This window comes from Podarcis raffonei, chromosome 1 (assembly GCF_027172205.1).
Source record: "Podarcis raffonei isolate rPodRaf1 chromosome 1, rPodRaf1.pri, whole genome shotgun sequence".
In the NCBI taxonomy this organism is placed as follows: domain Eukaryota; kingdom Metazoa; phylum Chordata; class Lepidosauria; order Squamata; family Lacertidae; genus Podarcis; species Podarcis raffonei.
The window spans coordinates 35,046,831-35,612,717 of record NC_070602.1 but is presented as its reverse complement, the minus strand read 5'-3'; the positions used below and the strand labels follow the sequence as shown (position 1 = coordinate 35,612,717).

Sequence of the window (565,887 nt, the reverse complement as noted above, 5' to 3'; positions counted from 1 at the left end):
GTGTGGTCAGTTTGTTTCTCTCTGTCATGTGTCTGAATTAAAGATGAAGATACTAGAAATGTAAGATAATTATGCTCAGCTTTGAAGAGTTATCATTAGCCAAGATTCACTTATAAGCAGTCAAACAATTAACTAAGAATCCCAAGACTGGCTTTTTTATGCATTCTCTTATCAGCTTATGTTCGATCAAAAGATAATTTTCTTATTGTAATTGTCTGGGAAAATTGCTCCATTTCCTTTGTCTTGTTGAGCCTGAATAAACCCAAAAATCAGCAACAAGCTCTTCATTAAAATTAGATGCATCTGAGATCAGGTTGCCAAAGGAGGAAACAAGTGATAAAAATTAATTACTGATGATTGCATATATGAATATTTTCCCGCTAGGAAATAATAGCCCTGAATCTATAAACAAAAAGATCTAATTGCCCTTTTTTTATCAGTGCATACTGCGTGGTTTTGTCTGAATTTCCTACTGCCTTAAGTCTTGCATCATTATTTTGTGCTGATAGAGCCGGTCACAGCAGGGGGAGGGGGAACTGAATATGAATGCATCTAGGATTTAGGCTTACATAAACTGAAAGTGTGTTTGTACATAATGGTGTATTAGTGTCTCTCTATTCAATTCTACATCTTTTTGGTTCATACTATTATTTGTTCCTGTTATATAGATTCTAATGATAACGTACAATGACTCACACACAGAATAAGGAAGACAACAGGTTGTATTCAATATAGCACTAAGGTCCATCAGCACAATAATTTATTCTTCGTGGTGGAACATTCCCTCCACCCTGCTCTCACCCTCCTGCATGCCATCTAAATCTGTTTCCCTTGCCTTGCCAATCTAGGGATAGCTAGTGCTAGTCCAAAAAGTTCGTCCTAAAATTTTACTGAAAAGGTTACGTGAGTAGCTGTCTGATTTTCAGATTTTAGACTGAATTCCTGCCATTTTGTTCTCCAGAATATACTATTCAAATAAATACAGTCTCCCTATGAATTCACAGGATCTGAGATAAAACATGGTAATGATACTATTACCATAGTTGGATAGTGTCTTCGAAGCTACCACCATGAGTTTGACCAAACTGCGGGAGGCAGTGGAAGACAGGAGTGCCTGGCGTGCTCTGGTCCATGGGGTCACGAAGAGTCGGACACGGCTAAACGACTAAACAACAACAACAACAAATGATACTATAGGTAATGGGAAATAAGTATTCTATCAAGGCTTTCCAAAGCAGGCTTCCCAAGGGAGCGAAAGCGAGATAGATTGTCCTGAGGCCTTATTCTAGGAGTGCATCTCTCAGCACCACTAAGTTATTTAGTGGTTTGTATTGTAGAGGCAAGGTGCCTCCCATTCTTCCTTTATACTGAGCTTGACTATGATGACTTTTATAGCACTGATTGGCTTTTGGAGAGACTGGATCCAGATGCACCATTCTCAAGTTTCCATCTTGGAAGGACAAAGACACATATTTTCTCCCTCTTGTTTATACTGAGCGTTGGCAAACTGATTCTATGATTAAAAGTTTCCTAGAGCGTCCATGAAACGTTTCTTTATTTTTGTGTTGCAAATTTTTGTGTTGTGTTTAAACAAGAAAGAAGGGATTTCTGCAATTTAGTAACAAAATAAATCAGCAATACTGATTTATAAATCCTTGCATCTTTTATCCATAACAGGATCAAAGTAGCCTGTGCATGCATGTATGAATGAATGCTATTGTTGCCATGTGGACTTCTGTTTGGAATACACTAGTAAGAGTTGTTTGGCATCCATCTGTCTCAGGAGACAATGGAAGATTATGCTTTCCAGGGTGAAGACAAACCATTGGAGAGTTACAGCACCAGGTGTGGCTGTAGAGACGGATATGAGAGAGACATGTTTTGTTGTAGCTGATGCATGTGTAGCTTGGCATTTCTTCTTTCTGTGCTTCACTCAGTGGTCATTCCTTCTTTGGTTGCTGCTATGGATACACAACCTGATTGTCTCCAGACACTGCAAGAGATTCCCACATGTCTGCAAGAGATTCCCACGTGATGGGGTTAATGTTGCCATCACATCCTGGCATATGATGCCCCAAATCTTCCTGATGCAGCGCATGTGGGAGGCATCATTACTGGCAGGTGTAAGTTGCCCATGTCTCACTACCATAAAGTGGTATGCTCAGTACGCAAGCCTGGTAGACCTTCATCTTGGTATTGGTCATTGGCCTCACATTCTCCCACACCCTTTTGGAGAGGCGAGCCGTTGCTACAGTTCCTTTGCCAAAATGCTCAGCGTTGATGGAGAAGCTTTGGTTATGGTGAACCCAGGTAGACTAAATTGTCTAGCTCCTCAAGTGTGTGGTCACCAGTGCTGATGCTTGGAGTGCTGGTGATGTTCTGACCCAGGATGTTGGTCTTTGTCAGGTTGATGGTAAGGCTGAACGCCCTGCAGGTTTGGGCAAAACTGTTGATGAGACTCTGTAGATCTTCCTTGGAGTGTGCTGTCAAGGCTGCAAACAACATCTCTCAGATAAGGACCTGCTGCACTTTTGTCTTGGCATGGAGACATGCCAGGTTGAACAGACCCTGTCACTCCTTGAATGGATTTACGCATTGTCTTCAGTCTCGTTGAAGGCATATGAAAGCAACAAGGAGAAGAATATGCACAAAGAGTTGGGTTGAGAACACAACCCTATTTTACACCACTCTTTATGGGATGGAAGTGAGAGCTGGACCATAAAGGAGGATGATCGCTGAAGAATTGATGCTTTTGAATTATGGTGCTGGAGGAGACTCTTGAGAGTCCCATGGACTTCAAGAAGATCAAACCTATCCATTCTTAAGGAAATCAGCCCTGAGTGCTCACTGGAAGGACAGCTCCTGAAGCTGAGGCTCCAATACTTTGGCCATCTCATGAGAAGAGTAGACTCCCTGGAAAAGACCCTGATGTTGGGAAAGATGGAGGGCACAAGGAGAAGGGGACGACAGAGGACGAGATGGTTGGACAGTGTTCTCGAAGCTACTAACATGAGTTTGACCAAACTGCGGGAGGCAGTGGAAGACAGGAGTGCCTGGCGTGCTCTGGTCCATGGGGTCACGAAGAGTCGGACACGACTAAACGACTAAACAACATCTGAGGATGAGCTATCATATCAGACATTTTTTGTGTGGAAGAATATGGTTATCTGGTGGAGCTTCCTACTTTACTGAGCAGTGTGAAGAGTTCTTTTCAACTGCCCACCCATTGATTTCCGTATTCTCTTGCTAGTATTGATTAAATTGCTTTTTAATCATTGGTATATGTTGGATGGATTTATTGTATTTTATTTATTTATTTATTTTTTAATTAAATATTTATTAGTTTTTCACAAATTATAAAAACACAAATCACAACAAAAACATACACACACACAAAACACCAAAAAAAACACCACATGTATAATTTCAAACCCTATTTTCATAAAAGATTTTCCCGACCTCCTCATACCTCCCCTTACTGCATTCCAATCTCTAATTAATTTTGATCAACAAATCCTTCCCTAATTTCTAATAAATAAATTTTAACCTTTCTTTTCATATTGCATAATGGTTACAGCATTCAACCTCATGTTTTCCAAATCCACAACGTCTCAACATTCCACAATTTTACAGTGTTTCTTAAGATAGTCTTTAAATTTCCTCCATTTTTCTTCCGCTGTCTCTTTTCCCTGGTCTCGGATTCTGCCAGTCATCTCTGCCAGTCTCATATAGTCTATAACTTTCATCTGCCATTCTTCCACGGTGGGTAGTTCTTCTGTCTTCCAATACTTCGCAATCAATATTCTTGCTGCTGTTGTAGCATACATAAAGAATGTCCTGTCCTTCTTTAATACCAACTGGTCGACCATCCCCAAGAGAAAGGCCTCTGGTTTCTTCGGAAAGGTATATTTAAATACCTTTTTTATTTCATTATAAATCTTCTCCCAGAAAGCCTTAATCTTTGGGCACGTCCACCAGAGGTGAAAGAATTTACCTTCATTCTCTTTACATTTCCAACACTTATTGTCAGACAAGTGGTAGATCTTAGCAAGTTTGACTGGGGTCATGTACCACCTATAAATCATTTTCATAATATTTTCTTTCAGGGCGTTGCACGCCGTGAACTTTATACCGGTGGTCCACAACCGTTCCCAGTCTTCAAACATAATGTTATGACCAATGTCTTGTGCCCACTTAATCATGGCTGATTTAACTGTTTCATCCTGTGTATTCCATTTCAGCAGCAAGTTATACATTTTTGACAAGTTCTTAGTTTTGGACTCTAACAATTCTGTCTCAAGTTTTGATTTTTCCACCTGAAAGCCGTTTTTCCTGTCTGACTTAAAGACCTCCAATATTTGATAATAATGAAGCCAGTCACGCACTTTATCTTTTAGTTTCTCATAACTCTGCAATTTCCATTTGTCCCCCTCTCGTTCCACAATTTCCCAATATTTCGGCCATTTCAACCCCATATTAAGCTTTTTCACAGCCTTCGCCTCCATTGGCGATAACCACCTAGGAGTTTTATTTTCCAACAAATCCTTATATTTTGTCCAGACGTTATATAATGCTTTCCTGACAATATGATTTTTAAAAGCTTTGTGAGCTTTAACCTTGTCGTACCACAAATATGCATGCCACCCAAAAATGTTATTAAACCCTTCTAAATCCAATATGATGGAAAATTCTAAACAAAATGTGACCCCAAAGGACGACTCAGCCCTGAAATAAATATTTTTCCAAACACCTGGAGCTCCTTCCACCCCATCATATATAAAATCGTCAAGTCTTGCATGCGTCTGGCAAATGACTCTGCCTGCATTTGAAATTATCCGTGGATAATGGACAGTTGCATCTGGAGACACTGCCAGGACCACAACACTGACTAGCTAGGCCCAGGGCATGGTCAGTTGAGAAAACTAGGACCAGGAGGGTCCGGCCATCCCCTGGCAGGGACCTTGGGCCTGACTGTTCCATTTTCTAGAGAGATGGGATATAGCAGCATTGGGGGCCCCCCTTGGAGTGTTGCCCACAGGTAAACAGCGTGGAGAGAGACTGGGACAGGATGAGTAGAGAAAGCCGGCTGAGGAAGAACCAGTATGAAGTAACAACATCTGTACTGAATCCACAAAGGAAAGCAATTTTTCTGAGCAGCTTATCAATTATAGGAGTGGAACTGACTGCTGAGTGAACATGTATAGGTTCAAGCATCTCTTTTTGTATTACTTTACCACACTCTTAACACAATTCCACCCCCCCATGGGTGAAAACGTAGGGGGGGGCTGTTTTGAGGGCAGAAAAAGTGGCTGATGGTGAGGTGGTTAAGGAGTACTTCTCCACGATTCTTTCCTGCAAACTGGCACCCTGTTTCGTTTATTTTAAAATAATCTGACTTTTCATGTTTCCTGTGCAATGTCTGATTTGGCCCCATCCTAAAACACTTTCCATGCTAGTTTCAGGAGACTGCAGTCTAGGGACTCTCAGTCCTCCATGTCGGAATGATGGCAGCAGCTCCAATCCAGCTGGGCTTGATGTTGTGAGAATAGTTATGTAAAAGTACCAACCATGCTGTGCAATTAAACTTCCCCTACAGAGTAGGAAGAGTAGTCATGGCATAATTGTACACGTCATATAATTGTGCTATTAGCGCAATTAAATGCGTATTTATTTCTCTGGCTGCTTTCTCCACTCTTTATTTTTAGCTGGTGTTCTAAATAAAACTGCTGATAGGGAAGCAAATTAACCTCAAGTGTTTCTTCACACAAAATAAGAGATTTAAGTATACAGTTCTTGAGCTTCTTCTCTTTCCCTTTTGGTAAATAAAGCATTTCCTCAGATTCTGATGGGTCAGACACATGTGTGGTTGTGTTTAGCAGCTTAGGTCACATTTTAACGGCTGGTGTGAATACCTTATAAACTGCTGTATGTACTAATGTGTATCCTCAAATTATGTTCAATAATGGTAACATTTGGTAAATGTTTTGCCAGTCCTGAAACTTCGTAAATGTATTTTTGGCTTGCACATCTTGGGGATTTAAGGTCCTTGAGATAGCTTTGTGACTGTGGCACAAAGCAAGTATTTTCAGATAAATCTGTATCACTTACAACACTGTAGCTACACTGTTTGCCTGTGCTTTGTAAGGTTGACAGTATCATACAGAAAGAGCTATAGAAACACTTGTTTTTCCATACATCATATGTATACATTCTGTCAAAATATGCTCATGTGCATCTCACCTTTTAAACAGCTGCGCATAGGATGCCTTTAAATCTTTCTAATGCAGCAGCAGTTGTTTAAATTAAACAATTGTTTTAATGGGCAGGTGCTCAACAATAACATGTTGGCTTTACTATGTATGCTTACCTGTACTGCTCCAGCCTATATTTTGGTTTTAAAGCCACTTCACTTACAGAAATGCAATTTTAATCTTGTTTTAGTCTAGTTTTAATATGAAAATGAATTGCAACTCAATATTCATTTGGCACCTCCCTTAGATACGGTGTTCCGTTGCTCCAGAAGCGGTTCAGTCATGCTGGCCACATGACCCGGAAAGCTGTCTGTGGATAAACGCCGCCTCTCTTGGCCTGAAAGTGAGATGAGCGGTGCAACCCCGTAGTCGCCTTTGACTGGACTTGGGGTCCTTTACCATTTATTTATTGTGTATTTGAAAGATCTATATTTTCTTCACAGAAGTGAAAGTAACGATTGCCAGCAATGAGTAAACAGACCACATCTTGTTTCTGGAACAGGATAGTTCTAAAAGCAGTAATAAAACCATGCAAGGAAGTTAAATGTTAAAAACTTCCATTTCCTTCTCACAACAGCTGCACCTTGGAGAGGTTCTGATAAGGAGCTGAAGAACAGAAAGGCGCTTGCAGCCAAACGAGAGTAAATGTGAGCTCTTGGGTACCATGTTGTGATTGTCTGATGAAGGACGGCATACAAATTCAGTAAATAAAATAAAACCTGTGACCCTCTGCATGCATACCAGATGCTCTGCCACTTAGCCATGACCCTTCCCCATTATAATGGCAGGCCTCTCTTCTGAATTGTGGGGCTCAGCTGAGAAGGTTGAAGGAGAATTCAAGCTGGGGAGGCTCAGGTGGAACAGAGGCACTGAACACTTTCTCTGCTGGTTGCTGTTTCCCCAATGCCTTCCTGAGGCTGCTTTCTACCTAAAAATAAGCCCAGTTAGAAGCATGGGGGGGGGGGAGAGGCACAAACAGGGTGGTACTGTGGGTTAAACCACAGAGCCTAGGTCTTGCCCATCAGAAAGTCGGCGGTTCGAATCCCCGTGACGGGGTGAGCTCCCGTTGCTAGGTCCCAGCTCCTGCCAACCTAGCAGTTCGAAAGCACGTCAAAGTGCAAGTAGATAAATAGGTACCGCTCTGGCGGGAAGGTAAATGGTGTTTCCGTGCACTGCTCTGGTTCTCCAGAAGCGGCTTAGTCATGCTGGCCACATGACCCGGAAGCTGTACGCCGGCTCCCTTGGCCAATAAAGCGAGATGAGTGCCGCAACCCCAGAGTTGGCCACGACTGGACCTAATGGTCAGGGGTCCCTTTACCCCTTTACCTTTACCCTCCCAATACACCTTTGTTTTAAATAGCTTTGCCACTCCATCACTTTAAACCAGGCTTCCTCAACCTTGGCCCTCTAGATATTTTGAGACTTCAATTCCCATCATCCCTGACCACTGGTCCTGCTAGCTAGGGATCATGGGAGTTGTAGGCCAAAAACATCTGGAGGGTCGAGGTTGAGGAAGCCTGCTTTAAACCCATTAGACACCAACTCTCTTAAGTTTGGCAGCCTGCTATAGCAGTTCGTGTTCTGAGACATTCTGCCACCTTTGTGATTTTGTCTGAATTTTTCAGCCATTGACCTCTTGCCTTTATTTCTGATTTGATCATATTAGGGGAAGGTGATTCAAAGATGATTATAGCAATATTTTTCCAAGCTCATTTTTGTTTTTATCTCCCTCCTGTTATCCTTTGCATCTGTTTTAGATTTGAAAGAGGGGATGGCTATCTCATATTGCACCATATCTCTGCCAAAACTCCAAAAACAGCTTGGGTTCTCTCTCAGATCTATGGACACAGAACCATATTTTATGAGCTGCTATATTTTTAGCCAAGCAGGAAAAGGACTAGGAAGCAGTCGGTCACTAAATGGAAATAATCACAGATGTGGTATTAATAACACTGACTTGTTTTGTCTTCATTTTATGCATTACTCTGTGGTTTGGATCTTGATTCTTGACTCAATTTATTACAGTCAAGCAGCTACTATTTTCTGTTATAGTTAAATTTAATTGTATTGTCTTTCTAGCAAAGAAACCTCAGCTTCCACTTGTTAATGTACATTTTTACTTATATCTTTGTTTATAATCTGGGATTGAATATTCCCTACGATGACTATAACTAAATCACTTCTCTTTTGGGCCATGTATATGTTTGGGCAAGCTTGTTAGGGAAACATCTGTTGTTCTTTTTATTTCATTTTGGAAGTGATACTAAAATTACTTTGATTTAAATAGTACCAAGATTTGGGAGCTTGTTTCTTGCGGTCTAGATTTGCCTCATTTCCCTGTAAGAAACTAAGAACATCATTTAAAATAGCGATGGATTTTTTTTAAAAAAAGGACTTTATTTTACAATTTATTTTGGGGAAAATATTCCTGCATTGCAGGGGGTTAGACTAGATGATCCTTGTGGTCCCTCCCAACTCTACAATTCTATGGTTCTAATACTAAATACCTGTGCAACTATTTTTAAATCCACAAGCAATGTCTGTTGTGGCTAATTTTTGGAGAAACATGGCAATTGTTATGTTGGTGTCACTAGAAAGGATAAATCCTTGGCCAGAGTATCATACTCCAACTGTAGTCAATCTCAGTTTCTCTCTCTCTCACACGGTGCTTGCTTAGGCTGTGTACACACGATACACGTAAAGCACATTCCCCACTGCAAGAACCTTGTTAACTGTAGTTTGTTAAGGGTGCTGAGTAGGACTGGATTTAGGTTTGATGAGGCCCTAAGCTACTGAAGGTAATGGGGCTGATAATAATAATAATAATAATAATAATAATAATAATAATAATAATAATAATTTATTTATACCCCGCCCATCTGAATTGTAGCACAATCCATAGAAAACCCAACTGAGGTTTGCTGCAATTTAGTGGTGAAAAACAGGTTTTCCTGGGGGGAAGCAGCAGGACAAGCAGAAATGTGGGCACACTCTTGATTCAAGCAGCTTTGCAGGATTGCAGCCATTGATTCCAACTCTACTACATGAGAGCCAGCATGGTGTGGTGGTTAAGAGCGGTGGACTCGTAATCTTGTGAACTGGGTTCGCTTCCCCGCTCCTCCACATGCAGCTGCTGAGTGACCTTGGGCTAGTCACACTTCTTTGAAGTATCTCAGCCTCACTCACCTCACAGAGTGTTTGTTGTGGGCGAGGAAGGGAAAGGAGAATGTTAGCTGCTTTGAGACTCCTTCGGATAGTGATAAAGCGGGATATCAAATCCAAAATCATCTTCTTCTTTTACGGTTGAGATACTGTTCTTTAAATTATTTGCAATGGTCTCATGAATTCTCTGATTATATTATTCAAAATTATTGTAGTAAACAGCTCCTTTGAATTGTTTTAATTGTCAGAAGAGCCCATATGCCATCTCAATATAAACATTAATCTTTAAAATGTTGGATAAACTTGTTAGACCTATGTAACGTTGACTTCTGCAAATAGCATGTATGCATTTTAGGTGTATTTATTTACATTCATATATATGCTTCACAGTGTTCTGAATGCTTGCTTCCAGTGCTCTCTGCTATGACTAATATTAGATTCCCCCCCCCTTTTTAATGATTTTCCATCCACTTAAACATGGGAGTCATTTCCCTCTCAACCGACTATGGTTCTGTTCAGCAGTAAAAAGGACTAACCTTAATGTTTTTGATTGCTGTTGTTGCACCAATGTAATGACACTTCATTTTTTTTTCCTGTGAGAGCCAGCCTACGGAGAGAGCTTGTCCCCAGATTCCTAACTGTAGCTGTGGTGATCTTATTGGCATTCTCTGACTGCTGCTCATTCTTACACATGAGCCCATCCAGATGAAAAGTTATTATTTCTAGTTCCTTGGTAACTTTATCGCTGCCTCTGTGGGAGGTCTGCTCCCACTTGACGATAGTGGCAGCTCCAAAAATGAAGTTTGTTCGTAGCAAATTGATTATGTTTATTGCATTTTGATTAAGACAAATACTCCAAGTTTAGTGATACATTATGAAAAGGAGTTTGGACTAATTCCTGGAATCCATCAGTTACTACAGGCGTAACCAGTGTGACAGTTCCTCAGCAGTGGAATGTTTGCCTAAAAGGATTTAGCAAAGTATCTGCTGAGAAGGATGTAGAGGGGGGGAAACTTCACAAATTTAAATCCCTTGGAGAGCGAATAAAAAAATCCTGCAAGCATCTCGATGTATACTTTGATGTTGTTATGAATCTGCAAACTCCCTGAGGGTAAGAGGAGAGAAACCAGTCGGTGAGGCAGATGCCTGAACGACAACATCAGGTGAGCAAGGCCTGATGAAAATGTTCCAAGGAACCTGAAGGGCCTAGGTGAGCAAATCTCATGACTACCCTTCACCTATAATGCTTAGTGAAAACCCTAGTAGATGTCATGTATGAAATATTTGCCCTGCTTTTTCATGTCAGGTATTCCACAGAGCAAGTATTCTCACTCCCTTGGATTCTGTCTGCTGATTCGTAGGTTACATACCTATTCAAACATTCTGAGCATGGGTGGAATCACAGCACTGAAGGGATTGCCACATCTTGGTGAGCTGTTAGTGTGCAGAGATTGTGTGCCTAAGCTTACATGGTCATAGGCTGTCTGGGTACAGAGCCAATAAGTTCTTGGAGGCTGGAGTGGAGCTAGTGGACACCATTCCATTAATTCCTGCGCACGTTGACTTTTTACCAATATTCAGAACATCTGCACTGGATTATTGGATGAAGGTTTTGTGACTGTAACAACAACAACAACAACAAATTATTATTTATACCCCAGAGTGGTTTCCCCAGCCACTCTGGACGGATCCCAAGAGAATATTAAAAACACAATAAAACATCAAACTTCCCTAAACAGGGTTGCCTTTAGATGTCTTCTAAAAGTCAGATAGTTGTTTATTTCCTTGACATCTGATGGGAGGGCGTTCCACAGGGCGGGCGCTACTACCAAGAAGGCCCTCTGCCTGGTTCCCTGTAACCTCACTTCCCACAGTGAGCGAACTGCCAGAAGGCCCTCAGCGCTGAACCTCAGTGTCCGGGCTGAACGATGGGGGTGGAGATGCTCCTTCAGGTATGCTGGGCTGAGGCTGTTTAGGGCTTTTAAGGTCAGCACCAACACTTTGAATTGTGCTCGGAAACATACTGGGAGCCAATGTAGGTCTTTCAGGACTGGTGTTATATGGTCTGTGTCATTCCTATGCCTCTTTTTTTGTGGAAGCATGATGATCTTGGCCTTCATGCCATTCCTATGACCCAGCATGCGCTCTGATCATGGACGATGTCATGATCATGGTTGCGATCTACCAATTGACAGTTCGTGAAGACAGACTTAGGGATGCTCCTTGCATCTTCAAAAACCAACGCCAGAATTATGGACAAGGAATTTCATACAATGGTTAAACTCCTTGACTAGAATCACTGATCAAAAAGAGAGACAAGTTTTAATAGGCGTCAGGCCAATCCTGTTTGGTTTTCTGAGATGGAAAACTAAATATAAGAACCCTGCTCTCAGTAGAGCATTGAAATGGTTGGAAGCCTCATTATTTTCTGCTCACTTGTTTCCATGCCACCTTCATACCAACTGCTGTGGAAAGGCAAGCAGAAAAGCAGCATGTACAGCTGGTATGTGGGGGAAAGATGATATGCAACCCAAACTTAGTCCAGACTGAAAAGTCGATAGGTCGAAAATGTATAATCATTGTATGCTCTTACGTACTATAAAGCACTGTTCCAGGATTTTCTTTTTCATTTTTTCACATTTGTAAACAGAGATATTTTGCTCACTTATGACTACATTATTCATAATCGCTGTGCTCCATTAGCCAGATTCTTTTTTAAAGTGTTCAGAACAAGCCAAAATAACACCCAAGCTGTTTATCTTACAATTATCTAATTAGGTCTGATTTGACTTTAATAGGATTTTTTTAAAAGATCAGATTATATTTGCTCCTTATGTTTATTGCTCCTTATGACTAATCACAACATGCATGTAAGCTGTTATCGCTGAAGCAAGGGAATTGCAATCAAGAGAATGATTTGTATTGTGACAATACCTCCTCACGAAAAGCTAGTCTTTCTGCGGCATTAGAGCTTGTTTGCGTGTAATTTCATTTACACATTTTTAAGCTTCTTAAAAGTGACGAGAAATGCATTACAAATAGTCGCGGAGGTGTAAATCTTGTATGTTGCGGAGAACGGTGGCATTCATGCTACAAATGGCGTGGGAGGAGCAAACGGTGGATTATTCCCCCTCAGTCTCATAACGCTGGGACAGCGGGTTACCCATGGAAATGAACTGGCAATTAGGTTGACAGACACAGAGCCCTTATTCACGCAACATGTATTTAAGGCTGCAATTCTAACTCTTCCCCACTGCTTAATGGGAGCTGAACTGTGGAGGGGCCACAGCCACACCTGCAGCCCTGCCACACACAAGCAGGGCAAGAGGCCAGTCCGGAGCTGAATGGAATCTGGACTGGCTCAGCCCTTCTCTGCATTTGGATTACCATTTCAGGACTTTCCGCTGGTTGACGTTGGGTGGGATCCTGCCAGGGGCACTTTCGCCCAGTTCAGCAGGTGGAAAGGGAGTCCCATGCTTGTAGAATGATGCTGGCGAAGGCCAGAATGGCTGGGCAGGGGAATACCTCTGCCCACTTGACAGTGCCCACCTCCCCAACTTGGGGCAAAGGAGCTTTGGATTCCTCTCCCCTTTATGGTTGTAAGACATGGTGATAGCTTCTAGTCTTGATGGTCTTAAAGAACGGCTGTTATAACCACCAGTTGTTGAATATGAGTTTATTACCTTCAATATCAGAAGTGATATACTAGTTGCTGAGGTTCCCATAGGCTTTTGGTTGGCAGCTGTAGGAACAGGATACTGAACCAGATTGGTCTTGGGCCTGTTCTTATGACAAGCAATAGGAGGGAACAACTGTCTTCCTGTTATATTTGTTCACTTCCTGTTACTCCGCCCTCTACGGCAAACAAAATGCTTTGTTGAAATCCCTTATCTGATGTAGCATGACTATTACATGTGGCCCTCAATGTCATTTTGGTGGCCCTTGGCAACATTTGAAAGCCCCCCGCCCTCATACTGCCTACCCAAAGCCGCATAAGGAGGCACTGGGCTTTCGGAAGGATGGAGGGGGGGCTCTTGATGGGATCCCAGAGTCCTCCCACCTCCTAGTTAGCCCTTTCCCAGCTTTGGGAAGGACTTGGGAGAGTTCTAGGACCCTGCCATAGCCTTACGGTTCCTTCCCAAAGCCCATTGCCTCGCTTACCCAGCTTTGGGATGGCAGTACGAAGGTTGGGGGGTGTCCAATTTTGACCTTGCTTCCCCTATCCCCGTGCAACAAGGCTGAGTGCAGCACGCGGGTTCCATGTCAAAGTACTCTTGTGGTCCACTTGGTATGAGAAGCTGAACTGCCTTGATATAGATTGAGTCTGAAAGCAGGTATGTAACAAATGTGTATTAGAACCACCAGTGTCTTTTTATTTACTGTACTTATTTTTTAACAAATGTATCTCCTCTACCAGTTGTTATAGTTTGGATGAATTTGAAATGAACATATGACGTGAAAGAACTGCTCCCATTCTGCAGACTTACCCAAGATAACAGCAATTATCTATTCTGGGCATAATTACTTTCCGGGGCAAAATTGTAGCTGATTGTGGATAATACCTGAACAGTACCTTAGCAGTGCTCTTCTGAAAGCATTCTGATGTGAAACAGGCCATTTTTCTGAGCCTCACAGAATCTGTTAATTCCACTAAAAATATAGCCAGCCCCAACTATTGTTAGCTCTTTCAAATTATGCATTTTACCTTCACTTGGGCTGCACAGAAAATGATTTGTGCAGAAGAAAAGAGTGGAAATGGATGAGATGGGTTTAGGCTAGAGAAATGAGGCATGGCACACTTGGAGCTGCTTTTCCTGATGTTTCTATTAATTTTGATGTGGGTGGGGGTCAAAATGGGGGGGGGAAAGGAGTGTGTCATTTGGTCACCAGTTAGGTACGTTGCCAGGAAGCTTCCACAGGGAGATTATATTCTTGCTGAAACTAGTTGAATGTTTGGAAAATATTTTCCCTGTTTATCTGATTATTCAGTGTCTGGATTCCTTTATTTTCCGTGTAGTTTTTTTGCTGCAAATTTTCACTTGTGAGCGAAAGAGACAGTCCTTCATAAGAGTGAACCCTGCATGTGAGAATGGATAAAAGGAAAGGAGAGGAAGCATGAACCTAGCGACTACCTTGCTTTAGTGGCTGCAGTAGGGGCCAGGCTTGAGGCTGGTGGACATGCATGGATCCTAACAGCCAACACTTGGGGGGTGGAGAGAGTGAGCCAATTGAAAGTGCTAATGAAAAGTATGTTTGTTTGTTTGTACTGGAGGAGAAATAAAAGTCAAAATTATACAGATTCCCCCCAAAAATAGTTTCCTGCGCTGTACCAACTCAGAAAGTTGATGCAAGTTAATGGTTAATGCAGGGGGCTTATCCACACCCTGTCTCATTTTTTGATGCTGAAGTCATTTGGCCTTCGCTCATGTAGGCACTGCTTTATGTAGGCACTGCAGGTAAGTTGCTTCTTCAGTTCACATTAAATGGGATCGAATGTGTGGCATTGTAGATAAGCCATTAAATCAAATGAATTATCTAGGTCGTTGTGTCCCTTGGCACAGCTGTTCTGCAGCATCATGGAACACATTGGCCAATCTCTGTTTTCCAGTGTAAAATGCTGCATTCTGGGTTAAACAGTTGGCTTAGCCTTTTCCGCTGTAAAGCAGAGGCTCTCTCCCTTGTTCTTTTAGTGTTGCTCGCCAGTGACGCCAGCTTGCCTTTTAAAAATCCTCGTACCAGCTGAAATCTGCTTTCCAACAGTACAAAAATGTTCAAGCCCTAGCAGTGAGGCTGGTCTGCATTATCAGACAAAGAAAACCAGCTGTGAAAAAAGTGGTTACAAGCACCCCAATCCAGTAAAGGCAAACTGTGCAGAAGCAGGTACTTACTTACTTCACCAAACCTTTATTAGTCATTACAAGAGTAGGCCATGATAAAACATCCATATACAGTGGTACCTCGGGTTACAGACGCTTCAGGTTACAGACTCCGCTAACCCAGAAATAATACCTTGGGTTACGAACTTTGCCTCAGGATGAGAACAGAAATCGCGTGGCTGCGGCGGGTGGCCCCATTAGCTAAAGTGGTATCTCAGGTTAAGAACAGTTTCAGGTTAAGAACGGACCTCCAGAACGAATTAAGTTCTTAACCCGAGGTACTACTGTACATTCATACCTTGGTTTTTGAACAGCTTAGTTCTCAAATGTTTTGGCTCGCGAACACCACAAACCTGGAAGTGAGAAGTGAGTGTTCTGGTTTGCGAACTATTTTTGGAAGCCAAACGTCCAATGGGGCTTCCATGGCTTCCGACTGGCTGCAGGAGCTTCCTGAAGCCAATCAGAAGCCGTGCTTTGGTTTCCAAAAGTTTTGGAAATTGAACAGATTTCTGGAACGGATTCTGTTCGACTTCTAAGGTACGACTGTATATATACAAATAAGCAGCCATGTAAAATATATAATGAGGATTTTCACTGGGATTTTCTTCCCGCTAAATAGTGCCACTCACCACTCCTAAGTGATACTATTGACAAAAACTCAGCCACTCGGGTAACTGCATTCAGTCCTGCTGGACAGATGAAATTTTGTTACCTGCAGTGAACTGTATGGGTTTGGTCTGCAAATATATTAATCAAATATATTAATCAGCATTGATATCAAACAGTCATTTGGGGAGGTGGAGTATCGAACACAAGACCACTTCTAAACAGCCTACTGATACCTATCTTTTTTGAGGGAACGGGATAGGTATCTTTTGACAGTCTGTGGCTTGAGAGCTGCTGCAAAAAGCCCAGCTGATGGTTCTGTCTACAGCTGTGCACTATTCCCTGGTGACTCATAGCATGACCTTCTTTGTTATTGCACCCTGATTGTGAAACCCTCTTTTTTTGGAGGTATGCTTGCCTTCCTCACTAACATCTTTTTGATGTCTGTTTGACCTTTGGGGACTGCTGAGATGGATGTTCTGTTGTATTCACTGTGAATCACACAGTGCTGGAATTTTGTAGAACATGTGTGAGTTTTGATAATTTTATGTTGATTTTTTTAATGCTACAAATTATTGTAGTTCTTGAGCACTGTCCTGGAGAAGTTTAAAAATAATAATGTGTGCATAGTTGGTGTTTTTTTAATGCATAGCCATCTCTTTGGATCAGGGCTAAAATGCACAGAGTCCCTTTCCAAACTTTAGGCAGAAGCGGTGAATAAATTGTAGCCCTGTGAGCTAGATATAGAAAGAAATATGTGAGTCTACAGCACCCCAGGCCATAGGCAGCATTGCCAATAGTGAGGGGTGATGGAATTCATTGTCTGACAACATGTGAAGGCAACAGGTTCCCCACATCTGCGTTTCTGTGCTCAAACTGGCAAGCATTTCACTTCTTGTAGGGTAGAAGACTCTGAACACACTTGTACAGATAGGTGCCTACTTTGGGGAAACTGGGCCTAAGTCTCTCTTGCAGTTTGTGTGCCTTGTATTAAGTGACCCAAAACATTGTGATTAACCACCCATTAAATTCCTCCTGATGTACAGCCTTCATTTCTTTCTTTTTCAAAAATACTTCTTTTATTATCATAGCAGTATAGGAACATAAGAAGCTGCATTATACTGAGTCAGCCCATTGGTCCATCCAGCTCAGTATTGTCAACCTAGAGTGGCAGCAACTCTCCAGAGTTTCAGGTAGAGCTTATCTCCCAGTCCTACCTGAAGATGCTGAGGACCAAACCTGGGACCTTCTGCATCCATAGGAGTTGTTCTTCCACTGAGCTATGGGCCCATCCTCAGTACATGATTTTATCAAAACCTGAGTGCGATTGTCAATGAACAAAATGGCTGGGAATGAACAAAATCATGATCCCTTAGTCAACATTTCACAATAATGTTGCTAACCAAAAGCTTATCCGAAAGATACCGTTTAATCTTCCTACCCACTATAATCCTGGGTTAAAATAAATATAAAGCGTATTTTCTTGATCTACCTCGTAATAAATAAAACATATCTATATCTATTTTCCATAATGCTCCTTCACAAATAGTAGTACATCATAAATCTTATTTGGTTTTAAACCACATCTTTTACTATAACCAATAAATTTCTGTCATTTTGCCATGAAATTGTCTTGCCTCTTTCCTCTTTCTCAGCCTCTTGGAAAATATGTTACTTTGGCTGTGACTGCAAAATCCCACTTTCCCCTCCATTCTTTGATGGTTGGTATGATTTATAATCTCCAGGATTTAGTACAAAGAATTCTAGTTGCAATGACTACACGAGAAACCAACACCTACCACTTGTTCCTCTGTGCCTTAAGAAGAAGCTTAATTGTGTATCAACTTTATCAACATGCATACTGAGCAAGCTCAATTAGCATACCTCACTTGTAAGATTTACAACAGGAGCTTTATCATTTGCACCAGGCAAGTAGCAACAGCAGGGACAGAAGAGTAATGGGATGTCTTTCCATCCGACCATTTTTCAGAATTGGGGAAAACATCATTCTCAACCTAGCCATGTTGCTGTTCTGCAGGAGGGCTGCAATGTATACCAGCTATAAGGCACTCACCTTTGCTAGATCACAACCACAGCCCACTTAATATGGTTAGCTTTTCCTGGATTTTGTCACTCTGGAATGCAAGTGGGATGGGAGATTGTGGATTTGCATGCTCTGTTATAGGAAAAAGGGCCTGGAAGTTTCTCTCTTACATAAAAGACTTCCATGTGCAACTCCCCACAGTGGGCCCTTCACACCTGCATCTAGAACAGGGGTTGTCCACCTGGTCCCTACCGCCCACTAGTGGGCATTTCAGGATTCTAGGTGGGCAGTAGAGGGTTCTACGACACAATGTGAATCCTCCTGCCATCGAGCACTGGTGGGCGGTAAGGGAATTTTTACCATCAAGAAAGATGTATTAGTGTATTAGTGTATTAGTGGGCGGTAGGTATAAAAAGGTTGACTACCCCTGATCTAGAATGATAATAGATAACAGATGCTCATAAATACAAGGAAGACAAAGGAGCTTGTGGTGGACTTCAGGAGACAGAAGAGCAATATCCAGCCACTTTTGATTGATGGGGTCTGTGTGGAGAGGGTAACAACGTTCAGATTTTTGGGCATTGAATTACAAGAGGATCTGTCCTGGAGTGTCAACACAAGGGGGCTTGTGAAGAAGGCGCAGCAGAGACTGTACTTTTTGAGAATTCTAAGGAAAAACCATCTTCCGCAGAAACTGCTGCTTGCCTTCTATCACTGTGCCATTGAGAGCGTGCTCACTTATGGCTTATGTGTGTGGTACGGAAGCTGTACTACCCAGGACAGGATGGGGTTGTGCAGAGTTGTTAAGGCAGCAGAGAGCAATGTTGGCTGCCCACTCTCCACCTTAGAGCAGATTTATGCCACAAGGTGCCATAGGAAGGCACTGGACATAGTAAAAGATCCATCGCATCCTGGTCACTGTCTCTTCGAGCTCCTGCCGTCGGGACGGAGATACAGGACGATGAAGACAAGAACGAGCCGTCTTAAGAACAGCTTCTTCTCCAGAGCGATCTCAGCCCTGAATGGGAAGCCTGGACTTTGAAAGTCATCTAATCTTCCTTGCTGTACTATACTGTATTGTTTTAATTAGTGTTTTTATGGAGCAGTCAAGTAATTTCGTTGTCCCTGAGAGGGGGCAATGACAATAAAGATATTATTATTATTATTATTATTATTATTATTATTATTATTATTATTATCCAGAAATAGTTTAACTGCTTATTTTTGCTGGTTGCATACAGTAGGGGCAGCCAACATGATGCTGCTCAGATGCTGAGGATTATAATTCTCATCACCTGTGATCATTGGCTATGTTGTCTGGGACTGATGGGATTTGTAACTTAAACATACCTGGAGGGCACTAGGTTGTCTATCCATGGGATGCAATGAGCTGTGGTTGCAGTCAAAGGAAGCCTGTTTTTTTTCCATTTCTTCCTCCGTGACACTGCTCCTTTGTCCCACGGTATTTGAGATAGTGTATATTTTTGCTGAGCATATGTTGTTGAGAAACAAAGTTGAAAATAACCAGGACACGTTCTGTGCAAAAGGACAAAAAAGAAGGTAGGAGGCAGGAGGTATAAAAACCTCTTCTCACTGAGCCAAACGTGAAAACAAAATGAAATGATGAGTGAACAATCTGTTTCCTTTTCCATGTCTTCAAATGCATGAAACGTCGGTAAGATTACTCAGATGATTGCCCGATTGTGCGTAACTCAAAAAAAAAGCAGCAACAAAGCGGCTCAGAGCTAGCAAGGATTTTGCTGAACAACATGACCAAATGCAGAGTTTATAAAAGTACCTAAGATTTGCTGAGAAGACAAGGCAAGCCTAGCATCATGTTAAATGGCAATATTGAATAGACTGAGAACGGATGATATTCAGTGCCAAGCCACACATTATATGGAAACTCTTTTAAAAAATGCTGTAGATGAGTCGATTGGGGCTATGGTGTAATGGTTTAACTTTTCCACACTCTGTCATCAATCCAGATTACCCCTTTCTCCACTTGAGCTGCTTAACCACCGAATGAAAACCCCCCGGATGACTTAAAATATTTCAGTGATGGTTTATCTGTCCATAATATGGTAGAATGCAGAGGCAGGGCCATAGCTAGATACTTAACACATTCAGGGCATCAGCTATAGGCTGTATATTTTGGAATATTGCTTGCTATGCATTTGGACACTTTAAGATATTGTAACCATCTTTGGTACAATAGGTTCCTGAGATCAAGGAGAAGGCTTTTGTCTATGTCTGGATAAAATTGGCTGCCATCTTGAATCAAGATGGTGTACTAAACCTTTCAAAACCAGTGGTTTTGACCGCTGATTTTAAAACTGCACAGATTTTAGGGTTTCTTAGAATTTCCAGTTAACCTTGGGTATTAAACTGCTAGTAAACGATAAATGAGGTTCTAGATCAGGTGGTTATTGTTGCACTTGGTTTCCACTTCATTGCATTGCATTTCAAACAGCTATTTTATTGAGAGGATGTCCAGGGCGCATTTTCAGATTGTCATAAAAGGTGGTGGTGGAGTTTTAAAAGGGTGGCCAGAAGCAAAAGTAGACAGGGCACCTTCAATAGTTGTGGGGATTTAAATAGGTACTATTTGCACAGCAATGTATAGTTGCTGAATCCCCCTCTTCTGCACAATGATAAAATGAGCAGGAGCCTTTCTCTTTTTCGCACCTGGCCACCCTTGTTGGAAGACAGGGGCCACCACCATGCAGTTTATCCCCAAAAGCTACCACTAAGTGTGTTATGTCTATGAGTTCATAGATGCCACCGTACTGTGCGTTGTTTTAGGAGGAAATTGAAAGCCTGTTACTTTTTGGCAAATGTGCACCATCACCAGGCCAAGGCAGAGGCTGGTTCAGCAATATCAGTCTGCAAAACAGGAAACATGGTAAGCTTGGATGATTTAATTCATTCATGGTCAACATGACCTTTTTGCTCTGCACTTTGTGTCCAAACTGCTACTTTATTGTATGTAAATGATGTTTTGCTCATTTGCTCCTGGAAACTTTCCTCTTTTGGATTATTGTACTGCTGTATCGACAGACAAACAAAGTTGTTTACAGCGGAACTAAATTAAAATTCCAAGCAGCTTTTAAAAATGAAAATAGCCCCAGCCGCATTAATTCTTAATGTTTCTCGAAAGGAAAAAAAATAGTGTAGTAAGCCATGCTTAATGATTGATTAATTATAAAAAAATAGGGCAAAGTCACTTTCAACATGCTGGAAGTTGCTTATACCATTGCAAAAGATGTGTAGGAAAAATGCTTGCATGGTCTTGTGCCAATAATTGTCATGTAACTAGATAGCCATTGTTCTCAAACAATGCTTTGCAGGATTTGTCAAGATGCACGGAAGACAGCCTTCCTCTGAAGAAACTGTTTGCAGATACTATTTTTACAGTCTTGTCAGAAGTTCTCTGTGCCGCTTAATGCTGGTGGATGTTGCAATTCAACCAACTGGGCTGCTGTTGCTATGTTCCACTTTTTTATGCTCGTATTTGTTGATCTGTACGGCTTATTTCTGATCTGTTGATCGTAATAAACTGTTGATGATGATACTAAAGTAGAAGAACACCCAGAAACAAGTAAATAAACAGTAGCTGCAGCTCCTGGTCCAACAAAATGTATCATTCTGCTGATTTTGTAGGACATTCTGTGAACTGCCCAGAGATCTTAGGAAGGATGGTATATTAATCTAATAAATAAATAAAGAAGATTAGCCTGGCTTGATCTTCCTGTTCTCATTGCGGCCAATTAGATTCCTATGAGGAGTCTGCAAGCGGAAGCTGAGCACAACAGCACAACCAACACTTGTGATTCCCACCAACTGACATTCAGAAACATATGGTAGGTAGAAGATAGCTGTCATGTCTAGTAGCCACAGCCTTGTGCTCCATGTACAGTGGTACCTCGGGTTAAGTACTTAATTCATTCTGGAGGTCTGTTCTTAACCTGAAACTGTTTTTAACCTGAAGCACCACTTTAGCTAATGGGGCCTCCTACTGCCGTTGCACTGCCGGAGCACGATTTCTGTTCTTATCCTGAAGCAAAGTTCTTAACCTGAAGCACTATTTCTGGGTTAGCGGAGTGTGTAACCTGAAGCGTATGTAACCTGAAGCGTATGTAACCCGAGGTACCACTGTATTTGTCTAAACCCCTTTTAAAGTCATCTAAGTTAGTGGCCATTACTAGTTCTTCTGGTAGAACATTCCATAATTGATCTATGTGCTATGTGAATAAGAAATACGATAGTTCATACTTGTGAAAAACCTTCATGGTTTTGATAAAACTCCACTGTGATAAAGCAGTCATTAAGAATATGAGGGCCTTTTGGACTTAGTAGAACAGATGCCCAATCAGTAATTTCATTAACTGAAGCATTCAACTCAGAAAATTCCCAATACTGTTTTATATTTGCATTTTCCCTTCTTCTGGGGAGTGGCCTTGTAGCAACCCTAGGAAGCAGGTTTGATTGGAAGATAATTACTCCCTCTTCTCCCATTCAGTTTTAATTTGGGTGGCAGAGGAATTTCTTCACTGATCTTCAACTGTGCACCAGCTTAAGGTTTACTGATAAATAGTGCCATGTAACTACAGGCAAATTACGGTGCAATTACTTTTATTAAAAAAACATTCCATACTAATTGGCATGTAACCTGTGTTCCTGTATTGTGAGGGGAAAGGATATAATCCTATAATGACATGTTTCTTGCTCTGTTGCTAAATCTGTTAGTGCATGATAATTTTCCTGTAGCGCTCGTTTCCATATGTGTGACACTGTCAACTTGTAACTTGAAAAGCCCTTCCGGTAGCTTAAACCAATGACATTTTCAATGGACTCTGTTTTCCATTTGTGAAGCTTACCGTTTTACACAGAGTAGATGGGTCTGCTTTGAAGCGTGCAGGTAGCACACAGCTGGGTGGGAGCTGTAAAAGGAACGATAAGAGAGGCAGTTTAATTAGCTCCTTTGCTACATAGGTCAAGTACGAACTAGGTGTGCTCTTGGGAAGCAGACAGTTCTCAGACTATCAAGTGCAGCAAATGATCACATTAAGAAGCAAGGCACATTAGTGAGGATCAAACAAGCACCACACCCCTCCAGACAAAATATAGGGTATCCAGCTGTCAGCTTCCTTTCCAGCCAAAATCTCTCTTAATGGTTTTGCTAAATGGTTGTTGATTCTATTTTTATATGCATTTGGTGGTGATGTTTTAAGAGCAAGTGTATAAAAATTATATGATTGATTGGAGACACTCCTCCCTGTCATATGTGGCCATTTTGGGGCAGCTCTACATTTACAGTGGAATTGGGATGTAGAGAATGAGCGTTGCCTGGATTTTTCATACGGAGGCAGGCTTTCATGGGTGGGGGGGCCAGAATCTCAGATTTGTGTTGATTTTGATTAATTTAGGGGAGACAGCTGCCCCCCGCGCCCCCCTGGCTACACCCATGAGATAGAGTGGACCATCAGACTGGAGGTGGGAAACACTATTTTTGCACGCTTTCCCACTGTGGAAAAAGTAGCCCCTGCAAATTAATTAATTAACTGGGGTGGCCAGCTGCAAAAATGAGCGAGGCTCTTAAACCTTTCATCCCTGTATATATGAGAAATTTCAGAAGATGAGGGCAACATTCATAAATGGGAACTCTTTACTCGCAGCCTTAACTTAACCCTTTCCACCAGCCTGTTCCATTACATGTGCAAACCCAGCATTAAACACAGAGGTTTGCTGACATTAGCATACAATGAAATGGTAAAGATCCAGATTATATTCACATAAGTAAAGATTTACTGCATATTTGCGCATGGTTATTGTATATTCATCAACCGAGAGCTTTGTGGCTACTGAGGCATGTCTTTTATCAAACTGATAGAATTATGTATCCATTTTCTGCTCATTGCAGGGACTGTAAATCAGAAAGAGATCAGCTGCCTGCGCTCAGTGCTGAAGCAGCAGCCTTGCTCTGAGGCCCCTCTAGTTCGAAAGAGGGAGAAAGTGAAACTTGAGTCCACATCTTGATAACTTCACTGCCCCGGAATATTTTCAGTTCCCAGTTGGGAAGTTATTTCGAGTCCTGTATTAAAAGGTACCATGGCACCTACCGTGGGCCTTTCATTATTCATTTTATTTCATAAGGTCTGTATACCAAATCTCTGAAACATTGTAATGTTTTACAAGAATGCTTAAGTGCTATAATTTTCTCGTGTAAAAGTCTAAAGGAACTTTTAAATTTGCTTGTTTGCCTTTTGCACCAGGAAGGGTGTGTGTGTGTGTTCTTTCTACATAGTTTTAGCTATACTAGCCCAAGTTCAGTAAATGCCTGAACTCTATTCCTTGCTGATGAATAGGGTTTGCAAAGTTGCTTGAGTGTCCATTTGCTACACATCTTAAGATATTGTAATCAAATTCTGCATGTTGGTTCTTCAGATCAAGGAGCAGATCTTTGTCTATGTTTGGATACAACTGGCCACCATTCTGAACAGAACTTATTTCAAAGCTGCACTGATAATTTAGTTTCTTAGAATTCCAGAACAACACCCATTATGAGGTTGCTAGTCAGTAATATATAGATAAAATACAGTTCCCACACTTTGAAAGAAAGTGTGGAACCGAGCGGTACCTTGGTTTCTGAGCGTCTCGAAAGCTGAATGTTTCGGTTTTCGAATGCTGAAAATCCGGAAGTAAATGCTTCTGTTTTCGAATGCACCTCGGAAGTCGGACGGCTTCCGCTGCGGGTTTCCCCCCCAATTTTCTCCACTGACTTTGCAGACCACCCTTTGCGCCTCGGTTGTCGAACGTTTCAGAAATCGAACCGTCTTCCGGAACAGATCATGTTCGACAACCAAGGTACCACTGTATTTACAATGCAGTCAAATCAACAGTGCATGTTTGCTAGATAGGCACATGATAGGTTAAATTTACAACAGAGTTTTCCTGTAAGTTTGCTAGAGAGAACTCTGAGAGCCACTCCCACTGTGCCCTGACTGTGGGAGAGCGTAGCCAAATATAATCTCCTCACCTGGCCAGGCACTTCTTCTTTGCTCTTTGACCTCATTGCAGCAATTAGAACATATGTTAAGTCCGAGAATTCCATTTTAAACTGGACTAAAGTATGTCTTCGTAACTGGATTACAATTTTAAGCCTTCCTAAACAAAGCTGTTGTATCTATCACTCTTCAACTAGTATTCTGAGTTAGTAAATGTTATTTTTTTTAACCTTTTATAAGATTGTTAGTGTGATTGTTGTTTTAAAGGGGAGAAAAGGGGGAAATACCAGGATTATCCAGTCTGCCTTAAAGCATTCTGGATTACAGTGGTACCTCAGGTTACATACGCTTCAGGTTACATACGCTTCAGGTTACACACTCCACTAACCCAGAAATAGTGCTTCAGGTTAAGAACTTTGCTTCAGGATAAGAACAGAAATCGGGCTCTGGTGGCGCGGCAGCAGCAGGAGGCCCCATTAGCTAAAATGGTGCTTCAGGTTAAAAGCAGTTTCAGGTTAAGAACGGACCTCCAGAACAAATTAAGTACTTAACCCGAGGTACCACTGTACTTAAACTAAAAGGCTAAAACTAGCTTATCTTCCCTTTTAAGATGCAAAGGGATGCAGTCTGCTGAACTCACAAATGTGAGGAAGGAAAGATAATATCTAATAAATATATCCTCTCTTAGCATCTATGCACATCCCTACAGGGACAACCTGTTCTATATCTTTAGCAGCTGTATATGGGGTGGAGATCAGCAGCTGGAGCTTTTCCAACAGGAAAATGTAGTAGGAAAAGCTGCAACTGTTAAAGGCACAGGAACTTACGCTGTAAATAGAAATCCAGCCATTGAGACTTTCCCCATCACTGCACATGAATATGGGGGCAAGCTTTTTCATTATGTAGCTGTGGCACATTGATTTTGTTTCCCTTTTCTACAATGTCTAGGAAATGTCACATTTGTAGGTGGCCAGCAAATCCTTGGGTTGAAGAGGCAAAATTGCTTGCCCCAGGGTACCAGTCAGCAATGCTATGTGTCTTATCTTTCTTATCCCCATAAGGAAGTTAGGAACCGCAGATACTTGCCTTTATGGAATGGGTTGAAACCCAGTTGTGTGGCACATGCGCAGTTGTGGCTTGTGGGTGCTGCAGGAATAATACACTTTAGACAATGGTCTTGGGTGGAAACAGATCACAACTTTGTTTATCCAGTCAGTAAGCAAGGTTGGCATGGCAACAGGACAAGGGGCTTCCGGGTCAGCGCCATCGATTAATGGCAGATTCCCTCTGAGTCTCGGAGGGAACAGCTCCGTGGGATCGGGTCTTGCCGCTGCGGCAAAGCGGGGACCCTTTAAAAATCACAGGTGGGGGGAAGCCTGTGAACGTGGGGACTCGGCGGGCACCATTTGCGCACCCCCAATCTGCAAAGGAACCCCTTTAAGGGCTCCGGAGCAGGACGGGGAGCAGCACGGTGCTGAGAGTTGACTGCTTCTTCCGCGGAGCGAAGCCGCACAGCCGTGATCGGAGAGCGCTGACTTTTTCCTGAGACAATTGGATTTCAAAGTAACTACTCGTGAGTAGGACTAAAAATTGGATTTAAAAGGACTAAAATAAGCTAATTTGATACCGAAGCGGGAAGGTATAAACAGGAAGTCTGCCTTCCTTTCTTGTAAATAGATCAAAGCAAAGAGACTGTAAAGCGGAAGCTTGGAAAGACGTTTTAAAAAAGGCTCAAATCCTAACATCAAGAAAGTGGTCTCCCCTCCAAATTGCAGGAGTGGAGGGGGGAAAGTTTGTGGCTTAATTACCTGCAAAATAAGAGGAAAAGGAAGCTAAAATCCGCTGCCTGAAACCTGGGAACGGACTGCCCCTAGATAAGGAAAGCCGCTCAGTGGAAAGCCTATCGGTAAGCAGAGGACTTTTGACAGCTAGCTCTGCAAAAGAGATACAGTGTTTCTGGACTTCTCCTGGTTTTAAAGTAACTTTTTAAGTGGACTGAAACTGTTATCTTCTTTTTAAGTGAATTGGGGGACTTATTAGGACTATATTTGTATTTTAAAAGTTGCAAGTTCTGGCTATTGTGTCCCCCTAGAGGAGGTTGACATTGTTACAATAACAACTGGGTTGGAAAATTCCTTTTCAAAACAACATTCCAAACCGTGGGACTGACCTTGGATTCTCATGAGAGTGTTATGGCAGATGGAAAAGCAAAATTAGAGCCGGTGCAAGAAAAGACTACTAGGTCTGGCAGGCAATACCGAACAGACACTGCACAACAGCGAAGGGCCTCAACATCTGGTGCATCTGGAATACCAGGGGTTGCTCCCCCACAGGTTAAACCAAAAGTTATGTCATCTGAAGATGTTTTAGCACATGCACTTGGAAAAATTAATGAATCTTTGGAAAATTTAGCCAAGCAAGTAGCTGAGACAAATAAACAAGTATCTGAAGCATCAGTTAAAATTGATCTGAATACTACAAGCATCAATAATTTGGGACAGAAGGTCACTACCAATACACAATCTATTGAAAAATTATTGCAGGAATCTGCTTCGACCAGAAAGATTGCTGAAGAAGCAAAAGACATAGCAACTGCTACTCAAGAGAAGATACCACCAGTATATAAGCAATTGGAGGACCACGGTTTGACATTGTCTATGATTGAATTGAAAGATAAACAAAAGAATTTAAGAATTAGGGCGGTACCAGAACGTGAGAAAGACAATTTGGCTGACTTTCTTACACAGGAATTTACAGATTTTTGGCAACAGGACTTGGGCAAGGAAGAATTTAAGATAGTGAGTGCATTTAGACTTGGAAGAGGACAAAGGAGAACAAGGTGAGAGACTGTTTGATTACTTTCCGATCAAAGGAGGAGAGAGACAAAATTTTGAATTTGCACTATCAAAGGACTTTGGAGATTGACGACTCAAGAGTGGAGATATTCAAGGATATCCCAAAACATCTTTTGGATTTAAGGCTTAACTACAGTGACCTAGTTGCCCTGCTGAGAAGTAACAGAGTTCTTTTTAGGTGGGAATTTCCTCAAGGGCTATCCTTTAAATATAAAGGAAGAAAGATAAAAATAAGATCAGTCAACGACAAAGACAGGTTTTTGAAAGACCACGAAGAAGATTTACAGAAAGAAGCGGAAGCCAGAGAAGAGCCAAGAGAATTGGAAAAAGGAATATTAGACATAGCAAACTTATCCTTTGGATTACACGGCCCAGAGAAAGAGACACCACCGACAGAACAAGAACAGACACTCGGAGCAGTTGGAGGTAAAGTGAAGTAACCCCACCATGGCTCTGCAACCTTTAAGTTGGAATTGTAATGGCCTTAACTCCCCTCGGAAGAGAAAAAGTGTTTTTCACCTACTAAAAAAGGAACAATTGGACTTGATTTGCCTACAAGAAACCCATGTAACAAGGTTACACAGGAAAATACTCATTAACAAGAGATTGGGACAGGAGTTTATTTCATCGGATAAAGTTAAAAAAAGAGGAGTTGTGATATATGCAAAGGAGAGACTATTACCGAAATTAATTTTTAAAGATGAACAAGGAAGATTTTTGGCAATTGAAATTCAAGTTCAGGGAGAGAAATTTTTGATCGTAGGAATTTATGCACCGAATGAGGGGCAATCTGAATTCTTTAAAAAGTTGCATGAGATTTTATTGGACTATTTGGATTATAACACAATTTTGATGGGGGACATGAATGGAGTAGTATCTACAAACATGGACAAGGCACAAAGGCAGGTAGTCACCAAGGATGGGAGACTACCCAAAACCTTTTTTGAGATGACAGACAATATGGATTTAGTGGACATTTGGAGAACGAAGAATCCCTTGGGAAGAGAGGGAACCTTCTTTTCTGAAGCCAAGATGACATGGACTAGAATTGATCAAATATGGGTAACTAGAGGAATGGCACCAAAGATAAAGAAAGTGGAAATCTGCCCAAAAACTTGCTCCGACCATAACGCTCTAAGGATGGAGATGAAGCAAATATCATCCGGCTCCTTCAGATGGAGGATGAATGACACCTTATTTGGAGATGAAGAAGTCTATAAAAAGGCCCAAAAAACTTTGAGAGACTATTTTGAAATAAATATGAACACTAATGTAGAAAAAAGAGTAATCTGGGACGCAAGCAAAGCTGTTATGAGAGGGTTTCTGATACAACAGAATGCAATAAAGAAGAGAAGTCAAAATGAGAAGAAAGACAAAATTTTGGAGAAAATAAAAGAAAGTGAGAAGAAATTGAGGGCAAAACCAAAGTCGCAGGAGATTTTGAGAGAAATAAAATTATACCAAGTATAATATATGGAAATGATGAATCAGGAAATAGAATGGAAAATTAAACAAATGAGACAAAAGACATTTGAATCAGCCAACAAATGTGGGAAACTGCTGGCTTGGCAAATGAAAAAAAGACAAAAAATAAATACTATTACAAATTTAGAAGTGGAAGGAAAGAACATACATAACCCAATTGAGATTAGAAATTGTTTCCAGAAGTACTTTAAACAATTATATTCACAAGGACCTCAGAAAGAAATGGATATAGACCGATTTTTGAAAATAAATGGATTACAGAAAATTTCTCAAGAAAGTAAATTAATGTTGAACTATAAAATATCTGAACAGGAAGTAGAAGGTGCCATTCAAAATATGCAATGGGGCAAATCTCCAGGACCGGATGGGCTGACTTCTAGATATTATAGATCTTTGAAAGAGTGGCTATTACAACCTTTGAAGGAAGTCTGCAATGAAATTTTGGAAGGGAAAAGGGCACCAGAGTCGTGGAAAGAGGCGGATATTACACTTATACCGAAAACAGAGACTGAAAAGACTCAGCTTAAGAACTACCGCCCTATATCGTTACTTAATGTGGATTACAAAATTTTTGCTGACATCCTGGCCAAGAGATTGAAAAAAGTATTGATGGAAGAGATTCATAAAGACCAAGCGGGTTTTCTCCCGGGAAGACATTTGTCTGATAATTTGAGGAATATAATTGATATATTGGAAAAGTTAGAAGTGAATATAAATACTAAAGCAGTTTTGATATTCGTGGACGCGGAGAAAGCTTTTGACAACATCTCTTGGAGCTTTATGAAGAAGAACCTACAGGGGATGGGGGTAGGCCAAGGTTTTGAAAATGGTATAGGTGCAATATATTCTGAACAAAAGGCAAAATTAATTGTAAACAATGTGGTGACGGAAGAATTTAAGATAGAAAAAGGGACACGACAGGGGTGCCCAATCTCTCCATTGCTTTTTATATCGGTCCTGGAGGTTCTGCTGAACATGATTAGAAGGGACTGGTTGGTTAAAGGTATACAGGTCGGAGCCAAACAGTACAACTTGAGAGCATTTGCAGATGATTTAGTACTGACGTTACAGGAGCCAGAATCTAGTACTAAAAGGGTTTTAGAACTAATTCAAGAATTTGGTCAAGTGGCAGGATTTAGACGGAACAAGTCAAAAACTAAGGTTTTAGAGAAAAATTTAACACCGATTGAAAGAGAGAGGTTTCAGAATGAGACAGGTTTAACCGTGGTCAAGAAAGTGAAATATTTGGGGATTAATATGACAGCAAAAAATGGGAACTTATTTAAAGATAATTATGAAAAATGTTGGACGGAAGTGAAAAAAGATTTAGAAATTTGGTCAAATTTGAAGCTTTCCTTGTTGGGTCGAATTGCAGCTATAAAGATGAATGTTTTGCCTAGAATGTTGTTTTTGTTTCAAACATTGCAGATTGTGGACAAAATGGATTGTTTCAAGAAGTGGCAGAAAGATATTTCTAGATTTGTCTGGCAGGGCAAGAAGCCCAGAATAAAATTTAAGATATTAACTGATGCAAAGGAAAGAGGCGGATTTGCCCTGCCAGACTTTAAACTTTACTATGAATCAGCAGCATTTTGCTGGCTAAAAGATTGGCTGCTTCTTGAGAACACAGACATTTTGGATTTAGAAGGTTTTAACAACGTTTTTGGTTGGCATGCATATTTGTGGTACGACAAGGTTAAAGCACATAAAGCATTTAAACCCATATTGTCAGGAAAGCATTGTTTAATGTTTGGATAAGATACAAAGATTTATTGGAAAATAAAACCCCAAGGTGGTTGTCACCAATGGAAGCGAAGGCTCAGAAAAAGCTCAATATGGAGGCCAAATGGTCGAAATATTGGGAAATTTTGGAACAGGAGGGAGATAGACTAAAACTGCAGAGCTTTGAGAAACTAAAAAACAAAGTACGAGATTGGCTACACCATTATCAGATAATGGAAGCATATAATTTGGACAAGAAAATCGGCTTCCAGGTGGAAAAATCAAAATTAGAAATAGAACTGTTAGAACCCAAAACTAAGATTTTGTCAAAGATGTATAACTTGCTGTTGAAATGGAATACTCAGGATGAAACAGTGAAATCTGCTATGATTAAATGGGCACAAGATGTTGGACATAACATTATGTTTGCTGACTGGGAACAGTTGTGGACCACAGGTATGAAATTCACGGCATGCAATGCCTTAAGAGAGAATATTATGAAAATGATATACAGGTGGTACATGACCCCAGTCAAGCTTGCAAAAATATATCATTTGCCCGATAATAAATGTTGGAAATGTAAAGAAACTGAAGGTACATTCTTTCACCTTTGGTGGACGTGCCCAAGAATTAAGGCTTTCTGGGAAATGATCTACAATGAAATGAAAAAGGTATTTAAATATACTTTTCTGAAGAAACCAGAGGCCTTCCTTCTGGGCATTGTCGGCCAATTGGTGCCAAAGAAGGACAGAACGTTTTTTATGTATGCTACAACAGCAGCAAGAATACTTATTGCAAAGTATTGGAAGACACAAGAACTACCCACTTTGGAAGAATGGCAGATGAAGGTGATGGACTATATGGGATTGGCAGAAATGACTGGCAGAATCCGAGACCAGGGAGAAGAGTCGGTGGAAGAAGATTGGAAGAAATTTAAAGATTATCTACAGAAATATTGTAAAATTAATGAGTGTTAGAATGATGTTGGATTGAAATTAAGTGGTTTCCAGCTGTAATGCTTTAAGAGAATATGAAAAAAAAGGATTATAAATAGGTAACAATATAATGGTAAGGATTTGCTGAACTAACAATTTGGGATGGAATACAAAAAAGGGAGGTATGAGGAGGTCCGGGAAACAAGTTAAAAGAAAATAAGTAATTGAAAATGTATGTGGTTTTTTTTCCTTTTTTTAAAAAAGTTTCTTTATTCTGTATTTTTGTGATTCTGTTCAATTCAATTCAAAATCCTTTATTAGGCATATCACACCTCACATTAACAAACAAACATCATATACAGACTGTATAAAATACGGGCTCAGCGAACACAATTTATCCCAGTCCTATTCTTAACTCCAAAAAATAAATCAATGTACATAAATAATATAATACAACACAGCAACATCACCTACCATTAAAACCACTAAGTCTCTTTATCATGGCCCATTCTTTCTTCATGGACAGCACTTAAAAATTCAGCCGCTATTAAAGTAATTTGATCATCGCTGTCCGCCAGCAGGTCCTGAACAGTTGGTTGTGTAAAAAACTGTCTATTAAATTTTAGGGCCTCAAATAATTGTCTTCTGGCATAGCTGCCAAAATCACAGGAAAAGAATATATGCTCTAGAGTATCGGGTTCCTGTTTTCTGCATTTACAGAGACGCTCTGATTCTGGGATAGCTAAGTATCTTCCTCTCACTACCGCCGAGGGAAACATGTTAAATCTGGCCAACATAAACAGCCTACATGATTCATGTTTCTTCAGATTTGTCATGTATCCCTTTTGGAAATCTCTACACAAAGGGAGATTTAGGTGGATAGGAGAGCAGGTGCTGCGCTTTGCAACCTCAAGCATGGCGAGAACACTTTTTTCTGTGAGGGTCTTCCTGATAATTTCCCATATATCTTTGGGATCAGAGATTTCAAAATCAGTTAGAGTGAGCCCTATCGAATCCAGTTTTCTCCTACAAATCACTGATAGATTGTAGATTGCCCTATCACTTAAAAGATCGTAAAGTATAGTATTAGGGGATAGGGCTCTATAATGGAGGAAGATCCAATATTTCAAGGTCCTCAGCCATGCCCTTACTGATAAAGGCAGTATTCCCAGCTCACAACATATTGTTTCATATTTTACAGAGTTTGCAAGTCCTAATAATGACCTCAAAAGGGATGCGTGAAATTTATCCAACCTCTTGAGGTCACCTGAAATCCACACTGGTGTGCCGTATAGAAGTTGGGCACAGAGTTTCATGTCAATCACTTGCAATACAGCTGGAATAAATCTGTTTCCTACTGGAGAGAAAAAATAGGATTTAATATGGTGGGCTGTCACTTGTGATTCTGTTTTTTCTTTTTTTATTTTATTGTAATATTATAAAAAATATTAATAAATATCTTATAAAAAAAAAGGATCAGATCATCATTCCACATAGTACTTTCCTTGCTGTTGGAAAAGGGTTCTATCCAATGGTTGGGCAACACCCAAGGCACTCTTGGGAGTTGACTGTTCTTGGACCCTGGTGTGGTGCCAATTGACCAGAAACATGCTAGAAAACTTGGGGATGGGTTTGGGCAAGGTCCGTGGGCATGGGGTGAGAAGGCTGATGCCCAACCTGCCATCCTAGAGCCACTGGACTGCCAAACAAAGACACCCCTCTCATAGGGCTGTATGGAGCAGTAACTAACAGTGAGTAATAGGACTTGGATGATGTTACATAGTCCTCTAAAGCAGACACCCCCAAACTCTGCCCTCCAGCTGTTTTGGGACTACAACTCCCATCATCCCTAGCTAACAGGACCAGTGGTCAGGGATGATAGGAATTGTAGTCTCAAAACAGCTGGAGGGCCGAGTTTGGGGATGCCTGCTCTAAAGCATATTGAAGTTAGCAAATGAGTTGCACAATCTTCACTCCAATTGTTGTTTGCAGGACGCACATATTCTTTTTGGCCATTATTGGTCACCTAGTTTTTGTTATATAGTGACAATTGAATTACCATATTATATCTGTAGGTATGACAAAGCCATCATTGGAAGTGAGTGTCATCCAGTGAACAATTAGTGGATCAGATCTGAATACAAATTATGGGATTTTTTGAGGCTTGGGGATTCCAGTCCCATTGAATTCAATAGGGCTTACTCCCCAGAAAGTGGATATAAGATTGTAATCCTATACCCACTTGCCTGGGAGGAAGCTTTATTGAACTGAATGAGCCTGGTCCTGGTGCATTGAAATCATGGTACTTTCCATAACTACCTTTTCCATTTCAAAAATGTTAAAACTATAATTTGTTTGAGATTTCAATACACAAATCTGTTTGGTCGTATTTGAATAAAATATTTCCAACTAACCTTTACTGGCGAATTTTGGAGGATTAGCTGCCTGAAATAAATACACTGACACAGATACTTCACCGTTATCATGTGGAAATGAGGTGCAATTATGCAACATCACTCTAAACAGTATGTGGATGTCAACATGTCCTTGTTCATCCTACCAAGAGTTTCTTGACAGAACACACTGAGCAGAAGATTATCCATTCTTTTCATCTTGGTTACATGAATATTAGGCTTGCTTCCCTTGTCACTTGCCATAACTAAAAATAGAAAAAGCAAATCGCTGCTACAGGGTGCCACTAACTGACTCTTAGAAACTCAACATTTACAAATATGCAGATACAATGAATTGTACACAGCCTTGAGTTTACAGCATAATGAGTGAATGTTTACACTTCAGCACTGACATTCTTTATAGGAGTGAAACCGAAAGGCTTCATTGTAGGACTGCCTGAAAGCCCGGAAACTTGCTGTCCGTCTGTGCAGGCAATACTGAGCTGGACAGAGCATTGGTCTGACTCAGTACAGTGGTACCTCGGGTTACATACACTTCAGGTTACAGACACTTCAGGTTACAGACTCTGCTAGCCCAGAAATAGTACCTCGGGTTAAGAACTTTGCTTCAGGATGAGAACAGAAATTGCGCGGCGGCAGCGGGAGGCCCCATTAGCTAAAATGGTGCTTCAGGTTAAGAACAGTTGCAGGTTAAGAACGGACCTCCGGAGCGAATTAAGTACTTAACCCGAGGTACCACTGTATAAGACAGCTTCCCATGTCAGTGTTTGCAAAAAAAGAAAAAAAGAAAAAAGGAAAGGGTTCTGACCTCCCTTTGTTGCCTCAGCCTGGTCCTCAGACCCTTGTCGGCATAAAAGAGTCCATGAGAAGAGTGTCCTTGCAGAGTACTTTCTGCTTTTATTCTTAAAAGTCTTTCTGCAAAAGCGACTGACCAACTGTACACACATCAACACTACCAGCTTTCACTAACCAACCCAACCCAACATTTCTCACTCTATATATACGACCCAGTGCAGGCCGCTGACTCATACTGACCCAGCTTTTTTATGCATTAAAGAAACAGCGGCCATTTTAGCTGTGACATCCCATGCATTTTCTAATTAGTGCAATTTTGAAGTGCTGCTTGTAAAAACTGCCTAAACGTGACAGGAACACTACTTGAGGATCTCTCATGGATCTGCCTATCCAAGCAGGATAGGGCTCCTATACATTTAGCAGCTGGGGCAGATGTTCACCAGGTGCAACTTGCATATAGGGCTGAGAAAATGTGCAGTGACTTAACTCACCACTTATACATAACTATTAGATTTCTGCCTTTTTTTTTTGCATCCTAAGACCCTACTCAGACTTCATGGCCACTTCAAGTTCTCAATACTCCATTCATGCGATCTACAGGTATTTAATTTCTATATGTCATCCCAGTACACAAGCAGATGAGTTGAGTTCTCATTGCATACTTGTTAAACAGAAGAGATTAGTTCATTTGAGTACTTCATTTTCTACATTGTCTTTTATAGTAGTAGTAATGAAATGAATGAATGAATGAATGAATGAATAAAGCAAACATATCTGTAGTACAATGATGGGAAATACTCAGATTTCTTCCAGTGAAGATCTGGTTGGTTGGTTGGTTGGTGGGTAGTTGTTGTTGCTTTTAAGAAGTAAGGTGTCACTCATAAGGGTTTAAAACTGTATTTTAAATAATTGTCACCTGCCTTGGGACCTTAGGATGAAGGGTTGTTAATTAAAATAACAATAACAATTGGCAATTTCAGAAAGATGGCTCCCCATCCTTCACGTATGCTTTACAGTTCCACGGTAGAGACTGATGTGGTGTGGCCACGTGTTGTACTGAACAGGGGAATCCCTCTCTTTGAAGGGCTGACCTGGATGGTCTGGCCCACATTTGGTTTAAAGATAGGGAGAGCAGTGGCGGAGGAAGCCGCTCGAGCACCTGGGGAGGTGCACCCAGGGGAGGGGCAAACCACCCATAGGGGCGGGACCTCTGGAGTCTGCCTGCCTCCTTCCACTCAGCCGCCCTACAGCTGGGAGGGGAGGCAGCGGGCAGACCGTTTGGGCAGTGTGGAGCCTGCATGCACCTAAGCCACTGCGTCTCTCCCAGGAGAGAAGCAGTGAGTCGGGCACACTGCAGGCCCCGCAGTGAGTGCCGCACGGCATTTTGTCACTCCCCCTCAGTGGTGACACCCGGGGCGCTCCGCACCCATCACACACCCCTTCCTCCATCCCTGAGGGGAGAGCAGCAGAGACCTTGAAGTTGCCCACTGACAGCACCCAAACAGCAAACTGTACAGGTACACGGATCACCTGCTCACAGTTGACCCTACTATGGTGAGTTGCGCTATCTTTCCATTTTAATTATGGTAATTATTAATTGCTTCTAAATTTGCATTTCCACACGAAAATTAGCAGTTGTATATGTTTATGCTATCTAGGTCCTCTCTTTTTTGGAAATCCGTAAGTGGCCAATCTACTCTGATGTTCAGTTTCCGTGCTTACAGCTAACTGTGATGATGATCCAGAATTTCTTTTCTTTTCTTTTGGCAATGTTTCTTTTTGCTTGGTTTTTTTGAAGCTGAAATTCATTTGATGCTTATATTTAAGAGATGCAATGTAATACTAAATTATTTAACATATAAGCTCAGCTAGGCCTGACAAAAAAATAAATAAATCGCTAGGCGTGTAAGCAAATCCTTGACATAAGAAATCGTCAGATGACATTTGAAATCAATAGATGCCTTTTTCACCATAGAAAATGGGGGCGGGGGAGATCCTTTTGGTACTCTCATAATATTGATGCAGCTACAATAGGAATTAGTAATTGGTAACCATGTGTCTCATATTTAGTTCTGATAACATGTGCACATTTAAAAATGCTTATTACACTTTTAGCCTATACTTAGCCCCAAGTAGATACCAGCATAAAACCACCACTACTACCTGCAAATAATAATGACATTTTATTGCCTTACTTTACTGTAAACTAGTGAAAGGATTAATTTGTTAAAAAATAGGAAGTCTATTTTTATGCATTCATAGAATCATAGAGTTGGAAGAGACCACAAGGGCCATCGAGTCCAACCCCCTGCCAAGCAGGAAACACCATCAGAGCACTCCTGACATATGGTTGTCAAGCCTCTGCTTAAAGACCTCCAAAGAAGGAGACTCCACCACACTCCTTGGCAGCAAATTCCACTGTCAAACAGCTCTTACTGTCAGGAAGTTCTTCCTAATGTTTAGGTGGAATCTTCTTTCTTGTAGTTTGGATCCATTGCTCCGTGTCCGCTTCTCTGGAGCAGCAGAAAACAATCTTTCTCCCTCCTCTATGTGACATCCTTTTATATATTTGAACATGGCTATCATATCACCCCTTAACCTCCTCTTCTCCAGGCTAAACATGCCCAGCTCCCTTAGCCGTTCCTCATAAGGCATTGTTTCCAGGCCTTTGACCATTTTGGTTGCCCTCCTCTGGACACGTTCCAGTTTGTCAGTGTCCTTCTTGAACTGTGGTGCCCAGAACTGGACACAGTACTCCAGGTGAGGTCTGACCAGAGCAGAATACAGTGGCACTATTACTTCCCTTGATCTAGATGCTATACTCCTATTGATGCAGCCCAGAATTGCATTGGCTTTTTAAGCTGCCGCGTCACACTGTTGGCTCATGTCAAGTTTGTGGTCAACCAAGACTCCTAGATCCTTTTCACATGTACTGCTCTCAAGCCAGGTGTCACCCATCTTGTATTTGTGCCTCTCATTTTTTTTTGCCCAAGTGCAATACTTTACATTTCTCCCTGTTAAAATTCATTGATTGACAATTCTAACCTTTAACGTTTCATCCATGTATGGCTTCCATGTCTCCTAGACAATAGGAAGGCATTGTCTAATTCAGGTAGATGCTGGAAATGTCTCGCTGAGGCAAATAATGTTGGCAGCTCCAGTGATATTTTATTTGAGTTAAAAGTTCTGCATATTTTTGATATCTGTGGATGTTCCCGTTTTTTAAATTTATATTCCTGTGGTATGGGCACTGATGGCAGGACAACAAAAATTGCCTTTATGGGCCCTTATGGCCATTACAAAACGTGTACTTCAAGGCTGGAAGAAGAAATACCGTATTTTTCCATGTATAAGACTAGGTTTTTTTTCCTAAAAAATAATGTCAAAAATTAGGGGGCATCTTATACATGGATACATCTCCCCCTATTTTCTTAAACCTGAGTCCCCAAAAATAGGGGGCATCTTATACATGGGGGCGTCTTATAGATGGAAAAATGCAGTACCCACAGTCTATTACACAATGGTCTGAAGACCTTAATGCCCTTGTCACTTTTGAACATACTTAATAATAACAATAACAACAATAATAATAATAATAATAATTTATTTATACGCCGCCCATCTGGCTGGGCCTCCCCAGCCACTCTGGGCGGCTTCCATAGAAACCAAAAATACAGTAAAATATCACACGTTAAAAACTTCCCTGAACAGGGCTGCCTTAAGATGTCTTCTGAATGTCAGGTAGTTGTTTATCGCTTTGACATCTGCTGGAAGGGTGTTCCACAGGGCGGGCGCCACTACCGAGAAGGCCCTCTGCCTGGTTCCCTGTAGCTTTGCTTCTCTCAATGAGGGAACCGCCAGAAGGCCCTCGGCGCTGGACCTCAGCGTCCGGGCAAAATGATGGGGGTGGAGACGCTCCTTCAGGTATACTGGACACTAACTTTGCCTGGATATCCATTTGGAGGGCACCTTTTGATCTGGACATGTAAACTAATATGTATGTATTGATGTTTATTGCATTGTTTTATTTTTATTTTCTCATTCCCCCCCTTTTTTGTCTCATATGCTTGTGTTAAAAATCAATCAATAATAATACTAATACTAATAATGCCATGTATGGCTGCTACATTTTGACGGGAATAGTCAATTTATTGATAGCAATGTCAATGAGCAACTGCATCTCTCTCTTCATTGTGAAGAGCGTTGCATTCTGATCAATGAAGCTACAAGACTCATTTATCTATTTATTTAACTGGCATACCACTTTATATTTCCAGAAATCTCTAGTGGTTTACATATCTCAATATCTATATATTATATAAAAACACAAGCATTGTCTCTCGAGACGGATGCCCGCAACAATTAAAAATTCCCACCTTTAGTACAACTGCTACAACTAATAATAATGATAACAATTTTTTTTTTACTACTTCCCCCCTTTATTTTATTTCATTTATATCCCACCTTTTTCTCCAAGGAGCTCAAGGTGGTGTACATGGTTCCCCCTGCTCATTTAATCCTCAAAACAACCCTATGAGGTAGATTGGACTGAGAAGCAGCAACTCGCTCAAGCTTATCCAGTGAGCTTCATGGCTGAGTGGGGATTTATTTATTTTTAATAATTTTTTTATTAACAATTTCAACATAACAAATTATCAAAACAAGTCATCTTCATGATTTCCCCCCTTTCCCCCTCCCCCTCCCCAAAGATTCCTCCCTCACTCGCCCCCAGACTTCCCTCAGCTCCTCTCTCTGATTTCTCAACTCATGCTGTTCTCTGCATACTGTAAAATTGTATACATCCTTTTATTATCTATCTACTATATTAACCCTCAATAAATTTGCGTATGTTTATTCAAAACCTGCCAAGGAGTCCAGTTCATTTTGTGTGGCTGAGTGGGGATTTGAACCCTGGTCTCCTAGGACCTAATCTGACATGCTTAGCGCATTTTAAGAAACACAATTAAACAACAAATCTCTCAAGACAATGTACATAACTAAAACAAATATAAAAAGTGAATCCTGTACAAAACAACAAAATTACATCTGTTATGTGTGCTGGTGGAGTCTGCCTTCCGGGGCAGACAAAATGCCTCTGTTGAAATTGCTGCCATTCACTTCACTTCATGAAAGAGTGCCTTAGCACTTGCTTTCTCTCCTGCAGGCTTCTTTCACATGGCCAGCCATATGTTACTATCTCTTTAGAAAGGTGACCCTTGCTCCTCTGCAAGGCAGCTCAGAGAAGCAACAAAGGCTGTGCTTCTTTCACCACGTTAAGCTTCGTTTTGCAAACGCCGCAACCAGCAAAACAAAAACCCTTCTTCCTGTTCTGCTCTGTCTTCAGTGTTTGTTGACTTGCTTTTTGAGACGATAAATTTACTTCTCTGTGTTAAATAGTTTTACATAAACAACCATCTTTTCATAGCCGCTTAAAACCAAGATAAAAACATATTTTTTAAAAATTGATAAAATATATTAACAAAACTACATAAAACCTAGGGCCTAAATATAAATCAAATCTATGCTTCCAGGTGCCATAAGAAAGCTGTAGAGATAGTGCAGGATAGTGCGCACCCCGGAAATGATCTCTTTCAGCTTTTGCCTTCTGGAAGAAGGTACAGAGTTATAAAGACTAGGACTAGCCGCCTGAGAAACAGTTTCTACTCAAATGCGATTTTGGTTTTAAACGCAGTGTAAAGTAGTCTCTATGGGAGTATATTATATTTAATTATGGGGTATCAGAGTTTTTAGGGGGATAACCATGCTGGGATAGAAGGCTTGTGGCTTTCTGAATGTCTGATGTAGATTTTCAATTTCGTTGTTTTGTATGGGACAATGACAATAAAGATTATCATATTGTATCGTAAAAGGGAATTTAATGGCAGTTTAAAGGCGTGGGAAAAAAATGAACTGAGGCTGCAATCTTAACCCTAAGAGTAAGTCCCATTGAATTCAACAGGCCTGCATTCCTGTGACAGTTCCCTGAGAGTAAGTTCCATTGGACTCAATAGTTCTGAATAGGCAGGCATAGGATGGAGCTACCAGTTTTTAAGGTTCAACAAGACTCGAACATTTTAACAGTGGCTCCTTTACTCTTCTGGAACAAGTAGTCTAGTATCCTGATCTCACAGTGGCCGACCAGAGGCCTGTGGGAAGCCTACAAGCTGAACACGAGCACAACAGCACTGCGATACCCAGCTGTGATTCCCAGCACCTAGCATTCAGAGGCATAACACCAGGGTGTCATCAGGATGAACAGCAGCAATGCGGGCACATACTTTGTACACGTGCATTTAGAAAAAGACACATAACAAATAAATAATATGGTGTGGAAATTTAACAACTGCCAATTAGCCCAGGGAAATTTGAATAGTAACACATGCAAACGAAAAGCAGAAAACATATGGTTATTACACAAAGCACAAATAGATAATTGGGTAATTTTTATATATCCTGCTGGCAATTTATTTTGTTTTTGTAACTGTTTAAATTACACATTATGATTTTTAAAAATAAAAAACCTATGCTATGCAGCACTTTAAAGTCACATTGGGATATCTTTTTGCATCTGATCCGTGATCCAAAACCATGTATCTCCTATTGTTCTGCCTTTTCTTTTTCTATATGAGTGCCTGATAATGTGAGTGTGGGTGGGGAGAAACACAAGAGTAGACCCCTGAAAATTTAGACCACAAAAACCAGGAATCCAGTAATCAAATGCTGAGATCTTTTTCTCCAGCCAGATCTCCTGTTTCACTGGTAATACATGTGAAACCTAACAGATTAGGCAGTCCCCTATCTTCTCATGGAATTTCTTTCGTAAGAAATGCAACGTTAGTCCTGCTTTTGAAAAAGCCATCCTATCTTTCTCAAATACCATTCATGCCATTCAGAAATGCATGCCCTGGGTTGGCTGGCTTCCAATGGATCATTCCAACTTTTTATACATTTTAATTCTGTGCTTTTTTAGTAGGTGTCTACACAAGCGCTCCTCTTTGGATGCCAACACGTGTGCAAATGGGTGCTGCCTGTGCATAGTCATGCATAGTCATGTTTTCAAAACAAAAAACAAAGCCAGCAAAAGCTCTCTATTCCCATCTAACAGTTAATTGTCAAAATTGCACCCACAGCCCTAACAGTTAGGTATGCAAATAGTGGGTTCAGGGCTAGAGTTTATGCAGTAGTGAGATGTTTGAACTATATTCTGCTGGATTTAAACAACTTCAGCTAATAGTTGATCAAGTTTATTATTATAGGACACAATCCACTGTAACACTGACCTAAGCAAATCCAAATGAAATTAATTGAAATTAATAAGAAAACAATGGTAGACTCACTCTGAGAAAACAGAGTAGTAATTTGTTCATTCACCATTGATGATTATGGCTAGGCTAATGGATTCCCATCAAATTTGCATCCAGTACAATTATGAGCTACAATAGCCAAGGAAATATATTACAGTTGTCTTGTAAATGGGAGATTTGATGAACATTTACATATATATCCTCCCAAAATTCATTAATTCCGCCATACGAATAACACATATACCAGAAAAATCAATAGGAAGCAGATACGAAATAATAATATAGTGAGGCATTTTCCAATTTTAGCAGTTCTGCTTGGGGACAGGACTATTAATTGCATAAATTCCTTGCTGCCTTGAAAATCAATGATACTGGAACTTGTTATAAAAAAGATGACACAAAACAGAGATGAATATTCTTTGCTTTTGCTTGGTTTGCTCTGCGGTCCCAGTATCTGTGGGGTGATGCAGCAAAGATAATAGGTTTTCATGTTAGAGGGGAATATTGAAAAGTAGTGATATGCTTCTGAATATCAGGGGTCCTGAGGACAAACAACAGCAATCGCCTTCTGGGTCCTTCCAGATGGCGGCTTAATATTGCAATAGGGTCATTGAGATATCACAAAAAATGGTTAGTTGGCCACAGGTTTTTTTAACATCAGAATTTTCCCAGAAAGGGGAAAGAAAACATGGAATGTCATTTTTATGCCCATGACATCATGTGGATGCTGGGCTGTCAGGATATACATTTAATAAATGATGACATTAAATTAAAGTATGTATGCATGAGGAACACCAGTCCCACAATAAACACTTCAGATCAGAATGTACCCGAGATCAGTCAGGAGCGAAGAATGACTGCAAAGGGATTTTATAAAGCCTTTAGTAATGGATTTGTAATTGAAATGTAATCATATTTATTTAATGAATGGGTTTTTTTAAGGAGTGGGCAGAAAGAGGGTGTCATGTTTGCATTGTTACACATTGACCTGGTTGACACATAACACTAAGCTAAACCACGGCTTAGTGAAAACATGAGGGTTCCTAGAGAGAAGATTGCAGCCAGTTATCTCTTTCTCTGGTCCTGCTGCTACTATGCTGCAATGAGCTAAGCCATGGTTTGGCTTAGAGCAGGCATAGGCAAACTCTGGCCCTCCAGATGATTGGGACTACAATTCCCATCATCCCTGACCACCGGTCCTGTTAGCTAGGGATGATGGGAATTGTAGTCCCAAACATCTGGAGAGCCAGAGTTTGCCTATGCCTGGCATGGGGAGAGGTCCAAATCCAGGCTCAAGATTTATTTCATTCCAGACAAACCAGTAGAAAATGGCAATTAAATTTGAATAAATTATCAAATAGGCAGGGAAAAAATGCATTTGTATGGAGGGGAGTCAAGAGGCGTTGGTTTAACAACCAACAATACTAAAAGGTAGTAGATACACTGCTGGGCAGAAAACAAGTTATGTTGTGAGGTACTTCTCATTATTTCCAAGTGTCCCTAGAAAACATATTGTTAACAACATTATTTAAAAGCATTTGCTGATGGTAAATGTGTAAGACTTACAGGGAAAAAAATCTTAACCAAATGAATGCCTCTTCAAAGAAAAAAAAGATCAAGAAGCAAGACTCTGAAAGGACAAGATATTGTGCAGCATGGAAGGCACTCAAAATTGAGCAAAGCCCAAGCGTGAAGAGCGGCTAATATATTGTTATCTGCTAGGCACAGTGCAACAGCAAGTGGCAAATGTTCCCCCTTTAAACTGTTTCACAGTTCGTGTAAGAAAGATTTCTGTTTGACAGTAGCAAAATATAAATATTCACCAGGAAGATGGATAACTTTAAATGTGGCAAGCAGAGCAATTTATGTCTGTTCGGAATCTGTTCAATTTTAGACAGAGAGAGCATAACTTTGTTTTATTCTCTTTGGCTTTTCTGCGGCAGCTTGACACAATCAGATGCTGCTGGAACTCTTAGAAGAGATAGAAATTTGGGAGTCCCACATCACCATGTTTTGATTTTTATCAGATGAGAAGGTCCACAGTTCAATAGTAGAGTAAATGTGTTTCATGCAAAAGATCCCAGGCACAGTCCCTTGTATTTCAAGATAAGGGGGTACCATGTAGTACCATGTAGCAGGCTTGGGGGAAACCACAGTCTGAGAAGCTGCTCTCAGTCCGACAATACTGGACTATGATCCAGCTTAGTATAATACAGTTTCATATAATAATAATAATAATAATAATAATAATTTATACTAATTTATTATTTATACCCCACCCACCTGGCTGGGTTTCCCCAGTCACTCTGGGCAGCTCCCAACAGAATATTAAAAACATCAAACATAAAAAACTTCCCTAAACAGGCTGCCTTCAGATGTCTTCTAAAAGTCAGATAGTTGTTTATTTCCTTGACATCTGGTGGGAGGGTGTTCCACAGGGCGGGTGCCACTACCGAGAAGGCCCTCTGCCTGGTTCCCTGTGGCTTCACTTCTTGCAGTGAGGGAACTGCCAGAAGGTCCTCACTGCTGGACCTCAGTGTCCAAGTTGAACTATGGGGGTGGAGGCGCTCCTTCAGGTATACTGGGCCGAGGCTGCTTAGGGCTTTAAAGGTCAGCACCAACACTTTGAATTGTATTCGGAAGCATACTGGGAGCTAATGTAGGTCTTTCAGGACCAGTGTTATATGGTCTTGGCGGCCACTCCCAGTCACCAGTCTAGCTGCTACATTCTGGATTAGTTGTAGTTTTTGGGTCACCTTCAAAGGTAGCCCCACGTAGAGCGCATTGCAGTAGTCCAAGCAGGAGATAACTAGATCATGTACCACTCTGGAGAGACAGTCTGCGGGCAGGTAGGGTCTCAGCTGGCTGTGTGTTGTGTTTTGCTCTACCCCAAGTGGTGAGAAGCTACAGGGGCAGCTCCTTTGGGAAATGGATCTGACCAAAGACTATGACATTTTTGTTTATTTACAACTATACAAGCTGAGCATAGGCAGAGATACACAGCTTAGCACCATTCCACAGCAGATGGCCTTCTAGTCTTCTAGAACTCATATGACTCTATGACTCTTTCTCTTCCCCCTTTGTATTTGGTGGTGAGTGGGGTGGGGTGGCTGAACAAAGGATGGTTAAGGAAGGGTGCTGGGTTCAAGCTATAGTTATAACAAGCCAAGGTTTGCAAACCACAAATTATGGCTTCAGATCATAGTTTGTTAGCAGTAAACAAACCATCGGTAAAGCTGCTGGGTCAAGCAGCCCTCCTTTCCTATATGCTTCAGCCAATCCTGGACTGTGGAGAGCAAAGTGCATGTGTCACTGCACCTGTGGGTACCAGATGGGGACCGAAAAAGAAACAGATTTTCAGCAGCTCTTTGCTTTCAGCCCACAGTGGGTTGGATAAACAGAAGAATGGCAGAAGTATTAAAGGGCGAGTTAATCATTTATATTAAAACAACTTGTGAGTACAAACAGCCATAATAAAATGAAACAGTCATGGATGTTCAGTTTAGTGTCTTGGGGAAGACTGAATAAAAGTGTTAACATTAATTTTAGTATTTTTGTTGTCAGCATCGGCACACAGAATTAATTTATAGCTAATGAATCTACGAAGCACAGCCATGATATTGCTTGGAAATGCTAATTGCCTTTGTGGTGTAGAATAATTAACGTGAACTGCCTTCACTCAATGTTAGCGGCAGTAATAATTCCTTACAAAGAAACTGATCACAGATATTTCTACCTATACATGGGCAATCACAATTAGCTTCCCAGACCCAAGCCTTGGTGAGACTTCCCAGCAAGTATCAAGTGATAATCAAAACCTATAGAACATCGCTGATGTAAAGAGCAAGTTGGCACAATTGACATTATACTTGCACAGCTCATGTGTGTTGCAGGCTAAAACTGGATGATGCCAATGGTGGTAGTGGTGGTGGTGATGATTAAAAAAAAGAAGAACAGCAGGGCAGGTCATCTCCACTCCCAATTCTCTATGCAGCCTCCAGAAATCTGCTCTGAAATATTAGGGTTGCCACCTCCCACTCTAGAATCTAAAAGAGGCAACTCTCTTCCTTCCATTGACAGAGGCCTCCACTAGATACAAACCTCTTCCATGAATGAAATGGCACCATTGGAACCATCGGACCCATTCATTTTACATGCAGGTGCAATTGATGTGGGGATATGCAGCTGACCAGTATTAATCATGGCTTCTCTGTAGACAAAATGCTTCAGCACAGGAATGGAGAACCTGTGGCAGACTCCAGATACTGATGGACTCCAGCTCCCATCAGCCCCAGCCAACATGGCAAATATTGAAAAACTGTGGTGGTCAGGCCCATGTGGAGCTTGTCTGAGGCCTGGGGCAGGAGTCTGGGTCCCCAGGGCCCAGGACAAGTGCACCTGGCTGCCTCCCCACCTGCACAGGCCTGGTGGTAGTTGTAATCCAACAAGATCTAAGGGCTCCAGGTACCTTACTCATTTTTTTTTTACATTTTTTGTGATCATTTCTCCTACCTAGGCAGTTATCTTTCCACAAGGGCCTTCCTTTGTTAGTATGTAAGCCTTATATGAACCTTGAGTATTTTTCACACTGTTTATGTTAGTGCTTGATTGTTGATCATACTGAAGAAAGACTGGAGGAGAGTCATTTGTAATGCAACTATGCATCTTGGCCAATATTCCTGTCTATTTTATTACAAACTCACTTAAACAAGAGAAGATCTCCTGCTTTAAGACTATGTGTGACTATAGGTAGCTGGGAGGTACAAAATGCATTCTTGCCTGAGTCTGTTGACACATAACACACAATCCTAATTTATTGTAAGATGGCGCTTCCTAGCTTGTTTCTTATTAGGCCGCAACTTAGCTAAAGTACACATGAAATAAAGAACCACCATCTTTGAAACAATGCATATGAATTGTCACTGTAGTACAGTGGTACCTCGGGCTGACAACTTAATTTGTTCCGGAGGTCCGTTCTTAACCTGAAATTGTTCTTAACCTGAGGTACCACTTTAGCTAATGGGGCCTCCCACTGCCACCGCTGCGCGATTTCTGTTCTCATCCTGAAACAAAGTTCTTAACCCAAGGTACTATTTCTGGGTTAGCGGAGTCTGTAACCTGAAGCGTCTGTAACTCGAGGTACCACTGTAATCTCATTACCTTTGCTTTAGCAGAAGGAGAAAAGTTTTCCTGGCCTTCTTAGACCAAGCTCAATGCATCGGAACCAAAAGCAAACAGAGCAATGCAAGATTCAGAAAGAAATGGGAAATTTAGACACAAGTGGCATGGGTTTTGTAATACATTTGCAGTGCTAGAAAGGATCTATCTGTACTGACAGATATGTCCCCTTCCAATTAACACATTTGATAATCAGATAGAATGGTATCAGGGTATAATGTGTCAGTGAAGCCAAGCAGACCAAAGGATAAGCTTACAACCTTGAACAAGGACAACCCTTCAGATGTTGTTAGACTACTCCCATCAGTCTGTGCCAGTACAGCCAATGATTTGGCATTATGGGAGCTGTAGTCCAACAAAATCTGGAGGACACCATGTTGTCTACCCCTAACCTAGAAGGTTGAAGCAGCACCCCCTGAGCTTTAATTAGAATTGTGGAGGCTGGCACAATGTGAACTGACTCCTTGTAAGGAAGCAACAGTTATTTCATGGGTAGCAAGGCAAATGTAGCTGGCTTCAGTTGCAGTGGTACAAGTTAGTACATGTCCTGCAGTTAACACTGATCAGCAGAGATGTTGGTTTTCAGCATGTCTGCCTCTTCCCCACCTCCAGTCTCGCCATCTCAGATGGTTTCAGGGAACAGTCAAAATGTCCTTAAATCTAACCACCACAGCCTTGCCGCCTTTAGGTAAACCTCAGCTTTCTGAATTTTTCTCATTGGTGTCCATCCAGCGCAAATTGACTCAAGTTTCATGTTCTTTGTCTGAATAATGTCTTATTATTTCATGTGCCCAAATGTTATTACAAGGGTTTTCCTGTCTTCTAAGCAGTCACTTGGCCTCGCAGCATGTCTTTGTAGGGAAGAGAGACTATATTCTGTATTTTTCGGGCTCTTGCTGTTTATCATTAACAAAGAGCAGCTGGATATCTGAGTTACATTGGAGCTAGAATCTGGGCAACATGAACAAAAAGTGCTTTCACTTTTAACATTTATTTTTTCAAGCCCTAAAAAAAGAAAAGAAAAAAGTTCCCATCTTTCAAGAATTTACTTGCTGTGGTGCCAGGTGTCAGCCTTGTTCCACTCATCATTTGGATATTTGCCAGGGATAAGCTACTGAGACTTCAAGCTGATTAAAAATATCTGCTATGTATTTTGAGGGGCATAAAAACAATTTCAAATTGCCTTGCCTGATTCCAGAGTGTGTCTTCAAATGTCACTGCTGCTAAAAGTCTAGGAACTTAGCATATGCTCCGAAATAATATTCAAGTTCATGTCTGGGATATAGCATGGCATTGATTTGGGACATCTACCTGTCCAAGAAACAGCAATATGGTGACAACTCATGTTCTGATCCTTTGTAGTCCAGGCATCAAGGCAAGCGATTAATTGGCTTCAAGGTGTGATGCAATCCAACAAGGGACTGCAAAAGAAGTGTCATTGAACACCCATGCTATGGAACTTGGGGCACATGAAGTAGCAACCTTGCCAAAGTTGAAGCTAAGCAGAACTAGGTCTGGACATTATCTCTTCTTTGGCGATCACTCGTGGCCGAGTAAGATTCCACAAAGACGGTTTTAACAGTGAGTCCATAAGTGACTGTGGAGGCCCCCAGCAGGGGGCCGGTCCACTGTCCCTCAGACCTTGTGGGAGGGCCGAACTATTTTTTTTTGGGGGGGGGATGAACGAATTCCTACATCCCACAAATAACCCAGAGATGCATTTTTAATAAAAGGACACATTCTACTCATGTAAAAACGCGCTGATTCCCGGACCATCCATGGGCCGGATTTAGAAGGCAATTGGGCCGGATCCGGACCCCAGGCCTTAGTTTGCCTACCCGTGGTCTAGATACTGCAGGGCAGCTTCAACATCCATATCCTTTAACTGTGAAACATGTCACAGTTTTCATAATCTTAGACACAACAATCGCTAAGGGAGGCGTTTCACACATCCAAGTGAGAATCACCAAGTGTTCATTAAACACATAGTGAGAGACTGAGATGTACATCGACAGATTAACAAATTCAAAGCCTTCATCAAAAGAGAGAATGTACCTTACCTTTAAGCACACCTCAGAATTTACCTATTTGATATGGCTCTGTTCTAAGATATGCATAAGGACACCTGAAGAGAGAGAACTGCATTGTCATTTTATTATTAGTCTTACTGTGGTATTAGTATTACTGTAGTACTGTTAGTATTATTGTACTCCAGAGACTGGGTACCTCCGAAATGATTGCTCTGCCACTGGGATAGAGAGGAAACCTTTTTGAGCACCCCCACCCTCGCATAGCACACAACAACAACAACAACAACAACAACAACAACAACCCTAGTAATGGGAATTGGTTGAATGCTCCTGTCTGAACTGTTGCTAGGTAGAAGAAAAAGAGGTTCAGATCTATTTGCAGTGATAAAACCAGCCTTCCTTCACCTTCCAGATGTTTTGGACCACAACATCCACCAGATGGGTTACACCAACACAGAGAGGAGAAAGAAACAAAGCAAAGACACATATAAATGGATATACCATGTTAATCAGCCAAAGGCCATTTCTGCCTGGCACTTAAATGTGTATATTGAAGGGGCCAGGCGAGCCCCCTTGGGGAGAGCATTCCACAAACAGTGAGCAACTGCAGAAAAGGCCCAGTCTCACGTTGCCATCCTCTGGACCTCTTGTGGGGGAGACATATGAAGAAGGGCCTCTAATGAACATCACAGGATCTCAGTAGGTTCATATTGGGAGACATGGTCCTTGAGGTATGTGGGTGTTAATTTGCAATATTATAATCTTGGCTGATGCCACTATAGTGCTTAGGATCATTTTCCTGCAGATTTTTGGTCTCCTTGGCTTTCGCATGTGGACCTTAGCTGTATGCTCTTCCCCCCACATTAAGTGTACTTCTTGTTTTCTGTTTGCTGAAGAACTGACATCTAGTTTCTTTGAAACTGGCTATCTGCAGATGGGATTGCTGTGAAAATACATCAGTCACAGTAGTTTGGGCACTGCTCTGCTTCATAAAGTTAGAGCGATATGAGGAATACCAGATATATGGAGCTATAAATAGTGGTTAATATAAATGTTGCTGCTACATATTTAAAATGCAACATGACGATTAAAGAGACTTTGAAAACACAGGGCAATCTATTCTGCAGAACTATTATGATTGGAAAACTAACAAATCATTTTCCCCCTGAGTTTGAGCAGCTAAAGATGAGATACTAATCATTCCAAAATAAAGAATAACATACTGGAAAGATTTAGGATTAAATAGACATTTCTAGCTAGGGAATTATTTATTTTAGTGGTGTCTGGTCTGGTCATTTACTGCATAGGGACAGATGTAGCTATGAGACAGATCAAAGCTGGTCTAGCTGGGCTGTCAAACTACTGCTGGGAAGCATCTATGGGATGGCAATGATGGTTCAAGGAGAAGCATTTTCTGGTATTTAAATCAAACAGCATCAACAAATAATATCCATCTTGAAGCTGAGGTGAACTCAAGTGCCATCTAATTCCCGTTGCTTGGCTTTTCATCTCTTCCAAAATAAGCTTCACACCATTAAAATCTGATTAATGGATCCTCCAGGACAAAATACTTGAGCACTATTTTAAGTGTTAATTCTGCTTTTCTGCTCTTCATTATATCACACATTACACAGCTTTGCTATCAAGGGACTTGGCAAGAAGATAAGCAAGATGAGATACATCTGCCTTAAATTCCATGTTGCACTTAGGAGACAACGGCTGCACTTCAAGCTCCCTTTGTACAGGGCTGGGCTGGGGTGGCGCCGCTTGTGCCACAGTGGCGCTCCCTTGTGCTGAACATGCCACAGGGCAGAAGTGCCACCATTGGAAAGGCTCCAAATAGGGAGGGCAAGGGTTGGGCAAAGGCTGAACTGGCTTGGAATCGACTGGATCTTGACCCACTTAATATCATTGGGCCCAACTCAGGTCCCACTGCTGTGTCACCTACAGATCACCCACCCTTCCTTCCCAGCTGGTGTGAGCAAACATGCGTAGGGTTAAGAATATGAGAACTGCCCTGCTGGAAACAGTTAAAAGATCAATCCCCAGGGAAACTGGTAACAAAAGAGTTTGGCAAATGGTGACAATGCTCTAGTTGACACAATTCAAAAGATTGTAGGAGAACACACCTCCCACATTTTAGACCACTGGAGTCCATTCATAATCTGTTGGACAATCTAATATTTGAAATTTTACATTAGTTCCTTCTTGCTTTATATGTAAAATTGTTTTCTTCTTTTTTCAGTTTCTCTCCCCTTTTTTATCTCTAGATTTCCTTGACTTCTGTTTGCACTTATTCAATTCTAAAATAAATTGATTATTGTGTAAATTGAGTCAACTAAATAGTTGCGGTAGTAGGAGCCAACACAACAAGTTCTGATAGCGCAACAGGACTTTCTCTTCCCCTATGCCCCCCACAACCAGCCAGAGGTGGAGCTAGCTGCTCTGGCACCTGGAGCAGCACACATGCCGTGCACCTGAGGGTGGGGTTAGCCACCCATGGGGCAGGGCTAGCCGGTCATGGTGAGTGTCCCGGGGGCGGCACAGTGATGTCGCCCCTCCTCAGGGATGACACCCAGGGTGGACCGCACCCCCTTCCTCCGCATGTGCAACCAGCACTAGGGGGTGTTGGGAGAACCCACAGAACAGCCCATGGGAAGGAGAGGGGAGATTGTTCCATCAGAAAAGTAGCAATCACCTTAGCATTCAAATTCCATCACTTGAGTGTAGTAAAAGGTCACAGTTGCATGGTTAAAGTTGCTTGAAAAGTCCACTGTGGGATGATTAGAAGTGGGTTGGGATGGTTACAACTTTGTCCTTCTGACATGGGTGAACAAATGTCCTTGGATCCTTGTGAGTAGTGAGACCCAGCAGAACAAAATATTACGTTATGCTTTCATGGTGGTGCTCAAATTATGGGAGAAGTGTCTGAGGATCTGTTAATGAAATCTATCAACCCCATACCTGATTCTCCCCAGTTTTGGACCCCAACTTCATGCCTCCCCTGTTCAGCTTTCTAACAGCAGTATACAAGGAGACCATTACAGAAGTTCAGGAGCCCAAGCCCACTCTATCTGCTTCCCCCCCTTCTTTCTATTATTCAAGCACTGCTTTGGGGGTTCTTTATAAGTAGGTAATGAGCTAAGTGCTCTTCTCTCAGACTCTAAACAGCAAATACCTGAATGAAATGGCTCTGACAGCTTTAAAGTATTTCTATTCACAGAAAGATGCTTCACCGTACAATAGCTTATTTCAAAAGTGTAATTTTTGGTGATAAGGGATGTTGCCACAAAGAACCTCTTACAGGTATATATGTATTGTCACTCATGGACTATTGGAAGGTTAGGAGACACTGCAAATTAAGTACCACCATTCATAGACAACATGTTGCAAGGACGCAAATCCACATTCAGACTTGCCTCTAAATCAGACAGGAGCTTCCAATTCATTCTAATCAAATCCTTGGTCTAATAGTTAAACATACAAGGTGGAAAGGGGTGGCACATGCTACTTAGACACATTAGAATCTTTGTGAAGCTCTTGTAGGAGACATATTATTAACACTGGTTTATAAGATCCTCTCGTCTGAGAATGCCAATCAGTTGCATGCGGGGAAAACGGTACACACTGAGCTGGATTGTGTTGACCTTCCTGGCACTGGTGAGTACTTGCGCCAGTGAATTTAAAATTAAAGTGATTCATTGCAGTAAATGTTACAGGACTGGAAATAATAAGGCTCAGCAAGCACATTGACTCCACTGGAACTGTTTGTCTGAGTAAATGCACACAGTGTAGCCCAAGGAATCTTAATAACAAATGCTCTGTTCCCAAGTTAAACACATCCCTACTATGCCATGGATAGTCACAAGAACCAAACACAGTTGCTCACCCCTCCCCCTTCTCGTGACAATTGGGCAGATATTTGAAAAGAGGTTCCATTGTGTACAAAGCACTCGGCAAGGAAGGAGCAGTGGGTCAACGCTCCTTGCAGGCAGACCCAGGGTAATCGCACTAACAGCAGCACACCAATGGTGTGCAGCAAATCAAGGCACTTTATATCAGAAACTGGCCCAGGATTGGCCATCTTCTGTCATATGAACATGCAAAAGTGCCTTATACTTTAGCTCTTTGTTGTTTGTTTAGTCGTTTAGTCGTGTCTGACTCTTCGTGACCCCATGGACCAGAGCAGGCCAGGCACTCCTGTCTTCCACTGCCTCCCGCAGTTTGGTCAGACTCATGTTAGTAGCTTCGAGAACACTGTCCAACCATCTCGTCCTCTGTCGTCCCCTTCTCCTTGTGCCCTCCATCTTTCCCAACATCAGGGTCTTTTCCAGAGAGTCTTCTCTTCTCATGAGGTGGCCAAAGTATGGGAGCCTCAGCTTCAGGATCTGTCCTTCCAGTGAGCACTCAGGGCTGATTTCCTTCAGAATGGGTAGGTTTGATCTTCTTGAAGTCCGTGGGACTCTCAAGAGTCTCCTCCAGCACCATAATTCAAAAGCATCAATTGTTCGGTGATCAGCCTTCTTTATGGTCCAGCTCTCACTTCCATACATCACTACTGGGAAAACCATAGCTTTTACTATACGGACCTTTGTTGGCAAGGTGATGTCTCTGTTTTTTAAGATAGTTTAGCTCAGTGTTGTCTATTGAGACTACCAGCACCTCTCTGGGATCCCTGCATCACCTACTATCCGATTCTTTTAACTGGAGATGATGGGGGTTACAGATTCTGTACATATAGCATGCAGATTCCCTGGACCAGGAGAATTCTGGGCTATTACGCAAGTGAACTGCCTCCCAGTTGGAGCCCTGTGGCAGGGATGATATGTGTAGCAGGCATAACCAACGGAATTTTCAACCATGCAAGCAAATTGGCAGAGGCAGATTTAGGCAACCGTGACCAGTTCCATTGCACTGGGTGTGGAGCCTCGGAGGTGTTGCCGGAGATGCTGCGACTACTATTTAGGACAGCTGGCATATAAAAAACCTTATTTACAAAAAGAGAGACCCCCCCATCCTCAACAGTGTTATCCTGAGAGGTATACTCTTCAATTTTGCAAAGCTGCTACCTCCTGTCTTGATCATTCAGCTTGGAAACGTAGTTTAATTTTTCACAGATACCTGTCCATAGCTTCTTTTTTCTAATGTTTTGCTCACCAAGGCCACAAAAGTTTTGCTTCAACTCTTGCCTGTATTGTAGAGGTCCTGGCTCACCTTATAGAAGCACAAAATCCCTCTGTGGAATCCCTCCTTGGCTTGTTATTTAGGAATTGTACAAATCTTTTGCGCACCTCTAATTTCTATGTGTTTTACCAATTGTCACAATAAACTTCAAAACAAATAGTAACCTGCAGTCCCAGAAGAGTCATTGCCAACAAATGTTGTAGAGTATATACAATTTGACAACTGTTATACAATTTTTCCAAAACTGTCATGCAGAAAAAAAAGCCTTTACCCCCTCAGTCTTCTGAAAAAGAAGAACTAAGCAGGTCGTCTAGTAAAGAGGAATTGGATATATTATTCCAGTGTGATTTTTGTTGTTTTATTCTCTGTCCCTTTGAGAGCACATTTCAGGTTCTTTTGGGGTGAATATTTTAATTCCTTTTGACATCTTAGTAAAAAATCATCTAAGTGCATGACAGTTTATAATTTAACCACATTCTAAATTCACTGTTTTATCTTATCCTTAGGTGGCAAGGAGTCTATGTGCTGGAATTTCCAAAAGACAATGTTTCACTTTTTGTGTGTAAACATTCTGTAAGGAAGGAAGGAAGCGCTGGAATATTTGGTAGTATGTTTGTGCCTGTGGAGTACTCTTGACTAGAATGGATTCTTTGGACCTACTCCTCTTTTTAGAATAACACACCAGTTACTCATAGCTTTTACTTCTATGAGGACTTTACTCTAAATCTAATTGTGAACTATGCTCCCTTCATGTCATATATTTATCTCAGCAACACAGACTGCAATCATAAACATGACTACTCAGCTGTAAGCCCCACTGAGTTCACTTAGTCCTAGGTAAGTGCCTCTAGCATTTCAGGAGTCAATCAGATATTTCCACTGCTAATTTCTTCATGCAGATGTTTAGGTGGCGCTGTGGGTTAAACCACAGAGCCTAGGACTTGTCGATCAGAAAGTCGGCGGTTCAAATCCCCGCGACGGGGTGAGCTCCTGTTGCTCGGTCCCTGCTCCTGCCAACCTAGCAGTTTGAAAGCACATCAAAGTGCAAGTGGATAAATAGGTACCGCTCCGGCGGGAAGGTAAACGGCGTTTCCGTGCACTGCTCTGGTTCGCCTGAAGCGGCTTAGTCATGCTGGCCACATGACCCGAAAGCTGTATGCCGGCTCCCTCGGCCAAGAAAGCAAGATGAGCGCCGCAACCCCAGAGTCGGCCACGACTGGACCTAATGGTCAGGGGTCCCTTTACCTTTACCTTTATATCTTAAATATCCAGTGATGGAGGACATCTAATGTTTACACAACAGGGTGAGAGATCCACAACATTGTTTAGGTCAAAGTATTATGATTTGAATCAAACTGAATGAAAGGTGCCCATGAAACCATCTGTTGTATTATTGTTTGTCTGTAGAGTGCCAGGTGCACACTCGACATTTTCTAAAATAAAAGTTTGAATTTTAAGTACCTGGATTGGTTGATCTTGAAGGAGGAGTAGCATTGTTTACCATCTGCCTTTGCCCCAGGTTGACCTCTGTTCAAATATCTCTATTACAACTATTATATTATGCCTCTCAAAATGACTCCCCTAGGATTTTACCAGTAAACAAATTGTCCAATTAGGAATGTCTTGGCTAATATGTACTGTAATACAAATGTTTCACAGCTTCCCTCTCCCTGTGAAATGTCATCTGCATCTCGGTTTCTAAACATAAGCATTTAATCCAATTAATGGAATAGAATTGCTGGGAGAAATTATCTTGTCAAGAACGTCATTTCATTTGGTGGCAAAGATCCCACCTCCTAAGGGTTAAAAAACAACCCACACCAAACCTTTCTTCTCTAAAGTTTCTATGGTAACGAGATGTAATCTATAATGATATTGTACTTAATCAAATGCTTCCTTCAGACCAGCAGAACCAATGTGCACTCTTTAGCAGTGATGGTTGACTTCAGGGGAAGAGAACAAAGCATAGCCTAGCCTGAAGTCTATTCAGAAGTCATGCCCGAATCCCAGGTGTATGGGAGATGGTGGTCCACATTCTGCACGCAGTAAATTTTCTTATCACATTATATGAACTACTTGACTTAATAATAATAATAATAATAATTTTTTATTTATACCCCACCCTCCCCAGCCAAGGCCGGGCTCAGAGTGGCTTACAAGCAATAATAAAAACAAGATGAATGATTACAACTTAAAAACTTCCTTTCTTTTTCTTCTTACACTGATATCCCACTATCCAAGGAGCAGAAGGTGTTGCTCATGGTTCTCCCTACTCTGACTAGCAGCTGCCCTCCATGTCCTCAGACAGGGCAGTTTCCTCTCACCTGCTGAACTCGACACCTTTTGCATGCAAAACGAGTTCTATCACCAGACTTATGGTCCCTCCCCTTTGTTACCAGGTTGCAATATAGGTTGCTTTGATCTACACGACAGCTCTGTTTGCAAATTCATAATACAACTGAATTACCAAATTAATTTTGTTCAGAATGCCCCACTGTACCAAAGAAAGCTTTCATCCATCCTTTGTATATCAGCTTTCGACTAGAGAAAATGCATATATAAAAACATTAACCAGGGATGTTGTATTCGTGTCTCAAAATTGTGTCAGTGTCGTAGTGGGTTACAGCAGAGTCATCTGCGTTTGAGAAAAAGGCAAAAGAGCAATGTTCTGCAATGGAAAAGGACAAAAGGTGAGGCATTTTATCTTCAAGCTTCTGAAATGGCATTATTAAAGGAAAATAAAGAACAGGTTCCTTACAGTGTCCTTGAAGCTTTTATACAACCTTGCAAAGAGAGAACACAGAAGTAATTTATTTCCAAAAGGTGGAACACTATAAGCTATTTTCATCACATAGTGGAGATTTTCTTCCTCTTTCTCAACAGATACATAACAACGTGCAGTATTCCTTTACTGTCACTTTTCATTTGGTGTTCTGGTTTCCACAGTTATTAATATACCAAACCCCACATCTGTAAGTATTAAAGTCAGGCCACCTGAGTTGGTGGGGGAAGCTGGAAGGACTTTTTCATATAGATATGATGTCATTTCCTGTTTTTGAAGCAGTTTCTGACACTTTCTAGGGAAAAAGGGCAAAGCAAAGATAGGCAGGACTGCATGAAACAGGAAGTAACATAATATGTACATCATGTGGCATGAAAATTGCAGTTTCTGATCTCCTGACAATTAAAAATGATTTATGATTTGCAGTAAACATGGATTTACATAGACTTGCTGGATTTTGACCATCTTGGCTCATTTATAATTACTCAAATCTTATTTATTTTTAATGGCCTTTTTCTTAGAACTTTTTTTTAAAAAAACTAATGGTCTGCCCTAATACTCGGATTCCAGTAATAAAGATGCCATATGTACAGAAATGCTGGAAGCTTTGGGTTTGGGATACATACATACATAGCTGTCAAGTGTCCCTTATTTGAAGGGACAGTCCCTTATTCCAGCGCCATGTCCCGCTGCTGTCCCTTATTGATGGATGTCCCTTAAATGTCCCTTAAATGATGCCCCTTAAATTTCAAAGGAAGCAGCTCCTCTCCCTCCCTCCCTGCTAGCCAGGGAGGAGGGAGGCTCCAACTGTGTTGCTTGGCTGTGTTGCTCACCCAATAAGAAGTCTAAGAATGACTGGGGGGTGGAGCTTGCATGCCTTGTGTGGGGCTAGTTAATGCAAGCTGAGGGGTTTTTTGAATGCTGGACGCCATTTTGTTGCACGTGCTGCTGCAAACTTTGCAGTGCAAAGCCAGGCCGGGGAGTCATCTTAAGTTGAGGCTGCACAGGCCTTGTGGTGCATGTGATTCAGATTCTATTCAGTTGAACCTGTGGTTGCAAAGTTGGTTGGACAGTGTTCTCGAAGCTACCCAGCATGAGTTTGACCAGACTGCAGGAGGACAGGAAGACTGGAGTGCCTGGAACAGGTGAGGCTGCAGGTCCCTTATTTTGGCTGCAGGTCCCTTATTTTCAAGGCTGCTAGTCCCTTATTTTCAAATCTGTAAGTTGACAGCTATGGATACATATCATAGGTGTCATTAACATAAAAGTCACCTCTAGAAGCTAAAACGCCACACACAAGCTAACAGGAATCATTATCTTCCATAGTAGAAAGGCAGTATACAAATAAAATGATATATGCATGTCTGTATTTGCAGCAGCCAGTGGTCCAGTTTGTAAGTCACACTAAACAATGGTTTACCACTATGTCATTGATTTAGAATGGGCCAGAACAAAGCCTGCCTCTTCCTCTGCATAGCTGGGACAAGGACTTTTCCAGGATGTCATTTCCCTTTCCTTAACCTTGGTATATTTTGTATGAACCAGAGATTGTGATTTATCACAAACCCGGGTTAGTTTAGCAAACTATATTTTGAAACTGGCTTATTTTGAAATGAACCAGAGTTTGAGATCGACAGTGATCTCTAAAGCTAAATTTTGGCTTACAATTATATGGAAAGATGGTTGATATGTTCTAATAACTTGCAAATCTAAATCTAGTTATGATTTCTATTGAATGGTGCCTAGCTGCTTGTTAACCACAATAAGAACTCAGTAAGATGAGATGTTACATAAAAACAATACAAGAGCCACCTTTGTGCTGAGTTAAGTTGGTTCTGGCCACAGTGTCCTTCCAGTCTTCATTAGCATACTCCCTTAGTGTATCTTAAGACCAAAAACAATGATTAGGCTAACCTTGGCATTATTCTCGCCCTGTTTCAGCACTGGAACCAATTAAATGTGGCCATCCTGCCATTCTCCTTTTATGAGACACTGTGGGCTTCTCAGTACACACACAGGAACTTTTTTTTTCTCTCCTCCAGAACATTCTTTCTTACCAGTCATGTCACTAGGTGACCTAATTCCTTCATTCGCACACATTTATTTTTAGTGAATGTCAGATAAAATAAGAGCATCATTGTGCAGCACTAAGAACAAATCAAAAGGCCTGAACTTTCTTTCTAGATGGGCAGACTCTGTGGGGAAATTAACACTGATTTATAATTACAATATTGCTGATAATAATTGCCTCCAAAAAAAAAGGTTACATTTCAGGCCCAGGGAATCGACTGTACACTGCTCCAAAGTACATAAAGTTAACTCTCGTATACCTGAAACTAGGTCTCAGTTCCATATTTTAAATACTTAAAGGTCTAAAGTAAAGTTTCCCCAGTTCACCATGGAAAAGAAAAAGTCCAATTTCCATAGTAAATTGTGTTTGCCAAGGGTGACAGAGCAATGCCTTTTGCTTCCAATGATTTGCTTATATCAGAATCTGATATGTTGATGATCCAATCAATATTGCATCAAACTTTCATGTGAATTAATTCTGTATATTTATTTATTTACATATTTTTATACCATCATCACATAAAATACCAGAGAAGTTTACAGCAAAATGTATATAATAAAACTCCATTAGAAACAATACAAGATAGTGATTTATGTGAGTAGAGATTAAAAAGAAGAAGCTGTAAACAGCTGCAAAACTGTAACTGAGTTTTGTGGGTTTGGATATGTCTTTTTTTATACAATAGATTGAGTTGCTCTCTGCTGTGGCTAAGTATGAACTAAAATCTCTGCTGCTGCCCCCCCCCCCGCTCCCCAATTGCTTATCTCATTTTAATTGATGGATGTATTTCTAGCAGCTGAATTGATTTTATTGTATTATTTTGTACAAAGCCTTGAGCTATAGTATGGCAAAGGCAGCTTAGGTGCTTCAAAAAGAAAGACAGAAATATCATAATGGTGTTATCAAATATTGGCAAATGCAGCATGCACTCCCCCAAAATAAATGATACATTTTTGACTGCTACAAAATGAATACGAATATTACTTGTAATCAGATTAGTTCCAAAATGAACTCTGGATATGATAGAGCTGTGGAAGCATCTGTATAGTTAAAGTGAGCATTTTTTATTTTTTTAAAGTAGTCTGTGTCATCAAGAAGGCTGAAAAATCTATTGCTCATAAAATCAAAACAGTTTGTCTTCCCAATAGGAAACTTGTCATGAAGAATCTCACTTGTTAGGGATATAATCCAATCAAATTCCACAAAAATCTTGTGAATAATTTATTTTATAAAATTAATTTCATGCTCTTCATCATAAAATGGTTTCAAGGTGGGTCTCTCTCTCTCTCTCTCTCTCTCTCTCTCTCTCCCACCCCAATTAAACAAACTATTGCAAATTCCAAAATAGACACCCTAAAACCCTATGTCTGTCCCAGCATATTAAATGAGCTAATGCAGAAAAGGAATGTTTTCGGCTTATGCCAGAAATTAAATGATGGTGCCAGCTTAACTTTTGTGGGGGAAGACGTTCCAAGAAGTTCGGGCTTCATTAGGCAATGATAGAATCAACAGGGTCTCCTGGGCTGGCCTTAAGTCAAAGGCAGAACTGTACAGGGAGATATGTTACACCAGAGAGCTGGGTCTTAAGTCATTTGGGGTTTTATATGTCAGAACCAGCACTTTGGCCACTGTTGATTGTTTAGCTTATATGTAAATCCGGCACCGGTGCTGGTACATGTTGCTACATATGGTGCATTGCTGGTTGTGTTTATGTGTGGTGTCTTACTGTGTGTTTACATATGGTGTGTTGTTGCATGTGCATTTGAGTGAAAAGCTGCTGTGTCTGTCTTTCAGCCATCTTCTTTCTCTGAAGGCTGGAAAAATATTAAAGCTCTGGACACTATGGGGGCATTAAACCTCTGCTTTCCTTATATGCTTACATTTAGGTACATTTAGGTAAAATGGCATAGTTCAGTAGTGATGGGTTGTATATTTGTGGGTAGAGGTATAAGGTTGGTAAATGGAGGTTGCAGCAGAGAGGGATGTAAGGCAGAGTTGCAGATGGTATTGTTGCAAATTGCAATTGTGTTTTGTCATGAGACAGCAGAAGTCAAGCAGAGCAAGGAAGTGAGCTGTGCATTTATGACTAAGCATGCAGAAGACTAGCCTTTTCAACAAGTAGGTTTTGTATACACTGAATGAAATTAATCATTAGAATTTCAAGCACTGCAGAGCAAGCCTGCAAGCATGATGTTCTGATAAGCTCAAATGCCTACTTTTCTGCTTCTGCTGTTTCCTTTGCGTCCACAAGATTGTGCTTTGCAGCTCTAGATAAAGTATGCAATTGATTGGTTGTCAGAATTCAGAGTTTAGAGTTTGAAAACACATATCTTAAAAGTTTTAGCAGAATGTTGTTGTTGTTTAGTTGTTTAGTCGTGTCCGACTCTTTGTGACCCCATGGACCAGAGCACGCCAGGCCTCCTGCAGTTTGGTCAAACTCATGTTGGTAGCTTCGAGAACACTGTCCAACCATCTCGTCCTCTTTCGTCCCCTTCTCCTTGTGCCCTCCATCTTTCCCAATATCAGGGTCTTTTCCAGGGAGTCTTCTCTTCTCATGAGGTGGCCAAAGTATTGGAGCCTCAGCTTCAGGATCTGTCCTTCCAGTGAGCACTCAGGGCTGATTTCCTTCAGAATGGATAGGTTTGATCTTCTTGCAGTCCATGGGACTCTCAAGAGTCTCCTCCAGCACCATAATTCAAAAGCATCAATTCTTCAGTGGTCAGCCTTCTTTATGGTCCAGCTCTCACTTCCATACATCACTACTGGGAAAACCATAGCTTTAACTATACGGACCTTTGTTGGCAAGGTGATGTCTCTGCTTTTTAAGATGCTGTCTAGGTTTGTCATTGCTTTTCTCCCAAGAAGCAGGTGTCTTTTAATTTCGTGGCTGCTGTCACTTTAGCAGAATACCCAGCTTCAAAGTTGGAAGAGGAAAGACCAAGTTGAAAGTTGAAAGTTGGAAGTTGAAAGACCAAGGTAGACTAAGTTGTAAATGAGTACACTATTTGAGACTGCACAACATGTATTATGTAATGTGGGCACCTTAACCTACCATTTCCATGCAATTTGGTGCCTGAGGGATGCACAATTGCCTGGAATCTTCTGTTAAACCAAAGTTTTAAATCCAAAATACACTATTTACTTAGTTAAATTATCATGCTTCTGATAGCCAGGGGATGAGAAAGACCTACCGTATTTTTCGCTCTATAACACGCACCCGACCATAACACGCACGTAGTTTTTAGAGGAGGAAAGTCCATAGGCATGCCACCCATAGGCATTTCCTCCATAACACGCACAGACATTTCCCCTTACTTTCTAGGAGGAAAAAAGTGAGTGTTATGGTGCAAAAAATACGGTATGCTGCCTATGGAAGCATTCATCATTTAAAATTAAGGTTGCCAACTCTGGCTGAAGAAATTCCTAAATAATTTTTTCGAACAGAGATCAAATTTGTACGTGTTGCTTTACCCTCAAAATGCTGGCTGGAATCCAAAGACCCAATCTTATTCCTTCAATTCACCTTTAAACATTAAGTCCTGAGGAGAGTAGAGGATCATTCTAGGACTTGGCTACACTTGTCAATTATATTGTTATAACAGCGTTATAAAAATGTGACACCAGATGGTGCTGTAGAGCAGTGACCCATCGCCAATGGAATTTTGCATTAAGAGTTTTTATAGCTTTTTTATAGAGCGCTTTTTTTTATCAGCGTAGATCCAGCCTCAGACAACCACTTATTCTCTGGGGCCACTTCTGTCACCCTAAACGTGTTGTATTCTCCCTCCCTACAGCTAGGGGACTCACATGATATCTTCACATTGAAGTACCTGAAATTAAATGTGATGTTTTCACCTTAAAACTGGGTTGCCCTCAGCTTCCTCCCTTTTAAATCTGTATTTGAGTCCGCCTCTTGCTGTTTTTAGCAGAGCTGGGTTCTCTTTTAAGAAGAATCTCTGCACAGGTCATGTTAATGTTCAGTTGTACCTGCAGCTCAGTCTTCATAACACTGTCACTCAGCCTTGTTCCACAGCTGTACCGTTAAATTGAAAACTTTATCACAGACACAGGTGCAGAAAGTATTAAATAGACCAGTTCCTTCATTTGGTGGCCATTACCCTCTGGCATTCGTCTGTAAACCTTCGCCCATTTCTGCTCCTTCAATACAATCTCTTATTTCATTTGTGCAATCACACAGCTTGTCAGTGATCATCTCAATGTGGAGTGCTGTAGCAAGAGGTTCTCAGTTTGCCCATTGCACACTGTTGTGAAGTGAGAGCACTGCCTTTTTTTTTTTAGTTGTGTTTCATACCATTTCTCCAGGTATTCTATGTACTACTGTAACAAAATCTTACTTGCTTCTCCTCTCAATGTTATGTTGTCAGATGAGGAGACATTCTCCAAAATGCCTTCAACTGATTTTGAACTTTCTTATTCTCTTCAGTTTTGAATGGAGGCTTTCCATGACACTGTGAAGTTCTGTGTAGCAGTCATTGTTACATTTCAGTTTCTTCACAGCATCCTGAAAGAATCCTATCAGGCGGTGCAGAAAGCAAACCTAACAAAGAGGGAGAGATTCATGTTCTTCCTCACTGAATGCTGCCCACACAATCTTCACACATTCTTCTCTCCGCTCTGAGAAGATGTATGTTGTCATTACTTGCCCATGTGGCAGTAGCTGTTCAATAGCTGGTACACACTCAAGAAAGGGCAAAGAGGTTGGTTCTACCTTTTTGGCCAAGGAAGAAAACTCACTATGTACTTGGAGGGTAAGTGTTTCTACATCAAAACTCAAAGCCTCCATCCCATGTTTATGTCAATTGTGCATTACATGATATTTGCATCCCACTTGTATCTGGTGATCATTAAGCTGCTTTAATTTCTGGCGCGTTGACTTCCATCGTCAGCCACATAAGAAGACACACTTCTAATGCTGCAGTTGTTCTCCTTTAGAATGCTAGAGATCCATGTCGCAATTACCTCACTCGTCCCATCATTGCCATTGTAAAAATCAAGCAAGTCATACTTAATTCCCTCTGTCACATAAAAATAGCACAAAGTTACATGCTTCCTGCATAGCTTCTTACTGCTTTTCTTCCCTCGTATTTAACTGAAAACTATCGGTGGCATAAAGTGCATTCTGCTGTAACCGTGCTGACCTTGTGAAGCCAGTTTCTGAATGGCTCTTCCTCACACCATTCATCATTAAAACCACACACATTGCCTTATTTATCGTGTCACTGTAATGTCCTTCACCATCGCCACTGTCTGTCATTTTGTTGTTCTTTAAATAAGGCCTCTCTGCACCATGCTGGAGTCTGTATGAATGCCTGTCTCCTCCATGTTCCTTCTTAGGTTGCCCTGGGTCCTCTCCTAGTCTTGTAACTCCATTTTGTAATGTTTACCTTAAACTGGTTTCCATGATTTTTTCCCTCTCTTTACTGACAAAGCTCTCCCTCCCCATCTCCTGCACCTTCCAACTCAAATTCCATTTTTTAAACATTTGCTCAGGAGTGGTTTCCATGGCTTGTTTTTCCACTACCCTGGCCCCCTGACCTTTTCTTAAAGGCTCAGCCAACTAGTGATGGCCGGGCAAGAGCACCTGGTACATGCTTCTGACTAGCACTCTCTGGTGTGAGACAGTAAAGGTGGCTTGTCGGTTCTCTAGGACTGACCTCAGGAGATTCCTGAAGATGCAGGTTGATTCCTGAGGAATCCAGGCCAAACCTGGGGGGATTGGCAACCCTATTAGGAATTTTGTCCAGTGTTATCCTTCCCCACCCTAGGTTCTGAAATTTTACACACCATCAAGCCATTTGCATGCAGAATTTCTCTACAGTAACATGGATCTGAACTAGCAGCATGTAGGAACATAAGAAGCTGTCTTATACTGAGTTCAGTCATTAATTCATCTAGTTCAATATTGTTTACACTGGCTGTTAGCAGCTCTCCAAGATTTCAGGCAAAGGTCTCTCCCAGTTGCAGTCCTACCTGGAGATTCCGTGAATTGAACCTGATACCTTCCACATAAGATGCAGGTGTTGTGGTTTGAGGACCCGATCCCCGCTTAGTGGAATGAAAACACACGGACACGTAATATAAGGTTAATGGGCAAGAAAAGGCCACAACTTTATTGATTACAGCAAGTGAAAAGGTATTGGCTTAGGCATTGGATCACGTCAGTTGACTCCACCCACTCGGAGAGGGGTGAGTCTAAAAGGGGGGTTTATTCACCAGTAGGTGGAGCCTGTTGATGCTAATTCAACTATAAGCTCTCCCCTGATGTCACCGAGGGTCGTGTCATGGCCCCCCACCACACAGGCATCGGACAGGATCCATGACCGCCGGAATCCTTTAATGGAATACCCAAAAATTGAAGGTGTAGGCGATGGCCACACCTAGCCCTTCCACACACCACAAACACATTATTCCAATGCCTAACCGCCACCAATACCACGAAAGTTGTGATGGTTGCTACGACGTAGGCGAAAAAACCACAAAGCCTAATGCCAAATGGAAAAATTCCTACCAGGCCCCCTGGACAACCTGGGCAACCAACCTAAGGTCAATAGCAAGGCCAAGAGAAAAACTGAAACCCGGGAGTGGAGGGTGGGTGACTCGAGACGGGATGGCGAAAAGTGAGGCCGCGTGGCTGGTGCAGCAGCAAGTTAAGCTGCCGTCCACGCCCCTTCCAAGCCACCTGGTTGGGCACTTGCCCGTGGGCGTGGTGCACCAACCAGGTGAGTGGGTAGCAGGGGGCTAACGCCCCCTGCTTGAGGCGGAGATCGGCTCCCGCCCACAACCCCTCCCCTCTTTGCAGGAGGAGAGTCTTTGTATCGCTGAGCTTGGCCTTTCCTCACTTGGGACATTTTATGCTCAGAAAATGTCAAAACCTGACTGGCAAATCTGCCCTGGCCTCATATATGCTAACCCCTTAAACATGCAAGCAGTTCTGCTGACTTTCGTGGAAGCGATCACATGAATAAGTGCAGGCATACAAACAAACATTGCGTCATCTCCTCCTCTCTTTGAATGACTGCTAGAAATATCAGATCAAACAAAAAAATGCTTAGGGATATAACTCACTGAAAACTCGTTTGGACAAGCATTACTCATACAGTAAGGCTTATCGTGATTGAATGACTAATTGCTCACTTAAATATAAGCAAGATTGCACAGAACTTCTCAGGCCGGAAGTGGATGTGGCGGGCAGAGGACAGTGGAAGAGAACAAATGGGAACGGCAAACACAGCTGAGAAGGTGGCAGAAGCTGTCGCAGGGGCTCTGGTCTCCTTCTTCTCCCTCATGAAAGCCAGTGAGGTGTTGTGCAGTGGCTAAAGTTCTACATCCTTCTCAGACATTAAACCCACGAGGTAGTGTTGGGCACATCATGGTCTCTCACCTATCTCACAGGGTTGAGAAGATGCTTAAAGGGTGGGTTGTATATAAGGAGAGAGAGAGGGGGGGGGAGTGTCCTTGGTAGGGGTTTGTCCTTGAACTAATACATTTTATTGCTCTATATTTGGTGTTGTAAACTGCTCTGATGGCTTGTGGTGACTTCAGAGGCGGTTAAATGCCCATCAGCTTGGTATTCAAAAATAAGGTGCGGAATTCCACAGGGATGGTAAACTCCCTATATTAGTTTGTAAGTTAAATTAAATATAAATTAACTTTCCCCAAAGGGCCATCAAGGACCTGAAAGCTCCTAGGACTTGTGGAATGTTGACAGCAGTTGAGTTACTGCTAAGTGAGTCAGTCAAAGTGGGGAATTGGAGGAAATGAGGACATTGGCTTCTTTGATGCCTTTACTGTTTATAGTTCAATACCTGAGATTGACCTCTACAGGAGTCTGTTCCAAACCTTCTGGTGTAATGGCCACTGAACATTATTCATATGGATGAACTTACCTTCTCAGCTTGCACCCCACCCTTAGGCTCTGCTCCCCAGGCAACACACAGGAGAATCAGGTGCCTTCAGGACACAGTTGGATTTTTTTACCATCATACATATATTCTGAGGAAGAAGAAGAGTTTGAATTTGATATCCTGCTTTATCACTACCCTAAGGAGTCTCAAAGCAGCTAACATTCTCCTTTCCCTTCCTTCGCCACAACAAACACTCTGTGAGGTGAGTGGGGCTGAGAGACTTCAAAGAAGTGTGACTGGCCCAAGGTCACCCAGCAGCTGCATGTGGAGGAGTGGAGACGCAAACCCGGTTCACCAGATTACAAGTCTACTGCTCTTAACCACTACACCACACTGGCTCCATGTGACACACTGCCTCAGCCACAAGGCCTGCACTGAGAGATAGTGAGCTCCAACAGAAAAATGCAGGCTCTCTTAAGGATATATACTTTACACATATAATTATATGTACGTAACATTAGCAATCGTGTTAGGGACTGGGGATATACACTGCAATATTTGGGTATGTATCCTGCCTTGTATACCTTCTATAAACAAACATACAAGTAATAACACAAGATCATAAGGAAAAGTTCATGAGAGGGCTTTGTTGGATGCATATAATTAATTTTAGCTGTTCCTGCGTTAGCAGTGGAAGGTTTAGGAAAAAGCCTGGAGCCGGGCAAGCAAAGCACTACTTTTAAACATAAGTATGTAAGACCAAAATGTTGTTGTTATTTCTGTCTGGAGTCAGGCAAGCAAAGCACCACTTTTCAGCATGAGTATGTGTGACTAAAATGTTGTTGTTGAGTCACTTTTTTCACAAAGGTGAACCTGGAGAAACAAACATTAAATACAAGAGAACAATAATCTAAAAATGCTCACCAATAATATATATTGAAGAGCAGGTCCAGCTCAACCCACCCTATTAAAATATGAGCAGAAAATTCAGGCACCCAAGCTTGGGTGAATGAGAATATTTTTATGCCTAGGGAGAGCATTGCACAGCTTGGCGGACACCATCGAGAAGGCCTGTTCTCATGTCACCAGCCTGTGCACCTCTATAGTGTATAGGGAAGTTTTTAATGTTTGATGTTTCTTTATGTTTTGAAAGCTGTTGGAAGCTGCCCAGAGTGGCTGGGACAACCCAGTCAGATGGGTGGGGTACAAGTATTATTATTATTATTATTATTATTATTATTATTATTATTATTATTCTGCCCGGACGCTGAGGTCCAGCGCCGAGGGCCTTCTGGCGGTTGCCTCATTGCGAGAAGCAAAGCTACAGGGAACCAGGCAGAGGGCCTTCTCGGTAGTGGCGCCCGCCCTGTGGAACGCCCTCCCATCAGATGTCAAAGCGATAAACAACTACCTGACATTCAGAAGACATCTTAAGGCAGCCCTGTTCAGGGAAGTTTTTCATGTGTGATATTTTAGTGTATTTTTGGTTTCTATGGAAGCCGCCCAGAGTGGCTGGGGAGGCCCAGCCAGATGGGCGGGGTACAAATAATAAATTATTATTATTATTATTACTATTATTATTATTATTATTATTCACAGATAACATACATACATCTTGTTCACTGCCATGCTCCACTTGAAGATAAGTAAGCCATTTCAGTGCTTTTTTTTTCTTACAGAACCCCTACAGCAACTTTCCAGTGATGCATGTAATATTTTAAGGGAGTCAGCAATTTGGATGGTAAAGTATTACAGAACAGAATTTCAGAAATGATGAAAATATTACGGTATTCATTTTTTAAAAAAAAGGTTGCATTGAAGTGCTTTTAAAATTTTGCTTTTTTAAAGGTTAAAAAATTCCTGACATTTCTGTCAGGAAAGCAAATATATAAAAGCTCTCCTTGGGTGATATTATCTTATATAAACACATTTAGGGGGCAGATCTTGTACAGTCAATGTTTATAGTCACATTTATGTTATATAAAACCGTTCACCAGAAAGATGTCTATATTTGACCAGAAGATAATGAATGTACCACTTTGCATGAGGCAAAACAAAGTAATACGGTATATAACAACCAGAAAACAGCAAGATCAAAGGTTGAATAAGGAGGGAGGGGAGACTTATTCCAAGTCGGCTTCAGTTTTAAAAAGGAAAAATCCACTTCACCCCAAACCAAAAGGTAAATGCAAAAAAAAGGGAGAGAGGTTAAAGTAAGAGGTAATGGAACATAGAAACCCTTAGGGACATGTTGTCAAAGCAACTCACGAGGTTTAAATTCAATGAAAGCTGACGGGTGCCACTAAAATTCCATGTAACACTTTATCCTAAGAACAGAGGAAAGAAAGAAACCAACCAACCAACAGTCAGGTCTCAGATGTGAACATTTTCCATACAATAATGAAATTGTGGTGATTATTTATTGCATTTATTTGTCGCTTACTACCACAATGTCTCTGAGTGACTTACAATTATAAAAGCATATGTAATACAACATTTAAATTGCACCAAAATGACAAGAGAGCAATAATTGGCTAAAAGTGCTCATCCTGCAATAACATAAAAAGGGCAAATCCCACCCCACTCTACTAAAACGCCAATACAGACTTAGGGTATCCTAATACCACCTGACCCTCATATTTTCTCCCATGGTTCCATAATTAGGAAACATAATTAGGTGCTGTGTTCCTATTGGTCCATGCAGCTGGCATTAATAAACAGTGGCTCTAGAATCACCAGTGGTGAGACAAATGAGGTAGGTCTATCCTGAGATCCCACTTCAATTAATTACTGTATTTCATGTGTCTCAAAGGCTATTGAGATGGCGCATAAATTGCCATGCCTGTTCTTGCCATGATTCTTCTTGGCTTATGTGGGGCAGAGTCTTCTCTGTTGTGTTACCCTGAACCCAGAACAACCTCCCCATAGAGTGAAAGGCGGTGCCCACTCACTCTATGGGGAGTTTATAGGAATCAGATTAAGACACATTTATTTTCCCAGGTGTATGGTTTTGGCTGATAGTAAAGAGATTGATGCTAGATGGTTTGAATTTCTGATTTGGTATTCAGTTATTTTGTTGGTTTTGTGGTTATTGTAATGATTTTTGTATTTTTATATATTGTTCTGTTCCACCCTTTGGAAATCTTTGGGTTAAAGGGTGGAATTCCAATTTAATAATTGAAAACGCATTATATTTTAGTTGTGTAAGGCATTGCACAAGACTGCCACATTGAAATCACTCATAAATGCTGCTAGCCTAGATTGGTTGGTGGCATCAGAGCAACATCAAACTATGGTGCCATTCTTATGCAGCATGTTGTTTTTTTTAAAAAATGTAGTTATTTACAGGGGAGCAGCACATTGGGCAGGTTGTTAGTTGATTTAATTGTGACAAAACAGTTGAATATCAGACAAAAATCACAATTCCAGAATCAAACGATTATTTCACATGGAAAATTGTAGCATTTGAGCTAAGATCAGGGGTGTCAACTGGAGGGGGCAGGTAAGCCTCACCCCACAAAATTGATCACATGATGTGGCGCACGCACACCATTTGAATGGTAATGTCCATTAACTTTGGGAGGATCTCAAATATTTTATTGGGGGGCGAGCGAAGGGACCACAGCCCCTAGGAGTTGGCTCCTATGGGTGACTTGTTGCTTGGTAGGTAAACACCTAGTCTCATAGCTCAATAATTCAATATGGTAGCAAATAGGTCCTTAGAGAAGGGAAAGGCTACTGTATCACCAAGTTTAAAGAATTGCAAACCATGACACTGGGTTAACATTACCCCAGCTTTGTAAGCAAATAGGTCAGGAAAACTGTTTAGGGTCAGAATATAAGATTGAAATGTATAAGCCTCTGCTCACAGAAGATTAGCTCTAACACAGCAGAAATGCACCTGAATTCTGTTGGGGGTGAATCTCAATTTCTGCGTGTGTCTGAACGTTGGTGGGGCAGGAATCTACTGAAATCTGATAAGTTCCATTTCAGGTCCAGGGGGCTTTGGTACACAATAAAATTGCCATGCATAATGTCTAGTGGGGAGCAGGAGAAGACAAGATACTTCCTCAGACCGTATAAGCTCAAGTATACAGAAACCTTTTGTGACAAACTGCTAATGATCTATTATGTTGGGAAGCAGAGAAATTGTTCATTGAATTTCTGGATGCAGCTGGACTGTGATCTCATCAAAGTCTAGAAACTAGCAAGGTCATTACAAAACAGAATGACGTGGGGTGGGGGTGGGATCCAAAGAGCACACACGCTTCAAAAGAAGGCTTTGCTGGCCACGTTAGATCTTAGCAGACATCATTATTTTTTTCTGAGTCACCTCTAAGAGAATGCCCTTGAACAGGGGTTCTTACATTTTGTTGCAGTAAGTCTCAAAATGTTTGAGACTCCAAGGAGCCACAAGAGCCAAAGTTTTCTTCAGCCTTTGCATTTCACTGGCAGGGGGTCCTTAGGCCTGGATCACATGTGATGGATACTAATGATATAGCATAGGAAATGACCTCTCCATAATGGGTGAATCTGCCAGTTTTGGTTTCTTTCAGTTTCTCATTTTCCACTTCCTGAATTCTACATTTCCACATCAGTAGAATCCTCATGGAAATTTGTGAGTTTTTCCTTTCATACACATGTATACCTGGGACAGGGAAGAACTCATTCAGTCCACTTGCCTGCTCTGCTTCCCCTCCCCACTTCTGTTGATGAGAGGTCCTGGGACGGGGAAGAAGCCATTCTCTCTGCTTGCCTGCACAATTCCTAGGTGCCTAGACAGCCAGAACACTGTTGCTGATCCCAGAGGAGAAGAGTATAATTCCCAGTGGCTACATGCAGGGGTGAACCTTAGTAATATGCCACCCTGTGCAAGGTCAACATTTGATGCCCACCCTCACCCCTTGCAGTTCTGGCTTAAGCCCAGCTTTGGCAAGGAGGTTCAAGTCTCTGGCAGGGTCCTAGAGTCCTCCGACATCCTTCCCAAGGCCTAGTAAGTGCTTGCCCAGCTTTGGGAAGGAGGAAGGATGACGCTAGGACACTGTCAGAGTCCTCACGCCTCCTCCCTGAAGCTGGGCAAGCGCTTACCAGACTTTGAGAAGGTGCTTTCCACGCCCAGTGCCACTACACTGTCCTAAATACTCATCTGCTACATGGCTTCTTTCTGGCCTGCAGGCTAAATAAAGTTGCTATGAAACAGATCTTCTGAGATCTCCATGACGGCACTTCCTCTTTTAATTTTGTACTGTGGAATGTGAAGTGAGCGGTGTATTGTTGTGCAGTGATTGGACTTGTGTTTTGGCTGCACAGAGTAAGAGTCTGTGTTGTCATGGTTTGGTGTGAGAGACTGAACTGATCTACTCCTGGGTGGGAACCTGGGAGGGAGTGGTTCTGTTGTTGTTTATATGACACTGCATGGCCCTAGGCGGAAGTGGGTGAATGAGCTGGTTGTAAACTATGCTTAACGCTGGTATGTATTTTAGTAGACCAAATGTTTGTTCTTTAATGACTGGTTGCTTGAGGATTAGTTATCTGCATAGCTGGTGGAAATACATGAAAATGACACTTGCATGTAGGAAGATGACTAAGGATGTAATTGGAAGAGGTTGCTGTGTTGGGTGAGGGCATTGTGGGTGCAGCTTCTATTTCAGTTACTGCGTTTCATTACTAATGATGCTGTTTTGTGGGGTTTTTTATTTTATTTTTGCATTTGATTTTTATCTGTAATGTTCTGATGCTTTAGAGAATATTTTATTTCCCTGTTAATGATGCTGCTTTAAGAGTGCTTGTTATATTTGATCTACATTTGCAGTTTTTTTATATATTTTGATATGTTGTAATGTTTAATGGATGCTTTAAGTTGTAAACTCCTTTGAGATTTGTTTAAAAAAATATTGAAGTGGCATGTTTGTTGGCATCCGTCTGTCTCGGGAGAAATGATCTAAAAGAATATGCATCCTTTTACAAAGGATTATATAATGCATTTTGGTATGCTTTGCTCACCAGTATATTCATTTTACTGCAGAGGTAATGTATTTTTGGACACCTTAATTTGCTGGAGAACACTGAAAAATTCAGAAGGGTGGATTTTGAAGGGTGGTTCTAATATTGTTTTGGAAAGTGCAAAATAGGGAGATTCACATTTAACTGCTAATTGAAATTAATTTCTTCTCCCATCCCTAGTGTCAAGTGACCTTGTAACATTTGTAATAGCCTTTTCACATTGTGGTGGGGCTGTGCTCTTTTCCAGTAGTTGTAGTAATGGATAGGTAAAAAGATGGAGGCATGGATAGAAAGAGAGAGTGATGACTGGCATATCAATTCCATTCATTGTGAGAACAGGGTGCTAGGCTAGATGGGCCATTGGTCTTATCCACCAGGCTCTTCATATGTTCTTAATTCATACAAGAGACTGTGCAGGAGGAGTTAACCCATTGCCCCAGAAGCAGCTCACCGACTGGGATGGAACCACTATGCTATCTTACTGACCGATAGGGAGGAGTAAGTTGGCGGGAAGGTTGATGCAGTGCAAGCACACCAGCAGGAGTGCCACATCCTCCCCGCTGCCTCACTCTCCTTCTCCCAGGAGGCAATAGTGACCCATCTGCTGGGGAGCTAGCATAGTGGCCCCACCTCACCTGTGATCCACTTCTTCTTTGACCTCATATCAGTTCTTGGGGGCTATTTGTATCAGGGCACTGCAGGGCCTAAACGTTAAACTGCCTCCCCTGTGCTCTGGCCCATAACCAAATCATCCACCATGCAGCATTTTTTGTTTTTGTGGGAAGGGACATTTCAGGAGCTCCTGAGATGGAACTCTCACATTGCACTTCATTTGGCATTGAGAATGGAGAAGTGGCTTGGGGGGTGGGGAAGGGGAGAGAACACCATATTGCAGAATCATAGATGACCAAGGGTCATCTAATCTAACCCCCTGCATTGCAGAAATCTCAACCAAAGCTTCCATGACAGATGACCATTCAATCTCTGCTTAAAAACGTCCAAGGAAGAAGAGCCCACAACCTCCTGAAGGGGTCTATTTCACTACTGAAGAGCTCTTACTGTCAGAAAATTCTCCCTGATGTTTAGTTGGGACCTCCTTTCTTGTAACTTGAAGCCATTGGTTCGAGTCCTACCCTCTGGCGCAGGGAAAAAGAAGTTTGCTCAATCTTCCATGTGACAGCACTTGAGATATTTGAAGATGGCTATCATATCCAGCTCCCTCAACCGTTCCTCATAAGGCTTGGTTTGCAGACCCTTGATCATCTTGGTGGTCCTCCTCTGTACATGTTCCAGCTTGTCAATTTATTTCTTAAATTGTGGTGCCCAGAACTGGATACAATATTTCAGGTGTGGTCTGACCAAGAATAGATTGGTACTATTACTTTCCTTTACCTGGACACTATACTTCTGTTGATGCAGCCTAGAATAGCATTAGCTTTTTTTGCTGGTGCATCACACTGTTGACTCATGTTAAGCTTGTGGTCGACTAAGACAGAACCCTGCAGTATCCTATTTTTCACTTTTCCCCCAGGATGATGAGGAGACATTAATAAGTACTCTTTGAGTTTCGTCCGTCAACCAGTTACAAATCCACCTAAGTTACCTTGTCCAGTCTACCTTTTACTAGCTTTTTCTCTGCAAGAATGCCATGTGGGACTTTGTTAAAAGTCTTATTGAAATCAAGATACACTACATCCACTGCATTCCCCTGATCTACCAAGCTTGTAACTCTACAAAAAATAAATAAATGACATTTGTCTGGCATGACTTGTTTCTGAGAAATCCATACTGGATTTCCTTTTCTAAGTGCTCACAGATCAACTGTTTAATTATCTGTTCTAGGACCTTTCCTGGTATCGATATCAAGCTCACCAGTCAGTAGTTACTCCTCCTCCCCCTTTTGAATATCGGGACAACATTTGCCCGCCTCCAGTCCGCAGGGACTACACCAGTACTCCAAAAATTCTCAAAGATTGCCACCAGAGACTCTGAGATTACATCTGCAAGCTCCTTTAGTACCCTTGGGTGCAGCTCATCAGGCCCTGGAGTTTGAATTCATTGAAAGTAGCTTCAGGCCCTTTCTCAGTTACTGTTCTGAGCTGCTTCTATGTATCTGGATACATAGTTTCTTTTCCATTTCTACAGGGAAGATAACTGATATATGTTGTAATAAAGATCTAGGAGAAAAATAGATGTAGGTCACAACCCCCTGAGACATCTTCAGATTACCCGCTGTGTTTCAATGGAACAAGGTGCTAGGGTTTGCTGAGGTAATGGCATACCTGAAATGCAAGATCTGGAATGCTCCAAAGCCTTGTTAATAGTCATATTCCAATCTGGCTAATGAGTAACTTCAGAAATTACCCTGGTGATAAAGTCCACCCCAAATAACATTACAGTTTGGGCGGAAATAAACGTTTGAAATGCTTTGGAATGAAATCAACTTTTGCTAAATGCATTCAAAATATTCTTGCTCTCTTTTTTTTAAACACCCTTTACAATTGGTCTCTCCCCTCCTCCTCCACTGTTTAGATCATGCAAGAAAGTGGAACCAGGCAGCAGGTATTAAAGGCAAAGTTTGCCTTCAGGCTTCCATGAAGTCTCTTCAGTTGCTTGTTCTTCTGAGTCATGCTACAGTTTAGGAAAAGGGGTAGGAGCTGACCTTTTCGTAACTGTCTTTTTGCTGCTGGTGCTGCCTGAGGAAAAACCATGCAGAACAAACAGTAATTGTGCTTAAGTATCTCTTTACTGTGTTTCGTTCTACCTAACTCTCTTCCCCATGCACCTTAGCATGAAAACTGAATTGTTGCGACTTGATGTCTCTGTCTACTCCTTGCCTGAAATGAAAAAAGTATTGATATTGTATGAATGGCCATAAAATCAAGGAGGAGAACCAAAAGAAAAGACTCCAGAATTCTGAGTCAGCCACCTCTGTAGCTGCTTGTGTCCTAAACCTTCCCAAGGATCCTACTATTGAAGGACTATTTCACCTCTTGACAATGCAAGCAGCCCCCTTCTAAAAATAAGGCTGTGTACACACCATACACTCAAAGCACCTTTAAAGCACATGACTCTCTCCCAGAGAACCCTAGGAACTGTAGTTTGCTAAAAGGTGCCGGGGTTTTTATCAATGGTGTCTCAGGTTAAGAACAGTTTCAGGTTACGAATGTACCTCTGGAACGAATTAAGTACTTAACCTGAGGTACCGCTGTAGTATTGAGCCCTAGTGGCCATTTTCTTCTGAACTTTGCACCATTGTAATAGTGTTGGTGTGCATTACCTGTTCCTAAGTTGGGTCTGATGGCAACTGTATCTTTCTTTTTGCATTGGTTCAAGAGGTTACATTTCAAAGCTGAGGGAAACTACTCTTAGATTTGTTTCCAAACCAACCTTGCATTATTCTTCCTTTCCCCATGATACCTTGGCAGATAGTTAAGACTACATTTGATCCTGCCTACTCTGGGTAATGGAGCAAATACCGAACGTTGACTTGAGCATACCGGAGCATAACTGTTCTGCATAAATGTTTAAAACCTAAAGCAATAGGAATGTCCTTCAAAACAGGAAACGTGTCCAGTTGTTTCTCTGGCTGGTGATAAAGCCTGTGCTTTATGCAAACTGTCAAGGACAAGGAAAGACACTTGGGCATGCTTTAAAGAAGATAACAGCTCTGTGAGGAATGCTGCGCTGTGCTCTGCAGTTGTACTGAGGTGGGGTGGGGCAGCTTAAGTAGTTAGATCACGATGATCGAACAAGGCAACTCTAATCCACTTCCCGTTTCCTGGAGCATAAAGCAGGGGCAAGGTAAGGCCTGCCCTTCTCTTATTTTCTCATGCAGCTCTGCCAGAAAAAGGGAAAGAACCTCACTGCATCTCCAAGGAGTTTTCTCACAGGCTCACAAGTTTGCTTTCTTGCTATCTAAGGGTGCTTTGAGGTATTTATGGTGAAATTGGTGCTGCTCATGTGTGCAGGGTTCCCCTCCCACTCCCCAGTACCCACACAATGTGGTTGTCCTCAAAATTGCAGCCCATAGGTTTTTGTTGTTGTTGTTTGCATTTAGTCCCAGCTTCCCTTACTGTAAAATACCTGATAAGTAAAAAATACTCATTAATTCTCTGCAGTTACTGCTGGTGTGAATGTTCATTAGCACATTTTGTTTTTCAGTGGGAACAACATCTGACTTGGGTTGACTGAGGGGGGATATCTCCACTCATGAGGTTCACTCATTACGGATATGAGGATGACCTTCCACAGACCTAGCAATTGGTTATGACCTACCAGCCTACATGACTCCTTATATTTGTCTTATTATTGGTGCATTAAAATTTTTGCACGTTGTTGTAGACCCAGTTTGGTTGATGCAGTAGGGAAGGAATTTTGACTATCTTGACCCTGGGATCTTCGCCTTCCTCATAGCTATCCCACAACTACTATATTTTCTACTCTCCCTTTCTTGGGGGAATTTAAGTTCTTTGTCATAACTGTTGCTACCTGCTACTCTTGGCTCCGGGGCATCAAGCAAGATCCTTAGCTGATCAGCAAATGGGGGCGGCATCTGCATTGCATCACTTCAGGAAGGCTAACCTAGGACCTGATGCCATGGCCTGAATGATTGCCCAGGAGGGAGAGAACATGCCAGTCGGGCATGTGTCTCTGTCAGGATCCTACACGAGAGTAGGACGCTCCTAACAGTCCCTAGGTGGCTATGCAACTTTGCCGATTGTATCTTCATAGAATCGTAGAGTTGGAAGGGACCCGAAGGGTCCTCTAGTCCATCCTCTTTTAAAGCAGGAATTTCAACTGATGGCCATCCAACCTCTGCTTAAAAACCTTCAATGAAGGAGTAGTACACAACCTCCCAAGGGAGTCTGTTCCACTGTTGAACAGCTCTTGCTGTTGAACAGAAAGTTCTTACTGATGCTTAGTCATAATCTCCTTTTTTGTACAGTGGTACCTTGGGTTACATACATTTCAGGTTACATACACTTCAGGTTACAGACTCCGCTAACCCAGAAATAGTACCTCGGGTTAAGAACTTTGCTTGAGGACGAGAACAGAAATCGTGCAGCGACTGCGTGGCGGCAGCAGGAGACCCCATTAGCTAAAGTGGTGCTTCAGGTTAAGAACAGTTTCAGGTTAAGAACGGACCTCCGGAACAAATTAAGTATTTAACCCGAGGTACCACTGTAACTTGAATCCATTGGTTTGAGTCCTATGCTCTGGAGCAGGAAGAAACAAGCTTGTTCCATCTCCCATGTTAAGATATTTGAAGATGGCTATCATATCTCCTCTCAGTCTCCTTTTTTCCAGGCTAAACATACCCAGCTCCTTCAGCTGTTCCTCAGAAGGTATTTTGTCTTCACAAGAACTGAAGCTGGCTTTTCACTGTTTTTTAATTTTATTTTATGTGCTACATTTGGCAGTTGCCTTGTCTTGTTAACTGGTAACATCTACTTACAAAGCACCACCCAATCTTGGCATTATGTTTTGAGGGAATTTTATCTTATAGCTGGGATGCATGCCAGGTTTTCTGCAAGTACTTCACCACCACATTCTTTTTTGTTAAAAGAATTTTTTATTGTACAATTCCCCCCCCCCCCCGCCAAAACCCGCCCCCTAAGCCAAACAAAATGAAAACATAAACCCAGAAGAAGGCCAGAAAGCACAACACACATATCAAAACCAAAACATTGCCATCAATTAAGACATCATTAATAGCATAAAAACCATAGGGAAATCACAGACAAATTAAGGCTGAAAACACACCAAGCACTTAAATCACATTTAATGCACTTAAATTCCTCCAAAGAATTCTGGGAATGGTAGGTGCTGTGGATTGGAACTCCGGGAGGAGTAAATTACAGTTCTCATGATTCTTTTGGGAAAGTCACGTGTGGTGTGGATATAGCCTAAGACTTTCCAAGAGACCTGTCTTGACAAATGCTTTTGAGTCTTTGTTTTTCCAGGTGCTTAACAACGTTTCTCCACTGAGTGGTGTGAGATTGTCATCCTGCCTTCTCTGTCATCATCCCTGCTACCCTCCATGAGTCAGGGGCTGACCACCTGCAGGGGCAGCCTGTCCTACTCATTTCCCTACAAATAGTTAAACTCTGATTTTCCAGGGTTTGAAAAATGCACAGGGACCATACACAACAGGCTCCCTGCTGCAGTCAGTCACCCTCCAACTCAAGCAGAACAATAGCGACAATAGTGGAGAGGTGGATTAAAACAATTTTATATCTCTATGCCGACAGTGTTTGGCTAAGAAATTTAGGAATATCAAAGCAGGTTGCCTTATGGCTTGTCAAGTGAGTTGAAACGACAAGACTTTGAAGACTGTAAAAAGATTAGGAATGTAATCTTGTTGGGGGGAAAGGTGGGGTATACATAAATATATAAGGAAAATAATAATAATAATAATAATAATAATAATAATAATAATAATAATAATAATAGACTCTAGAGCCAGTGTGGTGTAGTGGTTAAGAGCGGTAGTCTTGCAATCTGGGGAACCGGGTTCGATTCCTTGCTCCTGTACATGCAGCTGCAGGGTGACCTTGGGCCAGTCACACTTCTCTGAATTCTCTCAGCCCCACTCACCTCACAGAGTGTTTGTTGTGGGGGAGGAAGGAAAGGAGAATGTTAGCCGCTTTGAGACTCCTTAGGGTAGTGATAAAGTGGAATATCAAATCCAAACTCCTCCTCCTCCTCCTCTTCTTCTTCTTCTTCTTCTTCTTCTTCTTCTTCTTCAGATTGGCACAAATCACTAAAAATTTATTCAGGACAAGCTGATCCGCACTCTGGTGATTTGTAGCTGCTTCATCTATCCGGATAAGCCCCAACTGGCCCTATTTGGTTCAGGATTTGGCCAAATACAGTGTACAGCACTACAAACTACTTAAGAACATAAAAAAGCCTGCTGGGTCAGGGCAGTGGCCCATCTAGCCCAGCTTCCTGTTCTCACAGTGGCCCACCAGGTGCTTATGGGAAGCCTGCAAGCTGGGCATGAGTGCCACAGCATTCTGCCCTCCTGCAATTCCCAGCTACTATTACTCAGAGGCATACTTTCTCTAATAGAGCAGGTGGAACATAGCCATCATGCCTAGTAGCTCTTGGGAGCCTTCACAAATTTGACTAATCCTCTTTCAAAGCCATCCAAGTTGGTGGCTATCACTGCCTCCTGTGGGAGCAAGTTCTAAAGTTCAGCAATGCTTTGGAAGAAGTACTTTCATCTGTCCGGAATCTTTCCAGCATTCCGCTTCATTGGATGCCACGAGTTCTAATGCTAGGAGTGGGCGGGGGGGGGGGGATGATGACTTTTCTCTATTCCCTTTCTCCATGCCATGCATTATTTCACAAACTTCTACCCATGCCACCTCTTCCTTGTCTTTTCTCGTCTCAGAACTATTTGTCTCAATTGGCCATTTCAGTTTAATAGTAAAAGACTGGTTAATGATTAGTTTCAGAAGGGAAGGATAAAAATAGTTCCCTTTTATCTCCCCAGGACCAAGTATTTCCCTTTTTATTTCCTTGAAGTTCCTCTTAGGCATAAATAGATAGCGTAACACCAAGCAGCTTAGCAGATTGGAGAGGGGGGGCAAAATCCCTTGGACCTGTCAGAAAACTCACTCCTAACCCAAATTCAAAATTGAAGCAAGTTTTTTTTTTAATGAAGGGTAGGTCCTAACAAACAAGGGAAAGCAGAACAATGCTTTAAGAAGAAAAATTAACAAACATTCAGAAACTAGCTATCCTATAGAAGACTATTACAGAGAGTCCTAATATTCAATACCCACAAGGGTTATGCGATATATATTTAGCATGCAGCATCCTTTGATGGTCAAAAGTGGTGACAAAGGAATACAGTGGTACCTCAGGCTAAGTACTTAATTCGTTCCGGAGGTCCGTTCTTAAGCTGAAACTTAACCTGAGACACCACTTTAGTTAATGGGGCCTCCTGCTGCTGCTGCGCCGCCGGAGCACGATTTCTGTTCTTATCCTGAAGCAAAGTTCTTAACCCGAGGTACTATTTCTGGGTTAGCGGAGTCTGTAACCTGAAGCATATGTAACCTGAAGCGTATGTAACCCAAGGTACCACTGTATAGGAACCATGTTCCATTTTGTTTAGCCTGGGTAGACTTGCTGTCTGAATTGCTGAAATGCTCAAGAGCCAGGAGGTGTTCTTAACATTATGGGGGGCTAGGAGACCATGCTGGAAATGTGTTAATTAAAAATGAGATTGCTCAAGCTACTCCAGGATGAACGGGCTTATCAGAGGCAGATAGTGAATTATGGTTCTTGGATTCCGTAACAAGAAGAACTGTGCTGGATCAGACCAAAGGCCTATGTAGCCTAGCTTCCCGTCTCCCATTGCTGCCAACCACATACCTATGGAAGACCCACAAGCAGAGCATTAGCACAGAAACTGTTGGAGGAATGGAGGCAAAGGAAGGTTGCTCTTAAGGAGACTTGCCCTACAGTCCTCTTGTGTCACTTCCCTCAGTATTCTAGAAGGTTCCCCAACCCTCTAGCTCAAGAGTCTGAGAAGAAAGCCAGGTAGATTTGCTGACTTCCCTCATTTCTGTGCTTCTTACTGGCTGAGACAAATGGCAGCCAATAAATTACACTGAGCGGAATGCTTCAGCCAATCCTGTTTCATAATGATGCGCGTGTGTAGATAGATAGATAGATAGATAGATAGATAGATAGATAGATGCGCGCAAACAGAAGCTTGGTCCCACTTATTTGCACTTTACATTTAAGTGTACACATAAACATTTATAATTGGACATGGATCAGACCTGCTAAAGACATTAAGAATTTGTCAGCATTTTTCCACACTGCTACTACACATACCAAGTTAATCCATTCTGTCTGTGTGTGTGTCCTGAGGAAGGCATTTTGATGCGGATCCATCGATGCTCAGTTTTCTGCACTTTTAAAGTGGCAGAATGGCTAAGTGTGAGAGTTCTCTGCAGGGTTTTTGTGGTTCCTGATACTAGTCATGCCAGAGCTCACTTAGCATGCTCTACAGTGCAGATTTCCTTCTTCATTCTGCTTCATTACGGCAGTCAAGGTTTCGTCTCCTTGTGCTGAATGGGCCTGATGGTGCTTCAAACTCCACACTCTTTGGGTATGGCTGTCTCCTATAGCAAGACTAAAGCAAACAGGATGTTTTCATGGTGAGAGAAAGAAAATAGTAATCATAGAATTGTAGAGTTGGAAGGGACCATGGGAGTCACCTCTTAGCAAGCAAAAGGGGAAGAAATGGAGGCAGTGAGATATTTACTTTCTTGGGCTCCGTGATCACTGCAGATGGTGACAGCAGTCATGAAATTAAAAGATGCCTGCTTCTTGGGAGAAAAGCAATGACAAACCTAGACAGCATCTTAAAAAGCAGAGACATCACCTTGCCCACAAAGGTCCGTAAAGCTATGGTTTTCCCAGTAGTGATGTATGGAGGTGAGAGCTGGACCATAAAGAAGGCTGATTGCTGAAGAATTGATGCTTTTGAATTATGGTGCTGGAGGAGACTCTTGAGAGTCCCATGGACTGCAAGAAGATCAAACCTATCCATTCTGAAGGAAATCAGCCCTGAGTGCTCACTGGAAGGACAGATCCTGAAGCTGAGGCTCCAATACTTTGGCCACCTCATGGGAGGAGAAGACTCCCTGGAAAAGACCCTGGTGTTAGGAAAGATTGAGGGCACAAGGAGAAGGGGACGACAGAGGATGAGATGGTTGGACAGTGTTCTCGAACCTACTAACATGAGTCTGACCAAACTGTGGGAGGCAGTGGAAGACAGAAATGCCTGGCGTGCTCTGGTCCATGGGGTCACGAAGAGTCGGACACGACTAAACGATTAAACGACAACACATGAGAGTCATCTAGTTCAACCTCCTGCGATGCAGGAATCTTTCCTCAACATGGGACATGAACCCATGGCCCTGAGATTAAGAGCCTCATGCTCTACTGACTCAGCTACAGGCTTTAGCATGCATTTTGAATCCAGGAAAACATATAGGGTGACCTACAATGGTGTCACCCCACTTGTGGATTGGATGTGGTGCAATGGAATTTCCTTTTCCTCTCTCTTCTGCACACACATGCAACATGTCTCCCAAATCTGCTCTGGAAACTTGGGGAGCATTTCTATGGGAGTCTGGAGGGGTGTTGGAGGAGGAGAGGAAGGAGAGGTCCCAACACACCAGTGGAAGTCTTCTTGTGCAGTATCAATCCTGGAATATAAGCCAATTTCTTTGTCATCAGGGTACAATGATAGCCTCCACCACAGAATATTGCAAAACCTGTTTTTCAGCACAGTAATACATTGAATGAATATTTTATTGGGGCTTTTTTAGTTGGACTTTGGCACGGTAGAATGCAGAACCAGAGACTAATAATAAACAATTCAGTATAGGACATTTATGAATAATAGCATCGTGAAAGGTCATAGGAATAATAGCCTTGTAAAAGGTCATAATACCTCAGCATGACCAAGATCTGGCCTACATGTTCCTGACTTCTGCCAAAAGCTGGGAATAAGATTAGAGATATTTCTCGTAAATGAAGGTTCGTGCATAAGATGCTTCTGTGCAGCCTGAACTTTTTACAATGCCACTTTGTATTTGTTAAAACTCCATCTATGAAACCTTCTTCCTCATCACAGGATCTTTAAGGCTCTTTTGCAGGGCCTTTCTGTGTGACTCTTGAATGCATCCTCAAGTGACTTTCAGAGACAAGTTGCGAAGTGTTCTGTATTCCATCTCTATGTATAAAACAGGAAATATCCATGGCACTGCTTGCTACTTTTAACAGTCAGACTAGATGTCTATCCCCCTGCAGGAATACTGCAGGGTTGGTGAGACATAGCTTCCAAAGTAGCTTATTACAAAGCATGATTAAAAATGTTTTTAAAGTTACTGTAGGTAGTTTGTCTCACTACTTTTCACTCTTCTTATGCCCTTAAGTTGTTATTATGAGTGGGATTCAATGAATGAGTTCCATCAGTGGAACAGAGGTGGATTTAGGGAAGCGTGACTGGTTTGCCTGCACTGGGTACCGAGCCGAGAGGGTTCCACAGGGGTGCCACAATAATAGAACAGAAGGCGACTGGCAGGGTCACTGAATTGAGGCATTGCACAGGGCAATGCTGAAATCTGAAAGCCAAAAGTCCACCACTGAATGGAAGTTTAGCAAAAGGACTTCTGTTTGCACAACAAAGCTCCCCTCCACTCCCCTCATGCCCCCCCATCTCATAAAATTGGCACTGGGGGTGGTTAGGAGAACCCCTAGGGCAGCAAATGGTGGGAGAAGAGTATTGATGTTTCACAACTTTAACCTGTTGCAGGATCTTAGCCAGACCCAGTTGAATATAGCAGAGCATACGCAGACTTCCAGAAGCAATCAGTTGCAGGCAGGTAGGATGAAGCAGGAACAAGGCGCTGCTACTAGTAACTTGGTTACTTATAGGTGTTTATTATTTACAGCAGACTCTACAAGTTACTATAAAAAGGATACAAAAATGGATCTTAACTCTCTCTCTTAACAAAAACCAAATGACTCTCAAAACACCACTGACTAACCAACTATCCAGCAAGGAAGGTCATGAGTCATCATGCCTATGTGGAGACCTTGACCAATAGCAGAGCTGTATCCAAGGCCTCCTATCTCTAGGCAGAATAACTCCCTCTGCTTAGTCTTCTTGGCCTTCGGCCAACTCTTAATTGCCTCTGTGGGAAGCTGCATCAAATGGCACGTAGGTATAAAATCCCAACAAAGAGTGGGTGTCAGGAACTGGACATTGGAGGAGGAATGGTGGAGACAGCCTCCCCCTTCTCCTGAACCTTCCCGAGAAGATTTACAATGGTGATTTGCAGAGGGAGAGAGAGAAGAGGGGCAAAGCCGGGAAATAATGGGAGAAGCAGAGCAGGAACAGCTGGCTGACACGTTATCACTAGAGAGCATTCCAGGCCCCCTTCTCCCAGAATACGGTGAGCAATGAAAGTAGGAGAACAGAGAGCCCAGAGGCAATTGTCCCTAAGCAGACACCGTAAGGGGGGGGGTGCGGCTGTTGACAACTGAGAAGGGAAGCCGGGAGGAGATTATTCGGCACACCACCATTATCCAAGAGAGACGGCATTTCTATGTCTCTTTCTGTGAATATTGAATAAAAGACCTTGGTAAGAATTTCTTGTCTTTCCATTACTGGCAGCCTGCTGTGAGGGAGGGGGATCGGTTTCCCTGAAGCCTGACAGTGAGGGGGTTTTGGCCTGGCAAGCCAAAATGGAACTATTGCCTTACTGCAACATTGAATTCATCCCTATGTGTATTGACCAGGAAATGTGCAGAATTCCCTCTTCATGGAAAGATTATGTGCACATTCTCTATGAGGCCTGAGGAATATACACGATGGCCAGTTGTTATACACATTAACCTCTCAACTCATATATATACCAGCCATTGAATGCTCCAGCTCTGCCATCCTTCCTCCTTTCATTACTGATCTAGTAATTTCAAATCGTCCATGAAGGTTCCTCCCTATAAAAAATATTATAGATTTTATATGACTCTTATACACGAGCAGTAATCATGTTGAGCCCATAGTGTCATTGGAATACAATATCATTGGAAAAATTAACTCCATTTCATCAAGGATGCGCAATAATGTAAGACTGTCTTTCTCCTGTTATCTAGGTAGTGGGTGCGTAATTTAAAAGTAAGCAAATGAGGTGCAGAACCATCAGTGTTTGGTAAGCTACATATTTCATGTTTTAGTGATTTTTTCATTATTATTTCAGAGGAGGAATGTTTGGCGTGGGGAAGGTAGTAGAAATATTTGAGTAGGGAAAGGTGTTCCAGAAAAGCATGGTGCAAGTGAATTGTGAAGAGCCTAGTGATGATAATATAAGCAGCCTTGGACTTTTAAAAATAAAATCAGGGTGTATTTTATTTCTTCGTAATGAGAAAATCATTACAATTTTTCGTGCCTTGAACGCAACTGTTAAAAAAGGACTCAAAGTGTTACATGACTTCTTTTTTGCATAAAAGTATCTGACAGGGAGCACCAAGGAAAGACAAAAGCACATCCTCTGAGCATATGTTTTAAGTATGTGAAGACTGTACCAAAGAGAGAAAAGGAAAAGGGGGGGGAGGGGAGTCTGCTACTTAATGATTGGATTCATTGTCCTAACTGCCAGCATGCATCATCTGAACAAAAGGTATATTTCCCTCTGTGAATCATGGATGCTATTGATTGTCTCCCAAGTCTATGCATGAAGCTGTGAAAGGGAAGCTACAACCCCGTCCCATCATTCCTATCCTGATTGAAATGGGCTTTAAGATGTAAAAGTTTTGGCAGCTAAGATTTTCACCCAAATGATATGTATATTCAGTAATCCCACATTCATTTCTGTGGAGGAAATAGGATTTCATGCATATACTTTGAATGTTTTCAGATCTGCTCCCTGCATTTAAATCCGTGGTAGGGAACTTGCGATGCTGCAGATGACATTGAACTCTTAACTCTCATCAGCTGCAGCCAGTGGTCAGAGACGATGGGGGCTGTACCAGTAATATCTGGAAGGTGGTGCTACAGATTCCCCATCCCTGATTTAGTTACTAGGGCAACTGAGGCATATATGTGAGAGTACCTGCAGATTAATGAGTAATTACCCTCATTACTTGTACTTTTCAGAGTATATGAAGGGTCTGCTGGATCAGGTTATTGACCCATCTTGTCAGGCACTGGACTGAAGAGGCTGAGACTGAGGTGAAAATCACCCCTCCCCCTTTCTCATCCTGAGGCATCCAAAGGAGAGGAAGGCAGTATTGAATTACAGCAGTGGTTTGAGGAAGACAGGTGAACAGAAGAGTGGGGAGATGTTGGGAGAAGATAAGGAGGAGGCAGAGCAGGCTAACATGTTATCACTGGAGAGTATTTCTGACCCCCCCTCCTGGAACCCAGCAATCACTGAGAGTGCAAGAGCAAAGGGCTCAGAGACAATTAGTCCCGGACAGCCATCGTAAGGAGAAGTGCTGTTGCTAGGAAGGGAGGGGGAGGAGCTCAGTTGGAGCAACACCATTAATGGGAGACTGGCTGCATTCCTTCGTCTCTTGCTGTGATGATTGAATAAACTCAAGTAGTAAGAACTCTTCCTTGTTTTCCCTTTGCTTCTTGCTGCCACAGGAGGAGGGACAGAATCCCCCGAGCATGACACATCCTGTTCTCACAGGGGTAACCAGATGTTTATGGGAAACCCATAAATAGGACCTGAGCACAAGAGCAGTGTCTCCCCCTTTGGTTTGCAGGAACTGGCGTTCAGATGCATACTGCCTCCAGCTGTGAAGGCAGAGCATCGCCATCATGGCTAGTAGCCATGGATAACCTTTGTTGTAGTTTAGTCATTTAGTTGTGTCCGACTCTTCGTGACCCCATGGACCAGAGCACGCCAGGCATCTCTGTCCTCCACTACCTCCCGCAGTTTGGTCAAACTCATGCTGGTAACCTTGAAAACACTATCCAACCATCTCGTCCTCTGTCGCCCCCTTCTCCTTGTGCCCTCCATCTTTCCCAACATCAGTGTCTTCTCCAGGGAGTCTTCTCTTCTCATGAGGTGGCCAAAGTACTGGAGCCTCAGCTTCACGATCTGTCCTTCCAGTGAGCACTCAGGGCTGATTTCCTTAAGAATGGATGCGTTTGATCTTCTTGCAGTCCATGGGACTCTCAAGAGTCTTCTCCAGCACCATAATTCAAAAGCATCAATTCTTCGGCAATCAGCCTTCTTTATGGTCCAGCTCTCACTTCCATACATCACTACTGGGAAAACCATGGCTTTAACTATACGGACCTTTGTTGGCAAGGTGACGTCTCTACTTCTCAAGATGCTGTCTAGGCCTGTCATTGCCCTTCTCCCAAGAAGCAGGCGTCTTTTAAATTCCTTGCTGCTGTCACCATCTGCAGTGATCATGGAGCCCAAGAAAGTAAAATCTCTCACTGCCTCCATTTCTTCCCCTTCTATTTGCCAGGAGGTGATGGGACCAGTGGCCATGATCTTCGTTTTTTTGATGTTGAGCTTCAGACCATATTTTGCGCTCTCCTCTTTCACCCTCATTAAAAGGTTCTTTAATTCCTCCTCACTTTCTGCCATCAAGGTTGTGTCATCTGCATATCTGAGGTTGTTGATATTTCTTCGGCAATCTTAATTCCAGCTTGGGATTCATCCAGCCCAGCCTTTCGCATGATGTATTCTGCATATAAATTAAATAAGCAGGGAGACAAAATACAGCCTTGTCATACTCCTTTCCCAATTTTGAACCAATCAGTTGTTCCATATCCAGTTCTAACTGTAGCTTCTTGTCCCACATAGAGATTTCTCAGGAGACAGATGAGGTGATCAGGCACTCCCATTTCTTTAAGAACTTGCCATAGTTTGCTGTGGTCGACACAGTCAAAGGCTTTTGCATAGTCAATGAAGCAGAAGTAGATGTCTTTCTGGAACTCTCTAGCTTTCTCCATAATCCAGCGCATGTTTGCAATTTGGTCTCTGGTTCCTCTGCCTCTTCTAAATCCAGCTTGCACTTCTGGGAGTTCTCGATCCACATACTGCTTGAGCCTTCCTTGTAGAATTTTAAGCATAACCTTGCTAGCGTGTGAAATGAGTGCAATTGTGCGGTAGTTGGAGCATTCTTTGGCACTGCCCTTCTTTGGGATTGGGATGTAGACTGATCTTCTCCAATCTTCTGGCCACTGCTGAGTTTTCCAAATTTGCTGGCATATTGAGTGTAGCACCTTAACAGCATCATCTTTTAAAATTTTAAATAGTTCAGCTGGAATACCATCACTTCCACTGGCCTTGTTATTTGCAGTGCTTTCTAAGGCCCATTTGACTTCACTTTCCAGGATGTCTGGCTCAAGGTCAGCAACCACACTACCTGGGGTATACGAGGCATCCATTTCTTTTTGGTATAGTTCCTCTGTGTATTCTTGCCACCTCTTCTTGATGTCTTCTGCTTCTGTTAGGTCCTTTCCACTTTTGTCTTTTATTATGGTAATCTTTGTACGAAATGTTCCTTTCATATCTCCAATTTTCTTGAACAGATCTCTGGTTCTTCCCATTCTGTTGTTTTCCTCTATTTGTTTGCATTGCTCGTTTAAGAAGGCCTTCTTGTCTCTCCTTGCTATTCTTTGGAAATCTGCATTTAATTCCCTGTATCTTTCACTATCTCCCTCGGATTTTGCTTGCCTTCTCTCCTCCGCTATTTGTAAGGCCTCGTTGGACAGCCACTTTGCTTTCTTGCATTTCCTTTTCATTGGGATGGTTTTCGTTGCTGCCTCCTGTACAATGTTACGAGCCTCCATCCATAGTTCTTCAGGCACTCTGTCCACCAAATCTAAATCCTTAAACCTGTTCGTCACTTCCACTGTGTATTCATAAGGGATTTGACTTAGATTGTATCTTACCGGCCCAGTGGTTTTTCCTACTTTCTTCAGTTTAAGCTTGAATTTTGCTATAAGAAGCTGATGATCTGAGCCATAGTCAGCTCCAGGTCTTGTTTTTGCTGACTGTATAGAGCTTCTCCATCTTTGGCTGCAGAGAATATAATCAATCTGATTTCGATGCTGCCCATCTGGTGATGTCCATGTGTAGAGTCGTCTCTTGTGTTGTTGGAAAAGCGTGTTTGTGATGACGAGCTTGTTCTCTTGACAGAACTCTATTAGCCTTTGCCCTGCTTCGTTTTGATCTCCAAGACCAAACTTGCCAGTTGTTCCTTTTATCTCTTGATTCCCTACTTTAGCATTCCAATCCCCTATAATGAGAAGAACGTCCTTCTTTGGTGTCACTTCTATAAGGTGTTGTAAGTCTTCATAGAATTGGTCAATTTCAGTTTCTTTAGCACCAGTAGTTGGTGCATAAACTTGGATTACTGTGATGTTAAAAGGTCTGCCTTGGATTCGTATCGAGATCATTCTATCATTTTTGAGATTGCATCCCAGTACAGCTTTCGCCACTCTTTTGTTGACTATGAGGGCCACTCCATTTCTTTTACAGGTTTCTTGCCCACAGTAGTAGATGTGATGGTCATCCGAACTGAATTCGCCCATTCCCGTCCATTTTAGTTCACTGATGCCCAGGATGTCAATATTTATTCTTGCCATCTCATTTTTGACCACCTCCAACTTACCCAGGTTCATGGTTCTTACATTCCAGGTTCCTATGCAGTATTTTTCTTTACAGCATTGGACTTTCCTTTCGCTTCCAGGCATATCCGCAACTGAGCGTCCTTTCGGCTTTGGCCCAGCCGCTTCATCAGCTCTGGATCTACTTGTACTTGCCCTCCGCTCTTCCCCAGTAGCATGTTGGACGCCTTCTGACCTGAGGGGCTCATCTTCCAGAGTCATAACTTTTATATGCCTGTTGTCTTTGTCCATGGAGTTTTCTTGGCAAGGATACTGGAGTGGCTTGCCGGTTCCTCCTCCAGGTGGAGCACGTTTGGTCAAAACTCTCCACTATGACCTGTTCATCTTGTGTGCCCTGCTCGGCGTAGTTCATAGCTTCTCCGAGTTCTTCAAGCCCCTTCGCCACAGCAAGGCAGCGATCCATGAAGGGGTGGATAACCTTATCCTCCATGAATTTGCTCCTCTGTTAAATCCATCCAAGGTGGTGGCTATCACGGCAAATTCCAATGTAACCATGTGCTGCCTGAAGAAGTGCTTTCTTTCGTCTGTCACGAGGCCTCCAACATTCAGCTTCATTGGTTGTCCATGAATGTTAGTGTTTTGAGAAAGGGGGACTAATTTTTCTCTATCCATTTCTCCATCCCTTGCATAAATTTCTGGTTGGATTTTTTCAAGGTGGTTGTCCCAAGGAAGTGTGATTATTCCTCTCTGTCCTAACGTTTAGAAAGAAAGGGAAAGTCCATCTTTTGGAGCTGGCCTTCAGAAATTTCTTATCCATCTGTTCTTGATGTTTTCACGGTGTCCAGGTTTTTATGGATTGTTGACGTTTTATCTGACATTATTATTATTATTATTTATTACCTGCCCTTCACCCTAATGTCCCAGGGCGTGTAAAAATTTGTTGAAGTAGAAGATTACTTTAAATACAGAGAAGCGGTGTCAACATTTTAACATCCATACCAAGAAATGAAATCATAACTTTTCTGTGTACAGAAAAGAGCAACGATTAATCAATACACCTCAAAAGTACGAAAGGTAATTAAATAAAATATATTCAACTCTGGTTCTTGAAGTGAAAAGGTTATGCTAAGAAGTTCTATAAAACATTAATCATACTTAAATGTTTTTAATAGAAGCACCACTGGTTGCTGATTTCTGTTTTAATAGTTCTTTGATGTGAAAATTAAATCAACACTTGTGCTTTTTACCACCAATCATGCAATTAACCAAATTTTAATAATGCTTTTTTTTTTAAGGCACAACTTTGTCCCTGGAATCTTTATTTATACATCAGTGCAATGTTTTTGCAAACCTGATTGCACGGGATATTTCTTTCCTTAGTTCTAGAGTATTAATACGTGCACTGAACACTGAGACAAAAAAAGCAGCACAACAACTGATAGGCACTGTAGCATTGCAGTAATTAATTTAAAATAAGACTGATTTGTTCTACTGCAGCATCCCCCCCAGGCTATTATCTAGGAGCTAGTTATAGTGAAATTCAGCAAGCTGGAGGAAAAACACCTGTTGCATATGATTATACTCTATTAAAATGTAATGAATAATTCAATGTGGATATTTTTGACTGAAGCATTGTTATCTTGCCACCAACATCTTTACCCAATATCCAGTCCTCAGAAAGAAAGGCCAACATTTACTGGCTCACCTTCATCATTTGACTCAGTGGCCGTAATTCCGTAGGTTCCTGAAGCACATACACATATAATGGTCAGGACAGTCTTAATGGCAATCTAAAATGGCAATGCCGGAGCTTATAAAAATGTCAGTTGCCCAATTTGTTTCAGTGGAATCTTTCTGTGGGACACTGAAAGGATTAATAAAAACATAATTAAAATAACACAAGAGATGCATGTTAAATACACAGCAAAGCTACGTAGTTGGTGTTCAATGTTTTTCAAGGAGCAACAACCAAAGCACAGTTATGGCCAAGGCTTTTTTTCAGCTAGAACTCAGTTCCAGCACCTCTCAGTTGGGTGCCATTGGCATTATAAGAGAACAAGGGTGGTGTTCATGGTGAATTCCGGCACCTCTTTTTCTAGAAAAACAACACTGGTCATAGCCATTGTCAAAGACTCCTTGGCAGCTCTGCATTTCTGTATACATTGCTTGGCTGGAAAAGTGCATTGCAGAGGTGCAGATTTTAAATGGTGGTTGTATTTTGGTTCACACCTTGTTTGGGAAAGTGCAGATTAGACAGACTCAACTTTAAATGTGAATTGAATAAAATTCTCCCCCATCTCTAGTATCATTATATCATAATAACTTCACTAAGCCAGCATACCTTACAGCTACACTGTCGTAAAGGGGTTTAGTTGCAATCCTATCTTCATCCAGTCAACATTATTCAAGGATGAGATTCCACCATTCAGCAGAAAAGATAATATATCTTCAGAGGCTATTATTAATATTTGCTGGTGAGTATATCATGTGTCTTGCGTGGGGCTAGCATTGTGAGGATTAAGAGGAGGGGAGGGAGAATCCCTGCCCTGAGGGACTTAAATTCAGTTATCGAGAGGTTAGCCAGGAGTGCATCTCCAAAAGAAAAGGCAGAACAAGGGAAATGACAAGATGTCAAAGAAACATGAAATATGCATGTAGGTGCACCAATCTGGTTATGCTGTGAGAATGCTGCTTTTGTTCAATTGCCTGTGCAGCATCTATGTACATATTTCAAGGTTGCATTTTGTCTTGTCTTCTGAAGCAAATCGTGGGCTTTGTGCTCAGTAGTGATCATTCCATCCATCCTTCAGGGAAGTCTGCATTAAGGCAGGCAGTGGCAATTCTTAAGATGCCTCAGCAGAGAGGAGTTTACAGGTAAGAGCAGCAGTCCAATCAAGACAGCATATGCAAATAGCAACATTTAATTTTATGATTTCTTCATGTCTCACATCACTTTATTGATGATGAGGCTACAGAGGCTTTCTCTAGGTGCTGCATGCCAGGGCACATTGCTCCAAGATGTTGAATTTTCTTGCAAGAAATACTGTTATTTGTTACCCCGATCTCTGAACAGTGGGAGATTCCAGGCGCTTACCCAGGTTCGGTTTCCTTGGAATGAAGGTCAGTGGAGACTTTGGTGTCTCTAGGATATATGGTTTTCTTTACACATATATACAGCTTGATGAAGGGGCTCACAGCATTAACAGCCCGAAAGATCTTGCTCCTCCATTAGTCATAGATTTGGATCAAGCATATCTCTGTGTCTCCAGCTTCCAGCCTTCATCCATCTCTCACACACTATACTGGCTTTTGTTCTCCTACCTAGCAGCTAGGGGAGGGGAGGGGAGGGGAGGGGAAAGGCCCACCTATTTGTTCCCTGGCTCAGAACGACTTTTGGTTCTGCTAAGTGTGGCACTTAACTAGTCAGCCAAAACCATCACCTAGAGACAAAGGAACTGGTTTGGTACACTTGCTGTCATGCGTTTTGCCTCCATAGATGGAGGATCCCAATAATTGGAAGGGACTCAGGGCATGATCCAGCCTGACACACACATTCCCATAACACTACAGTACAGCAAAAAAAAAAAAATCTCTTCCAGTAGCACCTTAAAGTAGCACCTTACTGGAAGAGAAATTTTTTTTTGTTTTGACTATGGCAGACCAACACGGCTACCTATCTGTAACTGGAACTACAGTACAGTTTAGACTGGAAATTTATGCATAGTGACAGGAAATTAAAATGCCACTTATTCAACATTCCATAGTAAGAAGATGTTACAATATGGAAAGATATTGAAAATATATTTTTTTAAAAAGAAGAAGAAGCTTGAAAGTAGGTGTGCAGCGCCACACAACCAAGATGGCAGGAAGAGAGATGAAAGATGTTAAGATGTGTAGTGTTCTCTATTGAATAATAGAAGATAGCGGTGTTCCTTTTGAAATATGTACTGTATGTATCATTGATGAGAAAACATTGCAAGGAGTTGTTTTGATCGTGTAAAAATGTCCAACAGTTCCCTGCCCTCCCTGTGTTCGTTTACTATTGATATCATGGTGGTCGAAAAAAGAACATAAAAATCTTGTTGGGATAAAAGACATTCTGAGGGCCTAACTGCACATTACATTAAGTGTGTGGTGTTATCATTGCTGTTTTTTTTAAGTTGATATGGGGAGGGGGGCAATTTTACAGCAGGACTAAAGTGCTTTGGGAAGGGAAGTTTAATTTTTCGTTCCACAGTCATAATCCCCACAGAAAGCTTCTATTACCTATGGGTAGGGATGGGTGAATCTGTATATTCTGGTTTTTTATCTAATTGTTGATTTTAATTATATTTTGATTTGTTAAAATATCAAAGGTAGGAGGAGGGTATCAGAAGCTGAAAAGGTAACAGGATTTAGTGAGCAGGGAGAAACTGGGGCAGAGAGCAGTCCAGACTCAGAGGCAGAGGGGCCAAGAGGCAGCAATGAGGCAGGCTGCTGAAGAATCTAGGGAGTTCCCTCCTCCTGCTGCAGCTGGTTCCCCCTGCCCCGGTCTCTTAGAACATGCAGAGAAATGAAAAGAGCAGAGCAGAGAATGGTTGTGTGCAGACACAGTCTATGAAAGCTTGGAAGAAACCCTGGAGAGGAGGGGACTTATACAGCAGTGGAAAGGCAGGGACCTTCAGTCCTCACAACTGCCTCAGTGGAACAAGACCTTCAGGGAAGAGTTGCTGGGATTAGTGGCCTGTGCTGGTTGCTTTGAACAAAGAGCCAAATTTACTGACACCGTGTTTTATTGCTGACCTACGCTTGACACTGACTCCTGACAAGATAAGGCCCTGGCACCAGGTGCTAGACCCTGACACTGGGCTCTGTGAGCTGTTGCTTCAGTGCAGTGGCTCACTCGATGGCTCATCGGTTTTAGGCCTCTATATCGGGTTCCTAAACTCCTTCTAACCACAAGATGGAACTCATTTGTGTGCTGTCTGCTCCGTGATGTGTTTGCGTTTCGTTTGTGTTCTAAGTGACAGAAAGATAGGTTGGTTAGTTGGAACTGCTTAATAGACCCCGTTTGGGACGCTCAGGAGGAATACATTCCGTGTCCCATATCTATGCATATACACATTCTCTCTTTATAATTTGCGAATGTTTGCCGAAGATCTTGCTATTTCTTATCAGAGCTGGAGTTTATCAAAATGTCAACATAAAGACTAACAGGAGGGCAAATTTTCTGCAGCGTGGCTAGACTAATGCTCCCATTCTGTCAAGGAAGTCACTAGAGTGAAAGTTGCTGATGTAGCTGGAAGCATTATAAACTGAGAAGCAAGGACCTATTTGTATGCGCTACCTTAAAAATAAAATTAAAAGCCTGCTTGCCTTGACTGCAGTGTGACTGGAGGTGCTTTAGGACCTTGCAAAATGCCTTCAGCTGTTCACATAATTATGTTGCAGGTAGAACCCCATCTGGCTCCTTCGTGACCTCACCGACCTAGCTTGTTTCACTGCTGTTCTAATGATCAAGGACGCTATTCAAAAATTACTATAGATTGTGTCATTGGAATGCGCCTGGTAAAAGCGAACATGCACTGTCGGGTCTTCTGCTAATTTAATCATTTATTAAAGGAAATTGAAAAATAAATGCCAAAAAAACTTATTTGGTAACCAATCACCCTTTGCACATTTTGCAATCTTCCTGATAAATGCAAGTATTCTTTGCTTTCTTTGAATGCTATTTGTGTTTGGTTTGGTGGGAGGTGGGGTGGGGTGAAGTGGGTGGGGATAGGATTTGAGTCCTTTTGTATATTTAAGACAAAAGCTCATGAATAGTTTTATGCAAATGGGAGCCTCGAGAAGGGGCATTGAGAAAACCAGTGAATGTGCCATTCACCCTACCATCAATGGAACGGCATAATTGTCCCAAGCTCCAGCAGTAAATTACTTGGCTCTTCTGCAAATGATTCTACAAACTCACAGCCTGATTGTGGAGCTCTGAACCACAGTAATAGTCCCATTAAACTTTACTCAGCCTTGTGAATTAGTATCATTTACATTATTTGAACTCTAATTACGATACAAGTCGTTGATATAAGTGCTTCCCAAACTAATATAGCTCCTCAAATGGGCTCAGGGTTTTTATGGGAGCACACTCATCTGGCCTAGCTGTGCTTTGTGTAAATAATTTTCTTGTGTAAGTGAGTATGTTTGGATAGCTGCAACTTAATAGGTAAGGACGACCAGGGTGTTAACATGAATAAAATTTTGCCGGTGGGGGGAGCCTCACCCTGCACAATTGATCACAAGATGCAGCGCCTGCACACCATTTGAATGAGAATGTCCATTAACTTGGAGGGGTGGTCCCTCAAATATTTTATGAAGGGCAAAGGGACCTCAGCCCCTAGGAGTTGACTCCTATGAAGGGAGATGACTTTGGCTAAGAGTTGTGAACGTGATCCATGCGGGAGGCACATTCGCAACCCGCAACGCCGTATCTCCGCATGCACGGGTTGTGATTCAGCACTTCTGCGCATGTGCGACCGCCGAAACCCGGAAGAAACCCGTTCTGGTACTTCCTGGTTTCGGCATGTCCGTAACCTGAAAAAACGCAACCTGAAGCGTCTGTAACCCAAGGTATGACTGTACTGAATATTTTAAGTGCCTCATGCATGGTTGGCTGCGAGTGGCTCTGTCACCAGAGGTTTCAAAATGGACCTCTGAACTGAAAACTAGTTTTTCATAATAGCAGATAAGCTGGTGGGCCTGTGTCTGGGCTGCACCATGTCAGATGGCAGGTGTGAGCTCACCTGATGGAATGCTGCTCCACTATGGAGGAAAGTAAATATGTATAGTGGTACCTCGGGTTAAGAACTTAATTCATTGTGGAGGACTGTTCTTAACCTGAAGCACCACTTTAGCTAATGGGGCCTCCCGCTGCCGCTGCGCCGCCGGAGCACAATTTCTGTTCTTATCCTGAAGCAAAGTTATTAACCTGAAGTAATATTTCTGGGTTAGCAGAGTCTGTAACCTGAAGCGTATGTAACCCGAGGTACCACTGTATATATTTGCTAGGGGTGAGCGAATCTATCAGTTTTGCTTCTCTCAGTTTTTCATTTTTCCGGTTGTAACTTCAGTTCTCCACATCTTGATAGAAGTTTGTATTTTTTAAAAAAAAAAAAATAGTCCCCATGAAAATTCATCAGCATTTTTGTGTGAATTGATCCTATTATTCACAATTTTGTACATAGTTTTGCCCTACATAATGCCTTTTGTGTTTTATTTTCATTAATATATGCATGTTTATGTTTATGCTTTACACTACTGTATGCATTTCTGAACACCTTTCTTGGCTTTCAATACAAACTGAATTGAATCCCCTCCACCCTGCCTCCCTCATACTAGCCTTTCAGCCCAGAAGCCTTGTCCTTGACATCTAGTTTTTTCCCCCTGGCTAAGGTGTTTTGTTTTGTTTTAATAGCAGAGCATTCAATCTTCTTAGCAGCTACCTGCAATCTGAAGTACTTTACCAGCTCACCTGCTCTTTGTAGGAACTAGGAAAGACATACAGGAAGGCACCAATTGCAGGGAAAGGAAGGGAAGCAACTTCCAGGTGTACAAAACAGAGTGTTTGTATTAAGCCCACCCCCATGTGTTTTTGAAAGGAGTTCTTCCTTGGGGATGTCTTAAATGACAAGTGGCAACCTGATGTCAGACTACAGGGCATGGTGGAAGACAGTCGACTGTGGGGCAGGAGTTACCCTTAGGTTTTTTCATCTGGACCAGTGTCCCTGCCTCATCCCTCCACCCATACCACAATTTAGGCTTGAAAAAAACACACGCCCCTATTTGGAAACTAATTGCTTCCAGGTGGGGTGATCTTCCTGGAGAGAGTGCAGCTGGGGTGAAAAAGGTTAACCCCTTGCTAGCTGCACTTTCCAGGAATATTAGGCTTGGGGCAATTAGGCTTGTATGGAAAGCTAAAATGTTTGTTTTTTTTTTTTTTGCTTGTTTCTAATTACTGCAGTATGTGCAGTATATATACATGTGAAATGTTATTGGGCAGTGGCCATGCCTATTTTAGCCTGGCCACATCCAGCATGTGCATGCTGCCTCTGGAAGACCGGCTAAGAAGGAATACAGTACTTGGGGTGGGAAAAAAATGGTTTCCTACCCTGGTTTACAACTTGTGAAAACGAGGCTTGGCTCCCAGTACACATAGCCAGAACAGCTTTGCCCAGGAGAGCTGTTAAGCTCTGATGCTACTGCCAGATGGTGCAATGGGTCAGTGTGTCTGGCTGTTAACCAGAAGGTTGGTGGTTTGAGCCCACCCAGGGACAGTTGTGGGCAGCATTCCTGCATTGCAGAGGGTTGGACTAGATGATCCTCATTGTCCCTTCCAACTCAATGATTTAATTCTATGACTTCTGCCACTTAAACCTATACTTCAGGTTGGGCATCTATGATGTGGGGGCGGGGGGGGGAGAGAGAGAGACACTCCTTTTTTGCTTTTAGACAGCATTTTGTTGGGATTTTTGTCTTACTATACAATAAAATTGTAAGGGTGTTGCAGTTTGCATAGCTGCCTACTGGAACAGCCTGGACAGGTCGGGCCCGGCAGCTCCTCCACAATTGTCCTGCTCTGCTGTCCTCACACTGATGGTAGTATTTCGGCCTCAGCAGCGCAGGAGTCTGAGGAAGAAAGAAGCAGCAGAACAGGGCGGTTGCTAGGGAACTGCACTACCCTGCCTGTTCCTCCATGGCTCGCTTGGGCCACAGTCAGACCAACCTAAAACAGAAGGGGAAGGGAGTGGCATGGGTGAGCAGAAAAATGATTCTGAGGAAACCAAAGGAAGAAGAAGAAGAAGAAGAAGAAGAAGAAGAAGAAGAAGAAGAAGAAGAAGAAGAGTTTGGATTTGATATCCCGCTTTATCACTACCCGAAGGAATCTCAAAGCAGCTAACATTCTCCTTTCCCTTCCTCCCCCCACAACAAACACTCTGTGAGGTGAGTGGGGCTGAGAGACTTCAAAGAAGTGTGACTGGCCCAAGGTCACCCAGCAGCTGCATGTGAAGGAGTGGAGACATGAACCTGGTTCACCAGATTACGAGTCTACCACTCTTAACGACTACACCACACTGGCTCTGTGGCACCACACTGCCACAAAGGCAGACAGGCAGGTGGTTGAGAAGGCTGGAAAGGGCCCTGAGCTTTTATAGCCCTCTACAGCCAGAGTACCTGAAGAACTGCTTTCTCCCACAGGAAGCTATCCACCCATTAAGATTTGCATTCAATGCCTTGTTTTGGTTTCCCTGTCTATTTGAAGTATGGTAGGATATAAATGTTTTAGTTGAATACACATTTAAAAAGTTACAGATGTATTTATCAGGGTTCAGCTACGTCCATTGTTGATAGTTTTATTTATTTATTTCATAAAACTTACATACAGTTGTACCTTGGATCCTGAACACCCTGGAACTCGGATGTTTTGGCTCCCGAACACTGCAAACCTGGAAGTGATGGTTCCGGTTTGCGAGTGTTCTTTTGGAACCCGAACATCCATCGGGGCTTCTGCGGCTTCTGATTGGCTGCAGGAGCTTCCTGCACCCAATCAGAAGCTGTGATTTGGTTTTCGAAAGTTTTGGAAGTCGAACGGACTTCCAGAACGGATTCTCTTCAGCTTCCAAGGTACGGCTGTATACCACTTGATTGTAAGAAAAAGAAACCCTCAATCAAAGCAGTTTTCAGAGAGCAAGTAAGAGAACAAGAGACTATGAGAGGTAAGAAGCACTTCCTTTAATACTGAACTTGAGTGGTAAGTGCTGCTAACAGGAATGGATATTGAGAAGCAAGAGGTATAAGCATGTTTGCAGTAGAAATAAAATGTGTTCAAAACATAAAGGGGAACAAAATGGGAGAACACATGGCCAGCTGGCTGGAGCCCTGAACAGGAGCTATTCAAATAGGAGGTGAGAATACATTGCAACATTTGCTTGCAGGTCCCACTCGTTTCTTCCAAATCCTCATTGTAACCCAGAGCAGACACAATCTGGAACTCCTTATGACCATTATATAAGACTGCAGGTGATGACAAATTTACAAGCTTGATGCTCACCTCTTAGATAGAATAATTATTGCCCAGGTAGTAATCCTAAGATTTCTGTTTAGAGTGAATAAACAGTCTATATTCATTTGAAAAGGCTTTCCCCCCAGCCACCTAGAAGGATATAAACATAAATTTGAGCATTTCCTGCCCTATTTCATTCCCAGTGGCTTTTTACTCTGCATAAACCTCACCACTAATTGTTTTTCCTAGCTTTAAAACTACCTATAAAACTTTGAGTGTTCAATAAATATTTTTTTTCCAGAACTGGAGCAGTTGTAAAGGACCTGAAATATTAAAAGTACCCTTCAGCTGTGTGTCACTACGATCTCTAGTTTCAAAGCAAATCGTTCTCCCCCCCCCCACCTCCCCGCCCTTTGGAATAGTTTCTGAACTATTACAAGCTATCAAAAGCTCCCTGCTGAATGATGCTTCTAAAACACTATTTTAAGAGGGTTTTGCTTCCTTTTAGCAGGCAGTTTCACATTTGTTAACCTTAAGGGTCTACTCTCCCTTTCAGAAGGAAGTGGGAGACTTCGGGATATGTTTGTGTCTGGAAGAACATGCATAAATTCCAGCAGACCTCTGGGGGAAAGTTACAGACACCAAGAGAATAGAGACATGCTTCGGCTGATTCTTGTTGCATTTTGCTGCTGCTGTAATTATTTTGTAGATGAAAGAAATGAGGCAATTTTCAGAGTGAAGTGACTATGGGCCCAGCCACACTTCTCCTTAAGTCTGCACCTCTTTCACCTGTTTTCAATTTGGGCGTTCCCACTTGTGATTTTTGCCTCAGATTTTCCTTAGGGAAAGACCCCTGTAACCCTGTTCATTCTTCCTATAATATTTCCTGTTCATTCTTCCTACAATGAATAGTCTGGGTTACCTCCAGCTTCAGCTCTGCCCTCCCATGGCGGAGAGTCAGGGGCAGGCGGACAGATCCTTGAGGGATAGGAGATGATGTGAGAGTGGACCACCACTTGATTGCAGCTCTGGGAAAGGTACAAGGAATCCTGTTCAGTGGTGGGTCAGATGGAAGTGTGGATGATCCCTTATAGACCCGAGCAGTAGGATCGACCTGTAGTGCCCTCCTTCTGACAAGACTCCTTTCCGCAGTAAGGAATGGAATTGAAATTGAAAGTCTCTTTTCTGTGCAGACATGCCAGAATCTGAACTCCAGACCTGCTTCTTACAAACACCCCATCTGAAGTAACTTTCATCTAGGAGTAACTTGAATTCTGTCTGCAGCCAGGGACCCCAGAAGAGGAGGGCAGGAGGGGCTAGAGCAGCCTTTCTCAACCTATGGGTCCCCAGATGTTGTTGAACTACAACTCCCATCACCCCTAGCTAGCAAGGGATGATGGGAGTTGTAGTTCAACAACTTCTGGGGACCCACAGGTTGAGAACCTCTGGGCTAGAGCCTCCTTTTTGACAGGTCAGGGAGAAGCTGAGTCAGGGCAGAAAAGAAAGCTCCCTTTCCAGTCATTTTCCACTTCACGGAAGACGGCAACTTGGAGGAGAGCCTTCGTAGATGAAGCTGGTGCACAGACAAATTGATACGGGTTCAAGCATTCTTTCAGGTACACACATCCCAAGCCATGCAGGGCTTTTAAAGTAAGCACTTGGAGATTTGAATGGCACTTGGAAACCAGAATTAGCCCTGTGTAGCAGCTAGTCCACAGAACAGGACAGCTGGATTTTTCTTCGTTTCTGTATGGTTTGACTCAGAGCTGAGTCTGACGGTATACCTTTTACATGCAAAGCTGCTGGGAAAACATTGGCATGTTGATACATATGAGGGACTTTTTGTATGATTATTATTTATTAATTTATACATCACATAATGCCAAAATTTTCTCCGAAGCCTTTTACAAATACAGTCAAACCTTGGTTGTTGAACGTAATCTGTTCTGGAAGACCGTTCGACTTCCAAAATGTTCAACAACTGAGGCACAGCTTCTGATTGGTTGCAAGAGCTTCTTTCACTCATGTGGAAGATGTGTCGGACGTTCGGGTTCCAAAAAATGTTCGAAAACTGAAGCATTGACTTCCGGGTTTTCGGCATACAGGAGCCGAATCGTACGATAACAGAGCGTTCAGGAACTGAGGTTTGACTGTACAAAAACCAGTCACATTTAATGTGTAACAGTGTAACACCACATTTCCTTTTATTTGTATAGGGATTTTGTGTAGATTGCTCTTTCATTTAGCAACTGGAAGTTTTTTTTTAGTGCAATAAATTTATGTGCTTGTTTAGGAAGACTGTTCAGTACAGAATTGCTTTCTTACCAAATGAAATATTGTAGACATTGATTGCACAATACAAACCATTAAGTATGAAACTAGTTTTTGAAAGCAAACAGACAATGATGATGTTTCTCTGACTAAAGCCTGAGTTTCTATGTGGAAAACATTACAACAAATAACTATATGGAACTGAATATATGTTTAAATATCAGCTGCCTAACTACCTTACGGAAAGTTGTGAGTGCAGGTATTTATATTAATATTATTCATAACTAATGTGTAATTATTGTTAGAATATGCGCCAAGAACAGACAACATTTGGAGAGGTATTCTTTGTGGCTGCTTTCCAGCGCTTGAATTTCCTTCTTCTAAGAGCTTTAAACGTCTTCTGAAAGTAATTAGTGTGTTCATTACTTGTTTCAAGGGATACAACAACAGTATACTCAAAAAGGTTTAATATTACTTCCCCCTAGGAATCCTGGGAGTTTCATTTCTTTGGGATGCCTGAGTATTCTTTTGCAGAGATTTCTAGCCCTCCTTAGAAAAAGACAATTCCTATGTTATGTTCCGCTTCATTCGGATTAACTGAGCTAGAGGGACTCTTTAAAAACTGATTTTATTCAAGCTACAACAGCATAACAATATACGCCAAACCAGCTTGTCCAACCATCTGCTGGTTAGGACTGTCTGGAACTAGTTTAGTGAGGAAACATAAACTGTCCTTCAGGAAAAAAACACAGCTTAATTCCCTTTCAGCTCAGCAATGCAGTTACAACTAGACCTCAGGTCTGAATTCCAGGGTCTGGCAGTTCCCCCTGCCCCCAATGTATGTGTTTATTTATTAGGATTGAATGTATATCCCACCCTGCCTCTTGAAGAACCCCAGGATGGCAAACAGATCCACAATTTAAAACAAAACAAAAACATCATAAAACAGTTAAAACATCCTAAATAAAATGACCACCGACAAAGCAGTAAGTCGTCGGGACAGCAGCAAGCAGACTCCATGTCACACCCTCTAACCTTTTTGTCATTCCCCCACCCAGTCGGGAAGCAGGAGGGATGTACCTTCCAGTCTGGTGCTCTGACGTGACCCTGCTGACAAGTGCTGGACTGGAAGGTGTGCCCCTCCTGCTTTTGGGGGGTGAGAATGATGGAGGATATGACATGGGGACATTCTGGGATGCAAACAAGACAGGATTGGCTTCTGCGATTCCAGGGTGTCCCGCTTTAAATGGGACAGTTGTGAGGTATGCCATGTCCCACCAGATACTGCAAGTTGTATCTCTAGCATCATTCCTTTCTTCTTTTAAAAACAGACTATAAACTGGTTACAGACTATACTGAACAGGATTTGGCTCGCAGACCAGATCCAAATCTTCTCCATCCTCCATGGGCCACTTTTGACAAGTGGACAAGGCTGCCAACTTGCCAGTCACCTGACATCATATTATGCCAAATGATTCAAACTTCAAAGGAAGAATTGGGAGCATACTCTTAGGGTGCACTTCCAGTTGTTCCTTTGCAGTTCTGCTTTAATTTAAGCTGGGGTTGGAAAAGAAGAATCTCTGCAGCGTGGCTTAAATTCATAATGGGACTGCAATAATTCCTCTCAAAAGTGAGGCTTGTGTTAGGCGCTGGATTTAATAAATTAAGCACGGAAACAAACTCTGCTTTCACCAGGGATCAGGTCCACTTGGGCACTTTCTAATCGAGTACTCCTGAATGCAGTTAGTCCCCCTTGTTCCTCCACTCTCTGGTTCAATTTCTCATTTCCCTTCCTTTCTAATGATAACTGTGGTTTTTCATTATATGTGCCCTGACACAATGTTTCAAGCATACTTACTGTGTAAGTATGGTTTTCAAACCCACTTAAAACCATGATGATAACCTCTAGTTCGTGAGGGAACCATGGCTTGCATTAGTTGTTGTTTGTGTAGATAGGAGAAATGGGGAGCACACATTCAGAATCTGGCTGGTTATCAATGTGCAAATGGCGGTTTGCAAGAAGATAATCTTATGTCTGCACTGTACCTGATTTGCTATACTTCCCATTTTACCCAATCCCCAGTTTCTCCCTTGTCACAATCTTGCCACCTGTTCTCCCACTTGAACTATGACATACTTTTGGGACAGTCCTAGGCCTTAAAAGTTGTTACTTGTCAGCATAGCGAGAGCAAAGAACCAAAACAATAAGGCCTTGTCTGCACTATACATGGATCATACCACTTTAAACAGTCATGGCTTCCTGCAAAGAATGCTGGGAAGTGTTATGGAGCCCCTATTCTCCTTACAGAGCTTCAGTTCCTGGAGTGGTTTAAGGATCAATTTCTCTTCACAGGGAACTCTTGAGAACTGTAGCTCTGTGAGGGGAATAGGGGGTCTCCTAACAACTACACTTCCCAGATTTATTTGGGGGAAGTCATGACCATTTAAAGTCATATATGATAGTACAGATGGGGCCTTAATAAATAAATAAATTCAGCCCAATCTGAGTCATTTTACATGCATGCAAAAGTAAAAGGAATATGCTTCTGTACAACTGTGTGCATGCTTATTTGTCGAGTATAACGCAGTACGTTAACTGTAAAAAATGCTGTTTTGCAGAAGCAAGAGCTTTGAGAAAGCTCTGCTGCTTTTGTAGGCACATCCTAGATACCTACAACAGAGGCAAAAAATAAAAGATCATGTTTATAAGGGCATTGTATTGATGGACTAATTGGAAGGATACTGACTGAATTCTCAGTAGAGATGATCTACAGTACCGTGACTTTCACAGTCAATATTCTTCTTAGCCAGCACAAATATTTCTTTTAATGGCATATAAATCCATTTAAATTGAAAGTGCCATCTGTCAAACTTCTTAATCTGACCAGAGGTTCAAAAACAACCAATCGCCATTGAGCAGATGATAAAATGGATGTCACCGCAGTTGAACAAATTTGTATTAAAGATAGATGAGGCTGTGAGCCTCAAGCCTGGTTCCACTTAAATCTGCAGGAGGTTTCCTCCTTTGCTTCCAATGAGAGAGGGGTGACATCCTTTATATCTTGTAGTGAATGTTTCTTTCTTTCTTTCTTTCTTTTAAAAAAACACCTATTTATGTGTTACCCTCCCCTTCCCGCATTAGACTCTGGAATATTTTTCTGCCTCCTCCTCTGTGATGCTTACTGAATGATGATATTGTATCATATTTCTCAGATACAAAAAGCCACTGGATTATAGCACTGCTGAAAGCACCAGTCAGTTAGAAAAGGATGATTATAGAGGGAACAGCTTCTGTTTTTATGGTAATCCTTGTCACTAAGAAGCAACAAGAGTAAAAAAGCAAGAAGCTATACTGCCTAGAAGCAAATAGACGTGAAAAATAAAGGGTGTGTGGGCAGATGTATCTTTACGCAGTGGCAGCCTTCTTTTGGCAAAACTGCTGCATATTATAATCCTCATTGTTCTATCTCATATTTGGCCTACTTTAGTTCCTTGCTCTCTAGGTCATCTTACTTCCAGTGTGTACTGTCTAGTTACACTTTTGTACTTTTTTCCCTGCTCTTTTTCCTTGGTCTCATTTGCTCACATTTCCATTCTCTGTGGCAAATGAGTGATGTTGACCTGGCCTAAAATGGTTTCAGAGCAAACCAACGTGGTTGGTGTGGAGCCATTTTCAAATCAGGTATATGAATTTAAACCCTTGGGGCAGGAGAGAAATGACTGCAGAGTTCTGACTGCCCTTTTCACATGTACAGGGGAGCTGTTTTCCTGTCACGATAACTCACATGGCAACCTTGTGTTAATAATAATGAAAATAATAATGAAAATAATAATAATAATAATAATAATAATAATAATAATAATAATAATAATAATTTATAATTTTCCCCAGCCACTCTGGACGGCTTCCAACAAAACACTAAAATACAACAACCTATTAAACATTAAAAGCTTCCCTAAACAGGGCTGCCTTCAGATGTCTTCTAAAAGTCTGGTAGTTGTTCTTCTCTTTGACATCTGGTGGGAGGGCATTCCACAGGGCGGGTGCCACTACCGAGAAGGCCCTCTCCCTGGTTCCCTGTAACTTGGCTTCTCACAGCGAGGGAACCACTAGAAGGCCCTCGGCGCTGGACCTCTGTGTCCGGGCAGAACCCATGTTACCCATTCCATGTAGGCAGAACCAATAGTTGAGGTTTCCCCATCCAATCAGCACCCCAAGAGGAGGTAAAAATTAGAGCCAAGCAAGAATGCCCCCCCCCTTTTATGGCTCTACTAAAGTAGAGTCTTCTACCTTCTCCCCACCACAAATGCTTCTGGAAATGACAGTGTGTTGTTTCAAAGAAAGGATTGTGGAGGGAAATTGTAGTCCTCCAGCCACTTAGTGTTGCAGTTTTGTTGTTGTGTGGGGTGGTAGAGCAGTGAAATAAGCAAATTAAAATTAAAAAGCCTTCTTTTCTTTAAATTTAATGTATTATGCTGCCTTTCTGTCAAGGCACCAAAGGCAGCTTACAATTTCAAAATACCAAAGCATATCAACGATATGCAATGTAAAGTTTGCAGCGGGGGGCACAATACAAGTGGAATGGACTCTGATCTTTTCTTTGCCTGCCTGCCTGCCTCACTCTCATCTTCCTTCCCACAAGGCAGATGGTGTCAGGTCCTGTCGTTTTCCTAGTAAGTCCATCATATCCCAAGAATGTGAGACTTTTCTCCCCTCCCCCGCATTTCCTTTTGCCTTCCCACCTTTTGCTCTGCCACGTTCAGAGCAAAAAGAAAATAAAATTCCAAAAGACATTTGGCTGAGTTCTAATGTATACATTCATTTATGAGCATTACAGTGTTGATAATGCACAGTTTAAAAGATTAGCATGAAAAGATTTGCACACTCAGTTATGCTTTAGCAATAATGCTTTACACTTGGAATACTGAGGACAGATGTATCGATATCATTCCAGCCATCTCTATACCCTGAGAAAGATGAATTTAAGTTGATGAATTCTGTAAGTTACAGGAACTGCAAGAAATCCAATAAGAAAAGAGAGTTCGGTCCTTCAGTATATTGTCCATCCTGCTCAAAATGTGTGCTTTCTCCAGGCAGAATATATCTACTGTGAAAGGTTCTAAATGCATTGGTTTCACATAAATTGTTGTTTTCTGGGTTGTCAGAGCTAGCATTATCCTGGTTTAGAAGCTCAGGTGTTTTTTTTTTCTTTTTAAAAAAGCTCAGGTTTTTCTTTTCTTTTTTCTACCCACTATGGAAAACATCGTATTAACAAACCTTGGGATGTAGGGTTAAGAGAGACTCACGCAGAAAGTGGCACATCTGAACCCCAGTTTTATACATGTTGTAGCATAAGGTTTGCCTTATGCTTAGGATCTTTTAAATACCACTGAAATGTTGTGCCATAAGGTCCTCTGTTTACTTTTGTGTGCACATTTCTGCCTTCATTTGCTAACAAACGCTAACAGAAAGCCTGTTTGTTTGGGATGTACTGGTAAGGGAATGAATGTACATGGAGATGGACGTCATAATGGCTGGCTATGTCTCAGCCAGGATTGAATAGCGTAAGAAATGTGTACTACATTCTCTTTCCTGGAAATTCATCATGTCAGCCTTAGAACTAGGGGGTCAAATTCTGCTTGCCTGACTCACACCAAATATTGTGGTAAAGTGAAAGGGACAATGGGAATGAGATGGTTGAAGGCAAGGCCATCGTTAACTGTGGCTTTCAAAAATACCACTAAAATAGGAGCATAGCAAGCTATGCACCGGTCCACAGAATGCAAGCATTCTCTGATTACATGACTTGTACTGTTAGTAATTGTTTGGTATTGTGTACTGTTAAATAATCATCATAGTAGCTAACCAGATGTCTATGGAAACAGGACATGAACCTAATATCCCCCTTCCCACTTGTGATTCCCAGAAGCAAGACATACTGCCTAGGATAGAAGAGGGAGAACATAGCCAGTAAGGGAATGAGTGCAAGAGAACCTCCTGGGGGATTGGCTCACCATTGCCAAATGTATGTTACAACAGTATTCACTAGAAGATGCTATATTCCGACACTAATTTGAAAGTGTTGAATGGAGGCAGTGATCAGTTGCAACCTGAAGGCATAGCATTCCATTTTGTAGTGTTTTCATGAAAGGGCTACCTTTTCCACAATATTTTAAGAATCCCCCTCACCCCACTTTGAAGCTCCTTGAAAAAAATCTACAATGCAGTCAACTGTTGCAACAAGTTCTTGCTTCTCCAAAAGAGAATGCAGCATTGGAGTCATAGCTGAAGGAGTAGGGGAATAAATGTGACCATATTGAGTGAGTCTGACCACATTGACTCAGTACTTTTGTAGGCTGCAGAAATGGCTCTAATCTTGTTTGGATCAGGGTTGGCTTAGCCTTTCCTTTTTCCAGAGCCCCAGGCAGACCTCAGGAATAGCGCACATCTTCTTGTAAAATGGTCTCTATGTCTGTCTTATTGAGCATCAGCTCCTTAGTTTCCTGGCTATTCCCCAATCCACACTGGTGGAGAAATAGGTGACATGTCTTCAGGACTATTTTTTAGGTTGGGCGTTATGGCATGTTCCTTGCATGAGGCCCTGAAAAACATTGTTACACAAGGATGACATATTGTTAGATGAAGGTGAATGTCAGGTAGAGAAATCCATTTCCTAGACCCTATAGCTTCCACTCTGGGCAGCTTCCAACACAATATTAAAATACAGTACTGTCTCAAACATTAAAAGCTTCCCTAAACAGGGCTGCCTTCAGATGTTGTCTAAAAGTCTGGTAGTTGTTCTTCTCTTTGACATCTGGTGGGAGGGAATTCCACAGGGCGGGTGCCACTACCGAGAAGGCCGTCTGCCTGGTTCCCTGTAACTTGGCTTCTCACAGTGAGGGAACTGCCAGAAGGCTCTTAGAGCTGGACCTCAGTGTCCGGGTAGAACAATGGAGGTGGAGATGCTCTTTCAGATATATTGGACCGAGGCTGTTTAGGGCTTTAAAGGTCAGCACCAACACTTTGAATTGTGCTCGGAAACGTATTGGGAGCCAATGTAGGTCTTTCAAGACCAGTGTTATGTGCTCCCAGTCATCAGTCTAGCTGCCGCATTCTGGATTAGTTGTAGTTTCCGAGTAAATTGTACAATCTAATAGCCAGTTGCTCCAGGTCCTATCAGCTTTGGGCGATCAGCTGCCACCAGCTCAGTTAATGGAAGTACCGGCAGCCAGCATTGTTCTCTCAGCTCGGGGAAGTATCCAGACCCTTCTCACACCTGACCAGGTAGCCTGAAGAAACAAAGGGGGCGGATTCATTCACTATCTTGAGATGATTTAGATCTAGTGCAAGACTCTGTGCAGACACAGTAAATGGGATAATGCTAATGGTTTGTGATGGGATGAAGGCTTACTACTCCCTAAGAATGTAGTTAGCTCCTAACTGACATTAGTGAATTGCACGAAAGGTTTTTAGAAGCATTATAATATTAGAACACTGAGGTTTGTCCCCATATATTAACTATAATGGTGTTAATGCTACTTGATTTCTGCACAAGGGCTTCTAGGGTTAGGTGACACTTCAAAAAGAAATAAAAGGTTCATTACACTTTGTGAACCATGAGTCTCCACTAATGTGACACTTGGTTGTTTTATTTCAAAGAATCCGCAACTGCAGACAATAAGTAATCAAGCAGAGAAACCACACACATGGACTTCTGTTACTGTAATTAAAAAATCATTGCAATTAAACAGGGATGTTGACATAAAAATGAACATCTGAGGAAATTGTGTTACAATGACATAATTATTATCTTGTGGGAATCCTCCAGAGCTATCATGTTGCCAAATTTGTAATGATCACATACCAGTGTAAAGAAAAACAACTTGGAAAAGAAACATGATTTATATGCAGAACAAGGCAGATTAAGTAAAGCAAACGAATTAAAGAATTACCTGAAACATCTGAAATTTCATATCTAATCACGCTGGCTGTATATTATTGACAATATTCACCAATAATTAGAAAATTATCATCTCTGAGGAAAAACAATCATATTTCATAATTGATTATCTTACCGAGTCCTTCATTGTACTTGTATCCTGCTCTTCTTTGGGGAACTCTGAGCAACTTACCCAGAACTTTCAAGAATTCTCCCACTTACAACCCAACTTCTCCACTGAGTGTTTCTTCAGATGCAACATTGTGGTATGGATGGCCTTTCCAGGATAGAGCTGTGTACATATTATTAGCTTAATATGCAGTGCCAATTCAAAAACCAGTGGGAGGGAGTGCAATAGATGTAAAGTAAACAGGAGTGCGTGTGCGGCCGACGTCTTTGAAGCTAATGTTAGAACTTCCTCAGGGTCCCAGAGTCTACAAAATGATTCTTCCCCACCCACATGATCATCATCAAGGGTGCATTGAGCGAGGTGAAACTGTTTGCCTCAGGCGGCAGATCCAAACGCCCCCCCCATTGTGCTGCTGCCTGACCTGCTGGGTCTTCACCCACACCACCAACACTGCCCTGTTGCCCTCACCCCTGCCACTGCGCCCACACCACTGCACCCTTGCAGTGCAGTTGTGGTGATGGGGCTGGCAGCAGCATGGGCGCAATAGCGGAGGCAGAGTGGACATCCGGATATGCGTGGGCGTGGTGATGTGTGGGCATGGGCAGTATTGGGATGCTTTGCCTACGGCAGCTAAACATCATAGGGGTGAGAAGGAGCTGCAGTGTAGACTTTTGACATGAGACTTGTGGCTTCTGATGTCATCTGGCTGCTGGAAGGAACATGTAGCAGCTGCTCCTTCACCACAGAGATAACGTGAGAAGAGTCTCTGAGACAGACAGCTTAGCTTTATTAGTTTTTAGTTTAACTGCCCTACACCATTCCCTGGACTCATTTTAGTTATAATATGAACTATGACATCAAACCCACCAGTTGTTGTGCTTGTTTTTTGTTGTTGTTGTTTTTGGAGTGAAGCCAGAAATACTGGAACATTTTGGTGTATTTTCCTCCACTGTATGCACACACAAAACCCTACTATGATGCCTTTATGACAGAGTTTGACATATTTTCTACAATAAACATTTTGAACAACTCTTGTTTTATTCAGCAGTCTAAGTTAAGTAAAACATCGCTATGATGCAAGATGGTGTGAGCTTTCCACTTAATATCTAATCAGCACATACTTAAACCAGTTTAATTGTCGTCATGTTGTGAGTTCACCCTTTCTCAACCTGTGGGTCCTCAGATGTTGTTGGACTACAACTCCCATCATCCCTGACCACTGATCCTGGTAGCTAGGGATGGTAGGAGTTGTAGTCCAGCAACATCTGGAGAGCCAAGTTTGAGAAAGGCTGGGTGACTTAGTTGGCCTCCTTTACAAACATTCCAGCCAAACAAAAGTCAGTGTGCACACCTCTCTATCCGTCTAGCAAGTAAAAGGTCACAATTCAAGGACGCATGCCAGAATAAAAGCACTTGAGGAGTGCCTGGAACAGGACTGGTGAGTGGTGTGGCCTCCAGACTGTTCTGGGGGTTGGATAGAGGCCTGAAGGGGTTCCCCAGCCCTGCTTAAATGGCTTTATGTATCAGTGTGGAGAAGCGTGACACCAATACCCATTCCCATTCCTACAGAACGAGGATGTGTATGAAATAGTCCATAAGAGTGTCCCCCCAAGCAAGCAATAGAATGGAAGTTCTGAAGGGGAGCTCTAGCAAATTTCTAAGATGTTTATAGAATCCCCAGTCCCAATGCGTGTGTGTCTGGTTTTATTTTTGTGTGGGGTTAGGGAGGTTCACCCATCTAGCTTGTGTGTGAGCGTGTGACAGAGCGAGTTGAGACTAAAGTACATTGCAGTCCTATTATGAAAACAGAAATAAACACCAACAATTGATTCCCCCTCCACCCAAAATAGGGTTGCCAGGTCAGGAGTGGCCTAGACCCTGAGATTTCAGGGCCCAAACCTGAGACTTGGGGGTGGTGAAGTCACAGGGGGCAGGCCCCGGTGATGCCATTAAGCATGGCACATTAAGCATTAATCAGTCAGTGAGAGCATGTCATTCAGATAAAAAGCACAAAGTCTAACACATGAGTCAGGCATGCAGGCATAGTCAGAACCCTCTCTTCCTCTTCAGCCTGGCCCAGTTCTTTGTCTTTTCTGCACTCCCTCCTACCACCGAGCCCTGGAGATGGAGGCTAATTGCAGGAGAGGAAGAGGGCAGACACCCCAGAGAGTCCATGCAATAATTTGCAGCTGCCTTCTGATGAACTGAAGATTGTAAGCTACACACACAGTCTTCTTAAAAAACTTTTTATAAAAAAACTTTTTTTAAAGGTGTTTTTGTCTATCGAGAGATTCAAGCCCTCCTTCTGCTACCTTGGCAGCATGGCAATGGTTGTTGTTGTTTAGTTGTGTCCGACTCCTCGTGACCCCATGGACCAGAGCACGCCAGGCACCCCTGTCCTCCATCGCCTCCCGCAGCTTGGTCAAACTCCTGCTGGTAGCCTCGAGAACACCGTCCAACCATCTCGTCCTCTGTCGTCCCCTTCTCCTTGTGCCCTCAATCTAACCTGAAGTCGACCCTGAGGGTTCTGCCAACTCTACCCCAACACCTTGTTGAACTGCACTGGTCTGGGCAGGAAGTGGAAGGGCAGACAAACCTCTTTTTTACGTTGCACAGTTGCCTCCCCCCCCTCCCCTTGAGCCTTGCCCCAAGAATGTCCTACTTTGGGGGCCCAGTGCTAACTACCACCAGAAGGAACACTTCCAGCTATAGATTTGCTGTATGCTCATAGAGCTTTCTGTGGGTCCAGCAGGGCCTTCTGCGGCAGACATGACCCTCTCAGTGGTGGAACTCCTTCCTGGTGGAGGAACACTTGCACTCAGTTCTAATCTCCTCCATCCAGTTGATCTGGGGTTTAGGACTATTCGGCCCATTTGAAAAATAAATTATTACTGTGCAGCAAGAGTGCTTTTGTAACACAAAAAAGGCAAGGGAAAAAAGCAAAGAAGTTCCTCTTTAAAACAACATGAAAATAAAATGACATCATGAGTTCCAGGGAAGGATATGCATGATTCATTTATATCTTGGAATGCATTTACTAATAAATCACTCCAAGGTTGTTCTAATTTGCACTTCCCGCTGTGCTGAAACATTGCTAAATATTTTTCTTAAAAGAAAATAAAGGTTCCTTGTTGTTCTGACTTCGCGGAACCTCTCTTACTGTATAATGTATTTCATTTCTGAACTAATCATCTTTCCCTTCCAGCACAATAGGAAGCAAAGGAATGAAGCAGAAAAGGTGATGATAGCTTTGGTCAGGAATGTGTGAAGCACAGTTGTACATCGTTTGGATGCAGATGTAGCTTATAAAAATCTCTTATGCTTCCCTGACTCTAAACTGCGCTGAAGCAGTCAATATTTAAGAGCAAAATTGTGCTTTTTACCAATTGATGGATTGTGTCATAAATAGAACTAATCACTAAAATAAAAGTGGGAAATTTATCCACATTGGGAATTTTAATGTAAATTATTACCAAAAGAATAATTTGCTTCAAAATAATTTTGACAAAGGAAGAAACTTAACTGGACTTTGTATCTTGATGTAAAGCTAAAGTCTCTATGCAGTGGTTTAAATTCGTACATTTAAACATCACAGAAAGTTTCCAGCCACATCATTTTTGGATGTCACTGGCCATGTACAGTAACAGAGCGCAACAGTGGTGGCATGTTGGCCGGACCATTGGGAAGAAGCTGGGAAAGCGGTCTGAATGTTCTCTTTGTACAGCAGAATTCTATGATTGCTTGGGAAAATTGAATCTGGCTAAATGGAGCGGGATTTAACTCCAAGCAAATACACATAGGATCGCAGCATGTATTCCAACACATTCTGATCAATTACCAGGCAAGTCTGAAAACGTTACGTCCCTTGAAACCCAGGATGTGAAGTTCATGTCATTACATCAGCCTACACTTCAGCAATTTCTGGGATGGAGTCTGGGCTGTGGAAACTCCCTTCCCACACTTGAAGCAGCCTCAAATTGGGGAAGAAAGACTTGCTGTGGCAGAAAGTCTGAAAAGTGAAAATGGAACAAGCTATACATGCATGGGACTGTTCCAGTGCTGATTGGGGAAAGAATATCTGATTTAATCTAGTCATTTCATCAAAGACAAAACCAATGTTTTGCACATTTTACCTTTTTTTCCATTTTCCGGGGAACTGAGAAGCCGGGGGGGAGGGAGAGAGAGTTACTCATTCCATGACCTATCAGGGAGAAACAGAAAGAATGCTGAACATCTGGCCAGCTCCAGCACTTCTCCACTTAAAAAGAATAGTGATGCCTGCATGCTGGGCAGCATGCTTTTGGTCTTATGGCCAGGCATTTTCTAAGGCCTCCAAGCTTCTTAAATAAAGATATGATGCAATGGTGCCTAAAACGCTTAATAACTCAATCCTAAACACATTTAGTTGGAAAGCAGTCCCGCTGAGTGCAGTGGAGCCGCCTTCCAAATTATTGTGGTCTGGCAGCCTAGCAGACAGAGAGAACCTGTCCTCAGGTTATGCTCACGTGCGAGACAGGACCACTTCCACAACTCCATGCATCACTGAAGCACAACACTCTGCTGAAGAGGAGGAAATGATCAGCATAGCAATACTGTTGAGCTGCCAAGACTCCACCAGCTCAAGGGGCAAATCAGCCAGACTTGGGTTGTGGCAAGGAAGGAGCATAGTTAAAAGTCTCTGCGCACACAGGGCTGGTTCTGCCTCTAATGACAGCATGTTAATCCTGCAAAGGATAGAACACTGTTTTAACATTTCCATCCAAATCATAGAATCATAGAATCATAGAGTTGGAAGAGACCACAAGGGCCATCGAGTCCAACCCCCTGCCAAGCAGGAAACACCATCCGAGCACTCCTGACATATGGTTGTCAAGCCTCTGCTTAAAGACCTCCAAAGAAGGAGACTCCACCACACTCCTTGGCAGCAAATTCCACTGTCGAACAGCTCTTACTGTCAGGAAGTTCTTCCTAATGTTTAGGTGGAATCTTCTTTCTTGTAGTTTGGAACCATTGCTCCGTGTCCGCTTCTCTGGAGCAGCAGAAAACAACCTTTCTCCCTCCTCTATGTGACATCCTTTTATATATTTGAAAATGGCTATGGACGGCTTGAGTCCCGAGTTGCCCTTTTGTGAACGTGTTATGTACCGAGTTGAATAGGATCCAAAATGCAGGAGTCTGATTGTCCCTAGAACAATAGGATCCAAAATGCAGCAGTCTGATTGGTCCTAGAACAATAGGATTCAGAATGCAGAAGTCTGATTGGTTCTAAAACAATGCAGCAGTATGATTGGTCCGCAGGAGCCACCCAATCCAGCTCCAGGTGGAAGTGAATCCACAACCTGATTGGCCTACAGGAGAATCCAGGAATCAGCCAATCACATGCAGCCCATTGTGTAAATAATGTATATAAAGCAGATATTGTGGGGGAACTTTCATTCCTCCTCACCACTATGAGCTGAATAAAGAGCATGAAATCCACTCTCAACCCCGAGTATATTTCAGAACAGAAGAAGTTCTTCTGTTCAAGGAATGGGCACCAGCCCAATAGATGCTTCCATTGGTGGGAGGTGGAGGAAATTTCCGCTAATTCCCCCTGCAGCCCCCATGTTGCTCTGGAGGGTTCCCTGCAGAAGGTTTTTGGAGGAATGGGGACTGCAGGGCTCAAGGGATGTTAGGGTCCAAGCTCTTGAAGAGTCCTACACATTCCCCCTCATCCTTCTCCACCCAAGTTGGCTGCATTGGAGTATAAGATTGGCCTCTCCTCTGGAGGAGGACCAGCAAGAAGGGAGGGGTTCCCAATATTCAACGTATTTCTGATCCTTTCCTTCTGGTTACTGTAGGTATGATGAGCCAAAATCAAGTGGAGTGGAGCTGGGAAAATTGATATGTTTTGAGGCAGTAACGACTGGAAACTGGGAATTATCCTAATGAACATAAGGGCCTGTGGCTGAATGGTATAAAAGAAGTTGACAATACAAACCCTTTGAATTTTGGACCTCTTGTATGTGAAAGTGGTGCTATTCCACTGAGCTATGATTCCACATTACTTCCCTTGGAGCTGGGCTATATGTCTGAAGTCCTTCCACAAAGGAACAGGGAGGGAGAGAAGTGAGTGTGTGGGATAGGGACTTGGTCCCTGGGAGACTATAATATAATACAGAGATTCTGCCTCTGGATTCTCAATGCAGGCCTCAGATCTGTAGCAGTTTGTGCAGGTAGGAAGGTGTTTTGGTCTCCTTTCTGGCAGCATGGTTGTGCATTGTGTCAGTGTGTATTTTTGGTTAGATGATAGCGGGAGGTTCCTCGGCTGTTGTTGTGCATTGAGGCCAGTGCTTTCCGTGTGTGGCAATTACATGTATTGTTGGTGTGCAATGCTGTGATTAATTGGTGGTACCAGGTTTGCCAGATGCTACATTAGCTTTGGTTTCAATAGCTTTTGTTGTACCGTTAACTTTGCTACTGATTGGGCAGAAGATCATAACTAGGATTGTGATGCTGCTGTGATATGACAGGGAAACTAACGTGACGTTTAGCCTTCCCTTAGCTCCAAAATGTGAAATTGCAAAATTTAACCTTGAAAAATCATTCCAATTATGGTCAAATTGATTTAATTTCAATTGAAAAGAGATAAGTGAAAATGGTATGTTTGCTAATTCAGGGAATTTTGATGTTGTTTAGTCCATAAACATGCAGTTTACTGAGAGATCCTGCTCAGTTCAGTGGTGCAGATTCCACAAAGTCCTGTTGCAAGTGGAGCACCTCAATATCAGCGAAGAAAATCCTCATGTTGTTTTCCTCAGTGCTCCAAAACAAACCCCTCACATAAAAGGTGCAACCCTTAACCTATTGAATAGCTGATTGTGTAACTTTTTATTATTAAAAAAAAACCACCACCACAGGAAAATACTCAAATCAAACTTATATTAACATATGTGTGTGTGTGTGTATTCTTTTTATGTCTGGCAAACTTCCAGCTGCCAACAAATTCTCATAAATTCTAAAGATCCCCCTTCAAGTTTATGCAGATTTTTAATCCACAAAGTGTGTGTCAAATTGAGGAATTTTTGTCACCACAGGCGCTTACTAATGTTAGATACACTTGTTGCTGCTTCATATTGTTTGCAATCATCTTCACTAGTGTCAAAATATTTTTCACCACTTCTGCCAAGACGTTTCGCACCTTTCCCTTTTAGAAAGAGAAATCTATTGTAGCCTTAAAATAACCAGGAATCTGCTTTCTCTCTCTCCTCCCATTTTCCATACTCTCAAATATCCCTGAGGCATCTGGCGCTGAAGTGTTCTGGCACCGTCCAATTATTTTACAAAAAGCCATCATAGAAATAATCTCCTCCCCAACCTCTCCCCTCGGTGCTGCCCCAAGCAGATCAATGCATTTCAAAGCAGAATGGCTTGAGAGCAGTGAGGGAAGGAGGAGCATGAATGGTAACAGGCGCAGCACCAGTCAGCCTCCTCCTTCATGCTCTGTCTCCGAGACTTTTTGCTGGCATCTGCCTCTCACAAGCCCCTTTTGTGTTCATGTGATAAATCTAATCTCCCCTCTAGCAGCTCCCATAGTGTCTCATTGATTGATTCAATAACAAATGGAAGGTTTATTTACAAAGCTTTATGCCTCTGAGACTATTCTCTCTATAAAAATTATAGTACACCTAGCATATTTATGAGTTTGCATCCAAATAATTGCAGGTCTCCGCAAGAGGCCTTTGCAAGGTTTTGGTAAAGATGCATGACTCTGCTGATATAGGAGTGATCTAATGTTGGGTGAGCAAATGTCTTACATGCATACAACTTTACTGTGCTCAAGGATCTTCCTGTTCCCAGATTACAAGGCTGTTGCTGTTGGGATTTCCTTATGCTAACACGACTGCAAGGTCTCCAGTTTAATTGATATTAATGCATCGTCACTGCCACACCCGTGTCTGGCTTGCACGTCTATTCCTTTTCAGGGTAATGAGGCTACATGAAATGAAAAGTCCTTCCCACAGGTGTGCCTCTGTTTTCCTGTTCTTAGCCCTCACACAGCAAATTGGCATTGCTAAGACTGAATGCAATTCTCTCCTCAACCCAGTGCCTCTGTTGCTGCTAAAATGCTATCTGTACATGGCTGCAGGCATGTATTGGATAGTGCCCATGCTATCACTGACGAGAGACACAACGTGCACTTGCCATGCCTGTACATCTCTGGTATATAAAAGGAGTTTTAAGATTTGATTTTAAACTGGTTTAGTTCTTCATATAGTTCTTTGAAAGAAAGCTGCTATTGCAAGCTAGGCTACCACTCCCCCCTCACGCAGCAACGCCCCACCATTTCCATAGGTTTTTTGTTTTTTACTTCTGTTTCTCCCCACCTATACCCCCAATAGCAAGGCTATCTCCTTCCCCTCCATCACTTTGAACAGTTTTAACACAATTGCTGTAAGATCAAAACTACAGCTATGGTAGTGTTTTGGGAAAAGGGATTGCCTGTACAAGCCCTGCTTAGGGGGCGGAAGGGTATTACACAATCGTAAAGGGCCATTCTAGTTCCTGCAAAATTTACAAAATCTGAATGACAAATGTGTAATAACTTCTCCAATTGAATTCTTTCGTGTATTGGCTGGATATGTCATAACATTTGGCAGCCTGCCCACAGGAAGTTGTTTTACGTTCCCAAGGGCTTAGCATGAGGAATGGAGTGCTACTTCTGTGGGGCTGGGTGAGTCCAACTGCGTTCATGCAGAGGCAGCATTTGGAAGCAGATTTCACCAAGTAGTTGGAAAGAATGTTTCGGATGCCCCGTGAACTATTAGCATATGCTTAGATGCAGCTGTATCTGGAGAGTAGGGTTGTAAATCTCCACGTGATCACTCTTATTTCCTCAACACGCACCTTTTCTGGGAAGCCTTTGGATCATTCCCCAATTCCATATTGTAACTAAGCCAAAGTATGTGTAACTGAGGTAATTCCTCCCCTGCCGACCTATCCATGCCTCTGTTTCTTTCCTTCCTCCATTTGTACGCCTCCTGGGGGAGGGATCTGTTAAGCCTGTTGTTGTTTTTTGTCAAGTGCCATGTGCCTAGATATCACTACATAAATAAAGAAAATAATCCTCTGCTCAATAGATCTGGTGGAAGCTCAATACAGTGGTACCTCTGGTTATGTACTTAATTTGTTCCGGAGGTCCGTTCTTAACCTGAAGCACCACTTTAGCTAATGGGGCCTCCGCTGCACTGCCGCCGCGCGATTTCTGTTCTCATCCTGAAGCAAAGTACTTAACCCGAGGTACTATTTCTGGGTTAGTGGAGTCTGTAACCTGAAGCGTATGTAACCCAAGGTACCACTGTAGCACACAATCGAGGAACTCCATCAAGAGCTCTGACTGGCAGCAAAATCTAGTCTAGACAGAGTCGTAAAATAATTGAATGGTTCTGTTACTTCATATTCTGGGCTTTGATAGCAGAGACCTCTAATAAGTGGTGGAATGCCAGCATGAGGTCAGTCATACAGTTTTGCTGCAACCATAATCCATGCCTGAGAATCAGCAATACAGGTGAACTTTTCTTTATACCATTTAGCATTTTGTCTGAACCTTCATAAAACTGAAGTTGCTTTCTTCAGACACTTTCCATCCCTTCATTTTCTGTGTTGAAGTGTGCCTCCACACCACTGATGCCTAAATAAGGTTACAGCCATGGGTTTTATCTGAGCAAATATTGACTCTTCTTCTAGAAAGATTAATGATGGAGAAAGAGTGATCATCATTCTGTTATCACAGTTGCCAAAATCATTGTGAAGCAGTACATTGGAAAAGTAAATCATTCAGTGATTAAATGATGGCAGTGATCTTCTCTTGTAAATCACTGTTATGAAGCAAGATGTATATTGCATATTTTCCTGTGCTATAAATGGTGAAAGGTATTCTCTTGACCTATGCCCTCAACAGTGTTAGGTCAAAATATGAGAAAAATAACTTTATTCAAAAAATTCAGCACCTTACAGTCTGATCTGGAGCTCTGCTGGGTCAGATCAAAGGCCTATCTAGTCCAGTATTCTATTCTTGCAGTGACCAATCAGAAACTGCCAAGCAGGACACGAATGTAACCACGCTCCCCTTTTATGATAGCCAGCTACTGCTATTCAGAGACATACTGCCTCTGACAGGCGATGGTCACTAATCATGGATAGCCTTATCCTCTACAAATTTGTCTAATTTCCTTTTAAAACCAAGTTGGTGGCAATCATATCTTATGGGGGGGGGGAATCAAGCTGTATGAAGTACTGAATCAGCCAACATTCAGCTTTATTGGTAGCCTATTCCTAGTATTATGAGAGGGGTCCCTATGTACTTTTTCCAAAACATGTAGAATCTTGTACACCTGTATCATCTTACTTTTCCCTCTAAACTAAATGCCACAACCTTTCCTTATAATTGAATTGTTCCTGTCTCATGATCATTTAGCTTGCCCTTTTCTGAACCTTTTCTGACTCCACAATATTTTTTGAGGTGAGGAGACCAGAACTGCATACAGTATTCCAAGTGGAGCTGTACCATAGATAATGGTGTTATGATATAGGTACAGTCATACCTCAGGATAAATACGCTTCAGGTTGAGCGTTTTCGGGTTGTGCTCCGTGGCGACCCAGAAGTAACGGAGCGTGTTACTTCCCGGTTTCGCCGCTCGCGCATGCGCAAACGGTCAAAATGACATCACGTGCATGTGCGGAAGCGGCAAAACACGACCCCCCCTGCGCGCAGACGCGCTGTCTCATCTTACGTTCTGTTCAGGATGTGAACGGGGCTCCGGAACGGATCCCGTTCGCATCCCGAGGTACCACTGTAGTTTTATGGGGATGCGGGTGGTGCTGTGGTCTAAACCACTGAGGTTTGAATCCACACAACAGGGTGATCTCCCATTGCTCTGTCCCAGCTTCTGCCAACCTGGCAGTTCAAAAGCACACCAGTGCGAGTAGATAAACAGGTACTGCTGTGGCAGGAAGGTAAACGGTGTTTTGTGTGCTCTAGCACTTTTCACAGTGTCCCATTGTGCCAGAAGTGACTGAGTCATGCTGGCCACACGACCTGGAAAGTTGTCTGTGGACAAGCGCCAGATCCCTCGGCCTGAGAAGCGAGGTGAGCACTACACACCAGTCACCTTTGACTGAACTTAACCATCCGGGGTCTTTTATCTTTACCTTACTATAGGCAGTTTTATTTTCAATCCCTTTCCTAATGATCCCTAGCACGACGTTATACTTTTTCAAAGCTGCCACACACTGGGTTGGCATCTTCATTTAGCTATCCTCTATGACCCCACAGTCTTTTTCCTGGTCAGCCTTCACATCCAAGTAGTGTATGTTAATTTTTTTTTTTTTTTTTTGCCCCAGTGTGCACGCTTTACACTTGCTTACATTGAATTGCATTTACCACTTTACTAAGAGAACTTTATGGGGTTCTTTACTTTATTTACCACTTTACTAAGAGAACTTTATGGAGTTCTTCACCAGCAAGTTTGGCTACATCACTAGTCATCTCTAGCTCTAGATTGTGAATAAGCAAGCTAAAAAGCATGGATCCCAATACTATTCATTTGGGAGGTCCATCTAAAATATGTGCTACTAAGATTATTCTTGGACCTTTGCATCTTTCAACCTATCTAGTCAAGATCCTATAATACGCTCTCATATGGTCAGTGTTGGCCATTCAAATTGTATTCTCTCCTTGGTGTTCAGGGGCCTTTCTCCATAGATTGGAAGAGCAGTGAAGGAACTGGGGGCCCACCGTAATAATGCTGGGAGAATGCCAAGGTGACATTGTAGATCAATCCCATCAATATTGCATTGATTTCCCTACACACTGCAGAGAAGAGTATCATTGCACATAACACTTTGATGTTGTGGGGTGGTGTCTGCATGGCTGTGGATTGTGATCACTGTTTTCTCTGTGGAGATATTCCCTGAAGTTAGCTCCATGTGTCTGGAGTTGCCACTTGGATTTTTGGCAAACATCCTTTCATGGGAGCAATGCTACCAGTATTCTATAGCTCCATCCTCTCCCTTCCAGCCTTCCTGTCTCGTACACGGCAACTAAGGCCTTGCCCATTGCACTTGAGTAGCTTGTACCCAGCTAGTTATACTTCCACACCTCCATCATGTGCAATGATGGCACTGACTAGGTAGCACCAATTCCAGAGATAATTATCCTATCCCACTGGTACACCCCTGGATTTAATTGTTTACATGATTTGTATCTCATACCTTCAAGAGCACACTCTTCCTGTAGCAACTTACAATTAAAATGAAAATACAAAGTAAATAAATCAAAAGCAGTAGAACAAACAGGTAAAAGGACACAGCCCATGCAACTGAGGGAAGCACAATAGAATAACATTGGTGTTGCAAATAATGGATATGGAATTTCAAATTTATTCTGCACCATCTTTGAAGCACAACATTAAATAAACCCATTAATCTAATTTTAATTATGACTGCTGTTGCAAACAATTCACCATGAATTGTCACATCTTTCTCAGAGACAGGGTGGTCCTACCATTAGGCAGAATGAGGCAGCAATTATGCATGTCATGAAATGTCAGCAAATTGTTAATTTGTTATTACTGCATTTTTACTGGTGGTGGGGGCAGTAACATCAGGAAACATCTCCACTTACTTACCTCTGGTATTTTTTTGCCCTAGGTTCCAAAATAATGCGGCTGGGTACTGTCACTTACCCCTCACAGAACTACAATTCCCAGCACCCTTAACACACTTCAGTTCCCAGGATTCTTTGTGGGAGGGAAATGTACTTTCAATGCATGGTATGTATGCAGCTGGTGGAGGGGACAGGGTGCCATGTGCTATTTTGCCTCTGGCAGCAAAGAGAACAACACATACTTCCCATTGATCAGTTTAATTTCAATAATCTAATAGCAATTTAGCAACAGAAATCTGCAAGTGAAGATGTTTTGTATTGGTTTCTCTGTTCATACATGGTTGATACATATCCACTTCCTTGAATCCAGAACTAAGATGTGTATACACAGGACTCTAGTATCCCATGCACTTATTATTATATTGTAGTTCCAATAATGCTGGGTTGTGGAGGGACTTTTTAAAGGATTTCTCTTCCATCTCTCCCTGGGAAACAAGCTGACAACACCAACCATCTAGTTGAAGGAGAACTTTGCATGGTACTCTCTGGCACGCAGGAAGACCTGTTGCTTATAAATGTACATTTAATGTATTTGAACATTCTGTCATGTTAAATATTATCTGCACATGAGAAGTTAGTGTGTCAGGAGAAGGCTAGGCTGAAACACTCCATGGAATGCAGTATTTCCACCTAATGCAGTATTTCTGATCTTCAGGAGACAGTGTCAGTGCTTATGTAGCCAAAACAACACTATCCCAACACAAGGGGTATTGACAGACTCTGAGGAACTACAAGGTTTGCAGAAGTACAAAAAACATAAGCTGGAAAACCCTAAGGTAGAACCCTTCCCCCCACCCCCGACTGAGCATGCATGCTCAGTGAGCATGAAATGTAGAGTAACTGTGGGGGGTGGGTGGGAATAGAATAGCATGTCAAGAAAATAAAAGAGGAAGAAACACAAATATAAAATGGGAAGAAAGAACTCTCTCATTGTTTGGATAGGTTACTGTGGTTCACAGACAGAAGTTTTTTTTTTTAATAGCCACAAGAAAGGAAGTGAAAGCCATGCATAGAAATCAACAGAGAAATCCAAGAATTTAATGTGCAAGAAAATTTACAAATAAATTGATATCTGCCTAGGAACCATCTACTCTCAGTGGGAGATTAGTGGCCAAGTAGGTGTTACTGAGGCATCTGATCATAGCCTGCATTTTTAATCAAGGCTTATATTTTGATCAGATTCCTGTATTCTAAAAATGACCTTAAAGAAATATATATTTGTAAATGTTTGTATCTCTCATGCCAGGCAGAAACCATACTCTGGCAGCTGTTTATCTTCTTGATCAAGGGCCCCCCTGATCTATAGCAGTGTCTCAGGGTTGTAAAAGAAAATTACAGGCTAGGAGCAAAAGGTCACACTGACCATACAAATTATAGAATACAATCAAGGTTGCAAAAATAGTAATAATTATGGTGCCTCCCATTAAACTTGAGCCACATCTTCCTAAGGTTAAAAGGGCAAATAAACAGCAGCTAGACTAGGCAAAGCAGCTCTCTGAAACTGCTTTGAATCTTTGAAGCTTCAGAGAATTTAGAGAACCTAGCTTTTACTAAGTTCCTTTTTACTTAGACAAGATCTTTGCTTCTAAAAATCTATATATGTTATGTTATGAAATATATTGGCTTAAATGTAATTATGCAAAGGATTTAGAAGAAATGTTAAATAGAATCATAGAAGAGTTGGAATAGACCACAAGGGCCATTGGGTCCGGACCCCTGCCAGACAGAGAGACGCCATCAGAGCACTCCTGACATATGGTTGTCGGGCCTCTGCTTAATGACCTCCAAAGAAGGAGATCTTTCATTGATAATGTGTGAGGAGGTGAACCCAAAATATCTGTTTAAGATAAAAATTAGAACCATTAGCCATCATCTGTTTTGGAGTGAATAGGGCAATAGGGCAAAAGATGAAATGTTAGTTAAGGCGCCTAGTCTAGGGCAAAAGGTTATCTGGTAATTAAGGTGCCTGGTCGAGGTAAATATAAGATATATGACTACTTATTTGCCAATTATAAATAGAAGGAAATATAGCTCTTTGTCTCCCATAAAAGGTAATAGGAAATGGGTGTATCTTTTATGATTGGTTCTAGCAAACAGCCAATAGGAATTTTAACCAGGCTGATTGGACAGAGGCAGCCAAAGGAGGAGCAAGGGGGCTGAGCTGAGGGAATATAAGTGCTGGCCATAAGGGCAGAAGGCCAGGCCAGAGCTTGGTAACCATATACCACTGTGCCTCACATTTATTTGTCTGACAAATAAATTATTATTTTAATTTCTCTATTGCTGCGTTGAATATTTCATTCCAGCTAAGCGTTAACCACAAGCAGGGTGCTACATTTTATGGTGCCTCTGTGACTCGGATAAGTGGTCTGCTGGAACGCAGCCCCATCGCCTTACTGGGCAGGGTACAAGAGGGAGGACCACTAACTGCTTACCCAGCGCGCACTGGAACATTTTTCCAGGGGAACGCAGAAGTCTCGTCTGTCTGATACCCCGCCTACCGACGGCGACGGACCGGGGGGAACCAGAGAAATAAACTGGGAACCAGCTAAGGGTAAGTGCACAAAGGGTTTTGGCCCTCCAATTAATTAGGAGGAAGAGAAGTCTTGATCAAACTTCTGCGTCTCAGTAAGGGGGAAACTGAGTACGCTACATGGCTGGGTACATCAGATGGTGATCTGATGTAGGGAAAAGGGAAAGGTTGGGAGGTAGAGTGTGGTGAAGTATCCAGTGCATTGTATGTGTGAGAAAGTACAATCTGTAAGTGTGGAGTGGGTACTACTTCGTTTCTCAGTAAGGCGAGTGTGTGAGTGACTGAGTGGATACTTCACAGGCCCATATAATGGGAGTTGGAGGTTCAAAGGGGGGAAATACACCTCTTGAATGTATGTTAAATAATTTTAAGAAAGCCTTCTCAGGAGCATATGGAGTCAAAATGACGCCAGAGCGCTTGAGAACGTTATGTGAATTAGAGTGGCCGAAACAAAATACTGAATGGCCATCTCAGGGAACCTTTGATATAAATTTAGTAAGCAAACTTTGGTCTAATATCGCCAAAGAAACTGGAGGGTGCCCAGAACAATTTTCATATATAGATTCTTGGCTGAGCACATTAAATAATAATCCTCCATGGATAAGGGAATGCAAAGTCCAACGATGCAAATTATTGGCTGTAAAAGCCGAAGCTAGGAAAGGAATCTTGCCAAATAAACTCAAACCCATTTTTGAGGGACCAGAGGAAGAGGTGCTTCCACCTCCACCCTATGCTCCACATCGAAGGGAGCCTAATCCAAATACTCCACCAGTTGTAACCCCAAGGCAAGAAAGTGGAATGAATAATGGGGGTGGAGTCACAGAACTTGATTCCTTGATAGATTATGATAAATATCTTCAGGAGGCCTTGGAGTCCTATAATAAAGCCCAAGCAGAAGTGGTTATTCCACCTGTGAGTCCCAGTAGAACTCCATCTACAGTCTCCTTTAGTGGAACAACCAATTGCCCACCCCAAACCCCTGTACATCCAAATCCTAGAGAACTATTACAGGAGTTACAGGGAGACCTTGATCGGTCAGCAAGCAATAGAGCCAGGCGTATAAAGCTGCTAAAAGAACGCCTTGGGGCAGATACCATCCCCTATGATTTGAGGCCCCTAGAGCAAAGCGAAGAGAAAGGTCACGTAGTAGCCCCTCTTAGAAGAGTATTTGATGCACTTGAGGAGCCTGTGCTGGTTAACGGGTAACCCAGACCACGGCCACCTCGAACTTCGACCCTCCAGTACATTCCATTCACAACTACGGATCTGATGAATTGGAAAAAAACACACCCCGTCTTTCGCAGAAAAACCTCAGGCTATGATGGACTTGGTGACTTCAATAGTAAATACTCATAGTCCTACTTGGACAGATTGCCGCCAACTCCTGAATACTCTGTTCACCACTGAGGAAAGGAGAGACATAATTATAATAATAATAATAATAATAATTTATTATTTATACCCCGCCCATCTGGCTGGGCCTCCCCAGCCACTCTGGGCGGCTTCCATAATTGAAAAGGCACAGATATATTTGCGTGAGCAGGCCAGAATGGGAAATATTTTTAATATTGCCCGTCATCTCCAGGATAACTTTCCTTTGGAAGATCCTAATTGGGATCCAAACAATGCAATTCACCTGGCCAGGCTTACCACCTACCGCCAGACGCTTGTGCAAGGTATCCGCAGGGCATGCCAGAAGCCCACTAATATGTCTAAAGTCTCAGAAGTAGAACAGAAACCAAATGAGAGTCCGGGAGACTTTTTAGAGAGGCTGCAGGAAGCCTATCGTATATGGACTCCTTTTGACCCTGAAGCCCCTGAAAACAGCAGAATGATTACTGCTACTTTTGTGGCCCAGTGTGCTTCTGACATTCGTAAGAAAATTTTGAAATCAGAAGGATGGGAAGGGATGCTGATGAGCCAAATTATGGCCATTGCACGCCGAGTTTATCGGAATAGGGATGAGGCTGAGAAACAAGAGAAGAAGAAGTGGCAGAAGGAAAAGATGGTAATGCTGGCCACAGCAGTGATGTGTTACCCATAACACTGTTTCGTGTTCAGTGTGCACCCACAAAAGACTTAAGTTGTCACCTTTTGAGCTCCTGTATGGGAGGCCACCCTCCTTTGTTCAGGATATTCCAGCTGACCTCAAACAAATAGGAGACCATGTGACACAGGGACAAGTGCAATCTCTCTCCCGTGTTTTTGTCTCTCTCCCGTGTTTTTTTGTTGTTGTTTATCTTAACAGGTGGGCCCTCAAGCACACGCCGTGCAGCATTGCCGAGCCGATTCATCAGTTCCAGGCTGGCATAGCCTATGGGTGAAAGAGTGGAAACATGATCCGCTTGCACCTAAGTGGCGTGGACCTTACACCATCTTGCTCTATACTCCAATAGCGGTGAAGGTAGCTGAGGTGACCCCCTGGATTCATCACTCCTGTTTGAAGAAATCCGAAGGCAGTTGGACGTGCAAAGGTGACCCCTCTAATCCTTTTTTAAACTGACTCTCTCCAAAAAACCCCCTGTATCTAGCCCTACGGGGAACGGGTTAGGTCACGGGCAACATTAGACGACTGGCCTGCTGCAGCCACAACCTGGAAGCTGGCTGACCTGCGCACGCCTGAAGCTTGAGGAGCATCTGAACCAGCGATTGTGAACAGGAAGATTCTCTTATACAATTGATTGACTGCCCCCCCCCTTTTTGTGGAATAATTATCAGGGATATTACTCATTGGGGATCCTTGGGATATATGTTTTGGTCTTGGTGGTTCCCCATTTCTGTCACTGGAGGAATTATATTGGGGCTAATATTTTTTTTTGTTATCACAATAAGGTAATCTTTTGTGGAAGGAACGCATATACTAGACATCAACATGATTTTATTGTTAATCCTGATCCCTTGGGAAGGGGAAGGGTCCTTGAATTTGAGCAAACTTGCTAAATATGGATTCCGCCATGACCACAATATGTGGGTAGGCTTAGCTGAGATGGAACTCAACTAAACCAATACGAGTTATACCTGTACAAGGGGAATTCTGTGTACATAAATCATCAGAGGCAGCTGATTCTACCATGATAGGCTCTTCTCATTGCCACTATACTTGGGATTATATTAAGAATAGTCAAACCTGGGCAAACGGTACTACCTATCGAACTCGGAATACTTTGCCCTGTGCACCTCCTTTTATTCATGCATGGAAAATGGTGTGGAACATAACTGTGACAGAAAAAGGCAATCTAACATACTGCACTGTGAACTCTGTACCCCTTTTGATATTTCGCCTTATGCACTCCACATACCAAAAACCTCAGACCCGATGGTTGTGGTGGATATGTGGAGAATGGGCATACAAGAAACTCCCTTCCAAATGGAGTGGGACTTGTTTCCTGGGATGGGTATTACCACCAATGTGGATTATGCCCACTAGTTCAGCCAAGCGTACACGAAGAAACGCTGATATTTCTCATATAGCAGGAGGAAGTACCCAAAGTTGGAGCGATACTGATGATTGGCCACCAGAGCGCATTATAGCCTATTATGAACCTGCCTCCTGGAATCCTGATGAGCTCATACAAGGGGCACGGGATCCTATTTATAATCTAAACAGAATAATTCGATTGCAAGCAGTAGTGGAACTTGTAACCAATGCAACGGCCCAGAGTTTGAGACTTATTGCACAACAGTTGGATGAAAGTAGAGCCGCCATTTTGCAGCTGAAAATGGGAATGGATTATGTACTTGCCAGGCAGGGAGGCCTATGTGGAGTCTTGAACTTGACAGGGAATGCCTGTTGCTTTAACATTTCTGATAATGGTGAGGCAATCCGTGTGTTGGCCACAAAGATGGAGAATATAGCACATGTCCCAGTACAAATATGGGAAGGATGGGATATGGGATGGCTCACCAATTGGTGATACTATTGTCTTGCTTGTTTTTCTTGACGGTAGTAGTAATGGTTTTGTGTATGGTGCCATGTATCATTTCATGTTTTAGAAGTACAATTAGCAAGATGATTTCAAATGAAACTTTACCTCATATCATGGCCCTATACAGAGCTTTACCTCAGGAATATGATGAAGGTCAAGCTATCAAGGACACTTGGGAAGGTCCTTGAGCTTGAAAGGGGGGAATGAGGCATCTGATCATAGCCTGCATTTTTAATCAAGGCTTATATTTTGATCAGATTCCTATATTCTAAAAATGACCTTAAAGAAATATATATTTGTAAATGTTTGTATCTCTCATGCCAGGCAGAAACCATACTCTGGCAGCTGTTTATCTTCTTGATCAAGGGCCCCCCTGATCTATAGCAGTGTCTCAGGGTTGTAAAAGAAAATTACAGGCTAGGAGCAAAAGGTCACACTGACCATACAAATTATAGAATACAATCAAGGTTGCAAAAATAGTAATAATTATGGTGCCTCCCATTAAACTTGAGCCACATCTTCCTAAGGTTAAAAGGGCAAATAAACAGCAGCTAGACTAGGCAAAGCAGCTCTCTGAAACTGCTTTGAATCTTTGAAGCTTCAGAGAATTTAGAGAACCTAGCTTTTACTAAGTTCCTTTTTACTTAGACAAGATCTTTGCTTCTAAAAATCTATATATGTTATGTTATGAAATATATTGGCTTAAATGTAATTATGCAAAGGATTTAGAAGAAATGTTAAATAGAATCATAGAAGAGTTGGAATAGACCACAAGGGCCATTGGGTCCGGACCCCTGCCAGACAGAGAGACGCCATCAGAGCACTCCTGACATATGGTTGTCGGGCCTCTGCTTAATGACCTCCAAAGAAGGAGATCTTTCATTGATAATGTGTGAGGAGGTGAACCCAAAATATCTGTTTAAGATAAAAATTAGAACCATTAGCCATCATCTGTTTTGGAGTGAATAGGGCAATAGGGCAAAAGATGAAATGTTAGTTAAGGCGCCTAGTCTAGGGCAAAAGGTTATCTGGTAATTAAGGTGCCTGGTCGAGGTAAATATAAGATATATGACTACTTATTTGCCAATTATAAATAGAAGGAAATATAGCTCTTTGTCTCCCATAAAAGGTAATAGGAAATGGGTGTATCTTTTATGATTGGTTCTAGCAAACAGCCAATAGGAATTTTAACCAGGCTGATTGGACAGAGGCAGCCAAAGGAGGAGCAAGGGGGCTGAGCTGAGGGAATATAAGTGCTGGCCATAAGGGCAGAAGGCCAGGCCAGAGCTTGGTAACCATATACCACTGTGCCTCACATTTATTTGTCTGACAAATAAATTATTATTTTAATTTCTCTATTGCTGCGTTGAATATTTCATTCCAGCTAAGCGTTAACCACAAGCAGGGTGCTACATTACTTGTATTAGACATGGAGAGCCAGTGTGGTGTAGTGGTTAATCTGGGGAACCGGGTTCGCGTCTCCGCTCCTCCACATGCAGCTGCTGAGTGACCTTGGGCCAGTCACACTTCTTTGAAGTCTCTCAGCCCCACTCACCTCACAGAGTGTTTGTTGTGGGGGAGGAAGGGAAAGGAGATTGTTAGCCGCTTTGAGACTCCTGAAGGGGAGTGAAAGGTGGGATATCAAATCCAAACTCCTCCTCTTCTTCTTCTTCTTCTTCTTCATTGGACTCCAGAATTAATTGGGAGTTTGTGGGTGGCACATGCCTACAGCTTACACCAATGTTGTCTCACAACACAGGGGGCTTTCCCTGTTGCTCTCCTTACAAGTTAAATCACACATACTGTACAGTCTTGGGGCACAGTTTCAGTTTCAGAACAGAACAGAACTGCTCAAGAATGCACACATCCTGGCCACCTGGTACCACATGGCACACTGCTATGGGCATAGTCTAGGGGGGGCAGTGACCCCTCAAATAAAAAAATCATTAAAAATACAAAGCTAACCGAGGTTATTGCCCCCCCAACAAAAGCCCCCCCCAATCCTGGCTATGCCCATGGCTGACTCCACCTCCTCTTCCTGCCAGGTGGAGGGGAGGTGCCAGAGGGCACTTTGCCCAAAGTCCTCATACACTTGTTGCTAACCTTTCTCGAGCTCAGTTCAGATGGGAAGGTTCAACTCCCCTTTCCATTTTGGTTACAGTTTATCGGCTAGCCTTGTTTAAGTCACTTCTCTTGTTGCAATTGCTGTCCTGAACCCTTGGGTGGATGGCTAGATTAATAATAATAATATAAAAAGGTATTAATTCGGAGCAACTGGAGTTTCAAGTATGGAGTTTTAGTTAATTGCCCACTTGGATTTTTCTCTCTTCAGTCGCGGGCACATTTCGCAGGCGATGTCATCGCCCACTCCGTCCCTTAAAAAGAGCCGAGGACGCCACCACAGGTTTTCCAAGGACCACGGCTAGGGGCATAAACCGCGCGCGCGGTGTGTGTGCATGTCCCAAAATGTTCCTTCTTCACTTCCACACGCTCCTTTAAAAATCCCAGGGGCTGAGGCGGGGACTATGGACCGCCTCCTTTCTCCCTTCCTCCTCCTCCTGACGGCGCTTTCGGCCAGCAGAGGGGAAAGGGAAGAAGGAAAACACAGAGAAACACACACACACACACACACACACACACATACAACCCGGCCAGGCTCGCGCCCGAGAGGCTGCTGTGTCGCGCGCATGGCGGCGGCGGCAGCGGCGGCGCGTGGGCAGGGCTTCACCGGAGGAGCCTCGCGAAGTCCGCCCCGTGGAAGGAACGGAAACGTCTCTCTACACAAGGTCCTTCTGCCGCGCACGCGCAAAAGCCCGGGTAAGGCCTCGGGGGCGCGCGCGCTGAGCCGCGGCAGCGGGGCGAGAACTGGGAGGAGGGGGGAGGGAGGGAAAGGCAGGGAAAAGCTGCTGAGGTAAAGTTAGAGGTGGGGGCGGGGGAAACAAGGGAGCGAGGGAAGGAGGTGGGGGCGGCGGCGGCGGAGCGTAAGCGCGAGGGAGCGGGCGGGCGAGCGGCTCCGTCGGCGAAGCCAGTGCCGGGGAGGCTCGGCCGCCGCCATTACTAAGCCCAGATCACCGGGGAGGGAGGGAGGGAGGGAGGAGGAGGAAAGAGGAGGAGGAGAGATGGGGCCAGGCCGCCGGGAGTTCTTCTGAGGGAGCTGCGGGTCCGGGAAAGGGACGACGACGACGAGCCGCCGGCGCTGAGCGAGAGTCCCGGGAATGGTGCCGCGGGAGAGCCGGAGACTGAGGTGAGGAGGAAGAAACCGCTCCTCCTTCCCAACTCCCACCCCCCTCCCCACACACAACTACACCCAGCCCCATCAGCTGCCGCACCGCCGCCGTCGCCGCCAGCAGCAGCGCTGGGGCTCGGGAGTCGGGGCGGTTGCTGCTGCAGCCGCCGGAGAGGTGGAGGCTGCCGCCAGTTCCGAGGAGGGATGGGGCCGCCGCCAGCAGCAGCAGCAGCAGGAACTGCTGAGTGAGTGAGAGAACTGGGAAGACCGGAGCTGCCTTTTCTTTTCTCCTTCCTCGCTTCCTTCCTTCCTGCCTCGTCCGAGTCTGCTCCATACCTACACACCCCGCGGAGGAGGAGGGGGAGGGGAATGGTCGGACGCCTCCCCTGCTTGCTTGCTTGCTTGCTTGCTTGCTTTGGTCCCAGACAGGTGATGAAGGCCTGAGCCGGCGGGGAGGGTCGGAGCCTGCTCTACCAGGCTCTGGTGGTGGTGGCGGCTGCCAGCTGGTCACGACCCCCCCAGCGAGGGAGGAGGAGGAGGAGATGAGACGGCAAGGAAAGGGGCAACCTACCTCCTCCTTTCTTTCTCTGCCTGACCCCCCCTTCCATTCTTTCTGCTTTTTAAAAAAATAATAATAACCGTAGGTCTTCCGTTCTTGACTTTCTCTCCAGCACCGCACCCCCCTTTCTCTTCTTTCTGGTCGTCTCTCTCTTTCTCCCTCTCCCCCCCCCCCATCACGCCATAGCAAACTTTCCTCTCAGGCGCGAGTGGCCTGCTCCTCTTCCCCCTCCAACCCTTCCGAACTCCATAGGGTGGATAGGAGGACTTTTGGAAACGGCGGTAGGAGGCGGGGGCTGTGTGTGTTGCTGGTTGCAGTTCTTTCGTGTTCTTTCTTGCCTCTAAAAAACAAAAAAAACACCACTCCCCACCCCCCACCCCGGATTTCCTCTTGTCAAGGAAAAGCTCTAGATGGGAGTCTGGGAGTGACAGTTCGACGTGGGAAAGATGCACAATAACTTCAGTGGGAGGGTGAAGAGAAGGGGAAAGTGTGGAAACCTTCCCATATGTCCTTTTGTGCATGAGGTTTTTCAGCAACTCCAGTGCCGCAGATTTGCCCGAAAAGTAGGTGGGAAATGTTTTAAATCCAGACTAAAATAGGCCAGTGGGTGGGTGTGCATGTTAAGTTTAGGCTTTTGGAGATAATTAGTGTATTTTCCCTCTTGCTTAGATACTGCAATTGGCAGAGATTTCTTAAGTCTACACTGCACAATAAAAAAGGCAGTACAATTGATCCAAACATTTGTGGCTCAATTGCACATTCATTTTAGCTGCCTGTTTAGACAGTTTTCATTGAAAGGAATTCATATTTGTGATCACCATTTAAAAATGAATGGAGAGTTCATAATGGAATCTCTCTGGCATGGACAACTATGTATTTTTTTTACAATCGAGTATATGTATTTATTTTCTTTTATGTAGTATATATTTGTTTCAGAATATTAACGATTTCATTCCACAAGTTTTTAATTGGTAAAGTTAGTTGTGAGTACTGTATAAAGACAATTGCCTGTGAAAGTTAGTGCCATGATACATCAGTTATAGTGCAAGCCTAAGCATGGTTTGTACAAAATCCCATTGAGTTAAAAAAATCTTAAGAATGCTTGGGATTGCCCCCTTGCAATGCAATCCTGTAATGTTTACTCAGAAGTCACACTAAATTCAATGGTCAAAACAAAAATTTTTTTTCCTTCCAGTAGCACCTTAAAGACCAACTAAGTTAGTTCTTGGTATGAGCTTTCGTGTGCATGCACACTTCTTCAGTGTGTGGTATCTGAAGAAGTGTGCATGCACACGAAAGCTCATACCAAGAACTAACTTAGTTGGTCTTTAAGGTGCTACTGGAAGGAAAAAAATTTTTGTTTTGACTATGGCAGACCAACACGGCTACCTATCTGTAACTAAATTCAATGGAACTTACTTTCAGGCAAGTATGTGTAGGTTTGTAGCCTTCAACTCTTAAAATACTACTCTGTCATAGGCCCCAAATTTGGAGTAAACACTAGTTAATTCTAAGCTTCACTAGTTAATTCTAACTTAATGTTAAAAACCATTAGCTGTTTGGCATGTAATGAGCTAAGTAAATGGTTATTATGAGTGATAATTAATCGTGTTCATTCACCAGCAGAGTGGACTTCCGCTTGTGCAAGAGGACCTATTCCTCCCCTTCCTCCTGCAGCCCTCTGCTCACTATCAAAATCCACTTCCAGAATTGAGGAGCAGATTGAAGAAAGTGGGGCTGTTGGGGAGAGGAAGAGGTTTCGCTGCATTGGTGATCTACCTGGGCAACATTAGATTTCACATTTTTAGAGGAAATAGTTGTTTTTACATATATAAGTATGATTTAAAGCTTAATCCAGGTATTCAGCCTTCATTTGTGGATTGGTTTGCAAATTCTATTTACAACTTGCAAGACCATTTTAGCATTTTTCTTGGTACAAGATTTTCCTTCTGTGAGTTCTAGTAGAGTAGTGCAAATACAACCATTCAGCATCTTAAATATGTTTCAAGAATTTATTCAATCTCCAGGTTGTAAAATTTTATTGAATTCTTTTGTTTCTTTTCTGTTTATAACTCATCACATCTTTCCCCCCACTGAGCCTATTTTAATCAGTAATAATATACTCAGTAGTCCATAAACCACTAACTTCAGAATAGTTTAGCGAAAGACCTGTATTGAAGATTCAGTATTGTTATTTCTAGATGAGTTCTTTATTTTTAGTCTGCTAATAGTCTAGTGTGACTTTTTAACAGATCATCTTAAGGAATGTAATAAGATTTCACTTCCTAAGCATGTGCATGTTTTATATATAATGTACATGTACACACACACACACACGTACACACAAAGCTTCATCAAAAAGTTCTTAAATAGTTGTTCAGGTGTATTTACTAAGGATTTGTTGCATTGCTTCTCTGATACTATTATAAGAAGTCTGTACACTTTATGGAACACTGGTATAAGTAAAGTTTGTGATGGGTTTGTGAAACACCTTGGAACTTTGCTGTTCATGTTCACTTCTAATATCTGTTTCATTAGAAGATAGGTTTGAAATAGTCAGGCTTACCAAAATTTACTTAATATTATCAAATGAACTGGCCCATTATTTAAGTTAGCTGGTGTTTGTAATATGAGGTGTTTAATATTTATAACTTAGTTGGTTGCCTTAATTACTTTAAACCCTAACTTTATGAAAGGAGAAGGAAATAACTACTTTGATTCTTTGTATATTTGACAACAATGTATATATATCCACAGTAAATCAAATGATACAACAAATTTCTCCAGGGAGTACTTATATTGTTGGAAGGACTTTGACAATGTGTTATGAAATATTTAATAGGACAATGTGCTCAAACATTTACATTGGCAATATGTAGTCATTGAAACTGATAATATTTATTTTGAAAAGCTACTTTTAATCCAAATAATTTATTTGTTGATTTTTTTTTACTTGATATAAGCAAAACATTTGAAACTATACTAATTATCAGTATCTTTGAACATATGGACTCCTTATTTTAAGAGTTGCTTCAAACTTTTAAAAAGCAAAAAAACTCCCATAATATTTGCACAACACTATTAATCATGTGTGGCTCACACATGAATAAGTGACCTGGTTTCCCTGGATTAGATATGGAAGCAATAGTTGGGAAAGAATTGAGTCTTTTCCACTGTGAATCTGCTGTACAAATATTTTGAAGCTTAGAAACTGAGTAATGAAATCTGTAACCTGTTGAGGTCACAGAAGTCAGTGTGTGAGCTTGAGTATTTTGTCTTTTTGGGGCATTCTGCACTGTAGACTTGTCAGGATTTTACTTCCCAGCATGTTGTTAGGCTTTCTCCTTGCTACTTCCAACTTTCATCGATATCTAGTGTGAAGAATGATATGATTATTCTTGCTAGGCTTAGGTGGAAGGTTGGAAGCAGCAAGAGCAACTCAAACAGAGGGGTTTTTTAAAGTTGTTTTTAAATCCAAAGCCTGATAAGAAGTGAAAGATGAGACTACCCCCTCCTAAATTCTCTGTGTGCAAAAACACATGGAGTAGGGTAGGCTGGGTTCTCATGCCAGACACAAAATTTCTCCCTTCAAGTTACCTTCATTGCAGGGGAAAGTTATGAAAAGAGTGAGGGGCTGTCTCATCTTGTGCAGTGCATTTAGAAAATGGATGAGCAGCCAGCAAATTACCAGTAGTGGTTAGGCCTGATGGACCTGGGAACAACATTTTGGATCCCAACATTACTGTGTACAAAAATATTTAGTCATATATGTGCTCATGAATTGCAGCAGTTACTGCAGTTCGTTAACTCTGGCTGTGGTCTGCATCATTAGTTAACTCTGACTCTGTTCTGCATGTACTTGCTGTCAAAAACTGTGTCTGTACACTAGGTGTGTTCAGACATTTGCCTCAACAGGTGAATGCTGTATGTGTAGATAGAGAGCAAGGGCATGCAAACCCTGCTCCCAGTGTTCCAGCAGCCCTTGGTGCTCTATCTTCCTCCATGTTAAATGGGCAAGATATGGGAGGATTTCTTTTTAGGCTTGCTTAAATGCCTTGCATGAATAAGGATCCTGCTTTACCAGGCTCCCTCATAGTGTGAGATATTCTTCTTGCATTTAAACAAATGTGAATAAAAGCCTACAGACCTCCACACAGGGAAGAAAATACGAAGAGCCCTACTTGATCAGGTCAAAGGCCCATGAATGCATTTGTTAATGATAGACATTTTATTATGCTTGATGGCAATTATGTTCAATGTGTACATACTGCTTAGGCCAGGGGTTAGGAACCTGTCACCTTTCAGATGTGCAGGACTCCGATCAGCCCTAGCCAACATGACCAAAGGTCAGGACTGATCAAAGCAATGTCTGGAGGGTGACAGGTTCCCCATCTCTGATTTAGGCCTATACGCCTTGGGCTCCTCATATCAGAAATATGCTACAATCTTGGTGGGAGTCTGCATCCTGCAGCACCTTTCTTCTCCCAGCTGCTTATTCCCCTACCAACTCTCTGTGATAGGAGGACACCAAATAGAAACAGAGAAGGGTGGCAAGAAAAGTCACCTGCTCTACAGCTCTTGACCCAGACACAGTATGCTGTGTAGTGGGCCTGTTTGGCTCTGTCACCCTGTCTTCTTAACCAGCACAAGTTCTAGGGGGGTGGGATGGGATGGGGGCTTGCACAGTGGAAGGCAGCCACAGCTGATTACTAAGGAAATGGAATATGTTACAGTCAAATCTTACATCAGGTATAGCCAGCATTTCCTTAAATCACACGTAAAGTGATTTATGTGTGTGACTAACTCCCCACCTTTCCCTCTTCTGGCTGTGAGGCATCACCACTTGTTGGCAAAGATGTGGAAGTGCCAATGGGTGGCCTGGGTTCCCACTGGGTCATATCATTCGTTAGTCTCTCTGCTGCCTCCCCCCACTCCTCCATGTATGAGCCTTGAGAGCTCCTCTTTGGCTGGGGGAAAGAGCTTTCCTCAAGGGGAAGAATCCAGGAAATGATAAAAAACAACAAGGAAGAAGAGGCAGTAGGGCGGGGGGAGGGAGATGAAGGCTCACAGGTCCTGGAGATGAGAAGAAAAAGGTTGGAATGGACCTTTGGATGGGTGGATGGGATCCTAGCAGAGGGGCGGAGGAGTAAGGAAAGCAAAAGGGTTCCTTGCCACTGTTGCAGGAACGACAGATGTCCTGCTGTGGAGTTGAATTTGCACAAACTAAATATACGTATAATGCCACTCAGCCGTATTGCTGGTGGGGTTATGGCGTTTTCCATAGGTGTCACAAGCAAGGATTCACAATGTAACACTGGGGGAATGCTTCATTGCTGTGCAAACAGGAGGAACGAAACTACATGACCCAGCATGCAGCGAAGCCAAGAACCCAGCTTTCCATCAAGGGGTGGTGGGGAGACTGTAATCCCAAGCTACTCAAACAGGGAACTGGGAATCAGTAGTAAAAGCCCTAGATGATTTTATGGCTATATCCACAACTTAAAAATTGCATTCTTCCTTTCAATGGAATCCTGACAACTATATTTTGATGTAGGGAGATTTTGATTAAGACAGAGCCCTGTTGGATCAGACCAAAGAAATATATGGTCCAGCATACTGTTCTGATAGTGGCCAACCAGATGCCTATGGGAAGTCTGCAGGCAAGAGAGCACTCTCCCTATTTTTCAGTTTTCAGGAATTCAAAGGAACACTGCTTCTGACCGTGGAGGTAGACCATGGTCATCATTGATAGCTCTATTTCCCATGAATTGGTCTAATATTTTAAAACTGCCAAAATTGGTGGTCATCACTTAATCTCATTGGAGTGAATCCATAGTGCTTCTGTGAAGAAGTATTTTCTTAGTTCTGTCTTGAATGTTTCAACTTTCACCTTCATAGGATGGCCCCAGGTTCTAGTATTAGAATCATGCATAATTTTAAACACCTTTATTAAGTCTATTACTTAGGAGTCTTTGGTGAGGTGCTTTATCAAAAGCTTTTTGAAAGTCTTAAGTACAGTATACAGTATCAATGGGCTCACTCCTATCTATAGAACTCTAAAAATGATGCAGGGCTTTTCCTTGCAGAAGCCATGCTAGTTCTGCTTTAGCATGACTTGTTCTTTGATATGCCTGGTAACTCTATAATTATGCTTTACATATTTTTTTCTTGGAACAGATGTTAAGATACCTGGATTGTAATTTCCTGCATCCTCTTTTAAAAAAAGAGTTAAATTATACACTCTTTAGTCCTCTGGTGTGGAGGCTGATATAGGGGACAAGTTACATATTTTTGTTAGAAGATCAGCAACTTCACATTTGAGTTCTTTAAGGTGAATGCCATTCAGACATGGTGATTTGTAAGTTTGTAATTTAACATTAAGGCCAGGAACATGTATATTGTCACCACCCTTGGCCTCAGTTCTTTGGATTCCATTCTTATAAAAAGTTAGTTGAGGCACAGAGATCTGTCCTCCATCTTCTGCTGTGAGGACTGTTGCAAAGAATTCATTCAGCTTCTCTGCAGAGAATTAAGCATTAAGAGTTGATGCAGTTGGGTTTGTTAAGGATGGGACTTGCATGTGTGCCCTTGTCTATTGATACAGAGTTTGCTTGCCTGAACGTGGCTGTTGTTTCATTTGAAAACTGAATGTTTGAAATACCCAGCAGCTCAAATATGGGTCATTCATGTTAGAATAAAACAGAAGCTTCTGATTAAGCTATCCGGTTAAATATTGTAGTGCTTGATTCAGAGGAAGTTAGTCACGTTTTAGTTTTATTAAAATCAATGGGACAAGTTAGTTATAACAAACTTAAACACCATTGATTTCTGTGAAACTAAACCATGACCCAATTTAATCTGGGTCTAGCCATTCATATTCTCCCTGTTAAGCCAATAAAACTTCATTTAATACAAAGCAAAAATAATCAGCATATTTATAAATGCAAAATGCCTGTTTCCCAAACGGCATTTTTTGACACTAGAACTCTCCCATCAATCATGTTAATGCCTGAAAAAGTTAACATGGATCGGTCAGTATTTGTGGTCTGCTTGAATAAAACATACAGTAATGTCTTAGTATGTAGATCTACATCTTGGGTTAAGAAGGAATCTGGTTAGTCTTCTTCACAGCTAACATTGCTGCTGATATAATGATTAACTGTGGTTAAGCTTGGTAGGGAAAAATTGTTCTTCGGAAGAGTAGGATAAGTGAAACAGCATGCAGTTCTGCAGTTTCCTCCCAATTGCTTAGGCTTCATTAAGCATCATATTTGCAATAGATGTATAACTGAGTCCTTGTACCTGGTTGCTAACTTATACCTAGGAATTATTTAGTGGCATCTAAGGTTTTTTTTTTAAAAAAAATCAGTGTTGGTGAACAATTAATGTCACTCTGATTGATAAATTCTAAGAAATTATTCCCTATTTTACTCAGTAAGTAATGCATAGGAGGAAGATGGTTAGTGAAGTATGTGATCATTTCAACAATTTATATTCTTGGCTTCTTTCTAGCATGGTTGCCACAGGGCCACTTAAATACTGGCTCCTTGCTGCTGCTTTGCTCCTTCCCTTGTGCAGCTGGTGAAACAAACCAAGAAAGTTGGCTTGCAAATCTTCTTTAGAAGCCATTAACCATAATTCCTGCTACTCATGTAACAGGAAGCTCTGGTTAACTCTGGCCTCCTAGTCTGCTTTGCAGCTTGTGTGAAGAGAAAAGCTGCAGCAAAGGGGCAGGTAGCAGGGCTTTGATTGTGTGAGTGCAGCTTTAATGTACAAGTTTTTCACTTGCTCATGGTGGTCTTTGCATGAAATTACATTTATGGGTGGAATTCAGTGTCACACTCTTCCAGCCTTTCTGCCTATGCAAGCAACATCACAGCTTTCCAGATGGAAGGATCCTACTCTCCTCCCCTTGCATGCAGTTCTCGGGGTTCTGACCTCCCCCGAGGAACTGGGCAATTAGTATTCATATATCACACTTCTTTTCTTGTGAAGGTGATGTTGCCCTAAGTTTTATATGGTCAGTTTAAAATATGGCTAGAGTTTGGTTAGAAAACAATTTTTGCATCAGCTATCATATTCAGATAATTGTTGCAACTCTCATCAACTTGCAGTATATCATAAGGAAAGGGGGGAATTTTTAATTAGTGACTGAATTATCTATGACAATTAATTTCTTTCGATTTCTACAGGTCACCTTGGAGGGAGGACTCCGTAACTTTTTTTCAGAAGGATTCAATCAATAAAGGCTCCTAAGGAAACTGGCCTTTGGAAAGCCTTTGACCTGTTCTCAGTGGATGCTGCTTCCTTGCTAACTATGATTGTGCTCATATGCTCATCCTATATGCTTAATACACATTACTAACAACTGAGACTTATTTTAGAGACCTTGAATGTCAGGAGTTGGGAATTTAACAAGTGGCTTCTGTAAAACTCCATTGGCAACCAAGACGACAAATTCTAGTGTAGCGTCTCCTGTTAATGAGCAAAGTGACATTCTCATCAAACTAGCTAAGTTACAGTCCAGGTTGATCCAAATACAACAGCATGGGCAACAAAATGTTGATGAAACAATTGATAATCAAGCCTTTCACCCATAAACTGTTTCTCCAAAATGTATGGTTAAAAAGAGGGCTACCAGAGGAACTTTTAAGTGTATAGATGCAGAGCTGCAAACTCAACCCCCCTTGGGATATGATATGGTGAGGGACAATCCTGCCCTAAATCATGTGGATGAATCTTGCACCACTTTCACTAGGTTTCAGGTATCGGATGATTCTGCCTCCCACTTGTTGTTGTTTAGTCGTGTCCGACTCTTCGTGACCCCATGGACCAGAGCACGCCAGGCACTGCAATCCTATAAAACAGCCCACAATGTTTGGTAGCCCCTTCCCAAATTTACAGATGAGGCAGATCAGGGGGTTACAGGGAGAAGAAGAGGTAGGGAAAGGTCAGTTTCATGACCTTGCCCTTCTGCTCGCATAACATTGGATACACTCATATAGGTTTAAAAGCTAGTGACATTAATAACTGGTATTTTGATAACACCTTTTCATCTAGTCCAGATGAAGTAATTGTTGTTCTAATCTGATGTCTGAGGTCACTGTTGAACTGGATTTGGGTGAATAAACTGAAACTCAGTCCAGAGAAGTTGAATATATTGATGATGGGGAGGTCTGTTGACTCTGTAGTTGATGTCCTTTTCTGGATTAGATAAACACTTGCTTTTAACAATCAGTTAAATATTTAGGAGTACTCCTAGATCGAGCTCTCTTATTGGATGCATAGCTGATTTGCCATTGTCACCCATGTCTTGCTAATGTTTATTGCAAGCCAACTTTCTTGGTTTGTTTCGCCAGCTGCACAAGGGAAGGAGCAAAGCAGCAGCGAGGAGCCAGTATTTAAGTGGCCCTGTGTCAACCATGCTAGAAAGATGATTATTGCAATGTACTTGGGGTTGGGGTTGTTGAAAAGTATTCAAAAATTGCATTTTATCCAAAATAACTGCTACCTGCTGTTTTGGGAACATAAGAGAAGTGCTTTAACATCACTTCCAGTTGGTTTCTGTGCTGTTGAGAGTAAATAGAACCTTTGGTGGCAAATATCAGTCAGGAGCAGGGATAACAGTTGGTAGGAAACAGTGATGGGCCCTGATTCAAATGATGACTGCTTTTCATTCAGAAAAAGCAGAATTGTTACCTATTTTAAAAGTGATTAGTTTATGGTTTAGACTACAGACTTTTTGTTCTGTATCCCTGTTGCGTATTCCTCACTCAAGATGCCCAGTCTTGGAGCTTTACTACCGACTTTACTCTCTTTTTGCCTCATCTATATCTGCTTTTTTCAAACATCATTCTACTGATTACTCATGCTGGAATATGCCATCCTTCATGACTTCTTTCTATTTCTGTACCTATATCTCACAAGAGAATAGTCTCCAACACATTTTCAGGTACCAGTGTGCTGCTTGACATGTTGATTATATGCCTGTCTTTCTTGTCCCCAAAGCTGCCTTTACATGCTGTAATAGTGCCTCCTGAAGGACATGCTGTGGTGTTTTTTTGTTTTTTGCGAAAGTGCCCTCTTGTGGTCTGCACTGGTGAAAGCCACATTGTTTGAGATTTTTTGCTGCAGCAAACCCCCCCCCCCAAATATTATAAAATAAATTGAAATCTAAACCAGCCAAGCATCTACATCATGGTTTAAATTATCACAAATAAGCCATGGTGAGTCTTAGAGTCACATTCCTTCTCCCTCTCTAGGCATAAGAGAAAAGAGCAAAAAATTCGGCTTTCATTCAGAATTGATTTCATCTAAAGTTTCCTGTTATGTATGAAATTACAGTTTATTTTAGCTGTACTTAGTCAAACCAAGATATCTGACTATTCTTTGCTGGGTGATATGCCACTACCGCCCCATCCTTAAACTTGTGTTTTCTTGCGTATTTCAGCCTTATTACTAGTCTACAAAAGATTTTACACGCCTTCTTTTTACTCATAAGAGAAGCTGACAAAGGATGGACCAAGTGCTTCATCCCTCCTTTGCTAAATCCTTCTTATGAGTAAAAAACAGGCTAGAAAAACATTTTGAAGGTTAGAAACTCAGTAGGCTAGGAAATGAAACTCACTCCTTCACCAGCCCCATTTTTATGGTTGATAGACAGCACCTGGTTTGATAGTGTCTTAGGCAAGGTTCCCTAGTAGTTTCCCTAGAACATTCCCCTTACTATAAAGACTTGTTGGGGTAGATGGGTACCAATGATGTGATGTCTGTGACCAGTACCTAGTGCTGGAGTAGAACAAGAGGGGGAGATGGAGCTTGCTCAGGACTTAGCATACTAGGAAGAATGTAGGAGAGATGGAGATAATTATAGTTATTTATACATACATACACCTATATACCATCTTTTCTCCAAAGAGCTTATGTGGCACTGATATGACACTTTCCCTCCTTTCCATTTTATCCTCCCAACAACCCTCTGAGGTAGGTTAGGCTGAGAAACAGCAGCTGGCCCAAAGTCACCCAGTGGGCTTCATGGTTGAGTGAGGATTTGAACCCTGATCTTCCAGGTCCTAGTCTAGCATTCTGACCACTATTCTACACTGATTCTCATTTCCTCATTATATTTTACATCCTCATTACCAGTCCGTTTTCACAGACTTCTGCTAGATTATTGCTCTCAGGTAAATCTTCTTTGACCCTCCTCCTGGCAGTCAAATGTGCACTCTTACTCTGGACTTCGCATTGGGTCCACTGCTGACTTTGCTGTTCAGCTCGTGGTGGAGAATCAAAGGCAGGATTTGGATGTGATTGGAGGGGTTGCCAGAGGCCCAGGAGAGATGTCCATAGTACTTGAAATTTTGGGCTCTCTTATGACTGTGGGGCTCATCCTAGTCCAGGCATAGGCAAACTCGGCCCTCCAGATGTTTTGGGACTACAACTCCCATCATCCCTGACCCCTGGTCCTGTTAGCTAGGGATGATGGGAGATGTAGTCCCAAAACAGCTAGAGGGCCGAGTTTGCCTATGCCTGTCCTAGTCCCTAGCTGTGCTGGATTTCTCCATGGAGTTCCATGTTTCTTCTTCCAAGAAAGTCTCCCCTGGATCTTGGTTAGGCCCTGATGGGTGACCAATAGCATTGGCAAACAGCACAGGGGACTGGTGTTGGCAAGTAGCAAGGGCAGCCATTCTAACTACCTGGTACTCCCTCAGGAGCCCAGCAGTAATTGTGAGGCAGATTCAGCTGGCACTCATTTCCTTATTCTCAGTTCTTCTGGGCCTTGTCCTTGAGATATAAAAAATAAGGACATGAGTTGCAGCTTTAGTTGTACCCTGTTCTGTAAATAGAACACTATACGTGAGACAGCTGCCACTGACTACTTGAGTGTCAGTTCTTCTGATTAAGAATAAGGAAATGTGTGATGGTTGTGTGTACCAGCTTGCTTCTTTACAGTACTGGATGTGAGGCAGATACATCTACTGCCTCTTCTTTATGCCCAGTGCATCTGGGCTCTCCACACAACATGTGTATAGAGGGCAAGGCCCAAACAAATTGAGAATTGAAAGGGAGTAGCAGCTGCGTCACACTAGACTGGCCAAAGAGGATGCTTGCTAAAGGAGCAAATCATGTGTGATAGTTAAAGGATATTTGCATTTTTTATGTTACCAAGTTTGGGGTGGTATATATGGAGCATCCCTTAAGCTTTCAAGGTCAGAGGGTTAAGAAGAAAACTGCATATCACAACTGTGCCAGACTGGAATGCTTTCAGATATTCTGAGCAGATTAACCAACATAATCCAGATTGTGTGCTACAACAGGAGAGCAGGAATGAGTAAATTATGCCTTGCTGGAGGCTGAGGAATATGTTTCAGTAAAAACACTCCATTCTACAGAGGAAGACAAAACAGTCTTCCATGGTCACCAGGCCATCTGTCACACAGGAAACTACATCTGTCCTTCCTCACTACAAATATGGCAATTAGTCTCTGAACCATGAAAACACAACATCAAGCAAGTTTCTCTAGGAAAAAATGATTTCAAATGTAGATTCAAGCAGAACAGTAACTGTTCTCCAAATATTTGTTTCAGAAGAAAAAAAAGCCTTTGAGTACCCCAGTAGACAACTGCTGAGGCACTAGATTAAAATTAACCATGTATATCATTAATACAAAGGATAGTCTTGATTGCAAACTATTATTATGCCAGTGACTCAGTATATTTTAGGAGAGGAGAGAATGAACCAAAATGTGGGTCACATAAAGGCCCCAATCAAAAGAAGTTACATGTTTGTGCAGATGAGCACTGAGTACTCATTAGTGTATGTTTTCTGTGCAGTGGTTTATGCAGCCACTGAGGCAAGATGGTTTTTAAACTGAGCAATATTTTCCTGCCTTGGCAGTGGGAATTGCTGTGGTGAAATTAAAGAAAACTTGAGATACATATTGAATTCTTGACTCTAGCTTTATTGTATTGCAGGCAAATTATTTACAATTTAGGACATTGGTTTTGATGGGTGTATGCTCTCAGTCAATTAGAGACTTGCTCTAAGTTTTTGTTTATGGCATATATGCATAGGTATACTATTGGAGTCAGGTTACCAAATTAAAACCCCAATTTGGTGTTTCAGTCTTACGACTTATCTTTGCTTATGTCCACTATAAGTAATTAACACATGTACTAAATTAAACTTAAAAAACAACAACTCCTTGGGTTGGATGCTGAGGTACCATGTGTGATCAGAAAAGTATTTCTACTTGTGCAGGGGGACTCTTGAATTCTGCTGATTCCCTTCCTTCCACTGCAGCATCCCATGTTCTGTCCAGAGGGTCCACTGATTCTTAAATTCAGATAGCTGTGAAACATGGGAGTCTACAACAGGAAAAGGATTGGAAGAGCTCTGCGTGTACTTTTCTGGATCCTATCGTATGTGGGTACTCAGCATTTTTTAAAAAAATTAAAAGTCACACATGAAGATTCTATTTTCAACATTTCTGTCCTGCTTTCCTACTTCTAAGGTAGCTCAAAGCTGCTAAGCATTGAGGGTTGGATTTAGGCTTGCACTTTGCAAATGGAAGGGACCAGTAGCCCCCTCCCCCCTGGCACCACTCCTCACACTTTTCTGGAGGGTCTCCGAACCTTCTGGAGCAGATTTTCAGGAGATACAGAGGACTCTAGGGGGAAAGAGGAATATGCAAGGTGTTCCTTCCATTCCTCACTCCAGTTGGAGTGCTGTGTGAATGGAATCTTGCTCATGGGAACTGTGGTCCATTGGACCCACAGATACATTAGGCAGTGCTTGGTTGTTCATTCTCTTATCTCTGGTGAATTATAATAAAATCAGCAGATAGAACAGATTATATGGGTATGGGTTTCCATAATTGATTCATGAATGATCAGTTTTAATAAAAGAATGAGCTAGTTGGCCCTCAGCAGGGTTAGTAAAAGTTGAATAGTGGCTCTCTTTGCATCTGCCTTGCGGAGCAGTCACTGTCCTTCAGTCTCTCATTCAACCTTCAGTGCTATGGCTGTATTTTAGGAATCTACATTGAGTAATGTTTTGAATGCTAAAACTGATTTGTCCCTTTTCTCTGTCACTAACAGTACCTATCCTCTGCTTAGAATAATTTCACCCCTTTTCTTGTCCCCTTTGTGTTCATTCTTTTGCATCTAGAGTGCAGTACAGCTGCATTAGAATGCAGAGGAGCCTGAATTTTAATTAGGAAGAAGCTTGGAATAGTCGTCAAGTGCCATTACGTAGGTTCTGTGATTAGTAAGAGCAAGCAAACTAGAACAGTGGTCTACAGTACTATAGTTTTAAAAATTGCTGCTCTGTGCTATTATAAATACTTCCTTGTAATTATTTTCAGTGATATGGAAAGTATTTATTGCTAATTCATATAATCATCCTATATATTAATTATTCTCTACATTGTATATTAGTTGACTTTTCTTCTAAGGGTAGAGGAGCAGGAAAGAGAAAACATTTCTTGAAAACTATTTACGGAAAATTGTAATATCTTCTGAATTTATGGGGGAAAGGACTGACAATCTGATTATTACCTTAAATATAGTTTGGAGACGCAATTCAATGAACAGTAGAGCTTCTCAAATTTCATTGTTGACAAGGGGCCCCTATGTAAACACATGTTGTGGATTGTGGCCAGTATGTAGAAACAGTTACCACTTAGATGAATATACACACTGAGGTATTGGATATCATTATCAATATTAGCATCTTCATTCCATAAACATCAGACTCTTTTAATAATCTGTTATTTATGGAGTCAGTTATGTGAGGTCTTGCAGTGGCACATGGGGATGGGAGTAGAATGGCAGTAGGTGGGCTGAGGTGTTAACAAGGTAAATGGTATCACCATCTCCACCCAGAGTTCCCCCAACCTTGTGTCCGCTTTTTCCTGCCCTGTCCCAGTTAATGTAGCACCACTGCTAGGAGGTTACCACTGCATTCCCCTCATACACTTCCTGTGGAGGTTTATACTTTGATCAAATGATGTCATTGGTCATCATACTGTTTATTTGGTAACACTTGGAAGTTATATTTATTAAATGTTTGTGATTATTCATAGATTCCCCAGGTTTTTGTTTGAAGTGTTTTTTTTTAAAAATAATAATTTTATTTTGCTAACTTTCTGCCTTTTGAAATCTCATTGTTTGGAAAGGAGAGAAAAATCACCCATGCTGAAACATATGCGTTTTAAACATATTTTAGGTTCCGTTTCTAAATGCAGTTAATTAGAAATAAGTTCAGTTGAAATCAGTGCAACATTGCAGTAGAAAGAGCTTTGTGTGTTGAAACTGTCTGCATTCATTCTGCTTTATGTGACTATGTTCCCAGACAAGTTCATAGTGGATGGTTAGCTTTACATTGGTTATCTAATTATTGGAGGATAGGGTTCATGTTATTATTGTATAAGCATTATAAGTGCACTGATGTGTATTGACTGCTCTTTCTGAGCAGCGGGATCCTACTTGGACCCCAGTACACTGGACCGGATATAATTGCATGTGTGTTTCCTTGGATTGCCTTTGTTTGATCAGGGATCTTAACTGGAAGCAAGTGCCATTGATGTTGATGGAACATGTTCTTCATGTAAATGTGCTTAAAATAAGAGCACTAAATGCATGTAAGGTGCATTTAAGTGTGGACATGTGAGCTACATACCCATTTTTATATATCTAACTTACTTAAAAGCATCAGGTGTGTGTGTTTGAATTTATTGAAACATTGAAAGTAGACCTATAGGTAACTAATTAACAGAGTGTTTCTTCTTTCTCTTTCAGAAATATGGACCACTTGATCTGAACATATAAGTTTATTGCAAGCATGAGAATCCAAGAAGAACTGAAAATACCTTTAAAAAATTGGAGATAAATTTTTAGTGTGTAGAAGCACTTTTAAGAATGAACACTACAGCTGGTTGTGTTGGTAACTACAGAAGGATGAGAAGAACACTATGATGGCAAAGAACAAAGAGCCTCGTCCCCCTTCCTATGCTATTAGTGTGATTGGACTTTCGGGGACTGAAAAGGATAAGGGGAACTGTGGAGTTGGGAAATCGTGTTTGTGCAATAGATTTGTGCGTTCAAAAGCAGATGAATATTACCCCGAACATACCTCTGTGCTTAGCACAATTGACTTTGGTGGACGAGTTGTTAATAATGATCACTTTTTGTACTGGGGTGACGTAACACAATGTGGAGAGGATGGAATAGATTGCAAGATTCATGTTATTGAACAGACTGAGTTCATTGATGATCAGACTTTTCTGCCTCATCGGAGTACGAACTTACAACCATATATAAAGCGTGCAGCTGCAACCAAATTGCAGTCAGCAGAAAAACTTATGTATATTTGCACAGATCAGCTTGGATTGGAGCAAGACTTTGAGCAAAAGCAAATGCCTGAAGGGAAGTTAAACATTGATGGATTTTTATTATGCATTGATGTAAGTCAAGGATGCAATAGGAAGTTTGATGACCAACTTAAATTTGTGAATAACCTCTATGTTCAGCTATCAAAATCTAAAAAGCCTATAATAATAGCAGCAACTAAATGTGATGAATGTGTGGAACACTATTTACGAGAAGTTCAGGCATTTGCTTCAAATAAGAAGAACCTTCTGGTAGTAGAAACATCAGCAAGATTCAATGTCAACGTAGAGACGTGTTTTACTGCACTGGTACAAATGATGGATAAAACCCGGGGTAAGCCTAAAATAATTCCCTATCTGGATGCCTATAAAACACAGAGGCAACTTGTTGTGACTTCAACGGATAAATTTGAGAAACTTGTTCAGACTGTGAGAGACTATCATGCCACTTGGAAAACGGTTAGTAATAAACTGAAAAATCACCCAGATTATGAAGAATACATTAATTTAGAGGGAACAAAAAAGGCCAAAAATACATTTTCAAAACACATAGAGCAGCTTAAGCAAGAGCATATAAGAAAAAGAAGAGATGAATACATCAATACATTACCAAGAGCTTTTAACACACTTCTGTCAAATCTTGAAGAGATTGAGCATTTGAGCTGGTCTGAAGCTTTGAAATTAATGGAAAAAAGGCCAGATTTCCAACTATGTTTTGTGGTGCTGGAGAAAACACCCTGGGATGAAACTGATCACATAGATAAAGTGAATGACAGGAGAATTCCATTTGACCTTTTGAGCACGCTAGAAGCGGAAAAAGTCTATCAAAACCACGTGCAGCATCTAATATCAGAAAAAAGGAGAGTTGAAATGAAGGAGAAGTTCAAAAAAACACTTGAAAAAATACAGTTCATTTCTCCTGGGCAACCCTGGGAAGAGGTTATGTGTTTTGTAATGGAGGATGAAGCTTTTAAATATATTACAGAGGCAGATAGTAGAGAAGTATATAGTAGACATCAACGGGAAATTGTTGAAAAAGCCAAAGAGGAATTTCAGGAAATGCTCTTTGAGCATTCAGAACTGTTTTATGACCTGGATTTGAATGCAACACCTAGTTCTGATAAAATGAGTGAAATTCATGCAGTTCTGAGTGAAGAGCCTAGATACAAAGCTTTACAGAAACTTGCACCTGATAGAGAATCTCTTCTATTAAAACACATAGGGTTTGTATATCATCCCACTAAAGAAACCTGTCTCAGTGGCCAAAACTGTATGGACATTAAAGTAGAACAGTTGCTTGCCAGAAGCCTCTTGCAATTGGACCACGGTCGCTTAAATTTATATCACGATAGTGCCAATATTGATAAAGTTAATATTTTCATTTTGGGTAAAGATGGTCTGGCGCAAGAGCTGGCAAATGAGATTCGGACTCAATCCACGGATGACGAGTATGCCTTAGATGGAAAGATATATGAACTTGATCTTAGGCCAGTTGATGCAAAGTCACCTTACCTTCTAAGTCACTTATGGACTTCTGCCTTCAAACCACATGGATGTTTCTGTGTGTTTAATTCAATTGAATCACTCGCTTTTATTGGAGAGTCGATCACTAAAATCAGGACCGAAGCATCTCAGATAAGAAGAGACAAATATATGGCCAGTCTTCCATTTACATTAATACTGGCTAATCAAAGAGACAGTGCTAGCAAGCACTTGCCCATTCTGAGACACCAAGGACAGCAATTGGCAAACAAGTTGCAGTGTCCTTTTATAGATGTGCCTGCTGGTACTTACCCACGCAAATTTAATGAGGCTCAAATAAAACAAGCTTTGCGGGGAGTTTTGGAAGCAGTTAAACACAATTTTGATGTTGTGAGTCCCGTTCCTACAATTAAAGACCTATCGGAAGCTGATTTGAGAATTGTCATGTGTGCCATGTGTGGAGATCCATTCAGTGTAGATCTTATTCTTTCACCCTTTCTTGACTCTCATTCCTGTAGTGCTGCTCAGGCTGGCCAGAATAATTCCCTCATGCTGGATAAAATTATAGGTGAAAAACGGAGGCGAATACAGATAACAATATTATCATATCATTCTTCAATCGGTGTAAGAAAAGATGAACTTGTTCATGGGTATATACTAGTTTACTCTGCTAAACGGAAGGCATCTATGGGAATGCTTCGAGCATTTCTTTCAGAAGTACAAGATACGATTCCTGTCCAATTGGTGGCTGTTACTGATAGTCAGGCAGACTTTTTTGAGATTGAGGCTATCAAAGAATTAATGACGGAAGGTGAACATATAGCTACTGAGATTACAGCTAAATTTACAGCTCTGTATTCTTTGTCTCAATATCATCGTCAGACTGAGGTTTTCACATTGTTCTTCAGTGACGTTTTAGAGAAGAAAAACATGATTGAAAATTCTTACATGTCTGATAGTACAAGAGAGGCAACACATACAAGCGAGGATGTTTTCCTGCATTCTCCCAGAGGAGGTGCTCTTACATACAATTACTATCCAGATTCAGAAGATGATACTGAAGCCCCACCTCCTTACAGCCCTATGGGGGATGATGTACAGCTTATCCCAAAAGATCGATTCGATTTGGAAGGTAATGAATACCCTGTTCATAGCACACCACTTAACTGTCACGATCATGAACGCAACCATAAAGTGCCTCCTCCAATAAAGCCAAAACCAGTTGCACTCAAGCCCAATGTGAAAAAACTAGATCCAAACCTGTTAAAAACTATTGAGGCAGGTATTGGCAAACCGAGAAAAACTAGAACAACTCTGGCACCATCTGATGATCTAGATCAATCTGATAATTATGCAGAACCTATAGACACCATTTTCAAGCACAGAGGTGTTACTGATGATATCTACGCAATTCCAGATGATAGTCAGAATCGCATGATTAAAATTCGAAACTCATTTACTATAAATAATACCCAAGGAGATGAAGAAAATGGATTTCCTGACAGAATGTCAAAGACCCACGGCGAAAGAAGACCTTCGAAATACAAATACAAATCTAAAACACTCTTCATCAAAGCCAAATCTTATTATAGGAGAGCACATTCAGATGCAAGTGATGATGAAGCTTTTACAACATCTAAAACTAAAAGAAAAGGAAGACATCGTGGCAGTGAAGAAGATCCCCTTCTGTCCCCAGTGGAAACATGGAAAGGTGGCATTGATAACCCTGCTATTACATCAGATCAAGAGTTAGATGACAAAAAGATGAAGAAGAAAACTCAGAAAGTAAAAGAAGACAAAAAAGTAAGACATTTTTTAAACTAACTTTTTTATTTTAACTCTGCATTAAGTTCTTTTTGGAGTTGTGCAAGTTGGCCTTATCAAATGTTGATTGCATTGTCTGGCTGGGAAAAGGCCCCAAGGAAAATTGGATGGAGGGATCTTGCATCAAAGGGACACAAGATTCCTCAGTCTGATTTGGGGTGATTTCCCTTCTCTTCCTTGGATGATTCAGAGTTCTTTGTTTGGTAGGTCCCCTTGATGCCTGAAGAAGCTTTTCAGAGGTATAAAGGGGAGTGGGGAGGAGGGATAGATTGTTTCAGCTCATGCAGTTTTGGTTACAACCCAATGCCTTTGTTTCATATCGCAGAATCTTTCTAGGAATGTCAGCTATATTTGACAAATTTATATAGAAGGCGATTCAGACTGGCATATTTTAGTGACTAGGATAATGTTACTCCTATTGGTGAATGCACTGCTGTTGTTGGGCTCAGGTTTTTGATTTGTTTTTTAATTAGAAAGCGGCATGTATTCAGTGCACAGCAGGTTTAGCACAGTCAGTGCTTTATTACTGGCCATTGTAAAGATAATAAATATGTAGCGTTTCAGATGTCAGTGAGGTCAACATTTGAAATAACTGTTTTGTGAACTTTGTGTGTTGAATGTGGAAAGGGTGGGAGGAGAAATTGTTCCCTTCAAATTGTAATACAGTTATTTGTGAATTATCAGCTATTGCTTTATGGTCTTGTGCTGTGGTAGATCAGATCTAGTCCAGTGTTGTGTTGTCCTGGCAGTGGCCAGCTGTGAGTCTTATACATAACCAGGATACAGTGTTGTTATATAGATGTATATTGTCATTGGGCATAGTAGGTTGTTGTGCAATCTTTGGGCAATCAACTTGTGAAACTCTTCTGTGATTGCACTTTTGGAAAGAGTGTTGTATGCAAAAGAGAACTGTGCAGGGAGGAACCCCTGCATCAAAACCTGCCTATGACACTATTTAGCTTTCTCTTCAGATAATTATTTGACACAGGCAGTTGAAGAACTTTACTGAATAAAAGTGTGCATTGCAGATAAAACGTTTTGCCAGCTTTCTACATGTTTTAGTAGCTTGTATGGTTAGTTTTGAAAAGATATTGGCCCTGAAGGAATTTCGTGGGGATTAGTTCTGGTTTTTCTAATATTTCCTGTGCACGGAGAAGCAGTTTAAAAAAGATTAAATATTGTTCAGAGTAATAATTCTAAAAGTATATATAGTGCAGGCAAACTGTCAGATTTTAGAATTGCTTTATAGAATTGCTATGTCTTGGTACTGATTATATCTTTATATAAAAGAAGTTATTTGGGCAAAGTTTTCTGGGCAGCATTGATAGAGTAGGAGATACTAGAAGGACATCTGTATAAAATACTGAGTAAGCAAGAAATTAACCTTCACAGCTGTTACACTACTTGCAGAAATTGCTTCAGCTCAAGCAGTGGAAAAAGCAGCCACTGGTTATTGGCTGCCTAAGAAATGGAGTCAACCTGGTATATTACTACTTCCTTGTAAACTTTCACATTTTAAAAAGCCAATGTGAGCTGGTGAATAGCATGTTGGCCTAAATGCAAGGCATCATTTATTAACCTCAGATCTGTGCAATGGATATAGTGTTGGCTTGCTTTACAGTATTATTATAGAGAACGCAGGAAATTTTGTAAATAGTTTTTTGCTCTAAAATAGCTATCATTGTGGTTAACTATAAACAGCTTAATATTGTATTGTCATTTTGTTAATTTGTTTGAGGACACTTAATTTTGTACAGTGTGGGAAAGAAAAAAGGTGGAACCATAGTTAATCTTCACCACTTTAAAGTATTTCCTGTCTGAATGGAGCTATCACACCTCATAGAAACATACTATTTAGTGTTTTGCATTGTAGGTCTTGAGAAATAGGAGCTTGGATCCAAAGGCACACAAGTGAAGTTCTGCTTGCACAAGGGGAGATTCCCCACTGTTGCTTGTTTGTGTCCTGAAAGCCCATGCCAGAGCATGCCACAGAAGGAAAGATATGTCACAAACATCTTAAGAAGTGGCCTGTTGGGCTTCAGTTGGAAATGGAAACTGGCAAAAAATGGATTGCGACTTGATATTTAAGCCACAGTTGTATAAACCCTTAAGTTTAATATGGTATTCCAAACCATATAGTGCTATGTGTTGTGGATGTTCAGTTGAGCAGTTAGGCTCAGCACAGGAAGAAACTGTGTAATTGAGATTGCTTTTACTAGGCAAACACGCACATGCAGATGATATACACACACTATTTGCAGTTGCTATAAGATGTTTTCACTCTCTGAGCCCAGAGATGGTTCCAGTTTACAAAGTCCTTAGTGAAACAAAGTCCACGTAGCAAGTGCAAAGTCCAGTTTCTAACAGAATCCTGCAAGTCCAGAGTTCTTCAAGCCCAGAAGTCTTGGAAGTTATGCAGCTTCCCTCAAGCGAGCTCTTCACAAAGTGTTCCACATTTTCACAGGATTGTTCCTATAGTCTTTTCCACGTTTCGCACAGATTCTCCTGTACTGTTCAACAATGAATGCTGTAATCTGAGATTGAGCCCTTTTCTACCTAGTGTTACCTGCTAGGTTGCCCAGCAACTTAGATAAGACAGTCATGAGATGCCTGCAGCTAGAGGGTGGGGGCATTACTGCCTACTCTTGGACATTTAATTTACCCTTTATTGTTTTATTGTTTTCTTATTAAAAGAAGAAAATACTTACATTGAACCATAATATAGAAAATTACCAGTCTTTCCATACATATATATATATCTCTAGGTAATATTCCATATATTACAAAGGAACTTTAAAAAAAAGGAATTTCAGAAAACAACACAATCAAAGATAGCCTCTCATATGTTGCTTAACTTTTTATCATGTTATATGAATTTGAGTGCAGAAAGATTTTAACAAAGTTGAAAAGCTTGTTTGCTCTCTTTATTGAATAATTATAAATTAATATATTCAAAATTAGTTCTGTTACTAAGATTCTTTTGTTACAGGCATGATTTTATGTAGATATTATTAATTTTTTACTTTCATTAGTGACATACTTGGCTAAGAATGCTGTTGTTTTCTTGTAGCAAAAAAAGAAAACCAAGACATTTAATCCACCAACTCGTAGAAATTGGGAAAGTAATTACTTTGGAATGCCCCTGCAGGATCTGGTTACACCTGAAAAACCTATACCACTCTTTGTTGAGAAGTGTGTGGATTTCATTGAAGACACAGGTAGGACACAAGCTGGAGCATCAATAATATTTTACTATTTCTTGGTAGCTAACTATAAAAGTCTTGTTAGCTTCTCATCATTTTATACTATGTGGTAACAGAAATAACAAGTGTGCGCTGAGGACTGTATACTTTCACATATTTACCAAAGCAAACCCTTGAAGGGTCAGTGCTTTTTAATTTGTTCATAAATATTGTAGAGTTGGGGTAAGTAATGTGGTAGCCAAGTTTGCTAATGCTACTGAATTGTCACTAAAACAATTTTAGGGTCACTAAAACAAAAATAAAGATCGTGGAGTGCTCCAAACTCAGGGAATGGGTGGTAAAATGGGAAATGCAATTTATTGTAAACAAGTGTAAAGTGATACATATCTGGACTTAAAAAACAACAACCCCTTAATTTCACATATACGCTCATGGGGTCTGAAATCATATTGACTCTGGACAGGACTTTGGGGTTAGAGTAGATAGCTTTATGAAGATGTTCACCCAGTGTGCAACAGATGTAAAAAATGACAAATTCGATGCTAGGGATCATAGGAAAGGAATTGAAAATAAAACTGCCAATATAACAATGCTGTTGTGCAAACCTACTATGCGACTGTTTAGAATACTGTGTACAGTTCTAGTTGCCTCATCACAAACTGGATATTGTACATTTGGAAAAGGTTCAGAAAAGGCCAACCAAAATGATCAAGGGTTTGATTGGAGCAGCAGTGGGTAAAATTATGCATGGCATAGGGAAAGTGGATAGAGAATATTAAATGCAGTACATTTCTTATGCAGTACATTATGGACATTACCTCTACTGGGGGCAGTGATGGTCACCAGCGTGGATGACTTTAAAAGAGGATAAGACAAATTCATGAAAAATAACCTGAACTAAATCTGATAGATACTTTTTGCCTCCACTATTGGTGGCAGTGTGCTTCTGTCCCACTTGTATGCTTCCCTTAGGCATCTGGTTGGCCACTGAGAGAGCAGGATGTTAAACTGGATGGGCCATGGGCCTCATCCAGCAGGATCATCTAATGTTCTTATGACTCCTGGAATATGGAACTGGGAGGAGAGCAGATTTCTTCTATTCCTGTACATGCTGCTGATGGTCTTTTCTCTGTTGTCTTGTGGTCTCCTCTCCCTACCTGATTACATTTCCCTGACTTTGCTCAGTTGGCCTCAACCACAGACTTAGGTTTGCTGAAAAAACTGAAATCTAACATACAGAAAAATCACTTTTAAAACATGTTGTTAATGCAAATGTAAGCATGCAGATTCCAACGAAACTTGAATTGGGATCTATAGGATTAGTGTGATTTCTATCTTCTGCCTACCTTTGTTCTAAAGTGCTATATAAAAGCTAAATAATGTGAAATGAAGAGATGTTACTGATGAACTTTTTGATCCTGCTCTGCATGCATTTCCATTGAAAAACAACAAAAATAATGCAATTCAGCCCCACTTCATGAAGCAGCAGCTTCCCCCACCCTTTGTGCTGCAGCCCAGATCTTTCCTGAGTATTCCCCAAAACTCAAGAAAGGCTCGGGGGGCGGGGGCGGGACAGTATGCTAAAGTTGGAGAAGGGGTGGCAAGCCCCATTGCACAAACAGCATTCCCCTTTTGTTATAAGAAGAGTGCAACCCTGCTTAATAAATTAGTACTGTACAATGCCTTCAAGACTGAAGCAGGTGCTGCAGGTTTGAAAAAATTCAGCTGAAATAATCTTTTAAGTGGCTTAGATTTTGTTCCCTCCCAACCCCCATTTATTTCATATATAAACATTCAATACATTTATGGATACCAGTATACAGACTTACCTAGAAGTAAGTCTCATTGAACTCAATAGGACTTACTTCAGAGTAAACATGTATGGAGTTGTGATGTGAATGTCTACATCAAATTAAACAATACCTTCTCTAAGAATAACAGAGGCCAAAATGAACAAACTTAACATTCCTCTTTCAGTCACAGCTCATTCCATTGATTGTAAACCTTGGTAGGAAACTGTTTTAGGAAGTAAAGCAGACCCAGCATGTCTTGCCTTGCTGCCAGTAAAAGGGAATTGCTTCAATGACTCGTTTAATAAGTGTTGCTGAAATAGTTTCCTTTAGCTGGCAGTAAACCTGAGTACGCTGCATTGTGCACTCGTTAAATGTTACGTTTGAGTAACTGAATGAGTGGGCAGCTCAACTATTTCTGTGTACAGGGGCAAAGATTGTACACTTGTTGTATGTAATATATTACACTACTCATAGGTAGCATGATTTATACAGCCCAGGACTCAGTTTGTTGGCTTCTAGGCCTGAGCAAAAAGTAACACAGTGATTCTAACAGTGTTCTGTAGAATCAGTTTTCATTTGGGATTAAGCTGTAGTCATCAATTGACCCAGGTGCTAATTTAGATTTAGAGAATTCAAGCTGCTTAGGTGCTGATCGCACTTGGTTGGTTTTGGACAAGATTTCCTTGCAAAGTTTTTCAATTTGATAGCACATACTAACTTATGTGGGGGACGCGGGTGGCGCTGTGGGTTAAACCACAGAGCCTAGGACTTGCTGATCAGAAGGTCGGTGGTTCGAATCCCCGTGATGGGGTGAGCTCCCGTTGCTCGGTCCCTGCTCCTGCCAACCTAGCAGTTCAAAAGCATGTCAAAGTGCAAGTAGATAAATAGGTACCGCTCCGGCAGGAAAGTAAGCGGCGGTTCCATGCGCTGCTCTGGTTCTCCAGAAGTGGCTTAGTCATGCTGGCCATATGACCCGGAAGCTGTACGCTGGCTCCCTCGGCCAATAAAGCGAGATGAGTGCCGCAACCCCAGAGTCAGTCACAACTGGACCTAATGGTCAGGGGTCCCTTTACCTTTACCTTTTTGCTAACTTATGTAGCAGTGTTTTAACAGCAACATTTATCTCCATTGTTCTATTTTTAAGTAGAGTCAGTAATTTTAATAACATTCAGAATGCATGAAAACCAGCATTTATATTATTACACTTGCAATAATAGCTAACATTTAAATAACTACTGTCAGCGCTGCCCAAGGTCCCAGCTCACACAAGACCAACGCTGCTTCTTGCTCAAGTTCAAAAGTCTTTATTGAAGTTCAGTCTCATTTCCAGACGTGCAGCGCGCAACGCTACATCTATCCGTCAGATCATAGAAGTCCCATCTGAATCTCCGCCCCCCTGACACCAGCTTAAGATTCTAGCTTTACTCCACCTCTTCCTCTGTTCCTTCTTTCTCTGGGTCCTTCTGCTAGTCGGAGTCTCTGCCCTCCGAGATTCTTCTGACGCTGATTCTCCCGACTCCTCCTCCCCCCTCTTTCGGGCTTTAGGACCTGGCTCCCAATCCGGGTTTTCTGCTGTCCCGCGCTCCTCCACATTTGAACTTGGCGCGCGCGCGCGCAGCCTCCCACTTTCCTTCTGACCGTTACACTTGTGTCACTGCTCCCCCTTTCGGGGAGGCTAGCTGGACCTGCCCTTCCCTCCGTCTCCCCACTCCCCGATGGAGGAGACGCTGGTCCTGACTCCCATGCCTCTTCTCCCCCACTGTGCTCTGGTGGGGGAACTGGCCCTACTTCTCCGCTACTCCTTTGGGACTCCCCTCTGGTTCCCTGTTTATGGATCGTCCCCTCTGGGATTCGCCTCGCCCTTACCATAGGCGCCCCCTCCTGGGAATCTTCTGATTCGCTGGAGAAGCTCATGGAATCTCTCGGTCCACTGTCATATTCCCCTACGCTCCCCTCTGATTCCTCTCCTCCGCTCTCTATTTGCTCTCTCCCCTGCTCTTCTGCTCCTGAGCCTCTGACATCCATCCCCCCCTCGAAGCCCCCCCTTCCCCCCTCCCCCTCTTCGGGTGTGGGTTCCAGGTGCTCCAGCGCTGGGGGTGTGAGTGCTGGCTTCCGTTCTCTCTCCCTGGTGTGCAACCGTCCAGCGGGATCAGGCCCCCCCACGATGGGTTCGTCGACGTCGACTTCCTCTGCTTCCATTTCTCTGCTGTCGTGCTCAAAACCAAGATCCTCCCCCCACACGTCCATGTCCTCCTCTCCCCCCGGTCCCTCGGGTGAGGCTGTGTGCAAGGGCCCCCTCAGCAGTTCCCTGCTCCACCCCACTTCTGGTTGAGTGTCCCACCAATAGGAGCGGTCCGTGGCAAACCCCGAGAGCGACCCCTCCGGGGAGCTCATCCCCGGCGTCGGCTCCTCATCTGAGGAGAAACCTTGGAACGTGCTGGCTGACAGTGTGGGTGTGAAAAGCCAGTCGTCAAAATACTCCGCCGGCATGGGTCTGTGTGGGAAGATCGAATGGAACTCGTCTTTGAGATAGTGCTCCTCCACGGCGTAGCACGGCACCCACTCGTTGGCGCTGGCCGGAGTACCCTCCCTGGCGAGGAGATATTCAACTCCCTCTTCCCCCCATCTGGAGTCCAAAATCTCTGTGACCTCGTTGAGTGGCGTCGCCCTCTGTGGTCCCTCCCCTGCTGGCGATGGGCTACGTGGAGCTGGTGCGGTCCCTGGCGCCTGAAACCTGTGGGGCGCCTTGTAAGGCGTGAGCACTGACCTGTGAAAGACTGGGTGCATTCTGGAGCCCTCCGGGAGTGTCAACCGGTAGGCCACTGGATTGATTTGTGCCGCGACCTGGTAAGGTCCCAGCTGCTTGTGTCCTAGCTTCCTCTTAGCTAGCGTTCTGGCCGGCACTGCCTGAGCTGCTAACCAGACCCAGTCCCCTACCTGTATGTCTTCCCCAACCCTCCTGTGCCTGTCTGCCTGCATCTTGTAGGCGTGTTTCGCGAGTTCCAAGTGCCTTCGGAGTTGCTCATGGACCTCCTGTAACTCTGCGGCTAAGTGCTCTGCCCCCCGTGGCTCCCCCTCTGCCTCGGTCTCCAACCCCGGGAAGGTTCTGGGGTGGCGCCCATTGTTGGCGAAGAACGGTGTCACCCCTGTAGACCCGTGCTTCGTGTTGTTGTAGGCAAACTCGGCTAGCGGTAGGTAGTCCACCCAGGTCGAGGGCTGTTGATTGGCGTAGCATCGCAGGTACTGCTGCATGATGGCGTTGACCCTCTCCGCTTGTCCGTTGGTCTGCGGGTGTCGTGCCGACGCTAAGTTGATCTTGACGTTCAGGATGCCCAGCAGCTTCTGCCAAAAGTTCGAGATGAATTGGCGGCCCCGGTCGGACAGGATGGACCGCGGCAGGCCGTGAGCTTTGAACACGTGGTCTATGAACAGCTTGGCGGTCTGTTCCGCTGTGGCCACCTTCGCGCACGGAATGAAATGCGCCATTTTGGTGAAGAGGTCTACGACCACGAGTACTGCTGTTTTGCCGCGCGAACTGGGCAGATCTGTAACAAAGTCCAGGGCCACTTTCTCCCATGGTTCGAGCGGCGTCTGCAGCGGTTCCAGCAGACCCGCCGGCTTCCTGTGTACTGGCTTGGCCCTTTGGCAGGTGTCACACCTGGAAACGTAATCCGCAACTTCTCCCCGCACCTTGGGCCACCAAAAGTCCCTGGTGACTAATTCCGCCGTCTTGTCCTTGCCGAAGTGCCCAGCGCTGGGCGCGTCGTGCAGCTGCTGCAAGACTCTCGCGCGAAGGTCTTCTCCCGGTACGTAGAGAGCCCCTTTGCGGAGGAGTAGTCCGTCGCGTATCTGGAACTCGTCGTCCCTCGCTGTGCCGTTTCGCACCTCCTCCATCTTGGTTTGCGCAAACGAATCCGCCTGTAGCGCACGACGGACTGCGTCCAGGTCCACTGCGGCTGAAGCGCACGCCCACACCTCTGGTGCGAAAATGTGTTTGGCCGCTGCCGGTGCCGCTTCCTCGAGATACTGCGGCTTCCTGGATAGCGCATCCGCCATGACGTTGTTGTCTCCCGGGATGTATTCTATCCGGAAATCGAAATCTGCAAAGAACTCCGCCCAGCGGATGTGTCTCTGGTTCAGGAATTTCGCCGTGCGCCAGTACTCCAGGTTCTTGTGGTCCGTGCGAACCTGCACCGTGTGTCTGGCTCCGACGAGGAAGTGCCGCCACGCCTTGAAAGCTGCATGAATGGCCAGCAACTCCCTGTCCCAGATGGTGTAGTTCTGCTCCGACGTGCTGAGCTTCCTGGAGTAGAATGCGCACGGTCTCCAGTCCCCTTGCGGATCTTGCTGCAACAGGACCGCCCCCACCGCTCTGTCCGAGGCGTCCGTTTCAACCCTCATCGGTTTGCTGGGGTTTACGTGTAGCAGCTGTTCTTCGGACGCGAAGAGACGCTTGAGCCTCCGAAAGGACTGCTCCGCCTGGTCCGTCCAGGTGAACTTCTTCTTCTTGGAGCTGAGGGTGTCCGTGATGGCCGCTGTCTCCTTCGCGAACCCCTTGATGAACTTGCGATAAAAGTTGGCGAAACCGACGAACTTCTGGACCTCCTTCCGGTTGCGCGGGCTCTTCCAGTCCAACACTGAGCGGACCTTGGCGCTGTCCATGGCAAGTCCCTTGTCGGACAGCTTGTAGCCCAGGAAATCCACCTCTGTCGTGTCGAACTGGCACTTCTCCAGTTTGGCGTAAAGTCTGTGCTCCCGTAGTCTCTGCAGGACCTCCTTGACGTCCTCCTCGTGCGCCTCCTGCGAGTCCGAAAAGATCAGGATATCATCTAAAAAGCAGACGCACTTCTTGTAGAGGAGTCCCGCTAGCACGTGGTGCATGAAAGCTTGGAAACAATGGGAGCCATTTTGGAGACCAAACGGCATGACTCTGTATTCATAGGTTCCTAAAGGCGTAAACATGGCTGTCTTCCACTCGTCGCCCTCCCGCATGCGTATAAGGTTGTAGGCCCCTCGTAAATCCAACTTGGTGAAGATCCGTCCCTTCCTCACCGTCGCGAGCAGGTCGTCAATTTTGGGCATGGGGAATGCTGTGGGCTTTGTCCTGGAATTGATGATTCTATAATCCACTATGAGCCTCCGTTCGGGCGTGTCTCTCTTCTTCACGAAAAACACGGGACTGCCCCCCACTGCTTTGGATTCCCGGATGAATCCCCGCTTCAAATTGCGATCTATGAACTCCCTGAGTTCTTGCATTTCGTCTTCAGACATGGAGTACAGTTTCCCAGTTGGCAGCGTCGCCCCTGGCAGGAGGTCAATCTTGCAGTCGTAGGGTCTGTGGGGAGGCAGCTTGTCTGCTTCCTTCTCGCAGAAGACTTCCAAAAAGTCCTTGTACTTGTTGGGCACCGCTTGCACCACGCCTAGGTGTAGCTGCGGTGCATCCTCTTGCCCCTCTCCTTCCTGGCAGGTCTGGATGCAGTGCGCTGCGCAGTAGGAAGAGCAGAAGGTCAATTGCCGCTGGTACCACGCTAATGCCGGGCTGTGCCTATCCAGCCAACTCATGCCCAACACTATGGGCGTGTCCGACAGGTGGGTGACGTTGAAACTGATGACTTCGCGGTGGTTTCCAATTTGCATCACCAGAGGCGGTGTTTGCTGTACCACCTCTCCTCCCAGTATCTTCCTGCCATCTACCGTGACAACATTTAGGGGCATCGTGGCTGGCAGGAGTGCTATGCGATGCTGCTTGACGAAGTCCAACCCTACAAAGTCTGCGTTGCTACCAGAGTCAATGGTAATAGGGACCTCCAGGGTGAGCCCATCGGGCAGCTGGAGCGATGCAGTGAGTTGCACCACTGGTTTGGGTGGGAGGGGGTCTGTGGGCTGCAAAATCTCTGGGGACTGTTTCACTGACTCGCCTGGTTGAGCCCCAGAGCCTCCATCTCCAACCAGGCGTCGCCTTTTCCCTGCTGCTCAACTCCCTGCTGAATTCCTCCTTTAACAGTTGCTGAGGCTGCAGTGTGCTTCTGGAGCCTCTGGGGACACTCTTTCGCCATGTGCTGTGCACTGTCGCAGATGTAACACTTCCTGCTCCCTCTAGGAGCCTTCGCCTTGACTGCTCCTGGTGTCTGGGCTCTGCTTGCTGTCTGAGCCCTTGCACCTCCGATTTCCATTGGCTCCTCTCCACTTATGAGAGGAGGCGTGGACTGAGCGCGCTCTGTCTCTCTGGGTAGGAAGGGAGTCGTTCTAACTGACGTGTTTGCTCTTCGCCCCTCCTCCCTGCTCCACGGGCGTTCTTCCAGGCGCACCCCAATTGCAAGCGCCCTTTGGACTACTTCTGTTGTATTTTGGGGTCTCTCCCCCCTCGCCAGTTCATCTTTAACGGCTCCATTCAGCCCCTCCCAGAACAGATCCCTGACGGCAGCTGAGTCCTTCTGCCAGCCCAGCACATTTACTAACCCAAAAAAGCGGGAATGATACTGGCGCACCGTCGCTCTCCCTTGTCGCAATCCATGCATTTCCCTTCTAGCGACATCCACATCCACCGTTGATTTAAAGCAAGCGTCCATGGCTCCAATAAAAGCGCTTGAATCTTTGAGGGCGGGGTCATTTTCGCGTAGCAAAGTTCGCAGCCACGACTTAGCTTCCCCATGCAGATGAGTGATTATGAAACCCACTTTCTCCTCCTCATCTCTAAAATCTTTCCGAAGCAAATTGAGCGCGAAGACTACTTCTGCTCTGAAGTTAGGGTACTGCTGCAGGTTCCCGTCAAAATGGGTCACAAGGCTTGCCCCCCTTTTCCCGAGGCTAACTCCCTCCGGCTTGGCTCCCAGCTGCCCCTCCTTTCCCCATTTGTCCCACCTGGCTTGCAGATCCTGGCAGAGCGCAGCTGTGTCTTCTTCTTTTTTCCTAGACGCAGCTAATTCTGCGTAGAGCGTTGACACCGCTTCCTGCAATTGCTTGACTTTTTCCTCAGTCGTCATCTTTGCCTATCTCCGTGAGCTCGCAGAGTTTATTGGAGATGGGACTTACTGTCAGCGCTGCCCAAGGTCCCAGCTCACACAAGACCAACGCTGCTTCTTGCTCAAGTTCAAAAGTCTTTATTGAAGTTCAGTCTCATTTCCAGACGTGCAGCGCGCAACGCTACATCTATCCGTCAGATCATAGAAGTCCCATCTGAATCTCCGCCCCCCTGACACCAGCTTAAGATTCTAGCTTTACTCCACCTCTTCCTCTGTTCCTTCTTTCTCTGGGTCCTTCTGCTAGTCGGAGTCTCTGCCCTCCGAGATTCTTCTGACGCTGATTCTCCCGACTCCTCCTCCCCCCTCTTTCGGGCTTTAGGACCTGGCTCCCAATCCGGGTTTTCTGCTGTCCCGCGCTCCTCCACATTTGAACTTGGCGCGCGCGCGCAGCCTCCCACTTTCCTTCTGACCGTTACACTTGTGTCACTGCTCCCCCTTTCGGGGAGGCTAGCTGGACCTGCCCTTCCCTCCGTCTCCCCACTCCCCGATGGAGGAGACGCTGGTCCTGACTCCCATGCCTCTTCTCCCCCACTGTGCTCTGGTGGGGGAACTGGCCCTACTTCTCCGCTACTCCTTTGGGACTCCCCTCTGGTTCCCTGTTTATGGATCGTCCCCTCTGGGATTCGCCTCGCCCTTACCATAGGCGCCCCCTCCTGGGAATCTTCTGATTCGCTGGAGAAGCTCATGGAATCTCTCGGTCCACTGTCATATTCCCCTACGCTCCCCTCTGATTCCTCTCCTCCGCTCTCTATTTGCTCTCTCCCCTGCTCTTCTGCTCCTGAGCCTCTGACAACTACCAATTCTGAAGTTTTCTAAGGATGGTATACCAAGTAATGCATTCCATTTGTGGAAGAATTTAGTCTTGTTCATTGGAATGCCCCCCATCTCCTTCCAATGCTAGGAGTTCCCTCCACTCTCAGGGGTTAGACTAGATGATCATTGGGATCCTTTCCAACTCTACAATTCTATAATACTGTGACTCATATTAGAGGTTAACTATCTGGCAAACATTTTTATATCTGGAATATTTCACCTAGTAATTATTTAAGAAAAGTCTTTTTTTAAAAGCATCTTTTTATCTATCCTCTGTTCAGTTTTTGACAGCTTTTCTTCCCCATGAAACTTGTATTTCCTTTTGTGATTCAGTGCATATGATATGTGTTGAGTTAGGAGCATTTGTAAAGTGAGGTGGCTTATTCTTTGAGTAGTTCTTTTAATTAATAGAATTTTTCAAAATGAAGCATAACCAAATACAGTTAAACAAGACAAACAAAATCATTATAAACCAATACAACCTGTTATTTGTGTACAAGGGAGTGAAGTGTGGGGCAGAAAAGTTGGTGGTCCAGACCAACACGGTGCTCAGACATTTCAGATATCACAGAATTTCCCATCTTACTTATGTTTATAGAAGGCCACTTTCTCATAGACACTATCTGTGACTTCTTCCAGTATTGAAGCATTTAGCCACCATATTGTCTGTTTGTCAGGAACCAAAGGACTGGTACACATGATTCAGTAGAACATTAACATCTGTAATTTGCAAGGAGGTATCAAAAGCCATATTTATGTGGCTGCTGACCTCTGACCAAAAAACTGTGGCTTTAGGAGAAGACCAAATCATGTGACAAGAGTGTTGCTTGTGGGGCATTACAATGCCAGCACCTGTCCGTGCTAGTTACGTTTTTGCTAGAAAGACTTTGTAGATTCCAGTAAATGCTGATAATTATTTTTTCTTGTATCAAACCTTTAACTAGGTTTATGTGAGTGAGGGTGTGGGTGGGATTGAAGAAGTGAAGAGGGATTATGGGAATTCAAATCACATACATTGTCACGAGGGCTTATTCATAACAGCCGTTAAGACTGTAAATTATGTATGCATTTCCTTTTTTAATGGTGATTAAAATATAAAACTTTGTGAGAGCAAGTAGTAGAGCATGTTTTGTTTTTAAAAGTCTGATGATTAATCGCACTATGAATTAGAATTAGCTTACTGTTTTTACAACTATTGTTTAATCCCCACTGAATTGAAGCTGAGGGTTGCTTTCCTTAAAGCATTCTTAGGATTGCAAATAAACAAGAATTCAAACCATATTAATTGAAGAAATCAATAGTGCAAGTCTTGTATTTAAGCCCTAACCTGTTAGCTGCAGGCAACAAGGAATTACATGCAAATATGAAGATGGAGTTTCATGCAGGCATGTGAGTAGAGTGCTCTAAGAGGGATGGAGTGTTCTATCTCTCATCTACATCTGGCATAATAACCAAATGGACCCCTCCTCTGTATGAGAATAGGAAGGCTGCTCTATAGCAGAGGCCGTCTAGTAAAGCATTCAACAGGCTACTTGTTGAACTCATGTTCATGAGTGTGATAGATATTTTAATACGAATTTTGCTTATGCTTAAATAATAACTTTTCGTTTGCAAAATATAACCATGTGACATTTGCTTTCCACCCCCAAAGGTCTATGTACTGAAGGTCTCTATCGTGTTAGTGGGAATAAAACTGATCAAGACAACATTCAGAAGCAATTTGATCAAGGTAATGGGAGATATGATGCATATCACAAATAATTTTTGGTGTATCAAACCCTGCAGTCTAATTTTTGCATTCCAAACAGATAATCATAGAAGCTGGAGAGTGTGCATTTGTATAGTTATATGAAGTACAAATTACGATTTGCCTGTTAATGTATTGAGAACATGCAGTGGTAAGCAGTGTGGCAATTGTATAATTTGTTCATTTACTGTTTAGATCTGTAGCCTGCTTTTCTACAAGTTGATTACAGTAAAGTTGATTACAGTAAAATATGCCAATTCAATTTGAAAGTCACAATAATTTATCAAAAACAGCAACATCTAAATAAAACCCCGCCCCTTCCGTTTCCTACTTGTCCCTCCCAAAAAAATTCTGAGTGGTTGATCTATAACTGAGCTGTACAGGTAGTAAAGCATAATTTCACTGTAACAACTGTCAATTTGGTTCTAACAGTGAAGCGGATTCATTCTTTGGAAATGAGATTTCTAAACTTTCAGACAGGAGTTTTCCCCAGGCCTCCCTCAAAATGCCAGAAATTGGGCATGGAACCTTCTGCATTCAAACCATTGTTCTCTGTTACTGAGCTCAGAAGATTAGGAAGACTTTCTGCTTCTGAGTGCCTGCAAAACTTAACATGACATTAGATTTGCTTTGTACTTTATTTAAGTGTTTCAGTCAAAACTTCCACCCTTGAATATGGAGAGGGGCAGAGTTTTTAATTAATACAAATCATAGTTGGCCATCGGGGACATTTAATTTGTGGACTCCTGATTTGATGAGTAAATCAGTAATTTATTCCAGATTTTCCATTTTACCAAAAAATGATAATTCTTTCATGTTGTCTCAAAACCTTGCACTTCTACTAATGATGCACAGGTTTGTGGTTTAACTCTCCACCAAATTTGTGTATCCTAAATATTTTACTTTGATGATATAACAGTTCTGGTATCAAAAAATTAGTATTTTTTTTTGTAATTTAGCACAAATACACTTTTTGTATTGCTTGCAAAGGAGAAGGTTTGAGTTGGAGAGAAGGCAGTGCTTTAGTCTTGTATACTATATTATTTATGGAATATGTGGTTTCCTCCTCCTTCACCAGTGAAGGTTGATGATGTGATAAATAATCCATTTCCACCTTAACATAAGGTTTTTCTTCTCAAGTACCAGGTTAGAGTTTACTTGCACAATAAATAAATAGAGTGTGTAACTTTGGAAATAAATTAGGCTAACATCCAGTGGTGTCCATGCCTCAGCAAAATGAACTTCTTCTCATGTGATGGGAGTTAGTGTTCCTCTCTGCCTCCCTCCCATGCCCCCTCCCCACAAAATTAGATCCAGTAGGGTTGTAGAACAGCAATCTATATGCAAAGTACCATTGCTTAAGCAGATGTCTGCTTGCACAATGTTGGATTTCAGCCTTAGTCTGTGCAGTTCTCTTGTGAGGAATAATCTTGGCTGCTGATAGCATGGTGTAAGAATATATAGTCCCCATTCCTAACTGTGAAAGGGGATAAATTCTGATAATGCTGATTATGGTTGGTGTGTGAGTGGATAAAACCCCAGGGCAGTCTGTCATTTTCATAACATCTGAATAGATGATTTATAATATTGATAATTATGATCAGTGCTTATGGCAGACAAGTCTACAATAGCCCATTATTCCAGGGTAATTTAAATTGAGTGGTCAATGGCTGATTTGTATTTATAGTTCAGTACGTCATTTTTAGAAATGTGTAGTTATGGCTCTCATTAATAAAATACTGTTTTGTGTTGTTTTACAGATCATAATATCAGTCTGGAATCTATGGATGTGACAGTAAATGCTGTGGCAGGAGCTCTGAAAGCTTTCTTTGCAGATCTACCAGATCCTTTAATTCCTTATTCACTACATCCAGAATTAGTTGAAGCATCAAGTAAGCAATTCTTTTTTTTCTCTTCTTTTGTGGCACATAGAAGTCAGGAGATTTATTTTTGCTGATTTCTATTCGCTTGGCAGCCTTCCAAGCCATCTTCCATGTTGTTCCAAAGGCCCCCACTCCACTGCAGAGCAGATTTTTTACTTCTGTGGGTGCAAGTAACTCATGAGGGAAACAAAAATTGGTTAAAATTGTCTTTCCATTAGCAGGAGTGTTCAGTGAGTGGAACCCACTCCCAGTCTTCTGGAACATATTTTGTTTCTGAATATCTTTGGAAAATTCCAATAAATAGGAAAATGTGCTTATATTGATAAATATTGAAGTAAAATTCATTGGTGATAGTTGTCTGTCTATTATGGCTATATAAGACATAGTTGCTGCACTTCAGAAAACCATAAGCATGTAGCATTCCCAGCTGTCTTCTTTGAAAAGCAAAGATTGGTGCTTGTGAATATATGTGAAAACTTCTGCCACCCATGCAAAAAACCATGCATGCTGTTTAAAAGCACAGATCTTTGCCATTTTATAGCTAAATGTAGAATTACATGAGGAAGCAACATCATTTATAACTTACTGCTGACTTCACTTCCCAGGGATTTTACTGAAAACAAGAGTTAGTAAAACGCATCCTACTAAAGCATTTAAAAATATTGCTAGCAACTCTTCCACAAAGCTGAATTTTACAGTTCCCTGTAATTTATCTGTAAAGATAACTTATGCAGCCATTTTATAATAGTGAGTGTGGTAATTAGAGAGATTTCTAATAGGCTTTGTAGTGTTTATCATCTGAACAAATTAATACATTCATCTATGAATAAGAATCACATTTGTGGAACTTTCCACTGTGAATAAGTGTTCTAAAATTCTGTACACATAGTTTCAAACTTTATGAAACTTGCCTGCCCCCTTGCCTGGATATACCCACAAAAACCTATCAACATTATTTGGAGTACCAGTTGAGCATCTTCTTTCTCAGCCCCACCAATCCCTGGGCAAGAATCCAGGTTGCTACCTGCATTTGAGAATCCATCCGCTTGTCTATATGCTTGTTCTCTAAAAAATATGCTGTAAGAATATTTTGTGGCTTCAGTACTGCCTTCCTATAAATCAATAAAAGCATTTAATACATGTTCATTCATGCATTTGTAATCTCAAGATTGACTACTGTAATGCTCTTTATGTGGGACTATCCTTGTATCTTTTACAGAAGCTGCAGCTAGTGCAGAATGTAGCAGCCAGACTGCACACAGGAGGAGGCAATTGGCAACATGTTACCCAGTTGCTGAGAGAGCTGCACTGGTTGCCAGTTTGCTACTGGGCCAGGTTCAGAGTTCTTGTGTTAATGCACAAAACCCCAAACAACTTGGGCCCAAAATACTTTTAAGGACCTCTAATGTGGCAGGCCCTGTACTGTCAAACTCCCTGCCAGTACAGATTCAACACGAATCATTCCTGCCTTTTTAAAGAAAGCACCTAAAAACAGTGCTGTTTAGTAGATATGCCTTTGAAAAGTGAATTTTTTAAAAAAAGTAATATTTATTAAAGTTTTAAAGGTTACAAAAAGAAAAAAGAGAAAACACCAAATTAAGCAAAAACAAGACAACACATCACAATAAGGAAAAAGAAAAAGAAAGAAAAAACAGAAAAATAGAAACAATTAAAAAACACAACGAACCTTCCCATAACTTATCTTTCATTTGCTTGTTTCCTTGGCCTCCTCACACCTCCTTTTTTTGTATTCTAGTTCAGTTAGCTATTTCAGCAAATCCTTTCCATCTTTCCCAGTTTTTGTCCTATAATTTATCTTAATATAATGTAACTTTACTTTCCCTCTTTTCACCAATTAACAGTCTATTTTTACTTAATCCTTTATAACATTTCTGCTAAAGCCACATAACTTCATTCCAACATCCTTCTAACATTCCTTAATTTTACAATGTTTCTGTAAATAAACTTTAAATTTCTTCCAATCTTCTTCCACCGACTCTTCTCCCTGGTCTCGGATTCTGCCAGTCATTTCCGCCAGTTCCATGTAGTCCATCACCTTCATCTTGAAAAGTGAATTTATTTTACAGCAACCAGTACTTAAGGATTTTAAAAATGTTTTATTGATATTTTTATTTCATTGTATCTTCTGTATGGTGTACACTGCTTTGCTGTGTTTTTAGAAGTCTCTGAGAGAGGGACTCTACTTTTGAGCATTTTCAAATTGAAACAGTCCCTAGCATTTCTTGCTGCCTCTCTTTCTCTCTCAACTCTCTCAAAATTAGCCTATACAATGGTACCTCAGTTTACGAACTTATTCCGTTCCGGAAGTAGGTTCTTAAACTGAAACCGTTCTTAAACCGAGGCATGCTTCCCCTAATGAGGCCTCCCGCTGCTGGTGCCCTTCCACCATTTGGCTTCCGTTCATAGACCAAGGTAAAGTTCGCTAACCGGAACACTATTTCTGGTTTTGCAGAGTTTGTATACCAAATAGTTCGTAAATAGGGCTGTTCTTAAACCGAGGTACCACTGTATGAGGAAGGAGGGTGAGAAACTGACAGCATAGAATACTTGATCAACAGAGGGCCATTGTTTAACTTCACAGTTTTGTTAATACTGTTCACATTCAAAGCCTTTTTCAATATTTAGCAAAAAAATCCTTTCTTCTGCAGAAATCCTTGATAAAACAGAGAGGCTCTATGAATTAAAAGAAATTGTGAAGAAATTCCATCCAGTGAACTATGATGTCTTCAGATATGTAATAACTCATCTGAACAGGTATTTGTTTTTCAAATTATCTATTTAAATGATTGGTAATAGAATTTAGGCTGCAATCCTATACACATATACCTTGTTGTGAATCCCATTGGCCTTAGCATACCTTACTTTTGAATATACATGCAGAGGATTTCACTTATATTTATAAGGAATAGTTAGTTATACCATTTTGCCCTGTTTAAACTGTTGTTCTGTGATATGCCAATGACACCCATGACCACATGCAACATTGGTTTGAAAACTGATAACGCCACTAGAAAGCTTTGTCTGCAGTATTCCTTTAACACATTGTTAGTGTCTAGTGTTCTGTATGGATGTATGTGGATGCATATTGTAGTAAGTAAATGTTACTTCTATTTTTGAGCTATGGGTTTTGATGTGTAAACTTAACATGCATGATAAAACCATTCCCATGTTTTATTAACACCAACCCATTCTTTCTGGGTAGATGTTAATAGATCTCTGCGATCTAGCAATCCATGCAGATACAAAGCAGATCCATGGAGTTCTTGTATGAAACTGTATGTGGTAGTAATGTTCACTTGGGGAGAATGGGTGTGGGTAGACACAAGTCCAAGACTAATTCTCTTTCATCCTGCATTCTGGATGTAATGTTTAACCAGATCCTATATCTAAAAGTTGCTGTTGCTGGATGTTTTAAAGAAATTGTTTGGAGTATTTTTAAATGCACTTACTTTTATCTTCTTAATTTTGATTTATGAACGATTAATGCTTTCAACATTTTTATTCTTGTTGTAGGGTTAGTCAACAAAGCAGAACCAATCTTATGACTGCAGATAACTTATCTATCTGTTTCTGGCCAACATTAATGAGACCTGATTTTGAAAACAGAGAGTTTCTATCAACCACCAAGATCCTTCAATCCGTAATAGAGACATTCATTCAACAGTGCCAGTTTTTCTTCTATAATGGAGAAATTTTAGAAACCTCTGACAGTGTGGCACACCAGCCTCCACCTTCCAACCCAGTGCAGATGGTGGATCCCATCATACCACTACAGTTACCGCCACCTCTACAACCTCAGTTGATACAACCCCAGTTGCAAGCAGATCCTCTTGGGATTATTTAAATATAACAACTGATAGCAAAAAGAAGATGATTGTAGGCAGCTTGGCATTGGATAGAAAAGGAAAACTAGACATGCATGTTTCAAGATACAAAAGCAACGATAGTACTTATGACAACATCTGGATTCAAGCTCAGACCTTTCTGTTATAGTCATACTATACTCCTTGTTTCTTAAACACTGCAGGTCAAAATTATCTGATTAGCATGACTGGAGCGGTTTAATTTAAAAAAACAGAACCAGAAATAACTAAAGTGCAAAGCTGCTGTTGCATGAACATTTATTGCAATCACTATCATTCCTGTGACGGTTTGTCACAATATATTGTGAATAAAACTTTTCTATAGAAATGTAATGATTAAATAAATCATTTATGGAACATTCAATGCTTACAGCCTGCTTTAGGGCTGTTTTTGTTATTTAATGTCCTTTTTTCCTGGCAGTTTCATTCCCATTTAACCCTTTGCTGTGGACAGCTAAAATAGAGTTGTATCTTATTTGTAAATTCCAAACTACTTATGCTACAGTACAATTTGTTTCAGAAAGAACATAAGCTGTACTGTTATAAATACCACACTCTTGTACCTTCCATTTCTCTTCAAGAAACCTGTGGACATTTTTGTTTGAGGGGTTGATAAAATTATTTTTTCTTACAGCACAATACCAAGGACATGCTTATTGTAAAAGTGAGTTTAACCATTGTGCAAAAATGTTGCTATTACCTATTTTTCCCTTATTTTGTAATACTGTTAATTCTGTAAACAGCTGCATGTTTGAAAGATCATTGATGGTCTTGTAAACCTAATCTAATATATTTTAGAAATTTTAATTTTTCCCATTGGGAATTCATCTAGTATATAGAAAATAGTTTGACATTTTCATATAAGGCTATATAACTTTTCATACATAAATGAAAATTTTGTTGTAGTGTAAACTTGCTAAACCAAACGATTTAGGACTTAAATTTAACATATACGCTATATATATTTTTCTGTGGCCCTTTAAAGGTATAAAAAAGCATTGCTAATATATAGCAATAAATACTTTGGGTACTGAAGCATCTTAATATGTACATAAAATGATACTTGTATTCATGTGGTTTTCTTTCTGTGATCTGTTGTACTAAAATTCAAAATTACTGTTTTTGCACCATTTTAAAATTATTTTTCTTTTACATTGGTACAAGTTTTGCTGTAAAAGAATGCTGCTTAATTTAAACATCCTTGGTTAATCTTTGGTGTTCAGTAAATGTGATAGAAGGCTAATTATCATGCAACAAATTATTGCAGATCCTAAAATTATTTTTTGAGTTTCTTTCTTGCTCAAAAAATCAACAACCCCTGATTTCTTCAGCTGCTGAGATATCTTGAGTAGATGGCAAAACCTTGTAGACACTATTGTAATTTTCATTCAGTTTGCTATCTAATATAGCAAGTAGAACAATTTTGAATTTCATCCTTCTTAAGAATTGATCTGCATTTTCATTTTAAGAATTAAGTTTCTTAAGAGTTTTGCTCCATTTCTCAAAAATAAAAATTGCCTTTTTCAATTGTTATGTCCTAGGTATTGTACTTCCAATTATGACTTGGCTTATCATTCTAGCTAAGATTCCTTAAACAGGCTGCTGTTAAGTATTTGTATATTATAAATTATCTTGATATTTGTGTTATATTCTTGCAACTATCTTTTTTAAATAACAACCACAAAAAACCCTCTATTCAAATTCAAAGCACACAGGATATAAATACAAGAATAAAATTTCGTCCTATAAATGTAGTAGCATTAACTTGTTTTACATTACATCTGTTGTCTAAATAGCTTTTATTTATAGCTATCAGTTTAACATAGGCATGTTAAGAAAAAAAATTAAACTTCAAGAGTTTTATAAACTGTTTCTAGGTTGCTAAAGAATTTATTTTTCTACTATAGATGGTTTAAACAAAAGCATCAAACTGTACAGAAAAAGCTTATTTCTATTTCAAGTAGGCTTACATTTTTCATTCATATCCATTTAAAGAATTTGTCTAACAGAATGAGAGTTGAGATTCGTTTTTCCACTTAGAATTCCATTTTTTTGTAAGCTAGTGTATTTTAGTTCACCGTGTTGATAAACTATTTTATTACCTATCAGATAGGTTTGCAGAACTTGTTTTCAAGTCGTTATAGACAACTATTTGAAACAACCTATTTTTGTTAGGAACTTCTGCTTATCCTATAACCAGTTAGAATGCTGTTCTTTAGTTGGGCTAGAATATGATCCACCGTCATGGCTGTCACATCAAAGCAGCCTTTCACAACCTTGTGCCTGCCAGGATGTTTTGGGTTCCAGTTTCCATCAGCTCCATCCAGCACGATGAGGGATGGTGGGCACTCGCTGTAGTCCAAAATACCTGCAGGGCATTGGGGCTATAAGGCAGCCTTACAGCAATGCACAGGGCATACAACAATGCACAAGTATGTCTGTATCTGCATATCCCATAATCTGAAGGCAACTTTAGCACTCCCTACTGCTACGTAAAACTCAATGGTGCCCCTAGGTTGCAAGCTTTGTTAACACTTCAGAAAATACTTGCATGTGTCACCTACTTGCTCCTTCTGTGATCTTTACGTTGAAATTAAAGCGCTACGGATGCTACTCAGAAGGCTTTCAGCAACCCACTTTTCTTTTGCCTGTCGTTTTTTGCTTTAGCAGCTTTTCATACACACATACCCGCTTAAAACATTTGGTTGTTAAGTGAAAACAGGAGGCAAATCAGACACACTATGGTCTTTGGAGGCCAAGTGCCCCATATAATCTGTGAGAATCCTATGCATGACATAGATGTTATAAACAGCTGACCTACACAGAATGATTACTCATCCCGCAGTTTGGCTTGCTCATTTTGGCTAGTGAAACAATCCTTTATCGCTTACTCCCTGCCCCCTGCCCCCATGTTTCAGGTCCTAGACAATTTGTTGATATTGTGAATTTGGTCAGTTACAGTAATGTGAACAGTGCTCAACAGTTGTCAGTTTGATTTCCTCATGCTTCATACTGACCTTTGTTATTTTCTGTGTGTTTCTGAAATAAACAGTTTAGGCTGCAGTCCTTGGCACAGTTGTGCTTGAGCAAATTCCATTGAGAATCAGTGACATGGATTATAGCCTTAGTCTATGATCCTGAGCTTAGTTACTAGGGAGTCAGGCCCATTGAAGTTGGTGGGACTTATTTCTAAATAGCTGTGCTTAGCATCATGCTGTTGTGTGTCTAATGCGTATTTGAACATTTTATGAGTATGTTTAGTCTCACACATAATACATTATATGTGGTATTTTATATTAAATGATGTTTTACAGATTATTTTTACATTACACTCAACTTTAAGGATTTTAACATAGTGTAAATAGGTATACAACTTTAATGGAGAGCAACAATTTTTCTCATTGTATGTTTTCTGCATTACTTGAATACTGGTCGCTAGAAACTACCATTGACTTGTTTATTTTTGAGGTACTGGAGTTTAGTTTCTAATCTCTCTTTAAAATGGTAAAGAAATGAACTAATTGGAGAACTTTAAAAATTAGGCCTTAGCTTCCATTGTGATTTTTTTTTTTTACAGTAACTGTGATGCTATATCAGCTGAATATATATATACTTTTAAAGTTCTTTATAATTCATGTAATCTTGTCACACCACCTACAGAATGCTACAGTGAATTAAATATCGGTGAAGCTTATCTGTATGCAGAATGCAATGAATAAAACATTAAGATGCCTACTGTGTATAATGTTTAGTTGCATATTCAACTTCTGAAGGGCAAACAATGGTGAAATTCTGCAATGGGTATTTTTGAAATTCACTTTTAACAAATTGTAAAGCATTTCCAGTACAGATTTAGGCTACCTTATTTAAATGTAGTATGACATTTTGGGAGAAAGGAACATCTACTTTTTAATATAGATGAGCAAGATTTATATGTATATTGATGAAGAGGAGAACACAGTGGAGTGGATCCAAACTTGCCCTTCCACAAATAAAAGCATTTGAGATCTAGTGGATCTTCCTGCCACTGGAGGAAAGGGGCTGCTTTTTATGAAATCACTTCCCTATAGCAGCTATCAGCACCATCTCACATACTTTCTTGAGCGTTCCCCAACCCTCCATAGCAGGCTTTTGGCAGATAGAAGGCCCCTGCAGAACAGCCAGAAAATAGCATTTGACCCACAGAAACACCTGTTTCGCTCTATGCAAGTCTGGATCCAACCCAATAGGTTACAGGCTAAATATGATTTATTTTTGGTTATATGCTACCCTGATAACTTGTTGAAAAAACATGAGACATAAATCCTTTAAATTTGCCATTCTTGCTAACTAAGATAGGACTTCTATGCATGTAACCTTTAGAATGTGTTTCTTACACTTCTACTGAAACTTCACATTGCTGAAGATTTGTTTTCTGTTAAGGCTGCAATGTGTGAGGCGTCCACCAACAAGAATTTATTTCCACTCATTTAATTTTAATTTGTGAAATAACCATGATACAAAAATCAGCAGACTTTTGAAGATAATTAGACTTTTATAATTATTATTTTTTATACACAAAGCAAGTACTGGCTCCACTGATAGATATGTAAAGCAAAAATGTCATTTTTTAAATTTGTGGTTGGAGCTCATGGGCTTATAAGCTTTTGCATGTTTGGCCACTATTTATTTATTTTTCTCTGGCATTCTGTGTTAGCCTAACTCATGCTATTTCCCCCAAATTTTCATGGCAGAAATGCACTTATCTTTGGCAGCTTTTCCTTCTCTGGACTTAGGAAGCTGCAAATTGACATTGGCTGGAATAGGGAGGGTTGTCTCTTCAAATCTGACCTACCCTCTTTGTCTTTTTGAGTAGGAAAATCAGTCTCAAGTTTCCTAGTTATTACTTTTGCTGGGTTATTTTGTGTTTGGTACCCTCACTCATATTATGTAATATCAAAAGTTCACTCATCTGAATGGACAGAAGGAATGAATTATTGCTTTGGTTGAACCCAGGGCACTCAGGTTTGTCTGCAACTTCCTGGTAGTTGCCAACAGTGGGTGCAAACCCAAGCAACTGGAAAATGCATGTGGACTAAATTACCTCACGGTAGTTTTCTTGTTGATAGTTAAAAGCTATTCATTGGAACCCTTTTCTGGTCTCATAAAAACATGAAAAAACCATTCTTCATAAAGTTGGGAAAGCTCACTACAGCATGTACTGAAGAAATGTATGCCCTGAATTCCACTTCATCAAAAGTACTATCTATAATTTCTTATCTGTTTAAGTACAAAGGGAGTTGGTGGGAACAATTACTGAGTTCTCACTACCATCCAACCTTACATTGGGTCATTTGGGTGTTCCAAAGACTAAAGAACATGACATGCTATCGTAGGAGGGTGCACTCAACACATGCATCTCATGTGTACAGGGGAACCTTGGGTTAAGAACTTAATTCGTTCTGGAGGTCCGTTCTTAACCTGAAACTGTTCTTAACCTGAGGTACCACTTTAGCTAATGGGGCCTGCCGCACCGCCACCACACAATTTCTGTTCTCATCCTGAAGCAAAGTTCTTAACCCGAGGTACTATTTCTGGGTTAGCAGAGTCTGTAACCTGAAGCGTCTGTAACCTAAAGCATCTGTAACCTGAGGTACCACTGTACAGATGTTCACAGAAATGTGTGAGCAGCCGTTACTGAAAAAAAGATTGGCTGCTGCTTTCCAATCTAAAAAACTCTCATAGACATTGGCTGAACTACTAAGATGAGATATAATTCTCAAACCCTTTTTCTTAATGAAAACGTGTCGATGGTGGCTAGAATGTCAGTGCACTCAGAATTTTGTTGATCTGCATCTTCACACACATTGAACTTACACGTAATGCTTTATACAAGACAGCTATTGTGGTTTAGAGTCTTGGACAGACAATGGAGACCAAGGTTCAAATCCTCCACGGGGATCACTGGTTGCACTCTGCCTCAACTACCTTACAGGTTTATTGTGAGAATAAGGTAGGGAACATCATCTATGCTGCTTTGAGTGTCGTCAGGGGAAATCCCACCCCATATGTTCATTCCCTCATGTGCTTGGAATGCCATTTTAGCCTTACCAAGAGAAATCTTGATTCATCCATGCTTCTACCTTTGTTTACTTTCATGCTGCTGTTTTAAAATTGTGCTAGGTTTTTTGTGTGTATGAAATTTAATTGTAATTTTTGCTTCCTTGTAAGATGCCCTGGGAATTGATTGAAAAGTGTGGTATAAATCTCAGTACTGTGGTACCTTGGTTTTCAAATTTAATCCGTCGCGGAAGTCCGTTCTAAAACCAAAGCGTTCCAAAACCAAAGCATGCTTTCCCATAGAAAGTAATGCAAAATGGATTAACCCATTACAGACTTTTAAAACCAACCCCTAAAACAGCAATTTAACATGATTTTTACTATCTAACGAGACCATTTCTGGGTTAGGGTTAATTTTAGGATTGGGTTAGTGTTAGTGTAAGGATTAGAATTAGGGTTAGGGTCAGTGTTGTTTTATGCTTTGTGATTTTGATTCATTTGCGGTTGGTTTGCTTTTTTCAATTTGTTGCATTGCTGCTTTTCATGAGTTGCAAATTCGTTGCCTTTGTGGTTTTCTGGATAGTTTCAATTTTAATTTTGAATACTCATCTGGGAAGTGCTAAGCCTCCACTTCCCAGCTGAGAGTTCCCTGTCAGCTCCTGCTTGCACGGGAGTAGGAGCTGGATCGGGGCAGCTCAGCTGGGGAGGTGCAGGCTCCCTCACACTTTCCATTGAGGGGTCCGGGCCTGCACTCCCCTCAAGGGAGAAGTTTAAAGGAGCCTCTACCTCAGCATCAGAGCCCCTGCACCACCTGAAGGCAGCCAGGTGGAATAGTTGCTGGGGTGGTGAAGGTGGAGGCAGGCCGGCAGCTGCATCTGAGAGCCCCTAAACTGCTGCTGAGGCAGCTGTCGGGCTGTCTCAAAATTGCCATGCTATGCTCCTTTAAACTTCTCTGTTGAGGTGAACGCAGCCATGCACCCCGCAGTGGAAAAGTGTGACGGAGCCTGCACCTCTCCAGCTGAGCAGCTCCGATCCAGCTCCTACTCCCGTGCGACCAGGAGCGGGGGCACTCAAAACAGAAGTGTGCCACTGGAAAAGGAAGTGTAACACTCAAAACAGATAAGTTCAGATTCTGAAAAAAGTTCACAAACCGGAACACCTACTTCCGGGTTTGCGTTGTTGGAATTCCAAGTTGTTCATGAACTAAGCTGTTTGAAAACCGAGGTACCACTGTATTGTGTAAATACCCACCCTGGGACCTTAGAGTAAAGGGGTGGGTGATAAATAATAAACAAGCAAGCAAGCAAGCAAGCAAGCAAACAAACAAACAAACAAACAGAAGAGCCTGTGTTTGTTTGGGCACCTATGTCCAGTTTTTCAGCCCTACTGCACCACAGTGGCCTTGGAAACGTGGGCATAAGATGTTTTGACTCAAATTGCAGTTATAAATATGCACTGAATTGGTTTGAGCAATTTATTATTTGGAACTGTTTGGTCATTCCTGGACAAGAAATCGCAACTCAGCTGCTCCGAAATACAGCTGGTCAGGACACCTGAATGTATTATGTGGATGAGGCTCTCTGATCCATAGTTTCATAGGAGACATTCTGTGGTGACAGATGTAATGTTGAAATTGGCTGGTGAAAATAATGAATAACCATGCAATTACATATTGCTGCTGATGGCTACCATATTAAGGAATTGGCATGTAAAAGGCACAGTCTGTTCCAAGAATATGTTGTGTAATTCTACTAATATTGATATAACTAATTGGCCAGGTTCTGGTCATATTTGCAGATTGTGTCCTCTTGAGTTTTTGCACAAGACTTCAAGGTGCTAGATGAGTGCTAGATGATTGTAAGATTTTTATAAAATGTGGCAACTTTGACAGTAACTGTCCCCTGACTGCTGATTTTTGCCTTTTCCTTCAAAAGGTGTGAATAGTGGTTACTATAGAAAGCATTATGGCTTCCTAATCTATTGAGATGTCATGCCAAAACATTCTAATAGTATATATAGCATAACAAATTGGCTACTGTAAACAAGCAGTTATGAAAGTCTTCACTTGACTAGCAAGTATTATGAACTGTCTGGCTTTGGTAGGTCAATGCAAAACAACAAACACACAATTAAATTTCACTTGGGAAGAGGATGAATGCTTGTGTTCCAACTTACAGTCATTGATCTGCCAGCACCGCACCCTGATACAGAATATCAGCAAGGGCAGTGGAGCAATGCTGCCTTCAGGATTAACGTTGCCTTACAGGCCAAAATAAGACAACTTGGCAGGAGAAGGGTTCCTCAAATTAAAATATTATTGTAGGTCTGAGACTGAGTGTGTGTGGAAATGGAGCAGGATTTAGTCCGTTTCAGAAAAAAGGACATGACCAGATTTTTACAGGGACCAACTTCAAATTGGTGATATGTGGAGAGCGTTTGTTTAAAGGAGCTAACGGCATGCAGTGAACTGTCGGGAAGTGGCAGCACGCTGCTGGTGACGTACACACTGCTGATAGACTCCATATTTATGGCACATGGCTTGAAGGAAACAGGTTTAAAATGAGATGTCTATATCACGAAACACTAACACAGGTAAGCACTAGTCTGTTTAAGTGAGGTCTAAAACTAACCAAGGTATTAAGTCTGGTGGAACAGATTGTAAGAGAAAGTAAACGTTATGAGTGTAATGAGTCAACCAGATGAAGAAATCACTACAGAATATATATTGTTTTCTAAATAGTGACAGGTGGTGTAGTGTAGCAGCTAACAGAGCTAAACTATCACTACTGACAAGTCTGAGATGGTTTTTAGCAAGCTTTGTTCTTCCACCCAGCCCTGTGCCATAGGGGGGTTAATACTTAGGTACAATACAGTGTGAGACTTAACAGTGTTCTGTTATTTTTAACTGGAACCTGCTTATCTTTCGGATTAATTTAACCAGCGTGTCTTAAAACAGTCATGACAAGTTTTAAATATTTTAGTATTTTTGGTACTTTTTTTGTTTCAAAAATTCACGTTGCTCAAGTGAGAAAGATGAACCATGTTGAAAATCCTCTCACATTAGCCCAAATTTACTAGCCAGTCTGGTCCTGTGAGAACTTCTGTGACTTCAAATTTGATGGTCTTCTGAGTATATCCCACATTCCAGATGACCTGCTTACTGAGCATTCAGCCCAATTTGTCAGCAGGGTGATTAGGTGATGTTGCCTATTTAATCAGCATCTACTCTTAATTTCTTTGCAGGGCTATGTTGTGTCAAAGCAAGTGATATCTCACATTGCATTTTCCCATCACTTTCCTTCTTGCAAAAAGCCCGGTCTTTTGGGAGAAACGGGCTTGTTGCGTGAGAGCTCCAAATCAGCTTCAGTTGTGCAAACGGAATTGGCCAGTATGTGACTGAATCCCACCCCAAAATAGAAGCTGTCTAGAAATGGCCCAAGCCATAGTAGACCTGTTTCCGTATGGTGCTTCCATTCACCTGCAGTGTGTGGGTGTGGCTATTGGAAATGCCATCATGCCGCTCCAATACTTTTCTCCCTGCCTCCTACCACAAAGAACAAATAATGAACAGACTACTTACCAGTCTAGTTTTATTTCGACTATGACTTTGTCCTGTCCATGACAGACATAAATTCAATGATGCAAACTCATGTCATTTCTTCCCAAATGTTCAGTTCTTGCATATGTTCTTTACAGTGAATATATATCCTGTTCAGGAAAGTTTCATTTCTGTAGCATCAATAGAATTTCAAGGGAAGTGCTTGGTTTGCAATATTTCTAGCTTCCGTTTTAGTGTGGTAAGGAGCATAAAGGTTAGGTGGACCAAAAATATTGCTGGCATTTTATATTACATTGGATTTCTCTGAAACGGGAACATGAGCCAACTGTCCTTGTCACAAAACAGCCTTTAAAGAACAGCTGGTGCAGGATTGCGACAATTATACCCCGGTATTAAACGGTGGGTTCAAGGCAAACATTTGCATTCTTCCACATTTCGTCCCATCAAAAATGCACGAGAAATGACATATAGGCTTAATATGTCAAGACACACTGCAGTAACACATTAATGACTCCAGATGCTGGAGATGCTTGAATCAGAACTTCATTTGTTGGGCATTTTTTGGAGTTCATATATTCCTTATGTGATTCTACATATGTAGAGCTAAGACTGATATTAATGTAATGCAACACGGCCAAAAACCGCTGGTGGTGCTGCTGAATTCTTGAAAACGTTCCCATTTTTAAGCAAAGGCTTTCAGTACTGCATATGGGCAATGTATAGCAGACCATCAAAATAAATGTTATGGATATGGTTAGGGTTACACTTCTAGCTTCAGCACAATTGCTTCTTTGTGTTCCAGTCTTTCAAAACTTTGATTTCCTCCACCTCCCCAAGACCTCACTTGCAGTTAGGGTTGAGAAACTCGCTGCGATAAAATGGATTTTCTGAAGCTGATGGGGGAAATCCTGTCAGTGAACCTCCACTAACTGCACAGTTAAGGCCTAATTAATGCAGTCAAACAGAGGAGGTGAGTGAAATTGTTCTGGGTCTCACTGTAGGTTGTGGAACTGCATGGCTGAAAAATACATTCATAGAATTAGTGTTGGAGGGGGTGAAGACAATTGGCAGAGGAGTGGGAACATTGTCTGGCCCGCTGGGGGTTCTGGGCAAATTTCAAGTACCACATGCCAGTGGTTGGTGGGTCCAGTGGTGGACTTTTGGCTCTCAAATTTTAGCGGCGCCCTGTGCAGTGCTAAAATTCGGCACCCTTGCCTCTTGCACTCCATGTTACAGCATTGTGGTGTTCCTTGCAGCATGGCACCCCATACAGCCGCAACACTTGCACTACCTTAAAATGCCACATTTCGGAAATTCCCCCTGGACGTCAATCCCCGTACATATGGCAGCCCTACATTATCTGCCATATGTACCCTACATTATCTGCCATATCTGAAGTTCACATTCTAGCTGGACAAAAGCACATGGGATATGAAGCAGGGCCAATGAAGAACATGGTCAGGGAGAGACATGTGGCCTGGGCCAGACAGAGAGAGCTGGAGGACTGGATTCAGCCACCAAGCCTGAGGTTTTCCACCCTGTTCCAGTCTAACCCTCTGAAATGCAGGCAGTCCAGAGAAGTGATGCCAAAGGAATTTTGGGCAGCACCCATCCCTCAAAACTTTCCTAGAGCACACACTGAGTTACCTCCTACATATGGGGTCTTTTAATGTCGGGAATGGTGAGATCACAGCTTAGTTTTTAATAGTGTGCTTATGATAGGGTCCCCCCCCCTTTCTGGCTGAAGGATCGGGAATCTGTGATATATATTCTGCAGCATTTTGGACCCAAGGAGTATCTTAGTGATGCTGTTAAATTTATAAACTGCAATAAGATTTTAAACTTTAGCAAACTCTTAATGGAAGGTTTCGATGCAAGCACCATTACTCTTTAGTCGTCCAATCCATCAATTAAGGCGTATTTGTTTAGTCTATAACCCCACTTTTCTCTGACAGAAAGGGAGAGTGTTAGCTCTTAAATAGCTCAGGTCAGGAATGCAAAAAATGCATTTACGCCACTTTCCTTTTACTGTTTAAATAGCCCAAGAATGGAGAATGTTTCAGCAAGTCACACCCCTGCCTAAAATGTCACATGGGAATTATTACCACTGATTCCTCCATCCTAGACTGGCTGTGGCTGCCTCCAAGTCAGCTAGCCCTAGATCCCTGGCAGAGGCTGTGGTATTTCAAAAATGTTACTGTAAACGGATTCTTGCTTGTTCTCAGATTGAACAGCTCGGTTAAAATGCACTGGTTTCTCAAGTGTGAATAATTAGTATTTCTGATATTGGACACTTGTCTGTTAAAATACTTGAGAGCAAAGGCCTGCCCATTTCTCAGCCCTGCTTCTACATCAGCACCAGCAAACCTGATGACCCCCAGACTACATCTACCCTCATTGCTGACACTTGGCCATGTCAGCAGGGGTTGAGGGGAGTTGGATAACAGCTGGGAGCACCAGGTTGATAAAGGCTGTTCTAACTATAGGAGCCAACTTCTAGGGACTGAGGGGGTCTTCACCCCCCCAATAAAATATTTGAGGGGCCTGTGCTCCTTCCCCCAGTTGATGGGCATTGCCACTCAAATGGTAGCAGTTGGTGGAGGGCAGCTGAAATGCGAGAACTGGTCAAAGGGATACTTCCACTTGCCCCTCCCAGTAAGGAGAGTTTGGATTGCTCTGCCAGTGTCATTCTGGGAATGGTCAGTGGCACAGAAATAATAAAGTCAGAGAATATTATTTCTCCTAGGGAGGCCAGGAGGAAAAAATCCCTCAAATTTTCTGAGCGAAGCAGCTTCTGAGAAATTTCAGCACAACTCTTCTGAGCATACTTTTAATTAATTTTTTCTTAATATGCACATAAAGAGTACACAAAAGAGAATGCCATTCAATAACCATGCCCAATATATTTCGCTCATATTCTTAGCCCATTGGGTTTGTAACAGGCACTTTTACTGACTTCTTTTTGCATCTTGGAGCAAATTTCCTCTGTGTGTCTTGCCTTTATGATAAGCTCCAGTAAAAACACGGAGAGGTTATTTGTCTTCTTTTAACAAGTTTGAGGCACCAGCTGTGTGTTTCTCTACCGCAATTGATATCAGGGTTGCAGCCAGATAGCTTCTTGGCCCGTGTGCATAGCTACGGATGCCACCTTGCTTTGCACATTAGAATGGAGTTTATGCCTGCCTTGTGATTTTTTGAGCACAAGCAGATGGTGAGTAACTGAGTCTAATGAGGGGATAAGTAGGATCATGATGGCAATGTCAAAGGGGAGATTACTGGACGTCTGCTTTACAGAGACTGAAAATGAAACAAATAAAAATCATTGCAGAAACATATTGTTTTGTTTGTCGGTGTTTCTGATTGACTTACCCATGTTTTTACAGCAGTCCAGGACTCTCTGAGTTATTTTTACCTATCATCTACAACAAAAGGTTTCTTTCAAGCCTATAATTTATTTGGGGGGGGGAATGGGGGAACAAGATCCCACAGACACCATGGAAGTGCCCTGTGGGTGCATGTTCCCCATTGGCCATGTTGGCTAGAGCTGAGGGGGGGCTGGAGTCCCAACAACATCTGGGGGGGGGTCCTGCCTTAGAAGTTAACTTGTGGGCAGCCCCAGCACCAGGACTTGAAGGAGTCTTTAGCATGCCATACTCAATGGCTTCAGGGATTCTGCTGGGTTTTTTCCCTTTTGGTTAAAGGAAAACTAGGTAGAAAAATGAGAAATCCTGGATGCCAGGATCTAGGTTTGGGGCAAGCACTCTTTGGTGAGAGAACTCGGGCAGAGATTTAGAATCGCATGATGTGCAGCTAAGTAAGGCATGGAAATATAGGCTACTAGAGCTTTAAAATATCCCCTTTGAAGTTGCTTCCAAAGTTCTCCTCTTCCCTTAGCACAGGGAAAAAAACCACATGTTTCGTAAGTTAAAAGCAGTTTACTTACAAACTCTTCAAAGGTCAGATTCATGTGCTTTTCCATACAGCAGTCACAAAACACAGGCAGTAAAACTTAGGTGGGGCAGTAAAACTCCAAAGTGGGGAAAGTGTCTGAATTGTTTGTATAGAAACACAAACATGGTTTGTAAGCCACACAGTCTGAGTTTGGAAAAATCAACTCAAAATTCTTTACTCGTAGGAGTTCACATGGTGAGGAGGAGTGACCTAGCTAAGACTGACAGGAGAGCTTACTCTATGGTCTTAACCCTTTCATGCATTTAGACTTAAGCAATGTTTGTTATATGAGGCTGGCTATACCACAGATTCTCTCCCTTCCATGCCATTGTTGGTAGCTGCTCCTGCTCCACTATCTCATTATTGCACTTCCTGCTTGTTTTCCAGATACACCCTATGAACAAGCAGGTAGTAGCAGCCCCACCTTACCACCATTGGTGTTCATTTGTTCATTCACTCTGGGCCAATGCAAGCAACAGGCAAGCAAGCAGGTTGCAATGGTGAAGAAGACGAGCACGTCCAGGAGGACTCTTGTCAGTGACACCCCCCCCCCACCATTGGGATGCAGAGCATTGACAAGTGCCTAGCTATATCAGCCCTTGATGGCAAGTTTTAAATATTATTATTCTGATGTGAAAACTTAAGCTGGAAACTAGACCACAGGTAACCTGTACTGCGATTCTAGGACGTACCGACCAATAAAATGCAAATTAAATAAAATTAAAAGCATTTGCAATGCGATTTGAACTTTCTACCCTGTTAGCACTTTTTACTGTTATGGGCAACCACTGTTCCAGAAACTGCAGCTTTGAGGTGGCCTTGAACAGATGGTCTTTAATAGTTGCCTTCGAGCAAATGTGTGAAGAGTATTCATGGTTCTTTGGGTAGAAAATGGGACTGTGTATTGCAACCAAGCCACATGAAGTTTAAGTTCTAAATTGAGCCGATAGAACACGGGTGTCAAACACAAGGGCCGCGGGCTGAATCCGGCCCGCCAGACCTTGTCATGCAGCCCGTGTAGCCGCCACCGGCTGCCAGCCTTCACCTTTTATTCTCGCTTTTTTTTTTGACACAAGAAAGCCGCCTCTTCAGCGCATGCGCGGCAGCCTACAAGCCAGAGAACGTCTGCCCTCTAGCGGCGCCGGCCATTCTACACCGGAAAACTCCACTTTACATGCATTCAGGAAACCTCCACTTGTTTTTATATTGAGCGCATGCCATCCTGTGATGTGACAGATCCAACGGCTGCCTGAACCCTTCTCTCCTGTACTGTAAGTCCTACAGATACAACTGGCCCTTTGAGGGTGACCAAACTGCTGATGCGGCCCCCGATGAATTTGAGTTAGAGACCCCTGCGATAGAACTAACTGATATTAGGGTTGTCATACGTCCGGTGTTGTTTTTGGCGATTTCCCTTAAAAATAGCTTCAAAAACTTCGATTTATTTTAAGATTTTGCAAAACAACAACTCCCACTCACCCCAAAGCTTTTGTGTCTGGATTTTCACTTTTTGAATTATGCCAACCCCGCTGAAGTTCCTTTTATCTTAATTTTTTTGCGGGGTGTGTGATACCAATATAGATGTCTCGAGATTGAGCATTTCTAAGGCAATCCACAAGTGCGTAGCAATGCATTTGTTGAGTAGATGAAAGCCAAGCTGATATCCAGTTGTGGCAGCCCCCTTGTGCAATGTACAGCTGGTCTCGTGTGTGTGTGTGTGTGTGTGTGTGTGTGTGTGTGTAACAAACAAACCAATAAATCAATAGAAACCAACAGCAACAATAAACAGTTTACAGTTATGCCCAACTTAAGATAGCTGCCAACCCCAACTAAACATTTAATGAACCCCAACACAACAAAAACAAAACAGAGGACCCAAAATTATAACCATTTAAAGCATTGTAAAACATTTTAGCCAGTTGCCCCAACCCAAGAGTTGTACCAGCAATGTCCTTGTGGCCTCCCAGGAGCCTTTTAGCTGTTCAGGGTGAGTGTGGGCCCTGCCCCCTAGCCCAGATGGAATTGGGCCTTTCAACAGGGAGCAGGACTTCCTTCCAGCACCCAGGCAGCAGCGGTGGAGGAAGCCACTCGGGCGTCTGGGGCAGTGTGTCCAGGAGCAGGGCGAGCTGCCTATAGGGATGGGGTGAGGGTGGGCCGAGCCACCCATAGGGACGGGGCGCACCGCGGGGCCTCCGGCGTCTTCCTGCCTCCTCCCACTCAGTCACCCTACAGTTGGGGGGGGGGGAGGCAGCGGGCGGACTGTTTGACTAGCGTGGAGGCTGCGCGCACCCAAGCCACCGCGTCTCTCCCAGGAGAGACGCGTGGCGTAGGTGCGCTGCAGGCTGTGTGGTGACTGCCACCCGGCATTTTGTCACCCGCCCTCAGTGGTGACACCCGGGACGGGCCGCACCCACTGTACCCCCCTTCCTCCGCCCCTGCACGGCATCAGCAATTGGGGACAGAGCTTCCTCTTTCTCCCTTCCCCCCTGTAGCTGCTCCCAAAGCCCTGAAATGTTGGGGGACCTTCTGGAGCAAATTTGGGGGGTTGTGGAGAGCTCCAGAGGAGAAAAAGATGTGCAAAAATGCTTAAACTCAACCCAATTTTTGTTCAAATCTATTCAGATTCTGCCTGCTTTGTTGTACCCATAGTAATCTTACTTAAAGTAGCAAAATCCCATAACGTGATGGAATCCTTAATAACAACAGAGAATCATTTTAAAATAAATTTGTGAAAGCCAAAAAGCTAGTCAGCAATAACATTAGGGCTGGCCAGTTTTATCAACTAACGAGAGTGTAACTTTTATTGGAAAAGTAATTAAAATCATGTGTTTAAGAGGATTCGATTGCTGATGAAAAACAGTGACTTAAATCTATTCTGGCTTTCTTTTCCATTTATATCATAACTAACACAGACAGTGTGTCTATACATGAAAGGCCTGCTGGGCTTTTTCATATATTTTCTCATTGACTTTCAGGTTGTTCAATAAATTATGCTACTTAGCATTTCTAGGAGATTTGGAAGTATTAGTCCTTATCCTGCAGATACCAGAACATCTCAATGGCAAATCAAGTCCAGTGAAGACGGAGAGTCACATTCGTGCAAACCAAATTACTGTTTAAAGTCAGAGCTGTCTTAGGCCCCCTCTGCACTATGCATTTAAAGCAATATCGCACCACTTTAAACAGTCATAAAAGGTAAAGGTAAAGGGACCCCTGACCATTAGGTCCAGTCGTGTCCGACTGTAGGATTGCGGCGCTCATCTCGCTTTCCTGGCCGAGGGAGCCGGCGTACAGCTTCCGGGTCATGTGGCCAGCATGACTAAGCCGCTTCTGGCGAACCAGAGCAGCGCACGGAAACGCCGTTTACCTTCCTGCTGGAGCGGTACCTATTTATCTACTTGCACTTTGACGTGCTTTCGAACTGCTAGGTTGGCAGGAGCAGGGACCGAGCAACGAGAGCTCACCCCGTCTCGGGGATTCAAACCGCCGACCTTCTGATCGGCAAGTCCTAGGCTCTGTGGTTTAACCCACAGCACCACCCGCGTCCCTTTTAAACAGTCATAACTTCCCCTGAAGAGTTACGGGAACTATAGTTGTTGGGAGTCACCTGTTCCACTTACAAACTACAATTCCCAGAGCTCCCTGGTCAGAGAGATTGACTATCAAACCACTCTGGAAACATTTTTTCACAGTTTTTTAAAGTGTACGTTTGGAGCACTAAGAACAACCTAAAATGATCTTTGAGCTAACTGAGAATGTGTTCTCTGTTCATAAATAGCATATGCAAAAGCACGAGGTGCAGTGCAATCCTATCAGAGGTTTGTCTTACTGTCCAACAGGACTTACTCCCAGGAAAATGTTGTGTTGTAACTTTAAGTAAGCATGCTCCGAAACATAGGCGTAGTCAGGATTTATTTTAGGAGGGCAGGCTTTATGTTAGGGGGGCAGAACCAAGTTATCTGCAATGCAGTTGGTCTGTTAGTTAAGTATATTTATTTACCATACTTTTCCGTGTATAAGACGAGGTTTTTTTTTTTTTTTTACTCCAAAGGGAGTCTTCTTATACACGGATAGTGCATAGGAGGAACTGGTGATTGGTTGCAGGAGCTTGTCAGCGGTGATTTGATGGGTGATTGGTGGCTTCTGCAAGGGCTGCTTTGGATTGGCTGCTGCTGTGGTAATTGGGTGGGTGATTGGTTGCTGCGGCAAGGGCTGCTGTGGATTTGCTGCCGCTGTGTCAGTTGGGTGTGTGATTGCTGGCTGCTGTGTGCTTTGGATACGCGAGGGATTGTCAGCGGTTGTCAGTCTGATTTTCCTCCCTAAAGCTCAACAACAACTTTGGGCATTTTCTTCAATTTGAGTCCCCAAAAATAGGGGGACATGGGGCGTCTTATACATGAAAAAATATGGTATTTGGTCCTTGATTGGGGGAACAGCTGCACCCCCCTGCTACACTCATGCTCTGAAACCAGAGTAAGTTTCATTTTATCAGGAGGTGATTTTGGGGTGTGTGCAGGGACTATAGCGTGGCGGAGAGGGGAGAAAACCAATTTCCATCTCCATCTCCTGGTTTCTATGTTAAACAGTACAGTGGCACCTCGGGTTACATACGCTTCAGGTTACAGACACTTCAGGTTACAGACTCCGCTAACCCAGAAATAGTACCTTGGGTTTAGAACTTTGCTTCAGGATGAGAACAGAAATTGTGTGGCGGCAGCGGGAAGCCCCATTAGCTAAAGTGGTGCTTCAGGTTAAGAACAGTTTCAGGTTAAGAACGGACCTCCAAAACAAATTAAGTACTTAACCCGAGGTACCACTGTATTAGGAAAACCCCACTGTTGATAGACTTAAAAGTATCTTTTGCTCCAGTTAATAGAGAACAGTTATGGTCCAAGCTGAATAGGCATCATTATTTAAACTTTTGTATGTCATCTTCCTCCCTTATGTTTGCATGGATTCCTTTCATTCTGTTTTCCTGCAGCAAGAAGATATTTGTGTGGGTGTGTTTTCTTTGGAAACCATGCTGTTAAACATGTGCCAGTAGTTTTTAAACAACAACAACAAATGTCACTATCAAAGACTTTACTCCACAAACTATCCCGCCCAAATCATGACTGGGGCGCTCTTTCAGACACTGATTTTCTGTTTGCTTAATCCTCCCTCTGCTAAGGGCTTGTCTCTTTTTGCCTTTCATTTTTAAAGGGCTTGAAAGCTATGGGAGGTTTAATTTGTGTGCTGATAGACAGGGCTTTTTCACAGGCTTGCTGGCGACAAACCAAATAGCAAACTGAGAATATGTAATGGATTTCCCTTTTCAATCTGCCTGAGAAAGGAAATTACAATTTCTCTTGTAGGAATCCAAACGTCCCCAATTTCCAAAAGGAGCTGGAAGCCTGGAAAAGTGGGTTGATTTAATCCAGTTTCGTGTTCCCCTCCCTGCAGTATGCATAGAACACTCATAATGAGGAAATAATGTACTTTGAACCAGCATTTGGCTGGTGTTTCTGGCCAATGTGACATCATGCTGTTACAGTACAAAATGTATATGTTTTGGCACATATACACATATGTTTTTGTAGTGGGCGATCTCATTGTGGAAATAACTTTGGTTTTTCTATATGCCAAAGTGGAGGAAATACCTGGAGGCTGCCCATTTCCTGCACCTGTTCATTCGTTTATTTATGAGTTTTTTGGGAGGTCATTCTGGATGGTAACCCAGGTCTCTTCCAATTCTTGGGATCTTGTATCACACCAGTTCCTTTCTCAAGTTAATGGATTTGGTTTATTAGTTAACTACCATGATTTAGCATAACCAAATAAGTTGCTCTGTGCTGTAGTAGAACAAATGGGAGGGCCTTTCACATGTGAGAGAAAATTCCCCTTTAGGGTTCAATATGGAGGCTCACACCAAAGTAGTCGGAGTTTTATTCAGCAATGCCTTACCGGAAAGAGTCCAAAAGGGTCTGTGAGAGAATACCCATTAGCATACATCCTATATAGGAAATATACCTCAGCTAGGCTGCTTCATCCTCTAGGCAGCCACCCCAGAAAGAGAGGGAGAAATAAGATGAATTAATATAATTACATTTTTGTGGCATTATGTGCCAGTGGTGAAGCAGCAAGAGTATTTTCCGAGGTTTCTGAGATGCTTCTTGAAGTGAGGACTGAGTTTTGGTTTGCACAAAGCTTCAGAGGAGAAGCTAAGCTCTCTGCCAACTTGCCCCAAGTCTGGTGCTCAACCCTACAGGATGCAAGATTTCTCAAGCCCCCAATGCAGAGGTTTTCAACATTTCTTTAATCTATGGCTCGCTTGACCAACTACTTTCGGTCTGTGGCAGCCCTATGGGGTTCAGGAGCCCAGTTATGTTGCCACTTGCCTGCAGAGCTGGCAACCTCTCACTCTTTTTCAAACACCCTGCCTTGTGGAGTGTTCCCTCAGCCTCCTCTCCTCTTCCCACTCCTTGGGAGTTCTCAGTGCAGCAGCTGCTCCCCACCCCACCCCACCCCAAAGAGGTTCCTCCCAGAGGCACCATTTGCCTGTGGAGCTTATAGCCAGGGCTGCTACAATAAACAGCTGTGCAAGGCTTTGGGAGGCAGAGAGGTGTGAGGGCATCAGAGGAGGGAGGAAAGGAAAGACGGACAGTGGCCAGTGTTGCCCGCGGCACCCCTGACCATCATTCAAGGCACCCCAGGGTGCCACAGCACACCGGTTGAAAACCACTGCCGCAATGTATTCTCCAATACATTTCAGGATTTCACATCAAAGACCTGGATTGCCTGAAGCATCAAGTGGCTAGACCTCCCCCCATCAAACAAAAGTTTTTGGTGCTCTATCCAGTTCTATGATTCTTGGGTGTATCTCAGTTTAGGTAGACTAATATGTCTGCTGTTTAGTCTGTGCCTGCTAATTAAGTTCTTATGTCAGTGTCCTCCTTGGCCAAAGAAAACCATGCCTCAGTAGCAGTGAGGCTGTAATGCTTAGAAAGCATTTGATCAAAGCGATTTGCAATACTTGGTTCGTATTTTTAGAAGCGTTTGAATTTGCTGTCTTCCTTAACTAAACAGATCAGGTCTGTATCTCATTAACAGATGGCTAAAGTTCAAGGTATTAGTGGATTTCAGAGATCCTTCTCCTTGACAGGATGTTGTCCAAGCTTCTTTTGCATGGTATATTTAGCTACTCTTCTAAAGGTCAGCAAATACATAATGTCCCATAAGGTTAGTTAACAAGCAATTCATTTTCTTTCTCTTTTTTAGCCAGGGCATTATTTCAATTCTGTTGAATAGTCTTATTTATCTATTCTATTTAGCATTTCAGACCACATCAGCTAATGAGATAATAGATGAGGTCGGGCATCTCTACACAGATTTCATGTGTACTACCAAAATAACTAGCCCACAATTTCTTCTGGAATTTAGTTGGCCTCTTCCTCACCCCCAGATGGCAATCCTGCAGTTCAGAAACTATTTCTAATCAAATATAAGGCCATCAATGGCTGCTGCTGGTTATGATGGCTATATGCAACCTGCAGGATCAGAGGCAGTGGGCTTCTCATAGGCATCTGGTTGGTCATTGCAGCGTCATGAGTTTGGGGAGTCAGTTTGGATGGGACTGTTGGATCCCTTCCAGGCCTGTGTTCCTGTATCTGCTAAGGCTTAGAAACTAGTAAAGGAGGTTGCTGAAGCGATCAGACAGGTTTCTTTATAAGACAATGGCCTTAGCTGGCTACTTAAGTGTATCTCAGCATCTCAATTAATGAGCTAAGTGATTGTTATCTCCAGGAAAGGAGGTATGCATTTCTTTTTCTCACCTGGCTGGTGGCTTTGTGATATTAGGCAGAAGAATAATAGGCAGAAGAACAATGTTATGTTGGTATGAAAGGAAAAGCGGGATGCTGAAAACCAGATACACAGAGACATGTTTTGCTCTGTTCTGAGCTTATGGTGGACTTGGGTGGATTCTCTGGAAACTTAAAGGGGAAATGAAATCTATGAACCTGCTAATGCTGTGAGCCCCTCCATCCTATGCTCAGGTTGTATATATGTGCAAATAAAACCAAATAGCTTAAGGACACCCCAGTCTTTGCTGACCTTCATTTTAAGGAAACAGAGGCCTGGGTAAACTGCTTAGAACCCCTGAAGTCTCTGTCCACTTGAAGATTTGGATGGCATATAACAGTGGGTACAGAATGACCGCTCCCCGCTTAAAACGGGGGGCGCCCTTTGCGTGGACGTGTGCAGCCCCTAGATCTGGAGCGGCTCCAACAGCATAGGCTTGGCTTTGCCTTCCCTCGGGTGGGATACCTGGAGGTCTCCGCCTACCTCAGTCAGTTGTCCAATCCCACCTGGGGGAAGCGATACCAAGGAGACCAGGCCAGGTAGGGGAGGGATTACCTGCCCACACAATAGAGGGAGGATCTTACCTGGGAATCCTCACTTGGCTCAAGAGCTTCTCCCACCCTACCCACCCTCAGTTAATGTCTTATTTTGCAGGTTAACTTTTCTTCACAGGTTTTGCAGGTTAACTTTTCTTCACAGGTATGCGGGCGCTGCTACGTTAAGGTCGCTGTTAAAGGGCCGGAAAGGAATTTCCCTGCATTGGCAGGTTTCGCCTTTGCCGTAGCAAAACGTCACAACTTTGGCGGTATCAGGCCTTGGGCGGAATCCTTTAGTCCATCTTCCTCTTTGTGGCGGTGATACCAGGGTTCCCTGTTAAAGGGGTTTCTGAAGGGAGGCTTTGACCGTACGCCGAAAGGTCGTCATTGCTCTCCCCTGCGGCGGCGGCGGCGTAACGGGGGCGGCTATCTCTGGTTGAACATATGTTCTCCAGAGCCGGCCCATCCCCCCCCACACACTGGATAACCCTGATGCTCCCTAGGTCCCCGGCTGGGGGACTGGGGAGGGAGAACGCCCAATGCCTGAGCCAAGGTCTACCCACATTTGAAATTTAATAAAGTTGTGGCCAATTTAATCCCATAGCACGTTGTCTTGAGTCGTTATTCCACATGACGGGGGGACCATGCGGGATCTGGGGACTCTGCCTGTCCATGCAATGCTTGGCTAGACCACTTTAACACCATACAATTAAAGCACATGGAGTCCCTCAACACCAGTCTTGAAATACCTACATTGGCTCCCAGTCCGTTTCTGAGAACAATTCAAAGTGTTGGTGCTGACCTTTAAAGCCCTAAACGGCCTCAGCCCAGTATACCTGAAGGAGTGTCTCCACCCCCATCGTTCAGCCTGGACACTGAGGTCCAACGCCGAGGGCTTTCTGGCAGTTCCCTCGCTGCGAGAAGCCAAGTTACAGGGAACCAGGCAGAGGGCCTTCTCGGTTGTGGCACCCACCCTGTGGAACGTCCTCCCACCAGATGTCAAAGAAATAAACAACTATCTGGCATTTAGAAGACATCTGATGGGTGGGATATAAATAAATGAATAAATGAATGAATGAATAAATAAATAAATAAATAAATCCACTGCATTTCTCCTTCCTTGGGCATTTAACATGGATACCTGGCAGAGGGGGGTGGGGTGGAGAGTGGCCGTTCTGGTGCAGATGTATGCACCCTGGCATTTTCTTTTAATGGCTGATTACTTCCCCCCACCACCTAAAATGGTTTTAGTTTGGCACTGGGGTATCTCTCTAACAGTATCTGAACATAGGGATTCACACAACCATCTATTTTCACTTCATGTGACTTTCACACTATTATTCATTCCATATTAATCTGCAAATCCTTTGTTAAATTGGCATAAAAATTCACATTTTAATACATTTTAAATATTTATTTTAATTGTTTTTCTCTCAACGTAGGTGTTTCCAAATGTATTTTTAAAAATAGATGTTGGTTGTTGCTGTTTTTAACTGAAAACAACGTTACAAACTGCAAAATTAGTCGGGAAAGCTGTATTTCAATCTGCACATAAGCCTGTGAGATTCAGCTGGTGTCTGAAGTTACAAATATCAAATTCATCAAACATCACTACCTGAAGATTTCTAATCCACGGGTCTGCAGTGATATTAAAACTTCAATAGAATAAATGTCTTCTGGGTCTGTATCAATTGATAAAATTGTGCAAGTATTCAAATCATTCCTAGTTTCTTGTTTTTGTTTCTTTTATTTCAGAACGACATTTTGTCATTGTTTTTAAAGGTACAAGTGCTCTCTCTATGTAGGATTAATAGATTTATTTTACAAATTTCTTCAAAACTCATATAAGATATGGATTTAGAACAGAGCATCAGGAAAAAATATACATGGCAGGGAGAACGTTGGTGTAGATGTTGCGCTGATAAATAAAGCTGACAAAAATCTTGGAGAGGGAATTAAATCCAAGGAACACCCAGGATTAAGCTTTTCACATGCTACTATAAAAATAGTTTCCCATGCTTACAGTGTGTGTGTATCTGTGTCCTCCCCCACACCCCCTGCGCCCTGGCCTAAAAACGATAAAATTATTTTGAAATGAATGAATTTGAATTTGCTTTAAAAGATACTCATTTTACTCCATGGCTTATCATGACTATATTGCTGAGGGTTAACACTGTGTGTATGAACAGCGAGAGAATCAGTTTTCTTTGTCTATTGAAATGAGTTAGATCCCCCTTGTTATGATATTTATTCAAGATATACTTGCTTTGTTACAACTATTCCACAACTTAAGAGGACTGCTGAGCTATGCTACAAATAAAGAAAATGTTGATACGTTGACATATGCATTTTATGTGTTTGAAACTTTGATATACACTGTCTCAATAATTTTATAACAATCCTGTAAGGGAGGCCAGTTCTATCCCCACTGCAATTGTGAAGAGTAGTCTTTTTGGGATGGGAGGTGGCAGCAGAGCTGATATTTCAACCAGAGACTCCATAATTTTACAGCCTTAAACTGCTACACCAGCTGAACATTTCTGGGTAGGGATGGAATCTGTAAAAGAAAAAGAAGAAGGGGAAAGTCTTGATTAAAGGGAAAGTATTATTGAATTAGGCATTGGTTGTTTGACAATGAAACTGGAAGTCTTCAATACTTCTCCATCTCTCGTTCTCTCTCTCTTTTAACAGATGTATACCAGAAATAAAAAACACAGGCAGCACTGCACAGGCTTGCTGCTGTCAGGTGCTAATCTGGCACCTTTTAATGCTGGAAGACAAAGGGTTTCCTTAGCTAAAAATAACCACTCCTTTCCTCCTTTTCCTAATCTTTCTCTCTTGCTGTAGATTCATTATGTGTGCTCAGCACCCAGCAGGATTTACTGAGATTTAATGACATCACAGATTAGAAACCAGCCTCTGTTGCAATGATTCCTGTGTGCTTAGCTGTTCAAATGCAGCTAAATAAGGAAATACTGTAGTGTGTTTTTCACATGTGTATGACAGAGTAAGTGACTGAAGCCTAAAAAATACCTCTGTGTATTTTGTGTTAAGTAATGTCTCCCCAGGATATTATAATATGATTCACCTATTTGGCTCGAGAGTGCCTGGAATCCATTTCCCGCAGAGGTTGCGGGAAACCTATCCATTCTGAAGGAAATCAGCCCTGAGTGCTCACTGGAAGGACAGATCCTGAAGCTGAGGCTCCAATACTTTGGCCACCTCATGAGAAGAGAAGACTCCCTGGAAAAGACCCTGATGTTGGGAAAGATGGAGGGCACAAGGAGAAGGGGACGGCAGAGGACGAGATGGTTGGACAGTGTTCTCGAAGCTAGCAGCATGAGTTTGACCAAACTGCGGGAGGCAGTGGAAGACAGGAGTGCCTGGCGTGCTCTGGTCCATGGGGTCATGAAGAGTCGGACACGACTAAACGACTAAACAACAACAAAGCTGGAAAAGTACTAACTAGGCTTTGGGAAAGAGGTGGGAGGACTCTAGGACCCTGTCAGAGCCCTCACACCACCTTCCCAAAGCCCAGCACATCACTTACCTGACTTTGGGAAGGCAGCGTGAGGGCTGCGGGAAGGGGCATCAAATGTTGGTGAGGACTGCAACAACAACAACAAAAAAGCCTTGAGGGGTGTGTGTGTGTGTTGGACCACCTTGATGTAGACCATTGCTCCCCACTGTCCAGAATACCACTAAATCTTAAACATAAGAAGAGCCCTGCCAAATGCTCATCTAGTTCAGCACTTGCTGTGAATACCGGAAGACTGCAAACAGACCTTAAGTGCAGCAGCCCTCTTCATTTCACGCATAGTACAGGTTCAGCCTTGAAAAATGAAATATACTCAGAGTCGCAAAGTGATTTCATGCTCTTTATTCAGCTCATAGTGGTGAGGAGGAATGAATGAAATGTCCCCTCAAAGTATCTGCTTTATATACATTATTTACACAATGGGCTGCACATGATTGGCTAATTCTGGAATTCTACTGTAAGCCAATCAGGTTGTGGATTCACTTATATCTGGAGCACGATTGGGTGGTTCCTGCCAACCAATCATACTGCTGCATTGTTCTAGGACCAATCAGACTGCTGCATTCTGAACCCTATTGTTCTAGGACCAATCAGACTGCTGCAGTTTGGATCCTATTCAACTCAGTACATAACAAAAAAGCATCTTCATATGAGAAGGGCTTGCTTTCAAAAGCCTGTGTGTTTCCTTGCAAAAGATTACAGTTGATTTTCTTCATCTGGAACACAAGAATAAATGCCAGTATTTCAAGGATTTCCCTTTAGGTATTGCCTTTAACAACACACACACACACACATTCCATTTGTTAGGAAGTTATTGGGCAACAATAATATACCAGAGAGAGAGAGAGAGAGAGAGAGAGAGAGAGAATATTAGCTTCTCTTCTTCCACTGAGTTCCAAGCAGAATGGAAGGGTTACTCTGGGACATAGCCTTGATGATCAAACAGCTCAGAAAAGATCAAGTCTCTGAGACTCTTGACAATGATGAACGAGAGTGTTATCCTGAGTAGGTATGATTCTAAATGACAGCTTGCCTCGGCATGAGAGGCAGAGACAGCACAAATATTAATTTCCTTTGCCGAGAGTGGGTGAATTATTTAAACTAACATTGATATGGAAAATGACGAAACAAGCCTTGAGGGTTCTTTCGCACTTCAGCAGAGTGAGCACATTTTTATCTTTGCTGGAGTCATTCTTTCTGATGCACTTATGCCAATTAGCTATAATACCCCTTCCAGAATATTTCCCATTATGCATTTTAAAATGCATTCAGTTGAAGATAATGTGCTCACAGAGAGACTCCCATGTTTTATAGAGGATTCTTTAAAGCTTGAGTGAAAAGCCTTCTGCATGCAAAAGGGGCTGGGTTCAGTCCCAGGCGTCTTCAGGGGGGAAATATAAAAGTGCCAGGTATCAGAGATTGGAAGGACATCATTGGAGAGCTGCTGCCAATCGATGTAACAAAAAAGTAATGATGATAATAGGCTAGATTGGGGTATCCAACATGGGTGCCATCTAGACATTGCTGGAGTCCAACTCCCATCATCCCTCACCATTGGTCATGTTGGTTGGGGCTGATGGGAATTGTGGTCCAACCTACCAAGCCAGGTTCAAGATCCCTGAATTAATTTACAAAGCTCAGAAGTAATTAGGTCTAGGGAAGCTTAGGGACTGCCTGAACTCTTATAACCCACCTTGATCACTGAGATAATCTGCAGGACCCTCTCCTGGTTGTCCCTTGAGCTGGTGAGGCTTATTTGACAACGACACGAAACCAAGCCTTTAGGGTCATTGGCCCAGCCCTGTGGAATGCTCTTCAAACAGAGTTTCCGCAAGCATCTTCTATATTGACCTTTGCTGAAAACTTTTCTTGGTCTCCATGCTTATGCAAATTACAGTGGTACCTTGGTTTGCAAACAGTCTGCTTTGCATACGTTTTAGATGCAAACACGTCAAACCCAGAAGTGCATGTCCCAGTTTGCAAACTTTTTTTGGATTACAACCCATTTTTTTTTTTTATGAACAAATTTTTTTTAGGAGGCCCCATTGGCGAAAGCGCACCTTGGGTTACAACCTGTTTTGGTTTATGAACGGATCTCTGGAACGGATTATAGTTGTAAACCAAGGTACCACTGTATTTTTAAAAAAACATTGGTGCTGACCTTTAAAGCCCTAAACGGCCTTGGTCCAGTATACCTGAAGGAGCATCTCCACCCCCATCATTCTGCCTGGACACTGAGGTCCAGCTCCGAGGGCCTTCAGGTGGTTCCCTCGCTGCGAGAAGCCAAGTTACAGGGAACCAGGCAGAAGGCCTTCTTGGTAGTGGTACCTGCCCTGTGGAACGACCACCCACCAGATGTCAAAGAGAAAAACAACTACCAGACTTTTAGAAGACATCTGAAGGCAGCCCTGTTTAGGGAAGCTTTTAATGTTTAACAGACTATTGTATTTTAATATTTTGTTGGAAGCCGCTCACAGTAGCTGGGGAAACCAGATGGGCGGGGTATAAATAGTAAATTGTTATTATTATTTCGATTATTATTTCCTCTAATAGTTAACTGGTGATGTCTCTCTCTTTCTCTCTCTGTGTGTATGTATGTATCTTAGTGGGTAGATCATGACACTCTTATCTCAGGGTTGTGGTTTGAGCCTCATGTTGGACAAAAGATTCCTGCAATGGGTTTAGACTAGATGACGTGTGTGTGTGTGTGTATGGGTGCATGTGCATGCTTTGTTTTTTTTAATGACATTGCGTTATATAAGTATTTCTATGAAATAAATATTTTATTCTTTATTCTCTATTATATTTGTATCCTGCCTTTCCTATCAAAGGAACTCAGGGCAGAAAACACCAAGAAGTTAAAGCAATACAAATTAAACCTAAAAAAATATTTTAAACATCTAAAAAACCTGTATGACCTCATGATTAATTATTTCAAGGGTGCCAGGTATCTTTCAGCTACCAAATGCCCCAGTAAAAAGGGATGTGTTTAGTTTCCATTAATAATAAGAGAGAGACAGCTTACCAAAGAGGGCATTCCACAAAAGTACATAGAGGGCACCAACTGGCAATGACAGGCCAGATGGGTCTGTTGTCTAACTATGTAATGAATACTTAATTTCATGTAGGACTTCAAAACCACCAGCAAAAAATTGTGTGTAAATGTCTTCTGGCGGTGGTACTGGGCAAGAACTGGAGAGGCCTAGATTCAAATCTGCACTCATCCATGAAGTTCATGGTATTTTTAATTTTTAATTTAATTTTGAATTTTCTTTATCATTTGTTTGAGGAACAGTACTGTAATATGAAGTGTGTGCACTACTCATGAGAGAGCAAAGTCTATGCAGATGAAGAGGACATTCAAGACCTTGTAACTACTTTAAACTCTTGTTTTATTTGATTTTATTGGAATGCCCCCCCCCCATTTCATTCTTACACTGCATTAATTGTGCAATGGAAAATGGCTCCAAAAGTTTCACAGCACAGATAATTTCTTTACAGACTCTTTCTGGGACACCTCAAAAGAGACTGGCTGGCTGCAACAACTATCATTTGCTGACCATGTGGTCTTTCTGCCACCTTGTGGAGAAGTGTCACTTAACTCCTAAAAATTAGCAGGAAAAGTAAAGAATGATAGCTATTCCTGTCGATCCAGTGGACCTCCCTCCCTCGCTGCAAATATATAGATCAGGCGACATTCCTTTCTCACAGCTTGTTCCATATGCACACTGGAATTCTTGCAAAGCACAGGATGCTTTTGATCAAAAGATAAGTAACTTTCCCCCTCTAGCATAGCTGTTTTCCCTCAGTGGAAGAGAACAACTACGATGTATATAACGCAAGTGAGATTCTCTGTGGGTTGAGTCACCTATGTTTATCCCCTCCTCACAGTGTCTTTTCAATGGAGCCTGCAAAGTCATCTGTGCTTTGTCAATGTCAACTGTAATGGAAATCTAATGTAATTGTATGCGCATGTCTGAACCAAAGTAGGCATAGAAAGAGGGGAGTGGTTGTCTTAAGGAGCAAAAGGGATTCCCAGGTAAGGATTGCAGACTCTCCCCCTGCTTATCTCCTTGCAGTTCCTCTCCTCAGGCATTTTTAGGCAACCAGGGCTTTGAAGAAGACATGTGGACAAAACAGCCCCTGAGAAGTGCTGAAAAGAGGTGACTCTAGTTCTGCTGGTGTTGAGTCTTGTTTCTCCCTATTGCAAATGAGTGCTTTCCATGCTGACTGGAGCTGGCTGGAGTTGTCTCAAACATTTGAAAGGCACCAGATTGGGGAAGACTGTACTCATGGAAAGCAGTTTTTGATAGCAGCCTTAATTCCTACTTACAATCAGACTTTTTGCTGAACCCAGCTCTTCGTTCTTTGCTGTCACTCAGTTTTGGATGATACAAATATTTACGTGTGTCTACCATAAAATTTGGTCCCGATTCCATTTCATTCCTTCAATCTGAGTTTAATCAGACAATCTGGCGGTAACCCAATTTGACATGGAGGTCAAAATGTACTTTTTTCCATTGCCCCCCCCCATTGGAAAATTAAAAAATAGCTTAATTTTTTTCCTTTTGGCAGAAGTGGGTGAAATTTGTAGGCCTTGTGGTCTAGAAGATACATACAGCAAAAATATAGGCAAGCAGGCACAGGGGCTTTTGTGCTAATCACCTTTAAAATATTCATTTGTTTATTTAAAAGAAATATTTTTGGTAGAACTGGATGAATTTTGCAGGGAAGAGCATGCTTCCAAGAGCATGAATCCTGCCAAAATTCACAAGGTTGGATGCACTGGTTTTCCTGAAAAGTAGTCATTACCCTTTTAGAGTAAGTTATAAAGGAATTATTTAATCTTCCCTAGAGTTTTGGGGGCAATTGGGTGGAAATTTCAGAAATGAGAGAAGTGCCCATGGGTAAGAAACTGGCCAAATTGCAGACACAAAGGTCCAGGGACTTGTGTGGGAATAAGTAAAAGGGATCTGTCTTCCAGGTAAAAATCACTGGATTTCATTCAATAGTTATCATAAAGCCTGATGAGCAAAATTGAGTTCAGTGTCACTGCGTAAATTATGTTTATTGTAAAAGGAGTGCAGGAAATGACCTGGGGATGTGAGGTCTGGTTGTTGTTTTTAAATAAAACTTGTAATATAACCAGACAAATCTTGAAAGTTGTTGCAACAAATCTAATGCCTCCAATACACTGAATCATTAAGTGTTTCTCTTTTCCTGTTTCATCTAGTTGTTTTCCTTATAAGGGAGTAGTGCTAGAGAACAAACAAGATCTAAAGGAGAACTAGAGGGAAAAGGTATTTAAGTGGCCTGTTGTTAACATCTCTGCGCTCTTCTAGATGGATGCACATCGTATCTTCAGGGAATGGAGTGCCTTTTGCTGCTTTCTCCGTCTAGTAGTAAAGACGAGAGTAGTGTACAGGCATAGATAAAAGAGATAAAAGCTAAGGAGCATCTTAGGATTGGGAACGTAATTGCTACTGAAAATAGTATTATTGTGTCAAGTTCTCCCTCTCCTCCTATAATGCGTAAAATCCCTTTATATTATTCTGGGGTGTCATCAGCCAGTCTCAGCTCCCATCAGCAATAACCAACGAGTGGATGCCATTTTCTGCTCATTTGCAATCAGGAGGAGAATTGAGAGGTGCGATACAAGGCCTCCTTTCTCAGTTGCATCATGGTCCTTATTTTCTAGGAACCAAATGGCATGTTTTTTGCATTGTCTTTTCCAAAACTGTTTATATGTTTATGGTTTTTGGCTTGATCACACTTATTTAGAATATTTATGCATCACTTTTCACTCAGGGAAGAACGTCTCCAAGCAACATAAACCATAAAATACATTTAAAAACCCTGTATAAAACCATCATAAAGCATGGGACCTAAACATGTTCATGTAAATATATTTATTAAATGGCAATCCTGCTGACCCCACTAAAAGATGTGCACTAAAACAGGCTGAACAACCCTCACCCTTAACTCACTATCCTCCAGATTAATAGCCAAAGGCCTGAATTAGACTGGTACCTAAAAGCAGGTGATCATGGCAGTAGGCGTGTTTCACTAAAGAGAGGATTGTGTAAATGGGGAGCCAGCACCGAGAAGGCCTGTTTCCATCTTCCTATCCCCTACACTTCCCTCAGTGGGGTTGCCATATGTACGGAATTTCCCGGACATACCCAGAATACTGTAGCTGGAAGCAGTGTCCAGGCAGAAATCGGGAAAATGTCTGGGGAAATGCGGACATATGGCAAGCCATGTTGTCATGTTTGCCAATTTTCCTTTAAAAATAGCTAAAAATAGCTCAAAACAGCAAGCGGAAACAACTTTGTGTCTGGATTTTCACTTTTTGAAATATGGCAACTCTAGCATAAGGCTTTAATGGTCAAGACCAGCACTATGAATTGAGTCCAAAAACTAATTCGTAGGCAGGATATATGTGCCAGAATTGGTGTTATATGCCCAGATTACCTTATCTGGCCACTAAATACTTCACTACCTGTACTAGGTGAAGAATCTGAACCATCTTCAAAGGATGACATATGGATGACACATTGCAGTAAACTGACTTAGAGGTAACCAGAGCACAGGCAACAGAAGTTAGGTGATCTCTGTCCAGATAGAATTGCAACTATGCTACCAAGCAAAGCTGGTGGAAGGCCCTCTATGCTACCAAGGCCACTTGTGGTTTGAACAACAGCCACAGATTCAGAAGTAGCCCCAAGACAGGCACCTTTCCATTTATGGGGAGTGTGAGCCTTTTCAGAACAGGTTGAACCACATCCCTCTGGTCTAGGATACCGCCTATTATCATCAGATAATGTTTTCTCCCCATTACACTCCTGGTTTTCTCTGATGGCATTAGATTTATATGGATAATGGATTTATTGAGGTGTCTCTCATTTGGCTGCTCTTGCATGTGAGACATCTTTCACCCCGTTCTCCTTTTGTCACATTCTTGAAGATTTAATTTGCCATATATGTAAAATCCCACCTCCTTATTCTAACCATTATTTAGTTTGGTGAATTGGGGGACCAGTTGAGGGTGACATCCAAATACTCAGCTGCCCCATGGTGGTGGCAGCTGTTAAAGCCACGGAATTGGACTGTCATCAAGAAGGAACTCATTGATTGTACATGCAAATGTCAGCAAATAGAAAGGGCTGACTGTGCAGTTGGCTGTTGCTGCTTGCAAGAACCAAGGATGCTATTGGCCAGCTGACATCTGTAGAGAGAAAGAGAGAGAAAAGTCCAAACGTATAAATTATTTTATCTGACAGGTATGCAAAGTGCCTCTACTTCTAATCATTATCGTTGTTATAATGGTGAATGTATGTAACCAAATCTATCACCTTGCCTAGTAATTTTTTATGGCAGTCTAGCAAGGGGCATTCAATATGCTTTCGAAAGCTTTCTGATAAAATGCTTGAATACTTTAAAAGCCAATGTGAATAATGCATTAAAGGCCCCATAAGGTCTGGGTTTGGCTTGCATACTTCTTGCAACACCTTCTTCTCCCTTTAGAAGCTGCCCAGCTGCTAAGTTAGAGGCTCTGTTGAGGGTTACTTTCTTCCAGGAGGTCCAGTTTCTGACCTCCCAAAACTTGTCCTTCTTAGTAGTGGCCCCTGATTTTGGGAATTCCCTCCAGGGGTCACATGCAGCTGCTTCACTGTATAGTTCTAGGGGACCTGTCAAAACATTTATGTCCCATGAAGATTTTGATATTTTTGCTATCTGTTCAGCCTGGCTGTGTCTTTTGCAATTTCTCTGTGTTGCTTCCTGTTAGTGGAGATTGTTTATGATTTTGTTTTGAAATCTGAAATATTGTTAACTTGTTGGTTTTTAATGGGTTTTTTTTTAATTGTACATCACATTGTGTACACTTTGTTGTATGATAAATCACTTTGCAGATTATTATTTTTTTGAAAGGTGATCTCTACATTTTAACTAAGAAGTAGTTTTAATACTTACTATTTAATACTTACTATTAACCACAACCTTGTATCCAGCATTGCTTGGGGATGCTGCAAACCAAAAAAATCACTGCAGTTTTGCAATCAAGGGTTAAAATAAGCACCAATTTCAAAGGTTCAGCCTGCCATCTTAATTCAAGATGCCACTCAGTTGTATCCAAACATAGATGAAAACCTGCTCCTTGATCTCAGGAAGCATCATGAAAAATGTGGTTATCATCTCTTAATAGGCGTTCAAAGGCATAGCAAACAGGCAAACAGCTTTCCAAAATATAAACTGCACACCAACATTTAGGTGCTGCGTAGTAATTAAATGTTTGTGTCTTTTTCTCTTTTGTGTTTAAGCATATGGCACAGTTGCCATTGTTACTAGAAGGGCCTCATCTGAATAGTTTAATAAACAGTTTGCATGGTCTGCTGAGTCAATTAATCTTTGAGACAAGTGGCTGATCTCTAAGAAGGATCAACACTGTTTGCTCAACGGCAATCCCTGAAGGATTCTTGGGTTGTGACTTATTCCTCTCACCCTTCTTGCCGTTGTCTGCTGCTGTGGATGCTGATTCAGCTGCTTATAGAGCATCTTGAATGAATTCCACATGCTGCCTTTCCGAAGGTCTAGAGAGAAAAGAGCACCAGCAACTGTGCATCGTACCGTCTGGAGGTGCAGGCACTTTGGACAGAAATGGACCGCACAGTGGAGCTGCTAAAAGCACACACTCTGGGTTGAGATGCATCCTCAGTTCTCTCCCAGTAACTGGGCCTCAAGGAAGACATTGTCAGCCGAGTCCTGCTTAGTATAATGGATAAGCTACTGGACATTTGATACTCTCTCTGTGTGCATGTACCGCTGCTTATTGCAATGATATGCATATAGAGCAGGGATGGGGAACCTGACACCCTCCAGATGTTGATGGATTAAAACTTCCATCCTCTCCACCCACTGGCCCTGTTGGCTGGGGCTGATGGGAGCGGGAATCCCACATCTGGAAGACTCCAAGTTCCTTTCCCTTGAGGAGCTTTCAGCAAGTTATTGGGCTAGCATTCTTTGCCCGCTCCAACTTCCCTTGCTTTCCCATCTCTTTATTTTACATCCATCCTGTGTCTGGGCATAATGTAAGCAGGAGTAAGGAGCAGAATGCCCTTCTTCTTCTTTTTTATTTTTGCAAAACACCCCCCCTTATTTATGCAAGGAAAGTTATGCAAAAAAGGATAAGTAGATACATTACAAAACAGAAGGTCAGATATATTTTGTAAGTGAAGCTATCTTTCTCTGATTCAGATGTTTTTCAGAATTTTACAGGGATCAGTGTTGCCTTGTGTCAAAAGCCAATCAGTTTGCGTTTTCTAGATTTCCAGATTTTGGGATGGAGGTTGCAGCCAGCCAAGACCAAGTCTTTGTTGTGCCACTGATGTCTGCAAAAGTACTGCCTGCCAGTACTGTACCTACTATGGTACCTGCAAAATAATAGCCCCTCAAAAATCCACAGTTCGTAAGAGAGTATTTGCTCTTTCTGTTCAATTCAGATTTGCACTGGCTCAGCATGCTCCACTTCGAACAGATCTCCTCAAACACATTCACATTTCAGTGGATGCCAGGATTAGATACCAAGCCTCACTTCTGTTTTGAACAGTAGCTTGGACTACTGCAGTGCACTCTACGTGGGGCCACCTTTGAAGGTGACGCGGAGACTACAACTAATCCAGAATGCGGCAGCTAGACTGGTGACTGGGAGTAGCTGCCAGGACCATATAACACTAGTCCTGAAATATATATATTGGCTCTCAGTACATTTCTGAGCACAATTCAAAGTGTAGCTGTTGACCTTTAAAGCCCTAAATGGCCTTGGCTCAGTATACATGAAGGAGCCTCTCCACCCCCATCGTTCAGCCCAGACACTGAGGTCCAGTGCCAAAGGCCTTCTGGTGGTTCCCTCACTGCAAGATGTGAAGTTACAGAGAACCAGGCAGAGGGCCTTCTTAGTAATGGTGCCCACCCTGTGGAATGCCCTCCCATTAGACGTCAAAGAAATACAGTGGTGCCTCGCAAGACGAAATTAATTCGTTCTGCGAGTCTTTTCGTCTTGCGATGTTTTTCGTCTTGCGAAGCACGGTCCGTCGCAACTGCACCTCTTCAAGCGGCTTTAAGAAAAAAGCGAACAAACTCACAAGACGTTTTCGTCTTGCGAAGCAAGCCCATAGGGAAAATCGTCTAGCGAAGCAACGCAAAAACCGAAAAACCCTTTCGTCTTGCGCGTTTTTCGTTTTGCGAGGCATTCGTCTTGCAGGGCACCACTGTAAACAACTATCTGACTTTTAGGAGACATCTGAAGGCAGCCCTGTTTAGGGAAGTTTTTAATGTTTGATGTTTTGTTGTGTTTTTAATATTCTGTTTGGAGCCACCCACAGTGCCTGGGGAGACCCAGCCAGATGGGCAGGGCATACATGCATAAATATTATTATTATTATTATTAACAACAATTGCAACAGAGGATAATCTTGCTGTTCTTTTCCCCACTGATGGAAAGAGTGCCATCTGTGGTGTGTTATGCAAGACCCCCCCCCCAAGCAGCCATGTTGTGTTATACCATAGCCTCATGACAGCCATTTTGTGACTGGCACCCATAGGATCCTAGTTTGCAACAATCAATGGCTCGTTTAACAAGCCAGCTTCATAACCCATGGTTTGAAATTGGCTTGTTGTGAAACTAACCATGGTTTGCAGCCATGATCTCTGGTCTGATCATGCTAAGTGCTAAGTGAGGATCCTTTAAAGGTGAAACTAAACTCTGCCGAAGCATTTGATATAGACCATGACATACGCTTTTAGATACAAAACTATGCTTGATATGCAATAAGCATTTCCCAAACTGCCTTCAGCATGGCTGTATATTTCCATTTTCTTCTCATTTTGCCTCAAGCAAAAGTTATGAAAGACCAGCCTGAACCATCTTGTTTTTAGTTCAGGGATGTTTCCCAGAAATTCAACACCCACTGTCTTTTTATATTGAACCAGATGACTCCTCAAGAAATCCCAGTAATGATGATTAGCACCTCTTGTTCCTCATCACAATGACTAATCTCTAAAGCCTTTTCTTCTAAATCAAAATGTAACTCAGATGATTTGATTGGTTTTCACAACCACCTGCTGGATCAGATCATTCACTACATTAGAACCTATTCTTTATTACATTTGCTTTTCCATGTGCTTTATCACAGAGTTCTTGAAGTGCCTTGCAAATGTTTTTACTAATACTAAACTAGCATTGCATGCACAAGCAGTAGTGAAATCTGGGCTTACCTGATCCTCATCCATGATGAGATGAGAAGAATTTCTTTTCACTTTTAAACTGACTAAAGTTCCTCATTATGTCCAAACTCAAAGAACTTTGGCTAAACTCTAGCTGGTGCAGGCAAGAATTGGTTGGTGGCTTATAATGCTGGTTTGAACTCAAACTATAGTTTAAACTAACCAGAATTTATCTAGGTTTGGACATAACTAGTAACTCCGGAGAAGTGGGGAAGGAAATGGGAAGCAAACCCAAGGCATATGCTAAACCATAGTAACATTGATAGTGCATGTGCTAAACCATAGTTTAGTGTTGCATTCAAAGAAGGCCCTTGTCACCGTCCCACTGTTCAGGAAAGCTCATGGGGTGGTGATGTGGGGTAATGCCTTCACTGTAGTGACACCCTGCATATGGTACATATCACAATGTTATTGTTGGCATTAAGGCAATCATTAAACGTGCAGTTTCAACATGGTCTTTGGAAGAGGATTTGACAAGATTCACAATAATTTAACGGGCACTGCGTCCTATTCTGATCTTTTTTTAAAAAAGTTGGTTTTAAATTGCTAGTTAAATTTTAATATTTGAATGCTTTTATGTTTATATTGTAGCCCACCCTGGCATCATAACTGACGAAGAGTGGTTTAGAAATTGAATGAACAAATAAACAATACTTAACCTGTTTTAGAATGCATCACCATGGTATCTCCTGAGGGCAAGTCTGCTACATTAGAAACAGGTGGTTCTATACTTTGATATTAGTTCATGGCAGAGTACAACAAAACTGTACTTGTTGATGGTTCTTACTACTATTGTTAACTCTCATGAACTGGCAGGACTGTCGGGAGGGGAAAGAGGAGGAAGAGATCCCCAAGAGGGGTGTAGTAGCCAGGACTGGGACATACTGGGGCAAGGAAGGAGAGGTTGGTGTTGGAAGTACTCACAGGGTGATGGAGGATGACAAGGGGATGGGGGGGTCAGTGTGGTGTAGTGGTTAAGAACGATAGACTCGTAATCTGGGGAACTGGGTTCATGTCTCCGCTCCTCCACATGCAGCTGCTGGGTGACCTTGGGCTAGTCACACTTCTCTGAAGTCTCTCAGCCTCACTCACCTCACAGAGTGTTTGTTGTGGGGGAAGAAGGGAAAGGAGAATGTTAGCCGCTTTGAGAATCCCTAGGATAGTGATAAAGCGGGATATAAAATCCAAACTCTTCTTCAGTGCAGCAGGATCTATAAGCAGAGCCACAGGGGCCCTGTCAGCACAAACATGGCAGGCTCTGAGGCATAGGGAGCAGTTGCCAGGGCACTCCAGGAGGCTGCGTCAGGCAAAGGCTCACAGCCCAGTTCACTAGTTGGCCAGGTGGGGCTTGCTAGCTCTGGGAGGGGTTATGTGATTCCTCAGCTGGAGTAGGCTTGCATCAGGTGAGGGTCACTTGTCTCATCAAGGCCGAATGCTGCAATCAGGAGGCAAAGCAGAAAAGGGCAGCAGGGCTGAGGAACTGGTATGGTCAACTGCCCATATTGAAAGACCTCTATTTGGATGTTCCAAGATATCTGTGGGACTGTGCTTCACTTAGAATTTTGGACCCTGAACTTTGGATTTTGAACTTTTGAATTGGATACATGGATTGATCCTGGACTGGGGGCTTGGCATACTGACCTGCTGCCAGGTAGGCCAGGGATTCAGGACACTCTCGGCTGAACCTACCTCATGGGGTTGTTTTGAGCATTAAATGAGAATGATGTACACCACCTTGAGCTCTGTGGAGGAAAGGTGGGATATAAATGAAAATACATAAATAATTTTATTTTGTCCCTGACTTTTACGCAATATCTCATACATGCCACAATGTCCATAGTTCATTTAAAGAATCCTTCTGTTTAATTGAAAATTGCTCTTACGTAGTTTGAGTTCTTTGGCTATAACCTTTAAAGGAAGATATAGCCACAAAGCAACCACACACACACACACACACACACACACACACACACATCTGTAAGGAGTTTGGCTGCAACATTGCTTTTGGCCATAAAACAGCACCAGAGGTGTCCAGCCTGATTCTGTCAAGATCATATCTGCTCCCAACAGTTTCTCTTATACCTTGATAGTGCACTTAAATGTGTCCGGACTACTAAATGTATCCTAATCTTACATCTTAAAAAGGTAAAGGACCTCAGACAGTTAAGTCCAGTCACGAACGAATCTGGGGTTGTGGCACTCATCTCGCTTTACTGGCTGAGGGAGCCGACATTTGTCCGCAGACAGTTTTTCTGGGTCATGTGGCCAGCATGACTAAGCCGCTTCTGGCGAAACCAGAGCAGCGCACGGAAACGCCGTTTACCTTCCCGGCGGAACGGTACTTTGACGTGCTTTCGAACTGCTAGGTTGGCAGAAGCTGAGACTGAACAACGGGAGCTCACCCCGTCGCAGGGATTCAAACTGCCAACCTTCTGGTTGGCAAACCCTAGGCTCTGTGGTTTAGACCACAGCGCCACCCCATTACTTCACAAGTAATGAAAATCCTAGAGAAGTTACTCTTTTAAGCTTATGCTGGAAACTTTGCATTTTAGTTGCAAATTGAGGACACACAGACACACACAAATTTAGTATGCAGGAGTACAAGTGCTCAAGGGTTGTAGACATTGGTGCATGAACTTATGTGGCATACTTCAGGCTCAGAGGCTCTCTAGACCTTTTGTTTTTCTCTTGGGCATATGCCTATGAAGCCTACAAAATCCAGAGCTTTTCTGTTGTGTTGAAAGGGGGTTTTCATGCATGGGAAAAGCAGTTTTGCCAAAACCTCTCTAATCTAAGTAGCACTGGCAAAGAGCCAGAAATGTGTCATCTTTGTTTAAGTGTGAATTGTCACACTGCTCTATTTTAATTGTGCACAACACAGCCAGTATGAGTTGCATTCCCCCCTATGTTCAGATGGAAGATAGACTCCAGGTGCTGAAAGTAATGGGTCTCTCTCTCCCCCCCTCCTCGACCCCCCAACAATCACAAACCACAACAGTTAAAAAGGAAGGTCTGTTTACTGTACTCCTGCTTGGCCTGTGCCACTGTGGCCCAGAAGGCACACAGATTGCTTGCAGCCTCCCTTGAATCTTCATTTGTGTGTCTGTCTGATAGACAGATGAAAGGCAGGCTACTCAGCATGCAGATGATATTGCAGGTTAGCTTACAGCTGAGAAATGATGGGGCGTTTTTTTTTTGTTTTCATCCCTTGACTGGCTAGAAAGTTCTCATCTTGTAGAGGGGAAAACAGCTTTCTTCCCCCCTCCCCCCGCCCCCATTTTTAAAAGAGCTTCGCAAAACAGCTGGCACAGGATAGCTGGCAAATGTACGTTGCAGTTTCCACACAAACACACCCCGCCAAGCAGACACTGGCAAATAGAATTTCGAAGAAGCATCAGAGTATAGGAGCAAATTTGTGTAGGACAGGATTTAAAAGAATTGGTTCATGTTAAGGGCCCTCAACACTGTAAACAGTGTTTCACAAATTGGCTTGCACAACTTATGCACAGTGTGATGTTTAGAAGATGATTTTCATAAGCCATGCTGAATTAATGTGTGGATTTTATGTTTTCCTCTGTTAAAAAAAAAAAGTGGTGGATTACAGTTTGTATAGATCAAAAATGAAATTAAAAACCTTTTTTTTTAAAAAAATGTGTTGAATATGTATGCATGTGCATAGTTTGCAATTGCACACAGAGAGAAATGCTCAGGCAATATTTTCCCTGAATAATAAATATATTGTTACGATACTTAGGTTAAAAAAAATAATACAGTGACACTGCACTTTCCCAATACTCCCTTGCATTTCCTTTTCCTTTTTACTGTCTCTTTAAAAACCTTCTGTATTGTCTTGGGCTCCCCTGGAAATGCAGTAAGGATTCCTATCACATCTCGGTTGCCATGGCAACAGCAGCCTTTCCCATAATGAGCTGCATCATCTGAACTGATGTCACAGCATCATGCAGCAGGTCAAACAAGGCACCTCCTAGTATTGCATCCTACAGATTGTGCTGTAAACATCAAAAGAGGATGGTGTGAGCAGGAGATGGTGAGTGTTAAACATCCGCCTATTCTTATTTGTCTCTGCCGCTTGCCTTATCTGTACGAGGCTCTCCTATTTTTAGAGTGTCTGAGTTTTGCCTCCTGAGGATGGGTTTGGAGGAAAGATGCTGCATGTCTAAATATAATTTTTCAGGCAGAAAGGCTTAGACAAAGGCCTACAAGAGCCTCACGGAGCCCAAAATATTAGTAACTGACCTTGCTGCTTTCCGGAAGCGGACCACAATATATGTAAATTGCACACCTTAATTTGTGGCGCACCTTTTCTAATAGGTTTCGTGTGAGGAAGCGATAGCTTATTCCTATGTTGTGGATTCAAAAATATTTAAAATGTCCACAGCCACTTGCCTGGAAATGAGAAGTGAGCATCTATATTCTTAATCTTTGGAAATCTTTGGGGGTTTTGCAGAATCATTATTTACCTCCGGTGGGCTTTGATAGGAGGAGAGGAGGTTAAAAAAAAAAGCAGCTAACCAGTGCTGAATAAGCACTTGGCACTGCGTTGACTTTAAATGGGATTTTCTGCTGCTATTTTTTAATGGCTTATAAACCATAAGGTATGAAAATTCCCCATCCGTGGAGGAGAATGGGGTCCCCCCATCTAAGAATGTTGTTGTGAACCTGTAGAAGGGAATATTTAGTGACTCTTGGGTATACTCCTTAGAGGAAAGAAAGCAAGTCCTCCACTGCAATTGCAGTAAAGGAGTAGCCAGCAAAGCCAGGTTCCCATTTAGTCCTGCTAGCCTTACATAAATATAGTTAAGTATACACTATGGTTGTATTAACTGGCTCTTAACCAAAGGTAAAACAAAATATTCTCTTAGAATGTCAGTTGTGTGTTTAACATCAGGGTGATTTTGAGCCCTTATTGATGGCATCTAAATGTTTTTGCTTCGTAATCATCCCCCTCCCTCCCTCTCTCTCTCTCCTGGGAGCCAAAACATGGGCTTCATTTAGCTTTCAGTAGGACCTGGGTGGGTGAGATAGAGCAATTCATTGTCTCCCAATGTTTAGATGAGTCATTGTTTTATCTATTGCTGTTAAAAGTAAAGAAAATACCAGACACGTGTTGGTTTAGCTGACCAATATGTCCACTAGGAATTAGGGAGTGGTCTCCATTTCTGCTTTGCTTATTATAGTTCTTATTTTTTAAAGAATAGACGTTGCTGGTAGTTTTGTTGTTTGATCAAACAGCCGAAAGTGCAAGAGGACACTAATACAAAGCATAAGCGAGAAAACGTAGGAAAGAGCTAATTGTTTTTCATAATCGTAATAAGCACAAAGGCCTCATCTGGCATTATCTGTAATGGATCTTTTTGATCTTAATTGGGTCGCCTGCACTGTAACCTCCGAGCATTTTCTGGCATGGTCTAAGTATACATCTGTCCTTTTAAACCAGGAAAACGACATCAGGGAGTGCTTTATTTACTGTGACAGTTTTAAAAGGGACATTGTACTGTCCTAAGAAAGGAAGTCTCTGGGGTCTACTGGGTGATGCAAAAAAGGCATGAGTTAGCAAGACAGGGAATGTCTGGCTACTGGCTGGATTATGTACCCCAGGCAAATAAGTTATTATTTGAGAATTGGCTCCTAGAGCAGATGCAGCTGCTCGGAAGCAGCACCCTTGTTGTCTGGGTCCCACAGCACTTGACAGCAGTGGACGTGCATCTCTGGGACAGAGGAAAAACATGAAATGTGCAAGTAGCAGACATTGTCTAGGGAAAAGCAAGCCTGCATCATCTGGGTACATCCAGTTTTATGAAGCTTTTTGGTTAAAAGACTGAGAATAATTTCAGGCAAGATGGAAGGATTAACTAAGATGCCCAGTGCATGCTACTTAGTACTGGAATTCTACTAAGCAAGGTAAGACTCGATGGGGATAGTCAGAAACAGAACATCCCCACAGAATCCCCGCAAGCTGCATTTTCCAGAAATATAAATTTGATTCCCCTAGCAGAGAGAGAGTGCATCCAATGTGAAGTACCTTGTAGCCAAATGGACAGGGGTCATAGGTCAGTGGTAGGGCATGCACTTTGCATTCAGAAGATCCCAGATTCAATCTCTGGCATCCCTAGGCAAGGCAGGAAAAGGTTTCTGTAAACAAGGAGCACATAAGTCAGTGTAGAGAATACTGAACTAGTTAGACCTATGGTCTGGTTCACTATAAGGCAGCTTCCTGCATCTCTACTTGATAGACTGAAAGCAGAGTTGCATGTTTGCATGAAGGACCTTATTGCTACATAATGCCACTACACTTACAGACAGTTATTTGACTCAATTCGCTAGAAACTTTATAGAAGACTGTGATAAAATGGCCAATCATCTTCACTACACATTCAAGTTCATTTTTCAAGCATTATCTTTCTCTTGGCACTACTTCCCATTGACAATACCCACTGCTAATAGATCGGTGATAAAATAACTTCAAGATATCATATCCAGTATTGAGCCAAGTACTTTAATTTCTCTGTCTATTTTTAAACAAACATTTGTTTTTATTTAAACTGATTTGCTGGCCACTTTCTGTAGAAAGTTTCTAAAAATAACATGATGCTGCCTGCTGCTTGGGTGGGGCATAATGACAGGGTCTGAACAATAACTGGCTCTTATTTGGAGCAATTAGCCTGGCATCCATCAAACAGTCTTACACAATGATCTCAAATCTGATATCCTGTCCTTTCCGATCGTTTACTGGTCCTGAAGGTAGCACTTTTCTTCTTCATACTGCTGTATTTTATCTTAGGCAATTTCTTTTACACATGGAAACACTCAGGTGGTCAGTAGTAAAGCTTGAGGTGTTCTTAAAAAGTCATTGTTGGGGCCACAAGGACAGCATAAAATATTATAGAATGAGGTGCATTTGTGGTTATTCAACCTTTACTTTGCTAATAATGTTATCAATAATTTTAATTAAAATAAATGTTATGAGTCCTATGGCCAAATAAGAAGAATTCAGGTAAGCTCAAGATAAAAGATGTGCTAATTTCTAGAAATGGGAGCCTGTCTTTGTAGGTATTAAGTTAACATATGTTAGCAGAACCAAAAGGACTAATTATCACAATTAGTAGAATTAATCACAAGCTAAAAGTGTGGGTTTTTAATTGGAATTTCCTCTGAGATGGGAAAAGCTATTCTATCCTGATGGAACTATGTGATGCACATCTGTTGACTGAATATATAGAAGATTCTGTGTGTCTCCTCCACCCCCCCAAAAAAAGAATTATAAGAGAATTATCTTCTTTAAATATCATATCACCTGTATTAAGATATAGCACTGTTTTATTTTAATCAATTATTTTAACCAATTAATTAAAAGGAAAGGTGAAAATTGCCTAAATGCTTTAATCTCTTCATCTGGCAACTATCAGCATGAAAGCAACACAGTGATGCTCTGAAATAAGAGGTCAATTTGCAGCTTCCTCTGTTAACTTAAAAAAAACTTGTTTGCTAGGAATTTATTTCTTGGATTACTGGTCCAGAGAACTGTCATCTTCTCTAGACTGGGCATGTCCAGCTAGAAACTGATTTCTATTAAATGGAAATCTGCAAGCATATGACTCAACAGACCAAATGCATTTTGAACTGCCTGGGACATGACTATCCTGCCAGTTTTTTGCAATTCCAGAGTGTTGGCAAAAAGCAGGTGTTTTATGTAAGCAGCCATATATTTTGATGGGTGTCATTTGGCTAGACAAGTTTTGTAGGCCTTCAGTAATGAAAATTATAATTACAAAAAAAAAAGATGCAAGGATATATAGCAGAACTGGAATTTTCTAGCTCATTCCACTAGCATTCTTTACATAACATCTATTTACTGTTGCCCTTAAAGATACATTGTTCCTTAGGGATGTTCGATGCCTTTATCTTAGTTTAGCCATAACAGCAAAACATGCTGTATTCCTCTGTATCATCTGAGTCAGGTTTAAATAAATACAGTTACGAGAACTAGCAACAGTGAGGTTCACATGTTGCTCTACAACTTCCCTTTCCTTCATGTACATGGAGGAAATTATAAACTTCTGCTTTTAGTTTGTGGTAAACTATGGTTTATTATTTTCAAAGTTTGGTTTGCTCCAAACTAAAGGTGGAACCTGCCACCCTGTAGATGTTGTTTGATGTCATCAACCCCAGCCAGCATGCAGAGCTCAGGGCTAGATGGGCATGCTGATGTCAGGGGTGGGAACACAGCATACAATCCTGCACTCTCTTCCAAGCATTGAGAGGGCATCTGAACTGGGCAGTCAGCTCATGGTGAAGTGTGTCTTTCATAGGATCTCCTGGCTTGCATCGTATGATCTTGGTATGACCCCAAACTACTTTCAATCTGCTGAAAGTTGTGGAGAGCCTCACTCCCCCACACCTGCATTGATTCATGGCCTATGCTGACTTGTGTTTGGATCCAAACTGCTAATTTAAGGCCTGCTTCAGTTCATTACAGTGGTACCTCTGGTTACGAACTTAAGAGCCAGCGTGGTGTAGTGGTTAAGAGTGGTAGTCTCGTAATCTGGGGAACCGGGTTCGCGTCTCCGCTCCTCCACATGCAGCTGCTGGGTGACCTTGGGCTAGTCACACTTCTTTGAAGTCTCTCAGCCCCACTCACCTCACAGAGTGTTTGTTGTGGGGGAGGAAGGGAAAGGAGAATGTTAGCCGCTTTGAGACTCCTTAAAGGGAGTGAAAGGCGGGATATCAAATCCAAACTCTTCTTCTTCTTCTTCTAATTCGTTCCAGTGGTCCGTTCTTAACCTGAAACCGTTCTTAACCTGAGGTGCCACTTTAGTTAATGGGGCCTCCCGCTGCCACCGGCGCACAATTTCTGTTGTCATCCTGAGGTAAAGTTCTTAACCTGAGGTACTACTTCCGGGTTAGCAGAGTCTGTAACCCGAAGTGTTTGTAACCCGAGGTACCACTGTATATGGGACTATAATCTGCCAGATGAGATTAATATACTTATTTAAAACATTTTGCCGTCCCATTTATGGACAGGATGCTCCTGACAGAAGAGGTAGATAATTCTCCCCCTCCCCCTGCACCTCTCCTGCTGCTTCAGAGGGTCAATCTCCAAAACAGATTTGGATGAAAGTTACCGTTTTACTTCCTCCAGCAGCAGCATCACAGGAGCAGAATTCTATTCAGAAGATGGCCTTGCCAACAACAGCAAACTCAGCACCCCAACAATCAATAAAATCAAAACAAAAGCAAATAAGCAATAAAAGTGAGAATGCATGAAAAGGAGATTGGAGCCACTCATGCTACATACATGTAAGCCCTCGTAACTCCCCTATCAGTTTTGCTCCCAGGGCTTGCAGGCTTCCATCATATGGAAACCACTTCCAGTGGCTGGAAGTCAACCTGCATTCTAGCTTCCAGTCCTTGTGACTTCCAACCAAATGACGTTTTCACCTCTTCCCTGTTTTCACCTCCAAACTTCCCTGAATAATTAGTTTAAAGACTTTTGAAGCTTGCTTGCAGATCTCCAAAGGTCTTCTGAAATGCTGTGATTTCAGCAGGGGGTATCTTCTTCATCTTGGTTCTTTAAAGAAACAATATGGTGATTCCAAAATCATAGCATACCCTCCAACATTTCTATGATGAAAATAGAGATGTCCTGTTCCATAATGATAATTTTACTATTTATACCCCACACATCTTACTGGGTTGCCCCAGCCACTCTGGGCAGCTTCCAACATACATGAAAATATAATAAAACATTAAACATTTTTTAAAAACTTCCCTATACAGGATTGCTTGGGGGTTGGATAACTCCATACCCTCCAAAATTTATCCAATGAAAACAGGGACATTTTAAGGAAAAGTGGGACATTTCGGGATCAAATCAGAAATTGTGATGGCTTCTCTAAATTGGGGACGTCCCGGGAAAATAGGGATACTTAGAGGGTCTGTCATAGTTATAGGGCCATGCCCACACAACCTCTGAGCAGTGCGTAGTTCTGGTGTTTAGTTTTCTCTGGATGGCAGGTGATCCTTTGTAATATTTGTGTTATTTACAAATTTACAAGTACAGTGGTACCTCAGGTTACATACGCTTCAGGTTACATACGCTTCAGGTTACAGACTCTGCTAACCCAGAAATAGTGCTTCAGGTTAAGAACTTTGCTTCAGGATGAGAACAGAAATCGTACTCCGGCTGCACGGCGGCAGCAGGAGGCCCTATTAGCTAAAGTGGTGCTTCAGGTTAAGAACAGTTTCAGGTTAAGAATGGACCTCCGGAACGAATTAAGTACTTAACCCAAGGTACCGGTGGCAGGAGGCCTCTTTAGGAAAAGTTTAAGAACAGTTTTGGTTTAAGAATGGACTTCCAGAATGGATAAAGTTCGTAAACCGAGGTACCACTCTAGACCATAATGGGAGCAAACAGGCACTCTTTCACCAGGCAGCAGATCATCTAAGAATTTATGCATTCCTCCTAAGGTTACAGCCCCAGTGCCAGCTGATTCCAGCTCTTTCTCTTTCAAAAGTTGTCACCTACTGTGTTTTCCTCTGTTCTCATTCATACATGTGCATGTGCACACACAGACACGCATACACACATTAGCAGCAGCTGTGGCTTAGTCTGGCTAATCAGCTTCTGGGAGAGAATCCCAAAGTACCTTGTTCCTCTTTCATGTAATGATGAAATACTTCTCTTTCCTGGACAGTTTCAATCTTAGCAAGGCTGACTCAGCCCTTTATCATTCAAAGGTCCAAGAAAGAGCTTGTAAGTTAGAGCAAGCTACCCAGCAGACGATGTCTGGATCTTGTCTCTTAGACAAGACGTTACAAACACTGTTTTGCATAGATATGGTATGTTTTCCAAATGAATATTTTATCCTATCTCTTTTCAGACAAAACTCTTCCTCTTTCTCCCTCCCTCCCTCTCCTATATTCTCAATTGTGATCTGCTTTAATTCTAAATACAGGACTGGGGGAGAGAAGAAAACAGCAATATAGTAATTACACTAAACATGTTTAATAAAAGTAAAATGTACACGCCCCACATCTTGCAAATATCACATTGTGTTTCTCCATCATGGCTATCACAGTGATTTTTCATATAGTATTGCAGTGTTTTCTCTTGCTTTCAGAAAACTGAAAATTAAAGTTTTGGAATCCTTGTAGACCCAGGGGTTCCAAACCTGGCACCCAGGGGTGCCATGATGCCTGTGGAGGGTTTTCCTGATTTCCCTGAACAGGTGCCTAAGATGCTGAGCTTCCTTCCTTCCTTTCAAAAGCAAGTCTGTGCAGCTCTCCTGCACAGAAAGTTATTACTCAAAATGTGTAAGCATTTCTTCAACATGAGAGTGGGTGCGGTGTGCCCTCCTTGTAAATTCCCCCCAGCAGGATATTCAGAAACATACATGTTGTTACACACACTGAACTTTTGAGGATAAATGGGGCTTTCCCCCCCAGCCAGAACTCACTGGAACTGAGTTCTGGCATCTCTCAGGTGGGCGCCATTGCCATTACAGTGGTACCTCAAGTTACAGACGCTTCAGGTTACAGATGCTTCAGGTTACAGACTCCACTAACCCAGAAATAGTACCTCAGGTTAAGAACTTTGCTTCAGGATGAGAACAGAAATTGCGTAGTGGCAGCAGGAGGCACCATTAGCTAAAGTGGTGCCTCAGGTTAAGAACAGTTTCAGGTTAAGAACAGACCTCCAGAACGAATTAAGTTCTTAACCCGAGGTACTACTGTATAAGAGAACAAGGGAGCCATTCATGGTGAGTTACAACACCTCTTTTTCTAGAAAAATAGCACTGAGGATAGAGATATTTAAAAACCCAGACAACACCATCATTCCTCCACACCCACATTTGCACACCTTTGGGAAAATTGAGAATTTATATTGTTCATTTTGACCCTTGTCCCAATGTTTGGCTCAAATTAGGAACACAGAAAGCTGCCTTATACAAAGTCAGACTCTGGGTCCATCCAGCTTAATGCTGTCTGCACTGACAGAAACAGGCTCAGCAGGGTTTCAGACAGGCGTCTTTCCCATTCTTGCCTGGAGATGCCAAGGATTGAATCTGGGGCTTTCTGCACGCAGAGCAAATGCTCCTCCACTGAGCTACAGTCCTTTCCCGTAAAGATATCCATGACATTTTGCCTCAGAAGAAAAACTAGGTAGCTATGCAGTTGAGGTAGGGTCATATAGCTTAGCTTGCTGAAGAAAAGGTGGAGCAAACCTGCTGCCCTGATCATGCATATCTGGTATCTGACTGGTGCACCTAGTAGTTTCCTCCTTTGGCAGATGCTAGGCTGTAGTTGAGACATTTAAAACATGCAGAAACAGATGCATTTGTCTCAGCTATGTGGTCAATCCACTAGAAATGACTCAAACTCTCTGTCTTTGGTAGCCGAAAGCACTGGGCTGGGCTCCAAAGAATGCAGCGCAGCTGGAACAGCAGCATTCGTGCAGAGCCTGTGTGGAAGTTGCTCCTTTGACTTGCAGCATTTTTCTTTTTCTTTCTTTCTTTTTTAATGTATTTTTCTTTTGATCCGTCTGCAGTTGCAATGGTTTCATTTCAAGCTCTTGCTTCAATAGGCCTCCACCCATTCTACTTGGCCTGTGTTCAAAAGAACCAAAGGCTATATTTTTCTTGGAGAACCGTGGAATTCTTCACCCATGGAACCATGGTCCTCATTTTAGAAACAGCTGCTGAGTAGATTTCTCACCTCCCACGAGCTTAGTGGGAGTTCACATGCTTTAAAAAGATGGATTCTGTAGTATCTGGTTCCAGCTAATGACAGTGTTAACATTTGCCTGAAGGAGCTTTTAGCTCAGACTTCCTGTAACCTGATTCTTGACACCTTACCTGGAAGTGATTCATGCTAATTTCTTAGATTTATTCTCCATCCATAGTAGCTTGTCTTACACTGCAAATCAAGAATCTCACAATCTGAACATCTTGAAATTTCCCCTTCTCAGTTATTAGCTTGGAGCTCAGTGAGCTATTGGTATTACTATTGCTATTTTTATTAGTATTAAATTTATTACTTGTCACAACAATTAAAAATTCTGAATTTAATACAATTTAATACAATTAAAAGAAATTACAAGCACAGGAATAGGGTGGGCCCTGAAGACGCACATCACAGATGTCAAAGGCCGGGGGAAAGAGATGCATCTTCAGCATTTGCCAAGAGCTATATTGTGAAGATGCCTCCTCTGTGGGGAGGAAATTCCAGAGAATTGCTTGCAAAAATGTACACACATTAGTAAAAGCTGCATACAAAAGGTGCATTGGATTACTGCAATGCGCTCTATGTGGGGCTACCTTTGAAGGTGACCCGGAAACTACAACTAATCCAGAATGTGGCAGCCAGACTGGTGACTGGGAGCGGCCGCCGAGACCATATAAACCAGTCTTGAAAGACCTACACTGGCTCCCAGTACATTTCCAAGCACAATTCAAAGTGTTGGTGCTGACCTTTAAAGCCCCAAACGGCCTCGGTCCAGTATACCTGAAGGAGCGTCTCCAGCTCCATTGTTCTGCCCGGACACTGAGGTCCAGCGCCGAGGGCCTTCTGGCGGTTCCCTCGCTGCAAGAAGCCAAGTTACAGGGAACCAGGCAGAGGGCCTTCTCAGTAATGGTGCCCGCCCTGTGAAACGCCCTCCCACCAGATGTCAAAGAGAAAAATAACTACCAAACTTTTAGAAGACATCTAAAGGCAGCCCTGTTTAGGGAAGCTTTTAATATTTAATAGGTTATTGTATTTTAGTGTTTTCTTGGAAGCCGCCCAGAGTGGCTGGGGAAACCCAGCCAAGATGGGCGGGATATAAATAATAAATTATTATTATTATTATTATTATTATTATTATTATTATTATTATTATTGGGAGAAGTTAAGGGGAAACACTTTTCATTAGGATATTTAAAGGAGCAATCGTAAATTTGTTGCAGAAATGTGGAGAATTGAATTTAAGGTTTGAAAAATATGAAACTTGGAGAACTGAAATTGACAAATTTGCCCATCCCTAAATGCAGCATTAGCAATACAAATAGGCATTGCAAAGATCATTGCTTGTAACTGCGTTTCGTAAGTGCATCTGGGCACAGTCTAGAAATCACACAAGTAACATACTCCCACAGGGGTGCCAACTTGAATAAAATATTGGTGGGGGGGGTCAGGTAAGTGGGGTGGGCCCTGCATAACTGATCACATGCAAACCCCCCCCCATTTGAATGGCAATGCCCATCAGCTTTGGGGTGCGGCCCCATCAAATATTTTATTGGGGGACCTGAAGGGACCTTGGCCCCTAGGAGTTGGCTCCCATGTACTCCCATTAATTCTAGAAGGATTTAAGCACATTAATTGTACATTAAATTTCATCACTTAATCTTCTCCCCTTTCCTTGAGTTGTTCTGTATTTCTGTTTTGCTCATCTGATCTATAGAATTCTCTAGAAAACCCTTGGGTGACTATCTCTACTCCTGAAACATTCAGTGGTCACACTTGGATCCTTAATATCTACTTGCTCCTACTTATTTTGTCTGGTCCATTACCTTGTAAAGCTTTAAATGGGATGAGATTGTATACATTGTCTGAAAGCTGAAACAGAGAGTGGTCTGGGAATCTCTCCAGTCCAGGAGTTGAAGCTGCAAATGCTGCTTATTTGCAAAGATGCAATGAACGCATACACTATTGAATACCTCCCATGTTCCTGTCTTCTAAACTAGTTCTAGTGGTGAGTATGTAAATGTACACCTTGGCCATCCTAACAATCGGATTCAAGTTTAGCATCATGTCTTGACTGGCACCCTAAACCGGAGGAAGATCAGGATCTACTGTCAGATCGCTGGTTGATTTGAAGTAGATTAGCAAGGATTTCGGATTCTCTAGTTTTTTAACAATGACAACAGCAAAACATCTTCCTTAATTATGCATCTAATATGAAGTGTGTGTGTGGGGGTGTTTATGTGGGCAGATAATAAAATTCCTGGGCTCCAGGTTATTTTATTCTAAATGCATGTCTTCCGCTACAGACTCTCTTTGGTGAGTCTCAGGATTCTGATAAACAAGACAAAGTAGATCCCAAAAGGCTCAAGTCTGCCTGTCCATGCCCTATTCTAGTTTTGTTCTCAAGAGGCTCTCAATCTGGTGCTATTACATCAATAGTCAGAAGATTTGACTGAGTGTCTCATTTGTGCCAGATGGCTATAAAATGAGAGTCCGAGAGTCATCAGTATCAACATCAGCATAGGAACAGATGTAAAGTGCTATTAAGTGCCGTTTTAATGCATATGTGACAGAGAGAACAGGAAAGCAAATGACTTAAAAATAAAACGTAAAGATACATACAGCAAGTCCCTTTGAAAAGTGCAAAAATGTTTAAATCATGGTGGTGTTGTAAAATAAACAAACACACCCAGCAAGTCCTGAAAACCTGCTAAATTAGCAGTTTGCTTTCTTTAGAAGACTACTGTTTCTTAATAAGTGGATGGCACTTGCATCTTACACTTACGAAGCTACATTGACACTAAACAACAACAGCCACAACTAAAGAGAGAAAGGGAACTGTTCATGCAATGCTACTTGAAAGGTAGATGCACTGTGCAGTAGTTTACCATATAGTACCAGATTTGAATGACATATAACCTCTGCACATGTTTATTTGGACTACTGGGGTTGGTGTCTATTTGATTCAGCATTAACAAATGATAGAGAAAGCAACCAAATTGAATAAAAAAAATCTGTTTCTCTCCCACCTCTTGCCCTGCAGTAAGCCTTCTCTGGTACATTAGAGAGAGGTTTGAGTACGTTGTCAGCGATATGCTGATGACACACAGCTCTACTACTCCTTTACATCTGCAGATGTGGCAGTGGACATGCTGGACCGTCGTCTTGACTCGGTAATGGACTGGATGAGAGCCACGAAACTGAAGCTCAATCCAGATAAGACTGAGGCATTGTTGGTGGGTGGCTCCTTAGACTGGATGGAAGGGAGGTTGCCACCTCTTGATGGGGTTACACTCCGTCCAAAGGATAGGGGGTACTTGGGGGTACTTCTGGATATTTTGCTGCCGCTTGAGGCTCAAGTGGCCTGGAGTACCTTCCATTAGCTTTGGTTGGTGGCCCAGCTGTGCCCCTATCTGGACAGGGGTAGTCCATACCCCTCCAATCCAATAATCCAGGGGAGGGGGGAAGCTGGATTTCCAATGACTAGCAATGGAGATATTAGCTGCTGCCAATATAAAAACAAGAGGTTTATCATTGAATCGTAGAGCTGGAAGGGACCACGAGGGTCATCTAGTCAAATCTTTTTGTCCAAGGTAGGGCTTGAACCCTCAACCCTGAGATTAAGAGTCTCATGCTCTACCAACTGAGCTAATGCAGAATAGGGTCTGTGGGAGGGAGTGGTTATTGGTTAAGCATTTCTCCATATTCCTGCAGTGGACCAACTTCTTGCTTGTTCTTTCTCTTGCTTCAAACATAACCAAAGAAACCTCTTTAAAAATAATTTTTAATCTATCTTGCAAGCCTGAAATCATTCTGAGCTTTGACATGCCTGACCTTCTCCCTGCAGTTGCTGGCCACTCCTGTATACTATTGTTTCACGATTTTTCCCTTTCTTCCTTTTCTTATACATGCCCTTCTTAAATTTCAGCTCATATAAAATCTCCTTATGCAGCTATTCCAGTTTCTGTAGATGCCTCCTGCTTTTTGTTGTTGAAATTGTCTGCATTTGGGCCTTCAATATTTCTGCTTTAAGAAACTCCTATCCCTTTTCTGACCATGGGCTCTCACTCAGTAGGTCCTTAAGCTCTTTGAAATCAGCCTTCTTAAAGTCCAGAGTCCAACTACACTCAGCTTTTCCTCTGTATAATGAAAACCGAGATGACATTATCATGATTGCCAGTACTTCCATTTCATCAATCAGTTCCTCCCTGTTGGTGAGGACCAGGTCCAGGATAAATAGTCCCCTTATTGCTTATTTCATCTTATGGGAAATGAAATTGTCAATCAGGCAATTGAGGAATTTCTTGCAGAGCTGGAGTTCCAACCTATATTGGGATAGCTGAAGTTTCCCATGATTACTATATTTCTCCTTTTTGAATGTTTGGTAATCTGCTCTAGGAAGGCATCATTCAAGTGTTCAGTCTGGCTTGGAGGTCTACAGCAGACACCTAAAGTAAGGTCACTGTTGTTTCCCTCTCCTACAATTTTTACCCATATACACTCAATGTGCCTTCCATGCTCCAAGTCATGGATCTATTCACAAGTGTGCATATCCTTTACATATAATGCTGCTACTCCTCCTTTCCTGTTTCATCAATTCCTTTTGAATAGATTATAACCCTGAAATTCTACATTCCATTCAGGTTAAGTAATGCCTATTAGATTGTATTTGCCACCCTGTATTAAGAGCTCAAATTCATCCTGCTTGTTTCCCACACTCTGTGCATTAGTATAGAGACAACTTAAACTAAGAATAGGTCCTTTCTTTCATGCTCCTTTCTGTACTCCATTCAGTGAATTAAAGAATGCGCTGAAAGCTTTCCATTTCATTGCAACCTGGTTGCTTAAGGGTAAAATGATTAATGAGTAAGATGATACCAGAGTTGTGGTTTTGAATGAAATATTTTTGAAGCAAAGTTACTAGTGCTTAGGAATGCCATTATTTTATTTTAATTTGATTCCTTTTTTATACCATAAACTCATATAAAATATATATCTATGGGGTGTACAAAATGTCTGGGCAAATCAAGCGCCTATTGTTATAAACAATAAACTAGGCTGATGTACTGGGTACACATACAAAAGGAACAGAACCAGTTACTTAAAAGGGTGGAAATGACTTTTGAAGTGGGTTGGTAATATGGCTATATTATTATGATATGTGTTACACACACACGGAAATAAGCAATGCTTATCTATATTGTACTATAATTTTGAATACATCAAAAACACAGACCTTTAAACCTTGCCAGGATGCTTGCAATTTGCAATGGTACCCCTGCATAGTTTTTGTTCTTGCAATGCATAATAATCATAGTACATTTTGAATCCTCTGGTGTATTTGCAAAATACATCCTTGGAATCCAGTCCTATTCAGAGAATATGAAATAAGATTATTGTCCCTTTCCAAGCACAGCTTACTGCAGGTCATTGTGCCACTTACACATGTTGGAGATAAAATATATTGTTATGGCTCTCTTCCTTACCCTGAGGGCTTGTGTGAGGACATTTGACTGCAGTGAGAGAGAATGAAAAAGCAGTAAAAGGGTTCATGATTTTAGTATTTTTATTATTATTTGTGGGGGGGGGGTTTAAGCATAATGGAGTCAATCCATCAAGTTCTGCTTCCAAATGACCTCCTTTCAATCCCATTGAAAAGAATGGAAATAGCAAAGCAGCAGTGCTTGGGAGATAATGCCCAATGTGTATGCTTGCTTTGTGATAATGAAATGCTAGTATAAAAAAAGGGCAAATTAACATGTGATATAAAATTCACTTGCCTCCAGGAACTAGTACAGCATGTTCTTCAGAGGCCAAAGAATGAATTTTATATATAGTTCATTGCTTTCAGCTGTATACTATTTGCTATCTGGCTTACAATTTGTACAAGTGGAAGAAAATGAACCCCCCATCCAAGCAATGACACTGATTAAGCAGGGGCACTCAACCAAGTGCCATTGCTTATGCAAACATCATTCATGTTCACTGTTAAGCCATGCACAAAGTTCTTTGGAGCATGGGTGGTGCTGTGGTCTAAACCACAGAGCCTAGGGCTTGCCGATCGGAAGGTTGGCAGTTCGAATCCCTGCAACAGGGTGAGCTCCCGTTGCTCGGTCCCTGCTCCTGCCCAACCTAGCAGTTTGAAAGCATGTCAAAGTGCAAGTAGATAAATAGGTACCGCTCCAGTGGGAAGGTAAACGGTGCTGCTCTGGTTCGCCAGAAGCAGCTTAGTCATGCTGGCCACATGACACGGAAGCTGACTGCGGACAAACGCCGGCTCCCTCGGCCAGTAAAGCAAGATGAGCACCGCAACCCCAGAGTCATCCGCGACTGGACCTAATGGTCAGGGGTACCTTTACCTTTACCAGCTACTTGGCCACCTGTCTTTAGAAATGAATTTCACCCCTCTGCTCTGGTATGCTCAGTACATTTTGAAAAGCTAAAACGTTTTTGGAGGGACGATAATGGGACAAGCTGCATATAAGAACAGGCAATAAATAGGTTTTTATTTCCTTTGGTTTGTGTAATTAATAAGAATGGATAGGCTGCTTAACAAAGAATCCCTAAGCAACACACATACATAGAACGATTTAAAGCAATTATCATCGAACAATTTAAAAAATGCCACAGATGTACAGACAATGTCCAATATGCATGGGGGTTACGTACCTGACCCCCACATGCGTTGGTGGAGTGCACACAAGCCCGCTTCACCTCATTGTGCCCCCACAGCACTTTCAGGTCCCTGTGATGTGCACAGTCGTGTGTCAATCGGACATGTGTGAATCAGTCATTGCCTGTACATAACTTGTTTACATACAAATATACATGAGCTGCATGTTTATAGGGCATATATTTAGAAGTGAAAACATATTGTTTGTCTCATAAAACTCTATAGAAATTATAAAATCATGGCTGTCACAGAAATGAATTACAACTGATTACTTACTGTAAACCAAATTTGTCCTTTCTTCTCTATTAATTAACAGCATTCATAAACCACTTAATATTTTAAAAATCTCTAAGCAGTGTATAGTCCAAATATATATATATTACTAAAACATTAAAAACAAGAATGCACAGTCTAAAACAAATAAAACAGCAATGTGTAAATGCATTAAAGTATGTACAAACCAATAAAACAGAAAATCACAGGATTCAAACATGTAAAACAAGGTTCAGACTTGTGGGTTTTATTTAATTTTATTAAAAATTGTGGAAAACCTTTCAGCACACAAAGGGAGAAAATGGAAAAAGTTTCATCTTTAAATTATCAACATGGACAAACTTGATGATTCAAAAAAAGAATGAAAGAAAACACTTGGATAATCATTCTTTAGTGTCCAAAAGTTGTATTTTGAAGCTATTTCATTTTGCCTACAGGATATTTCAAGTAGCTGTGTGTGGAAATCTGTATCCGTTTCTTTTTCTGTAAAAGAGGCTCCCATTTTGCTGCCTCGCTCTCAGGGTACCTCAGAATTTTCTTCAGAATGTTAGACACATTTTTGAGCTTACCTTCTTGCTCCAAGGTGGCCAAGCATGCTGTATGTAGTTTTCCTTCCAGTAAAAATTTATCTAGCACTATGTAGCCTCCACAGATGACTGCACTTCCTGATCTGAAGAAAGCCCAGTGGGAGGAGTTATTTCATGATGTCTTCCTCTGGGCTTTGATTGACATGTGGGCACCTAGGGAAGCTGCAGAGTGCCAACCACTGGTGAGATCATTGTACAACAAACACCATCAACCAGCTCAAATGTAAAGTAAGCACATCAGAAACCCTGCACCTCATCAATGAGAACAGTCTCTCTCTCTCTCTCTCCCATTTAATATTTTTAAGATCCAATTTCTTTTCTATCTTAACTGATGAAGACTGGCGGATTAAAAAAAATGCAGAATACATTTTCAGCATAGCACTAATTTCAAGAGCGTTAAATTAGCCCCAGTCAACAACCTCGGTTTGAAAAGCAAATATTTCTGCCTGTGTATGTTCCAGAACCCTGGGGAGTTTCTGTGGGTGATAAAGGCAAGCCCTGCAATTAGAGGAGTCAGTGGCAGATGGGTCACAGACAAGAAAATCTCACACACCATATGTTCATTCTAACAGGGAAACAGTCAAAAGGCAAAAGGTCTGGCTTAATCCTTGCTACGAACAATTACAGTCAGGCTCAAAGCCAGGGATTCCCCTAATCTTATTCCTCAGAGCAGCATCAGCATCTTTGAAGTATTTTTCGAATGGCATTTTGGTGTCCTGTCAGTCCTCCAGAATAAAAGATGTAGAAAAAGCAAAATATGGTCTCACGTACAAGCAAGTGTAACTGTTAAAACAAAGGCAAAGAGTCAATAGATTAAAATGAACTGGCTTTGCTTAGGCATGGAACAATTCAGATTTGGCCTGTGTAAGGCCCTTCCCAAATCTGATTTGGGGACCGACTCAGCAATATGGATCCAGCTCTGATTTGGTTTGGATCAATCTGGACCCAATGTGATCTGGACCTGGATCCAGAAAACCAAATATTGTACTCCACTTGCATAACTGCATGTAATTTGGAGACATGAGTGCCCCTCAGGAAGGAATTAACCCCAACAAATTTAAGACAGCTGCATCTAGAGCTTTTTGTGCCACCTTTAAAATTAGATTTTTTTTCTATGTCTGTCTCTGTCTGTATTCCACCAATATATGTGTGCAGCTCATGCTGACTGTGCACAATGTCGTTGGCTGTGTACAATGTATTCAGCAGATGATGACACAGTACGAATACAGATAGGTACAGAAATCAGAATGTAGCCCAAATGCTCTGTTCCTTTAATAATGCCAAGTTCTGTTGCAGCTAAGTTCTACTTAGTGCCTTAGCCATGCCTGCATTAACCGTGCCAGCGCTGAATATATACCTGCCTCATTTTAAGTGCCATTATTGTTGATGTTCAATTTATATGTACAGCATAATGCTAAGATGGCTTCTAAGAGATTTATGAAACTTAAATGACATAGCATACCCTCAAAAGCTGTGTAATACTGTTCTGTGGTGTGGTGAGCTCAGAACTATTCTTTGTGAAGGTGAAGTATTCTCAAATGTCCTTTGTAATATCTATCAGCTAACCACAATGATATTTACCATCGGCGTAATAGGGTCCTAACCTCCCCCCCCCCGTAAATTAGAACAGTAGTATTATTCCCATACTGCAGAATACTGAGTGTGGGTCTTGCCTAAAGCCACCAACTTCATGGCTGAGCTGTGATTTGAATTGGGCAACACAAGAATGGGCCTTCTCTGCAGTGGCTCCCCATCTGTGGAATGCTCTCCCCAGGGAGGTTTGCCTGGTGCCTTCATTATTCACCTTTAGGCGCCAGGAAAAAACATTCCTTTTTAACCAGGCCCTTGTTTGATCTTATTTATATCCTATGCCCTGTTAAAATGTGTTTTTCTGTGGGGGGGGGGGGGAAGGTTATAGTTGTTTTTATTTTTATTGAGTATTTCATGTTTTTATATCTTGATTTTATTCTGTGAACCGCCCCGAGACGGGTATAGGGCAGTATATAAATTCAATAAATAATAATAATTAATAATAATTCTTAGGTGAGTTCAGTGATGTCAGATAAGAGTCCCATACTGAGTTTCTTTTCAGCTGATTTTTACTGAACCAAAATGTTCCTTCTTAGCATGAAGACTTTCCTGCTTTAATTTGTTTTGTTTTTAGTTCACATGCTATAGTTAACTTACTTTTTTTTTTGCAATGTAAAGTGAGTTTTTTTTTTGGCATTCTCTTACCAAATGATTGTTTTCAGAGGCTTGAAATCAGTGTCAGGTAGGTCAAACCAATGTGTAGTTAAATGCATGATACATTATGCGGCTGGTAATTTGTACCAAGTGGAGCACAAATAAAGACCATCTACTAGTTACGATGTGGAACTGAGCTACTTGAAAGCCTACATTTTAGTGCTCAGTTAGAAATCTACGTTGGTGGAACCAGATGATGCAGTGAGTTGCAAGGAGAAAGCAGGGGCGGTTTTAGGGTAGCGTGACCTCTGCAGTCGCCCTGGGCGCCACCCTGCAGGGGGCACCAAAGCAATGTTGTAGAATGGAGCATGAGAGGTGGGTGGGCACTGGGGAGGTCATTCCACAGCCAGGGTACTGTGCCTGAGAAGGGCGCTGTTGGTAGCGGGAAGAAGAATTGAACCAATTACCTTTTTTCTGGTCCTGCTTCTCATTCCCTAGAGTTTGTTCTGTCCTGGCTAGAATGGAATCCTAGAATCAGCATTAGGTTCATGTTGACTGTATCAGATATACAGAGGAGATGCATTTAATTTGGGAAATTGCATCAATAAATCATATTTCAATGGGATTTCTTTTTTTGAAATGCAAACTGCAGGTGTGGACCCCTCCTAATCTGTTTCTAAAGTGCTTTGCTCCCTGCAACTGCAGGCGATCCAGATAGGGTCTCCCACATTGCGGTGAGGGGTGGGGGGGAGAAGCTGCCTTTGAAGGCAGGAGTTAAAGCCACATGTAGGTTGACTGAGTTCTGCACTCCTTCTGAGGCATTGTTTGTTGCACAAAAAAATTGTGATGGAGCAGACACTGTAGAAAACATTGTAGGAAGAGTAGGGAAAAGGATAGAAATGTATTCTATGTGGGAAACTAAATTATTTATTGGTTTTAATATTTAAAATGCATACTGCCTTATTACATAAAAGGCAAAGATAGCAATGCTTTTTTCATAAGAAGAAACCTCCCAAATCCACTGTTAGGCAATACTTTGATCACACAATCAACAAAAAGTCACAAAAGTGTGGCAAGATTTATTATCAGGCTTAGGCTGTTACATTGTGAAGCATTGCATCTACTGTTCATGGCTAACATGGCAACATGATCCTTCGGTTTAAATATAAATTTCTGAAATGTTTCTTAGAGACGCCAGCATTTAAAAATTACTTGTCAGGTTATCTTAACTTGCAATTTTTTAAATGACCCAACACTTTTTTGTTAGTTAGTTATGAATTTATTTTGGAAGAATATCTATGCTCTTGTTTCCATTTTGACAATTACTAATTTGTGTCTAGCAAGTGGGGTCTCATGAAGTTATCCAAAAGAGTCTGACATCACTAAGCAGTAAGTAATGCCAATTAAGCACCATTAAATGCTGTTGGTTTAGCAGCTTTTAGGTTTATGGGCCCAGCCCCAAGTCTGCATTCGATATCTTCTGGAAAGGTACATCTGTTTTGCCTGTATCTTCTGTGATGAACCTTACCTTTAAACCTACCAAATCAGTGATGGAGGAATGTGTGCTGGGATACAACTCCTGTCATCCCTGATTCTTATCTAGGCCACCACGGCAGCCAGAACACTGTTCTGGGGCCGGTACAGCCACTTCTGATTCAGATGCTGTGGAGAAATAGAGCTGTGTGTCATTGGCATATTGATGGTCCTGAATGGGGTAACTGTGCCCCTGAAGGACCAGGTGTGCATCCTGGACTCAGAGCTGTCCATGGAGGTGCAGGTCAATTCTGTGTCCAGGGCAGCTGTCTACCAGCTCCATCTGGTATGCAGGCCGAGACCCTACCTGCCCACAGACTGTCTCACAAGAGTGGTGCATGCTCTAGTTATCTCCTGCTTGGACTACTGCAACACGCCCTACATGGGGCTACCTTTGAAGGTGACCTGGAAACTGCAACTAATCCAGAATGCGGTAGCTAGACTGGTGACTGGGAGTGGCCACCGAGACCTACATTGGCTCCTGGTACATTTCCAAGCACAATTCAAAGTGTTGGTGCTGACCTTTAAAGCCCTAAACGGCCTCAGCCCAGTTTACCTGAAGGAGTGTCTCCAACTCCATTGTTCAGCCCGGACACTGAGGTCCAGCCCTGAGGGCCTTCTGGAGGTTCCCTCACTGTGAGAAGTGAAGTTACAGGGAACCAGGCAGAGGGCCTTCTGAGTAGCGGTGCCCGCCCTGTGGAACGTCCTCCCATCAGATGTCAAGGAAATAAACAACTATCTGACTTTTAGAAGACACCTGAAGGGAGCCCCATTTAGGGAAGTTTTAAATGTTTGATGTTTTATCTTATTATTATTATTATTCTGGTGGGAGCCTCCCAGAGTGACTGGGGAAACCCAGCCAGATGGGTGGGGTAAAAATAATAAACAACAACAATAATAATGCTGTGCTCCAAATCCTCAAATGACCACTCCTTGTGGCTTCATATAAATGTTAAGCTTGTAGTCCAAAAATATCTGGAGGGTCACAGTCCTTGCACTAAGTGCTGTGAACATCCTGAAAGTCTTATCTGTATGCCTGTGTCTTGTTTCGAAGCATTAATGTTTCTACTAGAACAGATCTTGCCTTGCTTTTGGCCAGGAGTCAGACGTGACAAACTAAACTTCACTCAAGTTACCTGCTAAGTGGAATTCTGAGATTTCTCCTTTTTTTAGCACTTCCATTTGCCCCCTTGATTATTTCTCCCACCACTCGAGGCTCTCATGCACCTGTAATACCAACTGCTGATCGAATGTTTCTGTCACATCTTTATGTTACTTGCTATTAAATCAAACCATTTTAGCTTCTGTCATCAAAATGCTTTTTAGCTTTTTCCACTTCACTGCTAGCAGAAATTGTTCCTGGCCTTTTGGTCTGCCTGGGTGTTAAAAGACTATTGCTGTAATACCAATTTACTTATATAGTTTTGTCTCTGTTTCTGTAGATAGTGGCTGCATTACGTGCGACAAGGCATTGTGACAAATACTTTCAGTCTCCATGGTGAAGACAAAATTAAAATTGACCACAGCATTTGAAATCTGTTTTCGGTGTCACTTGGTGTTTCAGGCTGTCTAACTCCCAGTTTCATTGAATGCTATGAAAGCTAGAGAAAATGTTTATTTTCTGATGGCTGGAATACACACTTTTCTGTGTATTTACACTCTGGTCCTTAAACATCAACTACAGTCATACCTTGGAAGTTGAACAGAATCCATTCTGGAAGTCTGTTTGACTTCCAAAACATTCGGAAAGCTCCTGCAGCCAATTGGAAGCCGCAGAAGCCCTGTCGGACATTCGGCTTCCAAAAATAGTTCGCAAACCTGAACAGTCACTTCCTGGTTTGCGGCGTTTGGGAGCCAAAATGTTCGAGAACTAAGCTGTTCAAAAACCAAGGTATGACTGTACTGTATTTGTCTCTGCTCCACACAGAATCTTCTTTTAATTCTTAAAACATGTTATGGGTCGAATTAAGTTAATGAGTCACTTTAAAGAAAAGGTGGGTGATTTGCCTCATGCACAAGGGACAGAACAGATGGCTGATGAAGCACTCAAGTTGCCAAAGTATTTATCTGTGTGCTGCCAGGGTTGGGGGCTGCTAGATGAGATAGTGGTGAAGACAGAGAGAGGTGGCCACCTCAGGCAGCAAGTGCTGGAGGGCAATGAATAATGGTAGCCAGTTGCTGGAGCTTTGTAAACCATTCACCCTATCCAGTGCTCCCCAAGGTAGCCTGCTGCCTTCAGGTGCGGTAGAGAATGCTCCATTGCTCCATTGCCAATGGTCCATTCAGCTTTAGAAAATGAAATGGGGGAAAGGCACCATGTTGACCTTTGCCTCAGGCAACAAAATAGCTTAGGCTGGCCCTGACAATGGAATATCTTCACACCTAATATCTTCTTGTGGGGGTGGATTAAGATTTCCAGTATGTGTTGTGCTATAAAGGTAAAGGTACCCCTGACTGTTAGGTCCAGTCGTGGACGACTCTGTTGTTGCGCGCTCATCTGGCTCTATAGGCCGAGGGAGCCGGTGTTCGTCCGCAGACAGCTTCCAGGTCGTGTGGCCAGCATGACTAAGCCGCTTCTGGCGAACCAGAGCAGCACACGGAAAAGCCGTTGTGTTGTGCTATAGGTTGTGCTATATCTTTCCCCACAGGGCAAACAGCAGCACCAAGAAGCCAGAACAGAGTAAAGGTTAGTTCCTTCACTCAGCATTGCAAGCTGCAGCCCTAATCCAAATTAGAGAGGCGGTTTGCTTTGGTATTATGAACTCTTAAGAAAACCAACCAGAGATCCAGTCTCCTGCCCACATGTTGTGGGCAAAGGGGCTATTGTGCTCTCTTATGTTGTCTTCTGTCTAATAGATGCACCTCAGGATCTGTAGGAGTTTGCTGACCCCATGCAATGCCCCTTCCCTGCTACCACGCACCTCGTTCTATCCCCTCATTTCCACTTTTATTTTTGCATCAACTCTAGAGAGGCCACTTAAAGGTAAAGGTAAAGGGACCCCTGACCATTAGGTCTAGTCGTGGCTGACTTTGGGGTTGTGGTGCTCATCTCGCTTTATTGGCCGAGGGAGCCGGCGTACAGCTTCCGAGTCATGTGGCCAGCATGACTAAGCTGCTTCTGGTGAACCAGAGCAGCGCACGGAAACACCGTTTACCTTCCCGCCGGAGTGGTACCTATTTATCTATTTGCACTTTGACGTGCTTTCGAACTGCTAGGTTGGCAGGAGCTGGGGCCAAACAATGGGAGTTCACCCCATCGCGGGGATTCGAACTGCCAACCTTCTGGTTGGCAAGCCCTAGGCTCTATGGTTTAACCCACAGCGCCACCCACTTATGTCCTGTCAAAAAAAGTGAACACGATTTGCTTAATAATAATAATAATAATACCCCGCCAATCTGGCAGGGCTTCCCCAGTCACTCTGGGTGGCTTCCAACAAAATATTAAAATACAGTAATGCATCAAACATTAAAAGCTTCCCTAAACAGGGCTGACTTCAGATGTCTTCTAAAAGTCTGGTAGTTCCCTTTGACATCTGGTAGGAGGGCGTTCCACAGGGCGGGTGCCACTACCGAGAAGGCCCTCTGCCTGGTTCCCTGTAACTTGGCTTCTCACAGTGAGGGAACCCGCAGAAGGCCCTTAGAGCGGGACCTCAGTGTCCGGGTAGAATGATGGGGGTGGAGACGCTCCTTCAGATATACTGGACCGAGGCCGTTTAGAGCCTTAAAGGTCAGCACCAACACTTTGAATTGTGCTCAGAAACATACTTTTGCATATGTTAATTGATGCATATAAATGCAAATTTAGATAAAACTACCTTGTGATTTGTTAAGGGTTGCTGCAAATTGTAACTCTGTGACCTGTGTCCAGAATTCTTTGAGGGAAAGCATGTGCTCTGAATGTGCTGTAAAGGTATAGTTGTGTACACAGCCTGAGCCAGGAATCAGAGCCCCTCTGACATAAGCTGTGTTGGATGAGGGAGGACATTTCTGCTGTGTGTGTTGTTTACTCTTGAGAGAAGAAACCAGGATGGGTGGAGAGAGAGGGATATGCAGAAAGAGGAAGAGGATAGCCAGGTGTAAGATTAGAGCTTTCTGCAGTCCAAATGATTTCTTGATAAGTAGTCACTATATGCTATGTAGTATATGAAATACAACTTCTTTCACGCCTGAGGCAGAATTGTAGTCTTTCACTGCCAACATCCTCAGCAACTAGTTATTGCATTGTGAGGCATTGTGAAATGAATCCACAAAGTAGAGAAGCATTGCTTGCTGTTTCCTCATCCAGGAATGGAATTGCATCTGGCTTGTGCCAGCCATTGTTTGTCAGCAATCACATGGAAGATGGCTGTAGGTTTGCAGTTGACTGTAGGCAGCCCTGGAGCTCCCAGATCCCAGAGCATACATATATCAGAGAGGCGCCTCTGCTGCTTTTGACGTTAACAGCAGGACACGAGAAACAGCTTGGTGAGTGACCGAATCTGCTGTTTATTTCTAGGTCAAATGGACATTTTTCATTCTATCATTTGCAGCCTTAAATGCAATGAAAATGTTCTATGAGAATATCCACCAATTTAATCGTGTGCAATGCTGTTCTTTCTTTTTTTGTTGAAAATATTGAAGTCAGTGCTCCCTGGGCAGTCACATTTAGCAGCCCTTTTTTAAAGGATAGATTCATTTCTCAGCATGGGATAGAGCTCTCTCAGCACAAACCTACTTAAAAGCCACAGTTCTCTAGTTGTTAAAAGGCATTTCTTAAAATAATAGACCCTTTATTCTGGAATATTTACATTTCTCCCCTCTTCCCTTTCCTTTTCATATTTTTATTCCCCAGCATTACATATATTTCCTATGATGTTCATTTTCTGTCATGTTGCATAGATCTACAAAGGATGTGCCTTAAGGACAAATCCAATCCTGCCACTCTGAATTTGCATTTTGGAAGCAGCAGGGTCTATTTTTACTGACTGGCTGGCTGTGGGCACCTCCACTGGAGACAATAATTTGCTATGACAGACACCCATAAGGTGGCATTCTGTCTGTTTGAGGCTCTAGGAAACGGGAGAGCACGCTCAAGCAGAATCTAGTTAGAGCAAACTTCAACATGGCTGAAATTGAGATATGTACCTTTTACATTATTTAAGGTATCTATCAAACGTTCTAAAACAATCCAGATGATTGCATAGCAAAGAACTGCTGAGTACAATCAACCATGTGGCATTCAATATTGGAATTATCCTGGGCAAGTTCTCTACACATCCTGAATAAAAATCAGCAAATGGACATAGAAATCTTCATCAATATAGGTACTGATTAAATGATCATCCTTAAAATGTCAAATGGAAGGTTTGTATTATGTGTATATTAAAAATATGATATTTGGGGAAAGCATTATTTCAATATCAATATTTATTACTGCATCTACATGCAGTGCAATCTTGAGCATATTTGCTCATAAGTACATCTTCCTTAGTTCCCTGAGACTTGATCTCTACTCCTTGTACCTTTATGGTGCAATCCTAGGCATGCATGCATGCTCAGAAGTAAATCCTATTCAGCTCAGTGGGACTTACTCCCAGGTTAAACGTGCACACAATTTCTGCTTTAGCTGCTTTGGCACTACTAAATTCTTTCCAGGGTGTTACAACTGGATCTACAAATAGCTTTCCTGTCAGATTTGCTGCTGTGCATATGAGTTTGTGCCTTTATGGAACTGCCAGCTCCTCTAGACGTCAAGTATGAGACATGCGCTTTCTTTTTACTCTGCTCCCATTGGCTGGTTAAACTGTGCACAAATAAGCCATTCATGGACCATAGCAGCACACTTTCATTTTATTTGTTGATCACAGACATTGCTGCCATCCTGTTTGTTTTGGACAGTGTTGAGATTTGAAAAATTATTTCCTTCTGGAGCGCTCCATCTATCCCTGCCTCAACTATGCCTTGCAAAATATATATATATCATTTCAGACGCAAGTCTGTTATATGTGGGTAGATGGGTACTGTAGATAGGTAACAGCATGTGTTTGAAGACTAATGTACAGTGTTCTATCTGGAAGAAAGCAGATCAAATGCCCCATCTCCTAAGAAATGGAATAGAGAAGAAACATAGGAGAAATGGCCTCATGGGTCAAAAAATAGGACCTCTGCCAGGCTTAGTTAGGCCCATGGGCCAGAGAGGTTCTCTTCCCTCCAAGTTAGGCCCAAGGGAGCACCGCCTCCAATTGCTTATTTGTTAATTAAATTTAGATCTGGATCTTCTGTGATAACCTCTGTATGGCATAGCTGGAGATTCCAGGCTACTGACCATTTTGCTAAGTTTCAGCATGGTTGCTATATAAGGTGCCGTCGCAGAGCGTGTTGCTCATATGCTTTCACAAGCAGAGGAAGGTTACAGGTGACTTAGAGCAGGGATGCCAACACAGCATCTGTGGTCACTGGTGCCTATGAAAGCCTGCATTGGCACCCCCAGGCAGTCTTGCCAGGCTCTGAGCTTGCTTCTTGGCACTGGAGAAAGCAGGATTCATGCCATTAACAGCTGCATCTCCATAATGAGGACCAGCAGGACATTGGGGGAGTGGAGAGAAGCAACGACGAGTGTACTCTAGTTTTGTGTTATGTCGCACCCCCATGGCAGCCTTTTTGGGCATGGCTTTCACAGCATCCTCTCCCAAAATTTGGAATGGACCCACTGGTCCCCAAAAGTTGGCAACCCCTGGCTTAGAGTGATAGTGCAATCCTGTTCTCTAGTGGTTTTGATTTCCATTGCAAGCCTTTCTGTGTCTAGACCCATTCATCAGAAGAAAGTTGCTGAATCATTGCATCAAGTGCAGCCTTGCTGATTGCTGTAAGTGAAATTTATTGTCTGTGAGTAGACCCAGTATCAACAAACCATCTATTACTGCCTGCATAGGAAGCCACATCACACCAAGTAAGACCATTGGTTCTTTTAGCTCAGTGTTGTCTACACTGGAAGTAGTTCTCCAGGGTTTCCGACAGGATACTTTCCCTTACCTACCTAGAGATGTCAAGGACTGAACCAACGACCTGTACACAAAGCAGATGCTCTACCAGTGAGCTACATTTGTTCCACTAAATGACTTTTCCTCCCTTATGCAGTTTTGGCTAGAACAAAGTATGTTTTGTAATCTATACATAATTTTTTAGAACTATTTTCTCCTCCGACATAAGAAGCAAAAATAAAATGACCCTCTTCTGCGTGATATTTTTCTTCAACTTTGGCAGATCAAACATTTCACATGTTTTAACAGCAGTATCATCTCTACAGGAGCTTGCTCATTTAGAGAAAAGCCTTTTCTAAAAATGCCCATGCCATGCAGATTAAAAAAATCTAGGACATACGTTTCGTAGAAAATAACCCTCTAGTGATGTCAGAGTACCTGAATTCCCCCCCACATTAGCTATCAGAATTGCTGGCATTCTCCTGCCTCAAGAGACCACCGAGTGCGCCTCCAGGGAGAAGTTAAACCACTGTGCTGTCAGCACCAAAGTGACCTCACCAGCCAGAGCAAGACTTTTAGGGGCCCTAACTTGCTGGCATCTGTCTGTTTCAAGAGACAATGGAGTGCACCTCCATTGTCAAACTGCTGTGTGACCTCCCCAGGGTGAAAGCCTGGGCAGTGTGTAAGGAGGTCCTTGTTGCCCTGACAACAAGACCTACCTCTCGGCCTTGCTTATGTGGTCCAAAGGAAAGAAGACCAATAAGTTTCACACCAGCTTGGTTGCAGGAGTTGCCAGAAGGCAAAGTGCCATCCAACCATCATGGATTTGTGTGGGCTTTACAGTGGTACCTCGCGTTAAGTACTTAATTTGTTCTTAACCTGAAACTGTTCGTAACCTGAAGCACCACTTTAGCTAATGGGGCCTCCTGCTGCCGCCGCGCCGCTGGAGCACGATTTCTGTTCTCATCCTGAAGCAAAGTTCTTAACCCAAGGTGCTGTTTGTGGGTTAGCGGAGTCTGTAACCTGAAGCATATGTAACCCGAGGTACCATTGTATTCCCTAGCCCTTTCTTCTCCTGAGGATATCCCACAAGGCAGCAAGGTTTAGGATCAGAGTTTTCCTTCTCCTAGATGGGCCACCTTCCAAGGCTGACAAGCCCCATCTGCCCCTCCTTTCCCTCCATCGCCTTCTTGACCCTTGGACCCATGATTGGTCTGCTCCCTCACCTGCTCAATCAACCAGAGCCTGTCTTTCCATGTAGGGGAAGTACTGTACTGAGAAAGTAATAAACAAATGAGAACCCTTATAAACAAACAATTAGGGGTGTTTCACAGGGGACCAGTGGGGGCTGGCCCATTTGAGCAAATAGGGCACTACCAACCTCATTCTGCCTTCAGCCAGCCTCCAGGGGAGACGATGAAAACAAAACTCAAATGAGTTGGTCATGCCTACCATTGGCTCTGGTTCCACCTACTGTTTGAACTCCCGGAATTCTGCCCTTCTGGTCCCAGTGGGCACCAGCCATCACTTCATGGGGCACCAACTCTCTACCTCCCTACCATCTGTGATCAGGGCTGGATTTAGGTTGGATGAGGCCCTAAGCTACTGAAGGTAATGGGGCCCTTTATATGTCCAGCTGTCCTTTGTCAACAACAAATTGTCGCTGTTTTTTGTGTTAAATATATGCTATATGGCAGGCTTCCTCAACTTCAGCCCTCCAGATGTTTTTTGGTCTACAACTCCCATGATCCCTAGCTAGCAGGACCAGTGGTTAGGGATGCTGGGAATTGAAGTCTCAAAACACATGGAGGGCTGAGGTTGAGGAAGCCTGCTATATGGTAATTTATGGACCTAATAGGTATCTAAAGCCATTTTATTTCTTTTTTATCTTATATTTTGGAAATGTACATCAGTCCCGTCCCCCCCTTAATTTTTTTCTGGCCCCCAAGAGAGTAGGGCCCTAAGCTATAGCTTGTTTAGCTTATACGTAAATCGGGCACTGTCTGTGATGCATCATAGGCTGCTTCTTAGCACATTAAAACGCCAAATCAGGGAGGAAAGCTATTACATAGCCCATAAGTTCATGAATACACAAATAGGATTCCTTAATATCTTGGTCATTAAAAGGGTTTTTGTGTGTGTGATAATCCCTTGCCATTGTAAACACAGTGAGAACAGTTTACTGAAAATATTGTTTAATCTAAATTACTGGGGCATTCAAAGTGTACTTGAGATATCTTGTTTAACTAATTAATTATGCAAGGTTGATTAATTTTTCTTGATGTCCTGTCGCTGATGAAGTTCACCCGGATGTCAAGGGAGGAAAAATGCGAATAGGTGCAAGTCAATGGATTGGTTAGTATCATTTATTCAAAGGAAGAACCAGAACTGAACAAAATCTTGTGGTTAATTATAGTATCATTTGATGTCCTACAGTGAATGTAATTTGACTCAAGCCACCCACTGTTACTTTTGTTTAAATAACTTGAGCTATACAGAAGACAGGGAAATTTAACTTGGCCTGAATACATTTAATGCTTTGTATCATTACAGCCATATGGTATTGTTCCACCAGCTCCTTGAGTTGATATACTTAAATTGTTTTAGCTTCATGGAGTGGTGTAGAAACAGTCACAGATTTCTTTACTGGAACAAGAAAACTGTTCCTTAAAACACTGATTTGGTTGATTAAATTTTCGTGTGTATCAGTAAGCATTTCCTACTTGAAGAAAATGCTCATTTTAATTTGGTGATCACATACTCTCCAACATTTCTCTGATGGAAATAGGGATGTCCTATTTAATAATAATAATACCCCGCCCATCTGACTGTGTTGCCCCAGCCACTCTGTGAGGTTTGCAACATATATAAAAACACAAACATTTAAAAACTCCCCTATACAGGACTGTCCTTTAAAGGTTGTATAGTTACTTATCTCCTTTTCTAGGGGGTCACATAACTCCATACCCTCCAACATATTCTCCAATGAAAATAGGGACATCCTAAGTAAAAGCATAATATTCTGGGATCAAATCAGAAACTGGGACAGCTTCTGTAAATCCAGGACTGTCCCTGGAAAATAGGGACACTTGGAGGGTCTGTGATTACTTGCTGGGATGTGTGTATGGAGGTCCTGGGATACCCAGATGAAGAAGAGAAGAGTTTGGATTTGATATCCTGCTTTATCACTACCCAAAGGAATCTCAAAGCGGCTAACAATCTCCTTTCCCTTCCTCCCCCACAACAAACACTCTGTGAGGTGAGTGGGGCTGAGAGACTTCAAAGAAGTGTGACTGGCCCAAGGTGCATGTGACTAGCCAGCAGCTGCATGTGGAGGAGCAGGGAAGCGAACCCGGTTCACCAGATTACGAGTCCACTGCTCTTAACCACTACACCACATTGGCTCTTGTCACCACACATGACAAGATTACCCACAAACTCATGTATACATGGTGACCCAGGTGGATTTTTCAATTTGAGTGTGTGTGCAGGAGAGATCCTAAGAGCCAGTTATAGTGTGCAACATCCAGTTCCTGTAACCTGAAAGTTTAAAAAGATAAAAAGCTGGTTTAGAAAGCAGAGACTGGTGCTGAAAAGAATCTCACACTCTTGAAACACTTCCTGGAGATTTAGGGTGATGTACACATTTGTAAAATAAATAAATACATAATAAAAGAGTGTCATCCCACCCTTGGCATAATATATTAACAAGCCACGGCATTAACTGTTTAATTGTTTTCAAGGTTTTGGACTGGCAATGTGGACAACACAGCCTTGAAGGTGACAAAGTCAGGGTATAATTAATTAGCTGTTAAAAATCATGGTGTATTCTTGTCAATTTCACGAGAAGCTGCTAATTTGTCTTTGCTTGCCTAAAGCTGTTCTCTCTCTTTGTGCCATTTCCCAATTGCTCTGTTTTTGAAAGACACAGAGAGTAACAGCAGCTTGTGTTACAAGCGAAAATGGATAGGAAATCCTCTCATCTCAACAGGTCTCTTCTCCTGAGACATGAGGGAGCCCTGATACTTAAAACCATTTTTTCACGGTAAAGCCTTCCAGCAGAGTACACATTCTGTGAAGATCACTTTTTATTACAGCTGTTCCGGTTCCATTGGCTTGTTATAAAATGCACACACTTTCCTCCAACGGTGCGTCTTTTGTAATGATAGATTTGCACCAGCTATTGCACATTGCACTTTACATCTGCCTGAGGGGTGTGGGAGACAAGCTCCCTGGTCCATTCAGTCTAACTCTCTAGAACTGTGCTTTGTGGCCCTCTTGCACTTTGTGATTGGCAAAGGTTTCTCATAGGCAGTCATCAAGGAGAGGTATAAATAATCAAAATCCCTCCTGGAATAATTGAGCTGGAAGACACCAAAAGGCTACATAGTTTGACCACGTGCCCTGTCCATAGGGCAATCCACAATGCATTGAGTCCCAAACTGGGACATGCCACTTCCTGTTTGTGCTCCCATGAAAGTCACATGACACGTGAGAGATCACGGAGCCCACAAGACACACTTTGCGCTTTCACTGCATTAAAAAATGTGCATTTTGAGGTGCTGCATGAGATTGCAGCGTGAAATCACGAGATATCGTGGTACCCAAGATGGCTGCTGTGCTCTCATGGGGAAAACGGGATGTCTCAGTTTTTCTGGGACATTTGTGGGATATTACAATAGGGACATCATATGAGAGCCAGTGTAGCGAAGTGGTTAGAGTTTTGGACCAGGACCTGGGAGATCTGGGTTTACATCCCCACCCAGCCATGAAGCACCTTGGGCCAGTCAGACTCTTAACCTAAATTACCTCACACAGTTGTTGTGAGGATAGAAGAGGAAGTGGGGAGAACCCCTTAGGCCACCTTCAACTCCTTGGAAGAAATGCGGGATATCAGGGTAACATAACATAAGTAAAATATGGAAGTGTATAAAGTCACCCACCATGATAGTCTTCTTTACATGTGTTGGTGCTGACCTTTAGAGCCCTAAACGGCCTCGGTCCAGTATACCTGAAGGAGCGTCTCCACCCCCATCGTTCAGCCTGGACACTGAGGTCCAGCTCCAAGGGCCTTCTGGTGGTTCCCTCACTGTGAGAAGTGAAGTTACAGGGAACCAGGCAGAGGGCCTTCTTGGCAGTGCTGCCCGCCCTGTGGAACATCCTCCCATCAGATGTCAAGGGAATATACAACTATCTGACTTTTAGAAGACACCTGAAGGAAGCCATGTTTAGGAAAGTTTTTAATGTTTGATGTTTTATCGTGTTTTTAATATTCTGTTGGGAGGCGCCCAGAGTGGCTGGGGAAACCCAGCCAAATGGGCGGGGTATAACTAATAAATTATGGTTATTATTATTACATGCCATTTGTGTGAAGAGTGTAAATGAGCAGAAAGGAGCAGCAGAGCAGCACAGCTTCCTTGACTTCTTTTGTGATATCCAACCTGGGGTCACCCACACTTCTTCTCCTCCTACTGCTTTCCTTTTGGTGTAATGTTTTAAAGATTTATTATTATTATTATTATTGTTTTACTGTTTGTTGTTTACTGCCCTGAACTCCTTTGGGAAGAAGGGCGGGATATAAATTTAATAAATGGATAAATTAAAAAATGAATAGGTAAGAAAAATTCCTTTTGTCCCCTAAAACTCTAGCTCATCCAGTCTTGAACTGAAAATGTTCTTCTGCCCAGGTAGATCAAATTGCATTTACTAGCATTTAGTAGTCATCTTTTTCACATACATACATACATATATACATACATACATACATACATACATACATACATACATACATAAAACCTACTTTAAAAGCAGCAATAAACAAAAATAGGAAGGCCATCATAAGGCCAGAATCAACTCGGAGTAATAATAACGATGATGATTTTTAAAAGCCAGTTAAATAAGTCATTGTGCTTGAATGCTTGTGAGGAATGAGTAAAGGAAGATGAGGATTATCTGAATTAAGTTCTTTAATTCTGAAGCCGCTTCATAAAAAAGAGTTATTATTCAATGAATGAGAATTCACTTGAATATAAAAATTAACAACCCACTCACCACCGCCTCCTATGTTTATGAATTCCACATCACTTGAGATGCTTAAACTACTCTTAAAATGTTTAATATTCTATATGTGATGGAATTTCCTCTTGAAACTGCATATCAAAATACATGGTATTTAATTTGCTTTTTACCCAGTTATCTTGTGGTGGTAGTGGTGTTCCTTTGTGTTTGGCTATAAATTACAGATAGATAATGTTGCATGCAACCCCAATCTCTGAGTGGTGTGAGATTCCTGGGGTTTCATGCGCTTGGCAGGGGTTCAGTTTCCTTGGAATGAGGGACAATGGAGACTGTGTTGTCTTTAGGATATATGGTTTATTTACACATATATACAACCTGAGCCTAAGATGAAGGGGATAACAGCACTCACACCCCATAAGGTATTGCTTCTCCCATAGTCCCAGCCTTTGAAGCAAACAGGAATCAAGCATGACTCTTCCTCTCTGGCCGCTGGCTGCCTCTCGCCCAGGTCTCTCACACAACTCTCTGGTTATTGTCCTTCTTACTACAACACTATTATCCAGCAGCAGATATAGCAACTCAAGAAGTGGTTTTTGTAGTGGAATGTACATGTCAGTAAATAATATTCTGTACCTGTGGTAGATTGTTCTAAGGATCAACCGTATGACTGGGTTTGGATGTTCTTTCCTGGCTTCATTAACCATGGTTTATGAAGCCAGGAACAAGCATAGGGTTTGCCAGCTCCTCCATCACCCCTCCCCACACTTCTCCTCATACACAATTCAATTTCAATTTCCTTTTACACTTGAATTACAGCAGAATTACACATCATGCCCAAACCAAACATAATAATTCAGACTTATTATCGTGGTTAGTTGAGCAAAGATGAAAACAGGGTGAGGTCTTCAACTTTTTTTTACTCCGTTTACCCATTGGAATTAATTAACATGACTAAGTTAGTCTGTTTCAGCAGGTCTGCTTTGAGTAAAACTTATTTGAAGACCACGCAGAGTACCCTGGTTCAGGCCTAACAGTGACTCAGAGTTATGTGCAAGTGAGGAATGCAGTTTCAAAGCCAGCATTTGAGTGAAGGAGGAGAGGGGTGACAGACGAGTACCGAAGCCTGACAGTTATATCTGGCTTCATAAACTATGCCTTGTGAAGCTGGGAAATACCATCCAAGCCTGTATTCCTATATTCTGTATGTTGCATAATGACCTGGTTTGCATGTCATGCTAAGCCAAACCATGGGTTAATGTGAACGCATGGACTCTGGGAGAAGAGATCACGGCTGTTCTTCCCTCTCCTCTTGTTCTGGCTGCTGTGCTGACCCAAGCAATAGTTCGACTTAGCTGCATGTTGTCCAAATCCAGGCTTGTGGTTTAGCTTTCTCCATACTAACCATGAGCTCATGGTTTGTCCAGGGGAGCTAAACCAGAAGCCTAGGTTCAGACGCCATGCTAAAGTAAACCATGGCTTAGCTCAACAGGGGACTGGCCAAGGAAGAGCACAGTAACCATGGACTCATCTCTGGCAGCATGCGTGTTTGTGGCAAGCCATGGCTTGGCTTAGTGTGACATCGGAACCAGACCAATGCTTTGTTTTACCTAATAAAGAGATCCATTTTCTCATTCTCTCCCTCTTTTTATCAAAGTTAGCTGGTTTAGCTTCTTTATAGATTTTATAAAGAGGAAAAGAGATTAGTTGCATTGCAGCTGAATGAGGGATAGATGCGATCTGGACAAAAATAGTTTCCTCCAGCACCAGCTGTTACGTAACTTGATTTAAAATTCAGCAAGAGAGCGTGGTTAACAAAATACCTTTCCTCAGCCTTTATTTTTAAGATCTCTGGAATTGAAACTGAATTGCTTTCATGATAGGCAGATGGCTGCCTAATGAACGGAGGCTGGCTTTAACAATATGGGTCATGGGGGGGGGGAGGGAATTAAGATCTTATTAGGAAACACACTATCCTGGGGACACAACATTGATCGATACATGTCCCCTCTCTGTACCCTAACATGCTTAATGAGTTTTTGTCTGTCATGAACCAATTACTGTTACTGATGGGTGCACTGATGGATTGCTGAGTCAGCGTAATCTGAGGACCAAGTTCTGTGAGAAGCTCCGAAAGCTTATTGGCTTACGCACTAAGGGTGAGGCACAGATCTCAGACATTGCATAAAAGGCTTTGCATCTAGCTGCACAGAAAGCCAGGAGGAAGAAAGAGGCGCAGATAAAGCAGTTATCATCTGTACCTTACGTTTGAACGGGATGTGTTTTTGTGAGCGCTGTATTAAAGGGACATTTGCCCAGCTGTTTCTTTCATTGTATTTGTGGTGTGCCCCTGTGGTGTGGGCATTCAGGCACTGCCAATGTTCCAGGTCAGCTTGGTAGGTGAATAGGCCAGCATGGAACAGCTGTGGCATGTTGCTATGCAGTAATCCTTTAATTCGATACTTCTGATACCAGAGACTCATGGATTGGACTGTGACCATTTGATGCACAACTAAATATATGATAGATCATGAAGATCTAAAATGCTCTGTCAAGCTTATGTGTCCTCTAAGATGTAGAAGGAGAAATGTAGGGTTGCCATTGTTTGGAGCTTTTTTTAAATCAGCAAAAACAACACTGCCGACATGGTTTCCTGGACATTTTCGCCTGGACACTGCTTCTGACTGCAGTATTCCAGGTATGTCCAGGAAATTCGGGACATATGGCGACCCTAGGAAATGCCCACTTTTTCTTTACTTTCTTTTTCTTTTTTTACACTGGTTATATCACACCTCTAACTGTTTTGTTCACTTTTTAAAGGTGCCGTGTATCTATATCATGTATAATTCACTTCCAATGCAGCCTTATCATGCAGTTGCGATATGTGGAAATGCCTTATTACTGAGTCAGACAAATGGTGAATCATTCGGCAGAGTTCTGACTCTGGAAACGCAGGCTCTCAACAGAGCAATATGGATCCTTAAATCCATTTAGCTGCAGGAGATAATAGTGCATTAGGAGACTACCAGAAACGGCTGAATTATCCTGTTGAGTGGTCACTTAGTTTATTAGGGCAGATAGCAGCTGGAACAGTCTGTAGCCTTGACCAAAACACTCTCTAGCTCAGACTAAAAATTTCCTAGCTGGATTTGTTAACCTTTTCTTTAAACCCTGTGGTGGCATTTTAGCTACTTTTCTGACTTCATCAGAGCAATAAGGCTCTCGGCAAGTCCCCTGCCTTTCCCCCCACTTTGCCACGTGCATCAAGCTCATTTTGTTTCGGCTCTCTTGCCTGCCTGGTTTATAGGTTGGTGTAGAGATGACACGACAGTTGTCTTGCTCTGCCAAGCAGAACGCTAGTGGACGAAGACAAGGACGGGGAGGAGGAGCCTGGCATTCCTAGATTAGTAGGAAGAATGACAACCCGGGGAGGACACTGCCTGATGATGCCATTTCTCTTGGGAATGTGTGTGAGATCTTTGCTTTCCTTTTGTATCTAGGGAGCTGGATTAGGGCAGCTTTTTGTTCTTCTGGGAAACCATGTAGTGAATTAGGTGCAATTATTCAGTGATTTCTACATGTCGCAAGCAAGTGTGAGCTTTTAAGGAACGGGGAGGGAAGGGCTGGAAAGCCCTGGCCTGGGATGTTTTGATTATGTTTGTAAGAAATTTGACGGTGTGGAAATGTGATAGACTTTCAGCCTTCGTGTGTGTGTGTGTGTGTGTGTGTGTGTGTGTGTGTGAGAGAGAGAGAGAGAGAGAGAGAGAGAGAGAGAGAGAGAGAATATGTAGTAACTGGCAGTGATTCATGGTGACTTTGTTATGGGTAATAGGAGAAAGGATTTGTCTTAATTTTAATAGCTGCCAGTATGACAGCGGTAGTATCTGCAGTGCTGGAGAAGAGCTGTGCAGACTCAAGAGTGCAATGAGAAGAAGCAGACCAGCAGTTACTCATGCCAATGAAAGTCACCAGAATATCTTCCTCCAACATTCTCTCTTCAACCCAGGAGAGGTTTCCTTAAAGTGTTTATACAGAAACATGCTCTAAAGGTGTATGTTAGTGGTTAAGTGATATTTTCCTTGTTGAAACACACATACAGTACACAGAGAGAGGAGGGTGGAGAGAGAGAGGGAGAGGGAGAGGGAGAGAGAGAGAGAGAGAGAGAGAGAGAGAGAGAGAGAGATCAGCTTAGAGAGTTTCACAAGGAGTCAGTTTTATATACAACAGCCACTGGGCAAGTGCTGTGTGTTGTGCTTCCTGGGGTTGTATTAGATATTGATCAGTAGGAAGTAATTAGTTTGCCTGTGAATGATGCTCAGATTGGCAATGGTGAATTTTGTGGGCCTAATCAGAATCCAGCATTCAGAATGTAATGCTGCTGAGAGTAGTTTAGGAACTGTAATAAAATTCATAAAATTCATTGAAATGGCACAGTTAAGACTGGGTTCAAATAATAATTACGATAGGTGCATTTCTTTGTTCTCAAGTGGGGAAGGTTTTCTCAAATTACAAGATGGCACCATGCAACTGTGACACTCAGTGGGGACTATTTGGCTGCTATTGTCACTATTAGATAGGACATTATGGCATATTTGTCAAAATCACATGTGCAACACAATCCTAGACATGTTTCCTTGTAAGTAAGCGCTGAGTGTGCTCAATGAAACTTGCTTGGAGTAGACGCATGTGCTTAGGATTGCATCCTTAGAGATCAATCCTATGTACTTTTACACAGAAGTAAGTCCCACTGAATCCAATGAGAGTTACTCCTAAGAAAGTGTGTGCAACCATAAAGTACACCCACCCACCCACCCACCCACACCAGTGTTTTGTGTTGGGAAGTGTTGCATTAGGAACATGTTAAACCTTTCCAGATTAGCAGTATTTAGCACAATAAAAAGTGCATATGTTTGCTGCCTGATTGTTGCATATGGCATGTTTCCTTTCCTTGAGGTTCAGCTTTTGTTGCTGTGTTGATTCCCCCCCCCCTCGCATGATGCAGTGTATCTTAGACTATTTTTAAAAACCTAACTTCTTCCTCCACAAATGGTACTCATTGCCAAAATGTGGTTGCCCACATGTCAAAGATAGCAATATCAGTGATGTTCATGAGGATAAGCAATACACACCCATGCTTTTGCGAGATTTTTTAAAAAGTGTTTGTGATTATTGCTATTTATGTATTTATTATGGCTAAAAAGTGTTCATTGCAGCATAGAAGTGCTCAGGCAGCTAACCTTTAATAAAAGTGATAAGCAAGGCTATTGGATGAAACAAGGCTATTGTCTCTCCTAGCAGAACCCTGACATATTTCTGTTTCTATTTCTGTTTCTGTTTGCCATAAATTTATTTAGTGGTTTGAAGCCCCCCCCCCCGCTCCCCTGCTTTCCACTGCTGAAGCATAAAACTACACTGATTATTTTTTTAAGGACCAGATAGAAACATAGTCCATCACAGCAAGGCTATTCAACCCTCAGTCCCAAACATTTATGTGTTGACTGGATATTGCACGGCTGTCTTCAAATGTGGAGAAGAGAGTAGAGTAATCTGTATGACCTTTATCTATAGCTATCACTGGAGCTGTGTGGAAATGGCCCCATAAAATTCCCCACTGTATTTGTGGGCAGAAAAATTGGGATCCATTTCATTGAATTTCTTCAAAAGGGAAAATAAATTCTCCAATGTTTCTGCAGGGTTGGTGATCTCCATTAGCAATGGCAGTACCAGAGGGGTTGTTTCCCCTCCTAAAATTTTCTTTCTTTTTTGCTATCAGACTGGCAGCCATTTCCCATCCCATTATACTCTTAGGGTTTTTTATTCTTTCACTTTTATCTTCCAAAGCCAGCCTTGCATGTAACTCAACTTATGCTCAAGTTTTAATAAAACCTCAGTTTTCATTAACTCTACATGTCCCTTGCAAGTTTATGTGTCTTTTGGCAATGAAAGTGTGCTTGAAAATGTATAAACAACGAATGCTGTAATATCAGAAACTGGAGGGTGGGGTGCTAATGGGAATTTCTAGTGGTCAGAGGCTGTATTGCTGTCTATAAATTCTCACGCCAACTCAAAACCAGCAGAAGCAAAATCAGTTATGGAAACCTACTTAATTTGCAAGGTTCATAGCAGCTATCCTCAGTGTTGAATTGGGGTTGTGTTTCTGCAGAATTTTAATTTAATTTAATTTTTTTAGCTTGCGGTGCACATGGGCTGCTTTTCATGCTTTTGAGGCTAAGGTGGAACCCTTCCTGAGCTTAAGCAGATATATTATTAGCAATCCAAACTGATGTGCGTTTTGGGTGGAGTGGGCAGAACACTTATAATCCAAGTTTTCACTTTTAAAACAATTGCCTTTCTTCTCTTTTGTATACACAGCAGGAAGAATTATGGTCTAGCGCTCCCGAAATTAGCCATGGAAGTAGCACTTTCTCCCATCAGGTCTCAGGAACTGGATTCTGTAGCTGCAGATGCATCTCCCATGGTCATTAACATGACTCCCACCACCGAGCAAGATGGCGGAGAAGACGCCATGAAAGATATTGATTCCGGGCAACAGTATGAAAAGCCCCCTCCACTTCACACGGGAGCCGACTGGAAAATCGTTCTCCACTTGCCTGAGATTGAGACATGGCTGCGGATGACATCAGAAAGGGTCAGGGACCTGACTTACTCGGTGCAGCAGGACTCGGACAGCAAGCATGTGGATGTGCATTTGGTGCAGCTGAAAGTAAGCAGAAGTATTTTATCTCTACACGTTACCTGTGAGGGAGAGGGTACCACTAGGCATGGCGGAGGGATTTGGTTCAGGTCACCTTGAAATGTGAGTTTACCCCAGTTCACAAATTTCAAACAACAATATGCGAACCAAAACACGGCTATCCTTCAAAATTCACATCTCTCTGAATTTTGCAACGCGAGGTGTAATGTGTACACAAATGCATCTGCTGAGGTAAAGCAGGCATATAGATGCATGTAGTAGTGAAAGCAAATGCATTATAAGAGGGAAATGTAATGGATTGGCTGGATGCAAAGGAGTGTTGGGAGACACCAGCTGAGGACCCCCTCAAGGGACCCCGCAGGGGAAGATGGCTCAGAGCCAGGAGTTTGGTGGTGGGATGATGATACATGGTCAGAGGGAGAAGAGAGAACAGACTGGGGGGAGGAGGTGTCAGAAGCTAAAGAGGCAACGGGGTTTAGTGAGAAGGAAGAGGCTGTGCCAAGAGCAGTTCAGATTCTGAGGCAGAAGCAGAGAGGGGTCAAGAGGTAGAGATGAGGCAGGCTGCTGAAGAAGCCAGGGAATCTCCCCTTCCTGCTGTGGCTAGCTCCCCTCCCTCCCTGGTCTCCCAGAACACACAGAGAAATGGAGAGGGCAGAGCAAAGAGAGGCAGGAAGCCAGAACCTTAGGCTACTAGGGAAGGAACTGGCAGAGGAGCCTTAGGGAGCGGTGGGAAGGTGGGGACCTTCAGTCCTCACAACTGCCTCATTGGGGCAAGACCTACTGGGAAGAGCTGCTGTGATCACTGGGCCTGCACTGGTTTGGTTTCTGTGAATGAAGAGTTAACGTCACTGACACTGGGTGCTCACCTGCCCTTGACTCTCGCTTCGGACAGGAAAATATGCTAAGCAAAAATATGTATATTTGTCAAAATTGTCAATAAAATGTGTATATTGGGAGAAATCCTAATTAAAATGCTAATGAATTTTCATGAGGACATGTGTGGTGGCACATGTGATGTATAGAGCCATCCTCGTGCCACCAGTATTGCTGCTGCTTACCTGGACAGGGCTGGGACAGGACCACAATGCTAATGAATTCCCAAAACCCAGTTAGTACTTGCCCAGCTTTGGGAAGGAGGTGGGACCTCTAGAACCCTACCAGAGAGCGTTAAATTTTGGCCTTGCACATGGCACCATATAACCAAGGTCTGCCCCGATAGTCTGGCATCTGAGCGTATGTACAGCAAGAGTTCCAGAACAAATAATTTTGCTACCTGGGGTGAAGGACCAGATAGTGCCCCTTTCACATTCCAGCAGACCGCACAGGCAGTTGAGTCTTGAAAGAGGATTAGACAAATTCAGGAAAGAAAAGGCTACCAGCCACAGTGGCCATGTTTTACCTGCACTGAATAACAGTTGCTGGGAATCACAGGTGGGCAGAGAGCACGCAGTCTTGCAGGCCTCCCACAGGCACCAGGTTTGCCACTGTGAGAACCAGATGCTGGATGAGATGGGCCACTGACTTGATCCAGCAGGCTTATCTTATGCCATACAGCTGCTCCTGGGGCCCCTAATTGGGCTTCCTGCCTCAGGTGTGGTGGAGGAACATGATCCTATCATAAGTGGTGAAGAAAGGCTCAACTGCCTGTCCAGTCTGCTGGCCGTCCAAGTTGCTGGCCATCCCTTGCCATCTGTGGGAGTGATTTCCATAGTTTACCTATGGACAGTGCGAAGAAGTATTTTCTTTTATTTGTCCTGAATCTTCCAACACTTAGCTTCATTGGATGTCCATGAGTCCTGGTATTATGAGAGAGGGAGAAATACTTTTCTCTTGTCTACTTTCTCCATGCTATGCATAATCTTACAAACTTCTGCCACGTGACCTAAAAAGTTCCAAATGCTGCAACCCTCCTTCATAGTGAAGTTGCTCCAGCCTCTTCATCATTGTGGGTGCCCTTTGCTGAACCTCTTCGAACTGGTTCTGAGGTGTCAACAGATGGGAATGGTGGAGGTGGTAGAGCAGGGGTCAGCAAACTTTTTCAGCAGGGGGGCCAGTCCACTGTCCCTCAGACCTTGTGGGGGGGGCGGACTATATGTTGGGGGGGGGATGAACGAATTCCTATACCCCACAAATAACCCAGAGATGCATTTTAAATAAAAGGGCACATTCTACCAATGTAAAAACACGCTGATTCCTGGACCGTCTGTGGGCCAGATTTAGAAGGCAATTGGGCCAGATCTAGCCCCTGGGCCTTAGGTTGCCTACCCATGCGGTAGAGGCTCAGGAGGAACAGTTGAGGAAATGGGCTGCCCCTAGCATCTGTTTCCTGACGTGGTTTCTTACCCTGCCTAATGGTCAGTCCGGTTCTATACAGCAAAATGACACAATAAATAAATAAGCACTACCATTTTTTTAAAAAAAGGCTTAGAACTCCGACATGAGTACATAATACACTTCGTTATGGGAACAGATAATGGATTCGGTAACTGGTCATAATTATAGAAATGGTTTTCCTCAGAACAACCACTTCTGTGTGAGTAAATGCTTTGCACAGAAAACAACCTGCAGACAAATGATTGGTATTCATCTCACACACCTCCCTAATGTTGTGAAGACAGTCTGCCACCTCTGCTTTACAAGCTTTCCGTGATGTGCATGAGCTTCTTTGGAGAATTCAATAGACAGACATATATGTAAATCTCAATTTACATGTGGCTCTGCTTTCCGACCCAAAGCGAAGCAGCTATGCTTGGTTTTCTGTTTGTTTACATAATTAAATAGAATATGGTTCACCTCCCAGTTTTTCAAGCATCCCACTTATTTTGTTTAAAAAATGAATCATACTTTTCCTATGAAAGAAGACACCTTCACACAAAAGGTTTTAAAATGTGCACTGTGAGAAATAGGAAGATAAAAGGCCAGCATAAGGTACCAATAATCACCAGTTGCAAGTGCAAGTAGAGGACCCATTTCCCAGCTCTCACCCTCTCTTTTTTTTGAAGAAGTAGTGAGAGGTTGTCCAGGATCCCGTTACAACAGCTGTTTTTCAATTATGTAACAATGTTTGGAGTCCACTGGATATTTATGGTTTATTTTCATTCCAGTTGAAGTGAATAACTGCAGCTAAGCGCTTGAGCAGGCTCATTGATTTTAATGGCATTTCCCAACTTCGTTTAGGATGGTAATTTTGTTATTTCTTAACTGGTGGATACAATTGGCCAGTTGTTACAACCTTAATTCCTAGTGGCATGGTTGTTACTCTGTATGTGTGTAAGCTCTGTGGACATAGGCACAGTCAATGTATGAAGGTCCGGGGCGTGTACAGTGGGCATGATCCTGCTTCATCTCCACATGTTCATTGTGTACAGTTGAAGGACCATGTGAGAAAAGCTTCTGAGATGCCCTCTCCCTCCCTCTTAACACAAGGACTAGGGGCCATTCGATGAAGCAGGATGTTGAAATATTAAGGACAGACAAAAGAAAGTACTTCTTCACACAGAGCAAAGTTAAACTGTGGCATTTTCTCCCACAAGATATAGTTTTCATAGAAGCAAAATAGTAAAAGAGAGTCATTATATTTCTGCCTAATAGCTGGACTGTTTTATATACCCTGAGAATTCCTCTGTGAACTTTAGAGAAATAAAAGAAGATAAGCATCCCTGCAGGGAGCTTTGACAATAATTTGTCCAATTATATATTACTTTACAAAGAAAATGAAATGGGGAATTTAATTTTTAGTACTTGTTTTTGAGAGCTCCCTTGTGTGCCATGTTGCTTTCTTACCAGTGATGTGTAAGTACTAATGACCCATTTTTACTGTAGGCAACTTGGATCAGGCAAAGCAATGGAGAAATCCTGTAAATATAGAAGTCCTCATACATGACTAGAAATAGAAAACATTTGGTATCCAAGCTTTGTTTGGATTTGAAGAGATCCTCAAACTTAAAAGAGTCAAACTGAAGTCTCTACCCCAGCTCTCTTGTTAACACAGTCTCCCTCAGATTAAAATCAACAATATAATTTTGATGAGCTTTAATTGGGGGGGGGGGAATGTTGATGCTGATAGTTTTGTGTCAGCAAATTCCAACAAAATATAAAGAGCTATTACTTCAACATTCCAAACAGCCATTAACAGCCCGTATTAGACTGGTTAATTAACTTGCACAGTGTTTTAATATAGCAACAAAATGTTCACCATACTTGGAGGTTGTTGCATCCAGAAAACAGTTGTGTTACACAATTAGAGCATGAGAAATTGTTTGCTCTCCTCAAAGATATGGGTTGCGGAAATAGTTTCACCTGGGTAATGATGCACTGCTATTCAACATTTGCAAAGGATTGCAATAGCTTCTGTTAAACTGTTACATACCATAGAAAGTGCTATAGATGTTGTGCAGAACACAGAAATGAATGTAACTGTATAGTTCCTGCCTTGCTATACTTCTTGGGTGTAAAGTGAAGTCAGACCACTGCAATGCTGTGAATGTAACCATACATACCAGGGGTGATTTTGGCACTCACAAGGAAAGGGGAAAAGGGAGCATAGTCCTAGCTGAAGGAAAATTCGTTCTGTACTGCATGACAAACAGGGTTTTCTTTTTGTACTGACTAGAATTAAGGGGCGTGAGGGCAGAGAATGGAAGAAGCTACTTGCATACACAGCCATGTAAGCACATGTGTGCATATAAATATATTAATGTATATGCTGGATAGCTAGCTAGTTATGAGATGAAACTTTCAATCCTATGCTTACTTACCTGCAAGTAAGTACCATTAAACATATGCAGTGTTTTTTTCAGGGGGGAGGGGACAACGCAGGGGGACACATACCCCTAAACATTTTGTGAATCCTTGTACTTTTGCCCATTTACTGTACTTATTTTTCCCAATTTGAACTATAAAATGGTGATTTTCTTGATTCAAAATAAGAGTGCCCCTAAACATTTTTTTAGGGGGGGGGAGCACTGAACATATGGGTCAGCATGTATAGGATTGCACTGTTGGAAAGCTAACATTTAAGAGGTGAGGGATATGATCAGTGTATCTTCACAGTGCTTCTTGCACATTAGACAGTGGGGAAAGGAGCAGTTGAACAGAGTCCAAGCTCTTTCTGTACTCACCTAACAGATAGGAAGCCCCTGCATAACCTTTGAAAAAATTCATCTTTTCCAAATCCATTTTGTTCATTGCAGCGTTCCCCAGTCCCATACCACCGCTGGTTGTTCACTGTCCTCGCATTCCATTGTAGCAGGACTACACATCCTACTTATTTGTTTCTCAGATCTAGAGTCCTGTTGCTAATTTAAATACTTGCCCAGGGACTCTTCACCATCAGACCATAAAACCAATGACACTCCCTGTTTCTGCCAGAAATAAAAAAACCACATGCACTCTGTTAATTCTCTCTCCCCACCCCAGGTATTTTTGAGGCATCATTAGATTGTTACTATGCCCCAGTGAAACTTCATGTTGCTCCACAGATAGAGAAATGGGCACCAGTGGATCTGCCATAGGTTGCTTTCTGGTGGTAAAGTTTTTGCCAGATTGGGACACCCAGTCATAGAAGGGGTAATGTCACACTATGTGTTTCAGGGGGTGTTTCAGGGGGCATTCCCTCACAACAGTCTGAATCCCTCAGTGAATAAAGGAAAATCCAGCCTGCATTCCTTACTAACACAACATGATCCGCTTCTATTCAGAAGTAAGCTGTACTGAGTGCAAAGGGACTTTTCCCACGCAAATGTGTTCGTTCCTCCTTGCACACTTCACAACTTTGTCTCTTGCAAGCAGGGGTCTGGGCTGCTGGAGAACATGGAGGCTAGTGACACACATTGAAACAAGAGTGAGCAGCAAAGCTTTTGCAAGCTGGAGAAGTAGGGAGAGAAGATGGGGCTTTGGGCTTGGTGTGCCAGCACCTAAGTCTCAGGCACTCCTGTTCGAAAGTAAGCTGCATTGAGTGCAAAGGGACTTGCAGGTAAATCCACCTGGAAAAGAGAGAAAGTTGCACCCAGAAATGAACAGGAGAAACAATGAAAAAGAAATGAGGTGAGCATGGGCAGTGGCGCACAGGAGGATTAAAGAGACAAGGGAAAAGTGGAATAAGCAAAATTGTGATATATGAAATGTACATTGCATGTCACAGTGCAATGTAATCATTTTAGGAAACCTTTTTTTCACTGTTATTGGCTAGGCAAAAATCTGGTTTTAGTTTCAGGAAAGCTAAGTCACATGGGTCATACCCCCCAAATACAGTGTCAGGCAACCTTCAAGGCGGTTTTTGAGACTGTGCAGCTAAGCCCACAGTGCCTGTGCTGAATGTGCAAAATTGTTTTAGCACTCTGTTTCACCCTGTTTGCAGACCTGCATGCAGCACTCTCCTGTTCTACAGTTCCTGTTGTGCAAGGTTGCGAATTTTCGCGGGAGGCTTTGATCCAGCAAGCCAGATGCATAATTTTATAGTAAGACAAATTGAGAGAGACTTGTCCAGAGTTGCCAAGCAGGTATCTGACAGGGGAGGAAGCCAGATGCAGAGTTGTTAAATTTGAAGAGTTTCGGGCACACAGAGCATAAGCATCAGTATCACCTCTGGAAGGCAAGTCTGAAATCTGATCTGCTTGGCTGGCAGCTCTGTCCTAGACTGCAGGGGAGTCCAAGTCCAAAGCTATCAAGTGAGCAAAGTGAAGCTGAGTCCTGCCAAGTGAGGGTGACACTGCACTTTTAATTGCTACATGCAGCAACTGGATTTGAATGCATGGGGAGGGGATCGCCCTGGAATGTGGAGCCAGCTTCAGGCTCTTGTTCAGACATTGCCATTGCAACAACTCCTCCTCCTCAGGCCAACAGCATCTTGTGAATTAATCTAGAAGCTTGCAAACTAGTGATTAAGAGCATGATCCTGGCACTCTCTGGTCTGAATCTCATCTCAGCCACAAATTAACTAAGTGGAAAATGCAGGAAATGGCTTTTTTTTTAAATAGAAGGGCAGAGTAAATAGCTGCTTCAGGGGGAGGGGCAGTTTTGGCAGAAAACCTGCATAGGGGAAAGGGGCAATACCTTGTCCTCATGTGCTGCAGTCCTGATTCAGATCATGGCTCTCCTTTCCAGTCTTTAACTGGAAAGATGATCACATGAGAAATGTATTGTCTAGTTCCAGCCACAGTAGGATCTTCAAGAACTGCCATCTAGGCACTAGCCAGACCCACCTAGTTTCAGCAGTGTTGGTATGGCATGTGCCTTCACACCTTCTGACCTTAAATGCAATTGGCCCACAGCCACCTCTGCAGTTATCACTCAAAATACATGTAGCTATGCCATACTGTTGCTGCTGGATGAGAACATGGGAAGTTGGGTTGCTGCAGATGCAGTTTTCTTACAGAGAATGTTCTCAGACACTGCTGTTGTGAGATGTCTAGGTAAAGGGACCCCTGACCATTAGGTCCAGTCGTGGCCAACTCTGGGGTTGCAGCACTCATCTCGCTTTATTGGCCAAGGGAGCCGGCGTACAGTTTCTGGGTCATGTGGCCAGCATGACTAAGCCGCTTCTAGCGAACCAGAGCAGCACACGGAAACGCCATTTACCTTCCCGCCAGAGCGGTACCTATTTATCTACTTGCACTTTGACGTGCTTTCGAACTGCTAGGTTGGCAGGAGCAGGGACCGAGCAATGGGAGCTCACCCTGTCGCGGGGATTCGAACCACTGACCTTCTGATCGGCAAGTCCTAGGCTCTGTGGTTTAACCCACAGCGCCACCCGCGTCCCTTGTGAGATGTCTAGTGGCCAGCAAATGCAGTGGAGGAGGGAAAGCAATGGCCGTGTTTACATTATAACCTTTAAAACATATTAGGAGCACATTACAGTGGTACCTTGGTTTTCAAACGTCTCTGTTGACGAACATTTTGGTTTTCAAATGCCGTAAACCCAGAAGTAAATGCTTCAGTTTTCAAACACGCCTCGGAAGTCGAACATGCCACATGGCATTTTTTCGGTTTTTGAACGTTTCAGAACTTGAACTGTCTTCCAGAGCGGATTATGTTCGAAAACTGAGGTTTTCAGGGCACTCCTTGAGGTGGAGAAATGTGCTTTGAGTATGCTTCAAAGGTATGGTCTGTAAGCAGCCAGTCTCATTGCATCAGGCTGACTCACTAGTTTCTTTTTGGAATTTGTGTTCAGACAGCCATTTAGCCTTGTGTGATCTAAAATGCTTTTGTTTCCCATCAGCATTTCCACCTATTTTGTGACCGATTCAGTACCATTGTTCTCAGTGACATAGTCTCAGGGTCTGAAGGGCCAGAGAACAAGTATATAATTTGCATGTGGAACAACATCGGCATCTGTGAAAATGTTGTAATGGTGTGAAATGTAAGACCTCCATTCTCCAAAGGCGATGCCTGCAAGTAGTAGCAGAAATGATGTATTCCCATGGTGAAGTCAAGTGGTTGCTGGCAGAGCACATGCTTTAGATAAATAGCAAGAGTAGAGCGCCTTCAGCCTGTGGGCCAAATAAGTTCACCAGACCATTTTGAGCTAACCACACCCATATTTCCCTGTTTGACACTATATATGACATCAGGTATGAGAAACTCAAAGCTGTGGCTTGAAACTTTAAGCTGCAGCTAAATTTGGCTGTAGAGTAATTGTGTTTCAGATCAGAGAGTGTGAAGGCACCTGATATACTAATCTTGTTGAAACTAAGTTGGTCTGGAGATGCAAAGGATAAATTCGGAGTGCACTTTGTCTAAGAAACTTTGTGTGTTCCTAAATATAATTTTAAACAATGTGTGGTTCGCTGATAAGCTTGTCAAATGTGCTAAGAAATAAATAGATTGCTGTGGGAGGTATCCAGCCAAGTAGTTCCACTGACACAATAACTTCCAGCTGCTCAGTGGAATTTCCCATACCCTTCCTCTCACTGCCTGTCCCCTAAATCTGCTCTGGGTGTACCCCTTACCCCCCAGAGCAAATACGAAGAGGTATCAGGGGTGCGTGAGAAGAGGAGGGAGTAGAAGTTTTGTTGTGCAAATGGAAATCTTTACCTTCTCAAAACTACTTGGTTGGATCCTGCCCTGTGTTTCCCAGCCTAGTAAGCACTTTTAGTTTTTGCCCACTATCCAGAACTATGATTGCTGATTTCATTATACTTCCACTTTGGAAATGTTTCATTAGTAGCATATGTCTGTAAGCTCAAATCAATAAATATGTCATTTATTATGTCATTGGGAGCTACATTTTAAAGAAAATCACGAAGCCATGCCAACTCTCCCTCCCACTTTGCTTAAATTAATAGTTGCTATTTTTGCCATCTTTCTCCGGTTTTCCATTCCTTTGTGCAGCCTGGTAGCATAACTAACATTTTTGTCTTTTTACACGACAGTTATCCTAGTACTAGTTAATGTTGCCCTGGTTAATCTTTGTGGGTGTTCAAAGTCACAGTATACTCATATATACCCAAATGCACATGGTATAATTTATCTTTCTCCTCCCATAGGCTAATCTAGTTTCCTCAATGGCTTCGAAATCTTAGCCAGGAGTTGGGCTTTTAAGATTAAGGCAGGGATAAATAAGGAAAGTATTCGTGGGCAGATAATCCTTTTTGAGGATGCAAACACTTGCGGCTGAGTGATTACGTACAATGTACTGACATGTACAATACAGGAAACAAAGTTTTTAATGTTACCTGTATTGGGAATAATCTTTTTTTCCACCTTTCTTTCCACAACCTTAGATGTATGAGGAATAATGTCTCTTTTAAAAACCACTTCTGCTATGTCCTATTTTTGGACTGTTCTCCAAAAGTTCTGGTTTGCTTTTTAATAAATGTAAATGCATTCAGTTTACACTTGTCCTCTCACCTATTTCCAATTTATGCAGACAGGGAAATTCCTTGGATCATGGAAAGGTCTTTTAAAAAAATATCTTTTGCCTATGAAACTCTAAAGCAGGCATGGAGAACCTTTGAAAATAAGTTGCTGGACCACAACTCACCAACCGTTGGCCTTGCTGAGTGAGGCTAGTGGGAGTTGGAACAACGACTGGAGGACTGCAGTCCATCCTTCCCTCTGTGAAGCACCATGTTCACTGATGGACTCTCAAGAGCAAAATGTTCCTGGGTGATTAACCAAAGTGTCATCATTCTTTTATAGCAGGCACCTCCAACCTGGTTACCTCAAGATGTTGTTGGGCTGTAACTCCCATAATCTTTGACTATGCATGTTAAAAGTAATGATAAATATTTTTTAAAGTAATAATAAATAATAAAATGATCATTTGTAGCCAAGTGTAATGTTGCACAGCTGACCCCATGAGGAGAAAGATGCTGTGGTCTTTTACTGCTGCCCCATCATCTACTGCTGCTCTCTGCCTCGTCATATGGGACCCCTCTAAGATCTGAAGTATTTGTCTTCATCCTCAAGGCCCAATTCTAGCTGTACCGCTGTCTCCTGCATGCAGTTGTCACAGTGAACCAATAATTTATACCCTTGAAATAAAAGGTCTTTGGCTTTTGATATTGCACGCTCTCCTGCTTTTTCCTTATTTCTCACTTTCCTAGTGTTTAAATAACCCTTGAGTGTGCAGAGTTTTTAATTGCGCTTCCCTATTTTCTCTTTCCATTTTTCGGCAGCCAAAAGGTACCACCTTCATTTTGTGATGCCATGCTAAAAATGCCGCGGTGCCCTAGTGAGCTAGTGTAGAACTCTTTGCCACAAGCAGCTATTTAAAGCTTGCCTTTGATGTGCACATTTCTCGACTCTTGATACTTCCTCAAGCCAATTCTCGCCTGCCTCCTCTTCTCATCTGAGTTTGACCTTTACCAGCGTACGGTGTCTTTGATGCCGATGACTTTCTCTCCATCTCTGCTGACTGGGCCGCTTCACAGAGCAGGTCCTCCCTCCTCCTGTTGGGCCTGTGCCACCTATTGAAGGAAGAACAGTGGGGAGGATGAATGCTGGGAAGAAAATTTGCTGCAGTGGGAGTGGATGGGAACAGAAAAAAACAGCCAAGCACAACAGAAAGCGCAGGCTGAGAGGACGTATCATGTTATACCTCTTCTAGCTCGCTGGTCGGGTGCATGCCAGAATGCAGCAAAATAATGACATGCCTATCCAAACTGCAGAACACCTTCAGTGTTCCTGTTGTTCAAAACCCAAAGCAGTGGATTTAACCCTATAAATCTTGTCTGCCAGGGATCAGGACTTAAATTCCTCTTCACTGATGATGGAGGCTGAAATATACTCAGAGTCGAGAGTGGATTTCATGCTCTTTATTCAGCTCATAGTGGTGAGGAGGAATGAAAGTCCCCTCAACGTATCTGCTTTATATACATTATTTACACGATGCTGCATTTTGGATCCTACTCAACTCAGTACATAACAGAGGCAAAGACAAAACCTGAAAGAGAAGGGTGTGTGGGGCCAGGCCCACACGTGCTCCCATCAGATGAACCTGTGGGGCTGGTGTGTGTGTCCCCCACTCACAGTGTCACACGTGAACAAGCCCTTTTGTGTTTGCACAATGGTGCAAATGATGATGATGTTATTTATATGCCATCCATCCGACTGAGTTTCCCCAGCCACTCTGGCTGGCTGGCTCCCAACAAAATTTTTAAAACACAATGAAACATCAACCATTAAAAACTTCCCTGAAGACAGCCTTCAGGTGTCTTCTAAAAGTCAGGTGTTTATTTCCTTGACATCTGATGGGAGGGTGTTCCACAGGGAGAGCAGCACTACCGAGAAGGCCCTCTGCCTGGTTCCCTGTAACCTCATTTCTCGCAATGAGGGAACCGCCAGAAGGCCCTCAGCGCTGGACCTCAGTGTCCAGGCTGAACGACAGGGGTGGAGACACTCCTTCAGGTATACTGGGCTGAGGCCGTTTAGGGCTTTAAAGTTCAACACCAACACTTTGAACACTTTAAGGCAAACAGCTTAATGAGATTTTTCATTTAGAATGAACTAGCTGCTTTTGCCTTCATGTCTCTTTCTACCTTAAAACTATTGATTTCTTGAGAAGCCTTAAATTGGAACACAATTGCTTTTGCAGTACTATGGTGGAAATATCTGGAAATCTCAGAAAGCATATAGGCAGGGTCAGGTCTTTTTTTCTGCCTGGAACTCACTGGAACTCAGTTCTGAAACCTCTCAGGTGGGAACCATTGTCATTATAAGAGAACAAGGGAGATGTTCATGGTGAGTTCTGTCACCTCTTTTTCTAGGAAAACTTGCATTAGCCACGCTATTTTATAGATATAGCCTGACAGTCACCACTGAGAGGACTTCATTTTCCCTCAAGGCGATTGCAGCACTCCATAGCACCACAAGATGGCCTAAGAGTCCAGTCAAGTTATTAATTTAATAATTGATTGGTTTGTTATTTCTATCTTGTTTTATTGATGTAAGTATATTGATGGTGCTGTGTTGTTCACCTCCTTGATATTTTTTAAGATACTTGATGTTATAGAAATATTTTGAAATAAAATATAGCTCAGCTTATTAAATAATGCATTACATTAGATAATGCATTACATTACCCCTCCAATTATCCCCCCCCCAATTTTCTCAGTACCGTACTTTCAGCAGTTGCTCTGAGCGCCGCTGTTATATCATGCAAAATAGCTCTTCCTTTAGACTTTGGTATTTTTTTGGTAATGAGTACATAGCAGACGTTTATGGACAAGTGATCACAGTAAGCAATCCTTTGTTCACTATGGGCCCTGAAACTGGCTTAGTGAGGTTTTAGCAACAGGCAAAGAGTGTTGAAAATGAAGCAGTGTAAGAATTTGGGGCAGAGACCAGATGCTACTTTTAGTTAAGTATTTTTATTTACTTACTTAATTTAGGGAGGCAGCTGACCTCCTGCCCCCTGGCTATGTCCACGGGGGTGGGGGGGTGGGAAAATGACACCATAAACCATTTTTAACCCCCCTATGTTTTCTGTCGTCTTCTTACCATTGAAAGACTACTTTATTTCTACAAGGCTGTAGAAGGGATGAAGTTTCTGCAACCATGGATGCCCTTAGTACTTCTCATCCATCTCTTTTTAAGAGGTGTGGTTTTGATATGGGAGGAGGAGGAGGAGTTTGGATTTGACATACCGCTTTATCACTACCTGAAGGAGTCTCAAAGCGGCTAACATTCTCCTTTCCCTTCCTCCCCCACAACAAACACTCTGTGAGGTGAGTGAGGCTGAGAAACTTCAGAGAAGTGTGACTAGCCCAAGGTCACCCAACAGCTTTGATACCCATTTTCCCCCATTCCATTGCCCATTCTGTCATGTCACTTCTTTCATTTTTTCCCTCTCAACTAAGAAGTACCCCAAATGCTGCAAGTTTCCCTCACAGGGAAAGCTGCTCCATCCATCCCCTTGATCATTTTGGTTGTCCTTTAGTGAACAAACAAGTCCTGTCAGTGGAAGTGCAAGGACTTCTGCTGGTGCTACAGGGCTTTTACCTCAAGGGCTTTCTCCCTAATCCTTCCCCTTTTACTTCCTGAAATCAGCTCGGAGGGGGAGGGAATCAGAGGAAACCCCCCAGAACAATGCACAAGGGGGTGAGGGAAGGTTGTTCTGCCTGGCAAGCTGAAGTTTTTGCACTGATGCAGCAATTAACATAGTGCAACGATTCCTCCCAATATTAATAATAAATAGCAAGAAACAGAAAAACAAGTTGTTACAGATATATAATAGACTTTCAGTCCTCTGATCAGTAAAGCAGACTATCTTTGTAGAAGATTCTCTAAACCTTAAGCGTGTGTTTCAGTGTTCCTATATAACCCTTTGCTCCATGGATTTCAATCAAAGGAGCTACTTCGAAGTCAATGCCTGGAGGCTTGTGCTACTAATTCCATTGCTTCTTAGCTTGCATCAAAAACATGCATCTCCAGTTTTCTCTCTTAGATGCACAGAATTAAGCCTCTTTTATTGGTAATGGAGAAAAAGCAGTTTTCTACAGCTATGCATGAAGCCAGGTTTTCCATTGCAGCTGTATCACAGCACCATCTAGTGCCTTTAGGAGAGTACAGAGGATTTTCTGTTTCTAGAGAACATCTTGCAAAAGTCACGCCACAATGCCTCGCCCACTGCAATACCTGTGCAGTCTTCTTATCTTATTAAGTACTTTTTTATCTCCCCATTCGTCCATGGAGCTCATGATGCCATACGTTGTTTTCCCCTCTTATTTTATACTCACAGGAACAACCCCTGAGGTAAGTTAGGCTGATAGGGATGGCAGGCCTTGTGTAGCCAGCACGATTCGTGGCTGAGTGGAGATTTCAACCCAGGTATTCCTGACCTTAGTCTAGATGTTAGCTACTACATCACTCTGACTTATTCTACTGTAAATGTGAATTCATTAAAAAAAAAATTATCTCTCTCCACCACCTAAAACATCCTAATCACTTCCTACATAAACTATCTTGAGGCAGAGCAGGACATATCTGGTTATTTGGGTAAAAAGTGCACCATACGAATAACAACAAAAAATATTATGACAATTAAATTTCCTTTTGTACTACAGACAGGGAATTTTGTACTTCTGTGTCTGAAACATGAGAAATAAAGTCCCACCAAACAGCGTAAACATTTTCTTTGGAGACACACATTTTGTGTGTTCTTTTTCCCCAGTGCAGTTAACAATAGACTAAGAACGGTTGAAGGAATTGGGTATGTTTTGTCTGGTAAAGAGGAGACTGAGAGGAGATAAAATAGCCATCTTCAAATATCTCAAGGGCTGTCACATTGAAGATGGAGTACGCTTGTTTTCTCCTGCTCTGGAGGGTAGGGTCCGAACCAATGGCTTCAAGTTACAAGAAAGGAGTTTCCAAACTAAACATCAGGAAGCACTTTGACAGTAAGAGCTGTTTTGACAGTGGAACGGACTCCCTCAGGAGGTGTTGGGCTCTTCTTCCCTCGAGGTTTTCAAGCAGAGGTTGGATGGCCATCTGTCATGGATGCTTTAGTTGAGATTCCTATATTGCAGAGGGTTGGACTAGAAGACCCTCAGGTCCAACTCTACGATTCTATGTGAACAAGTATAAATTTGTGTGGTGATGTAATGTTTAGAGTGTACAGACTAGGGAGATCCTGGTTTAAATCCTCATTCAACCAATGAAGCTCAAGGGGTGACATTGGACTAGTCACATTCTCTTAGCCTAGTGTACCTCAGAGTTATTGTGAGGCTAAGGGACATGGGTGGCGCTGTGGGTTAAACCACAGAGCCTAGGACTTGCCAATCAGAAGGTTGGCGGTTCGAATCCCCGTGACAGGTTGAGCTCCCCTTGCTCAGTCCCTGCTCCTGCCCAACCTAGCAGTTCGAAAGCGCATCGAAGTGCAAGTAGATAAATAGGTACCGCTCCAGTGGGAAGGTAAACGGCGTTTCCATGCGCTGCTCTGGTTCTCCAGAAGTGGCTTAGTCATGCTGGCTACGTGACCCGGAAGCTGTACACTGGCTCCTTCGGCCAATAAAGCGAGATGAGCACCACAACCCCAGAGTCGGTCACGACTGGATCTAATGGTCAGGGGTCCCTTTACCTTTAAGGGGAGGAGAGGAGAAAACTACGTATACTGCCTTGACTGCCTTGGAAGAAATGCAGGATATAAGTATAGTAAGTAAATAAACAGACTCCTTTCAAAATGTTCAACTGTTTTTCAAAAGTCCTGAGTGGCCAAGCAGTTGTCATATTTCTCCTGAATATTTAACATTGGCTGCAAACCCTGGGTATTTTGAATCGTACACAAACTCAGATAGTTTGGTCTTTAGGGCTCCATTTCATAGCAACCCAAAAAGTCTGAAAAGGACAGCTGAATAATTTGATCTAGAAAGCCTAAAGGTCACGAATATGGGACATAGCAGCTGTTTTCATATAGGACATTTGGAGTGATGTAACCACAGTGCCTAGAAATGTCTGGAATGTGACCATTGCTTTAAGAAGGATTGGTGGGGAGGAACCAGTTTGAGCCTGTCTCCTCACCTTTTTTTTATATAGGAGACTCCATACTTTAAAGCATTGCTTGATTAAATCCTTAAGGGTAAAAGCTAAACTGCCATATCTGTCTGGCTGTTTAATCTCTCAGAAATGTTAGAAACGAGACTTCAAAATGAAATTTCTTTGCAGCAGGCCTTGCTGAGCTTACTTTGTGCTTTGTTAAAAGGAATGATGAAAATGGTATAGCGCTGGGATCTGGCTTTACTTAATCAATTACAACATACATGTGAAATGTCAGCTCAGATCTTATGATAATAGAACTGAGGAGCTCAAAATGCATAATTCCAAACTTGAAAGCTGCAGATGGAATCTATTCTGTGCTCTGGGTTTCTCTCTCTTTCAAAAAATAAAAAGTAAGCATAGCTGCAGAAATTATGAATAGTCTTTGTTTAGAATATTATATTTGCAGGCTTTCATTTGTCCTTTCCCCCCAAGGTTTCTAGTTGAGGCCTTGTGCAAATGATCTTCCTCTCTTTGGCTATCACTCGTAGCTGTGTAAGATTGTCTTCCATAAACACAGTTTTAATAATGAGTCTGTAAGTGACTGTGGAAGCCAATTCTGGATCCATACATCCTTCCACAGTAGGGACATAGGTTTCTAGTCATGGTGAGGGTTTGCCAAACGTGCCTTCCTCTTAGCACGTTTGTTACAACATTTTATAAGAGCCTTGTTGGGTCACATCAAAGGCTTATCTAATGAAGCATCTTCTTTCCCTCAGTGTTCAACTCGATACTTATGAGAATCCCACAAGCAGAATGTGAAGGCAATAGTCTCTTCCACTGTTGTTCCCCAGTGGTTGAAGTTTAGCAATGGTCGCATACCACCTTTGGACATGATTAGTGGCAATTAACAGCTTTATCCACTGTGGATTTGACTAAGCTCCTTTAAAGCCATGTAAATAGGTGGTCATCACATCTTGTGGAAATGAGTTCCATAGTTAAACTATGTGCTGTGTTTAGAAGTACTTCCTCTTGTCTGACCTGAATCTCCCTTCATTCACATTTATTGCAATTTTAGTATAGTGAGAAGGAGAGGAAAAGCTTTACTCTCCTTCTACTTTCTCCACAAAATGCATAATTTTATACACTTCTACCATGTTCCCTCTCACTTGCCTTTTCTCTAAACTAAAAAGCCCCAGATATTGTACCTTTTCTCTCCCAGGGGAGTTGCTCCATTCCCTTGGTCATTTTGGTTGCTCCTTCCTGAACTTTCTCCAGCTCTATAACATCTTTTTTGAGGTGAGGAGACCAGAGCCATATATAGTACATATAAAAGGATGTCACATAGAGGAGGGAGAAAGGTTGTTTTCTGCTGCTCCAGAGAAGCGGACACGGAGCAATGGATCCAAACTGCGGGAAAGAAGATTCCACCTAAACATTAGGAAGAACTTCCTGACAGTAAGCGCTGTTCGACAGTGGAATTTGCTTCCAAGGAGTGTGGTGGAGTCTCCTTCTTTGGAGGTCTTTAAGCAGAGGCTTGACAACCATATGTCAGGAGTGCTCTGATGGTGTTTCCTGCTTGGCAGGGGGTTGGACTCGATGACCCTTGTGGTCTCTTCCAACTCTATGATTCTATGATTCTAAGTGCGGCTACATTATAACATCATTATGATACTGCACCTTGTCTTGAGGGGAACATTGTTTGCAGCAAACTGTCTTCGGCCAGCCCTGAAATAGATGACTTCCTCTAAGTCTGCTGTGCCCAGCAAAGTGAAGGCATCTCTCATCTCATTTTTATCAAGCGAATAATAAATGAAGCTATTAAACGTATTTTAAGCCTATTAATTAATCAAACGTTTTACATTCCTGAAACATACATATGTTTAAATGACAGCCTGTGAATCAGCCTGATGGATCGCCAAGAGCCCAAACTACACATGAGGCAAAGTGTATCACCACAGATTTTCCTTTTTCAAAAAATGATTAAAAGGTAGTTTGGGCTAGTGGTTTCATACCATGAGAGGACCCTTGCACCTGGGAAAATTCACTCTTCACTTGTTCAACAATGTTTTGGCAAAAGTCATCTATCACCTCATAGATATTAATTGGTATTAACTGATATTATAGTGATGCTTGCAGTGATGTGTTTAGCACCATATGCAATCTGGCTTTAAAACTGATGCTGTGCACAGGCCTTCTTCTCATACGGAGACATGCTAACCAAGTTTTTCCTCCTCTGCTGCACCGCCTTTGTTAGTCCTGGTGCCCTCAAGGCAAGGACAAATGTCAGCAACGGAGAGGTTGATGTCCTCATAACCATGCAAAGTTCTAAACTTTGCAGGTAATAGAGGCGGACTTAGGGGAGCGCGGACAGTTTGTCTGCACTGGGCACCAAGCCGAGAGGGCGCTGCAGGGGCCGTGGCAGCAATGAAAGGCGAGAGGCAGGGGGCGTCAAATTTTGGTGTAGCACAGGGCACTGCTGAAATTTGAAAGCCCAAAGTCCGCCACTGCAGGGAACCTCCATCAGAACAGCAGGGGCCCCTCTAGGCCAGGCAGAGGCAAACTCGGCTCTCCAGATGTTTTGAGACTACAATTCCCATTATCTCTGACCACTGGTCCTGTTAGCTAGGGATCATGGGAGTTGTAGGCCAAAAACATCTGGAGGGCCGTGTTTGCCTATGCCTGCTCTAGGCTAATGGGTGGGCCTTTCCTCTCCCCACTTACCTAGCTGCTACACAAGGGAACAAAATCCAGAGTTGCGTGTGAGAGCCGAGCTGGAAGCAGACTGAAAGGCCGCGACATAGAGGCATGCTAGTTCTGTTCTGAATCCCAAGCTGGGAGATCTGTTAATGCTGTGAGCTGCTCTATCTTATGTTCAGCTTATATATGTGTGTAAATAAAACCATGTATCCTAGAGACACCGCAATCTCTGCCGACCTTCAGTCCAAGGGGGAAAAAAGAGCACTGAGAAAGTACTGGAACCTCTCACTGCCTGGAGACTAGGGTGACATGTAACAATATGTTTTACATTTTTATTGCTATATAACACTTAGAAAGTTCAGGGTGGAAAAATGCTCACAATCAAGATGGTGTATTATGAAACGTGGCCCCGGTTACAGTAACAGTTCTGCTGTACATCTCAGATTTCAAAACACGTGTGTGCATTCATGCTGAGGTGGTCTACTGTGTGCAATGCCAGCCACGCTGTTCACTCTCTCCAGTTACTTCATCTGGATGCTTCAGTAGCTGATTTAGTGCTGCTTTTTAAAAAGTATTAATGCTAGGGTGTTTTTTTCTCCTTTCAGTTTTGCCTAAAAACCAGTTAATTTCCCAATCAATGAATAACGTTGCATTTCTAGCGGTTTTAACGACAAGATCAGTTCAAGTTTTCTGCATCTCTAGCACCAGCTCAGCCCTGGGAAGGGATGGGCAACCTGTGTCCCTTGAGAAGTTACTGAGAGTACAACTCCCAACATTCCTGAATGTTGGCCATCCATGAGCATTGACCATGCTTGCTAGGGCTAATGGAAGTTGGAGTCCAAGAATGTCTGGAGGTGATTTGATAGTGGCGCCCATAGGGGTCATTTATATGTCTCCTGCAATTTCACAAATGAGAGTTTGGTAAAGGACCACTTGTAATTGTTACAATATGCTTTACCACCATGTGAAAGTGGCCAGGGCCAGTGTCAGAATCCAGCATCCTTGGGTGGCTTCTGGGGCATCAATCTCTGATTGTGACCCATTATCTCTGAACACATTCTGAAGATTGTACAAACCATCGTTAATTAAGAAACCAGGATCTCAAGCCAAGGGACCTAATTTGGTATCCTGGTTGGTTAACTCACAACAGTTTGTACAATTCCCATCTTCAGACAAACCATAATCAGAAACTAAGGCTGTGCATGGTTACTGACCATATGGTCTGCCTTCATTGTTCAAGGCAGAATGCTAGGAATTGCAAGTGGGGAGAATGTTGTTGTACTCAGGTCCTGCCTGCAAGATTCTTACAGGCATCTGGTTGGCCACAGTGAGAATCTCATGCCGGGCAACAATGGGCCTGACCAAGCAGGGCTCTTATAGTCTTAAGCTTTTGATTTCCTCCAGGAAAGTGTGAAGGAGGAAGAAGAGGAGGGGCAGTGCACAGACCCAAAGCTTGCTGAAGCTTGTACATATAATATGACAAAGACTCTCCTCCCTGGAAGAGAGGGGAGTGGTTGTGGGCGGGAGCCCGAGCTCCGCCCCTGGCCGGGGGCCTTAGCCCCCGCCCCTCCTCACCTGGCTGGTGCCCACGCCCACCGGAGGCAGCCAACCAGGTGTCTCCGGGGGGCGTGTTTAGCAGCTTAATGCTGCGGCTCCAGCTCCGCCTCCTCCTCAGTCGTTGTCGTCCCGCAGCGAGTCACCCACCCTCCACTCCCATTTAGCTCAGGGTCTAGGTTTTTTGGCCTTGCTATGGACCTTAGGTTGGTCGCCCCGGTTGTCTGGGGGGCCTGGTAGGAATTTTTCCATTTGGCATTAGGCTTTTTGGTTTTTTCGCCTACCTCGTAGCAATCGTCACAACTTTTGTGGTATTGGTGGGTAGGTTAGGCATTGGATTCATGTGTGTCAAGGGCTAGGTGTGGCCATCGCCTATGCTATCTACCGTGGGTTATTCCGTTAAAGGAATCTGGCGGTCGTGTATTCCGTCCGATGCCTGCTTGGCGGGAGGCCATGGCACGACCCTCGGTGACATCAGGGGTGAGCCTATAGTTGGATTAGCATCAACAGGCTCCACCTACTGTTGAATAAACCCACCTCCTATAGTCATCCAATGCCTAAGCCAATACCTTTTCACTGCTGTAATCAATAAAGTTGTGGCCTTTTCTTGCCCATTAACCTTATATCACGTGTCCTTGTGTGTTTATTTCACATAGCGGGGGTCGGGCCCTCGATCCACAAACTACATCTAATTTGAGCTTGTGATATCTACTGTCGCCCTGTCTTTATAACTGTTAGATCCAGGCACAAAAACTATCCTTTCTGAGAGCTTTCTGAGCCTGGGCTTCCAGGAGTAGAAAGAGGGAGAGGTGATTATTGCCTATTCCCCATTTATCCTGCAATGTACTTTTATCTACATTATGTTAGGATATAGTTCCGTTCCACCTTAAAGGATCAGGCATGATTGTTGTGTATCACATGCCTGTTTACTTCCAGCTCTGCTGGGAACTTCCGTTTTGTATATCGCTTTTGCTCTGGCTGTTTTCCTGGACACAGAGACAAGCAGTCATGTTTTTCCTTTGTTCTGAACTATGTTGAATAAAGCTGCAAACATGCTCTCCTGTCTGCATCCTTTCATTGTGGAGACTCTGCTGAAAGGGTGTGCACAGGTCTTGGAACGTCTCTGAGGCTCGTGCCACTAATTGACTGATGCTGTTCCACGGAAGACCAGTGATTGTCCGGAGACGACTGGGGGCCTGCCTGATGCCTCTGTCTCCCTGGCAGTATCCCAACACATTATTTACAGTTAACCTGCAATCCAACCATGCACTTCCTCCCATCATAGGTGCCAACTCCCTAGGGAGCTGCACCCACAAAATCCCCCATGGAGGAGATGGGCACCCACAAATTCCAGTGCCAGGGCTATGCACGCTGCATGGCACCCACAGCCCTGGGCATCCACAGCCTCCCATGCTGTTCCCATTCTCATCCGGCCATCTGGAGCAGACTTGTGGGAGGGTATGTGGGGCTGCAGCTGGAAGGGTGCCCACTCAGCCCTTTCTGTTCCTTGCAGCCCCATCTGGATCAAAAGACATACCCTATGCTATTTATGTATGTACAAATAGAATTGTACCACACTGGAGTTAACTCTGGGGGCACCCACAAGGTTCTCTTGTAATAAAGTCTTAGGAGCTTCTAAGCTGAGGATTTCTCCAGCAATATGTAACTCCCACTCCTGCCCCGTTCAAAACTCAAGCACAGTATTTCATATTGCTGCAAAAGCCAGCAGTCACGAGTGTCCATTTATTATTTGAGTGCCCTCTCGTGAGTCACGGCACTGGGGAAGTCAAGTCTGCTGTGAACAAACTCTTCCGATCTTATGATCGACCGCGTCCTGAAAGAATCTAAACGATCTGACTTTAAGTCTACTGACCTTAGTTTTACATCACTGGAACTTTTAAAGACTTGTAGCCCAATCCTATGCAATTTGGCTTTTCGTGTAAATCCCCAGGTTTTCAGGAGCACTTTACCCAGAGAGCCAGTGTGGTGCAGTGGTTAGAGTCTAAGACTAAGACCTGGGAGACTGGGGTTCAAATCCCCACTCAGCCATGAAGCTCCCTGAGTGAACTTGAGCCAATCACTGTCTCTCAGCCTAATCTACTTCACAGGGTTGTTGTGAGGTTAAAATGGGAAGAGGGAGAATCATGCATGCCACCTTGGAGGAAAGGTGGAATATAAATGTAATAATAATAATTAATAATAAAAATAAAAATAAATAAAATAAATATCCCAGGGTGTTTAGGACTGCAGCATAATAGCACAAGCTTCTTCTGTACATTTATTCAGAAGCAAGACCCACTGAGTTCAAAGGGGTTTACTTCCAAGTAAGTGTGCACAGCACTGCAGCCTAAATCATGTTATTGGGGGTGGGGAGAAAAGAAATGTAGTACTTGTAGGTCCATAAATATATCCAAATCTGAAACTTTATTATCAGCTTTGTACTGTAACCAAGTGACCGACTTATATTAGATTCCCTTTTGCCATCTTGGTGCTCAGCTAACATTCTGCTGGAACTTATGTCAGTGACTAAAATAACCCAACTAATTTCAACGGCAAGTGTCTAGTGAGTTACCAGTCTGAGATCTGTATGTCTGAGAAAACATTATTGTAGCTCAGAAACTTCAGGAGAAGGAAAGAGGCTTTAATTTAATCTGGGAAATAACCTTGTGCAGAAACTTTTTTTTTTAATCATTTGCTTTGTTTTAAATTTGTTCATTGCAAAGCAAAAGCAGTTGCCGGAGAACTGAAAATGGATCTGGCTGTGACTTGTCTGGATTTTATATTGGCATGTTTCCTGAATTACTAGCTCTGCTTTGACCAAGAGGAAGAGAAAAAAAATGGGGGGACTGTGAATTTTCTGCTAAATGGGTGAATGAAAACCCTCCTTTGGAAACAATTAAGGTAGGACGTGATGTAGTGGGAAATAATTAACAAAACGTGGGCTTTGGCACGATCTAAGAATGCCAGATTTCAGAGTTTAGCCTCTGCAAATGCTTTCTTGTACTGTACCTTTTAAGTGGGGATCATGTTTCATGTCTATGAACTTTTACTTTGGTCTGGAAGAGTGTACCTCATTCCTTTGCATGCTGTGATTTCTGCCAAGTCTAGGTGCTTAATTACTCTATATTTAGACTACCTTGTTGAAGGCTAGGTCCACCACCCCATTTGTTGTTTCTGATTTAATAACTTTTACATCAAGCTTCTGTGATAACTCTTCAACATGCTCTTTGATCATTTGTGTGATTAGGTATGTGTGAAAGGACGGAAGCAGCACTATAATTTGCTTAAATGCTTGCTGTCAGATTCAAGTACTGCTTTCGTGTTTTTGATAAGAGTGCTATGCCTTTTTAATTCTAACAGTATTATTTGGAAAGGTCCAAGTCGGTATACAGTAGTGATCTTTACACTAAATAAGTACATGTCTTGTGAATCTTTACTCTGATGTGTGCAGGCAATAGTCTATGTCTGTTCTTTACTGAGCGTTCATTCTGATTCATTTGCGGGGTGGCTGTTATATGACTGTGCATTCATTCTGATGATATTCCCATTCACCATTCATCCATCCCAGACTTTTCAGTGCATTTCCCTGTCACTTTCCTAACTGCAAAAAGTCCTTTAAAAAAGCAGCGGATTTGTTGTGCTATAGTGACAGAACTCTTTAATCCACTTTCATTGCAGAAGCCTATGTTTCCAGTATGCACTTGAATCCCTCCTGCAAAATATTAACAGTCTGGAGGCAATGGGATGTAAAAAAGAGAAATATATATTTTCATAATGGCCAATTATTTTAACAGAAGAGGCTGTGTTCCATTGACTTGTACCCTTATTTTATTTTGGGGGAAATTGTATGGTTATTCCTTTGATATCAGTAGGCTTGAGTTTTATATTTAATCACCCTTAGTAGTGCATATTGCAGGCACTGCCTTATCCAGCAGCAGTTTGTTCCACATATGTAGCCATTGGGTACCATTTCACTCAACCTGGATAAGTCAGTGGCTTTGCTAGCTGACCATGTTTTCTTCATGATTTCATTTAAATACGTTTAACACAACTAAGGCTGCAAGAAGTGGTGTTAATTGCATTCATGCAGTTAATGTGCATGTTTTTGTTACTGAAAACAGCAGCCACTGAGAAGCCTTGAGCAGCCACAGAACCATGAAGGTGGAAAGGGGAAATTTAACTCTTTCTCTTCCATATTCCCACCAACAATTGTCTTCCTGAATTTATTTACATTTCAAGGGAAGCTTACATTTGCACTAGTGGAAACTTTACTTTGGAATACAAGATTTGCATTGGGAGAATCAATGCAAGTGCAGAAATTGAATAAAATTGATTCTTCTTGAATTAATAACCTGGGGGGGGGGGAACTAGGGCAGGTCTAGAACAAATCCAGTAAAGAGACATTGCTGTGCATTAGATATTTTAAAATGCAATATTAATGGAATGCGGGAACAATCAGGTTTACGTTCAAAACCTCTTTGCCTTTTCACAAACCGGAGTTGACCTTAGAAATATAGTTTATGGTTTTAATGCATTCTAAAGACTATAGGGTCATATATAACTTAATATGTTGAAGAGTGTTCTCTACCCATTGGAATTAAATTTATATCGATGAGAAAATTGCCAACCTTGTTGTTGCTCCCAGCATATATGTATAGTTTGCTCTTTACTAGTGTGGCTATTTATTTTTATTTGAGTAGGTTTTTATTTTCTGTTTGTTACTTGAAACCTCATTATTTCAAGGGCCATAGTTGCCTCACCCGGAAATATCTCTCATTCCACCAACTTGGCACGTTTCCTCTTGGGGCAGCTGACATCCAAAGGAATGCCTATCTAGTTCTATTGGATTTACTTGTATAGGAAGATGGCTTGCCCAACCCCTCGGTGGCTCTCCTTTTGGAAATAACACCTACAAACCAACGCTGGAGCAAGCACTTAAAAGCTTCTCACAGTTTGTTATGATCATGCCTGACCAGCAAGTTTATGCACTCTCTGTAATTATTTTAGCTTGCAGTCCTAACCCAAGGCTGGATTAAGGTGGTTGGAAACTGCCTACTGTGGATGCAGAGACCGGTAACTCATAACTGCTGCTTCCGTGTTGTTCCTCTGGGATGCAAGCCATGTGAACGACACTAAGCGTTTCATTTTCACAAGAGGCAGGCAGTTCTGATCATGAGAATGTGGTCGCAGCGTGTTCATTAAACAGCTTGCTCATACACACCAAACCTACTTGTCATCACATGTTTTACTAACTAGTGGCTGGTCGCAACATGTTTGCCATACACTCATAATGACAAAAGGAAGGACAAGAGCACATGTAACATCATAGACTGAACTAGGGAAGCCCCTCCTGGCTCAGATCTCCATTCTATCAACACTTACTATGTTGCCTTATTAAGCCACCGTAACTTTTCCCACCCAACAATCAATAGTGAATGGGTAAGTGGAGGCAAAAAGCGTGTGTTTTTCTGAACACGTGCAGAGAGTCTGCACCCAAACAAACTGTGTGTGTACTTAGTTCTGGCCACATGCTCTGTTAGCAAGAAAAACCCAGGGCACAGATCATCCAGTCAGAGCCCTTATGCGTATGGCTTGTGCATTGCTATGTACATTGCTATGGATGAATGATTCCCTGTGCTTGATGATGGGCCTAGCACTTCTCCCCACTGAGAACTACCCTGGTGTAAATTATGGCTCCTTCTCAGGGTGGAGCCTGATGGCAAGATAACCAGTGGGAAAGAATAATTTTGTGTTTGGTCAGAAGGCCATGTGGCTGGTCTGATCTTTGGACAGGTTCAGATGGACACATGGAAAATTAGTGGACATGATTCTGAATCCCACCACCATCTCCATCCATTAGTTTGCCCTGGGAAAAAGGGCTTATTTCTTGGCTTCAGCTCCCCATTTGCAATATGGGAATAATAACACTGACCAACTTCACTGGGCTGTTGTAGGGATTATTGACGTAATATTTACGAACTGCTTTGAACACCCAGAAGGTGCTGTGCAAGTGCTAAGCATTACTCTTGTTATTTTCTGAAATGAATCAATTCCTTATTATACAGCAACAGCACCAACCCCATTTTCACTGACAGATAACTGGGTTAATAACTTTTCTCTCTGGGTCAGTAAAGCAACGGTATTATAGCGTTCTAACTCCATCTGAACATGAAAGTGTTTTTTTAAACGTTCTATGATATCTCTTAAGTTTAGCCTGGAATTTCAATCCCTGGAGGAATCTATAATATTATTATAATAAACTTCAACAAGGCAAACACACTCTTAAACCATGAATTTGTTTTGCATGTAAGCTTGTCATATGCAATGAGTAAAGGCTTATTTCTTGCAGGGGGTTTACCACAAGATCAAAGAACATAAACCAAAGTACATTTGCTTCTGTCACTGTTGTTAACTGTGGCGCACTAGAACCTTTCATCTCCCACTAGACTTCACATATGTCTCAGTCGTGTTGTATCTATCTCTAGGGAAAACACTACCAGTGTTTCAGTTTAAAACTTGTTAGAAAAAGCTAGATTTGAGCAGACCCTAGGAATGTCTAGCTGCATTCCTATGTACACTTAACAGAGAGTCAATCCCATTGAATTCATAGAGACTTGCTTCCAAGTAAACACACTTAAGATTGTCAGTCTGCAGGCTGCAGTGTTTATACTGGATTTTTGTTTAATGAACATGGAGGGCTCTGACTTTGGCTGACAGATAGTAGCAGCTGTAACTTATTGGATCAGCTGTCCTTTGGATGGAGATAAATGGACAGTTGGTCTTGTACAGATGCAGCCTCTACACTCTGAGAAATTCCATGCTCAAAGATGCTTCTGTACAGCCTATCAACTCAATGCAGGAAACCACATGGTTTTATAAGCATGTGCCTGACTTAGGTTTTAGATAAAAACAAGTCTACTAAAGTGCTCAAGTCTTCAGAGCTCTATTTAAAAAATAACAACAACCCTGTTCTTGATGGCCTATCTTGCAATATGATAACAGGGATGACAGCACAAATTGCCTTCCAGACTCTCCTATGGCATGCTGGCCTGCCTTATTTCAGAGTCATTAATTGCACACACTTTAATTGCCCCTTGTGAAATGGTATGAACAGTGCCAGGTTAACAAATAAGCAGAATAGGCACCAGCCTAAGGGCCCCACTCCTTTTAGGGGCCTTGTGACAACGGATCAAAATAATTTTGATTTGATCTTGAAAGATAATTACAACCAAGCTTTCTTTGTTGTTGTTTAGTCGTTTAGTCGTGTCCGACTCTTCGTGACCCCATGGACCAGAGCACGCCAGGCACTCCTGTCTTCCACTGCCTCCCACAGCTTCCTTAGTTCAATGCTATTCCACTAGAGTGAATGCACGAGCCCCCTGCCCCCCCTCCAAGATTTCAGCTGCCTAGGGGCCTCCACAGGGTTTAATCTGGCACTGGGTGTGAAGCTATGTGGTCTGCCTACTATAACAGTGTATAACCTCATCTGATGTTAACATTTCATTTTTTATTTTTGTGAAAAACATCCCTATTTGCATAGCAGTCATGCTGATATAAAGTGGAATGTGGGATGTTTTTTCTGTCTGTGGTTGGAGCATGTGATATAATTTTTACTTCTCATTTAGGAATGCCTTAGTATCAATATCAGCTCTAAAAATAATAATTCTAATAAAGAACTTTATATATATATATATAAATCCTTAGTGCAATAGGATTACTAGGTAAAAACGGTAAAGGACCCCTGGATAGTTAAGTCCAGTCAAAGGCGACTATGGGGTTGTGGTGCTCATCTCGCTTTCAGGCTGAGGGAGCCAGCATTTATTCACAGACAGCTTTTCAGGCAATGTAGCCAGCATGACTTAACCACTTCTGCTGCAACGGAACACTGTGATAGAAACCAGAGTGCATGGAAACACTGTTTACCTTCCCGCCACAGCAGTACCTATTTATCTACTTGCACTGGCGTGCTTTCAAACTGCTAGGTTAGCAGGAGCTGGGACAGAGCAATGGGAGCTCAACTCGTCATGGTGATTCAAACCGCCAACCAATAGGATTACTAGTTGACTAGTTGACTGAGATACAACATTGGTATTGGTTGATTTCTGGAAATAACTGTTGCTTTCTTTGTACTGTATTTGAAATAGATTACCCTTTTGAACCTAAATGCTCTTCCATTAAACATTGCATAGGAAATGTCATAGAAGTTTTGCCTCCTGCTTCCCTCTTTTCATTCTTGAGAATGCTCACTTGGTGTCAGGTCATATTTGAGATATTTGGCATACCCTTGAAGCAATGAAAGAACTCAAGAGAAAGCAGGCTGAGGCTGAGGCCGTCGATTGTTCTGTTAATGTGTAACACCAGTTGACTCCTGCTGTGTGTATGACATAGTGAGGCCTACAACCAGTAGCAACTGTTACTGTTATTGGGGTATGTGGTTTTCCAAAGCCTTTCCAATGTCACCCAAACACACTCCACTCCATCCAGGAAAACAAGAGGCATTATCAGAATTCAGGGACAAATTTCAGCCCAGGGGAAAACAGCCAAGGAGGTTGCAAGCAGCACTAGCAAGGGGTGGGGTCATGGGGAAGGAGGTGTGGCTGGGAATGTCACCCAGACATATGTACACAGCTCTGAAGTAATGTCCGAATTACCCTCCAACCAAGTTAATTAACATAAAACACTTCGTTTTCCTGAGAGGTATTTTATATATCTATAGGATATTCCTCTGAATACAGTTCAGAAAATTCAGCTGGACATTACAGTACTTCAGAGCTGTGTGTGGGTGACATTCCCAGCCACCTATGACCCATGGAATTTGTCCCTGAATTCCGATAATGCCTCTTGTTTTCCTGGATGGAGCGGAGCGTATCAGTGTGTATAGAAACTAGCCCTACTGCATAAAAGCAAAATTCACATTTGTTGTTCTTTTTGCCCCATTTTGCCTCCATCCCCATCAACCACTAGGATGTGGCCTCTGGAAGGCTGCCCAGAAAGGAATGTGGCCCTCAAGTTGGAAAAGTTCCCCCCTCCCTGCTCTGCTGTAGATCAGTCTTGCAATCCAGATCCTAATATGCCGCAGAGTTCAGGTACACAGGGCAAATAGCTACAGATTGTTCAGTCAAGTAAGCCAGATTATATGCTTGAAGAGAAGGCACCACCCCTCAAATACAACCCGTAGGTTGTATCAATGCCAAAGATGATAGCTTTTGTGAAAGTTTGTAGGAGCATCAGAAATGGTCTCAGATGATGTGTGCATCGTAAAAGAGAGAATCAAGGACTGGGCAGAGGAGGAATGGTGGAGACCCACCTCCCCAGCCTGACCCTTCCAGAGAAGAAGAAGATATTTGAGAATTACAACAGGGGTTTGAGGGAGGTCACAGCTCAGAGGCAGATGAGGGGGAAAGTTGGGAAATAATGGGAGAGGAAGAGGAAGTACCAGGAGGCCAACAGCTGATGGACACAGTGTCTTTAGAAAGCATTCCAGACCTTCTCTCTCCCAGAACCCAGTGAGCCTTGAAACTAGTAGTGCAAAGGGCTCAAAAGCAAAGGGCCCTCAGCGCCACCCATAGGGGAGAAGATGGCGAATGAGGAAGTGGGAGAAAAGGTGGTGGAGAGTCACTCGGGGCAACGCCATTATTCCAAGAGGCTGCATTCCCAAGCCTCTCTCTGTAAATATTGAATAAAAAGCAGATGGTAAGAACTTTTGTCTTTTCCATTCCTGGCAACCTGCTGTGGGGGTTGGTTCCTCTGCCGCCTGACAGATAGACAGACAGAGTGCTATATATAATCTTTAGATTATGAAAATTAAATCTGCAATTTAAAATGTAAAATCAAATTACTGTATAACTTTGGCTAATATTCTTCCCCCACCTTTCTTACAGGATATATGTGAAGATATCTCTGATCACGTTGAACAAATCCATGCTCTTCTGGAGACTGAATTTTCCCTGAAGCTCTTGTCTTACTCCGTCAACGTGATTGTTGACATCCATACAGTACAACTTCTTTGGCACCAGCTTCGAGTTTCTGTCCTGGTTCTACGAGAGAGAATTCTACAGGGACTGCAGGATGCCAATGGGAATTACACCAGGCAGACTGATATTCTGCAAGCCTTTTCAGAGGAAACAAAGGAGGTATGGCAAGTAAATGTAAGAATTTACTTTTTGAACTCTAACCCCTTAGTTGTGTTTCAAGCTCATTTGAAAGAATACAGTTACTTTGGCTACTACTGCAAAATGTGCTTAGTTCAGGCAATTCCAGCTAATTCCTGCCCAGGGTTGTCAATCAATTTTAGTGTGATGCAGTAAATTTTAAATGAATGCTGTAGTCATCCATACAAAATGACTGAACTAGCAAAAATAAAGTGTAGGTCTGTCATGTTTGCTTCGAAGCTGCTGTGCCAGGAATAAAACCAAATGAATACACAGCTAAAGACAGATACCTCTATATAACCTACGTGGCAAAGACACATAGAGCATGTGGATGACTTACATTCTGTGATTAGCAAAGAAACCAAATGCATCCATCATAATTTTTTTTTTCAGTGGAAAGTTATCGGTTCACTTTAGCACCACTGTTGGAAGAACCTTTTAGATTTACAGCTAATATTTGGCCCATGATTGCACAAATGTACATGCCTTATTGGCAGAAATCTCCTGCAATCCTAAAAAAAAAAAAAAGGTGCCCTAAGTCTCATTTCAATCAGTATAATCTATTTGGAATGGAGTGTGTTCTGTGCCACAGTCTTCCATAGCTAGATATGCTTAATTCCTGGAGTGCTTAGGGTCAAGCGCAGTCCATGCCTGCCTGTTCACTGTCACAATGCATAGTTTGCCACTATTCATGGACCTTGTTGTCTTAGGGCCAGTTTGAACATGACGACTGCAGTGTGGAGATGAAGGACAGGGGAGAAACTCAAGCCACTTATCACTGAAAGGCCAATCTACCTAATTCAAGTTTCCATACAAGTATGGAAACACCGTCTCCCTTCAAAATGTGCACTTCACTGAATTTTGCAGTGACATTGTCCACTGATGTGTACAGAAATGCATAAAGTTGGATAAAGTTTGCCTATAAAGGCATGTTAGTGAAAATAACACAAACAAATTCATTATATTAGGAGAAAATTGCTTTGCAAAAAAAAAGTGTGTATCAGGCAAAATTACGTAGAAAATTATGCATGTTAGGAGAAACACACACGCTAAGATGCTGGTGAATTTTCATGATAAAAAAAATATTGTTATGAGTTTGTGGAGGGACGTAGGCTGTATGCAGAGACACAATGATCTATAGATCATTGGAAATGCTGCCAAGTAAAGGAAGATTTTAGATGGTATGATGGAGATCTGATTCTGTACTGGCTCTGGCAGACAAGGGCCACAGGGTGCCCAATGGGAATTAAAGGAGGGCTTCTTGGTGGCTTCCTTGTGGCAATCTTCATGTTTAAATTAGCTGGTTGATAGTGCATCTGCTTTACCTGCAGAAGGTCCGAGATTCAATCCCTGGGATTTCCAGGTAGGACTGAGAATGTCGCCTTTTTGAAATCCTAGGGAGCCACAGCCAACCAATGCAACTATTGCTGAGCTATATGGGCCAGGAGGCAGCTTGCTGTGTTCCTGTGACCCTTGCGTGGTGCTGGCTGGGGTGATGTGTGCAGAAAGCAGAAGAGGCTGCCTCCAAAGATACTACCAAAAGACTTGAGTAAGAATCACCTGAGTATCAGCTAAGGCAGGGATAGGGGACCTGTGGCCCTCCAGATGTTGCTGGGGACCTCATCTCCTGTCATCCCTGGCATGGATAGTTGGTTAGAGTGTAGTGCTGATAACTCCAAGGTTGCAGGTTTGATCCCCGTATGGGACAGCTGCATATTCCTGCATTTCAGGGGTTGGACTAGATGACCCATAGGGTCCTTTCCAATGGGAGCTTGAGTCCCAAAGCATCTGAAGGGCTACAGGCCCTTTCCCCCAATCTACTGCACTTTCTGAGCTCTTAATCAGGGAATTCTAAAAGATGCACTTTCCCTGCTTGATCCCAACTAACTGAATGCTTTGCTGCAGTGGCAGAATGTGGGCAGGGCCAATTGCTGCTGCCTAAGGCTGCAGTCAGAGATTTGGATTTTCCCTGGCATGGAGCAGAATTAGAAGGATGCTGTGGTTTGACAGGATCAACTCCTAAGACAACATCAAAGATGTATCTTGTTCAGTTCCCAAAATTTAAATCCTGTCTGCGGGCAAAAGTTTGGCGAGCTGAGACTCATCTTCGGATTTGACACTGTATAGTTCATTGACTCGAGAATAAACAAGAGCCTGGTTCTATTCCATGGAAACTGCGAGCGCAATACTTGCACAAACTTAAAAGTCCAAGTTGTTTTCACACACTCTTTGTTCTATCCTTTGCAGAAGCCCTTTGTACAATAAGTTTATCCATGGCATAGCTAGTTTTTTAATTTTACCAGAATGATTTTAGTTGCTGCTGCTATAAGCTACCAATTTTTAAACAACTTTCCTTGCAGAGGCTTAGTAAATGTGCTAAAAATAACAATGGCTTCTCACCGAAGAAGGCGATCTGAAGAGAGTGGGTGGCTCTGAAATTGAGACCAGCAGACAGGCTGAAGCTCACTCCTTTCCTCACCCACCTCTGCTTCCTGTCTACACCTGTCTTTTGCCCACTGCTTCTTCAGATCTGGTTGTGACTGGCAGGTTAAAGAGAGTTTGCCGGGGAGCATCTCTAAGCCAGCACTGGCAAAATGAACCTTCCTAGATGAATAAAAATTGATCTTTTGTGCCAAGTATGTCCCTAAACCCACACACCTACTTTCTAGATATGAGCAAGATCTGGCAGACACAAATATTCATTTTTTTTCTCCTGAGTCATTGCATTCTTTGCAAAAGCCATTTGTGAAGATTCTGGGCAACAAAGCTCACGACGGCTTTTGTCTTCCACGAATCCATATGCTGTGGTACTGCAGCTGCTGCAGCTCCTACTTGAATGCAGGCCCATGCAGTGGGGGGTGGAGTGGGGGTGGACAGCCTGATATACTTGCCCCATACCTCAGAGGGCTAAGCTGGCACAGTTCCCCAGTCTGCCAGACTTATGCTGTTTGAATTTGTAACTTTTTTCTTACAATACTCCCAGCTCGGGCCTCAGACAAGCTGTTCACAGACCTGATTGAACGGCTACCTTTGGCCGTAAGAAGACCTGTTCTGGGAGATTTTCGATTCACTTAGGACCAGAAAATGCATTATGTTAGCTGAGTGTGGGAATGGTTTGCCAGTGGGTGGGGGGTCAGAGCCACACTAAAGCCACAGTGCTGTCGCCGTTGCTCTTTAGGAGAGGTAGGAACAAGGCAGTGACAAGGTTAGGACTGTGTGAGGAAACTGGGAGGAGCTTCATATTGGCTCTGCTGGTGTTCCTGCACCACCCTGACCTTACTGCTGCGGCTTCCCTCTTCCTCCTGACAAGTGGCAATGATTCCTTTGATGGGATGTTATTGCTGGGGCTGTTTCCTGCCAGGTAAGCCCCTCCTGGTCATGTGATTGGCGTCTGATCTATCTCCTCACCACAGATCTCTTTCCACAAATCTCACCGTCCTCCTTCACATTGCCAGTAATCTGGAATGATGTGGCATGGAGTCACAATGTGATATCTGGGGTCCTCACACACAGTGCGCTTTAAAATGATACATTGGTGGAAAACATAACCTGTTCTTTAGCTCTGACTTGGGAGCTGAACAGCTGGATTCTTATCTACCCACTGTCTCTTTTTTCCATGCCCTGGTCCTAGGCCCCAGACAGCAATCTTGTTATGTGTGTTCCAGGTGTTAGGTTCTGAGATCCAGTGCTTTTTTCTAAAAAAATATATGTTTAAGGGCACTCTCATTTTCCTACTCATATTGAAATAGTGCCCCTCAATGAGGCCAAATTTAGATTCAAAAATTGTTTAGGCCGTATGCGTACCCCTGTGTCCCCCCAGAAAAAAAGCACAGTGTGGTAGTGTGGTTAAGAGTGGTGGTTAAGAGCAGTGGACTCGTAATCTGGTGAACTGGGTTCGCGTCTCCGCTCCTCCACATGCAGCTGCTGGGTGACCTTGGGCTAGTCACATTTCTCTGAAGTCTCTCAGCCTCACTCACCTCACAGAGTGTTTGTTGTGGGGGAGGAAGGGAAAGGAGAATGTTAGCCGCTTTGAAACTCCTTCAGGTAGTGATAAAGCGGGATATCAAATCCAAACTCTTCTTCTCTTCTGCCAAGATCCAAGGAAGCCCAAAGGGCAGAAGCAGAGATGGCCAGGCCCAGATCATTCAAATTCTGGGAAATACAAATTAGATCCAAGAAGCCACAGGCCAGGTGCGGATTTAGGGCTTTGTGAGTGGTGTGCATACTCTGAGATGAGGGCACTGAGATGGGGGGGGGTGCCTTCTCAAAGCTCAGTAAGCAAGGTGGTGGGCTTTGGGAAGGAGGCATGAGGGCTCTGACAGGGTCTTAGAGTCCTCCCATCTCCTTCCCAAAGCCTAGTTAGTGCTTTCCCAGCTTTGGGAAGGTGGTATAAGTGGTCTAGGACCCTGCCAGAGCCTTTACGACTCTTTCCCAAAGCCAGGTGTGTCCTTGCCCACCTTTGGGAAGGCAGTGTGAGGGCTGGTGGGGGTGCCAAATTTTGCCCTCACATAGGGCACCATAACAGCCAAGTCAATCACTGTACAGGCAGAGCTGTGCCAAAGGTTAAGTTGGGAGAATACAGCAAGTGAGGCAAGCTACCAGGAGTCTCAGTTGCTCTCTTAGATGAGTTGCTCAGAATGAGGAACTAGTTCTGAGACCCAGCTTACATAGGTAGACCCTGAATGGCTTGTGTGATCAGCTGATAATATTCTCCTCAGAAACCATCTTAGTAGTGTATGGACCAGTTTATGACTATTAGTAATAATAATTATGTATGTACTGTTTTCCTGATGTAACATAGATGTCTATATCCTGTGAAGTAGACCTGAATCTTGATGTCTAGTAAATTTATGTTTTAAGAAATGAAAGCCAGAAACTAAAGTGAAAATGTTGAATTTCTACTACAAGTCTAATCCCATTTCACAGCAGTGTGGCAAGGCTGCTTTCTGTTAACATTCAGTAATGCACTATTTCTAAAGATTACAGAAGGCAACTGCCCATGAGTCTGTATTTTTTTCATGCTTTGTGGGAAGATGTGTGATTCATGGGATCAGTGTTAAACTCATAGGATTGATGCTATATTTACACACACATGCATGCATATAACGCACACACACTAAAAGCTTTCCTATTTCTGTTATGTCACAGGACCGCCTTGACTCTTTAACAGAAGTGGATGACTCAGGACAGCTAACTATCAAATGTTCTCAGAATTACTTGTCGCTGGATTGTGGAATTACTGCATTTGAACTATCTGACTACAGCCCCAGCGAAGACTTTCTTGGTGCGCTTGGTGACATGACCTCCGGTCAGGCTAAAGTAAAACCATTTGAGTCTTGGAGCTGCAGTGAAATGGAAAAAGATTTCCCAGAGCTTATCAGAAGTGTTGGATTACTGGCAGTAGCAACTGATTCGATTGCTTCCAAATGCAATGAAACCATTAATGCAAAAGAAATCCATTTACCCATGTCAACAGACCACCAGGAGGAAGGCCAAAGTTACAAACCATCATCGACTCTGTCCCCTGAACTTTCACTCTCTCATATTTCTGGGAACTTGCCTCTTTGTAAAGTATCGGGCCCAGAGGATTCTGTGAACTCACTTGATGGCAAGACTGTCTTTGAATTAGTAAAACAGGAGCTCGATCCATTAACCTCCGACGGTGCAAAAAGCCAACAGCATCCTCATAGCGAAAACTCCACTCCCAAGAGATCAATTAGAGACTGCTTTGACTACAACGAGGATTCTCCTACACAACCCACTGTGCCCAAACGCGGTTTGTTTCTAAAAGAAGACATATTTAGAACGGATATGGTGATCAATGATATAAAAAACCAGATCTCCCTGATGTTTAAGACTGAAATGAGCAGGAGCACACCCTCGCTGTTGGATCCACCAGACAGATCCAAACTTTGCCTGGCTTTGCAAGCGGCGTACAACAACTGCCCCTCTTCCATCAGCCAGTCGTGTGATTGCTTACACAACATAAGTGATCAGAATCTCAAGTACACAATTCAAAACCACCTGAAGGAAAATTCCATTGGCCTGGGGAAGCCCAGTGACAACACTAGAAGGGAGAAGCTGCGATGCAAAAAGTCGCACGACATTCCCGAGGAGGTGGCATCGTGCAGGATATCGAGGATTGGATCCAATGCTGCGTCGACGAATCATTTGGCGAAAAGAGGCCTCGCTGTTTTGCAAAATGGAATTCCCTTTGGTAGCTTGCAGTCCATAGAAGGAACCGAAAGTGATTCGACCTCTGCGTCTTCTGATCCTTGTAAACGGCAAGAACTGAATGGCCAGTATTGCAGTGAAAGAGATCATTCTGCTTCACCTGCTCATAGCCAAGTGAGTGGCTCTTCAGCTGGTTCAGATTCTGCAGTGTCCTCATCTCCCATTCTTCCCAGAAGTCAGGGCAAAAAGGCCCATTCATCTTCACCGAGTTACGTCAATACGGACAGCAAAGCTGCTGGTGCCTGGTATGGTTCCGATGAATACTTAGCGCTCCCCTCACACCTCAAACAGACTGAAGTGCTAGCTTTGAAATTAGAAAATTTGACAAAACTGCTTCCTCAGAAACCTCAAGCGGAGACCATTCAAAACATTGACGACTGGGAACTCTCTGAAATGAACTCGGACTCTGAGCTTTTCCCGACCTATCAGATCAAAAAGAAGCACAAAAGGTTAGGCAGAGTTTCACCCAGCTCTTCGAGTGACATAATCTCCTCGGTAGGGGACAGCATTGAATCGGGGCCTCTTAGTGACATTCTGTCAGATGAAGAGCTTTGCACATCCTCACCAAGCATCAAAAAATACCTGGAAGAGAGGCCACGAAAGCCGTCAGTCACTCAGCCCGCCGATAAAAATGACTTCTCTGCCACAAATAAATCGGCTTTAATTCAACAGCTGATGCAGGATATACAAGATCAGGATAATTATGAAATTATATGGGAAAAAATGGAGGTAAGGAAGAAATCAACAGTGTTTACATCTATACCGCTTCATTTATTTTTTTTCCTGCAGCTGGAAACAAAGGTTGGTGAGGGGTGGGCAAGTACCAAGAGTGTCAAGAAGTTATAAATGCATTTTTGCTTCCTTTTTATACCATTTCAAAATGGAGATGCCCAAAGCAGCTAACAGCAATATATGTCCAATGATATACACCTCAGAGAAAATACATCAAAATATATGAGCTCAAGTGCATTCACAAATTTTCATGCAAATTCTATCTATCTATCTATCGATCGATCAATCAATCAATAGATAGATAGATAGATATGTATACACACATACACACACACACACACACACACACACGTTTATACAGGACAGGACAGGACAGATATGTGAAGGAACACACATGAAATTGACAGGAACTGGAAGTAAACTGATCCATTCATCCCTACCATCAAAGAATAAAGTGTTTGTAAACGGTACAACATAATGCACAATCTCTGGCATGATTAGGGATGTAAGAAGGTGCTTTGTTTTTGTTGCATGCAGCGCTGCTTCTGTTCCGCTGCAGTTTGTCTTCTGCCAAAAACTTCCTTATCCATCTCACTTAGGTAATTAACCATGCAAATGCTGTTGTCTTTACATAATTCCACCCCATTCATTTCAGTGCAAAGGACACACAATGCCAACGGAGGGGGAAATGTAATCAATTCTGTATTGTTTGTGGATGGAAAGCCGCAACACAGGAAATACCAATAGCATTCACTGGATTGATTTCCATTCCAGACATAGGACAAATAAGCAAACACGAGTAGCCTTCCGCTTCTGTTTTCTCTGACATCTATTTTCTCTGACAGCTATTACTCTTAAATAGCTGCATATTGAGATATTTAAGGCTGATCCACAAATACATTGTGGGCCATTCCCATCTCACATTTTTCTAATGCTTTTCCATAGTGATGCTTGGGAGTTGATGTAGCAAAACGTAGGGGAGGTTGTTTTCTGCTCTTTTGCATTTGCTGCTACTGCATTTAATATCCTTCTCAGACGTGGCTACTTGGCACCCTCTTGAGGCCAACTGGTGCTACTGCATCTCTTTCACATATTTGTTCTGTTGTTGTTTTTAAATCAGGTCCAAATAGCTCAGTTGAGTGCAGTGGGACTAATTTCAACCAGCATGAGAGCATCCTGATTGAAGTCATGAAACACTTTTGAGGAAAAACAGGCAGAACGCCACATGTGAACTCAGGAAATGAAGTTAGATTTCGAAAACAGTTTTAACTTCTTTATTCATTCGTTCGTTCATTGATTCATTCATTTCCCAGCCATAACTGCTCATATCCATACCAAATTCCAACCGTGATTTGGTTAGTTGTAGCTGGCTTCATAATTCCAGACTATTTGATTGTTTTTAATTTATCAGATTGAAGGCTGTGATCCCATTTCTTCCTCGCCCCTTTTTTTAGCCTCACAGCTATCATGTGGGGTGGATTAAATTGAAAGATAATAACTAGCTTGGGGGGAAAAATCTGTTGAACGTAATGGCTGAGCAGGGGCACAAACACATTCCTCAGAGCCAGTATGGCCACATAACTATAGACGGAACACAATTGCCTCCTTTTGACGAGGCAATTGATTAATCACTGAAAGGGAGGTTTTTTCACTTTGAAAAGGGCTTCCTGTTTTCGGCTCATCCCTGACACACACCAAAACATGAAGGAATTCAAGACAGAAAGCTGTTATCAGAACCGTCTATTCTTAATGGCCTCTTTGGTTGGAATCTAAGGGTCAGTCCAGGCATGCATGGTCATTGGTTATTGGCTACAGCAGCTAGTTGTTGCCAAGAATAATATGAATCTGAGCACTCTCTGATGGATCTTCCCAAAATCAAGTATCAAGCAACCCTTTTCAGGTTTTTTTTCCTTCCAATTTTTGGAAATAATAACCACCAAAAATCTAGCAAATTATTTAGTATCACAGGGTAGTTCCTATGTCATATTCCTTAGTACAGCATTCCATTCAAATACCATAAAACATTGCTCGCATCTAGTCCAAAATAAACATACTTTGGGATGGAAGTAAATTCAGAATATGGAGTGAAAAATGGTAGATACTGCCCACAGAGCAACCTTCTCAGAGCTGGTATACATTTTTATTCTATTCTGAAGCTGCTTGTTTCTGGTAATTTTCACAGGGGGTATGAGGGATCGCTCGGTTGGTAGAGCATGAGACTCTTAATCTTAGGTTTGAGCCTCACATTGGGTGAAAGATTCGTTCATTTCAGGAGGGATGGATTAGATTGCAAACCGCCCTGAGACCTGCGGGTATAGGGCGGTATATTACATACATACATACATACATACATACATACATACATACATACCCTCATGCTCCCTTCCAACAATTCTATGATCCCTTCTCACCCACTGTAATATCTAACACTGGCTACCACTGCCTTTGCCAACCTGATGCCCTCCAGATGTTTTGGACTATAACTTCCATCAGCCCCATACAGCACACCATTGGAGAATCATAGAAACGTAGAGCTTACAGTCTAGAACTAGAGGCAATGCAGAGAACAGAGGCAGGAAGATAAGTGAGACAGGGTAAATAAGGTGAAGGGTATGTGGTTATTTCAGCCACAGGTAGACTTAAGCCCTATTCAGATGTTTCCCACTCCTTGTTTACCATCAGGAAGAAGGCAAAGGCAAAAAGGAGTGAAGCCATTGAACCAGTCCCACCACACGCGTCTTGTGGGGCTGAACCTCTGCATCAGAGAGCCTGCTATACTCCCTGCATGATTTAGAACTCTGATTTTCTAGGGTTCCAAATCTTATGGGAACTTACTGGACTAGAAAAAACTCTCCACTGCAGCAACCAACCCATGTAGGGCTGTAGGAATGATAATGCGGATGGGGAGAGGCAACAGACTCATACCCACTAATCACATAGAGTGGGAAGATCAAAGCAATAGATCTTAGTTGCACTTGGACCATGGAATTTAAGAACTGTAGAGTTGGAAGGGAGTACGAGAGGCATCTAACAGGGACACGGGTGGCGCTGTGGGTTAAACCACAGACCCTAGGGCTTGCCGATCGGCAGTTCGAATCCCCGCTACGGGGTGATCTCCTGTTGCTTTGTCCCTGCTCCTGCCCACCTAGCAGTTTGAAAGCACATCAAAGTGCAAGTAGATAAATAGGTACCGCTCCGGCGGGAAGGTGAACAGCATTTCCGTGCGCTGCTCTGGTTCGCTAGAAGTGGCTTAGTCATGCTGGCCACATGACCCGGAAGCTGTACACCGGCTCCCTCGGCCAATAAAGCGAGATGAACGCTGCAACCCCAGAGTCGGCCACGACTGGACCTAATGGTCAGGGGTCCCTTTACCCTTTACCTTTCCGAGAGGCATCTAGTTCCAATTCCCTGCAATGCAGTAATTTTTTGCCTAACGTGGGGCTTGAACCTGTGACCCAGAGATTAAGAGTCTCATTCTCTACCAACTTGAGCCATCCCAGCCATAACCCAGTCATATTGGGTAGAGAAGTCATTATTAGACTATACCTGGAAAGAAATATTGCAATTCACCCCCGAAGGTGCACTTTTCCATTGTCTCCCAAGACAGATGGATACAAGCATCCAACAATGCTAGCCCCTTAAATTATGATTATTGTCATTCCAAGCATGAGCAGAGGTGAGATACCTATTTTGAAACCAACAACAGCGGTTGCTCCAAATTTACTGTGTTTGCCGAGGTCACGTATTTCTGATGTAGTCAGCATCAGTTGTTGACTCTTACCACACCTGGGCCGGGAACAAGCGAAAGTTGGACCGATACTGGGAGGTGGGGTTCTGTTTTATTTATTAAGGCATTCCTGCAACACCTTTCACATCAGGTGGTGAACAGCAATTTTAAAAGTACAAACATTGACATTAAAATTACAATAAATGAAATGTAGCTGAAAGCCCAGAGCAGGGTTGAAGTCAATAACCAGCCAGTTGAAAAATCAGTACCTGCAGGAGCCTGGGAGCACAGGTATGTTTGTAATAAGAGCCGAAAGGCCATCCATATTGGCACTAGAAGATCACTAGAAGAATGCTCTATCGTGTGTTATCATAAAACACCTTTGTCTGAAATAACTGCTGGCAATACCTGGTATACTGCACTTTAGCCTCCAGGTGGTGCTGTCTGCTTGAATAATGGGATTTAGGAACTGGACAGTGTTATCTATCTTCTGGCAGTAATTTCAGTGTCAGGCTTTTAGTATTCTAAATAATTTTCAATCTCTACAGTTGTTTTCTTTTGAACAGTCTCCATAAAATTTTACAGACATCATCTGAAAAATAGTGGGATTATAGTGATTTGTGCTTTACACCAGAAAAGGGCCTTTTTCTGGAAGCAGGGATAGCCACCTCTTCTTATGCCACTACTTCTATATTTTATCTTATCCTTGACTGTTGTTTACCAGAAGCATGCCTGCTTTGTAAAGTGTCATTGCAAGGGGAACAATTACGTTATTTTTTACAGATGAGTTCCACTTATCACCTCTTTGTGCCATATTAGTGTATATGTCTCAATATCACAGGTTAAATATTCTCTACCACTGTTTTTCATGGTGTCATTTTGTGGCTATACATATGCAAGAAAATGAGATATAAATTGCTGGTGTTAGGGTGCTTTTAAATAAGATCATGTGGTATAAAATATTTATATGTTGAACGTAACTATCCTTTTTACTGCTACTGTTAGGAGTAACTTTGCAGGATATTTCACAGAGTTTTCACATTCCTAGATTGTGACCGTACTTCCTTCTCATCACATGCCCCTGATGTATCTAGAAGTCATATGCACCGATGAGAAGCAGTTCTTGGCTTACAGATCGAGAGCCATAGACACAAAACAGCTGCTGCATTTTGTGTGATTCTGCCAAGCGTCCCAGTAGCTGGGACCTCAAGTGTGTAGCATTGCAAAAGAAGCGACCGTTGCACTGACAAATTATTTGGAAGGGGAAGAAGGGGCTTGATTCAATCTGTCTGTCCCCTCTTTCAGTTTCCCATCCAAAGCGTTAGTGAGGGAACATTGCCGTAGTTCAGTGGCAGAGCATGTGTTTTTGCACACAGAAGATACAAGTGCAATCCCCAGCCTCTCCAGGAAGGACTGGGAAAAGGGTGGGCACTATTGTCTGAAGACATGGAGAGCTGATGCCAGTCAGTATACATCAGGGGTGGGAAACCTCTGGCCCTTCAGAGTTTGTTGGACCACAACTCCCCACCATTCCTGATCACTGGACATACTCATGGTTGTGACTGATGGGAAATCTAGGCCAATACCCTTGAAGGCCACAGGTTTCCTCTTCGTGATGTAGACTATACTGAGGAAGCTGGCTCAATGGTCTGACTCAGCATAAGATGGTTCCCTTATTTTATAAGGCTGTGCATGAAGGGTGATGTTAGCTACACCCATGCAGGGCTGGATCAGGGCAATTGTCTTAAATCTTTTACAAACACAGCACTTACCTCGGGAAGTTCAGCAACAAGGACTTCTGCAAAAACCTTCCCTTTGTTCTCCCACTGAAGCTTCTACAGTATCTTTATTTGCTTTTGCTAATTTATTCATTATCCTTCAGCTAGAGGAACCCTTAAAGCAACTTGCCACATATTTAAAAGCAAATACAAAAGTATTTCCATAAAATCACACACACACACACACACACACACACACACACACGCCCAGAAGAACTGAGAATGTAAAAACTACAGCAAAGCTAAAACCAGTTATACCAGCAGGAAGAAAACGCAAAAGAGTTCAAATATTTGATGAAATAGAAACACCTGGATAAGGAAGGGGGAACCTGTGGCCCGCCAGCACCCTATTAGCCATGCTGGCTGGGGAAGATGGGGGCTAGAACCCAGCATCCGGGAGAAGGCAGTTCTTGACTGAGAGATGGACAGATCTGCCAATGTCAGATTTTCAGTTTCTTATTTTTGTGTGTTTGTACTATGCCATGATTTTACTTAGTGTTGATGTGCAAACCAGGCCGGCAGATGCTATGCCCAACCTTCTTCCATCTTCATAAGCAAGAACTGCCACATTCTTTTAGTGTAGCTAGTTGCTACGTTCAGAGCAGTGCCATATTCCTTTAATTAAAATAAAGACATAAAATTATTGTTTTTACCTGATTGTCATTTTACTAACAGCCATGCCATTGTCCCCCCCCCACCCCTTTTCTTTTTGTGGAAGGGATTTGTAAGCAAGCTAGACGAATTCATCCACTGGTTGAATGAAGCCATGGAAACGACAGAGAACTGGACTCCTCCTAAAGCAGAGACAGACAGCCTTAAGCTCTACCTGGAAACACACTTGGTAAGACAAGATTATTGATTGAAGCTGACAATGATTTCCCCCTTCCCTCTTAATGTAGCTTATCCCTGGGCCTTTAGTGAAAGTGTATATATTTTGTTAAAATACATAAAACCACAACAATGTAAAAAGAACGAGTAACAGCCCAACATTTGATCAGCAACAATTAGCTTTCTGCCCCCAAGCTGCACACCTGCTCCCATGTAAGAGTTCAGCTCCTTCCAGAACAGGTTGAACCCCACCCATTCAGTCTAGGGAACCACCCACTAACAGTGCCACAGTCAGAAAGCACACCACAACATACAGGAAAAGAAACAATTCAAGGAATTCAGGATTTAGGAGACTGGGGTGAGAGTTTTCTCTGTGCTGGTCTTATTCCTCCTGGGTTGAATAATTCCTCGGTTGTCAATACACTGGCACATCATAGTGGAATCATTCTGAATGTCGTTGAGCTAAAGTTGGTGACCATACGATGCATTAACGTACATTGAAAATCACAGCACAGTTTTGCACCGGTAGAGTAATTGTCAAGGTTGTAGCAGGCAAAGGGGCCCTGGAGGCTTGTAGTGCAATCAAAATCTCCAAGCTCTACCTGAAGCAAGGTGCACACAGCCTTGTGCATCTCAAACAGTGGCCAATCCACCTCTGTTTATGTGGCCAGTTCACATCCATATGTGCATTATAATCTGCAGAGACTTTCTTCATTCTGCTGGAGCTTTGGAACTGAGTTTAATGTTGAGGAATGCTGTCCAAAAAAAGATCAAAGCTAGTTGTTGAAGTGTCACCTGCATGTTTAATCAAGGGGTTAATATAATGTGGGGGCAGGGAACCTGCAGTTTCACTTTGAATGGTATGCAGGTTTATATATTCCCAGATTACATGCACACACAAAGTTTCTGTCACCTAGCCTTCTGAAACTTACTTCTTGATTACACATACATAGGATTGCACTGAACGTTAATGAAGGGGCATTGTTTTATTGGAAGACAGAACTAGTCATTGCTTTGTGATCTATATTTTATTAATTAGAATGTCAACTTTGCATTTGCTCTTGGCCTGGCAGAAACGCTAATCTGTGTTTAAACAGAAGTCTAAGAAATTAAGTTCCCATTAAGGGCAGTGACAAAATGATCTGGATATCGTATTTGCATTTGGCACTAACTGAAGGAGTGGAAATGGCAAAAGCCTGGCTGCCCCCAAATCATCTGTCCCATGACACTCCTCACACAGCTTCCGACAGCAAGCCCTGGGTTTAAGTCTCAAGCCATCTTGCTGTGGAAAAAGTTCCATGTGTGTTCACCTGTTAGGTCCAGGGGTCAGCAGACTTTTTCAGCAGGGGGCCGGTCCACTGTCCCTCAGACCTTGTGGGGGGCCGGACTATATTTGAGGGGGGGAGAATGAACGAATTCCTATACCCCACAAATAACCCAGAGATGCATTTAAAATAAAAGCACACATTCTACTCATGTAAAAACACACTGATTCCCGGACCGTCTGTGGGCCGGATTTAGAAGGCGATTGGGCCGGATCTGGCCCCCAGGCCTTAGTTTGCCGACCCACATGTTAGGACTTCCTTCTTTGAGCAAAAAGATGTGCAAATGCCCTCTTCACACTGTTGAGCATCAAACTGGGGAAGAGAGGTGTCAGTAGTGCCCAGGAGAAACATATCAGTGCTCACAGAATGGAAATTGTGTGTGTGTGTGTGTGTGTGTGTGTGTGTGTGTTGTGGGTGCTTCAAACCCAAATATGTGCAGGCTAAATATTTTTAAAGAACAAAAGAGGACTATCTCCATAAACACTGTGAGTTTATACACTCTCACAACTTACAAATAATTACTTTTTGCACAATTCAGTTCTGTTTCCAGTGTTTTGCCAAGGCCTGAGTTTAAGCCTTCAGCCTTCTTGGATTCAAACTAGAACTTATACCTCTGTTGTGAGTAACCTGTGACCCTCCAGATATTATTGTTCTCTGTCTCCCATCATTCCCGGCCAGCATGGCCAATGGTCAAGAATGTAGCGCAGCAACAGATGGAGGGTCAAAAGTTCCCCACTCCTGTTTTGTCCTGTTTTTGTTGCTCTTTTGCCAACGCAAAAGAACTTTCCCATTTCTGTTTCAAAAAATACTTATTTGCATTTTTTTAAAAGATGCCATACACATTCATTTATTGGAGATCTGAAACAACTTTTCCAAACACATTTCTAAAAAGAAGGATTTCATTTCACCTTCAGACTGTGTAAAGTATATTGTCATAGGCAGAAGCTGCTTTGGGTAATGCTAACACAAGAAAAAGGGAAGTCTGCTAGAATGTTTTGTTTTAATAATTATTGCAGAATGGGTTCATGTGTTATTACATGTATGTGTGGCAAAACTGATCTATGTTAAGGGGGGGGGGAACCATGTTGTTCTGCCCTCCCAGGGCTGGAGCATTTCAGAACACAGATTTGGGGAAATCACAAGTTTTAAACCTCATGCACAGTGATGGCGCCGGTTAGTTCCATGCTGTCATATCAGGGAGAGAAGGCAAAAGATTACGGCTCATATTTGCTATGCATAATCTTTAGGTGAATTTACATGATCCCCCCCCCATGACTAGATTTGTTTTGTCTATGTGCTCTGTGTGTGTGTGTGTGTGTGTGAGAGAGAGAGAGAGAGAGAGAGAGAGAGAGAGGGAGATATAAGTAGGTAGTTAGGTGGTGGAGAGGAAGGAAAGTCTTCATACTATTAGGAAGCAAGAGTGGTACAAGCAATAGGCAAAGGATCACAGCAACAGCAGCAAGCTGCAGGTGGAAGTGAATCTGGGGTGTGGAATAGAAATATGAATAATAGCAGCAAATCAGGATCTTGATAGGGGGTGAGGGGACAAGGAATTATAAATCTACATGGCGGGACAATGTGCTGCACATATCTGCTGCAGCAGTAGACTATGTTAATCAACCCAATGATTTTCTAGTCTTCTGGAGACATTGCATTTGCTGGAAGGAATCTAAAAGAGTAGGAATAGAGATGGCAAGGCCTGGAAAAATCCCAGGGGGGGACACACCTTTTTTTCTGTCTTTTTCCAAAGCTGTTTTCCCCCTGGAAAAACTGAAGAAAACAGTTTGATATAGTTTGATTATTCCACCCAGTCCCGTCCCCCCCACCGTCATTTTTCTGGGGGAAAAAACAGCTTTGGGAAAAACAAGGGGGAAACTGGTTACTTTCCAATTTTTCCGGGTTTTTCCCAGGCCTTCCCATCTCTAAGTAGGAACAAGGGATTCCATATACTGGCCTGCCCCACCTCCAGGGACAGACAGACTCACAAAGTACATAGGTTGTCTCAAAAGATTTTTTTAAAAAACCAAACTTTCATTTTAAATACAGTGGTACCTTGGGTTACATACGCTTCAGGTTACAGACTCCGTTAACCCAGAAATGGTACCTCGGGTTAAGAACTTTGCTTTAGGATGAGAACAGAAATCGTGCTCCGGTGGCGCGGCAGCAGGAGGCCCCATTAGCTAAAGTGGTGCTTCAGGTTAAGGACAGTTTCAGGTTAAGAACGGACCTCCGGAGAGAATTAAGTACTTAACCCGAGGTACCACTGTACTAGAAAAAGTGAGTGGTGTTTTTTTTCCTAGAATCCCTGCTTCCCAATGGAAAATAATGCCAGCGATTGTGCACTTAAACACAGCTCCTTTGTTGATGCCATGAGTTACCTTTTTCAAAAATAAAAGTTGTTTTTTATTGGGGAGGGGGAGGAAAATTAGGTAGCGGCAGACCTTGGTACCTCAAATTTCAGCGGCGCCCTCTGTGATGCCAAAATCTCTCTCTCTCTCTCTCTCTCTCTCACACACACACACATTTCTCGCCTTCCGTTGGACTTCATAGTTGAAGCGCCCCCAAGGCTTGGCACCCAGTGTGACCAAACCAGTAGTGTTTTCCTAAATCTGCCATTGAAGGAGGGATGGCTAGCAATAGAGGCAAACTCAAGTGTGGAGATAGGGCTGTACTCAAAATGGAGTGGGACTTTTTGAATTGGGGGATCTTGCATGACTGTCAATGCTATCTGATCCCACCTGACATTTGCACACAGAATATTTACATAGTAGACAACACATGTAGAGACTTGAGCAGCCTTTGCCAACAACTCCCATGGGGCTGCAGTAGCCTCCCATGACTGCTTTTTGGAGAAATCCCTGGAGGTAGGAGTGGGACCACTGAAGCACAGCTCCCCCAAACCCCTTGAGATGCTCCAGAAGGGGACTATGGTCAGCAGTATCAACAGTATCAAAATCCACTGAGAGTTCAAGGAGAATAAGCAAGGTTTCCCCATATCTCTCTCAATAAATGTCATCAGCCATGGTGACCAAGGCAGTTTCAGTCTCAGGACCAGTTCTGAAGCTACACAGCAATGGATCCAAGACAGACTTACAAAGCATGCTTCCTTTCTTCCTATTCTTCACTTTGCTGTTTTAGGAACATGACATGCACTGGGTGTAATTCAGAACACAAACAACCACACATCTATTAGTATTGCAGTATGCAACCATACTGTCTGAAATATTTTCAAAATATTTTTGTAACCACATAAAGGTCTGGATTTTATTAAAACAATAACTACCACTATACCCGTGTTAGAGACAGAGATACAGTCAGCTTCACCCAATGCTGTGTTAAGTATACCTTAGATTTTGCTGGCTGAGAAAAAAAGAGGAAAAGAACAATGTACATTGGCTTAGAAACAGTAGGCAGTACAGTATTCAACTGCAAAATTGCACTAGCTCAGTGGGTTGTCCCCTGTCTCTTCCACCTGCATGTTCCACCTCCAAATCTGCTTTGGAGAGTTGGGGGGACCCCTGGAACAGATTTAGGAGGTGCACAGGGAGAGGAGAGCAGGTGATTGTTCTGTTGCATTGTTCTGCCCGGACACTGAGGTCCAGTGCTGAGGGCCTTCTGGCGGTTCCCTCGCTGCAAGAAGTGAAGTTACAGGGAACCAGGCAGAGGGCCTTTTTGGTAGTGGCGCCTGCCCTGTGGAACGCCCTCCCACCAGATCTCAAGGAAATAAACAACTACCTGACTTTTAGAAGACATCTGAAAGCAGCCCTGTTTAGGGAAGCTTTTAATATTTAAGGACTATTGTATTTTAATATTTTATTGGAAGCCGCCCAGAGTGACTGGGGAAACCCAGTCAGGTGTGTGAGATATAAATAAATTGTTGTTGTTGTTGTTGTTGCACAAGGAGAAATCCTTAGACTGACAAAACGATCTGCTTAACACTTTGTTGAATACGACATAGGATCTCAGCATTAGCATGCAGGAACAAAGAGCTTCATATATACACTGCAGCAATATTTAAGAAAAGGCTACATATATTTTTATTTAGCTAGGCATTTAGATTATGAAGGAATTTTCCCTTGGCTTGAAAGCAAGATGAGCGCTGCAATCCCATAGTCGCCTTTGACTGGGCTCAACCGTCCAGGGGTCCTTTACCTTACCTTTACCTTTACTGCTCCTAGATGCCCACCTGCTCATGCTCCTACCTGTAAAACTGTGCTGTTGATGCCAGATCTGCCTAGTCTGTCGGCGTTGAGTTATTTTCTCTGGGAAGCAGCAAGCTTTAGAAGAAGAAAAAGGCGCACACCTGAATGGAGATAATGTAACATGCCACTGACTACCATCTATTTTGCTCTTGTTTGCTACGATGCTTGCAGTTAGTGAAAAGAGTTTCCCCCTTAAGACCAATGTGTTATTGGTTAATCTGTTGCCAGATTTCGCTATTTGTGCTTTGCAGCAAATTAAGACGCCGAAGTCTAAATTCTGTGCAACTGTAAAATTGCAAATCAAGCCCCAGAGTTTTGGCCCATCTTTATTCATCATATTTTACTTCTTCAGTCAACATTATTACTGGTTAATAGGTGCACCTGTAAATCAAGCTGCATTGTATACTTGATATGTTATGTTAAATGAATCTTTTCTAGGGCAGCAAGTCTATTTTTTCTAATGAAGAAGAATACCTCATCTTTTCCAATTTTCCTATCAAACGCATCCCCATCATCTTGAGGCAGCGCTACATCCAGCTGCATCGATGCTCCGCTTCAATTACATGAAATTATCCAACCTACTCTCGGGCCCTTTAGGTTTTCTTTTGCTATATGAGGCACCCGCATGGTACATCTCTTGTGAAGTGCATGATTACAAACTATTCAACACAAGCCTGTTTTAAGTAAACAGTAAATTAAATATTGTCTGAGCTCACTTTCATGAAAGGAACTTCCAGAAAAGGTTTCATGGAAAGTGAAGCTTTACGAAAAGGAGCTGCACAAAAAATAATGTTGTTTTTCTTCTTCTTATCTTCTGGATGCTTGACCCAGTTTATATTTTTGGCTCCGTCTCATTTTCATTCCGGTTTTGGCATTACTTGCCTAATAATATATATAAAAAAGTTATTTTTGTGGGCCGTCTCAGTTTTTAAATGTGAGCATCCTTGTAGAAAATCAAAATGTTTAAATTGGGTTCCTTAGGTCCCTAAAATATATAATATTTGTTTTTAAAAGATTTCTAGATGACAAGCTGAATGCCATAAAAATAAATAAATAGCACAGCATGAAATTTGTGTTGGAGGCTTCGGGAGGGGCTTTCTGTGATCATTCATTAGCGTTATCTAATGATAATAAGACAGAGAGAGGTCTTCCATCTTTAATTTCTTTATAGAATTTGACAGTGCATTTCTCACATGATACAGCAAACTGTAGCCGCCCAAATGCCAACTTCTGTGCTGCTTTTAAAGGCACGAGAGCCTTGTGCATGGCCCACACCATTCCGCAATTGTGTTTTATCAGCCTGCTCCTCACTGACATACCAGGGGACAAAGGTGAGCAGGCAGGTTGCTTTCAAAGTTTCAAAAGACACCTATAGATTAAATTCAGTGTTGAATGCAAGCCATGATGGAATTGGCTCTGCTTGGTTCCATTCAGAAGCTCCAAGATGGAGCCAATCACGGCTGAAAGCAGACACAGATTCCTCTGATGTCATATGACGCCACATGGGCCGACCCAACCATCTGCCCAAAGTGGCCTGTGGAGGAGTGGGCAGTTTTGCATCCATCCGGCTGGGCCAAAGTGAATCCTCACCCTGGTGTACAGTTGAAATACTGTAGTGAAGAATCAATATGGTGGTTGGATATCAAATGGCCTTGTTTGTTGTTTGTTTGTTTGTTTGTTTGTTTGTTTGTTTCCAGTGTTTCTGTGCCCCCTTTCAGGGAAAGTTCTTCCAAGGCAGCCCACCGCCCACAATAAAACACTGACTGAAATTTATATATACAATGAGACTAGTGTGCATAGCATTACACTGCAAAATTATATTGCTAGGATTTGTCATTTGACCTTAGCTGTCAGCATATTTTACAATTTTTCTAGCCCCTTCCAAATCATCCAAAAAATGGGCAATCTTCTAGCCATCCACTTCTCCTGGGCCCAGCTGTTTTGAATGTAGGAGCGAGGCAGCGTGCAGGACTTTCTGCCTTGACAGGTGGAGAGATTGTTCCTATTATTTCTAGTGAAGTTAGGAGTAAAGGAAGGGAAAGGGAGCAGTAAGGGGGTGGGTTTACTTTCCCCCAGGGCTGAGTGCTATAAATGTGCAAGAATGAGTATGTTGTGTTCCGTGTATAAATGTAAGATTCTTTCCATTAAACTTTGCAGGTCTTCCCTTGTAAGGACTGCTGTGTGACATATATCAAATACTCAGAGGTGCACAAGTTCACACAGAGTTCCTCAAGTTCCTTTGTTGTTCTTCCTATGTCTAGTTGTCAAAATGAAATTGATTACCACCAAAATAAATACAATAGTGGACTATCGTGAACCTGAACAACAGAACTAATTTTTTGCAATATTTTGTTTTACTGGATAAAAATGTACGCTGCATATATTTATAGAAATCATTCATTCTCCAATATTTAAATTTATTTATTTATTTATTTATTTAGAAAAAAAGAGCATTCAAGAACTGATGGCTCTAGTTCAGTGTATTTTATAGGACACTGTTATTCCAACATATTGCCTACAGGTTACATGTTTTCATAAAACTTAATGAATTTCTAGATTTGTCAGCTGTTTCAACACAGATGCACTTTGCTAATCTAATGGAAACATTTTGAGCTCCGTTCTGAAATATCAATAGCTTTCAGTATTGCAAATGTATGTGGCTGTTGGGTAAATGGCACTGCGGTTCTTGATAAAAATAGCAAGTAATTTAGTACGGATGCTTTATTGTAGAATGCGTCTCTACCATTTCAGTCTATATAAATATATACATACATATATATATATATATATATACATATATATAATTTCCCTTGCAGAGTTTTAAGCTGAATGTAGACAGCCACTGTGCTTTGAAGGAAGCTGTTGTAGAAGAAGGACGCCAACTTCTTGATCTTATAGTATCTCACAAATCAGGTAAATCCTTCTGAATTATTGCAAGTCTTTATGTCTCCAGACTATTAAAGAATAAAGAAGCATTGCTGTAAATTACTGCATATATTCACTTCCTTATGTATTATTAATATTTACATTATCAGTTTGACCTTCAAGATTTATAAATGTTTCATATACTGCATACAATGCTGTGATACTTACAAAATGAAATACTGCCAGCAAATAGTCTGTTCATTTTATTTTGGTCTCAATGCTCAGCTGAGTTTCAATTGAAATTACATCACTGAAAACTTCACGCTGACATATTCTTTGATGTAGGTGCTATGGAAATAACATTAAGGTGATAAATTAGGATTTCATATCTATACACATATATATATTTTACATAGTCAGCATGAGTAATCGCATTGCTAAATGCTCCTTTGCCATTTAAGCTAATTCTTACTGCAATTTTAAAGTATTTATTAGGAAAGATTTTAAGATTAGGAATATTATTTCCTTTAGTTATGCTTGTCCTTTTCAGTAAAAGCCTTAAGTCAGAATGAATAATAACTTTTGTCATGTTTTTGGAACTTTGCATGACTAGTTTAATAGGATGGTTTAATAGGATGCCTAGAAATTTGAGACTTTATTTTGGTCTGGTTGGAAAAAGGCATCTCCCTCCAAGATGAAGTTGTCCTCTGGGTTTTAGTGTGATTATTATTTGAGTTTTTACATCTATTACTTCTCTACCTGCATTCACTCTGATAGAACATGAAACAGACTTTTCTCTCAAAACATTCATGCTATGTTAAGCCAGTTGGCTGATTTGCATAATTTCCTGAATGTATCTCTCTCAAAAAAAACAGCCTGATAGGTCACTGAATATCTGTTAAATATGGTTTTTTTTAAAGAGAGAGAGCGAGAGAGAGAGAGAGAAAAGAAGATGAGGGCAATAGCTAATATATGTCTGGAACAGCATTTTGTTCAGTGAACAGGGCTGAAGTATGAATTTGTCACTTGTTTCTTCAACATTAAAGGTAAAGTTAAAGGTAAAGGACCCCTGACAGTTAAGTCCAGTCATGAACGACTGGGGTTGCGGCTCTCATCTCGCTTTACAGGCCGAGGGAGCCAGCGTTTGTCCACAGACAGTTTTTCCGGGTCATGTGGCCAGCATGACTAAGCCGCTTCTGGTGAACCAGGGCAGCGCATGGAAACGCCATTTACCTTCCCGCCAGAGCGGTACCTATTTATCTACTTGCACTTGACGTGCTTTCGAACTGCTAGGTTGGCAGGAGCAGGGACCGAGCAACGGGAGCTCACTTCGTCGCGGGGATTCGAACCGCCGACCTTCTGAGTAGCAAGCCCAAGGCTCAGTGGTTTACACCACAGTGCCACCTACGTCCCTTCTTCAACATGTATTGCTTTATTTTTCTGTTTTCAGTCAGAACTTATAGCAGATCACGTTCTGCCACGTGTGTCACATTTTGGTCCCATCCAGTCGTTTGCAATGTCAATAGGTTAGAATTCCAGATCAGATTTCTCAGTAAAGTGTGATGAAATACTTAAGGTCAAGGGGATTTCATCCTCCCCCCCCCCCTGTTCTTTTTGTTCCCCTGGGAAATTCTTTGCTGCCTTTAGTATAAATAATGTTATTAAAGGATGAAGTCGAATGCATGACTTAATTTGTTTCTCTCTCATTTTATTTATTTTTTTCTGCGAGAAGGACTGAAGGACATGCTGCAGATGATTGCAAGTCAGTGGAAGGAACTACAGAGGCAAATCAAACGACAACACAGCTGGATTCTGAGGGCTCTGGGTATCATCAAAGCAGAGATACTTGCTACTGATGTGTCTGCGGAGGATGAGGAAGGGACTGAGAGCCCCAAGGTAAAGTGGCTTGAAGTTTGTCTTATTTCCTCTTATTTCCTCCTCCTTTTGAACTAGGCACCACTGAAGTTTTCTTTCCACCCTAAGGCTTTTCATTTCTACTGGGTAAATTTTTCTATAAACAAAATAAAATGTCTTACTCTGAAACAATACCAGAAAGGAAAAAGACAGAAAGAATCCCCAGACTGAAACTTCTGCACACGGAAGTCTGCAAGGGGGACAGGAAAAAGGATGTAAAATATTTAGTAAACAAAACATAAACTATCTTTAACATGAATAATCAGAATGGTTTTAAATTGTTTTGTTGCAACTATAAATCACTATAATCAGTGCAATCACTCAGCTCTGACATCCATTAGCCGCTTGGTTACAGCAAATTAACAAAGAAGAGAGAAAGTGATTCATTATCTCATTCCTGTTAATGACTATCAGATGCATTGCCTAATTAGGGGATGGCCATTGTAGTGGGGAGAAGGTCATATGCTTTGCCACAAATCTTTTTTGCTTGGAGTTAAAGCCTTCCATAATGGTGCATGTGTTGAATACGTCAAGCACTTTGCAAATAAAGTATTGATATCCATATCTATTTGCTGAGGACTTTATTTGGAGCAATGAAAGCTGCTTCTCCCTTAGCAGTGTGTTAATGAAGGAAAGAAGAGCCTTGCTGCAAAGTGAATAATGTTGCTGTGGAGAGAAAACATTTTTGTACTCTTAAAACACACACACACACACTATACACTTCAGGTTAACTATCCAAAATGGTGAAACTATTTCTGCAATAGTGGGGACTATTTTTGTTTTCTTTTAGAAAATAAAATACCATGCAAAATTTTGTAATTCATGAACAGTAGTGTCAATAGTTGATCATGACTGTCACTAGAGTTGCAAGTATGATGTCCACAGTAAGGTTACCAGATTTTTTTTCAATGAATCCGGGGACGCTTTTCAACTTCAATGGACTTTGTATGGGGACTGTAAATCCAGGGACTGTCCCCGGGAAACGGGGACGTCTGGTAAACCTTAGTCTATAGGCATCTTGTTTCTATCAGAGGCATGTTACAGTGCCCGCCTGGGACCCTGCTCTCTTATAAGACAGATTGCATACCAAACCATCGCTCTGTTGCTTTGATACGCTCTGATGCAGGGCCCGGCTCCTCATTACCTAGTTGTCATTATCCTCTCCCTTTCCTTCCGATTGGACAGACTCCACCAACAGGTGCTTAGTTTGGTAGGAAGAGAAGGAGAAGATAAAACAAGCAAAGCTGTCCAGCCCATATGTCCAGATGACAAAGAAAACTTAACAAACTCATATTTCAATCAGACAGACCACATATTAAAAAACCTTTGCTGTACCTTCACCCAAACGTTGGAGGATGGGGACTCCCAAATTTAAACAGCTACTGCGACACACCTCAACTCAGCAACATGGCATACCGAACATCTGGAAATAAGGGAACTCAATGGAGCACATTAGAGAACTTGGAAATAGATGGTAATATATAAAAGTAACACCTTAAAAAAATATCCACTCTTTACATTGGCTTACAAATCCATTCACACAACTTTCAAGATTTGAACAAATGGGCAAAGGTTCTGGTCCAAGGCCTCTGGCTCATTATCTTCAGAATAATTTTCAGAATATTTTTTCAAAAATAAATATAGAGCCTATAATATAGATATGTGGAAAGAAAAGCAATGGTATTATTTGAAAGATATTTACAAAGATGGATGACCACTTACCATTAATGAGATGCAAATTCAGTTGGGGAATGTTTGAATATCATGGCTATTAGGCTACCAATTAAGGTCCTTTAAAACAAATTCTGAGGTTAAAAACAAAGCCACAATACAATTAAGAACATATGAAAAAATAATAGTGGAAGAAAATATAATAACAAAAGGACTAATATCAACTTCGTATAAATCTACTATAGGCGTACAATTTTGTCCTCAGCAAAATTTAAAAAGGTCGTGGGATCTGAATTGGGATTTAGAAAATGAAAAAGAGGCATGGTAAGGTAAGGTATAGGTAAAGGACCCCTGGACAGTTAAGTCCAGTCAAAGGCAACTATTGATTGCGGCGCTCATCTCGCTTTCAGGCCGAGGGAGCAGGCGTTTGTCCACAGACAGCTTTCCGGGTCTTGTGGCCAGCATGACTAAACTGCTACTGGCACATGGAAGACAGTGATGGAAGCCACAGCGCACAGAAGCGCTGTTTATCTTCCCGCTGTAGCAATACCTTTTTATCTACTTGAACTGGTGTGCTTTTGAACTGCGAGGTTGGCAGAAGCTGGGACAGAGCAATGGGAGCTCACCTCGTCACGCAGATTCGAACCGTTGAGGCATGGAGCAGGTTGTGGACAAAAACCACAGTCCATATAGGTAGCAAATTCATATTGGCAGGTAAAGTTAAAGGTAAATGACCCCTGGACAACAACCAGAGAAAGAGCCATTAAAATTGCATGGCAGGTACTTAACCCCTAGACACCTAGCGTATAGAAAACCAAACAGTTCTTCCATGTGTTGCAGAGGATGTTCCACTATAAGGACATATCAGCACATGTTGTGGAAGTGTTCAAAGAGAGAAAAGTTATGGGGAAATGTATTTACAGAAATGCTTTTGATTATAAGGCAGACAGTCCCCATGACCCCAGGACTGCCTCTACTTAACATGTATAATCACAATATGTTGCAAACTAGAAACAAAGAACTCATAACCATCTATTAACCACTGCAAGAACAATTATTACTAGGATATGGAAATCATTACAGTGGTACCTCGCAAGACGAATGCCTCGCAAGACGGAAAACTCGCAAGAAGAAAGAGTTTTCCGTTTTTCGAGGTGCTTCGCCAGACGAATTTCCCTATGGGCTTGCTTCGCAAGAAGAAAGCCCATAGGGAAATCTCCGGGGACCTCTTTTAAAATGCTGGCGGTCGGGAGCAAAGACTTTTGCCCACCACCGGCCTTCAGAAGAGGTCCTGGACCTTCTGAAGGCTGGCGGTGGGAAGAAAAGCCCTTGTCCCCCCCCCCCAGTCTTCAGAAGAGGTCAGGGGACAGACTGTCCCCGGACCTGGTCTGAAGGCGGTTTCCATAGGAACGCATTGATTGATTTTCAATGCATTCCTATGGGAAACCGTGCTTCGCAAGACAAAAAACTCGCAAGAAGAAAAAACTCGCAGAACGAATTAATTTCGTCTTGCGAGGTACCACTGTACAATTATTAACTATGGAGGAATGGTAGAATGCAATTGGGCAAACAACATTATGGGGAAAACTGAAACAAAAATTAAAAGTAATAAGAGGTCAAAAGAAACACAACAATTTTAATGCAGTCTGGTGTGACTTTATTGATTATACAAACAATGAGGCATATGGTAGAACAGTACTCTTAGTTTACAGCACTGCGTTCCTATAAATTCCTATAACTTCTATAGTCACCAATCCAAGCAATCTGTAGTAACTGTAATAATTTTAGTATATACACTTCAACAGAACTTTGCTATTCAGAAACGTTTATCTGAGTGCTTATTTTTTATTTTATGTAATTGTGCATGTCATATGCCCTAATGTACACAAAGAAACTACTCAATACAACCATGTTAAACAGTTTAAAGATGAAAATGAATAAAAAGTACATTCTAAAAAGAAGCAAACAAAGCTCTAGCTACACAGAGGAAGGAAAGTCAGGCCCTTGCAGTGGGAAAATCCCATGCCAGGTTTGTAGGTCTGCCCAACAGAATTGCCTTGTAATATACCACTGACTGGTCATGTCCTGCCCACAAGTTGATCCTTGTCAAGCTGCCACTTCACTTAACTGCATGAAAATTTGTTGTTTCATGAATGCCAGATATAAGCCTATTAGGCACAGCATCCCTAGCTGGCTATAGAAGATAAATCATGCAATGTTCTCTTGGTGTTAGCTGGGAAAATGCATGCAGCTTTGTGTATTAGTTAGTAGCTGTCTACAGACCCACCAAGTGTCCCTATTTTCCAGGAATGTTCCTGATTTAGAGAAGCTGTCCTGGTTCCTGATTTGATCCCAGAATGTCCCGCTTTTCCTTAGGATGGCCCTATTTTCATTGGAGAAATGTTTTATTATGTTTTTATATATGTTGGAAGCTGCTCAGAGTGCTAGGGCAACCCAATAATATGTGTGGGGTATAAATAGTAAAATAATTATTACGGAATGGAACGTCCCTATTTTCATTGGAGATATGTTGGAGGGTATGTGTCTGGTGTGAGGTGGCATTTATATGCCAATTGCTTAGTCACTGTTGTGTCCAGAAAGCAAACCTGCTGTGGATTCAGATGTATAGTGGGGGAGAAGTCGCTGAAGTCTCAGCGGAACGTGACAAGCATTTTCTTCCTTGCTCAGATTATGTAAATGTCATCAATACATCTCAGGAAGTTCCAGAAAGATAGTAGATTCCGTTTGACTAGACATTTAAAACACTTGTTTCCAGAGTTAGCATATTCTTCCTCTATGCAGATTGCAATTTGTATGGCAAAGAAGTCGTTTCTTCAGCTCTTCTTGATTACTCTACAGAGTGACATGTATTATCCTTTATGGAGGGCATTCAACTTCTCACGTTCAGAGATGGGGGACCTTTTGCAAACCAAGGGCAGTCTTCCCTTCTGGGCAGCATTCCAGGGACTACTTGCCAGTGGTAAGATAGAACCAGAGCCAAAAAGTGGGCATAGCAATGAAATGTATATTTTACTTTTGTACACATAGCACTATCTTCCACCCAAAAGGCATAATCAGAATTCAATGACACGTTCCAGCTAGGCAAAAACACTCAAAAAGGTTGTGAAGCAGGACTGGTGGGGAGTGCGGCCTAAGGACAGGTATTGTGACTGGGGAGCGGGTGTGGTTTGTGGAGAGTCCCAAGGGTCAAATAGGACCTCATTTGGCCCTTAGGCCTGAGCTATCCCACCCCCTGTTCTAACTGCAAATATTTCACAACAATCTTGGTTGTATAAAGCTGTATTGAGAGAATGATGACAACTTACATTGGTGGCTTAAATTTTATTTTACTTTTAATTTATTATTACTCTTATTTGCTGTTTACACTGAATTTGAGTGGAGCCTTAGCTTCGTTTTTCAAATTCACATTTTTATGCAAGCCTAACAATTTAGCAATCGCTACACTCAGTTCTTTTGTTGTTGGTTGTAGTAGTGAGGAAAGCCTAAGAGCAGAGCAAGTTGTATGTACACATCTGTAAGAGTGAGGCAAGCCAGAATACGATAAGCTTAATGCATGTTAATTATCCTTTAAACAGTTCACCCTCAGTGTCCTCTTTCCATATGAATGCTACTACTATGTTAACTAGGCTCTAAAATATAACATAGACTCAAAGTCTGGGCAATGTTGAATCATAAATGAGGAGGAGGAAAGCAGATGCCAAATCAATTGAACTAGTCAATTTCAAAACACTTAGTTCTAGAAAGTAAAATTCACACACTATTACAGGAAGCAGGAAAAGAATTTTTTTTGTTAAGAGGTGAAGCTTCCATATGTCTGTGATGGTATGGTTGAAAAACCTTTAGTTTCTCAGGAACCTAAACAGTTTTCAGGTCATCTTCTGTGAGGAGAGGGAAAGTTGTTAGTTGGGTTGGGATTAAAACTTCACAGGGCAGAGTAAACACTAGCGGCAGGTCCTAAAATGTTGGAAACAAAATGGGAAAAGGCAATGATTCAAGACTAAGAACGACTGACAAAGAGGATCCTAGAGGTGGAATGAACAGTTTGAGTTAAGGATTAGGAAGGCAAGCATTAATGTATTTCTTTAAAATATTTGCACATTGACCTTCATGCAAATATACCCCACAAATTTTCACAACAAGAAATTAAAATAAAGCACACTTGCATAATTTTAATACTATCCCATGAGAAACACAATTAAAACAAAAGCACTTTCCAAATTCACCACATCCTGAAAACCAAATCAGATAGCAGAAAGGAGGTGTTAAAAATATAGCTTCTTTGTCCACCAGATCTATGAATTAATTTCATTTAAAATTCCCACAGAATGGTGTTACATGCTGACAGGGTCTCACTCCTGTAAGCAACCGTGCTGCAGCATTCTGCAATAGCTGAAGTTTCAAGGGAAATCCCATATAGAGTGCATTGCAGTAGTCCAATTTTGCTGTTGCGTCTTTTTGTCATGACCACAGCAGGGTGGGAGAATTAAACCTTCCCTCCCTACATGCCATGGTTCTGCTGAAAATTAGGCTCTCCTGCAACTGCTGTTAGTATTTATTTAAGACACAACAGGACATTATTTGTTTAGAGTTACATGTAGATCGTCCCTTGGAGAAGGGACTCTGAAGAAACAGAGAGACCTTTCAGATATCATCGCACTGCAAATCCCATCAGCCCTACCAAACATGGCCAATGATCAGGGATGATGGGAATTGTAGCCCAACAACTTTTGGAGAGCCACATATTCCCCAGCCCTGGTCTAGACCATGTTAGCAGGATTCAGCCAGTTGTGACTTCTGCACAGTCACACATAGCAACCTAACAACCCCAAGGAAACAATGAGGGCCTAATAGCAGGGCTGTGAGCTAAATTGTCTGTATTGGTCTAGGGCTGCCATACATTACCAGGATTTCAAAGGTGGAATTGACACCCGGGGGATTTCCAAAAGGTGGTGCCTTGGCCTGGATCCTAGACAAGTCAATCGAAAAATTGCATTTTCGGGGCTTTTTTTGGGGGGGGGAGCTCAAAAACTTTGGGATTGCCCTGGTTTTTACTTTTTGAAATGGCAGCTCTAATTGATCTGAATTAAGTAGCTAGTCTTTTCATTGTAGAATTTTACTATGCTAGTTATCTGGGAAGGTATGAAACTTAGACAAAAGGGTAATTCCCTTCCCTTACTTAATTTAGGAATTCCATAGGTAATCTCCCTAATTTAATGCAATTCTTCTTTATTTCAGTTTATCATTGTACCTGAGTCATGACCTTTAAATTGATAATGCCCACAAAAGTGTTTCAAAAATATTAATTCCCTCCCTTTTTGGGCGGTTGAGAAAGTGATCAAAATAAAAAAGACAATAAAAAAATAAGACTGACTTCAGAAACTGTATAAAACCTGTGAAGCATAATAGAAAATCTAAGGAATATATCTAGGGGGTATTTTTCTTTTCCTTTTTTTACCTTGTTGAGAGACAGCAGAAGAGAGCTGATTTTACAAACCTCCAAAGAAACCAGAAATAGGAAGGATTTCAAAGTCTCTAGGAAACTTTCCCCCTAGGACTTTTTAAAAGTGTTTTCCACACTACCATGGGGGACTTTTTTATAAGCATACAGGGAGGGCGGAAAACGGCAGTTTTAGAACTATATTGTAAGCATTCACATTCAGGAACTCAGACTTTGCATATGCTATTATGCCTTTTATTATGTGACAGGTGTTTTTGCTTTTTCACAACTAGAAATACAGTTTAGGATGTACTCAATGTGGAAAATAGGAATTCTTCCAACTATGTTTAATAGTTAAGCAATAGCAATGCATCCTTGTCCTTGACCTTTAAATATGAATGTAGACATTGGACTGGGGTGTTAGTTTATGGCTACAAAAGTAGTATCAAGGTTTACTACACACACACACACACACACAGAGAGAGAGAGAGAGAGAGAGAGAGAGAGAGAGAGAGAGAGAGAGAGAAAATAATGTTTAGTTCTCCTTGAAAATATGCATGTTATTTTTTATATTTTATATTTTATTTATTAAATTTGTATACCACCCTTCATCCTCAGATCTCAGGGTGGCTCACAACATAAAAATACAAGATAAACAATCCAAAATACATAATAAAAACAAAACAATAACTCCACTCCCCCATATTTACCTTATTATGGGCCAGTCACTGTCTTTCAGCCTAAATTACTTCACAGGGTTCTTGTGGTGATAAAATTAGAGAAGCAGGAAAACCACGTCTACCGCCTTGAGCTCCTTGAAGGAAAGGTAGGATATAAATGTAAAAAATAATAATAACTAAAGCAGGATTAGGGAAACCAAGGTGCTGGACCCCAGTGCCCTTGGGTCCCAGCCAGGATGGACAACAATAAGGAATGGTGGAAGCTGTCGTCCAGCAACATCTGGAGGACCAGATGTATTCAGGCAATAGCTATGATTAATTTTATTCTGGGTGTTTAATTTTGTTCCAAGGCAAAAGCTACTGAAAATCTCACATAAGAAAATTGGGGGCAAAGCTCCCATTGACACACCAATGAACTCTCATTCACGTAAAAATTTTATGATGAGGTGGGCTTGCACAGTCAAAAATCCACATGGGTTTGTCGCTAAATAAAATGAAATGGAAGGGTCTATATACTATGAGAGGTAAAAAACATAATTTGCACCATATAAAGAATTTCATAATACGTTTACCTGAGAAGTCTAATTCACAGTACAGTAAAAGTAGGTCCAAAATACTAATCCCTATTCCTGACACAGAAAAGCAAAACTTGATTGGAAAATCTGAGGCGGCAGTTGTGAAATGGCTGAGCAAGCCGAAAGGAAAAGAAAGGTTGAATGGTAGCTGTAATGGCTTTAGGGGTTGCTTGTGCGTAAGTTACCACCGCTCTGGGCTAGGTTGCCTGGTTAAACCGTTTCTCGCTGGACAGCCATCCACTCCGTGGCTGTTCAGTCGCTGGCAGAATCCGTCAGTGGGCGTTTCTTGAACCTCTTCCAGCAAAGAAGTTCTTTGACGCCAAGTCGCCGCCTACTTTCGCTGCGCGAAAGTCTTCTGCGCAGGGTGGGTGTGGGCAGCGGAGGACCTGTGCTCTCCTCGCTGGTCTCCTGTGAAGAGTCCTGGAGCCTCCTCTCTGCTTCCCCCATCGGCCCCCCTCTATCCCTGGTGTTGCGCTGATTTTCTTCCCCAGCCGGAGACCTGCCTCTCTCCCTGCTTGGCCCCTCTCCAGCATCGCTGTGGAGCCTCGCCTCCTCCGCTAGTTCCGATGGCAGTTCCCTGACAGTAGCTACAAATTGTAAGTCTATGGTTGGAAATTCTAATGCATCTTGATGGTTCGAGCCACCCTGCTTTTCCTGTAATGTTTAAGATTAGTATTATGATACTGAAAAAGTACAAGTGAATTGATTTGGGTCTTCAGATCAATACAGAGAAATGTCATATACGTGAGCAGATATGTTGCTTTTTCTTAGTTCATTTAAAGGGCTTTTCAGCTCTAGGTTTCTAATCTCTAAAGATTCATATTTTGAATCTGCTGTTGAAAGAAAGTTATTGCAGCAGTGGTTTGTAACTAAAGCTGCAATCCTGTACACACTTGGCCTGGGAGTAAGTGCCAGTGAACTCAGATGGGATTACTTCTGAGTAGACACGTATAGGGTTGCACGGTTAATTGTACAATTAAAGAAACAGATATAGCATTTCTCATAATAATCTTTCATCATACAGTAAAAGGGAACAGTGGCTTAAAATTGTTACGTTTAATATAGCCATCATGGTTTACCAAGAGGTAAAAGGTAAAAGGTAGGTAAAGGACCCCTGGATAAATAGCAATACCTATTTATCTACTTGCACTGGTGTGCTTTCAAACTGCTAGGTTGGCAGGAGCTGGGACAGAGCAACGGGAGCTCACCCCTTTACCAATAACAAAAGCTAGGAATGATGGAATTGTAAAAAGTTTTCAAACTGCAATTCAGTTATAGCAGTGTGTGTGTGAGAGAGAGAGAGAGAGAGAAAGAAAGAGAGAGAGAGAGCGCGCAAAGAAAGAGCACAATTTTATATGACCTGTTTGTTGAGCAGCCATCCTGATTTATTTGCAAGGAAATTAGATCACATTGGCTTTTAATATGGATTCATTCTGATTTGCTTGCAGGGCAGGTTAGATCAGTGCATTTCCCCATTATCGCAAAAAGACCAATCTTTGAGGAAAGTGGACAAGGGTTGAACCCACAACCTTGAGATTAAGAGTCTCATGTTCTACTGACTGAGCTGGGTGCCTGATGCTTGCTTTTGTACCTTTTTCAAAACAGGATCTATGCTGTCTATTGTTCAGGGTTTCAGATAAGCTGGAAAACAGTTTAATTATATGGGAGCTTCTAAAAAGTGGGGAGTGTGAATATGTTTGAAGTTCCTCACAGCATATACAAATTGAGAGCAATTCACTCACTGCATGGCTGAGGTACAGATAAATTTATAAAATCAACACCCAGCTTAGAGAATTACCACTTTTTTTGTTTTTCAGAGAACCCTTGTGAGGTGGAGTGTAATTTTGCTGCTTGTCAGTGTCACAGTATAGAAAGTGATCTATGTCACTGTCAGTCAGCCTGTACACAAATTAAGCACCGCATCAACTCCTGACTGATTGCTGTCTAGTGTCAGCAAACTTTGTCCCACTCCCCACTCCACCCCTTATGTCAGGGGAATATGTGTTGCCATGGTAACTGCAATAGATAATTAGATAAAACCAGTATCAATATTTATGTACTTAATTAAAATATCAAATGAGGATTTCAGGGCGCTGTACCAGAAAACAATAGCAATAGTGAAAGTTATTATTATTATTGTTCCACAGTTCAGTCTGTTAAGTGACCAGAAAGTTCTGGAAACCGGTTAGATCCTTTGAGAGGAAGGGTGGGCTTTGAGAGGATTTGGTGAGCCCGTGGACTCAGCTACATTGACAAAGAAAAAGCGGTTTTTTGTATGTGTTGTATATGCATTATAACACTGTGTCACCAGAAGGCGCTGTGGAGTTCTGTTTTTGCCAACCTGATTTCTCAGGTCCGGGTTGAATCATTTCAAATTGTAGGTGTGGGTTCACATGACTGACTCTTCATTTAAGGCTACTTTCCCCCCCAGTTTTCTAGTGGATGTGAAAGGGTCCCCCACTCCATTATTGCATGAAAGACCATTTAAGTGATGTGGGCTCCCACCTGCAATCTGAAGTGACACAACCCCAACAGCAGTGAAAAGTAGATAGGCATTAGTTAAATATTAGGTTCCCAAACTAACAGCGTGATCTTCTGCGTGTCTACTCAGAAGTCATTCCCATTGAGCACAATAGGGCTTACTCCCTGGTAAATAGGTATGGGATTGCCACCTTAAAGGCCAAGTGAAGTTTGTAAATATGCCTGAACATTCCTTTCTGAGGCTCTTTTTCTCATCCGCTTAAGTATTTTGAATTTGTGTAATAGGTGGAATGAAAGCTTTGAAGTCTTTTGTACTCCCTCTCTCCTGAGCATCTTATTTTAAAACAGATTTATTTATTTTAAAACAGGTCTATTTTCTCCCACAAATAAACTGGAGAGACAATTTTATCCATTGAAATTTACTTCTCTAATGGCTAGCTTCACCCTGGTCACAAATTTATGTGTCTCAATGGGCATTTTTAATCCATTTGTTCATTGTTGTGTTGTGGTTTTTCATGGCTGAGCCAATAACAAAGGGAAATGTTTTGTTCTGAGTAGGCACTGGGTATACTTTTTTTTTTTTAATGGTTCAGGAAATATCTCTTGAATCAATTCTGTTCCACACCAGTCACTGTGTCTTTCAATTAAAAAAAGCATAGAAAAATATTAGCCTTAAAAACTCTTCACATGCATATTTATACAGGAGCCATCACGATTTTTGTTTAAAAAATTAGCTTTCTCTTACAAGCATACAGTGTCTGTCATATTATTGAAATAGTATGCTACTTCTGGAAATGAAAAACATTTCTTCATTCCATTGACTATGGTTCACTATTCACTGCTCTGTTGTCTCCTCCCCCCTACGAAAAGCATTTTATACTTTTATTGTATTTGTGTGTTAAATTAAGTGTTCATATCTGCAGAATAAACTAACACCTTATAAATATTACTGTGCTTAATTAGTAGTTCAGTATTTGAATTTTTGCTGTTACGGTTGATGTTGAAGAATTACTATCTATGTAATACAGAACAAAAGGAACGTTGATATGAACAAAGATACTGTTAGATAAAGGCAAATTTTAGGTTCTGCATGTTAGCATTCTCTTTAAACTATTTTAATTACTTTCATACTCTGCTGGGTTGTGTAGCATATTTTCTTTCTTTCTTTCTTTTCCAGTACTTGCCTGTTTTAGTCTTTCAGCACAACATCTTATAGCAACCTTTTTATCTGTAGAATCTTTTAGTTCTGCTCCCAGCAGAATACATAAAACACAACTATTCTCCACCAGGGTGGGCACAAAGGGAAAAACAGGTAAAACAATGTTTGAAGACAAAATCTATTTGGACATCCTGAATTTTATATCTGGCTGACTTCAAAATGTTTTTGTGCTGTGGTAGAATTGACAAGTAGACTTTGTGGTGAAAGATTTTTTTAATGCTGGAAACGGGAAGGATCCAGTCCTCCATTAATGACAGTTCCTTTTCAATATCAGGAATATAATGAGAAGGTACTCTCTCCATGACTTATTTAGCATCCATTTGGCCTCATCTTAAGCTCCAACTATATACAGTGGTACCTCGCTTTTCGAACGTTTCCATTGACGAACATTTCGGTTTTCGAATGCCATAAACTCGGAAGTGTATTGAGATTTCCGTATTGAGTTTTTGGTTTTCAAATGTTTCGGAACTCAAACGGTCTTCTGGAACATATTGCATTCAAAAACCGAGGTACTACTGTACCTCGCCAGCTCATTCTTTCACCGTAGACATGAGACATATCTTGGAAGACTCTGGACTCCAAGCACACACACACAAGCACATGCCTTTCCATATGCCAGGAATATGGAAAGAATGTCAAGGCAAATAGACAGTGCATGACTTAATAAAATAACTGTCCAGCTTAGCACAGACATACCTACTGGAGATTTCAGCTATTAACAGAATGTAATAGAACAGAGGTTCTAAAAAGTGTTTACCAAGCCACCTGGGCCTATTTAAGTCTTCCTTTCTACTCACAACCACCTATTTTACATCATTTCACTGATACACGTTTCCTTTCCAGTGCATAAGAGCACTCATCCCTTGACACTGACCACCCCACACGTTTAGTCTTTCCTTGTCTAAATGTAAGATCAAGATTTAGCAGAGCCAGGTATGTCTTTCAGCAACAGAACTCAGCAGAAAGCCCAACAGGTCCAGCTTCCCTTTCTTCCTCCCACAGCTTCAATTTCTCCTTCAGTTCAGCCTCTAGATCTCATCTAACTTGAAACTACCATTGTTTCAAACTTAAAAATATCACCACACTGGCAAACAAAAAAATAAGACTGGGCAGCAAAATAGCCAAAATAAGATATCAAATGTGTTCACTTTCTCATTAAACGAATTCAGCGAGTAAGATGAATTGCGTAGTAATTTAAAATGGAAATATGTAGGCAGAAATTGTTTTCCTAGATACCATATTTATGGGCTGTTTTTTTGTACTTCTAGGTTTCCTGCTGCTTCATTTTGCAAAATCAAGTTTAACTATTAATTCACATTTTAAAATATAAATGCTTTAAAAAATAAAATACTCCCCTGCTGCAACTAAGGATGCTTTTAAATTGAATGGATGATATTTTAATGCCCAGGATTTAGGGATGTAATAGACTTTGGCCTTAGTTTTGACCTTACTGCAAGGTTTTCAACATGGCACACCTGCAATGTATTCAGTGAATTTCTTCTTGATTTACTTTGGCATAAGTGCTTTGGAATAGAGAATAATCCTTAATTAAAATAAATTTAAATCACAGTATGAAAATGCTGATTTTTTTTTGAAAGCATCAAGTACTGTTGCTGTTGTTAGTTTGTTTTTAATTCTTGAAAAGCATATTAAAATTAACTTTTTTCCCCATTTGCCTAATGTGTATATAACTAAACTTCCTTCCTACTGTGAGACAGTTTCATTTATTGCTATTTGCAAACAGCTTAAAAAAGATGCATAGTGGATTGGTCTAGAAACTCCTTGAACAGTTTCTTTTGAAATAACACTACATACGTTAAGCTCAATTACACATCCAAACAGCCACAGCACACTTTTGGTAATTTATTCATTGATTTAACATAGTACCCAGAAGAGTCATGCCTGCTGTCAATTTTGTAATATATTATGTTTTAAATATACTCATGCTCAGCCATGCACGCCATTAAGGTGTGCATAAACCTGTGTTTTTCTCTCTTGACAGCTATAAATGTTTGTTATTATTACACAAAACATATGTTCATGTTGTTTTTGTCTAAATTATTCTATCTGGGGCTATAAAGTTTTAATGTTATTAGTTGCCCTTAGAATTTTAATGTTTCACTGCTGTAACCTTCTTAGGGTTTCTGTGCAATTAAATAGGAACTATTTCAGTGCAGCCTGAAAGAATAATATATTTTATACAAATAATAAAAAAACCTTACTTTTTGTTTTGCTTTGTTGGTATAGTACTGAGTTTACTCAATGACATTCTGAATAAAGAAGCCTTTCAAATACTATTTTCCAATGGGGCCATCTGTAAGTTTGGTGATTCTTTTTTCCAATTTTACTATTTGTCAGAGTGGGGTAAAATTAGTTGCAGCCATTTTGAAAAGTTTGCTCTGAAGAGTCAATTGCAAGTTTAAATTCTCAGTTTGGGGACAAACAATGAATTTTAGGACAACCTACAAATCATTAGATACACAATTTCTCTGCATTTAACTCTAAGATTTCGTTGAGATTTCAATTTCTTTCCACTTTTGCTTTCTTTTTTCAAACCTTCAGTATAGTTTCAACATATTGTAGAAATATTAATAAGTTCCTTTCTGAGGTGAAATATCTCACATGAGCACAAATCATGAGTTCTCACACAACCTTCTGCCCCTCCCCTCAGTAAAGAAGAGGAAAAAGAAAAGAAAAGTAAAAACTAGTCTATATCAAGTAGGTTTGGAGTTGGTAAATTACATTTTTCAAATAAAAATGGTATAGCCTGGTTCACTTGTTCCTTTCTGCTCATCCCACTTTGTAAACGACCCGCGTCAGGTTGAGATTTTTTCCCCAGGAAAAAATAGGCGAACAGCCCTGGTATCTGATATCCAGTGTGGTTGCTTCCAGACGACCTGTTTATTGAGCTGTCATAATGATTTGTTTCCACATAGTTTGCAGGCTGCGTGGACAATAGCAACTGTTCCCTGAGCATTCATTCTGATATGCTTGCAGGGAGGTTAGGTAACATTGCATCCAGCCAACATTATCCCACATTTTCTAGTGCATTTTCCCATCACTTTCCCGATCACAAAATGTCCGATATTGCAGGCTAGAGGCTGGAATGGATTTGTTGCGCCAGAGCACCAAATCATCTCTAACTGTGTAATCAACAGCAATCTGGAAACACCTTGTGTCTAAATCAGTGCCAGATTTACGTATAAGCTAAACAAGCTATAGCTTAGGGCCCCACTCTCTTGGGGACCCCCCAAAAAATTAAAGGGGGAAAAAAACACCTGGATGTACATTTCCAAAATATTAGATAAAAAACAAATAAAATAAAACCTACATACAGCAACAGTGATTTGTTATGTGCAAATGGCTTTAGATACCTATTAGGTCCATAAATTACCATATAGCATATATTCAAAAACAGTGACAATTTGTTGTTGACCAAGGACAGCTGAACATATAAAAGTTTATAGAGCCTACAAGATTTCAGTGCTTAAACTGAACACATCACATTGGGATTTGCATCCAAATATGTAGGACCAGATTAATTGGTTCCCTGTTCTAGGTGAATAGTTAAACTGGACCAGTATCCATGACATCTTTCCACCCAATAATCTCAGCTTACATTTTCTCTAAGCAAAAGTTCAGGCTTCCTCTCCCATTCATCTTACCTTCTATTTCTTCTCCACAAAATGTAGCTACAGGAATTCCCACATATTTATTTTTTGAGACGCTAGTGCATTTAATATTGTATGAAGTTGTGCCAGCTTCATAGGAAAAAAAGAAAGTAAGTCTTGGAAATATTCCTTAGGAAATGAGAAAGTTATAACATATACATTGCAACGTTTGTTAGAGAATTCAGAAGCTGGGCAAAAGTACTGTGCCAGGATACCTGGTTAAACAATAATCTCTTATAGAGCACTCATTACGGTTAAATAATTGGCTGTACTGGGTGGAAGTTTCCATGTGAAAAGAGGTTCAGGAAGGTCAATTATCTCATGGTAATGACCGTAGCGGTCATTAATGCTATTGGGAACACAACTTTAACTTTTTATTGGAGTTTTTATTAATATTATATTAGCTTTGATTCAACTTTAAATTGAGGTGCAACCATCCAAATTCGCGAGCCAGAAACCAAGAAGCAATGAACATAAAATTACATGTTCTTCTGAAAAGCTGATGGGTCTTTTAATATATTATAATCTTAGGCATATCCTCAGAGCTGTTATTAGTACATATTAGCTGCGATTATAAGCTATTCAGAGACTTTCTATTAAAATTTGGGTTGGGTGGCTGATCAGTGAATGAATCCTAGTCAAAAAGCAGGTCATGTGTTTTCTATGCTAGCGGAAAAAAGATCCATATATGTATACAATTAAATATATATATATATTTTCCACCTACCATGATGGCAGTCAGGATAGAAACCTTAACATGTATGCAGTACCGGTATTTAAGAAAGCATAAAAAGGTATTAATAAAATCCACACTTATTCCAAGCCTGCTTGTTGTTTAATTGCTCTGGTTCGTTGTGCCTTAGACCAATATGATACAAGAGATAGAACTGCTGATTTTCTCCTAGAGGGTTTTCCACTCAAGGGGATAAATGGCAGAGGATGAATAGAGGTCCTTGATGCTTATTTTGAACTAGCTTGGAAGTCAGGCCGAAATATTGCTGACACTATTGGAACTGTTGTTTATATATAATCATTCTTGAAACTTGAGTGAAATATACTTCTTTACTTCTGACTGACTTGTATAGTGTGTCCCATATTTCCTTCAGTGTCTCCTTCTTGCCACACAGGCAAGAATAGCAACTGAAGAGACTCACAGAGCCAATTCTCAGTTGGCTTTCTGGGTACAAAACACACATTCTCTTTGCCAAGTACGTTTGATCTATGTGCACACTTCTCCCTGTCTCTTTTCTGCTTTAACATAAACAAAGAAGGGTGCCCTGATCCATTCATCCACCAAATTTCGTTTAAAGGGGAATAATTTCACACACGCAATGTATACACTGTTCATAATTGAGAAGGTCTCTCTGTGTTGGTGTGTGGCATGCACACCCAAGTTCGATGCAGTAAAAAAAATCAGCCTTCAAAGTTTAGGGTGCAACAATTTATACATAGTACAAGCTCAGCTTCTGTATCTTAAGTAGGAGGAATTGATTATTTATCATTTATTTATTTCTGGGTGAACTGTGTCTCAAATCCATGGATTTTCTGGCACATGATTCAGCATAGCTGTTCTTCTTATGCCAACCACTCACACAAGCTTGTCGTGCTTATAGCTCATGCATGTCCTTATGTAGCTGGATGTGAAACTGTGCAGCCATTCTTTCCCCTGTAACAGAGGAATCACATTCTTAATTTTTATTGTTAAGTGTTCAAAGCTTATGTATCCAGAAAGCTGGTAACCTGTTCCAACTTAAAGTCTATTCCTTTTCGGAACAAATGCAGAAGAGTTTGGATGGCATGGTTAGAGGCAAAGCTGATGGGATGTTTTTATTATAAGTTATCTTACCAGTACCTTCTTTTGGAAGTTGGTGCTAGCAAGGAGTCAAGCAATGTTTTAGCATGTGATTCTAATTCCCACATACCAAGAGGAACATTCATTTACTGCTGTCACCAAATCGGATGTTTCATGTCAGTGTGCCAAAATGCGTTCCCACCCTGTCAATTTGACTCCAGGTTTGCAAAGTCTAGTTTCTCAGAGCATGAAAGGCAAGTTGCTGGTTTAGTACTATCACAAAACTCATCACAAAAACAAAGGCTAGATTATTCCTGAACAATTGTGCAACAATCGTACACCAGAATTGTTCAGCAAAAGAACTGACAGTTTTAAAGTGATTAAATCCAACTCCTTATGCACTGTGCTGTAGAGATGCAATATATAGATAACTACTGCATTTTTTTGTTGAGCGTGCCTATAGTTTCTTCTGCAGGGTAGGGCATAATTTCATGGAAATCTTATCTGACTTCTGTTCCCAACATCCTATGAAATGTCTTTGACTATTATGGCAATATAAAATATATGTGAATATTTTGTGTTAAATTGATCTGCTTCTATTTCTAAGCATGCATATTTGGTATATCAACCGATAATGGCTTTTCTCCTGTGCAAAAAAGAGATAATGATATAAAAGACTTTACATTTTTGGTAGAAAGCCTTCTTTTTGCCATTTAGACATGCCACTTTATTATATAAAAAAAAACCCATGCATCATAACATAATATAATAATGAGCTTTTTTAAGATGCTGGCTTGGCTATATATATAAAACACTTGTGTTTCTGTGCAAAAAGTTTCTATGTGGGCGCCTGAAGCAAAAATGAGATTTCATTATTTTAATTCCTGAAAAATGAAAGTAAGTTGGGAAATTCAGGCCAATCTGCTTTTTAAACACATTCCAAAATAATGGTCATCTTAGCCTCTTAAGACAAATAACCTTGTGGCCCAAAGAGTACTGCTACCTTAGAAGCTTGCAGTTTTAATAAAATAATTCTCAGTTTTTGTTGTTGTGGAGGGTACTGATAATTACAGCCTATGTTTCTGTAAGTTCAATGCTATCTACAAGCAGTACCTAATACAATACCATCTACAAATGAAAACATTAAACAATGAAATTAAAATAGTAAAACAAACATTTTTAAAAGCTCATCCCTAGTTAAAAATATAGCCCCATCACCAGTTTGAAGCAAGCACCCGACTTCCATCTTTTTACGCCTCCTCTGTGTGAGGTATGGAGGGCGGCAACAAAAGAATTGGCCTTTTCTGAAGTGGCTCCCCGTTTGTGGAATGCTCACCTGGCAACTCTGTTACATATCTTTAAGCACCAGGCAAAAGCATTCCTCTTCTCTCAGGCCTTGGACTAATTAAACAATCTGTGGCATTTTAAACTGTATACGTTGGAATTATTGCTTTGGTTTGTTATTATAGTTTGTATTTTTGTGGTTTTATGTTGTAAACCACCCAGTGATCTTTGGCTGAAGCACAGTACAGTAGTAACTCGGGTTAAGTACTTAATTCGTTCCGGAGGTCCGTTCTTAACCTGAAACTGTTCTTAACCTGAGGTACCACTTTAGCTAATGGGGCCTCCTGCTGCCACCGCGCTGCCGGAGCATGATTTCTGTTCTCATCCTGAGGCAAAGTTCTTAACCCGAGGTACTATTTCTGGGTTAGCAGAGTCTGTAACCTGAAGCGTATATAACCTTAAGCGTATGTAACCCGAGGTACCACTGTACACTGCCTTCATTGCCTTGAAATGTAGATAAACATTGCCTGTATCCCCACAAATATTCTGTATTTCCAAGAAGCCACTGGGAAGGACAATTCAAAGCCAAGCCCTTGCTGTAAATCTGCCTTTTTGCTGAGTCCTGATATGTGTCTTTGTACATTTAGAATATTTGGAATATATTTGGAGTACCACTGTATATAAATTTCATAAATAACAACAACAGCAATAAAAAGCACCAAGTGAAAAAGTCATAGTTAGTGTATGCACTGACATCAGCATAACAGTTGACCAACCCTGGGGAATTCAGGTAGCACATAAGGTGAAATCTAGAACAGACATGGGGAGCCTGCAGCCTTCCAGGTGTTGCTGGACTACAGTCCTCATCATCCCTGACCATGCTGTCTTGGGCTGATGGGAGATGGAGTGCAGCAACATCTGGTGTGCCACAAAGTTCTTCTGGTTTTGTTGTCCTTCTTTGTAGTACCTCTTTGTAAGTTCCTTCTCCCTCTTGCCCTCTTCAGCTTCAAGTGTAGGAAGACTCTGTCCCATTGTGTCAGTCCACTTTTGGGCCCAGCAGCTTTCTTACCTGACTGCTGAGGAAACACTTTTGTATCATAGTGTGGTGGTGGGCCAAAGGGCCACAATAAATGTGATAATGTGTACCACTGGAAATCCCTGAGTGCGCTTCTAATAGAGAAGTTATGGTAACCTGTTGCTTTATGAAACGGGGGCAGGAATACAGCTAATATGTGGACCACAAAGATACAGCTGAAAGCTAGAACAACAGTTGCTACATTGTGCAAATGGCTACACGTAACACAGGTTCCCAAAATGCATACTAACACAATGTAACAGAATGATGGGAATCAGAACCGAATCAGCAGAAACTGCCAGCGCTTATTGCGCATGCGTATTAAACATAAAATGAGGTAATGATGTACATGATTGGTGAAAAGTTGAATCCTTTGTTTGAAACCTTATAAATACCACTGCCTGAACCAATGGGCATGGTTGCAGTTTCACAGAATAATCTGACTGTAACCTATTGCTTTCCCAATAAACAATGATGGACTCCTAACTCCTTACGTCTCTGAGTTTTATTGGCATAAACTCAGAAGATAAGCCATTTTTTGCTTACAACAATAGCACAATTTATTTGCAAATCTTTATTTATTTATTTTTGGAGTAATGTGTTTCCTCTTTTTGGAGATGTGTATGAAAGAAGGGAAAGAAGGGAAGGGAAGTGGGTGGATAGAGAAAGGAATAACAAAAAGGAGAAGCTGTTTCTAGTTTGTAACTGCCAGCAGATTGGGCAAAAGTCCACCTCAGTCTCCCACCATTTTTTGACTGTCTCTGCTTCTTGAATTGTCTTTTGGGGTCTGGTAGGCCTCAGTAATTTTTTTAACCTCTGGATTTTTTAACCTGAGGATAGAAAGTTTGAGAGCCCCTGCCTTATAAGATAGTTAAAAGGATTGCAAAATAATGTGTCTTGAATGTTTTGACCACGCTACAAGTGCTTTATATACCACCCTCACAATGGCACTTTGAAATGATGTGCGAATGGAATGTACCCACCCATGGAAGTTTCCAGATTCACTTTGCTCCTGAAATGCTGTCATCCCTGTTCATAAAACAGGAATAGGGTAACCTGGCTGTGCAGAAATTCTAAGTGCACACTTCAGTGTACGCATAGCTCTGGAGCAGGGCATACAACCATTGCTGTGCGATGGAAATACAGATATTAATGATAGGGCAGTGAAGTGCCTAAATTTCAGAGTACCAGAAAATGGTCTTTAACATCTTGAAATGTTTCCCATTTCTTATGCTTCTTACCCTCACATGTTTATTTATTTAAAAAAAAAAACCTTAAAAGAGGGGGGAAATAAGATTTTTCTCACCCAGCTTGTTTATCCTAATCAGGATTAGCTTTACCCTAATCAACAATCTTAGATTCAGTTTTAATGATATTTCATTAGCTTCTCAGAACTACCTTTCCTGTCTAGATCTAATTATATCTAATGGAATGTATCTCAACTCAATATATTAAATCAGGTTAAAGAACATTTTAAAAATTACCGTAAGGCCTTGGGTTTGGAGTTCAGAAGAGGGAAATGACCTGTTCTTTTCTCCCTCGAGGACCAAAGGACTTAATAGATGTAACTACATCAAGCAGTTGTAAATAGTGACAAATTCTTTGCTCCTTCTGTCGCATGAAATTTAGCCTAAGGAACATTCATTTTCTATTTCAAGCTGGCATTGAAATTATTATTGACCTGAAATGGTGCAGGAAGTATTCCTGACCTTTACACTAATGTATGCTTCTCCAAGTTGATAAGAGAAAGTTTGTCAAAAGGATGGTGATGTTTGTGCCTGTATTTCACACATTATCTTAAACAGTAGAACAGTCCTGAGTGGTACCCACTGCCACCTCGGTAGAAATTAAACTTCAGCTGTCATTGTGTAAGGCAGGCTTCCTCAACCTCGGCCCTCCAGATGTTTTTAGCCTACAATTCCTATGATCCTTAGCTAGCAGGACCAGTGGTCAGCGAAGATAGGAATTGTAGTCTCAAAACATCTGGAGGGCCGAGGTTGAGGAAGCCTGGTGTAAGGTAATAGGAAGCAAATTGAGAACTGGGAACTAAAACATTAAGAGTGTCTATATACAAAACTTATCCTCAACCACTGTGATATTGGCTTCCACATACTATTGGTGGTGAAATAGAATGCCATCATTATTAATTTTCAAGAAGAATTTACAAGCATTCCTGTTTTGCAGGACATCTGATGGCTGAAAGATAGTCTTCCTGTCAACCTTGCGATTATTAACTGTGAGGCTGCATGATTGTTTTTAAATGTTTTTTTAAGTAATTTAAAATGTGTCAATAATATAGTAAATTCTGTTGTTTTAACATTTTGGTGTTTGCTGCCCTTGACTTCCTTGGGAAGAAGCATGGGATAGAAATTGTATAAATAAATATGAACTCTACAAAAGTTGCAACATGTCCTGTTCATCAGTAAATACCTGACCGGAAGCACCTCAGTTACACAGACTTCAAATGTTCCTATTTACCACAAGCAATCCCAATTTTCTCATACCGCTCCCTGATAAATTAGTGCAGTTCTTATTGTAGCTATTGATATGGTTTCAATAGATTATATATATGTATATAATTTTAGCTATTATCAATGTTTAGGGTTTTTTTTAATGATTATGTTTTTCTATGTTTTTAGTGTTTCTTATTCTTATCTGTTAGCTACCTTGAGTGTTGTCAGGGGGAAAGGCAGGATATAAATTGATGCTGGTGATATTTATTTTTGAAAAATTCAAAAAGATGAAATTCAAATAAATTTACACAAATGTCCACATATGAGTGCTGTCATCCGCACTAAAGAAACCTACATATGAACAACAGCTAATGTATAGGCTTTCACACAATCAAGACACCAGCCCAGTTGCGTGTCCCAGTCACATGGATGCAATTGCAAGCACCTGTTAATGTGTTGGCATCTACATTGCAGATGTCCTCACTAATCTGTGGATCTCAAGACGCAGAAATGTACCCAACACCAGGAAAATAGTCTATCAGCTGAGTAAAGTACTGATGTCCTTCTGGGATATCTTTAACCAGAACACTTCCTTAATGTGACAGGCTGTGGCAAAATTAATGAATACAGTATTCAATGGATGAAGTAGTATCTTCAGTAGTGCTCAAACAGTGATATTTGTTATGAGAATATGGGTGTTATAAATGTGCCTCTGCTTGCCCTTGTGAAATGTTGGAGGGTAGGGGATTATAATAATAGGTAATATCTAGAGTGCAACTTAAAACTGCTGTCATATCAATGGCAGTCCAGATTTCAGGAGAAAAGAGCTTTATGCATCCCAACGCATCCTAAATGTGGTATTTGAAACGACATGAATTCAAGGCCTGTGTAAAACTTTTTCAGAGGTTGGAGCCCTAATAGGTGAGAACGAGCTTTATAATCTGTTTGCGTGAACAGATACAATCCTGTTAAAGTACTTAAATGAGGAGATGTGTTTCTGACACATTACACAAGTCAAACCTGATAACGGATTAAGATACTTTAAAGAGGAAAAGAAAATGTCAACAATACTCTTCCAGACAGAGGGTATCATTTTCCAAGAACAGAGATGATTAATATAGTCTTTGTCCTCAAGAAAGCTATTCTGCAAGGCAAAATTCTAGTAATCTAATAACTAGCATATCTGTATTTTTGTTGTTGTTTATTTCCTCTTTGGAAAATAACTTTTGTGCTATCTTGCTCTTTTTGTTATTCTCAGCTAGTTATACAACTATGATAAGAGTACATAATTAATGTGGAAAATTATATTGCAATTGCTACATCTTGTTCATTTAGTTTTATCTTGTTTGGAGTTCTGCATGTATTTTCCACTTAAATTCAATAACAGGGCAAGCGGCCTGTGTGACTATGTTTATTCAGGGTGGTGGGTGGAGTTTTATTTTTTTATTTTTGTTTAAAAAAACATTTTATCTAATAGATGTTTATCTGCATCAGCTGAAAACTTTTGTTTTTACTTAAAAGTTAATATAATTTCATCCTTCCCTATTTCAGGCAATAGCAAAACTTGTGCTGACATTTTTTTGGCATCTGTCTGTTTCTTTTTTTTCTATTTTGCAATATTGATTAGATTTAATGAAAATGCATGTGGGGTGAGTTGCAATGAGTTATATTTTTAATGGGCATTGTGGATGGCAATAAACTGAAATAAAGCCCATCAATGAAACATGGAAATTACTGTCAAAATATTACAATGCCATTTTCAAATATTACCATGGGATTTACTAGTGAACTCTCTAAAGCCTTATAATAAAAAACCCCAAACAACAAAGCCATGTATTCTTTTTCTAATTTACTCTACATTTATTTTCTCTATTAGAAATAAGACTGTCAAATTTGTTTTAAAGCAAGGCTACTATTTACTCAAATTAGAGTATATCAGCAATACTTTGAAAGCTGCTGGTAGAATAGATGAAATATATGGATTTTTCACAATGTTAATAGAAATCCCACCCTCTCATACACTGTATTATGTATTTTTAAAGTTGGACTTAGAGATATGAGCTGAAGTAGAGATTATCAGTTGATGGTGCTGGGCCAAGTCTGGCCATTTGAACAATGTAAATTTACTGTCCATCTTTGGAAGAAACAGACATCTGCCCAGTAACTGTGATTCCTTGCTTCTGGAACTTTTGAGCACTTACAATGCAACCCTACATAAGTCTAGTCAAAAGGAAGCCCTGCTAAGTTCATGGGACTTTCTGCCAGTGTAGTATAGCAGACATGTTCAACTTCCAAGAGACTGCGATCTACTCCCACTATAAAAAAAACTGGCGGTAATCTACCTGTTGGATTGACCAAAGTTGTTGAACTATTTTGGGGAGCCAAAATTGTTGAGCTATTCAGGGGGGGTTGGATCGCTCAGGTTCACACAATCGACCAGGGATGCCCTGCGATCGACCAGTAGATCATGATTCACCTGTTGGACATGCCTTGGGCTTCATGGCATGTGAGCTGCATAATCAGGTTTCATATCAAGGTCGCAAATCAAGCCAGCAGTGTTCAAAACTCCCATTGTTCTAGGCACATTTTTCGACAGGGAATTTCATTAGCTCGAGCAGTTTCTGAGCTCTGGGCGCAGTACTGCACCTAAGATTTCAGATTAAAACTGCAGAGTGGAAGGAAAGGAGGACCTTTTTATGCCTCCTCACTTCCAGCTACTCTCTGAGGACTGGAGAAGAGACCCTCTTAAGAATGTTAGGGGATGGGGTCAGGGGAAGGACTAGACCATGTGAAAGATGACGATAATATTTTAGCTGCAGTTCATTCATTTGTATTCTTGTTATAAAAAAGCATTCTGTTGTTATGCCCATAACCTAGGTTTAAAGTGCCATCTAGCTCCTAGCTTTCATATCTCAGTTTCTAACAATGCAAGACTGTAAATTTTCATTGTTACAGCAACCAATTAGCACACGCACCTCAATATGAACACTCAAAAATCTCAGTTTTGCCAGTGTTTGCACCCCATAGAAACCACTTCAGTGCTGCTATTGCAGCAAAAACAGCATGGGAGGCAGCAATTACAAGTTACCAGTCTCTGCAGCCACAGCAGTTGCTGTGATTCTTCAGCAGTTTGACTTCACCCATGGAGGCACACTCCATTGTCTCTCAAGATGGATGGATGGATGTCAACAACCCCATACCCATCTCACAAACTAAAAGGCCTTACTATGGGGGAGAAGAAGCAGGTTGATGGATGTCTTCTACCATTTTCTACCTGCTTCTTCAAGGTAAGGCTTTTGGGGCTTGCGGGAGAGGTATAGGACAGCAGGGAAGGGGAACAGTGGTTACGTTGGGGGTGGGTGGGTGGATTGAATCCTCTTTATATAGAACACTTGGAAAGCCCTCCAAAGCTCATCCCATATATCCCTGTTTGATGGGTCACGGCTAAGAGTATCTCATGCCCCAGAGGGGTGCTTAGCACTAGACACCAGATTTTTAGTGTTGGAGCTCCAGTCCCCAGGAATCTGCTACCAGATGAAATTAGCCAGCTTTTTGTGGCTGTTGAATATGTTTTTGTTTAAGGAGCCTTTCCTGGAAGTGTGATCTAGCTATATTATGGAATTTTATTTGTGCAATAGTTTCAATGTTTCATTGTTTTTTATAATTTAATCTTTCATATTCTTTATCATTTTATCTTATTGTATGCCGCTTCGATAGCTTCTGGCTGTGAAGCCAGATTTCTAAATCTTTAAAATAATTAAATTAAATAAGGATTTCAACTCCTCAATGGAAAACTTGGGGGGGGGGGAATCCCCGTTTTTTAATTGTGACAACCAGCATCTCTTGTACCAGTCATAAGTACAGTCCCATAGGAAATCAGAACTTGGAAAAACACAGAATCATAGCCACCCAGAAATATAGGAAAATCTTCATTTTCCACCTCCTGCACATCATCTGCCAATTCCTGCAATTCTCCAGTAGTATCAAATGATAATTGTTGTTGCACAATCTTCCTTGCTCCTCTGCTAGTTATAAATACTCTGAGCTTTGAATGTGATATTTAGTGCAATGTGTTGATACAGACCAAGCATCTCAGTTAAAAAGGAAAAAAAGATTTGCTTTCTCAGCTGAGAAGTGAACCTAAATCCTATGGTATTATTATCTTTGCTATAAAATGTTTGTGGGCATATTTGCACAGTGCTCCTGTAAAAGAGAAATGTTTCCTTTAACTAGAAGACCTTTTCTGTTAAAAGGTCAGGCGAAGTCAATACCATCCTGCCTTGATGTGCATACGGAAAATAATTAGATCATAAAAAGCTGTTAATAATTTTTAGACATAAAAGCTGAGCACATTATTGAAAAGTACCAACTGGAGGAGATTTTAAAGCAATGGCAACATCTGGCAAGCTGTGCAGAAATGTCATACTTTATTTAGAGCCTGCTCAGTGATTGTGAGCACTTTTTGTATCTCCTTTCCCTGAACACCCCACCCCAGCCAAATGCCAGAAGCCAGAAAGCCCCAGACATAGATATTCCTAACTTCCAGAAAAAATCTAGAAAGTCCAGTTCCTTCATATAATTCTTTGGCTTTTTTCACAACAGACGCTTAAATTTTGTTTATTTGCTACTCCCACATTTACGCAGCAGGACACAATCCTGACTAGGATTGTACAGGGCATGTCCATTGTTTAGTAGTCTGGGAGAATCTATACACCCCAAGTATGAGGTGAGCAGAGTCTGGCTGCTAGATTTCTCTACAGCAAAAAAGGAAGTAATTGAACACACACTTTCAAGACACAGCTTCACCGGAAGAAGCAAAATACATCATTCATACTTGGTAGGCTCTTTACAAACTATAGATGCAAATTAAGAAAAACTGTATGATAGAGTGAGGTTTCTGTCCTGCACACATGTAGCAGGGCGTAGGTGCCATTGAACTCAGCAACACTTGCTTCTGAGTAGACATAGCTTGGATTGCACTGTACAAACATTATTATTCATGAGACAGAACTGTAATATTTATTCATTTCTATTTAACCATAGGCTGCAAAGTGGTGTTCAGGTTTTTTGTTGTTGTTGTTGCTTTGTTTTTAAAAAAGCTAGTTTTGACACCTACTTTTAAAATCATTAGAGCTTTGGGTGGCCCTAAAAGACTAGCATAACATTTCTGGGCAATTATGAAGCTAAAATTATCAGGTGGGGGAATTAATTATAGGGCTATCATGCAGATGCATTCCCAGATAATATAGGAAAGGGGGGGAGGAGTTGTTTCTCCCCCAAAATGATGAATGCAGATTTAGATGTTCAAACCTGCTTTATCTGTCCTTTCCTGGAGCCTTTTAACCCAGACCAGAGCATTAATGCTCCATGTATTTACCTCCCATTACCCTATTTAGTAAGTATTCCCATTTCAGATCACAACAGAAGGCGCTGTGATTCTCCAGCAGTTTGTCTTCACCCCCAGAGGCACACTCCATTGTTTCTGGAGACAGATGGATGTCAACAATAACAACAACAGCACCCTTGATATTTTATATAATAATAATAATAATTTATTATTTGTACCCCGCCCATCTGGATGGGTTTCCCCAGCCACTCTGGGCGGCTTCCAACAAAGATTAAAAATATATTAAAATGTCACACATTAAAAACTTCCCTTCAGATGTCTTCTAAATGTCACGTAGTTGTTTATCTCTTTGACATCTGATGGGAGTGCATTCCACAGGGCGGGCGCCACTACCGAGAAGGCCCTCAGCGCTGGACCTCAGCGTCCGGGCAGAATGATGGGGGTGGAGACGCTCCTTCAGGTATACTGGGCTGAGGCTCTTTAGGGCTTTAAAGGTCAACACCAACACTTTGAATTGTGCTCATAAACGTACTGGGAGCCAATGTAGGTCTTTCAAGACTGGTGTTATGTAGTCTCGGCGGCCGTCCCCAGTCACCAGTCTAGCTGCTGCATTCTGGATTAGTTGTAGTTTCCGGGTCACCTTCAAAGGTAGCCCCCATAAAATGTGAAGCCTCCATAAAATGTAGTGATGGCTGCTACATTGGATGGCTTTAAAAGGGGATTAGTCATGGAGGATATGGCTACCAATAGCTACTATAGTCATGATGACTATATACTACCCCCCAGTATCAGAGGTGGTGTATCTGACTGTTAGTGGCTGAGGAACATGACTGGGAACTGTGCTGTTGTGCTTGAGTCCTTCTTATGGGCTTCCCAGAGGCATCATTCATCCGGTATACTGAGATCTAGCTCTGGGAGCCTTCTGCCAGTTCTCTCATTGCGAGAAGTGAAGTTACAGGGAACCAGGCAGAAGGCCTTCTCGGTAGTGGCGTCTGCCCTGTGGAATGCCCTCCCATCAGATGTCAAGGAGATAAATAACTATACATTGTTTAGAAGACATCTGAAGGCAGTCATGTATTGGGAAGTTTTTAATGTTTGATGTTTTATTATGCTTTTATATTTGTTGACAGCTGCCCAGAGTGGCTGGGGCAACCCAGTCAGATGGGCAGTGGGCAAATAAAATACTACTACTAGTGAAGGGACGCGGGTGGCGCTGTGGGTAAAACCTCAGCGCCTAGGGCTTGCCGATCGCATGGTCGGCGGTTCGAATCCCCGCGGCGGGGTGAGCTCCCGTCTTTCGGTCCCAGCTCCTGCCCACCTAGCAGTTCGAAAGCACCCCTAAGTGCAAATAGATAGATAGGTACCGCTTTCTAGCGGGAAGGTAAACGGCGTTTCTGTGTGCTGTGCTGGTGCTGGCTCACCAGTGCAGCTTCGTCACGCTGGCCATGTGACCCGGAAGTGTCTCCGGACAGCGCTGGCCCCCGGCCTCTTAAGTGAGATGGGCGCACAACCCTAGAGTCGGACATGACTGGCCCGTATGGGCAGGGGTACCTTTACCTTTACCTTTACTACTAGTAGTAGTTATTATCTGGTTGGCCACTGTGAGAACAAGATGCTGGACTAGTTGGATCTGTAGTCTGATCCAGCAAGGCTCTTCTTAGTTTCTAAGTTTAAATCTATATTGAGTCCTTTGAGCTCTTTATGTGAATGTGTGTATATTTAAAAGCAGAACAGGAAGTCAAGGAAAAGCATTTGTAATTTGAATGAGCATTGTGACCAATTACATTACAATATAGGCAGTGATCGTTTTAGATGCGTCAGATATGTTTGCAACCGTGCACATGTGCATTGCGCTGAACCCAGAAGTGACCCAAAAAGTCACAAAATGAGGCATAACAGGTGGGGTGACCTACATGGGCCCCATCAATGTACTCTGGGGTCCAGAACATAACCCTTGTGCAAATCAGTCGTTGCCTGTACTAGTTAAGCAAAACTCACTTGAAGGTTCATGTGTGAAAATGCCCTTGATATTGTCTAAATACCCACCTTATCGGGGTATGGTGGTTTTGAAGAAGGCACTGGATGATTCAGGAAGCTGACAAAGATTCTTCTTACTTGTTTATTTCATCAGGAGTTTTTTGTCACCAAAAGAGATTTGCTGAAATTCAGCCATGTAAAGTCTTGGAAAGGTCCTGTTATTTCCATTATCACTTTCTCCTTTCAGAGGCAGATAACAGTTTTGTTGTGACAAGGAAATATACACCAGATTATCTAAAGTGTGTGTGTGTGTGTGTGTGTGTGTGTGTGTGTGTGTATGAGACAAATGCGACTTTTTCATGCATCTAGTGTGAAGAAACAAAAATAGAGAATTGACGATGGAATCTCTCTGTAAATTGACCAGTCCAGTCCCCAACAGTGACTTCTGCTATCCCATAAATCTCTAGTTTTACTACTATCAAAAACATGCTAAAGATGCCTGTGGAGAAGCAAGAACAATTTTATGCAAGCCTGTTCAGAAGTAGGCCCCTGTTGAGTTCAATGGGACTTTCTCCGAAGTTCTTGAGTACAGGATTGGACCTTTGGTAAAGAATTTCTGGTGACTAAGGCAGTGGATATGTTCTCTGCCGGAATAATCATCACAATTGCATTCTGCCATTCCCACTCTAGCACACTGAGAAATGTCTCTTCTTTTGCAACAGTTATCACATTGACAAAAATCTTTGTACTCTTCCCACCACTGTAATTTCCAGTTTTTGAAATGCCATTAGAAGCAAATGTTGATTGCTTGTCCTGAAATGTGTGACTTGCACACGTGGTACAATGGATTTTAAGTCTGTTTCAGTTACAAGTAGACCTTGCCTTAGTGACACGTACTCTCGTGACACATTATATCCCAGCTAGATTACTGTAAATTGCTGTATGTGGGGGCCTGCCTTTAAACACAATTCAGAAACTCACATTGGTACAGAGTGCAGCAGCAAGAACTTGCAGGAAGTAAGCAACCAGAAGATGTTGCGCCTATTCTGTAAAATTTATATTGCCTTCCTGTTTGCTGCCACACCCAAATTAAAGAGCTAGATTTAGCATTTAAAGCCCTAAATGGTTTGGGATCACATCACCTGAAGGAGTACCTGCACCTGTATGTCTGCCCAAGCTCTATAAGCAGCCTAATAAGTTCTGCTATCTGCTCCATTAATAAGAGAGGTGTGGTTGATGGGTAGCTGAGGAAGGGCCTTTTCAGTGGTTACCCCATATACCTTTGAAATATGATCCACCACCACTTGCCTAACCTGTGATGGTGGGGACATCTCAAATTTCAGACAGGTTCATGCATGATGGGAGAGTTATAGTGCAGGCATACATGTATATGTGGAGGTTCATTAATTACAATAGGACCTAAGTGATAGAACTGAACCCTTAGGATGTAATCTAACCCATCCTCACTCCAGCCCAACATAAAGGGTAAGTAATATTTACTTAAGCTAAGGGGTATATCAGAGAAGATGCCTGAATAAGCCATTATTTGCTAACCTTCACAGAAGGTATTAAAGTTGAAATCGAAACAAAACCAAAGAGTCTTAAAAGACTCACAAGTTTTATTATGGAACAAGCTTAACATTAGACTTTGAGGTGCCGTGAGACTCTTGGTTATTTTTGCTGCTGCGGATTTAAACAGCTTTGGATATTGTTATTAGAAGTGGTGAATCTTTATGTAAGGATGCATATTTTTTCTGGACTAATCTGTATCAGAGTGTTTTTGTTTTTATTAAGCGTTCTAAGATTAGATTGTATTGGAATTGTAGTACTCTTGTCTTACTAAATTACTTACAGAACGTCCCAAAGTTTCAAGCTTCGTTATAAAGTAAATACGCAATTTCACTTTGCTTTCAGTTTTTGTCACTGGATACCAGAATGCCTATCTGTAACACTGCAAGTTTCTCCTAGAATTCTCATGTGCCCTGCGATTTCCCTTAAATAAGATTTCAGACTGTGAAGGTAACCAGTGCAACCAAACAGCTTCTTGATTTAAATGAAACAGTGGAGATGTTAATTCCGTGTGCTGTTACACAGGAAAGATCACTGAGCTTCTTGTTTTGATAACTCTCTCTTGGATCCTATGGAAGAACATAGCTGTGGCATCATGCTAAGTGGCTTGCACTGACACAACTAAAGCAGCAAGCTCTTCTGGAGTGTGTGCTCCTGCTGTGCTGCCTGTCAACTGCAAGTTCAGTATATTGATGGGTGCGCCTGACTTCCTTGTGGCTGAATAGATGCCATGTATATGACATTGCCTTTTCTGACTTCATCTTCCCTCTGCAAAGCTGTGTCAAACAATAGCTTTGGTACCACCAGCATATCGCAAGTAGAGATGCCGTCATTTGTGACCCAGTTATATAGACCACTGCTGTTTTGCCGGCATAATCTAGTTGTGGGTCGAAGTTGACACCATCAAAACTGGTGCATCATTGGGTCATAATGGCATAGCCACCAGGCAGGTATACTAGGCAGCGGATTGATTTGAAGTTCAAAGCCCTGTGGCAGGGAAGTGTCTCCCAAGAGTTACATTTTTTTTGCATTTTAGCATGTATAAATATAAAGAAATATTACTGGCAAGAATGCCATACACTGCTTGATAGGGTAACAAATGGCATCAGCATAACTAGTATTGCATAGGAAATGAATGTATATTTCAATTTTTGACTAATTCTAAATCGTTTCAAAATACATTTTTGTAGGCTGAAAGGCAGAGCCTTAGAAAGAGATATATGGTAATCATTACCTAAGAAAAATCCAAGTCTTTTAATATTGTTTTAACTTCAGAATCCATTATTTCCCAAAATGTAATAGCTGAACTAGCAACAATAAAGATGTCCAGGTTTCAATGAAATATATTTCATAAATTAGCTTATCATTGCACTGATTTAGCATGCCTAGCAGGTGAAAGACAAAAACATGTGTTATCTTCCCTAGGGAGCCTTCAATGAATGTCATTCCAGCTTCATATGTCTTTCTTCTTCCCCCTTCTTGAACTGATATAAAATTCTAATGTGTGCCCTCTGGTTCCATCTTCATTGAAATCTAGCAAAACCGCTGAAGGTAAGATAGTGGCAATGGCGCATGCAAAAAGGAAAAAGGAATACAGTGATTCATAGCATACTTGAAGAAAGTTGCCATTGTTAACAGCACTACTTTTATATGTAGACAGGTTAAAATATGTCACATCAGTGTTAAAAAAAATAACGTTATTCATCTTGGCTAGTTTCTCAAAGTTCAGAGACTTGGCAATAAAAACTCTGCAATGGATACATTTGTAAATTATTTGACATCTCTCCGAAAAACAAATATGTTCAGCATCTCAAACCGAAAGAAATGGGGAAGGTGGCAGATTGCAATGTCTCACCATTAAAACTGCTACAACAACTATTACTACTTAACATTTATTAATGCCAGCAGTGTGTTGGGTGCCAAATTTCCCCGAGTACTTTCAGTAGTTCCCCACCCCCTCGTTTTACTTTCTCCCCTTTCACATGACAGGAGTCCAGCATGGAAAAACAGTCCATGGCCAGCAATTAATTAAGCCCGTGGGAATAGGAGATGGGAGCCAAGCCCTCACCCACCCATCTGCCAAAATAGGCTTGCCATTCACCAGTCTTTCCTGCACTTTGTCCATTTCTCTTTCCCTGTTCCCTCCTCGCTCCTCCAGAACAGGAGCAGCTACTAAGATGCGTACCAATTCAGTGTGCCAGGCAAGAAAAATGAAGACACCCCTCGCCTCCCTTTGCTTTTCCCTTTCCCTTTTGTCTCTCTTTCTTTCTTTCCTTCTTCTCCCCCTGCCCCCCGCCACTCCACACCTGAGCTGTTTAAAAAACCTACCACAGAGAGAACTTTATAATCCATGGATTATAAAGCCAGGCAACGCCCCTTTGGATGACAGATTTGATCCAAGGGCTACCGGTGGCCAGAATATTAATTTCCTAACCTACTTAAAGAATGCACCAGGCTTCAATTAAAGGAATGTGATAAGGTATCCCATTTACAGCATAATTCGGCGAGCCACTCTACCAGCAAATAATTATTTACAACCGAGTGTAGGAAGAGTGATACTGCCCGTCGTAAATTTGCACGGCTACATCAAAGGAGGATCCCCCGCCACCACTGATAAACCACTGCAACAATATGTGCCCAAGTCTGCTGTGTCTGACTATACTCAGAAATCTCCTGTTTTGTGGATGTGGCTGGAGAAAATGCATGGGGCCTAAAATGCAGTGACTCACCGAGAGCCAGTGTAAAGACCTAAAAGCCACAACCAGTGGCAGCTGTGCACAGGGAAGCAGTAATATTGAAGTGTGTCTGTCATCTCGTCACAAGTATCCCTGCAAATCCCACCAATATGCATTTTTAAAAATAAGAAATAAAGAAAAATACATGGGAACACATGGCTAATCTACCCACACATACCTGTGAGTGAGCCCCTCTGAACTCCACAGAGCTTACATCTGAGAAGGAACGCACAAGGCTGCACTATCAATGTGTTTTGCTCAATATATCTTTTCAAATATATCTTTTATTTCCATTGTGCTTCCAAGGAGGATAATTTGAAGTATTCTAGAGACTGGAACACATTCATGAAGAATCTTCTGTGATTATGTTGTTGTTGTTCTGGTTTCGGTTAATAAACTGTAGCTCTCCATGAATTATTAGCTTATGCAGGAATAATGTTTAACAGTGCAGCCCTAACCATGTCTGCTCAAAAGTAAGTCCTATTCTGTTCAGTGAGGCTTCTGAGTAAGTGGAGGTATGAACTTCTTAATAAACAAGTTTTATAAATACTTAGTGACAACTCTAGGTGATATCCAACTAAATTAAACTCAGGGTAGACTTAAGACCACTGATTTCAGTAGGTCTACTTTGTGTGTGACAAACATTGGATATTTGCCTCTGTGCATTATCTTTACATTCCTGTGTGAGTGCTTAGATATGTGTGTGGGTTGGGTGAGGGGGAAAATACCTGTGTTGTCTTTCCTGTTATTTCATCGTAACGTCTAATTTAACATCATCAGTTTTGATGCCTGTTGAGACTCTAAAGCAGCTTTTTAAAACAGATCAGATGGACTATGACAGTAATACAAGTTGCATTTGGTTCCCTAATGCAAAAGGCACATTGCCCAAGTAAAAATATATTCGAGCTTGCCAAAGATAGTGATGTGTGTGTTATTAATTTATACAGCATATTTGGAAAAGCATACTCCATGTTTGTTAGGTTAATGTTTCTGAAAGCGTATGGGATGAATTCCAAATGTACAGCCAAATAAACCTGCATTAGTCATAAGCATATGTATTCGCATATTCAAATGTACAAAATCCAATTAAGCTCCAACCTTTCGTACTTCTTCATTCATGAGGCGACATCTTTACGACAAAAGCAAATAAGTAAAAAGTTTCTTTTACCCCAAATATAAAAAATAAAATATAAGTTCGAAGTTAGTCTTCCACAGATAGCCAATTTAATTATGCTAAAAATGACATTTTTAATTAAACACCAAGGTAAGCATAAATGGATTTCAAAATAATTAATCAAACATCAAAAAATTGAAACCTTTTTCTGCTTGAGCAGCAGAAATGAAAGAACCAGTCTTCAGGTCTCATAGAGATTCAATCTAATTTAATTCTCTGTCTTCTCTAAATAAACATTCCTAAAACCTTTTTTTCATCTGGGGGAATAAGGATGAGAGGGGTAATCAATATTTCTAGCATTTTAATTAAAACCGTTAGTGGAATAAATCCATTTAATTATCAGTTAATGAAATACAAGGTCATTTACCTGACAGGAACTTTGAAGGTGGATTACTAGCTGGAATAAAGTAGACGCACCCAATGTCACAGCCATTTAGCTTCTGTCAAATTTAAGGTTAAAATCCTTTTAGACTGTTTAACCTATTCTCTACCATTTTTCTATTATGTATGCAAATTGGGAAGAGGAAATACATGATCAAAACTTATCTTACATTTAATTTGCCTCCAAAGTTTCTGTTAAGTTTCTACAGTTTCATTCCTTGTCTTTCTGAGTGGGAGAAGAAGGAAAAGTAAATGCTGTCATGATAGCGCAGTCCAAATATAGATAGTGCCATTTATTTTAAACAAAACTGACGCCAGAAACTATGGTCATATTTCCCTTCATGCAAGGAGAAAGACCATTGCTCAGTGCAGGGGGGGAAATAGGGTGGCATCCAGCGGTGACACCATTGGCAGATGAAAGGCTCTTTGATCCAGTAAGGGCTTATGTCAGGAAACAAGGAAGAAGACCATTTTCTGTGATTTCCCCTCTGCTGGAAGTCTCTCTTCCCACCTTCCACTCTGTTCTGAAGGGCCATCCAATCCTCTGGAGCAGGGACTGCAAGGTGATGGGGAACCACCAGAAATCAGCCCTCGTCCGTCCCTCATCCCCCCCCATTCTGCCAATAGAAGCCGCTGCTGGTTCAAAGTCCTTTCTGTCAGCAGAAGAACATTGTTGGATGCAAGCCATACTTTACATGAAGATGTTTCCAAGCTGCTTTGCCTCTCAGGTTAATAAAATTCTCAAGCGTTGATTGAATCAAGGACTTGAAAAGCTTTGAGACTTTGGGCGACCTATGTCAATCCCAAGTGGAAAGCGCTAGGCTAGCGGAGCCAATAACTCTGTCTCAGCTTCATATGCACAACGTGCCCATCAAATATACAAGACATAAAGCAGAAACTAAAAAAGACGATACATTTATTTAAAAAATCATTTTGCGTAGGTTGCTTTGAGATGCCAGTTTCCATGGTGCTACTACTTAAAGGTGTTTTCCTCCAATTCAAAAGTATCGGGGGTTTTTTTTAAAGGTGGGGATAGGAAAAGCCTACCATGTTGCTAGAATGGTCTAAGCACCAGGAAACAAAAGGATAAATGCGAAAGGACCATATCAGAAAAGGCTGAAGCAGCTGGATATACTTAACACAAAAGCAGAAGGATATGTAGACAGCTTTCAAATACTGTAAACATAGCAGAAAGTGACTACTAGGAACAGGCAGTGAGTAGTGATTTGAAGAATTTATTTGGTAATTCAGAGAAATTTGAGGATTTCAGAAGTATATGCCCCTATAGTTTTAGTAAGGTCAATATTATGTAAGTAATATAGTATGAGAAATGGGATTCATTGTGAAATATGTGCGCTTGAGCCCAGAGATTCTCAAGCTTCTTAAACATTTGCTTCTCCTCAACATCTAAGTTGTATCATACTCTAAACTTCCTAAAACCAAAAGCAATTCAGACTTCCAAGGAATAGTAGGGTAGAAATTTCCCAGGACGGAAAACTTACATCTTGATCCCTGGTGCACTATTGTGTGTACTTTGTTGTTGTTTAGTCATTTAGTCGTGTCCGACTCTTTGTGACCCCGTGGACCAGAGCACGCCAGGCACTTCTGTATTCCACTGCCTCCTGCAGTTTGGTCAAACTCATGCTGGTAGCTTCGAGAACACCATCCAACCATCTCATCCTCTGTCGTCCCCTTCTCCTTGTGCCCTCCATCTTTCCCAACATCAGGGTCTTGTGTACTTATGTGCCTCCTTTTTGGATTTTTAATTTTTTAAAAAACAATGTTTGTTTATATTGAATTGAATTGTTTTGCTGTTTGCTCCTGGGCTACTTCAGGACAAAGGACAGGCTGGAAAACAAACAAATACATACATACATTTTGGGAATGACATCACAGACAGATCATTTCAATAAGACTTGTTTCCAGCAATCAGTCATTTGCTATTCTGTACCCCACCCCTCAAATTCTGCAGCCAGTGAGATTCAAACTTGGTGCCATCAAAGTAAGAGCAAATGCCTGTATTTTTACATTTTCAGGTTGTTGTTTTTCTGATGAGAACATTTGGATTTTGAAAGAACGTAAGAGCAACAGCCCATCTCGTCCAACAGTTTGTCCTCACAAACCTCAAGCAGGACCCAAGCACAAGAGCACTCTCTCCTGTGGTTTCCACCAGCTGTTGATCAGAATCTTTTTGACCCTCAAAATAAAATAAAATAGAACAATAGAAGTAATGGAAAGAGAGATGATGATGATAATAATAATAATAATAATAATAATAATAATAATAATAATAATAATAAAAAAAAATAATAATAATAATAAATTTTATTTATATCCTGCCCTCCCCAGCCGAAGCTGGGCTCAGAGCGGCTAACATAAAATGTATAACATATTAACATAAAATCAGAAAATTAAAATACATCCTCAAATCAGATCAGGATCAAAATAAAATTCAGTCAGATGGCAACCCGCAGATTAGGGTTGGGGACCTTAAATGCTCACCAGGCCCAGCTGACTATTGAATTCTGAGATAAGTGGTCTAGAAAGTAGCTTTTTCTTCAGAATGAGGATTGAGATTTGCAGGATACAAAATATCAGGTTCTTCAGTTGGATTACAATTTCAAAGACACATGGCTCACTCACAGCTGCATGGATAATCCCATGCTGGCAGTGCTTTACACATGTTTAAAGTTTTATGTGGGTGTAGTTTAGGCCGGTAACGGAAGCAACTCAACATAATTGCAAGTCTAGCCAACCCTGAATGCCGTATACCTCAGATTTGTCTATTTATCCTATTTTGCCCAAAGCTTGTAGTTATGGGATTGTGAGAGGCTTTACTTATCCTGTCAAAGACTTTATTTGCCTCCCATCAAAGAAAGGAAATCATGCTTGGCTCTGATTTCAGTAAACAAAGAAATACTAGGAGCAATTTCTGCTGAGAACCAGAAAAAAGGTTACACAATAAAGCCCATCTTTCACAGAAGAATTTGGTTGGGAAAACTGTTCTGGACATTATTTTCAGTGTTTCGAGTTTTGTACACCATTTTACAGCATCTCACAAAACTGCAGCAACACATATACTAACAAACTGCAGTTTGGGTTTGGAAAACTGGCAGTTTTGTAGATCTTACATTGGTGTGCAGGTTTATGTATGTGCATGTGTGCGTGTGCACTGTGAATATGAAATGCAGCGAAAAGCACAGTCCCCAAATAATGTAGAACTTAGCCCGACATACTAATTTCACCATGTGCATTGAAGACATTTTGCCCTGGAGACAATCCTTTTGGTAGTAAATCAGGCCTTTCTTCTTTGCTTCTCTTCTGCGGGTCTTCTCCCCCACCCCCTGAAATGTGTGTTTCAGAGGGGAAATTGACTTGGTACCTCCAGGGACTTAAATCAAAGAGTAGTTCTGCTCTCAGTCCATGCATGTTGTTGCCTCTTGCTTTAGCAGGTGCTGTTCCTTCAAGCTTTATATGAAATCTAGCCCCCAGTGTTCCACTTAACTGGATGCAGAATAATCATCTGGTGTCTTTTTCCAAGGGACTGACTCACACGTAACACCAATTTGTGTGTTCCCTTTTCAGCTGAGCATGCACTAGGCAGTTGTAATTTGTGGTTACCAGCCAGTTAAATAGCTCAGATGCAAGAATGGATTTGCACTGGTGTTCTCTAAATTGACATTTTAAAAAAAATTATATTTATACACACAGAGATAATTTTATTTGTATACTGCCATTTCATAGTTGAAACCATACTCAAACCATCTTACGACGTGGAAACATGCATAATTCCAACACAACAAAAGTAGTCATGAACGAGAGATAAAACATCAAAACATACACAACTAAACTGAACAATAAATCCACATAAATCGTAAGATCTAAAATAAAGATACAAAAAATTAATAACAATAATAGCAACAACCCCACAACAAGCCTCCCTAAACAATACCCCAGCCAATATATCAACAAAATATATTTATTTAATGTAAATGTATTACATTTATCATTATATATTGCCTGTCATGCAAGCCTCTCTAGGCAATGTACAGTAATTAAGAATACAAACAAATGCAACATATGCAATATGATTACAATCAGAAAACAACAGGTAGTTAGGTAAGTTTAAAACCGTAAAAGGTTTCATGAATCAGCAAAAGCTGATAAAGGAATAGCACCTTTGCAGATCCATTGAATGCATTGTTCTAACCTATACAGTGGCGTAGCGTGGGTTGTCAGCACCCGGGGCAAGGCAAGTAATTTGCGCCCCCTAACCCGTGGATTTGCGCCCCCGAACCCGTGGATTTACGTCCACTAACCCTAACCCCCAGATGTTGCGCCCGGTGCGGCCGGCCCCCCCTGCACCCCCCACGCTACGCCACTGAACCTATAAAAGCACCAGTGCAATCGGAAACCTCTAAAAGAACAGCATTTAGAGTTCACAACCTCATAAGAATTACATTTTTCAAAGAAGGTGGTTGTTTCAGGGACTGTGATAACTGTATGTTTTTCTCCATTAGACAAATGGCAATTGTTCATACTATGTGCAAAAACGAGACTCTGTTATTTTACCTGGGGTTAAATGTCATGATTAGAGCTCAATGGGTAAAGAGATTGCACCCCCCCCTTCTTTCCAATTGTAGAGTTACTTGAGGTGAATTTGGAGTTGTCATGTTTGTCAAGTATTGGTACAGTCAGTAGTTGTGAGTTTGGGTTCTTACAAGATGAAATTCAAAACAGCTCTTGTTCTTTGGGAACTATGCAAGCTTTATAGTGTCACAGAATTATTGACCAGAAAAAAAGGAAATATAGCTTAGGATGATTTCTGTATAGCCCAAAAGTTAAAAAATTATGTAAGCATAACTTACAAAGACATAGCACTTTGCCTTATCTTTTGCTTACTGTTTCCAGAACTAATCTCAGGAAACTATTTTTAATATAAAAGTCTGTAATGTACAATTCTTAGTTCAATACTATTTGAAATATTTAAATTTAAAGGATTTCAAGTAACTTATTTATTGAATAAAATGCTTCTTAAAACCGTCAATGTGCTATGTGATTTACAGCCTTGGGGGAAAAAAATAACATAGAAGTCATAACTTTGCGGGTTTTGTGATGCATGAAGATCAGATTTTTTAATGTTGGTTAATGCTTTACTAATTAAAGTGTGCATGTTAATTAAAGCAGAGGCTAATGTTAATTACCTATATTAATGGAATCTCATGTAGCACCTGCCTGAAGCAATGGGTTCAATTTTCAAAATATCTCAATTAAGGCTGAAACTTTTGATTTGCATCTAGTAGGGTTTCAATTAACTGCATTGCAAACTTAAATAACACACTTAAAGGCATAATATCACAAATCACATGCAGCAGCACTGCAGAATTGGTCGGTTCAATTAGTGAGTAGGGCTGTGAAAGCTTTCGCAGTCAGTAGGTGAAGGCCATAATACTGGCATGTGAATATAATCTAGGTCCGTTGCCATCTCAATGGCTGTTTCAAGAGGGGTGTTAAATATTTCATTGGCGTTGATGGTGATGAGAGCTCTACTGCATATATAGCAATGTGAGAGATTTAATGGGGAAGAATAAAATCAATGGACCTTACTTTCACATAAAAGTATATAGGATTGGGGTGCAAAGTCGTTTATCAATTCAAAAAAGCTTGATCTTTGACAGGGCTCCATGTGCCAGTTTTCCTTTTAGCAAAGCCAAGCGTACAATTACATTCTAAAGCGGGACAGAACTTAAGACCCGTGGGCTGCCTGCAGCCGCCCCTCTGACTATTCCTCCTCTCTGACTACTTGTGGTCACCTGGGAAGATTTTAGACGCCTATCATTTGCAGCCCTTTTTTCCATCTCTTTGTGGGAACAGATGAGACCTACCAATGTGGGTGGTAAGGACAGAAGAATTGCCCCTCTTCTCCCTGGATTCAGGGGCTTGTGGCGACGTTGCCCCTGGTGTTGCCACACTACACCATCTGCATCTGAAACTTCCTTGATGTGCAAATTGCTCAGAAAATAAAAGCTGTGTTAGTGCTACCCCACACAAAGAGCTGCAGAGATTAGGCGGGAAACACTGAAATAGAGGGAGGGTGGACTTTGGAGGAAGAAAAAAGAGGGGGCCTTTTTTGGGGTGAGGGTGGGGGAGATTCACACCATACATTTAAAGCATGTTCAATGAATATGGCTTTCACCAGAGAATCCTGGAAACTGCAGCTTCCCTCTTACAGATTCCAGCACCCTTGACAAAGAGATGGGGTCCTGAGGCCTGTGATGAAACAGAACGAATGGAGACTGGTACTAGGTACAGAAAGCAAAAGAGAGGCATAAGTGACCAAAGGAGTTCAGGTCTGTGTTAGAGCAAAAGGAGAGTGGCATATCATGAAGTCGGGTAGAGAGATTTGGTCTAGAGAGAGTCCTGTAAACTATGGGGTGCAGAGAGTGAAATATTATTCACTGGGTAGAAGACGTACTGTGATTGTCGTATGCGGGAGAAGCAACCATAAATATCAATTATAATCAACATTTTTATAAAGCAGTAACGGAGCTGTACTGATTAGCAAAGCAAATGGCAGGTGATCATAATTCAGAGAGTTCTATGTGTGCTCTTATGTGCTCACAGACTTCTTTTACTCATGGGTTGCCCCATTTGTTTCAGATAAGGAAGTCTTTTTCTTTGGCGGTCACTTGTGATGCCTCTGGGGCACATCTTCTTCTTTGGCAATCACTCGTAGCCGAGTAAGATTGTCTTCCATGAACACAGTCTTAGCAGTGAGTCCGTAAGTGACTGTGGAGGCCAATTCTGGGTCTGCATGTCCTTCCACAGTGGGGAAATATGTTTTCGGGCAGGAGTTGATCACGGTGAGGGTTTGCCAAACGTGCCTTCCTCTTAGCTCATTTCTCCCTTTCGCCCTGAGTTTGTGCTTCTTCGAAGTCCTGACACCTTTGGAAAAGGCTGTTCTCCAATTGGAGCGCTCACAGGCCAGTGTTTCCCAGTTATCCGTGCTTATACTACAATTTTGAAGATTAGCCTTGAGAGCATCTTTAAACCTCTTTTGTTGTCCACCAGTATTTCACTTTCCATTCTTAAGTTGGGAATAGAGTAGTTGCTTTGGAAGATGATAATCAGGCATCTGAATAACATGGCCAGTCCAATGAAGTTGATGTTGAAGAATCATTGCTTTGACACTGGTGAACTTTGCTTCTTCCAGTACACTGGCATTATTTCGCCTGTCTTCACAAGTGATGTGTAAAAAATTTTGGAGACACCATTGATCAAACAATGGTGCTTCAACAATGCAGTAGCACCTCAGGTTACGTTAACCTCGGGTAACGTAAACTCCAGGTTGCGAAAGCGGCAAACCCGGAAGTGTTTTGCCGTGTGTGCATGCGCAGAAGCAGTCTACCGCCGCACACATGTGCATAACCGTGATCCTCAGGTTCTGAAAACCTTGGGATCCGGCCGGACCTCTGGAACGGATCCCATTTGCAACCGGAGGTACCACTGTAGCACTCTGTTAGCAACTGTTCCCTCATATTTGTCATAAGACATGGATGTACACTTTATCTTAGCCTCCTTCACACATGAGGGGCATGAAGGAGCATCATGTGTTCAGAGGAGCTGAACATTAGCATTTTAGTACAAATTACTCCTAATAAACACATTTTATATGCACTTTTTACTAATATACACATTTTTGCAAACAATTTCCCCAAATGCAATGCATTTTTGAATGTTGTTTTCACTAATATCTTCATTTTTATGCACAGTTTCACTTAACATGTGCGTTTTTGTAAACATTTGTTGGAGAACTGCATCGCAAAATAGAATAAGTGCAGATTTCAAAGTATGGCTTTATTTTGATTCACATGTCATTTTGGAAAGTGCAAATATGATAAATTCAGTTTTAAATGCTAATAGAATTGAATTTCACCTTCACCCATAGGAGAAAGTAGATGTCAGGAAGAATGAAAGACTAGGGAGATTAGCAACAGAGGAGGAAGAAAGGTAAAAGAAGAGAGTTTAGCAGGCACAGGGACTGGGCTAAGGGGACGAGGAGGAATGCTGGCTGCAGATTTCTAGAAGAATTAATAATTTTGTGATACTAAACAACAATAATTAGGGAGTCTCCATTAGCAGAACTCAGCTTTGAGACAAGGAAATATGAATCTGAATAAAAAATGAAAGTTACATAATTAGGCACAAGAAAAAATAAATATTTAGATTCTTAGTTATTGATTTTTTTAAAGAAAGGTCCTTTTCATTTGTTTTTACCTCTTAGGTAAAGTGGAAAAGTCCAAGTCAAAAATCACTTAAGGTGAAGCTATAGAAGGTTTCCGTTAGATTTGGACTATCTAGAACAGGGGTGTCAAACTCAAATTCATCGGGGGCCGCATCACCAGTTTGGTCACCCTCAAAGGGCCGGTTGTATCTGTAGGACTATGTGTCCACTCTTTATTTGTATGGTGCATGTATGGGGACATATTTATACTACTGCTGGCATTATATCACTCCGTTTCTCCTCTCTTCTACAATGGGAATAACCATGGCCTACCTCCTAGGATTGTTGGGAGATCACATTAAGTGTGTGCAGTCGGGTACTGCTGCTGCAAGGCTGAAAACAAGAAACCAGCTCCCTAAAATACAAGCTGGCAATAGCCCATTATGTGGGTCAGAGGCGGCTCTGGTGCAAGTTCAGCTTTTCTGCAGAGCTCAGAGAGGCGTTTGCCACCCTAACCCACCACGCTCCGTTGGCCCCAGTGTCTGTTGCGTGTGCCCCGGGGGGGGGGGGGAGAGACGATTGCCACAAGGCTTCTGGCAGGTGCTTCACCCAGGAGGGAGAGGGCCCAGCCTGCCTCCATCTCTTACGGCCCTGCACCCCAGGGACCAGGCCGGGCTGTGCCAAGCCTGCAAAGGAAAAGCACAGGCTGCTTTAATATCCCCATGTGCTTGCTGACAACCTCCCACTCCACAGCACCAACAACCGGCCCTTAAGGTGGCACGGGCCAGCAGCAGCAGCAGGTGACACAACTTCGGCTGCCATCTCTCCAGCAGAGCAAGGCGCCGACGCCGACGCTGCTCGGCTTCCTCCGGCCAAGCTTCCCCTGGTTGCGCGGGTTTTGCTTTCGTGCACTCTTTATTTATTTTTCGCAGCAGCGACCTTGCTCAGCCAGCACCCGTCGCGCGTGGGTTGCTTGGTTGGGGGGCGCGCACAGAGGGCCCCGAGCGGCTTTCCGAGCCAACCCTCCTCAAGCCCACCTTAACAAGGGCCTAGGCTTGCTAACTTTGCGGCTAGACCTCAGTGTTTGTACGCACTGCAGAAAATGTGCAGCGACCCTCCCGCATCCAGCCTGCCTTTCTGGGAGGAGAGGAGGAGGGGGCGGGGGCGGGGGCGGGCGAGTCACCCATGCAAGAGGGAAGAGCGAGCGATGGCCCGGGATCAGGCCTCTCCGATCAGGGCCAAAGGTGAACCGAGGGAGGAAGAGAGAGAAGGATCCCTAGCTTCGTGTGCAGCGGCGGCTCTTACGCGTGCGGACCCCGCGATGGCGCAGCCGGTGTCGTGTGCTTTGCTCCGTCCAAGCGGGCAAAGCGAGGGCGGAGAGCCGGGAAGCAGTCCGCATTTCACAGAAGCAAGCGCCGCAATGGGTACTGCGAGCCAGACAGGCCTTGACAGCGGAGGGCGGGCTCGATTCGGGGCTTGGCGAGGAGGAGAGGGAGAAACCCGAAAGGGCACCGCGCGGCTGGGTTGGGCTGCAAATCAAGCGCGTGAAAGGGTTGCCTTTTGCAGAGCCGGAAGGAGCGTTCCTGCCTTTGTCATTGATAAAAGGGCTTGCGGGGGAAGCGGGGGCGGCCCTTACGGACACCAGGAATTGCTGGCTACACGGGCCACATGACGAGGTCTGGCGGGCCGGATTTGGCCCGCGGGCCTTGTGCTTGACACCCGTGATCTAGAACAATGCAATAATCGTGGAATCACATAACCATCACTGCTAGACTAAAGTGACTGGCCTATATGAAGGGAGGTAAAAATTGTCAGGTTTTTTTATTGTAAGCAAAGGACTTATTCACTGGGATTCCTTACATGTATTTAATTGTTGTGTGCGTGTTTGTGTGTGTGTGTTTTAAAACCAGCCCTAGACTCTTTCTCTGGTGGTGAATACCATCTTAGAACAATATGCAGACATAAAGTAAGGATTTAACAATAAGTTTATATTCTCATCATTTATTTTACTGCATGTTACAGCCTGTCTCTAGAGGCATAAAGCATTTTTATTTTCAAGTAAATTTATATTAGCTACAGTCTCCAGCTGTTTTAGATATAGCATCATTTCCTGTTGGTTCTATTTCCAGGACAATCCCCCTCCCCATCTCCAGGTCCCCTCCCAAAAGAAAGAGAAAGGGGGGGCGGGAATGAAAAATGTAATTTAACAAAGACGTTCCATAATTGCCTTTGTATTCAGCAATCTAAATATTTTATTTTATTTAAAACATATGTTTGCATAATATCTCATAACTGTACTAGCACATATCAGCCTTCTGTAAGTCATCTACTGCCACTTTTATTTAATTTATAAGAAGGAACCAACAGGAATGCTGTTTGATTTAAAGCCCTTCTACTGAGTCAGTATAAAATTATTTTGCAAGACCAAAATTGCTTGCATTTACAGTTCTTGTTAAAGCAATCTAGTTCTATAAAAAACCAAACCCAAGTGGAAACACCGGATTTTGGTAGACTTTAGATATGCATATATTTTTTTTAAAAAAAATCCATTATATTAAAAATGAGCATAAATATCTTATAAAACTCACAGTTGCATCTTAAGTGCCAGGCTTTCTTGGAGCAGCATGCGTTTTCATACTCAGTAATGTTATGAAGTCTAAGGGCTTATTATAGCAGTCGGCTAGAATTTGACTGTCATTTTTCAGAAAATGCCTTTTTCAAAGCTTTTTGTTTTCTTAGTGTTCCCAGGAATTCCTTACGTTGAAACGCAACTATAAATTCTGTTTCTTGTGAGATCAAAAAAACCCCACAAAAAAACCCCAAGCATTTAACTTTTAATGGATAGTATCAGTTCAGGCACACCCTGAAAGGAATAAGTACTCTAGCATTCTACAGTACGTCTAAATAAGACAAGTTTACTTTTTCTGGGGAAGTAAATCAAGCTACTGCTTTCTGGAGCACTAACAGTATGAAAGGGAAATGATTATGGCTCCCTGCTGGCACCCTGTTATGACTGACAGGAAAAACCAACAAGTACGCCACTTGGGATGTCTTGTTCAGGAACTTTCTGGAGGGTAGTAAATTGGTGTTGGCACAAACACAGAAAAATAAAATGACTTGATTCAGCAGTTTTCATTTTGAAATCCCCGAGCGCTAAAGAAAGAAGTAAATATTCATCAAATGATCAAAATATATATTGATTTTTATTCTACATTAGCAGCTCAAAGTCAAGATTCTTGACAGGGTAGATGTCGGCTTGAATGATTCTCTTTGAAATAAGGATACAGGCACTGGGCAGAGTGTTGCTGTGCTTTCCTGAACCACAGGAAAAAGACTATTAGGACCGTAGGAGGCTAAATTTTTTGAAAAGAACGGTATAAAGTCATGCTTGTTCGCTACTGTTTTGATAACTAAATTGTTGTTATTCATATGTAAAGCGATTCTTGTTGTCCCTACCTTGTTCCTTCCGTTCCTCCATTAGCCAGGGGGTGGCTGTTTCACAGAAGCTGCCTTTGGGCTTTCTAGTCATTGTTAAAGAGAACATGAAAGCAGGTCTTCAGCAAGTACAGCCCTGGTGTCCCAATAAGCAGTGCAAATCCCAGATTGTGTGGAAGTCTGTACACTTAAAGTCTCCCTCTCTCCATTCAGCTGTTTGCATTGTATGGCTAGGTGTCAATGGCGGAGAGAGGGGTTACTCCATTTCCCATACCCATGTTGTCCTTTAAAAAAAATAATGGTAAAGGAACCCTGACAGTTAAGTCCAGTCACAGACGACTGGGGTTGCGGTGCTCATCTTGCTTTACAGGCCAAGGGAGCCGGCGTTTGTCCGCAGACTGTTTCTCTGGATCACGTGGCCAGCATGACTAAGCCGCTTCTGGCAAACCAGAGCAGTGCATGGAAACGCCGTTTACCTTCCCACCGGAGCGGTACCTATTTATCTACTTGCATTTTTGGTGGGCGTGCTTTCAAACTACTAGGTTGGCAGGAGCAGGGACCGAGTAAAGGGAGCTCACCCCGTCGTGGGGATTTGAACCACCGACCTTTTGATCGGCAAGCCCAAGAGGCTCGGTGGTTTAGACCACAGTGTCGCCCGCGTCCCAAATAATAATAATAATAATAATAATTTATTATTTATACCCCGCCCATCTGGCTGGGCCTCCCCAGCCACTCTGGGCGGCTTCCATAAAAACCAAAAATACACTAAAATATCACATGTTAAAAACTTCCCTGAACAGGGCTGCCTTAAGATGTCTTCTGAATGTCAGGTAGTTGTTTATCTCTTTGACATCTGCTGGAAGGGCATTCCACAGGGCGGGCGCCACTACCGAGAAGGCCCTCTGCCTGGTTCCCTGTAGCTTTGCTTCTCGCAATGAGGGAACCGCCAGAAGGCCCTCGGCGCTGGACCTCAGTGTCCGGGCAGAATGATGGGGGTGGAGACGCTCCTTCAGGTATACTGGACCGAGGCCGTTTAGGGCTTTAAAGGTCAGCACCAACACTTTGAATTGTGCTCGGAAACGTACTGGGAGCCAATGTAGGTCTTTCAAGACCGGTGTTATATGGTCTCGGCGGCCGCCCCCAGTCACCAGTCTAGCTGCTGCATTCTGGATTAGTTGTAGTTTCCGAGTCACCTTCAAAGGTAGCCCCACGTAGAGTTGTCCTTAACTGAGTCAAATGCCCAAATAGTGCTACAGTTTCTCAGTAATACTGATAGTATATGGACTGTTGCTTCCAGACATGTTTACTGAGCATTCATCATGATTTGTTTCCACAATGTTTGCGTGGAGGTTAGATGAAGCTGGCTGTTTATTCAGCATTCTTTCTGTTCTTATTGCTGGGAAGTTACACAACATTAAATTAAGAAAGTGTTATCCCACACTTTCCAGTGCATTTCCCTCTCACTTTTCTCATCACAAGAAGTCCATTTTTTTGGGGGGGGGAGCAAGTTTGCTTCAGGTCACCTTTAGTTTCGCACCTGGATTTGTTGGTGTGTGAATCCTACAGTCTAGAAGCATCCTGAGCCATTTCCACCATTATGAATCTTATCATTGACATGGGCAGTAACCTGGGCAGATAAGAGAAACAAGCTTCTATTTCTTCTCATTATACACCTTTCATTCTTGATTCCTCGTGTACATGACTATATACTGAAGTGATGGAATATTGTAGAAGGGCAATAACACGGTGGTGACCTAGACTCACACATGATAGGTCGAGGAATAGTAAGAAAAACAATTCAATAAGGAAAATGGTTTTTTGAATTATATCAGAATTGTGTGCTTCCCTTCTTTCATGTATTAACACACACAAAACTGCACTCCCGAGCCAAAAATAAGCAAATAAATGCATAAAAGTGATAACTTAATGGATAGGAAATATTGAAAATAAAAAGACATGCTGCCTTCATCACTGCATTGCTGTGATAAAAATTGTTGTTGTCTTTAAACACCTCCTCTTGCATTAAAATCTCCTTCATTGTTGTAAAGTGAAAAGGGATTTTGTTTACTGCCTTCCAGACTAAGGCACAAATAGTGTAACTATCAGAGTGTTAACAAATTTCCCAGCTGTCATAGATGCTTACAATTCAGCAAACATCTTTTAACAGCACAGCTTTAAAATTAAATTTTCCAAACATTATGGCTAATGCTTTAATGGTATGCAAATTGCCAGGAATTCAGCAGCAGCAGGGATGTTGACCTCTCAACAATACAAATAGTTTATGTATAGAAAGTTATGCTTTCTAAAGTGGGTCTGGATGTTACAAAAAGCTTTGCCCCTGCCTGACATGGGTGGGAGTGGCATATATTTGTGACAGCCAACAGTATGCAGGACACCACAAGTTTCCAGTGTGGAAACAACCTGAGCACCCCCCTCCCTCTGGGAGTTTCCTTTGGGTGTTGCAAAAAATTGCTGCCCCTTGATTGGACAAGTCACTAGCCTACTGACAGGCAGCACTTCTTGTAGCTCATCTGAAGGTGTGCTGTGAGTTTCCCCCACATCTATTTGTGATCAATGCTTCAGGAAGTGAATACTGTCACCTGAGGCTCAGGTGGCCTCAGTAGTTCAGAGTACCTTCCATCAGCTTCAGCTGGTGTCCCTATCTGGACAGGGATAGCCCAAAAAGCTCAACAACTTTGGTCAATCCAATGGGTAGATCACTGCCAGTTTTTTAATAATGGGAGTAAATTGCAGTCTCTTGGGAGTTGGACATGCCTGCTCTAGGTTATACTACTGCAGTATGTTATACATAGGGCTGCCTCTGGAGGCGGTTCAGAAACTTCAGCTGGTGCAGAATTCAGTGTCCAGGTTGCTCACCAGGGCAAGACGGTTTGAGCGTATAAAACCAACCCTGGCCCAAATGCACTGGCTGCAATGAGTTTCTGGACTCAATTCAAAGTGCTGGTTTTAACCTATGAAGCCTTAAATAGCTCAGGATTGCAATATCTCAAGGACTGCCTCTCCCCATAAGGAATGACCCAGACCCTGCAATCATCATCAGAGGCCCTCTTTGTGAGAAGTTCAGAAGGCGGCCTTTTCTGCGATGGCTCCCTGCTTATGGGCTGCTCTCCTCAAAATCCAGTCTTCATGTTCCTCTCTATCAAAGAACAACATCGAGCAAACAATTTCGTTTGTTACTATGCTGATTGCCTAAATATTTTTATTAACCAACCAATATATAGGACTGATGAGTGATCTAAAACATCTTTGCCCTTTTTAAAAAAATAAAATAATGTAAATCATCTTCAGTAGATTTACTCACATCTTTTTTTTTTTGGCAGCGCAAATTTTCTTGACTTTTTGTATCCTACAGTGGCCTCTGAAGAATATAGGATTTATTTTTATTTTTTTGAAATTTAAACCAATCAATACCTACTTGAGGTTTTCAAAGCCTCTCTGGAATTGCAATATCAGTAGAACATGAACTGTTGGAGGGGGTGAGGGAAGTCTTATATACAGCCGCTCTGTGATAGATGACTGCATATAGAAATCAGAAATATCTGTTTGAAGCTCTTATCTTCCTGGATTTGTGCATGCTGAAAATGTTTGCAGTAGTTGAACACAAGAGTTACATTTAAAAATAGTTGATGGAGAGAGAGAAGGGAGAAAAACATACTGTAAAATGATAAAATTGGACATTTTTCCTAAGGGCAGTTGTGTACTTTCACTGGAGCTCATGGAAGTGAGCGAAATAAGGATTTGGCATCTATAGGGGAAGCAGGAAAATAACAAGCCACAAAAGTGTACCAAAGCAAGTATGTTTGGGCAGTCCCAGGATGCAAAAAAAAAAAAGAAAAGAAAAATAAGGTTAAGAGCTCCCATACAATAAATATAGAGAAAGATATGCTGATATGATATGATATGCTGCACTCAAATTTAGGTATTATGAAGATATCTGGAATTCTGGTGAGCGTAGGTATCTTCTCCCTCCCCCCCTCTAGTATCTTAAAGGTTTTGTTTATTTTGTTTCAGCACCTATAGGTTGAATTCTTAAATTTTGGGGGGGGGGATAGCATGTGGTGCAGTGAACAAACAATGGGTTTGTTCAATGCCATGTGAACTGACTTCTGTACACATAACAAGAGTTCCCATTCCTCTCCCCCACATTGTACCATCCCCCTAATCCCCTTCTGTTTTGAGGGTCCCTCAGCCCTCCTGATGAGGGCTGGACGGGGGAACGAGAGGAAAAACAATTCCCACAGCATGAGCAGAAGTCCATTCTGCTGGTAGACAGGATCCCTTGGATGTCACCCAAAACCACACATTGCCTGTAATTCCTGAAGGAGCATCAATAAAGCTTCAATCATCATTAAAACAATCAATAAAACACAGGCAGAGCAACAACATAAAAATCTACAAGTTACAATAGCCACGATCAGCTGGCTCCAAGTTAGAAAGCAAAGAAAGCCTTTGAAAAGGCCAGAACTTCACCTGACAGTCCAAAAATGCTCAACGTGAAGGTCAGATGAATCTACAAAGGAAGTCACATAGAAAGCCTAGCTATGCACCCTTACAGGCTAACATTTGAGAAATAAGAGCAGAACATCATCGTAAATGGAGGGAATGGGAAATATGGGAGGATGGACCCCCTAAGGCAGCCTTCTACAATCTGGATGTTTTGGACTACAGTTCCCATCAGCCCCAGGCAGCATTACCAATGGTCAGGCATGATGGCAGCCCAAAGCATTAGAGGGCATCAGGTTAGGCGTGCAGGCTTTAGAGTATTCCGGTTTTTCAAAGTCAGCAGCAGCACTTTGAACTGGGGCCAGAAGCAGCCAGCCAGCGGGTCTGTAGCAGAATGGAAAATTCTAAGGCATTATGTATTCCTTCACATTCAGGCCTGGAAACACGTGAAGTCTGCCTTTGAGACCGCTTGGGTCTAGACTACTACTGCAGCCTGCTTTCTGTGAACTTAGAAAGATTGATTGGTTGAGGTGAATTTTCCTTGATGAAGGTTTGGGAGCTACACCTCATGCCAAATAAAGCTAACCAATTTCTGATTGGATTTTCCAGGCCTCACTTCTAGAGAGAGAGAGAAATGTAGAGATTAGGAGAAAAGCTAAAGGGGGAGACATACTGGGTGTACTTTGAAAAGAGAATGGGGATTAAAATGTATAGAAGGTATTTCTACACCACAGATATGAAATTTCAGACACATACACACAAACACACAGTCCAAGACACCTTGAATATGAGAAAACTTTTAAAGAATAGTTATGCCCTCTCTTTAGACATAAGTGTACCTCCAAATGGTTATGGTATTTTCAGATCATTCAGAATATTGGGGCTGTATATAAACAATATAATTATAAAATTCTGAAGGAGGGATGTGAAGCTGAAATTTTAATACAGGCCAATCATCCAATCCAGAAGAAGTCAAGCTTCATGCAGGACATAATACTATGGGAGTTAGCTATTGATTGATTGATTGATTGATTGATTGATTGATTGATTGATTGCAGGCATATGCCACCATGTTGCCAAGATCCCTGAGGCATTTTACAAAATATACTAAAAAGAAGAAACATTACCAAATATTTAGAAACACTGTTTTCTCAGGAACTGAGGACATGAAGTCCCTGACTTAGGCTTTTTGTCTTCTGCCTTCCCTGAGGGCATAGTGATGTACGTGGACCCGGAAAAGATGGAAGGTAGCTGTTCCAACATTTATCTCAGTCAGGTCTTCTCAGATGCAAATGGCAGCACCTGTGTCAGACTTACTCTCTCCAGCTATTTCAGGATGAGGCACTGCCGGCAGCTAAGAAGATGTATCAGCTTTTGTAGAATGCAAGAGCCATTTACTAGTTGCATATTGACAACAGCAATAGAAAGCTTTATTCCAGAAGATACTTAATTTTGGAACTTTTTCAGCTACTGACAACATGTTAATAATAATGACGATATCTAAAATACAAATGCAGTGTATTTCTGACAGGCATAAATCAGAAGTCGCAAAGTATTTTGCGAACAATGCCAGATAGCCAAAACTATCAAACCAATAAACACTGGTGATTTGTGAGACACTTCTTTGAGAAAGAAATTTAATTTGTTTTCCACGGAAGAGAAATTACCTGGCTCGCTAAGGGAGCATCTGATTTTCCTTTCTTTGTACTCATTAATGGAGTTTTCTGGAATCTGTAGACATGAGTCAGCCATGGAATGTGCATGTGTGTATTCATATGCACACATGATCTATCTGTAGTCTTACCCTTTTAATTAGTTACATCATTCTTTGACAATGAATGATGCTGCACTAAATTAAAAGTATGTTGGAACCCTCATATTATTTGGTTTGATTATTTCTATAGCATACTTCTACAGCAGGAGTCCCTCTTTCTTCCAAGTTCTCCACATCGTCTATTTATTTATTTATTGGCTTATTTCTATCCCGCTTTTCAGCTCCACATTGGAGGCCACAAGGCAGCTAACAACATCAGTTAAAATGCTGAAAAGCAAGCAGGCAACCCCAGTGCAGTGGACAAAAGACAAAATGCAAGAGTAGTGAGCAGCAGCAGCAAATGATTTAAAACAGGCAGCAACCATCAAAGCCACAGATGTAAACTCAATTGGTGCCTGAAAGAATATCAGGAGGTAGCTAGGAGAACGTCTCGAAGAAACAGATATTCCATAACCTGACTGCCAAGAGGGCACTGTCCTCTCTGACCCTCAGTCACACCTTAGATGAAAGGAGGGCATGCACACAGTCCAAGGCACTTGAGTGAATATCCCTTTCTCTAGAAATGTGGCTTATGATTAAAATTCATGGAGGAAGAGGCTATTGGCTACTAGGCCCTGCCTCCACAGTTGGAGGCAGTAATTCTTCTGACTACTAGCTGCTGGAAACCACAGAAGGTGAGAGTGCTGTTATGCTCAGATCCTGCTTGCAAGTTTCCCACTGGCATGTGGTTGAGCACTGTGAGAATAGGATGCTGGACTAGATTGGCTGTAGGCAGATCCAATGGGCTGATTCTGGTTCTTCCTATGTTCACATAGCAGCTCCTCCCGCTCTCTGAAGACCAAAGAGTGTGGAAAGGTTCATATGGTAGAGGTGTCCCTTTAGGTACAGGGATCCTAAACCATTTAGAGCTTTAGAGAAGAAAACCAGCACTTTGAATTGGGATCAGAAACTAAAAGAGAACTGTCAGGACTGGTGCCTTTTAACATATATGGACCCCGTTCCTAACTGCTGTCACTTCCAATTTATATTACCATCTCTGAACAACTGAGGTTAGGATTGGAGCCTTGGGCAGTGCTGCCAATCCTATCTGCACAGGCATTTCCTCATTATAGAAGAGAAGGCCTGAAGAGAAGGCCTCACTCTGTGTACATTGCAGCTGATGGCATAAGTTGTGGCCTTAGAAACAGTGGGATACCAAGTCAGATCATTTATCCATCTAGCTCAGTATCCTTCACTGAATAGCAGCTGTTTTCTACGATTTGCAGGCAGAAGTCTTCTCCAGATTTACCTGGATGTACTAGGGACTGAACCTGGGACCTTTGCACACAAGGCTTGTGCTCTACCACAAGCTTTGCATGTAACAAACTGCTACTTTAGGCAATGGTGAAGTGGAGAGGGAATGCAAAGGAGCCCAGCTTCTGGACATGGAGGTCATCTGTCAGAGCATCAGGGTAATGCAGGAGGGACCTTCCATGTTCTGGCAACTGAATCAGGTGCTAATGAAGTTTTCAAGTTTGCTTGTGACATATTAGCATAGACAAAGTCAGAGAATGAGAAGAGCAATCAAGTAGAGGTTGAGTCTTTTTTTTTCTTTTCTTTTTTGACGGGGTTCCTTCTTCACACTGCCGGTTTAAATGGAGACACTTCTTTGCACGATTGTTTGCATTTTGTAATTAAAATCTAAAGACTGCATTTCAGGGGACTGAAGACCTTTGGTTAAAGCTCAATGGGTTTTACATGCTGCAGTCAGAAGCAAGCATCACTAAGTTCAGTGGAACTTACTCCCTGGAAACTATACATAGGCTCTCAGAAATGTTGATCCTAATAAATTGGTTGTTGTGCTATGTACTGCTTTTCTTTGGTGTGTGTGTTTGCTTTTCTGTGTGGCAATAGATCAACATAGATGCCTGCATTTTTGGACAGTTTTGGACGTCTTTGAATAGTCACAACCCCTTCTCAGCCTGCCTTGTAGCCCATTAGGTTCTCAGTTGGTTCTACACCTCTGAATCCCTTTATTTATTTATTTGTCGAATTTGTACCTCACTCTTCAGGCTCCTGGAGAGGCTTACATACAGTCAATTAAAAAAAGACAGTCCCTGCCAGCAGGCTTACACTCTTTAAAAAAACACCCCACAACACACAAGGGAAAAGGGACACAGAGTGTGTGGGGGGGAGTTGAAGCTTGCTGTCATTTTAATTGGCGTGTTTGCATTTTAGTGGAGTGTGTTGTAACAATACCATATTGGCCCCAAAGTGCTCTTGAGCTCAACTTCGCTTCTGTAGTCCTCCCAGCAATCCAGGGGCAATTACGGCAAATGGCCAAACCCATCCCCATGTCATCTGGTGCTCTGAGCTCAAGAATCCAACTCATCAACACAGCTGCAATAGATAAAGTACTTTATTCAATAGGTTTTGAAGCCAGATGTTATTCCACATTCTTTTGACCAGGAAATAGTCTAAAAGAAAACACCAGCACTAATCTACTTCATCTTGCTTAAAGTTCAGGTTGCTGAGTAATCTTTGGGAAGGTTTGATTGGTGCAGTGAGAACGCTATGCCTTTGTTTTTATTTACACCATTAGTCAAACAAACACTTGAGCAGAAAGAATGACATATGAAGCATTAGGCAAGTGCTAAACAGAACATAAATTCCACAGGTTGAATAAGTAAGTCTTGGGAACACAGGCTGAGCATTAGTCTGTGTAACCTAATATTGTCTACACTGACTGGTAGCAGCTCTCCAGGGCAGAACAAAATTATATATACACTGCCTTTGTTGCCTTGTAGATAAACATTGCCTGTATCCCCGCAAATATTCTGTATTTCCAAGATGCCATTGGGAAGGACAATTCAAAGCCCTTGCTGTAAATCTGCCTCTTTGCTGAGTCCTGATATGTGTCTTTGTACATTTGGAATATCTGGAATACCGGTATTTAAACAATGGATGAAGAGAAAGGTGTTTACCTATGTAGCTGGTTTTGTAGGAGGACAGGACAGCGTCCCCCAGTTCAAATTCTCATGTGCAGTCTGATAATACACAGAACTTTTTCATGAATCTTCCTTATTCACTTCAGTAGAGAGGGTGTCTTTGTCTGTACACCCCTTTGCAAGTTCAGTCTGCCCTGCCTTTGACCCAAATTGGGAAGCACTTGTGGACAAGTGATATTGAGTGTGTGCCAGAAATCCCACAGTGCAAAAATATGTTGGCTCAGGAGAAATGAATCTGAGTAAACTGTAAGCCAGAAATAACTGAAATCTGGATGATATGGCTCAGGATAGTAATACCTCAAGGACTGCCTCTCCCCATATAAACCGACCTGAACTCTGCAATAATCAACTGAAGCCCTTCTTTGTGCACATGAGAAGTCCAGAGGGGGCCTTTTCTGCAGGGAGGTTCGCCTGGCACCTTCAATATACATCTTTAGGTGCCAGGCAAAAAAAGTTCCTCTTCAACCAGGCCTTAGGCTGATTAATATTCTACAGCCTTTTAAATGTGTTTGTGGGAGGGTGCATTATTGTTGGTTTTAATTTTTGTTTTTAACTATTTTTTAACTCCTTGTTTTTTAAAGCTATTTATTTTTCTTTGTGTCATTTGAGCAGCAATGACTCTTTATGGTACCATTCCTTTTTTTCAAATTAGTCCCCTTCTTCTCAGGAATTGTGACATCGTCATGTACCATGGCTGCTTGATAGCATCTCTGTTCCTAGAAAAAACACCACTGTGGTGTAGTGGGGGTTATGCCAAAGCCAACTGCTATTCGTTTCCAAGAATCTCCTTTTAGAAAATGGTCTTGAAGATTTATAATGCAAGGAGATTGGAAATCAAAATATAATATAATCAATTGTATGAACTTTTGATGGTGTTGATGATTACTGTGATTTGTGATTTTTGTAATTTTCTTTTTTAAAAAAATTAATATTGTATTTTAAATTGTTGTAACACCCCCACCTCCCCGATTTTATGGTGAAGGGCGGGTAATTAATAATAATAATAGTTCTAAACAATACCACATCAGATGATCAGGAGTGTTTTGTAGGCTATTGCCCTTTTAATTTTACACCAATTTAATGTATAAAGAACCACCTAATCAATATTAGGATAATGTTTAATACCACTGTGCATTATAACTTTGGATTGAGTGCTCATTGGGCCCCAAAGCAGCGACTTTATACATGTATTCCTTCTGAATGAAAACAAAGGATTTTATTTCTTATTGTTGTCTTTTTCTAGGCTGAGGTTCAGCTATGCTATCTGGAAGCACAAAGAGATGCTGTTGAACAGATGTCCTTAAAGCTGTACAGCGAGCAGTACAACAGCAGTAGCAAGCGAAAGGAAGAGTTTGCGGATATGTCAAAAGTTCACACAGTGGGAAGTAATGGGTAGGGAACTATTCTTTTTGTTGTTTTATTCTCAGTGATCTGTTATCTTTTTAAAAAAGATTATCTTCTCTTCCTCGCTCCTATGTTATTCAGGAGGATTTTTCCTGCTAAGCCAAGATTCTTTCTCTCCCAGATACACACACACACACACACACACACACACACACACACAAAGATCAATGTGTTGTGACTCATTGCCCGACATCAATTGATCACGGTATGGACAGGCTAACCAGAACTGCTCATTATTTCAAGGAGAATGCACAGAATATCCTCAGACTTTCTGCGTATGGTACATATACAGCATGGACTCTTTATTTCTTTGGATTCCCCAAGGTTCTCTAACAGCATTTTATCAAAGACATAAAAAAAAACCCACAAGGATTGCTTTCCTGGATCACACAAAATGCCTGTCTTCTCCAGAACTTTTTCCTCTATCGGTGGCCAATCTGACGCTCCTGAGAAACTCACATCCAGACATGTTGCTTCGTAGCACCAGGCAATTCATCAGCAACCTAATTTCCTTGCAACTGTGAAGTGAGTGGGGCCCCTGAGCCATTCACTTTGGAAGCAAAACGGGCCCATCTCGAAATAAACAAAGAAAGCAGGTTGCTACATAACTCAGCAAACATCCTGAGTATGTGAAAGTGCATTTCCTTTTAAATTATTCCCCCAGCCCCAAGGGAGCAAGATAATTTTAAAACAAAAACGGAAACTGTGAATGTGTGCAGTCTCCTCCTTGAGCAGTTGCGTTTCCTCAGTTTCCGACACACACGCTTGCCTCTTTCTTTTTAAATCCTCGGAGTCGCAGGCCAGGCCAGCGAACACTCAAAACTGACAGAGGGTGTTCAGCTATTTATTTATTTTTTATACCGCTGCATATTCCAACATGAATCTCTAAGCAGCTGACAGATCCCAAACAAAAAGGAATCAATATAACAAATGCAATACAAGTTCCACATTCAAAACCAAATACAGCTGCTGCTGCTGCTACTACAATGACTTCTGCCACTACTGAAATGACTACTATTCCACATTTTAAGTATATTTTTTTGGCATCCATCTGTTTTGGTAGACAATGGAAGAGTGCGCCTTTGAGGGTAAAGTCAAATTGTTGGGGCGTTACAGCGCCTGCTGTGGCTGTAGAGACCAATATGGGAGAGATTTATTTTGCTGCAGCTGGGGCAAATGAAGGTGTTGTTTCCCAAAACTGCGAGAGAAGTCCGTGGAGGTGTGTCACGAGGGAGGAGTTGAGGCTGGCTTTTAACAGTGCTGTTGGCATTCTGTCCTGTCCTGAGACTTAACCACATAACCGTGGAGTTGATGGCGTGCTTCAGCTTGTCAAGGAAGGGAGGAACATCCAGCTTTTCCAAGTCTGGATGCTGTCAGCTGCTGTGTCAACGACCATGTTTTCCTGCAAGTACAGTTCTTGATAGTGCTCTTCCCATCACTTAATCTGCTTGCTGCAGTCTGTGATACTCTCTCCAGATTAGGTTTTCAGTGGTGCAGTTTTCCTGAAGGCTTCCTTCATGACTACATACATATTGTGAAAGTTGCCACTGTCAGCAGCGAGTTGAATGGTCTGGTACATCTTTAGCCAGTAGTCATTGGCACATCATCTGGCAATCCTCTAGGCATCGCTCCTTGCCTTTCTCAGTGCAGCAAGCAACTTCTTGAAGGGTGTAAACTTGTAGTTCACAAGGCCCTCGTGCTTTGCAGCAATAACAGGATCCATGTCCTTAATGCCAGCCTCAAACCAGCCAGGGACCTGCTGCTCTCTTTTGCCAAAGGAGGACATCACTGTGTTGTAGGTTGCCTCTTTGATGTAGTTCCACCTTACTTGAGTGCTGTCTCTTGGGAAGTTCAGTAGAAGAAGAAGAGTTTGGATTTGATATCCTGCTTTATCACTACCCTAAGGAGTCTCAAATCAGCTATCAATCTCCTTTCCCTTCCTCCCCCACAACAAACACTCTGTGAGGTGAGTGAGGCTGAGAGACTTCAGAGAGAAGTGTGACTAGCCCAAGGTCACCCAGCAGCTGCATGTGGAGGAGCAGGGATGCAAACCCAGTTCACCAGATTACAAGTCTTCCGCTCTTAACCACTACACCACACTGGCTCTCTAGTACCTGTTCGTCGGAATTGGAGAAGCATTCACAAAGTTGGCTGTTCTAGCAGTGTTGATTCATGTCCACACTTCCTGCTTTGTGCTATGTAATCTATTTTGCTGGAGAGGGATCTTGCTTGTCAACAGTGACTGATCCGTGTTGCAGTCAGCACTGTGGTAGCTCCATGCAACATGAACACAGTTCAGGGCCGATAGCATGATGACAATTAAGTTCAGCTGGTGTCATTGGCCTGACCTTGGATGCCTCCAGGACATTTGCTGTTTTGCCTTGATAGAGAAGAATGTGCCTAGTTCCTCGTAGAATTGGTCTTTGGTCTGTACGTCAGAGCACATAATGGGAGCACAGACGCTCAAGATGTTAACCGAACCAGAGGAAAGCAAGTGTTCTGAGCCCTTGGTCAGCAGTTCTTTCGCAGACAGAAGAGGGTTCTTCACTGTGAAACCTATGCCATGGGTGCCCTCCTTGCCAGAAAAGGGTGTAGTTCGTCTCTCAGAGACAGCCATTTGATGTGAGTCTGGTCTCCTGCAGAGCAGCAATGTCAGTGTTGAGTGTTTCCCTCTCACAGTTAATGATGGCTGTGTTCCATTAGTCATTGACCTGTGTGCGGGTCAGCAATTTATTGACCTGGGGCTGCCTGGCTTGATGACCACTTCTACCGACAAAAGCAACCCGTAACGCTTGTACCTTACGCCAATCAGGTTGAGCTTATAACTCGTAACTGATGCGTCCAGCATTGTTTTTCCTGCATTAGCAGCACCAACGTGACCTCTCCAGAGCGCAAACCAGGGCAGTGAGTTTGGAGGTCTTGGGCTGCCCAGACAACACAACCTCACCTCCTCCATCTAGCTGTAGTCGAAAGCAAAGGAATACATTTGGCACCAGCTTGGCTGCAGGAGCTGCCGGAAGGAGGGACTCCACTCCAGAATTGTGTAGAGTTTTCTCCTTACCCTTTTCTTCTCCCAAAGGTGTCCCGCATGACAGCAAATATGGATTGTTCCTCAGAGTTTACCCCCAAAGGCTTTCTCACAAATGAGTATGGCTGCAAGGCAGCAGAGGTTTAGGATCATATTTCCCCTTCTCCTAGATGGTCTACCTTCCCAGGTAGAGGAGCCCCATCTGCCTCTCATTTCCCTCAACAGCACATGCATTAGATATACATTAAATTATATGTGCTAATAAATGATGATAGATGGTGCCCAATAAAAAATCAGCACTTTTTCTTTCTTGTTTTAAACACAACTGCCCACAATGTGTTTTAGCATATCTGGATTTAGTGGGGGAAAGTAGAGTGCCACTTGGATGAGGAGGACATTGTGTCAACGCCAAAAAAAGACAAGTGAGGGTTTCGGGGGTTTTTACATTTTAAGTAACCTGGTTAATAAATATCTCTAAACAATGCATGGGACGCGGGTGGCGCTGTGGGTAAAAGCCTCAGCACCTAGGGCTTGCCAATCGAAAGGTCGGCGCTTCGAATCCCCGTGGCGGGGTGCGCTCCCGTCGTTCGGTCCCAGCGCCTGCCAACCTAGCAGTTCAAAAGCACCCCCGGGTGCAAGTAGATAAATAGGGACCGCTTACTAGCGGGAAGGTAAACGGTGTTTCCGTGTGCGGCTCTGGCTCGCCAGAGCAGCGATGTCACGCTGGCCACGTGACCCGGAAGTGTCTCCGGACAGCGCTGGCCCCCGGCCTCTAGAGTGAGATGGGCACACAACCCTAGAGTCTGTCAAGACTGGCCCGTACGGGCAGGGGTACCTTTACCTTTACCTAAACAATGCATGTAAGTAAAAAAATTAAAAATCACAAAAACAAATCATATGGAAAACATCAGACTTTATAAAACCCAAAATAATTAGGATGCTATTCAGCTAAAATTTACTGTGTGTTGGCCCACTGAAATTAGTAAACATTACTAAGAGCCATTCATTTCAATCTACTTTGAGTAAAACTTAGTTGAATACCACCTTTTGGTGGTATTCCCAAACTCCAGTGATTGACAGCAGTGGAGGGAGGTGAGATTATAAATAGCCCTCCTGCCTCTCGCCCCAGACACATTACCATGACAGAGCATATGGTCCGTGTTGCACCACACCACCACCAGTGTATAAACTTCACATAGGGATACTACAGGTCAGATGACAAGGCATGCGTTATAGAGTTACATCTCCCTGACCCCATGTCACTCACACTTTTTGCTCACAAGGGGGAACTTTGGGTGAGGGGAAACTGTGACGAAAGAGCACTTTGGACGATAATGCCCCTAGGGACTTGCACACAACAGTCATGTTATTGGCCTAGAACCAGAACAGGACCTCACCTCTGGACCAGATGGAAACACCTTTCAGCAAACTCCACTCCAACAACTGGATGGGCCAGGCAGAGCACCACACTCAGGTGAGCAAGGGAAGGGGGAACATTTGCTGTAATGCATATCTGTTGCAAATTTCTCACATCTCTTCCTTATTTCTTTATTAATACCCTTGTCTCATGGAATTCCCATTCCCTCCACCAACAGAGAGAAAAAGTGTTCCTGACACCCAGGAGAGGCACTCAGCCCCACTTACAGGTAAGCCCCACTCTGGGGTACCAGGAGCACCCCACACAGGTAAACAAGGGAAGAGGAAGAAGTGTGCTTCAAAGGAAAACTGGCCTGTGATTGCCTCTCATGTATCTCCTGGATTGCTATAAATGAAAACTGGGTCTTGCCTCAATTATATTGCTCCTAGTGCTCTTCCCGTCCAGTAGCAGGGAGCAGTGCCTTCCACAGAGGGCTAACACTGCATACAGGTGAGCTCTCGATTGGCCAAGGCCAGGTGCTCTATTCCAAACCCTTGCCACCAATGGGAGGGAAGGCTGAGGTATGAGCAGTGGCACCACCTTCACTGTTTCCTCTGCTCTGTTACAGCCAGCTATGTGTACCAGGAACTGTGTTTTCCAGCTGCTGATCATTGTTTGTTGCTTGCTCTCTCTTCCACCCGCCTTTGCTCTACACAGCCCATTTCCCAACAGGAACAGTCAATTGGGCCACCCTTTCCTGTGCAGACCACGAGGAGCTCCACCCCATATCCAACAAAACTGACCTGCATACAGCCAATTGAGAAAAGTCCATCTACTCACACCAGGCAGCCTGAGAAGCTCCATGCTAGACCAGCGATGGGCGTTCCCAACAGGGAGATGAAGCCACGAAGGGCACCACACCTACTCTTTGCCTCTCTGTCCTCCACAACATCCTCACTGATGTGAATTGTTGCCACCCCTAGTCACCTGTATTTACCACATAGATTGTTTCTGTTCCACTAGGGGCTGTACCTGGGAATCCTCTTCTGATACCTCTTCTGACTCAGAGTGGAGCTCTCAAAGTGGCATGGGGAAACACATCCCCAGGCAGTCTCCATCAGCCCTCCTGGACAACCCAGCATAAGCTAAGGGAAGGGGATGCTGGGGCTGTGCAGGAAGCCCTGCTTGTTGGGTAGTCATGGGCAGTCATTCACCAAGGAGGATGGGGCAGCTTGAAAAGGAGCAATGCAACCAGCCAGGGAAAGGAGGTAGACAGCCATTAACAAAGGGGAAGTGTCAACATGTGACTGGCAGTCAACCAGAACAGCCATAATACATAGTTGCAGAAGCAGCTAGGGCCAAGGAGCTGCGTGTTTGAGAACGTCCTCTTGGAATTTGACAGAGCACACCATGAGATTCCCATGGTGACTACATGATTGCATATCTTTCTTCCATTGGAAAAGGGGGGGCCATGGTGGGATTCACGTCACCTCATGCGCTGGTGTTTTAGCAGAGCGCACCATGGGGTTCCATTGGCACCACCTATTGTTCCTACCTGATTGTGTTGGTTCCACATTTGGGGCATGTAAACGTGACAGACATAGTCTCTGGTCAGCTTGTGTACATTGGCACCAGTGCAACCATGTGAAATGTGGACATGTAATTGGTGGGTTCTGGTGGTTTTTCCTGGAATACCTGAATCTTATCTGCTGCCCTTTCTGCTGCCTTTTCATTTTCTGGAAGTGTGTTTCCCCCCCATTCTTCCCAGGCATAGCTGGTATACAATTCACTGGTCATTGTGTAGTAGCAGCATATATTTTCACCCAGCATAAGGAAAGTATAGATTGTTCAGGCCAGCTCATCTTTCTGCCCCTTTCTCTCTCTTTTGTATTGTTATGTGAAAAACCTTGTTTCAGAACGCTGTATACCTTGAGCTGTTTTGTGGAAAGTTGGAACAAAAATCTAAATAAATGAATCTTGTATACTCTGCCCACTTCTTTATATCTTTTATACAAATGTCGCTGTCTTTCACTTTGTTACTTCCCCCACCCCCAACTATAGATATATATAGGTATTTCTTTCTTTCTTTTTGCTCACAGAAACTGTTCTGGAATTTCAGTCATTTCTCTTTTTAAATGTTCTTTCAATATGTTTTCTTCCACCACTGTTTTCTTGATGCCAACACTTTTATTTCTTCTAGTTTTCCTTCCCACTTTTACTCATTTTTTAAAAAATTGATTGCTGCCTTTTCTCTCTTTGTATGATTCTTTTCTTCCCAGTACAATGTTGCTTCCTTTATGCCACTGTTTCCCTTCTTACGATCAGAAGTTGGTCTGTTGTTAATAAGCTGCCCTTTCTTTCACAGAGGCTCAGTTTACAGATAACAGGTAACAGAGTTAGTAAATGCTAGAAAGTAATAAGTGGAAGAGTTCAGATAATATTTGAAGTACTGAAGGCTAAGCATCTTTTTCCAGGCCAAGACATCACCCGGATAGGGGTCAGAAAGAAAGGCAAAAGGTTCTGGAAGCAAGTCATTAACCCCTCAATGAAACCCATCATCAGGGCAAGACATTTTTTGTCTGGTGGACCGAGGGAGGAGTTCCCATGGTTACCATGGGAAGAGAAAGGTTTAGGATTTCAGCTTCCATGACGTACGAAAACAGGGGAGGGGGCAGGCTGTGCCCACAGGAAAAAAAGTGTTGTTTTACACGAGGCTTGGATTTTTTTTCCTGACAAGGATCTTTGGGAAGGAGAAGAGTGGGGCTAGTACTTCAGGGGTAGAACCATCTTGGCAGGCTGGGACAGAGGCACAGAGATAATGTGCAAGATTCTTTGGACTCCAGTGCTGCACCAGTGTGAAGGTCGGGTTTCTCCTGAGATATGAATACTGTGAAATCTTTCTCCACTGAAAGCTTCCAATGTAAATATGTTTAAATAAATCCTATTTCGAAGACACTGCAGACAGACTCCACCACACCTCATTTACCCCAAAGGAACACAGACCCTAGTTGAGTGTCAAGACCCCTTGAAACCTATTGCACCACTTGTTGGCATGCAACCAAGCTGGCTCCAGCTGGCCCCCAGCTGGCTCCAGCCCACCGGCCGATGTGCCAGGCGATCTCCAGATCTTGGTGCATGAATTTGCGACCCGAGCTTTAGAAGCTAGGGCACGCTACTCAGCAGAGAAACGCTGCGCAACAGAATTAGCAGGAGAGGCTATGTGAGTATATTTACAAGCAGTTTATTCAGCATACATGAGGACAAAAGGAAACATGTCTGTTCTCCTTCGTATCCAAAGCAAGCAGCATAAGCAAAAGCTATACACAAACGGAAGTTCCCAGCAAGCTGTGCTGGAGTGTAAACAGACATGTGACATACAACAATTCCACACGTCTGTTCTTAAGGTGGAACAGAATATTCCAACACCACTTGGCAGAGATTGGGGTGGCCAGTAACAGCAGGTCACGCTAAACCAAACCATGGCTTAGTGTAAGCAAGCAAGTTTGCTGTTTCCCAGAGTGAAGATTGTGCTATGCTCCTCCCTTGCTGCTGCTGCTGCTGCTGCTGCTCTACACAGGGCTTAGCATTACATCTGAACTAGAGTTCATGGTTTGTCTCACCAGACAAACCATGAGCCTTAAGTCACAAACAAAACATGGTTACAGCTTGCAGTTTGTCTAGAGTGAGTCAAACTGCAAGCCCAGGTTCAGACATAAATCTAGGTGTCATCCGGGGTAGGATGGCAGCAGGAGGATCATGGGAAGAGCACAGTAACTACTACCTTTGCTCTGTTCGTTCATGCTAAGCCATGCTTAGCATGCATGCAAATTGAATCAAAGCCTCTAGTGGTCGTGAATGGGCATACATCCTTAAGACCAACAGCCATTTCCCCCAAATTCTTAATTTTTGTCCAAAGTCCTCTGCTTATGCATATGACCATGTGCTTTTGCCTTCATTTATCGCTAGAAGTTTAGACCATACGTGGCTAATAGTCAACTAATTTCTTGCAACTCTCTTTTATAACAATTTTTTGAAGAACAGCTGATTGCAGGAATGTTTAGGTAATAAGCATAGCTTATATCTAGTTTTTGCACGGGGCAACTTACCAAAGTGAAGAAAGATCAAAATTCGTGGAATTGAAAGACCTTTGATCATTTTATGAAATCATTCTGGTTAGTTATATGATGCTGAATGAAGGTTTCAAAAAGGATGATATAAAAAAATAGATATAGCAGATGAATACTAGAAAAGGATGTTTTTTTTCTGTCCATGAATGGATTATTTTTGATGGAATGCAGCCTTTCCTTAGTACTTCTAAATGGGATATGCACTTTAACAAAGAAATTATGCAAGCTGAATAACAATACTAGAAATTATACAGAATGTTAAACTTGAACAATTGGCTGGTGAAAATAATTCCACATTAATTTTTTGTTTGTTAATGGTACTCACAAGATGATTTTCTCATGAGAAAGACTCTCATGAATTTTCATTTTATACAGTGAATTAATGTCCACACCTTAAGAAATATGTTTGCATTCAGAGGATTAGGTGTGCAACTCTGCATTTATGATTACCTGTCCACCAAATTAAAATACATTCCTTACAACTCAATCCTGCAATCCGGCTAGTGGAACTAAATAAACTTAAACCACATTTGTTGGCTTCACAGTTTGTATGGTTGCAGTTATTTTTTTCGGAACACAGAAAGTTTTCGGAACACAGGAATTTATACCATGTCTGAATATTGGCACATCTAGTTCAGCAATGCCTACACTGATTGGCAGTGGATCACCCAGGTTTGAGATGGGGTCTTTCCCAGTCCTACCTGGAGGTGCCAACACATCTGCTCTTTCACTGAGTTGCACCCCTAACATCAATCATTTTAAGTCTGCATTTCAATTTGCTTTGAACGATGATCTCATCATGGTTAAACTGCTTGTAAGGAGCGGCGGAGTTTCACACGGTGGGTTTGCGATTGAGAATGCTACTCAAAATACCATGACTTTATGAGCTTGGCCAATAGGGCTCTTTTGCTGCCATCTTCTTGATTGGTCTTAGATGCTGCTGTGTTCTATAGGAGAATAGTCCTGTGGACAATTTTGGGGGGGGGTGCTATTGGTGGATGGCAAAAGTGGGTGGGGCAGCAGGTGTGATTTTAACCTTTGTACGTAAGAGGATACTCCAACTAAACATCAGGAAGAGCTTTCTGAACGTAACAGCTGTTTGACAGTGCAATAGACTCCCTTGGAAGGTGGTGGACTCTCCTTCCTTGGAGGTTTTTAAGCAGAGGTTGGATGGCCATCAGTTGGCCATGGATGCTCTAGTTGAGATTTCGGCAATGCAGGGGACTAGATGATTATCAGAGTCCCTTCCAATTCTACAATTCTATGATTTGCTATTTTGCAATGTCTCTCCCATCTAGCTTGTTCAAGGGCAACCCTGTGACCTGGATGGACCAGGAATCCAGTATCTGGGTTCAACCTTAAACTAGTTGTTTGGATTACTGTGATGCATTCCAAAATAGATTTTACTGTATATGCACGGGAGTTGAATCACAAATGATCCCATAGCTTCAATCATTATTGCAGAACTAACCCTAAGTGTGATCATAATAGAAGCCTTATATGAGTGCTGACTTTGTTTTAATCTGGTTTAGCTTCAATTGATGGCACCAAATACTTATATCCCAAGTATTAATATTGCTTTGCTTGCAGGATACACTGATTCCCCTGTGGGCTGCAAATAACATAATTTAAATCTAAATATACTAAGTTACCGTAATTAGTTTTGGTAAGCAATAATGCTACACACTATCATATGGTCCTTAGATTCATAATTGTTCTTCAAAGCCAAAGGTAAGGGTTTGGAGAGTGACAGCAGTTTAGCAAGTCTAAATGATTTTTTCTTTCTTTTAAGAGTCACTCTTCAGACATTTCTGCAGTTTTTTCGTGTGCACCTTCTGTTACTTTTTTCTTTTTTCTTTTCTTTTCTTTTTTTGTATCACAGTGTTTTACTTATTCACTAGGCTTTCAATAGAGAATAACATTAATCCTTTTAAGCTCCTTATTCTAATGATTTATTTTCTTGGAAACCGTTGTGATCCTCCTTTGAATTTTAATGATTGCTGGCTATTCAAGGATTCATTGTTTTGACTTCCTGTCCTTACCTTTGTTTCTAACATGTCTGTAGGGAACACCTGTCTAATACTGTATCTGGCCTTGGTTCTCACTGGCTTACCATATTCACTCAAGCCTATCTTAAAGTGTTATGTTGAAATGCTAGCTACTCATGCATGAAAATAAACGTAGGATATATATTTGCAGAGATAGGCAGATAGACAGCAGAGGAATGGCTAAATGGATTGAGTCATTTTTTTTCTGTGAAAGTAGTGTTTTTGGTGCAAATAATAGCACATAATGCTCATCGCGGAGAAGTTTGCTAAATATGTTAGCACTTTAAAAACCATTAAGCAGCCCTGTATGTAATTCCCATTTCTTTTAAAGTTTTTGAAGGAAGAGAAATATGTCTGCTGTTGTTGACAGAATCTAGTATCGTTTGCTGAGATTTAGGTCACGGCTTATACTGGAGTTGAATTCTCATTTATCCTGTTGAAATAAAGAATCTCTTCCGCAACAGAGCTAGGGATATCATGCGTTTTTGAGAATATCTTATATTCTAATACAAGGTCTTAACAGCTATACCCTAATATGCATAATACATTTTATTCCTTATCTGCAGCCTTTTGGACTTTGATTCAGAATACCAGGAGCTCTGGGATTGGCTGATTGACATGGAATCCATAGTGATAGACAGCCATGACCTGATGATGTCAGAGGAGCAGCAGCTGCATCTTTACAAGGTTAGCGCTTCCGTTACTGCCTTTACCTAGCTATAGAAGATCTGATTAGTTTGACAAGTCTTTCTCTCACAGGATAGCCCTGCGTTCATTGTATATATCATGGTGTCTATTAGAATTCCCTTCCCTGTCCCCAACCTAATTTCCATCCCCTCTGTGCTGACAGCCTGCACCAACATCATAATTGTGAGAAAGTTTCCTTTATCACATTCCATTTGGTGCAATTCTATGGGAGGACAAAGATTTGTCTTTGGTGTGAATAGAAATAGATGAAACTGCATTCATAAGTAGACTGAAACAAAATGAAGAGGGGGGATGATAGTAGCATTTAGAAAATGTGTTTTGATTGGAGCGTTCGTCTGGTTTTATCTACCTTTCATGCCATGTTAGTAAAGGCGAGGGTGGGGGGTGCCTTGATTTAGCTTATTGTTTCAGGATATAGGATTTTTCCCATTTACTTTGCATAACACAAATATTATTTTATTAATACAATGTGCCTTTAATGAATTAAGTATGGTAATGGTAAACTTGTGCATTGGTTGCAAATCTTGGGTTGCAGCCAATGTTAGCCATACCTTTGAGTAGCCCCACTGAAGTGAATGGACATAGTTAACTTGTGCCATTAATTTCAATGTGTTTACTCTGAGTAGGATACAACCCCTTGTGCCTTACAAAGAAAGAGAAAGGGGGGAAAGAGCTGTTTTCTGTTTCTGATAACTTTTGCTTAACAAAAAAAAATTAAGATAACTTCTTCAAAAGCAATAATTTCATTTTCAACTCTAATTCTGGACTTTTGTATGTGATGTAGAGATGGGGGGAAGCATTTTGGGAGTGGAGGAGGGGCTTTCTACAGACATATCAGGATGTAGTAAATCTTCCTCATTTAGGCAATTTTTATTGGACTAATTTTGACAGTTGTCATCCTTGAATTGCTTTGAGCATATGGCATATCTCAAAGAGCAGATTGTGAATCATAAAAAATAAAATTAATAACTAACAACAGAATCAGCAACAGTATAACGACAAGGAACAACTACCCTCTAGCCTTTTTTTATTTCTTATGCAAGAAATGGCACACTCAAGGTCAAATAGAAGTTGTTTTCTTTCTTCTCTATTTATTTTTGTATATATAATTTAATGAAACGTGAGTGTTTTTTAAAATAAAAAACCACAAGCCACACAACAGTGTGATGTACCAGCAAAAAAAGGTAATGCTATTCTAGGCTGTGATCACAGAAGTATAGTGTCCAGATCAAGGGAAGTTATAGTATCACTCTATTCTGCCTTAGTCAGACCACACTTGGAATACTGTGTCCAGTTCTGGGCACCACAATTTAAGAAGGATGTTGACAAGCTGGAACGTGTGCAGAGGAGGGCAACCAAGATGATCAAGGGTCTGGAAACTAAGCCTTATGAGGAGCACTTGAAGGAGCTGGATATGTCTAGCCTGGAAAAGAGGAGGCTGAGAGGAAATATGATAGCCATCTTCAAATATCTTAAGGGCTGTCACAGGAGAATGCTTGTTTTCTCCTGCTCTGGAAGGTAGGCTTTTAAAACTGTGAAATGGCTTCAAGCTGCCAGAAAGGAGATTCCGATTCTCCTTCCTTGGAGGTTTTTAAACAGAGGTTGTATGGCCTTCTGTCATGGATGCTTTAGCTGAGATTCCTGCATTGCAGGGGGTTGGACTAGATGACCCTTGGGACCCCGTCCATCTCTAAGATTCCATGATTTACTCCTTTGTAGTTTCTGTAAGAACTTCCTATACAGAATACTTAAATACTTGTACATTCAGGTAATTTGGAAAGCCAGTTTAGATGTGTCAGTTCCTCTGTGGACTTTTTATACAGCGGAGAAAAATTAAAAATCCATGCACATGCATTTCACTCTCTACATTAGTAAATTCCAAGGAAAGCTTATTCACTTAGTCTGATTTGAGAAACCATTGACTGAGCAAATGAGTACATTTGATCGCCCATAAAAAGTATTGCTTTACTGACACAGGACATCATAGCAGGATTCATCATACTGGTATTCCTTTCGACACCTGCTGAAGACTTTCTTATTCAGGCGAGCCTGCCCAAATGTTTCTAAAGTTTGTAGGTGTTTAATTTGTTTTAGTCTATTTTATGGCAGTTTTAACCTTCTGTATGTTTTACATTACAGTTGTAAAATCTTAACCTGAGGTACCACTGTATATAGTGTTGAGCACTATATATTACACCATTGCTTTTTGTAGAATATAGATTGTTTCCAAACCCTCTACAAAAGGAGGCAATTGAGAAAAAAGAAAGCATGATAAGATAGACATAGAGTGGTACCTCGGGTTAAGAACTTAATTTGTTCTGGAGGTCTGTTCTTAACCTGAAACTCTTCTTAACCTGAGGTACCATTTTAGCTAAAGGGGCCTCCCGCTGCCACCGCACCGCCACAGCACAATTTCTGTTCTTATCCCGAAGCAAAGTTCTTAACCCGAGGTACTATTTCTTGGTTAGCAGAGTCTGTAACCTGAAGCGTCTGTAACCTGCAGCATCTGTAACCCGAGGTACGACTGTATGCATTCTTCAAGTGCCACACCAACAAGCTTCAACCATCCACAGCAGCTATATCTAAGATAAGGCTGTAAGTGGTTACACTTACTGTATAATAGGATTCCCATGTTTGCATTGTTCTCACCCGTGTGTATATTTTGTAACCTTTAATAGCTGCTCTTCTTGTTCCATTATACAAATGGGGCAGCTGACATGGAGCTTAACGTGAAACATGAGAAAGAAACAAAGCTGTGGTCATTACATTTCATAGAGGCAACTTCGTTATGCGGTTTTCCACAGATTCTGAACGCAGACCAGTTTACCTGACATACCAGTTAGCCCAATAAACTCCCCACCCCAGAATGCAGTACAGCTGCAAAGGCTGCAATCAGCTGCAGAAGAGCAGTGTGTGATTGTGCTTAATCCTTTCCCTCTCTGGTAAGTTTCTTTCCCTGCTAACAATCCACCCTCAAATTGCCTTTGGATTGCATATGACCACCCTAAGAGCATCATGAAAGCAAACCATCATGAATGTGCAATGAAAATAATGTCTGCAAGGGCCCTGAGATATGTAAGCTTTGGGCCCACTGTTCATTTAGGAAGAAGAGTTTGGATTTGATATCCCGCTTTATCACTACCCAAAGGAGTCTCAAAGCGGCTAACAATCTCCTTTCCCTTCCTCCCCCACAACAAACACTCTGTGAGGTGAGTGGGGCTGAGAGACTTCAGAGAAGTGTGACTGGCCCAAGGTCACCCAGCAGCTGCATGTGGAGGAGCGGGGACGCGAACCCGGTTCCCCAGATTACGAGACTACCACTCTTAACCACTACACCATGCTGTAGTTATCTCCTGTGAGTAAACGAAGTGGTGGAAATTAAAATGTGTGAGCCAGGCGAAAGCAATCCTTCACCCAGGTTTCATTTGGCCCTAGAAACATTTTCCCCCTGAATGAAACAATAGACTTCCAACTAGCATTTGAAGAAGCAATGGTGCAAAAAACAATAACAACCTGTTTTTTAAAAGTTTTCTAATATTAGCAGTTTCCCTCAGGAATGACCGTAACTCAGTGATAAAGCATCTGCTTTGCATGCCTGTCTCAGATCTAACCTGAGGCCTCTCAAGCTTCAGTTGGGAGACACTTCTGTCTGAAACTGGCTGCTGTCAGTCAGTGCAGACAATACTGAGGTCAATGGACCACTGGTCTGACTCAGTATAAGGCAGCTTCCTATGTTCCTAAGGTTTTTAAACGGTTTCAACAAGTTCCCAGGAACATGTGGTGATACCTGAATAAATTTCTTAGGGTCATTTCACACATTCTTTGGTAAAGTAGTGATAAAGACACCACAGTATGATGTTATTGTGTCTGTGTCTCATGGTGAATGCTTCTGGTGGAGGCATCCCTATGTAGTGATGGCCGGTATATATCACAATGGAAAGACTCTTCCTTCAGAAGCCTTTCTAGTGATGTGGTATATGCTAGCTGCCACCACATGAGGGCTCATTTGAGTAGGCAGAATTTGAGTTTCCATTTACAGATTGTGTGTAGAATGCATATATTATTGACAGTATAGTGCCATAGTGTTGAACCATATCGACTGAACGTTGAGCTGTTGAATTTGGTCGTTCCTCGTGCAGAAACTACAGGAAATAAATCATGGGAAGATTGGAATCCCGTTTCTCTCTTGCTTTAATTCATGTTGCTCCACTAACAACTATACTGTACAGACGCCAGTTCATTGCACTTTCTCTTTTCTAGGGGTAGATTTCTTAAATCTACAGAATCTTCCTCCTAGTTATTGAATTGATAAGTAATTGCACCACTGAGCTAGCTCAGCAAACCTCCTCTGCCAGGTTACCTGCTGTGTTTTCACTATTGGCAGCAGTAATCTTTGCCTCTAAGGAGTCTATAAGTGGGAAAGATCTATAATAAAACAAGTACATTGCAAGGCAAGAGCATACATTAAATGCATAATAACAATATAGCGATGCCAGAACTAGGTATGAGAAAATTATCTGTATATTCACAGTTCAGCATGTATCCCCAGTGATGTTTTTCTCTAATTCCATACCGATTCAAGCCAAGCCTTTCTTCCCCTGATTTTATCCTGATAGATGACGATAGGAGGCCTTGGTAAAATTGACATAGAGCAGAGCTGTAGTTTTTTGTTCTCAGTTGGTTCAAGCCTTTAATGTAATCTTATATCAAAGACGAATTCTCCTCCTTCTGACTCCAAACAAACCTGCAATCATTTTGAAATCTCAGTTTATACAATATTAGGCTAAAGGCTGACGTAGTATGGAAAGTGAGCCACAGGGCTGTCAATACTCCGTCAGCCTTCTTTTTATATTGATGTCTTTCTCTTGCGTGCCGGTGAATTGAATGCTGATATGTAATTCTTGACCCTCCCTACTTGCTCAGCTGCCTGATCAATACTGCTACCACCATCTCCTCCTCAGCCTAGGAAACAAAAGCTCCCTGCAGCCAGCTGCGGAGGCAGAGGGAGGTCATTCACCTTCCCTCCCAGGCACCTGAATTCTGGACACTTTGCTTGCTGGCAGAGGAGGAGGAGCCTGCATTAATAGCAATTGGATGGGTGGGCAAGGTAGGAGAGGCAAGAATAACATTTCATCATTCAATATTATGGCCTGATGCTAATAATACAAGGGAGCTGTCAGCACATATACCATGCTGTGAGCTTACTCTTTTTCTGAAGGCACAAGAGACCACTATCTTGCTGAAGCTAGTAGGTCTGGTCAGTGCCTGGATGGGGGACCACTTAGGAACTATAAGTAGGTCTGTTCAGGTTCCATGATGGAAAGAAGCATGAAATATTAATGTAAGAAATGTGTCTGTCTTCAGTCTTAAACTCTACCCCCTGTTGCATAGTTATCCTCACTCTAGCTATCCTACTTTTAAGTTACTTTAGGAATAGAGTATCTAGGTCTTTTGAGTATGTTTGGTCAGGCTTGGCACCAGCTGTCAACCAGGTCAAGCATTGGCCAAGGGCCTCAGGAGACTCAGAAAGACCCTTCCCAGCCAAACTTTCCTGGGCTGCCACTCACTGCCCTTTCTGCCAGGTGCTCACATGGTGGTGTGTGGTGTTGCTGCCACTGCCATGACACTGGTGGCAGCAGAAAAACAAAATACCTCATGGGATATTGGGGTATGTGAGTCTGAAGGGACATCAGTGGTACCATGCCAAGGACCCCCTTAAGTTTCTGCCGGGTTCATTTTGGCTTCATCCTCCTTTTGTCATTATAATACCTGGACCTGATCTCTCAAGCGTTCTTTAAAGATCCACAGATAATTATCCTACATAGGATTTATAGGATCTGGCCCAAGCGTCTAAACTCCTCTCATTAATCCTTTAATAGAAACCTCTGTATTGATGCAAGATTTCTTCCTGGAGTGTTCAAAAATTAAGCAAATCAGGGTTTATTGGAGCTGTGGAGATTAGAAATGAATGTACTAGACAGAGAAAGTTAATGATAATTCCTTACATTTTCCCCAGAAGATTAATTGTGCGTTAGATTAAAACCCCATTAAATTGAGTAAGATATGATTGTTAAAATTGTTAGCATGTAGGGAGTAAAATTAACCAAACATTTCTTTACAAATATAAAAATGTTGGCATCTCCTTTGACATTTGGAGGGTTGATTATAAAAGCATTTAAGGTGCTTGAAATACATACTGCATAAAATGTGTCCTGATTAAATCTTCAAGAAGGATGTGTGTGCCATGGCGGGTACAAGAAATACTGATCCTGGCGTAATGATTTGTGAGTAAATGTGTTGATTTAGCAACAGGAAAGCTTAAATACGAGGCTGTCCAATCAAAGAGGGGGTAGTACTCTTGACTAAATGGCATTCAAATGTTCATCAGAAGTGAATGCTTCCTAAGGAAAGTTGGAGGTGGTGGTGGTGGGGAAAGGAACCTCCATTTATCCTAGGTGGGACTAATAGCAGCTGGGGGAGGCGGGCGGGAAGAGAGATTTAGATCAGGGAAAATATTTTTGAAGACTTTAAAGCCCTATATAGTTTGAGACCCATATATCTGAAGGAGTGCCTGCTCCCACATAAACCCACCCACCAGCCTTCTTCACAAACTCTGTGAACACTACATCTTTAAAGCATATTCAGAGCACATTTTCCTTGCTCAAAGAATTCTGGGCACTGTAGTTTATCCGCCGCAGAGTTACAATTCCCAGCAAGCATTAACAACCTACGGTGCCCAGAATTCTTTAAGGGTGGGGAGGGGGATTGTGGTTTGAAGGCTCTATATAGGTGCCTGAGTGGTTTATGTTGTAAAAGCTAAGAGTTGCAGCTGGTGTTGGTGAGTAAGGGGGAAAGCGGTTTCTTCTCTCCATCCCTGCCTCTAATGATAGTGATTTTCAAAGAGGGAACATGTTTTTTAAAAAACAAAAACCCAAAAATACATCTGTTGCTTTTTGAAAAATTGAGATCTGTGTAACGAAATGCTCTTAATTCCTGCAATTCTGCTTTCCCTAAGAACCATTTCCCTTGAGGAATCTCATAGGTAAACAGAGTAAACATGCATCAGATTATGTGTGTTTCTTGCATTTCTTTTGGAAACTGTCAGAAGCACACAACAATATGCAGTGTATTAGCTTATAACTTTATTATTTCCCCATTGAAAAAATAATAATGTAAAAACAAATGAGCCTGGAGTTAGGCAACATTAATTGCAGTCGTACCATCTTAAACTGCCACCACCATCCTTAAAATCATTTCTAAGGTGTCTATTTATTGTATATCTTTAACCAAACACAAACTTTACTAATCAGTACAGCATAGACCATTGCAGAGTTAAATGATTCATTCAAAGCAGAGCTTTCAGTAGCAGGATAGTAAGTTGGTGGGTAGGGCTTAACAGTGGTGATCATTTGTGAGGAAATAAGAGTGGCTATATTTTCACTGGTAAATTGTTGAGGGAAATGGCACTGCTTTACTTCTGAAGATGCCGTTCCTTTCCTCCTCTGGGTGTGCTGGTGCTCCATGAGCTTTTCGCTCTGGCTCTGTGCAGAGCTGCGGCCTCCTGGATCAAACAAACCATGGTGAAAGTTTCCCTCATTTGCATCACTTCTAGACAGCCCTGTCTTACTCTTTGCTGTCAGGAAATCACTGTCTTTGTCACCTTTCTTCAGTGATCTCCTTTTGGCAGAGATAGTCCATGTGACCAGGATTAATCACAACAACAACAAGAAGAAGAATCCTGGCTCAGGATTCAGTGACATGTTTTGCTCCGAACTCCAATAACAACAGTGTAGGCTGGAGTCAGGAGGAAATGACTACATTAATTTCTGAGTGAAAAGATAATTAACACTTAAAAGACTAATGTTGTAAGCTATGAAGCTATAATTCATATTAATGAAAACGCGCTTAGGGGAGGAAGTAGTACCGGGCTCTTCGTTGTTAAAATAATTTAGGGAAAGTAAAAGGAGGGTGGTGGGGGACGCAAAGTCTGTGCAAAGGAGAGAGGGAAACCGTCAGCTATAATATACTTAAAGGTTTGAAACTGCAGGCTGAAGTGTGTGTAAAGTGCTTACTTAGATGATATGAATAGGATCCTGCCAAACAAAAGCAGTAGTGTGCTCCTAGAATGCTGTGCTTAGAGGAGTTTCCTTGGCAACAGAAATGCAGTTCCAAAAGTAGACAGAACTTTCCTCAGAAAACATGCTATTAATAACAACCTTCCGGAACAACCTGGAACAATTTGACTACTTGGCAGTGATAATGCCAAGTGTTCTGCAAATTAATGTAACACAACAGTTATATGTTTCTCTTGCCCATAATTCTTCTGAAGTTGAAGTGTGAGCTCTGTTCAGTTTGTGGATCTGAGGGCAAGAAGCCATCCCAAATGTTAGTGAAGCGAACGAAAGCGGAAATACCAGTAGCTCAACTAGCATCGGGCACGTTATTTTATCTTGTACATACGACAGATTTGTTTGACTAGATTATTTATTCTAATTGTAGGGATGGAGGGCAAAGTGTAAGTACAGGGTTAGTCGCCATCCCAGATTACAAAGTGTGTAGCAAACGCTGCATGAAATGGTTAAAATCGTTGAAGGTTTGTGCCTTCGGTGTACATCCAAAATATTTGGTTCTTAGGCTTGATTCATCTCCTGTGCAATCCTATGCAGCCTCCTGAGAAGTAAGTCCCACTGAGTTCAATGGGGCTAACTTCCAGGTAAGTGGGTAAAGATTGCAACATAAATTGTGCATGCTTTTGTGCATTTGAGAGCTCACTATAGTTGTCCCTGTGTATTCTGATGCTTCTGTGTACTGTAATTACATGGGTTGCAGGCTTCGGAAATGAGAGCACTAACTCACCCTTCATGAATACCAGCTGAGTGACTGGGTGAAATGGGGAGCCTCCTGTGCTTGTGGATCTCTCTGCATTTTAGAACAACCATGTGGGGAGCCAGTGGCATAGCATTGATTACTGGCACCCGGAGAAGGCATGGTTCAACACTGTGGTGCTATACTCCCCACCAGAGCAAAGCGGGGCCACACTGATCTGCCTGCCCACCCACACAGTGGGGAGCCCGACCAGCCAGCGTGGTTATTGGTGAGCGGAGAACAGCAACGGGCTGGGGGCACCTGTGGGGGGCACCTGGTTTGTGCCCCCTCAAAAATTGTGTGCCCAGGGCCAATGTCCCCTGGCACCCCCATGGTACATTCCTGTGGGGAGCACTCACAAGTACAGGAGGCTTCCTGCTCTCCACAATTACCCATCAACTGATAGAGGACAATTTCAAAGGGGACAGACCTAGCAGGTTCATCCCAGCAGTCACTCCCTTCACATGAATGCAGTACATAGAATTTGGGTGCCTGAAGAGGGCTAATGTCTGTGTATGAAGCAGAACTGGGAACCTGTGGCCCTCCAGATGTTGCTGGACTCCAACTCCCATCAGCCCCACCAGCATGACCAATGATCTGGGATGGTGGCAGTTATATTCAGCAACATTTGGAGAACCACAGGTTCTCCATCTCTGGTGTAAACTATATACCTGCAAAAAAGAAAGAAAGAAAGAAAGATGTTACAAATAAGTGTTCCCCACACTCTATTCTGTTGACTAAGCATGGGTTTAAAACAGTTAACACTAACAGAAGCTGAAATTAATGACATAGCCTCTATATGCTCTCAACAGCTCTGAGGACAGCTCCCACGAAAGGTGGTGGACTCTCCTTCCTTGGAGGTTTTTAAACAGAGGTTGGATGGCCATCTGTCATGGATGGTTTAGCTGAGATTCCTGCATTGCAGGGGGTTGGACTAGATGACCCTTGGTACCCCTTCCAACTTCAATATTCTATGATTCTATGACTTGGCTTGTAACAGAAAGTACAAAATATGCTCTCCGCGCAGACTTTTAAAAAATATGTCATAATTTCTGTCTGCCAAGAGAATAAACTAATTTCAGATCTGCCTTGCCAACTAGAATCATTAGAATTCTGTTAAAGGCCATAAGTTTACTAGACAGGAAAGGTAGACTACTCTACTGCCTTGACCTTTCTTGAATCCTTAGATCTAAAGGTTAAAAGTAATCAATATCTCATTGTGCATCCTGGTAATAAGTAATAACCATCATGTTAAAATCTAAATGATTGCATATCGCACTTAAGCATGTTGACCCATTTGGGAGCCTTTTTAATTGCAATCAGGATAGTGATTATGGTTTGCTAATAAACTTTTAGCCTAAATGGCAAAAATTGCAGCCTTCAGCTTTTTGTAAAATATGACTTCAGCTTCTAATGCTGATTGAAAGGGGTGTGCTGCAAGTTAAAAGCACATTTCTCTAGGACAGATTTGAATATCTCTTTTTGCAAAAAATAAAATAATTTTTTTTAAATTCAGAAATGCTAACAAAGACACTGTTAAATGGTGTTAGCTTTTCTAACATAAACACAGTACCTACTTGCATCAAATAGTATTCCATACCAGGCGAACGCTGGCCATGATTTGTCATAAAAATAAATTATCTAAGACCTTTGGCCACTCCTCACATCCTCCCTCAGCCATAATGACTGGTGCCGTGCTGAATCCAGAAATCTAAGCCTAAGTGTGGACATCTGTGAGTGATGAACAAAAGTAAGAATGGATGAGTGAGTTGGAAAGACAGGAAATATGCTGATCAGCCTGTTTTTGCCTAGTGCCTTAAGATATGTAATAAAGGCACCAAGTGAGTGCCTCTCCCTGAGGAGAGCATGCCACAAGCAGGGACCCACTGCAAAAAAGACCCATTCATACATTGCCACCCTCTGGACCTTTTGCAGAGGAGACACAAAGAAAGTCACAGGGGATGTGATCACAAAATCAGTTCAAAGAAGGAAAGGCGGTCCTTGAGGTATTGCAATCCTGAGCCATTTAAAGCTTTATAGGTAAGAACCAGCGTTTTGAATTGGGTCCAGAAAATAATCGGCAGCCAGTACAGTTGGGCCAGGATTGATGTTCAAGCTGCCTTGTCCCAGTGAGCAACCTGACCACTACACAGGGCTGAAGAGCGCTCCCCAAGCAACCACCCAAGTGGGACTGAAAGCACTGCAAAGTGGGGCCACCCACCCCTAACTTGGACAGCCGCTCCAGTAGCATATCATGGTCAGTGGAAATCAAAAGCCACAGAGAGGTCGAGGAGAAGTAACAGGGAAACATTTCCCCTGTCTCTCTCCTGTCATGTAGGGCGTCCAAAGCAGTTTCTGTGCCAAAACAGGACCTTAACCCTGATTGAAATGGATCTAGAAATTCAGTTTTCTCCATGAACACCTGGATCTGGTTCATGACTAGCCACTCAAGTGCTTTGCCCAAGAAGGGACACTGGAAACTCACCATATTTTATTGTTCTAATTCCCTCAAACAAACAAGAGGATGCTATAATGGATGGCTATTCCAGCAGGGCTTCTTGTGTGGTTTTAAAGTGTATTCTTATTTCAATAGCAGAAAAATGTGTCCCATGTTCCCAACCCCCATCTCTGAGCTGTTGAAGGTAAACTATATTATCCAGGAAAAAAGAAAATGGGTTAACTGCTATCAGTGCTTCTTGCTAAAAAAACAAACACACACACACACCAAAAACCTCTAAAATCCTTTTTTGAGTAATAGGATGAATTTGTCTGACCCTCTCCACAACATGTCATTTTCAGCAATGAAGAAGAAAAAACACACATCAGATGTAATTTATCACATCGGTTTTCAAAGATATTTCATTTTCTCAGGAAAACAAAGTAGGAAAAGTGATACCTTCTTATTGAACTAATATTTCTGGTGGCAGATATGCTTTCTGACACTTGGTTCAAGAAACTGAGTCATCTACAGCCCTATTCATGTATTCCAGGGGTGAGGATCCTCGAGCCCATGGGCCAACCTTCACCCAACAGCGGGTCAAATCAGGACTGTAAGGCTATTTTAAAAACAACACCTACCTGCCAATCAACTGACATCATTCTGATGAGAGGTGACATCAGCTGGTGGACAGTGGGGAGCAGGGTTTGATTCTGTTTTGGCTGTGTACACCAGTTCTCCTGCTGGGGCCAATGCAGCCAAACTGAGCACGATGCAGAGGGAGGTTCAGTCCTGTTCACTATGGCTACCCACACCTGTTCCTTTCTGGGAACAGACGCACATAGCCAAAGCAATAGGATGCAGCCTTTGGTGCACTTGGTGAATGGAGACTAAATCCTGATCACTTTGGTTGCATGTACCAGTTCCCAGCCCCTTTTCAAACAGCCCCGTGTTGCTCTTTAAACTTCCAGGCTGCTTGCAAAAGGGCTTTCAAACTACCCAACACTGTGCTTTGAAGTCCCGACAGCTGGGACTTCAAAGTGTAGCGTCACCACACATCAGGTGATTGACAGCTGGGTAGCCCTGTCCAGATGTCAGATTTGGCCCTCTAGAGGTCAGAAGGTAAGGGTTTGGCCTGTCAAGCAGAACGTGTTCCCCACCACTAATGTATTACATGCCTGTGGGTTCCACAACACTTGAAAGGGTTCTCTGTAATGCCTAGGCTAGCCCTACCTCTAGTTACAACCATGACCTCCTCCCTAGCTGACAAGTGTTTGGGACTTTCGGACATTAAAAAGCACATAGACCCCTTTCAGACTGATGTTGTGTCAACTGGAAGAGGCCAGTGTGCATATTGATTTCCAGGTACAAGTCTAGGCCACACATTCTACAGCACCAAATCATTTGTTTGAAACCTACAGATACCAAATAAACAAATAGGGCTGAGGTCCTTTGCACATATTTGTAATGCTCCTGCCTTGGCGCTTGCTTTTAGCATTGTGCCAAAAGAGCAAGAAAATGGTCTCTACACCTGCGCAGAATTCATGGTTCATGATCGGCTATCAGCTGAATAATGTTAGCTGAGCATGGACTCTGTGTGTCTTGCAGTGGCGTAAAAAGCTTATGTGCTTTATTTATTTGGATTTACATTCTGCCTTTCTATGATACAATCAAACTCTAGGTGGCTTAGACATAAAAAATATAAATCACAATAAAAACTAAAAACAAATATAACCGTAAAACAAACAGCAGTATCATAAAATATTATCATAAAGTGTCCTCAGTTTCCCCCATTACCTGCGACTAGCATAGCAATAACACTCTAAGCCATTTTATCTGCCGCTTTCCTCCTTAAATAGAAGTGTATGTTACAGGCAGGAAAAGCTATACAAAATATGTTATCGTATTTCTCCCTTCCCTGCTTATACTCTGTGTGTATGACCACTGGAATTCCCACTAGGTAATTTTATGTGTGTATCAATGAGAACTGAGACGTCTGAAACGTCACGTGGGTTTCCCCCTCAACTTGCAAGACTACATATCCTTGCAACATAAGCTGTGGGCTTCATGCTCATCACTTAACAGATTAAATAAGCTGCTTTGACCTGACGGCGTTTTGATCTTGGAAAATATTGCCTTTCTTGAGGTTGTGGCTGCGGTTATTGTTATTATAATTATTGAAGCCGCTGTTTCACTGATTAGAACTTTAACTGGTAATGTCAATGCCACAAGAGATGATCTTACCCAAAGCTCCTCTAGATCAGGGGTGGTGAAACGGTGGCCCTGTGGGCCAGATCTGGCCTGGCAAACCACTGTAGGTGGCCAGCAGCCCTTCCCAAGAGGTCCTCTTCTCCCTCTGTGAAGCACTGCTCCTTCCTCTTACTTGGTGCCATTGTTAGGCAGTCTTACTGGTTAGGGAACAGAAAGCAACAGGAAGAAGAATGGTGTTGCAGAAGAGAGAAGGGTGCGTTTGCAAGGTAAGCAGATGGGACTTTTTTTTACCATTGCAGGACTGAACTGGATGGAGAGATTTAAATTAATAAGAGATTAGAATTGCTCTTCTGTTTAAACCTCTCCTCTCTTTACAGAGCTCCTGTGGACTTGGTTTCTCCATTGCACCACCAACAGCTAAGAGGAGAGGTTTAGTCTTCTGAACTCAGCTGCAATGGGGCTTAGTATGGCATGTGCCCACATGTGTGTATGTGAGAATTTCAGGGCCGGCCCAAGGCATTTTGACATCTGAGGTGAACCACAAAATAGTGTCACCCTCACTGCAAGGGAAGAAAGGGTGAATGAATAGCTACATCAGGAACAGGGGTGGAGTGGGGGGGGGATAAATATTTACATCAGGATATGCTGCCCCTGTGGATCCTGCCACCTGAGCCAGTAACCTCACCTTGCCGCATGGGTGCCATGGCCCTCTAGAGTGTGTTGTTTGTCTCCAGGTGTGCTTTATGTATCATGAATGGGTAGGTGTGGCAGATGAATGTGATGCGTTCAAAAGGTGGCGTGCATTAGTCATTCCCGCTGCTAGCAAGCAACCCTCAGAGGGGTGGCTGATTCTTAGTGCTGCCTTTGGGCCAAAAAGGGGCATTTACCCCTGCTCTAGACCTCTAGGGGGACTTTGGGTGAGCAATTTCTTTCAGATAATGATCCCCACCCCTGATCTTTCCAAGGAGCTGATAAGATTTCAGCTTTTAAAAAGAGCAATACATGGGAGTCTTAGCAGCTGGATTGGGAGCGTGCATTGATTTCCCATTCAGCCAGGGATAAGTATGCGAAAGTTGGAACAGTGTATGTGTGTGTGTGTTTGTTTAGATAGACACACACTCGTACTGTTCAAATCAATTCTCCTTCTACAATAGTCTCTAGCAGAAGAAAATTGAAAATTTAAGTAGGGTTAGTGTAAATCTCATGAGGATTTATGGTCTATATAATTTATGTATATCTAGAACTCCCAACATACATTTCCCCCCATAACTAAAAATGTTCAGGTTTTTTGTTTTGTTTCGTTTTAAATCCTTTCTGAAACTAAGAAATACCACACAACAAATTTGAGAAGGTGCACAAAGATGTCTTGTGAATGACAGTAAATAGGTCAGGCTGTAGCCTGTAAATGGATACAAATGTAACAAAATTGATGCAAATGACAAAATACTTAATAACTAGCCAACATTAGAAAACTTTAATCAAGCTGTGCTTTTTAAAAGCCCAACCGAAAAGTCTGTTCTGTTGCACTTCATTTGTCTTCTTCCACGTTAACATGAGAATTCACAGTATATGAAGTAAAGAAATAAGTAATAGAAAATGGCCCAACCTCTATAGACAGCCTTCAGTTACTCCACACTGATTTAAATATCCTTCCTGAATTCCATTGACTGTATATAGGAGAATGCAACAGCCAGCTTCCACATTTAATATAACACAAACCTTAAGAAAAACGCTGTATACATTGTAGCAGAGACATTAAATATATCTCATCCAGAAACTCTGAAAACTAATTTTGTTTTTAATTAAATTTGCATCTGTTACAGTAGATGATATCATGGACACATACTAACAATCATATTACTATAGCAAGTTTTGTTATCTTTTCCACAACATATATAATCACCCAGCTGGCATCCAAAAGGATTGGCCTTCAAAGCATTGGGACATCTGAAAGAAATATTTTTGAGATGATGCCTGGGAGTGACCCAGCTGGAAAATGAGTGGCCCTGATTCAGTAGGGTGTAATTAGTCAAGGGTAAGTCCTACAGTATGGTACACGGGTGGTGCTGTGGGTTAAACCACTGAGCCTTGGGCTTGCCGATTGAAAGGTCGGCAGTTTGAATCCCCGCGACAGGATGAGCTCCCGTTTCTCTGTCCCAGCTCCTGCCAACCTAGCAGTTTGAAAGCATGGCAAATTGCAAGTAGATAAATAGGTACCACTCCGGCGGGAAGGTAAACAGCGTTTCCGCACGCTGCTCTGGTTCGCCAGAAGCGGCTTAGTCATGCTGGCCACATGACCCAGAAGCTGTATGCCAGCTCCCTCGGCCAGTAAAGCGAGATGAGCGCCGCAACCCCAGAGTTGTCCGCAACTGGACCTAATGGTCAGGGGTCCCTTTACCTTTACCTTAAGTCCTACAGCTGCAGAGAAGTTAAGTGGCCCAAGTTGCATAAAAAGACATATCTAAATAGTACAATAGCGGCCAGAAGACCATCATAATGACAATATGGATGCATGAGAAACTGATCATCTACATCAATTTGCCATTAGGAAGGCAACCTCACTCTATTGTTTTAGATGCCTACAGAAAACTTCCTTATTTTAGCAAGCCCACCCAGACATATTATTTACTTTTCTGTTGTTGTTTTTTTTAAGTTTCACTGCTAGTAATCTTATACATTAAAAAAAAAAGTTTTGTGGATTTTAGCTGCGTTTTTTCAGTAATTTTGTAGTGTCTACCACTTAGAGAATTTCATGACTAAGTCTATAAATCTCCGCCGCCCCCCAAAAAAATTCCAATAGCAAGAAATAAAGAACAAACACTCCTTGTTTTCTAATATCACATATAACGAAGCTGTATAAAGTGAGCAGAATGGATGTGGTTTGATTATATTTCATTCTATGACGACTCGCTTCAACCTGGATGGTGACAACGAGGGTGGTTTACCTTTAATACCTGTGAAGAAATTGAATTTTTGCAAGTGCAGCTTGCCACACAGGGATAAGAAAGGCTTCACCTGGTGAAATTCCCTTTTCTATCCCAAAACCAGATCAATGTCACTGCTGTGAAGAGTGTCCACACATTCTTTGCTTGCTTTAAGCCTTTTGGAGGTGCTGCCAGGTCTAAGAAATTCTGTATTAGCTTTAAATGTGCATCTGTCTCGTCTGCTGACATATCAGCCAAATGACTGCACAGCCCAAGAAACTGTATTAGGGATTTGTTTAGCTTATTGCATTAATTGTCCACCAAGCCTGATTTCCTCCTGCCTAAAGGATCTGTTCCTAAGGATAGCTTGTTTCTTATATAAAAAAAAATTTCCTTCCAGTAGCACCTTAAAGACCAACTAAGTTAGTTCTTGGTATGAGCTTTCGTGTGCATGCACACTTCTTCAGATATCTGAAGTAGTGTGCATGCACACGAAAGCTCATACCAAGAACTAACTTAGTTGGTCTTTAAGGTGCTACTGGAAGGAAAAAAAATTTTTTGTTTTGACTATGGCAGACAAACACGGCTACCTATCTGTAATTGTTTCTTATAGTTCCAGTTGATTCCTGAATTCCAGCTGAGGTTATATTTGTATATTTTTAATTCATCAGCCCGGAACATATTTTGCTCATCTCTCTTTCAAGTTTAATTGATTCCTTTGACCACCAGGTGGCCTCTCATACTTGTATTGTGTATTGTATAATTCTACTCAAATCTTAAAACTTCCATAATGCAACAATATTTATTAAAACATCTGCTGCCTGCTGGAATTTCTTTGTGGGCGTAACATCATGGAATTTGCAATGTTCACTCCAGGCTCTATAGTCCCTTTTGAGACAGTCTCTGTGTTCCTACTGATGGAATTTATCTGCCTGTTAAGTTAAGGGCTGCAAAACTGATTACAGTTGTAATGTCCTTAAAGATTACTGAATGGTTTCAATATTCTGGCTTTCCCCCCCCTTAAGTACTTAATTGCTTTACCAAATGACAGCTAACTTCTGCCAGTGTTACTTTGTCCAGCCGATTATTTAAAATGCAAAGAGCAAAATCAATATAATGGCAATTCTTCAAATGTCAGTATCTAATGCCAATCACCATTGGCCTGAAAAATTGCATTTAATAGGGTCAGTGTATTACCAGTGTGGCCTATTAATGTATAAAGTACTGTAGATTCTCCTGAAATATTTATATCTTGCTCTCATTTTTTAAATGTATGCCATATTAATACTTTATACTATAACCCTTACTGAAAAATCTAAAATAGTTCAGCTTTACTGGGGTGTGTGCCCCTCTGAACCAATGTATTCATGGTATACAATAAACACATAGGATTGAGATTACGATTTTGTTTCAAATAACTGTCTGTGTTCTGATCCTTATATAGCCAAAACCCAAGCACAAGGGGGAGGCATCAGCAAGCTCAGGGGTGTCCCAATATTTGCAGTACTACAAAAATATCTGGATATTTTAAGGGACTGTTCAATTAGGGGATGGGAAATGACTGAAGAGTGATGCTATTTTGCTTTTCTGTACGAATGGAGTACAATCCTGTGCATGCTCACTCAGAATTAAGTCTCACTGTTTCCCATAGGGCTTATTCCCTGGAAAGTATTAATACTGCAACCTTATTGAAAGACTCATAACTGTCAAATTGGAGTAAAAAGCATCATTCTCAGCCTTTTTTCCCATTAGGGCACTGTGCCGTTAGAATAAAATGCTATGAAGTCCCATTGATTTCCATTAGAATGTTAATCATGTCCTTACATTTGTATCATTTGGAATAAATGGGGACGGGGACTTTAAAACGCTTAACTTTGGTTGGCTCATGTGCTATGTTTGTTTTGTGAACTTTATCCATATTACATGAGCAACTGATGGATGTTCAGATTCTCCTAGTTGCCTCCATAGATGTATCTGTTTTCTCTTACTTCTTATACCTGTCAGAAGCATAACCACAAAGGGCCCAGGTAGTTGAGACTTTAAAGGTGCATTTAACATGCCTGTTATTTTTATTATAACAGCCATCATGGGAGGGAGGAGAGGCCAATGGAAGCTTCCCTCCCAGGGCTAATCACATCTTTGAGTGAGGGATATTTATCAGGACTGCAGTGAGGGGGACAGATTACACCTCCATTCCCCATGTACCACATCCCCAATCCTGGCCTCTCCACCCCTGCTTTTATTTAGAAGAAATAAACTAGATACATTAAATGCAATCACATGTTTTATGTCACTGCTCATTTGGCCCAAACATACACCGCATACTTAAAACAAAGAAACAGGTGTGCCTCCACTAAGATATTCAGATGGCATTAGTATAGCATTAAGACACAAATCATACTGATTTCTAGTTTACCTGTCATCTTAAAATGGCATGACATATGCAAGTCTAGGCTTATTCTTTGTGCTGAAATACTGCAGAACTGCCTCATGTCATGTACCATGGGTGAGAGTCCTAATTTAACTAAAATCACTGCTGTTGCTTGTTTGCAGTACAGCTGCTGGAATCTGAGGGGAGTTAGCTATACCACTATTTCTTCCTCTGCTTGCTGAACTCATCTGGGTCTGCTTATACAACAGATATTTAATTTTGGCATCCTTCCCTTCCAACTCTACAATTCTATTCTTCCAGTTTGAAGTCCTCTTCCAACCCTTCCTTCCTTCCTTCCTTCCTTCCTTCCATTTTGGCCTATAAAGTACTTCTTTCTGCTTGGCATTTGGGAAGCTTTCATGCTTAATCTGTCCTGTCCTGAATCTTTCCAGCCATTGCATGGCATCAGCTTGTCATCTTCTTACCTTGAAACTCCTCAAGATGAGCTCCTGTGCATCAGTTTCAGCCTTAAGCCCTAATTATGAGGATCTGCTGCAAATTCAGATTGTGTCCACATGAACTGAGTCCACATCATGAGTCCAAACTGGCATGCAGATTCCAGACCTGGCAGTTCTTAACTAGACGTAGTAAATTTTAATGGGCAACGTTCAGTGTCTCACCAGCAGACTCCCTTTCCTCTCCTCCCTCCTGCAAACACCCACACCAACACCATGTGCTCCAAAGGTTCACCCTGTTGGTGTAATATTGGGGTTCAATACCCAATAATCTGTGGGTTCAGTCTGGATAATAATAATCTGTGGGTTCAGTCGGGACGTGGGTGGTGCTGTGGGTTAAACCACAGAGCCTAGGACTTGCCGATCAGAAGGTCGCAGGTTTGAATCCCCGCGACGGGGTGAGCTCCCGTTGCTCGGTCCCTGCTCCTGCCAACCTAGTAGTTCGAAAGCACTTCAAAGTGCAAGTAGATAAATACGTACCGCTCCAGCGGGAAGGTAAACGGCGTTTCCGTGCGCTGCTCTGGTTCGCCAGAAGCGGCTTAGTCATGCTGGCCACATGACCCGGAAGCTGTACGCCGGCTCCCTCGTCCAATAAAGTGAGATGAGCGCCGCAACCCCAGAGTCGGCCACGACTGGACCTAATGGTCAGGGGTCTCCTTTACCTTTACCTTACCCAATAATCTGTGGGTTCAGTCTGGATGGATAAAATCCAGATTCCAGAGGTCAGCAAAACAGGGTGTTTACTTAGTATTGCAATGGACACCACTTAAGCCCACCCCCACCCCCGCTTTAGACAGCGAGGAAGTGCTGTACTGGGTAAAAAAACCAACAGTAATATTTATACTTTAAGCATTCCTAAACAACAGCTATTCTGTCTGGCTAAGTCATGTGGCATAGCAACGGCCTTCTGACATAGCAACAGCCTTTATCCTTCTTCGTCATCTCCTTCCTCCTCCAACGGTTTCTCCTGCTTATGGGCTACTTTGTCCTTCTCTTGTGGTTCTCTTGCCAACACAGCATTCACACTCCAGCCTTCACTTGCTCAGCCCTTCTCAATACATGTCAGGTTTTATTCTATAATTTCTGAAATTTCTCTGACAGGCTAGCTGTCCAGAGCAGATTTTCGGGGCATGTGGGTGGCTGCAGAGAAGAGGAGAGGAAGGGTTGTGTCCCATTTGCACAACAGGAAGCCTGCTGCACAAATAGGATGCAACAATTCAATATACACCCATTGTTTCCTATCCTATGGTCTATCTTATGGCAACAAGACTCATCCCTGGAGAGTCAGTTCCTTACAACTTCAGCATATATGCATACAGTCTTACTCCACCTCTCTATCTGATGGAGAGAAATGCTTTTGTCTTGGGGAGACAAAGTACAAAACTGATCTGCATTACAGACTGCCTTTTCATTCCTATTATACCTGTTGCAAGAACATTAATGAGCTTGCTTTTTAATCCCCAGATTATGAACATCTTCATTTTAGGGTGAGTGGGATGGATGCCAGTTTTCATGCAATATTGACTACTGGAAAATTCTAGCTTTTATTTTCTTAATGACATAGGTAGAAAAATGCAGTCATGAGGAAGCCTGGTAATGTTCTACAGGTGGATGGAAGGCAATATTTATATTTTGCCCTACTGCATTTGTGTTGTAGCAGGTTGGCCAACCAATCCCACCCCACATGTGAACAGGCATGCGATGATTGTCTGTGCAATCTATCACACCACCAGTGCATAGATAAGAATCTATTGTGTCATCACTTGGGCTGTGGTTGGCTGTCAGCGCTAGGGGAAAATAATATGTTATCGCCCCAAAGTGTTAGGACTCTTGTACCTAGTGCTGCTGTTGAAGCTCTTTGGGTCTGTTCCAGCAAGTCAGGAAACCAGATTTTTGGTACTAAACACTGCGATTATTTTAAAATGTTGAGATCTGCATCATATTGTGTCTCACTTTTAACATTTTCTTATTTTGGAAAACATATCAATTCAGTGGTATAAAGCCACTAATATAATCCATATTGCATGTATTTTCTTTCTCAAAAGTTTCATGTTTCTGCAAATATGAATGTTACTGAAAGCCAAACATCTGGATGCCTAGTTGCAAACATCTTGGTGGTAAGAAAAAGTTCAAGGTTTTTTTAAAAAAACACAAGAGCCTTAAAATTGTAATATTTTAAATAGATGCTAGTGTAGCAGAAATATCTCATTCCATAGCATTCCATTGGAATAGGTTGTTTGAAAAACCTACAAGCCACTCAGGTGAATTGTGGATAAAGTGACTTCCATAGTTAGCAATGATTCCCAAGTGGTCTCTGCATGTGACATAATAGCTTCTTTGGGGTAGGCCTAAATGCTTATTGCTCAGTTTGGGTCAGGATGCCCCTATGCACATATTATTTATTTTATTTCTTATTTAAATATATTTTCTCTCGTGCAGCAGCTAGGTTAAGAAATACATACATTTGCATAAACCATGCAAATGTATGCAGGCAATTTGAATAAGGTATAAGGAATATTGTGTATGTGTTTGAAACATGCAAAATCTGCCTGTGTAATGGGTGGAAAATAGAGGTGATATTCTTTGGTAGTAATATTTGCAGAGAATTAATACAAAATGCAGAGATTTGTGGAATCTAATGGATCAATCTCTGAGAACGTTTTCATATGTGAGCTTTAAATTGCCTCTGTGCCTTTCCTGTCCTTCTTTGCCCCACTCACCCCATTTATGTGAATGTGTGACCATTGGTAATGCAAAGAAGAAAACAGATTTGTAATGCGAAGGAACAGTTTGGCCAGTATGGGTTTTACATTCGCATTACAAAGCAATAAAAACCTTTTAAACTCATGAGAATATGCTCCAAGCCTGTGCCACTTGTGATAGCACAACCTGTGGTTTGTGCCATTGCAGGTAAAGTAGGAGTCCGTCTCCTCTGATGAAAGTATTATTAAACTGTCTCATGTCTTTGGGCTTGTTCAGATGATTGAAATTGCTCCATGCAAGTAGCACTGTAGGGGGGAGCTGCGTAGAGGAAGTAACCTTTGAACTAGCATATCCATGGTTACAGGTGCTACTTCCTGGCAATGATTCACATCAACATGGAGGCACATTCTTTGTTTAACTGCACATGCATATGTCACTGCCAAGAAGCAGTAGTTGCAGTGCTGGGTACAATGAGAGCCATCTTGTGCACCAGAGCATCTATAGACCTGCTCAAGGACCCAAACCAGCCCACTGATCATAATGGTGTTTTGGCAATATGTCCTTATTAGTTATTAGCGCCACAAACAGTTTGCCACAACGGTCTTCCTGAAGATCATGAAGCCGGATCTCGACATAAATTAGTGATCAATTAAAATTCCCACGCATCTAGGCAATTAGACAATTTATGACTGTTCTGCTGGGATAGATTTCCTCTCCCTCTTACATTGAACAAACACAGATATCAAAACTAAACCAAGACACTATATCCATTTATACTGTAAATAAAGTTGGTTTATTTGCTTCAAGTGGGCAGCCTCCGGAGTAAAGCGGGAGTGTAGATTTGTACAAGTGAATTTGCTTAAAATCTGAATTTATAGTGATAAAGCTGGGTGAAAGCATTTAAAAACCTTGTTGCTGAATAACTACCATCAGCCAGTAGGTCTATGGGGCTTGTTCAGCTAAAAGCCACAATGATGTAATCTTGGCTTTGTGTCATTTATATTCAACCTAAAAAAAACAATTTTCCTGAATAGACAGGCTGACAACAATATTGCTCAGTGTTGGTTTTTATTTGGATTGCTTCCAAATTGCTCACATGCCTCCACAGTAACGCATCATGCCTGCTTAAGTTTTTACTCTGAATTCCTGTCCCCTTTCTTGCCTCATATCTTATTTTGCTTTTAAAGTCTCAGTTATGTTTGTGAAACTAACCAGCCTGGCCACAAAATTAGGATGTATCTTGCAGAGTGCATTCATTTTACTTTTTGCATATTTTTCCTGAGGTCATGTCAAGGTTAGTTTGAATTCCATCCTACATTAAGACTTCTTTCACAGCTATTTAGCTCTGCAGCCTGCTCCCCGCTGGGGTCTGCCCCTTGGGCACGTCAAAGCTTCAGACCTGACAAATCACACACAGATGAAGCTGTACAGTTTTTTAAACAGTTTCATCAGTAACGTTTTTCTATACAATATACTTTTTTTAAATATACAGAAGTATATTCTCTTGATTGCAGTATCATGGAAATAGATTTCTGTATGCAAATCACTGTTCCATATCGAACTTGCTAAATTTGAGGAACTGAACAGTATGGCTTGAATTAAATTGCATTTACTCAGAGGCAAGTGCCAGGGGAACAAATGTGGTTTACTCATGTGTAAATACGTTCTAGATTGGGGGGAATAAGGGGGGTGTTTCCAGCTCTGTTATACTTCCCCGATTCTTAAAAGGGGAAAAAAAGAGATGGGGAGAGAACTTATAATGTAAGTTCAGAGGTCTCTCTTTCAAATCCATCCTCAAGGGCCTTGCTGAGGTATTCTGCAATCTCCCACCCAGTCCCAGTTTAACCACCACTTTCCACACTATGATGATAATAATTGATACATGTCTTGCAGGGGTGTTGTAATAATTTCTAAGGTGGTAGTTGTGAACTGATTTGAACACTCAAAATTGCTAAATATCCATGACAGCAGGGCACGACCCCAGTGGCCACCCTAAGAATATGTGTTAAAAGTATAAATATTTGGAACCTAATTAATTGAGTGATTAATGGCATTATTAACACCTGTAGGAAAAGAACAGAGCCTAAGTTAATAAAGACAGGTAAATACTCAAAGTTTATGGCCGGCTTGTGTCACGGTGGTTTGCAGAGGCAATTTTTATTGACCTCATTTGGGCTACTTTAAAGACTAATGGGGTTGAAATGTATCTCTGTGTTAAGAAATGCATATGCCTCCATAGTATTGCTTTGCATGTATGTATTTCAAGCTGACACATGAACAAACAGCTTGAAAATTTGGAGAGCATTTCATGAATGAAATGTTGACTACTGGAGTGGGGGTGATGATCAAATTTTTAAATAGTTTTACAGTTTAAATAGTTTAACAGTTGTGTGGCATGCATTTGGAAATAGTGCATAAACTTTAGGATATTGTAAATCTAGTTGTACAACTTAATTTCCTGTACGAATAAAAGAAGCTGAATTTTTTGGCTCCTAATGAGCATATTAGCTAACAATAATATACCCTTAACAGGCTCAAGCGGTTAAGGGTTTTTAAAAAGCGGCTTACTGTCTTTCTCATCCTTTATGGGCTAAAATGTACTGCCTTCTACAAATTACTTGATTGACTGATGAAGTGCCATAATTATAGCTGCGCTGCCATTTTGACAAAGCCGCAATAACAAATTGTACTTTAGTTCCCACTCCAGGCGTACCACCCTTTGCATAATAAAACCCAGTTTTACTGGTCTAATTCTTATTCAGAACAAAAGGCACCTGGAGATGTTAACTGTATACTAACAAGGAAACTTTGAAGCTAGGGGAAAATAATAACACTGGAGTACAACTGGGGTTTTTTTTTTTTTTTGGTACAGTTATTTCAGGAGGAATGGTATCTAATGAAGAGTTGTCTAAAAGGCTGCTTGTTTGGAACTAATTAAAGACAGATCTCCTAAATAGCAAAAGGATCATGGGAATTACATTAGGTGCCTGGAGACTTGTTATTCTTTTGGCACTCTGAGTGGATTGTTGAAGTTGTTAGTCTAGAAATAAAGAATCCTAATAAAACTCCTGTCCCTTCTCCCCCCCACCCCCACCGCTGTTGGCTAAAATCCACTGTTATTTGTGCTGCTGCTGCTGCTGCTGCTGTTGCAATAAGATTCATATCAGTGCTCCAGAGTTCTGAAGAAAACATTTTTTTGCATTAACACATTACGGTGAGAAGAGTCCTGTGCCTTCGCTCCATGCATTTTCAGCCTTCAATTAACGTGAAAGCAGTACAATGCCTATGCAACTTCTCTTGCCTAGTGGTGTACCATTTATCATTGCAGTTTTACATTGACCTTGACACCCACTTCATTAGAATAAAGATTGTCTACCATTTAGGTTACATTGTTCCTCTGCACAGAGACCCCATGCAAATTTCTGTTCAGATAGAAGAGCTGTGAGCCTGTCAGAGGTCATCTGCATTAAATGATTGCAGCTATTTTCCAACTGCTTCTTTTCATTCTACTCAATTCAGGCTAGGAGGATCAATCAAGCCTTCTGCCTGAAACAGTGGGACTGCTGGGAATATAACTGTTTTTGGTGGTACTGGATATGCCCTAAACAGTATTAAATATTTAATATAAACTCATTAAAGGGCACAAAAGATATTACAGTTACAGTAAAAATTTAAATGGTTGGATCACCTTCTTTCAAAAAAGCAGAGAGATTGGTATAAATCTTATATTTTATTATAGATAAAAATGAGTCCATCAAGTTATCAGAAGAGCTTTTCTTCCCTAGAATTATATTGGTGACATAACCGGGGGGGGGGGGCTAAGTTGAAAAACAGGAAGGAATGGTCTTGAAACAAAATCATTTCTTTTATTTATTTTTTTATTTTTGCAATAAATAGCGGGATCACTGAGCTTTGGTTATTTACATAAGGCTGTGGGTTTTTCCTTTTGTTTTGTTTTGTTTTGGCCCTTATTATTATTTGTTCTCAAAAGAGAACCTAAATAGGAATAAGTTACTGGTCTCCTCCTTGAGTTTTCAGAGTGATATAATTGGAATTAAATTATTAATGAGAGATACTTTAAAAAAAGATTGTTTTATGATCTTCTATTAGGGGATTTGCAATTCATTTTAATATTTGTAGTTTGATTTATATTAAAAATAATGCAATCTATGTCCAATTAACAATACATGGCCAAAGTAATGTGATTTTTAGATCATGTGAATGGAATAAACTGGAAGAGGAAAACGAATTCTTAGCCTCAGATATAATTTGCTGTGTGAGTTCTGGCAATTTTAAATGACATTGCACTTTTTTATTATAATTTTCTTTTTCTCAAGGCTCAGCAGCAAATTTATCCCAATCAAGGAAACTTATTATTAATTTACAAGGACAACTGTAGGAGTCTTTATAATTTCCCTGTGCAATTATTTGCCATAAATTGATAGTAAGAGAAGGCAAGAAGTTTGCAAGAACTAATGGCTGCTATTTGTCTAGACGAAACACTAATCCAAGGAGCTGAACACCATCCAGACACTCCGCTTGTATTGACTGTGTATGAAATATAACCAAGCCTCCGGACTGTTTGTAAATGTCTCGCTTTGGTATTGCGAAAAAGGTGAATGTCTAAGAGCCGTTGTGAAGGGTAGTCTGGCCTCTAGCAGATTCCTTCACTCTCTGCATGTATACAGCTGAGCTTTGGACCCTGGACTTTGGAATAAAGGGAGTCTTTGTTCATCAATGAATGGCATTAGGCATGGGCTTCCTAAGGGGCCACCATGAAGCCTAGGCATGAAGCGTACAAACACTAGCCAGAAAGCACAGTATGAGTGTATATGTAGACAGATGACAGACACAATATCGTGCATGTGTATGCTCTAATGCAATGTACATTTATGAATATCATTAGAGAGTGTATCCACATGGCATCCACAAATAGACATTTTTATTGCCAGTAGAGATGAGGGTGGTTTTTTGTTTTTGGGTTTTGTTTTTGCAAATAATGTGTGTGTGTGTGTGTGTGTGTGTGTGTGTTTATGTTTGGTGCTTGCTTTCCTGCAGGAGAAACTCTTAAAAAACTTTCGCAGTATAAAGGTCTGAGTGAAACCTAAAGCATCTCACTTAATTCCTAAATGCGTTGGGTAAATGAATAAAATGTCTAAAAGAGGAGGCACCATCCAAATAATATATAACCTGCTTCCAGTCAGTAATGGAGAAATGGTCATTGGCTTAATTCTTCTATCCCTGTGTGTTCAGTATGTCTCGTCTCTTTTCACTATAACCAACAGAAGCACCATACAAAAGTCTTACAATGGATGTCTTAATCTCTGTGTGTGCTTTTAGAGCATTATTTTGAATTCCATCGCACAGCCTTCCTCTCCCCACCCCCCTTTCCTCTTCTGAAGTTTTATTACAACAGCATTCCCAGGGAGATTTAGGAGCAAGGGGTGCATAATATTGCCCTAACGTTTCACTCCAGGGAGGGAATATGTATCCTGGCCCTGAGCATTTTGGCGACATTTCTCTTTCGGGAAGCCTATGCAATGAAGTCTTAGTATCTTTATGGAAGGTATAGAGTTGATCATGTTTATTATTAATTATTATTATTATAATTAATACCATTTGCCAGGAAGCTGGCACCTCCAAAACTTACGCGATGATTTCTTTCTTTGACCTCTCAGTGACTAGGCATCTCGTTCCTTAACACTGAGGGAGGCAGGGGGAAAAAGCTTTCGTTGCTCAATGAGCGCCTTCTAGGCCAGTTTCAAAATGGCTTATTCTTCTGGTTTCCATGGTGACAATTAATGCTGTTTCAAGGCATTGTTCCAGTCTCTATTTGGACAGAATTTTGGGGTGTGATTTCACACACACACACACACACACACACACACACACACTTTTAAAAAGCAGAACCAGAAAACTTCAGGAAGCAGGCCGTATAAGTTTTTATAGATAATCTTTTACAAATTTCTTAATTATATTCTGACACACAGTTTCTTTAAAAAAAAACTTTTTGTGGAGTTAACCAATATGAATGAGGTACTGTTCTTTAATTAAAGTAAAGTGTTGGGAGGGGGGAGGGAGAAGAGGAGGCAGAGGTAAGGGAAGGGGGAAGTCGAAATTCCTGAACTCAAATACTGTTGCTGCCTTTTTCTTTCCACACAAATCAATAACAAGTATCTGTTTGTGCATAGATACATCCAGTTAACTGCAATGTAAAAAACATTTAAGGCATTAAAATCCCCCCTCAGGCAGGTGCAGTAGAAAATTAAATATTAATCTTTTTTTTTATTGCAGCCATTGTTAGCTGGAGTGAGAGGGAATAAAAGAAAGGGGAAATCCTGTGACTTTTTAAATTCTTAATCTTTTTTTTTTTTTAAGCTATTGAACAGCAATCTATATCATAACATTCACAGCCTGTCACAATGGAGCAGCCTTTGCTCACTTAATACCGAGGCTAGAATGAATATGAAGATTAAATTATCTTCTCACCACAGCATAAAGAAGTCCTACTAGACTAGGGTTGTGCAGCACTGATAGAGGCTGGGTAGCTACCGTATTTTTCGCTCTATAAGACGCACCAGACCACAAGACGCACCTAGTTTTTGGAGGAGGAAAACAAGAAAAAAATTATTCTGAATCCCAGAAGCCAGAACAGCAAGAGGGATCTCTGCACAGCGAAAGCAGTGATCCCTCTTGCTGTTTTGGCTCCTGGGATAGCTGCGCAGCCTGCATTCACTCCATAAGACGCACACACATTTCCCCTTACTTTTTAAGAGGGAAAAAGTGAGTCTTATAGAGCAAAAAATACGGTAATTTTTCCTGAGTGTGAAGGTGGTAGGGAAAGGCAACAGACATTAGCAAGGGCAAGGCCACATAGGGCTCAGCAGTGCAGTAACCTCTTTCTCCACATTGTCACAAATAACTTTGCTTTTAATTTCTGCACCTTGAAACAAAATACTTGCTGCTCTTTTCGTAACCGGTATGTCTTGCAATCAAATGGACTTTTTCTCTCCAGCTTTTCCTTCCTGCCACTGTATAATACATTTTCTATCAATCACCATCTTTCATCATGCTGTTTATACAGTAGGTTACATAGTGAGGAAGGCTGAAAGCATACAGAAAGCCTAACTTATTTATTTTTTAATGTAATCATCTTTCATAGCATCTGTCACCGAGACTTGCTGCTACGCTGCATAGCAGAACCAGTTTGTTTAGCAGAAAAATTAAATGATATACATATTAAGTCTTTAGGATAACTAGAACATTATTGTTAGGAAGCATATGCTAGCCGTTTTGTTCTGTTATTGATCTTCTCCAACTCAACGAGTGTCGCCAAAAATGCTTTTTTTAGTCAACAGCAGCTGAACCCAGCCTATCGCAGGTGAAAAATATTAACTAGCCAAGTCCACAACAGTGTCAGGCAGCTAGAGGACTCCCTTAGTCTATTAATTCACTTTCAAAAAAACCCCCACAAACTGGGTTTCAGTGCCTCACTGAAATGGACTTGGATTTCCCATGATATTATGCATACTTACAGAAATAATTATGTAAATCCTTTTCAGCTATATCATCTTTAAATAGAAATCAGATTACATAAAGCAGATTGTAATCTCCTCTAGTCACCCTTTCCAGCTGAAAAGGCAATCATATAGAGCCAACAAGCGTACTTGTTGGCAATTTTAGCCAAGGGAAACGGTTATCTGCTGTGTGATCCAGTCCCATAATTCCAAACCTGATTGCCTCTTGTTAACGCACGTTATGAGAAACGACATCTCCTGGTTTCTTTTCACATATCAGAAAGACAACTTCCTGGTATAAATCTAGACAATCCCTTGCTTGCTTGCTATGCATATTCATGCTTATTTTGGATACACCAACACCTGATCAGTGTTCATTAATAATGAGTAATGCGTTAAATCACCTCATTTAAAACATTTTGCTCTGTGATCCACAAATGACTAATATTTGAAGTTGGCAAAATATAAATGGTGTTCATGTGCAGTGCAAATGAAAGATTAAAATATGAAACTAACAATATGCAAACATATTCATGCAAATGCTGGGGATCTATTAGCTGAAACAGTGATTTCACACCTTTCTTGTTTTCTGTTAAGTACTCTCCAATTGTAGTTTTGTTTTGTTTTGTTTTGTCAGAGTACTGTTCATGGATCTGGCAAAAGCGCCCATGTTTTAAACATTCTTTATTCTAGTCTGACTTTGTTAGAGTTAGCCTTTTTCAACACCACCACCCCCTCCCTTGCAACAGCAACAGGAGTAGCTTACTTCAATGAGTTTCAAGGGAAGGAAGCATAATGTTTAGCATGCAATTTGCTAATAGCTACGTGTGATTTATGTAGGCCTTCTAAATGCTTTTGGGATAATTGTGCTTCATACTAGTATTCAAATACATATTGGCACTGTTTCTTGAAGCCCATTTTAAATATAGAACAGGAAGAAGTGTGAGGAAAAGGGAGAGAGCGCGCACGCAGGAGTTCTATGAGACAAACTAAACTGGCTGTGATTAACAGGACTGTTGGCAAAAGCGGAAAACACACACACACACACACACACACACACACACCATAAAACAAGCCAGCCCCAGGATTAGCCAAGGCAAAGCAAGTTGGTCACCCCAGGCAGGTAATAAATGGGGTGTCAGAAAAGAGCAGCAAATTATTATGTTTTTATTCTTCTTGTGAAGTGTTTGCAACGAAATAGTTGCACTAGTGCAAGGATTAGCGCTGGCACGACGGGATTTTCCCTGCCCCGTGTGACCTCTGTGCCATCCCCAAAACTAATGCAGAGGATTGGGGAAAACCCAGGATAGATTGGAGTTGCATGGTAGGAGTGGGGATAAATTTTTCCTTAGTGTTGCACCACATCCAGCATTAAATTTTTACTGCTAGGAAGAGGCATTTTCTGCTTCAGCTGCCAGAATAATTTACCTAGTCTTGTGATACTATGCACCTCAATTTGGGGGTGGGGGGGATGCCATTTGAGGCAGCAAAAATCTCTTGGGCTGACCCTGCTCTGCCCCTTCAAGCCCAACAGTGTCCCTGACCCTGAGTAAATATGTTTCCTTTCCATCATATAAATAATAGCTTCTATTCAGTACTATGGGGAAAATATTACGTTCTATACTTAATAGGGGATGCAACCTGTTCTATTCCCAGACCTCGAAAGCTCAGGCCTAACCAGAGGACATGGAGTGGGTGCAATGTGTTTCTCCACTACTGAGTTATGGCTCTTTCTTGCACTGCCCAGAGGTACCTTGCAGTATGCAAGCCTCTTTCTTCACCCATTTCTTATTGTAGTGGTCAATGTATTATGAGTCTGAGATCACCTCTCCTCAGAGATCACGCCAAACCCACCTCCTCCCTCACAGATCACCCCAAATCAGCTTTCTTTCCTTGGCCCCAGCAGGTGGACTGCAAATGAGAAGGTTGGGATGGGCTTTGCAAGCCTTCCTGCTCTCCCCGTGTTGCCACTGCCACTGGGAGCCACAGAAGGAGGGCTGTGGTTTTTTCTCTCCCGTCTCTCACAGCAAGCAGCAGCCCCTGACCTTCCTTTGGTTCTGTCCATTTCTCCTGTTTGTCCATCTGGAGAATGCCATCTTGGAACCCCTGCTTAGGTTGTGGAACTGCCTCCTGAGAGAAGCTAATCTTGTCCCCTCTTTCCTGGCTTTCCGCCAAATGGCAAACAATTCCTTTCTTAGGAAAGCCTTTGACTCTTAATTACCTTTCATTATATTGTTTTGTTTCGCAGTTGGTTTTACTGTGAATGTTTTCTGCTGGTGGTTTTTAATGATGATGTTTTATGTTTTATTTTGTTTCAAACAATTGCATATAGGATATTTTCTGCATTTGGTTTTTCTCCCTATCTATTTTGCATTTCCTTTTATTGCTAGCCCTGTAGGAAAGGCAGAGCAAAATGTGCCTTTGTCAGCCTTGTGCCCCCAAATATTGTGGGACTCCAACATACACCATCCCTATCAGGGATCTGCAATGATAGGAGGTGTAGTCCAACAAATCTGAGGACTCGATATTGAATAATACTGTGTTAAACAACCAACCAACCAGTTCCTGGATTCTCCCTCTTTCTCACATTCTAGTGTGACCAAGAAATAGAACCAAGAGCCATTATATGCAGATGATGACGCAGTTCTGTGCTTGGGGGTCACTTGGGGGTCATAGGCTCTTATTGGATTCTCTCAGACAAAAGCTAAGATTGAAATAAGTGCACAGCTAGTTCTTCATAAACTTGTAGAGTTGGAAGGGACCCTGAGGATCATCTAGTCCAACCCAATGCAGTGCAGGAATATGCCACTGTCCCTTATTGGGATTGGCATGATCAGTACCATGCTGTAACCAACTTTGGTTTGATTTTCTCAGACAGCAACTGAGCCCTCCCTATTCACAGTATCACTTAGCAAACCATTTGTTAAATCTCAAAGCACTTCCAAAGGGAGATTCTTATATGAAATGAGATCTATGGGCCAAAATGCTTTCCACAATCTGGTGCCCTCTTGACGTTTTCAACCAGTGCTTTTTTCACGAGATATTCAAAGGATACGCGGGTGCAGAATGCTGCAGCGAGGCTCCTCACAGGGTCTCTGCCATGGGAGCATATTCACCCAGTGCTTTCCAGCTGTGCTGGCTCCCAGTGGAGTACAGGGTCAGATTTAAGGTGCTGGTTTTGGCCTTTAAAGCCCTTCACGGCCTAGGACCCTCGTACCTACGGGACCGCCTCTCCCGGTATGCCTCGCAGAGGACCTTAAGATCCATAAATAGCAACACCCTAGAGGTCCCAGGCCCTAAGGAAGTCAGATTAGCCTCAACCAGAGCCAGGGCTTTTTCAACACTGGCTCCGGCCTGGTGGAACGCTCTGCCTCATGAGACCAGGGCCCTGAAGGATCTGATTTCTTTCTGCAGAGCCTGTAAGACAGAGTTGTTCCACCTGGCCTTCGGCTTGGAATCAATTTGATTCCCTCCCCCTCTTCTTTTTTCCTTTCTCCTCCTGTGATGGAACTCCTATTTGGGGACTTCCCTGGCTTTTTTCTGGCCCATGTAGGACCAGTCTGGAAAGTTAGCCTTGGTGAAGACTTGACATTTTCATCCCCCCAAAAGTTTTTTATTTGAGTTTACATTGAAATGAGGCTGTATTTTAATGTTTTAATGTTGTATTTTAATCTTGTTTTTAAGTTGTATTTCAATCAATTTGTTTTATATTGGGTGTTAGCCGCCCTGAGCCCTGAGTCTTGGCTGGGGAGGGCGGGGTATAAATAAAATTTATTATTATTATTATTATTATTATTATTATTATTAATAATAATAATATTATTATTAATATTATTAATAATATTATTATTATTATTACGCAGTACCGGAACCTCTTTTGTTGTTTTTAAAAAGTGTGGCACTTACTATAACAACTTCACAGTGAGTACCAGCACCTATTTTTCTAGAAAAAAAAGCACTGTTTTCAACAATGACTTCCATCAGACCAAACCAGCACAGCCACAGGGTTGATGGAATTTGTAGTCCAAAATATCTAGAGGGCTACAAGTTTGGGAAATACCACGCTAAAGTCTCTCTTTGAATTCCAGCCAAGGAAACAGATTGCAAATGGAAAGCTTATTAGGGGCACGGCGAAATCTGCTTTCCCCCAAATACTGGGATTTCAAGGGACTGGAGAGCATTCAGGTCCTGTCCCAAAGGTGCCCCTCCCTGCACTCATTTTCTTTCTTTGGTGCAAGTGAACAGTTGCCATTTTCTCTCTGGCATGATTTGAAAGGGAGAAGCTAAACTGATGCATCCAAGGACACTGTTGAAGCAGATTGTTGATGCAGGTAGAAGACCCTCACCAACCCATGTCTATGACGACTAATATTTTGTTAGCCTAGTGTTAAAAATCACTTAGGAGCCATATCAATATACAATATTAACAGAAGAGATTGCCACCGTATTTAAGCATCTTGCTTTTTCAGATTACATGCTAATTGACTCTTTTTTCTTTTTCAATAGCTAACTCAACTTTTTTTTTAATTCTCATTTTAGAGGTACAGTGTAGAAATGTCAATCAGACACCCCAAAAAGATGGAATTGCTGAGTAAAGTTGAAGCTTTGAAGAGAAGTGGTGTTTTACTACCCAGCGATCTCCTTGAAAAAGTGGATTCAATTAATGAAAAATGGGAACTGCTTGGGGTATTTGCATTTTTATTACTGTTCGTGGGTTGTGTGTACTTTTTGTGTCTTGAAGTATGCTGTCTGCCTGATTTCTAATTTGAAGCACAAATATCTCTTTCATTCAATTCACTACATACATTTCAAACAAGCCACTCATGCTATTACAAAAAAAAAAAATACACACATAGTATTTCCCTTGTCTGTTGATTTTTTTATTCCCTGCTTGTCTCTTGTCTGACTTTAATAATTTTAGTTCTTTAATGCAGAAAAAAATGTAAGTAAAATATGCCATGTATTATGGGTATGCACCAAGTCAACTCTAATACAGTATATCTGATATACACTGACTGTCATGCTTGAGTGAATGTTAATAGAATTTATTCTGAAGGTACATGTTAGAGACATCTACTCTTTAACTATTTACTATACCCTTAAGATGAAAAGTGGGGATATCACTACATATTTCAGGTCACACTGATGGCTTAAAAACAAATATGCAAATTTAGTACAAATCTGAAGTCCTGGATCTGAGTAAGAATGCAGTCTGGGTAAGTTTCATTCTGCTGTATTCAGCTCGTATTTGACAAAAGCAACAAAATAAGTTTCCCATAATTCATTTCATGCTATGATGAGTTCAGTCTCAGCCAAACATGAGATAGAAGAATCTGGGAAAAGATGCAGTATAGTCATTCTCTTACCCAGACACCAATAATGCATGATGCAAGAAGCATTGTTGTGCATTAGATTATTTCGACTATCGATTTGTTTTCTTGATTGTTTCCATTCATAATCAAAGGTGCCATAATTGCTTAAATAATAATCGAGTGAAATAATAATAATAAGAATGTGATATTTTAAACAATAAACAATAATGAATCCTGCATAAATAATAAATAATAATAATTCAGGCATAAGAAGTATTTTTAATAGAGGATAGATTAGCACGCTATAAAAAGATTGCAACATGTGTCCCTCCAGCTGTTGATGAATTCACCTCCCATCAACTGACCCAACATGGCCAATGATCAGGAATGAGTTGTAGTCATAGTGCAACAACAACCAAAGGGCCATAGGTTCCCCATCCCTTCCTTAGTTTAAATATGTGATTTTTAGGAAAAATGCATTGATTCAGAGAGGGTAATGTATGCACAGAAGTGGACTTTGAGCTTGTGCACATATACCCTCAAAACTGTGTGCACAGAAGCCCTTTCCATTTCAAAAGTGGTTTGCCATGTGACATGGGAGATGGCTGGTTCCTGAAAGACTGAGTTCATCCACACTTGCCAGCAAAATGCTGACTTTTGTTGCTTAGTGCAGTGGCAGACCGTGGGGTCTCAAATTTCAGTGGCACCCAGTGCGACGGCAAAATTCAGCACCCCATCATCACCCTTTGCCTTCCATTCTACATCGTACTTGTGGCAACCCCAAGGTTCCATGCCCAGTGTGATCAAACTAGCCGTGTTCCCCTAATTCTGCCTGTGTTCAGTGGGCCCATGCCTTGTGCATTTTCTATTTTTAAAAAATATTTTATTAAAGCATTATATACAAAAGCCAAACAAAAAACAAACTAATCTTACATTAGATATTTCTAGACTTAAGATCATTATTACAGTATACATAAGCAAATTGTCAAAAAATCTAGAATACATGTATGTTATATAAAGGAAATAAAGAGTGAGAGAAAAAGAAAAAGAAAGAAAAAGAAAAAAATGAAAAATGCACAACAATAAAACTGAAAAATTAACATTTTCTATTTTTTAACGGAGCCCTCTTCAGCCCTCTTCTGTGCCCACTCTTGGGTTGTGCTTTGTCTGATTTTTTCTGAGAGTGTCTGCCTTGCTCTGCCCTCTGTGCTTCCTGGGGCTCTCAAAGCAGCTACTGTATAGCTAAGAGGGGTTGCTAAGGATGCTCTAGGCCAGGGGTCGGCAAGGTTTACCTCACCTGGGCCAGTTCACTCCAGCGGAGATCCTCTGTCAGCTGGATTGCGTGTGTGCATTAGTGTGTGCGCCTGTGATTTCCTGCGTCTGCGCATGTGCAGTCACAATTTTCGGTGCTGCAGGAACTAGTCCCCGCGCCGCGCTGTGCTGCATCAGTTTAACACAGCACGTGGGGACTCGCTGAGTGGGCAGCTTGGTTCGGGGGCGGCTCATGGGCCGGTTAAATGACCCCTGTGGGTCACTTGTGGCCCATGGGCCTTAGGTTGCCTAACCCTCCTCTAGGCTTCCAGGACTTGTTGCCACCTCATCTCTTCTTGTTGTTAGGAGAGGTTGCTAAAGATGCTCTGAGCTTAGTCCTTCCTTCTCCCTTCCCTCTTCATTCCCTGCAGATGCCAGCTCCTCCTCCTTTTTAGAGGACAGGTTTTGTGATTATGCAGAGATGTCATACAATCAGAATCTAGGTGTGAACTTTCTCTCCCCCCTCCCCACAGCAGGGTTATTTGGGGAATGAGAGGAAAACCCCATGTCCAAGCCAAGGCAATATCAACCAGAAATGTGCAGTTCAACAGTCCATAATGAAAAACTGACAGGGGATGGGGTGGACAGAAAGGAGGAGCGAGGAGACCGCCCCCTGCCCGTAGACCCGTGTAAATTTTGAAGAAAGCTGTTCACGAGCCCTTCCAAAATAGGTTTATCAAGAGGGCTAAATTTCTCTTCAGATTTTCTGTGCCTCTAGCCAGATTGGATTTCCGCAAGAAACCTATGGCAAAGCCAGAGGCCAGTATAAAAAGCTCTCAGACATGGGGGAATTAATTGGTGCACAAGCCATTAAAAATACGGGCCAAGTGAAAGTATGGAAGTGCCCTCAGGCTCAAATCCCCCTAGGCATATGGAATCATCTCTTTTGCTATCTTATTGAGTGTTTGATCAACTTAACTTCAAGCACAATGCTAAACTTCTGCATACTGTTGTATCGTAGATGATCAGCTGGATGACCAACTAATCAACTTTCCCCCATCACCCAGTAATCAGATTTTTTAAACATAAATAAAACATTACCCTGACATTTAAAATGGATTTCAAAGACCCCCCTTTTTTTGCATGTTAAGATCAAGATGCAATTCTATATCACTTTCTCAAATTAATTTCTGCATTTAGCCAAAAGTTGTTTTTTTTCCTCTTAAATGAAATTTCATGTATAATAAAAAGTTTCTGATTGAGTTTTCTTTAATTTAATTTACAAAACTCTGCAGAAACTAACAACACTAGGCATACTGTTTTAATTGGCATGATTACATTTTAATTGGCATGGAAAAAAATTTAAGACAAGGATTTTAACTTCTAACAATGGTAAAATAGAGAGATATGGTTTTTAATATTACTTTCATCTAAGGTGAACAGTGTGGAATGGAAATACATTAGAATGAAATGTCAGTGGTGCGTACAGTTTAATCTGTGAAATTTTGTCCCCTGTGCTGAATATTACTCTGTCTCAATTGCATATTAAACAACCCTATCAAGGCAGGCATTGGCATCTGCTGTGCTGACACAAATTGTGAATTAAATGAAATTGATGTCCTCTGTCGTATATTTATGAAGACGGACCATTCTCTGAAGTATTCTGTTTATGAAGAATTTATGATTGCAAACTGTTCCAGAACAAAAAAGTGGCAATAAATTCTTTTTTGTGACCCTACCCTCCAAGGGCATTGATTTCACCTCCTGCTGCTACTTTTGTTACAGCATAAAAACAATAGCTAAAGCTGGATTCCACTGAGAGCCTTCAAATTATCAATATTTGAACCATCAAAATAGAGGGGTGTTGCCAAGAATATGTTGTTTTCCTCTGTTATGATCTACCCAACACACTGTTTACACAATGCTTTAGAATAGATGAGTATCTGTTGATTTAATTCAGTGTGTGTTTCAAAGCTTATTTTAAGGCTGTAAATTATCAACACACTTAGTCCACAGCCATCCCACTGACTTGAACATAGCTAATCCTAACCCTGCCATCCTTTAGAGATGTATTGATTAATGCAGCCAGATAAGAATCTGCCTCCTTGGCAGAGGTAGGTCCTGTTCCAAAGTAATTGCTCGCACAGCCCCAACACCTAACAGTCATAACCTCTTCCCTCTGTAGGCAAAACAAAACAAAGGAAAACTGACCCTTTACCTCATATTCCAGCTATTATCTAAGCCAGCTCCAAGTCAAGCTAAAGGCAAGCAGTTTTATCTGCAAAATAAATAACAAATTTATTACAGTAAGCAAAGAAAAAAATAGTCAATCAGGTGCATAAAATCTGCACCAGACTTCACTTACTCACAACACAAAAAAAATCTGTGCCAGACTCTGCTTTGCATATGCAATGACAGCAAAGATGAAAGTTTTCTTTTGTAACATCATTGTCTTGACGCAGCTGTTTTAAAATGATCCAGGCCACAGTTAGCCAGCTTTGGCACAAGGTGAGTGCTAGCTGTACTCTATTTTGCTACCCTCCCATGTCCTCCATTTCAACATCCTCATAAACCAGGGGATCTGTGGCTGGTCCTGTATGAGGAGATATCTGCAAAATACTACGACTTGTATCTAATGTGGGGCTAAGTAATCATTCCATTAGCGCAAGGATTTCCACTTGTGCGACAGGACTTCCCCCTCCTCCCCCAACCTTTAGGAGCAGATTTGAGGAGGACGCAACTTGTGTGCAGGAGGAGGAAGAGGAGAGGAGGAAGGCCCAGCTGTCCAAGTGAGAATCATGGCATTAATGAAACAGTTGCTTAGGGCTGCGCTGGCAACAAACCTACATCCATTCGAGAATACAGTTGTACCTTGGAAGTCAAACGGAATCCGATCTGGAAGTCCGTTCGACTTCCAAAGCATTTGGAAACCAAATCGCGGCTTCAGAAGCTGCAGAAGGCCCATCGGACGTTCAGGTTCCGAAAGAACGTTTGCAAACCAGAACAATCACTTCCGGGTTTGCAGCGTTTGGGAGCCAAAACGTCCAAGTTCCAGGGCGTTCAACAACCAAGGTACGACCATAATAGCATTTCAACTCAATCCAAAATTGCCAGTAACTACCGAAGACTCCAATGATTCTATATGTTCAGAACTAAGCTACACATTATACTGCAGCTAAATATAATATTAACCCAGTGTCAACTTCTCAGTTCCAAAGTGCCCTACAGAAAGAAAGGACTCCTCTCCCAAAAATTCCTTCTCCCACCTGCTCATATCCCCACCAATTACATCAGACTCAGATTAATGCCAAGTGAACCAAGTGAGGTCATCATCACTAAACAATTTGCAATGTCTTGTTTATATGTGCTGCTAAGAAATTATCGGCTTAAACAGCCCAAATCCAACCATGTCTACTCAGAAATAAATCCTATTGAATTCAATAGTCTTAGTCCCAGGGGGGTTAGGATTGCAGTCTTAGATACAAAATGCTTTTGCAGGGACAGCACTTGTGTGGTTTCCCAATTTTTGCCTGTTGTTCCCTAGTGCTGCAGCCACCTACAGCACATCCCGCACCACTTTGGAAGGTCTTCCAGCCCTTGGAAGTGGCTGTTCAGGGGTGACAGGGATCTGCAGTGGGAAGGAGAAAGCAGGAATTCTATGCTGATCCAAGCCAAAGAATCTTACGATCTGTCGGACGAATCCAAATGAAGTCTTTTGTCATATATTAAGATAGCAGAGCATGGGTTGCAATGACCATTTGACCACACAAATGCACCCTATATGGTGCAGAATTCTTGCTAAAACTTGGTCAGGCTAATATTCCTGACCAAACTACCTTTGAGTGAGAGTACTCATCCCATGTTAATTTAGTTCTCTCTATGGACTCATACAACTAGATTATCAAGAGGTTATATAGGTTAGCTAAGGGGTTGCCCGTGTCCACCCAGAATAAGTAAGATGCTTAAGCTACAATTCTATACCTGTTTTCTTGTAAACACCACTAATCTCCAAAGGACTTACTTTTGAGTAGACATACGTAGGATTGCACTGTAAATAACATACAAAAGCAATTGTAATATTGGTTGTATAGAGTTAATGATATAGATGGTCAGGTATCAGGTGTGTATGCTTTGGAACGTAAGATTAATCTACGGTTTCTTTCTCTGTTGCATTAGAAAACCCTGGGAGAGAAGGTGCAAGACACAATGGTAGGACACAGTGGGCTAGGTGCACGTGACCTGCTTTCGCCTGAAAGCGGAAGCCTGGTAAGGCAGCTGGAGGTCAGGATCAAAGAGCTGAAAGGGTGGCTGAGAGATACCGAGCTTTTTATCTTCAATTCCTGTCTGAGGCAAGAAAGCGAAGGAACAATGAATGCTGAGAAACAACTGCAATACTTTAAGGTAATAAAACACACACAACAACAACAACAACAACACCACAGCGTTGACACTAGGGCTGCTTTTTTATAGTAAACTAAAATATTAAGCAAGTGTATGTATTAAGCATGTGCGCCATGCACACATTTCTTTCCATTTGTAGCCATGTTAGTCTGTGTTGCAGAAACAACAACAAAGAATTTTGGGGCACTGTAAAGACTTCCGGCACATTTGTATAGAGACGCTGCTTTTTTCAATCGTAGAACTTAATTTTACGGATAAATCTTTCTGTACATAAGCATTTACAAGGATCGGAATAATTCCAGCCTTGCGTCTTAACTCCTTATAACTGTCTCATTGTATTCATTGCTGAATTCCGTATACAACATCCAGCTTAATGAAGACTCATTGTGTGATTTTAGGAACTAAAGTCATGAATTACTGTTGCATAAGTTTAGCATACATAAGAGGGAAATGGGGGAGGGAGCAAGCAGCTTTGTGTTCCTATTCTTTGTGCTATGGCAACACCTTTGCTCTAATATTTTGATACAGTCATGTCCTCTTTTTGAGCTGTCAGATCTAGCAAACAAGCACTCTGAGATGTCCCTTTGCGATATGAGTCGAGTTGCCCCGTTAACTGTTGCAGCACAGACGATGCTTCCTATACCATAGTCAATATGGCAGTGGACAGTTACAGTAGCCAATCTGCGTCTTGATTATAACTGTGGATGATACCCAACATTAGTCATACTCATAGTAGAACTACTGACATCAATTAAGTCTGCTAATTTCATTGGGTGTACTCTGAGTATGACTTGGATCAAATCCCCCAATATTCCTTGACTTCAGAGAAGGTGACTGAGGTGGAATTTAGCTTCATCTGTGGCATATTCACTTTTTTCAGACAAACACATGAACACACAAACGCATGAATCATACAAATCTAATTTTTCAGTACACTGAGATATGAATCGCTTTAAGGGGGGGACTCAAAACTTGTCACATAATATTAATTTATCTTGCCATCTGAATGTTGGACGCCTTGCTTTGCTAGGTTGACTCTTTGGGCTTTTGCAGGGTTTGGTGAATAGGGAGGAAGGACGGTAGTTCTGATCTTCACAGATTGGGACCAGGGTCAGCGAAGGGCCACTTATCTCCACAGTTATAAACTTATGAAACTCTAAGAGCTACTCAGTGACCAATTTGGTTTTCACTGGCCTCCTGAATTATAAAAGAATTGGTGCCTCCCTTACTTACTGGAAATCATTCCACAATAGGAATGCCAGCACTTACAAGGCTTTCTCCCTTGTTGTCAGACACATAATTTCATCTGGTGGATGAAATGCACATCTTAGACTTAAAGCAGGCTCATTTTTGTTGTTGTTATTGTTGTTGTTTATTGCCCACTCTTCACTCTGAATTCCCAGGGTGGGTTACAATATTGTAAAACACAATATTAAAAACAGTTTTTAAAACTTAACAAGTACAAAAAAAGCAGCAGGAAAATATAGGTGCATGCATGACTGTCTCTCTTGCATATTTGTCTATGGTTTCCCAGACTTCCTTCTTCACCAGGGGTCAGCAAACTTTTTCAGCAGGGGGCCGGTCCACTGTCCCTCAGACCTTGTGGGGGGCCAGACTATTTTTGGGGGGGGGAATGAACAAATTCCTATGTCCCACAAATAACCCAGAGATGTATTTTAAATTAAAGGAAACATTCTACTCATGTAAAACCACACTGATTCCAAGACTGTCCCCGGGCCAGATTTAGAAGGCGATTGGGCTGGATCCGGCCCCCGGGCCTTAGTTTGCCTACCCATGTTCTTCACTAACATGTGAAGTGTCCCTGAGAGTCTTTAAATGAATCACAGCTGGCTGACCACCCAACTGCAAAAGCATCCCTGCACATTCATTTTTAGACCTAATTGTCCTATAGTCTAACCATATAAACAGATCAAAAGTAAGCAGTAAACTAATAAAACAGGATGCAGCAATAATAAACTACATGCTATAAAGTTTTATCATTAAAAATTTTTATCACTAAAAGTTTTATCTTTTAGCACTAGCAACAAGAATCAGCACACATCACAATATATGAGCGTGCAGTGCATGCAACTCCCCCCCCCCAAAAAAAAAGTTCCTATGACATTCTGAAGGTTAAGGCTGCAGTGCTAAGGCTCCTGGGAAGCTGCTCCAGGGAACATACAATATATCAGGGTCTCCCTCTCCATTGTTAGGCACAGATATCTAATGTCGGGTCAGAGAAACCTCCAATGCCCTGGCCCAACAGATTCCAATGCTGATTGCGGGGGGGAGAGAAAGCGGGTCAGCAGCAAGTTTGTGGGCAGGTTGAGTTAGAACAGGGAAACGGCTGGGATTCCTTGGATCCAAAGCTATCTCACCCACCCAAATGTCCCCCCAACCAGGTAATGATTTAGATTTAGATGCTATAATGTAGCATCCGGGGACAGTCCCCAGATTTACAAATCAGTCCCCATACAAAATCCATTGAAGTTGAAAAGTGTCCCCAGATTCATTGAAAAAAATCTGGTAACCTTACTATAACGTGCTGTGGAAATAAAGGGTGAAGCAATTATTTAATTAATAAGGCAGCTGATGAAGTGAAAGACCCTTCTGCCTGCCACTCATAATACACAGTGCTGGGATAAGTGGTAGCATCTCAGCTCCAGGTGGTTTTGGATGATGCCTATTATTTTGATCCATACAAGTCTGGTTTTAGGCCTGGTTTTAGGACAGAAGGAGCCTTGGTTGCTCTAGTGGATGACAATTATTATTATCATTATCATTATTATTTATACCCCGCCCATCCAGCTGGGTTTCCCCAACTGCTCTGGGAGGCTCCTAATTAAAAACAGATCAAAAACAGAATAAAACATCAAATATTAAAAACTTCCCTAAACAGGGCTGCCTTCAGATGTCTTCTAAAAGTCAGACAGTTGTTTTATTTCCTTGATGAGAGGGTGTTCCACAGGGCAGGCACCACTACTGAGAAGGCCCTCTGCCTGGTTCCCTGTAACCTCACATCTCTCAGTGAGGGAATCACCAGAAGGCCCTCGGAAGTGGACCTCAGTGTCTGGGCTGAACGATGGGGGTGGAGACACTCCTTCAGTCAGAGGATGGTCACAGGGACTACTACTTTTTTAGTTCTCTCGGACCTCTCAGCAGTTGTCGTATTCTTCTGGATCACGTGTCTGGGCTGAGCATAGAAAGCTTGGTTTTACAATGATTCTGGTATTTCCTAGACAAGTGTTTTCAGACCATGGTGTGGGAAGGGCAGGATATCTCTCATGGCCACTAGCTTATGGGAAACCACAAGAGTTCATGTTCCCCCCACTCCCCGCCATGATTTTTAACATCTGCATGGAATCATAAGGAAAAGTCATCTGGAGATTTGAACTGCAGCATCACTGTTATGTTGATAACACCTGACTCTACGCTGCTGAGGGCATCTGGTCCCATTGAGCAGGCAGATTGAACATCAACACACACACACAGAGAGAGAGAGAGAGAGAGAGAGAGAGAGAGAGAGAGAGAGAGAGAGAGAGTCGGAGGGCAGCAGTGAAAGCAGGAGATGCTTCAACCAGCACCATATGTGGTTGTGGACTAGTTAAATGATCCTGTTAATGGTACAGGCTGCTGAGAACAATGGGAGTGGCAAACCAGCCCACAGTTGCATGTTTGCTTCTAGTTGAAGGTCACATCCTGCCAACTCCAAAAGGTTTCAGGTAAGGGAAAGGGTCACTGACCTCTACACAGTAATAGCCTGCAGTTCCTACTAATAAACTCTTTGACTGGAGGCTCCTTTCTCTAGCCCTCTCATGGAAAAGTAGAAACTGTTTAGTGATCTCCATTCTCTTATTTCCAGTTGACTCCCAGAATCAGGGAGTCTTGATAACATGCCTGGTGAGTCCAGCTCTCCAACAATATCTTCAAAGCAAGGCAAGGCGTTTATGGTCACTTGCAATCATGCACAAATATTTGAAATAAAATTCACTTTACTCTGAATCAAGAAAATTCAAGCATTTCAAATTTTGAAACTACTTATTATAGCAGTTATGCCAATGTGAGATTGCTTACTGTGCAATGCCATGGGGTTTAAAGATGACAGTTTGTTAAGTAGTAACTCTAGTCACTAGGCAAGCCATTTGTCTATATTGTCCTGTCATGTGGTGATAGGAACATAAATTCATTTTTATTTTTTATTTAACAAGTTTTTTAGACTTTTAATCAGAAAAACCTCATAAAACAATAAAAAGTATCCATAAGAACATGCCGTCAGAGTCAAAATTTAAAAACAAGAAGACACAAATTTAAAAATAGATAAAATCAACAGTTTTAAAGCAAATGTACATAATGAAATTACATGTCTGAGTAGGTAAAGGTAAAGGGACCCCTGACCATTAGGTCCAGTCATGGCCGACAAGAAGGGATGCGGGTGGCGCTGTGGGTAAAACCTCAGCGCCTAGGACTTGCCGATCGCATGGTCGGCGGTTCGAATCCCCGCGGCGGGGTGCGCTCCCGTAGTTCAGTCCCAGCGCCTGCCAACCTAGCAGTTCGAAAGCACCCTCGGGTGCAAGTAGATAAATAGGGACCGCTTGCCAGTGGGAAGGTAAACGGCGTTCCGTGTGCTGCGCTGGCTCGCCAGCTGCAGCTTGTCACGCTGGCCACGTGACCCGGAAGTGTCTGCGGACAGCGCTGGCTCCCGGCCTATAGAGTGAGATGAGCGCACAACCCTAGAGTCTGGCAAGACTGGCCCGTACGGGCAGGGGTACCTTTACCTTTACCTATAGACTGTTTAATCAGAAAAACCTCATAAAACAATAAAAAGTATCCATAAGAACATGCTGTTAGAGTCAAAATTTAAAAACAAGAAGACACAAATTTAAAAATAGATAAAATCAACAGTTTTAAAGCAAATGTACATAATGAAATTACATGTCTGAGTAGGTAAGGGTAAGGGACCCCTGACCATTAGGTCCAGTCATGGCCGACTCTGGGGTTGCAGCACTCATCTCACTTTATTGGCTGAGGGAGCTGGCATACAGCTTCTGGGTCATGTGTCCAGCATGACAAACCTGCTTGTGGCGAACCAGAGTAGCGCACGGAAACGCCGTTTACCTTCCCACTGGAGCGGTACCTATTTATCTACTTGCACTTTTATGTGCTTTCGAACTGCTAGGTTGGCAGGAGCAGGGACCGAGCAACGGGAGCTCAGCCCGTTGCGGGAATTCGAACCGCCGACCTTCTGATCGGCAAGTCCTAGGCTCTGTGGTTTAACCCACAGCGCCACCCAGCTTGCTTAAACAAAAAAGGTTTTTTGCAGACATCAAAAACAGTACAATGAAGGTGCCTACCAAATATTAATTTTATATAAAAAAAACTGTGGTGAAAACTGGAATGTTACACCTGGTAGAACAATACATACAATTTGTTTATCAAGTAGTAAGATGGATCTAAATAGTTGTTGTTGTTTTACCCCAATACTTTCCATTCTCCTAAAATCTTCCTGTATCTGCCAGCTCGTTTCAACTTGGGATAGCAGAAGCTTTAAAATAATGGCTATGTTTTAAGAGATTATTGCCAAACCCACATTTTTTATTCCAGGGAGACATTGTGATAGATGCCAGCATTTCAGTAATGATATAAGCAATCTGTAACCTATTATAATTTCCTTTCAGAATAACTTAATTTTCATATTGTTTTATATGACTGGAATTTTAATAGTGTTTTTAATTTAGGAAAAGAAGTATACTATGCATTACTAATTACACAGGAACAGGGATTAAATAGCAGCACCCTGAACTACATTTTTAAAAAAACAAACATTTTTTAAAGTACTTAACCCAGCATAAGGAGTGGCACCAAGAAATTAAAAAATGTCATGCTTAGATAATCATAGCTTTATGGACAAAAAACATGTAAAGAGGCATAAATTCTGCGCTTATTATTTGACTTATTTATTATACTGTACTGCTGGAGTCAAGCTGGAATAAATACAGGTGCTACTCATTGGCTAGCAATGTGAGAAATTTAATTGTTTTCAAGTAATTTAAAGATAATGTATTTGTATGTATATTTCAAAGCCCATAATTTGACAGGAGTAGTTATGCCAAAGTCACTCAGGTTGCATACTAATAAGTCAAGCAGAATTTCCTAAATAATCGAAATGTACTTAAAAGAAATTTGTTTGATGGCGCTTGTATTTTTCACATGTAAGTAGAGTGAAAAGGAAAATAAGTTCTTTATTAGAAGTGTGGATATTTTTAATAATAAATGTCACATGCCATTTCCAAACTTGTCAGTGAGATGCCACACTCTTAAAAAGGAATCTTGGCAAGGGAGATGCTCATTGCAGCAATTGGGTGGATAATAGTATAAAAGGTATTGTTTTTAAATGAAGGGAACCAGTGCCCTATTTTGAAAGAACTCATAATCTATTTTAAACTGTCATTCTATGTTTCTGACTTGCAATTAGATGATCTTTCCAAAATGTCAGTCTGAGATTTTCCTTCGACCGTCACCCTAATAAAATCTGACAGCAAGTGTATTATATCCAAACTCCCCCCACCCATAATTAGCATCAAAGATCCTCACTAAGGTTAATCAGGAAAGTTGTACAAAGGGTTTCCAATGAATGGCCATGAAAGCAGCAGTATGCCTTTAAAAACACCCTTGTAATATAGGCAAGATGGATGACAATCAGGAGACAAATGTATGAGCAAAGCTGTTTGGAGAGAATAGTTTTGTAGTGTATGATGTATGTTACGCAAATGAGCTTATTAGGACTCTCATCTATTTTATTATTGGTGCCCAATTTAATAGAGGCATTTAAAAAACAATATTTCTGCCTGACTCCTCGGAAGGAAGAAGATACATTGATATAATTGAAAGCAAATGATTGCATGTTGTGCCATTTAATCATGTCATTTTTCAGTGGCTGTTTTTTGCACTTCACTGCATGCTTATAGAATATTTAGCTTTATATAGATTAGGTTCCACCACCAGAAACTGAGTTCAGCGATTATTTTAGGCAACGTTTTCTTTTAAGTTTGGAATCAGTTAAAAAAACAGCCAGATTTTTCAGTGTTTTCTTTAGAAGATTATAAGCCATCATTCACTTCTAGTATGTGGAATTTGGTTGTATTATTATTATGAGAGATAACTTATTGCTAGTTGTTCTTTTCAAGTCTCTAATGGAAAACTTTATTTTTTCATCATTTACAGAGCGCATCTACAATAATTTTTAATACATGGGGCTCACCAAGCCAGCAGGAAGAATTAGAAACATGCTCAAGAATCTTATGGAAAGCTTTCATTAACAGTCAGTTTTATAGATGTAGATGTTATCAAGATAACTGGTCATAAAAGAACATGGAATTAGTATGGAACCTATACATCCCGGTTTTCTAACTGCACTGTCCAATCTCCTAAGAAATCATTTCTAGACTTCGTACAGGGACCAATGTATTAGAGACTATGAAACAGCCTTAGGTTGCAGTCTTATACAAATTTACCTCTATATCTGATCTTCTAATGTCCGGGTGAGAATGCAACTTCTTTACTCAGGCGTATCTTTACCTCTCCAGTGTCTAATTCTGAAAAGACTCACAGAAGAAGCTGATGATGGACAGCATTGGTTGGTTGGAACCAGTGCTTTTTTTTCTTTTAAAAAAATGTTTAGGGGTACTCTCATTTTCCTATTCATATTGAAATACTGCCCCTCAGTGAGGCCAAACTTAGATTCACGAAATGTTTAGGGGTATGCGAACCCCTGTATCCCCCCAGAAAAAATCACTTGTTGGAACCATTTATGAACCCCTTGCCCACAATCCCCTCAAGCAGCTTTGTTACAGGTCAGGAGGTCCCAGTCTCAGTAAGGCTTTAGCGACATTTTCAGTTCTGACGTGAACACAGCCCTGTGCAAGGCAGAAAAATTAGAAAGAATGGGGCAGCCTTGCATGTGTTGATTGGGGAGCTTGGAAGTATCACCAACGTTTCATTGGTTGAAGCAACTTTTGATTTGCTAGTATGCAAATTTGTGATGTAAAATGCTGGCAGGGTTTGTGAATGAGGAAGTTGCAGTCGCTTCTAGCTTTGATATTCCCTTCGTGTTCCTGGAGAATTTTTAGCAATACACGTCAGGAAAGTAAATACAGGCAGGTTAAGGAACATTAGAAAATGCATTCCAGCTATAAATTGAATAATAAAGTTGTGGGTATATTTTGGCATAAATAGTGGTTTTGAAATTTGTCCTTCAACTTACTTAAAATTCAGAGATATTAAGGGGAGAGTGTTCCCTCATTCCAGAAATAATGGGATTTTGGCTATTATAAGAGTAAGGCAATTGAAACAGTTATAGGACGCATTTTATTAATAAGTAGAACATCTGTATAAAACGTCCACCTGCTGATAAACTGTGCAGTGTTACTTTACAATGAAATGCACTTAATCATTTTAAGACATCTTCTAATGACATCTTATTGGGATTAACATTTTGAACACAAATACTTTTAGGCATTAAAACACCCATTTTAAATGAGATTGCATTGTCTTGTTTACCCTTGTTCATTAATAAGCAATCTGTTAACTGCTAGAAAACTCAAATTGTGGAAGTGCAAGCTGATTAGTAAGCAATCCAGCTACATTATGGATATAATCATATTTTTTTGTTGAAGACTTTCAGTTTAACAATCAACTTGCCCTTTACCCAAAGGCATAAAAAGGTATGTATACATATAGATATTAGACATTAACACCATTGTTTTGCTTTAGGAATTCAGCTTTGCACTGGTTAGGAAACAGAAAACTTTCAGTGGGAGAGCTACTTTTCTTATGCAGAAAATGTATTTAAGTGCCATCTTACTATTATTTTTAAACAATGGCAATATTTAGCTTTTCCTCTTGGAAACAGCAGTGTCAGTTAGGAGGTTGCACCCAAAGAAGTCCATGTTTTTCAGTTACCAGCATCTCTAAACAGCTCAGATATTTTTCACAAGGCTTTTCTTATTAACTGTAATTCCCTACCCCCATCCCGCTGCTACCAAATTTTCCCTAAAAGGAAACCTAAAATGCTAGGGTGATAGCTTAGATTTTTCTCATGGGGTTATGTACTTTCATCTGTAGCATCCTGCAGAGAGAAACAGATGTTTTCACGGTGCACAATTTAAATTGCCTAGTAAGCTCCTGAATGTGAAGAAGTCTTCCGTGCTCTAATATGGTAGAAGATACTAGATCCACAGTAACTCGGTGAAGGAAACACAGTGTGTGGGAGCAGGGGAGGGGAGCTAGGCTGAAGAATACATCTTCCTAGACACTTGTGGTGGCATTTTCCCCTTGGTGTCTCTCTTCAAAAGCACTTAACACACTGTAATGTTGACTGCAGATTTGCTCAGAACAGCACAGAAACAAAGGAAGCCATAGGGCAGACAGATCAGAATAAAGAGAACTAGCTACTCGTCATGGTGGCTTTGTTCTACCTCCATTGTTGGATATCTGTTGCTGGGGGGGTCACAAGTGGGGCAAACACTGCTGAACTAAGGTCCTCCTTTTGGACTTTCTATAAACATCTGGCTGGTCACTGTAAGAACAGGATTGTCAGGTCCCAAAACACAACAAAAACAAAATGCAACTTGCAAGTAAGAAAGAGATCTTTATTCAGGCTCAGCAGCAAGCACAAGGTCCAAAAATCAAGATTCCAAGGTACATGAATAGGCCAAGAGGTTCATATTTTAATGGAAGCTACAAAAATGTTCCAACAGTTAGCAGGGAGGACCTCCCACCTCCATCCCTGGTTGCCACACTTCCAGCCCTCCACCTGCTTCTCCACCATCTTCATCTTGAGCTGCCAAACCATGCCAGATCCTGATGGAGCCAAAGGGCCCATGACACGGATGATGAACTAGATGGCGTTTTGGATTGTTCTTGTGTTCTTTTTTTGCAACAGAGGGACACAGGTGTGTTAAAACTGTAGAAAGAAAGAAAATGTTTCCTTGGTTGAATTACAAGTTGAAATGTCTCTGTTATCCCACATCTTTCCGATGCAATCAACTTCAAAATATTTAAATCTGTAACATGGAACTGTTCAAAAGTTTTGCTTTGTGGAAGAGTTGTGAAAGTGCTGAAATCATACCTTTATTAGAGCCTACAAACACTCAGACCAGGGAAGAGTTGCATGTACCGGTAATTCAAAAGCTGGTACCCTGCCTTGTGAACCTTGGTTGATCCTAATATGTCCCATGTTTTGCCAGGCCTTTGTCTTTTATATATGGCAGTGTTTCAATATTCCTATATGTTTGCAGTGTTACTTTTAAAAAGGTGTCTTGGTAAATTCTACTGGTAGTTTCTAAATTTCAGTATTATATGTGTTTCATATGGAGAGGACTTCTCAGGGGTGGGGAAGACCATTTGGCCTGGGGCCTCAAGTTCAAAAGGGGCCTCTGATTTTATTTTATTTTTAGACACTTGTATTTATGGCATTCGATAAGTTTGACAACTTGCCTTTTGGAAAGGGGGAAGGGAAGAAGTGCTGGGGCTTCCTCTTGGCTTGCTTTGCTGTCTGCTGGAAAGGTGTGTGTGTGTGTGTGTGTGTGTGTGTGTGTGTGTGTGTGTGGTAGTGGTGGAGGAAGATGCATTTGCTGTTGCATTGATTTTGCTGTCTTTTCCTACTCTGGCATTGGCTGCAGTGTTAACTTCTCTTTGTAGGAAAGGCTAAATCTGGGCTGTTGCACATTGTGAGAAAACTGGGAGAGGAGAGGGATGAATTTTTATTTATTTATACATACATACATACATACATACATACATACATACCCCGCCCATCTGGCTGAGTTTCCCCAGCCACAGCCACTCTGGGCGGCTTCCAATCGAATGTTAAAAACAATACAGCATTAAATATTAAAAACTTCCCTAGACGGGGCTGCCTTCAGATGTCTTTTAAAGATAAGATAGCTACTTATTTCCTTCACATCTGAAGGGAGGGCGTTCCACAGGGCGGGCGCCACTACCAAGAAGGCCCTCTGCCTGGTTCCCTGTAACCTCACTTCTCACAATGAGGGAACCGCCAGAAGGCCCTCAGTGCTGGATCTCAGTGTCCGGGCTGGACAATGGGGGTGGTGATGCTCTTTTAGGTATACAGGGCCGAGGCTGTTTAGTTCTCATGCTGTTTGTTTGTTTGTTTGTTTGTTTGTTTGTTTGTTGAATTGGGGAAGTGCTGGGGCTCTTGACTGCCTACCTGGTTTTTTCATGGAGGGGCTTTTTGGGGGGAGGAGTGATAATAAATAAGCAGTACAAATACAAATATGAATTTGAATGCTCATGCGCTGCAGAGCACCTGAATGAAGTTCATGAACTGGTGCTCCATGGACCACAGTTTCGGAACCCCTGCTATAAGGTATGGTGTTGCATAATATTCTTAAAGCAGCAACAACACTGGACTCTGCAAGTGACCGCTGAATTATTATACTTATACTTATACCTATACTTATACTTATAAAGTGCATTGACACTGACCATTCTTCTGTCCACAGTCCCTCTGCTGCGAAATTAAACAAAGACGCCGAGGCGTGGGCTCAGTTTTGCGTTTGTGCCAGCACCTCCTTAATGACCAGGATACCTGTAACCTGAACGCAGATCACCAGTCAATGCAGCTGATAATTGTAAATCTTGAAAGGAGGTGGGAAGCCATCGTCATGCAAGCTGTCCAGTGGCAAACTAGACTGCAGAAGAAGTTGGCAAAGCATTCCGTAAGTGACACCTGCTTGATGTTCCTTCCCTTCAAATGCATTCACGTGGGGCATTTCCCCAGCACCTTAAAATCCTTTCTTGTTCCTCTTGATATCTTCACTGAAGGTGCAACAGCGAGCCAAATAATTAGGCTTCTGAACCTTTCTCCCCAAACATATAATGATCCTGTCAATGGAACCAACTGATTAATGGGCTATGAACACGTTGCACAAACTAGAGTTCTGTTTTTAAGCACATAGATATTGATCCTTTTAAGGCACTGAATGGATTTAGTGGAATTGAAATAAATGGCAGATAAGGGTAGTCAATGGTTTTCTGAATTAGACCAAAACATGTATTGTTGTTTGTAATATGATACACTTCAATCATTTGTCTAGATCTCTATAAAGAAGAGTTTGGATTTGATATCCCGCCTTTCACTCCCTTTAAGGAGTCTCAAAGCGGCTAACGTTCTCCTTTCCCTTCCTCCCCCACAACAAACACTCTGTGAGGTGAGTGGGGCTGAGAGACTTCAAAGAAGTGTGACTGACCCAAGGTCACCCAGCAGCTGCATGTGGAGGAGCGGAGACGCGAACCCGGTTCCCCAGATTACGAGACTACCGCTCTTAACCACTACACCACACTGGCTCTCCTGTGCAGCCCCTGGACTTATTCTGAACATCCCGTTTGTCCAGCACTAGTCTGCATCTATGTGCTTTAGCCCATCAATTCCAACCTTATTGCCAAACAAAGTTAGAGAGCATGGAATAAGTACTATGGAAATAATGGTACCTGAAGAAGTGTGCATGCACACGAAAGCTCAGACCAATAACAAACTTAGCTGGTCTCTAAGGAGCTATTGGAAGGAATTTTTTTTATTATGGGTATAAGTGTTTTGTATGGATTCAAAATATTAAAGTTGGAATTGTTCTACATGTAATCTACTTGAGCCTGTCCTGAGACAAGCTATCCAATATTTAAAGCATCCTCAATACATGCTCATCCAACCTTTCCTTGAAGACCTGTGGAATTCTGACATTGCTTGCAATGGACAGATTGAAAAGTGTCTTGCTTTTTTAGCAGCATTCCTAAAGGAGCTCATGACATAAATAGAACACCACAGGGGCAGCTGTGTGTTGGTGCCTTTGTCGGACCCCATCCCTCTATTAGAGCCAAATCAGGACCTTGCTCTGGTCCTTTCTTTACAGGGTAGTGGTGCAGAGACTGCCCATCTGATCCAGAAGCTTTATTCCTCTTAAAATAGCAGCAGTTGGCAAAAAGCTGTATTGTTTTTGTTGTGTTGTGCTCTCACTTTTTCACCTTCTGGTGCCGACTGTTCTCTTTTGCCTGAAGCAGAGGCAAGCGGCAACTGTGAAAAAGCTCTGCAGGCTGCTGAACACACGTGTAAAAGCGCCACTGCAGCCGGAGCTACTCTCATCTTTGCCATGCGAGCTGCTGCTGCTGGGTTTAGCTGCAGTTCTTCTAAATAAGCTGCTACGTGCTAATTAAAGGCTAGTGCTGCTCTTGCAGCAGGAGTGAAGTAGTCTTGTGGCTCTATTTGGATAAGAATCGATCGGGAGGTGAGGTAGGGGGAGTGTAAAAGCACTGTGTGTTTTCTTGATGTCAGGATGCCAGAGAACTTCACAAGCTCCACACTGCTTTGTTCCCACTTTGCCTGGGGTAACCTAGACTTCTTTGCTGGACTGAATTACATTTCACCTGGTAGGGAATGCAACTGGTGAGAAATGGCAGCCATTAAGAACTCTCCATATAGGTTTTATTTTTCGTTTTGGGGAGGCCTCTTGCTACAAACATATGCATTCCATATGAAAACAGGGCTAGTTTCCAAATCTACCATTTTCTTAGATGATAAAAAGAGTTCTTAGAATCAGGATGCTGTAGTTGGAACTGAAATTAGCTAGTCTCTCTTGCATTCTTTTTCTCTCCCTCCCCTGCCGTCTCCCAATTCCAAGCTGGCATGCTACAACATTTCCTTTCATTCAGTTCCTGTGTAGTCATTTCTTGGGCTGATCCCAAGATTGCTTTCTCTGCTTTGCCTATCTCTCTGCACTTGATGGTGTGCCAGTCTTGGCACATGAATGGTATCCCCGGGAAACAAGTATATAGTTTTTTTATTTGAGGTTGTCCACAATATACTGTAATATATGAAAACAAATGGGATGTGTTTACATCTCTGATGGCATCAGACTCGGTGTTGGCAAGAGTCATTGACAGTGCAAATGCTGGCCTGGTTGATTAGATGTGTTACGGAAGTTCAGGAATTGCTTCCATCTTCTGTTCTTTTAATGCATCTATCAACATTTTCCTTTGACCATTTTCCTTTTCATGGTCCCTAATGGCAACCTATTATTCATGCTCGGGGGTTATGTTGAAATTATTTGTAAAGAGCTTGGATATATATATATATATATATATATATATATATATATATATATATAGTAATATTTATTAAGAGTTAAAGATTCCAAAGAGAAAAATGAAAAAGTTAAACAAAGCAAAACAATACAATACATGAAAAACAAAAACAAAACAAAACACTGCTTATCTTTACAAAACAAAAAACAAAAACAAAAACAGAAACAGAAACAATTAACAACACATCCAGTATTTCCATATCTTATCTTTCATTTACTTGTTTCAATGACCTCCTCGCACCTCCCTTCTTTGTATTCTAGTTCAGTTAGCTATTTCAGCAAATCCTTTCCATCTTTCTCAGTTTTTGTCCTATAATTTATCTTAACACAATCTAACCTTATTTTTTTCCCCTTTGGCCCATTAACAGTCTATTTTTACTTAATTCTTAATAACATTTCTGCTAAAGACATATAACTTCATTCCAGCATCCTTCTAACATTCATTAATTTTACAGTGTTTCTGTAAATAGTCTTTAAATTTTTTCCAATCTTCTTCCACCGACTCTTCTCCCTGGTCTTGGATTCTGCCTGTCATTTCCGCCAGTTCCATGTAGTCCATCAACTTCATCTGCCATTCTTCCCGGGTGGGTAAATCTTGTGTCTTCCAATACTTTGTGATAAGTATTCTTGCTGCTGTTGTGGCATACATGAAAAAAGTTCTGTCCTTCTTTGTCACCAATTGGCCGACCATGCCCAGGAGAAAGGTCTCTGGTTTCTTCAGGAAGGTATATTTAAATACCTTTTTCATTTCATTATAGATCATCTCCCAGAATGACTTAATCCTTGGGCACGTCCACCAAAGGTGAAAGAATGTACCTTCAGTCTCATTACATTTCCAACATTTATTATCGGGCAGATGGTAAATTTTTGCAAGCTTGACTGGTGTCACGTACCACCTGTAAATCATTTTCATTAAATTCTCTCTTAAGGCATTACATGCCGTAAACTTCATACCTGTGGTCCATAACTGTTCCCAGTCAGCCATCATGATGTTGTGTCCAACATCTTGTGCCCATTTAATCATAGCAGATTTCACCGTTTCATCCTGAGTGTTCCATTTCAACAGCAAGTTATACATTCTTGATAAATTCTTAATTTTGGGGTCTAACAATTCTGTTTCCAATTTTGATTTTTCCACCTGGAGACTAAGTTTTTTATCCAAATTATATGCCTCCATTATTTGGTAGTAATGGAGCCAGTCTCGCACTTTGTTTTTTAGTTTTTCAAAACTCTGCAGTTTTATTCTGTCTCCCTCTTGTTCCAGAATTTCCCAATATTTCGGCCATTTGGCCTCCATATTGAGTTTTTTCTGAGCCTTCGCTTCCATTGAGATATATATATATTTTAGTAGCTTTTTAAAATAACTTTTTGCTGCCTTTTAAAAGATCTTTTTACAATATCCACAGTTTCCCCCGAAACATAAAGTTTCTCTAGGACTGATAGCAGAAGACAGTTTGTTTCTTATATTGTCAGTGTATGTCAATATGAAAGCTGGCATTGAATTGCTGTGGTTTTTCCTTAAAATTCTAGGGCAATCCCCAATACACTTTCCCCATCCAGTCATGTGTCAAGTCTATTTGCATAAAGTTTATTTCATTTAATTCATTCATTTGATTAAGTGAAAAGGATTTGTGAATAATTCAGACTACCTGCCTATGAAATAGAATTCCAGGAGTGGTTTAACAATCAATCCTTCTTCCCAGGGAACTCTGGGAACTGTAACTCAGAGAGGGAAATAGGGCTCGCCTAACAGCTATCAGCACCCTAAACAAACTAAAGTTCCCAGAATTCATTGGGGAAAGCCACGGCAGGAAAGTTGTATAATAGTGCTTTAAATGTACGGCGTGGGTGTGGTTTTGGTGTAATGTTCTCCTAGTAGCGGCTCTACCCAAATTCTGTCCCTGCAGAAGTGTCCAGACCCTTTTCAAAGGCAGCCCTGTTTAGTGCTGTTATAGTCATCCAGTTTGGATGTAACCATAGTATTCATCCCTAGGAACAGAAGCAGTTGGTTAACCAACCTAAGCTAGTAAAAATATACTCATGGTCACAGCTGCCAACAAAAAGATTGACAGCTTGTCCACAGTGCTGCTTGTCCCATACCTAGGAAGCTCAGGTCCAAGCAGTTTTCCACTTGATCAATGCTTTCTAGACCCAGGTCTGAGCGGTTTCCCCTGGTCCCGCTCCTTTCCCAGGAAAAACCTTCTCCTTGTAGAAGCTGCTCATATAAGCAGAATTGCCAGGGCTACAAATGAGGGTTTAGGCAAAACAGCACTTCCAAAAGAGAGGCTGTTGTTCTTTTCAATTCATTATCAGTGATTTCACTGTCCTTGCCTTGAAATCTGTCACATATAAGAGGCCACTGTTCTTTTTTTCCCCCTACACAACTGAAGAAGCTGTTAGTTGCCACATTTTGAGTTGGTATCATTTAGGTTTGGGATGCCTGCCTGATTGAAGTCTGTTCCTGGCTCTCTGCAATATTTCTGACTTAGATTATTCATGTGGATTTGAGAAATGCTTCCTTTCCATCATGCAAATTTTCCTCTGCTGCCGAACGCTTCTGTAAGTACACTGTACTGTGTGTCCAGCTCAATTCCCATGTGCATTGGCTTTGAAAGTATGCTGTACATCCAGCCACATAATTGAAAATAATAAGGCCACAATAAATGGGATGGCCTTAGGGTATAACACCCAAGGGATTCAATTGGTGTCACTCTGCATCAATGTCCATGCATCATGGTAATTGAGGTAACATAACCAATTACCACATTTTAATTAGAGTTGTAAGAACTTGGAAAAATCTGCGGTGGTGAGACAGCTCACTTTAAAAAAAACAACACCAAGCATTTGCTTTCCAGAAGCCTTTTTTCTTGGATGCTTATTCTTAGGAGTCAAAGAGGTTGCTGAAAGTACCATTTGAGAGGAGGTTGGGAAAAAAATCCAGATTCTTTTTAATGAATGGAAAGCAAACCTGGAAACAAAAATGTGCTAAAACGCTGCATTCCTGCTAAGCTGATATCCTCATCCCCTTCTTCTTTTGTGCTTCCCTGACACTTTTAGGAAAAGAAAACAGTTGTTCATAAAGTTGGCCCTCAATGAAGTGTCCTTGTTCTCTGCCTTTCCCATTGGTGAAATGCTTTTTTAGAAAAAAAAATCAATAGCATGATGCTCATTACACATGTTGAAAAATCACCTATAGAAGAATGATGCACAAATTATCACGTTGTTGTTTTGATACACATCACCACTCAATACTAACAGCACTTGGCATCTGAAATGGCCTAATTGCGAACTAAATAATTATTTTGTGAAGCAAGAACAATGGCAAAAGAAGTAGCATAAGAATTTACTATAGAGCTCATTCTGCAAGCTGGTGTGAAAATCAGGAAAGAAAACACAATCAGCATCCTGTGGAAATTACTTGCTCCATTTATGTTCCATTAATACCAGATACTTGATATAAGCCTTCCACGAGCATGTGTGTCCACAGGATTTTTGCTGGGAGGGGCATGGAAAACATTTTAAATATGAGAGAGGGGTTTCTTTCTAACCTCAGAACCCTGTTTTGCCCACAGTAGAGTCAATCCACAAATAGAAACTTTTTTATGTTAATTGATATCTCATTCTGGATCAGAATGTTTGTCTATAAAATGTTTGAATTCTTTTCATTTACCTTCTTGGGACCTTATTTTAAGCCTTTGACTATTGCTGCTACTGCAATCACTACTATTCCACATTTTAAGTACCGTATTTTTCGCTCTATAACACGCACCAGACCATAACACGCACGTAGTTTTTAGAGGAGGAAAACAAGAAAAAAAATATTCTAAACGAAATAGTGGATATATGATTTTTGTGGTTCATGCTGTGGCCACACACATGTCATCTGACAGTGAGTTTGGAGTAGCCCAATGCAAAAATCTTGAGGATCCATGTGGATCCATGCTTTGTAACCACGGAGGAGGCTAAGGAAGGGGAACCATGGATCCTCTGCTCACGACTGCAGCAGATCCACCCTGCCACCCACAGGCATTCGCTCCATAACACGCACAGACATTTCCCCTTACTTTCTAGGAGGAAAAAAGTGAGTGTTATGGTGCAAAAAATACGGTATATTTTGTTGGCATTGTCTGTCTTGGGAGACAATGGAAGAGTGCGCCTTTGGGGCTAAGTCAAACCATTGGAGAGTTACAGCGCCTGCTATGGCTCTAGAGACCGATATGAGAGAGACATGTTTTGTTGCAGGTGGGGCAGATGAAGGTGTCCGGTGGTCCTGATGCAGGTGTACCAGTTTCACCAATTATTGTTAATCTTAACTGGATTTAAAATGCTGAATTATCCCATTGGTATACCTGTTACATTCAGTTTGTATGGAGAAAACAGTACAGGGTGTTACATTTTTAAATAAGTAGGAAGATAAAATTGATTCAATTTATATATCTATATATACACACATATACTAAATTAACAGCATAGTTCTGACCAAGTCTACTCAGGACTAAGTCCTATTGAATTCTAATGTATTTACTCCTAGATAAGTGGGGTTAGGATTGCAGCCTAAATAACAATGACATTTCTCTAGAATGCTGACAGTGATTTGTCTATCAATGAGACTTCACTGCATTTATTTAGACTGAAGGAGTCTCTGTTTTTGTAGTCTATTGTTTGTTAATACTGCGAGAGAGTCCGTTAGATAGCAATACCTGTATAAAAGGTCATAGGTTCTAATTTTCAGTTTAACTGTTTTGAATTACAGTTTTGAATGTCTCTGATTTTGAATTTTGCTAGAAAAACTGCTACCCTCCCACACACTTGCTTTGGAGTGAGTTCTATTGATCTCAGTTGTATAACTTCAGTTTTGATTTTAATCTGTGCCAAGGGGTATGCTCACAGTATGTTTAAACATAAACAGCAAAATTGAGGATACTTTGAAGCTCTTACTTCTGAAAGCAGATACCAGTGTACTAAAACATGAGTAAATGGTTCCTGTATTTTCACTTCCATTGCCTAGTATACCAGGACATCTTAGCATCTAGCTAAGTTTGCATCAAGTACACTCAGAATTATTGTGACATTATAATATGCCAAAACAGTCCAGCATATGTTAGCTATTTTGATATTTATTTTCTTTGCACTTTAGCATTTGTCTATGGGAAAAATACACTTTTGAGAGAGGATGCCTAAATAAGAATTGTGTATTGTTGCCTAAGTGTGTGTGTGTGTGTAATTAGATGGATGGACTGACATAAGCATATACACAAACATCTACAGTTTGCCTATTTCCCCACCCATATATATTTTAATGTTCCTATGTGTTTCTATATATATTTCACAGTAAAATGTCACTCCTGAGAAAGGTAAATTGATGGTTATGTAGAATTTTTCATTTTCTTTATCTATACAGCATTTGTATCATCACAGGAGTTCTAATCCATATTCAGGTCTCCATATTTGGTGTGCAGTAATATGTAAATTACCTAGCCAGCTGCATTAAGCAGTGTTTGTTTATTCTATTTCTTTTGGCACTGTGTGCACCTGAACCTCTGCCAAAAAAAGAAGAAAAAAATCCTGGCTGCTTCAGGGAACACTGTTCTGGAGAAGGGAAGTTTTGAAAGGAAACAGCACATCACAAATGAAACTGCACCGTTTGAAAGCATCAAAATCAAACCAAACTTTCTGTTCCTGGAAATATTGGTGTTTACAATGTAAAAAAATGATGTGTTTGTTATAATATAATGAGGACACTGAATCTCTTTAGAAGGCTCTGTTTGCACTGACTCTGTAAACAAAGATGCTCCACTGAGAGCCTGCTACATTTGGCAGTTGGCTGCAACGAGTGAAAGATGAACATGGGAAGTTTAAGGGAAATAATTTCAGCACGGCATATTCATTTCTCTGAATGTGTGGCATTTGAATGTGTTTGGACTTGGACAGCTGTGGAGCTTAAGTGTTAAAAAAATGGCATTAATGATGCATCGAGCTCTCCCCACTTATGCTGGCAGAGTCCTCCTTCCAGTCTTCCAGTCTGACACTTCCTCTTTTATCCAGCCAGCTAATTTCCCCTCTTTTGTGAGGAGTAACTGTTTTCACACTACTGCTTACCCAGCAAGCCTCCTCATTGTTTCATGCTTAATTATCTTCTTGAGCTTCACCTTCTCAAGTGAAGAGAAAGAGGCTTGGGCCTCCCCATGACTCTAATGAAAGCTCAGTTTTATAGATGCACTGTGTGAATAAATGCAGTGTCTGATCTAGCAACATAATAAATGAGTTCCTAAAGTTTATGGAGTCATCGCTTATGCAGTCAGTTTACTCAGCAATGTTGAAAGATGCCGAATTTTTACAGTTCAAAATTATTAGTAGTAGTACTGTTATTATCACTATTAGGGGGGAAAACACTGTAATTCATCATGGAACTAGGAGCCATGAACATATCCCCAGAATGCTACAGATTGTACAAAAATACATCGCATTTAGTGCACACACAGACCTGATACACTTAGATAATGGGAAATTGTATCAGTGCCATTAATACTGATATTTGTCTCCCCTGTTGCTATTAGCTGTTAGTGCCTCATTTGCTATAGACATATTGCACCTCATAGGCCGTGTGTGTGTGTGTGTGTGTTTCGCTACAATTATAGCATTGGGGGTTGTAGTACTGGAACTGCTGTGCAATTTTGGTCACTTCTGTGACCAAAATCACTTGCTTGCAAGCAAAGGAATGTATTCAAGCCCAGGCTCTTGTTGTTTGTGTCAGTGTTTGTAAAAAGCAAAAAAAAAAAAAAGAAGAAGAAGAAGAAGAAGGAAAGGGTTCTGACCTCCCTTTGTCTCTTCAGCCTGGTCCTCGGACCCTTGTCTGCATAAAAGAGTCCACGAGAATATCCTTGCAGAGTTTTATTCTTAAAAGTCTTTGTGCAAAACACGACTGAATAACTATACACACCAGCACCAACCAACCCAAACACCAGCCTCAGCACAAACTAACATTTCTCACTTATATATACAACTTGGTGCAGGCCGCTGAGTCATGCTGACCCAGCTTTATTCGCATTAAAGAAACAGCGGCCATTTTAGCCGTGACAGTTCGTTAGTTTTCTTTCATAAGTAGTGTTAGCTCCTGGCCCCTATATTTTGCAGTTCCACACTTAGAGCACACTTAGAGCAATTGCAAGATGGAAGGCAACCTTAAAAAATATATATATACAAGCAATTTCTATAAGCAATACGGCAAGCACCTGAAACAAGCAATATGGCTCTGCCTTCAGGCTTACAAGGTAATTAAGATAACATGGAAAAAGAAAGAACTATGATAACTGGCCTCAGAATACTATCTTAGTCATACAACTGACCCTCTTTTGCTCCACCAAGGAGATTGGGGTACATAAGCAGGCTCCTTTGTAGATTTTTTTATTTTTTATTTTTTTTCTAAAACAAACTTCTATCCTGCCCTTTGTTACAATACCCAGGGTGGGTGCAACAAATAAATACATAAAACTGCTGACCCTTTTACCGCATGTGGCAAGGAGTGTCTCTGGAGCTTCTCAGGGATGAGCCTTCCAGCAGGAAGGTGCATAAGAGGATTTCCTGCCTCAGCGGAACTTTGCTTGAACAACAAGGCCTGTGTGTATTGCTGGTTGGTGCTGACTCTTGACTTGTTCTCGAATCTGCCTTCTAGTTTTCCCTCTGACCTAGATTGCTTCTTGGTTGTGATTCTTAGTTTTTTTTCTCCAGTTCTGCCTTCTGGTTTGCCCTCTAATTTGGATTGCTGTTTAGTCCGTACTTTAGCTTTTTCATCGCTTCAGACTGCTGTCTATGGAACAGCTCTGGCCTGAGTGAACGATATTGCCTACAGAGACAGGGGACGGTCCTTTTGCTCATACCCTGCTGCAGTCCTCAACCCCAAATCCTGCCTGTGAGTTGAGGAGCTAGAGAGGAAGGGTGAATTGGCAAAAGTCATCTCCCTTCCAACAGTAACAGCCTGTTCATGGAAAGCAAAGTCTGAATCCATTCCAGTGTGAGAATATTTATGTGTTACGTTGCTCTTGATAGGATACACTTTTGAATAGGATTTACCCCCTTCACATTCTTGAACAACTGGTCATGCATAAATGTGTTTTTAAGGCACATCTAGCTATCTTGTTTGGTGGTGGTTGTTTTTCGTTGTTGCTTTTTCTTCCTGTGAATATCCTTTATTGTACTTGTTTAGAAGGGGGAATGAATATATTGCACCTGAAGCAATGTTGAGACCAAAATGACATTGAAGCTTGAACACACAAACGCATACATACCTGTCATGTAACCCCTTGACAGATGAAAAGCAAACTATAGAGCAGCAAAAGCAACTTCCAATAAAATGTGCTGTGTTTCCAGATGTTATCAACACAAATAAATCCCCTCTTCCTATACGATTTGACACGTAAACCAGTGATTGTCACTTAAATTGATTTAAAATGTGATAGACCAGAAAGTAACCACTGTTTTCCACAGTCCTTCCTTTTTTGAAGTCAGAGTGTTAACAGTGCTTAAGACCCAGTACTTACTTAAATGGGTACGCCCCACGCAATTTGTGGAAATTGTGAAATTTTCTTTCAATTGTTTAAGTGACCAAAATTTTAAACAGGACATCCATGTGTGTGTTTTTTCTGCAGTAGGTAATTTTGAAAGTTCCTTCCCTTGAACATTTGCAAGGGGGTTTAAAGGTTAACCAAATGAGTCTCTGGCATGGGCTAGGATCCAAAAAAGGGTAGTAGATGGATAAATTGATTTTGTCATCGCGCCACATAATTCCCAGTGCAGACCTTTATGCTTGGAGCCCTGGAATGAATCATTCTGGTGACAAACTGTATCTTGCAAGAAATTACGAGTTTGAATCAGAGAAGCATGAGCAGAGTTCTTTTCATGCAAAAAGGGTTTTCTACCCATACCTTTCTTGTACAGCTCCACGTACCCCTGAAAAATCAGTTTACAGCAGTATCAAACAAATTCTGCAATCAAACAGGAAGCTCCCTATTCTTCCATTTTAGCCAAATGTGGGTTGCTGCGTTTTGGCCAAATGGGGGTTACAATCAGTGGTGTAGCTAGCCGCTCGGGTGCCCAGTGCGACACGTGCGTCCTGCAGCTGGGGGTGGGGCGAGCCACCCCTGGGGGCAGGGTGCACTGCATCGAGCCTCTCCACCGCCTCCCCCTCAGCTGGAGAGCAGTTGAGAGAGAGGTGGTCGGCAGACACATGCCCCACACTGCGGAGCCTGCAGGTGCCCAAACCACCACACCAGTGTGGTGTAGTGGTTAAGAGCGGTAGACTTGTAATCTGGTGAACCCGGTTCGCTTCCCTGCTCCTCCACATGCAGCTGCTGGGTGACCTTGGGCCAGTCACACTTCTCTGAAGTCTCTCAGCCCCACCCACCTCACAGAGTGTTTGTTGTGGGGGAGGAAGGGAAAGGAGAATGTTAGCCGCTTTGAGACTCCTTCGGGTAGTGATAAAGCGGGATAGCAAATCCAAACTTCTCCTCCTCCACATCACTCCCAGGAGAGACGTGTGGCTCGGGCACGCTGCAGGCCCCGCAGTAAGTGCTGGCCCCCGCAGTGTGGCACCCAGTGCCAGCCGCATTTCATTACGTTTGTTGACTGAACTAAAAAGTTTCATGAGCCCAATTTTATTATTATTATTATTATTTAAAACTCATATTTTTGTCATTTTGTCACACACACACCCCAGTGATGACACCCAGGGCAGACCACACACCCCGCACCCCCTTCCTTAAGGTTACCAGATTTTTTTCAATGAATCCAGGGACACTTTTCAACTTCCTATTAAATAGATGGATTTTGTCAGGGGACTGATTTGTAAATCCGGGGACTGTCCCTGGGAAACGGGGATGTCTGATAACCTTACCCTTCCTCCAGCACTGGTTACAATACTATAAATGGTGTTTTAATGTCCCAGGTTTTCTCTTGATTCATGTGAAAGAAATATAAGTTGAAAATTAAGCTGCCTTTGCTTTTTCAACTGTGGGTATTGGGGGTGTTGAGGAGTGGGGGAGGGACAATCAATGCAATAGGGAACCCAGCTAATGGCTCATCAAATTCTTTCCAAATAGACAAGGAAATGGGATTTTCTCTTCCTTGAGCTTGCATATTGAACATCACAGCATTCCCAGTTGCTGCTCAAATGCCCTTTTATCTTTGTGTTTCTTATTATAAGATGTGCCTCAATGCAATGGATGAAGGATCACTATTAGTTGCACAAAATCAGATCCTTTACTGAGACCACATGGGTTGTGGACACCCTGCTGTGGTCGATGGTGCTATCCAACCATGTTTACAGACATCTGACCCTAGCATTCTTAATTGACCTTTCACAAGGATGTTGGTATAGTTTGGTGGTGGAACACATACTTAGGATGAAGGAAGCCCAAAGCTTAATCCCTGGACTAGGAAAGACTCCTGTCTGAAACCCAGCTAGTATAGTACAGACAACACTGAACCTAGACAGACCACTGTCCTGTCTTAAAGCTCAATACAAGGTTGGAGCCATGCTTTGTCAAGAGCTCAAAAGGCTAATTATTTTCAATAAGAAAATTGATTTAGGGGGGAAATGTAGAACATATACCTCATCGTATCTCACAGCATAAAAATGACTCCTCTACTTCCCTTTAAAGCTAGAGTGATTTCCATCACATTTTCTACCAACAAATGCTAGGAAGGGCTATGAACAAGCGAAGAAACTAATATAAGGACTGAATTATAGTTGTGGGCACCTGCAATCATGAAGTTTAAAAATATATATATTGTGTGTCTGACTCTAGGATCTTTATTTTCTTTAAAGAAAAGTAAACACAACATTGCTAATTAGCTTCTGCTTTAACTTTAATTACAGTAAGTATATGAATCTAATTGCTCTTGCCTCTAGAGAGCCATAGTAAAGCGCTGTATTTATACACATTTGTGGACCCAAAAATGTTGCAGCGTGAATGTCCTTTTACAGTTGCTGCTTATTAATGATGAGGTGTAGGTGTTGTGCAAAGAGGATAGCTCTCTGTTTGGCTGCAACACAAGGAGACCCATTTAGAACAAAAACATGAGGGCTGCAGAGGTGAAATGGGCACTGCAAACATGATTACTTCCCTCAGAAGAAGTAACTGGCATGCTGGCATTTTTCAAATACAAAATCATTTTTGTTTTTCATTGTGGTTCATACATTCTTAGAAGTGGGGGATGGCTTCTTTCATTCATTTTGCTTCATTTCCACAATGGTTTATCCACTCGTTCAGAGCTGACAACTAGTGTAAGCGAAAGAAAAGGTAGTTGCTCCAACCACCAAAACTCTTTGTTAATTGTCCTGTAAAAGCATATGAGGTGCTTATGCTACAGGTCTGTTCTGTCAAGACATAAAAGCATCTTTATTGGAATATTACATGAAGAGGGAGTTTTTACCTATTCCTTGTCCCACCTGCCACCTTCCACACCATTCTGGAAGCCCCTGGAGAAAATTTTCAGCCGGCTGCAGAAGGAGGAGAACCTTTCTTTCAGCAGATCCTGGGATCTACAACCCAGTGGGTGGTGTTCAATGAATTTTTACTCAGGGTAGATCTACTGAAATTAATTAATTTCCCATGTAAAACTCTGAGCAGTTAAGTGACAAAAAGTAAGTTTTGAAATAAGTGATCCCACAATTAAAATAAATGAGTTGAGGTTATGTCATTGTTTCTGTTCTGCTGTGGAATCTGCATGATGTGCAGAATAAATGAAGCAGGCAAAAGCTGATTTACAGCAGCAATGTTATCTTCCTTGCCAGAAAGTGACAAGCGTTTTATATTTAAGAAGCGGGTGGGTTCTGCAGGTTCACAAAATTATGGAGTCTGTAGCTAGTTTCCTGTCCCTTCAAATCTTAAAGAAGACATTAGTTACTCTTGGTAGGCATTTTGAAATATGGAGAAAACTTCAGTGATGTCTCTGTATGCATGGAAGTTTTATGTAGAAGGTTTAAGAACTTATAGCCCTTTGGAGCTTTGCTTCACTAAACAATAGAATTCCAGTATCCCAGAATTAGAAGACATCTCATGTGTCATGCAGTCCCATCTACTGCAAAGTGTCCAGTTAAAAGGTCAGATAGGGAAATGGGATAGGAGCAATTTCCCATCTTTTCTATTGCATTGCACCACATCCTTTGAAAAGCCCGCCCCCAAGGAATGCCTATCTTCTTTTCTTTCACAGTTGAATATACATCTAAAAAAAAAGAGGGAAGGCTTCATCAGATTAGCTTTAAATGTTGTATACATAAAACCGACAATTTCATAGGAAGGCAACAATTTTCCCCCTACCGTCTTGCTTCATTATTCAGCAGTTTCCCAGAGCAATGTCAGCACAGGCAATATATGAAATTAATGTAGTATTTGATTAGACGACTGATGGATTGCTTTTACAACTAAAGTCTTTCACATTCATTAGTCATACTAACCAGTCATTAATACTGCTTTTATCAGCAAGCAAACAAATGGAAATTCAAATAAAAATTCAGCAGAGTTGAGTATACTCTATACAAAGGAGCTGTTATAAGAACTTGTATAACAGATGAACATTAATGCCCAGGTTGGGTGTCCCCAGGAATCTCATCCACGCTAAAGTCCCTTGTTGGGAGTGGCTTATGATTTTCATGCCTCCCTGGCAACCACGGGTCTGTCTCAGTTGATATCTGGCCCCACCCACATAATACAGAACACTCTGAATTTGGTGTTTTGTGTTAGAAACCTGGTGTAGTTCCTTTGTCAAGGGCAGATAACATGATGGTGCATTAGCCACAGAGATCTACTTATTCTGAGTCAGACAGTAGGTCCATCTAACTCAGTACTGTCCACACTGACTAGCAGAAGCTCTCCAGGGTTTCAGGTAGGCAACATTCCTAGCCCAGCCTAGAAACGCCAGGGGTTGAACTGAAGAACTTCCACATGCAATGCAAAGCAGATGCTAAGGTAACTCCAGGTGGTTTCCTGATAGTTTAGCAGGATGTTTCTGGTGCCTTGGCCGGCAAATCCCTTGAAAACACCTCTGCAGTGGTGGAGCAAGCCTATTGGGTGCCTGGGGCAGCGCACGTGCCCAGGGGCAGGACCAACCGCCTGCGGGGCAGGGCAAGCTGGGGCAGGATGCTCCTTGGGGCCTCTGAGGAGTCTGCCTGCCTCCTCCCACTCAGCCGCCCTACAGCTGATGGGGAGGCGGCAGGCAGATCATTTGGGCAGCACGGAGCCTGCGGGTGCCCAGGCCACCGCGTCACTCCCAGGAGAGATGTGTGGCTTGGGTGTGCTGCAGGCCCCGCGGTGAGTGCCGCCTGGCATTTTGTCACTGCCTGAGGGGTGACAGACTTCCTGGCTAAACTGACAGAGGTAGCCACATATCTCAGGACATCAGCAATCATGCTGAGACTTCCTCTTTTAGTGTGGTGTTGCTCAGGACATCATGGCTGCCATGAGAAGCATTATACTATTACCACCATATTGTATTACAAACCAAAAACATGTAGGTTATACATTGGGTTGACTGTTCAGTACCGGCCTAGTATTTGAGCATGATTGTACAGTCTCCTCTGCCGTTGTCAGGTTGTTATATGGTTATAGTTAGAATAGTCACTCCCTGTCTCTAAAAGCCAAACTAGATATGGCACTAAATTTATCACTTTGAAGCATACTGGGTTGTGGAGTGGGCAGGAGGGCCATTGAGTGGGACCACAGCACACAGTAGGGGAAGTTTAACCTTGGCTCTCCAGCTGCAATTGTAACAAAAAAAACAACCCTACCTCATCTTGTCTTCTACACAGATAATCCTAGGCATCCTAAAACTAGCACCAGTTTCCTGAGGAGTTTGTGGTGCTGATCCTGTTTGTAGCTATGGGTGGAGGGACAGGCAATTAAGTCCTTGAAATACACTGCAGATTGGCACCTCACCAGATCCAATACCAGTAGCCTCAACCTTGAGTTTGGGAGCCATTAATTGGACGAGACAGAATAGGCGAGATGGAATTTATGGTGCATGGTGACCCCTAGATTCTAGAGAAAGAAGGAACTGCTGTTTTTAATGCGGTTCATCCTTGGTTAAGCAGTATGAGAGATTCTGTTGAACTCACCATGCTATTGCTAGATTTCTAGTTTAGCAGCCCAATGCCCAGTGAACTTCATAGCTAAGATAGAATCTGAATGAGCTCTTCTATGTCCACACTCTGAACTTTACCTATTGCTCTTTACTGTTATTTATTGTATTTCAGTAATTTATCTCTTGTTTTATGCAGCATAGCAAAACTGATGAGAAATGGGCTTTTTACAAGGAGTAAGGAACTATGTATTGACTTTCAGTTATGGAGGTGGGATGTACTGTTTGTGATTTAACTGATTGTTCTATTTCTCTGTTTTTAACAGGAATCCCTGAATGTTATCGATCCAAGCTTAATGGAGCTGAATGGTACAAATGAAGATGCACTAGAATGGGATGAAATGGATATAAGTAATACGTTGATTAGCGTTAATGAGGAATTCAGTGAGCTTGATCAAGAACTGAAGCAAGATGACACAAAACTGAACTCTCCCTATGAAGCATGTGGTAATAATGACTGTCCCAAACAGGAGGAAAATCCCACTGTGCATGAAAATTGCCTCAGCAGCCCAAGCATTACAGCATCTCCAGGTCCACAAGTCTACCAAGTGTACAGCCTTCACAATGTAGAGCTATCAGGGGAAAATCATATCTCTCTAATGAAAAAGACATCAAAATCCTCCACACTTACACACTTGGACACTTTAAAGAAGCATGTGAATAAGAACTCTTTGTTGTCACCAACCAAACATTTGCCAGAACTAATGGGCAGGACCACTTTGACAAGCCCACATAATTATATGTATCACAGCGGAAATGTAAGTAGGCATTCTGACAGTCAGAATAAAACAGTCAATGGAAGTGAGGCAGAAGCTATCCAAAATCCTGATGTCCATTTGCAAAATGATACTGAGAGAAAGCAGGATAATTCTGTGACTAGCATTTCAGATTCCCAGTTAGGGAATATAGTTGATGTGATAAAACAAAATTTAAAGCAAACGGATGGGGAGATCCATTTTAATTTCTTAAATACTTCCCAGTCAAAGTCCAGCAACAGAGCTAAAAGCCTGGGCAGTATCGCCCAACAGGGCTCTGAGGGTTCAGAAGAGTTGCAACAAGGAAAACACAATGTCTTTACATTTTATGACTATTCTTACCTTCAGGGTTCCAAAATCAAGCTACCAATGATAATGAAACAATCAAACTCAGAAAAAGCACATAAGCAGGGTAGTTTGCTTCATGGCTTTTATTTTGATAAAGTCCCCTTGAAATCGGAACATCAACCTTTAGAGTTCAAGCCACTCGTATCTACAGATGAGATTGCTTTCTCAACCAACTTGGATGATGGAGACCCCAAACGCTGTGAATTTGTGGAGGATTTGAAGAAACTGAGCGACCCAACAAATGCAAAGTTGTGCCCAACTTTATCTCATAGCTCTTCTTTAGACTCCCTTTCGGTGACAAATGAGTTGTTTGGCTCGACTGTTTTTAGAAGTGGAGATGGGCTTCATCGCAGCACATCCTTGGAGAGTTGGCTAACACCCTACAAAAGCAATGAAGATCTTTTTAGTTGCAATGGCTCTGGAGACCTAAGTGGAAGTAGTGATTCAGTTGGGGAACTTAGCAAAAGGACCTTAGACCTTTTGAATCGTCTAGAAAATATCCAGAGCCCTTTAGACCAAAAAATAAAGCGTAGCATCTCTGATATCACACTCCAAAGCACTTCTCAAAGAATGTCCTTGGCTGGCCAGTTGTCATTGGATATTGCGTCCTCTATCAATGAAGATTCGCCGGCTTCTCTCACTGAGCTAAGCAGCAGTGATGACCTGTCTTTGTGCTCTGAAGATATTGTACTGCACAGAAATAAAGCACCAGATTCAAATGCATCATTCAGAAAACACCTCAGTCGGTCGGTAGCTGATGAGAGCGATGTCAACGTTAGCATGATTGTTAATGTTTCCTGTACCTCCGCTTGCACTGATGATGAAGATGATAGTGATTTGCTATCAAGTTCTACTCTCACCTTGACTGAGGAAGAGCTAGGCATTAAAGATGAAGATGATGATTCTAGTATTGCAACTGATGAGGATATTTATGAAGACTGCAATTTAATTTCAGGACTTGACTACATAAAGAATGAACTCTACACTTGGATCAGACCAAAATTTAATCTGACAAAGGAGAAGAGAAAGTGCAATCTGGATGATGAAATCCAGGGCTGTAAGAATTTAAGAAGTAATGAGACTTTGAAAGCAAAGGATTCATTGAGCATTGAAAAATTCTTGAATGATTCCATACGCAAGCTTTCAAAAAATAATGGCAACAGTAAGAACACATCAGAGAGCCATGATGAGTCAGGGACAAAAAGGCAAATGAAAAATGATGGCTTTCAAGTTTCCAAAGATCACTTTGTGGATGACATGGAGAATGGAAATGTTACTATTACTCAAGAAAGTCCAAAGGAAGAACATATTCAAATTTCAACTGCTGCCATGAATGTTAGCCCACTTAGTAAAGGAAGTGAAAATGAATGTTGTATCTGTGAAGCATTTACTGATAGTTCAGATGATTCACATATGGATGGTAAAGAGCCAGCTCAATTGTCAAAAATATCCAGCTCTCAGAAAGAATATAAAAAACATATTCAGTTTGAAGGCCATTCTATTATAAAACCTTTTACAGAATTTGACTCGGATATGAAAAGTTCAGATATGGCATTACCAAAATCGCTACCAAATGATCAACAAAGCAGAACAGGAATTAGTGAACATGGTGGAGATTGCTGTGCATCTTTAAAATCAAATGAAGCAGAAGGAAATGCATCAGCTGGCTGTAGCGATTCCTGTTGTAGCTGTGAAACTGCTGCTTTTGATAAAAGAAATGAGGAGGATTGTTCAGTGCACAACTTTGTGATGGAGATAATTGACATGGCCTCAACAGCCTTAAAGAACAAGTCTCAGCCTGAAAGTGAACCAGCTGTTCCGCATTCATTAGCCCAGATCAGGGAAAAGGTTCTAGAACATTCTCACAGGCCCATTCAACTTAGAAAAGGTGATTTTTATTCGTACCTTTCACTTTCTTCTCATGACAGTGACTGTGGGGAGGTAACTAAATATGTTGAAGAAAAGACCAGCACTCCAGTCCCTCTAGACTTTGCGGAAAATATTGAATGCTTTTTTGAAGCCTGTCCTGAAGATGAACGAGTGGAACAGCAGGGATATCTTCCTGACAGTGAAGTGGAAGTAAAATACGAAGCCCTGGATTTAACAGATGAACCTAAAACATCTGCTGAATGTAGTGGCTTTTCTTTCTTAAGTGAGGAGATGGACATCAGCATGCCTGGCTCTCTTAGCCAGATGATATCAGATAATTTAAGTTATGCTAGTGAATCTTTGAGTCTGGACATCCCTAATGAATGTCCAGTCTTGAATTCCTTCCCAAATAACTCTAAAGAAAATCATCTCAGAGAGCCACTTGAGATCGCAAGGTCTGAAGAAGGTTTTGCTTCATCTATAAAGGCCTCAGCTGAAGCCATTCAATTAACGCCTGATCACTTGAAAGAGAAGGATGTTTTGCACCAGGACACTAAAACTCTTACATGTGAAGAAAACCTCCTGCATCTTCACAAAGAAAGGCACATAAATACACAGAGGTAGAATGTATTCCTCCATGGACACACACGTTGTTTCATAAAGAGGTAGGTACTAAACACTACGAGCTTTGCTTATTGCTGACATGACTATAATGAAGCAGGAAATGTGTGGCCTTTCAGAGTTTTCGAGTAGATCATAGCATTGTGTCTCTTGAATTAAAAACCATTCCAGGCCACTTCTTTTATGTTTAAGATACAGATACAGACTCAGATAAACAAGCATCAGCTGAGAATGGCAAATATGCGTTCAAATCACTACCTTTATTTGTCAAGATTCACAAAAGCAGGAGCTGATCCCTAGCTGATCACTTCACATATTTCCTTCCCTGTGAAAAGCAGCTAGTTAAATACTATTTTCAGCTGATGTGAACAGCATTCATTTTGTACTTTGGCTCAATCTGTGCTCAAAAAAGAAAAAGAACTAGCCCTTGTGTGATTCAAACTTCTTGGTTGCATTTCCTCAGATATTTGTACTATGCAAAATTACCCGATGAATCCAAGAGAAATCAGTAGCAATCTTCTTTCTGCAATGCAGCAGTTATCAGTGGAAGCAGATTCAAAAGAGATGCAATACTGTCCCACTATGTTGGGGAAAAGGAAGATGGGAGAAACTGAGTGTTACACCTAGTATATTCTGGGCTTTCCCCAACAGCCCTTTGCTTCCTATCTGGGTAACTCTGCTCAGAGACAGCAAACTAGTCCACACCATGAAAGTGAATATAGCTGACCCTGCCTCTGTTGATGGGGAAGGAAAGTTAAGAGGAGAGGATCTCCACTTGCTCTCTTGGTTCTAGGTTACCCAACTCACTACAGCCTTCTGTGGGCATTCAGGAAAATGGTTTAACACATTTGCGGAGGGCAGGGGACAGCAATGAGTGCACTAGGTCCCCATCCCCATCTGTGAGTTGGATTGTGGCTGTCTATATTGGAGCGTTTCCTGTAATCTTGGAGGCTTCCTGTGTGATGTAGATCACTGTAAAAAGCAGGGTTCCACATCACACAGGAAGCCTACATAAGTGGAAGCACTCTGCAACTCAGCAAGTACACTTGTTACTGTTCTCTGCTCTGTCACACACATTAGATTAGCCAGATTCTTAAATGCCTGGAGAAAACATGTAAGACAGGAGAAAGGAACAGCACATGCAAATACACTATCTAAAGCTATTCCTTTCCGGTGATTGCTATATGGGAATGCAAACTGCCCTACTGAAATAGAAAAATGACCCTTCTCTATTGAAGTATTGTATGGGCAGCTTGGAAGAGGATAGTGGTATCTTTCGCAGGTGCCCAAGTATGATGTGATCCTGCACCCCCATTGCCCTGAGCTGTAGAAACAGCAGGAGGATAACACAGTTAAGGGAGAAGCACTCACAGCAATTTCATGAGAGTTCCAACAGAACTACAATGTTTACCATTTCTGTAACACGGGATATATACATAACACTCTACCACAGTGGAATCAAGTAACGCCCTGATCAAATGCAGAGAGGAATATTAATTTCATTGGCCTAACTCTGCAAAGGATTGTGTTGAAAGAGTCTGCAGCAGTTTAAGGACTAGTACCTTTGGGCTACAATGCTTGTTTGGGAATAAGCCTCATTTAACTCAACAGGCTTATTTTTTGAGTAGACATATGTAATCTGATTCTATTGTTATTGTGGTTTAATATTTCTTGGACTACAAAAGCTTATGTCACAATAAACATAATGATTTTTGAAGTGCCACAGGTCTCTGTGATTCTTTTTCCCCTGCCAAAGACAAACACAGGTTTCTCATTTTACCATTTGTTTCTGCAAAGATAGACAGTGTTTTGATGATAAATCTATGTTATATGCTCTAGTCCAGCTTTGGAGTTCCCTGTGTGGATTACTTGCTGGTTCAGGAACTCTGAGCATAAACTACATGTACATCTAAAGGAGGATATTTTATATGCATTAAATTTCTTTCATTGGGATACACATCCTGATGTGCACCCCCATTTGAATTTAGTATTTCATAAATGCCTTTTAAAGTGCAATTTGAGCTGGATTGGGGAACATGTCCATAGAAAATTGGTATTTCCAGTGCAACCTCTGCTCCTGTGAACTTATTTCATTTCTTGTGCTATCCAGCATTGACAAAGTACCATCCCATGGGCCCATTTTTCCACCTCATTATCTGTGATCAGAACACTACTATTTATTCACACTGTATTTTAACAACACTCTGTGTAGCGAAAACAGTTTTGCAGTTTTTACACAAGCACCATTTATTCTGGAGAAATTCCAACACGGCAACTGCTTGTGAACTCCTGAGATTAAGAGACAGTGCAGTCGCTGCTACGGCCAGCTCAACCTCTGAAAACACCCGCTTGTGTGAATTGTGCAAAGGCGTGAGCAGCATAACGTTAACATTCAAGTGAACTACCGTTGCCCATTCACTCAGAGTAAGACCCACTGAGTTCAATGGGGCATACTCCCAGGTTAGTCTGTATAGCAAGGTTAGCCAACATACTGCCCTCCAGATATTGTTGAACTAAGAACCTCATCAGCCCAAGCCATCACTGCCAGTGTTCAGGAATACTTGGAGTCATAATCCAACAACACCTGCAGATCACTAAGACTGCCCTTGTTTGTGGGATTGCAGCCTCAAGATGGCTTTATGTGTGGAAGTCCAGGCACATTTTGCTGGGGAACTCTGGGTCAGAGTACTGTTTATGTTACAGTGAAAGGAAACTCTCTGCCGAAGGCTCTGGTATCTGTATTTTCAATGGATTCTAGAAATCCCTCCCCCCCACTGTAAGAGCTTAGTCGATACTTTAACTTCATCTCTCATGCTATGGGAAATGAATTAGAGGCAATCTATCCTAATTTGTTAACTTATTCAAATAACAGTTATTATACTTAACTATGCTAAAGATTATCTTTTTGGTGGCAGATTGTTTATTTTTTTGATGAGCCTAATTACTGATTTTCCAAAGGTAATTTACATTTATTACTAATACATCTCTTAAAATGTGACAGATAAATGTTGTTCCCATAAGTGTATTATGAAAAAAGTTACTATTTAAAAACACATTATTTAATTTGAAAGATAAATGGCAAACACCATTATTTTTTTTTCCTGGAGCACCTGTGCTGCTAAGCTCATTAAAATGTGTGATTTTATGTGGAGCTGTGATACTTAAGAGAAAAAATTATCTATGGTATATGTGTACCCTAAAAATAAACTCAGTTCGCAAAGGTGACAGTATGCATATTTACCAACGTAGCTCAACTAATTTCACATGATTTTTGCTCCAGCTGCAAGCCAGAATAAAGCTGTTGTGAGCAAATCTATTTTGCCACTGAATGTATCTAAGTTGTAATCTCATTCTTTTAGCACCGTGCTATAAAATTGACCATTAAGCAAAAGTAATAGCAGCTTTGAAAAGTTCTATATCAGGAGTGATAATTCTATCCTGTCATCTGGTGTGGTTTAATACTGCACTACTGTTGTTGTTTTTAATTTCCTCATGGAGGTGAAAGCTTCCAAAGAATAAATATACAAAGCAGATGAGATCTCACACTCTTCTGTTGTTGCGTTGAGTATGACCCATGACCCTCCCCACCTGTAGAATTTTTTAAGGAACATAGGAAGATGCCTTATACCGAGTCAGAATATTTGTTCCCTTTGTCTAGCATGGTTTCCTCTGACTCTGGCAGAAGTCTTTCCCATTGGCTGCTACTTCATCTTTTGAGCTGGAGATGCCACAGATTGAAGGTGGAACCTTCTACATGCAAGAATGTGCTCTTCCACTGAGCTGTCTCCCCTTCCCTGTGGTAGAGTCCCCTCTCTTCCTGCAACAGTGCTAGAACTGGCCACCATTTGTTCACATGGAGCACAGTTATGGAGGCAACGCATTTGCATAAGCCAGATCCCACTCAAAGATCACCCTCTTGGGTGACTGATTCCGGTTCATATGTGGGGGGTTTTCTGTATCCTTCATTTCAGTATATATCCTCAGACAATCACATATCACAGCAAATTTGTTCTGGGATGCCTGATTCCAGGCAGAAATACTGGGTAGTACCCAACTGAATTGTACTCAGACCCACCTAAGTTAATTTATGCATATTAGTCACAACTAGCCAACCAATTGTTTTTTAATTCCCTGATAGCGATGTAAGTTTAGATGTTTGAAATGCATAGAGTCCTAGAGTGAGGCTTTTTTAATTGAAAGCCCACTACTACAAGTTTTAAGAACAGGCATGCTGCAAACTTCCCAATGATGCATTAGGTTCCAGTTCAAACCACATGCCTGTGCTTTGCTTCTTCTTTTTTTACAATTTTGTGCAAAAACCATTTTCTATAAAAATAGAGAGGTCAGTTACAGCAAATAAGATCAAAGCTGAAGGTACCTGGATAGAAGCAGCTATTTCCACTTAATTTGGAAGGCATATAATGCAAGCCTGGAGTGCCACCTCGGAAAGGCTTGAGAGAGGTACTTTGTACTAATCTCTTAGCTGTATTCTGACGGTTATTTCTTCATAATCCTCATCATAAGCTTTGACTCTTTGTTGCATAGGTTAACCCTAAACTCCGGGCCATGAAAGTTCTGCCTAATGAAAAAGCACTCATTGCTCTCACGATATATTAATGCAGCATCTTATATTTACAAACTGTTTGTGTGAGTCCTCTCACTTTGTTGACTCGCTTGTTTTATTCTTCAGGGAAGTATAAATGATAACTTAAATAGTTTGTGTAACCTACTTACACCCCAAGCCTAAACAGATTACTTGGAAGTAAGTTCCCCTGATTTTAATGGGACTTACTTCCATGTAATGGGTTTAGGGCTGGAGATTATTTTGGTTGGTTGGCCTTTATTGAGTCGTGCATTCCTATTGATTGGTACACTTGCAAAAGGCAGAGAAGGTAAGTTCACAGGCACCTGAAAGGACAGGATGGAGGGAAAAGGTCATGCTTGATTATTTCCCCTGTGCCTTTTGAAACTAAATCTTGTTTTATAAAAATCAATGAGGTTTCTACATCAATAAAAAGACATCTCTCTGATAGTGACTTAAACCTCAGGCTGTGAAAAATTGTTGCTCGTATCCTGTCATTTCTTGTTTTTTTGCATATAAGTACATTGGTATGAGGTCATGGAGTAGCTATTTTTGGTTGGTCTGAAACAGGCTTGTGTTTTGTAAATGCAAATGTACTTCATGTAACTTGCTATTACCTTTTTCTTTTTCTTTTAGAAACTTGGCTGCATTTCAAGTGCAGGCTCATCCTCTAAACTCTGGGATGACCTCTAATTCCATTGTATCACTGCCTTTTGTTACACTTGACTCCCAAGATAAATTTTCCTTCCAACTGTGATTTGTCCATGTTGGTTTTGTGACCAGGATGCATATGCTGGTCCTGTTTCAATTTTCACTTTTGCTTTGTAACAGAACCATTTGCTTTCACGTGGATTTCTTTCCCAAGCTACCTCTTAACAACTTACCCTTCCAAATGTGTATGTCTCTGTATTTACTTTTCAGCCACAAAGTTTTTGGTTTTTTAAAAATGATTTTGCAGTTCAACAGAATGTGTTATTATTCTGGGTCACCATTTCTGAATTGTAAATGTCAGTTATTCTCCTATTTTATGTATTAAATTTGATATTTTATGTGTATAATGCATATTGTTTATTGAAAGTTTTTTATGCTATAGAATGGGAATTTTATTTGATTGCGGCGAAAGGAAAAGTCCCTCGTGCTCTTGAATCAACACAGTGGAAGTTACACAAAAGATATACAAATGCATCCTTTCATTTTAATTTTACAAGATTAATCTATGCAACACTTCAAGAAACAACTACACAGTGTTGTATATTAAGAACTGTTAACATTCTACTGAATTAAGTACAACATTTTGGTTTTCTACAATGCTTCTTGAGGTGGTAATCAGAAAAAAACCCCACATTTTTAAAAATTGTGCCTTGCTGTATTTCTTATAACATTAAAAAGCTGCTTTCATAGTAAAATTATGTTGGTTTGAAGGAAGGAAATAGCAAGGTGTGAATAATTTCTGTATATATGTATAACCAAGTGTAAACATTGATGTATAATTACAGTATAAAATGCTTTAATGTTTGTGATGCCCAGTGGTGTGGAAAACATAAGCCTTAAAACCACTAGATTGCATGATAATTAGAACTGGCATAATAAATGTAGTTTACTGGGGAAAATTTGGAATTGGCTCTCATTTACCTGAATCCTGCTTAAAAGCAAGCAATGCATACAGTTTCTAATAAGTATCTATTTACTTATACAGTCCCTGTCAGTTCTGCATAGGCAATATAAGAATGTATAATGAGGACACCTAAGTCTATGTGCAGACCAAACACTGAAGATTTGCCCAAACATCTTGGCCATTGCATTAAAAAAAACAGTTGTTTTATTTATTATTGTTATTGCATTTCTATCCCACCTTTCCTCCAAGCAGCTCAAGGTGGTATATATGGTTCCCATTCTCCTCCTCCTCAGGGTTATCCCAACACCAACCCTGTGAGATAGGTTAGGCTGAGAGAATGTGACTGGCCCAAGGTCACCTGTCATGGCTGAGTGGGGATCCAAACCCTGGACTCCCAGGTCCTAGAATAGCTAGAACTACTATACCCCACTGGCCTTTAAGATGCAGATATGATGGAGACCATAGATCTTGCTGCTAGAAAATGAAGAATATATAAATATGTACATCACATTAGGGTTAATGTTCAGTGCTGGAATGTTTATTAGTTGCAGTAACGTAGAAAATGTACTATATATACATCACCATATTATATGGTATATATATATAGTTATATATATACATACTATATAACATCACCATTTGTTGATCCCTTGTTCCAAAATTTCCAAACCCACTTGGAGGCATTTTCAGCCCCATGGAGGAAGATACCTTCTACTAGTGCTGACTAAATAAGATCCTGAAAAACATTTTGAGGGTGGGAGAACAGGGTAGGGGCTCCTGAGTCCTTTAGGGAACTACTTTTGTTCTAACCCTTGTGCTGATCAATTAACTAAAACGGGTAGATCCGTCCAGAAATGATGGCCTTAGAAGACCTGCCTCTCTCTTCTCTCACCACTTACATCAGTCCCTTCTTTAAACCTTAGCAGCATTACCTCAAATATGGTTCAAGTCTGCTGCTTGTTTATACTTCGAAACTAAGGCGGCAAAATGGTTTCCTACTGTTGCAACCCTCATGGGTTCAGCTAAAACAGAACAGCTCCTTTCGCACCGAATTGCCATTTCTGATGCAGGTTTGGCCACTGTTGATGGTAGAAATGTCAGAGGTTTCTTATGTCCATGAAAGCAACCAACAGGAACCTGTCAGCTTGCAAGGGTTTATCATGTGGTAAAAGGGTGAAGTGAAAATATGTTTGTGCGTCCTCAGATCACCTTTCAGCTTTGCTGCTTAGTTGGCATGGTCCAAGTCTGGCCCCTGGCTTTTACAAAAGGTCCCAGAAAGGTGGACTGAGCCCTGCCTTGTATTGAGCCCTGAGGAAAATAATGTCATTTGGCTTCAAATACCAATACAAAGCTTGCCATTTAAAAAATGTGGTTGGAGAAGGGCTGCTTTGAGCTAGAAAGCATCTATATATGCTTGGAAAATAATATACACCAGGTTGATTTTCTCTGCACATATGATAAATAACTGGCACCACTGGATATTAATCACAAAAATATCCTTGCATCCTAATTGTCCTAATAGTGCAATCAAACGTGTTCTAACTATTGTTTGTATTATGATGATGAGACTATTGCACTTAATCCAAAGTGGATTGTTTTTTAACATGGCAAACAGGACACAAGAGATGCATTTTCCAGCTGCTGACATTGTGGCAAGAATCAAAGAATGCCCCTTAGTCCCCTTAGGTTCTTACATTCATGCCGGTCCCAATTGATTAGTGCTGCGTTTGGCAATATCTCACTAGAAGTCTTTTAGAAATCTTTCCCCCTTATGCACAGGGACTGTTTTCATGTGCTAATCTGATTACAAAAGAATATTTTTATCTGTGTTCTGTGCCAGTAAATATCAGGCTGCCCTGCTATTTATTTTTATTTTACTTTTAACAGCTTTTTGCAACCACAGTTTACAACGGTACACTTTGCTTCAGGTAGTGCACACCGACTTGTTTGCAACTCTGGATGCAACAGTGAACACAGCTCTGTTCCTCCAAAAGGGAGTCCAACTTCCCCAGTTAGCCTTTGTTCTTTTCCTCCATTGTATACAAAGGCAATACTTGGCCCTTAAGTCCCCAGATGACATCTAATGTCTAGATGCAGAGCTATAACAATTTGCAGGCACCATTGTGCAGACGCAAAGTTAAGAAGGAGCAGATGAGGGGGTCTTAGGATATGTGACGTATTGGACCAAACAGGCATAAGAAGAATCTGCTGGATCAGGCCAATTACCCATCTAGTCCAGCATCCTGTTCTCACAGTGACTGACCAGATGCCTGTGGAAAGCTTGCAAACTGGACATGAGTGCAACAGCCCTCTTTCCACTTGTGATTCCCAGCAACTGGAATTCAGAGGCATGATGCCTTTGACAGTGGAGATAGAGGGTAGCATTGTGGCGAGTAGCCATTGATAGCCTTGCCCTCCATGAATTTGTCTCCTAAAGCCATCCAAGTTGCAGGCCATCACAGCCTCCTGCAAGGCCCATAGTTTAACTATGTGCTGTGTGAAGAAATATTTTCATTTGTCTGTCATCAATCCTCTAACACTCAACTTCACCGGATTTCCATGAGCGCTAGTGTTACGAGAGAGGGAGTACAATGTTTATCCACTTTCTCCATGCCATACATAATTTTATAAACTCCTATCACATCACCTTTGCTCAGATTTTCTCTAAACTAAAAAGTCCCAAACGTAGCAACCTTTCCTCATAAGGAAGCTACTCCATTCCCCTAACCATTTTGATTGCCCTTTTCTGAATCTTTTCCAACTCTATACTATATCCTCTTCAACATAATAGGGAGATCTGTCATCAATTTTCCCTCATTCAAAGTGCTTTCTTAATTGGTATAGCACCATTGAGGGAGGAACCATTTAGCTTTTTCTCCCCAATCCTGGTGCTGTTTCACCTGACTCCATTAGAAACACGCTGAGGCTGCTGTTGGTCCCATTTGTGGGGGGAAATTGCAGGCCTTACACTCACTCCATATGAACATTATATGCTGCTGTTGTCATTATAGAATAATGATATGAATGAAGCTCATCATTCATTAACTTAAGAGTGAACTATCCTACTCGTTCCACTTTTCCAATGTGAAGGATACTGTTTTCTATTATTGAGTTTCATGTAAAACCATCTGTGATGCATGCATACATCGAGCGACAGGAGGGATAAAGTCTGGAGGTGGGATATTAGGTTCATACCAGTCATCATTCTAAACCACTAAACTACAGAGCCCAGGACTTGCCGATCAGAAGGTTGGCGGTTCGAATCCCCGCAATGGGGTGAGCTCCCGTTGCTCGGTCCCAGCTCCTGTCCACCTAGCAGTTCAAAATCACATCAAAGTGCAAGTAGATAAATAGGTACCGCTCCAGCGGGAAGGTAAACGGCGTTTCCGTGCACTGCTCTGGTTTCTCCAGAAGCGGCTTAGTCATGCTGGCCACATGACCCAGACGCCGTCTGCGGACAAACGCCGGCTCCATCGGCCTATAGAACGATATGTAGAGTGATATGAGTTGTCCGTGACTGGACTTAACTGTCAGGGGTCTTTTACCTTTTTACCAGTCATCATTCTTTCTCCTACTTTGAATGTCAGCTACACAAATGTACTGCAAAATGTATCATGGGCATTTTGATTTTGGCATAAGCTCCTGGAGAGTAAAGAAGATGATGACAGATGACAGATTTTCTCACACGGGCCAAGTATTTGAGTAAGGTGTAAAATTGACCATGCAAGATGAACTCTCACTGGAGTCATTCTTAAAATATTTTTATGCCTGAATTTATGTGGTATTCATTTTAGTATAGGGTGCTCGACTAGGCCCTGGACTGGTAGCTTGCAGAATTTGATCTACAGTGGTACCTTGGGTTACATATGCTTCAGGTTACATACGCTTCAGGTTACAGACTTCGCTAACCCAGAAATAGTGCTTCAGGTTAAGAACTTTGCTTCAGGATGAGAACAGAAATCGTGCTTCGGCGGCACGGCGGCAGCAGGAGGCTCCATTAGCTAAAGTGGTGCTTCAGGTTAAGGACAGTTTCAGGTTAAGAACGGACCTCCGGAACGAATTAGGTACTTAACCCAAGGTACCACTGTATTTCTGTTTAAAAATGGGGATGTGGGGGATCTTCCAAAGAGACACTTTTGTGGAATAAGTTTGAACCTTTTTTCCTATCATAACATGACAGATATGAAAAAGTATTGAAATTAATGAAAGGTTACTTAAGGATGATCTGTCATTCACCATTTTTTTCATAGCCCCACTGCAGTGAAATGGACTAGTTGTGAATTTAGAAGGGATGAACAAAGATACCACAGTTGTTTCCATGACATGTAATTAATCTGTGGGTTTTCACTGCCACGGCAAATGACAGGATCAGAAAGCCTGGTGGGACTGTGGCTGGAGCTACATAAGCAGCTGAGCTATGAAAGCAGCCAAAAGTGTGGCAATGGAAACCAATTCTCTTCCTCAACAATATGGCCACATATAGGAAACAAGGAGGTTGTCATGTAAAAAGTCAGACTGCTTCTCCATTTAGATCAGTAATGTCTGTTCTGTAGTAGCATCTGGTGGGGCGGAACCAGGTGGTGCAGCATTACTTAACTGGCTTACCCACATGGAGGTCACTGCTGGTAACTGAGGGGGATGAGACAGTGGAGAAGGTTGGCACAGTGTGGGTGCAGAGTCTGCTGTGGCAGGTTGGCTCCACCACAGTGCCCACACCATGCTGACCTCCTCACCACCCCTCTCCCTCTCAGCATACCTGGACCCTTACAAAGTTATATAGGCAGAGACAGCTCTCTAGGAGCTTCTAAAGAGCTTACAATATGAAACAGAATGTGGAAAACAATGGAAAGAGGGAAAGGAGAGAGGAATGGGAAATAACGAATGAGCAAAAGGCAAACACAGTCACATGTACATACATACAGCTTTGTTACAGTTGGGAATGAGGATTAAGAGGATAAAACAAAGGCCACATAGAAAGGGTCAATTCTGAGCAGGAACATAGAGAGAAAAGTGCCACAGCCTTGCCCTGAATAATTATTACAATGATAATAGGCATCAAATATTTGTTCAGTTCAAAAGGAAACGTTTATTCTCGTACTTCAGAGTTCAAGATACTATGGGCTCCTCTAGATATAGATGAGACATACATATCTTGATAATGTTGGAAGGTCAGGTGTATAAGATCTAGGCAAAGTTCCCAGAAACTTCTCCAGAGTTCATATTCTGACCCATCCAACATTATAAAGGCTAACATTATTGTTGATTTTCTGGATGTGAGCATTAGAAAAAAAATATTAAAAAATAAAATGAAGTTAATATCCATAGGTTAATTCTGGTGAAATCAATAGAGCACACTTCAAAGTAAAATGTTTGGTTGATGTGTAAAGGAACTACCATTCTGTTACTAAATACTAAGCTATTAGGTACTTTTATATGCTGTTGGAAGAACTGATGTGATCAGCAAGAAACAAATCCTTCCAATTACCTGGCATGCTATGGGGGAGCAGTATTAAAATTATCTCTACTCTGACACTTTGGTTGTCTGAAGGAGGAATCCCATAGGGGATAGGAAACGTATGCAGCTACCATGGATGCTGTTATGATAAATTATAGTCCAATAAAGTAAAAACACTCATATTTTAGGCCAGTTGGGTAAGGCCCATTTCTAAATAATAAGCATTCCTTAATCATATATTTTGATAGAGAAATAGTCACATGTGAATCAGCACCGCTCATTTCCTTCCAGAAGGACTGACATCTTAAACTGCACTAGACAATGAATCACCTTGTCAAATAAAGTACAAAATGGAAAACTGTTACCAGACTCATCTGATATAATGACATTTACAACAACATGTTTGAGGTGATAAACCGACAATAATAATTATATTTCGTTTAGACTTTCATTGTAGTCGGAAAGTTTTATACAATCATACACTTTTTTCCTCAGGGAAATGTTACAGTTTGGCATTTTAATTTTTGGCATTTTAGACTCTTAATGAACATGTAAGCCATACTTAAAATTCAGCTGACTAGCCTTGCCTTGTATCCTTGCTTCCATCCTTTAAGTCTTAAAAGGTATAGGCCATACATAATGTTATTAGCATACTGTTATATGCCACCCCAATCTCTGCCACAGGCAGGGCTTTTTTTCAGCCAAAACTCACCGGAACCTCTTTTGTGAGTTCCAGCTTTGGCACCTCTTTTTCGAGAAAAAGAAGCCCTGGCCAGCAGTCATGGTGTTTTAAAATATATGGTTTATTTTGCACCTATATACACCTAGAGTTTTCCATGGGCAGGGAGGGAGTTCACAGCATTACATTCTTCCCCACAGCAACACAGTCTACGGCATCCTGAACACCTTTCCCGTACCTCTTTCCCAGCCTGCCAAGATGGTTATGCCCTTCAGCTTTCCCCCTCCCCCCTGTGGAGTTCTAGCTGCTTGCTTTCTTCTTCACCAGTAAACCCAAGCTTCCTTCCTGTCACCTCACAACCCTCCCCATCACCTTGGTAACCTCTGTTTTGCACAGACCTGGGGGGATTCCTCTTGAGGTGATAACTACTGTCTATTGTTTCATATTATGGTGCTGGAGGAGACTCTTGAGAGAAGATCAAACCTATCCATTCTTAAGGAAATCGGCCCGGAGTGCTCACTGGAAGGACAGATCCTGAAGCTGAGGCTCCAATACTTTGGCCACCTCATGAGAAGAGAAGACGCCCTGGAAAAGACCCTGATGTTGGGAAAGATTGAGGGCACAAGGAGAAGGGGACGACAGAGGATGAGATGGTTGGACAGTGTCCTCGAAGCTACCAGCATGAGTTTGACCAAACTGCGGGAGGCAGTGGAAGACAGGAGTGCCTGGCGTGCTCTGGTCCATGGGGTCACGAAGAGTCGGAAATGACTAAACAACTAAACAACAACAATTGTTTCATAATGACTTACATTCAGCAAGCCCAGCCAGGGCAGAACTGCTGCAGCCTGTATTCCACACCCCCATAGACCTAAGTCTATGAATTAGGCAGGCAGCATGTACAGGATGGGATTGCTCTCCACCTGAAGGCTCATGTATGTAGTCCGGGGTACTCCTTGATTCTAATTTGTTGCTGGGTGTCCAGTGGCTACTTTCACCACGAGCTGGTTCAGTAGCTATAGCCATTCCTAGACAGGAACTGTAATCCTTGCTTTGGTAAGCTCCCAGCTTGACTACTGGAATGTGCTCTGTGTAGGGCTGCCCTTGAAAACAGTGCAGAGACTACAACCAGGACAGAGTGTCGCAGTATGGGTTCGGACTATTTCATTTGCCGATAAGCATATAACACCACTTCTGAAGCATCTGCTCTGGCTGCTTGTTTTTCACCAAGCCGTATTCAAGGTGCTAACTTTAATGTATACAGCCCTGAATGGCTGGGACTCAGCTTTGAGAAAGACAGCCTCGCCATATACTGTCCTGAGTTCCTGCAGGAAGGCCCTGTTGATCATACTACCATTTGAAGTCTGGTTGCCTGCAGTTCCAAACAGGGCCACCTGTTTCCCTCATCCCCTAATCCCTCCCATTAAGGGCATGAAGTACAGCATCTTATGGGCTGGCATATATACAGGGCCTTTTGTGGAGAGGGACCTCTAGGGGTTGAGGAGGCTTATAGTCCTACAGCTCCATAATCTGCTCCACCTCGAGTGAGCAAATAGGACATGTGATTTAGTAGAAGTCTAATTTTTTTTTGTTAATATGGGTGCTGTCATATTAAAGGGTTCTAAAATAATGTTTTCATTATAGCTAAGGGGCCTAAAGAGCTGGAAGTGGCCCAGACCACTGCGGACCTCTGAGAGAAGCTGTTTAGGACAGCTCTCCTTAATCTCTTTGGGATCAAATGAGAAGAGTTTACAAAGCATCTAAGCTCCATTGAGTTCAGAGATTCTAACTTTCTCTAGAATGTAAACCAGCATTGTCCCAAACGTCAATTAACAAATATGGAGGAATTTATTTTCTTCACAATGCTGTGTTGACTAAGCTAGGTGGTCTGAATCCATATAAGATATTTCCTATGTTCCAATTGGATTTTAAGTTATTTTGTGACTTTTATGGGAAGTGACTCAAACTGAAAGAAGAAGAAGAAGAAGAAGAAGAAGAAGAAGAAGAAGAAGAAGAAGAAGAAGAAGAAGAAGAAGTCTGTGCCCTCCACAAATCACTAATGAATAAATATAGTCAATTCCATGGGGTTGTACCTCTTTCTTTAGCTGAACAACACAGAAATTCAAGCGAGCAGAGCCTCCAGCTCTTAGGAATTTGGCCACCCTCCAGGTGCCCGGCTTGAATCCTTGTTTACCTCCCCTGCCAGCGCCTGCCGGCAAGATCAAGGGAGGTCTCTTCGGCGATTCTCCTCAACGTGAAGGAGAACACACCACTCCTCCCCCATTCCTCTCCCAGGGAGGGGGAAAGAGACAGACAGAAATATATTTACATGTCTTTATTCCTGTCGTTCACCAGTACAGAGAAAACATGTCTGCACACTCTGATTCCCAGTGCAGAGAGAGAATAAACCCCACCCATGTACTTCCAGTACAGGGTCATGTGCTGCTCTGAGGCAACATCCGGCTCCTGGTTCCCACGGTACAATCCAATAACACCCACATCCTGTTTACCATTCCAGCCACCTGGTGCTTGCTTCTGCATTGCTCCTTTTTCGTAACATCCTCCCCCAAAAGAATCAATGCGTGCTGCAGCAAGCAAAGCATGGTCCAGAGAAGAAAACAAACAGTTGTTATACACATAACACTCCCCTGTTGTTTCAGTTCCACGCTTGGAACTCCCCGCCACTGGTTTCCCCAGTGTACCTCTCTGGTTGTCTGGTTTCCAAGGAATGAGTGCATCTGCATTACCTTGGCTAGCAACTCTCTGTTGTGTCTTTGTCTCTGACTTAGACACAGCTCCAACCTGTCCTCGGTTGTTTACAACAGCAACACATGCAACAGCTAAGTTAGCAAACTCTTTTGAGTACCTCTTGGGTGGTTGACCCTTTGTAACTCTCTCAGACCTACGTATGAGGTGCTGATCCTCTCTGCTCACTGGTCCAGTCTCAGGACTCTTTGGAGAACTAGTTCCAATGGTAAACAGTGGTTCATCCTTCAGTTGTGAAGGCCTATCTATTGTGTGAGACTTCCTCTCAATGACTGTGACAACTGAGCTCTCCGAGCTATCAGTGTCATCACTTTCTGTACAGCTGAAATCAGTGAAATCATCATCATCTGATTCGTCCTCAGTGGGAAATGTGTGTACTAACACTCTCTCCTGTTCAGGAGCACTCTCTAGAAATTTTGTGAGAATCACCTGACCAGATTCAGACAAAATTACTCTGTAGAGACCCTTTTCATACCCCACAAAAATGCCTCTGGCATTCTTTACTCCACCTGGAGCTTCTGTCCTCACATGAGACCCAAAAACCTTGAAATGGGCAACAGAAGGTTTTCTGTGGAACAGTTTCTCAAAAGGAGAACTTCCCAACTCTTTTGAAACCTTTCTCATTTTCGTATAACAGAACGACATTAGAGACTCGGCCCAGTACTCATGTGGCAGATGTGAACTAAGCAATTGCGCTTCCATCCCCTTTTGCAATTCTCTGTTCACCCGTACACAGACACCCCTGTTCCACGCTTCCGCTGAAACAGAAATCTTGTGTCTGATCCCCTTCTTCTTCAGGAACCTTTGGAAATCCTGTAAAAGAAAAATCTGCTTCTCATCTGTGAATAGACAATCAATGTTAGCATCATGCATACTCTTAACTTTGTCACAAAACTCCTGAAACCTCTCCAAGGCTTCCTGTGGCTTTCTCAACACATAAACCCAGACATAGTTAGAGAAATGATCCACACACACAAGATAATATCTTGCATTGCCTCTAGATGGTTCTAGAGGACCAATCACATCAGCATACACCCGCTGAAATGCTCTGTTGACTCCGGTCTTCTTCTTGCTCACGCCTGCAAGAGAAACTAGGTTAGACACAGATGAATTACATTCCATGTAATCACTTTGTGCAAAAGTCAACAAATAAAGTCCATCCTTCTCCCTGGCTGAAAGAAATAACTCTCCATCTTTGTAGATCTTGCAGCTCTCAGCATCGTAGGACAGTTTCAGTCCTTTCTTTGCAATCTGCGAAACACTCAGCAGATTGAACTTCAATTCAGGAACCAAGTAAACATTGTTTATTGTCAAGTCCAGACTCTTAAGATAGACAGTTCCCACGCCGGCCGCTTCCAGCTCCTGACCATTGGCCTGTGTCACAGCGAAGCTTTGCTTCTTAAACGATGAAAAGAGTTCTCTGTGTGGGGACATATGAACCGTCACTGCAGTGTCGATAATAAACGCGTTCCCAACATCTGGCGTGGTTCCTTTCGCCATCAAAGCCTTTGCAGGTTTCACCATAGGCTTGGTATGACCTTTGCCTGACGCCTCAGGCTTTGCTGAGCGGCCCTTCGCTCCTTTTGGCTGACGTGGCTTCTTGCAGTTCCGCTGAAGATGCCCAGCCTGTCCACAACTGTAACACTGCACAGCATTCAAAGCTACAGCATCCTTTCCAGTAGCCTCATCGGTGGGGGAATTAGAACTCCGTTCCTCCCTCCCCCTGTCCTTTACTTCCAGTGCAGCATGCCGGCTGTGTTCATCTAGAACCACGGCACTCAGGGGCACTCCCCCCTTCTTGGCATCCATGCTGAATCCAAGGGTCAGCTTTCTCAAGCCAGCTTTCACATTTCAGGCCAGTAATCTCCTAAAGTCTTTGTTTACTGCTTCACTGGCAGGCAAGCCTTTGGGCTGTTTTTTCAAAACCCTTGCACAGCTGCGCAGATACACTTTCGATTTCCCAGGCTCTTTTTAGGCCACTCAGTAACTGGCAGACGTTGCCTAGCAACCTGCTCAGGACGGAACTCCTTATCTCACCACAGGAATTCCTGGTATGCAAGCTTGCTCTTTCAGAGCTGTTTTTTTTCAAACGCAGCTCTTTCTTGTGAACCAGAAAATAAGCCTTTCTGCGTTCATTCTCTCTCTCCCAAAATGCAGCATACCTTTTTTGGGGCTCCGTTGCCTTGAAACACACTCCTCTCGGTGTCCAGCTGGTCTGTTCAGCTTCTGGCTGCAGGCAGACGCTTTTCATTATCTCCTTAGGTGCAGAGGATGGCAACGATTCATCGACCTCTCACCTCTCATGCAGATTCTCATAGATCAGATAACCATCGTTCTGCTACCAGTTGTCGGGATTCAAGCGAGCAGAGCCTCCAGCTCTTAGGAATTTGGCCACCCTCCAGGTGCCCGGCTTGAATCCTTGTTTACCTCCCCTGCCAGCGCCTGCCGGCAAGATCAAGGGAGGTCTCTTCGGCGATTCTCCTCAACGTGAAGGAGAACACACCACTCCTCCCCCATTCCTCTCCCAGGGAGGGGGAAAGAGACAGACAGAAATATATTTACATGTCTTTATTCCTGTCGTTCACCAGTACAGAGAAAACATGTCTGCACACTCTGATTCCCAGTGCAGAGAGAGAATAAACCCCACCCATGTACTTCCAGTACAGGGTCATGTGCTGCTCTGAGGCAACATCCGGCTCCTGGTTCCCACGGTACAATCCAATAACACCCACATCCTGTTTACCATTCCAGCCACCTGGTGCTTGCTTCTGCATTGCTCCTTTTTCGTAACAATTTCCTATGTTCCAATTGGATTTTAAGTTATTTTGTGACTTTTATGGGAAGTGACTCAAACTGAAAGAAGAAGAAGAAGAAGAAGAAGAAGAAGAAGAAGAAGAAGAAGAAGAAGAAGAAGTCTGTGCCCTCCACAAATCACTAATGAATAAATATAGTCAATTCCATGGGGTTGTACCTCTTTCTTTAGCTGAACAACACAGAAACAATTGCTTGCTTGCTACTTGCTGGTACCCATAGCTATCCAGTCTGTTACTTTGAGAACAGGATACTGAACTAGATGGGCCATTGGCCCGATCCCCCAGGCTCTTTTCATGTTCTTATGTACTTCACTTTAAACCATTATCTGAACTACTCAAAAGCAACAACATAGCAAAATAGATGGCAAAGGGACAAAGGGAAAATTTGCCAGAAGTACTGTGATACTAAAAATTCAGATGCACGCAATGCCTAAGCAATCTAAATCAACATAAATTCTTAAAAGTCATACACTAATGAAGAACCAGCATGTGAAGAGAATGAGACTGAAAATGGCAATGTGCAAATCTTAAGGTTATGGATTTCTTGGAATAAATCATTACATCTGCACCGCAAATGTGAAACATCAAGCTGAGAAATTGACGGAAAAGGTGCTGTTTTAAATTTTTATCTAGTCATCACAGTTATCCTCTATTAGCATGTCATCTCAGTCCAAACATTGTGATATGTACTGTACCTTACAAGGTGAGTAGAGATCGTTTTGCTACTTAGCAGCACAATTAGTGATATAGTTCATCATCTGTCAACATGCCTTGATTAGTTACATATCTCAAGCAGAATTTTGAGTAAAGGTCTGTTCAAGTACTGAATATTATATATATATAATATAAACTCACAACTATACACACACACACGTGTGTGTGTGTGTGTGTGTGTGTAGTTGTGAGTTTGCAGCTGGGGGAGTTAGGCTGTATGCCTTAAAGGTAAAGGGTAAAGGGACCCCTGACCATAAGGTCCAATTGCGAACGACTCTGGGGTTGCGGCGCTCATCTTGTTTTACTGGCCAAGGGAGCCGGCGTACAGCTTCCGGTTCATGTGGTGAACCAGAGCAGCGCACGGAAATGCCGTTTACCTTCCCGCCGGAGTGGTACCTATTTATCTACTTGCACTTTGACGTACTTTCGAACTGCTGGGTAGGCAGGAGCAGGGACCCAGCAACGGGAGCTCACCCCATCACGGGGCTACGAACCGCCGACCTTCTGATTGGCAAGCCCTAGGCTCTGTGGTTTAACCCACAGCGCCACCCGCATCCATATATATATATATAGTTGTGAGTTTGCAGCTGGGGGAGTTAGGCTGTATGCCTTAGTCGCTCCTAATTCCTGGATCTAGCAAGGATTCAATTGTTGGAATAGCCAGGCCAGCTTCTTGGTAATGGCCTAAGCATGGGTCATTAAGGTGAAAAAGGAAGTAGCTCTGTGCCAAAGAACAAATGGGTCCTGCCTCCCTCAACTGGAAAAAAGCTAGAGTTGTGTGTGAGAGCTAAAGGATAGAAGCAGATGGCAGGCAGAAGCCTGTGAAAGAGAAACATGATTGATTTCTGCTGGAATCCAAGACTATGTCAATGGGGAAAGCTAGACCTTCTTAGGGTGTTAACACTGTGAGCCCCTCCATCATAGGCTCAGGTTGTATATAAATGTAAATAAGCCATATATCATAAAGATATCATAAAGTTTCCACTGTCCCTCAGTCTGAGAAAATCAAACCCTGGGTAAGCACCTGGAGCCCCTAGAGTCTAAACAACTGAGCCTCTTGGGCTTGTCGATCAAAAGGCCGGTGGTTCAAATCCCCGCAATGGGGTGAGCTCCCATTGCTCTGTCCCAGCTCCTGCCAACCTAGCAGTTTGAAAGCATGTCAGTGCAAGTAGATAAATAGGTACTGCTGCGGTGGGAGAGTAAACGGCGTTTCTGTGTGCTCTGGTTTCCATCATGGTGTCCCATTGCACCAGAAGCGGTTTAGTTATGCTGGCCACATGACCAGGAAAGCTGTCTGTGGACAAACAGTGGCTCCCTCAGCCTGAAAGCAAGATGAGCGCCGCAACCCCATAGTCGCCTGTGACTGGACTTGACCATCCAGAGGTCCTTTACCTTTTTACCTTGTGCAATATTTTTCTGTTGCAAACCTTTTCAACACTCCAGCTTGAATGAAAGGTGGAATATACAACTAGAAAGATTGTGCATGGTAACACAATTCTTACCAGATTTGTGCTTCCTAAATGCATGTCAAATGTTTTGAAAGAAATGTGCCCATGACATTAAGGTTTAGAAATCAGAGGCAATCCTAAAGACATTTACGAGGGAGTAAGCTTCACTGAACAGGGCTTGCCCAAGACATTTTCCGCCTGAGGTGGACAAGATTGCGCCGCTTCCCCATTCCACAACTAGAAGCCATCTGGACTGGCAAATGAATCTTACTTCAGCACTAATGCCAGGATAGCACCCCACATTGCACCTGAAACAGTAGGCCGGTTGAAGAGTCCAGGAGAGGTCCTGTGGCAACAGTGGGAATGCCCAGGAGGTTCAGGAGCAACAGCTGGATCCTTCCAGCAACTGCTGCCTGAGTGGATTGTCTCACTCTGTCTAATGTTAAGGCTGGCTCTGTCACTGAATATAGTGGGACTTACTTTTGTGAATAGGATTATACTGTCACTGGGTAAATAAAGATGGAACAGAAACAGTAGTTAATTATGGGTGATTAATCTTCATTTTTGGCATTATCTATTACCCATAAATCAATCGATTTAAAGCTCACCCAGTACAGTGGTACCCCACAAAACGAATGCCTCGCAAGACGGAAGAAAGAGTTTTCCGTTTTTCGAGGTGCTTCGCCAGACGAATTTCCCTATGGGCTTGCTTCGCAAGAAGATTAAGATTAATCAGCCTTCTGAAGGCTGGCGGTGGGAAGAAAAGCCCTTGTCCCCCCCCCCCCAGCCTTCAGAAGAGGTCGGGGGACAGACTGTCCCCGGACCTGGTCTGAAGGCGGTTTCCATAGGAACGCATTGATTGATTTTCAATGCATTCCTATGGGAAACCGTACTTCGCAAGACAAAAAACTCGCAAGAAGAAAAAACTCGCGGAACGAATTAATTTCGTCTTGCGAGGTACCACTGTACAGTACTGTCTCCTCAGGACAGAAGTGTTTGTAAGCTCTGCTATATTCAGTTCTTTTCGATTTGAGATATCGGACAGGGAAACAAGTGACTTCTGATCTCTCACAAAGAGAATGGGATTGCAGTCAGCAGTGGGTTGCTTCATACATTATTCTGGAGCCTTCAGATCCAAGCAACTTCACGGAACACCCATCATGACCTACTTTTGGCCCTGGCAACACTGGAGTTTTTACATCCATTGGGTCAGGGCATTGGAGAAACTGGATGCATCAGAAAAGGAGGCTTCAGTATCAGCAGAGACAGAGCTCTAGAGGGGTAGATCTGGTCCTGCCCTATGGCCCCCAAGATGTCCCCCTCCCTCTGCCCCACAAGGACTACAGAACTGCTGTCTAAATAACTCTTCACATTTAATTTCAACCAAGTTCATGGTTGTAGCACAGAACGCACTTCTTCCCACCAACCTAGATAGGATAGAAACTAGATTGACAAGAATATTATTCAATTGTTTCATACAGTTGTCACATTTTTTTCCTCCAGCCTTATTCCAAAGAAACTCAGGGATGAAATATCTTGTTTCCTCTTGGTGTACATTTCATCTTAGGACTTTATAATGTCAGAAAGTTCCATTTACATGGACGCAAAGCAAATTGAATTAAAGTACGTTGCCTTATTGATTTTTAATCAGGCTGCCTAAAAATCATATAGGAATAGGAGTATATAAGTGTTATATGTATATATTTCACTAGAGCTTTTGATGTGTAGCTGCAGCTTCGAGCCATATTCCTAGTGGTGCAGCAATAAAACCGCTAGCGCATTTGCAAAGGTAAGCAAGGTCCGATATGGTTTCGAATTGGATGGGGAACCACCTGTTGAGATTTCTGCATTGCAGGGGGTTGAACTAGAAGACCAATGGGATCCCTTCCAACTCTACAATTCTATGATCCTATGAATTATTCTCTTCCAGAGTTATTCTAGTTAAAAAAGCTGTTCCAGCATCAGCAGGAATTGCATGCATATTATGTCACCCGTCCTAAAATAGACACAAATGTATTATCCCAATTGCAGTTACGTCAGTTAAATAGTAAATCTGCCAAGGTGAGTAATAAAAGCACAGCTCTTTCTATCCTTTTTTTGCAGGGCAAAGTCCAGTGGAGGTTGGCTTCAATATAGATATTGAATGATGCTAAGCTTTCACACTAGGACACACACCTCCCAAAAAGCAGCAGTCCATCAAATAGTATTGCATACATCTCTAGATACCTAAATCCATGTTCAAATTATGAGAGAATTCTTGGTTTAGAGCAACAGAGATTTTTAAGTTCCACTGGAATTGCAAAACTGTCTACAAATCTATTCTATAGTTAGCATATGTATTATACAAAAATAGTTTGCATTATTCCATGATACTCTAGTATGACCAGGAAAAAGAACCTAGGATGCGGTGTACTTCTAGAAGATATTCTTCTCAATGGCTGATGTCACCAGGGCAGAAAACGATTTAGCCTCTGCTTATGAGCACACTCTCTAAGGGCTCCCATTTAATCCTGTGGAGCATTAATAGAATGTTGCACTTAATCAGGACAACATTGTAGTGGGAGGCAAAGACTTGTCCATGCATGCTGAGTAGTGGGTAGAGCACCTCTTGGAGCCACAGAGCCGCTGAGAGTGCTGCCATTGCTTCTGCCAGACAAAGAGCAAAGAGCAGCTTTGATACAGTCCCTTAGCTCCTCCCACAAAACAGTGATTGGCAGCAAGAAAAGGAGAGCCTTGGTAAAGGCTTTCTTTGATTGGAAGCTAGAAGAATCGGTTTCAAAATGACATCCTTTCCCTCCTCTCTCCTTGATGTTTTCCATAAATGGAGAGAGCTACAAAAAAATGCACTAAATTGGATGAGAAATGTTTATTCCTTTTTTAAAAACCTCTTTCAGACTTCTCAGGTAGTTCTGAATATTCAGGACAGGTCAGGTATGTGTGGATCACTTTGGATTCTGAAGCACACCAAATATCTCCAATGCTGGTCAATTTGTATTGATTTGTGCCTTGTCAAGGCTTTTGCATAGCCCTATTATTCAGTTTATTAATTTGGCTACCACTTCTGGGTAGCTTCTGAAAATATTAATTTTATTTATTTTGCTTATTCTACAAAATATTGCCCAGACCCAGAATTTAGGGTTCTTTATAGTCAATGGGGAGACATATTTGTGTGTGAAAAGGAAAAGTGTATCTAAATCTATTTCCTCCATTAAGATGAATGGGAAAACCCTTGAGGGAACACAGCATATGCATCATGTATTTACCAGTATATATTTATTTTTCTACCAGTTTCTTCAGTGTTGCACATTGCCTTTTGCAGACACAGACAGATAAGCTCAAAGACTTATAAAATGTTTGTTAATGGTAATTTTATTATTTCTTTCATTTCATTTCATTTCACTTCATTTGTGAATCACTTCCCATGAAACATCCTGAAGTGATTTTTTAAAAAGTAATTTAATAATAAAACAATTAAAAACCTACTTAAAAACAATTTCAAGTCCAACTGAGGTACAAACTGAGATGATGATGATGATGATGATGATGAAGGTGATGATTTTAAAATATCTCCACTTCAATGACTTGTTGGAAAATAAAGATCTTAAGGAGAAACCCAAAATATAGCCAGGGCAATGGGAGATTCCAAGACCCAATTCTTATGTAATATGGAATGGGCCTCTTGATGCGATGGTATCTGCAGAAGACCCTCTCCTTCAGATTGCAGTGATTGGTTGGGTATATAGGGGTGAGAAAATAACAACAAATAAATAGCCTTTGCCAACATGGTGGACTTCAGGTGTTTGGGGGGTTATGGTCTAGACTATCTGAAGACTATCAGGTGGACAGAAACATAATAATAATAATAATAATAATAATAATAATAATAATAATAATAACCATCCATGATAATGAAGATATTGTGTGAGATGGGCAAAATAAACATTTAGGAATAGATTATAAAACTTCGTATTGGGCACAAGACTTCAGTGTAGTACATGATTGCCACAAGTCTCTCTGATGCTACATACTTTGCCTTGAATTAATTTATAAAAGTCAACTCCTGCATGACCAACCTTCAGGTTCTGGGGTTGGCCAAAGGGAAAGGTTGTTAGCTACTTCTCTTTGACCTTTTTCTGGCACTGTATCTCTACTGCACCGTAGGGAGGTCAAAAGTGCACTTGTTGTTAGCACCAAAGATTAAGTTTAACCAGATTCGTGGACCAATGATTGTCAAACGGCTCCATTTGCAAGACAAGTGTGTCCTTTGCCGAGCAAGGCAGATGAAAGAGATTATTTCCAGGGGTCAAATTTGTTCCTCTTCTCTGACCTCTCTCAAGATTTGCAAGAAAAGCAGTGAGAATGTTCTGTAACAAAGCAGACCTGCAAAGAAAGGAATTCTGCCTCTCATTTCTTTCCACTGTCAGTCTTCCAGCCGGTTAGGGTCTCTCTTCTCATTTCCTCCCACACCCACATACATCATAAAACCCTAGTGAAATCACATTAAAAAACTAAAAGGCCAGTGTCACACACCTACATTTTTACATGTTAAACATATTTTAGGATCTTCAAATAGTCATAACTGATCTATTTCAGCTGTGGTTCATATTTTATTTTCAAACAGTGGTGAAGAACTTGTAGCTTCATAGATACTGCAGACTCATTGATGTTCTCCAGATCAGCTCTCTAGGAATCACTTTTACTTCAGCTGTGTGTTTGAGGGAGATCAGCTGCTACATAGTAAGCTCAAGGGGGAATAATAATAAAATGAGCCGAAGGGTGGGGCTGGTGTCTAGTGAGAGAGCATGAAGGTGGAAATGAACATGACTGGAGCTGCAATGGAGAGAGAAGGTGCAAGCAATCGGTTCCTATTTGTGTTATTTGAAAGGTACATATGGGAGAAAGCCAAAACAGATGGAGAAATGGAAGAGGAAAGTCCACACACATACACAGAGAGATTGCGGGGGGGGGGATGTCACATGTGCACACACATCTGTGCAATTCTGGAAACTTAGACATGTTTCTGTCCTGGGATGTCCTTTGTGACAACTTGTTTATTGAATATTCATCCTGATTGGGTTGGGGAAAGTTTGCAGGGAGGTTAGAAGATGTTGCCTATTTATTGAGCATTCATTCTGATTTGTTAGCAGGGAAACTGTACCACATAACTGGTATCCTCCTTTCCTTATTGCAAAAAGTCTAAGGTAGAGGACTGGGTTTGTTGCGCAAGTGCGTCAAATCAACTTTAATTGGGAAATCTGAATTTGGTAGTATGTGACTGAATCTCATGTAAAAATAGTGACAGTTTAGAAGTGCCCTTAGGGCTGAGTAGCATGTGCTCTGCACACAATCAAAGACTAGCCATTCACTGGCAGTCATGCCTGTTGCATATGTTTCATGTGTCTAGATGGGGATGTGTAACTATCATGTTTCCATCAAGTTCAGTAGAGGCCTGTATAAGCATTGGGATGCAATGGGAGATTCACATCTCTTAGTGCACATCTGCATTAGTTGCACATATCAATTTCCCATGATGGATCAAAGCAACTCTCTGATTATCCTTTCACGCTTTCTATTGTTGACATCCATTATTGGCTTTCTCCTAATTCATGAAATTGCGGAGCTCCTATCATAATTGTTTTCTTACTGCGACAACACCACTGAAGATACCACCCCATCACAGGCAATCCTGAGCTGACTAAACTGGTCTGACAAATTAGCAGATACCTCTTAACATAAAACCAGTGCTTTTTCTGGGGGGACGCGGGGGTACACATACCCCTAAACATTTTGGGTTTTTTTTATAAGATATTTATTAAGATTTTTTATAATATTACAATAAAATAAAATAAGAAAAAACAGAATAACAAAAATACAGAATAAAGAAACTTTTTAAGAAAAGAAAAACACATATACATTTTCAATTACTTGTTTCCCGGACCTCCTCATACCTCCCTTTTTTGTATTCCACCCCAAATTGTTAGTTCAGCAAATCCTTACCATTATATTATTACCTATTTATAATCCTTTTTTTCATATCTCTTAAAGCATTACAGCTGGAAACCACTTAATTTCAATCCAACATCATTCTAACACTCATTAATTTTACAATATTTCTGTATATAATCTTTAAATTTCTTCCAATCTTCTTCCACCGACTCTTCTCCCTGGTCTCGGATTCTGCCAGTCATTTCTGCCAATCCCATATAGTCCATCACCTTCATCTGCCATTCTTCCAAAGTGGGTAGTTCTTGTGTCTTCCAATACTTTGCAATAAGTATTCTTGCTGCTGTTGTAGCGTACATAAAAAACGTTCTGTCCTTCTTTGGCACCAATTGGCCGACAATGCCCAGAAGAAAGGCCTCTGGTTTCTTCAGAAAAGTATATTTAAATACCTTTTTCATTTCATTGTAGATCATTTCCCAGAAAGCCTTAATTCTTGGGCACGTCCACCAAAGGTGAAAGAATGTACCTTCAGTTTCTTTACATTTCCAACATTTATTGTCGGGCAAATGATATATTTTTGCAAGCTTGACTGGGGTCATGTACCACCTGTATATCATTTTCATAATATTCTCTCTTAAGGCATTGCATGCCGTGAATTTCATACCTGTGGTCCACAACTGTTCCCAGTCAGCAAACATAATGTTATGTCCAACATCTTGTGCCCATTTAATCATAGCAGATTTCACCGTTTCATCCTGAGTATTCCATTTCAACAGCAAGTTATACATCTTTGACAAAATCTTAGTTTTGGGTTCTAACAGTTCTCTTTCTAATTTTGATTTTTCCACCTGGAAGCCGATTTTCTTGTCCAAATTATATGCCTCCATTATCTGATAATAATGTAGCCAATCTCGCACTTTGTTTTTTAGTTTCTCAAAGCTCTGCAGTTTTAGTCTATCTCCCTCCTGTTCCAAAATTTCCCAATATTTCGGCCATTTGGCCTCCATATTGAGCTTTTTCTGAGCCTTCGCTTCCATTGGTGACAACCACCTTGGGGTTTTATTTTCCAGTAAATCTTTGTATCTTATCCAAACATTAAACAATGCTTTCCTAACAATATGGTTTTTAAATGCTTTATGTGCTTTAACCTTGTCGTACCACAAATATGCATGCCAACCAAAAACGTTGTTAAAACCTTCTAAGTCCAAAATGTCTGTGTTCTCAAGAAGCAGCCAATCTTTTAGCCAGCAGAATGCTGCTGATTCATAGTAAAGTTTAAAGTCTGGCAGGGCAAATCCGCCTCTTTCCTTTGCATCAGTTAATATCTTAAATTTTATTCTGGGCTTCTTGCCCTGCCAGACAAATCTAGAAATATCTTTCTGCCACTTCTTGAAACAATCCATTTTGTCCACAATCTGCAATGTTTGAAACAAAAACAACATTCTAGGCAAAACATTCATCTTTATAGCTGCAATTCGACCCAACAAGGAAAGCTTCAGATTTGACCAAATTTCTAAATCTTTTTTCACTTCCGTCCAACATTTTTCATAATTATCTTTAAATAAGTTCCCATTTTTTGCTGTCATATTAATCCCCAAGTATTTCACTTTCTTGACCACAGTTAAACCTGTCTCATTCTGAAACCTCTCTCTTTCAATCGGTGTTAAATTTTCTCTAAAACCTTAATTTTTGACTTGTTCAGTTTAAGTCCTGCCACTTGACCAAATTCTTGAATTAGTTCTAAAACCCCTTTAGTACTAGATTCTGGCTCCTGTAACGTCAGTACTAAATCATCTGCAAATGCTCTCAATTTGTACTGTTTGGCTCCGACCTGTATACCTTTAACCAACCGGTCCCTTCTAATCATGTTCAGCAAAACCTCCAGGACCGATATAAAAAGCAATTGAGAGATTGGGCACCCCTGTCGTGTCCCTTTTTCTATCTTAAATTCTTCCGTCACCACATTGTTTACAATTAATTTTGCCTTTTGTTCAGAATATATTGCACCTATACCATTTTCAAAGCCTTGGCCTACCCCCATCCCCTGTAGGTTCTTCTTCATAAAGCTCTAAGAGATGTTGTCAAAGGCTTTCTCCGTGTCCACAAATATCAAAACTGCTTTAGTATTTATATTCACTTCTAACTTTTCCAATATATCAATTATATTCTTCAAATTATCAGACAAATGTCTTCCCGGGAGAAAACCCACTTGGTCTTTATGAATCTCTTCCATCAATACTTTTTTCTATCTCTTGGCCAGAATGTCAGCAAAAATTTTGTAATCCACATTAAGTAACGATATAGGGCGGTAGTTCTTAAGCTGAGTCTTTTCAGTCTCTGTTTTCGGTATAAGTGTAATATACGCCTCTTTCCATGACTCTGGTGCCCTTTTCCCTTCCAAAATTTCATTGCAGACTTCCTTCAAAGGTTGTAATAACCACTCTTTCAAAGATCTATAATATCTAGAAGTCAGCCCATCTGGTCCTGGAGATTTGCCCAATTGCATATTTTGAATGGCACCTTCTACTTCCTGTTCAGATATTTTATAGTTCAATATTAATTTACTTTCTTGAGAAATTTTCTGTAATCCATTTATTTTCAAAAATCGGTCTATATCCATTTCTTTCTGAGGCCCTTGTGAATATAATTGTTTAAAGTACTTCTGGAAACAATTTCTAATCTCGATTGGGTTATGTATGTTCTTTCCTTCCACTTCTAAATTTATAATAGTATTTAATTTTTGTCTTTTTTTCATTTGCCAAGCCAGCAGTTTCCCACATTTGTTGGCTGATTCAAATGTCTTTTGTCTCATTTGTTTGATTTTCCATTCTATTTCCTGATTCATCATTTTCATATATTGTACTTGGTATAATTTTATTTCTCTCAAAATCTCCTGCGACTTTGGTTTTGCCCTCAATTTCTTCTCACTTTCTTTTATTTTCTCCAGAATTTTGTCTTTCTTCTCATTTTGACTTCTCTTCTTTATTGCATTCTGTTGTATCAGAAACCCTCTCATAACAGCTTTGCTTGCGTCCCAGATTACTCTTTTTTCTACATTGGTGTTCATGTTTATTTCAAAATAGTCTCTCAAAGTTTTTTGGGCCTTTTTATAGACTTCTTCATCTCCAAATAAGGTGTCATTCATCCTCCATCTGAAGGAGCCGGATGATATTTGCTTCATCTCCATCCTTAAAGCGTTATGGTCGGAGCAAGTTTTTGGGCAGATTTCCACTTTCCTTATCTTTGGTGCCATTCCTCTAGTTACCCATATTTGGTCAATTCTAGTCCATGTCATCTTGGCTTCAGAAAAGAAGGTTCCCTCTCTTCCCAAGGGATTCTTCGTTCTCCAAATGTCCACTAAATCCATATTGTCTGTCATCTCAAAAAAGGTTTTGGGTAGTCTCCCATCCTTGGTGACTACCTGCCTTTGTGCCTTGTCCATGTTTGTAGATACTACTCCATTCATGTCCCCCATCAAAATCGTGTTATAATCCAAATAGTCCAATAAAATCTCATGCAACTTTTTAAAGAATTCAGATTTCCCCTCATTCGGTGCATAAATTCCTACGATCAAAAATTTCTCTCCCTGAACTTGAATTTCAATTGCCAAAAATCTTCCTTGTTCATCTTTAAAAATTAATTTCGGTAATAGTCTCTCCTTTGCATATATCACAACTCCTCTTTTTTTAACTTTATCCGATGAAATAAACTCCTGTCCCAATCTCTTGTTAATGAGTATTTTCCTGTGTAACCTTGTTACATGGGTTTCTTGTAGGCAAATCAAGTCCAATTGTTCCTTTTTTAGTAGGCGAAAAACACTTTTTCTCTTCCGAGGGGAGTTAAGGCCATTACAATTCCAACTTAAAAGTTGCAGAGCCATGGTGGGGTTACTTCACTTTACCTCCAACTGCTCCGAGTGTCTGTTCTTGTTCTGTCGGTGGTGTCTCTTTCTCTGGGCCGTGTAATCCAAAGGATAAGTTTGCTATGTCTAGTATTCCTTTTTCCAATGCTCTTGGCTCTTCTCCGGCTTCCGCTTCTTTCTGTAAATCTTCTTCGTGGTCTTTCAAAAACCTGTCTTTGTCGTTGACTGATCTTATTTTTATCTTTCTTCCTTTATATTTAAAGGATAGTCCTTGAGGAAATTCCCACCTAAAAAGAACTCTGTTACTTCTCAGCAGGGCAACTAGGTCACTGTAGTTAAGCCTTAAATCCAAAAGATGTTTTGGGATATCCTTGAATATCTCCACTCTTGAGTCATCAATCTCCAAAGTCCTTTGATAGTGCAAATTCAAAATTTTGTCTCTCTCCTCCTTTGATCGGAAAGTAATCAAACAGTCTCTCACCTTGTTCCTCCTTTGTCCTCTTCCAAGTCTAAATGCACTCACTATCTTAAATTCTTCCTTGCCCAAGTCCTGTTGCCAAAAATCTGTAAATTCCTGTGTAAGAAAGTCAGCCAAATTGTCTTTCTCACGTTCTGGTACCGCCCTAATTCTTAAATTCTTTTGTTTATCTTTCAATTCCATCATAGACAATGTCAAACCGTGGTCCTCCAATTGCTTATATACTGGTGGTATCTTCTCTTGAGTAGCAGTTGCTATGTCTTTTGCTTCTTCAGCAATCTTTCTGATCGAAGCAGATTCCTGCAATAATTTTTCAATAGATTGTGTATTGGTAGTGACCTTCTGTCCCAAATTATTGATGCTTGTAGTATTCAGATCAATTTTAACTGATGCTTCAGATACTTGTTTATTTGTCTCAGCTACTTGCTTGGCTAAATTTTCCAAAGATTCATTAATTTTTCCAAGTGCATGTGCTAAAACATCTTCAGATGACATAACTTTTGGTTTAACCTGTGGGGGAGCAACCCCTGGTATTCCAGATGCACCAGATGTTGAGGCCCTTCGCTGTTGTGCAGTGTCTGTTCAGTATTGCCTGCCAGACCTAGTAGTCTTTTCTTGCACCGGCTCTAATTTTGCTTTTCCATCTGCCATAACACTCTCATGAGAATCCAAGGTCAGTCCCACGGTTTGGAAGGTTGTTTTGAAAAGGAATTTTCCAACCCAGTTGTTATTGTAACAATGTCAACCTCCTCTAGGGGGACACAATAGCCAGAACTTGCAACTTTTAAAATACAAATATAGTCCTAATAAGTCCCCCAATTCACTTAAAAAGAAGATAACAGTTTCAGTCCACTTAAAAAGTTACTTTAAAACCAGGAGAAGTCCAGAAACAATGTATCTCTTTTGCAGAGCTAGCTGTCAAAAGTCCTCTGCTTACCGATAGGCTTTCCACTGAGCGGCTTTCCTTGTCTAGGGGCAGTCCGTTCCCAGGTTTCAGGCAGCGGATTTTAGCTTCCTTTTCCTCTTATTTTGCAGGTAATTAAGCCACAAACTTTCCCCCCTCCACTCCTGCAATTTGGAGGGGAGACCACTTTCTTGATGTTAGGATTTGAGCCTTTTTTAAAACGTCTTTCCAAGCTTCCGCTTTACAGTCTCTTTGCTTTGATCTATTTACAAGAAAGGAAGGCAGACTTCCTGTTTATACCTTCCCGCTTCGGTCTCAAATTAGCTTATTTTAGTCCTTTTAAATCCAATTTTTAGTCCTACTCACGAGTAGTTACTTTGAAATCCAGTTGTCCCAGGAAAAAGTTAGCGCTCTCCGATCACGGCTGTGCGGCTTCGCTCCGCGGAAGAAGCAGTCGACTCTCAGCACCGCGCTGCTCCCGTCCCGCTCCGGAGCCCTTAAAGGGGTTCCTTTGCAGATTGGGGGTGCGCAAATGGTGCCCGCCGAGTCCCCACGTTCACAGGCTTCCCCGCCTGTGATTTTTAAAGGGTCCCCACTTTGCCGCAGCGGCAAGAGCCGATCCCACGGAGCTAGTCCCTCCGAGACTCAGAGGGAATCCGCCATTAATCGATGGCGCTGACCCGGAAGTCCTCCCCCTAAACATTTTGTGAATCTAAGTTTGGCCACACTGAGGGGCAGTATTTCAATATGAATAGGAAAATGAGAGTACCCCTGAACCTCTTATTTAGGGGAAAAAAACCACTGCATAAAACCCTTATCAAAATTAAATAATTTTTATTTCTATTTAAAAAAAACAAAACAATGATAATTTTGGATCAAAATCAATCCCTTCAACAAAGGGTAAATTAATCCACGATCCAGTTTTGTTTTGTTTTTAAGACCAAAGTGTAAAGCTCTACTTTGTGGTGATGGGATTATGTCCCTCATCACCAAACTGCAGATTCAACAGCCCAAAATGTAGTAGAAAAATTATTTCCATACTATAGTTTAAAAGAAATGTGCACCTATTATACGAAGGCTGAGAAGACAAAAACTAGCTGACTTACATAGTACCAATGACATCAACAAGAAGCCTAGATGAGAAAGAAGAATCCGATAACCATGGCAGATGACATTATTTAACTTGAAACCAGTTTCCAGAAAATTGCCATAATTGCTCTGATTTAGAAAATAGTCCTGTGGTTATTTTGGTTATGACTTTAATTTATGTCTTACTTGCAGCTGTTACTGTTTGTGTAATATGTGGAACAGTTCTGTTTAAACATTACCTCAAGCTAGGTGGCCAGTCTCACCATCCATTGGGTGCCTCAGAGGATAAATTATTGGAATCTAAGCAGATTTATACCTCATGCTTATTCCCTTGGCTAATGTAAAATTTTGCAGCTGGAATAAGAGTTTTATTCCCAAAGTATAAGTGAGATGAAAAATGCTGCAAGCACTGGAAATTAAATAGGTTCAGGTGACCTTCTTCCTGAAAATGTAATTTAAACTGATGTTCTCAAACCATGTGGAAGTTGGGTGGGACAGGCATGCAGGCTTGTGGCTAACGTCTGCCCAAAAGGGTTCAGCCATTTTGTGTGTCACTGACTGTATTTCTGAGGGGCAGCTATCACCCACAGAGGGTTAATTGATTTGGAAATGCCCAACAACTCTCCTGCCGCATTTTCCCACATAGAAGTCCAACATAACTACTCAGCTTTTTACCTCAGAACTGATCATTCACCATATGTTTTAATTAGACTGGAATACAAAAATGCATTTTTGTTGTTGAGGGAAACACTGGAGGTGTGAAGGCCTATTGGTATTTATGACAGAACATCTTTGGGAATGTATATGAATATCCTAGATGTGAGAATATTATTATCCTTAAACAGAATCAGCAGATTGTTTTACAGGAAAACAAAAAGTAGTCAAATGTCTATGACTAAGGCTGGAATCTTAACGATACTTACCTGAGAGCAAACCCCACAGAATTCAATATAGGGATGACATCGGTCCCTACCGTAGAAAAATGGGATTATTCTGTTTTGGGTGGGGTGAGTGTTCCCTGTCCCATTTGGACTTCAAATGGGATGCCTTTTGTCCTGTATTTGAGTTCATGACCAACTGGATAGCTCAGTTGGTTAGAGCGTGGTGCTAATAACAGCAAGGTCACACATTCAAACCCCATATGTGACAGCTGCATATTCTTGCATCACAGGTGGTTGGACTAGAATCAGGCCCTCCAGCTGTTTTGGGACTACAGTTCCCATCATCCCTGACCACTGGTCCTGTTAGCTAGGGAATGATGGGAGTTGTAGTCCCAAAACAGCTGCAGGGTCAAGTTTGGCCATGCCTGGACTAGATGATCCTCAGGGTTCCAACTCTACAGTTCTATAATTCCTTCTCCTCCACTGCATGGGCAGAGAGCAGATCCGGTGGAGAATTTGCATGGGCAGGGCAGAGAGTGGGTCCAGTTCATTGGTTGGTATCGCCTGCCCAGCTTTGTCATGCTGGCCACATGACCCGGAAGCTGTACGCCGGCTCCCTCGGCCAATAAAGTGAGATGAGCGCCGCAACCCGAGTCGGTCACGACTGGACCTAATGGTCAGGGGTCCCTTTACCTTTACTATCTTTGTTTATATTATATTGTATTTTAATGTATGCTTGTGTTCTAAATATATTTCTCATAGGCTATGACCAGAGCTGGTTCTTTTCTTTTCTTTTCCTTTTTCTGTTCTGTTCTCTTCTGTTCTTTAGGCTATTAGCATATATTTTTATGTTCTTTTGCCACATGTAATTCCCCAAATTATAGATGGTTTACTACACCAAAACATTTTTAGCTGGTTTTCTCAGGACTGTAAAGCAAGACAATGTCAAGTCAAAGAACCAGACTTCTCCTGACTCCTGAATAGAGTCGAAAGAAGGAAGAGTCAACAATAACTAAGCAAGGAAGTGTTGATACATCTATTTGAGACTTCATACTAAGTAAATCACTCTTCATGACCTCTTTGTAAATATCAACTGGGGCATCATATCCCACTTGAAATCAAACAATTCCACAAAGGTAGCATACACCACATATAGTAAAGATGCTTGGGACCACCTTATTCATTGATTCACAGTATTTCAAGATTCTTAGGATACTTGCCAATGACCTAGGAAGCTGGGATCTAGAAGGCACATAGCTCAAGCCTTTTGAGTTCCAAACAAGTCTGAGATACATTTGGATATATCTCTCTCAAAACAGTGAACATGGAGTATACACCCCAAAATAAATAAAATACGATTAAAGTGATTATGCTGCTTTATGTGCACATCAGATGTGACACAAAGTTTAGCTAATAGTTCAGGTCCGTAATGGAAGGTGGGGCTGTGTGCAAGTTCTGTGACCTCTTGACATATTTAAGGCAGCTTTGGAGATACCAGACAAGTAGCTTAAACTCCACATACTTCCAGGATATGCATGCCCTCAATCATTTCCTAATCTAGTCCCTGCAAGGACTGAATAATAGCCATTTCACTATATATTCTATCAGTTTATTCATATGCATTTTATATGCTATATCGATTATATCTGATTCCAGGCCACTGTTTTTATCTCCACAGTTGAGACTATCTTTCTATAAATTTACTCCATTGTTCATAGGGTTTAAAAAAGCTATTTTTGAAATGTAAGTTTAATGGCATCGCCCTGGGTCATCACTTTTAGTAAATGAGATGCTGGTGCTGGAAGACTAGGGGGGGGAATTGCTTCCTGGAGTTTCTTCCCTACTCTCCACCCCCCCCCCCCATCCCCTGATGAAAGCAAAGATAGACTGCAAGTCGGAGACCTCACAATAAGGCACCCTGTGTAATTCCACCCAATTACATAGAAAGGAACAATCCAAGCTTCGTGCCGGCAATAAATCCTATATACCAATTATCCAATTGTCACTCCTTATGTAGACAAAACAGCACCATTCACGTACAAGGAAGGGAGAGGTATTAGCAGGTCCACAGTGAAGTTTGCAGAAGTACAAAACACTTTTAGGGGGAGGGTGTGCTAAGGAGGGAAAATCCCCCAAATAGCCCAATCAGGAATGAGCGTGCTTGCTGGATGCAGAATGCTGACTGACTGTTGGAGGATGTGGGGAGAAGCATTGACCCTCCTCCTGGTGCCATTTCCTGCTAAAAAAAAACCCTCAAGCTGGTATCTGTCTCTAAAAGTGCCATATACTGCGTATGGGTATAGGGCAAAGAGTTGTTTCAGGGAGGAAACAGTGCAGGGAGGAGAGTGGCAAAAAGTATGCACACAAAAAGGTAACTCTGTGTGCGTGCATGTATCTCAATAAGTGAACAAGCAAACAGCAAAAGGGTTTGCATGGTTTATTTAAACAAGTTGACTTCTTCATTTCACAGTAACACTGTTGTAATTTTAATTTTTTTGTAATAGCTTGCAAGATTGTGTGTTGAACCATGGTAAATTACTAAAAACAAACAGATCATTTATTTTTATTTTTTTGCAGTGGTACTAATTGCTTAGTAAAGTAAGCTATCTGTATACCTAAATGGTCAGCATTTCAGACAAAGAAAGGAAACTAAGGTCACAATTCTACACTGTTTCTAGGAGTCCTTCCATTCCACTCAATAGGATTTGCTCCAGAGTAATTCCACTGAAGACAGGAGTGCCTGGCATGCTCTGGTCCATGGGGTCACGAAGAGTCGGACACGACTAAACGACTAAACAACAATAACAGTTGCACTGAGGGTTGCACTGTGAATTACATTCATGGGCTGGTATTAATGGCCGCTGTGCTGAGGCAGTAGCTTGGAGGAACCGGCTTAAAAATCCAAATGCCACTGCAAAAGTTTATTCATATCTGGTGCAAGAATTTGAGTCTGCCAGTGGAAGGACAGCTATCTTTAATGCTAATGCTACCCTCGACCCTGAGCTTTGAGAGGGCCTTTTTAGCCCCAAATAAGCTTTTAGACCCAAAGAAGTTTCATATGAAATATGCCAGCCACAACCCAGGCGAATTTTGCATTGGATGGACAAATCCCCCATATTGTCTAGGCTATTTGGAGCTGATTCCTCTCCCATAATTAAGATTCTGCAATTTAAACCAATCCATAGGATTAGGCGTTAAAGTTTAGTAACATATTCAGCTGTAAATAATCACACTCGTTGCCTTGGCTATGAATATTGCAATGGGATCTGATATATATTTGTAAACTCTAGGTGCTAGTAACATATACTACACTGGAGAAGTCTATAGGGATTTGGGAAGTCTATAGCAAATTACCCCAGGACTTGGTGAAACATTTGGTTTTATTTGACACTTTAATCAATGGCCTGTAGGAAAGAGAATATACAGAATGTTAATTCAGAATCAACAATTGTTAAGGCACTTATTAGGAATGCAATTTGCTATGGGAATAAAATGTTTATAACAAATTTCTCTTTAGTAATTAATTGATGGTATTTGAGAAAGAGTCTAGTGAGATACAAGCGCAAACAGTTCCAACAAACCGTATCCGCAGCTAAGGTTTCAGGCTGTCATTCCCCACAGGCAGGGCATTCCACTCATCCCTCCAGATCTTTTGTGGTTGGTCCCAGATCTCCTGTCCTTTCCTCCTTTACTTTTTTCTCTCTTTTTTTACTGGGTGACCTTCAAATTGCAGCACTGGCAAGATCCAAGCCACACAACCATCTTCATTCCCCAGAGGCATCTATACATAAAAGTTAGTATGCATATTTTATGCAATTTTTTTGTCTTGAGCCAGTGCCCCATAAACCTGGCAATGCCTCTGTCCCTTTTTCCCACCCCATGTTCCATCCCTCTGCCCAACTGTCCCTATAAATTCTGTAGCTACTGAGCATGCTCTTTCCTCTTTTCGACCTCCTAGGCTTGTTGTTGTTGTTGTTGTTGTACTTTACTTCTGTAACTCTCAAGCTTTCTTGAGCACAGTGACACTTCACACTTCTCAATGGTCCTTTCCACGGCTGCAATCCTTTCTGCGCCTTGCTATTAAAAGGGATTATGATTGGGCAGAAATCATGTTCAAGTCAATGGAGATAAAATCAGCTTAAATTCAAGTAAACTGCCTAGTAGATCAGATAGTCTATTCAGAATTAAGCCCCACTGAGTTCAAATCGACTTATGTGAATGTGAAACCTACATTAATCTGAGCACACTTTGACATTAGAAATGTGTCTTTTGTGTATTCTCGGCAGCGTTGATTATAAAATGCTTACATAATTACTGGGCTCAAAAGCAATGTAAACTTCACATATGAAAAATGTTATTTAGAGTACTAGCAGGGCCCAAAACAGATTCAGAGATGGATCCATATCCTACAGCCCATTCTCTAGATTTCACAAATCAGGTACATAAATATAGACCAATGTCCAATGATGGCTGATAATGCCTGTAGAATGTTGCATACATGAGATGCATCCTCACCTTTCAGTGCTATGTACCATGTCTGGAACATTTGATGACATGGGGCTGTTGCCACTGTTGCCAGTGCAGTACTGCTGCTTTGACCACTTGCACTCTTGCAGTGCTTAGAAAGCCAATCTCACCACCACTTTGCTGGCTAGAGAAGGCCATAGACAAGCAAATAACTAATTAGCATATTAAATGGTTATAGGATGACAGTAAATTTCTCAGTAGGTGATTGCACTACTGGGATTGTCATGCATAACCAGTCTGCAGTACAGCAGGACATATGGCTAATGTAATTCCTACATATTGCCTTTTCCCAAGGGGTGAACTCTACACCTCTGCAGACAAACAATGTGAATTATTTATCTAAACTCTGCTTACGCCTAATTTAAACCCACAAAGAGAATGAAAAGGTTCAGTCCTGTCCCTTTAAAAGCCCATAATTAAATACTGATGATATTGTAGAGCTCCTTAACTGAAGTGGCCATTGTTTAAGATAAAGTAGAAATAATAATATATAATATTATATTCTATTTCTGAAGTTCAGGAAAAAGTGCCCATCATTATCCATGACATCTACACATAAGAGGAAGGTTTCTGAAGACTCAAGAGAACCCAAGATATACACAAGTATGAAACAAACATACTTGGTGTGGGGGGGGGGAGTCTGAAAACAGCCCCATAAGAACTTAATGGCCTGGAGTGTTCCATGACGCAGCGTGGGGGAGACTGAGAGCTGGGGGGGGGGGGATTCAGTGGCTGGAAAGGGTAGAAAGAGGGTGTCATGACCCCAGAGTCCAACAGGAATGAAAAGGTAATCAGAGGCTGCCAACTTTCCAGCTAGGTAGCCAGCCCAGGTGCAGGGATCTGAGCCTGTGGCTGGAGATCGGGAGACAACTGAGGCTGAGGAACAAAAAACCCTCCTGTATCTGTAGGGCCAGACCCTGGAACCCCATGGGCATTTCCGCCTGAGGAACCAAATGCCTCCCCCAGGACATCGCCAGTCCAGTGACACAGGGCACACACACCAGGCAGGGAATGGAAGAAGAGTGCCCATCTTCAGGCCACAAGATTGGCCATCTAGAACTAGTCACAAGGGGGTGGAGACTGAAGGAGACTGTCTGAGAGCAGGAGCTCTCAGGCTTCCTCAGCTCTCAAATTTATTGAAACAAGTTGCTCACTTGGAGCTATCCGTGGTCCTGCAACTTGCTGGCTGGCTTGTGTCCTTCTCCATGGGATATGGCATAGGATCAGAACACAGCAGAAGGAGGAACACACAGAAGGCTTTTGTTTGTTTGTTTTTTAAGGGAATATTGAATGAATCACCTCATTGCCTCAACAGATTACTTTCTGGTTCACATTAAAAAACCCTTTTAAAATGTTTCCAGGGATTGAAGTGGGAGATACCTCACCTCCTACCTTTCTCCAAAGAGACCCCAAAAAGGTAGCAGCAAAGCCAAGAATTCTGCTGTTTATAACTTGGATCTTATTTCAAAACATGTTAAGCCCTACCCTGATTATTTAGTTTTTATTTATTTATTTATCAAGATATCTGTATATTGCAATTTCATTTAAAAAATAAATAAAAGCAGTTTGCAACAATTAAAACACAATAAGGACAATACAAAAAAATAAAACAGATTACCAGCTGACTATTATGGAACACATTAAAAAACAAAATCTGTACAAACCAGTGGTGGCAAAGCAAATTCTTCCACAAACACTTGAAAGTCAATACATGAGGTACCTGCTGAATCTCAGTTTCAGGCTGAAGGCTCAGTTTCATGTTGATGCTGAATGAGCCTCACTAACTCTGGGGACAACCAACCAAGTATCTACAGCTGATATCAGTGATTGAGCTGGTATATAAGGGATCAGGCAGCACAAAGCAAACATAGTTCCTACTCCTTACTATATGTTTGAAGTGGCTGTGACTCAGAGATTGCAGTGTGGTTTACATTGCAAAATGCTGGCCAGGCTTTGAGCTGCTTTTAACAATCCTGCAGTGTCGTCCAGTGATATTAGACTGTATGCTAATGAAGGGCTGGTCTGAAGTTGAGAGAGTGCAACAGCCCATTACTTTTATCCCCAGATTGCTGATTCAACTGACAGAGTAGCACCCCACAACCCTTTAACGTATTTCACTGATATACCACAATTGCAGGTCGAAGGTGATGTAAGAAAGCAGCACACAGGAGCCTCGCAATGTTGTTTACTGTTAATATTGCAGGTCAAAGGTGAGGATGAGGCAAGTTTGGATTCCCAGTCAAAAGTCCTCCATATCTCTCAAGCTGAAGCAAATGTCAATGTACTTAAAGTTCCTCTCAAGTCAGATCAAGCAATCAACTGCAGGCAGAAGCCACATGATCCATTGACTTGCATGCAGACTGGCTGCACATTTATATGTGATCAATGAAAATACTAACAATACCATGAACTAAGACCCACATCAGAGCAGGAACTTCCATCTTTGAGACTAGCTTGTTTTTCAGTCCCCTTAAATAGGCTCAGATAACACAAATCCCAGGGCTGCACTGCAACATTTTGTTGGAGGGACCCATTTGTTATATTATAAACTGCACAGTAGCAGCAGCGGCATCTGCACATTTTATCTTAACATTCCGCCAAAGCCTTCTCCTTATTGCTTCAAGGAAAATTCAGGAGCCACAGTTTATCCCACTCCCTCAGTGAGGGTATAGCACCTCTCTTTCTCTTTGCATTTTGCCACTGCAGAAACTTTATAGAGCAGCAATTCAAATAACAATAGTATCCACATTTAAGTACTGGAGGGCGATTAGTTTACATCCTCCTTCCCCCACCAGACCCTCTTCAGTCACTACTGCTTTCTTTTAAAAAAAAACATATCTGAAGGACTGCAGGTTCCCCATTACTGGCTTGATGGAACAGCATTTTACTATATAGGCCTTAACCAAAATCATTCAACACCTGGATCTTCGACTGCATTCCATGCAAAATCTGTCCTTCCCCCCACCCCTGATAATGATATTTTGTTCTGTGCAGCAAAAAGCAGATGAAGAAGAGAAAAAGATTTGTATGCATATAGAGAGAAGTTTCATTCCAAGGGTAAAGAGGTAGATTGATGAGGTTCTTCATTTATCACTTCTGTTGCAAAGACGAAAATGTGTTCCTCCAAGAGAAGCCAATTGCAATATTTAGGAGAAGGTAATTAATTTCAAGAACCCAATTCTGTTTGAGCCTCTCTTTCTTTTTCTTTTTCAAAAGTCTAGTTTCAATCAGATCGCCATTTGTATTTATTGAAGTATGCGAGAATTATGAACCCATTAAGAGGAACTTATAAATCAGTCATATCATTTATACAGTGCTGTACATTTCTAGATATTTTGGGGGTGGGTGGGGACTTTAGTCGTGGAGAGAGAAACTGGTTCCAAACAACCATTTGCAACTTGATAGGTGTTATGTAAAAAGCTCATCTAGGGGGATTTGGTACCCAGTTGCCCAGGTTGGTTTCATCCCCAAACTCCTTGGCTCCTTGGTTTTGTTCTACAGGTGGCTGCAAAAATCGGGATGCTTTGACAAGTGTAGAGAGGAAGCAGTCCTTGGCATACACCAGCTACCCTCATTATCAAACTTGTCCTCAGTGACTGGCAGGGGCCAGACACTCCAGATAAATGATAATGCCTGGCTCTGCACCTAATCTTTTTGTTATTTGCCAGCACAAGCACACAACTCTATTTAGCCCTCTTTTCCAATGACCACTGCCTCCACTGGTAACCTAACTGCATTCCTCAAGAACAGGATCCTCCACCAGTGTTTTGCACCTAGCTATCTTGCCAAATACAATTTGGATCAGGGATGCTTTGCTTGATTGGCCCACAACCCTCACCTTGGCTCTCCCTAAGACGACCCTCTTGGCTCTGTGGCAGAACACATGTATCATCATACCTCAGGCTATTTAGCATGTCCACTTGGATATGGCAAACCCCTCCCTCCTTCAGCACCTAACCAACCCTAGTTCATTTCTTTGTCTCAGGTAATTCCTCCACTCAGGAACACAAGTTTTTAAACTTTTGTCCTCAAGGACCAATCGTTTCCTACTCTGCTTGAATACCTGGTCTTGTTGTCATGTTTGTTGTTTTTCCTTGAATTTATCAGGAACTTTAAAGGGACATGAAGCCATATGTTGTCCTTCAAAGCAATCTGGAAAGAGGTGCAGGATATACATGAAACAAACAAACATTGGAGAAGCATATTGGGAGGGTTCAAAGGAACTGAGGTTGCCCCTCGGAATTCTTTAGTTTCATGTTAGGATAGAGAACCATCTGCAAATATTGAAAGGTAGGTTGTGGTTTACATCCAAAGACTCGTCCTTAATCTCTTCAAGGCTTCCACTAAATGGCCGTGACCTCAGACTCCTAAGTCACTGCAAAGTTCAGGAAACACACTCATTCTTTACTGCTCAGAACAGGAAACTGTTCACATTTCAATCTTTCAACTTCTCTCTATCTTGCCTATTCAACTTTGCTGTCTTTTCTGCTTTGGAGGTCTTTAAGCAGAGGCTTGACAACCATATGTCAGGAGTGCTCTGATGGTGTTTCCTGCTTGGCAGGGGGTTGGACTCGATGGCCCTTGTGGTCTCTTCCAACTCTATGATTCTATGATTCTGCCCTTCTGTGGTCTAAACCCATGCTATTTTCAGTCAAGCTTTCTCTGGCACACCTGCACCTCCTTGGCAGCCTGCCATATCCCTAGCACCATTCACCATTTCTTATATGGCAACAGCAAGATTCCCCACCCCTGTCTCTCTTTATCAAGGAAACAAGCCAAGTGTCAGTTGTTGGTCCAGGCAAAGTGGGCTTGTGAAACTTGCATACGTCATACTTGAAATAACCATGTTATTATTCTGTAACCATTGTGTCCAGGTGATTCAAACTCTTTAATGCCATTTTGATGTTTATAACAATAAAAACAAGTTTCTTGCATTTTGTTGAGACACAGCATGGAACCATTTTATATTTTAATGCCATATTGGTATTTGTAGTGACAAGCAACTTTCTTTTGAACCCCGATTGGGACTCAGTGGTTCCTCCTAATTCCTCCAAGTATAATGCACCTTCTAAGGTGTGATACACCATGACACTGGTCCAAAGATCTTGAATATCACACCTCTGTGGTTACATGCATACTTGGTGGAGTGTATGGACAGGGACAAACATTTACCCTTTCAATGTTGTTGGATCACAGCTCCCATCATTCCCAGCCAGCATAGTAATTGATCAGGAGATAATGGGCTTTGAGTGCAGCAACATCTGGAGGGTCTAAACACAACACTCCAGCTCCTCAGCATAGTGCTGGAAAGGGGAAATAGTTGTGATCATTGTGCCTATAAAAAGCCACAGAAGAAACTGAGCGAAGGTAATTGTGGTTTTGGACAGCACAACATGGGAATTTCTGCTCTCCATTAGCAGCTGAACCAAAGTGGGGAGAGGTGTGCAGATTTGTAACCAACAAACAACATCACCAAGTTAAAGTTTAGTTTCAGATCAGCCCTAATCCCTACAGCTAGAGTAAGAAAAGAATAAATCAGTTTCCTGATGCTTCTTAGCTTGGGGTCCAGAGACTCCTAGGCACATGGAAAGAGACTGCAATGGACCAGTGGAACTGAAGTTGCTCATACTCAAAGGCTGAGCAGCAAGTCAGACAGCAGAGTTTGCCTCCTTTTTCGGCACACACAACACAGAAACAGTATTCTGCCTCCTAGTGACTATAGCAGGAGAACACTTGTGGTCTGGACAATTGCCAAACAATAAGAGGAGGAAAGTCATTTACCAGAGTATGAAACTCTGGTAAATCAGCTTCTCCAAGACCTCCAAAAATTCTGGTTTCATATATCTCTGTGATGGATAGGCTTTTTGTGCTCAAAATTAGAATATTATGTCCTTTTCCCGTGGCTTCTGTAGAATTGCAATGAGTCATAAGTACCCTGGAATAGCTACATGAATAGAAACTGATGTTATCAGGTAAAGTTCAGAACTATCTCATTTGCCATATTTTATGTAGCTCAATGTACGGCCAACTCCGGCTGCTTGCCTCGTAAAACAAATAGAGAGCAAACGAAAGTGGATGAAGGTTACCGTCCTCCTGAGATTAAGAGATGGAATATGGCAGGATACCCGTGAGCAACCCTGGAGTGGCTGCACATCAGTTTTGCAACTGCTCCAGAGAAGAAAGATGGAGCAGAAACCAGACACAGGCCAACATAGCCCCTAATTGCAATTGCTGTAGGGCTGCCAAGTCCATGGAAACAAAGTGTGTTGCCAAACATGATACTCCCATGCCACACAGTTCATTTTTCAATTCAGCACCAAACACTTTGTGTCCTCTACTCTCATGGAGAAATAATGAGAGAACAAACGCATTCTAGGAGGGTGCGTGTCATGAGCCAGTATACTACAGTATTTGGAGTGTTCAACTAGGGCTGGTGAAGGCAGCCCAAGTTCAGATCCCTCTTCATGAAACTCCCTGGTTGACCTTGAGCCAGACAATGGGTTTTATCCAATCTTCCATGTGCTCAGTTCTGCTGATGCAACCTGACTTCTGTTTCTTTCCCTCCCCTCTAGAGGAAGCCACAACTCTTCAGAGGTGGCTTTGAGGGCATGCTGGGATGGGGTGGGGGGAGCAGGAGAGGAAGTGGAAGCTCCATTGCATGCACAGAAGTTCATTGCATCAGTGGAGCTACAGCACTGGATACAGTCCAATGTCTCCTAGCCTTATTACCGTACTTTTTGCTCTATAAGACTCACTTTTTCCCTCCTAAAAAGTAAGGGGAAATGTGTGTGTGTGTGTGTTATGGAGCGAGTGCAGGCTGCGCAGCTATCCCAGAAGCCAGAACAGCAAGAGGGATTGCTGCTTTCACTGCACAGCGATCCCTCTTGCTGTTCTGCCTTCTGAGATTCAGAATATTTTTTTTCTTGTTTTCCCCCTCCAAAAACTAGGTGCATCTTGTGGTCTGGTGCGTCTTATAGAGCGAAAAATACGTAACTCTCAGAGTTTATGTGAGAATACGATGAGAGGGAAAGACTGGATTAAAATATAACAAAAAAATAATGCTAGGTTAGGGTTGACATAATCACAAAATTGCAAAGAAATTGGACATTTTTGAGCTATTTCTGAGGAAATTTGGCAAAAACAACACTGCCGACATAGGCTGCCATACATAAATCTTCAGTTGCAGTGTGCACCAGCGACACATATCCGGAGATATGTGCACACTCAATCAGCAGAGTATAGCAGAAACGATGTGGCGCTTAGGTGTGGCATTCTAAGTAATTTATTAAGCAATATATACAGGACAAAGCATTCATGGCGTCTTCTCACATCTTCTCCAAGAGAGAGAGAGAGAGAAAGTAAAAAGTACAAAAGTACAATACAGCGGAAGATATAAGACTGACTTCCGTTCTCACACTTTCCAAGCCTGGAAAGTAAACACAGACATGAGATGTAACAATAACATATCCAGCAACGGGAGAAAGAAAATGCTGACAATCTAGTCCAACTATTTGCAATGCAGGAATCTCAACTAAAGCATCCATGACAGATGACCATCCAACCTCTGCTTAAAAAACCTCCAAGGAAGGAAAGTCCACCACCTTCCAAGGAAGACCATTCCACTGTCAGACAGCTCTTACCATCAGAAAGTTCTTCCTAATGTTTAGTCAGAATCTCCTTTCTTGGAACTTGAATCCATTGGTTTGGCTCCTGCAATGAAATAGATACAGATGGTCCTGAGGAATGATTTCATGAAGTCAGGAACGTGAGAAAAATTGTGCCTCTTAATGGTACCCTTTCCCTCTCAGTGTATCTCCTTACGCTATTAGCTGAATAAATCTCTTAGTTCCTTTAACAGTGGAAAGAAGTGTTAAGGGTTGTTGTTCTCTGATGGGGGCAGTGAATCATTTTCACCATGAGTTAATACAGAGAGCTCAAAAATGTATTGTCTGATTAAGTAATGTGAAGACAGTCTAGCCTACAGGCTAAAAGACTGTGGATTCTATCCCCTTACCTGAGCTTAGCTGATTTCCACTGTCTTTATACTTCAGCCTAGGGGTAAATATGTTTTCACAAGTGCTATACTTTGGAAAGGACATTAAACAGAGATCCATTCAGCCAGTATTTGATGGCTATCTCGGCAGAAGTTATACTAGAGGCACTTTTCAAAGAGTACAGGGGTGAGTGAAATCTTAGCAAACATTATCTTTCTCTACCTTACACGGAAGCTAATAATATGGTTGTGCTGAATGTTCCCAAGCAAACATTTTATTGTAAAGGGAGGTCTTCCGTGAGGCATGGAAAACTTCACAGGCCAATTCCTTAGATCACCTTATTTGCCACTTGTTCAACACCAAGTTGCTGCTGTTTGTTTCTGTGGCGTTCATACGGAGCCCCCGGTCATCTCACGGACTATTGACCCGTACACCACTAATCCGCTGCCACCAACCAGGTCCTCCCTGGTAAAATCACTTCAGTCTCAGTCAGCTTTTCAATTAATAAAGAAGAGTGTATTTTATTTCAGACATAAAACAAAACTTTTACAGCATACCAAACGGTGTTCCTCTTTACTTTCTTAATCTTATGTTCCTCTCTCTATCTCTGCTACCTCCCCCACACTCAAGGACCAACTGCCCTAACTGTCTCTCTATTACCAACTGCCTTTCCCAACCAGCCAACCCATGAAATCCAACCAACTACCCACCCACAACTCCCAACGAACTCCTCCCAGAACTAGTCTTATAGACCCACTGACTCCACCCCCCTGGGTCCTGTCTGTGCAACCTATTTAACTATTTCCCCTCCAGCACTCTCTCATATATGTTAACATCACAGTTTCGTTTTGCTGATCTGCTCACTACTGCCTTGGGGGGGGGGCGAGTTCAACAACCTGATAATATAATCCCAACCATTTAGGGATCACATTGCAAACATGATTTTTGGCTATGTGGCTGACATCACACAGATAATTAATTGAAAGCCAGAAAGCACCGCTCTCACTTGCATGCCAGGGAAGGAACAGTGCTGAAACACTTTTGCCCCTGTTTAATAACAACAGCAGCAACGTCAACAACATTATATTTGATTTTTTACTTGTCATTCGCCATAAGGTACTAGGGCAGTTTGCAACAATATAAAAAAATACAATATTAAAATCAATTAAAACAATTTACAACCCTCTCCATCAGTGAAAGAGCAAGCACTTTTTACAAGGAATTATAATGTTCATGAAAACTACCCCCATTCATTTTCATTCAACCCTGCCAACTTGTGGCAGTAGACCCTTAGGTTTTACCTCTTTACTTACTGAAAATCTCAGTTTTAATTTCAAATAAATATACTTTTCTCCTTAAGGCTCATCTAAAATTTATTGACTGGAAATGCTATGCTAAAAGAATTAAAATTAAGAATATTTCATATGAATTGATGAAGGTAATGGATTACTTTAGCTATTTGTTCTATTGGGTTTTTACTGTAAATGGTTTTGTAATAACTCATTGTCAATCAACTTGAATTTGTTACTTAAAGCTGTAAGCAATCACTATATAGAATAAAAATCAAAGTATAAAACAATAAAATGGGGGTGTTATATATAATGTTATTTATTATGGATTAATATTATGATGATTATAAACTAAGATTCACAAACTATACAATCCAGATAAGGTGAGCTGAAAGAGTGGGCACATTTCACAAATATTTTTGTTCCTTGCACAACGGAAGCCTCTTATGAGCGTTTTTTCATAACCCTTCGTGAAACTGTGCTAAACTTTTTTCAGTGAGGCAGATGCTGGAGGAACCAGGATGATGCTTTCTCGCCTCAGTCCAGTTGCAGACAGCTGACTTCTTTGGCCAGGATGTGAATGTGGACATCCATTTGGAAGAGCATCTGCATGCACATTCCTTTGCAGGTAATCCAGTACAGATGGACAATGTTAAGATGCAAATCCAGATCCAGATGTGTATCCACATGTGGCTGTCATCCATCTGGCCTGCATTACTTTTGGTATGCACATCTGAATGTGCATCCTCATCTATATTCTGCCCTAATTAATCTCGCATAACCAGATAGAGCCAGATCACAGCGTAAGTCTTTGTGGGTGAGGAAACAGCCAAAGCAGTGCAGTCACACAGTGTATCGTGGGAATTCAGTGTATGGTCCTTCCTTCCCTCCACACACTTATTGGAGCGTTTAGTCTGACCTCAGAGATGCTACCGCTTAACACAAGTGAACTGCCTACAGCCTTGTGTTTATTGATAGTCCTTTATTGGCTGACATCACACAATAAAGTAGTTTTCTAAAATGGTGCAGACGGGGAACAGATGGGGAACACGGTCTGCAAATAGTGCAGAATTACACAAGAGATTTGAAAGTATGGCTTTGTGTTTGCACAGATTTCCTCCCCCGCTCCCAAAGCATAGGGCCAGCCCTACTATTAGGCACACCGAGGCACATTGTTTCCTTGATAACCCTCATGAAAGTCATATCGTATGAACTATCCCTTTTGTAGGCCATTTCTATTAACTCAAGGGAGGACTAAGTAAGTTGGTCAACACAATCAGCAATCTTATTGAAAACAGTGTGGCACTGAAGTCAGTGGGACAGTTTCAGAATATTTAAAGTGTACTCTTTAAGCTCATTTTATCCCCAAGTCCAAGTCTTTTGCAGAACAAAGCTACACAGTTAATGGTAATAGTCTACCCAAGCAAATTATAATACTAGTATAATGTGAATTAAATAGTTTAAAAAAAATAATCATATAATTTGTCCTTGAAGGGCATTTCCATTACAACCATTTTCTAAATATTTGGAAGCAAGTTCTATTATAATTTAAATGGAATTTACTTCCAATTAATTGTACTTAAGCAAAGTCATTTTAGTTCCTGGCACTAATGTGAGTGTGTTGAGATATCATTAAAAAAAATAAAAATGCCTCAGCCCTCAATTCAGTGGTTCCCAGAATTGCTAATGGAATTCTACCATGCCTTGAGACTCACCTGATACATCAGTAGCTATACATGGCAGTCCAAAGCACAGCAAACACTGTCAATTTAATGGAATTGACTTCCGCAAAAGTATACACAGAGCTGAAGATTTAAGAAGCATTGTCCAAAGTTTGCAGCAGCATGCCAACTTACCCAAGATGCTACTTTTACTCATGAACGGGAATCAATTGTTAATATGAATAATGCAATACATATAATAAACGTAGATGGTGAGGTATAGGTCTTTTCTGATTCAACACGAAAGAGAAATTCATTCAATTTCTAACTATGTATGTTCTAATTCATGCCACTGTCTACTGTGTTGTTGGCACTATTTAAATCTTAAACAATAACAGAATGATAATTTTGCAACCTCGTCATTAGCTGCATTTTGTCATCTATTTTACAAGCTTCCTTCTTTCCTTTATAATTTACACTGTTGAATGCTCCTCATCTGTAGGCTACCAGGGTAGTGTATATCTCTTTATGTCAGTGGTTGGCCATTTTTTTTAGCCGTGGGCCGGTCCACTGTTCCTCAGACCTTGTGGCAGGCTGGAGAGGGGGCACCGGGGGGGGGGGGAGCTGGATGAAGAGGCGAGGGGGGCAAGTAGTCCTCCTCCCCACCCCCCCAGCCCCTGCCGCTGCGCTTACCTTCCTAGGGGCTGCCGCCGCTGCCACCACCACCACCGCTGCTGCTGCTGCTTCTTTGTGGGTAGGCAGAGCACGCTCATCCGCTCTACTTTCTGGCCCACAGGAGCACCAGGGCAGCGGCAGTGGAGGGAAGATGAGCAGTGTGAAAGGGCTGGCTCCAGAGAGGGGCTGCTTAAAATGGCGCTCAGCCAGCTCCTCTAGGCAGGGCGGGGAGAAGCCAGGAGGAGGGAGGGAGGAGGTGCCACCACGGGGTGTGTGAGGAGGAGATGGAATGGTGCTGGGGGGGGGGAAATGGCGCAGTCCAAACAAACAGAATCCCCATGCCGATCCATAGACAGTCCGCGGGCCGGATCCTGAAGGCAATTGGGCCTGATCCGGCCCACAGACCTTAAATTGCTGACCCCTGCTCTATGTAATCGAAATGTAAGAGTGTCGTCACAAGCCCCCGGGGAGGATCTGAAGTGCCACATCTGGATTTGCATAAAGTCACTGCAGAATAGGGGAGCAACAAGACTCATCAGATATTTAGTAATCCACATCCAGTAATAACACACAGTACAAACTGTATTGTTGTTGTTGTTGTTTAATTAAATTTATCCAAAGATCACAGTGTGGTTCACAACATAAAAATACAAAGTGATAACAAAAGGTAGATAATAAAAGAAAAATAACATCAAACCAATAACCCTGCTCCCAAAAACACATTTAGAAGGCCATAGAATGTGAATCAGCCCAAGAACTAATTGAAGAGAAATGTTTTTGCTTGGTGTCTAAAGATATCTAATGAAGACGCAGGTGAGCCTCTTTGGGGAGAGCTTTCCACAATTGGGGAGCCACTGCAGAAAAGCCCCTTCTCGTGTTGCCACCCTCTGGACCTCTCATGGAGGAGGCCCACCACAATCTATAAACACCACAATCCTTTGAATTATTTTCCACATATATGAAATTAGGCCAATTATCTTGGTGGCAAAAAAATATAATAAAGAATAATCATTTTTAAAAATCCAAATGTTATGGCGAAAAAGGATTTTATATATCCTGTCTACACAGTGCAATTCCATACATATCTACTCGGAAGTACTGCTTTGTGTTCAAGGTGACTTATTCTAACACTGGCATACCCAACATGCCCTCATGAGAATTGCTGGACTACAATTCCCATCATCCCTGATATTTGGCCATACTTGCTAGGAATGATGGGAATCGTACTCCAACAGCATCTGCAGGGCACCACATTGGCGACCCCTGCTCTAAGGTAAGTGTATATGGGATCACAGCCTTGTATTTATTTCTGTTCTATTTTGTTCTATCTCATCCTGCTCTATGAATACTGTTTCACTTTCCACCTAAATGATATCTGACTAAAGTGAAGCAAAAATTAGATGATACAATGAAGGTTTGAGGCATTCTCTCTAGTATCTGTCACAGGCTCCTTCCAACAGCAGATAATGAAAATTCAAAGTCAAACCATTTAACTTTAAGTAAATGGAAATGAATTTCTAGAGAAGAGATTTTCTTTCACTTGTGAGAGAAAGGAATAGGAGTTCACCGGCAGTTAATATAAAGATACCACATATAATTGTGATAATATAATGTATAAATATTAAGTGTTATTATATTACACAACCTGTGGGTGTGGGTGTATGCGTTAAAAAAAATTTTTTTAGCATCACCGAGTTTTTCCCATAAGACTTTGGATGCAATATGGTGCATGGTAAGAAAATACATTACATTATTAGAAATGCTTTGAGCTCAGATGAAACAATTTGCAGAACATCTTGTAATACGATAACAACTGTGTAAAAAAAAATAAAAATCTGAAAGGTGGAATCTAACATTTGCATTCTGATTCTCATGCCCGTGTGTGTTCCAACACATACATGGAGCTCCTCAATGTATGCACAGAAAGGAGATGAACACTGCTTCATTTATTTAGCAAAATTATTATACTGCTTGATTGTAAGAGAATCTCTAAGTGGTTTACAAAAATATTATAGAATCATAGAATCTTAGAGTTGGAAGCGACCCTAAGGGTCATCTAGTCCAACCCCCTGCAATGCAGGAATCTCAGCTAAAGCATCCATGACAGATGGATATCCAATCTCTGTTTAAAAACCTCCTAGGATGGAGAGTCCACCACCTCTTGTGAGAGTCTGTTCCACTGCTGAACAGCTCTTACTGTCAGAAAGTTTTTTCGAATGTTTAGGCGGAATCTCCTTTCTTGCAACGGAAGCCATTGGTTCGAATCCTACCCTCAAGAACAGGAGAAAACAAGCCCTCCTTCATGTGACAGCCCTCAAGATATTTGGAGATGGTTTTTATATCTCCTCCCAGTTTCCTCTTTTCCAAGCTAAACATACCCAGCTCCTTCAAGCACTCCTCATAGGCTGTTTCCAGGCCCTTGATCATCTTGGTTGCCCTCCTCTGCACATGTTCCAGCTTGTCAACATTCTTCTTAAACTGTGGTACCCAGAATTGGGCACAGTATCCCAGATGTGTTCTGACCAAGGCAGAATAGAGTGGTACTATTACTTCCCTTGTTCTAGACACTTACTTCTGTTGATGCAGCCTAGAATAGCATTAGCTTTTTTTACTGCTGCATCACACTGCTGACTCATGTTAAGCTTGTGGTCCACTAAGACCCCTAGATCCTTTTCGCATGTACTCCTACTAAGCCAGGTATCCCTCATCCTATATTTGTGCATCTGGTTCTTCCTGCCTAAGTGCAGAACTTTACATTTGTCCCTATTGAAATTCATTTTATTGACTTGTGCCCAGTTCTCCAACCTGTTAAGGTCATTTTGAATTCTTCTTCTGTCTTCTGCTGCATTAGCTACACCTCCCAGTTTGGTGTCATCTGCAAATTTTACAACAATCCCCTCAATTCCTTCATCCAAGTCATTTATAAAGATATTGAACAACAACGGGCCCAGGACAGAACCCTGTTGCTCCCCACTTGTCACTTTTTTCCAGGATGACAAGGAACCATTAATGAGTACAGTGGTACCTCAGGTTAAGAACTTAATTCGTTCTGGAGGTCCATTCTTAACCTGAAACTGTTCTTAACCTGAGGTACCACTTTAGCTAATGGGGCTGCGCAATTTCTGTTCTCATCCTGAAGCAAAGTTCTTAACCCGAGGTACTATTTCTGGGTTAGCGGAGTCTGTAACCTAAAGTGTCTGTAACCTGAGGTACCACTGTACAGTGGTAACTTGTGTTACGTACCATCCCCCTTATGAATGCTTCTGGTTATGCACTCTGCTAACCTGGAAATAGATGCCCCTTGTTGCGAACTTTGCCCCGGGATGCGAGAGGAAGTCGCGCTCCGGTGGCATGGCAGCAGTGGAAGGCACCATTAGCGAAAGCGTGCCTCATGTTATGAGTGGTTTCCAGTTATGAATGAACATCCAGAACGGATTAAGTTCATAACCAGAGGTACCACTGTACTCTTTGGGTTCGGTCAGTCAACCCTATGAAAATATACATTTAAATCATTGATAAGCAACAGTTAAAAACAGGAAATTAACATATTCGAAAGATGGTTAAAATCAACTGCAGCTAAAAGGAATTAAAGTACATCTAGCATCTACTCACTGGAAGGACAGATCCTGAAGCTGAGGCTCCAATACTTTGGCCACCTCATGAGAAGAGAAGACTCCCTGGAAAAGACCCTGATGTTGGGAAAGATGGAGGGCACAAGGAGAAGGGGACGGCAGAGGATGAGATGGTTGGATAGTGTTCTTGAAGCTACAAACATGAGCCTGACCAAACTGCGGGAGGCAGTGGAAGACAAGAGTGCCTGGTGTGCTCTGGTCCATGGGGTCACGAAGAGTCGGAAACGACTAAACAACAACAAGCGTCTACATGTCCAAATAGGCTTGCCTAGACAATAATGTTTTGTGCAGGTGCCAAAAGGAATACAGAGAAGGCAGCTGCCTGATATCAATAGGCAGGGAGTTCCAGAGTGTAGGTGTGGCGACACTAAAATATTGATTTCTTACAAGTGCATAGAATTATATGGCATCTGTAACAGTGCCAGATTGAAGTGGTCAGTGGGTATATAGGGGGTAAATTGATCTTGCAAGTAAACTAGACCCAAGTTGTTAAGGACTTTATTTACTAATAGTAAGACCTTGAACATGGTCGGCTAATAAATGGGCAATTGGTGCAGATCTCTGAGCAATTGTGGCACAGCCTTCTGTGTTAACTGCAGTTTCTGGGTCAAGCATGAGGAAAGCCTGCATAGAGTGCACTGTGGTAATTCAGTCTCGAAGCCACCATTTCTACAGAGGGACAGCTCTATTCAAGAACAGGGATGGGTGAGTGTGAAGTTGTCCTTTCTGTTTCAGTGAACAGAAACACGGTTGTAAGTGAGAAAACTCCATGCGCCTCCATGTACCCAGAAAATCACTGGATTGAGATGTTAGTGTTTCTATCATATTCCTTCCTAGCGTGTCGGGAAGAATGCTAGGCTGAACATTTCCCCTGTATGCTAATTTTGTATGCTACAGGCATTTCATTTTATTTTTTCTGTATGGGAGAATATTCAAACATGCACAATGATTTTGTTGAAACAACTGGCTTACTCCTTGTTGTGCTTCCACTGGCAGGTGAGGACCTTCTTATTCCAATAGGCTATTAGGAACCAACTGTTTTTAATGAAAGAGCTGCTGCTGTGAGGTTTTTATTGTTATTATTTCTATTTTTGATAGCTCTTTTTACATAGACACCGAAACACACCAAGCAAGTTTTAATTCTATTAGTGTTTGATTACGTTTTTAATGATTATTTTTTCTATGTTTTTAGCTTTTTCTATTTCCATGTTATTTATAAGCCACTTTGAGTCCCGGTCTGGGGAAAAAGCAAGATTTAAATAAATGTAATAAAAGACTGATAAAGTCCGTGGGCACGTATGCAATGTTACATGTGTTGATCTATAAGATACCACACGACTTTGTTTTTGCTTCAACAGGCTGCCTCTGGGAAATGATTTTGCTAGCTGCCTTGGGATTTTATATAGAAAAGCAGGCTATCAATATTTGCTGTAAGACTGAGCAGCAGAGAGTTAATGAGGCCAGGATGGCTGCAAATGTTTCTTAAAGTTCAACAAGCCAGATTGTTGCCAAGCATGTTTATTTTCATTTTGGCCAATGGACAGGCCTTTCTCTGACTTCACCACCTCCCCTTCTTCACTCGTAGCTGAGGTTGTAATCAAGGTGTCATGTGTGTAGGGGAAATAGAGATAGCCATTTTCAGTCAGAGACTGGCACAGAAAAATGCAGAAAAGTACATTTTCCTAAGGACAGCTCTGCTATATTGAGCCAAAGTCTCATCTAGTTCAGCATCTTATTCCCACACTGGCCCATGAGAAGGCCACAAGCAGGGAATGAGCACAATAGCACTCTCCTCACTTGTGTTTTCCAGAAACTGCTATAAATAACAAGTGAAGAGGACTTAGGTTACCCTTCCCCAACCAGGCTTCCTAACGGTGTTTTTGACTAGAGCTTCTATCATCACTGACCAGGTTGGTTGGTGCTGATGGGAGTCCAACAACATCTGTAGGGTATGAGGTTGGGGAAGGCTGATGATCTTACTGTTCCAGTCTAAGATACCTGTAGCTTCCATACAGTATTAATTTCATTTCCCTTCCTACTGCCATAGATTATCAGATCCACACGCACACACCTCTTTTTTTCTAGTCCACATTTTGTATTTCAATAATTGAAGGCAATCAATGAATTATGAACCCCATAGATTTTGTATGTTTCGGTCAAGAGCAAATTCCCACTAGCTTCTGTAAGATACCACCCTAATAATATTTATACATTTATTAAACTTCTATTTTTTAATTTTTTATTTCTATTATTAATTAATTAGATTTCCATGGCAATCTTGTTCAGCTGAGCTACAGAGCATCACAAGTAAATGAAAAGTCAATAAATGGATGTAGGCATTCAACCTGAGCTGTTAGATACAGGATATCTATCTTGCCATGCCAAGACAAAAATGTGGCAGGTTTTTATCTGCAAGATGTTGTTTGCAGATGATGCAGCCTTGACAACACACTCCAAAGAAGTTCTACAGAGACCCATCAACTGTTTTGCCCAAGCCTGCAGGGCATTCAGCCTCACCATCAGCCTGACAAAGACCAACATATTGGGTCAGGACATCACCTGCACTTCATGCATCAGCTTTGGGGACCAGATGTTTTGACTACCTGGGCTCCACCATAGCCAGCAACCTTTTCACTGATGCTAAGCTGGACGAGCGTATTGGTAAGGCAGCAATGTCAATGGCTCACCTTTCCAAAAGGGTATGGGAGAATGTGATGCTAACAACCAATACCAAGATGAAGGTCTACCAGGCTTGTGTGTTGAGCACCCTGCTTTATGGAAGTGAGCAGTGAGCAACTTGCACCAACCAGGAGCGGTGGCTCAATGTCTTCCATCAGGAAGATTTGGAGCATCACACGGGAGGACAGAATCTCAAGCAATGATGTGCTATTCCAAGCCCACACTCCCAGAATGTTCACACTTCTGTCTCAGCAACGTCTATGCTGATTTGGTCATCTACTCAGAATGGAACATGGCAGGATCCCCCGGGATGTGATTTACAGGGGGGTGGCTTCAAGCACCAGGCCTGTTGGCAAACCAGCTCTACATAATAAAGATGTCTGCAAACATGACATGAAGGCTGGCAACCTCAAACCTGCAGTGTGGGAATCCCTTGCAGACAACCTCAGTGCCTGGAAACACACATTAAGAAGGGCCTCATATGATGATCTCAGGATCCAGGTTGGTTCATACGGGGAGAGGCGGTCTTTGAGGTTTTGACTGGGTTTTATCCTGTGATACACCTTGGAAGTTGTCGGAGAGGCAGGATACACACACACATATATCTATAATTCCTTCTAGCATTATTCTTTTTATTCAACCCTATATTCATGCCATTCTTGTACAGCTTGCTAAGGAAAAGGAAGGGTGCTGTTAAGAAGTCTTTAATCATTCCTCCAGCCATTTATTGACCTGCTTTCTAAAGGCCATATACACTTCTTGATCTGCATGCAGAATTCCTATTGATATCGTTAGGAAACTTACAAAAGATGTCAATTAGAGAGAAAATAAACCAGTTTAAACTACTTGTGAATGTCTCTATCTGATATTGTTCATGAGACGTGGAATTTGAGTAGCATTTTGGTTAGTGAACGGGGGCAGGGGGATGAGGACGATTAGCTAGCTATCCCATATTTTTCTGCGAAGACTTTATATTTAACACTGAAACAATTGGTGTCCCTATGGTATAAACAGGATAGATAATGAATATAAGTGGGATAGAAAATTAATCCTACTTGTGAGGAAAGAGACAGTCATAATTCACTTAGGCTTCTCGGCTCTTACGTTATGAGGTCTTCAGCTAACGCATGGGATCCATTCTACATCCCATAGATGCTCATTATGAATTCTTTTTATGTGCAACATGTGGGGAGTAACTAGTTTCATATCTCTTGGTATCAGCTGTAGTCCAAAGCATTTTGTATTAAAGTGGAATGCAAACACAGATGCTATTTAATACAAAGGATTTGAAGGCAGACTCTGTTTTAACATTGAATTATTTATCTTAATTTGGTTTAGAACAAAAAAAAAACCCTGTCAAAGTAAAAATAAAAAAGGATATTATTGATTTCTTGTTACAGAGCTGCATGAGGAAAAAATGTGCGCTCTAGTTTGGCCTATCATCGACACAATGCCCTTTAGTGTGCTACAATGGGGATCAAGATATTTGCCAGTTAGAAATCTCTGCTTAGCCCTTTTGAGATGGTTTATAATGCTACATTTAGAATGCCTATTTCACAGTAAGCAATATCTGGAACCCTGACCAAGAAAGATTATGCGCCTATCAAAGCTGTTGAAAAGTCTGAGGGTCAATATTTTTCAAAACTGAACCTCCTAGGGGTTTGCTGCTGTGGTGTCTCTGGGTGCAATAGCACCTCTGGGGCGTTTCCTTGGCATCCACAAAGCTTCTGAACAGCTTGCACCCACCCTCACTGCAGGTGCAGAATTAACACCCCCCCAAACACTCTTGCTTTCAAGAGATGATGCTAATTGCTAAGGGAAGAACAAGTCATTCTATATCTGTTCTAGCCAATTGTTTAGATTTATGTTAATTGGGCCAAGTTTAGACTAGAACATGGGCTGGGGTCCTCTTTGTGCCTTAGAACCAGTACTATGTTTCCAGAAAAAGAGGTTCCCGAACTCACCATGCATGCCTCCCTTGTTCTTTTATCATGGCAGAGTGCCTACCTGAGAGGTGCCAGAACTGTGCTCTGGTGAGTTCCAACCGAAAAAAAAGGCCCTGCTTAGAATTAGCAAAGGACCTAAAGTCCAGGAAAAGCAGGTGGACCTCAGAAAGTTCCTTCTGGTGACACAAAGGGGAGACTGGGGGTGGGGGCAGAAATCTGAATCAGTTCACACCTAGTAATTTGTGCTTTCAGTACGCAAATGGAAGCACAGCCATCGTTTGAAATTCACAGTTCTCTAAATTTTGCAGTGCACTTCTCCAGCCAAGTAATATGCAAAAAAAATGCATATACATTGGTGAAAATAACATGCCAAAATGCATTACGTTGGGGGAAATTGCTTTGCAAAAATGTGTATATTAGGAGAAATTCACACTAAGATGCTGGCGAATATTCATTGGACCTTTTTTTTTCCAATTGCAAACTGATGTGGAAATGTGAAGAACTGCATTTAACACTGGGAAAACGGGTAACGGAGAGAAACCGAAAAGGATATATTTGCCCATGCCTAAAGGAGAAAAAGCAATATTAAACTAAAACCCAACGTGACTGTCACCTGCACAAGCCGGCCGTTTTGCATGAGCAAAACATCTCCACTGAGATGGCTTTGAACATTCCAAGGAACCAGAAGGGAAGGTTGTACTTTCTTTCTCTGCAGTTCTTCTGATGTAAAGGCTCCAGATGCAGAGACAGCTTGTGTATTCCTCAAACACAAGTTGTTTCTTCCCCACCCCAATATTACATCAGAAACAAGAGAAAAGCACAACTTACTATGTTTTCCTCTTCCGCTGTCTGTTTAGACTGGCAGATGCCGTTCTAAATTTTCCATAAGGAAGTCTCAGGGAGGACAGCATGCAACTGCATGCCACTCAATATAATATCTTTAGTTTTGTTGGCAGTACCTGAATCTAAGAGGGATGCCTAGGAAAAGAATGAACGCTGACAACTGAAAAGTTTCTCTCAAAGCTCCTTTCTTCCAGGACAAAGTCAGGCAGAGGAATTGAAACTAAAAGAAGCCTGCGTAATAGATGCTGGTATAATTTAGCCCACCCTTCTTGCAGGGTTAGCTTTTGCTAGGTTGCTAGGCCACATCACTCAGCTCAACAGAGTTTGGAATAGGGTACGTCTTCTGCTCTCCCATCATGCCCCTCCAATGGAATGCCACTTTTTCCCCTTTTCCCCCCATTAATTTTCCAAAAAAAAAATAAAACAAACAAACAAACATAAATCTCAACTTTATTTAAACCAATCTTAGTAACATTGTTAAGTGACTTCCTTGAGTCCCTCTAGTTGAATTTCAGTGAATATCATTATAACAGTTTTCCAAAACCCATTTTCTCATAAAATTAACTTAATCACTTAACATCTTTATTCTTTCTGTTTAAACTTTAAACATATTAATCTCTAACATTACATATTTAAATCCTAAGCCTATCTGATATTTGCAAGTTTTTCCAATTAAATTATCTTAACATATTTAACTAAATAGTCTTTAAATTTCATCCATTCCTCCTGGTACTCCTCCTCCTTCTGGTCGTGGACTCTTCCAGTCAGGTCAGCTAGCTCCGAAAAATCCATCATCTTCATCTGCCATTCCTCCACTGTAGGTACTTCTTGCGTTTTCCAATTCTTAGCTAACAAAATTCTTGCTGCGGTTGTGGCATACAAAAACAGTTTAACATCTTTCTTGAGCAATTCCAAACCTGTTATTCCAAGAAGAAAGGCCTCTGGTTTCTTAATAAATCTATATTTCAACATTTTTTTTCAATTCATTATAAATCTTCTTAGGCTCAACATCAAAAAAACGAAGATCATGGCCACTGGTCCCATCACCTCCTGGCAAATAGAAGGGGAAGAAATGGAGGCAGTGAGAGATTTTACTTTCTTGGGCTCCATGATCACTGCAGATGGTGACAGCAGCCACAAAATTAAAAGACGCCTGCTTCTTGGGAGAAGGGCAATGACAGGCCTAGACAGCATCTTGAGAAGTAGAGACGTCACCTTGCCAACAAAGGTCCGTATAGTTAAAGCCATGGTTTTCCCAGTAGTGATGTATGGAAGTGAGAGCTGGACCATAAAGAAGGCTGATCGCTGAAGAATTGATGCTTTTGAATTATGGTGCTGGAGAAGACTCTTGAGAGTCCCATGGACTGCAAGAAGATCAAACGCATCCGTTCTTAATGAAATCAGCCCTGAGTGCTCACTGGAAGGACAGATCGTGAAGCTGAGGCTCCAGTACTTTGGCCACCTCATGAGAAGAGAAGACTCCCTGGAGAAGACACTGATGCTGGGAAAGATGGAGGGCACAAGGAGAAGGGGGCGACAGAGGATGAGATGGTTGGATAGTGTTCTCGAAGCCACAAACATGAGTCTGACCAAACTGCGGGAGGTAGTGGAGGACAGAGGTGCCTGGCGTGCTCTGGTCCATGGGGTCACGAAGAGTCGGACACGACTAAATGACTAAACAACAACAACAACAACATAAATCTTCTCCCAGAAGTCTTTCACCTTGGGGCAGGTCCACCACATATGATAAAAGGTACCCTTCTTTTCTTTACATTTCCAGCATAGATTATCACTGTTATGATATATCTTTGCTAATTTTACAGGGGTTAAGTACCATCTATACATCATTTTCATAATATTTTCCTTTAACACCGTGCATGTAGTGAACTTGACCCCTTTCCTCCACAATCTTTCCCAGTCTTCAAATTATATTGTGTCCCAATGTAATGCCACTTTTGGGGACTTAACCTGGCCATGGTTGAACCCTGGCTGCGCTGGGATGGAGAATTTCAGCCAGCATATCTCCAACTGAGGCATGGGCATAGTTGGGGGGCCAGGGGGCAGCTGCTCCCCCAATCAAGTAAAACAATAGAAATAACTAACTGACCAATCAGGTCGGTTCTGCCCCCCCCCAAATCCTTGCTACACCCGTGAGCTAAGCTGGAATGAGAGACTTCACCCAGCATAGTTCTGGCTAAGGCCAGGCTCAACCTGAGATCTGACTACTACAAACTCTGCTCAGCCCAACAAACTTGGGTTTGGATAGCTCCCTTAAAAAACTCCATTCTATCATTACATCCTATTCTATCCTATGGAGAACATACAATTCCCATGCCAGAACAGCTCGACTGGATATCAGTTTGTTTCCAGGCACAATTCAAAGTGCTAGTTATCACCTATAAAACCCTTAAGTCTAAGCTATCTGCTTAGTTGTGATCCCTCATATGAACCTGCCTGGGTTTTGAGATCTTTGGGGGAGGCGCTTCTCTAGGTCCCACGACCCTCACACATATGTTTGGTGGGGACACAGGAGAAGGCCTTCTCGGTGGCTGCTCCCAGACATTGGAACTCCTTCCCTAGAGAAGCTAGCCTGGCTCCCTCTTTGCTGTCTTTCCACAAGACTTTCTTGTTCCATCAGGCTTTGGGGAATTGATTGCCTTTAATCAAATGTCTGGTGCTGTGCTGCTTTCACTGGAATTACTGGTATGTTTAAAACTGATTTTATATATGCATACTGTTTTAAATCAATATTTAACTATATTTCAATGATTATGTTTTCTATGTTTTAGCAGTTCTTGATTTTATCTGTAAGTTGGCTTGAGCCCCAACAGGGGAAAAGGTGGGGAATAAATATATAATAACAACAATAATAATATCCTTTCCTGCCTGTCCTATTCTTTGTAAGTCACCCTAGCACAGTAAGAAAACACCATTATGAGTCTAAATTAAATTTCCATACTGGCCTTTATCCAAGGATCACAGGGCAGTTTACAATATAAAAACACAAAAATACATAATACAAACAAACACAGTGCCCCCTCCAGTTTAAAAGGACATAAATTGTTTACTTTGCCAAAGGCCTAGGAGAAGGAAAATGTTTTTGGATGGTGCCTAAAGATATGTAATGAAGGTGCCAGGCAAGACTCCCTGGTGAAAGTATTCCATAAATGGGGAGCCACTGCAGAAAAGACCCATTCTCATGTTGCCACCCTCTGAACCTGCCACGAAGGGGGCACATGACGAAGGGCCTCAGATGGCTCACAGGCACAATTCAAAAATCCACTCTAGGGCAATACCTTCATTTGACAATCAAAATGTCACAGCATCCTAGGCAAGCTTTCAAGTTCACCATAACCCTTCTTCAGTCTAGATGGTAAACTGAGCAAATGTGGGGCTGTAGGGGCAGGGGAGAGGTGATGAAGCCATCTCTGGCTATGCACACATTAGTGGCTGAACATGCAGTGAGGTTGTCTCCACTCCACTCCACCCTGGCATTTTAAGCTGCATTTTTATATTGCTGTAAACACCAAAGAGTGGGTGGGGATGTTTGCACCTGTGCATTGCTTATTTGGTTTCTCTGGATCTGCAGCTTCTGGACTCCTATCCACAAAGCTGTCATCTGTGTGTGTGCAACAGCTGTCTCAATTTAACTGTGAAGTGAATGTGGCTTATGTTTTCAAATTGGATGGAGGCTGGTTTGAGGGAAAGTGCATCAAACAGCAGCATTTCTTAAGAAACGACTGCACTGTGGTTAACATCATGTGAACATGGCTTCAGACACCAACAGTGAGAGCCCACTGGAGCCAGAGTAAATGGTGATGTATACACAGCCAAAGTCTACATCTTGTAAGTGTGTTAGGCTGGAATGAGGTATGAGGCAGCAGACATTCAAATGAAGCTGTATTAGGTGCTGTTTGGGTATCAAGTTGCACTGAGGTTTGCAAACACAAAAGCCAGCTGTTACCAAAGTCTGTCCTCTATCCCGAGGCAAAACATACAGGGTTTTTTTTTTATAGATGGGCAACAGGAAACAAGATACTTGAAGTAGTCCTTGTATAAACAAAGGCACAGATTCGTTTTAGGTGGAGCACTAGGGAAACAACAGCCAAATTAGGTAGCTTTGCCTAGCAGTTGGAGAGAATTAAATTTATTAATTTATTATTATTATTGTCAATAGAAGTTCATTCTTTAAACCAAAATCGGTCTTTGCATACAGACCATTGCACATCAGTTCTGGTGAAAATTAGGAAGGAGTGCAGTGCAAGAGAAGAAATGTGCATGGGCTGAAAGACAAATGCATCACTTGAAGGTACCAACTCAGATTCTCACGACTCTCAGATTTCCCACAACTGAAATGTGGGGAATATGCAAACGTATAGCTTCCCCTCCCATGAAGATCTGAGGCGGTGCAGTCCTAGGAGAATTGTGTCTTGCTGTATGTTTGTTCTTATTACTTTACACTAAAGCATGAAATACAAAAATGTTTTTGAGAGAAGTCTTATGGCAAATTGCAGTAAAATTTGCAAGCATCCAGGTTACCTGACTGCTTGGCCAAAAACTCCATCTGCAACGGTAATGCTACTGTAAATGGGAGTTTCCACATTGGATAGGCATGTGTCTGCAAAATCAAACCCTTCCATTGCCCCATTCTCATTCAAGACTCTGAAGTGACTTGTTTAGCTTTCCTTAAAACAAATATAAACAATGTCTATATTTTCTATTATGAAAGTTTGCACATATCACTAACCATAGTTTGGCTCATTGTTTTGTTCAAGCTTGGGCTCCTTGAAAAACCACCAACTCTAATCAAAGTTTGTTCTTGGATGTAAATATGGTTTGTCTAAACCACGTGCCAAAATTCAGACCACATGCTAAACCAAACCATGGCTTAGCTCACAGCAGGAGGACTGGGTAGGCGGGGAGCACACAAGTTGTGATCTCCTCTCCTGGAAACAGCAGGTACACATTTGGCAATTAGAGAATTAGCTACCACAAGCGTTGCGTGGGCGAGTAAACCAAACAACTGTACTCCAGCGATACGCACAGACTGACCGGCCAGGAGCCACAGATTGTGCATGCAGACAATAAAAATAAATCAAATCCCGCCTGCTTGGGTGAAACAAGACTTCCCCAAATGACCGTCCGTGTGGATAGTCTTCCTTCTCCGGGCAAATGCTTTGGCACAATTGCACGGATGGGCTGAATGGGCTAAGCAAAGTGCAAGCGCGGAGAAGGAAGGAAGAAAACGGAAGGGGCTCGGAGAAAGACCCGGGACTGCAGTGCTTCTGGTCAACGCCAGGGGTGTCTCTCCGCAGCTTGGCGAGGACCTTTCTCCCTTTGACATCCCTCGGCTCCCCGCGAAGGGCAGAGTGGGAAAGGCACGAAGCGTGGGGAGGCGAGCGCGGCGCATTCCAGAGGTGCTGCCCCCTAAAGCGCCTTTGCGAAAGCTCCGCGCGCGGCGCCGGCAGGGCAACCCGCCATTCAGTCATTCCCCTCCCCCCCCGGCCCGCTGCGATTTGCGGTGTGAGTTTTTGTCTGCAAAGCGACAAACCAGAACAAGCTTTCGGGGGCGGGAAGAGGAATTTGACTTTGCCCTCGCACTCCGTCGCCAAGGAGCGGCCAGATCCCTTCGAAGCCCCAAACTCCTTGGCGGGGTCCAAAAACGCGGAACTTTTCTTTGTCCCGGTGTAGGATGGCTACGTGAGCCACTGAGGCTGCCCGGCATGCAGAGAAGTGCCCGTGTCGAGCGGCTGGTGTGGATCGGCCCGGGTTAAGGGGACGGCGGCGGGCTCCGCCACGGCTGCATGCAGCCCAAGCAGCGAGCTGCCTCGCTCGTCACCACGCTCCTTGCGTTTGGCGAGGCCTTTCTTTGCGCCGCGCCGCGCGGTATAATTGATATGTTGGCAGAAGAGACAACGCGGACCGGTGCGTCCAGCGGGCAGCTAGGCGAGAGGCAGGCGCGCGCGCGCGGGCGCGCACCCCCACCCCACCTTCCCAAGTTTGAGTAGCAATAACAGTGGCGCACACTAGGAGGGCAGGAGAGTCACTTCCCTATAATAGAGAAGCAACTCTGCCGTTGCACAAAAGCCGCGCGTTTTCTCCTGGGTGCAAATCAGCCCTTCATAGAGAGCAAAGACAGAAGGCGGCCGGGGGGGGGGGAGGAGGAGAAGAAGAAGAGGAGAGAGGGAGGGGGAAGGCAACGCTAGTTCCCAAGAACTTGAGCTAACGGCAGGCTGCTTCCTCCTCCATTCGTCTTTTCTTTTTGGAGAGGGGGCTCTTCTCCTCGCCGCCACTTCTTTCTCCCCCCCCCCGCCCCAGCCCTGTAGGTTCTGGCCCATCGCTCCGCGGTCAGCGTCGTTCTTGAGCAACAGAGGAAACCCTCCAAGACTTTTGCGTTTGGGGGGCGGAGGAGGAAGAGAGGAGGAGGGGGGCGGGAGGCAATATTTGCTGCCCATCGTTTTCACGGCCACGCGAAAGTAATCGCGCGCCCCCTCCTCTCTCTCTGCGCTGTCCCTTCTCCGCTCGGATTCCTCGTTCCTGGACTGTAGAGATTTCCCTTCTTTGATTCCCCCCCCCCCTATTTTTAAATTTTTGCAGCCTTCCCTTCCCGCCGAATCCTGACACGTTGCATGTTTGCAGATTGGTGAAAATACCTTCCCTCTCCTCTCCCCCCCACCCCGCTTTTCACTCCCAGCCCCCCCCCGCCCGCCTCAACTCAATCTCAGCCCAGCCGCTCAGATCAAAGCGCCGTGCCTCCCTCCCAGTGGCCGCCGCTCACTAATGGGATTGCAGTGTGCCTGGCTCTGCTGCTGCAGCCGCCGGAGGGAGAGGAGCTGCTGTACCTCTTCGCCGACACTCGCTGGGTGCTGAGCCGCGGGGATGATCCGGATCTTCCCGGATTTCAGCGTGCAGGTGACTGCAGCTGCGGCCGGCGGGGCGGCGGGAGGAGTGCCGGCCGGTCCGGGCATGGGGAGAGCCAGTTCCGCAGCCAACGGGAACCCGCAAAACGTCCAGGGCATCACTTCCTACCAACAACGGTAAGTAACACAGCCCCCAAAGTGTGCGTGTGGATTAGGCTTCCTCACTTATTTTTGTGCGTGTCTTGTGTGTCTTTCTGTGCTCGTTTGTTTTTAAATTTTAAGAAATCACGTCTTGCTTGCTTTTTCTTTTTGAGGGGGGTACCCAGACACTTAAAACAAAAAAGGATCTTTTAAAAGCGGTGCCCAGAAATGTTCCTGGAGCTTCGAAAGCAACAATAACAAAAAAAGGGGAAAGTGAGATTCATGGCAGCTCAAGGGCTGAGGATCTTCCTCCCACTCCTGTTGCAAAGTTTGGGATCCTGTCTGCTTAGCCTCCTTCCTCAAGTAGGGATTTCTCAATGTCAATGCCTTGTGCAAACCCCAAAGCATGGCAGCCAAGAGGTATAATTGATCACCCTACGGTGATTGATAATTTGTTTTCAATTGAACAAGATAGAGTTTTCACTTGGCGTTTCACCCTTTGCAATTCCACACTTTTATTACAACAGTATTAGCATGTCACCTGTTACTAGGGGAAAATCTATCAGGAAACCCTAAGCGGGCTCAGCACTGTGGAGTATTCAACTGAAATGCATTCTAATGCAAATTTCCGAGGTTCACAGACAGCTCCTTTAGGAAGGAAACATAACCAAGTTGGCTTAGGCAATAAGTCATAGTGAAGTTTAAGGACCTTGCTCACCTTTTCACTCTCCCTCAACCATTCACAGACAGGTGGTAATGTCAACAGGACCTATAATTAAATGGCATTCCAGTCCTTTTTTCCTAATAAACAATAATGCTTTTGTTTGCTTTTCTTTGTCACTAGAAGATCACAGCAAAGATGCAGTGATAAAAAGGGAGCAACTAGACTAATTTTAGACTGCACCCTGCAACATTATTTTATTCTTTTTGGTGCCTTCTAAGTTGCTCCAACTGTTAAGTGTCACGATAAATGAAATATTAGATGAGAAGCTCAAGGATGTGTGCAAACATAAACAACTCATACTTTAAACTTAAATTTTGAAGTTCACTGGTTTGGGAACTCTTTAGAACCACCAATGTTTATATTTCAACCATTAAGGTTTAGACTATGACCCCACTCTGTCCATCATTATTGAGACAGACAGCTGTTAGGGCCAAGTTTGGGGAACACAGTTCGCTTTTAGTAAACTGCGTGCTGCTGATACTTCTGCACATTTAGGATAAACTCTTGAGATTCTTGAAGTCATCTCAAGAGATGCTAAAGCATGCTCAGAGCCTGTGAATGTTTGAAATTCAAAATCAGTGTTGTTTTGCTTAAAGCAAACACAGGAATTCTTTATATAAAGTAAGTGCTGCATGACAGATATAAAAGATAGATAAAAGTTGGTGTAGCTCTAGCCTTCCTTGGTTTCCGAATTACAATTTTTTGTCACTTGGAGAATTCTTAAAATTACAGAGGAAACCTCTTTAAATAGGAAGCACAGGGCAAGAATCAAAATAGTTTTGCCTCTGAAGGGGGAAGTCATGGGTCAGAAATAGCAGATTAATTTTTACACAAGTGCAAGATCCTTCCTGAGAAATTATGCATTGGAAAGAATATATGCACCATCTCAGTTTATATTATTAAAATGTAAAATTGCCTAGGCTGTAAGGAGTTAAAGGGATGTAGTCACCTCTAACCTGTAGCTATTTATCCCAACTAATGCCTATTTACCTGGGAGTAAGCCTCATTTAATTTATAAGGATTTACTTCTGAGTAGACATGATGAGGACTGCACTGTAAGGCTGCAGTCCTATGCACACTTTCATGGGAATTCCTCCTATTATACTCTGTGGGACCTACTTCCAAGAGCTTAATTTAGTTAGTATAGGTTCATTCTTTTGCAATTCAAATTTATATTCCAAGATTCTTCCCTTTCAAAATGCACAGTAAAATAAAACCCTTAAAAAGTTCAGAATATTAACTCTGCACAGGCAGATGAAAAGCGAGTTGTATTCTTTCATTTGAGCTATTAAAAATACTCTTCCATGTGATTCTGTGAAATTGTTCCAATAAGGCAGGAGGGTATTGCTACTTCTTCCACACTCATTACAAAACCCAAATGACACCTGTTAACTTTATTGCTTTTTAGTAGGATAGGGGAAGTTAAAGGGTGTTCAGAATGCCTCCATGGAATCCTGTAAGATCAGAATCCTCCAAACCTGAGTTTATAGGAACAGCATTTATATTCTGTGACAAAATAATTAGCAGGTCCCTTTCTACGCAGATGTACTTCCTTACAACTGTTTATCTCTAATGATTTTTGTGTGCCATAATGCAAAAGAAGGACTCCTTCTGATGGGTTTGAATCAGAAGAAGGTGAATGAATAGTGTTTCGGGGAGAGAGACAGAAGCTGTTTGTAGAGTTCCAGGATGCAAGCTACTCAGGCTGGTTGTATCTGCTTCTCTGAGTCCTGAGGGACGTCAGGCAGATCAAACTCGCTGCCTCCTGTGGCAGAGATCATATTTTTGGGGTCACTGACTGCGCCCTGCAGCCAAACTTTCCAGCACTTTGCAAACTCCTTATGCAGCCATCCTCTTACCTACGCATGTGTGGATTAGTTGCATTCCTTTTAATTGCCTTCAAAATCCAGCTGGAACACCTTAGATTTTAAATGGTCTGATTGCCCTGCTTTTGCTTGAAAACTTAACTTTTTGTTACTCCAGGAACAAAAGCAGGGGGCTTAACACATTAATGACATGGAACTGCTTTTCAGCTGACATTCGGAAAATACATTCGACAAGTGCCCCCTCGCTCGGGCACTTAACTTAAAAAAAAATTAAAAATAACCACACCATTTCCTCAACTATGCTCACTCCCACCCTTTATTTCACACATTTCCTTTTCAAGTTTATAACCTGACACAATAGCAGTCCGTATTAAGCACAGAGTGTGAACTTTCCCTAGGAGGCCGGGCGATCGCTGTGCCACGAGAAATACGGTAAACTGTACCTCGCGATGGATTGCTTTTGCACCCATTTCCGCGCAGTCTCGCGTCCGCTCCGTAGTATTACGGTAGTTGGACGGAGGACAAGAGTCAGACGCATGTGCAGCCAGCCTGCGTAGCTGAAAGATGTCATTCCATCCTCCGTGCACACACACACGCACATGCTGTGTACATAAAGACACGCACGTATGCTAATAGACGCATAGGCACCCAGATCTGTGCACACTAATAACACCCCCCTCTGCATGTGCATATGCATACATATGCATGTAAGTAGTGCACACACACAGATATAACGTGTACACTATGTACCATGCAAAGTACACTCTTCCTATCCCTTCTTTTGACCCTGCCATTCCGCGAATGCGCGCAGCCTGTTGCCAGAATCCGTCCCCAGCCGCCAAGCGAGTGCCTGTCTGCGGCTCTCCAGCCTCCCTCTCTGTCTCCCTCTCCTGCTGCCGCCGCCGCCTGCGCTGCTCCAGAGAAGGAAAGTCTGCGAAACTGCAACTGAGTGGCGTTGTTGCGCCGGCAGCGGAGGCTCTCGCGTCCCTTTGCACGCAAGGAGTCAGAGCGCTCGGAGCCGGCGAAGCAGCAGCTGGAAAATGCCCAGAAATACTTTCACAGCGGCCAAGCGCGGGGAGCCCTGACTTCTCACTTTCCCGCCCCCTCCCCCGGCCATGGCCTGGCCCCGCGCTTGAGCCGGTCCCGCGGGCTCTCTCTCTCTCTCTCCCACACCTGCCGGGCGATGCCAGCGGCCGGGGTGCCCGCCGGGGCTGCGCGCCTTTCTCCGCCCGCCGCGGCCGGCCGCTCGTCGCCGCGCCTGACATGCCTTCGGAGGCGGCGGAGCCTGGGCTCTCTCGGAGGCTCGTCGGCTTCTGGACGGCGGCGGCCCGGGCCCCAGCGGCGCTAGCGAGCGAGCCGAGCAGCGAAGCAACAACCTGCGCCAGGACCGCTGCGCCGGGGAGCGGGAGCCCGCAATGCATTGGCCTCCGTACTTTTCCTCAGCCTGCCTGCCTGAGCAGGGCCACTGCCGCCGCCGCCGCCGCTCCTGCTAGACACAACACCACACACCAGGAGGGGGAAAAGTAAGGGAGAGAGAGAGAGGAAAGGGGAGAGAGGGGGAAAGGAAAGGAAAAAAAAAAAGCCCAGGAAGATGGCGCCCACCAAGCCAAGCTTTCAGCAGGATCCTTCCAGGCGAGAACGGTAACACTTTCTCTGTATTGAACCTGAGGCGGCAGCGCCTGCCTGCGTCTGGGGCGCCGCCGCCGCCGCTTGCAGCCTTGGGTCTGGTTTGGTCGGCTTCCATGCCCGGGAAAAGGAGAAGCGGAGGGAGGGGGTTGGCGGTGGAGGAGGAGGAGGAGAGGAGAGGCAGGCAGGCGGCGGCGGCGGCGACTCTCCTCAGCCTGCAAAGCCCCGCTCGCGCTGCTCGGGAGTTCCTCTTGGTGCATGCATATTTGTCTGCTGCTGCTGCTGCTCACACAGACACAGCAGCACACTTGGCTAGTCTGGCAGCAGCTGCAGCAGCGATCCTGCGCCTCCCCGCACATTGCAGGAGTCGGTGTTTGGCGGGAGGGAAGGAAGGAAGGAAGGGGGAGTGAGGCGGAATTCCCGGGAGGCAACTTTTCGGCTGGATGGTCTCGGCGAGGAGGAGGAGGAGGCGGCGGCGGCGGGGCGGAAGGGGGAGAGGCGGGGAGCTTTCGCCAGGCCCAGCGTTGCCTTGTCGAAGGGCCGGTTGGGCTGGAGCGGCTAGGCCGAAACGGAACTGGCCGGGCTCTTCTTCGCAACTGCTGGGGCAACTTTAGGCGGAGGCGCCTGGCGACAATTCCGCTTAGCCCTTCTCTCTCCTCCCGCGGTTTTTTTTGTGTGGGGGGGGGCGGGGAACCAACCCCGAGGTTGGCGTTTAGTCTGTCGAACTTGTTTGCTCTAATGCGCGGTCAGGGGAGATGCTCTGGCAGAGTTTGCTGTGGCGGCCGAGGCTAGAAGTGGGCTCGCCTTTGCAAGTCTCCACACTCCTGTTTGCGTCGCGCGCTCTCTTCCCCCTTTTCCCGCTTCTTCCCATATACTTTTACTGCCGTTGCTGGTCGGCTCCGCGTATTGTCGGTGACATGTCTGCGCAGCTGTCATCCGAGTCTCCAAGTAAAGTGTGTCTTTAGAGAAGGGCTCCCTCTCGATGGACAAGGGAATTCCCGGCCCATTGAAAATTAATGGGCACATGGGGCAGCCCCGTTTGGAAAGTAATGGGTACGTGTGGCCGAGCCACTGGAAACAAGGAATGAGTGGGCTAATTGAGGTATGAAAGACCTTTGAAAGCAGGTGAGCTTTCAGGGCGAGCCACCCATGACCTTTCTGCAAGAGCATGCTGATAGGTTTTGTCCGAGCTCATAAAGTTTTAGCCTTGAGTCTGTTGTTTCTGAGCATGTGCAGAGCACGTTTTGGGTAAGAACAACCAGCCTTCCTAGAAACAGTGACAGAGCTTCTGGAGCATAAGGTGTGAGTTCCAGGCAGGGTTGAGACTCATCACTTCTCTTTATGCAGAACAATTCCTGCACAAGGGAAAGTGGAGGGGTGCTGATGCGGGGAATCCAGAGAGGACAATTGGGAATGGCATAGAGGTTGCCATGGGTACTGAGAGGCTTGGTTACTCAGAGCAGAATAGTTGTGGAATGATAGCACCCACCACAGCTTCCACGGTACCTCCTCCACTAAGCAACATATTGCAAAGTTTACAAGTTCACCTGATGTTACTGAACAATGCTTTGAAAAATCTGCAGAGCATCGTTTCAATCCTATATGACCAAATGGAGACCATAGTACATAATGGTTTCCTCTTTTGCTCCCTTTGATTTTCCAGTTCTGCTTGGTGAGGAAGGTTCCCATTTGAGATATAAAATGAAAACCGCCCCCTGAGTTGCTTTTTAAAATGTCTAAAGCTATTATGGGGTGCATAATGATTGTTCAGGTGAATGTGAAGAATTGTAGTTGTTGCTTTATGCTGATACAATGTACCATTTGGCTTTAAAAATGTGTACTGATCGGGAGAGTATAAATGTAAATATGTCCGCTCCTTGGATTAAAATGTGTATTTGAGGGTGCCATCTGTATCAGCTGAGCTAGTGCTTGGAATTGAGCCGATTTCATATTATTTTCTAAATAGGTTTAAATACAAACATTCTGCTTTTGTTCATTCTGTACTTAGTGCTTTGTTTATAGTATAAGCTGTTGCATCTTGTACCTCAAGCTATATTTGGATATGCTCATGATGGAAATACATCATCTTGTTGAAATTTATGGAAATCAGAGGTTTAACGTCCCTTTACTTCTCTTTAGCTATGAAAATTCTGTGTTTTCCCTCCAGTGACTGTAAAAGCATTTGTGTATTACTAATAATGTCTTTAGCAGCATGCTGGTTTCCTGCACATAGAGTTGTACATTTGAGAGGGGAGGAAAGCCAACACATAAATACCAGTATATGCTGTCATCCTTTCAAGCACCCCCCTCACCAGAGAGTCCTGTTCCCTCCCCCCCCCTTTATGAGCCTAGTACTATATTAGTAAGAAGTGTATTTGCCGGGACAGCTTCAGTAATCTCTCCAGCAGAGGCATATTTGTGTGCCATTTTGGGATTTTTTTTCAAGATAGGAATCTTGAAGATAGAATTAATTTCTAGGGGAAACTTCATAGCCTGTGCATGAGTGCTTTCTTTATCACCTGTCTCCATTTGGCATTCGGAGAAGGTAAATCAAAGTGTGCGATTTGTTATTCTGCTCCACTTGAGAGCTGTACTAAATAACACTTGGTCTGAAATTCTGATTGAAGTTGTAGGAGGATATACTGTATTTAATTTAATGCCCTTTAATAGCATATTCTTGTTCAGCTCTGATGCTGTCATCTTAAAGGTTGGATCAGAGTAGTTATATCCTGTAGGGAGTGGGAGGAGTAATAATTTCAGCAAGGGAAGTAGCCTACATGCATGAAACACCAGTAACCCAAAGCTTGGCCTAGTGTCCACAACATTGTTTTATGCCTTGAGGTTTAACTTGTTGTCACTGTGTACAGCATTCCAGCTATTTTAGGATTTAAGCGAACCTGAGTTGTTTCTTTGCAGTGGGGGGAAAGGCTCTGCTTAAGATATGATATGTCAGGCTATTGGCTCTTAATGTAAGATAAGTTAAAAATGCATTTGTTTTTAATTAAGCAAATGCATAGTATTTTCTTAATACACAGTCCATACTTTACTTGGGTTTTGCATTCAGAAGCTTAAGTCCAGTTTCTCTGAAACTGTACGGCCTCATCCTGCACATTGTTATATGCATCACTGCTGCAGTTTTATCAATCCACGCTTAACTGGAAGCTCCACTGGAGATAGTGCTACTTACACAAATAGAATTGGGCTACTCACGCCACTGAAATAAGGAGGTCTCTGTGTACAGAACTGTAGGGTAAGCCTCAGTTTAATGCACACTTGCTTGGAAGTAAGTCCCTTGACAATCAGTAGGGTTTACTCATAAGTGTGGTTAGGACTCTGCTGCTAAGATATTAAAAATGAATTCATTATGCAAAAGTCCAATATTCACAAATATCAGGATATTATAATTGGTGAGCTACAGATTTTTTTTTAAAAAAAGCAAAGACCAGAATTCTTTGTTATTTAGCAACTATGGATAATTTTCAACATTTTTTGGTCATTATTTGAGAAAAAGTTATTGAACTTGTTGCATTTACTTCTACAGTCTTATAGGCAGAAAATGGTTCAAAAGAACCTAGGATTATCCAGCTCTGTGGAAATATCCAAGGATGTTAAATTCACACAATTGTAATGCATGTGATATGCCAACAGTGATTTGTAAAGCCTATCACTGTGTTATGCTGTAAAGTAAAGACTAAAAAAAAGCTCCCTTCATTTTTTTATATTTCTTGCTAGAGTATATGCTTAAACACAGCAGTGATAAATGATGATATGCATTGTCTAACACTTGCTTTTATATAAATAGCTCCAGAAGATTGCTTAAATGATAATCGAAAATATGAAATAGGGTGGCCTTCATATCACAAGGCCAAGGGTCTACAAATGGAAAAACTGAAATAATGAAATATTTCCAAGGCAACAGACTGTCAACAAGAACAGTAATGCATGGGCATATCATAGAGGTACCAGAGAGGATATTAGATCTTATAGCTCTAGAGCTAGGAGTTATAATGACCTTTATTAAATAGAACCGCCCACATTGCCACAATATCTCTGATTCCTGATTTATGGATTAGCAGTTGCACATTTTGAAACATGCTGCCTATATATTTTGTTTACTGCATTCATACTTGGGTTCACATACTATTTGTATGAGCATTGATCAACATATAGTATGTGATTTTAGCAGCTAATGAGATTTAATCATACAGGTTTTTGTCTGTATTTTTCATATCCCAAGGTTCTGTAACAAAAAAAAGTTACAGCTATATAGCATGTGGTTGTTGTTTTTAAATCTTGATACAGAAATTTCAGGACATATTGGAATATAGTAGTTAGCATCCCACCTGGGAATAAAAATTCCCTATGGGCAAGTTGCATGCTAGATCCTAAGCTATTTCATGGCATCATGGTGTGAGATGGTGAGCAAGTTAAACTTCCTTTGAAGTTTCTTGCTAGGTTGCTATAATAATACTTTTACCTTTTAAGAATTTGGTGTTCTGCTTCATTATTAAATTATAAAGCAGAGCCACTTCAAACATAGGCATTGCTGGAATATCGTTTTGCCACTGCTTCCATCCATCTGCTTTAAGTGTAACCTATTGTTTTATAAAATGCTTAGAGGTTTTGCTGCAATTGAGCTATATATACATTTTGTTAAGCAAATAAAAATACTGTCAATGTTTTATTAGAAAAGTACAATTGTAAAACTATTATGCCCTATGTAGTTTTTTAAACTGGTAGTTTGCATGTAGGAAAGTCTATATCCTGAAATATTTTAATTTGCCCTGGAATTTCATATCCTTCACAGTAATTTTGGTAAAATTCTGTATGTGATGGAGCCATTTTATTAGTAGACTTTGAACTGCTAGATGCACAATAATTAGAAATTACTTTTCACCTGTTAGTTAACGTTTAGACTTCGTTTTAGCCAACACTGATATAAGAAAATTGTCCATTGCATAATGGAAAGTTTTTTGATGTTAGTGTTGGTTAGGAGCCGTTTTGATTATATCCATCTAATTTCAAGTGTGGAGGAGGGGATAAGCATGAGGTGCTCTAGTGGAATATTTTGCATGTGTGATAACACATGAGACTTTCGCCTATGGTCAATCAATCTGAATATTATACCACAAGTTGCTTTCTTATAACCCATTCCCTTGGAACTAAATAGCAACAAATTCAGTAGCTCTCATCAGTACTTTTCTTAAGTATTTGCAAAATACAGCTGGATAGTTTATAGTTGATAAGGGCTTAAAACTGATAACTAAAATGAAATGTTTCTATGTTGTTCAACCTGAATAGAATAGGATATTTTGTAACACCTTTTGCTTTGATATAGATTGCTTATAGTTAGAATTAGATGCTTGAACTATTGATGCCTAGAGACCTGGATGGGGTAATCATAATTTGTTGTAATACCATATAAATTTGCAGGAGGATAACACCGTATGGATATGAAAGCTGCTGTATCAGATGTGACTGCAACATTGTTTTGTGACCAGTATGATCAGTAGTTTCACAATATATAAAGTGCTTTTGAATGAATAGTTCTCCTGTGCCCTTTATTTTAACAGGACTTTGAGTGAAAGTATTCATTAATAATTTATGATATGGTTGTGTATTACACTGAAATATACACTATACTGGGAATAGCGTCTTCTTTTAAACATGAAAAATATAGGCCCTCTTGCTGGGAATATACATTTAAGCTCTGTTGTCGTTAAAGAAAAGCCAGAATTAATTGAGTGCACACGTTTGGTAGGAATAAACTGTTTACATATATCACATTTTTGTTCTTTAGCTTCCTATATTTTACTTCTTTCACAAGGTTGATTTCAAAATCCTTGTTTGCTGCAGCCATTGTGTATGCATTTAAACTCTCAAATTTGTAACGGAACTTTTAAAAAAAGATGGAGTACTGGTTCATTTAAAGGAAGAGATTTAATTTTCTTATGAAAGTTCACATTTGTTTCATTTTTGCATAGAGCAAAACTTCTCTGATACTGTGTGAATAAATTCCTTATTTTACTTGATCTAACCGATGATCAGAGGCACCCAGAGTTCTTTAGAGCTACTTCAGGATTCTTCACCTTTTTTTTTAATAGAAAGAATGATTTAAGTTTGTTTTGTTATTATTATTATTATTATTATTATTATTATTATTATTATTATCATCATCATCATCATTTATTTTGTTTATGACTCATCCTCCCTTGAACAGAGTCCAGGGCAATGTATAACAAAAGATAAGCAATGCTGTTACATCAGTGATTAAAACAAATACAGGAGTAAATTATTCACAAAGTAACAGTCATTAAAAACAGAATTCTCACATTCCTGTTTAGGGCACATTACAGTATTAGACAGAAGAGGCTTGCTTGTGGTCTGGATCAACTGAAGTCTGTCTGCACAGGGCAGAAATTAATGTCCTCTTACCTGGGGCTCTAGGAAGTGGCATTTATTAAGTAGCACAGCCGTGGCTCGGTCCAAAGCGCCATTTTCTTTCCCCCTGCAACCATGGGTGGGACACCCAGCAGCTCCCCTTTCAGCCTCACTGGGCTTGGCGCCAAAATGTGCGCTTGAATGGAAACTGCACTTTATAAGTCTCACCAACCATAGGTATGCAAGGTGCGTGTGGGGGCAGCTCCCTGATTGTGGAATTCTTCCCCCCTCCCAAGGTGAGACTAGTTCCGTCCCTGATGACACTTAGGTAGGCAGAAAAAGTGTTCTTATTTCCTGTGGATTTTACAGGTTTTTAATATATGCATTCCAACTTTTTATTTTGTGACATACAAAAACATGCAGACACCGAAAAAAGCAAGCAGCCAATAACAAAGTAATACAGTGTTGCATACTGAAATAACAACAGCAAACCGGTATACCAAATTGCAATCATACTTCACTGAATATCAGATGCTATTTAAATAGCCCAACCTTAATGAAGAATGAGAAGCCAAAGGGATATGGGAAGATCCCTCCCTGTTAATATATTCAAGGAAGGGAAACCAATCTGCATCAAAATTGTCAGATTTAGCCTCTCCCCAGACCACTGTGTCTGGTCAAGCGTTCCAACAAAGTGATGCTCCAGACATTGGAGAGCCATGCCTCAAATGGTAAAGTGTCAGGAGACTTGCAATAATGGGCAATAACTAATCTGGCAGCCACTAATAACATGAAGACTAGGTTTTATGTGGTTTTTAAATATATGATGGAAGGTTTTAACTCTGTTTTGATTAGAAGGTTTCGTTGTTGAATAATGGTGAATTGCATGGTTTTGCTTTCTTATGTAAACAGTTTTGGGGGCACATTTTAGGGCTGAAAATCATTACAAATCATTATAAATCAAACTGAAATAAATATACAGAAAATTAATTGATTTGGTTAAATGAGAAAGTACCTGGTCGTGAGGGAGAGAAGTTAAGATACTAGCCAAGATGAGGGATATTTTGATCAAATTTAATGGATGCTTACTGGAAAGTTAATATTCCTTGTAGGAAGATGGAGTACTAATTGTCCCCAGTTAGTGACATGACATAGGACCGGGGAATCTACTTGTACCATTTTCTCTGTTCACTGCTATGCCTCTTCAACAGAAAACAATTAGACCTGGTACTGTTTGGATTCAACTGAAACCCCCAGCAGGGGAACATTTCCCAGGACCTGTAATTGCTGATCTTAAAGTGGTTGTTCTTGAAGAACGAAACCTTGAAGAGGTATTACTGTGTGAAATTGATGAATTACAACTTAGCAAGAAGTTCAGTTATATCACCTCTGGATTGAATTGAGATACTGGGCTTTAATCCAACTGCTGGTGTTCATTCACTTAGCTAGGATGTTTGTGTTGTGTTATCAATTACAGCTGCTGTGAAGTCCCTGTGTTTATTTTATATACAATTAAACTTTTAACACACTATATTTTTTGCATTTTGTTACCATGTGACCTACTATTTACATTTCCCACCCTCTAGATATAATATACATTTCTTCAGTAATATAGTATACAAATCTGAGACTAAATAAATCAAAATACAGCTAATCATATGTAAATCCTGCCTTTTCTCCTAGGGTGCTCAAGGTAGCATCACCACAGTCTCATTTTATCCTCCCAACCCAAAATGTAGTTGTATGCATTGTGTATGAATATCATAATACCTAGTTCATATGCAGCTAGGGGTAGGGAAATATATATATATTGGCTACAGGCATGCATACATTTATGCAGAAGGTGAACTTCACCGTAATCAAATTGAGGTTTCAACAAAAATATACAGCACACAGACTGGGTCCACGCTTATTCAACATAAATAAAATACTTACCTTCTGCTTTTTCCCCATTTGTTGGCTTTTATGAAAATAAAGTGCATGGCACCAATGAGAGGTTTACCATGGTGCCACCCTAATGTTATCTGAATTGTGCCCATTTGAACAAAGCTCTAAACATTATGGGAGAAGGATGTCTGAAGTCCCTCTTCTCATGTGAGTCTAATCAGTGCTTTTGATCTTTATCAGAAACCTTACTGTATTTCCCACTAGAGACTAGGTAGGGCCTTTTTTGTGGTAGCACCCATGTTGTGGAACTTCCACCGTAGGAAGGTCATGCTGGCCCCAGCTAAAAATTGTTTTACATGGCTTTTGATGGGTTTTAATTTCTGCTTTCTGCTTTTGTTTTAATAATGGTTTGTTAAATTTAAATTGCTGCCTTATATTTTGTTATCTTGTATTTCACTTAAGAGGGCCTTGTGGGCAAAAAAGCAATTCATATATATTTTAATAAATAAAATAGCTGATCACATTTGCAGCAGCTCCCTTATGAATTAATTGTTTCTATATGGTGTTAGAAGGCTGTGTCAGACTGTACTATTTCGTGGTATGGGAAAATTCAAATTGCTATTCCTCAGAAACCATCTCTTCCTTGAATCCCCTTTTCGGACACAGACCTCACAATTAAACCTTGTCAAATTAAAGGATGAGAGGAGAGATGTAGATACTTACCTGAAAATTCCCAAATAGTTTTGCTGTAAATAGGAGCAAATTTGGAAAAAACCATGATATATATTTAATCAGTTAGAAACAGTGAAGGGGAATGATAAGTGAAACACTCATATGCATTGCTGGGCTTGATATCTATCTGTCTATCATCTATCTATCTATCTATCTATCTATCTATCTATCTATCTATCATCTATCTATATAACTTTGTGATTCTTTTCAATTTTAAAAAATGTAAATTGTGGAACAGCTTGATTTTAGTAACCTGTATTTTTAACCAATGAGTTTCCCTAACACCCCCCCCCCGGTGCTTTAAAAATCTGCATATGTATCCATAGCAAGTGACTAATATTTTTGGAGGTCAGTGATTATGTGAACTTATTTGTAGGGCTGGTAGGTCCCTATATATGAAAAAAAAAATCACAATCATATCAGTAGAAGGTTGGGTTGCCTTTATAGTTTCAAAATCCTGAAGAAAATAAACTGTTGTCCACTATTTGGAGTATATATTTCATGTATTGTGAATAATCTGCCCTAAAGTTTATTTTATTTTTAAAAAATCTCTTTAGCACTTGGCAGGATTATAGAGACCAGTCAGTTTACTAATGCTTTATATAGAGGCCTGCAAGGTTTTTCATCTAGAGAAGAGACAGTCTCTTCTCTGGTCATGTTCCAACCGGTGGCTAATTCTGCAATGCTGGGCAAGGGATCTGGAGATATATTAGGTCCTCTACTTGAGAGCAGGAGAGCTAATAATCACATCAGATACACTAGCTTGTGCAGGGAAGCCTGTATTCTGCTGCAACAACTTAATAAACACTGTTTCTCAACAAGGAAAGGAAGACTTAAACAGAGGATTGGAGGCTCCCCCAACTTGATAAAATTGTGGCTTTTGTGGAATTGTGCATTTGTGTAAATTGAAAAGTATAGATTTGTCATTCAAATTGCTGGTAATGGTTAATATATGCTTGAGAACGAGAACGCAACATTGACATTGTACTTTATATAAACCAGAGGTTTTCATTGCTTCATTTCACACCCTTGTCTATTCATGCCGCTTAAGCTTTTGAATCTCACTTGGATTAAAGTTCACGTTTCTGGTGCACTAGCTTAAATGATACAGTTTGTTGTAGAATTACCCTTTTAAATTTGAATGCCATTTCAACATAACTGTATAATTTGCTAAGTTTTGGAATAAAAGTCTTTTTTCCCCAAGGCAAGAATAGGCTTGCAGCATTGTAGAGAAACACAAAATACTCAACCACTTGTAGGTAATAGTCTTTATAGGTCAAGGTGGAGGTCAGTGGAAAGGGCTGAATGACTGAATGTTTACAATATTGGCTGTGGGATAAAAAAAAGGACTTTTGTAGAGTGTGTTGTTTATCCCTTAACCTTCATAATGGCACAAAGTGGCTGATCCTATTTGTGAAAAGTATCACTGGATACAGAATTGGCTGCTATGCTTCAGTTCTGTATAAACTATAGGTTCACAAAGAGATTCTGAAAACTGGTATTAATGAATTAATGCTTTGTTTGTAGGAAACAGAGAGGACCATAAACCTGCCAAAATAATTTTAATGTCAATATATTTGCATTCTTCATATATTTTTTTCCCTGTCTTTAATATTTAACAAAGCATATGTTTCTGGTATGACACCCAATCGCTTTGTTTCCTCCCCTACATTTTGGCAGCATAAATGAAATAATTGCATTCAAATGCTATTATTTGAAGATTCAAAGTTTATATTAAAAGTATTTTACTTGACTGGATGTTCACTTTAATAACCATAATGTTTCATGGTTACTTTGTAAGAAACATGTTTGCTATGTAAGCAACATTTACTTGTGCTAAAGAGGATTATTTTTATTACTGTATTTACTTGAATCTAATGCTCACCTTTTTTGGCCAAATTATGTTGCAAAAATTAAGGTGCACATTAGATTTGATGGTGCATTAGTCTTAAGTAAATACGGTAGATCTTTACATTAATATATATTTTAAAGATATTATTTTAAAAACTAAATAGACAAGAACATGTATACTCCTGTAAAGAGAAAATATTTGAAATAAAAGCAAGTAGTTTTGGTTTATACCAGTATATAAATCAGTAGGGGAGGGGATAGTTGATAAATTCTGTAATTTAAAGTGGATTGCTATAATCTGAGTTCCTTGGGGGTTCAGATGTACATATGGCACTCAGTGCACCAGTTATTTACTGTAAGGAAATGCTATTCAGGATTGTAGAAACTATGTTGGATCGAGGCTCAGTTATACTTAAAGCAGATCTTTTGAAATCAGTGGGGCTTGTCATTACTAAAGTAAGAACTGTTGGTTTCAGTGAACCCATTGTGTATGAATGAGAGCCAGGGAGTTTGTGTGATATGCACAATGCAGAGAAAACAAGCTATGCTGAAATCCCGCTAGAAATAAATGACACATTAGAGATAAAAAATTAAGCACTAACATAAGCTGTCTGATTTAACTTTGCTTTTCCCAGGCGCTTGAAAATTGTTGTGGTCGAATACTCAGAGTTTAAAAGCAGATCTTCCCAATTTTCTGTGTGGTGGGAAATTGGAATTGCTCCACCTCACCAGCCCCCGAGCATTGGAGCCATATTTGATCTGTGTGCTCACCATTCCTCAAAATAACGAGTGCCAGTTTCATAGACTGCTTTTATGCTGGGCTCTCCTTATGTAGCACCCTTTCTGAATCAAACTACTTTTGTACAGTATCTATATCTATATCTAATCTACACACACACATCACAGAAGTATGTCCTATTGATATAAATGAAAATTACTTCCACATAATAGCCAAAATCAAACACAGATCTAACTTCATGTAAGTCCACTAATTGCAGTGGGTTTCAGTGCCCAAACTCTGTTGCAGGAAGTGGCTAATCTATTTAGAATCCAGGTTGTCATATTCTGGCTTGAATTCTGCATTTGTATGATGGAATAATGGTATACAAGTTTTAAAGACAAGATACCAGTTAAGGTGGAATACAATTAACATGAAGACTTATTGGTGCTTAATTGTCGCTAGTTGCAACCATAATCTGAGTTTACCTTTGTATTCCAGCTGCTATGGTCATACTGTACAACTGGAGTGCTTGCTTAATATCCTGGAAGCATATGCATGACCATTGATTGCAACAGAATTCTGGACTAGATAGATACTTTATTGTTCAGGGTTGTGTGTGTATTATATTATATATTCCTCCCCATGCTCAAGATTAGAAGATCCGTACTGTACTGTATTGTTTCTTAGATCAAGAATCATGGTAATAAATTAGATATTTATCTAGATCCATACCTAAATGCTGATGTTGTCTTGTCTTCACTTCAGTACTTTCAACTGAATACACATCTGAATGTGCCTCTACATCTGGTGTAATCAGTCATAAGCAACCATGCAAACATCTACAACTGAAGTGGGGTGAACATCTTTCCCAGAACACCTGATAGTTAGTAATTGCTGATCCTTGCATTATTGCATCTGTTTCCAGCAAGGCAAACTTTTCAGGATCAAGGCAACAGTTAACAAGTCATTGCAAGTAGTGTTTGCAGTAACTTTTAACAAATCCACTGTGGCAATCTATGAAAAGAAATTGAAATGACTAAGATGCTTCTCTAATTTGTATTCTGTATTTGGTAGCCTTAAAAAAGTATTATTATTTTTTACTTCTGGGAAAGGCAGCTAGAATTTATTTTGTCATAGCTAAAGCTTTCCCATTTAACGCTGATTGTACTGACAGAAGAAATAAATAAAAGACGATAAAGTAACAGTTCTGGCTTTTCTCTTTTTTGCCATACAATGCTGTTGGCACTTCTAACTTAATTTTAGTTATGAGGAACACTAATAATTTAAGTGTTATACAGTATGAAACAAATAATAGATAGGTAAACTTTATCTGATGAAGCATTGAAGCATTCTGTGCACTTTATTTGTTACAATCTGTTTAAGAGAAAAAATAGCTTCCCCTTACTAGGTTCCATTAAACACAGTTGGACTTATTTCCAAGTAAATATACATAGGAATGTGCTGCACATGTCTTTATTTTTTAGGTAATGTTATAATTTAAATACCTGCTGTGAAATCACTTTTTGATTTTTTTCTTTCTTTCCTGATGTTAAGGGAAAGTAGGCTCATCTTTTTTCCTTTTCCTTTTCCTTTTTTTTTTGCAGATTTTTATTGTTCTGTGTAAATGTAATTTGTTAATCCTGTGAAATTTGTCATAGATAAATTTGCTTGGATTATCTTGTCAGTACCGTATCTGCATTCTTTTGTTCATTGCTTATTCATAATTTAACAGTCTGGCAGTGAGCCTTTTTGGGATGCTCACAAAAGATATATGACCTCTACCAGCTGCTACTCTAACCTGCAGAATGCACAGCAAGACATTAGGAACGTGAGGATTCCTCTACTGATTAAAGTGCTCTTCATTTAAACAGTCTGTTCATAAGAATCTCAGGAATTTCTGTGAATAGCTCTTTCTTACTTTCCTTTTTCCCATCCCCTTACAATTAGTTTTAACTCCCCATCCCCTGAGTTAAAGAAAAAAATAATAATTTCTATACTAATTTGATGGTAGCCCTCCCCCCCCCGTCCAATGGGAGTTAGTGGAATTATAAAAATTAAAACTATTGACAATGTAGTTTCTTTTAAAGTTAAGTGTATTAACAGAACTCCCTTTGTTATGATTTTAAGCCTACAAAGACTTCCTTTGACATCTAATGTTGTGTTGTTGTTTTATGCTGGTTTACATAGAAGCTGCCTGATTTAACCCTACTGTCACCCAGGCACTTGCGGATTCTACTGTGTGAATGCTTCGTAGTGTACAATACACCAAAAACGTAAATAGAATGTTGCTTAAGGTGTAACAATACTCTAGTACTAGCCTACTTTACATTTTTTCACATTTTAACTCCCCCCCCCCTTTATCTGTAGATCATCTTCTGAGTAATGGCTAATTTTCACCTCCCCTTTGTGCTTGTCCATGATTCTAGTTCAAAATAATTCATGGCTAATCCATGCAGTATTGGTTCATCTTCATCACTTTTTTGTGATTCAGGGCCTTCAAAGAGCATCATTCTGTGCCATTTTCAGCTCTAGCTTCTTTCACATTAATCCTTATATTAAACAAAGCGTCCTGGCTATTTTACAAAACGTGACATTTTACAAAATTTTTAAAATTATATTTCCTAGTCATTTTTATTTTTGCATGAGCAACATTCCTTGGAGTAGAATTTGAGTATGTAAAAGCCATTGTTTTTCAGTCCATATGGTGCAATCCTAAGCTTGTTTACACAGAAGTAAATCTCACTGAACTCAGTATATTTACTGAGTAATTCTGCTTATGATTGCAGTCTTGGGTATCTGTCTTGTACTCAATTCCAGCCTATTTGCCTGTGTACCTCAATCTACTTGGATGCGCAGGGGCTCTTCAGTTTCTCAGGCAGAGAAACTTCTTCCACGTTGCCTGCTATGATCCTTCTTACTGGATCATTCTAACATGGAACCTTCTGCAGACAAGCTCTGTGCTTACTAGTGAGGTATGGATATGTTCTTCATACCCTTCAGTATAAAATTACACATTAATCTTAACTTTTCTTGCAAGTCACCTCAAACCCTTAATGGAGGGACGAGGTATAATTGGCCCCAATTAGAAAGGGGTCTGTGAACATGCAAGACAGCAGCAGCAGCAGGAGCGAGGTTGGGATTCCTCCCCTTAAGCAGGTGGGTGGTTTTGCAGAGCACATAGTCGCTGACGACTTGTTGCTGCACTTGCCCCCCCCCCCATTTCCAACTGGGGAAGAGCAATGTTGTGGTAGCCAGGTAGCCAGCTTTGAAGCTCAGTGGGTGACGTTGGGTCAGTCACTATCTCTTAGCCTAACCACCTCAAAGGGCTGTTGTGAAGATAAAAGTGATGGGGGTAACTATGTACACTGTCTTGAGGGAAGGTGGAATATAAGAGCAGTGACAGCATACGCTCCATTTCACCCTTTCACTTCCTGCTGGACAGCTTTCTAGTAAATGGAAAGGGAAAGGGTATTGTGTGTTTTAACATACAGGTTGGGCTGAATGGCCCCTATCCAGAGAAAGTCAGTTGCACATAAGCTTAATTTAAATGGAAGTCATTCTGTGGATTAGGACCATGTGTTTGGATCAAGACGTTATGTTGGAATAGGAAAGATTTGTATTAAGTAACTGTTCTGCACAGGCGTTCCCATCTTCCTGCAGTCCACTTGGTACCTTGTTGGTGGAGGAGTTAGATTGCTGAGTGATGGTGATAATAAAGTATTCTTTCATCCAGTGTGAGTACTGCTAGACTGAGAAAGAGATCCATCTTTAGATTTCATTTCTGATATTGCCAGTTTCTTAGACTGTCATCAGAGAAGATTTTTGAAGGCCTTGTTTTAGCATTGAATAGTTCTGTGTTCCTTTTTTAAATAATTACTTTCTTCTCATTGTAGCAATGTGTTTGAAGGTACAGGTCAATAAGGATGATCGCATTCTGAATTTCATGATCTGTGTAGTGGAACAAATTGAAAGCAAAGCCTGTATCAATCACTGTGAAGGGAGGGTTAATTGTTACTGCTTCTCAAGCCTCTGGACAGATAAACCAGTAATGAAATACTTATTGCTCTGATATGAGGATGCTAAAGGAGGAAACAATTGGAAACAAGCAGTCTTCAAAGATAACAAAAAGGCATTTTTTTAAAGTAGAACTAAAGTGGGACTGTGCATATCGTCAGTGTTAACTTTCAAAAGTAATATTATTTTGAGTACCACAGCTTCTAATAATTTTAGAAATGGTTGTATGTCTAAGAGAAAACAAACATCTAGCCTTAAGTAATCATGAGTTTGAAAGATCTTATGCAAATAATTAGAAATATTTTACGTAGTCTGAAGTTTATATAACTGCTGTGCATTAAGCATTTCCATTTGTTTTTATTTTTTATTTGTGGTATGTTCCATATTTCTAGAATATTTATATATAGAGATTTTAACACAGCTGTATTTACTAAATCTAGTATGTTTTGTCATCGTATGAAAGCTTTTTGTCTACTGTTGATGAGCACAGTAAAGGAATGTTTTAAAAGCAGAAAAAGTGAGGTGAAGATGAGTTCAGCAAAATAAATTATAGCATTATAGTAAATATTTAACCATTTCCAGGGTGCCTACTTGATATTTAAACATCTGTTAGTTACTTATATGTTGAAATATATGCAAAAATATTTAGCCAAATTGAAGTCTTAGGCCCATGACAATCATCTCAACACAGTGGGTAGTTCTGAAAATTAATGAGAATGATAATACTGTAAAGACTGTTCCAGAGTTTGCCCAAATTCATTATCTAAGACTCTTGTTAAGAACATCTCAAAGAATTTTAACCAGGAAAATATATTAATGGTTCAAAACCATTTCTCAAAACGCTGATTTAGAAAAGTATAATGGGATTATATATGCAAGAGCTATAGTTAGCAACACAAATAACACAGGAGAAGGGCATTATATGAGGACACATTATCCCTACAGATAGTTTTTGACTTTGATTTTCAGCTATAGATGTCAAGCTTCTCTTGTTGATTTATATTTTGGAAGCTGTGGGTAGTATGACCATAGATAATTTACAGTGATTTTTTTTAAGTAGCTGGAGTCACTCAGGGCCCCATCTTCACAGGCCAGGTGGGAAAAAACCTGCAGGGCAGGGAGCAGGTGTTCCTGGAATCACAGCCAAGAGCTGAGGCACCCAAACTCTCACCCATTCCAAATCCTGCTGAATAGTGTGGCTCAAGGACAATTCAATCTGCTGAACCAAATCATTCTCCTTAAGGTGTAAAAGCAAGATGTTGGACACTAGTGTGGAAAGCAACTAGCAAAGGGTAGACAACAACTCACATCATGCCACTTTTGCCCACCCAGTGAAGAGATGCCCATCTACTCATTTGCAGCTATGGTCCCACACTGGAGCAACTTGCCCTCCATTGTGCCCAGAATAGCGTAGAATGACCACAGATGTGTATCCAAATCGAGCGAGGCAAACCTGCCAAGAAGGAAAGAGCAATAAACATCAGATAGGTAACAAACAGCAATACCTCTCCACTGAACTAATTCAAAGGCAGTAGTAGTTTTTAAAGGCAGCAGAGCACCATCTGCCTATTGGTGTAATACTTGCATCATCCACACTCACAAGGGCCACTTGCTTTCTCCCTTCTCAAATGGTTCTTCAATCAGGGATACTTGTGTTAAAGCAATCTTCATATGTATCACTTCTGTTGGATGAATAACTTGGGTGTAAACTTGATCTGCATCCAAATGCACCAGGAAGCGTGGAAGCCTACAGCATTATTTTTAATAGGCTATATATTTCAGATGTGTGGTATACTGAAATAAATGGTTGTAGGCAGCATTTGCACTTGATTACATGTTTACATATACATTAAACTTTCTAAAACCTCCTGTTCCTGTGATTATTACATACACATATATTTATTTTGGATCGATGGAACTGCTGGAAGGAGTGCTCTAAACAGAAAGCGGCTGACTGGTCCCCCTATCGTTGGGTAGAGGTCCAGGTATGCCCAAATTCATTTCATTTTCCACCCTGGGCCCATTTTGGCATATGGGACACCTTTACTCATATAGAGCAATGTTTCCCAACCTTGGGCCTCCAGCTGTTTTTGGACTACAATTCCCATCATCCCTGACCACTGGTCTTGCTAGCTAAGGTTGATGGGAGTTGTAGTCCAAAAACAGCTGGAGGCCCAAGGTTGGGAAACACTGATATAGAGCTGTGGGGGTGTGTGGAGAGAACCCTCAGGCTACCACAATCTTCAGTTGACTAGGAAGTCCATTTCAGCCAAGCCACATCTACTTACACCTGATGCCCTATATGATGTCAGGTGGGACAGGTTGAGAATGAAAGTAAGACTCATACTCCTGTCTCATTCTTTATATCACACACACACACACACACACACACACACACAACTATCTCTACAAAGAGCGATGAACAAGTGAGAGCGATAGAGAGCTGTGTGTCATATATGGAATGAGATCAGAGTACCTGGCTTGGTTTCAGCTGTACACTTTTTACACAGAACTTGTGTCTTATGGTACCAAAGTTAGGAGCAAATTCATGTTAACTAAATTAGTTCAGTATAGCAGTTGATGTAATCCATACCACATGAAAATGTCATGAGTACTTTGACATTTTTTGTTAATTTATCCCTTGTTGTGGGGGCAGGGGAGTCTGGCACCTATAATATGCCTGGTTTGAGGATGGATATAATGCAATGCCTTTGGGCACCATTGTGAAGTCCCTGCAGTAATTTTCACGAGTGCTAGAAGTTAGTGATCATTGTAGATGTTTCTGAACCAGAGCCTAACCTTCAGATTGGAAACTTTTGCTGTGTAGAATATTACTAATACATACTCCAGCCACAGGCCAGCTAACATGGAGTCAAATGGAGCATGATCCAGAGATACTGCTCAGTAATGATTTCACTGACACTTATTAGAAATTCTGAGTGAGTAAGTCACTAAAACACACAGACACAATCTAGTCGCTCATGAGCAATGCAGATTTTATGTTGGCACTTTTGTAGATGAGATAGTTTTTAATGAGACTCTGGACAATGTATTTGTAGATTTACTTGCAGGTTATAGACATGTTCACAAGTAGTGGAAGTGGGCAGAGAAGATAGGTGGTGGTCAGATGATGTGGAGGAGGAGTGACCCAAGGTGAGGATGGGTGAATAAGAACTGCAGAGAGGAAGATGGGAATCTCAGCTTGCCATTTAGGCTTGAAGAGCTTGCTTTACTTCTTTCCCCCTTCCATAGACCTAGCGCACAGAGTTTGCTCACCATAGAAAACCTGAGACCAAACCATATGGAACAGGAAAAAAATAATGGTAGGGATACATACAATGTGTGATAAAATGCCACGGCTATAAGATCACTATAATTTAAGTGCTAATCTGGTTCTTAAATGCTGCATTTTACCTAGTTATTAAAGCTAAACCCAAACTCATTAACTGGGATTTTGATTTGGCTGGGACTGAACTGGCTCAAATTTACTGTTCAAGTTGTAGTAGTATCCAGTGAGAACACACTCTCTAGAGAGGCATAAATAATTTCATGCTTTGAGGAGCTTGCACTCAAATTGTTGCCATATTTTGCTGGCTAGTAAGTCTTTTTTAATATGTATTCATTTTACTGTAGATTTGTATTTTGCCACGGTAATTTTCTAGCATCAAACACGGTTTAACTTTACATTTGGCATTTATGTGCCATTTTTGCTAGAGAAGTTTCATTGATGTGAAACTTCAGTAATGTCTTGAATCTTGTGATGAAAGAAGGCAAGATACATGGTTAAATATTAAACATTCATGTAATAGATTCCAGTTAACATAAGAATAAATAAAAACAACAAATACATTTGAAGAGCTTGAACTCATTTGAAGAATTCTAAGCTTGTAACTACATGATATTCTTTGTGGAAAGAAGATAGGTGCATAAAATGTGATTGATAAGAGCTTCGGGCAATAATTTTTTTAAAATTGTAATGTTCTCTTTACATTTACACTAGAATTTTTCAGGATGAAAAGTTCAATAAAATAGAACTGATTATCTAGTTTTCAGGTACATAGCTCTTCAGAATCAATAAATGCCAATTTCCTGGCCTTTAAAAAAAATAAATGTTGCTAGTAAACATTTTAAAAAAGAGATAAATCAAAAATGTATTTCTAACGATAGTTGAGTCAAGCACATTTTAAACATGTAATCTATCTTGGAATTAAAAACAAATATTTTTTAATGCAGTTTGCGTTTCTTGTTTTCCAAAAAGTTAGTTTTTGTCGGTCTCACAGGGCCTAAAGGTTTATTTAAGGAAGGGCTATACTAATAATGCATGATTACAGCCAAATAGTTTTTAAACCATTACATAAGAATGGTTGCAGAGGAAATGTCTTTAAGGAAAACCGCAGGTGTGGCCACATCACACTTACCAGAGTTATGTGCATCTTACAGTGTAGTATGACACAACTGTCTTGTCCAGTCTAGCACTGTTACAGTCAAATGTGGGTGGCATTATGTTGAAAGTTAGAAGTGTGACTGCTTTGGAAGAAGCCCCATTCACTTTGTAGATACTGAATGTCGCAGTTTGTGATAGGTGTTGGAACAAGGAGAGATTTGATTCAATTCACATTTAAAAGGTGAGCGTATCTGTTTTGCAGATCCTTCAAGATGGTCTTGTATCTAAGTGCTATGTTTGTTTACATAAGACATGCATTTGTGTGAAAGTGGAAGCTTGTAATATCAAACGAAGGCCACAGTATTAATTTCACTTACCAATTTTCTTGAATCTCAGGCCATCCAGTGGCAATGTTCCACTACCCCATCACACCCTCCATAACACTCTCACATCCTTTTTATCATGAGCCTTGAGGCATCGCTGGGCTCAGGCATGGAGTGGCAGAGACAGAAGAGGAAGGTGAAATGGGGTGTGTGCATGTCTGCAAGCAGGAAATGGAGGCTGAAGGAGGCAGGTACTTCTCACTCCCAAGATATGGGTGCTCTGGATTAGATGGGGAGTGCCTGAGCATTGAGGCTGTTGTGCCTTACTACCTGTTGCTGTGCATGTGCTTTCTACTCTGCATCAATATAGATCCCTTCCTTGATGTCAAGAAAGAGCCCTGCTGTTGTGGTCTGAGTGGCAGCCAGGACAGTTTTTCCCTTACAGTTCCTTTCAAGTTCTGCCAATTCTTCACAGCCCTTCTAGTTCAAACTAATTCCAGCTTGTCAACATGTCACTAACCCACAGTACATCACGGATGCCTTTCTGGCATTAAGTGCAAACATAGGCATCATATTTCACACAGATTCTGGCTGACCAGTACTTTTTCTAGCCCAGTAAGGCCTTCATTGGTAAAAGGCTCCCTGAGCCAAGCATGATATTATTCTTACCTGGAAGGTCAAGGTGTATGTTATGGACGGGAGTTACCTGCACATGGAGTGAAAGCATGTCCCAAGGATTGTGGTGATACTTCTTCCAGGTTGGTTCGTTCTCTCTCTCTCTCTCTCTCTCTCTCTCTCTCTCTCTCTCTCTCTCTCTCTTCCATTCCTACTGGTTAATTCTACATGCTAATAGCTTCTATTATGAGAGCCAGTGTGGTGTAGTGGTTAAGAGCGGTAGACTTGTAATCTGGTGAACCCGGTTCGCTTCCCCGCTCCTCCACATGCAGCTGCTGGGTGACCTTGGGCTAGTCACACTTCTCTGAAGTCTCTCAGCCCCACTCACCTCACAGAGTGTTTGTTGTGGGGGAGGAAGGGAAAAGGAGATTGTTAGCCGCTTTGAGACTCCTTCGGGTAGTGATAAAGCGGGATATCAAATCCAAACTACTACTACTACTACTTCTTCTTCTTCTTCTTCTTCTTCTTCTTCTTCTTCTTCTTCTTCTTCTTCTTGCCTGGGGTTTCCCAAATCATGGATCTAACCCTGCTTAAGACAATCACTTAATTATGCAACATGACATACAGCCCCGGAGAAGCTGTTTACATTCAACAGGCTGCATAATCTGTAGCCTGCCAACCTGGCCCACTGGCAATATATTATGGCCTGCTCGTTCCTTAACAGCTGCCTTCTTTTTGCAGTTCCAGGCACCCTGCAAAACCAGGTGGTATTCTGTGCCCTTGGTGACTCGCCTTCCATGGTTGATTTGATGTGCTTTGATGGGTAACAAGTTGTGCAGGCAGGTCTGGCATAAAACTTTCCCCAAGTGTTTTTACTCAGTGATTTCAATGAGTATCACTGATGGCGTGGTGGTCTTGTGGCAAAGGAGAAGATGAGGGTTGCAATGTACCTATTGTTTCACACTTCCCCCGCAATTCAGTTGTAACACCATCAATGCAATATTAGAGAAATATTTTTAAAAATCTCACCTTTCACATTATCTGTAATCTTATGCAGAAGATGCCTTGATAAGAAATAACTAAACCACCAACCAGTGAATTGGTTGCTTTGATGGCATTAAAAGACAACATTGATTTGAGTCCAAGTGCAATGCTGCAAGTCTCCAAGACTGAAAACTGTGCAGGATTAGGAATATATGAAATTGCCTAGCTCTCAGTTTAAGGATCCATACTAGCATTTGTTGTGTATTGAGGAAATTGCTTTAAAGGACCCTTACCACTGCACCGTCTTGAGCATGAGTTACCTCAAGCTCAGGCACCAATGTGATGTCTTTTCTGTGTCTGTCAAATGTGTGGTTTTGGACTATAAATATATGTAAACTGTTGGGTATAAGCTGATTTTGCAGCATTGTAGCTATCCCATCCCCCTTTCTGGCCAAGAATCTTCCAGCTCAGTTTTATATCTTGGTCAGTTCCTATTTTCTGTGTGAAATTACTTAACATGAACAAATAGGCTTAACAGACATCCTCTCTGCTTTCATTGTGAGGCAACGGGGGGAAATACAGTATGTGGCGGCATAAATGAGAACATGATTTATAGGGGACTTATACTATACATTAGTTTGCAATTGTTGAACTGTAGGAAAGGAAACTGAGTATTCTGTTATTAAAAGGCTGCTTTCCTGAACAAAAAAGCCAGATAGTTTTCAACTGAGAGAGAATATGTATCACAGATACATAATACGTATCTCAGATATTCGTATTTTGTCTCAAGTACGCTTTTTTGTCCATGTATCAATCATATTAGCAGGCCAGGCAACACCTTGTACTGGATCTTTATGGCCTCATCATTTTATATAAACAAGGACCGCCACATGTCCAAATATTGCCTGATTTCATCACAACTGTACATTTATATCATTAAAGAAGTTCAGAAAGAGGTGCTAGCTATCCTGCAAGTCAAAAAGGTTTTAGCTGTGACATAAATGCATGGGCTCACTTTATTCTGGTATTTGCACTGGCAGATACTTGGTGGTGGTGTATTAACATTGGCAAGGCTGTATTATCATCTGCTGGTAGTGCTGCCTTGTTCTTAGGCGTAGAATTGTTTGTTTTAATTATTGTACTGCATATGATATTTTCATGGCTGAAGTAGCTATGGTTGTAAACTGCATCAAAAGCCTAAAGGTACCCCTGCCCGTGCGGGCCAGTCTTGCCAGACTCTAGGGTTGTGCGCCCATCTCACTCAAGAGGCCGTGGGCCAGCGCTGTCCGGAGACACTTCCGGGTCACGTGGCCAGCGTGACAAGCTGCATCTGGCGAGCCAGCGCAGCACACGGAACGCCGTTTACCTTCCCGCTGGTAAGCGGTCCCTATTTATCTACTTGCACCCGAGGGTGCTTTCGAACTGCTAGGTTGGCAGGCGCTGGGACCGAGCAACGGGAGCGCACCCCGCCGCGGGGATTCGAACCGCCGACCTTTCGATCAAAAGCCTATAAATGGGCTATAAGGTTAGGTAAACAAATGTATTTAAATTAATTATTTAGTGGTATTAGGATGTGATGCTGAGGTATCTGAAAATGGTGTTCCGTTTTTTGCTAGCTCTAGATAGTATTCTTGCATTTGGTTTTGCTTCCTTCTTAGAAATTCCCACTTCAACAGCACAATTTGGTATCCTTCGCCGAAGAACTTATGTGGAATCTGAAAACCTATGCAGTTATTGGAGGCCAGCACATTTTACTGAAAACTGACCAGTCGTCTCCGCTAGCTCAGCCTCTTGGGGTTAATTTCAGTCGCTTGTGAATCTTCTGTTCTGCTTGCCGGAACAGGAAGAAAAGTCTTTTGTTTAAAGGTTCTGAACTCCAACCTTTCCTCAATATTTCTATTCACAGACTGACAACTGGGATTTCCCTCTTGTTCTAAATTTTGATACTTCAGCAGTAGTATCATGAAAGTTAAGTAGCCGACAGTTTTCTTTCTGCTGTAGATTATCCTGCCCTGAACCACTTCTTAAGCATCATCACATCCTAGCACTGATAAGAGAGATGGAAATAGAAACTTACATTTTCCAGATGTTGTGAGCAGCTGCCTGAAACTTCTAGAAGGACTGAGACTAAGAGGAGGCTTAGTCTTGGAGTATCTGAGGTACAAGTGAGTGTAAAAGGGTCTGGTGATGCTTGGGAATGGAAAGCTGGTATTAAAAGCAAATGAGCATATGTGCAGGTTAGAGCAACCTTGTCCCATCCAGATGTTCTAGAGTACAACTTCTGTCAGCCTCACCCACTATGGCCAATGATCAAGGATAATGGTAGTTATAGTCCAAAACATTTGCAGGAGGTTGGAAAAGGCTTGTTTAGAAAAAAGCTGATTGATGAAAGGATTTATTCTTTTTAAATCATTTCTGCTGTGTTTTCACATTGAGTGCTGAAGAAGGCCTTCCCCATCAAAGGGTGTTTGATTCACGATTTCCTCACTAGACCCGTATATAATGTCAGAGGTCAATTATTCCACCATAGGTTTAGAACCACAGTATGTGGTGTGGCCAAATGAAAGGCATTATCTTGAAAGCTTGTAGTCTGGGAAGTTAAAGGAGGATATCTTCTTCCACAGAAAATATATGCATATAGATTATAAGGCTGTGGAATAAAACTTCCTATCCAAACTTTCTGCTTTTGCTCTTCATGGGTTAGAGTGAGTAGTTTATTTCTGCTGTGAAGAATTACCTGTCAAGGAATTTAGGGCAGAGTGGCTGAAGAGAGAACTGCCCTCCAGATGATTCCTATGCTTATTCTCAAGTCTGCAAGAGGCAGATACATCGGAGGAGAGCCTGTCTGAGAAGTATTTTGCCACTCCAAGGAGGCACAGGAAGTGCCAGTAAAGATTTGTTTGAGCAACACAGGAAGTGCCAATGAAACTATAACATCTGACTGTGCCAAATGGATCACCAAATGGAAATGCACTTTGAGGAGCCTGTTGTTATCACATAGCTTGGAAACTGAGCAACGTTTGACTGAAGGTGGGTTCCTTACTTAGTGAAGCCCTTAGTTATCACCCCTAATTACATGATTGGGCTTAAAAGCAAACCCCTTTGGTCTGGCACATCAGAATCCAAGGACACAAAAGATGTTCCAAGTCATAGTCTTGGGCACATGAATTTTCAGCCCTATCAGGAGTGTTAGATGGTTTTCTGATGAGTCTCAGGACCTTGTGGAATGGAATAGTATAGCACCCACAAGGGTAGCTATCGTAGTGGATACTTTACCTTGACAGTTATTTCACTCCCTTTAAAATGTTTTTTTAATTATTTTCAATAAGAAGAACAATCAATTTACAACAACATTGACATTTTTTACAATACTGCATTCCGCCTTTTTAAGAAGAAACCTTCTGCACCATAGGCAACAGCAACAGAAGGAACTGAACAAAAAATAAAAAAATAATGACCACCTGTTTTGAAAATGCTGAAGAAATAAAATTGCCCGTATCTAAACACAGATTAAGATCCACAAGAAAAAAAAACCTTGGAGGATGTTCTTCAAGCTACTGTTTTTCAAGCACTCAAATTAAAACTGGTCAGAATACTCATCTTAACAAAAGAGAGTTGGCTAGTATTCTCAGATGATGGGTTGAGCAGCTGCAGAATTGATTTGTGAGGCAGCAGAGTCCACAAAGATTCATAGATTTAGGACCATGTCTCTCTGAAAACTGCTTGCTAATTTTTACCACACTTTGCATCAAGTGGTGTTCAGCCTCACTGAATATTTGGAACTTTCCAACAGCCGAGACTAAACTTCTTCCCATTTCAAACAAATGTTCCTAGTTGATGGTGTTGTAGATTAAGACATATACCAACAAACTGGAATGTGTGCAGAGAAAGGCAACAGAGATTGTTGGGGCCTGGGAATGGTTGTATGATGGAAGCTTAATAGAGTTGATTATGATTAGCCTGAAGAAGAGGCAATATGACAGCTATGTTTGAATATTTTAAGAGTTGTTGCATAGTTGATGGCCCGAATTTATTTTCTGTTGCTTCAAAGGGTAAAACTTGTGCAAGAATAGATGGGCTTGGATTCAATGATAGATTTTCAGTTAAATTCATATGAATTAGAGCTTGCTAAATTATTTATTATTTATTATTTCCCACAAATTGTGTCTTCTTCTAAAAAGCATACAGGAACTTCAGATTGCAAGCACACCAATCAGGAAGGAAGGCAATACTCAGTGTATGACATACATAAAACCTGACAGAAACTTGTATCTTGCTGCTCAGTTCAGGTCTTTTCCAGGTGGTCACTTTAGAGAGAGATAAATGCTCAACTCTTTCTCAATTGATGCATGGGATGTAGATAGTTTCTCTTGAGGTTGCATATATTTTTTGAAAATATTACACCCAAAATACAATATTGTTGCAGAGAAAAAATGTGTGATTCATTTTCCTGACTGTTGATTAAGTCTACAGAAGTCAATTGTCAGTTTCACACCTATCCGTCCAGCAATGAGATTTCTTACTTCACCTTGAGATTTTAGCTGGCTTCATTGCTGAGATGAAACTGACAAGGCTTCTTCAGAATCCTCTTCAGAGTAGTTGATTCCAGCTCCCTTGTGTTTGTTAGACTAAGGGTGCAGTTCCAAACAAATTTATTTGGACATAAATCTCTTTGGTGTCACTGAAATTTACTTCCTAATAAATATGGTTAGGATTGGGTTGCAAACATTTCCACCCTTTCATGCTCTGGAAAGCATATAATTCTGCCTTAAATTAAGAAAAAGGTAGTAAGCAGTGTGGAAATTCATTTTCCGCACCCCAGAATAAGGTTGTATATCCTGCAGCATTTAGAATGTGTGAACAGGCCATCACACTGTTGCTTTTAAATTGTGAGGAGTATCCTAAAAATATAAAATGTGATTGAGATGCATTTTGAACATCAGGAAAATGATATGCTGGCTTACAGCATTTTGCCCATAATAGTCAAAATTTGTATTGATATATATGGAATAAAAAGAAAACAGATGATGTCAATCCAGTCAATTGCTTTTGAGGTCTGATCCCAATGGTAGGGGAAAGAAAATTAGAATAACTTTGATATATTTGTTAACTACTGAGATAAAGTTTAAAGCAAAGGCACTCTCTTTAAAGTGTTAATATCTGTGGATGAGCTAACACTATGATAGTTCAAAATTCAAGCTATCTCTTTGAGATTTACGGAGTTCCCCATAAACTTCAGTTGCTTCATATTATTATTTATTTGATTTCTTGCCCACCCTACACCACAAGGCAGGCTACAAGAATTTAAAATGTAGTATTAAAATCAGCTTAAAACAAATGCAGTCAAAAGAATAGGGTGGGTCCTAAAAATATATCATGTGTCCAAGGCCAAGGTAAACAGATGCGTCTGAATTCCTGTGCAGGGCTTCAGAAAAATCACAGAAGCATTAAAATGCGTGCAGCATTGTAACCATCATGCAGCTCAATGCTATCCATTTTTATTTGGAATTGGGCTTCATTGATTTCAGTCAAATTTACTTCACTCTATATGTTGTTGTACATTGAGCACAGAAGTGCATGTCCGAAAACCATTTTACTCTAATAAGTTGTATGTACCTGCTACTAAAGGATATCTAACCATTTTCACCACCTAGGAGACTTGGTAACACATGAGTTTATGAAACAAACATTTATTTTGCCTTCCATCCTGTATTCATTACTTTTGCTTTGACATCTAGGTGATAGCAGTTTTTTCTTTGCCCCCAGTCCAAAACAACATGTGAAAGAGAGTGGAAGGAGCACTTGTGCTTCTTTGAGATAGCACCACCAGTTACTGCCTTCAAAATTGAATAGTCATGAATATCTAACAAGGATTTGGGAACGATCCTTAGTTGAGGGGTGGCACATGTTTGGCATGCTCAAAGTCCAAGCCTAAATGCCTGGCATTTCCAGCTTCATTTCTTTTCACCTCAGATCCTGGAAAAGCCTCTGTCTGTCTGAGTAGGAAGTACAGGGAAAGATGGGCTAAAATACTCAGCCACATGGCCTAACCTGGTACTTTGAAAACAGGAGAAGCGTTTCATTAAGCTAATAACAGGAGAAGTGTTTTATTAAGTTGATTTTGTGGGTTTATAAAAAACGAAATAAGATATTATGTGCCAAGATACTTGTGGCTTTTTGAATATTGTAAAAATACTTCCTGTTCTCTTTCCACACAAAAAGCAGAGAGGGGTGAAAAATGAACTGTTATCCCTGAGCATGTGTTTTAAAATTGACATTTTTCAAATGTATTACTGCTGAAGAAATGACTAATTGATATTTTTTTTAAAAGACAAAAGGAAGAAACGCTTAAGATGGATAATATATTGCTTCCAGTTTCACTCGATGTAGTAAGGAACATGGATGCTGTATAAAGGAAACTAAAGCTTAGGTGTCCAAGAATTGGGAGACACTCCATCTCTTTGCAGTCCAAGCCCCTTTACTGCCCATCCACACTCTGGATCACTTCGGCCACCCCTTCTGTCCGGTTGTCTTGCACCTGGGCTCCTGGGTGACTTTAAACTCCCTGTAGCACCTAAGTCACACAGGCCTCCCACCTTGCATGGAGTCACACCTCTTCACCCCCCCCCCCCCGTTAGCAGCTGGTCAGTTATACCAAACCGCTAGTTCCACTTCAGGCTTTGTCACTGCTCCATTGGGTCAAGCCAATCAAGGAGTGTTGCTGACCCTCCCTTCATTTCGGCTCTGGCACACCTCACTCACAAGCCCCCCTCCAGGAAACACAAATTCCGCTTCAGACACCAGCGTTGCACCGCCACCCCACTCTCCGCACAGTGCGAGATTGTTCTGGTCGAATACTCAGAGTTTAAAAGCAGATCTTCCCAGTTTGGTGTATGGTGGGGGAATTGAAATCGTGCTTCCTCTCGAACCCCACCTAGCATTGGAGCTATATTTGATCTGTCTGCTCATCATCTCTCAAAATCATGGGTACCAGTTTGATAGACAGCTTCAGCATGTGCTGGGCTCTGCTTACGTAGCACCCTTTCTGAACTAAACTTAAATTGCTGGTTTTGACCTAAGAGCCATAAGCTGTTCAAAACTATAATATCTCAAGGATCATCTTTTCCCATATGAACTAACCCGGACCCTGCAATCACCGCCTGAGGTTCTTCTATGTGTGCCAGCTCCACATGAGGTCCAAAGGGTGGCAACACAAGAAAAGACTTTTTCTGCAGTGGCTCCCTGTTTCTGGAATGCTCTCCCCAGGGAGGGTCGCCTGGCCACCATCATTATACATTTTGAGGCACCGGGTGAAATAGTTACTCTTTAACCAGGACTTTAGCTGATTAACATTCTATGTGCTTTTAAATGTGCTTGTGGGAGTGGTGTGTGTTACTGGTTTGTTTTGTTTTCTTGTTTTTGTTATGTATACTTTATTTTAATTTTGTATTTTTATGCTGTGATTCACCCTGAGATCTTCGGATGAAAAGCAGTACAGTGGTACATCAGTTTACACACACTTCAGGTTACACACACAGATGCTTCAGGTTACAGACTCCGCTAACCCAGAAATAGTACCTCGGGTTAAGAATTTTGCTTCAGGATGAGAGCAGAAATTGCGTGGCGGCAGCGGGAGGCCCCATTAGCTAAAGTGGTACCTCAGGTTAAGAACAGTTTTAGTTAAGAACGGACCTCCAGAACGAATTAAGTTCTTAACCCAAGATATCACTGTATACAAATTTAAGATATTAAATAAATAAAATAGATCTTGTGTGCTCCCCATTTCATGTGTACAAGTGCCCCTCTAGCCAGGGCTTTTTTTTTAAAATGAAACAGGCACAGCAGTAGGGCTACCATCCCCCATCTGTTGTGTGCAAATCAGATATTACACTATTGTCACTGAAAATGGTCTTATGGGAATATCATTCAAAGGTTAAAATGAGTTTGGAACATACTTTGACGGATTGTGCCGAAAAGCCCAAAGAGAAGTTGACATGAAAGCTGACTTGGTAGCATGAAATTTATGAAATCATTATTGACTGACAGGTTGGAGGCAGTGTAAACAATCAGGCTGAGGAGAGGATCTGACTCTGAGAAAACCAATTTCCAAATAAGAAATTACGGTGCATGGTTTTGATTGAGTTTTACCTCAGCTAAAATAATGAAGATTGCCTGTTAAATTTTTTCCAGCATGGTGAATTATAGTGCAGAATCCATTGTTATTAAAAGGTGGGTTTTGTTGTTGTTGTTCTTGTTGTTGTCAGCTACAACAATTTCAAAAGAGCACAATCCGTGTGAAAGAATGAATAAAATTCAGGGAGTAGCATCAAGGACTTTGGAGCTCAGAAAACTGAGTTTGGCAGTGCTAATTTGTATTAAAGTTGTTGTTGCATGACAGCAGGAAAAAGATTTAATGCTTGCCACCTGAATCAAGCCATGGAACATTGGTTTCTATAACTGCCATGAATTTGAATCAAGGCCAGTATCTCTAAATTTGAAATAAACTGATACTGTCTTGAGGGAGAGAAAAAAATAGGCCACTTATGTGTAGGAAGGTATTTAGAAAATAGTATTTCAATTTAATTTTTAGCAGTATATATATTTCACATTATTAACACCCTGGCCTGTTTTGCTCTTTTCTGTTAGAGGTGTATATATAGATGAGAATGTTTTGCCCCAAAGCCATTTATTATCAGCACAACAGCCCTAAACAAGCAGTGATTTTCACACAACCACCGGTTCCAGTTTATACCCCCACTGTCACTGTGCAGCCATTCTACCAGAATGTCTTTTTCTCCCTTTCGTTTTGTTACTGCACAGATGGCAAGAATAAGAATTCGTGCTAAAGTGGTGGTAAGGCAGTGTCTCTGCTTTCCAGGATATGGGTTCTGAGGTCTGAGTTTCACCTTGGCAAAATCCAGCCCCACCCCAAAGCATGATCTTTGGGTTTCAAAGAGAAGCAGATATTTCTAATCACTGTCGCTGTGAGCCTCAACAGGAGACTATTGTAGTTGCTCTTTGGCAACGGGAAATAAATCTTTCTCTCTCTCTCATGTTGTGTATGGTAGCCGCTTTAAAACTCGAATCTGTGGTAGCTTTGGGCTTGGGGAGGTATTCGGGTGAAGCCACACCAGATGTTTAAAACACATCCAGTGCAGATTTAAAGCACATGACTTCCCCCCCAAAGAATCATGGGAGCTGTAGTTTGTTAAGGGTGCTGGGAATTGTAGTTTTCAAAGGGTGAAACTGCAGTCCCTAGAATTCTATGGGGGAAGTCATGTGCTTTAAATGTATGTGTGGAACCATGTAATGGTGCAAACCTCAACCATTACCACACCCGCCCCTTCCCGTTTTCTCAGAACTGTCTTCTTTGACAACCAGTTGTTTGTCTACTTCAGCATTCTGATTCTAGCAACAGCTTAATAAATAGGGAGAATTGCGGATATTCACAAGGCCCTTATAGATTTCTGTTGTGGTTTGTCCTCAGCATCAAGTAACCACTTAGCGGCTGGGCTATAAAATGACAATATTTCTGTTATTACAGGCATCATGGGTCAGTTTCAAAGCAGATCCATACAATATGCACTTGTGTGATTCTCCCTGCACAAAATGTAAACCCCACTGGTTTTTGAAGTAACAGTACGTTTGCACCCATTCTGCTGCTGTTCGGCTGTGGTTCTGTGACAGTCCACAAGTGTTCTCCTGTCATTCTGCTATCCCAGTCGCCTTCCACAGACCTCAGTACTTCATCCGTTTTGTTCATGACTGCTTTAAGAGAGATTACACTGGTATATATCCCAGTGGATGATTGCAAAGCAGTTTCTATTCATGTATCTCGCTTATTGGGAATAATGTTTCTTGTTTGCTGCTGCCCCATATTTTGCTTTCATTTGGCAAACCGAGCCAATTGACACAGACAGGGGGGCAGGCGGCAGCAGATTAGCTTGTTTGTCTCACTGACGGGCACACCAATCCATCTCTTGTTGCCACCACCCAGCCATCTCTTGTGGGGCTCTCTAGAGCACCAGCCTCATTCCTATGCCTGAGAGAATGGCGCCGCCACCACTACTTTTCTGTGGCTAGCTAGAAGTTCTTTCAATGACATTTAAAAGAGGATTTCTAGCTGCCTTGCAAAAGTGACAATGGTGGCTGTCCCACTGTCTAAGGCCACCTTGATCAGAATGTCCTTCTATTTAAAAGCAAGTGGTGGGGGAGAGGAGGAGGATTGGCAGGAGTGCAGCGGTGGAGCTGTCTGCTTCAGGTGACACAATGTCTTGCGCTAGCCCTTATGAGGAGGAAAGGCACTTGACTGGTTGTTGCTATGGAACCACAACACAGTCTTTTGACTTGCTTGTCTGATCTACATCCACACTCATCCCTCTCCACCCATTTTTCTTTCATCTACAGCATGCAGACCAAGAACTTTGAAATATGGACACTGATTCATGCTTAAAGTACAGTTAAAGGGTCAGGCACTATTTGAGAATTGTACTGTCTCAAATCAAAATGTGAAAACAGTGAAAATTCTGGTTAAATCAGAAACCGTCAGGTCTGTCCAAGAAGAAAGGCATATATCAAGGTACACTTAGCAGAAGTTGGTACTTTGTGCAGAAATAGTAGTAAGATCAAGCAAGATCAAAGATAATCCAGTAGACAATATGGAATCACCTTGCCAGTCTTCATGCGACAGAGATACCCAAAATAAAGATGCTGGTTTTGGTGATCAATAGACTCTCAGACAGATGTGGCAAGGCAGGTAAATATGAGAAGCAGCAAGGAAGTTTTGGCTACAGCTAGACTAGGAGTCAGTCTGTATACTGAACAGGTGTACCAGGAATTGGCTTGCTTGCTTCTGAGCTTTACTCAGTATGCTGCCTGATTCTGAATGAGCAGTTTTGACAAGATGTTAATAGGTCTGGAGTCTTGAATTGCATGTATTGCCTTTGCTCCGCCTGGCAATGTAGGCAGAGCTGCTCTGTGACAGCCACTTGGTCTTGTTTCAGGCAAATGTGATGACAGAGAGCATACAGGCTAATTCAGAACTGTAACATCCTAGAATGGGTCAGAACAGTAGAGGATGCACAACTGATTTGTGCTAAAAGCTTTGAATGGTTAAATATTAAACTCTTGTTGATTGATTTGATATACCAGCTTTTAGAGTGCTAAAGAAACTGTTAAAAGAGTGCTGTGATGAAACGAGGAGCATCTTCTTGTTAGAATTTTTACCTGGAGTTTCTAGTTTCAGTTCAATTTAAGAAGGACAGATTTTTGATCCATTATGTGAATTCATTAGCATCCTGGTCCTACACTTCTGGTTTTAAATACAGCTTTTATTAACGTCCCCAAGGATTGCTCTGCTTCCAGCTTTGAAAGAAGGAAGGAAATAAATGCAGTAGACATTTTAAATGGCTGATGAAATTTGGAGACCCAGAAAGTAGCTAACCAACTCAAATTATTTGATGTCTTTGTTGTGATATAACATGCTTTCTTGAGTTGTCTTTCATGTCCCTGATGGAGCCCTGAGGATATACTCCATCTCAACCTGCTTTAACCTTTTGCCATGCTCAAAGAGGCAGACTCCTTGGCGTGAAGGATGGGAATCTCTTTGGAACCTATCAGTGCTTCTCCTTAATCAGTTGAAGTGCTGTCTGTATGATAACAAGAGTCGTCCCTCTCACCCCAGGTTGTGCCAGCCTGAGAGGCTAGAGACAAACTGGAAATTTAACCTACATCTGTGGCATGGTAATACTGAGCATATCCTCTGGGCAGGTAGGCCAGAGTTGAAACTTAAAATGATTTTTTTTAAAGGAATGTCTTCAATTTGAAACGCCCCAGGGCTCAAACCATTTTGTGAAACTTCCATGCTTTAAAAATAGCAACATTGAGGTTGAGTGTTTTTTAAAAAAATGAAAAAACTAAAGTGAATACTCATAAATAGGATTAATATAAAGTTCTAAAAAAGGAGTTAAATTATTTCCAAAAGGATATATGGGGGGGGAATATTGTCGTCACCCAGTTGCCAGTAGTCTAGATTATTGGGTTAGCACCCCAGGATTCATAAAATTAAACTGATGAGCAGTTAAGTCTAATGTTATATAGTGAGTGATTTCCCCACTACCACCACAATTAAAATATTTTCTCAGTTAAAGGACAAAGTTTGTTTCATGTGCAGCTCACCAGACACTTGGAAACACAATATTATTAAAAATGCACCATAAAAGTATAGATATATTTTTAGCATTGCCTGTAACATCTATCTTCTTCATTCCCACAATAGCCCAGTGCAATTAATGATTACTGTTCCCAGAGCTAGTAAAAAACCAAGTTCCTGGCTCAGCTATGTGATGTTACTCATTAAGGCCTAATGTTTCAGAATCAAGCCTAGAACCCCAGAGTGGGATTCACCTAATTAATCCCATCAGCAGAAGCCCTGTGCAAGGACTTCCACTTGTGCTGTGAGGATTTCCTCCCCTCTCCTCCCCCCCCCCATGTGCCCTTTTACCATTGGCTCTGGGAGGGCTGAGAGAACCACTGAAACAGCATGTTGTGAGGAGGAGACAGTGATCATTTCTTTTGTCAAGCCGAAATCCTTGCGTTGATGGAATGATCGGAGGAGTGTGGTGTTGAATTCCTTCCCCTGGTATAAAGGTAAAGGTACCCCTGCCCGTACGGGCCAGTCTTGACAGACTCTAGGGTTGTGCGCCCATCTCACTCAAGAGGCCGGGGGCCAGCGCTGTCCGGAGACACTTCCGGGTCACGTGGCCAGCGTGACATCGCTGCTCTGGCAAGCCAGAGCCGCACACGGAAACGCCGTTTACCTTCTCGCTAGTAAGCGGTCCCTATTTATCTACTTGCACCCGGGGGTGCTTTCGAACTGCTAGGTTGGCAGGCGCTGGGACCGAACAACGGGAGCGCACCCCGCCGCGGGGATTCGAACCGCCGACCTTTCGATCGGCAAGCCCTAGGCGCTGAGGCTTTTACCCACAGCGCCACCCGCGTCCCCTGGTATTGGAGCACACTAATAGTTCTGTACTTTTGTTCCAGACTGATTCCCCTCCCCCATTTAATTCATTTCGGCCTTAAAAATTTTTCTTATAGCAGCCCTAAAACAGAGTAACTGGAGTCATATCAAAATGTGAATACAATGGTACCTTGGGTTACATACGCTTCAGGTTACACACTCCGCTAACCTAGAAATAGTGCTTCAGCTTAAGAACTTTGCTTCAGGATAAGAACAGAAATCGTGTTCTGGCAGCGCGGCAGCAGCAGGAGGCCCCATTAGCTAAAGTGGTGCTTCAGGTTAAGAACAGTTTCAGGTTAAGTACGGACCTCCGGAACAAATTAACTACTTAACCCGAGGTACCACTGTAGCAGGAAAATGGCTATCTGTGATAACACATGGTTGTAGAAACGAGTGTCTGCGGTAGGGATTTCTGGATGTGTTTTGTGTGTGAAAAGTGCATGAGGCATTCATCTACCTAGGACAAGTACTTGTTTGCAATGATGTAACTTTTTTAGATGGAGTAGTTTTTCCGTGGTGCTGCTGCCCTGCAGAGCTGAAAGTAAGTTATGAATGCAGTACTGTTCAAGAGTAGAAAGGTTTGCTTGGAAGAGAGCGGTGTGCCTGGGCCCCTACTATTGAGAAGATGCCAGTCAGGAATGAAAAAGTCTTTCATGAAACGATAGCTGACTTCCTTGTGATACAGTACAATAATGCAAAGAATTTCAAATCCAACTAATGTGTGAAAATAAACACAATACTTTTAAACTTCGGGGGAAGTATTTACTTTTAATTGGACGATATTAACTGATCACATCTAAAAAATAAAGTTGTCTCATTCTACTGTCTTCTCTAAATGAAAAAAAATTACTAAATCGGGCATTTATAACTCTGCTTGTTCTGAATTCTCTTTTGGTGCTTCTTGGTTGTAAGTACAAAAGAAGTCTTCTGAGAAGGAAGGCTTTGAGCATGACATCAGAATAAAGGAATGCTCCCCACAATGCAGTGTATTAACAGTACTGCTGGTTTAAAATAATGTTGTTTTTTTAAAAAACAACCAAGTTAGAAACAAAAGTTCAGAAAGAAAACGCAACAAGTCATTTTCATCAACCTTTTTCTATTTGTGAGAAGGTGATTTGTAAGACTATTCATTTAAAGTGTTTGTTGTGATATGAAATGCTACTTTAAGGAAATAAGTTAATCTGCTATGTGAAAGGCTATGAATCTCGGGACTGTAGATGAAAGAAACTTGTGAAAACTACCTATGAATGGCCATGATCCACATATCTTATATGCAACTAATCTCTTGGGGGGGGGGAGGATATTATAACAGATACCCGACGCTGTCCTCACACCCTCATTAAGAAAGAAAGCCCTAGTTCACAAATCTTCGATGCAGCTCATGATTTGTCTGGAGAGCTAACCACAAGCCTCAGTTCAGATTAAGCTCTAAGCCAAACCATGGTTTAATTTAGCAAAGTGCAGTAGCAAAAACGATTGGGAAGAAGCAAAGCAGCTGAGACCTGCTTGTTCCCTCATTCACACTAAGTGTGAACTGAGTCACTATACCGTTACCTATAGCATTGCAGGGAGTTCAGCTTGTGGCTTGGCTATGGTGGGGTGGGGTTTCTTCCTCCTTCTCAGCTATAGTGCGTCAGGAGTGGCCATTCTTGGCCTCTTCTGTTGCATTGGAAGTTGGGAAATGCTTAAAGGCTTCCAGAACCAATCATGAGCAAGCAGAGGGGTGTGGCTTTGGGGTGGTCTGTTCCCTGGTTTTTTAAGCCAGCCACAAGGAGTGGAAGATAGGCAGTCTTCATTGAATTCCCCAACCACCCCTTATGATGGCCATTAATGGGGTAAGGTGATTAGTAGTAGAAGAAGAAGAAGAAGAGTTTGGATTTGATATCCCGCTTTATCACTACCCGAAGGAGTCTCAAAGCTGATAACATTCTCCTTTCCCTTCCTCCCCGATAACAAATACTCTGTGAGGTGAGTGGGGCTGAGAGACTTCAAAGAAGTGTGACTGGCCCAAGGTCACCCAGCAGCTGCATGTGGAGGAGCGGAGACGCGAACCCGGTTCACCAGATTACGAGTCCACCACTCTTAACCACTACACAACACTGGATCAGTTAGGCTTGCTCAGTTAGTAGGATGTAATCAGTCACCGTATTTGGGGCCAGGACTAATTGGGCCCATCTGTGGGTTTTGCCTACCTCATAGCAATTGTCCCAACTTTCTGGCAGATGAGGCATTGGGTTGGATCCAGGTGGGTAGGGGTTGGCCTCATCCTGCCATAAAGGGTGATCCACTTAGAGGAGCCTGGGGAGGTGCTTCCTTTCCAGGTGCACAACTCAGGGGCAGAAGGGCCTTAGCACCCACTACCAGTGGTCAGCGGGGGGTGACTCCCAGATATGATTCACGTTGTAGGGTGACCCCTGACAGTGGTCAACTCCTGCTGTCCATCCAGTACCAAAACCTGCATACATCTGTAATCAATAAAGTTGTCGCCTTCTTTGATCCCAGCACTGGTGTCTTGTGTCTTATTTTATTTGTTAACTGTGTGTTCAATGCCCACCCACAAACCCCGGCTTCACTGTACCTGTGTCTGCCAAATCACCTTCTAATCAGTCCAGCGCATAAAATATGCCTCAGGTTTGGATTTTTTTTTTAAAAAAAATAGTGCGCTTATCTGCACAGATGGTAGATTTTCAGGTCTGGGTCTTTGCACAACACAGATTTAGTTCAGCTTTTCGTGGGAAAAGTGTGGAATGGCTGTTCCTCATGTGCAAAGCATATGTGTATGGTGATCAAGGTATCATGTAGTCTGCTCTCGATCCACAATTAAACACTTTTGCATCCTATTAATTCCAGTTGGAATTAGAGACATCACCTTGCCAACAAAGGTCCGTATAGTAAAAGCTATGGTTTTCCCAGTAGTGATGTATGGAAGTGAGAGCTGGACCATAAAGAAGGCTGATCGCCGAAGAATTGATGCTTTTGAATTATGGTGCTGGAGGAGACTCTTGAGAGTTCCATGGACTGCAAGAAGATCAAACGTATCCATTCTTAAGGAAATCAGCCGTGAGTGCTCACTGGAAGGACAGATCGTGAAGCTGAGGCTCCAATACTTTGGCCACCTCATGAGAAGAGAAGACTCCCTGGAAAAGACCCTGATGTTGGGAAAGATGGAGGGCACAAGGAGAAGGGGACGACAGAGGACGAGATGGTTGGATAGCGTCTTCGAAGCTACAAACATGAGTCTGACCAAACTGCGGGAGGCAGTGGAAGACAGAAGTGCCTGGCGTGCTCTGGTTCATGGGGTCACGAAGAGTCGGACACGACTAAACAACAACAAACAATTCCAGTTGGAGAGTTAAGACATGGTCACATGCTCACATCTGTCATATTGAAATTGAATTTTAAAGTGCTTTATATTAATGATTAAAAGCCCTTTTAGAGGCTTAAATGGCCTTCCTGAATGGTTTACATTGTGTTGTGGGATGCTGCAGTGGAAGGGATGAATTTTCTAGCTGACTTATATTTAAGAGATTCCGTGATATCACAATCTGCTGCAGAGAGACTATTCCGGAATTTTGCAGATGTACTATTTATAAACCTTTTTCATATTTCCTGTCAAAGTTGTACAGTCATACCTTGGAAGTCGAACTGAATCACTTCCAGAAGTCAGTTCAACTTCCAAAAAGTTCAAAAACCAAAGTGTGGCTTCTGATTGGCTGCAGGCAGCTCCTGCAGCCAATCAGAAGCCTAGTCAGACGTTAGGCTTCCAAAAATAGTTTGTAAACTGGAACAGTCACTTCTGGGTTTGCGACGTTCGGGAGCCAAAACGTTCGGGAACTAAGCTGTTTGACTTCCAAGATATGACTGTATTCATATTCAGTTTGAAGCTATTAGTTCTTTACCTCACAGATAAGGAATTGAAATAGGCTTCTTCCTTTTAATTTAGGACTGTTCCCGAAGATGCTTGCCTTGTCAATTCGGCCAAGCATTTTGATTATTCTTTACCAACAAACGTTCTTTGATTTCTAAGTTGCTCATTAAGTTCATAAGAGTGACTTATTTTAAGAAGTTCATACAAGCTAACCTGTTGAAACACATGAAATATGCCGGCAACAGGTATCTCCTACATGACAACTCCTGAAGAACCACTTTTCCTTTATTTCAGTAACCCACATTTCTGTGGCAGTGATACTTCTACCCCTTACCCCAGTCCGAATCCCATTTGGTCAGAACATAACTGGAATACCTTTGACACATGCTATTTTTAATAAATTGCAAGTATTGGTTTGACTTACAAGAACAAAGTGAAGCAAATGAGAGAAAGAACCAATCTTTTTAAACGTCTAACGTCCATATATATATATATATATATATATATATATATATATATATGCATGTTCTCAGCATGCCATGGCCTAATCTGACTAAACATCCCTTTAAAATTAGGCTTCCAGAAAAGAGGAGGGGGCACCTCTTAATCCTTTAATGCTCGAGTAGCAAAGCACCACATTTTCAGAAAGACTCTGCTTCTGTGCAAGTGACTTAAATTAAGTGGCCAGATATTCAAAAGCAATCAGTTCCCAGGAAATCTCACAATTTTTGTGCAATCATTTCCTTTCCTCTTTTTTTTTTGTTCTTCCTTAAAAAATAGGTAAACTCCAGAAAGTGAATGTCATTCAGAAATTGCCAAATTTTCTTGACTGCCTTATTTATTTAAAGTGTGCGGAGCAGGTGTACAAGTGTTGTTCCCCCTCCTGCTGCTCTGCCTTCTTGCTGGCTGCCTGCTGGTACCTTTCTTGCCACTTAGGTATTTATTTCTACAATGCATAATTAAAATTAACAATACAAAAAGGGGAGGAAGTGCATTACATTCTTAAAACTTTTCCAGGTTTCTTCTCTTATGGCTGATTTATTTGATAAAACAGGCTATCATTCATAAGTGGAAAAAATAAAAAATGAAATGACAGAAGCACAAAACTACATAATATTTACATTTCTCTTTTTTTTTGACAGAGAAAAAGTGTAGCATAGATGTAATGCCTTTTCTACACTAGTATTTCAGTCCGGTTTCCGTCCTGGTTTTGGGACCGAGACGGCTCTGGTTGCCCTAACAGACAATCTCCGTAGACAGCTGGATCGAGGCGGGTCAGGACTGGTGATCCTTTTAGATTTGTCAGCAGCCTTTGACATGGTCGATCATGATCTTCTGGACCACCGCCTTGCAGATGTGGGGATACAGGGCATAGCCCGCAACTGGCTGTGCTCTTTTATCTCTGGTCGGGGACAGAGGGTGGCACTAGGGAGGGAAATGTCGTCGCGCCACTCCTTGGTGTGTGGAGTGCCGCAGGGCGCAATCCTCTCCCCAATGCTTTTTAACATCTTTATGCGCCCCCTTTCCCAGATTATCCGTAGCTTTGGGCTGGGTTGTCACCAATATGCTGATGACACTCAGCTCTATCTGCTGATGGATAGCCACACCGACTCGGCCCTGAACACACTGACGAGATGCTTGGAACCTGTGGCTGGATGGTTTCATGGGAGCCGATTGAAACTAAATCCTTCAAAGACAGAGGTCCTATGGCTGGGTCGGGATGGCATGGGGATGAGGGACCAACTCCCTTCTCTTGTGGGGGCCCAATTAGTGCCATTGCCTTCCATTAAGAGTTTGGGTGTAATCCTTGACGCCTCCCTTTCCATGGAGGCGCAAGTTACAGCAACAGCCAAAGCAACATTTTTCCACCTTCGCCGCATCAAGCAGTTGGTCCCTTACCTTTCCCGCCCCGACCTGGCCACAGTGATCCATGCGACGGTCATCTCCAGGCTTGACTACTGTAATTCGCTCTACGCGGGGCTGCCCTTGAAGCTGTCCCAGAAACTCCAGCGGGTGCAGAATGCTGCAGCGAGGCTCCTCATGGGGTCTCTGCCATGGGAGCATATTCACCCAGTGCTTTTCAAGCTGCACTGGCTCCCGGTGGAGTACAGGATCAGATTTAAGGTGCTGCTTTTGACCTTTAAAGCCCTTCACGGCCTAGGACCCTCGTACCTACGGGACCGCCTCTCCTGGTATGCCCCACGGAGAGCCTCAAGGTCCATAAATAGCAACACCCTAGTGGTCCCGGGCCCTAAGGAAGTTGGATTGGCTTCAACCAGAGCCAGGGCCTTTTCAACTCTGGCTCCGGTCTGGTGGAACGCTCTGCCTCATGAGACCAGGGCCCTGCAGGATCTGATTTCTTTCCGCAGGGCCTGTAAGACAGAGTTGTTCCGCCTGGCCTTTGGCTTAGAGACAATTTGATTCCCTCCCTCTCTTTCTTTTTTCTTTTCCTTCTCTTCCTGCGATGAGGCTGCATTTTAATATTTTAATGTTTCAATATTTTAATGTTGTATTTTTAATTTTAATTTTGTTTTTAAGTTGTAATCATTTAACTTGTTTTTATTATTGCTTGTAAGCCGCTCTGAGCCCGGCCTTGGCTGGGGAGGGCGGGGTATAAATAAAAATTATTATTATTATTATTATTATTATTATTATTATTATTTAAGCAGGCTTGCTCATCTCTGCATTCACATGCTCAAGGTTCCTTAAATAATCTAGCATTTCGTTTAGAGTGTGCCTTCCTGTGAATCTTAGCTTTAATTAAAACAAAATTTCTCTCCTGCTATGTTGTGGTACTGCATTCAAGGTTCGTTAACCTGAATGGTTGCTAGTTCGTCCCTCATGGTCTTAAGTCATAATTCCCTAGCCACACATCCTATATACACTCAGATATTTCTCTTGCTGATAATGCTTTGCTCTTTGCCAATAACCACCGGATTTCTGCAGGAAGTGGAATAGTTCAGAGTAGAACACGCATACTCAATTACATTAAGCAAAAGTAAAAATTTGCTTCAGTGGTACTGATGTACATAATTTTTAACTTGTAATTTGCATGTCTGTTGCTTTTGAAACACACCCTCCTTCTCTTCCCCAGTGATTTATGGCCATGAGCCTGCCGCTACTTGTCGGATGCAGAAAGTACAACTGAGAAAACATGCAACGTGAATCTTGCATTCATTCAAATCTTGTCCCAAAATGTGTGCTAAGACACAAACGTGAAGTTGTTTCAAGCTGCCAAATTTTTAAGTGAAACACTAAATTTTAATCATTGTTTCTGATTACTGGTGCAATTGCATGCAAAGGAGCCTGGCTTAAATACAGTTCAGAGGGGAGGGGTACTCTTAGCAGGCTAGCTGACATAAAGCCAGCTCCCATTATCCTTAACTCTCGAGGAGGCTGGCTGCTGCAAAAGGCAGATGTTGGGGAGGGCAACCATGGCCAGTCTTTTCCTCAGCCTCCTGCAAGTATCAGCTGCTGGTGCAGGTCTTACTGCACATCTAATAAAAGTCTTAAAACAACTGCACTGCATACAGCCTTTATATATTACATAGGAACACATTTAAAAGACTCTTACTTACAAACATAGTTGGGGGGGTCTTGGAAAGTTAGCAGTGTGTCTTAACTGCATTGTGAAACAATGGACTTGGAACGCTTCCAGCCAGTGTTTGAGAATTTCCTTGTCATAAAATAAAGGTTCTCCTGTTTGAAGAGCAAACATTGACAGAGCCTTTAAATGTATTGGAAAGTAAGAATTGGAATGTTTTGAAACACCAGCTCTGGCATAGTTTGCCTACCTCTTCACAATTTACATGAAGCATTTATTACCCTTGCAATGTGTAATATAATGTGTCTCTTAGAGGATTTCACTATTTAAGTAGCATGTACTTTGTTAGTAACACGTCTGACTAAGTGTTTTGGGTTTTGAATGGGGAAAATACATTCAATGTGAGAGATAACTTCCTTTGGATAATTCACATTTATTGGTTTACAGGCAGTGGTGAGTGAACTTCTAGTGCTGCAGTTGCTTAGCTCTTAGAGAAGACCTACATTTGTGAGCAAAGTTGGATTATTTCTTTTAACTTGGTAACGTCATTATCTGCATGGAGGAAATGAAGAGTCGGAAGCATGGATATCTTTGATGGCTTAGCTTAAATGGTTGGTGGTAGTGCCTTTGCTGAAAACGAATCTATATAGCCTGTGCACTTCTCCCAAGATATGGCCCTATTATTACCCAAATCCTCAATATCTTTTACTTGAGCCTTGCTGTAATTATCTTGAAGTCAAAGGGATTGGAAATGAAAAAGAAAGGGAAATGTGTGCCCGCCTTTCAAATCTGTAAGAGCGATGGGCAACTTAAATCAAATGGATTAAGTGGTGTTACATAGGGGGCCATATTTTGAGTGGGAGATGGGATAGGGATAGAGATATAAATAATAAATAAATAATTGGTGGTTGTCGATACCAGAGCCTGTTTGCTTTTCTGTACAGCTGCCTTGAGAGCTGGATGACAGTCTCTAAATGCTGATCCCTCATTTTTGATTGGTATATACCTGATCAGAGCAAGTTAAGACAATCACCAAAAAATGTTTGAAACGGAAAATTAACTTCCCCCACTTCGCTGTGCAATTATAGCAGCATGTTACACTTTCTCACATTACTTCCCGCCCCCCACCCCACTCCCACTTGCTTCCAAATGAAGGTTGCAATCCTATACACACTTTCAGGGGAGTGAACCCAGTGCATTCAGTGGAAAGTCTGAGTGCCAAACTATGCAGTATATCAGAACCAGCTTTGTAGGTATGCATTCGTTGGCGCAGTGTCATTTCCCTGGATTATAGCTGCACTTTGTTTTAACTTCTCTACTCTATATTGTGAGAAGAAACAGTGTGCAAGAAGGTACTAAGCAGGAACTCTGTTCCCTAGACCAGTGGGGTGCAGCTGTTGACTGAATAGCTAGATGCTGCATTTAAATAATTGTGTATAGACCTGTATGAGATTTTAAAAGAATCCAATAAAAGTAAGCATGGGGTTGCCAACTGAGGCTGGGACTACAGCGATTCTCCTCCATAAAAGCACCCCAAGTGTCAAATAGTAAAAGGGGAAAAAATGAAAAACTCCCGTTGGCACCAATGTGAGTGGGGTTTTTTTGGTGGGATCACTGTGGTTAGGGAATGCTCAAACCTCTTTGTATAATGAAGTCCTAATCCACATTGCTTTCCCTTATTTTAAGTAAAAAACAGAAATAAATACCCATCTGAGATGCAGTTCTGTATATTTAAATATAATGTAGTTTTCCCCTGAGATAATGTTAAGACAAACCTAATGTGAGAGGCTTTCATGTCTTCCCACAGTGGTCTAGAAATTGCCAGCCTGTTTATATACCCCAGAACATTCAGTACTTCATTAGCTGGAGAGCTATTGTAAAAAACTAACAAAAACAGGAATTCCTTCTTCTCAAAAATCTGATGCACTTTTCCTTTATTATTCGTTCATTCACTCATTAATCCATTCTCTCTGTTTCACCCATTCACTTTGCTGGGCTCATAAATGTAGTAGTATTTTTGTCGCAAATACAAAATAAATTGCTCCTCTTGAATGGAGGAAGAAACAGTGATGCTTGTGCAATAATTTTTAATTGAATGAGCCTTTTTCAAACACAGTAACAGCTTTTCCCTCACCATATTTATTGTCTTGGTGATAAAGGGGGGGGGGAGTACAGCAGAAAGCAGTGAGCAACAAGTTTATCAATTTGAGCAGGCCAACTGCACAACTAAATGCATGTGAAACTTAACAAATCCCTTGGGGAAGCTGACTGTAAGAATTTTCTAGTCTGTGTCGAGTTACTGAGGTGCGACATGGTGGATTGAACTTAATGCCTTAGGCAAGCAGAGTCAAATAGAGACAGTTTAAGATTTTGCTGTGCCCATGAAGGGATCTGCTAGCAGTTGTCTAAATGAAGCTTTCAGAAAGGAATATAGCGTTATCATGAGCTCTTTTCCCTGAATATTTCAGTGAGTTATTCTAGTTTAAAAGAAATCCTAGTAGGATTTCCTCTGTATAAGCTTTGTAGCAGCTGAGAAAAGATTGGAGTTATTCTTTTCCTTACCAGAAGAAACAAGGGACTATAGTAAGATACCCAGTATATTGTGGCATTTGGTTTGAAAGGGATATTTTGTCAAGTATTCCAGGCTGAAATGAAGGATCCCTGTCTGATTGGGGATTGACCTTGTTTTGACCTATGAGATGGTGCTGCGAGAAATTTGTAGAACATGTATCTATCTACTTGCATCCACTTTGCATTTACTGTTATACAGTATTTGTTTCTCTTTGTACGTATTATTTGGGGAGGAGGGAAGTGACCAGAATTCAAGTATGTTTCTATTAAGTGACAACATATTGCAAGATCTGGGTCTCAATGCATTATTCTCTCTTAAAATTTGGTAATATTTCTTTCAGAACATGTAAGTTTCTTCTTAATTTAAAAGCACTTAAAAAGCCCTCAAGATCATCTACTGTGTCTTTTTAATTTGGCCACAGAATTTGCTACATGCACACTTCAGAGATTCTTTGCCCTAAACAGTAATTGTTTTCCGTAGTATGGAAGCATAAATAATGTTGACTTTTCAGGAAAATCAAAGCATATATCACACCCAGCACTGAAACAATTGAAGCATATAGTAAAAATTAACCCGTATTTGTATCAGGATAATGAATGTTTTCTGCTAAGCCCATGAGGAAAGTCAGCAAAATACTGTGATCAAAAGCACCATATGTGAAGGAGTAGAGTGTGTACCACAGGGCACCATATAGCTGTACAAACTGCACAAGGAACCATTGGGTACCTACAATTCAAAGTGTTGGTGCTGACCTTTAAAGCCCTAAATGGCCTCAGCCCTGTATACCTGAAGGAGCGTCTCCACCCCCATTGTTCAGCCCAGACACTGAGGTCCAGCTCCGAGGGCCTTCTGGTGGTTCCCTCACTGCGAGAAGTGAAGCCACAGGGAACCAGGCAGAGGGCGGTGGCGCCCTCTCTTTGGAATGCCCTCCCATCAGATGTCAAGGAAGTAAACAACTACCTGACTTTTAAAAGACATCTGAAGACAGCATTGTTTAGGGAAGTTTTTAATGTTTAATGTTTTATTGTGTTTTTAATATTTTATTTGGAGCTGCCCAGATGGGAGGGATATAAATTATTATTATTATTATTATTATTATTATTATTATTATTATTATTATTAATGGTGCTCTTCCTTATCTTCCCTTCTGATTGTTCTAGCCCAAGATTTTTTAAATAGTGTTTAAAAAGCATTACTATCCTACTAATATTTTTGCCTGGCACCGAAAACCAGTGCTATTTGTTTAGAAAAAGAGGTGCCGGAACTTACCATGAATGCCTCCCTTGTTCTCTTATAAGGGCAATGAGGTACCAGAACCAGTGACTTTCTGCTGAAAACACACCAGAGTAGGTGCCAGGTGAACTTCCTTGTGGAGAGCATTCCAGATACTGTTTGTTTGTTTCTTTTCTTGCTTGCTTGTATAAGAACT

At 41.8% G+C, this 565,887-nt stretch overlaps 3 protein-coding genes across 17 annotated transcripts in view; all 3 read left to right on the top strand.

Annotated features, from left to right (window-relative positions):
* Positions 1-132,908: 132,908 nt before the first annotated feature.
* Positions 132,909-177,811, top strand: ARHGAP5 (Rho GTPase activating protein 5). Of its 2 annotated transcripts, none has more exons than XM_053380727.1 (7): positions 132,909-133,068; positions 149,838-153,712; positions 156,804-156,951; positions 168,216-168,293; positions 170,072-170,203; positions 172,864-172,969; positions 173,729-177,811. In XM_053380727.1, exons 2-7 carry the CDS (start codon positions 150,011-150,013, stop codon positions 174,057-174,059), a joined length of 4,497 nt encoding a protein of 1,498 aa, XP_053236702.1. In that variant the 5' UTR covers positions 132,909-133,068; positions 149,838-150,010; the 3' UTR covers positions 174,060-177,811. The 2 variants fall into 2 exon arrangements, with proteins under 2 accessions (XP_053236702.1, XP_053236696.1); XM_053380721.1 differs by lacking the exon at positions 132,909-133,068 and adding an exon at positions 133,341-133,495.
* Positions 177,812-214,760: 36,949 nt separating this feature from the next.
* AKAP6 (A-kinase anchoring protein 6) lies at positions 214,761-456,104 on the top strand. Of its 3 annotated transcripts, XM_053380690.1 has the most exons (14): positions 251,178-251,254; positions 254,161-254,512; positions 284,554-284,820; positions 289,972-291,786; positions 298,013-298,135; positions 306,466-306,562; positions 308,247-308,410; positions 366,098-366,246; positions 377,385-377,505; positions 411,609-411,755; positions 417,809-418,033; positions 429,556-429,771; positions 446,586-449,956; positions 455,131-456,104. In XM_053380690.1, exons 1-13 carry the CDS (start codon positions 251,205-251,207, stop codon positions 449,913-449,915), a joined length of 7,056 nt encoding a protein of 2,351 aa, XP_053236665.1. In that variant the 5' UTR covers positions 251,178-251,204; the 3' UTR covers positions 449,916-449,956; positions 455,131-456,104. The 3 variants fall into 3 exon arrangements, with proteins under 3 accessions (XP_053236682.1, XP_053236665.1, XP_053236673.1); XM_053380707.1 differs by lacking the exons at positions 251,178-251,254; positions 455,131-456,104 and adding an exon at positions 214,761-214,871 and having other exon boundaries at positions 446,586-451,633; XM_053380698.1 differs by lacking the exon at positions 455,131-456,104 and having other exon boundaries at positions 284,554-284,805; positions 446,586-451,633.
* Positions 456,105-514,666: 58,562 nt separating this feature from the next.
* The window catches only part of NPAS3 (neuronal PAS domain protein 3), a 613,307-nt gene continuing 562,086 nt past the window's right edge, over positions 514,667-565,887 (top strand). For 5 of the 12 annotated variants that reach the window (XM_053380600.1, XM_053380672.1, XM_053380590.1 and 2 more), the window contains exon 1: positions 514,667-515,421. In XM_053380600.1, coding sequence (XP_053236575.1) covers positions 515,264-515,421 — 158 coding nt within the window. In that variant the 5' untranslated portion in view covers positions 514,667-515,263. Of the gene's footprint in view, positions 515,422-519,479; positions 519,577-565,887 lie in introns of those variants that run through there. The other 7 variants (XM_053380615.1, XM_053380652.1, XM_053380607.1 and 4 more) reach the window with 7 other exon arrangements.

What these genes read in the sequence shown, in the direction of transcription:
- ARHGAP5 (XM_053380727.1), top strand. Translation starts at nt 150,011, where the DNA reads ATGATGGCAAAGAACAAAGAGCCTCGTCCCCCTTCCTATGCTATTAGT. An exon ending in AAGTAAAAGAAGACAAAAAA is followed by an intron (nt 153,713 to 156,803) that starts GTAAGACATTTT and finishes GTTTTCTTGTAG; the next exon opens with CAAAAAAAGAAAACCAAGAC. An exon ending in GTAATAACTCATCTGAACAG is followed by an intron (nt 172,970 to 173,728) that starts GTATTTGTTTTT and finishes TTCTTGTTGTAG; the next exon opens with GGTTAGTCAACAAAGCAGAA.
- AKAP6 (XM_053380690.1), top strand. Translation starts at nt 251,205, where the DNA reads ATGACAACCCGGGGAGGACACTGCCTGATGATGCCATTTCTCTTGGGA. An exon ending in AGGAGGTATGGCAAGTAAAT is followed by an intron (nt 284,821 to 289,971) that starts GTAAGAATTTAC and finishes GTTATGTCACAG; the next exon opens with GACCGCCTTGACTCTTTAAC. An exon ending in AACAACTGCAATACTTTAAG is followed by an intron (nt 418,034 to 429,555) that starts GTAATAAAACAC and finishes TTCTGTCCACAG; the next exon opens with TCCCTCTGCTGCGAAATTAA.